General features: G+C 40.4%; 1 protein-coding gene, 2 non-coding genes and 3 pseudogenes across 5 annotated transcripts; 1 reads left to right on the top strand and 5 right to left on the bottom strand.

Annotated features, from left to right (window-relative positions):
- Positions 1–204,017: 204,017 nt before the first annotated feature.
- Positions 204,018–434,211, bottom strand: COP1 (COP1 E3 ubiquitin ligase). 3 transcript variants are annotated; one of them, XM_060091213.1, is made up of 20 exons: positions 433,620–434,211; positions 403,893–403,952; positions 393,514–393,611; positions 386,850–386,926; positions 386,055–386,174; positions 367,242–367,310; positions 354,919–354,978; positions 354,123–354,199; positions 336,693–336,750; positions 313,304–313,418; positions 309,102–309,237; positions 283,686–283,829; positions 281,332–281,440; positions 280,861–280,942; positions 263,869–263,985; positions 256,587–256,704; positions 253,480–253,604; positions 252,261–252,421; positions 206,590–206,634; positions 204,018–204,346 (listed from the first exon to the last, which is right to left on the bottom strand). In XM_060091213.1, the coding sequence occupies exons 1-20, from the start codon at positions 434,036–434,038 to the stop codon at positions 204,329–204,331; spliced, it is 2,208 nt and encodes a 735-aa protein (XP_059947196.1). In that variant the 5' UTR covers positions 434,039–434,211; the 3' UTR covers positions 204,018–204,328. The 3 variants fall into 3 exon arrangements, with proteins under 3 accessions (XP_059947196.1, XP_059947197.1, XP_059947200.1); XM_060091214.1 differs by having other exon boundaries at positions 386,862–386,926; XM_060091217.1 differs by lacking the exon at positions 367,242–367,310.
- On the bottom strand, positions 231,968–232,108 carry LOC132484809 (small Cajal body-specific RNA 3). Its single transcript, XR_009531357.1, has one exon. It is a non-coding gene; the product is annotated as a small Cajal body-specific RNA 3 (non-coding RNA).
- Positions 269,015–269,097, bottom strand: LOC132484810 (small nucleolar SNORD12/SNORD106). Its single transcript, XR_009531358.1, has one exon. It is a non-coding gene; the product is annotated as a small nucleolar SNORD12/SNORD106 (small nucleolar RNA).
- LOC132483965 (small ribosomal subunit protein uS5-like) lies at positions 422,962–433,164 on the bottom strand (annotated as a pseudogene).
- An 825-nt stretch (positions 434,212–435,036) lies between the features above and the next one.
- LOC132476560 (ferritin heavy chain-like) lies at positions 435,037–457,718 on the top strand (annotated as a pseudogene).
- Positions 457,719–515,897: 58,179 nt separating this feature from the next.
- On the bottom strand, positions 515,898–516,661 carry LOC132483279 (small ribosomal subunit protein eS4, X isoform-like; annotated as a pseudogene).
- Positions 516,662–576,716: the final 60,055 nt, after the last annotated feature.

Below are 576,716 nucleotides of genomic sequence, written 5' to 3'. Positions count from 1 at the left end.
TGAATTAAATGTGCCATCTCTCACACAGCATGCTCTTCTCTCCTGCCATCCAGAGGATGGGCTTTTTTTAATTCTTCCCAAAGTGATGTGAAACTTAAGACATGACTTCCTCTGGAAAAGATGTCACACACCACTGACTGGATACAGGAAGGTCACTGGGGCAGAGTCACTGGCTGCTACTTTTTCTGGGAGGAAAGGCAAGGATGTAAGGAGAAAGGTGGAAGGGACTGGAGCATGTTCTGCTGCAGGGCCCCGCCCTCAACCTGAGGCTGGCTCTCCTGAGCTCAGGGTGGGCCAGAGGTAGGGAGCTGAGGACGGACACCACTCTCCATCCACCCTTGCCGACCAGAGCTACTGCTAATGAAAGGGTCCCAGCACACCTGAGCACTCTCCTTGTGCTCAGTAGGTGCTGCTCACTGAATGGCATTTTGTCACCAGAGATGGTTCCTGAATCACATGAGACCCCCCCCACCAAGGATGGTTTTAATCCTGAGGAAAAAAAAAAGTAAGAATCCAGGATGTTAAATCTCCGGTTTGCTAAACTAGGCTCTCGGTGCTGGAACTAAGCCTGGAGCAACAAACAGAAGAACATGTTGAAAGAGTTAAAACATATTAATTACTACCAATGCTCATTTGTGGTTATGGATATCATAATCATAGCTGTCACTTACTGTGAGCCTCCCCAGGGCCCAGGTCCTTATACACATAAGCTCGTAAATCCTCACAATGACCCTACTGAGCAGGGATTAGGATTCCGTGTTCTAGACAAAGACACAGGCTCGAAGAGGTGAGGAAAGCTTACACTCAGAGTGGCTCAGAGCCTCCCCTCTTCCCACATCTATATCTACGTCGGGTTTTCTTAAGGAGCATGGATTTCCTTTAATTCCAGATTCTACTTTAAATGTACTTTCACTGGAAGGCAGTTCAGCCCTCCCCTGACTCCCACCATCTTCTGCATAGGATGGAGTGATGGGCTCAGTGGAGACTGTCCTTGTGAATAAGACATGATCCCAGACCTCTGGCAGAGAGGATAACCCTTCAGAAAGGCGCTTGCCCAGAGATGGATGTCAATTCTACTCGCGCACAGACTACTGGGACTTCTGCAGGGCAGGGGTGGGCAGAAAAGGGGTGTACCAAGGAGTCATCCTCTCAAACTCTTGTGGCAATAGGAGGGGTGCAGGAACCTGCTGCCCTTTGCCTCTGGAGACCCACACACACTACACGAGGGTGATGCAATGATACGGATTCCCTCTTCTGATTGTCCAAAAGTTTACAATTTACTGCTCCAAGAAGCATTCCATGTGTAGCTAGAGCTATAGTGAAAGCCCACAAGATAATAAGGCCACCGTTTCTCTGTTTGCAACAACATTCAAACTACTCCAAAGTACTGCTCCCAGAAACAAGGGATGAGTTTGGGGGCAAGGGATTGGCACCAACAGGGCAGGGGTCTATGGGCCCATGACAGCTGGTCCTGCTTCCCCCTTTCTCCATTTACTTTAGTGACTTCATGTAGTGCTCATAGCATCCCAAAGAAGGTGTCTTAGTCTATTCAGGCTGCTGTAACAGAATACCATAAATGAGGCGCCTTATAAACAGATTTATTTCACACAGTTCTGGAGGCTGGGAATTCCACGATCAAGGTGCTGGCAGATTCAGTGTCTAGTGAGAGCTGGCTTCCTGATACAGAGATGGCCATCCTCTCACTGTGTCCTCACATGGTAGAAGAGGCAAGGGAGCTCTCTGGGGTCTCTTTCATAAGGGGACTAACCTCACTCGTTAGAGTTCTGTCCTTATGACCTAATAACTTCCCTAAGGCCCCACCTCCTAATATAATCACCTTGGGAGGTAGGATTCAACATGAATTTTAGGAGGACATAAACATTCAGTCTGTAGATCGTCTGCTATAGAACAAGCTTCCGTGCTCTTCTCTCCTTACTAACCTCACACACGCACGAACACACACACACACACACACACACACACACACACATAGCTTATTCCCATAAGAGAGCAAGGAGCCCACAGAGGTCTAATAGAGAAAGATAATAAAGTCTTGTCCTAGAAAACTCAGGTTAATACTCAGCTCCTTACAGGCAGTAAGTGGCAATGTGTTACCAACACTGATCAAATTCAGTCTGGAGGTGACCAACCCCACAATCTCCAAGTCAGAGCTGCTTTTACTGGAACAATTTTCCTAAAGGAGTGATTCTACTGCCACCACCCTTCTCCAGAAAAGACCCTGAAAACACCTAAATTGGTCAACGGTGAGCTGGCAGATGGAACTGAGCTGCCTTCTCTGTCCGACCCCGTCCAGCACAAGGCAGGCGGTCATGCCCCATCTTCTGGACATTCACAAAGAGACCTGTACAGGTGCCATTCCAGCACCCCTCTGGCTGTCTTCCCCCTCAGCCCAAATGCCTTCAGTGGGAGGGAAGGTATGAGAGTTGGGAGGCAAAAAGGGGAGGGAGGATGGAAAGGACAGGCCGAGGAAAGTGGCCTGAGACTGTGTGTTGGTGTGGGTCTGGGGAAACCCCAGGAGATTGGCTTCCAGCAGTGATTAATTTAGTGACAGAAAATAGATTCTCACTGCCAGCCACCAAGTCTGCAGAAGCTGACAATGAAGCAGTCAGCTCTGCGTTCAGGCAGCTCTGGTCTTGCGAGAAGGAAATTTGTGAGCTTCGTGCTCAGCTTCGTGCTCTTGCACAGACAGGAGAGTGACTGTGGGAGCCACAGTCCCAGGTGGAGAGGGAGCCACCCTGCTCCTGAGGATGAAGATGCTAACGCTTTCTAGAGCCTGCCTCTGGCCTCTGGGAGACTCAGGAAGCTAGAGATGCAAGGGTCCCTGTGCACACCGATGCCTGGCCAGCCCTGCCCGGGAGAGTGTCCATGTGGCACCTCTGTGCTGGACGTGTGTCACGTGGCACCTCTGGGCTGGACATGTGTCACGTGGCACCTCTGGGCTGGACATGTGTATCAGCCTGACTCCGCTGCCGGAGGAATGCTGAAAGTCCCTCTCTTTTTCTGGCAGGCATGACATGATGGCTTATGAAATATGAAGCCACTCATTCATTCATTCCACCTAATGTACCACACTTCTACTGTGTTTCCACCCTGTGTGAAGCGTTACGGTTCTGACAGCGCAGATAAAATAGAAGCAGACCCTGCCTTCCCAGAACTTACAGTTTAGTGAGGGAGACAGAAAATCAATTAAGTGATGAATGGATTTCACCCATCCATCCCATTATGTACACATGGGTCCAAATAATCGAAGGGAACTGATTAGAATGATAAAGCCTGAGATAAGATAAGAGTTCAGTATCATCTAGCTCATCATAATTTGGCATGTGAGGGAATGGAAGTCCAGAGAGGTTGCATAATGTCCAAAATCACACAGGTAGCAGGTGGCAAGGGCAAGGACCAGAACTTTCCTTCCCTCTTTAATGTTTTTCCTGTCATACCACACTGCCACAATCCAAAGAGACCCAATAGGAATGAAGCATACTCAAAGTTTCCTGAAGTATTTCTTCGAATAACCACTCTGTCAAATGCTCCATGAAGAAAGTGTCCTATCATCAACTAAGTTTGCGAAATGCCAGCACTGTATCTTCCTTATGGAGGCTGACAGTGTACATGATTGTATTAAGGCTCTGAGGTTTGTGGGAAACAATTCTGTTCATCATTGTCTAAACCAGTGTTTCACAAACTGCTTTGAACACGGAAGCCCTTTTATTCACGTGATGCATCTTAACACCGCACACCAGCATTCCTCAGGACTTTGGGAAATCCCAAATCAGTTAAAGTTCTGTGGATTTTAGACATGTGACCCTCCTTTGCTGGCTTTTTTCCTGTTTTCTTATTATGTCAAGCAGCCTTGGTTCTTCCCCTCTAAGTTACATTGCAGGGACTTCCCTGGTGGCGCAGTGGTTAAGAACCTGCCTGCCAATGCAGGGGACACGGGTTCGATCCCTGGTCCAGGAAGATCCCATATGCCAAGGAGCAACTAAGCCCGTGTGCCACAACTACTGAGCCTGTGCTCTATAGCCTGTGAGCCACAACTACTGAGCCTGTGAACCACAAGTACTGAGCCCACGTGCCTAGACCCCATGCTCTGCAACAAGAGAAGCCACTGCAAGGAGAAGCCTGCACACCACAATGAAGAGTAGCCCCCGCTCGCCGCAACTAGAGAAAGCCTGTGCGCAGCACCGAAGACCCAAGCAGCCATAAATAAATAAATAAATAAATAAATAAATAAATAAATAAATAAATAAATGTATAAGTTACATCGCATCTGAGTCTTCATTCTCTTTCAGCTCTCTGAGACTCCACGTTTCTGGGTATCCCTTTTCCCTGGAATTCTGGAGTTCCCTCTTCTCTTGAATTTCTTCAATTTGCTCTCTGAGAGAACGTACTTCTTTCTGTCCCTCAGTAATTGATCTTCAATCTACTTCGAGCTTGCTTTTTCCTAGGTAGTCAAGGAAAGCACTTGAAACTTCACCAATCATCTTCTTATGCACAATCCAATAACTGACCTATGACCTTTCTCCTCCACAATTTGCTTCTCCACTTAACAGTTCATTCATCTGTTTGAACAATACTTATTGAATGCTGATGCACAGGTCACACTGAAGGCCACTTTCCCAGTAATCTCTGCCTGGTTAATTCCACTGGTTAGAGAACTGTGGGAATACGGTTAAGTTCATAAATTTGACCACTTTGTAGCCCATGAGTTTTATTCTGCCCATGACCTTGAATCCTGGCCAATATTCTCTCAAGTGTGTGCCTTTGGGCATGAAGCGGACAGGAAAATGGAGTGTGGCTGGCTAGGTTCGATTTGTGACTTCTACATTCAAAGTCCATGTCCCGGGACTGGAGGCATCGCCACATTAAGTGTGTCCAAGTGACGGCTGATTCCTCCCTAAATCAGCCATCCACCCAGTTCTCCCAGATTCCTAATCATCTCTGAAACCATCTCCCTCTGTTAAAGGGTGTCATTAATTCATCAGGAAATAGTTAACACGTGTCTTTTATTCCTTTTTACTCAATCAAACCTAATGTTTGCTTCTATTGACTGACATTTTTTTATTCTCCCTGACACTGTGGTTCATGTGCGTTGCTCAGAGATTTCACTTGGACCTGAAGGAATGAGACAAGTGGCCTTGAAAAATACTCGCTGTCTGGCAGGAGGATTATCAGCAATATGGTCCCTTTCGCAAGAAACTTGCTACCACCAGGTGTGCAGCTGGGTCTAAATTTTGACTGCGTATAGGCACGCGCACACACCACACATACACACACACACAGTAATTTTCCATAAGAAGAAAAACTCAGAGGTTGATTTTTCTATGCATCTAAGTTTTTGTGGAATCCTTCGAGGAATTATTTTCATGGAATACTGCTTATTACTCCTGCTTTCCCAATACTCAGGAATATTTAAAATATAAGACAAATAATGCTCTTACCATAGAGTCATTAAAAAGTGTCACAGAAAACACTACCAACACTTATACCAATCATTAATTTAAAAGACCAAATACAGACACAGAGACTTCCTAACCAACCTTAGACTGCAGAGCTCACAGCCTTCATCTCCTATCAGGACTCTTGATTCTTTTCCCTGAGAGAGTAGGAGAGACCTCGCGGTGCTCGGCTCTGCCTTCCCCGGCCCCGCTCTCCTCTCCACTGCACCCTTCTCTTGCCTCTGATGGCCCCATTCATACCCTGAATCCTACAACAACCCCTCTCTGCCCACTCTGTCCTCCACCACTCTGCCTCTATCCCTGCATTACGGTCTTGTTACAAACACTTATTTTTCCAAAAGCTCGGTCTACGTTACCCTTGTCAACTCCTCACACCCACAGAAAGGAAGCATGCTGCAACAGAAAGAACACAGCATTCAAAATAAACCAACATGCTCTTTTCCTTCCTTTCTTTTATTTTCCTTGTTTTCTCCCAGGCAACCTCCAGCTCACCTCTTCCCCCATCTCTGAACCTTACTCAACATAGGCAGGTGGTGGTTAACGCCCAGATGAACAAGACATGAGACGTACCGAGATTCTTCCTTCCCAGACATATCTTTCATGTCCTTCCTTTCTTTCCTGATCAAGTCCCTGCTCCCCGCACCAAGAAAATATGAGCCAAAGACAATGAGAGAGTGATACCCCTGTTAGGATCCCATGCTTCAAGCGAGACACAGCCCAGATGGCTCAGGCTGAGGACTCCCTGGCCCTCCCCACCTTCTGCTGTCAGTCCCCCACACATACCCTCCCCTCCCCTCCCCCAGAACACACAAACCTTCCAACAAGTCGGGCATGAATACACCAGCCATCTCAAACACCCAGGGATTTGGGCAAAGTGTTAAGAAGGAATGTAAACAATGCATACTAATTGCTGCTGTGACATAAATTATAAATTAAATTAGATGGGCCAGAGTGCTGAGCTCTCCTCCCCCAGCTTCCACCATGAGCACGATGGTAGAGCAGGTATCTCAGAGAGTGGAAGCTAATTTCTCATGAGCACCTTTTGGTATTTCAGTAACTAGGCCCCTGGATGCTTTGTGCCAAGGTCTCCCCTAGCTCTGCTGTGTGCCGGGGTTCCAGGGCATCCTAGGTTGGTGCAGGGAGGAGCCCTCATCCAGAGGTGGACTGCAGCGGACAAGCACCCCTGCAGCTCCCTGCTTTCCACTGGAGTTGCAGCCTCAGAGCGTGAGAACTTCAGAATCAGCCCTGCCTTGGAGAAGTAGCCTGGAGGAAAAGAGGTGGTGAGCTCTCTAAATAACTATGATGAAGCTTGCTGTTCCTTTTTGTGTAACTACTTGGGAAATCTCTGGGCCTGGAGCAAGTCAGATGCTAAAGGAACATTAGTTGAGTAGATAAATGAATGAACGAATGAGTAAGAGAACAAGTGAGTCTGTAGTAGACCCCCAATGCCTTTACTTTTCGCAGACCCATGTTTTGCTCCATTTCGTTCACTGAGTAGAGGGAGGTGGGACCAGTCGGAGGGGGAGGAAATGGCAGCCCATTGGGTGGGCCTGGGAGGTCTTGCCTTTGCCACAGGCAATGCTTAAAGCTGGCTCAATTCAACGTGGTCCAGAGGCAGCGGTGAGGGTTTACTGTTCAGTTAAATCAGAATGGGGTGGGGACCAGACCCTAGGTTTCTGTTAGTTTTTTTCAGTAACTCTCCACCCATGGGACAGTTCTCTCTGAGTCACTGGCATCCTCACCTTTCTGCCCCTCTCAGAGAGTTATTTCCATGCTACAAGGCCAAGGCTTATCTTCTGTATAGAAGCCAAAGAGGATGTTGTCAAAGTCTATGCATTTACCCAACAAACATCAAAAAGTGACTGTGGGTGCCTGACACCATGCTGGGCTCTGGGGATCCAGAGATGAACTGAGTCAGAGTTGCTGACTTCAAGGGGCTCACAGTCTAGTAGGGACAACGCAAGCAAACAGATAATGACAGTCCTGGGCTCCCTGTGGGCCTCACAGCCCAGGATTCTCCATGAAACGTCAGGGACCTTGTCACCAATGACAAGTATAAAGCCCAGAGAGGACCAGAGCTGGGTTCACAGCTCTTCTGGGACCCTCTCCTAGTTCCCACCTGGAGCTCTTTGCTCTCCACTAAACTGTGCAGCAGCTTGGCCACCCAGAGCTTCCTGAGGCGGCATTCCAGTGCCTCTCTGTTACTCCCTTCTATTGAAAACCTGCCACAAAGAGCACCCATTCCCCAAGGACGCCAGGAGCATGGCCAAATACCTTTGCTTGCCTTGGTCTTTCTTCCATTGTTTTCATCAATATAAATCCAAAGTGCCAGCTACCTTTTAGATTGGAGGCCTGCAGTGGTCTCCACGAAAGGAGACCACAGTGGGAGAGGGCTATTTGTGTGCTTTCATTAAAGCAGGCAGTTGTTTGTCAGGCTGCCAGCACCCCTGAATGCATGTCTTCCTGGGGTGACAGAGAATCAATTGGCTTGATGCAACTTCTGGATCCTTGTTCCAGCCCTGGCTTGGGTCCCATGGAGGCCCTCAGACAGACATCAATAATCTTGTCTCTCATTGCCTTTATCAGCCTCCATCCAGTGCCATTAGAATGAGCCAATATTTATGTACATTTGAACGGCACTGCCAGCAGCAGCATAACAACAGGGTGTCCAGCCAGGGGGAGTGAAGGAAGACTGTAGGCTGAGTTTTCTCTCCCTCACTCTGCTTTTGTTCGGTTCAGGCCAGAGGGCTTCTCTATCCCCAGGTCCTTCTCTCCATCACCTGAGGTCACAGTTTTCATTGCCGCTCAGAGGTTCAACATTAATAAAAATAGGTAATATTTTGGGGGAATCCATAATGGTCAGGATACACTGTTTTACATGCCTTCATTATCTCATGTAATCATCTCAAAATTCAGCACGGTAAGTGGTATTGCTACATAACAGGTGAATGAATCAAGGCTCAGAATGGTTGAGGAAGCTCAAGGCCATACAGCTGTTACCAGGGTTACAGGCAACAAGGTCACACAGAAAGAACCTGGTTTTAGCTTATATCTGGACCAAAATGCTATGTACTTTTACTCAATTATACTGCCTTGTGTTTTTTAAAATTAAATAAGTGTAAAATATAGTTATTGAGTACCTACTATGTGCCAGATACCATGATAGGTGGAAGATATTCAAGTGACTAAGACAGATGAGGTCTCTGTTCTAGTGTGGGGACATTGTAAGACAACAAACAAACACACCCACAAGAAAATACTGCCTGGTGATAAGTGTGTGCAGAGAGTTAATATAGGTTGATGTGAAAGTGAATGATTGGGAGACTACTTTTAGATGGAGTGACTGGAAGTCCTCTTGAGGAGGTGACATTCAGAATGAGTCATGACTGGCAAGGAGAAGCTGGCCACATGACCCTCACGGGCACTTACTAGTAACCCTAGGGTGGGAATGAGCGGGGTGGGTTTGAGGAAAGGGAGGAAGACCAGTGTGGCTGAAACTTAGCAGCTGATGGGGTGAAATGTGGGAGATGAAGTGGGAGAGGTAGGCAGAGCTGGGTCCTCCTGGCTTATATGTCAGAGGAAGCCATTTGTATTTAATTGTGATAAGAAGTCACTGAACTCTATCAGATACAATTGAAGTTCCCTCTGATTTTGTGTGGAGAAGGGTTGGAGTAGAACAAAGGGAGAAACGGGAGTTAGGAGACTGCTGTGAGAGTAGCTGAGGGAGGGGTGGAGTCGCTGAGGGAATGACAGGCATGAACACAGGCGTAGGAAGTCGGTAAATTGGACTGGCTGATGGATTGCATATGGGGTGTAAGGGAGAGAGGAGAATCAAGAATGTCTCCCAGGTTTTGGAACTGAGCAACCTGGTGAATCACGGTGCCGTTTATGAAAAGAGGGAGGGTTGAATGAGAAACTGATTGGAATGCTTGGGGTAGGGAGTCAAGGATTATGTTTGGGCCATTTTAAAGTTCTAGATGTTAATTAAACCTCTATATAAATAATTGGATATCATCTTGGAGAATGTACAGATGTAGATGAGAAGGAGGTCCAAGTCTACCCCTGCCACACCTTAACATTCAGAGGTAGAGCAGAGGAAGGGAAGCCTGAGAAAGAGAGGTCAGTAGGGCAAGAAGGAAACCTGGGGGTTGTGATGTCCAGGAAGCAGAGAGATGAAACGTTTTCAGAATAATCATGATGACGATGATGATGATGATGATGATGATGATGATGATGATGATTGAAGAAGGAGGAAGAGGAAAAGAAGTGGAAGAAGAAAAAGAAGGAGAAGGAGAAGGGGAAGGAGAAGAAGAAAAAGAAAAGAGGGAGACACTGTTATTCTCCCTGTTTTATAGACGAGACAACCAAGGCACAGAGAGGCTACTTAAAAGTGAAATCAATGGTGTTTCTTGCTCTGTGTTCATTGAATAAGCAATGCCCAGTTCCTTCTTTCTGGGCCCTACAGATCAGCTTCTGAGCCTCAAACAGGTCCTGACTGAGTTCTCCGGAGGTCCTGTCCTTTTTCAGCCCTGAACTTGGTTTATTAATCTCTTTGTCAGTTTCAGTGCACAGATCAGGGGAAACCTGCTAGCTTAGCTGACAGACAAGCAGGCTGCAGCTGTGGAGAGTAATCAGGTTTCCTATTTGGATCTATTCTCCTATAGAAACGTTTTCTTCAGGCTCATCCCCTCCCCAGTTGCTAAACACATCACATGATACCTGGGCCATCCCTTGCCACCCAAAACTGCTCCAAATCCCTTCTTGAGACCTCATCCAACTCTTACCTCTTCTGAGGGGGCTTCCCTGAGACAGATACCCTATTCATCTCTGCAGTCCCTCAGAAATTATTTCATATATAATTAATTTTCATTCCTAATTAGGCTCAATTTTGCACTTTCTGTTGGCAAAGTATTTGGGTTCCCATGATATACTTCACTGCCAAAAACATTATTACCAAGCAGAAACAAGAAGAACAACAATACTGCAGCCTGTGGAACAAAAAACACATTCACAGAAACATAGACAAGATGAAAAGGTAGAAGGCTATGTACCAGATGAAGGAACAAGATAAAACCCCAGAAAAACAACTAAATGAAATGGAGATAGGCAACCTTCCAGGAAAAGAATTCAGAATAATGATAGTGAAGATGATCCAGGGCCTCGGAAAAAGAATAGAGGCAAAGATCGAGAAGATGCAAGAAACGTTTAACAAAGACCTAGAAGAATTAAAGAACAAACAAACAGAGATGAACAATACAATAACTGAAATGAAAACTACACTAGAAGGAATCAATAGCAGAATAACTGAGGCAGAAGAACAGGCAAGTGACCTGGAAGACAGAATGGTAAAATTCACTGCTGCAGAACAGAATAAAGAAAAAAGAATGAAAAGAAATGAAGACAGCCTAAGAGACCTCTGGGACAACATTAAATGCAACAATATTTGCATTATAGGGGTGCCAGAAGGAGAAGAGAGAAAGTACCCGAGAAAATATTTGAAGAGATTATAGTCAAAAACTTCCCTAACATGGGAAAAGAAATAGCCACCCAAGTCCAGTAAGCACAGAGAGTCCCATACAGGATAAACCCAAGGAGAAACACACCAAGACACATAGTAATCAAATTGGCAAAAATTAAAGACAAAGAAAAATTAATGAAAGAAGCAAGGGAAAAATGACAAATAATATACAAGGGAACTCCCATAAGGTTAACAGCTGATTTCTCAGTAGAAACTCTACAAGCCAGAAGGGAGTGGCATGATATACTTAAAGTGATGAAAGGGAAGAACCTATAACCAAGATTACTCTACCCAGCAAGGATCTCATTCAGATTCGATGGAGAAATCAAAAGCTTTACAGACAAGCAAAAGCTAAGAGAATTCAGCACCACCAAACCAGCTCTACAGCAAATGCTAAAGGAACTTCTCTAAGTGGGAAACACAAGAGAAGCAAAGGACCTACAAAAACAAACCCCCCCGGGCCTCCCTGGTGGAGCAGTGGTTGAGAGTCTGCCTGCCGATGCAGGGGATACGGGTTCGTGCCCCGGTCTGGGAGGATCCCATATGCCGCGGAGCGGCTGGGCCCGTGAGCCATGGCCGCTGGGCCTGCGCATCCGGAGCCTGTGCTCCGCAACGGGAGAGGCCACAACAGTGAGAGGCCCGCATACCGCAAAAAGAAAAAAAAAAAAAAAAAAAACCCCAAAATTAAGAAAATGGTAATAGGAACATACATATCGATAATCAGAGAAGAAAAAGAAATAAAAGGAATACAAACTGGAAAAGAAGAAGTGAAAGTGTCACTGTTTGCAGATGACATGATACTATACATAGAGAATCCTAAAGGTGCCACTAGAAAACTACTAAGCTAATGAATGAATTTGGTAAAGTTGCAGGATAGAAAATTAATGCACAGAAATCTCTTGCATTCCTATACAATAAAAATGAAAACTCTGAAAGAGAAATTAAGGAAACACTCCCATTTACCACTGCAACAAAAAGAATAAAATACCTAGGAATAAACCTACCTAGGGAAACAAAAGACCTGTATGCAGAAAACAATAAGATACTGATGAAAGAAATTAAAGATGATACCAACAGATGGAGAATATACCATGTTCTTGGATTGGAAGAATCAATATTGTGAAAATGACTATACTACCCCAAGCAATCTACAGATTCAATGCAATCCTTATCAAATTACCAATGGCATTTTTTACAGAACTAGAACAAAAAATCTTAAAATTTGTATGGAGACACAAAAGGCCCCGAATAGCCAAAGCAGTCTTGAGGGAAAAAAACGGAGCTGGAGGAATCAGACTCGCTGACTTCAGCCTATACTACAAAGCTACAGTAATCAAGACAATATGATACTGGCACAAAAACAGAAATATAGATCAATGGAACAGGATAGAATGCCCAGAGGTAAACCCACACCCATATGTTCACCTTATTTTTGATAAAGGAGGCAAGAATATAAAATGGAGAAAAGACAGTCTCTTCAATAAGTGGTGCTGGGAAAACTGGACAGCTACATGTAAAAGAATGAAATTAAAACACTTCCTAACACCATACACAAAAATAAACTCAAAATGGTTTAGAGACCTAAATGTAATACCAGGCACTATAGAACTCTTAGAGGAAAACATAGGAAGAACACTATAGAACTCTTAGAGGAAAACATAGGAAGACATAAATCACAGCAAGATATTTTTTGATCCACCTCCTAGAGTAATGGAAATAAAAACCAAAATAAACAAAGGGGACCTAATGAAACTTAAAAGCTTTTGCACAGCAAAGGAAACCATAAACAAGATGAAAAGACAACCCTCAGAATGGGAGAAAATATTTGCAAATGAATCATCGGACAAAGGATTAATCTCCAAAATATATGAACAGCTCATACAGCTCAATATTAAAAAAACAAACAACCCAATCCCAAAATGGGCAGGAGACCTAAATAGACATTTCTCCATAGAAGACATACAGATGGCCAAGAAGCACATGAAAAGCTGCTCAACATCACTAATTATTAGAGAAATGCAAATCAAAACTACAATGAGGTATCACCTCACAACAGTCATAAGGGCCATCATCAAAAAATCTACAAACAACAAATGCTGGAGAGGGTGTGGAGAAAAGGGAACCCTCTTGCACTGTTGCAAGGTGGGAATGTAAATTGATACAGCCACTATGGAGAACAGTATGGAGGTTCCTTAAAGAACTAAAAATAGAATTACCATATGGCCCAGCAACCCCACTACTCGGCATATACCTTGAGAAAACCATAATTCATAAAGACACGGCACCCCAGTGTTCATTGCAGCACTATTTACAATAGCCAGGTCATGTAAGCAACCTAAGTGCCCATCGACAGACAAATGGATAAATAAGAAGTGGTACATATATACAATGGAATATTACTCAGCCAGAAAAAGGAACGAAATTGGGTCATTTGTAGAGATGTGGATGCATCTAGAGACTGTCATACAGAGTTAAGTAAGTCAGAAAGAGAAAAACAAATATCGTATATTAACGCATATATGTGGAACCTAGAAAATGGTACAGATGGACCGGTTTGCAGAGCAGAAATTGAGACACAGATGTAGAGAACAAACATATAGACACCAAGGGGGGAAAGTGGCAGGTGGGGAGGGGGTTATGGTGTGATGAATTGGTAGATTGGGATTGACATGTATACACTGATGTGTATACAATGGATAACTAATAAGAAAATAAATAAATTTTTAAAAATAAGTAAAAAAAAAAAAAACTTTACTACCAGAGGTGAAAATAACAATGAAAGGAGGGAAATGTAACCCTGGGTGTCTGAAAAGGGGCTAGGAGAGAAAAAATAATCTGAGATGCCAATCAACTTTGGAGCAGAGGTATGCAAGGGCATGGGACATCAAGGAGAGCCTGTAGGTAGGGGCGAGGATGAATGTGGTCTGGGGCTGAACACTCCAGGTCCTAAAAAAGACCCAGGCTCTCTGCCACTGGGTATGCTCAGAACATGATCTTGTGCAGTTAGACATGGCCCTGGCTGGTCCTCCAGAGAGCAGGCGCAGGAGCAGGGCCATATGGGAAGTGAGCCTGGCTGCAGCATCCCTTCTGTTCTGGCTCTTGTCACATCCATCTGAAATGGACCAAGTACGTCTGCACATGGAACGTGCCCTAGCAATGGTCAACGTAATTGAAGAGTGCCTCAAGTTCCCTCTACCAATCTTCCCATCTGCTTAGAGTACAAAATGTGTATACCTGAAGAACAAAGCTTTTAATTTTGCAGCTATAAACAAGGGGGATCATTTCCAAGAGCACAGTGGGGAAAGGTGAGTCACCCAAGGGGTAGGCAGGTGTGGAAGTAGCCAGATGAGATTCTGCCCTAAATGGGATCATCAGTGGAGGAGCAAAGAGGAAGGTCTCATAAAAAAGGCATGGGAGACATGGGAAGAAGTGCCATGAATTTCACAAGCCCCTGGGATAGGCCCTATTTTCCTCCAATGTATGCAGACAGAGACAAATAAGGTAAAGAGAGACCCCTTATTATGCACCGGTGAGGCCCTGTAGAGCTGCCCCCACATATAGGGAGACCCACCTCCATCCTGCTTCATGGAAGTCTGAAGAATGTTCATTCAGTCATTCAGCAAATATTTATTGAACATCTATTATGTGCAGCCCCCATTCTAGGTGCTTGAAATACATCATTGAACAAAGACACAGACCCCTGCATTTGTGGAGCACAAATTCAAAGTGATAGGACTCAGGCACCAAACTACAACATGATAAATGGTAACATATATGTGATTTAGAGGTAATTCAAGCCAAGTCTTTGAAAGAGCCCATCTTTCCCAAAGTGTGCACTCCCCTAAATTCCATATTCTCATGCACAGCCTAGGTATGTTCTCTGTTATCTCATCAGAAATCTCTGAGGCCAGAGTTGCCACAATTCCTACTTCTTTCTTATTCCAACTAGCATCCTCCTCCACCCGTGACTTGTCCTTCACACGTATTGGACACAGACAGGGTGCTCAACCCCACGTGTGACATTGAATCAGTCATCGTCATTTGGGAGCACAGATTCTGTCCCCTGAGAGAAATCCTCTCCTGAGATGATCTGTTCACCCTAGAGTCCCTTTTCCACAGATCCTTCCCTGTGGCACATTTGGCAAATGTGGTTATCCAAGGAGGGTCGGTCTAGCTCGGGGAGAAAGGAGAAAAACCTCATTCCTATTATGATTGATTTCCCTTCCTGTCAGGCTTAGGTCTCCCAGGAGCCTCATCTCCACTTATAACCCACAAAGCTCCCTTTCCTGGATCACTCCTGACCCAGAAGAAGAGTTGGGGATGAGGCAAACGCTGTATCCTTACCTGTGTCCCACAAGTGACAGTTCTAAACTTTTCCAGATTGAACGTCTGAGAACACTTTGATTTCATCTCATTTTTAGCACGTATGCATACATGCCTGAACGGGAGAAAACAGCATCCTTCCATGTGCCCAGCACTAGGGGAGATGGGCAGAAATATTCTTGGGTAGTAGATCATGGACCAAACTGAAATACCTCTAGACTGCTCTCTTTCCCTTCACCTCTTCTCCTATGTATTGTATCAAGTTCCATAAAGACATAGCTAAGCTGTACTTTCAAATTCAGTATATGTGAAAAATAGAAGAATAAGGCTTAAAAATCCAGTGCTCAGATGCACCAGAGTTCTTTGAGGTCAGTCCTAGGCCCCGTTCTCTTCTCACTCATACATTAGCTCTGTCCAACCTCACCCATGTCCTCTCTTCAGATACTACCTCTCTGCCCATGACTCACAGGCTTGTCTTTGCAGTCAGATGTTTCTGAGTCTTAGAACTGAGCAGCCCACAACATCCTAAGGGATATTTCTCCTTGGTTCACTACCAGGTTCCTCAACACCACACAACCACAACAAACTCATAATCCTCCTACCACCACCTCCAAGCCTGGACCTCTTCCATCATCTTTTATCTCAGCAATAGCTTCACCACCATCCAGGGGAACAAGCCAAAAATCCAAGCATCACTGTTGGCTCTCCCTTGCTCTCACGCTCATAGTAAATCTAGCCACAGTCCTAACAATTTTGCCTCCCAAAGTCTCTTGAATCTATCTACTTCCCTTTGTCTCTGTTGCCACCACCTTAATCCCCAAACTCATGCCCTCTCACTTGGACCACGTTAAGATTTCCAGGCAACCTTTACCTGGCTCCCTCTCTAATCAGATTCTCACATTGCAACCTGAGGAATTTCTGAATGTAAATCTGGGGGTGCCCCACGCCCTCACCACACCTACTTTTACTTCAATAATTTCCTGTTGCTCCAAGAATAAATACCAAAATCCTTGTGTTGTGAGCTGAATGGTGTCCCTGCCAAAATTCATATGTTGAAGTCATACCACACCCTGTACCTCAGAATATGATTGTCTTTGGACATAGTGTCTTTAAAGAAGCAATTCAGTTAAAATGAGGTCATTAGGTCATTAGGTCATTAGGTCATTAGGTCATTAGTCAGTATGACTGGTGTTCTTATAAAAAGAGGAAATTTGGACCCAGACAGGCAGAGGGCCAACCAGGGAAAAGAGGACCATTTACAAGCCAAGGAGAGGTCTCAGGAGATGTGAACCCTGCCAACACCTTGATCTCGGACTTCTAGCCTCCTAAATTGTGAGATAATAAATTTCTAATGTTTAAGCCATTGTGTCTGAGGTGCTTTTGTTATGGCAGCCCTAGTAAATGAATGCATCTTAATAGGGCTGTAAAGTCCTCCATGGCTTGTGGGTAATTTTTAAATATATTCACAGAATTTTTGATCCTCTCCCTTCAAAAGGCAGAGCCTAATTCTCCTGCTTTTGAGTGTAGACTATACTTAATGGGTCGCCTCTAACAAATAGAACTAAATGGAAGTGACAGTGAGTGACCTCCCAGATTAGGACTTAAAAGGCATTATGGCTTCCTTCTTCTTCTCTTGCTCTCGGATCACTGCTCTGTGGGAAACCAGCTGCCGTATCATAAGGACCCTCAAGGAGCCCTATGGAGAGGACACATGGGGAGGACTGAGGCCTCCTGCCAACAGCCATGTAAGCGAGCTATCTTGTAAGCAGATCCTGTAGTACCAAACAGAACTTGAGATGACTGCAGCCCTTGCCAAGGTCTTGACTGTGACTTCATGAGAGACCCTCAAGCAGAACCACTCAGCTAAGCTGCTCCTCAATTCCTGACCCACCGAGACTGATGAAAAGAAGACCAAAGAGAAACATTGGTTATGAATTGGATAATCCTTCCTTATACAGACAATAACATGGGTAGCTCAGTACCTGACAGATACAGTGACCCTAGAAGAGAAAGCTCCAACCCATTTTTAAAAGTAAATATCATGGGCTTCCCTGGTGGTGCAGTGGTTGAGAGTCCGCCTGCCGATGCAGGGGACGCGGGTTCGTGCCCTGGTCCGGGAAGATCCCACGTGCCGCGGAGTGGCTAGGCCCGTGAGCCATGGCCGCTGAGCCTGCGCGTCCAGAGCCTGTGCTCCGCAACGGGAGAGGCCACAACAGTGGGAGGCCCGCATATCGCAAAAAAAAAAAAAAAAAAGTAAATATCATAATTTTAAATAAAAATACATGCTTTTAAATCCAAGCACTTTGTTTAATCAGACTACTTAGCTACACTCAGGCTGCTTTGCCCTAGTTCGAATCTGTGTTGTTTGTAAGTGTATTTTATGAATGACATTTCTTTAAAAGAAAAAAACCCCCACCAGAAACCTATTTATCTTAAGCCTCTTTGTCTCAGGCTATTTTGCATGTATATGTATGTACATATATCTGTAATTTCTCCCTAGCACCAGGAAGGCCAGACTTGGGAAGAGCTTTTATTCATTATTTAATCAAGGAAAGAGCTTTAAGTCAAACAAGAGCAGGGAAGGGAAGGGTTGGGGTGGGGAGGGGGGAGACGCCCAGGCAGGAGCAAAAGAGTCTGGGCAAGAGAGAACATTTTTATAAACAGACTCTCAAGATAAAAACCTGAACAAAGAGCAACAAACAGCTCCTTTCTGCATCTTTTTTTCTTTCTTGAAGCCCCTGACAGACTCAATTCCCTTCCTGCATAATCTCCTCTTACTTCTTTCTGGAGCCATGTCAGTGTTCTGAATACAGAAATACATCACTACTTGTTTCCCTTAAGGTGGATCCTTCCTCTGGCTACAAACAGAGGAGGGAAAAGCCCAGCCCAGCCACCAGTGGGCTGAGTATCACTGCCACCTCATTCTCTGCTACAGGGATTTCTAATCTTGCAAACATCTCCACCCTGGGGACTCTTTCCCTTACCTAGAAGGTTCTCCCTGGTTTCATTAAGTTTGCAAGAAGCAGATGGTGGCTGATAGTCAGCCTCAGTTCCACCTTGGGTAAATCAGAGGGACTTGGCCCACAGTAACCTGGAGAGGTAGGTTACTCCCACCCACATTTTGCAGCTAAGGGGACTGAGGCTCAGAGAGACAGCTTCATGTTCGTAGAAGGAATCCTGACTTTGGGATCAGCCCTGCCTTTCTACCATGAAGAACTCTGACTCTCTACCCCCATGTTTCTTGCCTTTCCCTATCAAAATATTTTCCTAGGAAATACTCCTTTGTGGTCTAAATCTTCCCCCTTTTGTATTACTCTCATCAGCTCCATCCCATCATCTCTTTCAACTTTCTTTAATTCATTGCTTCAACAACTATTTATGGAGCATCTCCTGTGTGAAGCAATGAAACTACTCTTGTGGAATTTACATTCTAGCTAAGGAAGATCGATAACAAACAAACATGTCCCATGTCAATGGTGATCAGGGCTAAGTAAGGAGAAAAGACCAGGCGGGGCATAGAGGGTAGGGAATGCTCCTGTGGGAAGGAGGGCCTTGTCCTTCCATAATGGGTAGTCAGGAGGTCTCATGGAAAGGTGACCCTTAAGAGCAGACATGAAGGAATGGAGAAATTCGATTGGGGGGCGGTTCTAGGAGGAGGGAACAGGAAGTGCAAAGATGCTGAAGTCTTTGGTGTGTTTGAGGAAAAGTGAGAAGGCCAGTGTGGCTGGAGTTAAAGGTCAAGGGGGCGTGACAGGAGGGGCTAGAGAAGAAAGAACAAAGCGGGCCAGGAGCAAGAGATAGATTAGCGCCGCGAGGAGGAGAGCATGAGGGCCTTCTGATGTAACAGCTTTGGTTTATACTCTAAGTGAGCCAGAAAGTTATTGGAGGGTTATCAGCAGGAGATCGAACTTGATCACTCCAGTAGTGTGCTAAGAATAGACTGGGGGTAGGGAGGCAAGTTTGGAGGAAGGAAGACCCATTAGGAGGCACTGCAGGAAGCCAGGTGCCAGTTGATGGAGACAGACGAAGGGATGAGACTGGTTAGATTTTGGAGACATTTAGAGGGTGGAATCAATGGGGTTTGCTAACGGCTTGATGGAGGACGTAAGGCAAAGAGAAATCAAGGATGACTTCAAGGTTTGGCCGTAGTAACTGGAAGAATGGAGTTGCCAAAACTGAGAGGGAGCAGACTGTGAGAGAAGGAAAATCAGTGATAGTAAAGAGGGAGGGGGAAGTGTGCAAAGAGAGGAGGTGAGAGATGGTCAAGTAGGAGAGAAGGAGAGTGAATGGACTAGGAAAATGCAGTAGTATTGCCCAGCAGAGCTAAGGGCTAACTTGAGGTCTGTGGCAATGAATGTAAAGTGATGTCATTGCTGGGTTTGGGGGGGTCTTTTGTCCAGCCATTTTAAGCTGCATTTATACAAGTGTGGAGTAGGCAGAGAGTTGGATTTAACCAAATTTGGGGATTTGCTGGCCAGGACACTGGAAGACAAGATGTGAGAAGGAATTGAGCTTATGCATGGGAGGGATGGCAATGAAGATCAAGGGCACCCAAGCAGGATAGGAGGGGAGCACGGCAGGAGGGGCGAGAAGAGTGCAAAGTTAGTGGGATCAATAGGTTGTACGTTTTGGAAAAGGTGGAAGAATTGTTAGGACGGGGATGCAAAAGGGAGTGAGCTGGGAAGTCAGGGGGTGGTGGTCAGAGATGGAAAGGCTTCAAATGGAGATTATGGATGGGTGTAGAAATTGGAGGTTCTAGGGAATGAGAATGGGAGTGGGTGACTCCCAGAAGCATCTTCCCTGACACCTCCCATATCTGGGGCTCCCCTCCTTCTCTTCTACCTGGGTGCTTTTCCAAGAACCCTTTCCCTTTCTGATATTTACAGCATTAACTGATACAAACCTGGCTCATTCCCTCCGCCCTTATTGGTCCCCTCCTGTGTTCGTGTGGGTCCTCGGAGAAGCAGAAGTCACAGGACTAAACACAGAAGAATTTCATTAAGAGAGATGTCTGAGAGAGGGAATGGGGAGAGAGCTGGGTAAGGCTGGGAGAATTGTCCGACCACCATGCAAGAGAGTAGGTTGAGTGGAAGCATTTAGATGGCTGGGCAATCTAACAAAGGTTTAAAGTTGGCAAGCCTGTCAGGGAGTCCTCTACCTGGAAGCAACTATCAGAGACCTGTAAGAAACAGGAACTGGTCTGCCTTGGCATCCCCAACACAGTCACGGGCTGGGAGCAGCCCGTGGGCAGCATGAGCTCCAGCTAATGTACCAATAGATTTCAAGGAGTGCATCATCTGAGGTCCTTGGTCAATTATGCTGTCCATAATTGGGATTCTATGAAGTCCATTTCCATAGATGCCACAGTAATCCAGCTACAGGACCAAGCTCAGGAGTGAAGTCACTCCCTTTAATTTACTATCCTGTAACTTTTAGCTCTTTGCTAATATCTGGGTGCTGCTACCTTAGAGAGAAGTGTGTGGGCAAAGTGCAGCTGCCTGGTTTCCTCCACACGCAGGGAGTCTCCACATGGACTAAACTCCAGAGAACTTCCTATGCTTTCAGGAAGCCTGCACTGCGCACGCTGCCTGTCCAGTGGCCACTGTTAACATGGACACGGGCAGGGAGTTTGCAAGAGCTGGGCTTGGAGAGCATTGGGGCAAGCAGACCACGGAGGTGGTACCAGGGCCTCCTTTGATCCCATTTATCGCACCTCTGCTGACACCAGCAGGCTCCACGTCTCCCACTAAAGGGCTCTCCTCTTCTATCCATTTGGCATTCTTCACATACCGCCTGATTCTCTCTGTCCCATATTTCCTACTCATCGACACCTGAAAATTCAGCCTTCACAAAACGTCAACTCAAAGGCTTCGTTCTCCTCCCCCAGCCTGATTTCTCAGGCCTCGCAACCAAATAAACACCATTTTAGCCCCTGGCAGTTTGCATCTTTGATTTCTCCTTCCCTCTGCAATTCCTTCCACCCCATGTCCCTCGATAAAACCTGACATGTCATCCATGCACTACCTCTCCAGTCTATCCCTATACTTTTCTGCTTCTGCCAAAACATTGGCTCAAGCTCCACTTATCGCCTTCTGCAACTAGCACCAGCTCCTACTTTCTGCTTTTGCCGCGCCCTTTTTCCATCTTTTCCCTCATCCTTCCTTCTCACTGTGCTCTTGTCTCATCCCTTGTCTCACACCTCCTCTTCCCACTCTCCTCTCTCCACCATCAAAAGGGACTTCACGGATCCACTCACCCCACCCACACGTCCTCGCACCCTGGTCTTGAATAAGGCCCCAGTGCATACTTCTCAAAACGGTTTCTCCTAAAACAGAAATCAAAACCAAAACCAAAAAAATATTCCTTCCAACAGTGGGACCATTTAGAGCAAAGCCTTCCTTCAAGCAGTCCTGCATCCCCAGCCCCCAGCAGGCCTGCAGAGGTCCCACTGGGTGCACCCACAAGAGGTGGAGATTTTTTATTTTATTTTTTTGCTCCATCATGAGGCATGTTGTTCTCCAACAAGGGATCCAACCGGAGGCCCCTGCAGTGGAAGCACAGAGTCTTAACCACTGGACCACTAGGGAAGTCCAGAGGTGGGGAGTTTAGAGCTAAGGGCTGAGGCTGAAGTGGGAGTAATAATGAAGTTTGGAGCAGGGATTCTACAGGTGGTTTCCTCAAAGTTGCCCACTGGTGAACGGCAAAGCTAGAACCCAGGTATAGTGACACTCAATCCAATATTCTTTCAACTTTTTATTAACAGTGCTTCCAATTAAGAAGAAATTCCAACACTGGGTGAGAGCCTGGGCTCTGAACAGCCCTAGTGCGCTGGTAGGGGAGCAGCATCGTGGAACTCAGCAGGGAGCTTGTTGGAAATGCAGAATCTGGGCTCCACTCAGACCCATGGAGTCACCACCTGCACTTTCACAGGATCCCCAGGTGACTCCGATACATATTAAAATATGAGAAGCACTGATCCAGAGACCCTCAGGCCTGCCTCCCAATTCCAGGACTGTGACTTCACTTGCCAGACTAGAGGCCCCAGAACACAGGTATTTGGCAGTCAGCCTATAGTGCAGTACAGAGAGCTCCCTGTAACACAAAATATGCTAAGTCAATTTTGTTTCCTGACAGACTGATTAAACAGTCCTATCCCTGAATTATTTTGTCTTCTATAAATGGCAAGTCAAGCTACTCATTTTCCAGGGATATTTTCAAAGGAAGACACTCTAAGGGTGACTCCAAAGCACACTTTGTGGCTATTACATCTTCCATGTACACTAAATGGCGCCACACTGGGACCCCACAGTGCAGGTCACGAGAGGCACGTGGTGAGAAGAAGCAAGTAAATACAGGTGCGTCACAGACCCTGTTCTCAGCACCACTCCACCCACTGAGATGCCCGCACAGTGCCTCAGTCTATTCTTAGACTGATGTGCCACCTCTGGCTTGTCACCCAGACAGCTTTCTTTGTACTTTAAAGAAAGAGAGTCCCTGGAAGCATTGATTTTGGAGATCCATGAGCACCATCCTTCCTCCAGATCCATGGACCGGGAGAAAAGCATCCTTGACAAAAGACCAGGCAGACTGGACTGAGCCTCTTGGTAGATGAGGGGCAGGGCAACTAGAGTGGGGCAGTGTCTGGTTATCTCCTGCTGAGACGAGGTAAAGGGTCAGAAATACACTCCCAATAACCCTACCTCTAGGCACAGCGGGTGCGTGTGCACGCAGAATGGGTACTGAAAAAGAGCTTCCAGGAAAAAAAGACATTCCCATCTGAATGGCAGTGTCTGCACCACATTTCCGGGAGATTTCAGGTTGGATTTGGATGCACCTGCCCAATACACATAGATAAACATCTGGAGCCATTAAATGTTCTGCATTTCGGGGCTGTTCTGGATCCATACCAAATGAGGATGTAGCTTTCTTCTTTCTGCTTTGGGATAAAAACGTGCTTGAAAGACGTAGAATCCTTTGGATCTGCGCTCACTTAAAAAGCACAGTTATTCCTAAAGTTTTCAGTTTGCTCCCACAGACAGTTTCCTGCTCAAATATAGTCATCCAAAATATATATCCATAATTCTTAGCATCTGCTCTGTACAGAGAAGCATATTTTGATAATCCAGGAAATTTTTTTAAATAAGGAAGGAAAGAAATGAAAAAGAAAAAAGGAAGGAAAGAAGGGAGAGAGGATTAAAATAAATATTCTCTGAGAGTAATTTCCTCTCTGAAAGGCTAAAAATATATAAACTTTAATATTTACATTGACAGAGTCTTATGTTAGTTGACAGTCTCCATATTTTTAGTAGAGGGCCATTGACAAAAGCGGGTGAAAACACTTAGTAATGCATTCATTATAGATCAATTTAGTAAAGGTTAATAGCTCTTTGTTTTGAATAAGATCTCTACTAAGCCTTCTGTGATATGTCTTGTTCCTTTGTACAGCACAATTTGAAAAGTTATTCAATGAATGAATGATTGAATGTTCATGTTTATAGGAAAATGTCTTGAATGTCTGCAAGAATGTTTGAATTTCATTTATCCTGCCTTTCACTCAGGTAGAGTCTAGGCTCAGTTAACACTTGGCTTACTGATCATTTTAATTAAGGTACAAATAATGATCCTTCACCAAAGAAATCAGACAGAGCCATTTCTTAAACTGCAAATCAATAAACCATCCAATAGGAAAAGGAGCAACAGACAGGAACAGGCAATACACAAAAAGAGAAAATTCAGATGGCTAATAAACATATGAAAAGATGCTCCCTCTGACTAGCAATCAGGAAAATGCAAATACAAGCACCCAGGAGACACCATGTTTAACCTATTAGATGGGCAGCAATCAGATAAAATGACATTGTGGGTAAGGGCATGGACTCAGAAGGCAGGCTATCAGGGTTAGCATCCTAACTCTACCGCTTGCCAATGTTTGCCCCAGGACAAGATTCTTAACTTCTCTCGGTCTATCTCTATGTAGCTGTTAAAAATTATGAGGTAGATTTCTAGGTACTGACATGGAATGATCTTCAAGACATATGGCTGAGTGGAAATAGCAAGTATCAGAACAGTGACATGATATCATTGTGAATATCACTGATGATGTGATATTTGATATGACACATATGTGTATGTATCATTTGTGTAAAAGCTACATACAAAACCTTATATTATATTTACATATAGAGGTAAGTGCAGTCATTAACTCTAAGGGAGGTATTGGTGTTGGGTGTGATAGTCAAAAGCAGACTTTACTGTATTTGTACTATTTTTAATACAAACATTATTCATTTTTCAATGCATTCCTCTATTATTTGTATAATTAACATTTAGGGAAGGGGAAATACGGAGTTATCGTTTAATGGGTATAGGGTTTCAGTTTGGGATGATGAAAATGTCCTACATGTGGATAGACGTGATGGTTGCACAACAATGTGAGTGTACTTAATGTCACAGAGCTGTATGTTAAAAATTGTTAAAATAGTAAGTTGTATGTTATGCCTATTTTACCACAATAACAATTTTAATTTCATTTAAAAATTCTTTATACCATAACATGACACAACGGGACTACTCAAGTCAAGGATTAGTGTGTGCTAGAGTGCACAGAAGCTGAGCCTTTCAACAACCCCGGAATTTGGGTGGGGGAGAGTTGGAGAGTGGCACAGAGGCTTGGAAAGGAGAGGCAATGGAATGGCCCGTCTTCCCAGAGAAGGAAAGTCTTGAAAAAAGATGAGAAACAAAATTAGACATTCAGTGGAAAGCCAAGCAGTGCCCAACTGATGGAACTTGGCTTTGATCTGCTGGGAAGGAGAGAACTAATTCCCCTAACTCCCTGTTTCCCTGTCTCTCGCCAATCAAAAGCCCTCCAGGGATAAATTCACAGATGGGGAGGGGCAAAGTGGTACAGAAGGAAGAAAAGGGTCATGAAAAGTAGAATCTCATAATGGCTTGTATTTTTGCTGTAACAGTTCCTCTTTCAAAGAGCTTCCACACACCTGGAGGGAACTTGATTTCCTTCTGAGAATATGCCTTTCAAGTCGATTAAAAACTATTTTCATGAGTTGTGGCTGTTTACATGCAAACCTGTCATTCAGATGATGTGTGCCTTCACAGACGCCCATGGAGGCTTATCAACAGCTCCCTTCTGTTTTGGGATAATTTCCTTTAGGTTCTTATGTAGTCTGTCTGGACAAAGGAGGAAGGTGAAGGAACCAGAGGGCATTTTATTTCTTCAACAAGGTAAAAACGAAAATACCAAGAGCTTAATGGGGGTGGGGCTGGAGCAAGAGTCCAGAGGGCAGGACCATCCCAGAAGCTGGTCATCCAGTGCTGAGCTCATCCAGTGCTTAAGACGGACAAGGTCCACCCTAGTCTACAGATTTAGCAATTTCTCACCATCACTAACTCCCAAGTTTCATGGTTTCTGCCACCCATTCCCCAGTCGAACCTAATACCAAAGACACATGCTAGGAGAGAGAAAGTCTATCTGGTGAAAGGCACATTGGCTTTGGGAAATTTGGGGAGGCACAGTAAAGCCTTGAACTCAGCTATTGTAGATTCCCAAATTCTAGAACAAAGTTTAAAACACATTCTGAATTGAATTTATGTTTATTTGCCAAAATCTTTTAAAAAGCAATTATTAAACAACTTTGTTGTAGAAGCTACATTGTTTTCTAGAATTCTTTACACTGAGGATTGATCTAAATTCTAGAAGGATAAAGAGATGGCTTGGGAGCCTTTGGAAATGAAAAGTTGATCCGCTCAAGCCAACATAAGACAAAAATAGATAACAAACCAATGTGTGTGTGTGTATGTGTATGTGTTTGAAGGATTGGCAAGATTTTTAATAATGTTTCAAGGACAAAGTGGAAAAATGTGGTCAGGATATTAACATAGATAGGTTGGTTTGTAACTGGCCAAACAACATTGCCCCAAGATTATTCATTTAGTAAATATAGAAATTCTTTATCTGTACAATTAAAAAGTTGAATTATACACCCCCTAAGGTCTTCTCCACCTCTTCAACCTCTGATTGTTTTACCTGGAGGAAGGTCTCAAGATTTGCCAAATTCTGTCCTAGCTTGGGATGAAAATGTAGGCGCATGCCTACAAAACCAGAGAAGACACAAAGGGAGGGGCACTTATTGCCTTAGAGTATAGAATCAACATTTAAAATTACCCATTCCCTCTCCCAAGCCAATAACATCATAGTTTGAAGCTAATGAGATAAAATATAATCGTATAAAGTTCTGATTTTTAAAAATCCATTCTACAAGGTCAACATATTGGAGATCTATCTTAGTAGCAGTTCAGATAAGGAAATCGCAGGGATCTGGTTGACTTTAAATTCAGTATCAAACATCAGAATGGCATATTTCAGGCCTGGGTGCAAAGGAGGACTTGGTATGGGCTAAGTTATACAGTAAGTCCCTTATATATGGACGAGTTCTGCGTTCGTGAGTCCAATTTTGTTCGTAAGTCCAACAAAGTTAGCATAGGTATCCAAATAACACAATTGGCTGTATAGTACTGTACTATAATAATAAGTTAATAATACTTTTAATTATTTAAGTATTAATAAGCTAATAATACTTTTTAAGTATTAATAAGTTAATAATACTTTTCACACAAATAATACTAAAAAACAAAGAAAACATTTTTCATCTTACAGTACAGTACCTTGAAAAGTACAGTAGTACAGTACAGCAGCTGGCATACAGGGGCTGGCATCGAGTGAACAGGCAAGAAGAGTTACTGACTGGAGGTAGGAGAGAAGGTGGGAGGTGGTAGAGCTGAAGGGTCGTCATCAATAGGAGACAGAGGGCAAGCTGCAATTTCACTCACGCCTGACGTTGATGGAACGCACGTTCGCATCTTTGAAAGTTCGCAACTTGAAGGTTCATATGCAGGGGACTTACTGTATTTAAACTCTGGGGTCCAAATCAAAAGGCAGCATTGCCTACTCAATACTCTGCCCTGGATCTGGAGAACCATGTACAGACATGTTAAAGGGTGTGTTAAGGACCAGAGGGCTCCTCTAGCTACCCCACCCCGACCATCTAGCCATCATCCCACCGCACCTGGCTTAGCTCTTTTAACTCATCGCTGCACTGTGGATGACAGTCCTTGCTTGAACGTGTTAGCATGAGAACACACCGTTTCCTGGTGTACTAAGAAATTTCATCCTTACCGTGAATGGAGATCTCATCATCTATGACTCTTCCACCCATTGTTCCCTGACACCCTGGGATCTCACAGGTCAATTTTAATTCCTCTTCTACATACACAGCACTTCAAATGAGTCAAGAGGATGGCTGGGCACCTCCAAGAAACCTTTCCAAGTAAAACTGGTCTGTTTTTAAAGATTAATCCTCACGGTCCTTTTCCTGGCTCTGTATGCCTCAGGATTAGATGGCTGTCTCTTCCAGAGATGAAGGCTCTACTGCTATTCTTTCCTCCTTGCAGGAATCAGAAGCAAACACATGTAGTGAGGAGCTCCTGTTGGCTTGGCCTCACTAGTATTGCTCCCAGCCTGTCATCTAAGACGTAGAGATGCTCAAAACTTGGAGCAATGATCCCTAATTGTGACTTTTCAATACTTCAGTGTATTTCCAATTTACACAAAATTCATAGAATTCTTATAGCTCACATTAATTTTAAAAATAAACGGATGCCCTAGAGCATTGTAGGAACACTCAAATTTCCAGGTTCCAGACAAGTTGAAAATCACTGGCTCATTTAGGCATTTTTCTTTGACTTCCCAAATACTTTAGTTCTCTTACCTTTAAAAAACAATCCTCTGAATACTATTGATTCCTATTCTATATCTAACAGACATGCATATTTTTTAAGTGCTGCTGCTGGTATTGCTATATATTTTCTTTTATCTGGTATTTACTTGAGTGCCTGCTATGTATGTGACACCTCGAAGTATGTGGCAAACAAGAACCAAACCAAAAAACGGGATTAGCTTGTCCATGCCACGGTATGGAACAAAATGCCTTATTTCTGAAGAAACAATGATACAGGACAGTTTGCGTGACTTGCCTTCAGAGGGTGTCAGAACTAAAACCACTCCCCACAGGTTCACAGACCTGAAAAAGACCACAAAGTCCTGCTGGGGTCTCTTCATTGATATTTTATGACCTCATTTTGAAACTCAATTTGTTCAAAGTAAATAAAATGTTGTTTGTGTAAGTAATTAATCAAGAACTACATGGAAGGTTTTTTACCAGGCCAATAGCAAGCAGTCTCCTGAGGCACTCAGCAAACTCTCTCTTTCAGTAAATAATTACTTTAGTTAAAATTATTTACTAAATTAAGTCATTCCTTTTGTGATATCTCTAAGACTTCAAGTAATTGGTTGGGTTCACTTTAGTTTGGTGTTTTATAAAGGAGAAAAGCACTGCTACATAATGAATTAACTGTGCAATTAACTATAAATTTAGCACTCCAGAAACACATTTTTAATGACTAAGAACAGGTACAAAGAGCCCTGAATCGTTTTTTGTTGACCTTTTTTTTAAACCTAGGTATAATTTTCCATCCTGTTTAATGCAGTGATGCTGGGAAAGTGTTACCACAGCGTAACATTATTTTCCATTTACCAAGAGTCAGCAACATGGAAAACTCATTTCAAGCAGAGCTGTAGCCACAGGCCCCTGCCCCGGGCTCACAGTGGGAACTTGTTTGACCTCTAGGCAGGTCTACCTCCATCCTTTCGGCTCCCACCATAAGGACAGGGTCTCGTGAGAGCAGCACTTTCCCTGTACCCTCCTGCAGTTAGGCAGGGAGAGTAATGATCTGCCGCCTAGGGCTTCCTCCCTCCAAATCACACTTCCCTGTACTAATTATGAGGAGAGAAATAACCAAGAGTAAAACCTGGGCTAACTAACACATTTAATGAACTATTTTGTTGTGCCCTTAATTTTTAGCAATAAAATGCAAATCATTGGGTTTTAGGAGCAAGAAAGAAAACTGAATTCCCCTCGTTAAACATCGGTACCTTGCAAGGATAGATGCTATCACTTTATGTTTTTGCCCACATTTCTGTGTTCCCAGCCTCAGAACAGGAAGTGAGCATCCATCACGTGCCAGGCCCCATGCTGCAGGGTCTTTCAAGCATGTTATCTCACGCCGTCCTCATGACCACTCCATGATGTCCGTGTGGCAAGTGTCACCTCACCAATACTTTTCCAATACCATGTACCTTCTTTGTAACATGAGACCCCCTCCCTCACCTTCGCCCACACACATACTCTCTCCAAGAAGAAATCAAGAGTTTCTTTTAAATGCTGTCTAGGATACCTCCTCCACCTTTGCTTCAAACAGAATGACCAGAGTCCACATGACCCTAAAACTCCAGAAAAATCTATCATTTATTAACTTGTTGGATTTCTGTAGTTAGTACAGTTTCTAAAGGCAGGAAAGTAAACACATTTGTTGGAGGAAGAAATAATTTTACCAGTAAGCATTGAAAATAAATGTACTTGGAGCTTCACCCTGAGTAAACACGATGCCTATCAATCTATCTCTTATTGGTTCTGTTGCTCTGGAGAACAATGACTAATACACCCTCCCCTATGCTGAAAGACGTGACATCCACTTTCAGAGAGCTCAAGAGTTATCAGGTGACAGCAACTCACTCTAATGCAAAGTGAGGAAGAGACAGAGGTGGGTTGAGATGCTTTGAAGCCATATTAAGGATTTAGCAGATTACTCTAAGGACAATGGGAAGCTATTGGTGTGTTTTAGTAGGAAAAAATAGTATGACTAGGTTTGCATTGCTCAGAGATCTCTCAGTCTATATTAATAAATAAATAAATAACACATCACTAGAGTGAATGGACTGGAGGATGTCAAGAGAAGGAAGATCAGGTAGGAGGTTACTGCAGTTGTCTAGGGAAGAGAAAGTGGTTGCCAGGACTCCAGTAGCAGCAGGAGAGACAAAGAAGTGGGTAGATTTCATAGATGTATAAGGCATGATTGGCAGGACTTGGTGAGTGAATGGAGACGGGAAGGGAAGGACATAGGATGACTTCACAGTTCCTGGCTGGACAGCCTTCCTTGAGCCATGGGGGTAGAAGGGGTGGAGATAGTGAGCTCAGCCCCATACCTGCTGAGCATGAGGTCCCTGTGGGGTCTCCCAAGGAGCTGCTTAGGAAATGTCCATGGGTGAGGGGCAGATCACAGCTAGAGTTACCTATGTGGGAGTTGTGATAATATGGCTGATGGCTGAAGTCATGGGAATGGCTGAGACCCCACTGGGAGAGTGTGCAGGGTGACAAACGAAGAGGTCTTAGTGCAGAGCCCTCCAGACAGCCCTCCTGAGACCCACCAGTTACCCAGCCCTCTAAATGATCATTTAGCTACAGCAGGTCCCTCACCCTTGCCCCTATTTGCATTCCTCACTCCAAGTTCAGGCCCTAACCACTTCTTAGAGACCACAACAATAGTCTGGTCTCAGACACTCTCCCTTTCATTTACCTTTTTTTTTTTTTTTTTTTTTGGCCATGCCACAAGGCTTGCGGGATCTTGATTTTCTGACCAGGGATCAAACCTGTGCCCCCTGCAGTGGAAGCACAGAATCTTAACCACTGGACTGCCAGGGAAGTCCCCAATTTACCTTTCTTATCATTGCCAAACTAGTTTTCTTAAAGCTTTGACTTCTGTCATGTTATTTTTCTCCTCAAAAACTTCAATGTTTCCCCATTCCCTACCAAATAAGGTATAATCACTTCCTCCTGGGGCACAGGCCTTCTGTAAGATGGCCTCAGACAACACAGACATAGCTTCACGGCTGTCCTTTATTTCTTCTGCTCTCCATCAAAGGTGATACACAGCATGTGACCTTGCATAAGTCATTTAACCTTCTTCTCCACTTTTCCACCTCTTACTTCCTATGGGGGATGTCAAAGGGATTCACTGCCCTAAATAAAAGGACATGCCTCAGGGCTCAGAGACAGATGTCCACCTCTGACACTGGTTTCCCCCATGCTTCAAGATCTGTTGCTGTGACATCAACAGACAAATGAACTGTGGACTTGGTGGGGAGGTAATGGGGGCATGCTTCGGCCCTTGAGAGGGAAGTGTTTCGGTGGCCAGCCAACCATTTCAGACAAATGGAGCCTTAGTCCATTTGGAAGGAACTTTAGGAAAGAAAATTCTATTTGCATCTTTAATTGTACAAGTTACTTACAACCAGTGCATCAATATATTTATCTATAGTACTGTGAGCCAGCTCTGGAGGAGAAATGGAACTTGCAGTTTTAGAGAAATAGATGTAAACAAAAGTCCCAATGTGCACGAAAGAGAGCTCCTTGGAATAGAATACTGGTGCTGGAGGGCAGTCTGAATGGTAAAAGACTCATTCAACAAGATTTGTTGAGCATCTACTATGTGCTAGACACTATTCTATACACTGAATAAAACAGTGAACAAATGAGACAAAAATCAGTGCTCTCATGGAACTTACACTCTACAGGAAGGAGATAGGTTTTTTAAAATAATAAATAAGTAGGTTGTATACTGTGTTAGAAGGTGTTAAGCGCTGTGTAGAAAAGAGAACCAAGTAAGGCAGGTTGAGAGTGATGGAGTAGGGGTTGCTATTTTATATAAGCCCACCAGAACAGGTGTCATAGAGAAGGTGTCATTTGAGCCAAGGACTTGAAGGAGATGACAGTGAGGCATGTGGACAGCTGGGGAAAGAGTGTTTCATGCAGAGGGAGGAATGACCAGTGAAAAGCCCTAGGCAGGAGCTTGCCTAACACATTGGAGAAACAGGAAGGAGGCCAGTTTGGCTAGAACAGAGAGACCAGGGGCCAGGCAGTAGGAGATGAAGTTAGGGGTGAAGGGTCAGATTGAGAAGTGTCTTGGAATGGCCCCACTGGAAGGTTTGGGGGCCGAGGAGTGATTCCAATTCTGCTTTGAAAACAGCCCTCTGGCTGCTGTGAAGACAGTAAAGTATGAAGGGGTCGGGACTGGAGCGAGAGGGCTGGGGAGGAGGCCATTGCCACAATCCAGGCAGGAAGACGGTGGCTGAGACCAGAGCCTGAGCAGCAAAAGCGGTGAGAGGGGGATGGATTCTGGAGAGATTCTGAATGTACAGACAAGAGTATTTACAGATGGGTTGGATATGGAGGATGGAAGAAAGAGAGCCATCAAGGCTTTTGCTCTGAGCTACTGGCGGGAAAGAATTGTCATTTTCTGAGTTGGGAAAAGCTGAGGATAGAGCATGTATGGGGAGGTAGATTATGAGGAGTTCAACTGGGAACTTAAATTTGTGATGTCCATTAGACACACACACACACACACACACACACACACATCTAAATCTGGAGTTCGGGGGAAAACGTCAAAGCTGGAAATACATATTTAGCTCCAGATCATAAAGCCTTTCCTCCACAATAAGAACAATGAGATGCAGCTCCTCCTCTTCTCTCCATCACCACCATCTACTCCTCCCACTACTGGTAATTTCCACATGCCCAGACACGTGATCACATCACTCACATCATCTCACTTACTTCTCACAATGGCCCCAGCAGGCAACCGTGACAATCCCCGTTTTGCAGATATGGAATCTTAGGCTTAGCAAACTTGCATATCTTGCCCAGGCTCACACAGCTGGAAAGGATTTTACTCTGCAGCCAGTAAGGAGCTAATAAAAATTGAGAGTAACCTCGTTGGGTGTTTATTTGGGGTACATTGCTCAGAGGACAGCACAGAAGTCAAAAGGGGGTGAAATGAGCAGAGTGAGGGGGCCATTACAATAGCCCAAGAGTCCAAAAAAGAGGTGATGTGGGAGTGAGGGTCTAAGAGTGACCAGGTAGCACGACAAGGCTGGGCAACCCATTGAATTGGGGTCATCAGGGAACAATCCACGATGGCAGGGGGACTGGGGGAAGGGTGGTGCCGCTTGCTTAGGTGGAGAACACAGTGGGATGGTTGGGACCTGGCAGGCTGATGCAAAAGGAGCACATCAGGAAGCAAGTGGATGATGCTGGAACAGGCTGGGATCAACCAAGCAAGGTCTTTCTTGTGAGGCTTTGGAACTTAACTTTGCAGACGAGAGAGACACTGAGATTTGAGTCAGATAAATATGGTCACACATAAGACCTAAGCCCTATGGTCCTCTGTGCTTTGTGAGGGCAGGACCAGGGCCTCTGTGTGCAGTCCATTGTACAACCATCTGTACACGGTGGCTACTTAACACAAGACACCACCCTCTCAGCTCCACCCCCGCCCCTGTTGGCCATTTATCGGGCATACTCGCAGAAGACTTTTTTCCAATGCAAGCACATTGTGCAATGAGGTTGAATATGCTGAATAAATCCAGTCAGTATTCCTATAGGATTTTTTTAAAAATCCAGCTTACAACAAGTAATAGCCCACTTACTTCTCCACAACTCATGACTCCCCACCACCCCATTGTCTGCCCTGACTGGGGTAATGGGTAACTGTGTTCCAACACGCATGAGGCTAAAATGCTTCTCTTTGTCCAGCTTCAATCATTCTCAAAACCCAGATCCTAATCTCACTTCATTATCATTAAGCAGCCAAAGCAGCTACAGCAGTGAAGAGCGGGGAAAGGAACAGGCTGGGGAGAAGAGCAACATTTCTCCAAGAAACAAAAGAATCTCATCCCTGATCCAGTGACCCAGCACGACAGGAGGAAGAGAGAGCTCCCGGAGCTGACGAAACTAAAATCGCCAGTCAGGCTACCTTCTCATTAGTTTCTTTTTCAGACTTCACCTTACCTCAGTGAAAGGATGATGAATTAAGAGTTAAATGCCCCAAAATAACTTAAGCAATCTTTAAATAAGACTTAAATGTGCTTTACGTTTCCACCAAAAACCCTCTTCCTGTTTCATGTGCCTCTCTTTCTTTTTTTTTTTAAATTTTAATTTTTATTGGGGTATATGCTTTACAGTGTTGCATTAGTTTCTGCTGTACAGTGAAGTGAGTCAGCTATACATATACATATATCCCCTCTTTTTAGATTTCCTTCCCATTTAGGTCACCATGGAGCACTGAGTAGAATTCCCTGTGCTATACAGTAGGTTCTCATTAGGTACCTATTTTATACATAGTAGTGTATATACATACATATATATATATATATTTATATATATATATATAAATTCCAATCTCCCAATTCATGCCACCCCCCTTTCCCCCAATAACTTGGTGTCCATACCTTTGCTCTCTATGTCCGTGCCTCTATTTCTGCTTTGCAAATAGGTTCATCTTACCACAGCGCTATTTACAATAGCCAGGATATGGAAGCAATCTAAATGTCCATCAACAGAGGAGTGGATAAAGGAGATGTGGAACATATATACAGTGGAATACTACTCAGCCATAAAACGGAATGAAATCGCACCATTTGCAGAGATGTGGATGGACCTAGAGACTGTCATACAGAGTGGGCCTCTCTTTCTCCCTCTCTCATGGCCCTTTTCTCCCATCTTCTCTCCAGGTTCTGCTGTGTCCTCTGCTTATATAGTTTCTTTTCTCCAATGGCTGGCTTGGTCCTCTCCTTGAGACCTCTCCCACCCTCCAGCCCCAGTCAGCCTCCAGGACCCTCTTTGTATCCAGTCCCTTTCCAACCCCCAGGACTTGCCCTCAGCCCTTCGTCTGTGACCTTCCTTCCCCACCCCCCAATCCCTCTCTCCCCAGCCCATGCTCGCCGGTGTCTGGCCTCAGGTGCCACCAGAAGCCAAATTTCTAGTGATAGAAAGCCCATGGTTGCCCCATGGAGGCAGATGATATAAATGAGGCAATGGCTTCAATTCATAATTAAAATAAGCCAAATGAAGCAGAAAAACAAGACAGATTCATGGTTTGGAGAGCTAAAGATGAACTCTTTGCAGAAGACAGCCCTTCTTCCCCTATTCTGCTGGCACTACGCCCCAGAAGCATATTGACTGGCTGATCAATTCTCAAATTCTAGGTAGATGGGCCAGTGATAAATGATTACCTCACAGTCCCTCCTCAGCGACTGCAGGCCCAGCTAAGGCACCCTGAACAATCCCCTGTTTCGAAATACCTTGCCTGGATTGTTGATCTCACTCCCCTCCTGACTTTTGTTTCCAGCTACAGGGAACTCCTAAGCAGAAAATCAATAGGCACTTTAATTACTGGCCTCCAATTCATCAGGGCCTCAACTGTAATTACTCAGCCTGAGCCAGAAGCCTCAGCAGCCAATAAACTGAGACAGCCAGGCACTGGGTAATGCACACAAGGATGAGAGGCTGGAGTCTGTGACTCAGCCTGGGCGGAGCCTTCTGAAGTCACCTGCCCACGTTCCTACCACCTCCTTCCCAGGTCCCTTTCCTTGGTCAGCACTGGGGGAAGGCAGTCCCAAAAGGGCAGGTGGGTGGCAGAGCCAGTGGGGGGCATGGTTGGACACAAAGCCAACCCTTTTTCTGTTTCCCTGGCTTTTATTCAGTCAACTGCCTCTAAGACCTTGCTACTCAAAGTGTAGTCTGTGGACCAGTGTCTTCAGCATCCTCTGAGAAAATGTTAGTGGTGTAGATGCTCAAGCCCCAACACAGAGGTACTGAACTGGACGCTGTGCTTAGCAAGATGCCCACGTTAAAAAATGGGAAGTATTGCTTTAAAATCACACTGGTGTGTGTTTGCTTGGCTAGGCTGATGGAGAGGTGGGACAGTGTTCTTGGTACCCATTCCATGGCCCCTCAGACTTCATGCTGCCCCCAAAGGCTTCCCCAAACTCTTTTTAGGTTATGAGGGGCCCATAGATGCTATAATGTTCTTTCTCCCTCCATGGCATATCCATTCTTTTCCTTCCACCTCCTCAGCTCTTCCCAAAGTCAGGTAATCTGAGGGTCTGAGAGTTGATGGTCCCTCTGTTGACCTCCAGACGAAGCCTGATAGGCCATCTGCCTAGACGTGGGGTCCTGTTCCCTGGCCCCAAGCCCCTTAAGGCTGACAAGTTCCTGATTACTGCCCTTCTCATCTCTGCTGCCAGAGTTCATTCATCCTCGAAGGATGGATCTCAGGGAAATCCTCAGGGTTCCTTCCAGGGACTATGTAGGATGATGCTGGGATAAGAAATGATCTCACGGGATCCCCTTCAAATAGCCAGGGCTGATGGACTTTTCTCCCTCAGGAAAACAGGAATTCATCTTGGGATGGCTCAGAATAAAGGACTTCTTTGTGATGGGTGAATTCATAACCTGTGTGGGTCTGGAGTTGTTTCCTCCTTCAGGCTACTGGGGTTTAGAGACCAAGGATGACAGCAAAGTGAGCTCAGCTACTGAGCACAGAGCTATTGACTCAGCTGATCAATTTTCGAGTCGCAGGTAGCCAGGCCCATGAAAAATGACCCTGTTGCCCATCACCCAACCCGACCCAGACACTGGCTAATGCAAATGGAGCAGTTCTCTATTTAGGAATGGTTTCTAAGCTTCTGTCTGTCCGTCTGCCTCCCACACACAGGCATTCCCAGCTGAGCCCTCTGCTCTTCTCTCTCTCTGTTTTCTCTCCAAGTTCGCTCACTCCTTCCATCTCAACCACCACTTCTACCGAGGGGAATTCTCAAGATGCCCCGTTTCCAGGTCTGGGCCCAAGCTTTACACTCACATGGCTCTAGCTGGGCGTTCCTGTCTGATAGCCCAGAAGTATTACCCTTAAACTTGAGAAATCTAAAAGTAAAACCATCCTCCTCACACGTTCTGCCCACCGCAACCCCATTGTTTTCCATCCTATGACTCTCATTCTTGTGAATGGCACCCAGGCTCCCACCTCAGTCATTCTGACTTATACAATCCCTCTGGCAATCAAGCCTAGAGGTACTGCCTTTCAAGGAGCTCTCTCCCATCTCTCCCCTTCTTTTCCCACGGTTACCACCTTTATTCAGAGCCTGTTTATATTGAACCTGGGTGCTTGGGATAGCCTCTATTTGGAACACCCCAGTCCTTCCTCAGTGCTCACGGCTCTGAATCCAAACTGCACAATAGAATCACCCAGGGAGCTTTTAGAAAACAACAATGCTGAGACCAGAGACTAAGACCAATTAAACCAGAAGAGCTGGATGTGGGTCCCAGGTGCTTGCCATTTGAGAGGCTACCATGGTGACTCTAATACAGAACGCTACCCCAGCCAACCTGGACTATTTGTTACATGCAATCACCCTCTGTCAATTCTTTCCTCTGTAATTAAACCCCACCCTTTCTTCTACCTAAGGTGACCTCAACTTTTCCCTCCGAGGGTGGAAACGCTCCCGATCCTTCCAGGCTCAGTCCAAATATCACTTCATGGAACCTTTCCAGATCCCTCCCCAGAACTCCTACAGTATTGATTCACATACTACTCATGACATACGCCCTGGTCTTCCTTGTGCTGTGGTCTACAGTCTTATTATATCCCCTTTATCTACTTGTCATCTCCTTGAAAGACCAAAACCATTCCTTGGAGCATCTGACTTGGAGCCAGAAGAGTTAAGTTTGCATTCTGACACTTCAGGAATAAAACTTTGGCTATGAAAGTGTGGATAGATTATTTAAAATCTCAGTTTCCTATTCTGCAGAATGGCAACCATGGTTCCTATCCATTTCATGGAAGTGCGAATAATTATTACTGTTAATTTAAAATAACAATTTTTGCCTTTCATTTTACTCATGTGGCTTGGAAAAATTAACTGCTTAATAAGTGAATGTTGAATAAAGGAATGAATATATTTGGATTTTTATCATAGACTTTTTTTACTCCTCCTAAAAATAACTCCAAATTAGAAAATCAATTTGCTAAGAAGTGTGGCACTTAGGGTAATGGGCCCAACCCCTCCTACAGGGTAGTCAAACACAGAGACATCTGCTTTCCTAACTACCCTTGTCACAGGCCCTTGCTGTGACATTTAAACCATGTCCTTTTGTCAGGTGTCAAAGCCAAGAGCATGGATGTCACAGTTTCATTGTCTTCACGCAACTGGCCTTATGGGTGAATGCGAGTGAGTACACACCACACACACACACACACACACACACACACACACACAGAGAGAGAGCTAACGAAGTGTGCTGCCCTCTCATGGTTACCTGCATAATCAAGAAAGCCAGCTTCCCCAGCAGACATTCTCAGAGCCATCACTCCAGGAACAAGGCCTGGGTCTCGAGATCCTGTCTACACCCCTCTATAATGCATGGCAGAGGGCTCTGTATGGTAAGTACCAAAGGCGCCTATTGTCTGTACTAAAGGCCTGGGTGGGGAATGAGGCAGCCAATGTCACAGACAAAAGCAAGGGGAAGAGCAGACAGAACTCACAGTGCTGGTCACTGGAGGCAGCTTTTCAAGGCTGGGCAGTTGACTAAGCTGAATTGCCCTGGGAGCTTGACAAAGTCATGGAGACTTTTCTTCTCTCCTTGATGGGTGGATTAACACTCTTACCCCATCCTAAATAAGATGATAAACTGAGACTCCAGTACCACAGGGGTCAGACAAACCCCAGAACCTTGTAAGAGTTAGAAGGGGCTTGGAAATTGGTCACATGGCTGCTTCATTTAAAATAAAGCCCAGGGAGATTATGATTTATCCAAGGTTACATGCGTTGTAGGCTATAGACCAACTTTTCCTTCCTACTCCACTCTCCCAACACCCTCTCCATTATTAAAAGTAGTGCTCAGACAAGGATCTGATTCTCCTTATTTGCCCCATGGTGGACCCCAGTGCAGTCAAATGTGTTTTTCTCCTAAATATTTTCATTTCTACAAGGTCATAGGGGAAAAAAAAAAACACTGCTGAAGATGCCCCAGCCTTAACAAAGGGGAAGAGTTCATGGAGAGGCAGGGCCTGCATGGTGGGTGAGGTCCTTTCCAGGACCACCATGCCGAGTAACACATTCCTGCCCGAAAAGGGAGATTTAGGCTTTTTCTAGAGCTTTATCACTCACATCCTCACCTACAATTTTGGACTAAATTGTGTCACCTCCAAATTCATAGGTTGAAACCCCAGCCCCCAATGAGACTGTATTTGGAGACTGGACCTTTATGAAATTATTTAGGGTTAAATGAAGTTATAAGGGTGGGGCCTGATCCACAAGATTAGTGTCCTTATAAGAGGAAGACAGAACAGAGCTGCCTCTCTCTCCTTACCACGTGGGGACACAGCAAGAAGACAGCCATCAATAAACCAGGAAGAGTCTTTGCCAGGAACTGAACCAGGCAGCCCCTTGATCTTGAACATCCAGCCTCCAAAACTGTGATGTAAATTCCTGTTGGTTAGGCCATCCGGTCTGTGACATTTTGTTACAGCAGCCTGGGCGGACTAATCCACCTCCCATCCACAAGTCTTTGTCTTTCAGCCTCCACCGGATACCTGCCCAAGCCAGACACTGTGCTCGGGCTCAGATGTTAACAAGGCATTTACAAACAAATAGAGGAAGTAGATGTATAAATAGACTGGTAGCTCTATTAACTATTTCAGAAGGCATAATGAGATAAGTGGCCAAACAGAGGTATTTTGCAATGGAAGCAAGAAGTGGTAGATTTTAGTTTCAATAAAGCTTCCAGAGGCAGTGGACTTTGAGCATGGCCTAGAGGAGGGAGGACCATGTGTCAATCAGAGGGAAAGCAGATATTCCTGTCTGCTCTCATTAGAGGTTTTAGAAAACTATAAACCTTTGGGGCTGGTTTAAATGACCTCACTAGCGCTTTGAGACTCTTTCTTCAAGATCCAGGTCAGGTTCCACCTTTCCGTAAAGACTTCCTGAGAGCCTGTGCCACACTAGCAGTCAGCCAGTCCAACCCTCTCATTTTACAGATTGAGGAAACTGAGGCTCAGGGAGGCACGTGAGCTGGATTTTGAGTTGTCTTCTTGGTTGCATGTGTCTTCCTTGCTTGGCTACCTTCTGAACTCCTTGCTTTATGCTCCTCACGGACATGCACACGCCTGACTCCTGCTCATCCTTCATGGCTCAACTCAAATGTCACCTTGTGGGGGCAGTCGCCCCCCTCTCCCTCCCCACATGCCCAGCTGTCTCTAACACACTACCTTATTTCATTGTTTTCAGAGATAGCACTTTTCAGTATCTAGAATAATCTTATTTGATTATTTGTTTACATGTTTATTATCTGTCTCCTTGAGTGAGAATGTAAGCTCCTTGAGAGCAGACCTATTTCCGTGCACTCAGCCTGACAAATAGTAAGCACTCAATAAATACTTGAGACACACTGAGTTGTGCTTAGTGGACAACCAAGCATGCACTGGCTGTGTCTGCCCCACCCAGGTCTTTAAACCAGATGGGTCTGCCCACACGCCACCTGGCTGCCTCTCGGTTGACTCTCCCTTGAAGCAACTTAGCCGTAGTCCTTATTCCTGAATGAAGATCACTTGGCTTCTCGTTCATTCCACTCCTGTATTTACTGGGCTCCAGACGCTCAGCTTTACCTTCCCCTCCAGGTCCCTTCCTCACAGTGGACTCCGTCCCAATTCAGCACAGCCCTAAATCTACCTTTATGTAGAGGAACAAGCCTCATTTTTCTCCCCAGCTCTCCACCCTCCTCACACACAACTGAAGGGAAAAGCAGTGCTTCCCTGCGGTGACGCCCCCCTCTCCCCCCCTTACCCCTCTAGAACCCCACTTTCACTCCCCTACCCCCAACTCCCCTGCTCTGCCTACCGGGTTTTCCCTTCCTTTGTAATCACAGGACAGCAGTGGACCTGGCACCAGGATTTATTTTTCAACTCAATCATGAGTGCCAGGCTGCTGCTCCCTGACTTTCGTAGATAGGGGACACTGCTTCAGTTCACCCACCCCAGGACTGTAAAGCCACCTTCACTCCCGCCCGGTGTTCTCAGCTCACCTGTCTGAGGGACAAGTTTATTTTCCTCCTTCTGTCACTCCTGGTTCAGCCCTCGTGTTAGGCTGCTCCCACTGCCGCCCTCCTGGCCTCCCCCCAGCCATGGAGAGCTTCATTTTCTTGATGTGTGTTTCCTGGCCATTCCCTCCTCCTCTTTCCCCTTACCTGGTTTAAATTGTGAATAATTCATGTGTTTCCATGATCCTGCCATGGCTTTTCTCCCTCATGAATCAAATCCCTGAGACACAGTTTATTTTCTCACCATCTTCTGGTCTAAGTTGCTGACAGGGACAGGTTTATTCCTGTAGGTCATGAATGGAGGCTAATATTTATGCCTGTTTATGAGACAGTTATCATTTTATCCCACCCTGTTTTTCTACGATGTCCTATATTTCTAGTATGTTTTAATGGGTGTGTATTTGTATAATATTACATGCTGGGATAGATAGATTAATAAATGGATAGTTAGATAAATAAACAGATGCACAAATAGACAAACCGACATAATTCCTTCCCCAGATAGCTAACTCAGTCACCTTTCTTATTTATTTAAAGCTTCTGGTAGGAGAGTGGCGGTTGCTCTTGCACATGACCCTCATATGCAGTGGATATCCTAACCCCCAGTTTGTAGCCCCCTTCTGAAAAGCAGTCCTCATCAGGACCCTCATAATAGCTCAGCCCTTATCCAGAGTTCACCTGGGGGTCATCTCCATTCACTCAGTCTCCAAATATCTATTGAGGACTTCCTGGAACTGGGCAAGACTCTGGGAATACAAAGTGAACAAAATAGACACTATCCCTGATCTTTTGGAGCCTACCAAATACTGGGAAACTGGATATTAATTAAATAATCCTATGTATATGTTATCAGTACATACACATGTATATATTTCTAAACTGATAGATTTGATGTGTTCATATGAAACTTGATATTTTTAATATTTTGATCAAATTTGATAAAATTGATATATATATAAGCTATAAAAATAGATTTCTAAGCTGATAAATTCTTTCTTTTAATTTTTAAAAAATTTTATCTGAGCATAGTTGGTTTACAATGTTGTGTTAGTTTCAGGTGTACTAAGCTGATAAATTTTAAACCTGCTAAAAGTAAGTAAATTATGACCATGAAGTCAGGAAAACAGTGAAAGCAGTTATCTCTGGAGGAGGGAAGAGTTTGTGTTCAGGAAGAGACATATAGGGGTGTCCTTGAAGTTCTAGGATAGTGATTTTCTATTACTTGACCTGGAAGGTGATTACAGGAAACTTGAATAATTATTATTGATTAAATGTTATGTTTGGGTTTTATGTACACCTCAGTGTATATGTTACATTTTACAACTTAACAATTTTAAATGATAATGAGAAATTTATAATTTTCTACTACAGCATGTAACAAGGACATCTGGCCTGGTCTGGGGATCCAGGGATGGCTCCCTGGTGGAAGGGGCATCTGAGATGAGACTTACAGATGAAGATGAATTAGGCAGAGGAAGGAAGGTGTGGAGAGATACGATGGAGGGAAAGGGAGGGAGGCAAAGAGGGAAGAGCATAGCACAGAACAAAGCCTAGGGAGCCTGGGGGACTCTGAAAGCAATCTAGTGTGGCTGGAGCCCAGAGAGGTAGGAGGAGCAAAGCTAGAGAGAGAGGCATGAAGGGGGACCATGCAGATCCTTGTTCAGGATTTTTGTTTATGTCCTAAGATCAGCGGAAAGTGCTTGAAGGTGTTAAGTGGGGGAGTGACATGATCAGATATACATATTGATGAGATGTCTAAAGTGTAGGGATTAGATTAGAAGAAGGCAAGAGAGGAGGAGGGAAGGATAGTGAGGGGCTTATTTTTTTTTGAGGGGTTTATTTTAACCATAGAACAGAAAGATGATGTTAGTTTGAATAAAGTATTAACAGGTTAGAGATGGAGAGAAATGGACAGATGTAAGAGAGATTGAGGAAGTAAAGCCAACAGAACTTGGCAATGGATTTGTTGCATGTCTCCCCAAGAATGCATGCTTCATGAGCTCAGAGGTCGCCATCACTGGTGGATGTTCAGAACCGAGGACAGTTCCTGGAACTGTTGGGGGTCTCTTACCTGAGGACTCTTCACTGTGTTTGTTTCTGTGTCCAGAATATGTCATAGAAATGGAACTGGAGTGATGGGAGAAAGCTTCTGAGGTGCCAAGTACATGAAAAATGCAATGAGGACCAACAGCGTAGAGCATTTAGGAGCCACCCTGGGGATTTCAGCACTTCTTTCTCAGAATGGGCAAGTAAATGAAGCAGAAAATGCATTATTTCTATGATAGTAAATATGATGAAAGAAGAACATATAAAGTTACCAGTGCTATTGGGTATGCTAAAACACCAATCTTCACAAACATCTCAAAGAATACTCAGATAAGGAATAAATGGCCAAACCATTGCCAGCCAGGTAATCTTCACTCAAGCAGAAGATGTGGTCATCCACTCCATGTTATATCCTGCAGGGCTGAAGAAGGCCAAGAAATAGAGAGTAGTAATATAACTGGTGGAATTTTTAGAGCTGTAGAATGAAGTTCAGGTTGTTGCTATTTAATATTTCTTAAGTTTAGAAATTTTACTGGAGAGGTTCTCTGCAGTTTGGGCCTGAACCTCAATCTGAAAGTAAAATGACACCCAAGATACCCCCACCTCTGTCCATCTCCTAAAGTACATGTAGTCAACAACGAGTTAGAGGGTGTTGTTCAGACAGTTTGCACAAGGAAGGACATTTCTCCTTGCTGTTTGTGGTCAGAGAAAGTACATATACAACACTGTTTATGTTCTGGGACTAAGCAAACACCCTTTCTGTTGATAGTAGGTCAGCAAATGCCTAAGCAAGATCTGCATTTGAGGTGTAGACTTTAAAAGCCCAAAGTAAGGCCAATGATACAATATAAAAGAAAAAGCAGAAAAATGTGATCACAAATTATAACAAAGCCTGGGTATTTTAAAAAAAATTTTATTTTTTTAAATTAATTTTTACTGGAGTATAGTTGCTTTACAATGTTGTGTTAATTTCTACTGTACAGCAAAGTGAATCAGCTATACGTATACATATATCCCTCCTTTTTTGGATTTCCTTCCCCTTTAGGTCACCACAGAGCACTGAGTAGAGTTCCCTGAGCTATACATAGGTTCTCATTAGTTATCTATTTTATACATAGTATCAATAATGTATATATGTCTATCCCAATATCCCAATTCATCCCACCCCTTCCCTTCTTGGTGTCCATACGTTTGTTCTCTACGTCTGTGTCTCTATTTCTGCTTTTCAAATGAGATCATCTATACTATTTTCCTAGATTCCACATATATGCATTGATATACAATATTTGTTTTCCTCTTTCTGACTTACTTCACTCTGTATGACAGACTCTAGGTCCATCCATGTCTCAGTTTCATTCCTTTTTATGGCTGAGTAATATTCCATTGTATATATGTAGCACATCTTCTTTATCCATTCCTATGTTGATGGGCATTTAAGTTGCTTCCATGTCCTGGCTATTGTAAATAGTGCTGCAGTGAACATTGGGGTGCATGTGTCTTTTTGAATTATGGTTTTCTCTGGGTATATGCCCAGTAGTGCAATTGCTGGGTCATATGGTAGTTGTATTTTTAGTTTTTTAAGGAACCTCCATACTTTTCTCCATAGTGGCTGTACAATTTACATTCCCACCAACAGTGCAAGAGGGCACCCTTTTTTCTACACCCTCTCCAACATTTATTGTTTGTAGATTTTTTAATGATGGCCATTCTGACTGGTGTGAGGTGATACCTCATTGTAATTTTGATTTGCATTTCTCTAATAACTAGTGATGTTGCATTTCTATTCACTATTCTCCCTATTAAAGGAGAAAATAATAGTGATTTGCATTTCTCTAACAATTAGTGATGTTGTTTAATCTTTTCATGTGTTTGTTGGCCATCTGTATGTCTTCTTTGGAGAAATGTCTATTTAGGTCTTCTGCCCATTTTTTGTGTGTATGAGGTTTTTTTTTTTTTTTTTGCGGTATGCGGGCCTCTCACTGTTGTGGTCTCTCCCACTGCAGAGCACAGGCTCCGGACGCACAGGCTCAGCGGCCATGGCTCATGGGCCCAGCTGCTCCACGGCATGTGGGATCTTCCTGGACCAGGGCATGAACCCATGTCCCCTGCAGTGGCAGGTGGACTCTCAACCACTGCGCCACCAGGGAAGCCCGAGGTGTTTTTTTTTAAACATCTTTTTTGGAGTATAATTGTTTTACAATGGTGTGTTCATTTCTGTTTTATAGCAAAGTGAATCAGCTATACATATACATATATCCCCATATCTCCTCCCTCTTTCATCTCCCTCCCACCTTCCCTAACCACCCCCCACCCAGGTGGTCACAAAGCTCCGAGCTGATCTCCCTGTGCTATGCGGCTGCTTCCCACTAGCTATCTATTTTACATTTGGTAGTATATATAAGTCCATGCCATGCTCTCACAAGCCTGGGTGTTTTTAAAACATTCTTATTTTTTTCAAAATAACTTATATGATTACATGATATGAAATTCTTCAAAGCAATAGCTGTTTTTCAGTGAAGGAAATCTGATATACAAATAACCTTTGATTATAGGCAAATCAACAGAGAGGTGGAAGAGGGCAGGACTGGGGAAATCAGCTTGAATGAGCCCCAATGTGGCATGTAAGGAGTGACAGCCAAGTGAAAACAAGGGCATGAAGAGGCCACAGATCTATGCTAGACTGAAATGAAGATCCTCTCTACCAAAATACTTGTGGATGACTGCAGAGAAAGGAACCAGGCTGTAATAAGGGACCTTCTTAAGGAATGACAAGGGAATTCTAATGATAGCTTGACCTTGTTGTCTATTAAACAGTCCATTTGGGGTCAAAAAATGGTGACTCTTTCCCCAAGGAGTCATATATTGCCCAGGAATTTTGGATTTATGAGACCTTTGTTAAAAAATCCCAAATCTCTCCATAGTAACTTTCAAGGACTATAATTCCCACAATAATGCTTAGGGTCAACCTGCTTAAAAGCACAACCAAGACTGAACCAAATCCAAGATCCATGTTTCTACCAAGGTGAAGGTTTCTGCAACTCACAAGATGAGACACTGATGAAGTATTCAGAGGGAAGCGATCACCCAGCATGCTCTAGTGGAAAGAGAATCATACTGGCTACCAAGACAACTGGTCCTGGCTTTACCACTGATTTTCTATGAGATTTCCTTTCTCTGTGTTTGGTCTCCTTGTCTATAAAATAAGAGAGTTGAATTAGATGCTTCCTAAGATTTCTCTAAATTCTAGGGAACAGGTATGGCAAAAGTCCTGAGGGGCTGAGGTCAACATTTTTGACAAACCAGTAAGAGTGTAACAGAGTGAGTAGTAGAGAGAGCTATGAAATGGAGGTCAAAAATAGATGGAAGGGGGCTTCCCTGGTGGCACAGTGGTTGAGAGTCTGCCTGCTGATGCAGGGGACACGGGTTCGTGCCCCGGTCCGGGAAGATCCCACATGCCGCGGAGCAGCTGGGCCCGTGAGCCATGGCCGCTGAGCCTGCGTGTCCGGAGCCTGTGCTCTGCAACAGGAGAGGCCACAACAGTAAGAGGCCCGCATACCACAAAAACAAAAAAAAATAGATGGAAGGTTTTGCTGAGCATGTAAGACATTTGAGTTTTATTTTAAGTGTAAGGAAAATCATTGGAGGATTTTAAGAAAGGAAGGAATATTATTTTATTTAAATTTCCGATAGATCACTTTAGTTTTGGGTATAGATTGGCTCCAGGGGAAGAGTGGAATCAGAAATAATAGTTGGGGGCTTTTGCAGTGGTCCAAGGGAGAGCCGTGGGCATTCATAGTAGAGGAAGGATTTGAAAAGTGCTTAGAGGTAGAGTCGACTGCTCTTGCTGATGGATTGATACGGAGTGGCATGTGAGGAAAAAGAGGGAGTTAATGATGACTTCTAGGCTTCTTTACTTGAGTAACTAGGTAGATATAGCACCTTCTACCAAGAAGCAAAAGAGTAAAAGAGGAACAAGTTTAGGACATAAATGAATCAAGAATTCTCTTCAGACCCATTAAGTTGGAGGACTTTATTAAATATCAAAGTAGAGATACCAGGTAGACTGTTGGCTTCTCTAAGCTGGGTTCCAGAAAGATGTTAGAGCTAGAGGCATGGATTTGGTAGCCATTGGTGTACAAGTGGTATGTGTTCCCTAGGTGAAAGTTAGACTCTTCTCTAGGCTCATGACTGAATTCTAGAGTCTTCCAAATTTTAAAGGTTGAATGTAGAAAGAGAAGGCAGCAAGGTAGTGGCCCCTGAGACAGAAGGAAAACCTAAGAAGTGCATGTCAACAAAGCCAAGGGAAGGCAGTAGTTTAAGGAAAGAGATGGCTGTCCAGTGATGCTGAGAGGTCAACTATGAAAGCAGCAAAGAAATGACCATGAGATCTGGCAACATGAGACCACTGGTGCCCTTGAGCATTCTCTGTGGAGTGGTCAGGATAGAAGCCTGATTGGGTGAAGAGAGAATAGAAGTGAGAATCGATAACAGCGACAGGTTCAGTGAGTTTTGCTATAGATGAGAGCTGAGAAATAGCGTGGAAACTGGAAGGAGAGTAGAATCAGGAGAGGCTTCCATGTATTTTAAGGTAGGGAATATCAGAGAACATTTATATACTTATAGGAAAATGAAGTAGTGAGGGAGAAATTGAAGATTCAAGAGAGGAGGGGTGATCATTGCTGGAATGAAGTCCTTAGGAAGTGTGAGGGGCTGAGGTCACAACACAAGAGGGGGTTTGGCCTTTGCAAGGAGCAGGGGCCCAGCACCCATGAATAAGGAGGGAAGACAGAGAGGACAGGCACTATGACAGCGAGATGTGTGGTGTCAGTGGCAGGAAGATGAAGGAGCACCTGTCTGTAAGCATACCAAGTAAGGTCATCAGCTGGAAGAAATTAAAAAGGGAGGGTAGGCAGTCTTTGGAAAAAGGAGATGTAAAATTGAGATTTTGGAGAGTGGGAATAAATGTGCTAAAGAAGTGTCGTGGAACTGCCAGGCTGTTTCCAGTATCCACTTGGGAATTGTAGTCATAATTGTAAAGCAACAACAGTCCACACAGCTATCTATTTTTCTCTAGTAATGTGTACTTGTTCAGAAGTAAGCATGGCCTGGAGTTTAACGAGGTAGGGTTCTGCCAGGTGAGTACAGGACAAGAAGTCCACAGAGGCTTTGCAAGGGATTAATGCTAAAGATAGAGGCTAGAATCTCAGCCTGGTAAAGCCAAACAACGGATAGTGAAAAAAGAGGCCGGGTCAGGGGCTTGGAGACATCAATGCAATGGTGTAATTGGTGGAGTTGAAGCACGAGAGCAGAAGAAAAAGAAGAGCGGCCAGATTTGGGAAGCTTGACATCAGGACTTTGAAGAAGGTGCAGTTAATGGCACTGTCGAGGGCAAGGATATGGTTCTGGGAGTAGGTGAGCCCTCTGGTGCCATCATAAAAGTTGAGAGACCCACTCCCTGCTTTCCTGGCCTATGTATCACCTGTCCTTACAGTTGACCAGAGAGTTGGTTTCCTAATAGGCATGATATAAGGGATGCTGCAGAAACCCTATCCCCAAAAATACGCCTACAGAGGTTTATAACTGCTTTCTGACATTCTGCCATGAAAGCTTCCTTCATTTCTTTCCTTCTGCTTTTCATTAGTACCACCGCCTAACCTATTAATTCATTATCGGTCATTTATACACAGGTGTCATTTAGTGGCTCAGAGCCTTTCAAGTAAGACTGCAGTCAGATTTTAATAGGCTATAGGGCATGGTTTTTAAGGAAGAATCTGAATAGGGGATCTGCAAAGGGAAAGGGGGTTAAGATATAAACATTTTTGAGCACCTACTATGTGCTAGTTTCTGCTCCAAGAGCTCTGCTTATGTGTTGTCATTTGAGACACCATTGTTTCTTCCTATATACGCAACAGGAGGGCTCAAAGAGAAACATCTGTCCTTTGCCCAAGCCCCACAACGAGTGAGTGATGAAGCCAGGGTCTGAAGTCAGAGCCACAGAGCCTAGGAAAGGTGTTCAGATGGGAGGAACAGGCATTTAAAAGGAAAAATAAAACAGCCTGCGGCACATCTTGGCAAACCTCACAATCCTAGGCTCCAGCTCCCTTCCTGAGGATCTCGGATTGCGTGTGTGGCTATTTTTTAACTTTTTTTACGAGGTTATTCCTTGATGAGTTTTTTTCCTCCTTTCTGGTTTTTTTTTAAATGATAATTTAAAATTTTATTAGGTGCTCAGCCACAGTATAAATACCCCCATTTGAATTGCTGACACACATCAATAGGAAAGCAGTTTCCCAGACCAGAGCCTTGGCATGGGAGCCTCCCAGCCACATCCTCTTCCCAGAAGAGAAGGAGTTGAAGAAACAGAACAAGCCATTTTCTTAAATAAGCCACAGTTAAAGGAAACAGAATGAGCATTCAAGGTTTCTGGTCTCAGGGCTTTTCTTTCTTTCGTTCTCTATCCCTCATTCTCACTAAACAGTCTCGCCTTTAACCTCTGTATCACCAATCAGAGTGGTGTCATTTTTACAGGAAGAAGTAGAGAAAGCAGCACGGGTGGCTGAGAACTGGCCTTGTGTTTTTCAAATGAGAGCAGCACAGCGTCCCCCAATGTTCTGTCAGAGATGAGAGATCTGGAGGTTCTGCAGGTCTCGCCCACCCACCTACAAGTCCCCGCCCTCACTCTCTGGCTTATGGTTAATATAAAAGAATATCTCAATAGCAAATAAAATTCAGTTAGGTTGTGCCTTTAATTCTCTACAGCATAGCTTAGGATTCCACACCTAAAGCACCCAAGCAGTTGATAATTCTCCCCATGGGTATCCTGAGAGGAAGGCCCGTATTCTAATCTCCTTCTTCAGTATCATCTCCCACCATCCTTACCACCCCACCACCATGACTCAATGATTCTGTGCTCCAGCTACCTCACGTTTCTCAGCTACATTCTGACATGCCCTTTCTATGATTCTGAGCCTTTGCATATTCTGCTCCCTCTCTGATTAATGGGGCAAACAAGCATTGTAAGTCACCTCACCCCCTCCCACCACCTCCACACAGTTGGTTCCTAGACATTAACACTTCCTTTTGCTGTGAGGTGGTTACCTACCTTTGAAGACACACAGGTGGCCAACAGGTACATGAAAAGATGCTCAACATCACTAATCATCAGGGAAAAGCAAATCAAAACCACAAGGAGAGGGCTTCCCTGGTGGCGCAGTGGTTGAGAGTCTGCCTGCTGATGCAGGGGACATGGGTTCGTGCCCCAGTTCGGGAAGATCCCACATGCCACGGAGCGTCTGGGCCCATGAGCCATGGCCTCTGAGCCTGCACGTCCGGAGCCTGTGCTCTGCAACAGGAGAAGCCACAACAGTGAGAGGCCCGCGTACCGCAAAAAAAAAAAAAAAAAAAAAACCACAAGGAGATATCACCTCACACCTGTCAGAATGGCTATTACCAAAAAGACAAGATAACAAGTGTTAGAGAGGATGTGGAGAAAAGGGAAACCTTGTGCACTGTTGGTGGGAATGAAAAAACTGGTGCACCCACTATGGTGGCTTTGTGTCTTCTCCTCTACCCCAACCAGATTGGGAGAAACAGGGAGCCATGTCTCATTCAATCCCACATCCAGCCATTAACAGAAACCCTCAAAGTAGGTCTTTAGTAACAGCTTATTGAAATAGAGGATACTGGATGAAGATCCATTCATTCATTCACTCAGCCAGTATTTACTAAACACACTGTGCCAGGCTAGGAATCCAACTATGAATAAGACAAAGTCCTTACTCTCAGAGAGTTTATATTCTATTGGGAGAAGACAGAAAATAAGGAAGAAATCAAATAAATATATATTATGTTGGCTGGTGATAAATGAGATAAATAAAAATAAAATAGGAGAGTGACAAGGAAAGCTATTTTACTTACTTTTTAACCTCTCTCGATTTCCCCTACCCCCAGCCCCTGACAACCACTCTCTACTCTGTTTCTATGAGTTCAACTTGATACTGTGCAGTATTTATCTTTCTCTGTCTGGCTTATTTCACTTAGGATCATGCCCTCCATGTTTCATGCTGTCACAAATGACAGGATTTCCTTTTATACAGCTGAATAATATTCCATCGTATATACATGTATGCTACATCCTTTTTATCCTTTCATCCACTGATGGACACTTAGGTTGTTTCCATACCTCGGTTATTGTGGATAATGCTGCTGTGAACATGAGAATGCAGCTATCTCTTCGAGACAGCTTTCATTTCCTTTGGATATATACCCAGAAGTGGAATTGTTGGATCGTACGGTAGTTCTATTTTTAATTTTTGGAGGAATCACAGTGGCTGCACCAGTTTTTTCATTCCCACCAACAGTGCACAGGGGGTCCCTTTTCTCCACATGCTTCCCAATACTTGTAGGCTTTTTGATAATAGCCATTCCGACAGGTGTGAGGTGCTATCTCCCTGTGGTTTGGATTTGCATTTCCCTGATTACTGGTGATATTGAGCATCTTTTCATGTGCCTGTTGGCCATTTGTATGTCTTCTTTGGAAAAATGTCTATTCAGGTCCTTTGCCCTTTTTTTTTTTTTTTTTTTGCGGTACACGGGCCTCTCACTGTTGCGGCCTCTCCCGTTGTGGAGAACAGGCTCCAGAGGTGCAGGCCCAGCGGCCATGGCTCACGGGCCCAGCCACTCCAAGGCATGTGGGATCTTCCCAGACCGCGGCACGAACCCGTGTCCCCTGCATCGGCAGGCGGACTCTCAACCACTGCGCCACCAGGGAAGCCCCCTTTGCCCATTTTAAATTGGATTATCTGTGTTGTGGTGGGTGTTTTTGTTTTGTTTTGTTGCTATGGAGTTGTATGAGTTCCTTGTATATTTTGCATATTAACCCCTTACCATATATGTGGTTTGCAAATATTTTCTCCCATTCCATAGGTTGCTGTTTCATTTTGCTGATGGTTTCCTTTTCTGTGCAAAAGCTTTTGAGTTGGTTTTAGTCCCACTTGTTTATTTTTGCTTTTGTTGCCTTTGCTTTGGATGTAAAGGAGAGCTGTTTCAGATAAGATTAATAGGGTAGGCTCCTCTGTGGAGTCTACATTTGAGGCTACTGGCCTGCTGGACACAAGCTCTGTGTTCTTTTGCTACTGGTGGGATGAGGTGGGAGCTGATCCCTGTGTAGTGGCTGTGATGAGTGACTCAGGTTCCCAAGACAGCTGGCTAGGGGGAGGTAGGAAAGCCAAGACTATCTGGCCATAGGAAACTTGGCTGCTGTAGCATTCAGCACTCATCTACTGAGGGAGCTATTTTGGAACACGCTGTAGAAATGAAAGAGCTTACGAGCCTTGTGCCAAAGGCTCTAAAGGAAACCCCGAGCCCTGCCCAGCCCCCCACATATGCTACAGAGGCCTCAGGAGCTGATCCTGTCTTCTGGGCATCTAGGCAGAGGGTATTCTTAACCTTTGTGATTTCAACTACCAGCCCAATCCCAGCACAACCAAAAGGGCTGTAAAATGATTAAGCCCAAAACTGCAAGAGTTGTGATCTCCATTCTGTCACTTACTACCTGTGCTCTCTTGGACAAGCCACTGAAACTCTACAGTAATTCCACCATCTATAAAATGGGAGTAATTAATGAGTCATTTTGCGTACCATCACACATAGTTTTGCAGATCAAATGTGATATAGGTAATAGACTATGAACATTATGAAGCACAACAAAAATGCAAAAAATTATTATTGCTAATAATCAGGGAATCAACATTTATTGAATACCTATTAAGTGCCAGAAGCCCCCTAGACGTTACCTTATTCAATTTTCACAAAATTTTAAAGAGCTATCATCCTCTTCATCTTAGAGTTGAGGAAACAGGGGCTCAGAGAGGATAAGTGGGCTCATCAAGGGGGTAGAGCTAGGCAGAGCCAGGAGCAAAGCTCAAGTCCACAGTCTTCAGAACTGATGCTATTTCTCCCTAACTCTGTGTCTTCCTGTCTGTGGGTGGTTGGCCCAAACTTGGGATGGATTCTCAGCCCCGAATAACCTCACTCAGAGCTGGGATGTGCATCTTCCCCAAGTTGTCCCTCTCAGCCCCAGTGCAAGAGCTAAACACTAGCCTCTAACCAAGTGTGCGTTGGGGTGCTCAGGCCTCCTGGTCCCCAGTGCTTTTATTCTGGGAGGAACCTGCCTTTTGGCTCGGTGAGTTGCTGCATTGGGAACATTGGGGGTCGGCTCTAAAGCACTGCACAGCCCCCCTGCTCCTTTGCCTGATATTCTGCCACTATCTCCATCTCTGGCCACACAGCAGGATAGGCATAGGCTACAGTGAGTTGCCCTTTGCTCCCTCCCAGCCAACACTACCTGCCTCCCCTGCAATCTTCTGGTGGTCCTGGCTGCCACTGATGTTCAATTTATGTCCTCACAGCTGAACAAGAAGCCTCCACAGGAAAAAATTGAGTTTTACTGCATCTGCCTGCCATACTCCTCCCAGCTGGACCCATCATTTGAGAATCCATTACAGGAATTTTATTTTGCACCGTGGCAGATCTGAGTTAAAAGAAGTGAGAGAGTGGCATGGACATACATACACTACCAAATGTAAAATAGATAGCTAGTGGGAAGCAGCCCCATGGCACAGGGAGATCAGCTCGGTGCTTTGTGTCCACCTAGAGGGGTGGGATGGGGGGACGGAGGGAGACGCAAGAGGGAGGAGAAATGGGGATAAATGTATACGTATAGTGATTCACTTTGTTATACAGCAGAAGCTAACACACTATTGTAAAGCAATTATACTCCAATAAGGATGTGAAAAAGAAAAGAAAAAAAGAAAAAAAAAGAAGTGGCCCACAAGTGAATGGGTCGTTACACCTGTGGCCCCAATAATCCCCAAAGTGGATAAACCACAAAATGAATGAGGCTTTTGTGGGTAGATGAGAACTGACACCACTTTGTGAGATTGGATAAAGGAAAATCCATTTAAGAAAACACACTTGCTTAGAGATGGATTCTTTTCTCATCCTGAAAGTGTTAGATGAGGCTTTGTTGAAAAAACAGGACTCCCCAAAGGAGGGAGCGTGGAAGAAGTGACACCACTGAGCCCCCGAGAGAGATAGTGACGGATCTGACCTCATTTTTAAACCAACCTTTGTGATTCAAACCAAGCTTGTGAGAACTACGGTTCTCCAGGTTTTGTATCTCTCTCTGGCCAGCGGGAACCTAGGTAGTTTCTCAGTGATGTTCAGGACAACATGGTAATTAAGTACACAGAGCTCCTGGGTACAAATCCTGGCTCTACCATTTATGACGTGTCTTCTGGCAAATTAAGCAATCTCTCTGTGCCTTGCTTTTCCCATCTGTAAAATGGGGACAATAATAGTACCTCCCTCAAAAGGTGGTTGTATAGATTTAGTAAGTTTCTATGTGTACTTAGATCATTGCCTGGCAATCATGTCTATCATGTAGGTGTTAGTGATTATTATGGCACTAAAAATAGACATGGAGCTATTTTGGATCCAGTTGGTGACTTAAGAACCCAGCAGAGCCTAATGTCCTGGTAGACCATCTTGGATAACCACTCCCCTCGGTTCCTACCTAGTCACTGGCAGGGCTTGGTCAGGCCAGTTAATGAGCCTAACTCCAGGGGGAGACACAAAACTTCAAAAATGAAAAAGCTATTTTCCCCTTCTAGTAGCATTTTGCCATTGGCAAATAATCCCCTTAGCAACATTTGACCTTAAGAACTTAGAAGGAAAAGGGCAAAACATTTCAGGGAACAGGAGCTGGGTCTCCTCCCAGGTTTCACGCCACAGCAGAGTAGGGGGGTGTCAGGTAGGATCCCCTGGCCAGTCTGTCAAATGTGGTAGCCGAGGCCCCCAGGACCCTGTCTGGAAAGCATGGAAGCAATGGAAAGCTGTGTGTGCAGACAGCTCTGTACTGGTCCCTGTCTCCTCCACTCTGGCCACAGAGAAGAGGTGCCGCAGGCGCTGGAAGGGGACCTCTGTGGGGTTGGAAGGAGGACACTGTCAGGGAAGCCACCACTGGCCCTCTCTGGTTGTGTTATTCCCTTTCCCTCCCCATCTCCAAGCATGGCTGCCTGAGCTTTCACTCTTACTAAATTAAGCTGATAAAATACAAATGAAAAAAGGGGCAGGGGTAGGGAGGAGGGTAAGGCACACTCTTCCTCTGCCTTTTAATAACGCCTACACTGTGTCTCAGACCATTTTTAATAAGAGATTGACAGATAGTGGTCGCCTCTGCACCCCCACCCATTACATATCAGGATCCAGATCAATAGCACCCTTTCCTCTCCTCTGGAATATTCCACTTGCCCCCTCGTGGATGGAGGATGGACAGCGGATGCCACGCCCTTGACATGGTTTGCTGACCTCTTGAGTGTCAGGTCTGGAAGGGCATCCCTAGTTATCCAAAGACATATTCCCCAGGGACCTGTGCCCCAGGTGGGCAGCACTGAGCTCCTGATCTTTCCAGGGAGCCAGTTATGGGGATACAAACAGGCCCACCACAAGGGCAATCCCAGGGGGATAGGGCTATCAGTCAACCTTCCCCTGAGTAGCTGCCCCAGGTGCTCTAGCCCAGAGGTCTTTGCAGGACTGAGGAGAACTGGTGGCAAGATTAAAAGAAGGCAGGGTTCAAGTCCCCTGCCTGTCTCTGGAACGTACTCGCTCCTGCAGCTAGTCTCAGGCCGCATGAAGTCTCCCCCACCCCATGGGGGGAATATATGTCAAAGTATCCGAGTGACCTCTAACCTCCACCCTCAGAATGCACCCCTTCCACCATAAACATTTCCATCAAGAGAGAACTCCACTGATTGAAGACCCTCTATGTGCTACCAGCTGTTATGAGACTTCACACAGAAAATGACATCTCATTTAACCCACACAGCAATTCTGAGATGTGGGAACTATTTACCCGCTTTCATGGGTAAGGAAACTGAGGTTCAGAGAAGTCAAGTGACTTCCCCAAGGCCACACAGCCAGTAAGTGGCAGAGCCAGGATTCAAACCCTGGTTGGCCAAGGTTTCACCAGGCGTTTTTCTGCTGGCCCAGCAGGGACAGCAGGGGAGGCAATACAGGCAGGGGCTGGTCAGCACCAGCCTTGCAGTCTCATCGCTGTATCGCATCTGGAGCTATGAGGCGCAGAAGCCTGACAGCTTCCGAGGCAGATGAAAAGCCAACCTTCCTCAAATTGTTTTATTTAAAGCCAGACTCCTGACTGTTTGAAGCCACTTGCTTTTGGCAGTACTTGTTCCTCTTTCTTTTTCCTCTGCTTTTAAACAGCCCTGGGAGATAAGGGGAAAACACTGTTGACGGTGCCTCACTTGCAGATGCTCAGAAGACCTTCTTCCTCTCCACGCCCCCCCCACCAACCCCACCCCCCGCTGCTGGCTGCTCTGGGCTGCAGCTGGGCCGCGCGTGTGAGCGTGTGAGCGCGTGGGCGCCTGGGCGCGTGGGCGCGTGCACACGGCTGGGCTGGAGAAAGGCAGGGAGCCCGGAACTGATCTGCACCCGAAGTATAGATACAGATGAAGTCTTTTGCTTTTATAGTGAGTCTCACCGGCGTTAAACTTCATTTATATCTCTATAAATGTATACGGCTTTGAACAGGAGGCTTTATGGCTGGGTTTATAAATTCCGTCTCCCTGCAGCACAGCCTGGATCCCAGGAGATGGCCCCTTTACCGACTGCGTGGCCTCTGCCCTTTGCGACACAACCACTTGCAGGGCTCTCATCTGGTCCTCAGGGCCTTGGCCCTTCTGCTGCCTGGGCTCTCTGGCCCCGGTGCTGCCCTCTCCCTGTCTGCACGCGCCCTCTCACCCCTGGCTCGCAGCTGGCCGGGCTGTCGGGAGGAGGGGGAGGACACGGGGCTTGTCAGCTGACTTCCGCTCTACACCTGTCCCTGGGCCAGAGCCCCACTGCCGACCTTGGTATTGACAAGCTCAGGGGAGATGGCAGGACAGGCTGGCAAAACCTGGTTTATGAAGGTATCTGTTTTACAGAATCCGTTTAGATAAACAGAGCATCCACACAGACGCAGGTGCTCAGTGGCCACGGGGTTTAGAATACTTCAGGAGGCAGGCAGCCGCTGATGGGCTTGCAGAGATAAATTCAAGGTAATCTACATAAACCCAAGCCTTTGAAATGGCACACTGTCAAAAAATTCCAACAATTACTCCAGCCAGGAGGTGGCTGTTAGATGTTCTTCTTATGAAAAGATAATTATAAAGGAAGAGAAAACATTTCATAAATAAAACTCAGAATGGCAGAATAATCTGGAGGGAGGGGAAAGCAAGAGAAAAGACATCCAAAGGTTCACAGTCTCCAGGTGAGTGTAGAGTGGGGTTCAAACACCCAGTGTCTCCTTAAGGTTCAAATTAATTTCAGCCTAGTACAATTTCCAGGTAATTAATTGGCAAGAGGCATCTTTCAGATATTTTAAAATATCAGCCTGCCCGGCTCTTGGTGCTAAAGGAGAAGAAAAAATAGCCAACACATGTTCTTAAAATCAAAGTGATGTAAAACAAGGGCCTGCCCAGCCCATTAGCACTTGAGGAGAATATAAGATCCAGGTCAGCACAGATAATTGTCAGATTGTTAAAATGCCAAGTACCCTAGGCTGCCCCCAGTCCCCAGGCCATAGGAAATAGCTAGTGGAACATTCATTTATGCTTCACACCAGGTGCTGTCCTAGGCACTGTGTACTTGTGCCCCACTTGATTCTCGTAAGAACCTTTTAAAGATGTGATGATCTTTATAGGCTTTTTTGGGGTGGGGGGGTCAGTGAAGAAGCCCTGATGAGGAACCTCAGATTCTCAGGAGCAGGAATTTGAAGCTACGCTTCCTGGTAATAAAACCCCAGTTCTTGCTTCTTGTAGTACGTGTGGCCCCAGGGTGGCAAAGGTATGGCTAAGACTAAGACGGGAGCAACACAGAGGAGTGAAAGAACTTGGGTTCTGTTTCAATCAGATAGAGATCAAAAACAGCCCCGCCATCTACTAGCTTTGCAGCCTCAGGCAAGTTATTTAGCCTCTCTGAATTCAGGAGCTTTGTTTTCTTCATCTACGTGTTCTGTCTGCTGTGGTCTTCATAGAGAAAAGCAACTGTTTCAACTCAGGTTGTGCCGTGACTAGGGTTTTCCCTTCTCATTCGGCTGGAGAAGGTTTTCCTTGCCAACCTTGCTCCTGGGCTGTCATGAGGATTAAACACCTAGCTCAGCCCCTTCCACATAGCAACCTCAGTAAATGAGAGCTCTTTCTCCCATTCTGGTGAGAATCGAGTGCAATACTCTATTGCCCAGCCTGGTATAGTGCCTGGCACATCATGAACACAGGATAAATAATATCCATCATCATCATCGTTATAACATGGGAAACAGGTGTAGGAACTCCTGTACTTAGGTTGAGCAAAAGGAGAAAGTTTTTCTTGGGCCCTACTATGTGCCAGACCCTGTGCTGGGCTCTCCCAGCCTTCATAGGATTGGTTATCTAGGTGGAGAGGCACCTAGATTTTCACATATAAGATTAGCAATAATGCAAGATGTAAGATTCCACTAAAGATACTTAAAAGGAATCACAATAGAGCCCTCCTTAACTGCCAAACTGGTGATAAAAACAAGAAAAGAAAGAGGTTAAGGCACAGGCTTCAAACCTGGGCTTGAGTTCCTGTTGTATCACTACTTAGCTGTAAAAAGTTGTACAAGTCACATAAATTATGATGCCTCTGTTTCCTCATCTGTAAAATGGGCTTAATAGTATACGTCATATGTGTTAGTTACTAAATGACATAAAGTATATAAAGCATTTATTAATAGTAGCAAGAGCAAACATTTATTAAGGGCATTCTCTGTGCCATGCACTTGGCTAAAGCTCATAGCAAGGACTCAGTCAATGTTAGCTAGTATTATCATTAAACAATAGAAAGATCCAAGCTACCAGGGCCCAGGAATGTGAATTCTTAGGTGGACTTGGACCAAAAACTAGACTCCAGCCCACAGATGTTGCTAAGCTGTTGTCAAACATTAGCCATTCTGGGTTGATACTGTCCTGGGATCAATGTTCCAGGCTTTTTCCTCTTTATCTGCATACCATATAGTATGATGAGCACTCATCCAGATTAAATGAATTCCTCCTGGGTCCTGGTAATAATAACCTTTTACTGAATCATCTACCGCCAGAGGATAAGATGTTATTATGGGAGCCAAGTGGGGGTGAGCTTGGCAGTGCCTGCTCTAAGGACAGAGGTCCCAGGGTTGTAAAACTGTAATGAGTCTGTTGGCTTATTTGTCCTGGCCTCAGAACTCCATCTCTCATTTTGGAATCTCACCGTGTAATGCGTAAGCCAGGAACGACCCAGAGACGTGCCCACCAAGGGTGAGGGCTGACCTCTCCCTGTCTCCTGGTACCTCTCTGGGCTAAGATTGGGGCACTTCAGTGGGGGAATAGAAGAGTTCAGGATCTCAGTTTACTTGAACTGTGTCACACTTACCAGCAAGGGTCAGAGTATAGGAACCAGACCTAGTTCATTGAGTTGGTGGGGAGTACATCACCCCCACTTCTTCTCCTTGATTTGACTCCAGAAAGCAACCTGCCTGGTCTTCCTTCATAGGGAAAGGGAAGAATTTCAACCCCACTGAGACCTATGACCAGAGAGTCTCCCTTTCCCACTTGGTTGCAGAGAAAAGTACAGGTAACTGGCCAGAAATAAAGAAGCAGAGACAAAGCAACCCAGATCTCCATCAATGGATGCATAGATAAACAAAATGTGGTACATACATACAATGGAATGTTATTCAGCCTTAAAAAGGAATGAAATCCTGACACATGCTGCAACGTGGATGAAGCATAAAGACATTATGCTAAGTGAAATAAACCAGACACAAAAGGACAAATATGGTATGATTCCACTTATATGAGGTATAAGAGTAGTCAAACTCATGAAGATGGAAAGTAAAATGGTGGTTGCCAGGGGCTGGGGGGAGGGGAATGGAGAGTTATTGTTTAAAACTACAGAGATTCAGGGCCTCCCTGGTGGCGCAAGTGGTTGAGAGTCCGCCTGCCGATGCAGGGGATGCGGGTTCGTGCCCCGGTCTGGGAGGATCCCATATGCCGCGGAGCGGCTGGGCCCGTGAGCCATGGCCGCTGAGCCTGCGCGTCCGGAGCCTGCGCGTCCGGAGCCTGTGCTCCGCAGCGGGGGAGGCCACAACGGTGAGAGGCCCGCATACCGCAAAAAAAAAAAAAAAAAAAAAAAAAAAAAACTACAGAGATTCAGTTTGGGAAGATGAAAATATTCTGGACATGGATGGTGGTGATGGTTGCATAACCGTGTAAATGTACGTAGGGCCACTGAACTGTACACTTGAAAATGCTTAAACTGGTAAATTTTATGTTATGTATACTTAATCACAAGAAAACAAAAGAGGAGAATGGAAAGAGGGCAAAACTGCTTAAATTCCCTTTTCCAACTGACATATTGATTACCTGCTATGTTCAAAATGTTATCAATACAGTTCCAGTCCAAAATCATGTTCCAAGGTAAAGATGTGGTGAGTCTCATATACAATTGGAAATAGCACTTAAACACCTCTATTCCAGTTTCCCCCTCTCACTGGACTTGCTCTTAAGAAGACGAAACTCCTGCCCCGGTCTGGGAGGATCCCATATGCCGCGGAGCGGCTGGGCCCGTGAGCCATGGCCGCTGGGCCTGCGCATCCGGAGCCTGTGCTCCACAACGGGAGAGGCCACAACAGTGAGAGGCCCGCATACTGCAAAAAGAAAAAAAAAAAAAAAAGAAGACGAAACTCCGATTAGGTGGAGAATCTCATCTGATCTTTACTAACGTAGCCTGTAATTGAGATGAGACAAAGGTGTGTCTCTGCACTTTTCCCAAATCATCTACTAGAATTGGCTTTGTGGAGATCAAATTTTATGTTTCTGCACAAACCTAGACCTTAAGGAATCCTCACCATGACTCTTCTAACTTGCCATGTCCCAGTGGCTTAGCAGCCTATGCTCCCCTCTGTGGGATCCCAGCTGAGAGAGCTGACTCTGGAAGGAGCCTTCCCATAAATGGGCTGGCTGGGTGCATTCTCTGAGACAGATGAACCCAGAAAGGGGCAGAGCCTGGGAAGGAGGTGCTTAGCACAGTCTCTGAGTGGAAGGAGGCAGGGGACATGCTTACCCACCAAGCATGTAAACAGCTCTATTACCTACTTGGACAAATTTTGAGGTCTACTAAAGACTCTAATTTATTGGTTGATCTTCCAGAAACTCTGATATTTTAGTTCAAGCTGTGCACAAAATGCCCTATGTATATCCAACTTTCCCTGAACATAGAGCATCCACAGATATAGGGTGGGAGAGAATTGGACAGGCAAGGTATCAGGACTGGTTACGTACAGGGGTGTGTGTGTGTGTGTGTGTGTGTGTGTGTGTGTGTGTGTGTGTATTTTTCACCAAAGTCATCAAAACCTTCTGATAATGCCACTGCTTCTTGATGGTAAAATAGAATAGAGATTCCCTATTCTGTCCTACAACCAGGGAGGGGAGCAGGATGAATGGTGACATCTCTTGATGGAGCTATGATGACGTGATAGTATCAATACATGAGTCTCTGCAAGGTACCTTGTAAAGCCACTCTTAAATAAGGAGAAACAGCAACCTCCTCAGCCACAATCTTTGAGGATGGAGCTGAATTTCCTGGCATAAGCACTGTCACAGTGAACTCTACTCTCTCTTTCCCTCGTAAGCTCACACGGGGGCTCTTTCCTCACCTCACTCTCCTAGAACCCAGATGGAATGACTCATGCCCAGCCACCTGAAGGCTGAATTCCAACTTTTTACTAGATATTTTCAACATCTTCTCCATACACTGTACCATCCAATAACTCAGGTCAGCTCAGAGGCAGGGACCTACAGGGGCTTCCATGGTTCCTATTTGGGCTTGATTGTTGGCTTCTACACACACCCCTCGAAATGACCACTTGACCTTCCAATACCATGACCATAAACAAGGAATAAACCCCTCCCCCACCTCTATGCTACTCACCTGGTAACAGTAGCATCAGACCTCTGAAATGTTCTCTGAGAAGTCTAGTGTCTACATGACACATTAAGCAATACATTTCCACTGCAAAATGTAGCAGTTGAAGCTATGGTGATAGACATCAGAAAGTGACGGGGTTAGAAGAGGAAAAGATTTATCAGAAAGAAGCATAAGGGAAGTTTTGTATATCTTGTTTGGGGGAGTGGTTAAATGGGTGTACACAGTTGTCAAGACTTACTAATCTTGACACTTAAGACCAGTATAATTTTATTATATGCAAATTATACCTAAAACTTTTTTTAAAAAAGTAACAGTGGCCTTCTCCAGGTAAAAGATGGCAACGCATGGCTGTGGAAAATAGGGTGGGATGCCAACCTTTTCCTTCTCTCCACCTTTTCCCACATCTCTCGTCCCTCCAGATCTCAGAGACAGCCCAGCAGAGTCTCTCCTGCTCAGTGAAAGACGGCTGGATATGAAAATACACTGGCTTTCTTTCCAGAATGCTGCCCTGATGTGAGGGCTAGAGCTGCCAGGGGAGTGGAGGTTTTATATGTAGGGTGGGTTTATGTCCAGTTCCCCACTCCTCTCCATGGGTTTCTGTAGGTGCTTAGAGCCCAGCCCTCTCCTGCTTCTTAGTCATCCTCCCACATTTTGAGCCACAAAGAACTCAATGGAGGTGTTCCCAGAGGAGGCTCATAGGAGAGAAAAGTCATCAAGCACCTTGGTAATGTCATTACCAAGACACCCATGGTAATCCAAGGCATGGAAGGGTGCCTTCAGCTGGGATTTCTGGGGCAAAGTGAGTGTGGCAAGCAGGTGCGTGACATCATTTCAGCCGGGAGGCCACCAACCTGGGGTTCTCTCTTCACAGTAAGTCCAGAGAGTTCCTCACTTTTCTGGCCATGGCTCATGGCCCTCTTCTTGGCTGAGAATTAAAGGCCAGCAACATCTTGAGACTCCTGGTCCATTCTCATTCTTTGCCAGGGAGAAGCCATTACTGCAAATTGAATTCACTAAAAGGCTCTGGTTGCAAATCTGTCCGCTGGGGAGCAATTCATCCCTGCTTTCTCCTACACATGAGTATTTCTGCATTTCACAGGTGATGAGATATTAGGGGACTAGAAGTTCTGTTTCCGCTTTTGCTACCCTCTGGCCTAGCACTTTAAACTCCTACGTCTCCCCATTTATTAAATGGGACCAGTAATGGCTCTGAGCACTTCTTTCAGAGAGAATATAAGGGCATTAATAAAATAATGACCACTAAGTGTGGTGACTACAGGAATAAATGGTGGCTTTGGATAGGGTCCACTGCAAGGGCATGAATTTTTTTAAACCTTCAGAGACATGTCATGCAGAAATCCATCTACTCTCTTGTTCAAGCTGGGAGATTTTGAGAAAGGAAGGGGTTGGGAGAGTTGAAATATGAATGAGTCAGTTCTGGTTTCTTATACTCTGCTTTGTCTATTTCAATCTTTTTCCCCTACCATTACAACCTCTGGCTTCACTCTTTTCCTCACTGCATTATTCTATTTTCTGACATTCTAAGGAGATCCTGAGGTTTCTGGATCCAATGGTAAGCATAGCTTAAAAACAAACAAACAAACAATGATGCCATGTCACTGAGGACTATGTCTTTCACCGAGAAGCCTCCCCAACCAGAGGCAGAGCGTATTTTGTTCAGCTTGGAGGAGGGACCCAGGGTACTGAATTAAAAGCAAGACAGAGTGTCACCGCCCTAGAGTTTATTGGCAGTTGGAAGGAGTGAAACCTCCCACCTCTGCCTCTCTCCTGCCTCAACATGCTTGAAGGAAATGACTGGAACCTTATACAGTTAAGCGCCAATCTGAGGCAAGGTTTGCTCTTACAAGAAACCACGTCTTTAAAAATCTCCCTTTGGGATGCTCTCCATGGAGATTCAGATGATTGAAGGAAATCCTCAACAACACTTGTTGAATGGCCCCACCCGAGCAGGTGTGGGCAGGACTGAAGGGTAGGGACAGGCAGATAGTGTCCCCAAGGCAAAACCAAGGCAGCTGCGGGGAATTCATTGAACATATTTCAGAGGGGCCAGAAGCAGAGGAGACAAAGCAGTACCTTGCGAAAAAGTCATAGCAATGAAGTCTAAAGTCACGACGAGCCCCTTTGTGGAGCCTTTCAGTGTTGGAGGGCATAGCACTCTTTCAAGCCTTCCTGAGTCAGGACCAGTCTAGATTCACTTCTGCTTCCCCAGACATGTAGGGACAAATCTTTCTCCCGGGCTGTCTTTCACTGGCAGAAAACAAGGCAGAACAGACTTTGTCCTCTCTCCAACCACCCATAGTCAAGTGTGACAGAAAAGTGGAGGGCACTTCCTGCCTCCTTGCAAACGTAGTATAATCCACACGGCCAACCTCTGCAAAGCTCAAGCTATTGACACTTTCTTATCACCATGAAGGCAGGGGGATCTCAGCCCCCAAGCCACCCCAGCCTGATGCCTACCTGTTGCCCCTGCCCACTTGCCATGGTTTCACACCAGGAGAGAAAGTAAAAGGTCAGGTTGGGCTCTCTTCACAGCAAGAACCCAGAGAATCCTGGGGAAACTGACATTTTAAAGACCACCTCCTCCAACGTCTCTCAGAGGAGCATAACTTTTAACTCTACCACCGCTCTCAACCCCCCAGGCTTCCTTTGCAACACTTCCCCTCCATGGATGGCTTGTCGGCAAAGAGTTAAAGAAGGTGCACGACTAATTCCCCAAACCCTCCTTTTTCTCTACATAGAAAAAGAAAAACAGCCCTGCACGGAGACACGCAGAAACCCACTGGCGATTTAGCTCAGACCTCACCTGTCTTATGCAACAGTGTGCGAGCGCACACACACACACACACACACACACCCCTAAGGCCAGAGTCCACATCCCCTTTTAATTTGGTAGACATAGTTTGGCACCTTTCTTTTCCCTACGCAGAACCCGGCTCGACTGGCAGCAGAGAGATAGATATAACCTTAGTGGCAAACGCCTTGCAGGAACACAAGAGACACACAGGAACCAAAAATGCATCTCATAGCTCTCCGTGGTGCTGAAATCACACTAGCGAGGAAATCGAAGGAGCAAGTGCGCTGGACTTACCCGGGCTGGGGGTGGGTGGCACGGGAGCTAGAGGAGCTTCCTGTGTAGAGAATTCTTGTCTTTGCGGGCTGGAGCCAGCTGATGCGCTCACCCAGAGAGCCCACCTCTCTCTCTTCTCTTCCCTTCCTCCTTTCCTGGGAGGATGAGAGGAGGCTCCACGGAAGAAATGAAACCCAAGCTGGCAGGGCTAGAGTGGAAGGAGAAAGCGGAGGCAACCAAAATAAGCTCGAAAAGTCAGGTGGCTTTACTCCACTAGTGGTAATTCCTCGGGTCAGGGAGGACCCCTCTTCTCTCACTCTGTGTCTGCGCCTTTCTCCGTCCCTGCGTGCTGAGCCAACAGCCCTAGTACAGTCGGTTCCTGCCTCTGACGTGAAAGAGACGAGGAAGCCTGGGACGGCTTTGCTCTCTCTCTCTCTCTCTCTCTCTCTCTCTCTCTCTCTCTCTCTCTCACGCGCTCTCTCTTTTCCCCTCTTGCTGAAATTTCAGCAGCATGCTATATTTTTTTAAGCCTGTTTTTTCCATCCCCCTACAAGCAGCCCCCTAGTGGACAGAAGAGGAAATCCTCCTGAGTCCTCTTTCAGACACAGGAACAAGCTCCCGACCCACAAACTCTTAGGGGCAGCTTCCTCACAGACAAGGTCCGGTAGAGCCAGGTTCCTCCCTCTAGCCAACCCAGATAGGAAGGGAGAAGGGGGTGGAGGAAGAGGGAGAGGACAGGAGCTTTTGCAAATCCTTTGTTCATGATTGCAGAAGTAAAAATGTGAAATCGGGTTGGGGTGCGTTGTTGGGGAGTGATGTTTTGGAAGAAGATCAGTTGTAGGGTTCCCAAGTAGCTTAAGGTCCTCACTCAGCCAAAGACAGTCTCCAAAAAGCCAGGGTCTGCAGCCAGGTGAGCTATGTCTACACACAGGACAACCCAGGAATGGAGTGTTTAAAGAGTCAGGGAATGTAGGAAACCGAGGAGAGTATCTAGCCAGAACTTCATCTAATGCCCTAACATGACTTTTTTGAAAGTAGGTAAGAAAACCACCTGGGGAGACTTGGCCTGAGATCAACCCAGAGATGGAGAGAGAAGTGACCTTGTTGAGCATCCATGGAGAACCATAGCACAGAAGGGCCAATGAGGGGTCACGTCTCACAGGCTCCCAAGGGATGTCTTACACTCCTTTTTAAATGTACTGTCTCACAGTCTCCTGGAAAGAGTCCTAGTACTTACATCTACAAAGTTGAGTTCTAGTTTCAGACTGCCACTTGCTTCCTGGACATTTTGCTTCTTTATGGCTCAATTTCACTGTCTGTAAAATGTGGGTAATGCTGCCCCCTCCCTACTGAATAGGAATGCTGAGGGACTGGAATGATATAGAGACGTAGAACTGCATCGTTGACAGGGAATTTAAAGGTATCCTAGCCAAACACTTTTCTTATGTTTGATTCATCCCTGGCAAATAATAATAGCTAGGGCTTCCCTGGTGGCGCAGTGGTTGAGAGTCTGCCTGCCAATGCAGGGGATACGGGTTCGTGCCCCGGTCCGAGAGGATCCCACGTGCCGCGGAGTGGCTGGGCCCGTGAGCCATGGCCGCTGAGCCTGCGCGTCCGGAGCCTGTGCTCTGCAACAGGAGAGGCCACCAAAAAAAAAAATAAATAAATAATAATAATAATAATAATAATAGCTAGCATTTATAGAGTATTTAGCAGGTATCAGGCACTGTAATAAGCCCTTACAGCTATTAGCTCATTCAGTCCATCAATAACCCTATAATGCAGATGCTACTATTGTTGCTTCATAGACCAGGAAACTGGGGTGCAGAGGGATGAAATGACTTTCCCAAGATCACACAGCTAGTGAATGGTGGTGTTGGAATGAAAGACATCCGACCCCAGAGCTTGTGTTATTAACCAATATATCAGTAAATATATATTTCAGAAGCAACAGCATCTGAAATAAATAGAAGATAGCATCATAGCTATCATTATTTTTGTTTATGATGAAGTGTCTAGATAGTTAAAATAATTTTATACATGGCTTGAGTTTTTGAAATTATTTACAACTACGGGTGCCAAACAAACTGTGGAAGTTGCTATTAGTGATGAGAATCCTCTAAGAAAACTAATTTTCTTGGTGATGTGGCTAGTTTCACATATACAAAACTGACTGTAAATCTCATAAAGTTGGACACCATTGGGCTTTAACATCAGTTCAGAGGACATTTTATTCGATTTCTGTACCAAAAGCAGACCACTGCCTAGTGCCTAACATGGTGCAAGGATGGAGCCAGCAATCTGATGACCTGATCTACTGCAATGTACTCAGGTAACAAGCACTTAGTGAGCTGTTAACATTTTCTTCAGAATTTCAAAATTACCAATTCCTTACCTAATGTGGCTTACTTTTTCTGACTTTCTTTGGATCAAAAGTGAATGGAGCAGGAACAAGATGGGATGTGATGGTTAACAAAGCATGGTCCCTGTCCTAATGGAGTTTCTGATTCCTCAAATGGAGAGGGAGGGGTAGGGAAAACCATTCAGTTCCAGAGGGTAGGGGCTGAGACATAGGCAAATGCAGTGTAATAAATGACCATGTAGAAAAGACAACCAACCTGATCTTTGAGGACTGGGGTGCTTCTTGAGGAGTGTGGCACCTAAGCTGAGGCCTGAAGAATGAGAAGTTATCTCAGCAAAGAGCAGGGGAGAGAGTTAAGCAGAAAGTAGAGCATGTGCAAACCAGGAAGTGAGAGAGAGCACAGTGTGGAACTTTCAAGGTAAGCATTATCCTTCTACTTATAAATGGGGAAACTGAGGCTCAGAGAAGTTAAGTGGCTTGATCAAGGTCACATATCTAGTAGGTGTAGAACCCAAATGAATTGTGCATCTATGTGACTCTAAAGTCATCCTCTTGGGCCTCCCTGGTGGCGCAAGTGGTTAAGAGTCCGCCTGCCGATGCAGGGGATACGGGTTCGTGCCCCGGTCTGGGAGGATCCCATATGCCGCGGAGCGGCTGGGCCCGTGAGCCATGGCCGCTGGGCCTGCGCATCCGGAGCCTGTGCTCCGCAACGGGAGAGGCCACAACAGTGAGAGGCCCACATACCGCAAAAAGAAAAAAAAATAATAATAATAAAAAAATAAAATAAAATAAAATAAAAATAAAGTCATCCTCTTTGTCAAGTTCCACGTCATCTTCTCTCATCCCTGGGAAGTGCACACGCAATTTCAATAAAATGCTTCCAGTAACTGAGTGCTCTGGTGACATCTACAAGGAAAGTGGAAGTGTGATCCATTACTATTCAATGAGAAGGGCACAAGAAGGCACTAGTCAGTACAAAAAAAGGAAAAATTCAGAACGACAGAACTGTTTCTGGTAGATGTGAGATTACTAAATGTTCCAGGAAGTAGGAATATTGCAGAGATACAAAGATATTAGAGGCTCATATTTGAAAGGGAGGAGGAATGCAGCAAGGGCTAGAAAGGAAGTTTAAAATAAGTGCTATGGGAGCCCAGAGGAGGGAGAGAGCCTTCTGCCTGGCAGGGATTAGGGGAGACTTCACATGGGAAGTGGATTTTCATCAGGACCTTAAAGATTAGGCGTTCAGGAGACAGACCCTAGCCAGACCAGGCTGTGCTCTATGGCACCCAGGCACTTCATACATAGAAAACAGAAGATCCGAGTTGCCTTGAAGAATTGGGAGACATAGGGACAAGAGAGTAAAGATCACTGTAGACAGAAGAATGTCAAACTTTGGGAAATGGACAGGTTTGGGAAGTGTGGAGGAAAAGCGAGGTTCATGGATACATTTGGTTCTGGACATGTCAAGTTTGGGGAGGATGTTAGTATATATCATAATAGAGATGTTGACAGTGGTCGGAGTATGTCTCTGGAGCTCAGATTAGAGACCTGGGGTTGGTGATATAGATCTGGAGCCATTTGTGTGAACATGATAGTGGCTGGATGGAAACTATCAACAGGAGACAAAGGACAGAATCCCAACTCTATTTCCTTGGTCCCTGGATCAAGTTTTATAGTTTTAGTCCTTGTGGCTAAACTGCTTTGTATCCAGTAGATACACAAAACACATAACAACTCATAGCAACTCAAATCAGGTGTTAGTTGAAGCTGATATGGGGACTGAGATCAATTGTTGGTTCCTTAGCTTCTGATCCACTCTTAAAGACAAAGACACACCATCACAGTCTCCTCCTTGGAAGGTGGTAACCACTGGCCCCTGGTGTTTGTTTTCTACCCAAAACTCCAGCCCACAAGCCCTCCTTCACATTGGTGTTAGCTCTTCATCCATGCTGTTAGACCAAACTGAGTATCTCCTCAGGCACTCAGCTGTCTCCAGAGACAGTGTGGTCCACCTCCATGATGTGATTTCCCAATGAAAATCTATACCATGGTCAGCATTCCAGAAGGCCTCTGGGATCCACCCTTCCAGAACTCGAGGTCTGGACACCGGAACTCAGAAGGTACAGCTGTGGCTTTTCTACAGAAAAGGGAAGGGAACCTAGAATTCTGCTTTGGAATCTGGCAAGTCCAGAAGAGACATGGGAAGCCCTCACTCCCCAGGCTGACCTAAACCAACATCGTACCCCACCTCAATGAGCATGAGAAGGAAGGAATTTTGATGTAAACACCAAATAATACGTGATAGCCTTGGGGCTCTGGCCATGGAGGAGAGAGGGAAGAGGAGCAGTGGGCAAAATCTAGATTATTAATCACCACCTCAAAGCCCATCTCATTCAGGGAACTGTTCCCGAGCAAGCTTTCCTATTTCCCAATCCATCCCTCCTACACAACTTCTGACCTTGCCTTCGCTCCTTTCCCAAAGTCTGTGTTTACCTGGTCACAGTTACCTAGGATTATAAATTATTGCCCTTTCCTTCTATAAAGAAGTAAACTCCTTGAGGGCCAGGACACGACTCGCCTTCAGGAAGCATCTAGCGATACATTATAGAGTTCTGTTCACTTCCACGCCAGGACAGGGTCTAAGAGAAGGAGAAAGTCAGAAAGGGGAGTGAGAGAGGGGAGAGAAGCAGAGAGAGAGATACTGAGGACCCAAATAAGTCTGCTAGGTTGAGGGGGAGAGTATCACAGATAGAATAATGTTTCTTTCAGGTTGGAGACACTGTTTTCCTCTTTTCTCTTTCTCACCCCAAATTTTTCCCCTTGTCAAAGGTGAAGACACTGGCCACCTCATGCAATCTTAAAATGACTCTACCCTCTAGAAGAGCCCTGCTGTGAGCTAGGCACCTTCACATCTAATTAAAACAGACCATTCACGGCCACATTCTGTACATAAGGGGCCCAGGAGTGTTAGACACAGCAGCCCTGGAAATAACTGGCTCCCCTAAAGCAATGAAGCAGCTCAGCCTGGTCAGATTATCCCAGCACTGGAGGAAGGAGGACAAGAGTATTGGTTCAGTGTCCCACTGACTCCCATGGAGCCCTGTCCCCACTCCTACACCACAGACTCTGATCATGTGTGGACTAGGGGGCACCCTGCCATGGCTGGGAGCTCACAAAATCTGGAATCAAATATTCAGACTATCATAAAAAAGCTGCCTTGGGGACCCCCAGGCCTCTAAAGTGAGGGTCTGCAGCTAGATGTTGCTCCCAGAGCCCATGGAGAAAAGGAAGAGAAGAGAGTAGAAGTTGCCAGCACTCAGAATTTCCTGATAACGGGGACTTCCTAAGAGTGACCCAGCTCGGGAAGGACAGCCACTTCTTAGGACACTGTAGGGAGATTCAAGGATTAGCTGGGTGGTTGCAAGAAATGACTTGTCCATTCCCTTCCAACTGGATGATGCAGGATTGTATTGACCTAATGGCTAAGGGATTTGCTGACAAAGGATTTGGGACTAGTAGAGGGAAGAATCTTAATGATGACCTTGAGGATAATGCAGCTCAAAGCTTACCTTCACAAGGAGATAGAGAAGACCCTGTCCTCCTGAAGCCAGGGCAGGCTTGGGCTCAGTCCCAGCCTGACTCATCAGGTCTTGGTGACCTCATTGCACAATGGTGATGATGTCTGGGAAGGGTCTTGGAGAGCAAGCTGGCTGCCACACAGACAGGAAGGCTGGAGTTCCAGGCAGACACTGGTTGGTAAGGGAGCAGGGGGAAGTGGCCCCAAGAAGTTTTTAGAGCACAGATGTGTACAAGGAGCCTAGAAGAAGAGCTTTTCCCTGCACGTGGTGGCTTGTCTGAACTAGAGAAGAAGGCAGGCAGCTTGGATAATCCCAAGCTGTCAACCCACTGAAGAGTCAGGATCTGCCCAATGTGTTAATGGAATGGGTGGGAAGGGACCCCTTCCCCAAATCTCTCTCCTACTGTGGTGCCACAGCAGATATCATTGTGGTGGAGAGTGGTAGTTAATACTTTGCCTGCTGAATACCTCTACCCCAACCATTTTTTTTCTAGAATGAGAACCTGCCCATCCCCAACCCCAGGCACTAACATGGACGCTTGACCTACTCCAGACACAGTGATGGATTCAGGGCTGGGCACGTGTCCCAAGCAGGGCCAATCAGAATCTTTCTTAGGAATGAATTAAGAGATCTCTTTCCAATGGGTTTGCCAAATAGGGAGCGTATATTTCTGGAGGTGGCTATAGCCCATCTTCCCTTGCCTTATGGAGGAATCCCATCCACAATTAAAGAAAATGATCCCGATACCCAGCAGGAAACAGCCGAAGATGAGAAGAAAGGGAGCCGAGATAATGTTCTATGAGCCCCTAGATCCAGCCAGTCCTGAACCTTCCAGTTAGATGAGCTGGTAAATTCTTCTTTTGCCTAAGCTAATTTGTGTTGAGTCTTTGTCAAGTTGGCTTAACGTTTAAATCTTCTAAGGTTTCTGGGAAAATTCAAATTCCTCTTAGCAGTGTGCTTTCTTCTGGGGTAAGGAGCACTTAACTGAAACCTGAGAACAGATAAGCCCTTGGAGCATGGAAGCAGGAGGGGAAAGGGGGAGGAGTGAAGATGCCTCTGGGGCATTGGGGCAAGAGGAGGATAAACACGTCTTTTGTCAATCTGCTAGGACAGGTATGAGGCCCGAGTTCTTTTCTTGGGGAGTGCAAAGAGAAATGATAAGGCAGCCATTGCCATGTCAGTGTAGAAGATGGTGGAACATGGGAGGCATGGGGTGGGCCTGTTGGTGTTCTAAGTACACGCTTATTCTGAAGCCCATGTGGTTACTTGTGCTTTTCTGGGTGGAAAGGTGCTGTGCCCAGGACCTCTGGCATCACAGGGCTCTGCTGCCCTGCTAGTGGAGTGCCCACCTGGGTAAGAACGGCAATCCCAGGGCCCATGTCCTTCCTTGACAAATCTGCTCTTCCCCTCACCTCCCCCCACGTCCCCACCAGCCTCCAGACCCCCAGCCTGGAACATTTCCTTCAAACACTTCCCGGTCCTTTGGCTCCTGTCTGGGCACAACTGGTTCAGAGGGCTCTGAGCAGAGTCCTGTGCTTCTGGGAGACTGCAGCCCTGAGCGTGTGTGAGGCAGGAACCCTGCCCCGCCGCCTGCCCAAGGCCTCGACTGTGGCGTCTAGGGTGCCTGGCCAGCTGCCACCTGCCTGGGGTGATGGGCCGCTGAGTGATAGAATGCCAGCCAAGGAGTGATGCGGCTGGGCCCCTGGCCCCGCAGCCTGCCTGTCAACTGGCGGGAATCGTTATCTACACCGAGAGTGAGCCAGGCTTCCCACACTAAATCAGCAAGAGCAAAGCAGACATCTCCCTTCTGTGCAGCAAAGGATTAGATGGGGTACAGCTGGCCTCTTTCCCTCCCTTACAGACAAGGGCAAGTTCAGGCACTCAGGGTGGGTGACTTTCCTGCTCCAGAACCACACCACGTGGGGCAGCCTGGGGTCACAACCACCTCCCACCCCACAACCCCCTGCAACTCTTCCCCACGGCTGGCTCTCCCAGGTATGGATTTCCTTCCTCCCAAACTTCTTACCCTCATTTTGTTCTTGTAACCCTAAGAGTCATTTCCTTTGGTCTCCGAACAGGAAAATGAAGGCCTTATCTTAGGTTTCATCTTCATTTGTGTTGGCAATATTAGAAACTTCAAACACTTGTCCCCATTTTCCCCCCTGGCCACCTTCCTCCCTGAGTCCTCTCCCCTGTGGGAAAGCTCTGGTCCAAGAGACTAGGCCTCCTCCCTTCTCCAACTGCTGTCCCCCTGCTGCTTTGCATCCAAGTTTCCTCAGCGGCAGCATAAGGGGCTGGAGGGGCCAGGGGCCATTCTGGCTCATTGCCACTATTCTGAGATCCTCCACCCTCCTCTGTTTCTCAGTCTGACTTTGTGGCAGTCAAAACTTTCCCACCTCTGATGGCCCAGCTCACACCTCCCTCTCTTCAGCCCTTACCTTGCCTGTGGGCTGTGGAGCGTAAGAGTGAAAGCTTGTTCCCACCCTGGCCTGCCTGGACTTGAATCCTTGCTCTGGCTCTTGTGCTCTGTCAGATTGGAAAAGGTACCTTCTTCTTCGGCTTCCTCAAGTGTAAGTAGGGGATAATCATTGTACCTTCATGTAGGGTGGCTGTGCAGGGTGTGAGTTCATTCATGGAAAGCACTAGAACAGCACCTACTGTCCAGTGAACACTCCATCATGCTAGCTATTATTTAGCAAACATTTTTGAATACTCACATTAAAAAAAAATCCCCCTTGGGACTTCCCTGGTAGCGCAGTGGTTAGGAATCCGCCTGCCAATGCAGGGAACATGGGTTCGAGCCCTGGTCCGGGAAGATCCCACATGCCACGGAGCAACTAAGCCTGTGCGCCACAACTACTGAGCCTGTGCTCTAGAGCCCGCGAACCACAACTACTGAGCCCGCACGCTACAACTACTGAAGTCCCTGCTCTGCAACAAGAGAAACCACCGCGATGAGAAGCTGGTGCACCGCAATGAAGAATAGCCCCCGCTCACCACAACTAGAGAAAACCCGCGCACAGCAACAAAGACCAAACGCAGCCAAAAAAATCCCCCTTGCTCTTTGCTTTGGCTGGTCCTGGCTTTATGAATCAATATGCTTTCCAGTTTTAGCACCTGCCCCTTGGCTCCTGCTTGGCTGAATGTTTATGGGGGTCTATGGAGTTGGTTCTGGGGGCCTCATCAGGTCCTGCCCTGAGAGGGGAAGACCTCTGTGGTCTGAAGACGAGAGCCTAGACCTGGGATCAGACAGACCTACTTCTGCTAAACTACTTATAAGGTGTGTGGCCTCTGCTAGTCACTTAACTCTCCACCTCTCATTTCCCTCATTTTAAAAAGAGTCAGGCATAATGACAGCTCCTTCCCCATGGTACGCTATGTATTGATCACATGAAATAATGTATGAAAGTTTCAAAAGCAGTGTTGAAAACACCGGAGAAACTCAACAGCTGTTTGTTGAGCATCTGTCTCATCTGCATAGCCTGGTCCTGCACCCCCCCTGCTCACAGTCTACCCCTCAGAGAGGCTTCCCGGAAGCCTCCTCTCAAATGGTCAGCGGTATTGCCACCTTCCCCTGCCCCCTCCCAGCATTACTTTGCTTCATACCCCTTAACCCCAGCTGGCATTTTATAATCCATCTTTCTGTTTGCTTATTGTCCGATACCCCACTCTACCTGCTACTCTCCAGGAGGGCAGGGTCTCTGCCTGTGTTGTCCCCCCAAAGCCTGGAACAGTACCTGATTCTTGCACATGTGTTCAATAAATATCAACACTTCAGAGCATATTTTATATCCTGGTCATTTTAGCTCCCTCATAGCATGCTTTATTGTGAGCAATAAGGTTTTGAATCAGGCAGAACAGAATTTAAACCTTCCCTTTTCTACCTTCAGAAATGGGGCTTCCCTGGTGGCGCAGTGGTTGAGAGTCTGCCTGCTAGTACAGGGAGCACGGGTTCGAGCCCTGGTCTGGGAGGATCCCACATGCCGCGGAGCGACTAGGCCCGTGAGCCACAACTACTGAGCCTGCGTGTCTGGAGCCTGTGCTCCTCAACAAGAGAGGCCGCGATAGTGAGAGGCCCGCATGCCGTGATGAAGAGTGGCCCCCGCTTGCCACAACTAGAGAAAGCGCTCGCACAGAAACGAAGACCCAACACAGAAATAATTAATTAATTAATTAATTAACTCCTACCCCCCCCCCAAAAAAAGTATTACGAAAAAAAAAAGAAATGTACACTGAGCACCTGTTTTTTCATCTGTAAAACAGAGAAAATAATATTTATACTGTAGGGTTATAGTGAAGGTGAAGCGAGATAATGGCACCAAGAGTAGTGATTGACATACAGAGGAAGCTCATCAAATCCTCGGTGAAGGAATAAATGACGGAAGGAAGACTGCATGAACCGGCCTTTTATCTGATCTCCCACCTTCCAACCCTTCTATCCCTCTCTGCTTCCTCCCTCCTTCCCCTCCCCGAGGCTGGCACGCTGGGACCCCTGCTAATCCCTCAGCCTCAGGGCCTCTGTCTCTGAGTCCCCTCTGGCAGGAGCCATCTGGATCAGCCTCAGAAGTTATTACCCTTTAAAGCAAGGGTCGGCCACTACTTTAGCTCGAGTGTCACAAACATGGAACAAATTTTGCTGGAGGCACCAGACTGGCCAAAAGAACATTTTTCCAACTTTCAGAAAGGCATCACCAGCGCCCAATGGCACTTTGACTTCCTGTTTTGTTTTTCTGTAAGGCCTTTCATATTCACTGCCCGTATCTCTTTTCATCTTTCTTATCTAGCAATCACTTTTAAGTAAAGAGTCATCCTCTTCTCCGCTGTCCTATTGTTCCCTCTCCCTTTGGTGGCTTTTGTCCTCTTCCTCCTTCCTGAAGAAGCAAGCCCCTCTCGGGCTATTTCCAGTTCTGTTTGTTCAATCTTCTCCCACATACTACCCCACCCTGCTTTCTTTGACTTCCTCTCTCTAAATGGCCAGAGTGTGTTAAGATTCCAAGATTCAGATGGGGAGGAGATAGAAGGTCTTTGTCATGGGACACAGTGAACCCTATTACCCCCCATCCCTCCCTATTTCAGCTGTCAAGGTGTAAGCTCTGGGTCTGCCCTGCCATGACATTTTCTAGATGCTTCTGTTAATACGTAGAAAAGCTGGCACAGTGAGAAGAAATACAAAGGCCATGTGTTTTCTCTGTGGGGCTTCTAGAGAAGGGGATCAGGCTGGTTGTATCCAGGCTGGTTTATTTCGTAGTCTTCCTACCCCTTCCAGGAGTCAGCCTGTAAGACTTTTGGAAGCCACCCACAGGCGGCTCACAGGGCATGACTTCTCATCTCCGTCCACCCAGGGACCTGCCACTCTCCCCAAGGCCAGTCTCCTTTCCCTTCCTTCCCCTTCACCATCCACTTACAGCCTCTTGAGTCTACGTTTCCTCTTCTGAAAACTGAGAACAATAATCTTTCCTCTGGGCTCTGCACCGCTTAGAATGTGTTCTGAGGATTGGATGTGAGAGGGTCATCTAAGCATCTAGGGAGGAAAGGGCCTCAGAAATAGTCTATAAAGGTATCTTGCTTTCCTCACCGTTAACACTGGTGAACTGGAGCCCAGATCACTTTTTTGTGTGTGCAGATTTGAGGGTAGGCCAGATTCAGAGAAGCAAGCTTAAGCCCCATCCGAGATGGAGTTGTATTTTCTCACTTGGAATAACGCTGTTGGAAAGCATTAACTCAACAGCTTACAGTCAGATTTTGAGTTTCTTTGACCTCATAGGCAAGCCGTTCCTTCCTGTATCAACATCCCCACTTCACACTTCACACCTGAACTGAGCCAAGGTTGTGTCTCTAGAAAGCACGTGCTCCTGGAAACTTTGTCAAATCTGAAGACAGGGCCTTACCTTTGTCAGAATCGGACACAGTGCTGGCTACCCTGAAGTGACTGGGGCCCACCACGCTGTGAACGTAAATGTAGGAGCTGCTTTCAAAAGAGATCTTTTTATTGCAAAGAACAAGCTAAGTGGCTTGAGTTTTAAAAAATAAAACGTATTTTAAATGACAGATATTTAGTTTAGAGGAAAAACAGGAAGGTATATATTAGGAGAATACACACACACACACACACACACACACACACACACAGGAATACATTATTATGAACCAGGCATTGTGCTAAGCACTTTGCATACTAGATTCCATTTATTTAAATGCTTAAGAAGAAAAATGGAGGAAAAGAGTTTTCTAAGTAGCTAAAAGCATACATTTATCCTGTACCAGAGAATAAAGATGAATGAAAAGACCGGGTAAGAAAGTAGGTAAAAAAAAAAAAAAAAAAAAAATCCTACGGAGAAACCAACTTTAGTCTGGGCTGCTAGCCAGAGGTATCTAGAAGAAAGGAGGTAATGAATTTGTAGAATGTCAGAGCTGGAAAGAGCCTCAGGAACTTTCCAACCACTGTTGGTTCCATTTTACAGATGAAGGTGCTGAGGTCCCAAGAAGGGAAGCAACACAGCCACCCTGGCACAACTGCTCATGTCATGTACCCTCCTTGGCCAGGGATCTCCCAGGGAAATCTAACAGTGTATCCCTGTGCCCTCACTGGCCAGGTTAAGTCACCATGTTCCATGGATGGAAGGGTCACCGTTAACCCATGAATGGGTCATTACCCTTTGTTGTCCTTGTGGCCCATTGCCTGGCAAGGCCTCTGGCTGACCGCCAGACTACCATCCATCTAGCCCTTGAATGATGTGCTCCCCCCGCTTCCACATGCATCTGCTCGTGTAGCCAGGGTCTTCGTCCAGGCTTAGGGCCTCAGTGTCATTACTGAGGACAAGCCCCCAAACTTGAGAAAGCCGGACTCAGCATCTGTCCTTCGAATCTGTCCTCAGATTCACAGAACACTCGAGCTGGCAGAGCCCACGTGTCCCCTGGCTCAACCCCACCAACTAGAGAGCAGTGAGAAGACTTACCCAAAGTGACACAACCAGCTGAAAACTAGTTGATGCCGGTGTCTAGCCTCGCTTCCCATAGGAAAGCACTGGTGCTGATTGCAGTAGTTCCGAGTTCTAGTAGGTTCCCGGCACTGATGGGTCTTGGGGGCGGGGGAGGGTTGCCACTGCCAGGATGACACATGAGGACCGAGGGGCGCCAGCTGGAGTGGGAAAGGGCTGTATCCATGCAGCCAATGTTTGTCCACTGCACACCTGCCAGGAGCAGCGCTCCCGGCATCTGCCCAGACCCTCACCTCACTGCACACGCACAGCTATCTCACGTGACCCTGCGAAGGACGCGGGACAGCCGACTTCCACCCCACTTGCTGGGGAGAATGAGTGGGCTCGGAGATAACACTTCACCGATTATAAAGAATAATGTGTTAAAAATATAAGCTTAATATAAATAATAAATGATAGCAATATACTGTTAAATAATGGGCTATATTCACACAGAAAGTAAGTTATGGAACCTGAGGGCCTATGTCTCTAGGGCTGTGTTTCCTATGCAATCATAGTCAGATGATAAATACATTTATTTAGTATTTACCAGATACTGTTGTCCATATATATAGATAGAGAGAGAGAGAGAGAGAAAGTCCAAAGAAAGGATATATATACATATATGTTCTCATTCTTTCTTCATAACAGCACTATTATCCCCATTTCATAGATAAAAATACTGAGGGACGGAGAGGTTGAAACAAAGCTCAAAACAAAGCCGTATTCAATTAGCAATGCTTTGTTCTGGGCTTTCCGTTTGTGGAATCTGGCCCAGCTCACTGTTTATCAGATGACTTCATCCAGTGATAAGCAGAAGGCTCCTTCCCTCACCGCCTCCGCACCACCCACACACATACTTTCTTTACTCCAAAAGGGAGCTGGACCAAAGCCCAGAAGAGGTTCCATGCACCTCTTTTTTATTCTCCTGGGTCATCCAGAATCTCCCTTCTTAAGCTTAATAACAAGAGGAAAGAAAATTCAGCTTAAGAGAGGGGCAAACCCTCAGTGAGAGGCAGTGTTTGTTCCGGGTGCGCTGTAGCTGAGCACGCAGCAGCCTAGAGCTCTGGGTGAAATGTCCAGGGGTCTGGGGTGATGGGGCAGCCAGGCAGCGCCAAGGGCGCCTCCCAGAGGGCAAGCGGGGAAGTGTCAGGGCCCAAGGCTCCCATAGGCTGGGCAGAAAGGGGCAGTGTGCTTAAATAACAGTGATATTAAGAGGGTTTGACTGCAATCTAGAAAGCAGTAAACTGATATCTTTAAATCCATCTAATGCCCTACAATCAAAAACCAAAGTATCTGGTATCAAGAGCAACTAAGTAGATGGTAAGTACAAGCAAGAAAAGGGGTGGGCGGTAGAGGGAGAAATCCAGGATGGAAAGAACATGCCAGTCAACAGGTAGGAGAGAGAGAAAGAGCAGGATAAACAGAGGATTTGCAAGAAAGTCCAGGAGAGAAAATGAGGTATTTTGAACAGAGCTGGGCTACGGGATGGGGGTGGGAATGGCATTGGCTTCCTTAGCACAGCATGGTTTGGGATGTCAGCTCTCCAGGCAGGCCAGCAGGTGGGGACCCGCCAGCCTTCAGGATGGAGGATGGTGGGCCCCATCCTCTGCTTCTCCAGCTCTGGGACTCTGTACTTTGGGGAAGGGCTGCCTCAGGGCCACAAGATCTTGTGATTGGTGACACGAGTGTGGCACCATCCCTGAGGAGGGGATGGAAATAGAAATGACGGATTAAGAAATGAAAAAAAAAATTCTTTTCGTTTCTCTCCCATCCCAGATCACTATGTCCAATAATAATGGGATCACCCACTTCCCCATCATGGTGGACCCCTGGCATCTGCTCAGTTCTTAGGCTTGTGGAGTGGAAGAATTATGCATCCTGAATCTAGACTAAAACCCTGGTAGGTTTTTGAAATGTCTTCTCCTCCAATGAGCTCAAATTCCAAATGTGTCACTAACTATTTTTTGTTTTATCAATTGCTCACATGGTAAGAGGCTCAGGGCTCCAGACAAGTGAAGAGATCACTGCATATATAATTCAGTCAGAACCCCAAGCTAAGAGTTTGCCACCGTTAGTTGAGAGAATGTAAGGGCCCTGAGCATTACTGATTGCGTGTGTGTGTGTGTGGCGGGGGGACCCATAAGCAACAGCAAATATGAAGTAGTCTGCAGTGGACACTGGGGCACCAGCCCAAAGGTGTCACACACAGGGGGTGTATGTCCATCCAAGCCACCATCCCTGCAGGGAGGCAGGTCTTGTGACTGTCTTGCTAAAGGCTCTCACCCAGGATGTCATTGAACGGTGAATAAAGCAAGTGTGAAGTAATGAACCACTGGGGGAGGTGACAAATCCTGGGGAAAGACTGGTCCTTGTGGGCCACACCTGGATGTGTGGAGAGCCACCAAAAGAATACTAACCAAGGTGGGACATTCACAAAGACACAGTCCTGAGGACAAGGGAATGAGAGTGGGGTTCAGGTGTGCCAACGACAGGATCCCGAGAAAGGATGACACTCCGTGAGTAATTTTCTTTCCTCAGCTAGCTGAAAAGTGGTACTTGGCTACAGCTCTAACTTTTCCCATGCTATGTGGTGATTCCATCAGTGTTGGTTTCCTAGGGCTGCTGTAACAAACCAGTTGGCTTAAAATGACAGAAATGTATTGTCTCTTGGTTCTGGAAGTGATAAATCCAACATCAAGTCATCAGAGGGCCACGCTGAGGAGAACCAGCAACCCCCAGAAGCTCGGAAGAGGAGAGGAAGGATTCCCCCTGCAAGTACCAGAGGGAATCCTTCCTCACCTCTTAGTGGGCTTGCAGCTGCAACCATTCAACCCCTGCCTGTGTCAGCACATGGAGTTCTTCCCTCCGTCTCTGTCTGTTGGGGTCCAAATTTCCCTCTTCTTTTTTTTTTTTTTTTTTTTTTTTTTTTTTGCGGTACGCGGGCCTCTCACTGTTGTGGCCTCTCCCGTTGCAGAGCACAGGCTCCGGACGCACAGGCTCAGCGGCCATGGCTCACGGGCCCAGCCGCTCTGTGGCATGTGGGATCTTCCCGGACTGGGGCACGAACCCGTGTCCCCTGCATCGGCAGGCGGACTCTCAACCACTGTGCCACCAGGGAAACCCCTCCCTCTTCATATAAGGACATTAATTATTGGCTTAGGGGCCACCACACCTTAACTTGATTCCTCGATTACATTGGGACCCTATTTCCAAATAAGATCACACTCACAAGAAGCTGGGGTTAGATTTGAACATATCTTTCTGGCTCAATTCACAACATCATCTGATTACCTTAGTCTTTTAGTAAACCTCACACAGCCTTGAGCTATCCTGTGAGGAGAAAGGGACGGAAGAAGCAGAGTGTTTCCCACCTCCCATCCCTCCCCCTACAGTGGGGAGAGAAAGGTGTCCTATCTAAGCCTCCTTGAGGGATGCTGAGAAGAGCCGCAGCAATTTCCTCACTGACCCCTTCTCTTTCCCAATATATTTTAGAGGGAGATGAACCTTGAAAGTGGGGGGTGTGTGGTTGACCTGTGTGCACTCATCTTATTCCACCTCCATCCCCACAGAAATTATAAAACTCTTGGGAGCAAAAATAGCTTCTGGCTCATATGTGTATTCTCTGCATCCCTGGCTCAGGACTGCCTCACTCAGTAAATATTTGTTGAATTGAACTGAATGGAATGAAATTGAGTTGTGGGGGAAAAAATCATGCCAATACTTTTTTTTTGGCCTTGGAAAGTGAACAGAAAGGAATTTGTTAAAAAGAAGAGCAAGGGGGCCTCCCTGGTGGCGCAAGTGGTTGAGAGTCCGCCTGCCGATGCAGGGGATACGGGTTCGTGCCCCGGTCTGGGAGGATCCCATGTGCCGCGGAGCGGCTGGGCCCGTGAGCCATGGCCGCTGGGCCTGCGCGTCCGGAGCCTGTGCTCCGCGGCGGGAGAGGCCACAACAGTGAGAGGCCCACATACCGCAAAAAGAAAAAAAAAAAAAAAAAAAAAAAAATGAAGAGCAAGGGCTTGGGATGAAGAGAAAACTATTCCCCCATTTTCTGATGAGGCCACCAGGTGGGCCTCAAGGGGACATGCCCAGCTCTTCTTCTAGAACATTATTATCTTTTCAAGGGGCCCATGGCTCCTTGTCCTCTCAATAAGGATGTATGTTCCACACCTTCTTTACATTTTCAGCAATGTCAACCTTTTTAAAAAAGGCATCTCGGGGCTTCCCTGGTGGCGCAGTGGTTGAGAGTCTGCCTGCCGATGCAGGGGACACGGGTTCGAGCCCTGGTCTGGGAGGATCCCGCATGCCGCGGAGCGACTGGGCCCGTGAGCCACAATTACTGAGCCTGCGCGTCTGGAGCCTGTGCTCCGCAACGGGAGAGGCCGCGATAGTGAGAGGCCCACGCACGGCGATGAAGAGTGGCCCCGGCTTGCCACAACTGGTGAAGGCCCTCGCACAGAAACGAAGACCCAACACAGCCATAAGTAAATAAATAAATAAATTAAAAAAAAAAAAAAAGGCATCTCCATTTGAGATCCCTGGCATCTGGTTTGATTGAAACGTGTCTCTGTCCACTCAAGCTGAGTGCTGGGATGCTCCAGCTTTTCAGTGTGACCCACCAGCCTCCACTGGTAGCACAGTGGCCACAGGCATAAAACAGGGCTCTCTTCACTCCACACCCTTGCATTCATGGGAATTCTGGTTCCTTTTACCCTCCATCCAGGCCTCATCAGGTGGCATCTCACAGATTCCAAGAAAACATCTTAGCTGTATGTACCTGTGCCGTTTCCCTCAGCTTCACATTTGGTTCACTAGGGTGCTCTCTCTAGTCGCCCTCCAAATGGCAGCAATGCCACTGATTCCCACTTCTGTCCCCATAGGATGGCAGATGTCCCCCAGGTGACGCTTCTGTCAATGTTAGTACCAGGAAGCTAAAGAGCAGCCACTGACACTGGACTCACACCTCTGCTGCACCACTCACCTCCATGGGCAGGGCTGCCCTGGCCAAGCCACAGCACCAAGGCCTCCACCACTGTCACCAGCACTGCTTCCTACAGAGCCAACACCATGGCCCAAACCTCCAACTCTGTCAGCAAAGCTTCTGCCTAAGCAGCCATCACCAGCCCCGAGGCTGTGGTCGGGCTGGGCTCTCCGTGCCTCTAGGAGGATCTAGAAATAACTCTGGGTATATACAATGCCCGCTTGGCAGCCTCATCCCCCTGAGGTTCAGGTGTGAGACTATGGGGGCCGAATGAGGTGATCTGAGTGGAAGACCAAGGCTGTTTTCCAAGTGGTCCCTCCATTCTGGGGATGGATCACTGTCCTTGAACCTAGTGCAGGGGCTGCGTTCTCTCTCTGCTCAGTCAGTCCCCAGCCTTCCTACCGCAGGCCTTTCAGAGCTTTGCTTCAGTGGACATCCCAACAGGCAAACTCCGGTAAAACTGAAGTTACAGATTCAAACAGGTCAATTAAAACTTAATTGGTGCCTCACATGTATTTCTGCAGGTATGAAAGTAAAGCAAAATGGCGGGGCCTAAAACAAAGAGGACAGATCACACAGCCCATCTAACAAAGACTAAGCAGAGGGCAAAACCAGAAACCCTGTGGTTTCATTTTCTTCTCCCCACTCAGCTCTTCCAGGAGCTCTGAATGTGTTTACTATAGCCACGGTCCTTGCTTTGGGAGATTGGTTAAGAACAATAGCCTGGGGCTAGGTACAAACAGAAATGCCCCAAATGGTGCGGGATAAGGTAAAGGTTATAATGCAGGTAGCCTGCTAGCTTTGTCAAAACCATTCCCAAGGCAGAACACAATTGGCTTTATCAAATTCTATCTATTGGGCCTCCCTGGTGGCGCAAGTGGTTGAGAGTCCGCCTGCCGATGCAGGGGATACGGGTTCGTGCCCCGGTCTGGGAGGATCCCATATGCCGCGGAGCGGCTGGGCCCGTGAGCCATGGCCGCTGAGCCTGCGCGTCCGGAGCCTGCGCTCCGCAGCGGGGGAGGCCACAACAGTGAGAGGCCCGCATACCACAAAAAAAAAAAAAAAAAAAAAAAAAAAAAAAAAAAAAAATTCTATCTATTTACTTTTTGTTGATGAGGAAGCTCTAATACCCAAGTCCCCACCTCACCTCCATTTATGATCTCAAGGCCACAGCAGGTCCTTGGATGAAAGGCAGACATCTCCTGGGCTGTCCTTGCCTGGAACTCACGGAGGACTGGTGATTCCTGATCTGAAAGACTGAGTGTGATGTGGATGAAGGGCTCTAAGGAGCTATGAAGAGCTCTAGGAATGCAGTGTCCTGTTAATAATGGGACCAAGCTCAAACCAGCCCCTCCCCCAACCTCACTTGCACAGGAAGCCCATGGATCTGGCTTGAAGACTCCGAGACCCTCATCCTTCACTCAGAAGAGGCCCTCAAAGGGGAGAGAATGACTCCATAGGCACAATGGGAACAGGAGTGGAAAGAATTCGTGTCTATCCTTTCACAGGCATGGAGAATCCACTGTGTCCATCCAGCACTAGGTTATGTGCTTCAGAGATGCAGGAAGTTTGAGACATGGCTCTTGTCTTCAGGGACAGGAATCTTCTTGAGCAAATTTAATGACTGATAGTAAGCCATGGAACACCAGAGAATGAATGAAACACCAGAGAATGGATGAAAAATGGACATGCAGAAGGGCCAGCCACTCACTTTTCGGTTTTTACTCATGAGAATTTGCTTCAGCAAACAACAACAACCACAGCCAGAAAAGTAGCTTCCTCTCTCACTTTTCTAGTTCTTGATTCATTTTGAATGACTCCTTGAGGAATAAGATATGGAGAGTTGGCACCCGGAAATTATTTGTTATTAACACCTATGCGAAATAAAAGATCAACCAGTTTTCACCTCATTCAAAGGATTTAACTGGTGAGAACCCTACTTAAGTAGGTACCTTCCTGATGTGGATTGAATAGTATCCCCCTAAAAGATATGTTCAAATCCTAACCCCTGCTACCTGTGAATGTGACCTTATTTGAAAGTAGGGTCTTTGTAGATGCAATCAAGTTAAGATGGGGTCATATAGGATTGGAATGGTCTCTAATCTAATAACTAGAGTCGTTATAAAAAGAAGGAAATTTGGGCTTCCCTGGTGGCGCAGTGGTTGGGAGTCTGCCTGCCGATGCAGGGGACATGGGTTCGTGCCCTGGTCTGGGAGGATCCCACATGCCACGGGGCAGCTGGGCCCGTGAACCATGGCCGCTGAGCCTGCGCATCCGGAGCCTGTGCTCTGCAACGGGAGAGGCCACAGCAGTGAGAGGCCTGCGTACTGCAAAAAAAAAAGAAGAAGGAAATTTGGACACAGAGACATCTGGGGAGAACACCCTGTGAAGGTGGAGGCAGAGACTGGTGTGATATGTCTACAAGCCAAGGAACACCCAGAATTGCCAACAACCACCATGGGGCTAGAAGGATCCTCCCCTACAGACTTCAGAGGAAGCACGCCCTGCCGATCACTTGACTTTGGGTGTCCAGCCTCCAGAACTGTGACAGAATACATTTCTGTTGTTTTAAGCCACCCAATTTGTGGTACTTTGTCACGGCAGCCCTAGAGAAAGAATACGCTTCCTTGATCTCTACTTTTCCCCCATAGCCACTGCTCCTCTCACTCCCCTGCCTTCTCAATACACACACACACACACACACACACACACACACACACACACACACACACTTCTAAAAACAGGAAGTTATTTTAAAACCTAGACTTGGAGCTGCTTCCTGCCTGACCAAGCTCCACACGTTCCTAACACTGGGCCTTGATCCTAGAGCACAGTTTCCTGTGGCAGAGTAACCCTAAGACTGACACAGAAGCTGGAAGAGACACCCCAAAAGTGCCTGTGGAGCAAACACACTAAGACAACGCTGAGCCGAGAAGCCCACAGAGAACAAACAGCTACTGGCTTGAAGGGAAGACACAAAGTGCAAAGACTCTAGGGAGAACAGCACTTTCTTTGCTCCAGGCTGACACAGCCCCAGGCTGGGCCTCCCAGGACCATTTCAGCCTCCTGTAAGCTGGGAGAGCCCATTGTTAGGGGTGGTACCGCCCCATGCCATAGCAAGCCAAACAACCTGAGAAGGAGGATGCCCTTGAAGGGGGAGACATTCAGATTCCTTCTCAGCAGGAACTTGGCACCAGAGGCCTCTCAGCTCTCTTTCCAACCCATCCATGCCTTTTCATGAAAGCACAGGCTCAGTTGAAGTAAGGATGCCTTAGAGCACAAAGAACTCAAGCAATCAAAACCCCAGCCACCTGTACATTTGATTAGACCCAGAAGGTTTGGTTTTAGGGCCCTTGTGGAATTTATTTACATCACTATTCCCCTCCTCCCAAATCGGTAGTTCACAAACACCAACCCATTTCCTAACCCATTAAAACACTATTAGAAGTCAAGAGACTCACATTCAATTCAAGCTCTTCTAAGCAATAGTTGCCTTCTTCTTCTGTAATTCCTCTCGGTGCCATGCCTTGGGGGAAAGCTCAGTAATGTTGCCAAACGGAAGACTTTGGGACCTGAGTTTTGGGGCAGCACGGATCATTGCATCCAAGGAGGTATTGCACAGAGCCAGGTGCTTGTTTATTTACCTCCCTGGGCCAAGAGGCCTGCATCATGTTTAGAAATCCATCTTGGCAGAATGATAGAATGGGAAGAAAAAAATCACTGAGCAACCAACTGGTCCAACACCTTCATTTTACAGCCCAGAGAAGTGAAAACACTTCCCAAGGCCATACAACCACTTGTGATGGAATAAGGACTTGTACCCAGTTTCCCTGACTCCCAGCCTAGTACTCTTTCTGGACCTGTAACCAGAGAAGGGAAAATAATATGTATTGTGGTAAAGCAAGGACAGGGGTATAGGGAACCCTAGGCCTTTGAGAAACTGGCACATTCTAAAGCATCACCTTGATGGCTCTGATCAGTAGCCCCTTTTCATCCTTGCTAGGTCATCCCCAAGTTGCCAGCCAAGTGGATGAATTGCTGATAATCTTGCTTGCCTAAGAAAAGCATCTCTTGGAGGGTTAATAAAGCTGTCTGAACCATCCTACAGGAGGCCACCTTACATTCAGAGAGCACTGCTGCTCTGCTGATTGGTGTTTTGATGACCAATGAAGATCCAACTTCTTGTGCTTATTGTTGGATATCTAGGCCTTCAAGGCCCTCTACAGTCTGATCGGTCCCAACTACCCTAATCGACCTTGCCTCGCTTCCAGGTGGAGATTTGTAAATGTTTTTACTGTCTGGCTTCCATCCTGCTTCCTTATAGCACCCTATATTCATTTAAGGTAATGTTAGCTGTACCAGTGAAACCTCAAAACTTCAATGATTTAGCGTAATGTGTCTTTTCCACCTAACAGCTGAAACAGGCACTTCTCCTCCAGGAGAGTAATTCAGAGACCGAAGCTCCTTTCATCTTATGGATCTGCTGTCTCTAACATGGCTCTCAAGATCACACCGGGTGATCATGTCCACTGCAGCCGCCAGACGGGAAAGGAACTTGGAAGAGTACGTGTGGGAGCCTGCCTAGAAGTGATGTGTGCAGAATGGCATCAATTCCCCTCATATTCTTTGGTTAGAACTCAGTCACGTGGCCACACCCAACTGCAAGGGAGGCTGGGAAACACAGTCCAACTCTGTGCCCAGGAATAAGAGGAAAGAACTTGGTAAGTTAGCTAGTAGTTTCCACTGCACGTCCCAAATTCTTTTGTGTGTGTGTGTGTGGTACGCAGGCCTCTCACTGTTGTGGCCTCTCCCGTTGTGGAGCACAGGCTCCGGACGCGCGGGCTCAGTGGCCGTGGCTCACGGGCCTAGCTGCTCCGTGGCATGTGGGATCCTCCCGGACCGGGGCACGAACCCACATCCCCTGCTTCGGCAGGCGGACTCTCAACCACTGCGCCACCAGGGAAGCCCACGTCCCAAATTCTTTAGGTAGACTTTCCTCTGCCTTGTCTTGTGAAATCATGACAGAGGATAATGTTTGGTTCTCCTTTTCATTGGCCACCTCCCACTAGGGAAGCCGAGGGGCCAAGAAACTTCTTCACTAGTTGTATAGCCAGGGACCAAATAGTCACTTAAACTCAGCCGATCACATATTTTCCATCAGGACTTTGAGTCTTGAACAGGACACAAAAGATGCCACAAGAGATGGAGAGAGCACTTTGAGGTCATTTTTATTGTACTGTGGTGGGACTCGGTGGTGGTGATTGCCTCTGGGGGGCACTCACATGCCCAGTGTCATAAACAGAGCCCAGGCTGATGTCTTCATTTCTGTCTGCCACACCCACTCCGCTGATCCTCCTTTTCCCAGTGCCATAGTGTTACCTCCCACGTCTCAATATCCCCACCTTACTCTAGAGTGGAAAGCAAGGTTGAGAACAGCGGCACAGGAAGTAAAGAGAGTACCCTGAGGAGTCACCTCTCTCACCACCTATCACCAATGACTGAAGAAATCCAAGAGATCTCACCTTTATCAACAGTCCCTTTATTTTCGAACGAGAAGAAAACAAGTGACAAAAGATGTAAAGATGGCAAAACCCAGGGAACCATGGGGCTAACCAGATATTTTGACCACCCGCTACCTTATTTTTACCTCCCTTTACTAGCAGAAAACTTTCACACATGGTACGTCCACCCGCTGGCTAGTACCAAGTTTGTCTTAACTTATTGGTCTTGGAGCTTAAAGACAGTGCCCTAGTGGCTCTTCTCCTTCTCATCCCTACAGACTGCTCTACTGTCTTCTCCACTCCAGATCAGGGGTCAAGTCAAGTGAATGTTTGGAAGAGCGGGTCCTTCTAAAAGCCTTTCCCCTTGGAGTAAAGCTGCCCACCCTCATCAGTGACCACCTGCATTGAGATGGAAAACTCTGTCCACACTCCATCTCCACGGGGAAGGGGCTTCTGAGCAAAGTGAAGGCGATCAGTCTGAGGCAGACCTCCCACCCGGGGAGGAGACGCTGTCCTGCTTCTAGGTCATCCACCTGTCTGAGAGAAGGGATAGAAAGGGCATTGGATCATGGCTGAGGACACCTGACTCAAGAGAGTCACAGAATTGAAAGTAAAGGGACTGGGACTTCCCTGGTGGTCCAGTGGTTAAGACTCCCTTCTGCCATTGCAGGGGACATGGGTTTGATCCCTGGTCTGGGAACTAAGATCCCTCAGGCCACACGGTGCAGCCAAAGATAAATAAATAAAAAACAAAAATAAAAAGTGAAGGGACCTTAAACATTACTTAGTCCAGCAGTTTTCAAACTTTTAAAACTCAGAAACTCTGTCTTCAAATGACATTCCATATGGAATCCTGACATATAACAGATAAAATTGGAATGTTCTGATTGAAGCAGGCATAGAAATTCTTAGTTCTGGCTTCCTGGCTCCCACTCCACCCCCTGAGTAGGCTCAGAGGCGCTCATGGTCCCTGGAATTCCAGTCTGAAAGCTCCAGATCTCACCCAACTGGTTGTTCATTTCATAAATGAGGGTTCTGAGACTCGGCAAGTCTAGCCATGGCAAAGACTGGAACCCATGTCTCATCCCCACTCCAATTCTCTTTCCACAAAGTTTGCCATTTTTCAACTCAGTTTCTTCATCTTTAAAATGGGGATAGAACCAAAATATCTGCCTCATCTACCAAGGGGCTCTCTGAGGATCAAATGCGTGTGAAAGCATAGTGAAAATCCTAGAGCTCTTTTACTGCTTTTCTAGAGTAAGGAAATTGTATTCCCTGATGCTCCCTCAACATCCCTTGTTCCTGCTCAGAGACTCCTCTTTCACCTCCATGTGGGCAAAGGGAAACTGAGGATTTGGGCTTAAAGACCAATATGAGGCTCCCCATCAAGAGGGTCCCCAACTCTAGGTGCAGAGGGCGGGTAGGTGCCTTACAAGTGGGGCTCAATGCCCCTGGAGGAAACACAGCATCTGAGAAGTCTCCTGCCCGCTGTCAGAACGACTCCTTGCTATTTAAAAAGGAGCTTTTAGGTTTCTCAGGAAATTCTCAGAAGTCCCATTTCCTTACTGTTTTGCTGTGAGGAGCTGCATTAAGTACCTCAGGGCTGCCTACTTACCTCTCAGCCTCCTCCATTAAGCATTACCTTTATATCTCACTCTTTGCCTCTCAGAAGATGAAGCTCTCCTTGCCCAGGGCTTCAATTAGCACCTGATAGGACCAGCGCTCTAAGCAAGCATCCTTCCATCTCTTCCGGAAGGTAAGGTGGAAGTGAGCTTGGAATGCTGTGGTCTCATTCTCAGGGCTGGGGATGGGCAGAGAAGTAAAAGCCGATTCCTCCCCCTTTCACCTGTCTAGAGATGAGGGACATCTAGGAGGGTCCATGTGCCTTACTTGGACACCCTCACGTTCAGCTCCAGAGCCTCCCAAGCATGAGAGTGAGAGGGTGGGGGGTTTCAGAGGACAGAATTGAAAGTGGTCACGTCATGTCCATTGCCCCAGCAGTCCGTGCCCCGTGAATCACCATGCCTGGGGACTAGCTTTCCCTAGGCACATTCTGGATCCACCGGATTCCAGTGAGAACCACACAGTGAGAGTATTATTAGCTCCCCTGAGCAAAAGATATTCACCAAGGATAAGGATTTGACCTGCATGACACATGGGGATTTTGGCAGAGGTGTGCTAACTGGGGCTTTGGCACCTCAGTGTAGGCAGTTAATTTATCTGACGGAATACTGCTCCCTCCCGACTCTGAAAGGACCCTGCAGGCATGTTCATCTGACGCTGTGAAGGGCTCTGCTGAGAAGCCAAGCGTGGGTTGAGAGGCCTGGGAGAAGAGTCAGGGACACTGACAGGCGCTAAGCCAGGGTTTCCCACACCAACTATACTTGGCACATTTTAGTGAATCGGAGACAAGCATCAGCTCCAACAGAATGGAATGGAGGTTGCACTGAGGGCCTCAGCTCTAGGCTTCCCTGAAACTGTGAAGAAGTAGCACTCAGTGGGAAGACTAAAGGCTGCGCTAGGGAATATGCTTACATCACATGCGGAAGGGTTTAGGCTAGATAGAAGAAAGAATGTCACCATATCAGTTGTGCTGTTTCAAAATGTTTAAGGAAATGGTATCCAAATCCTCAAGGCCTGATCATTTCTCTCAAATATTTCTTTAATTGGCCCTCTCTTCTCTAAGGTTAAGGACACATCAACTTTCACCTACACAGCAGAGTTAGTCCTAAGTGCCTCTGGTCTTGCTTTCTTCCAAACTAACCTCCACTCCTCCACACAGCAGACAAAAATATCTGTAAAACCAAGTCTGACCATGCCACTCCCTTCCCCAGATAAAGGCCAGGACACTTGCCATGTGGTCTCCCACTTTGCCTTCCAGCCACACTGATCTAGTCTCGTTTTCTGCCCCATCCCATGCTGTTTCCAGCTCTGTGACTTTGCATCTTCTAGTCCCTTTGCCTTGAATGCTCTTCTCTCCTCTACTTTACTCCATCCCCCCGTAGCATCCCTGGCTCTCCCGTGCAGCCAGGGATTTTCCGACGGGGTTGTCCCGAGGCTCTGAGGTGGTGAAGGTTGTGCAGGGGCTTGGAGGTACAGCCATAAGTTAGATACCTTATTCTTTGCCTTCTGATCAAGATGTGACGAGCCCTTGCTTCATGTCTACTGTAGCGTGGCTGATTTCACCCGGAGAGAAGACTTGAGGGCGGGGACTCCAATGGGGCCGGCATCTGTTCTCACTTCCTTTCTGCACATGGGGCCTGTGTGCCCACGGGCTGCCTTATCCAAGTCACGATCCAGCCCTCAGTGGGAATGATCTAACTACCCCCCTTCCCAGAGAAGTAGCCATGAGAAAGGAACCGCCATGGTCACGTGTGAGAGGGAACTCTCTGCCTCAGCCACATGGGGCACACACTCTCCTCAAAACCCCGGGCGTAATTGTAGGGTAAAATATCATGGTTTGGTTTTGCTTTTGGAAAAAGACAGAGGGCTAAATATAGCGGCCTGTCTGGAACACATTCCCCAGGGAGTCTCTACCCTTTAGAAAGAACTGGAGAGAAACATCTCCCGAGTGGGAGCAATACACCCATGAGGGATGCGGGCATCAGACTTCATTCCTCCCTTTCTTGGAGAGGAGCTCTCTGCTGGCACAGGGCTTCCACAGGGAAAGCAGCAGTGACAGCCCTTCCACTCCTGTTCAAGGTCCTACAATAGCTCCCCATTGTCTTTAGGATAAAACTCAACCTACTGTGAAGGACCCTCAGGGATTCTATAATATGACCTCCACTGATACTTTGTTTGAACAAACAGTGACTGAGTGCCTGCCTGGTGGCAGCTTGACGCCAGACCTGTGAATGCAGAAATGGAATCATGGCCCCTGCACTGCAGGGGCTCACAGTTTCATGGGTATGACAGTTGGTTTTATGTGTCACACTTGGCTAGGAGACAAGCTCCAGTTATTCACTCGAACACTAGCCTGCACATAGCTGCAAAGGTATTTTGTAAGTGAGATTGAAGTCCATAATCAGCTAACTTTAAGTAAGGGAGGTTATCCTCAATGATCCGGGTGGGACTGATTCCATCAGTTGAAAGGCCTTAAGAGCAGGGCTGGGGCTTCCTGGGTGCAGAAATTCCATCTGTGGACAGAACTCCAATGATGTCTGAGAGTTCCAGTCTGCCCTCCCGGACAGCCTGCCCTTTCGATCTCACACTTGCACGGCTAGTCCCCACAACTGCATAAGCCAATGCCAAGCAATAAATTGCTGATACAGTAGGGATGCCACGGTGAGGTGGTGCCCTGGCCATCAGGAAACATGGCCTGCACTACCAGTCTGTAACCCTGGGCCAAACACACCACGGGCAGAGTACGTTTTCTATGCCAGGCATCGTACTAGATATTGTATTTTCTTAGTTACTCTTCCCAATAAGAGGGCTAGGTAGGAGTTGCAGAGGAGGAAACTGAAGCTCATAAATATTAAGTAATTGACCCAAGGTTATACAACTAGTAAGGTGCAGAGTTTGGATTCAAACGAATTCTGCCTGGTCCCCAAACTTGGGGTCCTTCCAATACATGGTACATCCCTGTCACCTCTTATCTCACCAAACAATCTGAGTCTCAGGTTCCTCATTTCTGAAAAGAAGGGGATCCCCAAAGTCCATTCAACTAAAAGGTGGCAGAATGGAGGAATTTGTATTCCTGTAATAGCTGGTAGCTGAGTCTCTCTTCAGAAGAGAGTGTTTTTGTTGGGAGTAGACTTAGGTAAGTGTTTCTGGTAGGAAAAAGGTCCTTCTCCCCACGTCCTAGAAATCAAATGGCCTCAGGCTCTGAGGAAGAAGAGGCTGTTCTGAGCATGGAAGTGGGGATAGGAGGCCTCAGAGACAGGGAGTGAGAAGGGGAGAGAGAAAGTGAGGGGAGAGAAAGGGAGCCCAGAGATGGCAGGTCCGTCTTGCCCGGTGGTGCTGTCCAAGGTCCGTGGTGCAACCTACCAAAAGCACAGTAATTAGAGACAGTGACTTTTTTAGTTGGAGAGGAGGGACTTTAAAAAGATCCAAGTTTCACATTGGGATTAATGAAGAGTGATGGAGATGTCCTTCAAGAAAAATAGAATCCGAGAGGTAAAGGGAGTAGGGACAATACAAAGTTCATTTTGCCAAAAGTCTACCCATCCACTGCTTCAGAGATTAGTCAAGATCTTGGGAAAGGCTTTCACTTTAATAATCCATGGAAATAGGAGACTATTCAATGCAATTTCAACTACATTTCAAGGGGCTTGGAGGCCCTAAGCTGACACAACGGAAGTGCTATGACCCCAGTGGTTGTCTACATCCTTCCTGCCAGAACTGGCTCCAACCCAGGCACTCATGTTCTGATAGCATCCCGCCCTCATGTGGGGTTCATGGTCTTTGGCAGGTTGGATTTTGCCTGTTAGTGAGTACGGTTGGTCTTAGTAGGTAGGCTGAATATTCCTGAGGTGCTCACATAAGTATGAGGTCTCTTGCTCCTCTGTGGGCCCCATAATTCCTAACTCAGAGTCTGACACATGGGCAGAGGGAATCCTGCACCCGTAGATTGAATGCTACCCTGGGGTCCTAAGGAGAAGGACAGGAGTCAACAGCAGGGACTAAAGAGCATTGTCCTCAGTGGCTGTTTGGCTCCTGAACCCTGAAAGCCCACCCCTGGGACTGGGTGCCCCACCTCAGCAGCCGGAGCAGAAAGTACAGCAGGACTGTGCCCAGGACCAGGTGTCCTACCCCTGTGGCCCCTCCAGGAAATGCTTCCCTGCACCAAAGAGAAAAATGCCTGATGGGGTCAGGGACTCCAGAAGTCCTGCAGCTGGCAAAGGATCCCTGGCTATCTCCAAAGGATGCAGGTAGGAGAAACCCAGCATCAGAGGAGGAAGTAACCTCATGTGGTCTCTATGTGGGATCACACTCCCAGTATCCCCAAGAGAAATGGACATCCCCCCTATCTTTCTAGATCCTAGAATGATCCTATGGTCTGCTACAGTCCCAACAACCCGTGCCCTTGCAGAATCTCTCCCTCTCATCTCACCTGTCTCCATCATGCTCCAGCTCTCTCCTCAAGGGAACCGAGGACAGCCGGCCCCCCTGCATTCTACTTTAGGGGAGGCCTCTTTCAGGAACCACTGGAGTAGCTGTGTGCCTCGCTGCCTGCACAGTAAACCCTGGCCTTTTCCCTTCCTTCCTGCTGTTCTTTCTCTAGTGACAACTGTGTCATTTGCTGATGAGAGCAAGAGACCCAGAGAAAATCCACCTGGGAGGCAAGGGAGAGAAAGAGCAAAGAGCTCTAGGAAGATAGGACTGGTCAGGCGCTGATGTAAACAGATGTGATCTCTCCTTCCCCAAGTCAATGATGCGTTTTCTCAACAGCAGTGAGCTCAGGTGACAGAGGCACTGATCTAACACTTGGTTGCATAGACTTTTCTGATTATTGAGAGCCGGACACAGGACCCCGAATCTCATCACTGTGTTACTGTCACCGGATAGGCTCACTGGACACTGAGGCGGGGGAGAAGTGCAAAGGAGAAGGGAGAACTGCGGAGGGAAGATTCATAGAGAACCACTTTTGGTCCACTTTCTGGAACTCCCATTGACTCCACTACCCCCTCTGCCAGAGACGTAGTGATGGAGATGGAGCTGGGGAGACAAGAGAGCCTGATTCCTTCAGATGCCACTAACTCATGGCTTTAAACCACGGGAAGAATATTTCAATTGTGTCAGGAAAGGCTGTTTTCAGGTAGCCTTAGCCATCTTGAAAGGTCCACGGTACCTGTATATTATTATCAGGCTGACTACAAACCATTTTCATCTCTTCATTTAAGGAGGTCCCTTAAGAACTAGCTAGGCTTTGTTCACCGATGTTGAGTTACAGAGTTCTGTAGCCAGTCTCCCTGGCTAGAGAAGGATGCATCGTTTCTCTCTGTAACTGGTGCTTCTCACTAATCCGTGCTGGCTCTCCCCTACCCTTGGCATACATTTGCAGGGTATTATTTACATGATCTTCTTCTGTTTTTCCCTTTCTTCTTCCAACTTGCCGGGCCCAAATTCAGAAGGCCTTTCCATCCCTGACATCCTGGGTCGTCTGACTTCAGCCGATGGCATTGCCAGTCCTGGCCTGGCTTCTATTATGAGCCTGTTTCAGGAGGAAAAGCAGCATTAGGTCTTGAACCTTCATCTCCAGAATTCACACACTCCACCTCCTGGCCTGCTCCTACCACCACCCTCTTTCTCTGTTTTCCTTTCTGTATCAAGCTCTGTCACCCTCCATGTCTACTTACTGCTTCCTTGATTCCTCAAATGCTTACCCTTCCTTTGGATCTAAACTGTTCTCCCGTCTAGTTTGGCGGCTGACTCGGTTTGGGCTTTCCCCCTCTCGCCAGGATTTTTGGCCCTTTTAAGACTCCCTTTCTCCTCTCCCTCCTTGGTATTCAACATGTTGTCCACAAACCAACTGCCTAGGCACCACCTTGAAGTTTGTTAGAGATACAGGGTCTCAGGCCCCACTCAGACCTATGGAGTCAGAATCCTGCTCCCAGCAGGATGCCCAGATTATCTGTGTCCACAGTAAAGATTGGGCGACTCCACTCTGGATTAGAAGATGCATTCCTGACAGCCTACACGGGGATTGTTTTTGCCCCATTGTATTCCCAGCACTGACCGCTATGTCTGGCAAATAGTAGATCCTCAATAAATATTAACTGAATGGGTGGATCTCTGGGTTTTTCTCTCTGACCTCAGGTACTGTGTCCTCTTCCAAGAGGCCCTCTGCCACATTTGTACCCCTTGCACCCCCCTTCACCTTGTCCCTCCCACTCCCATTTTTTTCTCCTCCTCTGCCACTGGGGACAGGATCAGACTGGTGTGTAGGAGAGGAGCTTGCTGGAGGTGGCTCAAAGGCCCCAGCAGAAGATGGCATCAGGCTGTAGGCTTTGCTCGTGTGAGCCACAGAGAGGACCTTCACATGGAACAGGAAAGCTCTCACACTCCCATCACTGTCTTCTCCACTCATCAACCAGCAAAACCTCAGATGTGATGAGGGCCCCAAGAATGTCTTGGAGACAATCCTTTTAGGGACAAGAAATGCTGGTTCCAAGTGACACAGAACCTGAGGTCTGGTTTGCTTCTGCATTCACCCTTTTATTAAATGCACAGGTTTGAAACACTAGTAACAGGGAAGGGGATGAAAAAGATATACAGAAACTAAGGAATAAAGTATGCCCTCTAGGAGCTTGCAGAAGCCCAGGAAATGCGTCCTAAAATACCTCAGTTGTTTCTGACGCTTTTCTTTTATCATAGCGCGCCCTCTCGTAGGAGCGGCAGGAAATCAAATTGAGCTCCTGGCCAGATTACACAAGGATGCAAGGATTGTCAAAGTGTAATTAAAAGGTGGGGGAGGAAGGGAGAGAAAGCTCAGAGAAGGAAACGGACTGCACTGGCAAAGAGGAAGATAAAATGTAGAGATGGGGAGAGGAGAGAGGAGAAAGAGGACCAAGAAGAAAGGATGGCTTTTGCAGTCATAAAATGGTTACACTGTAAACCTTTAGTATGTATATTTTTAAAAAGCCCTCCACCTTGCAGTTACTTAGTAAGCAGGCGAGAAACTTCAGCAGTGAACTTGCAGACTGTGCATTCAACCGCCTTCTGAATGTCAAGGGTGGACGGCTGATAAGTCTATTCCCAGGGGCTCTCTTGGCGCCATATGTTCTCCAGTGCTCCGTCCTGAACAGAGCAAGTTCCGCAAGGACACACCAGTGGGAGCCCTGCCTGCCGAACTCCTCCTGTGTGAGAACAGGAGGCAGTCGTCCTGACCCCTATCCAATGGGCACAAGCAGATCTCAACAAAATCTACAAGGCCTGGTGTCCCAGGGAGAAACTTCAGGTGACAGTCCCCGTGGCCGGGCCAGGCAGGGCAGCTGCACCTGAGGGCACGATGCTTGAGCTGGCTGCAAAGCGAGGGGTTTTTTTTTGTTGTTTTGTTTTTGGTGTTTTTTTTTGACTAGAAGGCATAGAGTCAAAGATCCAGTGACTTTCTCCAGCTGACACCGTGAATAGTCACTGAGAAAAGGCTGATTGCTAATTACAAGGTGGAATGTAAACACAGAGACGGGGAAGACAACAAACAGGGTTGGGAGGGCAGGAAGCTGAGGGTCACTGGATCCCCTCTCCATGGTCGCCTCGGCCACTGGCTTTCCAGCCCATTGCTGCCACACACCAAGCCCTCCGCCATGTCTCCATCACACCAGCAACTCCTAGGCTAATTGACTCATCCTCCCAGGAGGCCTTGGGGCAGGAAAGGGATGTGGGTGGTTGACATAGAGTTACACACAGAGAGGAGGAGCTCCAGGAAGACAGGTAGGTGCCTTGGTTGGTATATTACAGCAGGGCTTGAGTCAGGGACATTTACCAGCATTTCCTTAACCTCATTAACCATCATCTGTGAAGAAGGGTAATGATACAGACGTCACAAAATTGTTGGGACAATTAACTGGGATTAAAGTAAAGCATGTTGTCCAACACCTGGAGTAAACATTAAGAAATGACTAGCACTATGTTTACATTTGGGGATTATTTTGGCACTTAACCATCCAGCATGTCAAATGAAGAACATATGTATAATTCTTACATGAAAAGTAATTAAGATTGAGTGACAATTCCTTCCTAGACATTTGAACAGTGGTTCTCAAACTTCAGTGAGCAGAAAAATCACCCGGTGTGCCTGGTAAAAATGCAGAGTCCACACCACCTGCAAAACCCACCTCTACTCATGACCATTGGATTCAGTGTGTCTAAGAAGAGGCCTCTGCCACATTTCCTGGAAATGCTCTGTTTGTGGGTCTGTCTGTAAATTCATTGAGGGAAGCAAATATACCTTGCTCATCTCTGTATCCCAGACTCTTAGCCTAGCTCCTGGGACATGGGAGGCACTGAGGAATGTTGTTTGAACATTCAAAGTGCCCATTCGCCCTTGAGAATAGTATCTGGGGGAACTGGGGGAATTCTTAACGCCGAACTACAGTTAGGACCTTTATTTTATAATATATCTTACCCAGAGGGTGGGTGCTGAGCCAGAGCACAGGAACATGACTAAGTCCACCAAAAATATTTAGTGCCTTTGATAGCAGCGCCTAAGATGAGATAGGAGAAAGGGCTGGTTTGTACATTTCTAAGAGCAGAGTTTATAGAGAAAAAGTAATAAGTCCTCAGAAGAGAATAAAAGGGTAATTTTTCTAAGCCAAGGAAGTCAAGTAAGGAGGGAAGAAAGGCCATCCTGAATAATATGGAAAGGTAGAAGCAGTGAGGATTCCTTTTTCCTCCTACTTCTAGCTTCTGGTTTATGCTCAAGTTCCTGGGCCTCCATCCAGTTCTGCTACTACCTGACTTCGTGAGCAGGGGTAACCTCTTCATTGTCCCATCTGTAAATAAGAATGATGTCATCTCTACCATGAGCAACAAAAGGCCGATCTTGGCCATCTCTTGAGCCTCGTCTTCTGCAGCCATGCTAAACCTTTGTGCTTCCAAACTTTTGTATTTGCAATGACTCCTGCTGTTACTTCTTTCCTTGGTGATCAAACTACTCTCGGCCTTTAAAACTCAGCTCAAGCATCAGCTCTTCCAGGAAGCCTTCCTTGAATGCTTGCTTTCATTTGGATGCTCCCTCCCCACTCACGGTTTCCCACAACACCCATTATAGGACCTGTCATTTTCTTCTGCATCTGTTGCCTTTTCTGTCTCCCCATGAGATTCTGAGTAAGGACTGCCTTGATTCACCTCTGGGTTCCCACATTTTAGCACAATGTCTAGCTCATTACAGATGCTCAACAAGTGCTCAAATAATTTGTTAATTACTAGAAGTAAAATGCATGGGGAATAAGCTTCCTGGGTGTGATAGGGGTGGTGGCTGGGTGGCAAAAGCCAAGGCATACAATTGCACAGGGTTGTAATACACTTAACTCCCAGGAGAAAAGAAAGTGAAGTAAAGGACCAGGTGCACTAGAAAACATGCACAGACCTGTTCTGTGGCCTTAATAAGAAAGCAAGTTGGGAAAAATGTAGGGTATCTTCCCTAGAAAAATTCAGAATAGAAATGAAATATCTTTATGCAACTACAGGCAAAAGTCAATACCAAAACCATAGGGGAGAAAGAAAATCTCCACTCAGAAAACTCCTTAAAGGGAGGATTTGGGTCATAAGATCCTGGTGGGGGGTTAAATCAAGATTTCTTCAATTGTAAGTGGGCCCTGTTGAACTTCCTTCCCAGCGAAATGTAAACAGGACTGGCCTTGCAGAGTTAGAAAGCCCTTGGATATGACATCAGGGAAATTGCCACAGATGCTGAGCAATACCCTTGCTCCTCTTTAATAGTTTCCTGGATATAAAGTGCCCAAAGAAAACATGGTCAATGTCAAAGAAAACATGGTCAATGTTCACTTGCAGATTATTGAGGGAAGAGCCTGTGTCTTTAAATTGATCTATATCTCCCCCTCCTTACACACACACACACACACACACACACACACACACACACAATCTGAAATGGGGCCAGGCAGCTACACGGGCTGGGAGAATACTCAGTCAAAACAGATTTGAGTGAATAACAACCCATTTCCTTGGGTTCAGGTTTGTTGACAAACATTTACAGAGTGCTCAATACTTGCCCAGCTCTGCACCAATAGCTTGAAATGCTTTATTTCATGCAATACACACAATTAGTTTATGAGGCTGGAATATCACTGTTCCCATTTCACTGATGAGGAAACTGAGGCACAAAGAGGTTAAGAAACGGGCCCATGTTTATGCAGAGAGTAAGTCGTAGAGCTGGGATAAAAACCCAGGCAGTCTGGCCTCAGAGTTCCTGCTCTTAACCAATACTTTCTACTGAAGAGGCAAAGCATGTGTAGGTGCGGACTGCTGATCTGTTCCTGGTACCACCAGGTGTGATGGGCTGAATGTTTGTGTCCCCCTCCAAATGTGTATGCTGCAACCCTAATGCCCCATGTGACTGTATTTGGAGATAGGGCCTTTAAGGAGGTAATTAAGGTTAAAGGAGGGCATAGGGGTAGGACCCTAATCCAATAAGACTGGGATCCTTATAAGAAGAGATGCAGAGAGGAAAGGCTGTGTGAGGACACAGGGAGAAGACAGCCGTCTGCAAGCCAGGAAGAGTGGTCTTACCAGAAACCAACACTGCCCTCGCCTTGATCTTGAACTTCTGGCCTCCAGACTGTGAAAAAAATAAACGTCTGTTGTTTAAGCCACGCAGACATGGTATTTTGCTATGGCAGCCTGAGTAGACTGATAACACCAGGCCAGCATCCGGCAAGGCACAAAGATAAACAAACTTATGACGTGGGCGGAGGATGCCTTGGGTGCCTGCCCAGAGCCTGTTTGACCATAGCCTCCTCCTCCAATTCCCACCCTCATCCCCGGAGTCTCAGAGCTGACCCCAGCACCCCAGGCCCCAGTGGCAGCTTGTCCTGTGTACACCATCAGAGTGTACCTGTCCTAGGTCCCACCCTACTGGTGCAAAGACTAGCTGTGTTTACCGTGGGTTTGCAGGCACTGTGTTGGTGCCCTCAGCGTTGCCAGCTTTAACCCCCATCACTGCCTAGTGAAGCCAGTGCTCTGGTATCTACCTGTTGGTTGTTTTGTGGATAAAATGCGATGGTTTGTGTATAGGGTTTATAACAGCGGTCATCAACTGGTCAATGTTCGCTTGGCAAAATTATTAACTCTCCCCATGTCCCAGCTGGTAACTGGTAAAGCTGGAATTGGACCCTTGATCTTCTTTCCTCCAAAGACCAAGATATCTGCTTTCCGAGGTGACAACCAGCTCGTGTGATAAACTAATTTGACATCATACCAGTGGTGACTCCCTCCATAATTCACTGAGCGATCAGATTTTCTTTCCTGTTCTACTCACTTCGGTTGAGGAAAAAAGAACAAATATGTGTGTTGTATGCATGTGTGTATGTGCATACATGTTTTTTTCAGCTAAAGGTCATGTCCAGGCCCACAAAACCATACTCTGTGAGTGTTTCGGGCTGTGAAATGAAGGACAGAGTCTGGCGGGCCTGACATTCAGTGCTTCTGACAGCTGCATTTCTCCATTCCCAGGCTTGACTCTAAATTCTTAAAATACAGAGAATAAGGTGCACATTTTTAGCGCCAGCCCACGACGCAGAGTGTGTCCTTAGTAAACATTTGTTATTTATTGAATTCTATTGAATTGCTCTGGAGGTAAAGGGAGGCAGGCACCAGGATAAGCTGGCATGGGGCACACAGAAGTTCGCATCCAATGTAAAAAGCCAACAAGCAGGATTGCTCCTTTGAGCATGGCCTCTAGCCCACATCTTGGACCTACTGATTAAGCACTCAGCAGAAATAGCTGTGTAAGTGCTAGGATGGGACCAGAAATTTAAGAAGCCATTAAAAACAAGCACAGCACCTGACATCATTGTCTGTTGCCCAGTGAAGTTGGGGGAGCTGCAGTGGCCCGCTGGCCAACTGGGAGTCAGGTCACAAAGACAGCAGGAGCAAAATATGGATCCACATAGCGGGGACTGGGAGAAAAAGGGCCTCCATCGTGTTCCTAGTGTGGGGAGCATGGGAAGACAGCAGACTAGCTGTGTGCGTGACCTATTATTATCCATTAGACCTCGCCACCAGCAGTCGTGAGCCAAGGAAGAGGAAGGAGGGGTCTGGAGCCCTCATCACTGGCTCCGGGTTAAGTTCGGAGGCCATGATCTCCCTGCACCTCCTAGGCTAGACTTACAGCTTGTGCTCCACTGTGCAATTTGTGAGCCCCTACTTTGCAAAGCCAACAACCGCTTCTAAATTTAAGCAACTAGAAATGTTCATTTTAAGGCCAAGGATCTGGAGTCCCTTTAAGCAGGGACAATACCACAGTCCCAACTGGCTCACACTCTGTTCCTGTTACAGTGTCCACGATGAGTGGTAAAGCTGCAGCTTGCCTTCCAAAAGATGACAGTCATTTTAAAAATGAGCTCATCCAAGTAAATGGCTATTTTAAATCCAAGAAAAACACGTACGTTTATGTCACAGGAACACTCTGAAAGAAGCCAGTCCACTAAGCTCCCAGACCCCCAAAGAGTCTAATTCACTGTGTCTTGCAGGAGACATCACTGTCTGGGACTCAGAGGTGAGAGACCATGTTCTAAGCCCATTGCCAGGGATACAAGCATGTCAGGGGCCAGAGGCAGGGAGCCAAGTTGCTCTCAACCTGCAGTAAATTAATCTGGGTGAACTCTGCCTGCAGATGGGAAGGCATGTTTCTCCCTATGAGCAAGCTTGCCTCAGAAAGATGCAGGGCCCAAAAACAGGACCAGGTTCAGGAGGCCAAATTCCCAGGTCTACCCAGAAGCTTTGAACTTGAAGATCATTCTCACAGTTGGTGGCAGTACATGATTTGCAGAGCTGTAGTGGCAGCCAGCCTGGAAGGATCAGGAATGGGATTATCAGGCAAGGGCTGGAAGCAGCAGAGTAAACCCCAAACCTGGGAAAGAGCTGCTGCATGGTGGGGGGAGGGCAGAGTGGATTTAGACCACAGCAGCTTTCCAAGGCGGGTGCGTGTGGTTAAATGAAAGCTCTCAGTTTTGCTGAGCCTCTGATGGATATGGATAAAGCAAGGGTGAGCCTTGCTTCTCTAACACCTTCTGTCAGGCTCTATATAAACAGAGCAAGAAGAGTTCAAGGTCCAGGGGCCCAGCCTGGAGTGAGGGGTGAGGATGGGTGCAGGCTGGGTGCTCTGGAGAGGCAAAGAAGCTTTCGAAAAAGCCTGAGGGGCAGATGGCCAACAAGCTTTCCAGAACAGGAAATATCTACTGTTTAATTTGAAGATGTGCATGCTGCAGTATAAATAAGCACTTTCCAAATTGGCATCGAAGTCTGCTTTACAGGCAAAGATCATGAATCGAAGAAAATAGATGCATTTCCCAGCGGGGTCAATGTGGGACAGAGAGAAGCAGCTGATGCCATGGACCGACGTGATGATCCATAAAATGAGCTCATTCCACAGAGGCGGGCACTCAGGGCGAGGCAGCAATGAAAATGTACACATCCTGGAACGGAGGACCATCTTGATGCAGGCATTGCGATTCCACTGGGCCTGCAGTGGCGGCTGGAAGAAATAGGAGCTAAACCTTAAGGGCTGGGGAGATCCACCTGTTGTCCAGGCAGATTGTGGGGAAAGGGAGAAGTTAGACCAGAGTGCAGACAAAGTGGGACACATGGGGAGCCCTGGGTAAAGGAGCCTCATTATCAGAGAAGGACATCATGGAGGGCAGGGGTCTGTAGCTCAGAAGTCACCACTGAGAACTTCATTGTGGGATTCAGCTTCCAGGGCTAGTTTAATGGGATGAAAGCTTCAGAACCTGACCCCGTGTAAAGGAGGAGATAGGGCAGATTACATCTTCCTGCATCCCCCTCTCCCACGTGGGGGGCTCCCATAGCCTAGTTCTAGATAGCTCTCCAAGGAAGTGTACTGGGAAATCAGGTGGAGAAAGAAAAATAGGAGCCATGGAAGGTTTGGGAGCAGAAGGATGACAAGATGAAACAGATGATCTAGGGGGATGATCTGGCCGGAATGTCAGGGTGAGTTGCTGGTGAAGAGACTAGATGTAGGGAGAGGCATTGGATGACTCCTGTTGACAGTTAGACCAGAAATCATAACCGCCTGAATGAGAGAGGTGGCCGTGCTGATGGTGGAAAAGATAAAACTGGGTGCGGGCTTCCCTGGTGGCGCAGTGGTTGAGAGTCCGCCTGCCGATGCAGGGGACACGGGTTCATGCCCCGGTCCGGGAGGATTCCACATGCCGCGGAGCAGCTGGGCCCGTGAGCCATGGCCGCTGAGCCTGTGCGTCCGGAGCCTGTGCTCCACAACGGGAGAGGCCACAACAGTGAGAGGCCCGCGTACTGCAAAAAAAAAAAAAAAAAAAAAAAAAAAAAAAAAAAAAAAAAAAAAAACAACTAGGTGCATCTCCACAAAGTCTCCACAAACTGTATGGGGCCTAGAGCAGGAGAGAAATCAAAGATCTCAAGCTTGTCTGATAGGGAAAATGCTAGTGAAAGTGGTATAAATAAAGAAGGGGGGGTGTAGTTTTAAAAGGATAAGGCAAGATCATCTCAGAAATGCTGAGTCTGAAGTGACAGCCAGACAGCCAAGTGAAAGTGTCTAATTAGGCGTTTAAAATTATAAGATGGAAATTAAGGCCAGGACTTGAGATTGCGTTTGTGAGTCATTTGCCTAAAGTAAATTAAACTGCAAGAAGGAAGCATGGGCTAGAAAATTGGAAGTGTCGGCAGTTAGAGGAGGGGAAGGAACAGGGTGGTCAGAGAAGGCCCAGCTTGGGAATAGGGAAGAGGAGAGGAGAGGGCTGTGCAGCGGAGGCCATGGGAGTGCGACAGTGGCCACAGAGAGGCCTTCAAACCTTGACTCCAAAATGACCTTGACTGATGCTCTGGAGAGAAATTGGCCTGATCAGTGGCCCTTGGGGAGGACACTGAGGAGGGAGGCCACCCTGCTAGAGATCAGAGGTCATCAGATTCAGCAATAAGAAGGAGACACAAAGGAATGCAGGAGTTGTGAAGAGGTGGTGTGCTGTCCCCGCACACCACCAGGTTGTGTGTCTGTCTTTGCATTCAGAGGCATGCAAAGAGGAAGCAGCCCTAGGGGAGAGGCTCTCAGAAAAGGGAGAAATGATAGAGCAAGCCAGACTTTTCCAGAGATGAAAAAGGAGGTGACTGGGAACAGATTAGGCCCAGAAAGGAAATTCTTCTCTGTACCAGTTAGCTATTGCTGCAAAACAAACATCTCCAAACTCAGTGACTTAAAACATTCCATTCCATTTGTATCACCTGTCTACATGGAGGCTGGGGAGTTCTGTTTTCTGGACCAGGCCTGGCTAGTATCAATTAGATTTGCTCAGACATCGGTGGTCAGCTGCTGAGTTGGCTAGGAGCTCGGCTGGTCTAAGATCACTCTGTTGGGACACCTTCGCCCTCCCTCTTCCTCATCCCCCATCTTCCAGCAGGCTCACCTGGGCTTACTCTCAGGGCAGTAGAGGGGTTCTGAGAGAGAGAGCAGACGCCCATACAAGTTCTTAAGGCCTGTTCTCGAACTAGCATGCCATCGAAGGAAGTCACAAAGCCATTCACGATTCGAGGGCAGCAGGGGTGGTTTCTCTTGTGGAGGAAGCACAGAGGCACATTGCAAGGGGCACAGATATAGGAAAGAAAAGACTTGAGGGCATTTTTGCAATCAATATTCCAGGGTCTCCTCGCCTTCAGCTCCTCTGAAACATGGAGATAAAATGCATCGGTAAGGAGGCCAAAAGGTGAAAAAAGTCACAACAAGGTCTTTTTTTTTTTTTAACAAGGTCTTGATTTGCCCAAGTACCCCAGAAATACAAAAGACCTGGAGGTTGAGAGGAATGAGAAAAATTGGAAAGAGCCACTGTAAGCCTTGGGGAGGGAGCCTACGTGCAAAAGAGGAAGGGTTGCCAAGGAATACAGTGAGGACCAGGTGAGAGCAGGAAGCAGTGCCCCAGGGCCACCCAGGGCCACCCAGGGCCTGGGGAGAGGGGCCGAAACTTGCTGGGCGGGGCTGGGCGGGAGATGATGAGGTAGAGCAGCAGCAGCAGCAAAGTCAGGGCTGGTGCAGGAGCCAGCGGTCCCGCACGCACGCATGCCTCCTTCCCCTCGCAAATGCAGTGTGGCAGGCCTGCGGCCAGCACACCCACTTGCCTGGTGAGCGGTTGGCGCCTTCTCTGGGGAGAAGTCCTGGCCCCTCCTGTCTCCGAGGTGCCCTCGTGTTGACAGGACCCCCCATGAGGAGCCCCCAAAAGGGTGAAAAGTAACTGAGTGAGTGGATGTGCCTCTGAAGGGCAACAAAATCAATGAACGGAAAAGAGTTCATTTCTGTCCCATTGACTTTCTTTTTCCCGCTCATTGAGAATGTGGCCACACATTGTCGTTAAACTGACCACTTTTTAGTGAAATGCTTTCACTCTCTTTAAGACTGACTCTCGCATAACCAATTCCTAAAATAAATTATGTATAACGAATCTCATCCTCAAAAGAGTGAAGTTTTAGGTGGTTGCATAACCACAGTGGGGCAGTCAGTCCAAAGGTTTGTTCCCATCCTGACACAGCCTCACTGCCCTCGTCCTCTCCAGGCATCAAGACTTTTAACCCACCCTTCTGTATGAGACTCCCCTGCACTCTGCCTCCGTACCAGTCGGGCTTTCCCTCGGAATCCCTGAGCCCTTCTCCCGCTCCTCCTGCCCTGAATCCTTTGATTGGCCTCTTCTTGCCTCCCCATCACTCGTTGCTCAGCCTCCAGGCCTCCAGCAGTTGCAATCTGGAACCCACCCAACACATCAGACAGACCCACCCTCTCAGTTGAGTGGCCCTAGCTTACCTTAAGAGTGGTCCTCCCTAGAGGGAGAGGCTATTGAAACCTCGGGGGCATAAGCGTTTTTAAAATTCCCCCACCACCGCGGATTCAGACAAGCTTCTCCCTCCCCTGAGCCCTTGTTAAGATTCTGGCTTCCCTCCCACCTCTCTGGTCTCTGAGAGAATGCTTGTTCACACAAAGCCTGTGGTGTGGAATAAGCCTCCTGTTTGCCCGGAAACCTGATCACCCTCCTGGCAGGCTGGCTTTTCTCTGCTGGACCCTGCAGAGAGGCACAAATCCCAGGCTACAAGGCCGTGGTGAGGGGAGCGTGGTAATTTGCAAAAGGGCCTGGAGTTTTGTTTAGCCTTTATTTTGACCTTGTCTAGAAATTACCTGGTATACAAAATAACCTGTGAAACCTTCCCCTTGGAAACTTTTTTTTTAAGGTGGTGGCGGTTTTCAGGCTTTCACAGATGGAAAGCGTGTTTGTTCCTGTAAATCCATCGCCTTCCAGAAGGATCCTGCCCCACTCTCCATTTTCAGGGCAGATCTTTCTCCTGAGCATTTTACTCCCCACTGCCTATGAGATCAGCCCACTTGGGTCCAATATTTAAATTAAAACTCAAAATGCCTCGTTTTGGATTTTATGACTTGCCCCCCCAAATCAGGACCACCCAGTGACTTCCTAGTTTCTATTAATGAAACACTAGTAGAGGTTCAAAAAATATTTTGAATAAATAAAGAATGGACTGATGCTTTTCCCAGGCCCCTGGGTCCACCAGCATCTAAGGACTGGGTTGGGGAAGGAGCTGTGCACTGCTAGACTCCTCCACACTGCTGGGATCCTGACACAGAGTGGAAAAAGCACTGGCTGGTGGGAGGTAAGGGTGCAATCTCGGTGCTGCTTTTTGTTAGTCCTATGACTTGGTAAATTCTCTCGAATGGTTGGAAAGATGCAGCTGAGATTCAAGGAGTAGACAATGAAAAAAAGATGTAGATTCACTAACACTAAAAAAAAAAATTTTTTTTCAAATTTTTCAAATAAAGAAGCATAGATTATTATTACTATTAAATAATTAACCTGATTTCACCTGCATAAACATATACAGAGTGTTGATGGGGTTCAGGACACACTCTCCCAAAATATGGCACCTTTGCATATTAAATACCTTAAGCTGAAAAAGTTTGAGAAAACAGCAGAATCAGAAAAGTCATTCTGACACCCCCTCAACGCTTTTTCCCCTGAAACAGATCATTAAACTCCCATGTGAAAAGTACTTTCCCAGTACCAGGAGGAAGGGAGACATTCTTATCATCAGAAATGGGGAATTGGGGGCTGAGAAATCTGTACCAAAAAAGCTTGTCAAACTAACCCTTGTCTTCGTGGTTACTTCTTCACCATTTACTACCCCTAGCACAAACCCCTCTGTCTTGTCAATACTTCACAAATTGATTGTTTCTTTGTCTGAAGGGTATAAAAGCGTCCTGCTCTGGTCACTTGTTCAGGTCTTCATTTTCTTGTGACAGCTCCCACGTACCTGTAAACATTCATGAAAATTTGTATGCTTTTCTCCTGTTAATCTGTCTTCATTTAACTTTCAGACCCAGCCAGGAACCCTACAAGAATTAGAGAAAGCTTTTTCCTCCCCTGCTGTGGAGTAGGGGGAAATGGAGTTCCACAGTGGAGCTTTTCAGGGCTTCTGATTCCCTTAGATTACCCGTCTGTAAGGTTAGCTAAAATAATAACTTGAATAAGTGTTCCAGTGTTGTTAGTTCATTCACTTAGGAAACGTTTCTGACGACTATGTCCCAGGCATACCATAGGGATACAGCAGTAAAAAAAACAAAGATCCTGCCCTCATGGAACTTACTTTCCAGTGAGGGGACCACCGGATCCAGATCCCCCCTCCACAAAACTAACAACAACCAAAAAACCTTCCACACACATAAAATGTCAGGTGAATAAAGCCAGGTTAAGGAGAAAAGGGATTCCCTGGAAGTGGAGAGGAAATTGATCTTTTATACGCTACCGTCAGTGTGGGCTCAGAGAGGTGGCACAGAGCAGAGACCTGGAAGAAGTGAAGATTGACTTCAGATGAATATTCTGCAGCTAGCCTGCCCTGGTTCAGGATGGTTCAGATTTGGCCACTGTACCAGGGCAGGGGTTCTCAAAGGTGGTGTGGTTGGTCTCCACCACAGTCAACTGAAGGACCCCTGTGCCATCTTGTTTTCCTGCTCCCCCACTGGTGGCGAAGTAGCAAAGTGGGATCCTCATAGCTGGGTAAGCCCAAATCCTCTCATCCCTTTCTGCACCCTCTTCAGATACACTAAGAGCACATCCGTGATGCAGGAAGGTGCCAGACAAAAAGCAGGGCCAGCAGTGGAGTATAGCACTGCTGTGATTAGCAGGGTCATTCCTATGGTTTTGGTCTGGCTTGATACCTCCAAACACTATTACCTACCAACACTGTTCCAACCAAGCTAGATGAGGGAAGAAAACTGTGGTCAACCACCTGAGGGGAATCCTATCAACAGTTCAGAAGCAAGAAATTTGGATCTGATGAGTTTAAGATTTCCTCCAGCAAAATGTTCTGTTAACACTTAGGAATTGTTATCCCTCAGAATATCCATTCTCCCTGTCCCCACGCAACTTGCCAAGGCCCACAATTACAGTCAAAAGGAAGTCTTATGTTATATTTTAAGTTTAATTGTATGTGGTATTTAGCCTTTCCCTTTCTTCCTCTTATTGCTCATTTCTTACTTTTATTTTCTTTCTTTCCTTCTTTTTTTTCTTCTGACTCAGGGAGGGGATATGGAGATATATGTATGCATATAGCTGATTCACTTGGTTATACAGCAGAAACGAATACAACATTTTAAAGCAATTGTATTCCAATAAAGATGTTAAAAAAAAAAAAAAGAATAAATCAGGGACTTCCCTGGTAGTCCAGTGGTAAAGAATCTGCCTTACAATGCAGGGGACATGGGTTTGATCCCAAGTCATGAACTAAGATCCCAGATGCCACAGGGCAACTAAGCCAGCATGCGCCACAACTACTGAGCTTGTATGCCTCAATGAGAGAGCCTGTGTGCCGCAAACTAGAGCCCATGTGCCCTGGAGCCCTCACACCACAACTAGAGAGAGAAAACCCTCATGCCGCAACTAGAGAGAAGCCCACACACTGCAACTAGAGAGAAGCCCACGCGCCGCAACAAATACCCAACACAACCAAAAAAAAAAAAAGAATAAATCAGTTTTCTGAATCTCTGAGTCAACACTTGTTGTATACTCCAATCTCAAAGTAGAAACACTGGTAATAAAAAGGAGAGAGTGACAAAAAAGAAATAGTAGGAGACAGGAAGGAAGAAAAGTCACAATAACAGAAGAAAAGGCTACCAATATAGCCCTAATTGATAGTTTGATGATGTCCCTCAGTTCTACCAGCTCCTCCAGGTACCCACAGCCTCAAGCTCTTGTATTAGTGTGCTTGGGCTGCTGTAACAAAGGACCACAGACTGGGTGGCTTAAACCACAGAAATTTATTGCCTCACAGTTCTGGAAGCTAGAAGTCTGAGATGAAAGTGTCAGCAGGGTTGATTTCTCTGAGTCCTTTCTCCTCAGCTGGTGGATGGCCATCTTCTCCATGAGTTTCCACGTGGTCTTCTCTGTGTATGTGCCTGCATCCAAATTCCCTCTTCTTATCAGTATACCAGCCACTGGATTAGGCCCCAATTTAATGACCTCATTTTACCTTAATTTCCTCCTTAAAGACCCAATCTCCAAACAGAGTCTCATTCTGAGGTTCTGGATATTAGAACCTCAACTGATGAATTTTTGGAGGACACAGTTCAGCCTGTCTCAGCCCTGAAGTTTCAGGATCTCTGAACTTTCGTTTTCTTTGTCTTCTTCCTTCCTCCTTTCTGGGCTATTTATTCTGGAATGGAGGAACAAGGAAGACAGCATGCAGAGCCAATGGCGCCCAAGAGGCTGGCTCCATCACCGCAGTGGTGTGGATGCCCTGTCCTTTCCTCCCGTTCAGAACAGGCCCAGCCGAGCAGGGACCATATGGCCTCGCCTCAGTCCCAGTGAGCAGTGCAGCTGCCCGCAACTCTCAGAAACAATGGACCAGAATCTCGCTCTAACAAAAGATGAGGGAGATGGGTTTCCTCAGTGATAGACCACTAGGGAAATGAATTTCCTCTTTACTAGGGAGCAGTCAGGAGTCCATGAACAGAAGTCAAGCTTCTAACCATCCTTCCTCCCCTCACCAACACACCACCCATCTTCCCCTGCCCCCAAGATCTGAACATTCTGAAAGGAACCTGCATCCCTGAGTCCTCAGAGGTGAAAACAAGTTCTAGTTCCATCAGCCATTACTATCCACATCTTCCAGACTTCAAGGAAGTTCTCAGGCCTTGTCCTAAGACCGTCTGCCTCACTTCTTGAACTCTTGCCTGAATCCCCCTTCAGGGGTGAAGTTGGGAACACTAAGAACCTTTCAAACTCATAGCCCAGTGAACAACCCTCTCCCAGCCTCCCACAATTGGGTGTTGTCCCAAAGACAGGACTGTTTTCTCATTTTTCTCCCTCAGACTCACCCAGCTTTGCGGGGGAAGCTAGACTTGAGCAGCACTCCCACGCCTGGATGACACAGTTACGCAAAGGCATTCTCCTCAGACAATGGAAGGCTTGCCCTAGGCTACAGTGCATGGTGCTGTGCAGATAAGATGGATTCCCAGAATTTGCGCAGAGCTGTCAAAGCATGGCAGAGCTTTAATGATTATCCAGAAATGGCCCCTCAGGCTTTCCATCTTGCCAAGGACACAAGCTAAAGCTACGGATATTGGCTAGGCCTTGGATGGGTCTCTGCTGTATCCTCCTCCCAACCCCACTCCTGCTTCTCAAGAATCAAGGAGAAATGGGCTGTTCACAAGAGTGTCAACTGTCCCTCAGGGCCCATCAGATAAAACTGTTGAACAAACAAACCAGAGTTTCTTAAATTTACTGCAGAAAGAAGAGCACCATCTTGTCAGGGCCTTAGCAGGGTTCCCAAAGGGAGAAGTTAAGGAAGAGTATTTACAGCACTTTGGGGTCTGGGCTCAAAGAGTTTAAGGTGGGTGGGTCTTTTAAGGGAAGGACTTAGACAAAATTAGGCAAAGCTCTTGACATAATAGTTTAAGTTTAGTGGACACAGTAAAGAGAGGGCTTTGATGTGAATCTTGAGAGGCACTCTCTTGTTTGATAAGTAAGTTGTTTATTTAGGTAAGCAAATTATTGTTCTGATAAGAGAGCTGTTTGTGCATATAAGAAAACTGTTTGCCTAAGTCGGTATGTAGTGAGGCTGAAGTCACAGGTGTTTCCATTCTTAGTCCCCACTCGTGGCCATTCTCCAGCCTAAGCTGGGAAATAAACCATTACTGTCTAGGGTTGTGATCTACCCAGATCTGCCCTGCTGTTTGAGGTGTCATGATCATGTGTCAGCTTCTGATTGTAGCTATTTTTACCTCTATAAACATCAGGTTTTCCTGTTTCTGGTAGGCAGAAAAATGGCCTTTCAAAGATGGCCATGCCTTAATTCCTGGAACCTGTGAGTAGGTTATATTCCATACGTGTCAAGGGAAACTTTGCAAACGTAATTAAGGTTACTGACATTAAAATAGGCAGGTTATTATGGATTATCAGGTGGGCCCAGTCCAATCACAAGGGCCCAAAAAAAGCTAAAATCTCTCTCCATCTGGAAGCAGAAGAGATGCAGCTGCAGGGGAAGTAAGAAAGTTTACGAGTGTGAGAAGGATTTGACATGCCTTTGCTGGCTCTGAGATGTAGGGGTCCATGTGCAAGGACCAAAGAGAAGCCTATAGGAGCTAAGGGTAGTCTCCAGCTGACAGCCAGCAAGGAACGGGACCTTCTGGTTTATAGCTATAAGGAATTAGATTTTGGCAACAACTTAAATGTTCTTGGAAGCAAATTCTTCCCAAAGACCCCCAATAAGAGCCCAGTCTGCCAGCACCTTGATTTCAGCCTTTTGAAAATTGAGCAGCTAAAACAATCAAAGCAGCCCAAACTTCTGACCTACACACCTGTGACATGATAAAGTTGTATTGTTTTGACCCACTGAATGAGTGGCGATTTGTTATGGCAGTGCTAGAAAACTGATACACTGCTTTTTGCTGGCTGATCATTTGTTTGGTCTTTTGATGGAACAGCAAGCACACATCAGTATTTGAGCACTGCAGCATAACTAATGCAAAGAAAGGAATTATGATCAGCCCATTCCTAAGCAAGGAGCCAAGTATGTCCAAGAGAAAAGACCCATTACAGATGGAACAGCTTACAAAACCATATATGGAGTTATTAGTTACCTACTTTCCTATTTTTTATGCTAGTCTCCCAGATCTCTAGAAATTTAAATACAACATTCTCCCCCTGAGATAGCCCATGTTCCACCTTGAAAGGCCAATATTATAGCTGGGGTTTCTCTGTTGTGAATCACCATCTGTCCAATCCTATAACCTTCTTGAACCAGGACTTCTATGGCCTTCATAGCATTATCCAGCTCCCCGGTAAATGAATGGGCCTTAGTATACAGAAATTTCCAGAATTTGAGGGCCTTTATTTAAAACATAAAATAAAGAGGCTGGGGCCTCCCTGGTGGCGCAAGTGGTTGAGAGTCCGCCTGCCGATGCAGGGGATACGGGTTCGTGCCCCGGTCTGGGAGGATCCCATATGCCGCGGAGCGGCTGGGCCCGTGAGCCATGGCCGCTGAGCCTGCGCGTCCGGAGCCTGCGCGTCCGGAGCCTGTGCTCCGCGACGGGGGAGGCCACAACAGTGAGAGGCCCGCATACCGCAAAAAAAATAAAAAAAAATAAAAAAATAAAATAAAGAGGCTGGAAGAAAAACAAAATAGTTCAGAATTCTGCTTAATGACTAAAATTTGGGGTATCAAATCAAGGCTTAGTTTTTTGAGTTATCTAAAAATATCTTCTTCCAAGGGGGAAAAATGGATGGGCCAAAACAAATTCTGGGTGATATCAGAGACTATTGGAAGGCAGGATAACAGAGACTATTGTTTTCCAGGATAACAAATCCCCATCTGGCTTGTGAGTTGTAGGCTTTTTGGCCACAAATTCAATCCTAGCTATTGGGAGCCTCCCAATTATCAGTAATCAGCCAAAATATCCCTATGAAGTTGTTGAATCTTGTTTTGGCAGTACTTGACAAGAGTGGTCTGGCATGAGCCAGTGAGATTTATAGAAAAGAGATCATTAGGTTGATCTGAAACAAAAGAGCAGGAAATTGAGCTTAAGTTGTGAGCCTTTCTGGAAGCGTCTGCAAAAGTAATGCAGCTCCCAAACGTTTATGGTACCCTGGCCCATATGTTTCATAATCCCTTTCCAAGGTCTGCTTCTGGGAGCATTCAGCTACCTAGGCCAATTCCCATAAAAGGTTCCCACGTATTGTTTCAATGGAAATAGGAAATTTCCTTCCCAGGTGTGCTGTGACAGCAAGTCTTAGACTTTTAGCTCTTTGGCCATCTTTGATGTTTGCCATCTAAAAAGTCACCAAATGGCTGATGTAAGGCCAACTGGCCCGAGGCAGGGGAACGCAATCAGATTCACAGGTTGCATCAGACCGAAACTCTCCAGACCACCCAGTTCCAGAAACTGACCTGGAGACTTTCCGGGCCACCCAGTTCCAGGAACTGACCTGGGGACCTTCCACCCGGCCCAGCCTTCCCGCCTTTCGAGGGGTGGGACTAGCGGTCCCAAGACTGATGCAACCGGCACCAGATATTGCCACGATACCCGAAGAGACCACCAAATAAGGAATACCCTGCGCCCTCCCAGGTTCACCACACCCCTTTCTCTTCTTCCCCTATAAAATCTTGCCCAACCCTCGCCCGGGTGCGACTTCTCTGGCCCCTTTCTCTCGGACCAGTGAACCTCGCCCGGGAGCGCCCCCTAATAAAGCTCACTTGAAGCTTTCCTCTGTTTCGCGATGCTGTTTGTTAAGATCCGACCTTACAGCTGAGGAAACCAAATGCCTCATTACAAAGGGCTGGTACTGAAAAAAGATGGATGGCAACTAAAGAAAAATGAGTATAAAGCCAACAGTTGGTTTTATTGTATATTTTAGCCAAATCCTAAGCGAATCATAGCTAGATATTAGACTCTAAAATGCAAAGAGCAGTATGAAGACAGGAGCCTACGGGCATCACAGTTAAGGGTTAACAAGTAGCTGTGAGCAGATCTTTAAAACTGGCTGAGAGGAAAGAATAACTAGCTAGGAGAACAAAGAACAAGAAATGCAAATTAAACCATGATTACCCATGGCTTAGGAAATCTGGATTTTGTTGTGTGGGTCTTGGGTGGAAATTTGCAGGAACAATTTACTCCATTGTCTGCTTGATCCAGGTATTGGTTTTATGCTGCTTCCTCCTTTCTGAAGATGGTCAGAATCCTCAGCTTAAAGCCCCCAGATGGGGCAGTCTTCCAGGCATCTTTATTCTAGAGACATAAATCCAAGGGTCAACCCCTTGGAGTTTTACTGCTGTTCTAGTTATTTCTTGACAGTTTTTCTTTTTCCCCAGAAAACCATGTTAGCATGATATATCTTTCTTCATCCATTTACTTTTAATCTATATGTGTCATTATATATAAAGTGGATTTCTTATAGACAGCATGCAGTGGGGTCTTGTTTTTGATCCACTCTGGCAATTTCTGTCTTTTAATTGGTGCATTTAGACCAATGATGTTCAAAGTGATTAGTAATATATCTACCATATTTGTTACTGTTTTCTATTTATTGCCCTTGTTGGATTTTTTTTCTATTTTTGTCTTCCACTTTTTATCTGCCTTTCATGGTTTTAATTGAGCATTTTATATAATTCTTTCTTAGCATATCTAGTAGAGTAGTGACCTGGTTTCCTCAACAAATAAATGACATAATAAAAAAACAAATGGGAGAACTGTTACAGATTTACAGAGATATCAACCAAATGCAATGTATGAACCTTGATTGGATACTGAAACAAACAGAAAAGTAAATTTTTGAGGTAACGGGATATTTGAACACAACCTGGGCACTAGATTATATTATGAGATTATTGTTAATTTCATTAGTTGGGATAATGGTTTTGGTGTTTAATTATGCTAAAAAATGACAGGAGGGCACATAGACAGATGAAACCATCTTGGCAAATGTTAGCAAGTTGGGTAATGAGTACATAGGGATTCCTTATTTTTTCCTCTCTGTTTTGTGCCAAATTTTCCATTATAAAGATTTTTTGAGGCCGACAAAAGTGATCTTTATAAGATGTGGTACATACACACAATAGAATATTACTCAGCCATTAAAAAGAATGAAATAATGCCATTTGCAGCAACGTGGATGGACCTGGAGATTATTGTGCTAAGTCAGGTAAGTCAGACAGAGAAAGACAAATATCATATGATATCACTTATATGCGGAATCTAAAAAAATGGTACAAATGAACTTATTTACAAACCAGAAACAGACTCACAGACTTAGAAAATGAACTTATGGTTCCTGGGAGGGATGGGGGGAGGGATAGACTGGGAGTTTGGGATTGACATGTACACACTGCTACATTTAAAATAGATAACCAACAAGGACCTACTTATAGCACAGAGACTGTTGCTCAATATTCTGTAATAACTTAAATGGGAAAAGAATTTGAAAAAGAATAGATACATGTAGATATAATTTTTTAAAGTGATCTTTATATTTGAAAAAGTTGGCAATCAATCTCATAGAAATGATCCAAAAAACTAATTCACATTAGGTGACAGAAAGCTAAAAACCTAAAATCACATGTGGTGTGATTGCATTGAAATAAAACCAAAATAAGGAATCATAAAACATGGCTTCCAGTATGAACTGGAACACTCACTTTAACCTCCCTGGATCTTGGATGATTCCTGCTCCACGAAGACAGAATAATAACCCCACTTATTTAAATTAAATAGGCATTTAAAAAGCCTATAACATTAAATAATTGACATTAAACCTATCTAAAATATGTAATGCTACATAAATGGATGGGATTGTTATTGTAGTAGTTATTTTCATCAACATCACGATTATTCAAATGTATTTAGTTATAGGAGAGTGAAGGTGAATATCAGGATATTTCCTATGGAGGGTAACCCTGTGTAATGGTCCTAGGTGCTTGATAGAGAGAAGATGATGAAATAGACCAGAATAGGGTTGGATTCTCCTCGCCTGGTTTGAGAGACCTAGATATGGCCAGGGAGGTAGGGCCTTCTAGGCCAGGACAGCTTTTTATTCATTTATTCATTCGTTCGTTTGCCCATCCAACAAACATATATTAGGTACTTGCTACTTTATGCCAGGTGCTGTGCTGGGTGCTGAGGAAGAAAAGGAGCTCAAAGTTGAGTGAGAGGGACAGACATCTAAAAAGATGATTATAACAGGATGTGGCATTGTGGGAACATGGAATAGAGACATCCAACTCAGCCCTGGAGTGTGAAGGAGAAATAGTAGGTAGGCTTCTTCAAGCTGTGTTGGTCAAATAGAAAGAGTGGGAAAGAACATTCCAGCAGAAGGAGACCATTACCAAAGACATGGAAGACATGCTTAGGAAACCACAAAGTGGCAGCAGTGGTGTATTTTTTGCCAGAGGCAGGAAGATCTGAAGTTGAAGGCACCTGTCAGAGTTGAGACTGAACAAGATGACAGAGGCCAGAAGCTGGGCATGTGGAGTGCGATCCTGAAGCCAGGGGATCCGTGGACTTGGTGACCAGACCGCAGTGGCAACTAAGAGTCTCCTGGGGGTTAGCAGTGGTAAGGAGGGAGCTGCTGTGCTCTTCCCAGCATTCTGGTTCAGTGCTGCTTATAGGGCCTCCAGGGTGGCACACCCGACTTTAGGCTGAGGAAGCTGAGGGCACTGCTCAGGTGTAAGCAAGCCACTGGGCTGAGGGAGGTATAAACAACAGCTAACTTTAATCAAAGATGCCACAGAGGAGTGTGCGGTGCTGAGTACACATTAATTAGGGCCTCCCAGGTGATCAAACAGAAGTACCACTTCCAGCTCAGTTAAGAGAAATGGTAATTAAAATAAATAAATAAATAAAATAAAGTTCAGATGCCTCTCTGCTGCCTTTGCAAGTCAAAACTCCATCTGTTCTTTGACTTGGGGGTGGTGAGTGAAGACTCCCCTCTCACCTATACAGCTGCAGAATAAAAAGCATCCTTTGACATTTGGGTCCATCAGATGGGCCCATGGAGGCGTTGCCAGCCTTCATCTCCCAGCTCCTGTCTGACTCACATATAACTCCCCCCTGCTTCCTTATCCAAGGGTAAACCTCAGTGTTGCTGTTCTCCCACTAAAGGAGATGGATAGACGGTATGTAGATATAGAAGCTTTTTCTCATCTCTTTCCATGGAGCTGGGGTCAGTGCCTCACTTGGAGAACTGAAACTCAAGGAAACAGTACAAAGAGTATCCTTCTTAAACCAGAATCTTAGGATACCTACATGTGGGACTGTCCTGGATGTATTCCCAGTATCCGCAAAATCTCTACATCATTTTTTAAATTTTGTACTTTTGTGTTAATCATAACCTCAAAAATAACGAAATCACAATCTGGAATCATCTTACGAGTGCCATTATGGGATTCTGTGCTCAGGTTTGTGCCACCAGAAGGCCAAATTGTTGCAAGCCACGCTGTATGAACAAAGGTTTCCAAATAGTTTACATCAAAACAATCATTGTCTCCAATCCCTTAGCCTCAACTCCTCCCTAAGGGGTATACGTGTCAGGATTTGCAGCATTAACTATTGCAGGTAACTTGTACGTAAAGGATATGAGGTAACTTAAATTTTGGTTCAGAAAGCAGGGAATGCAACTGTCACATTAGAGCTGCTATGCCACACTCACAGTATTTTGCTATCACTGGAACCCACTGATGTCAAAAGAATGGTTTTGTAATAAAAATTATAGATGTATCCTAAAAACAAGCAAAAACAAAAAGACAATTATAAGAGCAGAGTCGTCACACCTACTCTCCCACAATAGTGCATTTAATTTGTATTTACTTTTCTGCATTAACTGAAATCTTTAATATGAATCTCTTCTTCAAGTAAATAGAATACCTTTAAAGAATTTTAAAATAACATCTCAGAACTGGTGTTTGAGATCTACATGCTGGCCGTTTTGATCAATTTGTAGATCCGATTGTCCTGAAATAGCAGACAAGGCCCTGAATTTACCCAATATGGTTTGGACCAATATATTTAAATGCATTCTCATCATTATTATTACTGAAGTCAAAATAAAGAAATAATGTAGAAGTGAATGTGAGGCTGCAAATTTCTCCTCTTTAGCCCAAAAAATTGCTTTCAGGAAGCCCCATCATTTGTCAGTGTGAGGTCATGGTCCTAGGGTCAGGCTTCGGAGGTAGTCCTCACAGGGCAAATCCCTGCTCTGCCATTGTCCAGCTATATGTTTTCTCTACCTTTGCCCCTTCAACTATAAAGTGGGAATAGTAATGATACCTGTTAAATAGGGTTATTTCAAAAACTAAATGAGTGAGTAAATAAATGTAAAGTTATTATAACAGTGCCTGGCACATAGAGGGAGGTTTAAAAAAAAATCAGCCATGAAATGGTAATGGTTTTAGTAAGCTATGGGCAAGTTCTTCAATCCAAGGTGAGGCCAATTGAATGGTTGCTCTTTTCTATCCTTTGTGTGCCCTCGCTGGCTTCAGAGCTTCTCATGGTGGAGAGAGGGGCCTTCATGGACAAAGTGGCCTACATACACTTCAGGAGTGGTTTCCAACCATGCTCCTTGGAACCCAAGGGTACCCTGAGTTCTATGACATGTTTTGGGTTCCACAAATGTTCTGACTTAAATTTATAACATGATTTTTGTTTAACTCTAATAAGACTCAACACAATCTCAAATGTGCTCTGTGCTAACTTTGATATTGAAGACAACCAGCCAATGGGTTAACTCCATTCTGCCTAGTTAACTTGTTTTCATGCAGACCTTGGAGAAAAACTTGTACTGACAAATCGGGGGATATATTTGAAGGGCTTGTAAATGAGTCATTGATTATGATGTCTGTAGCTCTGCACTGATCTTTTTAAAATTCAAACATGCACAAATAAACATCAAAAAGTAAAAATAAAAATGTATATATAATCCAATACTCCATGAGAGACCAGGCAAGTTTGGTTTGTTCATTCATTCACTCAACAAACATTGATTCTGTGTCTGGTAAATGGTTGGTTCTTCTCTAGGCACTTTTATATAGCTATGAACGAGGCTCAGGCATATTTATTCAGCCTGTACTGAGTCATAATTAATATGCAATAATAAAATCAGAACACTTTTCATTGTGTTACTGGCATAAAATTGATAGGCTTAGTGTTTATTGTAAGGGTGGAGTGTTTATTGAATGACTTTTATGTTTATGATAAGGAAGTGAGCTTGCTGTTAGTTGTTGGTGATTCAACTTTGAAACAAAAAAGTCCTACAAATCCTCTTTAATGCTTTGGATCAGTTTGATCGAAGAGAATCTTGAATTGCAAGGTAAGCTACTAGTCTGTTTGAATCAGGATTTTCTTGATGTGTTCTCAGTGTGGGTGGTAATATTTTCCTTTATCCCTAATGAACTTTCTCTTTCTCCTTACTTAGAGCAGTTATTCCAAACATTCAACACGCTCCCAAGTTCCCTGCTCTATCCTGGCCTACCTCACAGCGCACATAAAACTAGGCATTATAGTTAGGTAATCTGTGTAGTGGTTTAGAACATGTACTGTTGAGCCAGACTAACTGGGTTTGAATCCCAGCTCCACCACTCAGTAGCTGCATGAGCTTGGGTTGAGTTAACTCATCACAGGCCTTTGTTTCCTCACCTATAAAATAAGATAAAAATGTGATGGTTAATTCTATGTGTCAACTTGGCTGGGCCACAAGGTGCCTGGCTATTTGGTCAAATATTATTCTGGGTGCTTCTGTGAGTATATTTTTGGATGGAATTAACATCTCTGTTGGTCGACTGAGCAAAGCAGATTGCCTTCCTAAATGTGGGCAGGTCTCATGCAATCAGTTGAAGGCCTGAGTACAGCAAAAGGGCTGACTCTCCCCTGAGTAAGAGAGAATGCCTCCTGTCTCACGACCTTTGAACAGGGACATTGCTTTTTCCTGCCTTAGGACTCAGATGGAAATATTGGCTCTTCCTGGGTCTTGAGCCTGCTGGCTTTTGGACTGGAACTTACACTATTGGCTTTCCTGGTTCTCGGGCCCTTCGACTTGGACTAGAACTACACCATCAGCTCTGCTGTTTTACTGCTGAGTCTCCAGCTCGCCAACAGCACATCGTGGGACTTGTTGGCCTCCATGATCATGTGAGCCAATGCTTTATAATAAATCTTTTCGCTATATGTTCTGTTTCTCTGGAAAACCCTGAGAATACAAATAATGACACCTTCCTCACAAGTTAGGCTATTGAGCTGATAGATGTAGGGCTTTTAGAAAAGAAGATGGCACATAGTAAGTGCTCAATATGTGTTAACTGACTGAACACATAATATGGCCTCTCTTCTCTTCCAAAATCATGTAATGACAAAAGAAATATAAAAACAAATTCAAAGTAGCACTGGAAAGTCAAGAAAGGCGCCAACTAGTAGTTCACACCAGAAGAATTTTCTGAAAAGTGAAAGGGAAAAGATTGACAACAAAGCCCACAAAACTAAGGAAGTCACAAATCCAACAGGTGAAAAAGGAAAGCTTCAAAAAAAGTGAATTTTCCATTAGTCCTCCAGAAAACCCTTAAAATCATAGGCACCAGAGGCTCACATAAGGGAAATTAATTTATCACTGAGTGATGGAACAGCTGCTCTAAGTTCTTACTTTCAGAACAATATAGTCCAGTGCTTACCTCAGTCAACTTTTAAGGGCTCCTCTCTAAAATGGGAGTTCTAACATTAAAGTTTTAACTTGCAAGTCCATGTTAGGGCTGGAGAATCAGGGTACTGTCCCAAATAACTTAAGGCTACAGGGACATTTGGATAGTCTTCTCCCAGAAAATAAGCTACTTGCATACCCTAAATCCATGGTTCTCAAAGTTGGCTACATATTAGAATCATTGGTGGAGCTTTGGAAACCAATGAGGCCTGAGTTGAACCTGCAGAGGGTCTGACCTAATTGCTCTGAGGAGCAACCTGAGTGTCGTGATTTTTTAAATCTCCCCAAGGTGATTCCAGAGTGCAGGCAAGGTTGAGAACATGTTAAACAGAAGCCAACTGTCAGTAACCCCTCCCACTTACAAAACTAACAGAAATGAGGTATCTACTAAGTCAAACTATATGAAATTTCCAATATTCAGCCATTTTTTTTAACCTATAAACAAGGCAATTTCACAGAGTTCATTGAGTACTGGAAATTGGGGGAAAGGGGATCTTTGTTATGTAGTGTCAGAAAGTTTAGCAATATTGTCACTTGCAGTAATGTGGACAATAAAAAATATACCCAATGGACTGGTGATCTAGCTGGAGATATTTACAGGCCAAGTGCCTATAGTATTGATAGGAAATGTAAAAAGTGAAAGATATATTAAGAAAGGACTGTTAAACAAGAAGGAACTGGGAATTTACGGTTCTGAAAATTCTCAGCCTCTCTAAACAGCAAAGGATGCCAAAAGTAAGAAATGGCTCTTAAGATCAAGTCCAGGGCATTGCCAGGAAAATATTGACTTACTAAGCACCTTTCTGAACCACCACCTCCTCTCTAACCCCACTACTATTGCAGTATTTCAAGCCTTCACTGTCTCTCCTATGTTTTTATGACAGCATTTTGCCTGATCTCCCTGTATTTGGTCCAACATCATCAGTTTCCAGACAAAAATCTTTTAGCTGGTAATTAACATTTCTTCTTCTTTCTATACACTTGTGGGTTCTCCCAAGGAAGTAACACCAGGTCCACATTCAAAGTCACCTTAAAACAAAACAGCCACCTGACAACTATATACCCCAGACAGTGCAATGTAATGAGACTTTGGATACAGAAGCAACGGGGCTTGAAGCACCACTGGATGCCAAAGAAGGTTGAAGCTTTACTACTAGAGCATAAGATATAATTGGGAAAATTCCCAGAACTGGTATCTCTTTATTCTAGTTATCTTTTGCATTGACAAGTAATAATGGCAGCCATTCCCAATTAAATCCTTATTTCCTATTTACACTTTGTAGCCCAAAGACACTCTAATTCAGTAGACCCTTGGCATGCAAGAAGCTAACATTATCACCTACCATTTACCAGCAGCCCCAAAGATCTTTGACATGTGGAGATGTGTGATTTTGCAGAGACACAAATCTCAGCCACATATGCTATGAGGCTGCTGTTTGTGAGTGAATCATTTAACAGTGAGAGGGCCAACCATCCTGGAGTTTGCTGAGTCATACACTCAGGAATGGAAACTGAAGGCCAAAGCTCAGGATTTGTAGCAAATGGTTTAAGGCAAAGGGGGCCCAGGTATTTGTCATTCTGTAGGTAAAAAAGAAGGAGAAAGCTGAGATGGTGGCACTACCCTTCACAATGAACCTCAATGGGAGAAGAACCCCAGGGGAAGAGTGGCTAGTGGGCAGAGCCCATCTTGGGAAAACTGGGTTCTTGGGAACTTTGACAAAGAGAAGAGAGTAGGACTAGCTAGTTTGAGGCTGAGATGGAGACCCAGAGCAGCTTACAACAAGAACCAACCGAAAGAGAGAAGCTAACAGCCTTTCTTCCCCATCAGCATGAAGAATCATCACTTTTATTATCCTAAGTAGAAATGACTTAGAGCACAGCATGTTGACCAGGATGTGATAGCTGGAAGAGGCTGGTATGTAAGAGACAAGCAGGAGTGACACAGAATCCTCAGGCTCCTTGCCCAGGAGGGCAATCCCTCAAAAAAAAGAGTCTTATTTGGGCAAAGATATCAGACTCTTAGTACCCATTTATATGACTTGTTTCTGCTCCCTCTTGTACTCAGGGATGTCTGGATAACTCTATCCAGTGAATAATAAGCCCATCTTATTTCCTTAGGGGAATCTGCACCTTTGGGGGATACATTATCCTGGAAATCAAATTAAATACCCATTCGTATTGAGCTCATCTTGCTTGTCGCCGAGGGCTGGGTACAGCAGCCGAGGGAGACGATGTTGCCAGGGCTGGGCCTTGGAAGGAAATGGGTTTAAGCGTCTAGTTCAGTTTCAGTACTTGGAAATCATCCATCTTGATGAAGAAATGAAATCAGATGATCTTTTACTTTGCTCATTTGGAGGCAAAAGGACACTTGCTCTCTCCACTTCACCTTGGCAGCTGTAAGCTCTGAGCAGCAGATGTGAGCATGAAGGAAAAGGGGCTTCCTTAATGTGCACAGTCAAGGATGGATGGTCTGAGCCAACAGAGAGGTCAGGGATACAGGGAACCCCAAATGGCAGTTAATTTTCATTTTAATTTTAATTGGCCTTGGCATACCCTGGATGACTTCCTGCATAATAAATCCATCCTTCTAATGATTAGCTTAATTAACCTAATTATTGGTTGGGCTAATATTTAAGTTAGTGGGTATTCTCGAAGTCACTCACAGTGCACAAGGACCCATAATCATGCAGAAGCAGGAGGACTGAGCTGAGATAACACTATTGGGTAATTGGGAGTTGACAGGCTCTCCCACTGGGGGCATCAGGCACACTGTTGACCAGTGTAAACTGGTTAAACAAGGTTCTGGGTCAGCCAGGCACCCCAAACTCTCCGGCCATCCTTCAGGGATGGTTTCTCTTAATGGTGTTGACTTTACCTGGGGTGCTGAGATGGGAGAAGTGGCCCCAATTTACCATGCTGGTGCTCACCTCCATGCCTTGATGCACCCCACTTGTATTACCCTACTCAAACTACACTGGGCTCACTCCTCCTTAAACGTTATGATCGTGCTCAATGATACCACCTCCTGGCAGGCTTCTCAGAGGGCTTCCTAATCATTGTTCATGTATCAATAGCATCCAACACACTACCTTGTGGGGAAAGGCACTCAATAAATGTTTGATGAAGAAAGGAATCAATTACCCTGTGCTTAGCACTTTTTACACTCTACAATGATTGCCTGTTTTCTTATTTATAACTCCAAGTACTGTGAACCCCTTGAGGACAAGAAACTTATTTTATTCATTTGTATGTCCCCACTCCTAATAATTCATGGCACAGAAAAGGCACTTAATGAATGGGGGAAGAACCCATCTTGGGAAGCTGACTTTTCTGTTTAGAGATTATACTTAAATAAACTAACTTTTGTGTAAAGCTTTCTGACTTGTAAAATGTTTTTGATGTCTTATTATTGCTTGTCCTCATTGCAGGAAGAGTGAGGGCAAACTGTGAATTAGATACTTGTATCATTCCCATTGTACAGATGGGGAAACTAAGGCTCACAAAGTTACATGGCTTGCCTGTGACCACACAGCTTGTAGATGAAGCAAGAACTCAACCTGGTTGTCTGACTTTGAGTCTATACTCAGTTATTTTCTAATCAACAGCAAAAGTTTGTTCCCATCTCCTACCCACAAGTCCCATCTCCCAGGAGCACTCTCCTCTCAGCTGGCTGTGAACTAATGTTCATTCAGAGGTTAGCTCATTGCAGTTTAAGGGTTAAGATAAAAGCATGTACAGAGGTCTTTGCGTTTTAAGATGACACTCCTGAAAATTAATGTCTAGAAGAGAATGACCTAAACGTGCAAGAATTTTAGACACCAGGCCAGACAAGGAGAAGGTGGTTTATAAGTACAAGCAGTAACTTAGGTGACCCAGGTTAGTCACTTTTGTATGGTATGTAAAATGACGATATTAGTCATTTATTGCTGCATAATGAATTACTCCCAAATTTAGCGACTTACAACAACAGTAAACATGTATTTTCACACATATTTTCTTAATGTCAGGAAACTGGGAGTGGCTTCACTGGGTGGTCTGGCTCAGGGTGTCCTGGGAGGTTGCAGCCAAGCTGTCCATTGGAGCTGCTGTCATCGGAAGGCTTGACTGGGGCTGGCTGGAGGATCCACTTCCAAGATGGTGCACTCACATGGTGCTAGCTGTGGGTAGGAGGCCTCAGTTCAGCACCCTTTGAGCCTCCCTCTCCATGGGCTACTTGTGTGTCCTTGGGATACAGCAGCTGGCTTCACTCAGAGTGAGGGCTCCAAGAGCAAGCAAGGCAGAAGTCACAATGTCCGTGCCAATCCAGCCTTGGGAGTCACACTTCCTCCCTTCCACAGTATCCTGTTGGTAACAAGGCCAGTCCTACACAATGTAGGAGGGTATATGGGAAGTTAGGATCATTGGGTACCATCTTGGAGGTGACTACCACAAACCGGCGGGTTGTTATGACCAGGATCTTTCCTCTGCCTCAGGTTTGCTTCATTGATGACTCCAGCATGAAATAAAAGTTTTGATTTTTATGTGTTTTAAACAAGCAGACCTTTAGTAAGATATTAAATCAAAGAAAGCCAAAAACGCAAAGTTAGGTCCTCTACCCTGATGAAGATGAGGTGGTCAAGATCACACAGCTGGTTTCTGGAAGAACTCAGAAGAGACAAAGAGAGCAGGAGAGCTAGTTGGCCTCTACATTCACTATGCCCTAAAAGTAGACTTTTGACCTTCTCTTAAAAAAGTTATACACAGTCCTAAAGATACACTGATGGAGGAAGAAGACACTCATGGTTCAAACTTAGACTTGATTTGGTGACCATACAACACTGCCTGTAGTGCAGGATGACTGTGAATTAATATTTTTCTAGGTTTTGTGACTACTAAAATATATTGCATTGTCTGTTTTCTGTAAAGACCTCTAATGTATAAAATATAAACATTTGAGATATTGTACAATTTTTATAACTCTCATTTTTTATTGTTTCTTTTATTTTAATATACAAGGAGCCTCGAAAAATTGAAGTACCCCAGGTCTCTCTTAACATCTGAGATGCTTTGCTCTCAACACCCACCCCCATCCTTGTTCCATGTGAAAAAACACAGGGGTTGAGTACATGACCACAAAGGTCTTTCCAGGTCTAGAAGTCCTTTCCAGGTCTAGAGCCACGGTTGTCAAAGCATATCTGTCAATGCCCTGTGTGCCCCTGGATGCTCATTTAGTAAAAAGGAGGCAACAGGAAAGGGAGGTGTAAAGGACAAATTCTGGCCATCACACTGGTGCTCTCTTCATACGACAGTGAGCAAGGTAGGACCATGAAGTAGGAGAAAAACATAGGGATCATTTTACAGGGTTTTTTCCCTGATTCATGAAGTCACATTGAGATTGGCTGTTGGTTTGAAATAAAATGGAGTCCAGAATATTCCACTGGGAGTTCACCTCTCCTCTGTGGTCTGGCTCAGCCTCCAGCTACCCCTGCAGCAAACCTACTCTGGAAGGGCTCTATATAGATGTCCTGCCTTAGGAAATGGGCCACAGAAGGGCTGGCGATTTGTTTTTGTTTGCTTCTTGTCCCCACTAGAATCTCTGCAAAGAATAATGATTGCAGCCATGGGCCAGGGTGCAGGGCTGGGACACCGGGCAGAGGCAGGTAACACAGTAACGATTCCTGGTGCCCACGGGCAGTCAGGCTGCCATTGGTGCTGCTGGCGCTCTGCTAAAAAATACATGCTGGGATATCTCCAATGAGATATCATCTCACACCAGTCAGAATGGCCATCATCAAAAAATCTACAAACAATAAATGCTGGAGAGGGTGTGGAAAAAAAGGAACACTCTTGCACTGCTGGTGGGAATGTGAATTGGTACAGCCACTATGGAGAACAGTATGGAGGTTCCTTAAAAAACTACAAATAGAACTACCATATGACCCAGCAATCCCACTACTGGGCATATACCCTGAGAAAACCATAATTCAAAAAGAGACATGTACCAAAATGTTCATAGCAGCCCTATTTACAATAGCCCGGAGATGGAAACAACCTAAGTGTCCATCATCGGATGAATGGGTAAAGAAGATGTGGCACATATATACAATGGAATATTACTCAGCCATAAAAAGAAATGAAATTGAGCTATTTGTAATGAGGTGGATGGACCTAGAGTCTGTCATACAGAGTGAAGTAAGTCAGAAAGAGAAAGACAAATACTCTATGCTGACACATATATATGGAATTTAAGAAAAAAAAATGTCATGAAGAACATAGGGGTAAGACAGGAATACAGACACAGACCTACTAGAGAATGGACTTGAGGATATGGGGAGGGGGAAGGGTAAGCTGTGACAAAGTGAAAGAGCGGCATGGACATATATACACTACCAAACGAAAAAAAAAAAAAATACATGCTGGATGTGTGGAACTGATAAATAGACTTCCTTGGACTGGAGAGGGAGGTGTGGCCGGGTGAATGAATGAGGGAGGAAACCTCTGCTCACCACCCACTTCTGAGCCACCTCCTGGCTTTGGCAAAGGCTAAAAACCTTGACTTGGTTTGATTAGGACCTTCCCCCCCTCACTCTTTCCAATGATCCCTCACTGATCAAATGTCCCTGTCCCATAGCAAGGACGCTCGGCCCTCCTTATCTCCTGGCATTCAGCAAAGTCCCCTGCCTGGGTATCTGATACCCAGGAGGATATGAGCCTTTCCCCCAAACTTCCCATCATGCCTGACACCAGCTACAGCTATAGAGTCCAGCTCCCCCAAGAACTTGCCATATCTCCCAGTAAGGTGCAGAGTGTGAATTCAGCTCTTTATTAAATGCTGTTGCAGCTGAAGTCTTTTGCCCTCGGGTGACTTGCCTCGAACCCTAGGATGATACAGGTCTAGCCGCTGCTTTTCCTTCAGTCTATCCTTTTGGAGGAGCATCTGCTTAAGAAAAGAGAACCCCCTGGCTTTCAGGGATGGAGATGGTCTCTTGTGGAACATCTATTGACATTCTGACACCATCAGAAATCAGCTAGAGGGATGGGGCTCAGTGGAACTTTTTAATGTTACTGTATGATTGGGAAAAAACAAAAACAAAATAAAAAAAAAACACTTTGCTATTGTAGGGCCCTACGAAGATATACAACCATTGTCTACAACCATATGAAGAGCAACCACAAAGAAGAAGTCATTCATTAATCCCAAAGGAAGGGCTAAAACCACTGGGGGAGGTTAGTGGGAGGCAGATTCCTGCCCAAAGTAGCATTTCCTGCCTTAAGAGGTGGTGAGCTCCCTGCCACTGGGGGTGTTCAAGAAACAATCTGTCCAAAATATCAGACAAATTTCAAAAATGAAAAATAAATTTCAGGAGACTCCAAATCCAACTGAGATTTTCTTTTTTAATGGAGTTGAAGGAACAGATGAAGAGTGTATAAATGGAGGAAGGCTTAGCAAAGGGATTTCTTGTTATCTTTTCAGAGTTCCAAGTCTCTGTCCTCTGGTTCTTCCAAGACTTCAGGAAGCATGGGTTCCAGAAGGAATAAGACAGTGTGACCATCCCAGGGCCCTCAAGGAAAATGAGCTAAGGGATGACTGGGACCTTTTCAACTCTAAGCATCTGTGATTCTGTCAAGAAAAAAAAAAAAAAAAAAAAAAAAAGACACCCAGGAGATAAGGGAAATACTACAAATCATTCCCAGACTGAATATTTAACAAAACTGGGTTTTGATTTTTTAAAATAAGGCATCAGTGGCTCTTTAAGCAACAAAGAGACTATTTTATACAAATTTCCCCTCAGGGCCTTCATGAAGATGTTAACATCTTTCTTGTCACAATATCTACCTTATTACAATAAGTCATAGTGCTTCTCTATTCTCTTGTTGAGACATCTTTGTAAGATAAATTCTCTGGACTGAGAGCAGGGCCTAACTTTTTTTTTTAATTAAAGTGAAAAGCTCTTCTTGAGAGTTCCAAGGAAAGGGTTAGGAGACAGGAGATTTAAAAAAAACAAAGGACCTCTAGTGTGCTGAGACTGAAACCAAGGGAGGCCCTGTGGGACTCCTGGGCAAGGAGGCCTTTTGGTTGCCCATTTATGGTAGGCAAGGCTCCAGCCTCCATGACCTTCCCTGAGTTACAAAGGGCAGTTTCCGAACAGTTGCTAATCAAGGGAGGAGAAGCCAAAAAACCACTGGAGGCAGGATTAAAGGGACCAGAGAAACTCATTAAGATTAGGAGGCAACCACCTGAGAGGAGATTAAGGGAGTGGAGGCCCTGCACACACCCTAATCTTATCAGCAACCCCACCCTTGAACCACTGCTATAAAACCCCTCATCAAATCCTCCTGGGTGGAGACACACAGTTTTCGAGGGCAGGAGCCCACTGTGTCCCCCTTTGCCTGGCAAAACAATAGAGCTATTCATTTCTACTTCACCCAGAACTCTGTCTCTGAGATTCGATTCTGCACCAGTGCAGAGAGACCAAGTTTTGACATCAAGACCAGTGGGTGGACCTGGACACATTCTTGATGAAGAAGTGGGCTGGCTTGCTCTGACGGTTATGATTCAACTCCCACTGGACACCAAGCGCATATCTCTCACGCTGGGTACATTCGAATCATTCCACTTCTACCAGACAGGCAACATCTAAGCCCTTTAAGGACAGCCTCCACCTCTCCATCCAGGTCCCCTCTCTGGGCCATAGGTAAATAAGTGGCTGTATGGTCACAAATACTATTTTTCCTCTGCAGGGACTCATTCCATGGCCCTAGAATGAAGAAAAAAAGAAGTCACAGGAAAATAAACACCATGTATATTAATATATATAACTCCATGGTTATGGGGATGGGAGGTTTTTGAATAGCAAGGTCCAAAAGAAAGAGAGCAGGAGTGCTTTCCATTGAGACCTAGATAGGAGAGCTGAGCCCAGGGACACAATGAATCCACAGCAGCCTCGGGCTCCTTCTGCCCTACAAAGGCGGGCGCTGAGCTGGCAGGTCAGGGCGCGGGGGCAGCCTTCAAGGAGAACAGACATTCCTTTAGACCAGGAGTCGGCAAAGATTCTGTGAATGGACAGGTAGTAAACATTCTAGGCTTTGAGGGCCATATGGGCCAAATGGGCACAGAATGAGTGTGGCCGTGTACACAATTAAGCTTTATTTATGGATACTGAAATTTGAATTTCACACTAGTTTCATGTCACACACACAAAATATTCTTTTTGCTTTTTTTTCCCAACCATTTTAAAATGTAAAAAGCATTCTTAGCTAGCAGATTGTATGAAAACAGGCAGAGGGCCTTAGTTTCTCAACTCCTGATGTGGACTGAACAGCTTTGTGATGGAGTCTTTCCCGCACTTGTGTGCGAGGCCCAGACACGCTTCACAGCAGAAAGGGAGCTCCCCAAACCCTGGGGGTGGCTGACTAACCCTGGGAGGGCTGCATCCCAGCTCACGCTTCTTTTGTCGCCTGACCTCAAATGCAATATTCTGCGAGGAGACTTTGTCTAAGTGTTCAAAAGTGCTTCTATTCTGCCTGTTGGAATGTGATGAAAGCATGCCAGAGGTGAGTGGGGAGGCCAAGGGCCTTCCAGGAGATGTTTCGCTCAGACAGAGAGCCTGATTATAAAGAATGCTTTTAGAATCATTTTAAGGAAGGTTGGTGTTAAATATTCATTGGGAAAGAGGAGGTTGCATGAAAGAGAAGTGAGTTAGAAGAGAATGCTGTGGAGCCCCATCTTCTGGAAATGGCTTTGCTGGAAAAGGGGATCACAGGACAGTAAACACCACAATTCCACAGTCACGGGGCTGGGGGCTTGTATATATGAAAGGAGGGAGGAGGACAGGGCTGTCATTCCATGTGGCCTTGGCCACAGAGCTGAGGGGGAGTTAGGAAAGCTGGGTTCCCTCTGATGATGACTCTCCAGGCTTTTAGCTGAGACACACCCCAGCCCTTGGGCAAGTTACTTACCTTTGCATGTTTGCTCTGGAGAACATGCCTACTGCATATGAAGGACAGAACATGGCAAAAATAAAGGGTCAATGAACACTGGCTTTTATTATCATCACAGCCATCACCACTTCTTAGAGTCTCTTCTATGGATTTCCATAAACACATAGAATTTCAAATTTGTTATGCTCAGTGGATCTTGCCTTCTGTACTTTGCTCTTAAAATCATTGTATATACTTTTCCCAGGTATCTGAATAACTTTCAATTTGTGGCCAATTGTTTTATAATATTTCTTTGAATGGTTGAGGTTCCAGTTACTTAACCTCTCCTTGATTTGTGAGGATTTGGGTCTTCACTATTATAAGCAGTGTTCCCATAAAGAACAGACTCTCCCAGAAGGGGAAACACAAGCCTGAAGATGGCCTCATATATGGGTTACTTATGGTCTGCCCTCCAGAATATTAACATTGACACAGGTGATAGAACTCCTGTCTGCAGAGAGCTGCACCAGCATTGGGTTTTATTATTTTAGCTTGTTTTTGCTAATAGATGTGAAGTGGGAGCTCACAGTCGCTTTATCTTTCTTTTTTAAAAATTAATTACAGGGACTTCCCTGGCAGTCCAGTGGTTAAGACTCGGTGCTTCCACTGCAAGGGGCGTGTGTTCGATCCCTGGTCAGGGAACTAAGGTCCCACATGCCATGTGGCACAGCCAAAAATTAAAAAAAAAAAAAGAAATTAACTACATATGACATGGGTCATCTTCCTCACTGAGTTTACTATTGCATTTGATATTTGTTTACATTCTCCAGCTACAGGGTCAACAGACATGTGGTTTTATGCCTTGTAGATGTGTGTAGGCTCTCTGTTTATGTTGAATATAAAACTTTTTCACAGGTTTTTCTCCATTGTTATCTGTGATACCCATTTCCCATTCATTTCCTTAATATCTGGGTTTTATTGTTTTTCATGAAGTTTTAACTCTATATGGATCTTAACCTGACGTTTTTATTCATGAAAATGTTATGATTCAAGCAAGGAAGAAATCAGCTCCCTTCCACAGTTAGGAAGGATAAGAATCTATTTTATTCTTTTTTTTTTTTTTCAATATTGTGCCTCTAATCCACTCAGACATACAGTGCTATATGGTGTAAGTTATGGATCTGGATTTTTCTCCACGTTGCTTCTAGTGATCCCAACAAAATATACAATTATGTGTTTCCTTGTGGTTCCTTATACTTGTCACGTATTTTTAAAATATTTCCTCTTCAGAGTCTATTTCTGGAATCTCTGTTATCGCCCAATGAAATGACCTGTATTCTGTTTTTTTTTTTTTTTTTTTTTTTTTTTTTTTTTGCGGTACGCAGGCCTCTCACTGTTGTGGCCTCTCCCGTTGCGGAACACAGGCTCTGGACGCACAGGCTAAGCGGCCGTGGCTCATGGGCCCAGCCGCCCCACGGCATGTGGGATCTTCCTGGACCAGGGCATGAACCCGTGTCCCCTGCATCGGCAGGTGGACTCTCAACCACTGCGCCACCAGGGAAGCCCTGTATTCTGTTTTTAAGTCAGTACCATAGCATCTTAGTAATTGTCACTGTGAAATAAAAAATACCTGTTAGTGCAAGTTTCTAGCAAGCAGCATGACATACAGTAGAAGCTCATTAAACGTTTATGGAAGAAATGAACAAAGCTTTCCAAATTATTTTTATTCTTAAGCATCATAATTTACAATAGTTTCCATATCTTCACTGTTTATTTAATAGGATCAAAATGTAAGTTGGGCTTCCCTGGTGGCGCAGTGGTTGAGAGTCCGCCTGCCGATGCGGGGGACACGGGTTCGTGCCCCGGTCTGGGAGGATCCCGAGTGCCGCGGAGCGGCTGGGCCCGTGGGCCATGGCCGCTGGGCCTGCGCGTACGGAGCCTGTGCTCCGCGGCGGGAGAGGCCACAGCAGTGAGAGGCCCGCGTACCGCAAAAAAAAAAAAAAAAAAATGTAAGTTAACTTGGAGAATACTGTCATCAACTGTACTTGCCTTGTCATTCAAAATCCGGGAAGATCCCACATGCCGCGGAGCAGCTAAGCCCATGTACCACAACTACTGAGCCCGGGCGCCTAGAGCCCGGGCGCCTAGAGCCCGTGCTCCACAAGAAAAAAAAAGTCACAGCAATGAGAAGCTCACGCACCCCAACGAAGAGTAGCCCCCGCTCGCCACAACAAAAGAAATCCTGCACGGAGCAACAAAGACCCAACACAGCCAAACATAAATAAATAAATAAATTTATATATGTTAAAAAAAAAAAAAGTAGCTTTCCTTCTTTCTGATTGGAGTGTAAGAGTGTAGCTATGTGACACTGTAATTAATAATCTTATATGCCTTCCTAATCCCCTTTGCTTCTGTCGTTTAGGTTGCAAGATCCCAGATTTTAAATTCTGTTTTTCTCCTTTTTTACTTGATATATCCTTTCTTTGTCTTAAAACTTTACAATGATATTTTCTGATCGCCTTTCTCTGGTCATTAATTCTAAAAGGGACTCTATACAGGTTAAATTCTTTATTAAAGGGCTTCCCTGGTGGCGCAGTGGTTGAGAGTCCGCCTGCCGATGCAGGGGACACGGGTTCGTGCCCCGATCCCGGAGGATCCCACATGCCGCGGAGCGGCTGGGCCCGCGAGCCATGGCCGCGGAGCCTGTGTGTCCGGAGCCTGTGCTCCGCAATGGGAGAGGCCACAGCAGTGAGAGGCCCGCGTACAGCAAAAAAAAATAAAATAAAATAAAATTAAATTCTTTATTAAAAAACTCTGGGAAACTTTCTACCGTTATATCTTTATTTACTATTTCCTTATTTGTTAAGCTTTCTTGATTCCTGTTCTCTATAGAGTGAATTTTCCTGTACAGCTAGTCTATTATTTTTTCATGCATTATAATTATCTGTTTATTTAATCCTTCTATGTTTTTGTTTAATTTTCCAACTTATCCTACATCTTACACATTTGTCATCCAGAGTCAATTTTAGTATTTTTTTCATTTTTAAAAAATTCTATTTTTATGATATCTATTATGTAACTATAGTCTCCACCTATTTGTGTTTGTTATTATTATTATTATCAACAAGCTTTAAATTTTCTTTTATTTTTTTCCAGGCATATTTTCTCTATTTCCTGAACCCTGGCTTGGGGGTATGTTGGTTTCATTTCTGTCACTATTTATGTTTTTCCTGAGCTTTTACAGCTTTATTTACTTTTTCTTTTCTGCTGCAAAACTTGTATTAATAAGTTTGGGTTACTTCAGGAGGGAGAGGGGCACAGGGTCCTTTGAACGAGGTTGAAATATGTCACTGCCCGGCTGAAAAGAGGTCCAAGCAATGAAAGTCATAAGTGACCCAAGGAGGAGAAGGGTTCATTGACCAAGAGATGCTCAAAGAAGAGGAAACCAGTGGCTGGTTGCAGCAGTACATTGATGGGGCAAAGGGCAGACCTGGAGCATCTCCAGTTTGGGCAGTAGGAAGAGGGAAGAGCTGATTCACATGCTCTGTGTCTATAGTTCAGGAAGTCAGGCTTCAAATGGACCTGCAAGACAAACAGGGAAATAATTGGCTCCACAGAAAGAGGCAGAAATTGGAGAAGTTTCCAGAAGACTGATGAGCTGAATTTATGGTGCTATGTAAACGTGAAAGCTTAATAGGAAGAGTTTAGTAAGAGGTCATGATCGCACACTACTGTATAGCCAATTAAAAGTTAGGACTGGAGCCTAACTGCTGTTTGTATCTAAGCCAATAAATCAGATAATTAGATTGGTTGCAGAGTTTTAGTGAAGAGGGCAAAGTTGCAGCTCTCTGATTTCACACGGGCTCACTCCTCACCCTCAGGTAGGAGGGAAGAGTTCACAGGAACAAACAAGGTCCTGGTGGATTGTTTTGTACATCGCAGAGAGCAGGAGGTGGGAGATACTGGGTGTGGAATCAAGAAATCCAGGAGTTAGAGTGTACAATGTTTTATCAAAGTGTTTCCTGCACTGCCCAGAGGACAAGTGTCCTCACCCAGTGATAGGGGTGGCTCAGTCAAGTGACTGCTCTTAGAAGGTGATCTACCCACCCTCCCAATGCCTGATGTTTGATGCCTGACAAACGTTTGCAGTCATATCCTTCTCCCAAGTAGATTTGGTTCTGGGAGGAGAATTCACTAGCCATCAGGAGCTTTCCAATCTGCTGTGTGTTGTGTTTTATTTGGTTTTTGTGACCTCCCAAAGTGGAACTAACAATAATGGGCAGAATCTGTTGGAGATTGATTTGGGTATAGTTTTGGAAGGAAGCTTTCCAAGGATAGAGTGCGCAGCCCAAGAAGTGGGAAGCGGGAAGGCTGCAGACAGGGTTGGTGATTATATAAACTGTTGGATGAGACCACCTTTAAGAACATCTTCCAGTCCTGAGTTTCTGTGAGGTAAGGTAAGGGGAGGCAACTTCTGGGTCTTCGTCTGGGGGAGAGGCAACCGCTTCTAAGTGGTGAAGAGAATCCTCAGGGGAAAGTCAGGGAGTTGAAGTCACATATTGGTTCTGCCAACTCTTACAGGCTACAGGACCTGAACCAGATCCTTGAACTTTCTCTAAGCTGTAAGATAAGAGGTTTAACCCTATTTTAACCCCAACCTCTAAGTCTACTGACTGCACCTCCAAAACGTCTTTTCCCTCTACACCTACTGCCTCAGCCTCTGCTGGACCCTAGTCCTTTCTCAGCCAGACTATTACAAGAGTTTTCTCACAAGGTCTCTGGTGTCCTTCAGTGTCCCACCCCCAATCCCTCCTGCACCTGGCCTCCAGAGTCATCTTTCTAAAATGCAAATTGGATCACATCATTCCCCTTCTTAAACTTGATCAGAGGCTGTCCAGTGCCTTCATAATAAAGGTCAACCTCTTTAGTATGACTCCCCAGACTCCCCAGCCGGCCAGCTGTAGGGACCATAAGCGGCTAATTCCAGCATCCCCAGGACCTAGCTCCACGCCTGGCACATAAAAGAGCTCCACCAACATTAGCTGAGTGAATGAATAAACAAATTTCCCGCCAGCCCTGTTATTACCCACTCTGTCATCCCCAACTGACGTCTCTAAAGCACATGCCGAGCACATCTCTGTATTCGGAAGTGCTCTCCGCCACCTCCACAGCCCCAGTCATTCCTCTCCTTACCCCCCAATACCCCACCCTGCCTTTTCTAGAGGTTTCGGAACACAGAAGTTGTATACTGTTCAGAACAGAGCATGGCTTTTGAAAGGGCACACTACTTTGATCACATCTGCAAAAAAGCCTCAGGATGCCCCCAAGGAGTCACTGCCCCATACGAAGTAATTAACAGCCTACCGCTTCCCGAGGTCTCCAAGAGAAACAGTGAGAGCCCAGCTTTTCTTAGTGGGGATGAATCAGCGCTTACCCAAGCCGCACTCTCCCCTTCCCACGCCCATCAGAAAGGAATAAATAAGATGAAAACGCTGAAAAGGCGAAAAGGGGGACACGTTATAGATCAAGGTCAGGCCAGGGGGTCGGCTCTGCTCTTAACGAGCAAGCAAAGCCCTACCAGGGAGGTGGCGGGAGAGGAAGGCAGCACGAGGCTGGTAATTGATCGGGAGGCAGGAAAACTGCTGAATTTGACTCTGGTGAAGGGAAGATGTCAGTTGGACATCTGCTCCCGACACCTCAGCAACTAATGATTTCTCTGTGCACTGTGGTGGGTGGGCTGGAAGAGCCCAGGGGCTGGCTGAGTCCTGTCAATAAACCTGAGTTTGGCAAAATAAATCAGTAAATAAATAAACACAACCCGCAGCCACCGGAAACAATAACACCCGAGCAGCTCTCCTCACCCCATAAGATCAACTGATCTTCGTGCCTCGCAGGGCAGGGGAGCAGAGGCAGACGTGGGAAAGTCTGAGGGCACCCCATCCCCCTCCCTCCCATCATCTACTGTTCTCGGGGTCTCTCTCACCACATGGTCTCAAGGAGCACTAGTCCCCGTTTCTGGACCTCTTATTCCATAGCTGCTGAAATTTTCATCCTCTGTCAGCCCACATCTTCCTTGTGATCACAATCTGCGAGGACCGGAAGGACCAAGAACATTTTTTTTTTTTTTTTTTTTTTTTTTTTTTTTTTTTTGCGGTACACGTCTCTCACTGTTGCGGCCTCTCCCGTTGCGGAGCACAGGCTCCAGACGCGCAGGCTCAGCGGCCATGGCTCACGGGCCCAGCCGCTCCGCGGCATGTGGGATCTTCCCGGACCGGGGCACGACCCCGCGTCCCCTGAACCGGCAGGCGGATTCTCAACCGCTGTGCCACCAGGGAAGCCCCAAGAACATTTTAAAAGAGACTTTTCCTATACAGTGTCTACTATCGGATTAGATTGCGGCTAAGGTGCAAGTTTCTTTGGGAAGCTCTGTCTGCATCTTTTTCCCCCTTTGGACCCAATCTTGCCTCTCTCCTCACCTCTTACCTTCCCTGGGTCTCCAGCAAGGTAAACATCTGGCCAACTTCTTCACACATCATTATCAATTTAATCTGTGACGGTTGGTTTTCATACCTTTTTCTCCAAACTGGACAAGAATAATTTCTGTGAAGCTGATGCCAGGTGCATAGATGGAGTCCAGTGAAAGTCTGAGGGAGAGAGGAAGGGAAGGTGAGAGGGGTGCTGTTGGTCGGAATGAATGAATGTTAGTAACAGTACGTTACTCCTCCTGGACTCCATAAAAAAAAAACAATGCTGAACTCTAAAATGCAAACTGGGGTAGGAAAATGAAGACCACACCTGCAAGTATGGAAATTCCCTCCGCAGAGAAAGAAGTCAAAGCCCTGGAAATATGGAAAGGGGGGACACAGGAATGCCCAGACTGAGAAGGAACAAGCAGAAATAACCATAATTGTACTGTCGCTATAGAGTGCTCCGGCCACGGGTAGGGGTGTTGCTGGGGGTGGTGGGAAGGGGCAATAAAGGTAAACAGGTACAAAGTGCAATGGCTCTGGACCCCAGAGTTGGCCATGGCGGTGGGCCCTGCCGAGTGCCATCAATTATCTGAGACTCGGTTTCCTTGTTTGTAAAATGGGTACAGGAGAGCCTCCCTCAGAGGGTGAATGTCAGTAAGAAAACGGAGCTTCTTCCCTCCTGCATTCAGAAGCTTTTCCAAGACACACATCCGCTAGTTTTGTTCTGCTGAAAACCCTTCCATGACTCCCAACTACCCTTAGAAAAAAAGCCCAAGGTCCTCCCCAGGGCTCACACAGCCCCGCGGGGTCTGTGCTGTCCATCTTTCCAGCTTCCCCTCCCTGCTCATGTCTGCCTAGGCACCCAGATCTTCTTTCAGTGCCTCAGCCTTGACTTGCTCCCTCACAGGGCCTGCGCCTGTCTTCACCTATAGCTACTTCTACTCAGCCTTCAGATCTCAGTGCAAGTGTTGTTTCTTCAGGAAAGTCTGCCTTGACCTCCCTAACCGGGTGGAACCCTCTGTTTTTTGTTTTGTTTTTTTTTTTGCGGTACGCGGGCCTCTCACTGTTGTGGCCTCTCCCGTTGCGGAGCACAGGCTCTGGACACGCAGGCTCAGCGGCCATGGCTCACGGGCCCAGCCACTCTGCGGCATGTGGGATCTTCCCGGACTGGGGCACGAACCCGTGTCCCCTGCATTGGCAGGCGGACTCTCAACCACTGTGCCACCAGGGAAGCCCTACACGTTTTTTTTTGGGGGGGGGGGGCGAACCCTCTTATAATAGAAGAAATTCCAAAGCTCACACCACCTCACCTCCTCCACCACCATCATCCGGGCCCAAGCCCCCACCATCTCCCTTCTGGGCTCCTGCAACAGCCTCCTGCTGACCTCCTTCCCACCACTGTTGCCCACCCACAGTCTGTTTCCACATGCGGCATTGTCCTTCCAGCCTGAGGACCTTTGCATGTGCTGTTCTCTCCACCTGGAATGATCTTCCTCTAGATCTCTGTAGGATTCTCTCGCAGCTCTTCTGGTTCCCTGCTCAAGAGTCATCCTTTCAGAGGGGCCCTTTCGTGCCATCCTGCCTAGAGTCACACTCTAAGCACTTACTCTGCTTTGTTTTTATCATAGCACTGAAATTACATTTTCTGTTTATTTTGAAATTTTATGTTCAGTTGTGTTTTGTCTCCTGTACTAGGACATAAAATTAATGAGGACAGGATTTTGCCCTGTTTACTGCTGTATTCTCAGCTCCTAGAACAGTTCCTGATACATAGAATAGAGCTTTAGAATACCATGAACTCTTATTGGTAGTAACCTCACAGTGGGTTTTTTTTTTTTTTTTTTTTTTCGGTACACGGGCCTCTCACTGTTGTGGCCTCTCCCGTTGCGGAGCACAGGCTCCGGACACGCAGGCTCAGCGGCCATGGCTCACGGGCCCAGCCGCTCCGCAGCATGTGGGACCTTCCCGGACTGGGGCATGAACCCGTGTCCCCTGCATCGGCAGGCGGACTCTCAACCACTGCGCCACCAGGGAAGCCCCTCACAGTGGTTTTTGACTGCATAATACCTGCCCCTTTCACTGAATTATAAGCTTCATCAGGGTGGGGACCATATCAGTGTTTCCTCATCATTGTCTCCAAGGCCTCACTAACCTGCCTGATACATAGTAGGCACTCAATAAACACTTACTGAATAAATGCATGAGTAAGAGAACGAGTGAATGGAAATGGAAAATTATAAGCACAAACATCAGGTCCTATTATGATTAGCTTCAGTCGTATCTCCTAATCATACTTGCTCACACTGAGAAGTAGTGATGTGCAGAATTTAAGTCTGTACTCTCCTGGCTTAATTCCCTCTATTGCTTTTCTCAAGGCTGTTTGCGGGGAGGGGCAAGCTCATGGGAAAACGTTCTCTGCCTCTCCGATTTCTCCTATACTTGAAAAAATTCAGGCCCACAAACACAGTTGTAAGGTTTCCCAACTTGTTTCCAGCACAATTTACCACTTCCCCTAATTCAGTCCTCAGAATAACCTCACATAAATATTACCATTTTCTACATTGGCAGCACTTGTGAAATCTCCATCTTACTTGTGGGCAGGCTGCAAACTCAACTTGTAGCAAATATTATCTCTGTCTTGTGCTCCCCATTCTAGGGAAGAGGCTGAGAAGGCACCAGAAAAGAGTTGTGTTTGCATAACGGTTGACGGTGTGTGATGCCGTAAACTTCACTGCCACACACTTGAGGAGACAGAAGAAAGCTGCTGGTATCCCTGCCACTCTGATGAAGCAGAGTCATTCCCAGCTCGGGAATATAAACGTTACAGCACCCAGCTCTCTCAGAATGGGATAACTCACTTTCCACGGGAATTCATCAAAATCCAGTTTATTTCATAACAACATTTATGTTATGAAATATTTCATAACAGTGTGGTGATTCAAGTTACTATAAGCCCTCCAGAAATAGTCTAGGGCTCAAAGAAGTCAGGGATAGACATCTAAACAGACTACCAAAAAAGTCAACAGTCACAGTTCTGAACTCCATTCTTGTTCTACCAAGACCTTGGTCAATACCTTTTGATCCATCTAAGGTCTGTGTCTTGGAAAGCCCAGGAAAAAATGGATGGAAAACGTTGCAGGGTAGTCCTTTTAGAATAAGATTTGCTGTAATGTTTTTCTAACTTTGCATTTTAAGGTCTTAAGATGTGATCACTATTATCTGACCTCCCTTCCCAATGTTTCCCAGCACTAACTAACCAGCACTGGTCCTTGGCTTAGTGAAAGGCGTGTGGCGTTAGAAGACCTATTGATTAATCCTGTGACATCGGGCAAGACATCTAATAATTCTGAGCCTCCATTTCCTCCTCTATCAAATCAGGATGATCAGTCCTGCCTCATAAAACTGTAATGAGAATTAAGTGAGATGATCAAGAGAGCTTATAACAGACACTCAGTAAATATTGGTTCCTTTTTTGGAACACTGTCTCAATTCCCTGCTTTCCTCAGTATCAGACTCGGTCTATCTTTTTTCTTGTGTTTGTTTGGACTTCAAACTAGATTATAAACTCTTTGGGGATAGGAACTGCCTCTTCTCTTTCTTTTGTAAATCACGATTTCACAACATCTAACTCTCTTGACCTGTGTACCAGATAATGCTGTATTGACTGGGTGGATTTACAAGTGATGAGCGTGGTGACATCAGAGAGAAGGCGCTGTTCTGGGGCTGCGGAGAGAGCTGAGGAAGGGCTGAGCCTCCAGCACCAGTCTTTTGCAAGTTGTAAGCAGCAGAAAGGTCCTATCCCAGAAGAGCAAATTCTCATTTCTCAGGTAGCAAGAATTTTCTCTGTGGCCCTAAAAAGGCAGCTTTTTTTGTTTTGTTATACTTCGTGTATGTATGTATTTATTTATTTGATGCCCTAAATATCATATGGAGCCCAAATCCCCATAAGAAAATCTGGTTGGCAGGACAGGAATAAAGACGCAAATGTAGAGAACAGACTTGAGAGCGGAGGTGGTGGGAAGGGGAAGCTGGGACGATGTGAGAGAGTCGCATGGACATATATACACTACCAAATGTAAAATAGATAGCTAGTGGGAAGCTGCTGCATAGCACAGGGAAATCAGCTTGGTGCTTTGTGACCACCTAGAGGGGTGGGATAGGGAGAGTGGGAGGGAGACACAAGAGAGAGGGGATATGGGTTATATGTATATGTATAGCTGATTCACTTTGTTGTACAGCAGAAATTAACATAACATTGTAAAGCATTTATATTCCAATAAAGATGTGAAAAATAAAAGAAATAAAATCTGGTTCTGGATAGGGGTATAGAAGGTCAGGTATAAGGTTGCCAGATTTAGCAAATAAACATGCAGCTTACCCATTTAGATTTGAATTTTAGCTAAACAACAAACAATTTTATAAGTACATCTGATTCAATATTCAAGACTTCCTTACACTAAAAAATTATTTGTTATTTAGCTGAAATTCAAATTTAACAGGGCATCCTGTATTTTATCTAGCAGCTCTAGTCAGGTAAGAGCAACCACAAAAAAAGCTAGATAGAGAGGGGTAAGAATAAAAAAAGAGGGAGAGAGAGAAAAAAAAAAACCCCAAAACCTCCTACTCAAAATGAGCCTTCAAACCAAAATCCCAATATACATAAATAAATTAAAAGCTAATACATGTACGGCAACTATATTTCAATTAAAAAAAAAAGCTAATACAGACAGCCAGCAAAGCATTTGCAACACAAATTCACTCTTGATGAAATTATTTTTTCGATAAATGGCATTAAGGAGAAATGTAATATCAATATTTTCTTTCTTGCCAAGCACATTTCAAGCATACTAAAGATTAAAATAACTTATTGTGCCTTTTTGCTTTTTAAAACATAATGTATATGGAGTAAAAAAAAATTTAAATCCAAACCAAACAAAATAATAAAAAGAAAGAAATATAAATAAATTATATCAAATTCTACCATGTAGAGATAGATAATCGCTGCTCTCATTTTGATGCCTTTTTAGTTAAGACGTGAAGGACAAAAAACGCCAGGCTTTTCAAGCACTGGGCAAAAAGCATTGCAGAAAGAGAGCAGTATGCGCAAAGACCTTTCACCCTGAGGTGAGAAAGGTCTTGTGTTTAAGGAAATAAATATGGGTCGGTATGGCCAGAGTGAAGAGGATATTGGTGAGATATGAGGTTGTATAGTAACCAGGGGTGAGTTTATGCAAACCTTGCTTAGGTTTATAATTTTACCCTATGTTCAGTAAAAAGCTATAAATAGTTCTAAGTAGAAGTGGAGTATGTATTTAGCAACTATCCTTCTATTTGTATTTTTCCAATAGTATTTTAATAACCAGCTATGGCTTTTCTATCTTTTTGGTACAGCTTTTTTAAAATTGAGATTTAATTAACATACAGCATTATATTAGTTTCAAGTGTACAACATATTGATTTGGTACATGTATATATTTTGAAGTGATTACCACAGTAAGTCTAATTAACATCCATTACGACACATAGTTACAAATTTTTTAATTTGTGATAAGAATGCTTTAGATGAAACTAATTTTGTACAACAGTTGGACAAAGACTTCTAATTATAGTATCTTTAGTATGTTCTTAGAGAAAAGGGAAGCTATAACTTCCATATTGTAAAGAATAAGATATCATTAAACAAAACTAGGCAGCAATAAAATAAGGATACTAAAATCCTAAAATTTAGTTCTAAGAGAGAACTCATTAGAAATCCTAGAAATTAAAGAAAAATGTCAGCAAATTTTACAAATTCAATAGTTGATAAAAACTCAGGACACTGTTAAAGAAATATTTCATAGTCTAGAAGAAGGAACTGAGGAATTCACCCAGAATCACACACACACACACACACACACACACACACACACACACACACACACTATATGTAATGCAGTTAAGCGACAAGAAGGAACAATTGAGAGAGGGGTTCTAACATTTATCTAATTCTAGAAAAAGAGCGAATGAAAGGAATGACAGAGGATCAATATTTTAAGAGATAATTATTGAAATATTTCCCAAATTGGATAAAACATGAGTCATTAAACAGAAAGCGCATTCTAAAAATCTAGTAAGATAATACAAATCAATCCAGTCACAGATGCATAAAAAAACAATAACAAGGGTCATGGGGAAATCTTTAAAATTATCAGATAGGAAGATAGAACAATTAGACTAACAGTAGACCTCTCATCCATAATAACAGATGCTAAGAACAATAGAATATCAGCCTCAGAGGGTAAGAGGAAACCAAATATCAGCCTCAAATTGAATTTTGCTGTTAGCATCAGAGACCTAATAACAGGCTTAAACAAATCAAATAAAGGCTTCATTGTCTCACATCAAGGGGGCATGGAAATGGCAGCCCAGGAGTGGGTGGGGCATCACAAAACCCAAGTCCATTCCCATGCTTCTGCTCTACTTTCCTTAGCTTGTGGCTTCTCTCTTCATTGTCCCGTGAAGGCTCCTGTGTTCCACAAAAGAAGGACAAGAGTAAAAGTGTGCTCCTCGTAGATAAGTCAGCTCCCTTTAGGAAGATCTACCCCCTTCAGTGTTTTCTGCTTATATCTCATTAGCCACTCATGGCTATGCGAGTCTAGAAAATATAGGCTTTCTGCTGAGCATACAGCTGCCCTAAATAAAATCAGTGTTCCAATTCCATTTCTAAGGAAGGAGAAAGACAAGATGTGGGCTGGGCAGCTAACAGTAACTGCCACAGCTACTATTTAAGAGTGCAAGCAAAATAAAGACACTTTTAGCCATAAAAAAAATACTAAAAGAATTTAACATCCACAGCCTCTCACTAAAAGCACTACCAAGGATGTACTTCATTTAGAAATAGTCAACCCAGAGGGAAGATCTGGACCCCAGGAAGCAATGGGGAGCAGAGAAATTTATAAAACATGTCAGTAAATGCAATTGCAATTTACTGAAAAAGATAAATATTATTTTTCACTTTTAAAAAGGGTAAAAGTGAACTGCAAATGAAAATTACAAGATGATGGGGATATTTAAACGTAGCAAAATGTCAAGGTTTTACAAAGCTGGTGTTGAGTATACAGGTTGTATATTATCTTTTATATTTGTCTATAAGCTGGGAACATCTCATAATTTGAAAAACTGAAAGGTAATACTCTCAATTTAAAGCAGCTTTACATCAAAAGACATCACAAAGTTAAAAGACATCACAAAGTTAAAAGACAAGAGATAAATACCAGAGGGAAGATGCTTGTAATATACAACAACAAAAAAAAATCAATGTCTAGAAGATAGAGCATTACTTTGCATCAATAGAGAAAAGTCAAAACCCAATGGAAGGAGAGGGAGAGAATACAAAGGAGATTTTGTAGAAGAAATACAAACGGCTAATAAGTATATTAAAAGGATACTCAGCCTCGTAATCAGGGAAATTCAATTTAAAACAATAGGGTGGGGCCTCCCTGGTGGCGCAAGTGGTTGAGAGTCCGCCTGCCGATGCAGGGGATACGGGTTTGTGCCCCGGTCTGGGAGGATCCCATATGCCGCGGAGCGGCTGGGCCCGTGAGCCATGGCCGCTGAGCCTGCGCGTCCGGAGCCTGCGTGTCCGGAGCCTGTGCTCCGCAACGGGAGAGGCCACAACAGTGAGAGGCCCGCATACCGCAAAAAAAAAAAAAAAAAAAAAAAAAAAAAAAAAAACAATAGGGTGGGCTTCCCTGGTGACGCAGTGGTTGAGAGTCCACCTGCCGATGCAGGGGACGCGGGTTCGTGCCCCGGTCCAGGAAGATCCCACATGCCGCGGAGTGGCTGGGCCCGTGAGCCATGGCTGCTGAGCCTGCGCGTCTGGAGCCTGTGCTCCGCAACGGGAGAGGCCACAGCAGTGAGAGGCCAGCGTACCGCAAAAAACAAAACAAAACAAACAAACAAAAACAATAGGGTGTTATTTTTCACCCACTAGAGAAAGAAAAACTTAGAAAATTGAAAATACTCAGCTTTGACAAAAGAATAGAGAATGGCTACTCTTAGACCCTGTGTGAATGTGCGTTTGGCAAAACTTGTTTGGATTAATAATTTGGTAGAACTTAACATTTTAAAATGTTCATACCATTAGACCCAGAGTTACACTCCTAGAAATTCATTTTACAAAAACCATGTGAACATGTGCACTGAAATGTATGAATAAGAGTAATCATTACAGCATTTACTATAATCATAAAAATTGGGGCTAACCTAAATGACCAACAAGAGGAGAGGGGATAAATAAGTAATAATACATCTATGCTGTAGAATATCATGGAGCCATTAAAAAAAAATGGAGCAGACCTCTAGTCAGTGACATATTGTGAAGTGCACAAGGCAAGCACGATCACGTGTGTGCTCGCTAAAAATCATACATGAGGGCTTCCTTGGTGGCGCAGTGGTTGAGAGTCCGCCTGCCGATGCAGGGGACGTGGGTTCGTGCCCCGGTCTGGGAAGATTCCACATGCCGCGGAGTGGCTGGGCCCGTGAGCCATGGCCGCTGAGCCTGTGTGTCCGGAGCCTGTGCTCCGCAACGGGAGAGGCCACAACAGTGAGAGGCCTGCATATCGCAAAAAAAAAAAAAATCATACATGAGTATGCTCTGTGCTTAGAAAAAAAGGCTGACATGATACTAAAATACTAATAATGGTGAATTCCAAGGAAGGGTGTGGGGAAGTTGCTCTGCTTTCTTCTGTACTGTTCAAACCATTTAAAAGATTTGATATTTAAAAGGTAAGAAAGGGCCTCCCTGGTGGCGCAAGTGGTTGAGAGTCCGCCTGCCGATGCAGGGGATACGGGTTCGTGCCCCGGTCTGGGAGGATCCCATATGCCGCGGAGCGGCTGGGCCCGTGAGCCATGGCCGCTGAGCCTGCGCGTCCGGAGCCTGTGCTCCGCAACGGGGGAGGCCACAACAGTGAGAGGCCCGCATACCGCAAAAAAAAAAAAAAAAAAAAAAAAAAAAAAAAAGGAAAGAGAGAGAGTAGAATGTTCTGGAAGTAGTTCAGGAAATACGCTCGGCCTCATTTTTCTCGTATATAAAGTGAGGATAATTGCATCTGACCTTGCTCTTTCACTGGAGGTTGTAAGGTTCGAATGAGGGGGCAATGAGCACCTGTTTGGAGAAAAACAAGACCTTATTCAAAAGTAATGGATTATCATGGAATGAGTGGGTCCAGGCATTTCACATATGAAATAGATTTTCATATTTTAATTAAACCAGTGTAGTGAATGGCTGAGCTAGGGATCGAACCAAAGTTATTCTGTCTCCTTGCTTTCCCAGAACCCCAAAGTCCAGCATCAAATGAGAAGCAGTTCCTGTAACGGCTAAGAACACAAACTGCCTCAGTTTGGGTCTCCTGCTCTTTGACCTTGGGCAAGTTACTAAACTTCTCTGTTTCTTACTGTTCTTTTTTATAAAATGGGTATAATAATAGAACCTACTGCAGACTGTTATTGTAAAAGTTAAATGAGTTAACACATGTGAAACACACCAGTACCTGACACAGCAGATGGTCTGTGTTGGCTATTGTTACTATTCGCTTCCATTGCCTGGTGGATCAGTAGTAGAGAGAACATTTTCCTAAGCTCCTCTGCTTTGGGGCTGAGTGAGGAGTGAAAAACTCAATATGGACCTCTTTTCTCCCTTCGGAATACTTTATATAGAAGTAAAATATATCTTTATTATATTCCGAGTCCCCCGTTCTCGAGGACATCTCCACCACTCCCTCCCTGCCACATGGCAATTCAAACACCAGCCAGGTCCGAGAATGGGACTTGCCCCTCACATGTTGTACACTCCAGCTCCACTCCTGGGGGCTCTCTTAGGTTGCCCCTGTCTGCCTTAGCACTCTTGAATCCACCCTGCCCAACCAAAGACCAACATGCAGGGTTTTTTTAGCCCATGGATGGATCAGAGAATAGCAAAAGCCGCCTATCCATTTCAAAGCTTCATTTTGAGAGGCATTATGGAAACCCGGCATTTCCTTCTTAAATTGCACATCTTCCCAGGACAGGGAAAGTCTGCTCCACTCTCTGCCACAAAGGGCCAGGGGCCTGAGTGACCCCAGCTCATCCTCCTGTGCCAGGCCACCTGTCATCCCACTGCCAGCCTCTCACGGACTTCCAAGAAGTTCCACGGACTTCCAAGAAGTCCACGCATATCTGTCCACTCCTTCTACATGCAAGTAGGTGGGAGGAGGTTGATTGTGGACAGGAAGACAAGTCCTCTACTGCCTACAACGCTGGGGAGCGAGGGCTGTGAAGCCCCAGAGGGAGCCCCAAGGAGAGGCTCGCTCTGTCTCTCTTCCAGGGACAGGAGCTGAAGGCAGGGGCTGCCACTGTCCTTGACTTCACACACTTAGTCCAGGGCTCAGGGTTGCCCAACAGAATTCTCCTACTGGTAGGTAAAAGGCTTTGGGCAGCACAGAACGGCCGAAGGACCAAGGGCAAGGAGGAGGGAGAAGTAAAAACAAAGCCAAAGAGATGAAAAGAGCCCTCAGGGAACGGCAGCTCTGAAAGGCAGCGAGGTGCTTCGATCTCCAGGCAAAAGAAGAACATCATCTGATATGTAAGATCTGTGGATCTTTGCTGACTGAAAAACATTTGGAAATGTTCTCTTTCAGGAAATGTGACTATGGCCCCTTCAACCAAAAAAGGTGGCTTTGAGCAAGTCTCTTAACTCTGCTTAGCAGCAATCTCCCACTTGGAAAGGCAGGATAGTCACACCTACCAGTAGAAGATGGATTGCATTGGTTTAAACAAGATAGAGGTTTATTCTCCTCTCATGTAACAAAAATCTAGAGGTAGGTCATTCTCGTTCCTATGGCAGTTTCATAGTCATTGGAGGCTCCAGGCTCTTGCTATCTTCCTATCTCACCATCTTTGGCACATGGCTTCCAACTCCAAGTTCACTTCACAGTCTAAGAAGGCTGTCAGAGCACCGTACATCATGCCTGAATTCTAGGTAGAAATTAGAAGGAAGAAGGGATGGGCAAAGGGGCATACTCGCAGCTGAGTCAGCCTCCTAAAGAACTTTCCTGGGGCCCCATCCCCCAACAACTTTTGCTTACATCTCATTGACCATTCGTAGCTGTAAGGAAGGCTGGGAAATGTCTTTAGCTTTGCACATTGCCCCCGGGAGTAAAAGGAGGAGACTGTTAGGAAAGAAGCAGATGAGTGTAGATACTGGGCAGGCAGTCTGCTGTGAAACCTCAGGGAGCTGTTAAAGAACTACAGGAAATAGGGCTCCCCTGGTGGCGCAGTGGTTGAGAGTCCACCTGCCAATGCAGGGGACACGGGTTCGTGCCCCGGTCTGGGAAGATCCCACATGCCGCGAAGCGGCTGGGCCCGTGAGCCGTGGCCGCTGAGCCTGCGTGTCTGGAGCCTGTGCTCCGCAACGGGAGAGGCCATAGCAGTGAGAGGCCCGCGTACCGCAAAAAAAAAAAAAAAAAAAAAAAAAAAAAAGAACTACAGGAAATAATGCCCGCGAATAAGCACTTGGTAAACTCAGAAGGGCTTTGCAGCTGTTCTCAATCACCTTCACAACAACACTGTAAATTGGAAACTGAGGTGCAGAGAGATATCCAAGGTCAGTAGCCATTAAGCGATAGACCTGGGATACCTGGTTGTGACTTTCCTGTACCTTCCCTTCCTGTACCTCGCCTTCCAGTAGGAGAGGGTTCTTCTTAGGAGAGTCTGTTGAGGGGGCTTGGCAGCCATGTGCATATGACTGACTTCCCACTCCGCTGAGTCTAGGTATTGGGTGGAGGGCTCTCTAGTGAGCCGAGAGGCTGGGCTGCTGTCCACTGCATGTGGAGCATCAGAGGCCCCCTGTTCTTTTCAGCCTCCGTGAGCTCTGGTCATGTTGTCCTCTTTGAGATTATGGATGCTTTTAATTTTGCCTTTTACCAAGGGCCTTGGGACCAGAGGCCTTCAGGCATGAGTGCCCATAAATTGCATCTTATTACATTATTAATTACTGTGTTATCTGGAGTCAAATAACTGATTAATTCTTTGGCCAGCAACGCAGTGAAGTAGAAATCCTTCCTATTCCCTTTCTCCCTGCCCCTCCCCGGCTCACAAGGAGCAGGTAGGGGATCAGTCTTCTGCATGTGTTATGAACTCTTTGGAAGAACTGCCCCATGACCGTGAGAGGCGGCTGTACTGTGGGTGTGGGGAGCAGTGTGCATAACGAGGAAGAAGTTAACCCACTGAAAACAGCATGATACAAGCAGACACCCTGGGATGCCTGAAATCCAAGATGAGGTGGCGGGGACCGAGAGGAGACAAACCAGCCCGGGGTTTGGATGCAGCTAACAGAGGAGATGGGAAGTAAGAAGAGGCGTGTTAGCTTGTAGGGACAGAGGGGCTAAAGAAGAGCAGCTGCTGGCCTCGGAGTAGGCTGGGAGCCTCCAGCAAAGAGAGCGGGAGCTTCTGAAATACAGGATTTGCCTGGAGTGTAGGCAGGAAGGCCCTTGGGTTCCTTGAGAGCCCTGAGAGGGAGCCCTGCTGGTCCAGAGGATAAAGCCTGGAGATCTACGGGGGGATGGCAGCTGGGCCAACCGGGGATCATCAGTGCTGCCTACCTGCTCTCTGCTCGGAGTCTGTGGTCTCTTCCCCAAGACTCCCCCAACCCCCTAATCATTCCTGCTTTCCAAATAGAGCCTCAGAGGACAGCAGCTGGGGTACCTTAATCCAGAAGAGGAGCATGAGAATAAGGTGGTAGCCCGGGGACCTGCCCTGCAGAAAGGGACCTGTCTTTGCTTCTTGGTCCCCCAGTGCATGGAACCTCTAACTAGGGCTGGGATCCTCTGATTTGAGGGCATCCTGGAAGGTTTCTCACAAGCTTTTCTGATATTCCAGGATGAGAAGGTAGGGCTGCTGGTGGGTGGTAGATTTTTCTTTTTCTTTTTCTTTTTTTTTGCGGTACGTGGGCCTCTCACTGTTGTGGCCTCTCCCGTTGCGGAGCACAGGCTCCGGACGCGCAGGCTCAGTGGCCATGGCTCACGGGCCCAGCCGCCCTGCAGCATGTGGGATCTTCCCGGACCGGAGCACGAACCCATGTCCCCTGCATCAGCAGGCGGACTCTCAACCACTGTGCCACCAGGGAAGCCCGGTGGTAGATTTTTAAGGAGCTGTGACCTTCTCGAGTTTCAGTTGACAGATGATAGAAGCACCCTGTCCCCATCTCCCACCATCTTACAAGTGGTCAGACGTGACTTGTCGGCAAGAGTCTTGATGGGCTCTTCGTGTGGGAAGCGAACACTTGGCATCTTCCTGCTGCATCTATACAGTGGGCAAAATCCCTGCCTGCAGAATTGCTGCGAGGGTTCAATCACATACCTCAAACCCTTCCCACGGTGCCTGATGCAGAATAGCTGCTGAACAGATGTCAGCGACATATCGCTGCACTGGGCCCCTCCCAAAGGTATTGTAAATGAGAGCACAGGTGGGGAGGACAGGTGGAGGCAGGTCAGGGCTCCAGGGAGGAGGGGTTCTAATGTCCTAAGAGGGGGAGCAGTCCTGGGATGGGGGCGGTCATCACCCACAGTGAAGGTCTGCTCCTCTGTCTTTTCAGCTCGAGAATAAGAGCCACCTGCGGACTTGGAAGGGAGGCAACATGTCACACGGGGTTTAGCCTGAGTCAAACTCAGGTTTGGTTTGGATTCTGCTAGTAACTCAGGTACTAGGTAGATATTCTAGGCCAAGCTGCTTAACCTCACTGAGCCTTAGTCACCTTACCTACGGAAGGAGATTCATCATACTTCCCTTAGAAGACCCATGGTCTTTGAGGAAAACCCCTCCACCCGGACCTGAGGGTGCAGGCAGTTGGGGATGCTAAGCCATCGTACAAGCTCCCGTGGTCCCCACAAGATAGCTCCCAGAGCCTCTGTCAGAGAAAGGCCAAAGCAGAGGCAGCGGGAAGATTTCTCTTCCCTGGGTGTGGATGAGCATAGGGGAAAGCCAACAGGATGATGCCACCACCTGTGGGCTTCCCACCCTGATGCCAAGAAACATAGCTACTGTCATTAGACATGACCCCACCCAGCTTCCCAGCCCTTTGGAGGTAGAGAAAGGGGGCAGGAAACTCAGGTAGAGACAGATTGGCTTGAAGGGAATTGTAGGCCTAGGATGAGTGAGGACTCAGGCTTCTCATAACCAACACTCAGGATGAATCCAGACTCAGCCTATGCCTTGTTCAACCTCTCTCTCTGGTACATGTGTGCTCATGGATACCTACAAAGACACATACTTTTAAAATTGGACACACACTTTTAATGCTGTGTGAAACTGTGCATAAGTCGATGGAAAACAGAGCCGCTTTACATGGGAACTGAACACTTGGCATCTTCCCTGTTGCATCTATAGCAGTGGGCAAAATCTGTCCAATTGCTGTGAGGATCAAGTCACATACATAAAACCCCTCCCCAGGTGCCTGACAGAGGGTAGCTTCTTAACAGGTGTTAGCTTTACGTTACTGCATTTGGACTCCTCCCAGGTCCACTCACACACCACCATGCAGGTTGTGCACTGCCCAGCTCCAAGAGACACCGTTCCCGTACACTATGCTGTGCACGACCCTTCCTGGATTTGGGCAGTGCACATCCCACACCACTGTACGTGGTAGGCCTGCTGAGGGCCCGCGCCTTACTCAGAGCAGACACACACATCACCCTAGAGCATCCCTTCTGACTTTGACTCTTGGCTGGCCTTCCTATCCTTTCACTTCCTTTTTCCCCAGCTTTTAATCACTCCATTGATGGAAAACCAGAGTGGTGTAGCCACCAGGAAGACAGTGTGGGCAAAACTGAAGGCAGTCTGAGTTTCTTTCCTTCTTCTCTCAAGGTTTACCTAAATCTTTAGTCTCTTATTTTTTAGGGCCAGTGGCTGATTTTTGAGACAAAGTGTGCTGCCTTCCTTGGCCCTAGGCCTGGGCTCTATCACCTGCACCCTTGGGGGCCTGATGGAGCTATAGCAGCCACCAGGTAGCAAAAGGCTGTAGGGGGATAATGAGGTATTTTACTCAAAGCAAAGTTGAAGCAGGAAACCTTGGAGGCTGCTGCTGCTATTTCCATTTAAGTGTTGTTGAGTCTCAACCCCCAAGTCATTTATCCGGTGAGCCAGCCAGGCAAGGACAGAGCCTGGCTCTCAAGGCCGGCCCAGCTCCCAATGCGCTAATGACACTTGACAGACACCAGATCCTAGCAATTTCCAAACAAAACCTTGATGGTCCGATCCCAGGCCTCCCGGGAAACACTCCATTGCTTCCCCAGGCTTTGCTCAGCTGGTCCTCACTGATTGCCAACAATCCCCAGCTGAGCAAGTCCCTTGCCCTCCCGCCCCTCCCTCCCATCCTACCCCTCCCCTGCCTGCTCCACGTCCCTGCCCCTGCTTCAGTCTGGGAGGCCAAGTTAAGCTCCAAGAGCCTTCTGAGAAGCTGGCAAGATGGTGCAGCAGGCCCTGATTTATGCTGCTCACAATAACATCACCTGCTTGTAAGAGCTTTATCAGGTTGCTGCAATAATGCCAGTGGTGGACCTGGCTGGGATGTGCAGATCCACCATTTCAATGGTGCAGAGTTCCAGGGCTACTTCAAGTGTTGTCTGCCAAATAGCAGAAGATGGCAGCTTTTCACTCAAAAAAGACGTTACACAAGAACAAGACGAGACAGACTCACAACCAGATTTGAATCCTTTTTACTCTGCTTCAGTTCTCATTCTTAAAACACGGGGAATTTTCTTTTTTTTTTTTTTGCGGTTCGCGGGCCTCTCACTGTTGTGGCCTCTCCCATTGTGGAGCGCAGGCTCCGGACGCGCAGGCTCAGCGGCCATGGCTCACGGGCCCAGCCGCTCCACGGCATGTGGGATCTTCCTGGACCAGGGCACGAACCCGTGTCCCCTGCATCGGCAGGTGGACTCTCAACCACTGCGCCACCAGGGAAGCCCTACTACAATATTCTTTTAACTTTTTATCTCCAGATCCTTGCAGATTCACACGCAGTTATAAGAAATAACAGAGCTAGCCTGTATACTCTTCACCCAGTTTCCTTCAGTGGTCGCACCCTGCAACATTTTAGCACAACATCACAAACAGATAATTGATGTTGGAACAACCCATTGACCTTATTTAGATTTCACCTGTGTGACGTGCATTTGTGTGTGTGTGTGTGTGTGTGTGTGTGTGTAGGTGCATGTGTGCAAGTCTGTGTGCATTTACTTCCATGCAAGTTTCCCTCCTGTAAAAATCTGTGTGACCACGACCGCGGTCAGATACAGAACAGTTCTATCACAAGGATCCCTGTCACAGTCACGGCCGTCTCCTCTCTTCCCCTCCCTATAGCTCCTGGCAACCGCTAATCTGTTCTCCACGTCTATTATTTTGCCTTTTTAAGTCATATACATGGAATCATATAATAGGTAACCATATAAGATTGGCTTTTTTTCCCCACTAAATAGAGTGCCCTTGAAATCCATCCAAGTTGTTGCATCTATCGCTAACCTGTTCCTTGTCATTACTGAGTACTGTTCTGGTGAATGGATGTACCATAGTGGGTTTAATCATTCACCCACTGAAGGATATTTGGATTGTTTCCAGTTTGGGGCTGTTACAAATAAAGATGCTATGAGCATTTGTGTAGAAGCTTTTGTGTGAACTTAAGTTTTTATTCTTCTGATGTGAATGGCTAAGATTGTACTTGCTGAGTTGTAAGGTGAACACACACTATTATGTGGTACTGATTCACTTCTTTTAAACATATATTGGTATCACACTGTGTGTTTATTCTTCTGCAACTGACTTCCCTCTCAGTATATGTTCCCTCAAGCTTATCCATGTTGATACATGTGGATAGCTTCTTTATTTGCACTGATGTATAGTATTCCATAGTGTGAATATACTACAATTTACTATCTATTCTAACTCCAATTCTGGAAGGCATAAAATCGTTACAAGGGAATGGGTTTGGTAGGTATGGAGGTGATTTATCTTCCCAGTTTTAGAATGGGGTGATATGGAGCAAGCCTTAACTAGCCAAGAAGACAAGGCTTGGGGATTTAGCCTTGGTTCTCTCCACTAGATTACCTTGGAAACGTCACTTAACCTTTCCAAGCTCAGCTTTATCATCCATAAAATGGGAATCTCAATAATAACAATAATATTTGCCCTAATACTTAGGGGAATTAAATAAAAATATAGTATGTAAATTAAACTAAACTAAACTAAAACATGCAGAATAAATAATTACATTTATTAGTTAATAACTATAATTAAGTACCTATTCTCACCAATGCAAAGGACAACCAAACTACGCATTCTGGATTTTTCACGGAAAATCCAGTTTCAAATAATCTCCCCCATTGTTCCTCTAAGTTGCCTTGTTAATCCTGTCCTGCTTTGGGTGTTAGAAGGTGCCATCAGGGCCTCTCTGGTGGCGCAGTGGTTAAGAATCTGTTTGCCAATGCAGGAGACATGGGTTTGAGCCCTGGTCTGGGAAGATCCCACATGCTGCGGAGCAACGAAGCCTGTGCACCACAACTACTGAGCCTGCATGCCACAACTACTGAGCCTGCATGCCTAGAGCTCGTGCTCCTCAACAAGAGAAGCCACCGCAACGAGAAGCCCATGCACTGCAACGAAGAGTAGCCCCCGCTCGCTGCAACTAAAGAAAGCCCAAGTGCAGCAACGAAGACCAAACACAGCCAAAAAGAGAAAAACAAATACCATATGCAGCCAAAAATAAACATAAATTAAAAAAAAAAGAAGATGCCATCAGTAACAATATCCAGGTGACCACAGAGGTCCTAGCCCTGATCTCCCTTTAAGGTGGCAATTGCTATCCCATTTTATAGATGAGGAAACTGAGGCTCAGATGTTGAGTAACTGGCCCAGGATCACACAAGAGCTGGACTCCACTGCCTAGTCTGGATTCAGAGGCCATACTCCAACTTCCTCACTCACGTGAAGGGTCTCTGGGAAACCCAGAGCTGCCCACACGGCTTCGGTCCTGCTCAGGGTGGTCAGAGGCTCTTCCCTGTTCCCAGCAACCCCAAGAGCCACCCACCCCCCTCCACACACACACACACACACACACATACCACCAGAGGCCAGCCCGTCCCCCTCCCCTGGCTTCTGGAGCAAGAAGCCTGAGACCAGCTGGGCAACCACAGGATGGGAGGAAGGGAAAAGGGAAGCAGGGAAGTCCGCGTGAGACCAAAAACAAAGTCTTTAAATATGCGCTGCTGGACTGCTGGGCTAAGCAACAGCCAGAGTGCCATGACAACACTCTCCAAGTATTTGAAATGTGTGAGTCCTCAGGAAGGAGAATTTTTTTTAGCCTGAAATGAGGAGGGGAGGCACTGGGGGAGGGGGCTGGTGAGGAGCAACCGTACAGGATTCAGGAGGAGAAGGAACTCGGATGTCGGGCCCAGAGCCCCTTCCCCTGGCTCTGCCTCAGTTTCTCCCCCTGTAAGTGGACGGGGGGCGGGGCGGGTGTTGGCTGAACGTTCTCTGAGGTCAGCCCAAGTCTGGAGTGTTCTTTGGAAAAAAATCACAGCTTGTACATCTGATGTCAAGGTGCTGCCTGTCCCGCAGGGGAAGCAGAGAAAAGAATGGTCCCCTGAGGAATTCCTGTCGCCCAGAGGGTTCCAGGCATGGGGTCTCACCACCACCGCGTGACGCACTTCCTGCTTTTTCTGGCTCCCCTACCTCACGGTCTACTTGAGCTGGGATGTTTCCTGGGGCTGCAAAGTGAGGAAACTCACCTAGAGAGGGAGAGGGTAGGATGGGGAGACAGAGGGGGACGCTCCGGGGAGGGACTTAATCCTGGTTCTGGAAAGGGCATTGCCTGAAGCCCTGTTTTCCCAAGTGAGATGCACTGAGCCCCAAGCCCGAGGGTCCACCATCTGTGACTCCCTGAGCAAAGGGCCTGGGGGCTCATCTGTCCTGGGTACTGATGTGTTTTCCTGGCAGCTCCACACAGGGAGCAGCGCCCTCACATCGGAGAGACCAAGAAGAGACCTGCAGGCACCAGACACCCCAGATGCAAACCAGCCGCCCTGAGCCCTTTGTCATTCAGTGGTCAGGACCCCTGCAGCTCTTCCCAAGCCTCTTCCCCTACAATCTAAGCCTGCTCTCACAGGGGAGAGAGCCCACCCTGGCAGCGCCTTCTTCAGAGTTGCTGGTAGAAAAATATCTAACTTGAAACTCATCACCATTCCAGGAAAATTAGAACGGAGCTCCCGCCTCTGGCTTCCGGTTACTCACCAAGCTCTTCTTGCCCCTACCTGGCATTCTCTCATTCCCTGACCCAGTCAGGCCTCCTTCAAAGACGCTGCCCCATCTGGCCCTGCCCTTCTGTGCCCAGCGCCATGCGTTCCTGCACATAACGTGCTTTCACATACAGCACGGGCCCCCACCCCTCATCCCGGACACATGGGGCCTGATGTGCTTCAGAATTCAGGCTTCAGGTTTTAGGGAGGTGACATGTTGCTTATCCCCTCTGGTGTCTAACATCCCAGCAAGGTTGGGACCAACTCTCTGCAACCAGGCACATTAATACTTCTTCAGGGAGACCCATGAATATTCACGCCAAGCGGGGATAAATAAAAGACTATAAATAGCCTTATTCAGGGCAGGTTTTGCCTCCAAATGAGCTCCATAAAGACTGTTTTCTGGTTTCAGTAGATAAGAGAGTGAGGGCCTGACTCCGTCTGTCCTGGCCTCACCTTACACCTGGGCTGTTCCCCACTCACCTCCTGATCGTCACGTCCCTCCTTTGTCCGGAGTCCCTGCTACGCCCCGGTGGTCGCCGGCAGCCCCTGTGGCTCATCCTGCAGCTCATCTGCTCAAGACCTTCCACACTGCCCTTGAGAACGCAAGAAGTCCCATCCCTCCCCTCTCTGGGCCGCTCTTCCTCAGGCCAGCGCCAGGCTCACGGGCCTCCCACCAGCAGTGCGCAGCCTCTTATCTCACAGGCTCTTTGGAGGGTGAAGCTGGGCGATTCTTTGTCCTGTTGAGCGTGAGAGGTTTACACTGACGGTGCGGTGGGCGTAGACGGGGTGCTTGTTAAGGCGGAGGAATCGCTAAAAGAGACGGAGGCAGATGTTGAGGTGTTGCTCGCCCCTGGCACTGCCTGCTCGGTGGACGAGGCTGTGCAGCCTCAGCCTGAGGCCTGAGGGCAGGTGCCAAAGGAGCAACTTGCCCAGTGAATGCCCCGAGTCACGAGCACAGACAAGGCCACTGTGGAGCCCAGGACACAGTGAGCAAACTAAAATGGGGATGAGGGCCGGACCAAGCCTGCACTTATGATGCTTTTGTGCAAATTATAAAAAGTCTCCCCCTCTAGGCAGGCACCTCCAGAACCATGGTCCCGCCGTCCAGCCCGTCCCTTGGCTCAGCACCCACCCGTGTGCAGGCCACCAGGTGTGTAACTGTACACGGTGGCCCCAAGAAATGGCCTTCCTGACTTTCACGTAGAATACTGGAGCTTTGAGGGGAGCAGGCTGAGTGCATGGCGGGGGGTGGGTTTGCAGTTCCAGGGGTACCTCTCTCAGACTAGACAGTGGGAAGTCCTCTCTCAAATGGCCTTGATGGGCAGCCAACATGGGGGATCCCCAGCGAACTGATGGTGAACTTGCCAGACCCTCCCCAGAAGGACTGATGGGTGTGTTTTGCAGGGAGTTGTCCTTTGATGTTATGCAGATGAGGGGCAACACCCAGACCAGTGAAATTTTAAAGACCCTTTTGGCCCTTTGGTAGTCAAAGCCTAGTTTTCTAGAACTGGCTGGCCCCTGACAAGTCAGAAATCTTCCTGCTGCTATTAAGAGAGGGGGCCTTGAGGTCAGGAAGGAGAGAGAGACCCAGGGGGGCTGCCTTCTGCGCCCCCCCAGCATTCTGAAATAGCCCTTCTTGTGCCCTAGGTGGGACCCCAGACACTAAGGAAGTGCCATGGTCAGAGAGCAGTAAGCAAAAAAAAAAAAGAATGACAAATAAAGACAAATGGAGAGGAGCAAGCGATGAGAAGGGCTCGCTTCCGCTCCCCCATCCCCTCCCCACTTTCCCTAGAAGATCAAATTATGACCTGAAATCACTGGATACATATTTTATTATGTGGATAATTTAAAAGATTAGAGTGAGACAAAGAATTCATAAGCTGTGGTCACATTAGAAGACAAATTGTCTCCATTAATCTCTGAAGAAGGGAGGGAAAGAGAGAAATGAGAACATGTACGTGAGCAGGAGAAAGGCAGGCGGAGAAAGCAGAGCTGGGGAGGTGGGGACAGCGAGGCTCCTTTTCTCCCAGTCTCTTGCCGCGCCCACCACTGCCCAAAACAAGCTGAGGCTCCGCTCCGGAGAAGGCTGATTTGCATTGCAGATTTGTCTCAGCTGCTTTTTGCTTCTGTTGCCAACCAGAGATGGTTTAAATAACACGTATTGTTCTGCGTGATTCCTTATGCAAATGTTTCTGGCCTGCCGGTTATTCCTGAATAAATTCCAACGCCTGCTATCTGGGGCAGAAGAAGCAGCTCCCTTTCCCAGCTGTGCTAGGAGTCACCTGCTGGTGGCAGGGTTTTAACGGTCCCAGCACCACTCCAGAAGGCCAGCAATGGTGTCCCAGAGAGCCAAGTAGGCAAGTCCCACCCCAAAGCTCGAGAATGTCACAGCTGGGAGAACTGCCAAGAATCTAGTCTAACTACAGGATTTTATGTAGAGGGAACCGAGGTCCCGAGGAGGGAAGTCCCCTCCGTGACTGTGCTCACCAGGTTTCTCTCTGAGGAGGAGTTCTGAGGAGCGCTGGCAGCACGGAGCCCTCTGCAAACACAAGCTGTGAAGCCAAGGACCTGCCTACTGTGAACGAACTCGTGAATAAAATGAAGGACCTCAGATTTAATGAATGAATTGTGCGGGCACCCACTTTTTTCCAGGAATGGGGTCTAGAAAATAAGAATGTTACTGAATCAAATCTGGGTCTGCTCACCGATGTGCAGCAAAGTCAATCTACGGATACTGGTTGTAGTGAAGCAAAGTCCAGTGTTTACTGCAGGGCGCCAAGCAAGGAGAATGGGCTGTTCCTCCTCAAATGACCTGAACTCCTCTATGGCTGTTAGGGTTGGGTTTTAAAGACAGTGTGAGGGAGAGGGTCGTGGGGTGTGTGATCAGCTTGAGCTCAATTCTCTGATTGGTTGGTGGTAAGGTAACAGGGTGATGTTTCAGAAATCTCAATCATCAACTTTTCCGTTCCAACCAGCCTGGGGTCTATGTGTTGGTGGTCAGCATGCAGTTAACTTCTTCCACCTGGTGGTGGTTTTAGTATCTGTAAAACAACTCAAGGATATGGTCCAGGATATTATCTAGAATGCTTGAGGAAGAACTAAAAGTCCTTCACTTTGTTTTATGGCTAAACCGTTATATTTTTTTGTCTTGCTTAACTGTTTTCCTTTGTTTCTTCATTTTCTCACTTCTCTGAATAAATGTTCTCTTTGGAACTTGGGGAAGGCCTAGGAGACTAAAGTTTTTCTACAAACAAGAGGCAGGGGACATGGGGGCTATCCCCAGGAAGGCCCCATGGGGTCTTGCTCAGTTTCAAAAATACAAAACAGACCCTTCTGTCAAGAAGCTCACTCTCCAGAGCCCAGGCTAGAGTATGTACGTGAAGCAACACCACCTTCAAGGTTTACTTCCCTCTCACTTCTACTGGATCACACTTTTGCCAAGGTTGTTCTGGTCTTGTTTGCGAAAGAGAAGACCTGGAGGGGCTCTGAGCGTTCTCTTCAAAGACCTGGAGGCTGCCCAGGGACCAAGTCCAGAGGGCAGGTGTCAGTACAAGACACCAGAGATGTTTTTCTGCTCAAAGAGAGGAAGACTGTTGGAATGCTTAGTGCTATCTCATCAAGGAATGGGCTGCCTTGAGGGGTAAGGAGCCAAGCAGAGGATGGACACTGCAGGATGCTGGGGAAGGAATTCCAGAGTTGGCTGGGAGATTGGACTGTGCTTTGCAAAGTTCATTGACGCTACAGTTCCAGAATGTGTCGAGCACACAACACGTGATCTAGTAGGGAGAGAAAGGGAGAAATGAGGAGACTTCCAGGAGGAGGGGGCCTCAGACAGGCCCTTAAAGATGAGTGGAGTTTGAGTCATCAGAAAGCACAGATTGGAACGTTCTCAGCAGGGAAGCTGCAGGACCAGTTCCTTCTCTCGTGGGTGGTCCTGCCAGCCTGGCCTCCTGCTGCTGACTTCCCAGGAGAAGTGCCAAGACGACACATGGAGGTCAGGCAGTCAAGGCCTCAAGAGGAGCTCCCTGGGCCTGGAGCGAGGCAGGCTTCCAACCACCCACTGCAGCAGCCCTGGCCACTCAGCTGCATGTTCAGACTCTGAAGAGTCTGATGTCTGCCCCTCCAAGCCTGAGTTGGAGGGCACCATGTGCTTGTGATGGGGACAAATGGACTGCAGCTTGGATCAGTGTGGGTCACCTTAACCTCCAAAGCCCATTACCCACTACAAAGGCGATGCTGTCAGACATGAACTGGTCGACTGAGAAGTGGTGAAAACAGGCAGTGCTGGATGTGATTGCCGCGCCCAGATGCTGCCAGAACCAGGAAATCAGTGGGCCCTAACTGGGACAGATGGTCCAGAGGTGGGCACCCTAGCTGTGCTTCTTAGATCTGTGGGGACACTGAGCAAGTGAGTTCACCTCTCCAAGCCCTAATTTCCTCACCTGCGAACAGGAGGGAAAACACTTACGTCACAGGTTTGCCAGGAGGACAGGAAGAGATGGGGCAATATGTGTTCTCATGGGACAAAGATGGTGTCCAGCACACAGTGGGTGCTCTCATGGGAGAAAGATGGTGTCCAGCACACAGTGGGCGCTCAGTAAATATCCATCTATTTGTTTTATATCCTCATTTTTTCAATGGTGATGGACAAGTAGTGGGATGGGGCATTTTATATGGTACATAAAAGGATCTCCCATCTGGGGTAAGAGGAGTATCTGTCACCCCTAGAAGCTGTGCTCCACCAAGCCTGGTTTGTTCTCATTTTAGTGCAAAAGATGAGAGAGAAGAGCAGTCACCCAACATGGCCTTAAAGCCCACTAGCTTTGGGCATAAGGATTCCAAATGCACATCTGAAATATGTAGACAGTGAAGCTATTCTCTTACCTTCCTCCCCAGGGTCTTCGGCTGAGTGGGGTGAGTAGCTTCTTAACTCCACCAGTTTAGAGCAATTTTAAGCAAGTCCTTGAGCCTTAGTTTCTCCATCTGTAAAATGGGTATTAGAACACCTACTTCACAGAGATGGTGCAAGGATTAGATGTCATAGTGCGCCCAACACAGTGCTCGCAAATGGCAAAAAAAAAAATGTGAGTTGCTCTCCCCTTCCCTCCCCTGATGCTGATTCTAGCCCTGGGCTGGGGACCTTCATCCTAAGCAAGGTGCTCACCCCTTTGATCTCTCAGTCTCCCTGGCAGTGGACTGACTATCATCCACCAATAACTGAAACTAGCAGCAGGACAGAGCAGAGTAGCAAGGGGAGAAGGAAGAAGCAGCACCGGAAAAGTCATCAGCATTTATTAGAAAATTCTTGGTGGATTTACAAGGAATTAGTGTACCTTGTCTCATACCAAATGCCACACTGCTCTATCTTTAGAAACCTTGAGATGAGGGAAGTTTCCAGGCATGTGAGCATCCCAGCTCTGCAAGGTTGGCTCTATAAATACCCGCCTAGCCGGCCTCAGCAGCCCTGTCCTCTGATCCAGAAACAGCCCCTCGCAGCAGCCCTGGCAGTCCGGCAGCGCTGGACACTGAGCAGGGCCACCAGCTCCCCACCTCCTGCTGCATCCCCAAGGGCCACGCCACACCTCACAAGTTTGCTCTGGAGCCCTGGTGCCGGGGACGGGGGGCAGGGAGGAAGAAGGCAAAGACAGAAAATAAGACCACTTTCCCTGAGCTTGGGGGTGAGAAGGAGGGCGCACGAGCCAGAGGGAGGAGGATGCGGCGGGAGGGCTGATGTTCATTCTCCCTGAGGCGTGTTCTGAGCTTCTGGTCCACCAGGCAGGGCGCCAGGCCTGGAGGAACATGGTGAGGACAGACACGGGCCTGCCCTTGGGGAGCTCGGAGTCCGCTGAGCCCACAGAGCAGGATGCAGGCAATCAAGCAGAACGCTCTCCTTCAGTGAGGAATAGAAACCGAATACCTGAATGGTTTGGGGAAATGGAGCCTAAAGAGAGAAGGGGGGAAATCCTCAGAGAAGCAAAGAAACTGATGTAGTTGCTCAGCTCTCTCGTCCATAGGCGCCTCTCCCAGTATCTCTGCACATGGGTGTGTAGATGGAACATCCACCATTTGCGTGAAGCGGGTTTTTAAAATATTTTTTACTGACGTATGGTTGAGTTACAATATTAATTTCAGGTGTACAGCATAGTGATTCAGTATTTTTGCAGATTCTTTTCCATTATAGGTTATTATAAGATATTGAATATAGTTTCCTGTGTTATACAGTGAATCCTTGTTCCTTATCTATTTTATATATAGTAGTTTGTATCTGTTAATTCCATATTCCTAAGTTATCCCTTCCCCCCTTCCCCTTTGGTAGCCATAAGTTTGTTTTCTACGTCTGTGAGTCTATTTCTCTTTTGCATATACATTCATTTGTATTATTTTTTAAATTCCACATATAAGTAATATCATACCATATTTGGTTTTCTCTGTTTGTCTTATTTCACTAAGCATAATATTCTCTAAATCCATCCATGTTGCTGCAAACAGCAGAATTTCATTCTTTTTTATGACTAATAGTCCACTGTGTATGTATATATCATATCTTCTTAATCCAATTGTTTGAGTCATGTTTTAAATGCACCAGGAGGAGCTCCATATTTAAGATGACCTACAACAGCTTGTCTGTGATGAAGCTAATTGTGCCCCCTGTACACACACACAGAGAGGCACCACACTTTGCCTGCTTCATCAGCCTAAAAGATTCACTATGAGTTTCTAGAAGCTGGCCACCTCAGGCTTGGATGTCTTTGAAGAAGGGAGCCCCAATTCTCAGAACATCCTGGGTGGCTTCCATCCCCTGTGCACTGGCCACAGAGGTGTGTCTTTGTGCCATTCTAGCTGCTGTCAGGTAGGGCCTCCCCACTGCCTCTCCTTCACCCTGGAGGTCACCCAAGGCAGCGACAGCAGCTGAGGGATGGAGAGGAGGTGAGGGGGAAAGGAGAGAGGAGGGGAGAGGGAGGACTGAGACAAGGAGATGACAAGTGGGACTCAAGAGAGACACAAGGGGAAGAAGTGGAGCTAAGTGGTCCTCACTTCTCTTCCTTTCCATCTGTCTCCTCAGTCCCCTCTCCTCTCTTCCTGCTCTTTACCCCAGAGACCCACCTCACAACACATACACACACACAACACACACACAAACACACAACACACACACAACACACACACACACTACCCTCCACCCCATATCCTGGAGTCTGAGCTCCCCAACCCAGGTGTAAAAACCAGCACATGGGCCAGGCTCTCCAGTGGCCATGGGTGGGGTCTTGTTCTCCAGTGAAACTCCTAGGACTGTAGTCAGAGGTGGCCGTAGAGCTATGTGGCCTCAGCAAGACCCTAAGCCTCCCTGTGCCTCGGCGTTTGCCTTGTTGGTGGGTGCTCATGAGACAACCCCACACGGCTGTGAGCATTGGGATGATTTCTCATGGCACAGGGCAGCTGTTCGATAAAGGGTGCGAAGCAATTGCACAGAATGACCTCGGAGACGTCATGGGTTTCATCTGTGCCTGGAAACTGGCATGCGGACCCAGCTCCCATCACAGACTTGGTTCCCCGGGAAAGGCCTCCCTAGTGCCCAGCACCCGACTGACATGGGAGTTATGAACGCGATTCCTGTAGCGGCTGGGGCTGTCCCATGCGCCCCTAGCTGGTGACCCTCCCTCGAGACCCAACCGCCCTCCCTCTGGTAACTGGGTTTATTTTGTGACTTGGCACCAGTGGGCCTGAGGCACTATTTGGAGAGGTGGATGGTTTGTTTTGAAACCCCTGTGTCACACTGAAGCAATCACAGGCTTGTTCCTGAGCCACTGCAAGGAGAATTAAATAGTCAGCAAGACTGCGGGGTTAAAAGTCAAGAAAGCAATTTTTTAAAAAACCGACCTCAACTCATTCTGTAATATTTCCTATTTACATTGAATAGAAGTCAATTCTTGGCTTTAGGTCTCACAAGAGACCAAGGATTTAAAGATACTTATGAGACAGATATAAATCTTTGATAAGACAATAACCACAGAGAGAGACATGCTTGGAAACGTTAAGTGCTCTGGATTTGGTCACAGCTCTCTCCAGTTTTCCTCGACTTGACTTACACACGTGCGGGTGCTCGGCTTACCCCTGTTTCCTGTATCTAGTGCAAGGTGTGTGTGTGACTCGGGCACTTTGTGTCTGTGCCTGTTGTTCACAGGGAGGAAAGAGCAATTAGAAACATGCTAATTATCCTTTCATTTGTACTTTGGTCCCCAAAGCCTAAATGTTCAGCTTGCATTTATCTTGGTGTCTGATGCTGCTTTGGTGGTTCCTGGGGGCCCCAGCGCCATCTACAGCTTCCCTGCCAGGAAGGCCAGATGCAACACAGATCAGGCATCCAGGTGGAGTCTAGGAGTCAGGGCAGGAGCCCGGGGCAGGAACTAGACATCAGGCAGGACCCTAAAGCCTTGACTAGACTCTTTGTTTCTTGAATCACACACCAGAGCTTGAGAATGAGTATGCTCAACATCACAGAACCGTGACCGGCTGGGTGGGGTTGGAGCCCAGGCTGCTCTGCCCTCAAGGCTCATGCCACCACTTTATCTGGCTACCCGGAGGCTTTCCCCAAACTAGACTCCTCCACTGCTGCCTGTAACACTGTAACTTCCCGGCTCCCTGCCTGTCCTGGCATCCTCTTCCAGACTCTCAGTTCAGCTGACGATCTTGTGCAGGTCATGCCATTTCGAGCTTTGGTCTGATTCCCTGTTATTCTCCACCTGGAAGCAGCTGAGCTTGTCCATCTGGCTCTCCCAGCTCCTGCAGCAGCCGCATGCTCAGCCCCATAGTGTTTGGCAGCCCTGTTGTCTGTCACCAGGGGCCCCTCCCGCGGCTGCCCCTGACCCCTCCGCCCACAATCGGAAGTTGACAGAAGCCTGGGAGGTCATCCTGTCCAGTTTCCCACCTGGACTGCACACACACTATTCTAGGCAATGGAGCTCTCACCTGTTAAAGTGACCCTGAAGGGAAACGGCAGTTCACGCCGTTGATGCCACCTGGAAGCACCTGTCTCCCCCAGGAAGTTGAGACTTCCCAACTCACTGCCCAACCCAAGGCTTTCCTGGCAAAGGAGGAAACTGGCCCGTGGCAGCCGTCCGACACACAAGAAACCCCTCACACCTTCACCCCAGACCTGCCCGTCTTCAGGCTAATTCCAGCTCCTCCATCTGCCCCTCGGGACCATTTCCAGGGCCCTGATCATCCTGGAGACTCTTTCCTCAAGACTCCGGAAGCCATCCTTAAACCCAGACTGTGAGCCCTTCCTTTAGGGTGGCCTGAGTGGAGGCCCCTCAGTGACATCAGAGCCACTGGGTGTTTCCTCATCCAGGAGCACTGCCCACAGGCCACACGGCCCACCCTGCGGGCATGAGGCCTGGGCCACTCCCAGTGGGAGCCTGGCGGGCTCTCAAAAAGGGCGAGCAGGAACCGCCCTAGCGGGGCCAATCATCCCTTCTGGTTCTCTGAAGATTAGGAACGGGTGGGGCTGGGCTTTCCTCCCCAGGAGGATCTGGAGGTCGTGGCCTGCTGGGCAGATGGGATGGGGCCTAAGGGGCTTCCCTGGCTCAGCATGAGGTGCCCCTGTGTTTGGGAAACAGGACACGGAGCTGTCCAATGCACACTGGAGGATGCGAGGGTGGGGACAGGCAAAGCTTGGGCCTCTTCTCACAGCTGTGCAGTTAAGTCATCAGGAGCTACCCCCAACATCAGTAAAGCAGAGGGGGTGGCCCAGATCCTGGTGCTTAGCTTGCATGGACCCCTTTGAAAATCGCCTCGATGCTATGGACCGCACGTACGAAAGCTTGCCCACGATTTTAGGGATGTGGCTGAACTCCCGGGGCCCCATGGATCTAGATCTGCCCGGCTGGCCTCCCCCATTCCCTCTTGCTTTGTCACTCTACTCTCTGAGGGCACAGTGCGGTCACACTGTGACTCCTCGGTGGGCAGGAGTCACCTCCCTCCTTCTGCCCCAACTCCCGGGAACAAGATGTTCCAAGGACCCTGGGCTCAGCCAGACGAGAGGGAGTTTCCTTCAGTCTCTTTGACTCTGGCTACTAAGGGACAAGATTGGGAAGAGGACACTCCTTCTGTGCTTGCTGTTTCCTATCCTGGTGAAAGGTCTGCTATTTTGCGCTGCTGTAGAAGAAAAATAGAACCGTGACTGGCATATCCGAGGTTTGTGGCTGAAGTCACGCCTTTTGGATGGCCTGCCCTGTCTCTCACAGTTACACACACGTTCCTTCCCAGAGGGCCGTGGATGCAGGAGGCACAGTCCTCCACACAATCCAGCTAACCTCTTGGGGAGCTCTTGGAGTCTAGCCCGGGAGAGAAAATACAGAACGGGGAGTCCCCCTGGGAAGGCTGGAGGGGCCCCAATAATCCATAGCACAGCCCTCATCCATCTCAGATCCTCATCGGTCTGTGGCCTATTAAGCGCTCCCTGCCTGTCGATAACCCAGTATTATGGTTCTCTTGCTGAGGGCGCTGAGGCCAGCTTCCATTTGGCCAGAGAAAAATAATGATTGTTTGTTTATTAGTTAGGAGAAAATGTCCAGCCACAAACGTGCCCTTGGGCCAAAGCCAAGCTCCATCAAGCCCTCCCTCGGCTGCCCTCTAGGTCTGCTGTACTGGTGGATGTATAGGCTGGGGTCTGTCACATGCAGGGGGCCTAGAGGCTGCAGGGGTCCAAATGGAACTTTCCACACAGCCAAGAACAAACAGGCAACCTTGGCTTTTCTCAACTGCTGCAAGGGCGGCAGGGGCACCACCAGGGAGACTCTGGCCATGCCACACAAGCTAATGTGACTAAGGATCCCAGGCTGGTTTGGCCACAGGCTTGAGCCCTTCTGGGTGAGCCTCAGGGGGTCTTGGCTGGAAGTTGCTGACTGAAAGCTCTGACAACCATTCTGAGTTGGGGCTACTGGGACCTAGGGGGCCTGGGCGTGAGTAACCATTTCCTCCTGCTCTGGGTCCGTTCCCACGCTTTCTCGACCACCTTCCCTCAGCAGGATCTTTGGATCCTGCAGACCTGGCTTCAAACATCAGCTCTGCCGCTTATAAACTCTGAGATCTTGGCGAGTTGTTTAACTTTCTCTGAACCTCAAATGACTCCTATAATTATTGGGAATCTTCTGATGGTGTGAGGTAAGAGGCGGTAAGCGGGTGATCTGAAGCCTATGTGTTCCAGGCCCTCCACACCAGGTAGCTGAGTTGTTCCTTTCTCCTCCTGGGGAGCCCGCACCTTAGGTTCACTAGGTGACCTGTCTCGCTAATCTGTCTCCCCGAAACATCACTTTCCCAGTGGGCTGGGGGAACCCAAACCCCAGCTCCCACCTTCCTTGCTATCCCTCAAGTCAAATAATTTGCCCTTTTCTTTGGGAAAGTCTCACTGTTAATCACTAAAGGGAAACAGAAAAGATGCAACCAGAACGAGCATTGATCAGGCCCAGGCCCGAGTCCCAGCTCCAACAGAGACTCACAGTGTGACCTGGGACAAGCCATTCAGCACCTCCAGGTCCTCAATCTCCTCACCTGTCAAATAACGTAACAGTCCTAAACAAGCCTGGAGGGGCTCCCCTACCTCCAAAATACTGTTTCCTCTTAGAAACAAGAGAAATATCTTGCAGCATCCTCTAAGTACAATCTCTCGTCTATTTCCTGTGTTTACGGACCTCACACCATGTAAGAACAACGTTGCCCCACTGTTCCTGGGATGCTGGCGTCCATCCCCACCCTCAGTGCTGTCTGTGTGTCCCACAGTCTTTGGACACCCTGTTCTGGAAGGTCAATAGAGGTTCAGGTAACTCCGTGAGCCATTTACATCTCAGGGGAACTCCTAGACACGGCCCTTCCCTCCATGGCTCCCAAGTTTACTCAAGCAAGGTCAGAGTCAATCAGTCCCTAGGGCATTGCCCTCCCTTTCTCCTCCTCCTTTCCTCACGTAATCATTGTACCCATCAATTTAAGCTAAGTCCAGCCGTGGTAACAAGTGGCCTTAAGTCTCAGTGGCTCAAGCAGCCAGGAGCTCTTTCTTGCTGACACTAGTGTTGCTGGTGGGTCTGCAGAGTTCTGCTCCACATCCTCTCCGCTCCAGGACCAGGGCTGATGCAGAGCAGCCCTACCCGGCTGAGGAAGAAGCACTGATAGGATTGTGCAATGGTTCTTCAGGCTTCCGCTTGGACCTAGTCCCCATAGCTTTCACTGACATTTCATTGGCTAAAGCAAGTCACATGGTCAAGCCTGCCACAGAGGGAGAGGAGTCATAATCTTCCCACAGGGATAGACAGTGAGCATCCCAACAATAGCACAGTCCCCATAGTAAAGACTTACGGTGGTCCTCTAGCCTGCTTCTCTCATTTTACAGGTGCGGGGGAGAAAGCTCAGAGACAGGAGTAAATATACCTGAGGTCACACAGCAATCAGTGGATGAGGAGGGCCTAGAGTCCAAGTGTACTGATGACCTTCCAGTTCAGATGTGGGAGCGGGGCCAAGAAGAGACAGGTTTGAATTGAATCCCAGCTCTGTAATCCTGCACCAAGTATTTCAACTCTCAGCCTTGGCTTCCCTCTCTAGAATATGGGGTAAGGGTGTCAGTCTCCTGGCAGGGAGGTGGGGAGCTTGGGTTAGCTTCAATAAAGTGTCACATTCAGTGTTTGACGCAGAGAGATTTCTAAATACATGTTTGTTCTGGTCCCTTCCCTCCCTGTCAACAGCCCCAAACTCTTTCATCTCATCCCCTTCCACTCTTTTTCCTTACCTGTGTCCAAGCCCACCTCTTCTTTGTCAAGAAGAGGCCAGAGAAGTTCCTGGCTGCGAAGCCTCCTGGTGTTGCCTCCACGCTCAGGAAGCAAAGGGTCCTCACAGCAAAGTCTTTCTCAAGGATCTGACGACTCACTGCCCCTTTACATGCACTATCTCCTCAAAGCCTCACCTTAGCCCTGGGCATTATTCCCATTACACAGATGAGAAGACTGAGGCTCAAGGTGGTTAGGGGCCTGAGCTCACCTGCCCTGCAGGAACCAGAACTTCTGATCGTTGCTCTACACTCTCCCACTGCACCTGAGGTTGGGCCTGTCCCCACGATCGCCTCCCCCTCCACATTCCCCTGACCCCTTGTAATAAGAAAAACACCTCTGAGTTTCCAGAAGAGCCATGGTGGTTTTGGGCATAAGAGAAATGCGACTGGTGTAAAAAAATAAGAAAGAGCCTTCAAGAACAATTGTCACCAGTTCTGTTTGGCCTCGTCTTATAAAAATTCCGTTTTCAACAGTCATGAAATGAAGGTCCAGGAAAGTCTGTTCAAGCAGAGCCACTTCCTGACAGATCTGACAGCTAACGTTTCAGGGATGTGTGTGTGTGTATATATTTCAAACATCCCTCTCAAAGACAGCTCTGGAACCTGTTTGGAATATGCTTTTATGATTAGATGAGGGGTGTGTGTGTGTGTGTGTGTGTGTGTGTGTGTGTTTGCGTGCAGGTTGCTTACTGCTGTGTTTGTGTTCTCTCTCTCTCTCTCCTCTCTCTGAAGGGCTGTTTTCTTTGTTCTGGGAATCTGGCTCTACTTGGAAGGTCTAACAACAGCACAGATGGTCCCAATTTATTGTCACCTTACCTGTCTGGGGAAACATCTCCACGCCCCGTCCCACCTCCCCACACCTGTCTCCCTAAGAGTCCCGGGAGGCCCCTTCTGCAGCCGGCCTCTGCTTCCTTCCTGGGCCCCCCTCTCAAGAGCCCTCCCATTCAAACCTGGCAGCTCAGGCTGCCCCTGCCCTGGGGAGGGGGGACAGACGTCTCTGCTCTGTGCTCCAACGGAACCAGGAAAACTCCCGTGGTCTCCCAAATATCCAGCCTCAACCAAGTGTGCAGACCTACCCAGCCTGGAGAGAGACCTGCCTTGCAGGGTTTACCCAAAGAACGGGGCCCCCACAGAGAGCAAGAGAGAGACTCTGTTTTACTGATTTTGAACTGATTGTGCCAGAAGGGGAGAAATATGTCTTTATGGTGGAGGGTGAGAGGGCAGGCTCGGCATTTCCGTAGCAGCAGGCTGGACCTCCCTGGGGCCCGGGGCCCCCCTCCCAGCGCCGCAGGGCCTACACTTACCCCTCCTGCACCCCTCATTCATCAAGCATTCTCTGAGAGCCTACCACACGCCAGACACTATTCTAAAACTCAGGGATATGGCAGGGGAAAAACAAGAGACGAAATTCTTAACCAACGTGTGGTGGAGGAGCAGCTGGATCCGAGAGAAAGGATAGAGTCCTAGGTGAGGGTTAGTGTGAAAGTTTAAGTATGACTTGAAGGAGGTGAAAACTCAAGTAGGGCAGGTGTCTGGGGACAGAGCAACCCAGGAGGAGTGACCGGCAAGGGTGAAGCCTGAAGTGGGGCGAACCTGCTGTATTTGAGGGGCAGCAGGGAGGGGAGAGTGTCTGAAGTGAGGCGGTGCCAGGGACAGAGGGGGAGATGGGGAGCTGACGGGAGACCAGACTGTAGCCGAGGGCTGCTCCAGCGCCTGGCCGTGACTCTGAGGGCCACGGGACCACTCAAGGAAGTTCAGGATCTGATGCGTTTTAAACACACACCTGCTGTGTGGAGTATTGATGCAAGGAGACAAGGATGGGAGCCAGGAGACAAATTGGGAAGCTTCTGCCCGCAGCTCAGGCCACCGTGACAGTGGCGGTTGATTCTGGGTGTTTCATTTGTTTGTTTGTTTTGGTCGTGCTGCGCAGCATGCGGGATCTTAGTTCCCTGACCAGGGATCGAACCCGTGCCCCCAGCACTGGGAGCACCGAGTCCCAGCCACTGGACTACCAGGGAAGTCCTGATTCTGGGTGTATTTTGAAAGTAGGAGCCAATAGGATTTGCTGGTGGCTCAGCAAGGGGCTGAGGAAAAAAAAGGGTCAAAGATATGTCCATGGACTTGGCCTCAGCAACTAGAAGGTGGAACAGGTTGGGAGGGGCCTCTCGGGGTTTAATTTTGAGTACGTTGTGTTAAGTTTAAGATGCCTGTTAGACATGGAGGCCAAGCAGATACATTTGGGAGTGGACCTGCATGTGTGGAGGCCTTCCAGTCTCTATTCCCATTCACCGTGTCCTCTGGTCTTCAGCACAGCCTTTAGAGTTGGGTGGAGACAAGCTCAGTAAAGTCCAGCGAGTTTCCTGAGCTCACACAGCCAGTAAGAAGGGCCTAGAGAAGAACTCATCTTCTGGGAGGCTGTGACTCTTGACCTCGGGCACGTTACTCCCCGAACCCTCTGTTCCTCATCTGTGATTAGATCAGACAGCACACATCAAACAATAACATCAGACAAGATTTTTTTCTGAGGATCAAATGAGACAAGGGGCTCTAAACAGATGCTAGGCCCCTTCTCTTCTCTTCTGATGTCACGTCCCGGCTTTCTCCAGCACCTGCCTTCCAGTTAAGATGCTTCTTAATTATCCAGGACCCCCAGGCTGTGTGTTTATTTTGATGACTTTCCTACAGAGGCTCATTTAAGATGCCTCAACGGTCACCCACCCTCTACCTGACTGTAAGAAACAAGCGGCTGCATTTTCTCATCTCTTTAACCCCACAGCTTCTAGAACAGTGCTTGGGATTTTGTAGATGGCAACCAGACAGACTGGAGAACCAGAATTATTTTTCTTGGACCCATTTCCCTCGCGTCCTCCCACCCTCCCTCCCACTATTCTCTCCCTGTAGGTCAAGGCCATGCTCCTTTAAAGGCAGTCCTTTAATTCCTGTGACCCTGCTCAGGAGGAAGGGGGGATAGGGTAAAGTTCATGACAGAACACCTTCCCCTCAGCCAGTCAACCTCCTGGGGGCCACAGGGTCTGAGCAGCACTGCCTGACAAAACTATCCTGTGAGCCACTTCTGCATTTTCTAGTAAAAAAGAAAAATAATGAAAAGAAACAAGTGAAAGTAATTTTAACTGTATATTTTACTTAGCTCAATATAGCCTAAGTATCATGGCAACATATAATATAAAAATTAATAATGAGATGTACATTTTGCTTCATACCAAGTCTTTGAAATCTGGTATGTACTTTACACTTACAGCATATATCAATTTTCAAAAGCCACATTTTAAGGACTCAGTAGCCACATGTAGCTGGTGGCTACTATACTGGATCCTGAAGATGTTGGGGTCAGGTAGCTTTACCAGTTTATCAGGTGTTCCCGGGTCCTGGTTGGTCTTGAATCCCTGGGCATCCCACTTGGCTATCCATCTCCTGGGTCAGGAGGGAGCCTCCCCCAGGGCCCCTCCCTCTCCCTTCCCGTCCTCTTCCTCTTTTTAACATGTTCTTTTCCTCTTCAAAATCCCATCTGCATCTGTCCTGGCACATGGTCACAGTCCCTGTCTGATGGCCTGGTTAGGTGGCTGCATTTGGGGAAGGGGAAAACAGGGCACTTCCAATCCTGAGGGTGGGGCAGAGGGGGAAGTAGAGGGCATGCTGGTCTGGGTGTTGTGAGGGCGTCTAAGAAAGCCAAAGGTGGGGCTTCCCTGGTGGCGCAGTGGTTAAGAATCCACCTGCCAGTGCAGGGGACCAGGTTCGAGCCCTGGTCGGGGAAGATCCCACATGCCGCGGAGCAACTAAGCCCGTGCGCCACAACTACTGAGGATGCGCTCTAGAGCCTGCGAGCCACAACTAATAAAGCCTGCACGCGTAGGGCCCACGCTCCGCAACAAGAGAAGCCACCACAATGAGAAGCCTGCGCACCGCAACAAGGAGTAGCCCCCGCTCACCGCAACTAGAGAAAAGCCCGCGAGCAGCAACGAAGACCCAATGCAGCCAAAAATAAATAAAAGAAAATAAATAAATTTATTTAAAAAAAAAGAAAGCCAAAGGTGACCTTCATACTTGTGTAACCCCCGCACCCGATTAGGCTAAAAAGAGTCAGAGCTCCTTTCCCGCCTGGAATTCTATTACAATGGCCCCTTCCAGACCTTGGGTTTAGGGGGATCTAGGATTCAAAAGGGATGGGCATGGAGAAAGCTTCCCCTGCCCCGCTTTCTTTCGCTTCACTCTCCCCAGGATTTTGTGACCTCACTTCGGATTGCTCCTCTCGGCCCTGGTCAAGTTCATCCCAAGCAAATTCATTGATCTTGGAGTTTGCTTAAGCTTGGGACATTCCCCACTGTCACCCTTTACTACCCCATACCAGACCTGAAGCCTGGAAACTTCTGTGGAACACTGAGACATCACCCCTCAGCCAGTCCCTGCTCCCATCCACCACTCCTTCCGACCACCTGCCCCCCACTCACACCCAGACACCCGTAGGCATGGAAACGCATCCTGCACCGTTAGTCCTGGTGGGCCTTCCCTGTGTCCCCAGAGCACCCCCTCCATGCCCCTTCTGCCCCTCTCCCATGAATCTCTTTGTGCGAAATGGAAATGATAGCAGAATCTACTTCGTAAGAGTTACTGTGAAGATGAAAGGAGTTGTGTTTGTAAAGCTCTTAGAATGCGCAGAGTGCTCATGAGTTTGTTTCAGGATTCCCATAACAAGTGCATGAGATAGGCATTTTAACCCCATCTTAGAGATGAGGAAACTGAGGCAGAGGAAGTGAATGACTTCCCCAGCCTCCCAACTAGTGGGTAGCAGAGCCCAGACTCCAGTCTGGGACTTGCCTCTCTAATTTCAGAGTTTGCCTCATCACATGAAGCAGCTTCAGTGAAAAGAGAATGCATGGTCCCTGCCCACAGGAAATGTAATGCAGTCAAGGAGATTATAAATGCATGGAAAATTCCTGAGACTGTTATATAACTGGGGAATCCAGAGGGAAGGAGGCTGAGGGGTGCGATGAGCTGTCTAGCTCTCCCAGCAGCTGTTGTCAGAAGGGTTCCAACTCTCTGCCCCCATCGCCCCCTCAGTGAGGATCCCGGCTTACCCCCTCACCACCCCCCCACCCCTCAGTGTGGGCCTCAAAGTTCTCCTCCTGGTTTGATTGACTGCCAGAAAATTAACAACCAAAAGCCCAGCTAGATTAGCAAGGCAGTATATGCTGCTCATGGGAACTTAAACAATTGCACTTCTAAATAACAGCTCAACATGGAATAGAAGAGATGTCACAAGGCAGGATACGATTAATTGCCAGATGAAGTATTGAAACTATAATTGCAGAGGAGTTCAGAGGAGTGTGTGATTGCTGCGAGTGGGTTCGGTCAGGAGAGGCCCGGGAGGAGGGCTGTGTGAGATGGGCCTGCAGTGAGGACAGAGATGGGCAGGGCACAGCCTGGGCGAAGGGTGCTCCTGACAAGGGGCAGAGGTGGGAAGGTCTGGCTCTGATGCCTGGAGCTCCCAGGGGCTGAACTGCAGACGGGTCCGCCCACCATGGGCAGCCTCTCGCCGATGACCCCACCCTCACCTTGACCTTCCACCTGCTCTCTGGGCCTGTGGGGTCTGAGTGCCAATCCTCCATCCTTCTCTGGTCTAGCTGTCTCCTGTGTCTGGGCCTCAAGGGCTCCATCTGCACAGTGGGTTGAGAGGCGCGTCCTTCACACATCATAGGAGAGGAAACATGTGTCTCTCAGCCTGGAATGGAGAAGTACAAAATTGGCAAGGTTTGCTGCAGCTCCATTATACTGAATTTCATTTTTACAAGGGCTCGAAGACCCAGTGAGCCAGATCACGCTTCCTGGAACAGTGGCATAAGCATAGGCTGAGAGTTTATACAGACCTGCATCTCAAGCCCCACTCTATCTTGTGATGGCTGTGTGGTCTTGGATAACTTGTTGAACCTCTCTGAGCCCCACTTTTCTCATCTGTAATGAGGAGCGGTGTGTGGCTATCTCATGGTTGCCCCGAGTATTGCCTGCGGTAAGGTAAACCAGGTGCCCAGCCCCCTGCTGGCCTGTGGTAGCCTAGCTACATAAGCAATGGTGGTTATCGGCAAAGGGTGTCCTAACAGGTAACATCTCAAATAGCTGTTCTTGGGGGTCTCCAGTGGACAATGGCACAAAGGGTGTGACATCCTATCGCTGTCCCAAGTGGCAGGAATGCATCATGGTTGAGAGCACAGGTGCCGGAGGACAGAGCAATGGACCAGACACAAGGGCTGGGCGCGTGGAGATGTGATCAGGGAAGGGAGAGGGCACTAGCCCGGGCGTCTGCAGCAGGCTGCTGGAAGACGGGGATCTGAACCCAGGCCGAAGGACGCCGTACTGTGTGGTCACCGTGATGATAATTAGGAAGAATTTGCAGAGATGTAAGAAAATGGTACTTTATGAAAATGGCAGAATTATAAAGCAGTACACACACTCTGGTTGCAACTAAATAAAAATGTTAAGGTTAAAAAAAAGCAATCGTGGGCTTCCCTGGTGGTGCAGTGGTTGGGAGTCCGCCTGCCGATGCAGGGGACACGGGTTCGTGTCCGGTCCGGGAAGATCCCACATGCCGCGGAGCGGCTGGGCCCGTGAGCCATGGCCGCTGAGCCTGCGCGTCCGGAGCCTGTGCTCCGCAGCGGGAGAGGCCACAACAGTGAGAGGCCCGCGTACCGCAAAAAAAAAAAAAAAAAAAGCAATCGTGGAACAAGGCGAGTGTGAGAGTGAGGCTAGGACTATTCTGAGTTGATACAGCAGGTGCTGTGTTTGTTTCCTGTAATCCATTTTTCAACCCGTTTGTTTTTTTTAAAGCCTTCCCTGAGGGTTGCCAGCACTATTGTATGGGGTCATTTTAAGTTAGTATGATCGTTTCCCTGACTTCCGTGATGCTGTTGAGATCCTAAGTAATTGATACAGCAGTTGTGATCAATGAAACACTTCACCTAAGAAAAGAAATGTCATTAGCTTCTCGACATAAATGTGCCTCATCCGCAGGGCGGTGCCTGCACGGGGGCTGGGGTCTCCGCCTCTTCTCCTGACCGGACCCTTTGGAGGGTGAGGCTCAGGTTTGGCGGCAGGTGTGTTTTACGGGGCTAGAGCCAAACGTGTCCAATGAACAGGCCCCCCAGGTGGCAGTCCAGGAGTGCTGCGTGGGAGGCCGCGACCCTCCCTGGTCCTCCCAGGTGAAGGGTTGGCAGGTGAAAAGGTGCTGGAAGGCAGTGCAGCCTGGCCCCCAGGGAGGAGCGGGGGGCGGGGCGGGGGGCGTCATGTGGAGCAGAGGGGGTGAAGCGAGGCCAACCTTCGGCTCACGTAAGAAAGAACTTTCCAGCGTTCAGAACCTCCTGTGAAGCAATGGATGCATGACCGGCGGTCAGGGGGCTGGGACGGGGGAGGGGCCGGGAGGAGCCAGCGGGAGGTGGACCTGGATCCCTGGCTCCTCAGAATCAGCTGGGGGGTCGGCTGGGGTAGGAAAACACAGATTCCTGGAGCTCTGCCCAGACCCACTGAATGGGAGTCTCCAGCCTTGTATCAGAATCTGCGTGTTTGGAAAAGCTCTTCCGGGTTCTGAGGCAGGGAGCAAGGCCGGCCCTGGGAACCGCAGGCTGACGGTGCCCCTAGTGGCCTTGGAGACACGGTGCTCCGAGCCCTTCTGGGGAGACGCAGCTGTGGGCCCTGGGCTTTGCTTGGTGCTTGCTTGCATGTAACGCAGCAGCCACCCTCCTCCTACCCCAGCAACCCCTGCACCCCGCCCCAGGGATGCTCTGATGGGGAACCCCTCCCAGCCACTCCCTTGGGAGGGTGGAAGAAGCCGTCCTGATGCTCCAGAATTCTCCCTCCTTGCACTTGCCAAGCCAGATCAAAAAGCAGACAAAGCGGAGTTGAAACCACATATTCCTAATGAATGTGTACGGAGAGTCTGAATGTCAGCTCACAAACAGAATATCACATTTTTTTTTCTTAGAGTGAAGTTCAAGTCTCCATTTCCTCCAACTTGAATAAATTTACCCTCAGTCAGTATAAAAGCTGCTCCTGTCACCCAGGATCTTACACAATCTGAGGCTTCAAGGAAGACCTTCTGGTGGTTCCTAAATGGAACGGTCCACCCCTCAGCTTTCTCGTGGGAAACAGAAGCTGCTGCTGTGAGGAGGCAGTGAATTAATACCTGTAAGGTATGTAGACCAGGGCCAGGCACAGAGCCCTCAATAACCGTTGTTATTGTTGTTGTTGATCTGTCTATACTGTGTACTACTGAGACACCCATTTTCCTGCCTTTGTGATCCCTTCAGGCCCACATCACTCTTAGGGCCCAGGAACATTCAGGAAGAAGCCAGAAAGCTCCTCTAAGCTCTTGCTAGCTTCCCAATTTGCTTTCACCAAATAGTTCCCGGCTTCTCACTCTGCCCCAGGCTGTTCTGGGGGAACCCCTGTCCTTCCCCTCTCCCGGTGCCCTCAGTGGCATTTGGCACAAGTTCATGTTAACACTTGCACCAAGGCGTGCAGCAACTTCTGAGGCTGCCAGGCTGAAATGGGAGATGGGGAGATAGAGGGAGAATAAACACATTTCAGTGAGTGCAGCTGGGATTTACATCCAGGTGCCTGGAGGGTCCAGATTCAAATCTCTGATGGAGCCCTGAGAGCCCCCCAGCTTAACTACAGCCCAGGAGGCTCACAGAGACCGTCAACCTGGTGGCTGATGGTGGCTTGGTGTGTGTGTACAGGGGCACCCTCCAGGGCCACTCCACTTTGAAGAAGGCTCCTTGGGGACAGATAGCTCGGAGGACTGGTCCTCTGGTGATAAATTCTGCAGATCTCCAGGGAAACACGAGCTAGAAATGTTGGGGTAAAATAGAGGCTTCCAAGTCCCCTCAAGTCACACCCACAAGCCTCAGGCCCACTCCATCATTCAGTCAGTCAGTCAATCCATCAGAGCACTGGGGGGACACAGTGAAGAGTGCTTAGAGACTCTGGGATGGGCCATTAGGTTTCATACCCTGGCTCCTGTCTTCGTCCACGTGCGCATCACTACAGGCCATCAGGTCAGAGGGCCATGCCCTGAAAATACCCTGCTGGCAGTGATGGTATAAATATATCTCAAATATTGCATGGGACATATGTGTACTAAAAAATAGTTGCCACTTATCTGAAATTAAAATTTAACTACTGGGCTTCCCTGGTGGCGCAGTGGTAGAGAGTCCGCCTGCCGATGCAGGGGACACGGGTTCGTGCCCCGGTCCGGGAAGATCCCACATGCCGCGGAGCAGCTGGGCCCGTGAGCCATGGCCGCTGAGCCTGCGCGTCCGGAACCTGTGCTCCGCAGCGGGAGAGGCCGCAACAGTGAGAGGCCTGCGTACCGCAAAAAAAAAAAAAAAAAAATTTAACTACTCACCCTGCATTTTTATTTGCTACATCTGGCAACCCTACTTCCCAGGGGCGCCCATCTCTAATCCACGGCCTCCAGGAAACCACCAGCCTGCATTTTTCAAATCCTGTAAAGAGGGTTCACACATGTACAGAGAGGATCACAAATGCCCCAAATCACAGAGGCAGTGAAAGCACAGTCACAGCACAGCTACCACTTGGTGCTTTCTAGGTCTTTCTATGGGCTGGGCACTGTTGTAAGTGCAGACCTGTATTACGAGTATTAATTCATTTAATGCTCACAATAAGCCCATAGGGAAATGCTATTACTACACCCCTCCTACAGGTGAGGGACCTAAGGGCCAGAGAATTAAGATCTCACAGCTAAAAAGGGCAAAACCAGGCAGATCTGGGGCATGAAAGCAACTCTCCAGCCTGTGACATGGACTTTAGTTTTGCTAAAAACGGGTCCTGGACCTATACGGAGAAGAAGATAGCACAAGTGCATTTGCTGGTGCTGGGGCTGCGAGATGGGCTGTGCCATCAGGCTGTTTCCCTCTCCAGTGTCATACAGAATTGTTGAATTGCATATTTATCATACAAACACAGCTCCATTTACATTCAGAATACTGACAGAGCATTAACCAGCTGCCGGTACGGTCTGTCCTGGGCAACGTTTGGTGCACTGCCACCAACAGGCAGCTTCACAGACACATGGGGACGTCACTGCCGGAGCAGGAACAGCCTGGGCTCCCGCAATGGGTTTGCTCCCCTGGCCCCCACAGGCCTGGGTAAGATCTGCACCACTTCTGACACTTTACACTTGGTATTCGTAATGGCGTGTGTACTGCCTGTCTCTTCCAGTAAAAGTCGAACCCCTAAAGCAGAGAGCATGCCTTCCATTGATCCATTTACTAAATGTTTTTTGAGCACTTACTTTGTGCCAGGAGCAAAGGCTAGGGACTAAGACACACTGTCCCTATCATGGAACTGACAGCCAGTGGTGGCAGGGCTGGGTGGCTGAGACAATGAAAGAAACTAGTATCATCGACTACGATGCCTTCTAGGAGGGGTGCTGGATACAGAGAGGAGGCCGGCAGGGGCAGGCAGCTGAGCCATGGTCAGGAAGAGCTTTCCAGGAGGTCAGAGGCTGGGGAGGCGAGCCTGCTAGGGACCTGGTGGATGTCAACACGCTGTCCACTGTCCGTGCTACCCGTGGCCAGGCTTGTCAGGGGAAGGGAGGAAGTGGAGACGCGGGGGGTAGGCAACATTTTCAATGTTCCCCTCTTTTCCCGGGAGGGGAAGGGAAATAGAGCAGAGGCTAAAGTGGGGTGATTCGGTTGTTGCTCTGCTTTTCTGGGTGAGAGACATTTGAGGATAATTAAATACAGAGGGGAAGGATGCTGTGCAGAGGGAGAGGTGGAGGATGCAGGAGGGAGGAGGGAGGGCGATCAATAGCACGGGGCTGGGGCGCGGCTGCAGGCGTGGGGGGCCAGGGTTGGGAGGCAGCTCCCGCTCTCTACTCCAGCGGGAGGGAGGGCGGCAGACGCAGCCAGGGAGTCTCAGCTACTACTTCTGTCTTCTCTGTGATGGAGACCGTAATCCCCCAATGGGTGGTGACTCAGGCAAAAGCTTGAGGGCAGAGGTGAGGGGTTGAAACAGCCCCTGTGTGGGACAGGACAAAGCTGAAGAGGTTCCTGTCCCTGCTGCTAGCTCAGAACACGGCCCACGGTCGGTGCCCCAGAATGTTTGCTGACCTTGAGAATGGACTCCCTGCGCCCACCTGCGGGGGTCCCACCACCTTAGCCCAGGTCTTACTGTGGTCTGCAAGGCTCCTGAGACCTGAGCCTGCCCACGGCCCCTCATCTGCTGCGCTCCCCCCACTCCCAGGCCCACCCTGGGCCCTCTTTCTGTCCCGCCTGCCCTGCCCCGCTAGGGGAGAGACATTCTCGTCTGCCAGCCGGGGGTCTGTGCAGCGGCCCCTGCAGTCTCGCTCCCGCCCCCGGGCCTTGGCACCTGCCCTTCCCTCTGCCTGGAAAGCTCTTCCCCCAAATCTGCCCAAGGCCGCTCTTCTCTTTCAGCTCTGGTTCCTTCAGGCATCACCCTCAGAAAAGCCTCCCCCGCCTACCTTTAGTAGCTGGAGCTCCTGGCCCCTGTCTATCCCAGCATCACCCCCACGACTCCCCTGTAGCTTTTTTTTTTTTTACATCTTTATTGGAGTATAATTGCTTTACAATGGTGTGTTAGTTTCTGCTTTATAACGAAGTGAATCAGTTATACATATACATATGTTCCCATATCTCTTCCCTCTTGCGTCTCCCTCCCTCCCTCCCTCCCTCCCACCCTCCCTATCCCACCCCTCCAGGCAGTCACAAAGCACCGACCTGATCTCCCTGTGCTATGCGGCTGCTTCCCACTAGCTAGCTACCTTACGTTTGGTAGTGTGTTGGCATCTGTCACTTATTTAGTGTTTCCTCTCGGGAGAATGTGACCTCTATGGGGGTCAGATCTAGTCTGTCTTGTCCCCTGTCTGGTACATAGGAAGCACCTAATGCCTATGGAATGAATGAATGAATGAATGAATGAACTAACAGACCCTGCCCCAGGCACTGCTGACCTCAGTTGTCACAGAGAGAGCAGCTGAGGCTTCCCGGGACCCCCTTGGTCCTCCTCTTCCTGTCTATTATTTTCCTCCTAAATTGTCTTCTGGGAATTTTGATGAGTTGGATTAGATAGCATAATCAAGATAAACCGGTTGTTTACACAATACCCCTGTAGACCACCCTACGGCTTTTCTAAAAGGCATTTTCACCAGACATTTTCTTTTCTGGAGATTAGGGCTTGTATGGTAGGCCTTTAAAATGTGGCTGTTTTGTTTTTTAAAAGTGATTTCCTACCTCTGGCCTGTCAGATGCCCACTTCATTCATATTGAATAGACCACTTCCCAACCCCGCGGTCCAGGCAGCCTGCGGAAAGCACAGCATCTTTCCTCCTCTCTAGAGAAGCTGCTGGGAACATGAGACCCAGACCTCAGGGGGAACAGGGAGAACGACATCTGCTGATAATCCACCAACTTGTAGCTTGCACCGAGAGAGGCTTACTGAGAGCCCGACACTGCTCTACAGGCCTTTCCATGTCATGGTCCTCAAGAATGCCACCAGATAGGCATGTCCCCATTTTACAGATGATGGCTGAGGCACAGAGACATTTAGGAACTTGCCCTAAAGTGACACAGTAAGTGGAGGGGCCAGGACTTGGCTCCATGGAGTCCAACACCAAAGCTAGCACCGTACTGTCTATTTCACTTTTCTCAGCCTGTCCTGAGAGCTGTGGACAGGATGAACAAGTGACTGCAGGCACTGCCCTCTCCATCCCTCCCTCCCTCACATGCCAACAAACAGGCCAGTGCCCAGAAGCGGGCAGGAGAGGCCCTTGGGAACCAGGCACCCGGCAGGAGGCAGTGGAGCAGCCCAGCTATTGGCACCAGACAACCAGGGTCAGATCCCAGCTCTGCCTTCTTCTAAACACTGTCTGTTTCCGGGGGTAACACCCTGTGCTTCTCAAAGATACATTCCATGTATGACTTTGGAATTCCCTGGAGAATCTAAAAAGACAAAAGAGATCCAGTAGGCAAACCCCCATGGGATAAATCCAGACGCTGAAAAGTGGGAAAAGGCCTTTAGCTACAAATCAGACCAAAAACCCACATCCCCTGCATTGGCAGGCAGATTCTTAACTGCTGCACCACCAGGGAAGCCCCCATCTGTGTCTTATTAGCTAGAATTGCATCTCCTGGCTACATCATGGGAAAGGGCACTGGTAGGAAATAGGTTAGGAATGGGGCTTGGGTCAGGCAACCCACGTTATCACACTCTCCTGGGCCTACTTTTATTTCTGCCAAACTCAGCTGAGGTTACTGTTATCTAAAGTGTAAGTTCACAAGAGTTTAAGGGGCTGCCCCCTTAGGAGGAGACTTAAGTGTTCCAAAAGCCTTCAAGACACAAAGATATGAAGCTGCAAATAGTAGGAAAGCAGGTGGGTGGATAAAGATGTTGAATCCAGTCCTGCCTCAAACTGTGCTCAGTGGCGAGCCCAGCCACATCATCCCTTGATGAGGTGTCCAGCAAATGTGCCAATGAGTGGTGAGTTACAGATGGGAGCATGTCTGTAACTGCCCACTTTCTCAGGTCCCCTCAGTACTTCCAGAGATGAGAAAAAACTGACTTCTGATGGGAAAAGGGTTTCTCAGACCATTTCCCCTCCAACATCAATACAACCACCCAGGAACAATTAGTTCAACTCTATTCACAGAGATGTAGGAAGCACATGGTACATGACAGGTCCTGGGTGAGGCGAGCCGTAAGACACGTGGAACATTGTAACCACCCACCCCATCTTGCCCTCAGGCAACCCACGGTCTAGCTCAGCACTGGATTACCCAACAAAAAGATAAGACAGGCCTCTAGGAAAGCCAAAGCTCCAGTCCAAGAAGACATTTGATTTTTAGCACAGAAGTGTGTTTGTGTCATTTGTTATTTTATGGTGTACCATCACTTAACTTGAATGGTCTGTGGTGGCAGGTGGGAGACACCTCTCTCTAAACATACCCTCTGTGGGGTGCTCCCCAAGGGCAGGCACTGTATTCACTCTCTTTTTGTCGCCAGCACCTAGTGTGTGAGTGCCAGGGCTCAGACATCTTAACGCAGCCCTGCTACATCTTGTCTGTCCTCCCGGCACAGAAATCCTTTACGGCATCTTTTCTCAACCAAGTTATAAGGTGTCAAGTTTGCCAGTTATGTCACAAACAAGCAGCTACTAAACACAGTTTCAGAACCTAAGTTAGCAATGATGTTTTAAAAACTATGAAGTATTTCAAACATACACATATGAGATGTCAGAGACCACTCAGGCTAGTCTGTATAATAAGGTCACTTCCACTGCTCTTGCTCTGATACATTTTCTAGGCCAGAGGGAGGAACGCAGCCCCAGGGCATGTGTGGATGGGTTGTATGTCACTGGCTTTGTCCAGCGAGGAGTCCAAGTGCTCTTCAGTGTGAGGTCATGGGCATATAGGGAGGGGGTGGGACGTTAGTGTGGTGCTTAGAAGTGCTGGGATGACAAGCAAAGGGGCTCCAGGTGACCCCTCAGGAGGCTGCTCAGGCCTCTGGTGAAAGGGTGGGGAAGTGTGCAGCAGAGAGCCTCCTGAGGGGATGCGGAGAGGGGTAGGACTCTCGCAGGCCTGGCTTCTCTGCTCCTAACCAGAGTCAGATACACTGATGGTTCTCCAAGGGGGCCATGCATTCCTGGATGTAATGGCCCTTATGATGGGTTTGAGTCCAATGCTTGTAAACTATGTTGCTCCCAGACACTCTGAGAGCTGCAAATTTAGCCAGACCTAAATGAATATTAATCATCGAAGCCAGGACTGCTTTGTGTTTTGTTTTGCTTTTAGATGCCTCTTTCTTTACTTTTAAGCCCCACCCGGGGAGATCCTGGACAGTTGCTCAGAGCCCCTCTCCCTGATCTCTAGGCCAGGGAGTGGAGGAAGGAGGGTGGGGGTAGAGGTGGTAGGAGGTGAGTGGGTCTAGGATCCAGAAGGCATGGGCAGATTTCAGCTGGAATCCATCTTCTGCCATTTCTGCAGGAAGAAGGAAAGCAAAGCAAACCAGTCCCTGTGGAATGGGCAGCTGGGTAGTCACATGCCCCTGACTATTCATCTCCATCCTTACCCTCACCCCCAGCTACAGGGGACCGAACCAGGGGTGGGCAGTTGACTCAAGGGGAATCAAACCACAGTTTGGTTGGTGGTCTGAACATGGACAGAGAGGTTAGTTTTCCTTTGTTTTTTTAAAATTTTGGGGGGAGTATAGTTGATTTACAATGTTGTGTTAGTTTCAGGTGTACAGCAAAGTGAATCAGTTGTACATATACACATATCCACTCTTTTTTTAGATTCTTTTCTCATATAGGCCATTACAGAGCATTGAGTAGAGTTCCCTGTGCTATACATCAGGTCTTATTAGTTATCTACTTTATATATAGTAGTGTGTATATGTCCATCCCAGTCTCCCAGTTTATCCCTCTCCCCACCACCCCCGCTAGCTATAAGAGAGATTAGTTTTTAATCAGGTCAGTCAACTCTCCCACTTCAAACTCGAACTCAGAAATTCTCTATCCACTTAAAAAAAAAAAAAAGATAGTGAACAGGGGAAGCTGCTGCTAAAGAACTGGCTGCGTGAGAGAGCATGGCCACATGGATCCTGAACATGCTACCCCGAAGTCCTTTATCACCACCATCATGGTAGTCCGAGACCTCTAGGTAGATGGAGGGTCGAGGGGGGCAGGTGGGGGGAGGATGTGTGCTTCTTACCGCACCCTGCCCGACTCCACCAGGAACCGCCCTCGCCAGGTGTGAGCTACTTCACAGATCTCTTTCCAGGAGGCCGAGAGGGGCCGACAAGGTGGTCTCAGGGTGGGGAGGAAGGAGACCCTCCTGGCAGCCAGGTTTTCATCATCTTGTTCCTCCTCTGCCAGTCACCAGCCATTATCTGGGGGCAAATGCCCATTAACCTGCCTGGGCTTCATCTGTAAAATGGACTAGTTGATCTTGAAGATTGTATTTGGCCATCTCAGTTGGTGAACGGTGCTCTGAAAGAAGTAACTGGGAAAACAGAGCGTGTGTGTGTGTGTGTTGGGGATAGCGGCTCCTTTGGTGGGCTGGCAAGGGGACCCCCCGAGGATACCACCTTCATGCCGCAGGAGGGGCGATGGATGAGGGAGAGTGGCGAGGCTCTGGTGCTCCAGCAGTCTGGTGGGAGCATGCCTCTCAGGGTGTGGGACCTAGTTCTCAGTCACAAAGTTGTCTTGAATGCCTGCTGTGTGCCAAGTACCACAGTAGGTGCTGGGGAAGAAAACAAAACAACACAAAAAACAAAATGAGAAATACAGTGGCTGCCCATAGGGAGCGCTCCACTGATGGCGTGAAGTTTAGTGGGAAATAAGGCAGGAGGGCTGGAGGCGTTATCAGTTCTGGTGCCTCCCGGACTGTGGTGGAATCAGAAACCGACACCCTCCATCTTTTCCTTTATGGAAACTGGCAGCACCTCTGACTTCCCAAGGAGGACATGACATAAAGAGGATAATGCTGACAGACCAGGTGGGGACAGGTTAAAACTTAGTTGGAGCATGTAGGTACCTGTGAGAACAGGACACATGGAGTTCCCAACAGGAACCAAACAAAACAAATCAACTATCTTGGAAGCAACTATTTATTCAACGCATTTTATGGAACACCTGCTATCGACTTGGTCCTGTCCTAGAAACAGTAGGGCTGGGACTTGGTGACTGGCTGGGTGAGGGGACACGTACCCAGCTCCTCCCTCCAGGTGAACCTCAGGCTCTGCAGACACCCCGCAGCCTCACAAGCATCTCAGGTGCCCAAGACTCAGGGCCCAGAATGGTCAGCACCACAGGTGGGGCTTGTCCAGAGCCTCCCTGGGTGCCTGGGGAGCCGGAAGGTGGGAGGGCTCCTCTCCCCGCGTGGCTAAAGCGAAGGAAATTGAAGCAGAACCGTCAAGCTGTTCTGGTCTATAAATAAACCCAGCCTGTAAATATTGGGTTGGCCCCAAAAGTTCGTTCGGGTTTTTCCGGAACATCTTACGGAAAAACCCTAACGAACTTTTTGGGCCAACCCAATACGAATGTGCCTTGGCGCTGTGACGCTGTCATAATCTATCATTTCGCTCCTCTGAAGGGCGGCTCCGGCACAGGCTGCTGCTAGGGTCGGAGGAGAGAGGGGTGGGCCTTCCTCTCCCGCAGGAAGGGCAGAAACAGCGCTTCAGTTCTAACACTCGCCTATCGCCTGCTACACACAGGCATATGGCAATTCAACAGGGAATCAACGGCAGACGGAGCCCTTGTGATGCTGCCCGTGCGGTGGGGACACGTGTGCCTACGTAAATCACAGATCCACCCTTTTCACGGCACCCAACAGAGTGCTGTGGATGTACGCGGCAGAGGCTGATTTCCACGGTGGACGTAGTGCTGGTGGAGGGACGGGGACAGGGACAGTGGGCTGTGAAATCATGGAAGGTTTCCACGGGGAAAGGGCTTTCCTGGCAGAGGGCTTAGCTTGTGAGCAGGCTGAGTAACGGGAGATTCAAGGATGTTCTAGGGTGGTAGATACAGAGGCTAGAAACCGTTTATTTATTCAACAAATACCTGGGTGCCCATTATGTGTCACTGCTGGGTGTCAGAAGCTCAAATGTCAGGACCAGGAGCAGACGTGGAATGGGGAGAAAGGTAGGGCTTGCCCATTTTATGAGGACTTTGAAAATCAAGTTGAGAAAGCAAATATCTTTGAACAAACTAGGAGGGATGGGGCAAAGATCACCAGCGAGGGGATGACTAAGGTCATGTCCCTTTCCTCCAAGGGTCCTTAGCCTGATCCTTTGAAGAGAAGTCCCTAAATGAGGGAAGGAGGGGGACACACAGAGCTTCATTGCAGGAGGAGCCAATATAGTTCTGCGGAAACCCAACTTAGCAAAAGGCAAAGGAAACTGGGGTCACAGCAATGCTCAGAGGAGGTGTAGGGAGCCCGCCACCAATCAAGCCATTGGACTTCAGGAGCTTTGGGGACCTAGTCCTGCCACAGGAAAGATAAATGCCTCACACCTAAGGTTGGCAGAAGGAGCGTTCTTCTGGAGAACGCTAACAGGATCTGAACATACAAGAAGAGAGATAAAGAAAGAAAACAACAGTGACAACCCAGCACTCTTCTTGAAGCTGGGCGAGGCCTGTGCTTTAAAGTCATCTGCAGGCTGGGTGATGGTGGAGTTGGCAGCTATTAAAGCTACACCACCATATGGCTGTTTGGAGTGGAATTCATACCTTTTCCACAAGACTATGTAAGAATATAGTGATACCACAGGTAGCATATTTGCTGATGATTTTGCAGAGTGTTGGAGAAATATGATAATATAATACAATATAATTACAAACAAGGTCTCCTAACCCAGACATCCTCTCCACAAAGGTAGTAGAGAAAGAAACCCCTGCGATGACTGAGTAAGTGTGAAGCCACAATGTGATGTGCATCACAGGCAATCCACTAAGAGATTGCAAAGACAGAAAGGAATCTCCCCCTCATCTAGCCAAGTGGACATGGCCCATTACATACATGTTCCCAAGGTAATCAATAACTAGTCTTCAAGTAAGAGGACTTGACAACACCTGTGTCGTGCATAGCTCGTCCTAACTTTATTTTGGTAACTGGGGAGACCACTTGTGTTGGCTTGATCTGGAGGAGAAACAAACTTCTCATACCTTTAGAACAAAAGGTAGTTTTGCAACTTGGAGCAAGGTGCCCACAGAAGTTAGGGTCTTACGGAGACAGGGGAGCTAGCTTCTTCGACGTTTGTTTCAAAAAAATGTCTCCCAGGTCCAGGAGAAAACATTCCTGAACTGAGACACTGACAAGAGGCTTACTTAGCCATTATAAATATTTATACACATATGAAAAGGACAGGGAAGAAAGAAAAAAAGCATGTGTCTTTTCCCTTTTTTTTTTTTTCGCCTTATTTTCAACATGGAGATTTAAGCCGTATTTATTTATTTATTTATTTATTTATTTATTTATTTATGGCTGCCTTGGGTCTTCGTTGCTGCACGCGGGCTTGCGGCGAGCGGGGGCTACTCTTCATTGCGGTGCGCGGGTTTCTCATTGCGGTGGCTTCTCTTGTTGCGGAGCACAGGCTCTATGTGCACGGGCTTCAATAGTTGTTGCATGCGGGCTCAGTTGTTCCGTGGCATGTGGTATCTTCTGGGAGCAGGGCTCGAACCCGTGTCCCCTGCATTGGCAGGCGGATTCTTAACCACTGCACCACCAGGGAAGTCCCAAGCCTCATTTATAATTTTTATTTGTCCTTACAAGTTCCTCCCTGTGTTACTATAAAATAATAATGTTATAATCTTCTAATTATTTCCATTGTGGTGTCTACCTTTCTCTGGGCAACTTACAGTTGCCTAAATATCCAGTAAGTCCATAGTGAAATGCTAACAAAGCAATTACCAGAATTGCAATTTAATGTAAGAATGAATTTAAATATTCAGTATAGCATATACAGAATAACCCGTTAAACTAGTGACATTAGACCAGTCTTTTTCAGTCTGTTTGTTAATTAGATGTTCTTCTTTTCTACATCATCTTTCCAAACAAACCAGTTAACATTTTGTGTGTGTAAAATTTAGAGCTTGAGTACCTGTGTGCATATTAATTAGTTTCTTTGTTATCAAAAACTACTACTAAAGATGGTCCCACTTGTACTCTGCTAATAATCGGGCTACTGGACTTAAGTCCAGACCGTGTTCATACTGAGAGTACAGTTTAGAGCTGATGAGAAATATGTGGTGTGGGGACCATTACTGGAAACGCAGAAAGAAAGAGTAGGGTTTGTTTTCTTGTAAATGTGATTTTCAAAGTTAAGTGGAATAATCATGGCTGTGAGGAGGATAGCCAGGCAGCCTATGAGAATAGTAATACATTTTCTAGAATATTTCTTTTCAGTTGAGGTCAATACCAACTGGTTCCTCTGGAAAAGTTAAGTGTTAGGTCCTTTGAGGGAACCACAGTCCAGTCCTCCTGTGGTGCTGGCTTCACATGGGAAGCATGAATCCAACTGAGTTGTCCCTTCACTTTGGTAGCCTATGGGGTGTGCAGCAGCAGATAGGGTCTCCTCCAACTTGGTGACAGCTGTCTTTCTTCTGGAACACCTTTATGTAGATGAAGTCTCCCAGTTGACAGGGGTGGCCGACTTCCTCTTGGCAGGTCCTTTCAGATCTTTGTGACTTTAAGTCTCAAGGTTTCTGGGAAAAGAGAAGTCTTGAACACAATTTTAAGTATTGAACATAATTATGAGTGGATTCCATTAATTGGACACAGAATATGGCCTCAGACCAAAATTCATAGGCCTGACAAACATAAGCTCAAAAGAAGACATTCCATGCCTGCTTGCAGGGGCCATTCTAATTAATTTCTAACAAGACTAGTGATAAAGCTCTAGGCCAATGTTAACCTGCTAGATGCTGAATTTTATTCAAGGTGTTTTTGTTTTGTTTTAAAGTTTGATTCACTTGTTCTCCTTGTCTAGAGGACTGGGGCTTATAGGAATCTGCAAACGTTTGTATAATTCCTGGACAGTGTAGAAATAAAGTGACTTCCTCTGATTCAATATAGTAAGAGAGCCTCTGCCACTGCCTGGACACCGGCTTTTGAAGAGGAAAACACTTCAGGCCACCCAAACACGATATACACCATAAGTATACACAGTCTCTTATCTTCCGCAGGCATTACTTCTATGAAATCCAACGGCCACCAGGTTCCTGTTAAAGCTGGTCAAGAAGAACTTTCTGTGCTTACTTTGGGAGTGGACTGTAAAGAATTGTGTTGCCAAATAACACATCTCCAAATAACACATCTTTTTTTAACATGTTTTGAATAATTTTACCTTTTTGGTAAGTGTAGTATGAGTTCAGTGCCTTTAAAATATCTCTTTTATTCAGGTGATTTTGTTGATAACACAACATCAACCAAGCAAAAGGGCACTAGTTTGTGCTAGGTAATTCCCCTAGTCCAGTCAAATTTCTTTTAGCCCCTTTTCTGTTCTTTTTGTCCAGTTTCTTTTGCAAAGCATGGTTTTAAAAATGAACAAACATTTCTTGTTGTATTGAAAGTGGAGCTCTGCCATGTTTTAACAGCAGCTTTTGCAGCTGTCAGCAAAATGGACTACTGATATCTGAACAGGCAGTTGTAAAGCCCCTAACAAATCAGCTTTTGATTTGACATGAGATTGTTTTCATTCTCATTTAAGTCAAAAGTCCTCTATTTTAAAAAAATTTTGCATGACAGATACCAAACACATATTTACTACAAATATAAGTTTTGATTTTAATTCCAGAATCAAAAATTGCAGCTCTAGTAACTATTAACTCAGCAGCTTGTGCCAATTTAATTCCAGACAGAACACAAGCCTCCAAGATTTCGTGAGAAGTCACTACATAGAAGGCTTAAGTTGCCATTCTTATTCTGGGTACATGACCCATCAGCAAACGTGATCAAATCTGTATTTTGATCTGAGACATCTGATAAATCAGGTCGAGGCCTAGTGTCTTCTTCTATTACTAATGTACAGTCATGATCATCTACTTGACAGGATCTTGAAAGAGGGTTTAGGAGACTGCACCTTCCAAGCACAATATTAGGACTAGATACCAATGCTCACTCACGGTTAGCTTGATGGTGCACTGACAAATGCTGGGTTTATGCACTTGTAAGATCACTGTCATGGCAGATGGACATGCATATAAGTCAAATGACCCAAGGTAAGAGGTTGGGCCTTTTCACTAAGAATTGTGGCTGCTGCCACTGCCATTGCTCAGAGGCATCTAGGCATTCCCAGTACTGCAGCATCTAGAAAATCTGAGAAATAAGCTATTTATCTATGGCCTAGTCCCAATTTTTGAGTCAATACTCTACTAAGTGGTAGTGCATGTTCAAACAAATGGAAAGGTTTTTTCCAGATCTGGAATCCCCAAAGCTGGGGGAAAGGCTATAGTCAATTTCAGTTGTTCAAAATCCTTGTCAGATTCTAAGGACCAGACCAAGGGTTCTGGAGAGTTATCATGGAATTGCTCTGTCAGAGGTTATGCATGCTTGGCAAAAGCTGGGATCCATTATCTATAAAACCCAACTAGTCTCCAATATTGTCCAAGTTGTTTTCTTGTAGCTGGCTGTTTTATGTGCAAATTTGGCTGACTCCTGGATTGTGACACTTTATGGCCTTCAGCTGACAATAGATGCTCTAAATATTTACTTCGGCTTGGCAATACTGCAGTTTTGTCTAATGAGGCCTTATGATCCCATGAAGCAAGGAACTGCAATAAAGCCAAAGTAGCAGTTCTGCGTTGTTTTTTAGTTTCTGAGGCTACCAGCAAATCATCTATGCATTGTATGATCACGGATCCCTCTGGTGGAACAAATTGTTTCTCACTTTTCCTGTAAATGAAGAGAGAAAATAGTAGGGGAGTCTTGAAACCCTTAAGGAATTTTTTTCCCCACAAATATTGGGCTCCTTCATAAGTAAAAGCAAACAAAAATTTAGCCGTGTCCACTAGAGGGACAGAAAAAAACAAAAAGCAGAACACAGATTGATCAAAAAGGAATATACTTTGCAGACAATGGTACTGAAGTCAGAATAGTTGCAGGGTTAGAGACTACAGGGGTTTATGTGACAACAAATTTATTTCTCTAAGATCTTTTACAAATCTATATAGTGATCAAGTATTTTTATCACATTTACATTCCTTCTTTACTGGAAGTATCGAGAGTATTAAAGGGTGAATGTCCCTTTTTAATTATCCCTAATTTTCTAATTCTTTTATACTCAGCTTTATTCCTTCTAATTGAGCTCTTGACAAAGGATATTGTTTATACATGGCCATAGCTTATCTTTCCTGTAAGCTATTTTTATTGGTTCCAAATCTCGAATTAAAACAATCCCATTAATCCCTAGGGCTCTGAGTGATGCCTCAATTTGTTTTGGGGTGCTTTTCCAGCATGGTGTGAAACTGCCACTCTTTGCCATTCCCCTTTTCTTCCAGAGGGTACATAGCAACCAATTCACCTGCATCCCCCTTTTTTCAGGGAGCTCCACGAACACTCCATCCAGAGTACAGAATATAGTGGCCTTCAATTTGCACAGCAGGTCTCTCCCTAGTAGGTTTACAGGAGAAAGTAAAGCACACATGCTCCTCAATAAGGCACCTGTCTGTATGGGAATCACAGAGGAAAAGGAACAAGAGGGCTAACCCGAAACACCAACAGCCTGTACTATCTTTTGTCAGATGGAAAGTGAGAAATTTCTGAGGAAGTTGCAGAATAAGTAGCACCAGTATCTACCAGAAAAGGCAAGGCTAACCCAAATAAAAGCTATTGACATATTTAGTTCCTCACTTCCCACCTCTGAGATTCCCTCAATCTGTCCATTCTGAGCCACTTGCCAAGTATTTCCTAGCAAAGGGATCTGCCTGTCTCTGTAACCTCCACGTGCTCCCATTGCCCTTTATGGTCCTTCCAATACCCTGGCATTTTGCAAAGCAGTTTTCTCGTCTTCCTTTGCTGTCTTCATAGGTTGGCCAGAGTAGGGTTTATTCCCTTTAGTGAAGAGTTCTAACTAAGCAGCCAACACAGCAGTCTTTAATCTCTCCGTTTCTTCTTTGTCTTTCTCTGGATTATCCCCAAATTGAGTAGCAGCTGCAAAGATTTGAACACTAGTCTATGCTTGCCATCCTGCCACCTTTTCCTTAATTTGGGTTTGGAGAGTTGGCGAGAGCCAAGAGAAAGGTTGTTACGACTAGAGTGTGGATTTGACCTGCCCCTGGGTCCATGCCCATAAAACTAGAGAAAGCAACAAACTGAGGATGGAACTCAACAGAGGACTCACATCTTCTGCTTACACTGCCCACAACTTTCCGAAGCTCACCTTGATTGGAAAGGTGTCCAGTCCTGCCATCAGCAACCTCTCTCAATGGGTCTCTCATGCCATCAATTCTTCCAGTGTTGTAGGGAGGGGTGGAGAGTCGACTTCTCTCAGCACTATGCCCTCTTCTAGGTGAATCACTTTCCGGTCCACAATGAGCTTGCTCCATCAAATACTCAAAATCTGCTGGTCCCAGAAGTCCCCACAGCAGCTAGTACACATCCCCATGCGGGGCTGTAAACTGAAAACATGCTGAGGAGCATTACTGCAAACTTTTGTGGATCTTCCTGGAGCGTGGGAGCGAAAAAAGCTTTTAGATGAATGACATCAGCAGGGGAGACGGGCACAGAAACTCAGCATTTCCTTTGTGTCCGAGGGGCTTGGGTAGCTTCTCGGCTGCGTCAGCTTTGCTAGAGATCCAAATAGAAGGGCTGGTTTTCTTCACATTGAGGTAAGAAAAAGGTAGGATTATATGGCACCTTGGTTTCTTTTCCCGTATTTGTATTTATCAGCCTAGCTCCTTGCTCTTTTCTCTTTCTCCAAGTAACTAGTGTGACTACTCTCCATCCTGCTGCCTTCATATGGGGACACCATTCTCAATCATCCCAGGATCTTGATCATTTCCCATTTCTGCCTTTCCAGCTCCATGGTGTGTATATAAAAAGGGACTCCTGGAGGTGGAGTATGGTCTAGGCCATGAAGTGGACTCAGGGCTGGGCCAGGAGGCACACGATTCTGCATCCTCAAGCAGGGCAGGTAACACATTATCAGTTAGGAAAGTCGAATCTTTCTTAGGGAAACCCACTCACCAAGGGAACCACTGTCTAAAAGATCATCATCTACACATTCTCAGGAGTCAGTCTGAGGCAGGGAGAGTGAAGCGAGGCAGGAGGAACAGAGGGGATGAGACAGCAGAGAAAGGTGGAGGAGGTTTCTGTCAAAGAGGAAACACCTTTAATTCCCATATTCCTGAGTTGTGAGGCTGGCAAGAGGCTTATTTAGCCATTAGGAAGAGTTATACATATTTGCAAAGGACAGAGAAAGAAATTCTGAAAGAAAGAGGAGAGGAAGTCTTTCCCCTTATTTTCAACAGGAAGAATTAAGCCTCTTCTTTTTAATTTGTATTTGCCCTTGCAGTAGGCAGACAAGTATTCTACCCGTTTTTCTCTCCCTCTGAATAAATGAATTAGGATCGTATATTTTCAGATCTGAAATAGATCTGAAGGAATGATTCCATCTAGGTCCCTGCCTTCTGGCAGCTGACTGTCTAAATCATTTAGGACCAGTAGTTGTCTGATCACCTCTGATGTTCTCCCAGGTGGAGATGTCACCCACCAATGTTGGTAGTGGCTTTCAGTGTTTTAGCAACTTGATAGGTTCAGAGTTTTATTTTGCCTATTTGAAGTCCTTTCTGCCATAAAGTATCAGATAAATAGCATTAGATAATTAATTTATCATAAAAACTAGAAGATTCCTCACTGTTTTGACAGGGTCGAGATGCGTACCTGTTCTCATCCTTGAAGATAACTCTCACCTGTGGCATTTAGCAGGTCGGTGGATGTAATCTAGACATATGATTCAATATTTTTAGAGTGCCACTTAAATCCTACATCCCCCATACAACCCATTTAACACTCTAATCTGCCCTTTTAACAACCTTTTCACTATAATATATGCAGTAATTAATTTAACCCTTTTGAATCTGTTTTGTTTAAAAAAATGCTTACTTCACAGGATTGCTATGCTATATAAAAATTATTTTCACAGGTGTATATCTATCTGCCTAAAGCTCCATGAAGGGATCATGTCCTGTACTATTTGATATCTTCCAGAACACCTAGCAGTAAGTGCTAGGCCTAGTGGGGTGGGGAAGGGGTATTCCATTGAGATAGAATCCAGCTCAATCTAGGAAAAAAACTTCCTAACAATTAGAACCACCCAGGCAGGATGTTTCAGGAACCAGTGAGCTCTCTCAAATGCTAGAGGCTCTTCAGTAGAGACTACAAGACTACCAATCATGGTGCCCTATGAGGAATTCCTACATTGAGTAGGGTGTTCAGTTCACTGGCTGCTTTGGAGAGAGGACTGGCATTTTGACTCTGAGAGGAAAAAAGAAGGGATTACTTAATGAAATGTACTGCGACTGAGGTCATGAGGGCTGGATTTCTGCTCTAATGGCCTTACCTCTCCATCCCCCTCAGTCCAGAGGAAAGGTGAAACTAATGTCAAGGTTCTCTGGAGATTCTTAGATGATGGAGAAACAAGAATGCAGAGTTAAATAAACACTTGGTGTCACTAGACTGCTTACCCTCATATACCAAGGAGAGGTGAGGAAAGGGAGAGACAAAGAGACATTCCTCTTCTGCCATAAAGATTTGTTACGACATGATTAGACAACCAGAGTGTGGCTAGATGCTGGAAGATAAGAACACTTCCTGGGGAATGAAACCTTGGGAAAACATCTTTGGCCTCCACTTGTGGCTCTATGGATGTGAATCCTGTTTGCCACGATAACCAGTCTCTTCTCTTGCCTTCAGTCACAATTCCCCCTCCCTTCTCTACTCTTGTTGCCTGTGCCGAGAAATGAGACTGAAAAGACCCCAGTAAAGGTGATGCAGGTTTTTAGCCTGCAGTCACCTAAATCCTACTCTAAATCTTCTCTAAGGAGAGAATGCACGAAGCATGTGGTAGGAGAAGGGATATTTCAGAAGTTTCACTGTGGGCATTTTCCTAACCTAACTTTTCATGGCAGCTATGATGGTGGCCTCTTGGCAGGTCAGCTCACAGGCAGATGTCATGTTCAGAGAGCACAGGAATAAAGCCATTTTACGGACACACTGAGATTTCCAGAACAGCTAATCTAACCTTTCAACCTTCCATCCTTCTGTTGTTGACTGCGATTTTTATAATTTATACTCCATTATTCTTCATAATGGAAAGAAATTGAAGAGTGATTACAATTTTAATATGCATATGCTAATACTACCCTGTATTCAAGGAATGCTTTTTAATTTCCAAGAGTGCCAGAGGCCTTTCCAGAGAAGACATATTACTGAAACTGCAAAGCTTTGCAATTCAGTAAGACAGGAACATCACACCCCAGTTCTAAGAATAGAAGGGTGCCTTTCCCAAGGGAACCACAGAGCTCATGAGAAGTCTCTCCTGGGACTGGCCAAACAGAATTTGAAAAGTGGAAATGAGGACTCTTTCTTATGGTATAACACTGACCAGAGTTTGGTCTTTAAACATGAAAAATATTGAAAAAATATAAAGTGCTTACTAACTGGGCTGGCATTTAACAGTGGTTAATTTGCTTAATTTAGGAAAAAAGTCATTTTGTTGCATCTTTCAAAATTTAACCCTCAAAATTTGCCATAAAATATGTATGAATACTTCTAAGAGACTCAGGCATTCCAAAGAAACATCAGTTAGGTTCCAAGTCTCTATGAGCTTGAGAAGCTCCTTTTATATTCAGAAAAGAAATTTCAATAGCTGAGGATGAAAGAACCAGAAAGGAAAGGGTGGGGGGATTGTGGGGAGCCAGCTTTGCAAAATATCCTCTGCTTTTCCACAGACAGCAGGCTGCCTTAAGCATAAACCTTTCAGAGTATTCAGTGAACATAATCTCAACCCCAGACCTCTCAGGTCCCTCTGTTCAAGGAGTAAAGATCTTCATATTCCATTCAAACAGTAAAACGTCTAAAATGTCTTACTGTTTACTGAGCTTTAACAGAAAGAGTGCCCCCTGGTTCTGTGCAAATGAACGTACCAAGGTAGGTCAGCACTGCTTGTGCGCACTCCTGTGGAACTGCTATCAATCCAGCAACAAAAAAGCTTTAGTCATGTGGTGTGCCCTCCAAAATGGCCTTCCAGGTTCCTGTGGTAGAGACACACCACTATGGAAAGAGAACCCCATTACTGCAGAAATACTTTTATTTACTAGAATGCAAGCTCAGGAGTGATTGGATTTTTCCTGGTTTTCCTTTTTCTTTTCCCCAGTCTCTGCTGTATGGTGAGCACTTTAGAATACAGGTCAGCAAACCTGGGCCTGCAAGCCAAATCCAGCTGGTGGATTTTTGTATGGCTCATAAGCAACAAATGGTTTTTACATTTCAAAATGCTTGGGAAATAATTTTTGAAAATATTGTGATACATGACAATTAAATGAAATTCAAATTTCAGTCTCTATTCATAAAGTTTCATTAGAACCCAGCCACACTCATTTGTTTACATTATGTCTAGGGCTGCTTTCACATGCTACAATGGCAGAGTGAAGTTGTCGTGGCAAAGACCGTATGGCCCACAAAGCCTAAAATATTTACAATCTGGCTCTTTACAGAAAAAGCCTGGAAGAGACTACCTCATAATAGGCACTATCTGTTGAATGAACAGAGCCACCCTACGCAAATGGCTATCGGACCGTACTCATCTCTTTGGAGCAACAGCCCATATCCATTACAGACCACTAGCTGAGGGTACCAAACTGGGAGTGAACTGGATTATTATTAGGCTGCTATTCCACTGAAGCTCACTCACAAAAAAGTTTCTGGAATAAAACATTCTTTCAGGTGTATGAAACTAAAGGTGAAGCCTTACATTTAGAATATACAATTACTTGTGTTTGCCTTGGTTCTTTCCCTTGAAAATCCTGAAGACTATTTTTTATGTGGTTCTTCCAAAAGGCTCCTAAACCTCTGGTCACAGATTAGTACTGACAGTAGGACGAAAGCAGGGCATATAGGAAAATCCATAAAATCATTTGCAGAGAGACTGCAAAATATATCACACAATAATTGATTAACCTAGACTGTTACCACCTTTGGGAAGTTTAACTTAGAATTCATGAGAACCCCTACCCAGTTCCAATGCAAGATCTCCTTCAGAACTTGGGCACTAGGGAGTTTGATTCAAAAACTGATCAAGGACAAATGACTCACAGAGAAAGGAGGGCAAATTAAAACCATAAACAAATGGGAAGATTTCTTAATTCTCATACTGAGAAGCTGTAATGATCTCAAGTGAAAAGAAACAAATAATTGTAGGCACTCAGATATCTTAGTGACTAAACCATAAGAATGACAATGAAATTTGTATAGTATAATCTTATTTATTAACAGAGATTAGCATATCATTCTCAGTAAGTAGAATTTAGAGATAAATATGGAGTACAGAGGTTTACTTTTGCAAAACTACAAAATTTCTTAGTGATAAAGTTGAGACTGTAACTTAAAACTCCCCTAAACTCCATGTTTGCCTCCATTTTTGTTTGAAAGTGGTCGCTGGAACAGATCATTGTGGTTTATTGTGTACTTCTCCAGCTTCAACTCACACTACTGTCTTGCACTTTGTTTTGTACATACTGAATCTATCCTCTTAACTTTTGTTTCTGATAAACTTACCTTGGAACAGCACTTTTAGATTTACAGAAAAATTGCAAAGAAAGAGTTCCCATATAGCCTACACTCAATTGCCATATTATTAACATCTTACATTAGTATGGTACATTTGTTACAATTAATGAATCAATACTGATTGATTAATGAATCGATACTGATCAACCAAAGTCTACACTTTGTTTAAATTTCCTTAGCTTTCACGTAATGTCCTTTTCTGTTTCAGGATCCCATCCAGGATATCACATTACATCCAGTCATGTCTCCTTAGGCTGTGAGTTTCTCACTTTCCTTATTTTGATGACCTTGACAGTTTTGAGGAATACTGGTCAGGTATTTAGTAGAATGTCCTTCACTAGGGATTTAGCTGATATTCTTCTCATTTAGACTGGATTTATGAATTTGGGGGAGGAAGATCACAGAGTTAAAGTGTCATTTTCATTGTATGATATCCAGAGTACATAGTATCAACATAACTTTTGATGTTGACCCGGATCACCTGGCTAAGGTAGTATTTGTCAGGTTTCTCCACTGTAAAGTTAATCTTTTTTTTTTCTCTCGTTCTATACCGGACTCTTTGGAAGGAAGTCACTATGCACAGCCCATCCTTAAGGACTGGGGAATTATGTTGCATCTCCTTGAGGATGGAATAGCTACATAATGTGGAATTCTGCATGGGAAACTTTTCATTTATTTATTCAATCATTTATTTATATAAGCATGGACTCATGGATATTTATATTTTGGGTTATAATCTATAATCCAACACTAGTTTATTTTGTTGCTCAAATTGTTCCAACTTTGGCTACTAGAAGCCACTCGAGCCTTTTTCTTTGCTTCCCTTGGTCTTGAATGTTCCTTTACCTCTTTTCAGGATTCAGCTGAGATGAAAAATATTCCCAAGTCCCCTATCCTGACCTTAATCTCCCAACACTCTAGATTATATATTTTTCCAGTACATCTAAAATTTATGTCTACTATGGTACTTACATATTTTTACTTATCTGTCTCTCCCACTGGACAATAAACTTTTTGAGGGTACTGATTACGTCTTATTTATTTTATATGCTTAGTATATAGTACATAGTGCCTCGCTTACACAAAGGAGGAGCTCAACAAATATTTTTAGAGTGATCACTATGATTTTCTCTTTAGTCCAAGAATCCAGGAGTGCCTAACATGTTAACCAGAAGCCACAAAGGAGTTGGTTACTAACTGCTCTGGTAGGAATTACAAGGTGCTACTATTGTAATTATTAATGTCAGTCATGAAACACATGTAATACAATAGGCTCAGGATCTAAGTTAACACTTCTGCATGTCTCATTTCTAAGTAAGCAGACTTTTCCTGAATATTAATCCCAGTTACATGGGCATAATTACATTAAGGGCAATGACAAATTACCTTTATATTTAGAACCAAGGGTAGGCAGCTTCTAGTTTTGCTTAGCTTAGAGAAGTGGTGTCCTCAAAACAGCACACAGGAATTTGGGTCATGAGGTTCCCAAGTGACTTGCTGCTGGTTGAGGACTGCATAACCACTGAAGAAATAAATCTGCTGAGTTGCATTCTTTGTTGTCAATACATATTATGAGAAAATGACTTTAAAAATTAATCAAGACTCTTCCAAGATATAGGAGTTAAGACGAACTCTAATAAGCTGAAACAGGTTTTTAGGTTGGATCGTGCTAGTCCAAGCCACCATTAACTCTTGACTGATCACCTTCCTAACTGCACTCTTGCTCTCAACTATCCATTTACCATAAATGAGATTGTGTCATTCCATTTAACACTTCCACTTAACTGCTTTTATAACAAAATTCAAATTTTCAAGCATGCCCTAGAAGTTTCCACATATCTTTTGGGCTCCTTCACCTCTTCAAACTCATCCCACACTCATCTCTTCCTTGACTAGTAATGGTCCAGCCATGCTGATCTTTCTGAGGTCGTGGCACGGTCCCATAAGATTTTTGATGTCTAGTAGCTCAATCTTCTTACAAGAACTTTTCAAAGTTTTTCAGTCCTTAATGTTTCTTATGCATGAGTTCTGTACCTAAGAACAAAGGCAACTTTGTCTAAGAAACCCCTACAAATACGCTGAAATAGAGATTAGGTTAAAACATAAAAACCCCTATTCTTCATGAGTTAGAAGCTTTTTTGGTGTTAAAATGTATATTATCTTTAAGCTTTAGTTAACTAATATGTTATTTTTCTAAGAAACAGTAATGTTTGTTTGATTTTGACATCCTGCAAAGACTAACTCAAATTTTAAAATGGTTTCTATTTACAAGAAAAAGTTAAACACAAATGTAAATAAAACAACACTGCCTTCTTAAAATAGTAAGTTATTAAAAAATTGAGTCCCTTTGATAACTAAAGGTACCTTACTGCAACCTTCCAAATGTATGGAAATGAACATAACCATACAATGCTGACAACTTGAAATAAAACAAAGAGTCAGACCAAACAAAAACCATAATAATCTGCTTCTATTTAAACACATTCAAAAAGGCATTAACTCTCTGCTTCTATTTTGATGACTTTCTGGACATATCTGCCTAAGTAAAGTTCTTTAAGTGAAGAATCTACATGTGAATATTCTTTCTATATTTTTGCAAAAGGACACTCACTAATCTCAGAAAAAAGCCCAACTGACATTGTTCTGGTTGATGACAAATGTAACTTTTGAATGATAGTGACTTTTTCTCTCAGAATTGAGTCCAAAAGTTATCAGGTTCTTAACTCCCAGAAGTTAGTTAAGATATAATTATCTTGAAGCTCTAAAAACTGAAAAATTTCACTTAAGTTTGAGGCTGACTCATTTGGCAGTAAAAACTGACCTGAACTAATGCAAGACTATTTTTAGTCTTTATTAATCTCATATAACATGAACATTCATACATTTTGCTGCAGAAATATTAATGTGTTTGAAAACAGTTTGCTCTAGACTCTGTTGGAGGGTGTTACATAATACGTAGTGTATGTACCCTATTACTTTCCTAAAAGTCAGAAAGTTCTAAATTCCAAAACGCATTTGGCCCAAGGGCTTCAGACAATGAAATGTGGACATGCAGTAGGTTTCAATAATTTTAAATAGAGGGATACATGGGATATTCTGATCACCCTTATTATCCATATTCTCATCACACCAAGCTTTTCCAAGTGTCTATTTTTATAAAATACATGTGGCATATAATTCTGTTTACAACTTTTTCTAAAAAGTGTGCAGACTTAAAGTAGCTCAAACAGAAAGCTTCACACTACTTTTGCTTAACCTGCTACTCTTAAGTTCTTTCCTTTTACAAATTGAAAACAATGTGTAAAACTAACTAGACAGTCTAAGAGATTATATGGCTTGGAAATTTGGATAATAGGGCTTCAATTTCTTTTCCTCTAAGTGAGAGCCTGGCAAACCATGGTCTGTGGGCCTCCACCTATTTCATAAACAGCTTATGCCCACTTGTTTATATATGGTCTTTCTGTGGCCACTTTTCTGCCACAATGGCAGAGTTGTGTAGTTGTGGCAGAGACCATATGACCTGCAAAGCCTAAAATATTTACTATCTGGCCCTTTATGGAAAAAGTTTGCTGACCTTTGCTCAAAGTTGATCACCCCACAATGGTACTAATACCTGTGACTATCTGATAGCCATGATTTTATAAAATAAGTTGGTTTGTCTACATATAGGGCTTATTTAGGGCCTTATGGGTAACATTTCAAAGGAAAAGACAGAGATAGCTGTCACAGACTGATATTCCCTTTCTGTCTGAATGTGGTCTCAACAGGTCAAAATGTTAGACCCTTGGCCAGATCCAGAGGGACTGAGGAATCTGGTACTTGCTGATAATATAAATCTGGTCAGAGAATGAAGAGAGAACTTCATAAAGTAATTAATCTTTATACCTACTGTAAACATTAAAGAATCCATATACTTTATGTTGATATGCATAATTCCAAAGAGGTGGGGAAATATGGACCTTAAAAATTATTCATCAGTATATTATACTATAGTTCATGTGTGCTACTTCTTGAAAAGATAAAATTATCTCTTGCCACATCGGACAAAAAGTTTCCCAGCTCAGCTGTGGCTCAATAAACTTTTATTATTTTTTGTTATTTATTTTTATTCAAAAGAATTTGTTTCCCTATCACAAAAATTAGATAACCATACCACCAACAGCAGCAAAGTCCGTAGAGTTACATAGATGGTGGAGAGTTCACTGGGTATTCCCAATGTCCCAAAGGTCATAAAGGAGGGAAAAAAAGGAAAAGAAAAAAATACTCAAAACAAATCCAAAACCCATGATGACTTTGGGGAGAGACATCACATGACAGTTTCTGTCTTCTCTTATTGTCAGCTGCAGATGTATTTCAGCCGGATCAAGTACAACTCAACTGGAGTAAACCCTTCATACCAATTCTAGCACCTAATAGGGAGAAAAAGGAATCAGTATAATAAAATAGTTTTAAAATATAGGAAGAGTTTAATCAGTCTTTATTATATTGTAAATGGAGAACCAAATCAAGTATACTTTTCCCAACTGGTTTGGCTAAAATCAAAGAATTTGAAGGGATTAGACATTAATCCATTCTTACTTTCAATTCAATAGTTGCATGAACTCTTTCAGATTAGTTATCTCCACAGTCAACAAAGGAGCCTTCAAGATAAACTACATAAAACATATAGATAAGTGAACTGACTGATCCATAGCATGAATATAACATTTTTGGAATATTATGTTGGTATCTTTCCACATTCATAAGAAAAAGTTTAAGTATACATTTTTGGAATATTATGTTGGTATCTTTCCACATTCATAAGAAAAAGTTTAAGTATTGCTGTTTAGAATTTTAATCCATTTATTTCTTGCACTGATAAACATTTTATAGTGATCAAGGTATACAGGACCTAAAATCTTGTCTTTTCCTATTGCTTCATTTATTTTCTAGTCAAGCACTTGGGTGTCGAGATATTTTGTTAGCTATTAGACTTAAAGTAGTACCTTATCATACAAAAAAGTTGTGCTAAAACTAAAAATAAGAAGAATTATACTTCAATAAAGATGTATAAAAATAAATAAAATAAAAATAAGAAGAAGCAATGATCAGTTATAAAAAGAGTAGAAGAAATGGCTGAGAAAGGACATTGAACATGTGGACAATTATGAGCACTGTCAAAAAGGATTATGTTAGATGGAGACTGTAATTCCAGGTGGCAAAGAATTAAAGGAGCAACTTATCTTTTGCCGTGCTAAGGCTTGACCTATATCTGTGCTTTCATAATGCTTTTTGTCTTTACATTTGCCAAGCAGGCTACTTTACATAAGAGGTCAATGCTGTTGAACAAAAATCTTAAGATTTGTCGCTGAGATCCTATAAGTATGTATGTAGCTTTGAGCTTTCTGTAGAAACATTAGCAATCCCAATTGCCTCAAAGGCCAAACTTGTTGAAGAATACAGTACAGCTTTTTCAATACATGCCTTGCCATGAGAATAAAGTAAAGAAAAACTGAGAGACTATAGAGAGCCACTTAAAACACAGATTCCAAGACCTTCTACCATGTTGCTTGAGGCTTCCAGAACACAGCCCTGGCTCTCTAATGAGGCTTTCCAAATAGAGAAACTGGCTGCATAAAAATAAGTATACCATGTAAATTAATTTGACTAGCTAACAGTGCAGTTCTGCTTTGAGTTTGCTCATTTCATCTCTGTAGGACAATGTGTGAGGTTTGGATTTGCTCTCTTGGTTGCTGGGTCATTCTCCACTCAGGATGAGTGGAAGGAAGCCATGGCAAAATTAATGCTAACTGGCAGGAAAATAGATACATATTATTTAAAAAATACATCCTGACACTTCTGTATCAGCAGAGAATATGTGGAAAGAACTGGTACTCACAGAATAAGTGCTAATCAAACCCATGTACTAAAAACCTCCTCCAAAATGGTGTTTTGTTTAAAAGCTCACTGCTTAGCTCAGGATTTATTTATCCAATGTACTGTGCCCAAGTGCTGAATATCCAATGGTATAACTAGATAAAATTTTTACTTCCTTGAACTCCTAACTACAAAGAAAAGTATGTGGAAAACTATATATGAATTTGGGAATGAGACTGTGAGCAAAGAGACATGGAAGTTTTCAGATTATACCAATGGCATGATCACATGATCAATCAATTTTCAACGGAACACTAGAATACCTTTTCTTCCCCTAGCAACTGAGGAAAAATCTCCTTGTCATGGAAGAGAAGGAAGAGAAACACGAGGAAGAGAAGAGTAAAATCAGAGTAAGACATTTTAAAACCTGGTAAATGTCTAAGCATCTGCTGCTGTATCTTGGATCTTGTTCCCTGAATACCCCGTTGGGGTAGCTGCACTGGCATGACCGAAGCTCAGCAGTGCTCGCCCCACCGTGAATGCTTAACAGTCTTCATCTGTTTTTCATCCTGACCACCTTTCAGTCTCTTCAGCATTCGTAAAACCTCTAACAAGTACTAGCATCTTCCCCCTAGTTGCAAGCTACCTATTCTTTTCCCCTTCAATCAAAGCCATTTCCAAGCAGACAGAGACCCATGATTTGGCATGCTCTCTAAGGCTTAGTACAACTCTACATTTCCATGTTATAGTTATAGTCTGTTATAGCCTAAAAATGGAGATGTATAAATTAGCTTACCTTAATTGTACCCTGACTGTTAGCAGCAATCAGCACATTGGACTCCTAGAAAAGAACAAGAACTTTTAGAGTATAGAGAAGGATTTCCTGGAGGGCAGTCCAGGAGAATAATTTAATCTTCATCCTTCTTTCTTCACTTCACCCTAAGACGCCAATATAATCTAAACTGGAAAACCAACTTTAACATGTTTTTAACTATGAATTATAAATTAAAAATCCGATATTTTGAGGATTAAGTTTTAATAAAAAAAATTAAGTTGGAAGCAGCGTAGGAAACTTTCAAATGTAAAGAAAAATAAGAGAAACAGATTGCCACTAGGAGGAAAGCCAAGAGAAACAAAGACTGAAATAAAAATAAGAATAACTTGAGAAAAACAAAGTACACAATCCTTTCCACAGAAAACTCCCCCTTCATTCACTTTCTCCCATAAGACACCAGTAATTGGCATAAATCTCTATTGCTAGCTATTTGGTATTAGAAAAACAAAATAAAACAGAATGTGAATATTCATCTGGGAGAAAGAAGGCTATCTTTCTTTTTAATTATTCTATCACTCACTATATGCATTTTTAACAACCTTGGTGATTACTTGAAATAGAATGCATGTGGTAACATATTTTTAAAAAATATTCTAAGCCTTAAGAAATAACTATCTCTGGAAGGTAGAAAGGGTAGAAAAAGAAATAGACAAGACTGAGTTTACCAGAGAGAATCTCATTGAGTAGGAAGAGCTAGGACATGCCTTACATTGGAAAGAGAGTCTAATAGGCTCTGAGCTTGGGAGTATAGACAAGTCTTTTCGCTTTTAAGAGCAGGCGGCCAGAAGGAGGTAAACAGACTCAAAACTGCCATAGAGGCCATATGGCTGATGGGAAGACCAAGCCCAAATAATAGCTTTCAAAAACAGAGAAAGTGGTCAAACTTCACTGAAGGATAGGATCTGTCTGAATACCCTACAGGTTTAATCAGAAAGTGATGAACAGAAGAAAGAAAACTCTTGATCTGTATTCTGGGAAAGTTATTTCAGCCAATTTGAGTTAAACCTTAGTTTCTTTGATACAAGGCATGTGTGCTCTACAAACTTCTACATTTCTATCTTTTAACTTTCTCTTTGATTCCTAGTAGAGTTACTTTTGAAAAATGCTCACCTTGTTGCCACTGGTGAAGAGGAAGTAAATAATTTCTTCCACTAACCCCCAAATTTGGGGGATCAAAATATTCCTTGAATGCAGTCAGTGGTGATAGCATCAATAGTCAGTTGTATCAAGAAGGAATAAAGACATATGTTTCTTCTGGAGGTGGGCATGGGAATTGCTGATGATGGAGTCTGGAACACACAACCCCCAAATATGGCACCGTGGCATATTGAATATTTCAAGCCAAAGGAGTTTGAGAAAATGGCAGAAGCAGGAAGGTCACCCTGACCTCCCATATCCCTCACCCTTTTCCCCTAAAACAGGTCATAAAACCCTCATGTGGGAGGTGCTCTCCCTATAACCAGAGTAAAGGAGCATCCTTATCTCCAACGACAAAGGAATGCTAAGAAGAATCCAAATAAACAGGCCTTGCCAAGTTTCCCCGAAGCTTACTACTCCTGAGTGCAATTACCTCACACCCCTGAACCTATCACATTGCTACATGACTATCCACTCTTCACAAACACAGCAGAAAATACACAGGTCTATATCCTTGGGTCTTCTTTTCCTTATGAAGTCTCCCACGTCATGTAAAACATATTAAATAAACCTGTATGCTTTTCTCCTGTTAATTTGTCTCTGTCAGCATAATCTTCAGACCCAGCCAAGGACCCTAAGAGGGTTAGGGAAAACTTTTTTCTCCCCTACACTGATATTTTCCTCGCTGAGCTTTTCCCTTAAATCAGCACATGTATTCTTGAAAATAGTAACACAGGTAATATAACATTCACTAGTAGAATTAGTTTTAATATCTACTTCGGGGAATTATGGGCTATCACTGGGGCTGAATGTGCATAGAATTAATACTTCCATATTGCAGGGGGTGTGGTTGGAATAAGGGATATTCCCAAATGCCCCTTATTTAACTACTCTTTTAGTAAACTGAGTTCAGAAAGTGGCTGGAGTGAGTTTGAGGTATCCTTAGGGAACATAATAACTCACTCTGAGCTTCTCCAGACATGGAATTTCTATGTCTGCCTCAGAAAACAAAAAGAGGCACTGTGGTGTAATGTGGATTTCTTTCTAGCAAGAACTTTAAACAAGCTGTGTTACATCACAACTACCACCAGAGAAGCCAGAAATGATTCTTCTGTGAGCACCATCCAGAAATGAAGCTACAAACAGATTAATCTGGTTTCTGTTTGAAGAAAGACTCCTGTCTCCAAGAAAGCAATTACCATCATTAGATGCTGCAGTCACCAAGAATTGCTCCCTCTGCTATGGGAATACATAATGTCAGGATAATGAAAAATTTATAAGCCAAAGCTCTCTCTCTTTCTGCCATTTTGGTTCTAGTCACCTTTTAATACAGAAGAAGGTAGAAAAACCTGGTGGAGATGAAGATGCACCTTGAGGGTAAGGGAGAATCCACTTCTGCCAGTTATAGAGATTATGAATGACATAAATTTGTAATTCTTAGTGGAAGAATGTTTGAAAAATGTGATATATTATTATACAGTATGAAAGAGTATGCTCAATACATATTAAAAAAATCTAGTTAGATCACCACATAAGAGGGATTTGAAGTCTGTACAATTACTACACTAAACCCAAGAAGGAAGACATCTGATGACTACCCAACATAAATAAACGATGTCTTTTTATAACCCGAGGACTATTATGGCATTAAGAGGTGGCCATATTAGGTGCTACCAGAGGTAACTCTAAACACCTTTTCCTGTGGAGACAGATAAAGATCTCATTTACAAATAAGCCAACACAGAAAGTGATTTCCCAGTCGGAATCGTCTTTTAGGACTAACATATAGGTGACAGAGTGTCCAAGGAAATTTTAGAAACACTCAAAACTATTCAAATTAACAAACAATGAAAGAAAAATAATAGCTTCACTTCTCAGTATGCCCCTCCCTCCAAAGACCATGAACTTATTAAAAAGGGATTTAGGATTAAACTGTCTTTCAGATAGCTAGATATTAGCTTAAGATAAATGAATTTTTACATGCAACAGAAAAACAAAACCAGGTGTTTTACTTTAGCATAGAGGTACAGAAGTGATATGTACAAGGTTATCACTGTAGGTTTTGAGTGATTCTTGTTTGCATTTTGAATGACTAGTAATTCTTAGCTGTAGCTGTACCCTGCCAGAGCCCTAATATAAGTTCTGGTTGAATACGTTGTTTTTACTTGCTAAATAAAATTAAAATGCCAGCCAGTAATTCTCATTACTTTCTCCCTCTTTCTTGGAAACAGGCAGTTTTGCTGCAAAGGCCTCCTCAAGGTTAAGATAATAATGCAACTACTATTTTCTTCTTAAGATAAAGAGATTAAGAAAAGCCAAAAGAAAAATTAGCAGCAAGTTTTTTATAAAAGTAGAAGACACGGGCTCCCCTGGTGGCGCAGTGGTTGAGAGTCTGCCTGCCGATGCAGGGGACACGTGTTCGTGCCCCGGTCTGGGAGGATCCCACATGCCGCGGAGCGGCTGGGCCCGTGAGCCATGGCCGCTGAGCCTGCGCGCCCGGAGCCTGTGCTCTGCAATGGGAGAGGCCACAACAGTGTGAGGCCCGAGTACGGCAAAAAAAAAAAGGTGGGGGGGAATGTAAAAGACTTAAATAGAAACCTCAACTAAAATAGAGTTGGAAGACCAGAAGGGGCAGCTCTTACACCCTATGACGAGAGCAGAGCCCAAGAGGAAGAAGAAAGACTCTTTCTTCTTGCCTGCCAAGAGTTCAGCCAATGAGAGACAGTCACAACTCAGCCAATAAAAGGACAAGGACTCTTTGTTTACTATAGCCCTCTCCACTTCCTTTTCCCCTCTGTAAAAGAGTTCTCCTCTCCATTTTGCTGGGGACTTGCACGTGACTCACCATAGTTGCAAACTCTGAATTGCAATTCTTTGATGATCCTGCATAAACCCACTTTTACTAGAGAAGTAACTGGCAATCACTTTTAGGTCAACAATTACATATAGAGGAACACGATCACCAATTTGTCATCAGAAGCAATGCAAGCCAATACGATATATCTTTTAAAGATGATGAAAGAAAAAACCTGTCAACCCAGAAATATTATTTAAAAATAAAGATATTTTGAGACAAACTAAAGCTGAGATAGCAGCAGATATGCACTGTAAGAACTGTTAAAGGAAGTTCTTATAACACATGAAAACTCAGATTTAAACAAAATGATGAAGAGTGCTTGAAATGATCAATATGTGGGTAAATATAAAAGATGTTTGCTTATTTATTTTTTAATTTTCTTAACAGATAATTGCCTGTTTAAAGCATAAATAATAACAATACATTATGTTATGTTATAATAAACAGAAGTAACATATAGGACAGCAAAAGTACAGAGGATAGAAGGGGAAAATAGATGTATATTGGAAGGTTCTTCCATAATATAAAGTGGTATAATCTGATGACAGACTGTGATAAGTTAAACATGAATATTATAAACCTTAGAGAATCCACTAGAAATGTAAAAGAAACAGTAAAGCTAATAAGCTATTAAAGGAGATAAAATGAATTATAAATACTCAATTAAAAAAAAGAGGAATACAGGGACAAAGAACAGATAGGACGAATAGACAACAAAAAGCAAGATGTCAGACAAATACCCAACAAGTAAATGTAAATACTACAATTAAAAGGCAGAGATGATAAGACTCGATAAAAGAGCAAGAGCAACTCTATACTGTCTATAAGAAACACACTTTAAATTTAAAAAAAAGATATTTTTAAAATGAGAAGATATACCATGCAAACATTAATCATAAGAAAGCTGTGATGGCTCTACTAACATCTGAAAAAGTAGACTTCTGACCTAAACAGACATTTCTCCAAAGAAGCTATACAGACTGCCAACAAACACATGAAAGGATGCTCAACATCGCTAATCATTAGAGAAATGCAAATCAAAACTACAGTGAGGTATCACCTCACAACAGTCATAAGGGCCATCATCAAAAAATCTACAAACGATAAATGCTGGAGAGGGTGTGGAGAAAAGGGAACCCTCTGGCACTGTTGTTGGGAATGTAAACTGATACAGCCACTATGGACAACAGTATGGAGGTTCCTTAAAAAACTAAAAATAGAACTACCATACGACCCAGCAATCCTACTACTGGGCATATACCCAGAGAAAACCATAATTCAAAAAGAGTCATGTACCACAATGTTCACTGCAGCTCTATTTACAACAGCCAGGACATGGAAGCAACATAAGTGTCCATCAACAGATGAATGGATTAAGAAGATGTGGCACATATATACAATGGAATATTATTCAGCCATAAAAAGAAACGAAATTGAGTTATTTGTAGTGAGGTGGATGGACCCAGAGTCTGTCATACAGAGTGAAGTAAGTCAGAAAGAGAAAAAAAAAATACCATATGCTAACACATATATATGGAATCCAAAAAAAGAAAAAAATGGTTCTAGAGAACCTAGGGGCAGGACAGGAATAAAGATGCAGACATAGAGAATGGACTTGAGGACACAGAGAGGAGGAAGGGTAAGCTGGGACAAAGTGAGAGAGTGGCATGGACATATATACACTACCAAATGTAAAGGTAGCTAGTGGGAAGCAGCTGTATAGCACAGGGAGATCAGCTGGGTGCTTTGTGACCACCTAGAAGGGTGGGATAGGGAGGGTGGGAGGGAGACACAAGAGGGGAGAGATATGGGAACATATGTATATGTATAGCTGATTCACTTTGTTATAAAGCAGAAACTAACACACCATTGTAAAGCAATTATACCCCAATAAAAATTTTAAAAAATAATAAATAAATGAACTAGTACTTGATAAATAAAAAAAGAAAAAGAAAAAGAAAAAGTAGACTTCTGGGAACTCCCTGGCAGTCCAGTGGTTAGGACTTGGAGCATTCACTGCTGTGGCCCACCTTCAATCCCTGGTCAGGGAACTAAGATCCCACAAGCTGTGTGGTGCGGCCAAAAAAAAAAAAAAAGAAAGAAGAAAAAAGAAAAGGTAGACTTCAGGACAAGGAACATAACCAGGAATAAGAGTAATATTTTATAATTAAATAAGGGTCAATTTAAAAAAATGCTAAATGCGTATATATATATGTAAAACAGAGCTTCAAGATACACAAAGCAAAAACGGACAGAACTGAATTGGAACAGATAACTCCATACTTGTGTTTGCAGATTTCAACACTCTTCTGTCAATAGTTCAAATAATAAGTAGAGAGAAAGTCAAAAAAGTTATAAAAGATGAAAAATAGTATCAGAAACAAATTGAACAAATTAATATTTACATAAAATCTTAAATGGCAAAAATATGCATTCTTTTCAAGTGCCTGTAAACTATTTACCAAGACAGACTATGTGCCAGACCATTAAACAAATCTCAGTACATTTAAAAGAATGAAACTATACAAGTGTGGTCTCTGACCAAACAGACCTAGAGCAGAAATCAATAACAAGAGACACCTGGCACACATCTCCAAATATTTGGAGATTTAAAAACACATTCTTAAGTAACTCAGGGCTCAAAAAAGAAATCACAAGGAAATGAGAAACAGTATTGAACTAAAAGATATTGAAAACACAATATATTAAAACTTATGTAATACAGCTATAACAATGCTTAGATAGAAAATTATACCTCTTAATGTCTATATTAGTAAAGCAGAAAGTTTAACAATTAATAATGTAGTAACTTGCAGCTTAACTTAAGAAACTAGGGAAAAAGCAAATTACACAAAACACAAGTATAAATATGGTAGTAATAAAAAGCAGAAACCAATAAAATAAAAAGACAAAAATAGGTAAAAATTATTAAAACCAAAAGCTAGTTCTTGAAATAAAGTTGATAAATCCCTACAAAAAGAGAGAGAAAATGTAAGGTAACAATATCAGGAATGAGGGTATATCACTAGACATCCTACAGATATTAAAAAAGATAGAGGGGCCTCCCTGGTGGCGCAAGTGGTTGAGAGTCCGCCTGCCGATGCAGGGGATACGGGTTCGTGCCCCGGTCTGGGAGGATCCCATATGCCGCGGAGCGGCTGGGCCCGTGAGCCATGGCCGCTGAGCCTGCGCGTCCGGAGCCTGTGCTCCGCGACGGGGGAGGCCACAACAGTGAGAGGCCCGCATACCGCAAAAAAAAAAAAAATAAAATAATAAAAAAAAAGATAGAGAATAAATAGAAACAACTTTATGCCAATAAAGTTGACATATAGTAAAATAAATAAATCCTATGAAAGATGCAATTCCCCAAAATCAAAGAACAAATCAGAAAATAGAGGAAGGAACACTTCCAAATTCAGTTTGCGAGTCAAACAAAGCAAAAGACATTATTAAAAAATTACAGACCAGTTACCTTTATAAACAGATGTGTAAACCTTAACAAAATCTCAGTAAACATAATTCAGCCATAAATAAAAAGAATAATATATCATGCTCAAGTGGTTTCTATCCAGATATTCTAGTTGGTTTAACAATTTTTTTAGACAATGAATGTAATTAATATTTTTAACAGAATAGAAGAGAAAAATCATGTAATTATAATTGACATGGAAAATGCATTTGACAGAATTCAACACATATTCATAATAAAAACTCTCAGGAAGCTAAGAGTAGAAAGGAATTTCCTCAAGGTGATAAGGAATACCTATGAACAACTTCCAGCTAACATTATACTTAATGGTGAAATGTTCAACTCTTTCTCTCTCTCAGACTGGGAGCAAGGGGAGGATGCCTGCATTCACCACTTCTATCTAACACTGTATTAGAGGTCCTACCCAGTGCAATCGTCAAAGAATTGCCTTTATTTGTAAATGACATGGCTGCCTATGTAGAACATCTTTAAAAATCTTCAAAACAGCTGCTAGAATTAATACACTGACCTAGTAGGGTTGTCAGATATAAGGTCATTATATCAAAATCAATTTATTTCTATAACTAGCAGTGAATACTTAGCAAATGAAAATTTTTAAAAACACCACCTGTAATAACATCAAAGTATAAACTGCTTAGAGACAAACCTAAAATATAAGTAAGACCTACATGTTGAAAATTATAAAACAACACTGAGAGATATTAAAGAATACCTAAATAAATTGACATATATACCATATTCATGGACCAGACAGTCCCATAAAATAAGGATGGTTTTATGTATAAGCCTTGGTACTCATGATGATAAACAACTTTTTTTTTAACCTGAAGAAATAGATACCTATTAAACAAAATCAGAATATACCCCTTTCCTTATTTAGTTTCTTTTTCCAAATGTTAATAAGCATTATGTTAAACTGACTTCTCTTCTCAGAATAAGAATAATAATTCTGCAGAAAAAATGGAAATATTTTATATTAACAAATCAAATATTTAAACCAAATGGAAAAATTCCTATAAAAAGTTGATCAAGAAGAAATAGAAAACATGAATCATCCTACAGGCATTGAAAAAAAAAAAAAAGAATCAACTGTCAAAAAATATTTCCACCTCAGGCTTACACGATTTTACCTACAATTTCAATCAAACAGTCAAGAAAGGAGTAATTCCAATCGTACACAAATTTTTCCACAGGAAAGAAAAGAAAGGAACACTCCCTAACTTGTTTTATGAAGCTAATGTAACTATAAAATCAAAACTTGACAAGGAAAATGCAATAAAGAAAAATTATAGGCCAATGTTATTCATGAAAATAGATGGAAAAATCCTAAACAAAATAGCAGGAAGTCAGTTTTAACAATGTATAAGGATAATACATCTTAAACAAGTTGGGCTTATTCCAACAATGCAAGATTGGTTTAACATTAGAAAAAAAAATGTTACCTATTTTTACATCAATATTTCAAAGAGAAATATATCATCTTCAATAGGTACAAAAGAAAGCAATAATATACTTCAGCATTCATTTATGATAATAAATCTTAACAAGCTGACAACTGAAAAAGAAATTTCCTTCTAAGGGTATCTACAAAAATCCTAAAGCAGAAATCATATATAATCATGACATATTCAAAAGTTTTCTCTTTGGTGAGTAACAAGATAACGATGCCAGATATCAACATTTCCATTCAGTATTATACTAAAGCTCCTGGCCATTGGAATAAGTCAAAATGAATAAAATGTATCAAGGTACCAAAATTGGAAAGGTAGATTAAACTTTCATTACTTGTGGATCATATTATTATGTACATAAAAAAATTCAAGAAAATGTAAAAATGCGTAATTAAAATTGGTAAGAGTTTAGCAAGATTGCTGGATTTAAAAATGGGGACAATAATGCACCATTCTTCAGGGACTGTTATGATACCTTCTTTCTCTCTTAAAATAAAAAAATGGTTTACTTGAATAGACAGAATACATGTGTGGTAAAAATCTGAACAGTACAAAAGAATAGAGGAGAAGTGAGCATCTCCCACCTCCCTGTTCTGAGTCCCTGGAGCAATTACTATGATTAGATATGAAATCTTTCCAGATAAATTAGCATCATTACTGTGAAGTTCAATTGTATGGTAATTATCTACTGATTCTTTCCTCTTCTTATCTTGTTTGAGTTTAGGGTATCCAACAACTCTACTTCCAATTTGGAATTTCATCCTTGTTAAAGTGACAAGCTATATTTTATATTCAATTCTAAGCCCCTAGATCTCCTAAGAGAGGTCTTTTGGCCTCTCTTACCAGAAAAAGCAGCTCCACAGAATTCACTTCTGTATTCTGGGACATATTAGTAATTGGCCATCAGAACGAAATGGGCCTAAATCTGTATCCCTAAAGTCAAATGAACAAATATGCAGACAAACTATGCTATACAGAGAGCTCAAGTGGCAGAGTGGAATAAACACAGTCACTGTAGTCAGAAACACTTGAGTTCAAAGCTCTAACACTTCCAAACTACGTCATCTTGGACAAGTTACCAAACCTCTCTGAATCTCAGTCTCCTCAACTGTAAAATAAAACTGAGCTAATGAAAACTGAGCTAATAGAGCTAAGGGAAGGGAAAAGGGGAAAGGGAAGAGGGAAGAGGGAAGAGGGAAGAGGGAAGGGAAGGGAGAAAAACTTGACGGCTTCGCTGGTGGCACAGTGGTTAAGAATCCGCCTGCTAATGCAGGGGACACGGGTTTGAGCCCTGGTCCGGGAAGATCCCACGTGCCGCGGAGCAACTAAGCCCATGCGTCACAACTGCTGAGCCTGCTCTCTAGAGCCCATGAGCCACAACTACTGAGCCTGCGTGCCACAACTACTGAAGCCTGCACACCTAGAGCCCATGCTCTGCAACGAGAAGCCACCCAATGAGAATCCCATGCACCCCAATGAAGAGTAGCCCCTGCTCGCCACAACTAGAGAAAAGCCCGCACGCAGCAACAAAGACCCAACACAGCCAAAAATAAAAATAATTTATTTAAAAAAAAAGAAAAAAAAAGAAAAACTTGAGCTAAGTGAGTTGTTGTTATGATTAAATGAGACACATATGTATCTGGCATATAGAATGCATCTTATAAGTGATTGTTTTTAAGTGAGGGAAAGTTCTTTTTAAAAAAGAGAAGGTAGTCAAAACTGTTAAAAATCATGAGAAGATAAAACATTGTTTAATAATAATAGGTTATTAGATTTGGGCATTAGATGATATTAGTGACCTCAGAGGCAACTCTACCTAATGGTCAAAACTGTAGGATTAAGGGCCTTTGCACAAGTCCCTGGAGCTAACTCAGCCTTTAGAACTTAGCTTTGACAGAAGCTTCTGGAAAAAGCTTTCCCTCATCTACAAGGTGATATGGTAATTCACCAAATTGCTTCTACAGAGAGAATAAATTCCATTATCCCACCACTTTCAGGATATGATAGTGGCTTCACCATAAAGTTAATTAATTTCATGCCATTTAAACTCATCTATCATTATCCATCCATTTATCATCATTAGGGTAGATATTACATGCCAAGCATTGTGCTGGGTACTGGAGTTCTGAAGATAAATGAGACATGATGTCTGATCTTGAGATTATAAACTAGAAGGGGAAATGGACTTTTAAAAAGAAAACTACTACGTGTATTATTATAGTATAAGAAATACAGAGTTCAAAGGGTAACTGAGGAAGCAAGAAGGAAAGTGGGAGAGATGAGAGGTTTCACAGACAAGGCCACAAATGGAACATGGAAGAGTAATAGTTGAAATTTCTCAAGAGAAAAGATGGAGGATATTTTAGGCAAAGGGACATGGTCATGGAAATGCCACGAGTTTGAAAGAAAATGATGCTTTGGGGTGATGAGAAATTGTGAATCAGCCTATGTATTAGTTGATGAGATAAGAACAATAGGTTGGGGTAAACATGCAAACTAACTCTCTTATACCAGAGTGAGGATTTTATTTATGGATAACAAGGAGTCAGTAGCAAGGAGAAGATAGGATTAGATTTACTCTTGGTGTTCTATTCCCTCAGTGATGTCTCAACCCCTGACCCCAGCCCCCAGGCCCTAGGGTCACCCTTAATCCTATCCCTTAACAAAACTCTTCAATTCACATGTATTAAGTTCAGCAACTAAAATTCTTGGAAAAAGTAAAAAAATAAAAAATAAAAAATTTAACTGTGTGCCAGTAGGTGAGAGATAATAATTGTATCCTCAAAATAGTTCAAAAGATTTTTTTTGAAGTGAATATACTGAATACCTTTAAATAAACATGTTTGTAATACGTGAGGTCAACTTTAACATTTTTAAAAGGAAACTGAATACAGAAAAAATACTGATTAAATCGTTTAATAACCTATCTAACTGAACTCTCTACTTCTAATCTCCTCTCGTTACAATGCACTCTACATAACTGCTACGAAAATATTCTCGTGTGATAATCTCCCTGTACAGTGGGCTTTAGCAGCTTACTACTCCCTATAGAAGACAGCCCCAAGTTCTTTTTCTGTATGGTATTCCAGACTGTATACTCTGGTACCTCTCCAGCCTCATTCCCCAAGAGAGTTTCTATCCCAACTTCTTATGTGTACTATATTAAAAGTTTCCTACACATCTGTTATGGTTTCCCTTATCCACACCTTTGTTCACACTTTTCTCCAACCCGAAGGCAGTGTAGCAGAAAGAGTATGCGTTTTGGAGTGAGGTAGACCTGGACTCAAATTTCAACTCTACTACTCCTTATTCAGTTGTGTTCTCTTGGGTAAATCAGTTAACCTCTCTGAACCTCAATTTCACTTGTAAACAGACACCAAAAGTATATAACTTAAAAGATTTATAGTGATGATCTTGAATTAAGATAACACTTATTATATAATGCCTGGTTGGTAGTAACCAGATGCTGGTTTATGGTCTTCTCTCCAGATATGTCTTTTCATTGTCTTAAGCCTTCTGCAACTCTTTTTGTATTTATGAAGACCAGCACAAAAGCCAGTATCTTCATAAAGCCTTTTATAATTCTCCCATTTGGAAGTAATCTCTCCCCTCTAGGACCAATATTTTCAGGGATAATTCTCTTGTAAGGATTTCTTTCATTCAGGCTTATACCACTGTTATTTGTTTAAAAATATTTGTGTTTACTAGGTTGTAAACCATCTAAATGCAGACATTATATTTTTTACATTGAAAAATTAATATCTGATCAATTAAAAACAAGTAGCTATCTAGCTATGTTGATTAATGTATAAAATATTGAAGATGACAGCAACATTTATTATTTATCAATAATCATTTACCTTGGGTTCCCCACCTATCTCAATACTTTCTATATATTTTTTTCTAATTTTATTCCACAATATTATGTAGAAGATACCATTGTTCTGATTTCACAGAAGACAAACTGAGGCATGAAAAGGTTAGTAACTTGCTCAAAGGTTCAAAGCTAATATTTAGAGGAGAGAGGAGAGGAAGGAAGCCTGGCAACCTGACTCCAGTAATCTTAATCAGAACATCACCCTAAGACAGAATTTAGAACTGACACATGCCTCCACCCACCATTTAGATGTTTAAAGCACAACCTGGCTCAGTAAGGATCTCAAAAATTTCAGAAACATTTTCTACCCCAAAACAACTTTATGGTCTGTGTTGTAAAACTAAGGAAGGAAAGTTCCTTGAAGCTCTTTTTGGGGGGAGAAAAACACCTAGACATATAATCTTTAAAACTGAGTCTCTCTTTCAAGTGATAGAACACTATTAGTGACATGGCAAATGTGAAGTATACTGAAATACTATTCACATTTGTCCTCTAAAAGCAAGAGCTGCAGTTGAGATAGCTAGCAAAAACTAATATAAGCGGTCTGTCTTCAAGTTTGTCCTACAAGCACTGAACTTTCTTCTTAAAGCGTTCACTAAGTTAAAACTGTACATGCGTTTTAAGCCCTTTAGACAAGCACTTGACATGATGAAAAAGATAAATCACTATGTATGACATACAGTATCTGCAAATACAATTCCCTAGGGGACAAAGAGCAATGTAGAAGATGGCTGAATTTAATATTCTTCCTTAAAGATATACATATATTTTTGAGGAATATTAAAAATATATGAAGAAAGAAGTATATAAAAATTTGAGATAACTAGCCTTCAAACAATAACAACCACATTATATCTGTTATATCACAATCTACCTTATATGTTAGTTCCTTAATATTCTCTCCGTAGAGGATCTTGTCTTATTTGGTATTCTCTTTTTTATGAACACAGATATCTTGTTTGCTCATTGCCAATAGTGTTAATTTGGAGTACGACTGCAGTGTTACTACAAATAAAAGACTATACATACTTCAGGTTCTTTTCATACCAAGGTTATAAACACAAAAATAAAAGTAGGGTCTTTTGCCTCATTCTTTTCTTTCTTTGAGGTGGGGTGAGAGGGTGGTAACATTTGTATTCAAAATGCATCTTGAAAATTAAAATGGCTTTTCTCCTCACATAGGAATTCATGGATTCTGTGTAGAGCTGAATCTGATTTTCATTCAGGATCCTATAGCCACAGAACACTTTCAAATGAATTTGCCCTTTAAGTTTTTCTGTTTATTTATGACCTACAGTTGCCTATGAGCATCCTCTTCCTCTCCTGTGAGATGAAATGCAAATATAATATGCAAAGATTCTTAGGAGGTTTTCTTCCATCAATGTTCTGTTAAGTAATACTATTCAATTGTCCAATTTTTCCACTCCTTTGTATTCCCTTCAAACCATCCCAAAGCCTTTATATACTTCCCTATGGTACCCTCTGATTTATATACAAAGAAAGAAAATACTCCAAGTGCTAACATTTTGTTGCTTCACCTTCCGGAGCTGTAGTGGATTTCCTGACAGGCAGAATCATTCCTCTATTAAAACCACTTACAGAGGTTCTCTTTTATCAAGTTTCTCTTGTTCTTTTTTTTTTTTTTTTTTACCCAGGCTTGCTGTCTTCAGAGATGCCAGGACCCAGGGTCAGTCTTTGCACAGCTGTTTCACTTGTTCTACAAATAGTTATTGAGCTCAGTGTCAGGCTCTAGCTTCAGTGCTGGGGATGCAGCCATGAGCAAAGCAGATGGGGCCTGCCCTCAAGGTCTTTTTATTTTTAATTTTTTAATTTAATTTTATTTATTTTTTTATACAGCAGGTTCTTATTAGTCATCCATTTTATACACATCAGTGTATACATGTCAACCCAATAGCCCAATTCATCAAACCACCATCCCCACCCCCTGCCGCACTCCCCCCTTGGTGTCCATGTTTGTTCTCTACATCTGTGTATCTATTTCTGCCCTGCAAACCGGTTCATCTGTACCATTTTTCTAGGTTCCACATATATGCATTAATATAGGATATTTGTTTTTCTCTTTCTGACTTACTTCACTCTGTATGACAGTCTCTAGATCCATCCACGTCTCAACTAATGACCCAATTTCGTGCCATTTTATGCCTGAGTAATATTCCATTGTATATATGTACCACATCTTCTTTACCCATTCGTCTGTCAATGGGCATTTAGGTTGCCTCCATGACCTGGCTATTGTAAACAGTGCTGCAATAAACTTTGGGGTGCATGTGTCTTTTTGAATTATGGTTTTCTCTGGGTATATGCCCAGTAGTGGGATTGCTGGGTCATATGATAATTCTATTTTTAGTTTTTTATGGAACCTCCATACTGCTCTCCATAGTGGCTATATCAATTTACATTCCCACCAACAGTGCAAGAGGGTTCCCTTTTCTCCACATCCTCTCCAGCATTTGTTGTTTGTAGATTTTCTGATGATGCCCATTCTAACTGGTGTGAGGTAATACCTCACTGTAGTTTTGATTTGCATTTCTCTAATAATTAGTGATGTTGAGCAGCTTTTCATGTGCTTCTTGGCCATCTGTACGTCTTCTTTGGAGAAATGTCTATTTAGGTCTTTTGCCCATTTTTGGATTGGGTTGTTTGTTTTTTTAATATTGAGCTGCATGAGCTGTTTATATATTTTGGAGATTAATCCTTTGTCCATGGATTCGTTTGCAAATATTTTCTCCCATTCTGAGGGTTGTCTTTTCATCTTGTTTATGGTTTCCTTTGCTGTGCAAAAGCTCTTAAGTTTCATTAGGTCCCATTTGTCTGTTTTTGTTTTTATTTCCATTACCCTAGGAGGTGCATCAAAAAAGATTTTGCTGTGATTTATGTCAAAGAGTGTTCTTCCTATGTTTTCCTCTAAGAGTTTTATAGTGTCTGGTCTTACATTTAGGTTTCTAATCCATTTTGAGTTTATTTTTGTGTACAGTATGAGGGAGTATTCTAATTACATTCTTTTGCATGTAGCTGTCCAGTTTTCCTAGCACCACTTATTGAAGAGACTGTCTTTTCTCCATTGTATATCCTTGCCTCGTTTGTCATAGATTAGTTGACCATATGTGCGTGGTTTTATCTCTGGGCTTTCTATCTTGTTCCATTGATCTATGTTTCTGTTTTTGTGCCAGAGTTTCTCTTGTTTTTGGATCTCGGAGTTACACACATTTCACTTTTGTCTGGATCTGATTTATCAGGAGAGTCCCCCAATTTGCCCAGAGTGGTTATTTACCTTAATACAGACATAGATCTATGCTGCACATGGGGAGAGCCCACAGAAAGATATTCAAACATTGGTTCCAAGATGATCTCCAATGGTTTTTAAATAAATGCCACTGGTAAGACAAACAGTTTTTTTTGTCCCTGACCTTTCTTTCAGCATGTGGTTTTTCAGAAATGACTTAGTAAAAATGTATGTAAATATGTCTAAGAGAGAATGAATACAAAACCACAATCTATCAATAAGAGGTCCTGCTCTTTAAAATGTTACTGTCAGCCTTCCTGCATTCTATAAAGGATCTAAAACTGAGTGAATTAGTTGTTTGAACTGTATTTTCAAGACAAACAATAAAGAAAATTTGTGATCCTAGAATCTAAGGTTCTCATTTTACTTATCTCATTGTCTCATTTTACTATCTTACAGAGATAGTTAAAAAAACAAAAAACAAAAACAAAAACAAAACACCCCAAAACAAAAAATAAACTTCTACCATCATCACATGACTATTTGTTGAGAACTATAGGCCAGTTACTTTGTTAAGGACTATATAAATTATTTCACTTAATCCACATACCAATCTGTTGTATCTATAACAGATATTAATCTATTTTTATCCTCAATTTACAAAGGAAAAACATGGTCTTAAAGGGACTTAATAACTTGTCCAAAACCATACACACAACTATAGCATAGTAAAGCCATGATCAACATATGGATACTGATAAAGTACACCAATTGATGGTTTTTAGCATATTGATTTGGTAAGTTTATCACATGACTGGCCCTGACCTGAATTTATAAACTCAGAAGGGAAGGAGAAAGAGTTTTAGGTGAGCATTTGATATGTATGGGAGAACCTCAGCTCTCAGACATTATATATGGATATTACATCTTAAGTCTCATATACCTAGATTCCTAAAAGCCTTATTATACGAAGAATTTGGTCTTTTGTTTATCTCCCCACAAGTATGATTTCAAGTAATATCATTAGAGAAAGGACTTGGCCACAGAAATAAGGTGGAAGGGAGTATACTATGTAGTCAGTACAGACAGTGGCGGTGCCAGGCTAATACCCACCCCTCCAATCCAATTTAAGATCTTGGAGACTGGAGTTTCTTCATCACAAGGGAACACTTGCAAGATTACCCAGTTAAACATAAATGCTCTCTTTCCTCCCTACTGGTATCCTTTCGTAGGATGATACTGTGTCCCTTTCTAATCCCAAACTATAAAGACTATTATGAATAGAAACATGTAGTCATAATCTATGATTAACAGAATGGGTCATTATTTTAGTAAAATATATTACCTTCATCACACTTCAACTCTTTTTGATTCATTTAAACAAATACCTACTCTTTTAACTAACTTACCTAATAGGAGGAAATGAATTATACTGCTAATCGAAAGAACTTCTAGATTTGCTGGCTGGCTTATTATATTTTCAATTCTAAAATTCTTAAGCTTTATAAATAAGAGTTTTCTATAAATAATGAAAGTATTCCATATTGAAGATTTTTTATAATCATTCTAAGACAAGGTGGACCAGATATTTTTATGGCAAACAGATGGTGTTCTAGGTGCTGGATATCTCTTACATTGCATGACTAGATTTAAGAAACAGTAGCATTAATCAGACAGAAGACATAAGTGCATATGAAATTCAAAATTTATCTAAAGGTAAAAGAGCCGAAGGTGATCGTGAATATAAACACAAAATGATAGACCATTAAATTTTACCACTGGAATCTGTCTGTACCAAATAAGTATGAAAATCAGCATTCATTAAACATAATTTGGTATAACGTGCTTCTCTCTCTGGGAATACAGCCATATACACATATACAAATTAGTCTAGTGAGTATAATTTCTTTGTAGGGCTTCCTCTAAGATGTTTGGCTATTTTGAAACTTTAATACAGCAAGAACTTACTCAAACTTCAAAGTAGTAAAAAATCACGTCTAAGTGTCCGTTTGGAAAGATATGTATGTATAGACAGAAACACACAGACACAAAAAAGACAGACAGACAGACACACACACACACACACAGAGAGAGAGAGGAAGGAATCACCTACCTACCTACACCAGAATCACCAGATTACCATATTTCCTCTCTGCCCCCAACTTACTTGTTTTTCTGATAAGACCTAATCATTTTATTTGGTATCCAAAGGAACCTGCATTCACAATTAGAACATTCCTAACATGCACTGTTATCAGGGGTGGTTATCAAAAATATTTTAAAAACTTTAGCCAGACTCATCAAGTAAAAAAGAAAAAGGGCCCAAATAAATAAAATCAGAAATGAAAGAGAAGTTACAACCAACACTAAAGAAATAACAAAGGATCATAAGAAATTACTATGAACAATTATACACTAATAAAACGGACAACACAGAAGAAATGGATAAATTCCTAGAAATGTATAATCTCCCAAGACTGAATCAGAAAGAAATACAGAATATGAACAGACCAATTACCAGTAATGAAATTGAATCAGTTATAAAGAAAATTCCCAACAAACAAAAGTCCAGGATCACATGGATTCACATGTGAATTCCACCAAACATTTAAAGAAGAATCAATGCCTATACTTCTCAAACTATTCTAAAAAGCTGAAGAAGAAGGAATGCTTCAGAAAGCATTCTACAAGGCCAGCATCACCCCAAAACCAAACCCAGACAAAGGTATCACAAGAAAAAGAAAAGTACAGGCCAGTATCACTGATGAACACAGCTGCAAAAATCCTTGACAATATATTAACAAACCAAATTCAACAATACATTAAAATGATCATATAGCATGAACAAGTGGGATTTATCCCAGGGACACAAGGGTGGTTCAGTATCTGCAAATCAATGTGTACAACACATGAACATACTGAAGAATAAAAATCATATGATCATCTCCATAGATGCAGAGAAAGCTTCTGACGAAATTCAACATCCATTTACCATAAAAACTCTCAACAACATGGGTACAGAAGGAACATATCTCAACATAATAAAGGCCACATAAGACAAACCTACACCCAACATCTTACTCAACGGTGAAAAACGGAAAGCATTTCCTCTAAGATAAGGAACAAGACAAGGATGCGCACTTTTGTCGCTTTAATCCAACAAACTATTGGAAGTCCTAGCCATGGCAATCAGAGAAGAAAAGGAAATAAGAGGAATTCAAATTGGAAAAGAAGTTAAACTGTCACTGTTTGCAGATGACATGATATTCTACACAGAAAATCCTAAAGATGTTACCAGAAAACTACTAGAGCTCATCAATGAATTTGGTAAAGTTGCCAGATACAAAATTAATATATAGACATCTGTTGTGTTACTACCTATAAATAAAAAACTATCACGAGACTGAACCAGGAAGAAATAGAAAATATAAACAGACCAATCACAAGCACTGAAATTGAAACTGTGATTACAAATCTTCCAACAAACAAAAGCCCAGGGCAAGATGGCTTCACAGGCGAATTCTATCAAACATTTAGAGAAGAGCTAACACCTATCCTTCTCAAACTCTTCCAAAATATAGCAGAGAGAGGAACACTTCCAAACTTGTTCTACGAGGCCACCATCACCCTGATACCAAAACCAGACAAAGATATCATAAAGAAAGAAAACTACAGGCCAATATCACTGATGAACATAGATGCAAAAATCCTCAACAAAATACTAGCAAACAGATTCTAACAGCACATTAAAAGGATCATACACCATGATCAAGTGGGGTTTACCCCAGGAATGCAAGGATTCTTCAATATACGCAAATCAATCAATGTGATAAATCATATAAACAAATTGAAGGAGAAAAACCATATGATCTTCTCAATAGATGCAGAAAAAGCTCACGACAAAATTCAACACCCATTTATGATAAAAACCCTCCACAGGGCCTCCCTGGTGGCGCAAGTGGTTGAGAGTCCGCCTGCCGATGCAGGGGATACGGGTTCGTGCCCCGGTCTGGGAGGATCCCACATGCCGCGGAGCGGCTGGGCCCGTGAGCCATGGCCGCTGAGCCTGCGCGTCCGGAGCCTGTGCTCCGCAATGGGGGAGGCCACAACAGTGAGAGGCCTGCGTACAGCAAAAAAAAAAAAAAAAAAAAAAAAAACCCTCCACAAAGTAGGCATAGAGGGAACTTACCTCAACATAATAAAGGCCATATATGACAAACCCACAGCCAACATCGTCCTCAATGGTGAAAAACTGAAATCATTTCCACTAAGATAAGGAACAAGACAAGGTTGTCCACTCTCACCACTATTATTCAACATAGTTTTGGAAGTTTTAGCCACAGCAATCAGAGAAGAAAAAGAAATAAAAGGAATCCAAATCAGAAAAGAAGAAATAAAACTGTCACTGCAGATCACACGATACTATACATAGAGAATCCTAAAGAGGCTACCAGAAAACTACTTGAGCTAATCAATGAATTTGGTAAAGTAGCAGGATACAAAATTAATGCACAGAAATCTCTTGCATTCCTATACACTAATAATGAAAAATCTGAAAGAGAAAACACTCCCATTTACCATTGCAAGAAAAAGAATAAAATACCTAGGAATAAACGTACCTAAGGAGGCAAAAGACCTGTATGCAGAAAATTATAGGACACTGATGAAAGAAATTAAAGATGATACAAACAGATAGAGAGATATACCATGTTCTTGGATTGGAAGAATAAACATTGTGAAAATGACTATACTACCTAAAGCAATCTACAGATTCAATGTAATCCCTATCAAACTACCAATGGCATTTTTCACAGAACTAGAACAAAAAATGTCACAATTTGTATGGAAACACAAAAGACCCCAAATAGCCAAAGCAGTCTTGAGAAAGAAAAAGGGAGCTGGAGGAATAAGGATCCCTGACTTCAGACTATACTACAAAGCTACAGTAATCAAGACAATATGATACTGGCACAAACACAGAAATAAAGATCAATGGAACAGGACAGAAAGCCCAGAGATAAACCCATGCACATATGGTCACCTAATCTATGACAAATGAGGCAAGGATATACACTGGAGAAAAGACAGTCTCTTCAAAAAGTGGTGCTGGGAAAACTGGACAGCTACATGTAGAAGAATGAAATTAGAACACTCTTAACATCATACACAAAAATAAACTCAAAATGGATTAAAGACCTAAATGTAAGGCCAGAGACTATAAAACTCTTAGAGAAAAATATACACAGAACACTCTATGACATAAGTCACAGCAAGATCCTTTTTGATGGACCTCCTAGAGAAATGAAAATAAAAACAAAAATAAACAAATGGGACCTAATGAAACTTAAAAGCTATTGTACAGCAAAGGAAACCATAAACAAGACGAAAAGACAACCCTCAGAATGGGAGATAATATTTGCAAATAAAGCAACCGACAGAGGATTAATCTCCAAAATTTACAAGCAGCTCCTGCAACTCAATATCAAAAGAACAAACAACCCAATCCAAAAATGGGCAGATCTAAATAGACATTTCTCCAAAGAAGATATACAGATTGCCAACACATGAAAGAATGCTCAACATCACTAATTGTTAGAGAAATGCAAATCAAAACTACAAAGAAGTATCACCTCACACCAGTCAGAATGGACATCATCAAAAAATCTACAAACAATAAATGCTGGAGAGGGTGTGGAGAAAAGGGAACACTCTTGCACTGTTGGTGGGAATGTAAATTGATATAGTCACTATGGACAACAGTATGGAGGTCCCTTAAAAAACTAAAAATAGAACTACCATACAACCCAGCAATCCCACTACTGGGCATATACCTTGAGAAAACCATAATTTAGAAAGAGTCATGTACCACAATGTTCACTGCAGCACTATTTACAATAGCCAGAACATGGAAGCAACCTAAATGTCCATTGACAGATGAATGGATAAGCAAGATGTGGCACATATATACAATGGAATATTACTCAGCCATAAAAAGAAACGGAATTGAGTTATTTGTAGTGAGGTGGATGGACCCAGAGTGTTTCATACAGAGTGAAGTAAGTCAGAAAGAGAAAAACATATACCGTATGCTAACACATATATATGGAGTCTAAAAAAAAAAAAGGTTCTGAAGAACCTAGGGGCAGGACAGGAATAAAGACGCAGATGTAGAGAATGGACTTGAGGACACAGGGAGGGGGAAGGGAAAGCTGGGACAAAGTGAGAGAGTGGCATGGACATATATATATATACTACCAAATGTAAAGTAGATAGCTAGTTGAAGTAGCTGCATAGCACAGGGAGATCAGCTCGGTGCTTTGTGACCACCTAGAGAGGTGAGATAGGGAGGGTAGGAGGGAGATGCAAGAGGGAGAAGATATGATGATATATGTATATGTACAGCTGATCCACTTTGTTATAATGCAGAAACTAACACACCATTGTAAAGCAATTATACTCCAATAAAGATGTTAAAAAAAACCTATCAGAATGAGAAATTAAGAAAATAATTCCATTTACAATTGCATCAAAAAGAATAAAATACTTGGGAATAAATCTAACTAAGGAGGTTAAAAAAAAAAACAACCTGTATTTGGAAAACTATAAGACACTGATAAAAGAAATTGAAGTTGACACAAAACAAATGGAAAAATATACCATGTTCATGGATTAGAAGAATATTGTTAAAATGGCCATACTAACCCAAGGCAATCTACAGATTCAGTGCAATTCCTATCAAAATAGCAATGGCATTTTTCACAGAACTAGAACAAAAACTTCTAAAATTTGTATGGAAACACAAAAGACTCCAAAGCAGTCTTGAGAAAGAAGAACAAAAGCTAGAGGTTTAATGCTCCCTGATTTCAAATTATGCTAGAAAGTTACACTAATCAAAACAGTATGGTCCTGGCATAAAAACAGATATAGATCAATGGAACAGAATAGAGAGCCCAGAAATAAACCCACACTTATATGATAACTTATTCTATGACAAAGGAGGGAAGAATATACAATGTGGAAAAGAAAGCCTCTGCAGTAAACAGTGTTGAAAACACTGGAGAACTAAGCGCAAAAAAATGAAACTGGACAACTTTCTCAAACCATACACTCAAAATGGTAAGAGCTAAAGCCATAAAACTTGTGGAAGAAAACATAGGCAGTATGCTCTTTGACATCAGTCTTAGCAATATTTTTTTGGCTATGTCTCCTCAGATGAGGGAAAGAAAAGCAAAAGTAAACAAATGGAACTATACCAAACTAAAAAGCTTTTGCATAGTGAAGGAAACTAGCAACAAAACAAAGTGGCAGCCTACTGAATGGGAGAAGATGTTTGCAAATTATATATCTGATATGGGTTAATATCCAAAATATACAAAGAACTAATACAGCTCAACACTGAAAAATAACAATCTGGTTAAAAAATGAGCAGTATGCCTAAACTTACATTTTTCCAAAGATGACATAAAAATGGCAAACAGACACATAAAAAGATATAATCACTAGTCATCAGGTAAATGCAAATAAAAACCACAGTGACATATCACTTTACACCTGTCAGAACAGCTATTATTAAAAAGAGAACAAATAATTGTTGGCAAGGATGTGGAGAAAAGGGAACCCTCCTGCGTCATTGATGGGAATGTAAACTGGTCTAGCCACTATGGAAAACAGTTCCTCAGAAATATTAACAATTTAACTACCATACGATCCAGCAATTCCACTTCTAAGTATTTTCCTACAGGACACAAAAACACTAATTTGAAAAGATATATGCACCCTCATGTTCACTGCAGCGTTATTTACAATAGCAAAGATATGGAAGCAACCTAAGTGCCCACCAACAGATGAATGGATAAAGATGTGGCATGCACGTGCGCACGCACACACACACACACACACAATGGGATATTACTCAGCCATAAAAAAGAATGAAATCTTGCCATTTGTGACAACATGGATGGATCTAGAGAGTATTATGCTAAATAAAATAAGTCAGACAGAGAAAGACAAATACTGTATGATTTCCCTCATATGTGAAATGTAAAAAACAAAATAAAGGAACATAACAAAACAGAAACAGATTAACAGGTACAGAAAACAAACTGGTGGTTGCCAGAGTGGAGGGGGGTTGGAGGATGAGTGAAACAAGTAAGGGAGATTAAGAGGTACAGACTTCCAGTTATAAAATAAATGAGTCATGGGATTGTAATATCCAGCACAGGAATATAATCAATAATATAATAACTTTGTATGTGACAGGTGTTAACTAGACTTATCATGGTGATCATTATGTAATGTATGAAAAATATCAAATCACTATGTTGAACACCTGAAACCAATGTAATACTGTAAGTCAATTATACTTCAATAAAAAAAAATTAACAACAGGCATAGGCACCAACCTATCATAAAAAATCGTACAGCTATACCATTACATATCTGATTGTCCCTGTTTTTAGTATACCCTTGGCCATAAAAGTGCAGAGCAAAAATAACATAAGTGAGTAAAAAATCATGAAATGGTTTATTAAGATGAAGATCAGGGTAGACTAAGGAGTTCTAAAGAGCCTAGAAAAATAAGACTACTTACTCAACAATGGTCTAATGCAATAACCGGTCAGAATAACAAATTTGGGATTTCAGAACCATCAACAAGGATTCTCACACAATTAGTTATAAATAAACCCAGCAATGGCTTACATACCCTGGTGCTGTATACCACACCTCAGTGCATTAGAAATGCCATGGCAGCTCCTTCCCCTGTTCTCATACCCCTCCCCACAACTTACTGCAGAACACACACAACAAAAAACTAAGATTTCAAATTTAGTACTAGGTTAATACTTGGTAGCAAGCTTTTCCCCTGAAACAGTCATTCCTGAAATTTGGTTATAGACTTATAAGATTACATAAACTGTATTTTGGAAAAATCACTTTCTTAATGACAAATCAATTTTAATGATTCACGGAAGCTAACTCTAAATAGCTTCATATCTAAAATATTGACTGACCTTTTCTGATAACCCTGGATTAGTTAAGCCAATGTGGTCCCTCAGAAAAATAATATTTCTGTGTTCATTCTACTTCCTGGTTATAGTTTCCTTAATCAAACAAAAAATAATAATATCTATTTTTTAGAAACGATAATATACCTCAAAAACTAGTTAAGATGGATGCAGAAGTAACCGCACCTGGTAGTCTGTTAATAATGTAGTACACTTTATCAGTAGAGATAGTAAACAAAATGGCAAGGAAAGCAGTACTTGGAGTGCTGGTTTTAAAGGCTGTATGGAGGGGAACGATCAGACTTAGCCAGCTGTCCTAAGCCAGACAGAGACCTCCATGTTAATGTAGGATCACTGCAATTTGTAGACAAAAGGCATTTTTTCATTTGTCCACATGGTTGGTTCCTGCAGGTTCCATTTTTGCTATGCTTCATTATTAAGAAGGCTTTTGTTATCCAGTCTTTTCTATACTGACCTCCTGTCTGCATCAAATCCTCATTTTAAATACACTTTAATGCATTCAAATAAACTACAGGAGAAACAAAAACAAAACCCTCCCCAAAACATCATGATTCAGAGAATAGAAAGATCAAAAAGGTACACTTAGCATACAAACTCAAAATGATCCTTATTCAGGAAGAAAAGGTTGTAAAAACCATGTACAAGAGAAAGAGGATTGAAATACACAAAAATATTACATCATTTTCACGACCGTTCCTTCGTTCCAAATCTTTCCTAAGTCTTCTCCCTTCTCACCAAGCAGCCTAATCAACTTAATTTTCCTTGCAATGCCAGACAACTTCCCTCACGTATCAATACCTCTTGACCTTGGAAGCGCTCCTGAATAAAGCTTGAGAACAAGGTGCTTGCAATGGCATATCTGACAGGGAAAAATGACTCTTTATTGCTGATTAATATAAAGGAGGGCCTCTGAGCATGGAACTATGCATTTCTAAGGGCCCTATTTGCAAAATTCCTCTAGAGTACTCTGGCAACGCTGTTCCAAGAATTCTGTACTATTTTAGGAATACCATGTAATGCAGTAGAAACAGCAATTAATTTAAGACAACGAGAACTGGACCTGCATTTTGGTTCTGCCATAGTACTGTCCAACCCTCTTAGAAACTCAATTTCTTCAACTATAAAACAGATAATCTTAAGTATTTCATAGAATTTTTATGAAGACTCAAAGAAAACACAGTAACGTACCTAACCAAAAAAGATCTGGTATATTTTAGGCACCAAACAAATAAGTGGCAGTTTTTCTTATTAAGATGCTGTAAGCTAAATTTCTTTACAATTAAAGGGCAGTTTTCTCAAGTATGACTGTACTACTTACTGTATTATTTTCATCACCAGATTTATGATCTTATAAAATTGATTAAAAACATAATGTAGACTCTCCAGATTAAGACTTAAATTTTATCTTAACTGTAACTCTTTCCTAGAAAACGAAGTAGTTTTTCTTATGGCAGTTGCTAGTGTTGACATTTTTTGCTCTCAAAGTAGAAGCAAGAAATATAACTAAGGCAACACTAATGAAGTACAACCTTAGAGAAAAATACACTTGAATGACAGCTGGTACAGTGCATTCTATAAGTGCATGAGTACCTGTGAGAAACCAGAAACCAAATGGTTAAGAGAGGGATAGAAAAGTAGGCATTGGGTTGGGACAGGATGAGAGTATTTAGATAAATGGGAGAGAGAGGACAAGGCAATATAGACATATAAGGAACAACGATGAGCACAAGTTCAGAGGTAAAAATAGGAATAGGATGGGACAGTGAAGAAACTTTTCTAATAGATGTTTTGTGCTTAAAAAAAAAACAGAAATAAGGTTGGATAAGTAGCATTATTCTAGATTCTTGAAAATCTTGAACACAGGCAACAGTTTAGATATGATGCCTAAGATCAAATACACAAGGAAAAAGGAATCAATAAAGAAGCAGAGAGAGGAGTAACAATTAAAAATCATGTCTATGATTATACTTATTTTAAAGGTTGACCTCTTAATTACTATTAAATTTAATTCTGAGCTAACCTTTGAATCAGTTCTTCTATCGTACTTTTTTCTATAATTGGAATTGGATTTTTTAAAGGCTCATATTTAATAATGAGGGCAAAATATAATTTTTTTTTACTAGACAAAGGTATCTGAAGTGAAAAAGTTAAAATAATTGACAAGTTCACATAATACATTTATCAAATTTTCCCCTAATTTTTAACGAGGGCCAAATATACAAGTTGGAGTTACATGCAAATATTGAGTTTGAAAGAAACTTTTCTGGATCAATCAAAGGCAAAGTTATAAGCAATGTTTAACTCTATCTGAATTCTTCTGTAAAATGATTAAGGACATAAAGGGATTAGAAGTAATCTATGGGAGTTGGGGTAAAAGAAGAAACAGGAATGAGGAGACGAAATGCATAAATGAATGAAAAGAGACAAATATAGGACATATTTGAAAAAAAGTATTGTTGTTTGATGAAAAATTAGAAAAAAGATAGTTTGAAAAAATTAGAAAAAAATCTAATTTGTTAAATTCAACAAATATTTACAAAGCAAATACAAAAAGGGGGAAAAACTCAAAAACTGATATGTTACAGCACTTTACTACATATGAATTCCATGAGTAGTGTGTTAAAAATGGAGGTTCTGGAGCTTCTGGCTTGGTGATACATGGAAGTGATGAGAAGATAGCTTGCACAGAGAGGGCACGGAAGTCCCATTTCTTATACACCCACCAATACCTTTCCCTATGCATCTTTTCCACTTGGTTGTTCCTGAGTTGTATCCTTTATCATAAATTGATAAACATTTGGTCAAATTAGGCTGATTAAACGTAAGGATGTGTTGCCTTTTGGGAGATAGATTTTTTTTTTTTTTTTTTTTTTGCTGTACGCGGGCCTCTCACTGCTGCTGTCTCTCCCGTTGTGGAGCACAGGCTCCGGACGCGCAGGCTCAGCGGCCATGGCTCACAGGCCCAGCCGCTCCGCAGCATGTGGGATCTTCCCGGACCGGGGCACGAACCCGTGTCCCCTGCATCAGCAGGCGGACTCTCAACCGCTGTGCCACCAGGGAAGCCCAGCACTGATTTTTTTTTTTTTTTTTTTTTTGCAGTATGCGGGCCTCTCACTGTTGTGGCCTCCCCCGTTGCGGAGCACAGGCTCCGGACGCGCAGGCTCCGGACGCGCAGGCTCAGCGGCCATGGCTCACGGGCCCAGCCGCTCCGCGGCATATGGGATCCTCCCAGACCGGGGCACGAACCCGTATCCCCTGCATCGGCAGGCGGACTCTCAACCACTTGCGCCACCAGGGAGGCCCCCAGCACTGATTTTTAATTACTAATGTTTTGATCCCTTTTTGGAACCCAATAAAAGCAATAAACTCTCTTTCTAGAAAAATAATTACATGGACATGACAAACTTTTTCATATGCTTTTAGTGGGACCTGAAGATCCTTGTGGGGTGGGTTCCATGAATCCAAAGTGAGTTTTTCATATTCTTTTTGTTTTTCACATGCTTTTACTGGGCCCCGAAGATCCTTGTGGGGTGGGTTCCATGAATCCAAAGTTAAAAGTTGTGTACTAGAGGAACCGAAAAGCCCCAAAGGACCATAAAGAATAATCATATGTGGTAACTGCTAATCTGATATACACATTTGATTTAACAAGGAGCTTTAAGAAAAAAGCTCAGTCCTGGAAAACTAGTCAGTTGTATCAACTAACTCAGCACTAGTCTGAAGTGTCAGAATTACCACTCATTCTATCCCTTTTAGTATTTCAATATTAACAGAGCAGTGAGAAGGGTGCTAACTCATGAAAATATTTAAAGACTATTAGTTATATGTACAAAATGTGAACACTTCTGCATCCGTGCTTTCATTTTACACATAGGTTAAGTTGTACAATCAAAACTTCAGAGCAACGTTAGAAAGGAAAACAACATCAATCTATGATTTTTCCATTTCATAATAATCCTTTAAGATACTAAGTGATTAGAACAGAAACTCTTCATTAGAGGAACATGACAGAAGCAGATGTTATTAAGGTGCAATATAAACTAAAATACAACACTTTCTATTAATCTGTGGCAGTAAGAGTCTATCAGAACATTCACTGATGGTGTCAAGTTGTCAGTTAATGCAAAAAATAATGCAGTAATTACAGTAACAGAAATATCACATTAAGATTTAATTAGTAAAGAACATGGGAACAAAGGATGTTCAAAACATTTTAGAGAGATTTTTTTAATGACATATTTATTTTTCTTTCCAGTGTTATTTGTAAAATATTCATATGTAAGAGCTATAGTCCTTGGAAGGTGTTGCAATTCACTCAATAAGAATTTCTAAAAATAGTCAAAATTCATTTTTTCTTTGAAAACTGCCTTTAGTAAACTTTTTGCCCCATCTTCTCAACATCAAGAAAGTTTCTATTCTGAGGTGAGTTATGTCCAACTGGCAGAGGATTTCTTTCCTTGGGGTTAAAGGACACCCTGGAATTGGAAGCAGTTACTTCATTTGTGAGTTTAAGAGCTGAATCAAGAGAGAAATAATGCAAACCAAAGAGTTTCTCAGACAGTTTGCTACACATGATGTAAAACAAAGTTTGATTTGTTGGTTGACTTACATATAAACAATATGGTCTTACTAAAAGCATATTTGGTCTTACAAATGGCCACTGGGAAACAGAAATCTAGTATACAACTCCTTCAAATTAAACAGGGAAATGAAATTCAAACATGTTAAGTGACTCACCTAAAATGAAAAAAGCTAATTAATTGCTATAAACCTAGAGGCATCATCCCTTTAATGAAACAGCAGATCTTGCCAATTTAACCTCAAACTTATCTTACAAATTCTTGAACCAAAAGGAAAACCCTGTCAGCAGTGCCTTTCTATTCTAGCCTACAGTATGCACTTCTGCTAGCACTACCTTTGTGGGGTTTTTTTTAACTAAACTAAAATTACAAATAAAAAATTGAAGTCAGTCATTCTTCTACAGTCCTTTACAATTGCACAGGTAAGATTCAAGGCTCTTAACAGTCTAGAATGACCCTTAAAAATCCCTCCTCCTAACCTACCATTTCTTTTTTTTTAATTAAATTTTTTTTATTAGTTTCTGCTTTATAACAAAGTGAATCAGTTATACATATACATCCGTTCCCACATCCCTTCCCTCATGCATCTCCCTCCCTCCCACCCTCCCCATCCCACCCCTCCAGGCGGTCACAAAGCACCGAGCTGATCTCCCCGTGCTCTGTGGCTGCTTCCCACTATCTATCTACCTCACGTTTGGTAGTGTATACATGTCCATGCCTCTCTTTCGCTTTGTCACAGCTTACATTTCCCCCTCCCCATATCCTCAAGTCCATTCTCAAGTAGGTCTGTGTCTTTATTCCCGTTTTACCCCTAGGTTCTTCATGACATTTTTTTTTTAATTCCATATATATATGTTAGCATACGGTATTTGTCTTTCTCTTTCATTCCACTTATGTCGTTAAGTACTAGCAGTCTCCAAACACACTGCACTCTTTCATATTCTCAAGCTTTTGCACATGCTGTTCCCTCTGTCTAGAAATACCTGGAATAGATTTGGATAACTTATGCAAATAGTAAGCAAGATACTGAAACAGGATAGATACCCAAATGTTAATTTCCCAATTTTTACACATTAATTTATTACTCATAGTAGCTACCATTTATTTACTATGTGCAAATGTTCCATGTGCATGATCTCATTTGTTTCCTAACAACACTTTAAATACTGTATTTAAATATTCATATTAACCCACTGCAAAAATGAAGAGGTAGACTCAGAGATGGTAAGGAATTTTCCTAAGGTATCATAACTAGTGACAAAACCAAGGTTTATACCTAGAGATCAGATCAAAGACTGAGCTATATGAAAATATAAACATATACACATGAATCATCTCTCTTTATCCTACCATCATCTCCCCTCCCCCAAAACCAGTGTTAGCACAGTTAAAGGAAATTGAAGTTTAAAAATTGGTCTTTTTTGGAAATCAAAATAATAATAGATATTAAAAGCTAAAATAAATATATGAACACTTTGTTCCAGTTTTTTCCCTCCACTTACGGGATTTTATATTACAAATATAATATTACCAGATAAAAGTGGAAAAACAATATGTCCGAAAACAGCACAAACTTAGAATTGAGAAAAAATCAGAGGTAGCCTGTTTAATAATAACAGACAAATAGTAATTGATAGTATATATAAATGCTTTCTACTAATATTATGATGCAAGGTGAGAAAATGCTTAGATGTAGTTAGATGTAAAAAGCTAGATACAAAATATACCTGTATATACTGTAAAACTAAAATTGTAGGCTGAAAACTGAAAGGACAACATCAAAACGTTAACTGCAGTTCTGTTCAGGTGGTAGAATTACAGGTCAAATTTCCCTATTCTCTATTTTGTAAAAGTTCTGATTAGTGGAGAAATACATAACACTGTGAAGCAAAGATGTTAAGGGCTAAGAAAGGTCATTAGGTTTCTTGAATAAGATATAACTGGATTTGGAGGGTCCAAGTGCTGAAAATAAGTTTCTGCTTGGTCAGACATTACTTTATACATTACAACAGGCTGAGAAGGAAGCTTGTAGTTTTTTTGACTCTACTGATATATAACTTGTATATTTTAACAATAATAAAAGAAAACTGCACAATAAATCAAACGCAAATTGTTCATGCAAAGAACCAAAAAAACCTCATGCTTATTTTAAAAAGTAATTGCCACTTAACAATTAGTAAGAAACATGGCACCTAAACTGTATGAGAGAATCTCTTCCTAAAGGTTTATTCACATCTATTCCGAGCCAATAGTTTCACTCTTAACTTAGGTTGATGAAAACCCTTACATCTAAAAAACAGGACATAAAAAGCTCAAAAGTAACTTATGTTTTTGATAAACCTCATCCAATAGAAAAAATACACCTTCCAACAATTTACTAATATTATCAACAAAACAAAATCTTTCCCCCACTTTAGTTGTATTAAATGAGTATGTTTAAAGTTAATGACATTTACACAAAGACTAACAAAAAACCAAAACCACAAAACCTCCAAGTTATTAACCTTGAATAGTGATCTTTTTCTCCATATCCCTAAAATAATGATTTCTAAAGGATAGAGTGAAAAGGAAAAAGAGAAATAACTAAAAGCATGCACTAAATATACAGAACAACACACACTGGCCAAAATTAAGTGGTTTTCTTCACTCTTCTTCATTACAGAATGACTGAAAACTGGTTTTTAAAGATGATGAGTACTCTTATGGAGAATGTAAAATCTACAGGGTAACCAGGCTTTACCCTACCAATAAGACCAGTGAAATCCCCAAAAGAAACCTACAATTTGTCTTGCTATCCATAATTTATCCTTTCCATTACTGAAGGGAAACACAGTTGTCAGATCTTTAAAATCCCGCAAAATGTAAAAGGCATAGAATTAAAAGGTCTTAACCCTTTACAAAACAGAAACTTTGAGGAAATGAAAATATTCCTTATAAATAGAGATTCCTTATTGAAATTTGAAGTTCCAAGGCTAACTTACTAATTGGAAGAGGCATAAACCCTCTTATATTTTATTCTTTTCAAAATATAAGATAAAAATGTTTTCAAATGTAAATACCCACATAAATCTCTAGATCAATTATCCATTTTTATTATTTGACATTTTGGATTAATCTGAACCACTACAGTCTTCCGTTAGTACAAACATCATGGATTATCATCTGAACTACAAGTTTGGTTAGTAAAAAATTATAAGGGCTCATGAGTATGATTTGTGAAACTTAAATGACTCTTGGTTGCTAAAAATAGGGATTATATATATTCAGTTACATATTTTAAACTAGACAAAGATATTTAGATACTCTAGCATGAAATAAAGTATTTTAATTCTTATTTACCAGGTGATACTACTACCATACAATCCATAAGGACTTTTTTTGAGAGATAAAATAATTCTTATCAATTTTTTTTAAAAGATAAACTCTTGGGTCTCCTAAAATAAACCAATGTTTGGAATGTTGTGAGAAATAAAAAGACATAAAAGAGGGCCTCCCTGGTGGCGCAGTGGTTGAGAGTCCGCCTGCCGATGCAGGGGATACGGGTTCGTGCCCCGGTCTGGGAGGATCCCATATGCCGCGGAGCGGCTGGGCCCGTGAGCCATGGCCGCTGGGCCTGCGCGTCCGGAGCCTGTGCTCCGCAACGGGAGAGGCCACAACAGTGAGAGGCCTGCATACCGCAAAAAGAAAAAAAAAAAAAAAGACATAAAAGAAAAGACAACTACTACTATTTTTCTCTCCCAATCTCTGGAAAGCAACTTACAAAGATATATGTGGTGAATCACAAAGCCATAGCTCTAGATACTTAGCATTTAAAACAGCAAATTAACAAAATGGAACTGAATCTTGAAGTCAGATTGATGTTTTATACAGTCTATCCCTAAAGCTTCCTACTTTCATCAGAGAGTCAAAGATCTTTAAGGCAAATACAAGCATAACTAACTACCTATTTAATTCTCAACAATGTGTAAATACCTTGTCATTAAAACTAAATGATTTAGATTTATCTTCTACCTCATCTTCATTTTTTGGTTGGCTATCACAGTTCAAATAAAGAATCTATATTTTCATCGAAGTTGATCTTCTTATCTACAGAAAAAAAAAAGGACTAAACAGGCACAAAATTAAATGGCTTCTTTACAGCAATTATAATAGACTGACTTTTCTACATAATTAAATTATTCCTGTGTTCAGTAGTAATAACTTTTCTACCATTCTGGGAATAGCCAATGCCAATTTCTGATAGCTTTATGTGGAAAAATGCTGCATAAAATGGGATTTAAGATACAATGGAGTAATAAGAGATATGAAAGGCACAAACCCCTGTAGGGATCATATCAGTATAGGAGACTGTCATAAGAACAACAGAGATTAATGTGAGACTGTGGAAGTAAAATACAAAAATATATTTCTTTTCCCCAGATAAGATGCAAGTTTGAATTAGCAGGAAACACTTTTCTCTTAAACAGCTGCTGCCCTTGATTAATTCTGCTTTAAGTAATTGTTAAATATATTCTTATTCAATTAGAAAAGAATAATCACATTTTAATCACATTTTTTCATATATACACTTCAGCATATGAAACCAATTCAAGTAGTATTCGTTAAAAACATTTAAGTCAAGGAAATGATATCCAATATTCATTCTCTTTCCTTTCACTACTGCTATGGAAATTTGTAGGAATTATCAAAAGATAAACATTTAGATACCAAAGTTAAATTCCTTCCCATCTCAAAATATTTTGGACACTCTTAAACATGGTCGGATGATAATGCACTCTCAAATTAGTATATTTCTTTTTTCCCTTAAAAATGGCAAAACAAAACCCAAAACCAAGTAGCTTAAAGATCTGTGTCGATTCTATTCTTCAAAATTGGCATACTTCAGGACAAACACTATTTTTAAAGAAGTATTTAATGAGAAAAAAAATTGTAAGAACCATTCTAATATAAGTCAAATTCCATTATAGTACATATAAAAATGAAAATAATGAAATATTTTAAATGTCAACCTACAGACCCACTAAATTATTTTGTTGATTTCATTGTATTTTCACCATAAAATATTTAATGCAAGAAATGTTTTCACAGGAACTGTCCATACAGTAGTGCACCTTAAGGTTAAGGAATATTTACACTTAATGTAAATTTAGAGAAGAGATAAATTACAGGTTTGCTTCAGTTTTCCACAACCTTCTTGTCTCCTCTATTTTCTACTCCCCTACCCCACTCTATAGTCTGGACACTAAGGGATGAGTGGGGCACTTAGGAGAAGGTGGGAGCCACAGTCTTCCTGGAAATCAGGGTCCATGCTCAGAATCTTCTTTCCTTCCATGCCCAAGACAGACAAGAGTTCATTCAGATTGGCCCTCTTCCAGTCAGGAAAATTTTCTAAAGTGTTATAAACCATCCGGCTAGAGGGAAGAAGAAAGGAAAGGAAAGATAAAAGAAAAGGAAAGAAACAGAAATGAAGAAAGGAGAGAAGAAAGAAAAAGAAGTTCCTATGTTGTCTTCTCAGTGTTCACTGAAGAATTTAGGATGAGAAATAGTTTATAAATGTGGGAAATCAATATATACTAAAGGTAGCTTTTTTAATTAAAGAAAAGAAAAAAGACCACATCTTATTCTTTTGTGTGTTTCTTCCTGAAAAGGGTAAAGGAGTAGCAAAATCTAACAGACATTAGGTATTCATAAGTCTAATTATCCCCCCTTTAACAGATGCTTGAGAACCATTAATGCCTCTTGGTTATCATGTGTACAAATCTCCAGTGGTAACATAAGTCATCTGTTTCCAAAATTGACTGTTCGCATAATTTTCTATGGAGACCTGGGGAACTTTTCAAAATACAAATCTCTTCTCTCTTCCCCTCCTCCCCCAGAGTACGGACTCAGGGGTCTAAGAAAAGAACTGTTTTGTTATATATATATTTTGAAAGATCCCAAGGTGATTCTGATGATCAGTCGGTTTGAGAATCACTGTGATAAATAAATTTTATCATAGATGCCTTCTGCATTTTAATGGACGCAGACTGGCTCTTCACATATAAAATATGTGAAATATTAGCTTCCTTAGTTTAGTGCAATCTGATGCTTTATACACAGTGTTTAGTAAGTCAGAGAGGGATGCCTACCTACTGGATAAAAGCATATATAAATTGGAAAACAGATATGTAAGTCTTTTTGAGGGAAGACTGAATTGTGAAATAGCACAAATGCAATGGAGAAAGGGAAGGACAGGTAATAAATACCAATTCTTCCATAGGTGCAGGCACTTTATCTCTCACCTCTACTCCAGCATTTCCTTGGTTTCAAAAACCAGTATTTAATTAATCATGCAACAAACAAGATAAAGGACAAGTCTGAAAGATTGTATCATTCATTACAAAAATTATATATTAATGATACATTATGTGCAAACCATCTGCTTAGTGGTAATTTAAAAATGAATGTTACTAATAGCAAACACCTTAACTTTCACTATAGGTCAAAAACTATTCTAAGCCCTTTATGTACATTAACTTATTTTAACATTATAATAACCCTAAGGGGAGGTTATTACTATCATTAGCACTTTATAGATGAAGAAACTGAAGCACAGTGTAGTTAAGGAACTTGAGCAAGGTCACAGAGCTAGTAAGTGGAAAATCTGATTTGGACCTCAGTGGTCTGGCTCCGTAGTCTTTGCTCTTACTCTATATACTATGATGCCTTTTTTCAAGTAGTTTGCAAGCCAGCAGAGGATAGGAGACATGAACACAAATAACAGTACAAGGCAGTGTATTAATTCATTCAGAAAATATTTTTAATGGATAGGAATCATGAGAGATTTAGGTGAAGAAAAGACCTCCATGAGAACACGAAGTTTTAGTTAAAAACACTTCACAAATGTTTCATTATATGAAATTTTGTTAGAAATAAGGACAGAAAGAATATATTTCACTATATGACTAAAAAAGATGTCCTTGCCTAATATAATTATAACTTTGTACAGTATGGGTGATAACATTGTTAACAAATTCCCAGGCTAAGTTTTGCTGGATTTGGTTTCAAAGGAGGGAAATTAGGGAAATCATTATCCTGACATCCTTCACTATTGAGTTAGAGAAACTTTCAATGACTTCTGGTGTTTCAATCCACAAGAGAAAAAAACCCACCTTTAATAACCAAAGCTTTTTCTGAGGATACAATGTGTGTACACACACACACACACACACACACACACACACACACACACACACATCACTTTTGAAGAGCTATGAGAGTCTTAAGTGTCCTTTACAAGCATTGCCTTTTACCATTAGATATCTATTTAGAGTTGGTGACCCAAGGCTAGATAAGCTTGTATGATGTAACAGCCTCAGTGGGAGTCACCATGGATTCAAGGTCTGTCTCCAACAAAAATATGGTGTCCCTTTACACAGACATGATCACTTAACAGAAAGTACTTTGCATTCTTGAATTAATTTATATTTCATTCCAATAGTTTCAGATAAGAATTATTCCACAGAATTGTTCCACAGATACAGAACATATATAATCTCCTTTACCTAACTTCCAATCTCTGAATAAAGCAGTGATGATAAAAAAAGATATGACAGAAATAAAGAATAAGAATATTGCCCAAATTTACCTTTGCTTTGTAGCATTACTTTCAAGGTGGATGTGGGGTGTAGGAGATAATGGAATAGATATAAATGACTAATACCAAATTGCCAAAGGACTATAATTATAAAACAATATCTCAGTTGCATAGTATTTCCTTTTCAAGCAAGAATTTCTTAAGAAACAAACAAACAAAAAAACCAGTTCTCAGTATGTAAGCACACAATTTGTAAAAAAATCAGAAGTTAATGTTTTAGAAAATTGTTTATGGAAACAAATGATTAAAGAAGATTATTTTACTAACAAGATATTTTCAAACTGGCAAAGATACTGACATTATATTCCATGTTTTATAGGCATGGTCAAACTGAAACCCCTGGACTTTCTCAGTGCAAGACCAAATGGAAATAGATTGTTCTAGAAGGTAATCTATCAGTTTTAATCAGAAGCTATATGAATAAAGCTATCCATTTAATAAATCTCAAGTTCTCTTCTAAAGAATTAATTAGAAATTTAAATATTTATTGCAAAAATATTCAAGAAGTAGTAAAAAAGTAAACATGAGTATCTTCAACAAAACAACAGTATGCTAGTTATGGTAAATCCTTAGACTAGAATAATATGGAACCACTGAAAACACTCTTTACAAAATATATTCAGACCTGGGAAATGTTCACGACAAAGGCAAAAGGTAAACAATACATGATAATATATAAAATATTCACTGTTATTGGGAAAAAAGTTCCCTTGAATGGAAAAATTACATGGTTAATCACATTAAAATGTTCATACTATTTATTTCTGGGAAAAGTGTTATCTGATATTTTCTTGTTTTTTGTTTTTCTAAATTCTCTAAAACATACATGTATTCATTTCTAATTGTTTCTTTCAGTAATAAGCTACTATAATCATTAAAAAAAAAACCAACCCAAAACCTAAGAGATAATGTTCCAAGATGATCACATTATTCTCCACCAATGCGCTTGCCAGGGAGATTCACTCTGACTCCATACTCTCCTAATATAAAGCTGCAAAAAACTTTTTTTGAATCAACTCTAAATTAGTTTAAGGATAATTACTTAGTTAATGAATTATCCAAATCATATCACTACTGCCTTTCAGGAGGAAGGGAGGGAGGGAAGGAAGAAATAAATCTTTTGTTAGTCCACATTAATACCTGCTAGAAATTGTGAGCAAATAGAATACTTTAGAAAGAAAGATTGAAGCTAGAACAAACATGAACTGTTGATTACAGACTTTAATGATCCAGATAATGGCTGTGTCCAGTAAGTAAGAGACAGCAAACATTACTACATCTGGACACAAGAGGTTAAAATAAATTATGAGTTACTTTTCAAGGAAGTAAAGTCACAAAATGAATTGAAATTGTAGTCTAATAGCCCACCATTCTCTATATTCAAAAGTATAGTTGACTGCTGTATATGGAAATAAAGCAAACTACACTTATTTCCAAGACAGTATAAATTATTCAAATGGAATGTATTTGGATGTTCAATCATATATGGATATAATACATTTAAGTACACAGTTTTAGAATTTACAATTGTTTCTTCAAATAAATGAATAGTAAATTTCTTTTATTACATCAAGTTAAACAAGCTCATTTCATCTATATTTAAAAAATAAGCAGTGGGGAAATTAAATTCCAAAGCCCAAATAAAAATAGAGTGATATGTGGTATTCCAAGTAGTTATTTCTCACAAATTCTGCCTTCTTTTAAAAAAAAATCATGAAGTTAAAACTGAAATAGGCAATGCAAATAAGATTTACTCTTGGGGGTTAAAATCCTAAGAATTTGGCAATAACAGAATATCCATATGTCAATAATTCTAAATTACTAAAGTTTAATTAAAATATATTCAAATGAATTAAAATAATAAAGTAAAAACAAAACATAAAATGAAGGATTCTGCATTCTTCATTAGTATAGAGTAACTATTACCATCTCTAAGTATTCTAGAGAGGACCTATGTTGTAAAATTTAAAAAATTCTAAAAGGAAGCATTTTCAATACAGTTCAAACAAAACTTATCTTAAAACTCCTTTGAAAAGTAAATGTGGTACAAGAGGTTGTGGCACTTTAATGGTAGGAATGCTGGAGCCACTACCTTTGCAAGCAAAGCTAAAGAACAAAGGACAGAAGACTGTCAGCAAACCCTAAAGTGACTGAATGAAAGTGCTTTTAGAAACAGGGAAAGTATTAGGAAGAAAAAGAGAAAGGACAAAGTACTGTCCCTCAGATTAAGAGAAACAACTTTAGACATATTCTATCTTTAAACAAAAGTAATTAAAAGCAAATATTGTAAGCCTAGAAGAAAAAGTAGACTACATGGCAAAGGTGAAGGTGGGAGAGAAGCATCCTGCTAACTTCCACAGCACTGTGAAATAAAAGGAGAAACGCAATACAATGAACTTGACCAGCATCTTAAAAAAGGGCAGTGTATAGCGTTCTTTCCATTTTATATGCAGAATGGTAGAAATAAAAAGAGTAGAAATTATATATAATCTTGGCTGATTACTCAAAACAGGACTTGAGATTACTGGTTCATTTTCAGCCAGAAGTAGCCAAAAAGAAAAATAAATGTATCTAGATTATAGGAAAAAACAAGGCTAGACAAAAATTTAATCTGCAGGAAAATATCCTAAATTTTTATAAAACCAAGATACTATCTTAAGAGAATATATCTATTTGTATTTGTGCCTCTTCCTCTACCACTCATTCTTAATTTCTCATTCCCTCCCTATGACTAAATCACTACCATAAATGATAACATAAAGATATATGCAATTTTTATACCATCATTAATTGAATAGTTTTATGCTTTCTATTCATTCATACAGCAGATTTGATATACCACTAATATATGTCCAAACACTAAAAAAAACTTTCATAGTTAACCTATTTCATAAGTGCCCTTAAACTGATCTCTTCCTTGTGATCAAAATTAGGTAGGATAGAAATAAAGCATAGAAAGACCATGAAATGTTTGGCTACTGATTTCATGTCTTAAAAAAGTAATCTAGGTGAGATTAAACATTGTATTATTTTCTTATTCCCCAAAACAGTTCTCTGTACTTCACCATCTCTGTCTCCCTTTCCTCTCTTTCTTAAAACCATTCCAGTCAAACTTTCGTCTTACCACTCCTATCATTTTTTTGCTCATCTTACTTGTATTAGTAGCATCTGACAAAGCTTAACCAATTCCTACTATTTTTTTCTTTTTAGTTGTCATGTCTTATAAATCTTTTTTAATTTATAGGTTTCCTTTCATCTCTTTTTCTCCCTTGCAATTTATGTGTTGAAGAAACCTGATTGCTTAACAGTTTCTGATAGTCTTGGGGATTTTCTGCTTCATTACCATAGTTCTTTACCATGTTCCTTTTTCCTCTGTATTTCCTGTAAGTGGTTAGGTTTAGAGGCTTAATCAAACATGGGTTGAGTTGACTTCATAGGGTCCCCTCCTTCAGGAGGCCCAATGTATGGCATCTCTCTCTCTCTGTGATGCTGTAGCTGGATGCTCAGATCCATTGGTTAGGTTGCAAAATGAGATATTCACATTTTATCATTACTGCTTTCTTTTCTTTTTATTGTTTTAAAACAGCTTGAGATATAATTCACATACTATACAATTCATCCATTTTAAGTGTACAATTCAATGGCTTTTTGTATATTCATAGATATGTGCAACTATCACCACACTCATTTTGAGAATATTTCATCATATCAGAAAGCAACCCTGTACCCTTTAGCTATCATCTCCCTATCTCTCGCCTGCCTCAGCCCTAAGTAACCACTAATCTACTTTTAGTCTCTATAGATTTCCCTCTTCTAGACTTTCATATCAATGGCCAATTCCTCCTCCTTGAAAAACCTTCTTCATTTGGCTTCCCAGGCACCAGTTTTCCTACTATTGATAACCAGTCCTCAGTCTTTTTGATGATTCTTCCTCATTGCCTAAATCACTGAACACTGAAGTACCCTCAAGTAAGGTACTCATACTACTTCTAATCTCTGATTACACTCCCTTGGAGGGATCTTATCCCATTTCTTGCTTAAATATCATATGTTGACAGCTACCAAATTTATATGCCTAGCCCCACAATCTGCTGTGAACTCCAACTTGGCAGGTCCATTTACATGGCAAGTAATACCTCAAACTTAACCAATTCACAACTTTCCTGTGAATCCAAAATTGACATCTCCACTTAGTATTTTTAGTAACTCTCAAATCAGGCCGGTCTAGAGGTCAACTCCTGGTCTTCTCCCCTGATCTTCTCCCATAAGACAGTTCCTCTGGTAATCTCCATCTTAAGGAACGGCAATTCCACTCTTAAAGATGCTTGGGGAAAAAACCTCAGTGTCATCCTAGACTTTTCTCTCTCGTTCTCCACCTGTAATCTATTGGCAATTCTATTTATTCCAGTTTCAAAATATGAACAAGATGTGGCTACTTCTCACTGGCTTACCACTATTTAATCTTACCTGGATTATTACAACAGCCTTCCTGATTCCTTATGTCTGTTCTCTACAAAACAGCCAAACTGATTTTTAAAAAAATTAAGTCATATTGTATCACTACTTTGCTCAAAATCTTACAACGGCTCCCAACTCCCAGGAAAAACAAAAGTCCTTACAATGGTAAATGTGCTCTATTGAAACAGCTCTTCTTCACTGCTCTGAAATTATCTACTACTCCCCACCTAGACCACTGTAGTACAGCAACACTGGCCTTCTTTCTGTTCCTGGAACACTAATCACATTCTTACTTCAAGACCTTTGAACTGTTTACTACACCTGGAATACTCTTTTCCTACATTTAAACATGGATTACATCTTCATCTCCTTCTAGTCTTTGCTCTAATTCAGCTACTCAGTAAGGCACTGTCACCACCAATTGAAAATTACAACTCCCTACTCTAGCACCCGCATCCCACTTTCCTGCTTAGTTCTTCCCCAAAGCACTTGTCACCTTCATATATATGTATTTTTTTTGTCTGCTCCAGCACATAATATTCTAAGTCTCCTAAGAGGGCCAGAACTTCTTCTGACAGTTTTGTTCAGAGTTTATCTCCAGTATCTAGAACTATGACTGCACATACTAAGTATCTGCTGAATAAATGAACAAAGGAGTGTCTCACTCCTTCTGCCTCATCTAAAATAAGGAAATGAAGTTATTTTTGTAGCTAATCAAAGTGACAGTTATATAAAAGTCAGATTTAAATTAAATCTGGAATGGTACTGAAGTGAGTTACAGAACTTTTAATCTTTTTATTGTGAAATAAACAAGTTCCCTGGTGATGCTGCTCTTTTGGTCTAGGTAGCATACTTTAAGAACTTACTTTGAGGGTTATCCTATGAGCTACAATATGCATCCTTTCAGTCTAACATTAATTAGTTCTTTTGCCACCTTCCTTGACAAAACAAGGACTTGAGAACATTTTAATTACATTTATTCTTCTGACTTATGTTATTATTGCCAAGTACTTAATTCTAGGTGTGTATTAAGTCCAACAAGACATCATTGCTTTATACAGTCAACATGCATTTAGATTTACTGCATATTTACCATTTCTATTGCTTTCCATTCCTTTCTGCATGTCTTACCTTTGTCTTCATTTTCTGCATTTTTTTCCTTCTGCCTTAAGAATTACCTTTCAAATTTTCTTTAGTGTAAGTCTGCTGGTGGCAAGATCTTCATTTTCATTCATCTAAAAATGTCTTTATTTTACCTTTGTCTTGAGATTTTCATCGGATATGGAATTTTAGATTGGCAGGTATTTTCCTTCACACACTGAAGATCTGGCTCCACTATCTTTTGATTTCTGCTGCTTCACTGAGAAGTTGGCTGTCAGTCTAATTATTCATCCTTTGAAGACAGTTTTTCTCTGCCTTCCTTTAAGAATCACCCATTGTATTTTATTTTCAGCAGTTTCACTATGATGTGTACCATGACCAGGGGTCACAGGATCAGGCGCAGTTAGTTTTAATCTAGCAGTTAGTTAGCTTTATAGAAGGATATAAGATAGGATATTCAGTGTGCACAGTATCTTCACACTCATCAGGAGGCCAAGCAACTATTCACATGCATAGCTTCTTAGATCAAACCACACAGAGTGAGCACAGCTGCCAAGGACAGCTGAAGTGCAGGTGGTTCACCTCAATACAGAGATGTGCCTTGGTTTCCTGCCAGTCTTGTATTGTTCACATTGCATAGATGTAAGGCCAACATGTCAACTCACAATTCTCTCAGTCCAGAGGCAATACAGATGAGGGTTCATAATAAATTTAAGAGATAACTAGCTCTTAGCACATAACATTCTTTATTTGTCTTAATTTATTTCCACAGAAGAGTGCTATGAGAAGGCAGACCCAAGGTCCGATTTTAAGCAGGCCTAGGTCTGTTCAGGGTCCAGATCTGATATTAAATCTGTACTCACAATGTAGGTTTCAAGTCATTTATTCTCTGGGGTATGAAGGCTTACTGAATCTCTGCCTTACTGTCTTTCATCAATTATGTAAAGCTTTCAACAATAATGATTTATAATATCTGCTTTGGCTGCATTATTTCTCTCCCCTCCTCTTAGGTCTCCTGTTGAATACGTTCAACTTTCTTACTTCAACCTCTTCTCCTTTCTCTTTTTTTTTTCCATCATTTTTTTGTCTCTCCGTGCTTCCTTCTGTATATTTTCTTCTAACTTTCCTAAAAGTTCATTAATTCTCTTTTCAACTGTGTCTTATCTTCCACTCAACCCATCCTAAGTCCTTAATTTGGTAATTATATTTTTTTAGTTCTAGAATTTTCATTTTAAAAATACTTTTAATTTCCCAATTGAAATTTTCAACCTTGTCTTTCATCTTGTCAGCATGGCTATTTTCAGGCTATGTCTGATAATATCCAGAGCTGCTGTGATTTTGTTTCTATTGTTCAATGCTTACACTAAATTTATTCATGTCGTCTTGCCTTTTCCTACGTGTCTTTATTTTTTGTTGTGTCCTAGTTATATTTGCAATTTTGAAAAAAATAAAATTCTGAGATGATCTTCTTTAGAAGGTTTTCTTACAGAGAGGATTTAATTTTGCATTTGTTAACACTAGCAATCTAAGATCACCTCAAATTACTCAGGATTGATATGATCTGAAGCTGAGTTGCAAAATCACTGGGGGTTTATCCTCTACTGCTTTACCCTAGACTAGAGCCCTTTGGGGACCTAAACCAAGGTGAGTTCACCCATATGGTGGTGAGCACTAGACTCCATTCCCTGTGCCCCCATGAAGCTACCATAAGTGCTCTCAGCCATTCTACCAAAATTGGCAAATGCTCCCAGGGGAAAAGAATAGTCAAAAGCCAGGCTCACATTCCTAGACTGGTAATTCTTTTCTATCTTGTTTACTTTCCAATGACTTAAAACAGGTTCTGGTTTTTAATATATATATATTGAATACTTGGTCTAACTTTTCCACTTCTACTTAGAGGGAGGGTTGGTCCAAATCACCTAGTCTGCCATTGCCAAAACTGAAGTTGAGTAATAGAACTGTAAACAAGATAGCTTGAATATACCTAATTAAACTGTACCTGGAACTCAGATGTCTTAAAGTAACCATCAAGTAGAATTTTTTGGTGTCAAAACTAAAACCAAGTCAGCACCTAAAAAACTATTTTTAAAAAGATGACATTAATGCATGACTAATGTTTACAAAATCAAGACAATAAAAACGATTATTTCTTCATATAACTTATGAGAAAGCCTGCACTTTAAAATGTATAAATAAATGACAAGTTTGAGGAAACTTTTTTTGGGGGCAACCTAGAAGTGCAACTTGCTTGTTAACTGAATGTGTTTAAATATTCCTGTATAAACATATTTTGTAGAGAGCAATTCTACACTGAAATAGTATTTAATTAGGTATACATACAGGCCACTCTCCTTTACCTACATCAAATTTTTTCCTGCTAATACAATACCAGGTTCAGCTGAATGTTTACTGAGCCTATATTGCATGCGACTAATAAGGAAAATGAGACACAGTGTGTTTTCTGGAGAAATTTCCAGTCGTATAGGAGAAGAGATAGAGATAATGCTGTAACAGACGTATGCACATGATGCTATGGGCACACAGGAGAGACATCATGTCAGCATGAAGTGACATTCCAATTACTGTTCCATTTGTGACATTTCAATTACTACTTTCTAAAATGCCTGTTTCCTTTGGTGATGCAATACTAAGCAAAAAAGAAAATGTATATAACATATCAATTTATATTTTAAAGTTAAAAAAACTTACCTGTGTATACATAAACACAATACATTATATGAGACACTAAGGTGAAAAAACGATATAAAAACTCACCCCATCTGGCAGTGCCCTCCAGCACACAGCGCTAACGAACTCATTTGTATCATCTTCTTTTCGGTCTTTGTCCAGAACACTTTTGACCGTATCAAACTTAAAAGTTAGCAAAGTCTTAGAAAGTCCTTTATAGTACAGGTAAAGAGAGTTGTTCTCACTTCCTGAAAAATATTTAAAAATAATTTTTTTTAGAGTGGGAGAACTTAGAATTAGGATATCACATTCATAAGGTAACTATCACTCAATGTTTAAGTTCAAAGACTAATAATCTTTTATGGTAAAATATGAAAGACCAGAGCACAGGATTTCTTGGGAATCATATGAGAAAAGGATTCACAGAAAAAAACTTACACTTTCCTAATCTAAAGAAATAACCCACTGTCAAATGATACAACAATACTGATACAAAAATCATTTTAGCAGAGGTCTAGAGAAGAACCAGTAGTGTGTTATTATAGCATGATCTTGAATTACATTTATAAAGATCTTTATCTAGAGGGGAAAAGAAAGTTAAAGCACTTAAAAAGGCAGATTTTAATAATCTACAAAACTTATTTCCCATTCCCCAATAAAAGATGAGTAGTCCAGAAACCTATATTTTTGAGTAGTCTATCAAAGTAAGAGATTTGCTTTGACAGGGTTTAGGTTCATATACATGTAGAGATAGTCTACTTTACTGAATAAAAGGCCAAGTCATTTAAAAGTACTGACGAAAGTTCATATATTCAGGCATCAGATGTATTAAAGCATTTGAACAGTACCAAATTTGACTTTTCTACTGCTAATTTAAATTTGTATAAATTATCAACAATGAAAGTCCTAGAATAACAGATCAAGACTACCCAAACAGGCTGTTTATTGAAGGGAACATTATATAGGGGAAAATGAACATCAAGCTTTAGAAGACAAATGTCTTCAAAATTAAGATATCAGCAGAAACTAATATTTTCTGTCTTCTACATAACATCTATAGAAATTATATTTTACCGGAGAAAACTACAAAACGTATTTAACAATCTTATGCTATTTCATGTGGTCAGGGCTTGTGCTCAGTGAAGGAGAGAAGGACTAATGCTTTTTCTAATCCGAGGAAAATTCAATATGCTATCTTCTGAATGTATAGATCATTTTCTGAATTGGTATGTAGTCTATTCCATTGAATGCAATTTCAGTGACAGATATCTATTTAAAAGTTCCAGGAAATGACAGTTTCACTTACCACAAGCTATATAATCTCCATTCGAAGCGAGGCCTACAAAGTTTTTTTCATTGATATGACCCTTGAAGGAACGTAGACAGTATGGCTTCCCTACATTCCACAGCTTTAGCTGGCTGTCTGTTGAACTGAGATAAACACAAAAAGTTAGAACAACTTTAAGATCTCATTACATGAAACCTATCACTACTAATTAGAGGCAATCCAGTTTGGTGGTTGAGAATGCAGACTCTGGAGCTACACTGTCTGAGTCAGAATGGTCAATATGCCATTAGTTTGCTTTTGACCTTAGGAAAGTTATACAACCTCTTTGGCCTCAATTTTTTCATCAGTTAAATGTGAAATATAATGATTCCTATCTTACAGAATTAGGTGAATTCTATAAGATACTGCAAAAATCAAATTAATTCATTCTAAATGCTTTCAATAGTACCTGGGCATGTAGGAAGTAACAAATATCAGCCATCATACCATCACCATCAAACAACAAGAGAGCTCTATTGGCAGTTGTGCTTAATTTCAGTTGTTCCAGTTGATTTGATTTACTTTTCAACTGTTGAATTATATTAGTATACTGAATATAAACTATTGATATTTTCACAGCTTAGTTGTACCTACAGGGGTGGAATACTATGAATGGTTGAATGGTATATATAGTTTATCTTAATAAAATAATACACAAATGCAGCTATTAATCAAAAAATAATTGAATATAAAAATCACTGCTAGGGCCTCCCTGGTGGCGCAGTGGTTGAGAGTCCGCCTGCCGATGCGGGGGATACGGGTTCGTGCCCCGGTCTGGGAGGATCCCATATGCCGCGGAGCGGCTGGGCCCGTGAGCCATGGCCGCTGGGCCTGCGCATCCGGAGCCTGTGCTCCGCAACGGGAGAGGCCACAACAGTGAGAGGCCCACATACCGCAAAAAGGAAAAAAAAAAAAAAAAAAAAAAAATCACTGCTAATCCTGTCACACAAAGACAGTCTTAGGATTTGAATAAAATATCATGTTTTTATTTTCTTCTGACTTTTTGTTACAAAAATTGGATCATAACAACACATATTATTTTGTAAAGTGCTTCTTCCTCGTTCAACAATTTGTTTTATATTGTTTATGTAAAATAAATATGTTTCTATATCTTTATTAGTGACTACACAATAAATCATCTTTTCTCTTGCTCTAACATTCACAGAATAGGGCACCACGCTAAATGTTTTACATAGATTATTTTATTCAGAGATTCACAACATAAGTAGTATTATTAGCTCCATTTCAGAGGTGAGGAAACAGATTTAGAAGGTTAAGGATATTTTCAAGGTACCACAGCTAGTAAATAGTAGAGCCAAGATTGAAACTGTCTTATCTCAGAGGCTACACTCCAAACACTTCTCTATTGCTTCTCATCATTTTTCAACATAACATCTATTCTTAGACATTTATGTTGGTTTTTTTTGTTTTTTGGTTTTTTTGGGCCACGCCACGTGGCTTGTGGGATCTTAGTTCCCCAACCTGGGATTGAACCCAGGCCCCAGCATTAGAAGCACAGAGCTAACCACTGGACTGCCAGGGAATTTCTGACATTTATGTTGGTTTAAATTTGTTTTTTGCTCAACAATATTGCATTGAAAATCCCATTATATGTGTGTGTGTGTGTGTGTGTGTGTGTGTGTGTGCGCACAGTCCCAGAATTCAGAGGCTGCAGCAATATGTATATAGTTTAATATTACTTTTTAATATTTCCAAACATACTTGTGGGTAAATGTCTTACATATTTCTAACACAAATATGTCCAAGAGGAAAAAATCATCATGATTTATAAAAACTAAGAAGGAAAAAAGACTGGTGAATATACAAACCACAAATCTGCATTCAAAAGGTCAACTAAGATTTCCAATTTATACAATTAAGTACACATATACTTCAACTAGTTGAAATCAAACTAATTGATTCAACACTTATAAATCTGAAATTTAAGAAAAATACTTTTAACATATAATCTATCATTCATATTTGAATCTGAATAAAATTTTAATTATTTACTGCCCATTATTACTCCTAAAGATGGGATACTTTTTGACTGGTTACCACTTAATTTAGATTTGTGAACTAATTTCCTCTATTAACTCCTCTTAGAAAGCTCAGCTCTCACTTTCTTTTTTTCCCTTTTTGTAACTCAATTCAAATTACCTTGTTAAATCAACTCAAATTACCAAGTTCTTATCTAGAGCAACCAGTATGGAGGCAGATGTGGTGGGAGATCCCAAGTATAAGGCACTGGCATTAATAATCTCCTAAGAGATATTAGAAACTATGTGAAAGAAAGAAAACAATGTACAATTAGGCTTGAGAAGAAATAATATGTATGAAAAAAAAGGAGACTGAGAATGGGTATTTACTAGAATAATACAAAATAAAGAGAACAATGATATGGATAACAGAAAGAAGGGACTGTCTCATAGTAGAAAAGCTTACTCAACAGTTTTTTAGCAATTGAGATTTATTTACCTGGTTGACATCTTGTTTCCTTCAACAAAACAAAAGACAACTAAAAGCTTATTTTATGATTCTCTAGTTCAGAAGGCTTCTCAAAGGATATTTGTCAGGTGTAAGCAGTCACATTTAGAAAGTTCTCTTCAAAACATATTTAAAACTCACCACAAAATCATAGGGAGATCAAATAATATGGAATCATGAAAGTCAACCAAATATTGTTTAAAACCAAAAATGATATTACTATACTGCAATATAGATAAATATATAATAACATATTAGTGGTCTTAAATAAATAAAACACTTCTCATTCTACTGCATCAACTATATTGCTTCTTTCTTTTTAAGGAGCAGGGGCTGAAATTCAATCTGAAGTTCAAACGTTTAAGGGGTCAACATTAAAAAATAGTATCATCTGGATTTTATTCACAAATAACATATAAAAGTGAGCAATACAGACTAGAATATACATGTATTTTAATTAGACAAATTATAAAAATCTACTATTTAAGAAGAAGTGCATATACCACACTGTTATTCTTCACAAAACCCATGGTGACATTACAAACTGGTAAATGATGGCATGTTAAATAAGCTCAACTTCTGAAAAGGGTAATACTCACGCAGAGACAATTTCCTCACCACTCACAAACTTTGCATAAGAGACTGCTTTTCGGTGTCCTTTGAATACCATGATTGGCTGTTTAGTGTTACGAAGATCATAGTAGTGAACACAGTGATCTAAAATAAAACAAAAAGAGAAAAATGTAGTAAATGAAGAAATGGAAGGCAAAGCTTATTTTAACTGGTTTGGGTATTTTTCATCAAATGTTTAAGAAACAATATCCCACCTATAACAGTCAGAAAACTAAGGACAATGACTCATTTTCAAAGATAAGATACAGCAGGTTGTCTATTTTGAATCTACGAGACTATGGTTGTGTAAAAAAGTGTATATACATATGCCAATGTCAGTTTGAGAGGGAGCTCCACTGATATTTCTTGAGATCCTGGCTTTAGAAACAGTATTAAGGATTCAAAATAACTGGAAAATTTTTAACGTATCCTTACATTTTGATGGCTTTATAAAAGTAATATAAACATTTTGGGTTTCTGGTTAAACAAAATGAAATATAATTTTATTCCCCACATTTGCTTTTTAAAATACACTTTCTTGAGACACATTTTACATATAATAAAAATCTACTCACTGTAAGTACATAATTCAATGATTTTTAGTAATGTTACCCAGTGGTGTAACCAACACCATAAATCAGTTTTAGAACACTTTCTTCATCCCAATAAGATCCCTCATGCACATTTACCATCCACCACCCTAGGCAACCACTGTATTTTACCTCTATAAGTTTGCCTTTTCTGAACACTTTATATAAATGAAATCATACAATATGTGACTTTTATGTATGGATGGCTTCTTACACTTTACATGATGTTTTTGCAGTCCATCCATGTTTTAACATGTGTCAGCAGTTTATTATTTTCTATTGCTGAACAGTATCCATTGCATGGATATACCACATCTTGTCTGTCCACTCACCAGTTTATGGATATTTGTTTCCATTTTTTGGTTATTGTGAATAATGCTGCTATAAACAATCTCATTCAAATCTTTGTGTGGACATTTATTTAGGTCTCAGGTAGATATCTGAAAAGCGTAATTACTGTGTCACGTGATAATTCTGTGTTTAACTTTTTAAGAAACTGACAAACTGGTCACTGTACCATTTCACATTCCCACCAGCAATACATGATGGTTCCAATTCCTTTATTTGAGTTCTTTAAAAATTTTGGATACACATCCGAAATGTGTTTTGCAAATATTTTCAACCTTTCTGTTGCTTAACTTTTTAGATAAGTACAGAAGTTTTGAACTTTGATAAGGTCCAATTTATCTTTTTTTCTTTCATAGAACACACTCTTGGTGTTGCAAATACAAAAATTGACTAATTCAAGGTCTTAAAGATTTTTCTGTTTTTTTCCTAACAGCTTTATTGTTTTGGTTCTTACGTTTAAGTCTGTGATCAATTTTAAGTTAATTTCTGTGTGTATGGTATGAAGTAAAGGTCTTGGGTTATCTTTTTGCACGTGGATGGATATGAATCCAGTTGTCCCAGTATCATTTGAGAACAGACTTTTTCCCCAATGAACCGCTTTGGCACCTCTGTTGAAAATGAATGAACTATAAATAAGGATTTTCTTTTGGATTCTTAATTCTAATCAACTAATCCACAGATGTCTACTCTTCTGCCAGTACAACAATGCCTTAATAACTACAGCTTTGTAATTTTGAAATTGGGAAGAAAAAGTCCTCCAAATTTTTCTTTTTCCTCAAAATTGTTTTGTTCTTGTTTGCCCCAACTGGTATCACAGCCTTTGATAGTTGTGATACTATATCTGATTGTTTTCAACAATACCCTGGGTACAGGTCTTTTCCCATGGAGACTCTGAATCAGGTCAAATGGAAACAACATCTTGCAAATGGAGCTTCTTCTTTTCTAGTGAGTTGTAAGTCAGGTCAAATAGTGAAAGTGATCTGGAAATGGGGATTTTTGAGAAGCTCCAAAACCAGTTTTTACCCCAGTGGTGAGAACAAGGCTGCTGGTTTTCAAAGTTTCCATAACTATAATGTTGGTTCATTTTTATAAATTTGCCAGTATTTTTGTTGCTTATATGGAAAAGTATTCCCACATTGCAGTTTATGTTTATTATTGTAATTGCATTAAGTGATCACCTCAAGTGACAGCATTCAGCTTATCCTGTGGAAGTACAAATGTATAGCTGTAATCTGTTCGGCATGTGTTAGAGTAAAAATGGAAGAAAAAAATCCTCCTTCATCCGCTGTGTTCATGTTAATTTATCAGTAAAAGACAGTAAACTTCTCTCTTGCAGTAAATAATTCAAAATTGAAAAACATTTTAGTAAAATAAGTCTTTAATTTCTCAAGTTATTTTATAAGCTGAAAGTAATGATACTATAAAATAGCATACTACAGTATAATGATATACTGGCTAATAAAAAAACAAAAGGGGATGTAATATGTAAAAGATATAGGGGTATAAGTAAAGGTTAAGTTATGTCATTGTGTATTGCAAAAAGATTTTTCAGTAGCTGGAAAGAGAAAAGTAGTGTGGAGACTGAGTAAGAAATGCAGGTGTTTCTGTAGACATGGCAGCCTCAAAAGAAATTGTACTGCAGTACTCAGAACCAGCTTACCATGTGCGATTTACTTTCAGCAAAATATATACTAGCTATCACGTTACTGTTATTATGTCATCATGTTGGGTTTCTTTTCTTTTTTTGGTTTTATATTTTCACTGTATTTAGTTAGAATTTGACTTGACTTTGTAGTTGCTTTAAGAACTAGGAACACACAAAGGTGATCTTCAGTTGTACATTTGTGCATATACTTAGCAATATTATGATATAAATAATTTAGGTAAGTAGGTTAAGTCCTCAATAATTTTCTTTCCTTTATAAAAGGGAAGTCTTTCTGAAGTGTCACTATAATTCTAATAGTCTTAATAATTTGAAGATATAGTATATGATCCCATCTCTATTTTTCTTTTCCCCCTTTTTTACTTGGAAAAATTTCAAATCTGCAGAAAAGTTGAAAGAGTAATACAATGAATACCTTTGTACCTTTCAATCTAGACTCACCAACTGTAAGCATTTTACAAAATTTGCTTTATTCTCCCTTCTAAAAACAAACAAGCACACGTACTTTTTTTTTCCCCTTGAACCATCTGAAAATAAGTTTTAAATATCAGGATACTTTACCCATAAAAATGTCAGCACCCACCTTCTAAAAAGAAGAAAACTCTTCAACAATATCGTATGTCATACTCAAGAAATTAATATTGACATGACAATATAACTTAATATGTATTCTGTATTCAAATATCCCAACTGTTTAAAAAATATCCTGAAAACTATTTATTTAATTTTGCTAAAGAGTCACACACTATATTTAGTTTCTATGACTGTCATTTTATATGTAACATTTTCATAATACTGTTATTTTTGAAGCATCTAGGCTAGTTGTCTTGCAAAGTGTTCCACAAGTCTAAATTTGTCTGAATGTTTTCTCATTATTATGCTCTTATTACATAGCTTTGACAAGATTAATATAAAACTGATGGCCCTTCCTACTGCATCACATCAGGAGGCATGTAATGTTTGTTCCATTGGTGGTCCTAAATTTGATTGCTTAGTTAAATGCCCCCATGGCCTTGTCAATGTAAACAGAATCTGTTTCTTTTTCTTTAACTTTTTAATCAAACTATGCTACTTGTAAAACCATGAAGAGGAATACCAAGAAAGAACAATTTCCAGTTCGATGAATAATTTTCCTACAGGGATACTAAAAATAATAAACCAAAACAAAACAAAACATCCAAACAAACACAGTTTCACCATTAAAAAGGTAATCACTGCTGATATGCTAAAATAATAGGGTGGAAATAATTTGTCTGGAATAGGTGTAGAAATATCTTATTGAACTTAATGTTTAATGAACAGTTCATTACCTACTACTAAAGTAAGAATAAACCAACTATAACTGATAAGTCAAAGTTTTTAAATACAGTTTATGACACAGCCACTCAGGACTGTGTCCAAAAAGCAAGAAGACAATATGGCCAATCAGAGATCCAACTAAATTTTTACAGTCCTCGATACAATTTTCAGGTTTCCCAGATGCTTGAGAATTTATAAAAATTCTCAATGTTCCAGCTTCTGGAGATCACCAAGATAGGGTTGGGATGAGAAAGCAAGTTGGAGAAATCCTTAGAAAGCTTTCCTTAGGCAGGGCAAATAACTTTAGTATTTAAAAACACAGTATTTAAAATTTCTATGGAGACACAAAGACCCTGAATAGCCAAAGCGGTCTTGCGGGGAAAAAAAGAGAGCTGGAGGAATCAGACTCCCTGACTTCAGATTATATGACAATGCTACAGTAACCAAGACAATATGGTTCTGGCACAAAAACAGAAATAAAGATCAATGGAACAGGATACAAAGCCCAGAGATAAACCCACGAACCTACGGTCAACTAATCTATGACAAACGAGGCAAGGATATACAATGGTGAAAAAACAGTCTCTTCAATACATGGTGCTAGGAAAACTGGACAGTTACATGTAAAATAATGAAATTAGAACACTCCCTAACACCATACATAAAAATAAACTCAAACTGGATAAGAGACCTAAATGTAAGACCAGACACTATAAAATTCTTAGAGGAAAACATAGGAAGAACACTCTTTGACATAAATCACAGCAAGATCTTTTTTGATCCATCTCCTAGAGTAATGGAAATAAAAAGAAAAATAAACAAATGGGACCTAATGAAACTTAAAGGCATTTGCACAGCAAAGGAAACTACAAACAAGATGAAAAGACAACCCTCAGAATGGGAGAAAATATTTGCAAATGAATCATCGGACAAAGGATGAATCCCCAAAATATATAAACAGCTCATGTAGCTCAGTATTAAAAAAACAAACAACCCAATCCAAAAATGGGCAGAAGACCTGAATAGACATTTCTCCATAGAAGACATGCAGATGGCCAAGAAGCACATGAAAAGCTACTCAACATCACTAATTATTAGAGAAATGCAAATCAAAAAACTACAATGAGATATCACCTCATACCAGTCAGAATGGGCATCATCAGAAAATCTACAAACAACAAATGCTGGAGAGGGTGTGGAGAAATGGCAACCCTCTGGCAGAGTTGGTGGGAATGTAAATTGATACAGCCACTATGGAGAATAGTATGGAGGTTCCTTCAAAAACTAAAAATAGAACTACCGTATGACCCAGCAATCCCACTACTGGGCATGTACCCTGAAAAAACCATAATTCCAAAAGAGTCATGTACCACAATGTTCATTACAGCTCTATTTACAATAGCCAGGACATGGAAGCAACCTAAGTGTTCATCGACAGATGAATGGATAAAGAAGATGTGGCACATATATACAATGGAATATTACTCAGCCTTAAAAAGAAACAAAACTGAGTTATTTGTTGTGAGGTGGATGGACCTAGAGTGTGTCATACAGAGTGAAGTAAGTCAGAAAGAGAAAAACAGTACCATACGCTAACACATATATATGGAATCTTAGAAAGAAAAAAAAAAGAAGGTTATGAAGAACTTAGGGGCAGGACAGGAATAAAGATGCAGACGTACAGAATGGACTTGAGGACACAGGGAGGACACGGGGAGGGGGAAGGGTAAGCCCGGACGAAGTGAGAGAGTGGCATGGACTTATATATACTACCAAATGTAAAACAAATAGCTAGTGGGAAGCAGCCTCATAGCACAGGGAGATCAGCTCAGTGCTCTGTGACCACCTAGAGGGGTGGAATAGGGAGGGTGGGAGGGAGTCGCGAGAGGGAGGGGATATGAGGATATATGTATACGTATAGCTGATTCACTCTGTTATAAAGCAGAAACTAACACACCATTGTAAAGCAATTATACTCCAATAAAGATGTTAAAAAAGAAATAAAAACTCATAACCCCCAAAAAAATGATGGCCATTGGTGAGTATGTTTATAATATTAAACACTCAAAAGCTACTCTAATTAAATGACTGATAAAATATTAATTAATAATAATAACTAAGTAATTATTGAGCATCATGTTCGAAGAGCTTTACAGACAGCATCTTCCTTTCATAATCGTCGTAAGAGACCCAAAAGGCTATCTCTATTTTAAAGATAAGGAACTTGGGGAGAGAAGTTAATCAATTTGCCCAAAGTAACATTTCTAGTCAGAGACAAAACAGGGATTTAAATAAGGGAATAATAGGTCCCAATGGAAAAGAGCAGCATGTTGGGGGGAAAAAAATCTATCTGCTAATGAAAAGAGAATTCTACCCACTGATACATGTTCATCCATACCCTCCGGGAATTTAATTATGAAATTATGTCAGTATGCAAGTGAAATAAATAGTAAGTTGGAATAAGGAAAAGATGTTATGACAAATTAAGATTTAAATTTACCTTTTTAAAAGGTAATATTGTGTTCATGATATGGTGCTAGATTATTATTATTATTTTTTTTACCCAAGATTATCAATAAAAAAAGGAATCAAGAATCAAGGAGATTTAACAATGCTAAAGTTAAATTACAGGTGTTTACTGCTTTAGTAAACATTCAAAGTAGGAATTCAGATATAGAAAACAAAGGAATTATGAGTAAAAGTGACCATATAATTTATCTTCCAACCCATAACACTTTTGAGAATGAAAGAAAGCCCTATCAGTAATTATGATGGTAAGACAAATATAATATAAACTAGGACTGCTCCAGGCAAATCCAGACATTTGGTCACCCTAGTTAAGAAAAATACTTTAACAAAAAATTCTTTGGTATGATTTTTTTTTTGAGTACTTAGTATGTTAGCATGTACTCTACAATACAAGACTTTATCTGTCTTATTCACTGCCCCTAGATGGGTGCTTTGTGTACAGTAGGCACTCAATAAATAATTGTTGAAGGAATTATTAGGTTTCCTTTAATTAAAAAAAAAAAGGTTTCCTGTGTCTAAACAATACAGCTTCATTGTTTAAACATCATTATGACCTAAGTTTGTAAGCAAATAAGCATTATTCATGCATGCAAAGACTCAGAGGAATAACAACAAAAATAATCAACAAACCCATCTCTATGTATTAGACATGGGAGACAGAACACTGAAATTAAGGCACAGCAATTAATGAGTAAAAATGGCATACCACATAGTTCTAATTTAGAGTATAACAATGAAAATAAAGTTTAAACCTACAAAGAAACTTATTCATTTTAAAACGTTCTTTTATCTTAGTCATGAAAACCAACAACAAAAGAAGACAAATCTTTCATTTCTTACCTGCACAGCCGAAAGCCAGATGGTATCTAGAAGAGGGGCTGAATTTAACACAGCACACGTTAGCCTTCGCCTCAATGCTTGCCACCGAGTTGTCTAGGTTGGTAGACCATAGCTTCACTAAGAGTAAGGAACAATAAAAATGAAAATAAACAATACATAGGCCAATGCTTCTGTAACTGAGAAAGTCTGCTTATTGCTACAGCTGTCTTTTCATGTTCATCTAAGCATTTTGGTTTACTAGGATCAAAAATGTTGAACCTGAATGAATGAATAATAGAACAGTATATTTAAACCAACAGAGCTTAGTTTCAAAGTCAGAAAATATTATATAATCAACATATCTCATAACTAAGGCATGAAAGACAGGTTAAAAAAAGCAATCTGAAATACATGTGTATTTGCCTTAGTATTCTTTAAATTGTGTGTGTGTGTGTGTGTGTGTGTGTGTGTGTGTATGAGTAGGGCAACTACACTGTTTATCGTCCAACCGATTACACTTTTGAGAACCTCACATACACACACATTTTCACATGTATGATATATATCAGACTGTATATAAGATATATACACAAATATCTTTTAAAGTACCTGGGAGCAGTTCTTATTTCATCTTTCAATTAAGAATTCCATGATTTTAAAATTTTACATGGGAACTTAGTTGTATGATTTAGTACGTCTAAAGTAACAGATGACAGAATTGCTTAGCTGAACTTTAAAATTTTGCTTTAATATTTGATATTTAGTCCATTCCAATGGTATATATTGAGATTTCTAAGGATTAGAGAGTGAAAAGCTGACTGATCAGAGCAGGTCAGATCTGAAAACAGAAGTATAAAAGTGAGATGTTATCTTGTGAGTTACCAGAGCAACCATATCATTTTTAAACAAAAATGTCTTAGTAGACACTAGAATACAAATAGACTTTCAAGATATAGGTTACGATCCTGGTTCCACATTAGGATTAGTAACAAACATTAATGATAACAACAACAAAAGCCTTCCTAACCCATCGTTCTATGGGTCCCAATGTCTCATCAGGACGGTGCCCAGATGGGGTCCAGGTATTGGTGGTTTTTTAAAAAGCTCTCTGGGGGCTTCCCTGGTAGCGCAGTGGTTAAGAATCCACCTGCCAATGCAGGGGACACGGGTTCAAGCCCTGGTCCAGGAAGATCCCACATGCTTCAGAGCAACTAAGCCTGTGCGCCACAGCTACTGACCCTGAGCTCTAGAGCCCACGAGCCACAACTACTGAGCCCACATGCCACATCTACTGAAGCCTGCGCACCTAGAGCCCGTGCTCCACAACAAGAGAAACCACCGCAATGAGAAGCCTGCGTACTGCAACAAAGACCCAACGCAGCCAAAAATAAATAAATAAATAAATAAATTAAAAAAAAAAAAGCTTTCTGAGTGATTCTAATGTGTAAAGCAGAGTTGAAAACCAAAGTATAGAGCTGGAGGCATAATAAAATTTTAGAATCTTTTTAGGATTATTAATACAGTGATCTTTAAATAGGAGTGAAAAACATAAAAATGCTTCCAACAACTACCACTTCTATGAATGTTATTTCATAAGAATAGAGACTTCCTCTGTGTGAACAGGATCATTTATCTTCTATGAATAGAATTTCACAAGAATAGAAAATTTCTTTATGTGAAACCTCTGAATAAAAATGAATCATTAAAAAAAGTTATTTAAAACCTGATGAGTCTATTAGCCTTCCCAGAGAAACATAAGATACTCATTACTAAAATAAAAAAATAACAATTTTAAATAGAAATGTTTGATTTGTCTCACGCTTTTTTCCAATAGGAATCGTGCTGTTTCAGTCAGCATACAATTGTTCAGGCAATTAAGATACACAATTCTGAGATGAGATGGCTAGCTGTAATTAAAAGTCTGCATGCCAAATAGTACTTATAGATTAGAATATCAAGTGGTAGAACTGTACAGCGTGGCAAGCCAAAGTTAATCCACAACAAATATTTATGGAGCACCTACTAATCCCATAACCTCACTACTAATCACTAAGAACCTTTACAAACAAAGGTTATATATCAGTGTTTCATGACTATTAAACATGAGTAGTCATAAAAATGAACCAGAACTAACAGAACAACAGCTAACTTAGAAGTGAGGTCTTCTTTTTTATTTCAAAGTAATTTTCTCAATGGAGTAATCATTTACATTTTAAAAATAAGACATAATGGTAACCACCATGGTTATAATTTTCAACACATAAGATATTAGAATCTAATATAACTGTCTTAACTGTAAGGATACCTAAGGTTTAAAATACTATAAAGATACACTGAATATATAAAGCATAGAAAAGAAAAATGCACAAGGAATATAATACTGTTATTAAGTTATTAGTTATTAAATAGAACAGGTATTGTGGGTTAAATTGTTTTCCCCAAAAAGATATGTTGAAGTCCTAACACTAGGTACCTATGAGTGTCAACTTATTTTGAAATAGGGTCTTTACAGATGTAATCAAGTTAAGATGAGGTCATACTGGAATAGGATGGGCCCTAAATCCAATAACTGATGTCTTTATAAGGCGAGGGAGACTTGGCTACAGAGGCAAAGAGTGAAGAAGGCGATGTGTAGAGAGAGGCAGAAATCGGATGCAGCTACAAGTAAAAGAATGCCAAGGACTGCTACGTAACCACCAGGAGCTAGGAAGGCAGCAAGGACGGCTTCTTCCCTAAGTCTTCAGAGGGAGAATGGCCTTGCCAATACCTTATTCCGGGCTTCTAAGCCTGTAGTACTGTGAGAGGATAAATTTCTATTGTAGGAGCCAGGCAGGTAGTGGTACGGCTGCTATGGCAGAGTCCTAGGGAACTAATACAACAGATATGATGAAATAACATTAAAATCATCTTAATATCCTAAGATAACATCATAGGTCAGAAGGTAAAATAGTATAATCTTTTGGAGAAAGAAATCAATAAAAGTACCGGAAGAAAATGTCTAAGACTGGGAATTCCCTGGCAGCCCAGTGGTTAGGACTTGGCGCTCTCACTGCCAGGGGCCTGGGTTTGATCCCTGTTAAGAGGAAGTAAGATCTGCAAGCTGCGTGGTGTGGCCAAAAAAAAAAAAAAAAAGAAAATGTCTAAGACAAATATAAATGAGATGTTCTTCACAATAAGGAACTATGGTTCCTTTCTCCTTAAAAGTCTGATAGTAAGAATTTCTTTTAACTACAAAATTACAGTCTCAACATTTATTGTGAAAATTCCTTTTGGCAAGAAAAAACAAAAGCGAATTTAAAGGAAAATATCCTCAAGGTGAAGAGCTAAGGCAATTAAATCAAACAAAACACACTGCCCTTATTTATATAGTCTCCTGTGACATTCAGCAAAAAATCAAAATAGTGACTCCTAGGAAAATCATGTCAAAATGTAGGAGACTAAAAAAAAAAAAATTGTTCTGAGTACTAGCAAGCTGCCTTTAGGAAATGAATTTTTTTACTTATAACTAAGTGTTTTATTACAAGTTTGATTAATGTTAATAGGTAAAGAAAAGATTTTTGTTTTTTTGTTTTTCTGTTTTTTTTGAGTATCACCTGAACCTTACGTCCCATTAAAAAGTCCTGAATTTTAAAAAAATCCAACTACCCTAGAGGATTGGTGAGGTTTATCATCTACAGATCTTTTAAAGTCTGGGTTAAACACTCCCTAAGTTCTTTTGTTCAAAATTATTTTTTCCAATAACAGAACATATTACATATCTATAATAATGTCAGTACCAATTTCAATGTGCAGGATTTATGTTTCTGAGCTTTTCAGACTGGGTCCACTGCACATCTATTTGCACAAAGCTTCCTAAGAAAGAATTCATTGTAAAAGATAAAGGAAACAGGCCCAGGAGCTTGACACAGTAAGAAAGCCTGTCTTTAGTGAGAATGTGCAAGTATGGGTATGATTCATATCTGGTACTCCTGAACCCACTTCTGAACTACTGTCTAGATCCTACAGAAAACAGAATGAATTAAAAGGGAGAATGCTGCTTCACCCAAAACTATCATAAACATCTATACTATTTGATAAGTCTAAAAAAGTGTAAAAGATTAAACACAAAGATGTGTACTTTGACAATGCTAATTATCAAACATAAGTTTTTCTTTTAAACTTCATCAAAGAGAAAACAGGCCTTGTCGCATTAGTTAGCTATTGTTGCACAGCAAATTGCCCCAAAACTTAGAAACTTAAAACAAAATTTACTATGTCACATAGTTTCTGAGAATCAGGAATCTCCAAGCAGCTTGGCTGGGTGCTTTTGGCTCACCGTGTCAAGGCTCAGAGGTCACAGTAAAGCTGAGCTGAAGAATTCGTTTCAAAGTTCACTCAACACAGCTCTTGGCGTGAGGATTCGGTTCCCCACCATTTGGGCTTATGATACAGCTAGCTTCTCCCAAACCAACTGAATGGAAAGAGAATGATGAAGACAGATAAACTAATTTCAGAAGGGACATACCTTCACTTCTACAGTATTCTGGTATCATGCAGACTGCAGCAATGGGGAAGCAGGGGAACTAAACAAGTGTGGGAATAATAGAAGCCAAAGATCACTGGGGTCCATCTGGGATGCTGGCCAACACAAGCCTTTTAATTTCATTTGGATCCAGGAGGTATTATACTTAGTAGAGTTATAACTTATGGGAATGATAACTGTTATTATAATGCTGTTTATTTACTATGTTGCAGTTCATTTTTTAGTCCTCTGATGATAAGAAGTGGAAGCATTTCATTCAGTATGAGTTAAGTAAAATTAATTTTTGAAATTTACCAAGATTTCAAATTCAGCACTTTTACCTTAACATATACAACTATGAAAATTTGGAATAAATCAGGCTAAATTTAGGGTGTCCTAAAGCCTAAATTCTTCAAACTCATATGTGGAGGGGAAAAAGCCTTTAAAGAATGTGCTTATTCTATTTCAAAAGCAAGATTATTTATTGGAAATGACTCTTAGGTTATGTATTTTAAAAGGAAAATACATTTTCCCAAAAGAACTTATAAAATGGCTCATGAAACTCTTTTCTGATTACCTTGCTAGGTACTGATAGTTTTTTAACATGCAAATATGTGCACATATAATTGGAAGTAAACTGTTTTTATTTATTTATTTTTTTAACTTTTTATCTTATAACTGGCTTAGAGAAGTTAGATCAACATGGTTGATCTGTAGGGGAAAAAAGTTCAGTCATAATTTATGAGGAATTAAACTATTGTTAAAATATACAGATCAGAAAAATATCATTTGTAAGGACTGAGTATTTAATTATGCAATGAAAAAATAACTTCCATTGTTAATAATGGTTAAAAATAGATTAAACAACACATATAAAAATATTAAATATTTTTCTGTAAAATACATTAAAAGTAATTTAAAATATTCTTACTATAAAATTATTATAAAGGCTATATTTTATAAGTAAAATCACCAAACAGTCAAGGAGTGATAAATATATTTAAGAAACAGTAAATACAGGCACTCCTGTATTGAGGGTTTTGTTCCAGGCCACCACAATAAAGCAAGTACCATAATAAAGGGAGTCACAAAATGTTTGTTTTCCCAGTACATGTAAAATCCATGTTTACATTATACTGCAGTCTATTAAATGTGCAGTAGCATTGTACCTAAAAAAAAATTTTTACACACCTTAATTAAAAAATATTTTATTGCTAAAAAATGGCAACCATCATCTGAGTCTTTTTACTGGTAGACTGTTCTGCCTCTAAGTTGATGGCTACTGACTGATCAGAATGGTGGTTGCTGAAGGCTTGGGGTGGCTGCAGCAACTTCTTAAAGTAAGACAGCAGTGAAGTCTGCCCCATCTATTAACTCTTCCTTTCATGAACACTTTCTCTGTTTTCAATTGACTTTGCCCAGATTCATCAGAGGAATCACTATCTATGGCAGATATAGCCTTACAAAATGTATTTCTTAAATAATAAGATTTGAAAGTTGAAATTACTCCTTGATCTATAGGCTGTAGAATGGATGTTGTATTAGCAGGCATGAAAAAAACATTAATCTCATTGTCTCTCTCCATCAGAGGTCTTGGATGACCAGGAGCATTGTCAATGAGCCGTACTATTTTGAAAGGAATCTTTCTTTCTGAGCAGGAGGTCTCAACAGTGGGCTTAAAATATTCAGCAAACCATGTTGTAATCAGATGTGCTGTCATGCAGGCTTTGTTGTTCCATTTAAGGAGCACAGGCAGAGTGGATTTAGCATAATTCTTAAGGGCCCTACAATTTTCAAAATGGCAAATGAGCACTGACTTCAGTTTCAAGTTAGCAGCTGCTTTAGCCCCAACAAGAGTCGGCCTGTCCTTTAAAACTTTGAAACCAGGCACTGACTTCTCTTCTCTAGTTATGGAAATCCTAAATGGCATCTTCTTTCAATATAATACTGTTTCATCTACATTGAAAATATGTTGTTTAGTGGAGCCACCTTCATTATCTTAGCTATATCTTCTGGATAATTTGCAACAGCTTCTAATCAGCACTTGCAGCTTCACCATGCACTTTTATGTTGTAAAGACAGTTTCTTTTCTTAAACCACATGAGCCAACCTCTGCTAGCTTCAAACTTTTCTTCTGCAGCTTCCTCACCTCTCTCAGCCTTCATAGAATTGAAGAGAGTTAGGGCCTTGCTCTGGATTAGGCTTTGGGAATTAAGGGAATATTTGATCTTCTATCCAGACCACTAAAACTTCTTTATATCAGCAGCAATAAGGCTATTCCACTTTCTTATCATCCATGTGTTCACTGGAATAACACTTTTAATTTCCTTCAAGAACTTCTCCTTAGCATTCACAACTTGGCTAAGTGTTTGGTGCAAGAGGCCTAGCTTTCAGCCTATCTTGACTCTCAACATGCCTTCTTCACTAACCTTAATCATTTCTAGCTTTTGATTTAAAGTTAGATGTGCCACATGAAAAGATGCTCAGCATCATAACTAATTATTAGAGAAATGCAAATCAAAACAACAATGAGGTACCACCTTACAGTGGTCAGAATGGCCATCATCAAAAAATCTACAAATAACAAATGCTGGAGAGGGTGTGGAGAAAAGGGAACCCTTCTACACTGTTGGTGGAAATGTAAGTTGGTGCAGACACTATGGAAAACAGTATGGAGGTTCCTCAAAAAACTAAAAATAGAGTTGCCATATGATCCAGCAATCCCACTCCTGGGCATATATCTGGACAAAACTATAATTCAAAAGGATACATACACCCCTATGTTCAAAGCAGCAGTATTCACAATAGTCAAGACATGGATAAAATCTAAATGTCCATCAACAGAGGAATGGATAAAGAAAATGTGGTGTATATATATATATATATATATATATATATATATACAATGGAATACTACTCAGCCATAAAAAAGAATGAAATAGGGCCTCCCTGGTGGCGCAAGTGGTTGAGAGTCCGCCTGCCGATGCAGGGGATACGGGTTCGTGCCCCGGTCTGGGAGGATCCCATATGCCGCGGAGCGGCTGGGCCCGTGAGCCATGGCCGCTGAGCCTGCGCGTCCGGAGCCTGCGCGTCCGGAGCCTGTGCTCCGCAACGGGGGAGGCCACAACAGTGAGAGGCCCGCATACCGCAAAAAAAAAAAAAAAAAAAAAAGAATGAAATAATGCCACTTGCAGCAACATGGATGGACCTAGAGATCATCATACTAAGAGAAGTGAGAAAGAGAAAGACAAATACCATATGACATCACTTATATGTGGAATCTAAAGTATGACACAAATGAATTTACCTACAAAACAGAAACAGACTCATAGACTTAGAGAACAGATTGGTGGTTGCCAAGGGGGAGGGGAATGGGAGAGGGATGGAGTTGGAGGCTGGGGTTAGCATATGTAAGCTATTATATATAGGATGGATAAACAACAAGGTCCTATACTGTATAGCACAGAGAACTATATTCAGTATAGTTAAACCATAATAGAAAAGAATATGAAAAAAATGTATATATATGTATAACTGAATCACTTTGCTGCACAGCAGAAATTAACACAAACGTTGTAAATCAACTATATTTCGATTTATAAAAAAAAAATAAATAATAAAGTGAGATGTGCAACTCTTCTGTTCACTTGAACAATTAGAGGCCAACAGAGGGTCATTAACTGGCCTAATTTCAACATTGTTATGTCTCAGGGAATGGGGAGGCCTGAGGAGAAGAAGAGAGACAGAGGAACGGACAGGGGTGGAGCAATCAGAACACACACTACGTTTATTGATTAAGTTTGCCATCTTATATAGGTGCAGTGTGTGGCACTCCAAAACAATTACAATAGAAACACCAAAGATCACTGATAACAGATCACCATATCACATATAAAAATATTGGAAAAGTTTGAAATTTTGTGAGAATTACCAAAATGTGACAGAGAGACATGAAATGAGCAAAAGCTGTTGGAAAAATGGCGCCAATAGACTTGCTCTATACAGGGTTACAATAAACCCTCAATTTGTAAAAAACATAGTATCTGCAAGGTGCAATAAAACGAGGTATGCCTGTAACACTTTTGAGAAAGGCTTAAATGCATTTGGGAATGTTAGTACCAACCAAGACAGAGTAATCTGTCAGTCTCTCTCACTGTGAGTTTACTCTGGACAATTATCAAGAAAACAGAAAGTGACTCTCTGAGGAATGTGAATAATAAGGAAAACCAGTCATTTGGGGGAGGAAATTCAAGACTTAAGAAGTGACCAACATGGAGGTGAGAATACCGTTTTGTTCCTCCCTCTATTCTCCCATAGAGAGGCAAAGTCAGTGCCTCAATCAGCAAAAACTAAGGAAAATCCCTGTGTATCCGGTCATAAGACTAATAAAAGGGGTTCTTGCAAGCCAGAGGTTTGGGAGTAATTTTCATTGTTTTTCTTTTGTTTCATCCTTTTTCTCTTTCAACTTTTCCCCAAGGGAGGGCTTTAGTCACAGAGCTGCATCAGTATGGGAAGCAAATGCACCAAAAGAAACTCCATCTCCATGGCCAAAAAAAGGAGTAATTCATCTGTACAGAAAACCCTACTTTCTTGAGAAACCCTCAGTAAAAAAGACTCTGGGGGATGAAGAGTGTGCAGGAGAAACTTCAAAAAGAAAGCACTGGAAAAGGAGATCCCATATTTCTGTGTATGAACAGCATAAGTCTTGTAGTTACTTCTGAGTTCTATGTGCAAGATGGACACAAAGTAGAATGGCAAAGGCTATGAGCACTGAACTACGTTTGAAAAGACCTACTTATTTCCAGATTAACCTCTGACTGGCATATGCATCAGACAAACCAATGGAGCACAGCAAAGGCTTTGAAAACTGACCTGACAGTAAAACAACCACTCACACAGGCAAGATAGAACTTACAGTCAAAATCTAAACCAACTGGTTGCCCAATTTAAAAAAACAAAACAAAGCACTCTCCAGAAAATCTGAACAATACCCAGAGTTGTACAAAATCATATTCAAAATGCTTAACATATAACCTCAAAATAACTCAACATACAAAAATCCAGGAAAATGTGAAGAATTTTCAAAGGAAGATGCAATCAACAGAGCAATGCTATAAAACAGATGTTAAAGCAACTATTGTAACTACGTTCCATGGGGTAAAAGTAATAAACATATTTAAAATTAATGGAAAGATAGATGTACTCAGAAGAGATATAGAAACTATGAAAAAGAACAAAATAGAAAATTTTAAAACAATTACAGTAATTTACATAAAAGATTCACTGAGGTAAATTCATAGCAAAAGGGAGATGGACACATAAAAGTTAGTGAACAAGAAGACAGAAGACAAATTACTCAATCTGAAGAAAGGACAAAATATTGACAAGAAAAGGACAGAGTCTCAGGGACCTATAAGACAAAATAAAAAGGTTTAACATTCATGCACTTGGAATCCCAAAGGAGAAAAGAATGAAATTACTGGTTTGATGAATATCTAACAAAGCAGTTTCAGAAGAAAGAATATCAATAGGGATGAAGAGTGACATTAAATACTGATAAAAGGGTCAGTTCACCAAGAAAATATAACATGTCTAAATGTTCCTGACCCTAACAATAGAGCTTCCCCCCAAAATGAGGCAAAACACCCTCCTCCCCAAGATAACTGAAAAGAGAAATAAAACTAGATTTCAACACTCCTATTTCATAATTAATAAAACAAGGAGACCAAAAAAGGGGAGAAATAGAAAACCAAAAAAATATTCTCAACAAGATTGATCTGACACTTATAGAACACTCCATCAAACAGCAGAGTATAGATTTTTTCAATGCACTTGGAATATTTACCAAGGTAGATTGTATTTTGGGCCACAAAACAAATCATAACAAATTTAAAAGGATTAAAATTATATAAAAATATGTTCTCTATAAAAGAATTAAGCTATAAATCAGTAACAGTAAGCACTCTGACATTTTTTTAAAAAGATGGAAAATGTTAAAATATTTTAAAATAATTCTTAGCCAAGCAAGACAATCACAAGAGATATTAGATGTAATTTTATTTATTTATTTTTATATTATTTATTTATTTATTTTTTGGCTGTGCCGTGCGGCATGTGGTTCTCTGACCAAGGATCAAACCTGTGCCCCCTGCAGTGGAAGCATGGAGTCTTAACCACTGGACCACTGGGGAAGTCACAGATGTAATCCTAAATTGAATGAAAAACACATTATATGAAAATCTCTGGGATCAGTTAAAGTAGTGCTTAAAGGGAAATGTATAACAAAAAATATTTATATTAGAAAAGATAAATGCTCAAATCAATGACATAAACTTCAAATGTAACAACCTAGAAAAAGAAGAAATGAAACCCAAAACAAGAAGAAAAAAATTAATGGACAAATATCAATGAAACTGAAAATAGAAAAACAGAAAAACCAATAAAATCAGTTAGATATTTGAAAAGATCAATAAGATTGATAAACCTAACATCACACTGATCTAAGTACATAAATAATAAAAAAAAAAAAGAAAGGACACAAAATACCAATTCCTGAAAGATACAAACTACCAAAACTCACTCAAAAAGAAATAGATTAATTGAACAGTCCTAAATCTACTAAAGAAATTAAGTTCTTAGTTAAAAGCTTCAAACAAAGAAAACTCCAGGACAGAAAGCTTCAATGACAAATTCTACCAAACATTTAAGAATTAAAACAGTAACAATTCTAAATAATCACTTCCCTCCACCCACACCACCCAGGGGTACACACACAGAAAAGGAAAATCATTTTAGGAGGCCAGCATTATCCTGATACAAAAAGACATTACAAGAATAGAAAAATAACCCTCATAAACATAGATGTAAAAATCCCCCCCAAAAAATTAGCAAATCAAATCTAACAATATAGAAAAGACAGATAATACATCATGACCAAGATGAGGTTTTTCCTGGAAATGTAAGCCTACCTCAAGATTTGAAAACAGATCATTACAGGGCTTCCCTGGTGGTGCAGTGGTTAAGAATCTGCCTGCCAACACAGGGGACAGGGATTTGAGCTCTGGTCCAGGAAGATCCCACATGCAGCGGAGCAACTAAGCCCGTGCGCCACAACTACTCAGTCTGCAATCTAGAGCCTGCGAGCCGTAATTACTGAGCCCACGAGCCACAGCTACTGAAGCACGCATACCTAGAGCCCATGCTCTGCAACAAGAGAAGCCACTGCAATGAAAAGCCTGCGCAGCACAACGAAGAGTAGCCCTCCCTTGCCGCAACTAGAGAAAGCCCACGCACAGCAACAAAGACCCAACACAGCCAAAATAAATAAAATAAAATAAATTAATTAAAAAAACCCCAGATCATTATAGTTCATGATATTGAAAAACAATAGAATCATCTCAATAGATACAGAAAAAGCATGACAAAATTCAACATCCATTCATGATAAAAAATTCTCAGCAGGGGCTTCCCTGGTGGCACAGTGGTTGAGAGTCCGCCTGCCGATGCAGGGGACATGAGTTCGTGCCCCGGTCCGGGAGGATCCCACATGCTGTGGAGCGCCTGGGCCTGTGAGCCATGGCCGCTGAGCCTGTGCGTCCGGAGCCTGTGCTCTGCAATGGGAGAGGCCACAACAGTGAGAGGCCCGCGTATCGCAAAAAAAAAAAAAAAAAAAAATCTCAGCAAACTAGAACAGAACTTCCTTAACTTGACAAAATGCCCAATGCAAAACCTAAATCTAACATCATATTAATGATGAAAGACTATAAGCTTTCCCCATAAGATCAGGAACAAGACAGGGATATTTGCTGTCACCACTCTTGTTCTGGAAGTTCCTGCAAGTACAATAAAGCAAGAAAAAAAAAGAAAGGCACACATGTTGAAAATGAAAAGGTATTAATGTTTCTGTTTGCCAGCATGATTGGCCCAAGGAATCTCCATACATAATCTCTTAAAAGTAAAGAGTGCAGTCAAAAGTGAGAGAGTGGCATGGACATATATACACTACCAAACGTAAAATAGATAGCTAGTGGGAAGCAGCCGCATAGCACAGGCAGATCAGCTCGGTGCTTTGTGACCACTTAGAGGGGTGGGATACGGAGGGTGGGAGGGAGGGAGACGCAAGAGGGAAGAGATATGGGAACATATGTGTATGTATAACTGATTCACTTTGTTATAAAGCAGAAACTAACACACCATTGTAAAGCAATTATACTCCAATAAAGATGTAAAAAAAAAAAAGGAAAGAGTGCTTTAGCAAGGTTGTTGAAATGTAATTTATATTTAAAAATCAATTGTTTTTTGATAAACTAGTAAAAAATGAAAGGATATTAATATTTTAAATACTATTTTCAATAGCACCAAATATTAAACTATTTAGTTGTAATAATGTGCAAGATCTGCATTCAAAAACTACAAAACAATAAAACTATGATAAGAGAAATCCAGAAAGGACTAAATATGAAGAGATAAACCACGTTCATGGAATGGAAGTCTCAGTACATTAAGATATCAACTCATCCCATATTAATCTATAGATTCAACACTATCTCAATCAAAATCCCAGCAGGATTTTCTGTAGGTACTGGCAACTTGATTCTAAACTGTTTATGGGAAAGCAGAGAAAGTAAAGAGCTAAAATCATTTTCAAGAACCAAGATGAAGGATTCACACTAAATGATTTCAAGACTTAAGCTACAAATCAAGACAATGTGGTATAGTAAAAGAAGAAATACATAGATCAATGTAGAATCTAAAAAATGTCACACCCTTCTATCAGAAATGGACAGATACAGCAAACAGAAAATCAGGACACAGTTGAACTCAACAACACCATAAATCAACTGAATATAATTGATATCTACATACTACTTTATCCAACAACAGTAGGATACACATTCTTCTCAAAGTCACATGCAACATTCATCCATTCTGGGCCATAAAATACACCTTAACAAATTTAAAAGAATGGAAAACATACAATGTATTTCTTAGACCACAATGGAATTATACTTGGAGATCAAACAACATGCTTCTAAGTAATACATAAGTCAAATAAAAAACCTCAAGCGAAATTTAAGAATATTTTGAACTAAATGAGAATGAAGATATAACTTATCAAAATCTGTGGGATGCAGCACTCAGAGGAAAATTTATAGCACTGAATGCACATATTAAGCAAAGAAAAAAGATGCAAAATCAATAATCTGAGCTTCCAATTTAGGAAACTAGAAATAGAAGAGCAAATTAAATCTAAAGTAAGCAGAAGGGAAGTAATAAAAATTAGAGCAAAAGTCAATAAATTAAAATCAGGAAGTCAACAGAGAAAACCAATGAAACCAAAAGCTGGTTTGAAAAGATCAATTAAATTGATAAGCCTCAATGCAATCTGTAACAAAATCTCAATGAAGTTTTTTTGCAGAAATAGAATGAAATCCATCCTAAAATTTATGTGGAATCTTAATAGACCTAAAATAGCCAAAACAATCTGGAAAAAGAGGAAAAAATAATGGAAGACTCACTTCCTGATTTCAAAACAAAGCTACAGTAATCAAAACAGTATGGTAGTGGCATAATGACAAATATATAGACCAATGGAAAAGAATAGAGTCCAAAAATAAGCCCTCACAGATATGATAAAATGATTTTTAACTAGGGTGCTAAGACTTTTCAATGGAGAAAGGACAATCTTTTCAACAAGTGGTTCTGGGAAAACTGGATATTCACATGTAAAAAATGAAGTCAGACCCTTACTTTACACCATATACAAAAGTGAACTCAAAATGGATCAAAGACACAAATGTAAGAGCTAAAACCATAAAACTGTTAGAAACATAGGCCATAAGATTTATTACACTGGATTTAGCAATGACTTCTTAAATATGACACGAAAGGCACAGGCGACAAAAGAAAAAAATAGGCAATTTGGAATTCATCAATATGAAAAAATTGTGTGCATCAAAGCACACTATTAATAAATCATATATAATGGATATTTGATAATCATGATAAGGGATTAATATTCAGAATACATAGAGAACTCCTAAAACTCAATAACAACAAAACCCAATTAAAAAATTGGCATAGGACTTGAATAAACCTTTCTCCTCAGAAGATATACAAATGGCTAATAAGCACATGAAAAAATGTTCAACATCACTATCATTGGGGAAATGCAAGCAAAGCAAAACCACAGTAAGATACCACTTCATACCCATTAAAATCATTATTAAAAAAAAAGGAAAAATAAAAGAACAGGTATTGGCAAGGATGTGGGGAAATGGAAATAGTTGGGTACTATTGGTGGGAATATAAAATGGTGCAGCCATTGTGGGAAACAGAATGGCAGTTCCTAAAAAAATTAAGTATGTATTATATGATCCAGCAATTCCATTTCCGAGTATATACCCAGAAGAACTTAAAGCAGGGATATGAAGAGATATTTTGCCATTCATGTTCATAGCAGCATCATTCACAATAGCCAAAAAGGGGAAACAACCGAGTGTCTATCCATCAATGAATGAAACAAAATGTGGTATATTCATACAATAGATTATTTTTCGGTCTTATAAAAGAACAAAATTCTAACACATGCAACAACATGGATGAACCTAGAGGACATTATGCTAAGTGAAATAAACCAGTCACAAGAAACAGAAATTAGAAAGGTGATTGCCAGGGGCTGGTGAAGGGGGAATGGGGAGTTACTGCTTCAGTAAAACAGAAACAGCTTCTGAAACAGAGTTTCAGGTTTGCAATATGAAAAAAGTTCTATGGATTGACAGTGGTGAAGGATGCACAACAATGTGAAGGTACTTAATGCCACTGAACAGTATACTTTAAAATGGTTAAAATGGTTTCTTTTATGTGTATCTTAACACAATTTAAAATCAAGGGACTTCCCTGGTGGCGCAGTGGTTAAGAACCTGCCTGCCAATGCAGGGGACACGGGTTCAATCCCTGCTCTGGGAAGATCCCACATGCCACAGAGCAACTAACCCCATGTGCCACAGCTACTGATACCACGTGCCACAACTACTGAAGCCCATGCACCTAGAGCCCGTGCTCCACAACAAGAGAAGCCACTCCAATGAGACGCACACGCACCGCAATGAAGAGTAGCCCCCGCTTGCCACAACGAAGACCCAACGCAGACAAAAATAAATTTAAAAAAATAAAATCAGTAAGTAATTTTTAAAAAATGTCTTCCTACTTAAATTGCTCTTCCTGCCTAAATTACTTCTATTTTCCTGAGGAAGTACGCAAGTATTCTCAATAAAGGCTACCCCACTACATTATTAAAAAAAAAAAAGTTTAATGAAACTTTGTATTCCAACAAAAAAAGTCAATTGTAGCACAATGTTCTAAATAATTCCGAAATTCGAAGATAATTTCTTAAAGCAATTGCAAAGCAAAGTATTACAATCTATATATACTGTGGGTAAACAACTTGCTACTTTCTGATCTAAAACTTTTTGGGGGTCAAGCCAGTCATGTCATTTCCCTTTTACAGAATAGGACAGGTCTATCATCATGAAATAAAGTTTTCAATGGTAGAGCCACCCTTGCCTATCTATCCACTAGTCTGCAAGTTACATGTTGAAAAGCAGGAAAGGGCAAAGAAATTAAGGCTACTAACTCTAAGATAAAAGAAACCTGTTAACAGGGCTTTATAAATCTAATGATGAGAAGAACCAGGCCAAAACAAGGTTAACAGAAAAGAATGAATAGTAAAGATGGATATACCAAAAAAAAAAAAAATAGGAGAGAGATCAATTAAATTGGCAGAAAGAGGGCTTCCCTGGTGGAGCAGTGGTTAAGAATCCGCCTGCCAATGCAGGGGACACGGGTTTGAACCTTGGTGCGGGAAGATCCCACATGCCATGGAGCAACTAAGCCCATGCACCACAACTACTGAGCCTGCGTTCTACAGCCCGCAAGCCACAACTACTGAGCCCACGTACCACAACTACTGAAAATAGTAGTAGACGCCCATGCGTCTGGAGCCCGTGCTCCACAACGAGAAGCCATGACAATGAGAAGCCCGTGCACCGCGACGAAGAGTAGCCCCCGCTCACCACAACTAGAGAAAGCCCGCACACAGCAATGAAGACCCAACACAGCCAAAAATAAATAAATTTATATTAAAAAATAAATTGGCAGAAAGAGATGTAGAATTTTTGCCTTGAAACATGATAAACTTCATGAAAAGATTTTGGTATGCAGTCAGAATTTAATATAATTCAAAATACAGAGATGTCTAAAATTCATTTCATGGTATATATAAAGGAACTGGTTGTAAAAATGTCACAGTGTGGCATGAACCCAGAAAACATTATCATAATGAAGATGCAGCATATTCATTTTTCTTTCACTCCAAGAAATATAGATTTTTGTGCTTAGTAGATTATGTTTAGAATAATCAGTAATCACAAAGGACTGTTATGAGTTTCAACAAATATCTGCATCTCTGTCAGTAAAAGGAATTAAGTTGGGGGAGGGAACTCAAATAGTACCTTTTGCATCATCAGAACCCGAAGCCAAGAGTTTAGGATCCATCAAATTAAAGTCAACACTCCAACACCTTTTCTCATGCTCCTGGATGGAGAAGGAAGACAAAGTAGTCTCAAACAGAATATAGATCTTAAAATAAATAAAGCAAAACAAACAAACAAACTTGATACCAATTTATCACTATGGTGGGAGGGAAAAGAACTGGCTATGAAAACAAATGAGATGCAAAGTAGCTCCTAAACTTTTTATATACACATTTACAAAATTACTGCTTTCGGAATTTCATTTGTTACATTCTACAAATGCAAAAAGCCTGAAGAGATGCTTCAGAGAAGCATCTCTTTGTAAATACATAGGTATAGAAAATGCTAAATAATGACTTTAAATTTGTAACTAAAAAACACATGGAGCTCTACAATTATTAAAAAGTGAAAATTTGATTCTTAAAACAAGTAACTAGTATCCTTATTTACCTGATAGACCTTTGACCTCTGTCCTGTGAATCCATCCCATAGGATGACGGTGCCTTCATAATCACTGCTGGCTAACAGGTTCTTATGGTAACTACTCCAACTGATACAGCTGAAAGAAAGGAATACTGTTAAGCCTCTTTTTACATAAAAATAAATAACATTGGGTACAAAGAATTTTGATGTGTTCAGAAAGATTAAAACCCTTTCAAAATGGTTTACATGAGTTCACAATCATTATTCTGCCCACAATACATCTGGGAAGAAAGGTATCATATAATTCCCAGATTTTTCAATTGAAACTACCAAATTATGACCTGTAACCACTTTTCATGCTCGTCATGAGCTGGAAGATGGATATGATGAGCCTAAAGTTGCTACTGGCCATCCTTGATATGTGAGAAAAGCATGTCTGTAAGTGAAGATAATAGAGGCCAAGGGGGCACGAACATGCCATGGCAGAATGACAGACCTAATCAGACTGTTTAGGCCCCTGGATCCAGTTGTGCCCAATCATATAAACTAATAAACTGGTTTGAATTGGATTTCTGTATTTACACCCAAATCTTAACTAATATAAGTGTATGACTGAGATTTCAATTAAATGCATTTAACAGTTAGAATTAAACTTTTAACATTTATGGTTTCAGCTATTCTCAAATGTTTCAAAACTGAGAATGCGACATCTAAAAATACACTCTTTTTTTGTTATTGAGCTGCATAAGCTGCTTATAAATTTTGGAGATTAATCCTTTGTCAGTTGCTTCATTTGCAAATATTTTCTCCCATTCTGAGGGTTGTCTTTTGGTCTTGTTTATGGTTTCCTTTGCTGTGCAAAAGCTTTGAAGTTTCATTAGGTCCCATTTGTTTATTTTTATTTCCATTTCTCTAGGAGGTGGGTCAAAAAAGAATCTTGCTGTGATTTATGTCATAGAGTGTTCTGCCTATGTTTTCCTCTAAGAGTTTGATAGTTTCTGGCCTTACACTTAGGTCTTTAATCCATTTTGAGCTTATTTTTGTGTATGGTGTTAGGGAGCGATCTAATCTCATACTTTTACACGTACCTGTCCAGTTTTCCCAGCACCACTTACTAAAGAGGTTGTCCTTTCTCCACTGTACATTCCTGCCTCCTTTATCAAAGATAAGGTGACCATATGTGCGTGGGTTTATCTCTGGGCTTTCTAGCCTGTTCCATTGATCTACCTTTCTGTTTTTGTGCCAGTACCACACTGTCTTGATTACTGTAGCTTTGTAGTATAGTCTGAAGTCAGGGAGCCTGATTCCTCCAGCTCCGCTTTTCGTTCTCAAGATTGCTTTGGCTAGTTGGGGTCTTTTGTGTTTCCATACAAATTGTGAAATTTTTTGTTCTAGTTCTGTGAAAAATACCAGTGGTAGTTTGATAGGGATTGCATTGAATCTGTAGATTGCCTTGGGTAGTAGAGTCATTTTCACAATGCTGATTCTTCTTTGCAGCTGTATTTACAATAGCCCGGAGAGGGAAACAACCTAAGTGTCCATCATCGGATGAATGGATAAAGAAGATGTGGCACATACATACAATGGAATATTACTCAGCCATAAAAAGAAAAGAAATTGAGCTATTTGTAATGAGGTGGATAGACCTAGAGTCTGTCATACAGAGTGAAGTAAGTTAGAAAGAGAAAGATAAATACCGTATGCTAACACATATATATGGAATTTTAAGAAAAAAAAATGTCATGAAGAACCTAGGGTTAAGACGGGAATAAAGATACAGACCTACTAAGAACGGACTTGAGGATATGGGGAGGGGGAAGGGTAAGCTGTGACAAACTGAGAGAGTGGCATGGACATATATACACTACCAAATGTAAAATAGATAGCTAGTGGGAAGCAGCCGCATAGCACAAGGAGATCAGCTATGTGGCTTGTGACCACCTAGAGGGGTGGGATAGGGAGGATGGGAGGGAGGGACACACAAGAGGGAAGAGATATGGGAACATATGTATATGTATAACTGATTCACTTTGTCATAAAGCAGAAACTAACACACCATTGTAAAGCAATTATACCCCAATAAAGATGTTATAAAAAAATACCCCATGAAAGGCCATCTACAATAAAGACCATTATTTGATTAAATGAAAGAAAGGATTTTCATTTGGCAAAGAGAAAAACACTAACTACTAACCCCCACTGGGAAAAAGAAACCCATGTCTATAAAAAAGATATTCTGACGTATCCTCTGTATACAATTAAAGTGTTCACCATGAATGAGTAAGGAGTCTCACAAAAAGGTACCATAACAAACTCATACTAATTATAGATACTAACTGTTATATACACACTGCATTATGCCAAGGAAATAATGTAAATACCTGATTTTGGAATTGCAGGTCATTTCATTTTCAGGGTAATGAATATCCACCGCATCCTGAATGACTGTGCCATATTCATAGACTTTAATCTTCTTTGTAACCCCAGCAATTGCAAAGTAGTCACAATCCCGGTCAAATTCAATACTAAGAGCAAAAGTACATACGTGGGTCAGTTAGACTATTTACCTACCCTTGTGATGTTTACAGTGACAACATTTCAGAATTTGTTTTTTTCTATTTCTCAAGTGATTCTGTCTACAAGGATAATAGATATACTTGAAATGCCCTCAAATTGTACTAGGCTTTATGTCCAGATTAAGTCATTATCAAGGCATATAAAATTACAAGTGGTGGAGAACTGTGCACAGCTACACAATTCTGAACCATAGATGGTTCCTGTGTTCCTAGTAACTTGACATGTTTTTCAATTTGGTTTTAGTAACCGTATTACAAACAACACACCCAACTGTCAAGGCTAACAAGTTATACTGTAAAAGTAGTGAGGGAAGATTCAATAGTTTGGTATATTAAAAATACATTAAAAGAGAATTGCCAATAAATCTTTTCATAAATTCTAGCTATTTCCCTTCCTACCATACTGTGGGGATGATAGGATTTCACAATTTTTTAACTTATTTTAATAAATAAATGAGTACACAAGCTGAATTACTGAAGCAATTAAGGAAGAGGTGATGACAAAAGGATAAAATACACATAAGAATGGAATCTTTGAATAATCATTATGTTTCCCCCAATCCATTTCTAATCTCCCAATCAGATATGATCTCTCTGATTTATGAACCACAAACAAACAAGGGAAAAACTAAAAATCTCTCCAATTCAAGTTACTTAGGAAATTCACCCCTTTCTTACTGACTTTTTAATAGAAGTTTCAAAATAAGTTACTTCAAAGCAGAGCACAAGGCTTTATTCACCTTTATAGACCTCAACTTGAAGTCCTAAAAAAGTTGCTACATAATCAGCAAGAATACTAAGTGACCTAATGGAATTAAGAGTAAAATGAATCATCACATACATTATTTCTCAATGAGTTAATAAGTATCTTTCTAGAAGTTTATTCATAAAATTCGAGAATACATAAGAGTTCTTATTGATATTCAACTAATTATATAATAATAATAAACATTCATTGACCACTCACTAACTATAACCACTGCACATATTAACTCATTTAATTCTCATCATAACCCTATGAGATAGGTATTAATTTATCCACATTTTACATATGAGAAAACTGAGGAATAGAGTTGAGGTAACTTGCCCAAAGCGTCTTGTAAGTGGCTAAAATGATATGCTAGTACTCTGCATATTTCAAGCATTTACTAAATGCATACAAATACCTACATGACATACTTTTCTGCATAGATTAACTGTGATATCCTTTTACCAAAAAATATATGGTTAGTTAATAATATAGTAAGAATCTTTGCTAAGCTGTTAATAAGGAAAATAAGGACACATTAAGAATACTTCCCATAAAAATCCACTGTTAAATGCTCAGTTTTCATTATAGCTTTAAATCCTTCCTTCATTTTATAAATTTTTTAAAGGAATTTGATTAAATGTCAATGACTATTGCACAATTCAGCAAATGCTCCCTCCAATACAGTATGACTATGTAGCAATGCAATAGATTTATCTGTACAACAATTTCAGCTGAACTGCTGTCTCAGCTAATGTCATCTGCCCTGTGGACTCTAATCCAACATAACTGTATCGATGGCAACTATTCATCTATGCCAACTCAATTTATACTCACAGCCTCATGCCACAGAAGGAGAAATATTACTGTGTCTGTCAAAGGACAGAGTTTTCAGAAACCCTATCCTTAACTTAGGAAATTTTGTTATGGCTGAGACTTCAAGGGAATACCAGTTATGTTATCTCTAAATACTTTTCCTCCTCCTACAAACATGCATGGCTAATAAGTCAAAAACATTCCAAATGTTGTACGAGTAAAAGTCAACATGCCACTTCCAAATTATTTGTTTTTAATACAAAAAAGTTTAAACACTAACTTATTAAAATAAAAGTCAAAAGATACTGCAGGAAGAAAACTGGCATATAAATTAAAATGCTGTCAAAGGAATGGATTTGATGATATTAAATAACTGAGTCTATTATTCCTTCCTTTGCTACCCTGTTATTCAACACAGCTCTCTTTTTTCAACAAAGGTTATTTTTTAGCTATATCAGATCATTATTAACTCCCATACTAAAAGATTAACTTTTTGTTTTGACTTTACTGCTATCGTTTTCTTACATTCTGGTTATGTTTTCTTCTTAATATGTTAGTATTACAAGGACCTAGATAGTATCCTTTTTTAATATTCTAGGATATTGAGGTTCTCTGTAGTTTAAAAACAAGATTTTAATAGAAATACTGATCAAAAAGTATAAAGAATAGTATTATTTCTAGTAAATTCTGGTTAAAAGGAAAAAGAAGACAAACAGCTTCCTTTAAAAAAAAAATGCAAGTATTTCCACGTAATTAAGACTCAGAATTTAAGTACTTCCAAACATGAATCATTTGTTCCCAGCCTCACACAGATTTAATCATATTTGTTCCCAAAGAAAACAAAGTTAGATTCTAGAAACAGATCATGGAATAACTCAAAAGAATAATGTAGTTTTGAGGTGCAGAGAGCTAATTCAAAATAGATGGGTTCTTATTTCACAATACAGTATTTCAACTGTTTTAATTTATGAAATCTGATAAAACAAAAATAATAAACAATGATTAGTTAGGCTGAAATAAAAACAAAGTAAAAGGTAAACAAATTAAAACATACTTGCTTGTGCAATGAAATTCAAAAAAGAACTGTAAAGAGTCTTGTTATACAAAATTCATTTCTGCTATCCACTATCACCAGTAATAAAACAAGTGGCTTATGAAAGTTAATTGCAATAATAAATTCAGTTTCATAGAATTTTTTAAATTTAAAAAATAAACATTTTGAAAAATTATATGAATGGGGACTTAATTAAACATGAAAATAAACTGCATTTGTCTTTCACACTTGGAATGTTTCAACTGTTTTTAAAAAGTGATTTATTTAAGCAATTATAAAATGTAATAATTCAGCTGTGGGAAACTGGCTATATTCTTTGTCAAAAGGGCCATCAGTCACGTGATTAAGCATCAAGGCAACAGGCCACACAGGACAACTGATAAATGCATACATCTAGTACAGTGTAGCATAAAGCAATGTAAAGACGTCAATTTCTCAAGAAGGGAATTTTGTCAGTATTCCCACTGTCATATTTTTTTGTAATTATAAAACATGTATTAGCGAACAAGGTGAATTAATATCCCTGAACACTAGAATCCAATTTATCAAAAGAAAATGTAAAGTGGGGACTTCCCTGGTGGTCCAGTGATTAAGAATCCGCCTTCCAATACAGGGGACACAGGTTCGATACCTGGTTGGGGAACTAAGATCCCACATGCCGCGGGGCAACTAAGCCTGTGTGCCACAACTACAGAGCCCACGTGCACTGGAGCCCGCACGCTGCAACTACTGAGTCTGCACGCTCTGGAGCCTGAGTGCCACAACTAGAAAGAAGCCCACACGCCACAACTAGAGAGAAGCCGAGCGCCGCAAGGAAGAGCCCGCATGCCGCAACTAAGACCCGATGCAGCCAAAAATAAATTTAAAAAATAGAATGAAATAAAAAAAAATTAAAAAAAAGAAAATGTAAAGTGAACAAAGTTGTTAAAGGTCCAATTCATTACCATGTTAGCGTGCTCCAAGAGACAGGGGCTGCTATAATTTCAAGGAAACAAAGAAAGGTTCAGAAATGGCCTTTTTAATGAAAAGAAAAGAGCAGACCTTTAAAGAATACAAACACAGGTAAAGTACATAAGAACTGAGGTTATTCAACTGACTTTCTTCCAAATAAGTAGTATTGGCGAAAACTTCCATAACATAATTAACACTATGTGTCAAGCATTGTTTTAAGCACTTTACATAAAATATATTTAATCTTCAAATCTCTACTGTATAGATAAGGAAACTGAGGTATACTAAAGTTAAGTAATTTGCTCAAAGTTCACTGGATAATTCCAAGTCAAGTCATCTAGTTTCAGAGTCTATGCTCTCAATCACTATGCAAAACTCCCATTTTAATGAGAACAAAATGGCTAGTCTTCAAGGAACACACACAAAAGCAAGATAAACAGTAATAATAACATAATGGTACCTACTACATTTTATATATGATAGTAATGACATATCATAATTCATCCTGTGCAACAATTTAAATAGAGGGAGAAAAAAAGAGAGCAAAGTAGCCTCACAGGATTTATAATTAGTGGGAAAATTTTATTATTATTATTATTATTATTAAAATAAGCAAATGCCAAATGATAAGAACAAAACATGCCAGAGGAATTCAAGAGTCAATGATTATGAAGGCCCACTGGAAGAAAATGGATGATGCTTGAATATTCTCATCCATCAAATAACCAGCATGCCTGCTATGTGCCAAACACTGACTTAGCTGATGGAAAACCAGGATGTTAAACCAAAACACATTTGATAAATTTGCATAAGTATGCATTAACACAAACCTGGACTATTCCAATAGCCTCCTTACAAGTCTGCCAGTCCTGAATTTTATCTTTTCTAATCCATTTGAAGGACTGATATTAGGTAAAATTTCCTAAAACACAGCTCTATTCACATGATTATCTTCATTTACTACCATGAAAAATCCAAACTCCATTACCGAAGATCCTTCATAACCTGGCTTGAATCTTTTCTTAAAACTTATTTTAAAAAATACATATATGTATAGGCAATGGTTCAAAAAGTATACAGAGAAAAGCAAGTCTCCCTCCCAGTCTTGCCAAATAAGCACCCGACTGGCCTCCCTAGAGACAATTAATAGTTACAGTTTGTGCATCCTACTAGAGTTACCCTATGCATGAATAAGCATATGTGTATTCATATTCTTTTTTTAATTAAACAGATTGGATGATATTGTACATTCTGATTTGCACATCACCCTCTTCCCCCCACCCCTAAAGTATCTTGACAATCATGTCACATCAGTACATATTAGGGCTACCTCATTTTTCCCCCAGTGGTTGCACAGAATTCCAACATATGGGTATACCATAAATTATTTAACCAGTCTAGCAAGGAACATTTACTATCTAGTTTTTCACTGTTAAACAATGCTGCAATAAAATAAATACCCTTCTATGTGTGTCATTTTTCACATATGCAAGAATATCCTTAAATATACCTGGATTATGAAGTGCTAGGTCAAAAATCACATGCTTTTTAATATAGTTAAATAAAGCTAAACCTTTCTCCATCCAGATTAACACCACTAATAATTTCAATTTCATCTCTGAATGTTCCATTTATTTTCTAAATCTAACCGAAACGCAGCTCCTCCCTGAAAATGCCGATTCCCCTAAAGCCCTCTCACATTCCATGTTCAAATAGACTTGGAAATAAAGTCAGTGTCCTCCTTGCTATGCACAGCTTCTTCCAGCCATTCTCCCTCCTCCCTAAAACCTCCCAGGCTCAAAATCTCCTGTAACTTTATATCATGTAATTTAATCCTTGTTACTCCTTCTACCAATCCATGAGTTCTTGGAAATTTTAACTTTCAGCTCAATATCACTCTCTCCAAATCTACCCTTGTCATAATTCTTAATCACTTCAATAATCACATAGATGAGTATTCAAATACTCTGGTCTATCAGTTTCTTGACTTTCCCTTCTCCAAAGATCTTTTATTCTGCTCACTTCCATCTCACACAACCATGATCATACCCCAGGCTTTTTGATTACCAATAATTTCATTCCCTCCATAATTTCAATTTATGACACACTGCTTTCTGACAACCACTTCCATTTGCTCCAGCTAACTCGCTGGCTCCAACAATCCTTCAGGGCCTTTAAGCCCATGGGAACCTAAAAATTCACTGATTTTTATCACCACTGTCCCCCTCCATGCCTTGCATATTCACTTTTTCTTTACCCACCACAAGTTATGTAGTCAATAATTAGGACTCCCTCACATATAACTCTGTACTCCTTTACCTTTTTTTTTTTTTTGCGGTACGCAGGCCTCTCACTGTTGTGGCCTGCACTGTGAACATGGCTAGAGAAAAAAACATGTTCTCCCATCACATTTTAAATGCATAATCACCATCCTCAGGTGGAGCCCTAACACTGCCTAGGTTTATGGTAAATTTCCCTTGTCCCATATACTTTCCCATTTGCTTAAAAGAAAGGTACATACTTTCTTCATTCTTTTCAAATTTCCCGTATCTCTTTCCTCTTAATCACTCTCAACAGATTATTTTGCTCTCTAGTTTATCAAAAACAAACAAAAAAAAGAATGAGAAGGTAATTTCCAAAGGCTACCACCATCACATCCTCTGGTCGCTGAGTGAAGGATCCACGCTCCTAGACCTGACCAACACGTCTACTTGTACACTAGATCCCAGCTTTGCTTGCTTACTCTAGGATTGCTTCCTCAATTCTCCACCTCTCTCCTCTATCATTCATTTCTTCCATTCTCCTGGATCTTTCCAATAAGCCTTTCAACATGTTTTCTTCCTTACAACCCTAATTCTGTTTAGCTACCATCCTATTCCTTTCCTTTCTGATTGCAGAAATTTACCAAACAAGTTGTCCATACTCACCAATCCAATCCCTCTCCTCCCTTTCCCTTTAACCCCCTGGAATGAAGCTTTCACCTCCACCACTGAAAATGCTGTATCGAGGTCAACAATGACCTTCAGTTTACTAAATCTAATAGTCAAGTCTGAGTTCTTATCTTACTTGAATATCAGCAACACCTGACTTAGATGATCACTCCCTCCTCAACAGAGTTGATTTTTCTCCCACCTCACTGGCAGCTCCATCACAGAATGCATTGTTCATTCCTCCTCCTGTCTCCACTTTCACACTCTAGTATCCCAGAGCTCAGCCCTTGTCCCTCACCTCTTTTTAATCTCCATGGACTTCTTTGGGGAATCTCATCTAATCTTGAGACTTTAAATATATACACTAATGACTATCCAATGTTTATCTCACATACAAGACCTCTCTCTGCACTACTGGTTCATGCCTACTTGACAGCTCCAATATTAATGTAACAGGCATCTTAATCTGTCCAAAAATGATTTTCTGAATTCCCCATCAAAATCTTCTTCATCTTATTAACTAACCCCATCCCTCTTTTAATTAACTTTAACAACAAATCTTTCAGCCCTACCTTCAAAATACATACAGAATCTAACCACTTCTCACTGCCACCTCTCATCCAAGCTACCATTATCCCATGTCTGTATTATTATAATAGGCTCCTTATTGGTACCCCTGCTTCCATACTTGACCCTTACAGTCTATTTTCAAACAGGCCCAATCAACATTCCTTTGGTTCAAAATAATTTAATGGCTTCCTACCTGGTCTCAAGAAAAAGGCAAAGTGATTATAAAATGGTGTATGTGATTTGCCTCCCCCTCTCCCTTGTTCCAGTTACACTGGCCTTATGGTAAAACTAGGAAATTCCAAACCTAATCCTACCTCAGGGCCAATGCACCTGATAGTCTCTGACCCTGAAGTGGTCTAATATGTTTCAAACTGCAGCTTTCTACACTCTACCCCCTGTTTTGATGAATTACCTCCCTCTGCTTTATTTTTTTCCATAGGATTTAAAAAACTTATATCCTGTATTTTCTTCTAATACTTTGCCAGTTTCTTTTTCTTTTTTTTTTTTTTTTTTTTTTTTTTTTTTTTTTTTTTTTGCGGTATGCGGGCCTCTCACTGTTGTGGCCTCCCCCATCGCGGAGCACAGGCTCCGGACGCGCAGGCTCCGGACGCGCAGGCTCAGCGGCCATGGCTCACGGGCCCAGCCGCTCCGCGGCATATGGGATCCTCCCAGACCGGGGCACGAACCCGCATCCCCTGCATCGGCAGGCGGACTCTCAACCACTTGCGCCACCAGGGAGGCCCTCTTTTTCTTTTTTTCATTTAAATATTCATTCCATCTGGAATTTATTTTAAACTATGAGAAGAGATGTAAATTTATATTTTCACACATCATTACCTAGTAACCCCATTTACTGAATAATCTCTTTTCCCCATTTATTAGAAATGCAGTTTATATCATATAAACTAAGTTCTTATAAGAATAACTGTAGACATTCTCTGTTCATTGACTCGTACCACACAGTTTTAATTACTGATTCATCATAATATGCTATAGAATCTTGTAGGAACTAGTGTCCTTTTATTAACTGTTTTCTTCAGAATTTTCCCAAGCATCTTGTAACTATATTTTTAACACCAACTTATTTCCAAAAAAACAAAAAAAAAGTATCCTATATGATATTTTCATGGCAATCATGTTAAGTTCATACACTAATTAAGGAAAATAGTATTTTTGTGATGCTTAGCCTTTCCATTTAGGCATATGCTGTATCTTTCCTTTGTTCAAATTTTGTTTCCTCAGCAGTATTTTAAATTTTTTCTTCTTTTAGATCTCCTACATTGCCGGTTAGGTTTATTATTTTCTATTTGACAACTTTCCCTAATTTTTCCATTGCAATTAGCCTGTGTGGAGTTTTGCCCCTTCTACAACCAGTTCAGATTATCTACATTGCCTACAGAATAATGTCTGTCATTTAAGAACCCAAGATTATTTGCAATAGATTTCAGCAAAGTAGTTCCTTATTACTTTTTCTTTCAGTGTACCTGTAGTTATTTCCTTAGTTTCATTTATTTCATGTACTTGAAGTTTCTCCTAGTTTTTACTTGATTAGGCTAACATGCATCTTTTATTTCTTTTAAAAAGCTTGTTGATTGAAAATCATTGTTTTTTAACAATTCATTTTTTCACATTTACCTTATTAGTTTCCTTCTAGTTTACTTAGGTTTATTTTGTTCTTTCTCTAATATCTTCAGTTAAATATTTAATTTATTTTCATACTTTCTTCTTCATTAGTTAAGAATGTAAAACAAGAAATTTTATTCTGAGCACTTTTAGCTGCATCCCATAGGTTCAAATATATAAAAGCTTCACCAAAGTGGCTTCATTTCCACTTTGACTCTAGAGTTGCCAAAATAGCTTTTAAATTTCTATGTGGTGGGTTTTTTTCTATTTTCCTATTGAGTTATAAATGTCTCATATGTACACTATCTGACATATATTCTGGAACACTTCTGTGAATGCCAAGTGTTTACACTGTGATAAAATGTCTTTCTACTAAAGCATTTAAAATTAAAGATGCAACTTGAGGCACTTTAAGATCAATATACGGATTATCAAATATTTCTCATCTAAGTCTACAGCAAGTTATAATTTATACTCACTTAAATTAACTTAGCTGCAGACTCTTCATCTGTCCTAAAACACCTTTCTGTGCACAGTATAACAGTATCCTATGATAGATGGTGTTTATTAGAGAACTTTGGAAAATTGAAAATAACTTATGAAGCAAAGATTAACAGAAAGATTTTATAAAAACATCTACTAGAGAAAAAAACAATAGTTAAAAAACGAAATATCTTTTGTCCCCAAAGCTACTATGACATTTTGTCCTTTTTGCAATGTGTCTATATTTAGTAAAGTGGAGGGAACGATATGCAAGTAAAAGTTCCAATTCTTTACTTTTGAAATTGAAGTAGAAAATACATCTAACTTTTCAGTTCTGTATCCTTGGGTAGCATTTACAAGAAACCAATGAGGTTACAATATTAAATCATTAATGTCACTGCTGTGATGCTTCATCACAAAACAATATAACTATGGTAAAAAGAAACTATTCAATGCTACAGAGGGCTAATCTGAAGTGAAAATGTACAATCTAGAAAAAATTTCACAATGAATATATAAGTGTGTCCCCAAAATATCAGTTAGCCAGACAGACTTTAATAAAATCAGAAACTCATCTCATATTTCTTATAGAAACAAGTAGACAAAACCACTGAAGAAAAATGTAAAAGAGAAAATTTGACTCTTACTAGATTAATCCTTTCAAACCATCACAGCAGAAAAAAGACAGAGAGACAGAGACAGAGACAGAGACAGGGAGAGAGCTCTTGTTCTAAAATATTTACAGAAATGCAAAGAATTTAGGATAGCAAACACAACTATGAAAAAGAGTATCAAAGTTGTAGGATTTGCATTACCTGATTTAAAGGCTTATTATAAAACTACAATAATCAACAGAGTGTGGTACCAGTCTAAGAGCAGACATATAGGGCAATACAATAGAACAGAGTCAAGAAGTACATTCATACATATCTGCTCAATTGATTTTAAACATAGAAGCCAATGGGAAATTCATCTTTTAAACAAATAATGCTTGGAACAAGTGGATATCCATATTGGGGGAAAAACTGAACTCCAACCCCTACTTCACAATCTAATAAAAATTAACTTGGGACTTCCCTGGTGGTGCAGTGGTTAAGAATCTGCCTGCCAATTCAGGGAACATGGGTTCGAGCCCTGGTCCAGGAAGATCCCACATGTCCTGGAGCAACTAAGCCCGTGCACCACAACTACTGAGCCTACGCTCTAGAGCCCACGAGCCACAACTACTGAAGCCCGTGCGCCTAGAGCCTGTGCTCCGCAACAAGAGAAGCCACCGCAATGAGAAGCCCACGCACCGCAACGAAGAGTAGCCCCCACTGCTGCAACTAGAGAAAGCCCGTGCATGGCAACAAAGACCCAACGAGCCAAAAATAAATAAATAGATTAACTAATTTTAAAAAATTAACTTGAAATGGATTATGGACTTAAATGTGAAATCTAAAACTATTAAAATTATAGAAGAAAAAAAGGAGAAAAATCTTCACAATTTGTGGCAGGTGAACATTTCTGAAGGAAAGAGCATAAATCATTTTAAAAAACTGATCACCTGGAATTCATAAAAATTAAATACTTACGTTATTTGAAAGACACCATTAATAAAAAGGCAAGTCACAGACTCAGAGAAAATACTATCAATACATATTTCTGATATCTAGAATACATAAAAAATTCTCACTATTCAATGATATTAAGGGCCTGATTTTTAAATAATGGGCAAAAGATTTGAATAGATGTTTCATAAAAGATATACAAATGGCCAATATGCACATTAAAAAGCATTAGTCGTATGGGAAACATATAGTAAAATAACAAGGAAATATCACTATATACCCACAAATAAAAAGACTGACAATGCCAGGAGTTACTGAGGATTTGGGACAAATGGAACTCTCTTACATTGCTGACTGGAATGTTAAAATAACAATCACTTTGGAAAACAGTTTGGCAGTTTCTTAAAATGTTAAGCACAAACTAATCAAAAAACCCAGCAACTTCAATCCCAAGAGAAATAAATATGAATGTGAATATCCAAATGACTTGTATGTGAATATTCATAGCAGCTTTATTCATAATAGTCAAAAATTAGAAATAACTCAAATGTCCATCAACACATGAAGGATAAACAAATTGTGGAATATTCATTAAATGGAATACTGCTAAATAATTAACTAACTACTGATGCAGAAAACATGGATGAATCTCAAAACACGCTGAGCTAAAAAAGCTAAACACACAAGAGTACATTCTGTATGGTTCCATTTATAAGAAACTCCAGAATGACTAAACTATTCTATGATGACAGAAAGCAGATAACCAGTGGCCTGGGACAGGAGTCTGGAGAACTAAAGGCAAAGTGGCAGGAAATAAAATTTTTGGAAATGTTCTGTATTTTGATTGTGGTTTATACAATTGCCAAAATTAAAACTAAACACTTTATTGTATGTAAATTGTACCTCAACAAGGGTGATTTTAAAAACTACCCAATTTGTGATTCTAAATTTATTAAACTTAAGTTATGTAAATAATAGAACAACAAATTAAGCCCTCTCAAGGATGGATCAAAGAACAGTGTTTTATAATTTTAGATGCTATCAACAAAAATTACCTATTAATGTGGGAGAGGAAAAGGTAAGAGAAAGAATGTAAACACAAAAACCATTAGTAGTAGAAAAGCATCCGTGTTTCAAGATTAGTATGATATAGCTAATCATAGTGCAAGCTCTTGTCTTATTTCAAGGCATTTTTCAGCTCCACTTGATAAATAATTTTTAAAAGATACATAGGAAACTTTCCACTGAACAAACCAGGATTTGTCATTAAAAGAGTACTAAAAATCTGCAGTTATCACTCAACCAATCGACAGGCTGAGTGATAGGTCATTTGTGCTAAGTAATGATGAAGCATATAAAATAGTCAGCCAGTCATCACTAAGAGATCAGAAAATCCGATACAAACCTTTTTTTTTTTTCATAGACACACTAAGGCCCCCCAAATATGACAGAACTTTAATCAAATGTAGTAGTATGTCCTTAGAGCCTCAGCAAATCTACGAGGTCAGGAGTCAGCAAACCTGTTCTGTAAAAGGGTCAGAGAAGCTGCGCAGGTCTCTACTGAAATGACTCAACTCTGCTGTTGCAGTTCAAAATCGGCCATAGGCAATATGTAAAGGAATGAGCATGACTGTGTTCCAACAAAACTTTACTTATGGATGCTGAAATTTAAATTTCATATCATTATTATAAGTCATGTTACTGTAAATCATTATGTTATTATTTTTCTTTTGATTTTTTCAACCAATTAAAAATATAAAAACCATGCTTAGTTCATGAGCCATTCAAAAATAGGTGATGGACCAAATTCGAGTCCCATGGGCCATAGTTTGCTGATTCCTGTACTAGGTATAAAAGTCAGTATTTTTCTTATTCATAATGTCTTCTTTTATAAAAATAAAACCAGTGTAAAGCTTGAAACTTACAAATACCAACAATTTTAAAGTAATTACAAAGAAATATGAATTTTTTCATAATCCATTTATACCAATGGCAGTATTTACATTTAAAATTATTTTTAAAGGATAATAGAATAGTATTTTTTGGACATTGTCTATAGACATATGTGTCTATTGCTCTAAGACAGAGTATGTGCCCAGTAAATATTAGTTAAATACATTTCAGAACCAACTTTTGATTCCCTATGAGTATAATCTGTCAAATGTAATATATTCCTTACTATCTTTATATGAACACACTGAGCATAGTAAGGTGAACAGCCCTACTGACATTAGTTACCACACTCACTCTATTACATCTCAGTGATTGCAGAGTCTATTTAGATACGGCAAACCACTTGACCTCATATTAAATGGAAAAAAACTGCTATATTTTTTAGCTCCTATTTGCAGGTTCATCATTTCTTCCCTTTGTCAAGCTAGGAGCTATCACTTCTTGCTGCTGTCATTGAACCTATCTATTGAAATTTCCCTTCCCTTTATAATTTGAAGAGACACAAACCAGACAACTAAGATTACAGGGGTTGTATATAAAAAAGTCAATAGACATGAAGTAACCCAAAAAGCTGGCCATTTGTGAATGTATGAGCTTTAGTCATTAATTTAATAGCATTTATTTTGTTCTAAAGCCTTTTTATTTTTCATTTCAGCCTTGGTTACTGACTACGTTTCAGCCATATGAGACTGCCAGAGGTTAAATTCTGTATAGGTGAAGTGTGAGCATAATATGAAACTATTATGAACAGTAGATTTAACTCAGATAAAGGGGAAAAAATCAAAATGGTACATGTGTACAACTGCTCTTAGAGTAACAGCCATTCTTACCTAAGTTTTAAATGTCTGATGTTAGCAACATATAGGCAAATTACCACATCTAAGGCAAATAATGGTACACTGAAGTTGCCTTTGTCAAATATTTATATTATAAAACACTTTACCAGACTGTTTTCTGTATACTGATATCACAGTTATTTCTAAGTTGCAGTAAACTGCAGTCCTACTAAATTCACACTAGTGACAAGATGGACAGAGACTTTGATTTTATTTGAAGGAAACCAGAATGTCACCCCCAAATGTGCCTCTTTGACATAAAAATTATTTTGAGCTGAAGGCAACTAAAAAGCAGCAAATGAAGAAAAAGCTCTCTCCATCCTTCCCCTCTTTCTGCCTAAAAGCAGGGTATAAATGCTCTTTACAGGGCTTCCCTGGTGGCGCAGTGGTTGAGAGTCCGCCTGCCGATGCAGGGGACACGGGTTCGTGCCCCGATCCCGGAAGATCCCACATGCCGCGGAGCGGCTGGGCCCGCGAGCCATGGCCGCGGGGCCTGTGTGTCCGGAGCCTGTGCTCCGCAACGGGAGAGGCCACAGCGGTGAGAGGCCCGCGTACAGCAAAAAAAAAAAAAAAAAAAAAAAAAAAAAAAAAAAAAAAAAATGCTCTTTACTGGACACTCTAGACTCTTACCAGCCCACAGATGGCACTAGAGGAATCTGCAAACAAACTAGTTCCCTCTGTATATTTACCTTCCCACAGCTTGCTGTCCTTGGAAGCCTAAAACTGCTTTCCTCTGTCCTGTCTTTATTCTACAGATTATTGTTGTTTGTTAAAGATGCAATATAAGCCAGAGTTCTAAGCCACCTCTCTGAGTTACTCACTTCACTGCGTTTCTCTCATGTATATATGAAATATAAATATTAATAAACTTGTTTTTCTTTTGTTAATCTGTCTCTTGTTATAGGGATCCCAGCCAAAACCTCAGAAAGGTAGATGGAAAAGGATTTTTCCTCCCCTACATAACCTCCTGATTAAGTCAAAAGTATAAGAAAGAGTGAATAAAGAGATTACATTTAAGAACATATTTTTTTCAAATTTTAAAAGGTTCAAAACTTCCCTCTCAACCCCCCAAAATGTGTACCCTACTTACTGGCAGCCCAGTGACTCACTTCTATATCAAAGTGAGACGGTCCTCCAGCAAGAGTAAGAGTAGGCTTCCTTTTAAGAACTCAGCTTTGCAGGTTAATTATTAACATGAAATATCAATATTTTATATGTTAAAGACCTCAGTTCCAATTTTCACTATAAACTTTGTTCACCAAAAATTACTACAACAACTTGGAGAGAAAATAAGATACTTTATTTGTTCTTGGTTCTCTAAGCTAGAGTTTCCCTATCACTGTGCAGCAGGTAAAACAAATTAAGTTAAACATGTGATTAATCCCCTCTGTCCTTAGGATAGTTGATTATAAGCTGGTTCTCCAACCCAGTCCTCACTCAACTGTTCCAAGAACAGAAGGAATAAATGTCTTGGTACAAATGCAACCCATTCACAGCACACTATGACAACTTATTGGTTAGGAAACTATAGACTAAATGGTTTTTTTTTTTTAACCTTATTTTCTTTGATTCATAAACTATAAAAAATAAATAATGATGGTCTTCTCCTAAAGAATTAAAATGATAAATATTTCCTATTAGAAGTAAATTTCTTATACTGGAAGTAAATATCTTCTTTGTAAAGCTCTTAACCTAAGACAGTGTCCCCAAAGTGCCATCTCAGACCAGCAGCATCAGTATCTCCTGAGAATGTTAGAAATTCTTGGCCCCAGCACAGACTACTGCATCAGAAACTCTGGGAGTGGGCCCAGCAATCTGTGTTTTAACAAGCCCTCCAGCTATATCTGAGGCCTACCAAAGTTTGTCCAAACTATTGTCCTTAGGCATGTTAGTAAATCTGAAACAGTAAGAATATTGCCTAACATTTACTTAGTAGTTACAGTGTGCCACACAAAATGCTAAAAAATTTCAAATAAGTTCTCATTTCATCTCATTTTAAAAGGATGAATTGAAACTACTGCTAATTAGGCTAGATAGCTGAAATAAATAAAATTATTTTTTTAAACTACATGAGACTTCACTCATTCAAATTGGTCTTCTTTGTCCCTATTCCAAATTAGTAGTTTTACTATAAAGATTTACAAAGGCCTTCCCCTATAGAGGTAGCCTCTATCATTCCACACGTGTGAATAATTACATTCCCTTATTTCTCCTCCACATATTTTAGCCGGAGAAGTTGCAAACCAAGCTTTATCTTCCCCCTAAACTTAAGCAAGTACAATGATAGCCAGCCTTTAACAACAATTACTACTTCTACCACAAACTTTACCAAGACATTATGAAAGACAGGATTTTGAACACAATGAAGTAACAGGAGAAAGTATATTAATGGCACTTCCTATCTTAAAAATCAAGTAGAGAAGTAATAATCTATAGAAATTCAGAAGAAAAAACTTAAAAGAACCACTTCAAATACCTCCAGGAACCTGAAAGTCATAGCCTAAAGTGAACTCCCTCTTTAGTCAACTCCCTCAGCATTTTATCAGATCCCCACAAGCATTTATTATTTATTTTTTACCTTACATTTTAGTTTATTCTACAACTGAGTCAACAAACAGGAGAGCCCACTAGATATCAGGTAAACTACCCAGTGTTACAAGTACAAAGATGAAAAAGAATTCCCTGCCAAAGGTGCAAATACCTCTCTGACCACAGTCTCCATAGCACCCCCGCCCCCACCACTTGCTCTCTATTCTCACAACCCTTCATTCTTGTCCTCTACAAAGCTGATTCCACCACTTTTGCCTCTTTCTCAGACCTCTCCTATCTTTATTTCCTTCAGTATGCAGTTTAAATTCCACGGTCCGTAAGTTTAATCATTTTCGTCATCTAATATCTTTTTCTTTCACAGTCAAACATGAACACTAACCACCCTTTCTACCTGTCACTCTGAGATGACATATGGAAAAAGCATAAACTCTTAAGAACTCCTTTATCTCCTTGTCACTAAATATACAAACATGCCTGCCTTTGAACCCATTCTTTTCTCCTTCCCTCCTATTATGGAGGAGGAAGTGTCCTCCCTTCTAATGAAAGCAAAAAGTCTTACTTTGCTTTGGATTCAATCCGCACATGATCTAATTCTACAAATTATCTCATGTTTCCTCATTGGTTTTCATGGCAATAAACTCTCCTACTTTTCATTTTCATCTGAGAACCTTCTTGATCTGCTTTACGGGTTCCTCCTCGTCTACCTGATCTTTAAATGTTGGAGCTCTATGAGTCTACAACCATGATTTCAATTATCAACTGTACAAATTCCCATATTCATAGACCTCTTCTCTGTAAAACCAAAGAGCCTATGCATAATCTCCCATGTGCCTCCTTACCTTTAAACCTACTCTTCTTCCAGTATCCCTATCTCTGTAAATGACACCAATATTTTTCAGCCGAGCTCCTCAAGCCTAAAGCCTGGAAGCTATCTTCCTCTCCTTCAAGGACAACACCCATCAATCATCAAGTTTTGTCTACCTTAGTCCCCAAATATATTTTTTTAATATTTATTTATTTATTTACGGCTGCATCAGGTCTTAGCTGCAGCACATGGGATCTTTCATTGCAGTGCGCAGGCTCTTTGCTGTGGCGCATGGGTTTCTCTCTAGTTGTGGCACGTGGGCTCCGTAGTTGTGGTGCGTGGGCTTTCTAATTGTGGCATTTGGGCTCTCTAGTTGTGGTACGTAGGCTCAGTAGTTGTGGTGCATGGGCTTAGTTGTCCCGGGGCATGTGCGATCTTAGCTCCCTGATCAGGGATGAATCCACATCCCCTGCATTGGAAGGAAGGATTCTGAACCAATGGACCACGAGGGAAGTCCCCAGTCCCCAAATATTTTTTTACATACTTCTTCACCTAAGCCCCACTGACCTTACCCTAGTACAGGTCACAAGTCATCATCATGTATTGATGCTATGCCTGGCCAGTTTCAACAACCACCTATATATTGGATCTCCCTACTTCCTACTCTTGCTTCTTTCAAATCCATTTTCCATGTTGTACCCAGTAGATGCTTTCATAGCACTTACAACACTTTATTCTATATATTGGCTTATAGGTTTGTCTCTCCAGTATTCTGTGTATCACTCTTATTTGTACTCTCGGCACTTAAAGTATTTGTTATGAACAGGTACAATTTAAAAAAATTAAAACAAAAATATCCTAGAAAAGTACAAGTGAACATATATATATAACTGATCTCAGGATTGCAGAAAAATTTTCTCGATTAAAAAAAAAAGAAAAGAAAAACTAGAGCTTAGTTTTAAAAACTAAGAAGAGCATATAGCAACTACCTCCCGATGAAGCCTATTGCACTTCTACACACTGCTGACTACAAAGATCTTCCTTATATTAACCTTAAAATGTGGCTTCCAGCCGTTAGTCCTACTTTTATCTCTTGGTACCAAACAGAACCATTCTACTTCCTCTTTTACTTTGATTATTTGAAGAGAGTCATTAGGTTAACAAACTCTACTATTCTCCAGGTAAATAATTTTATCATGAATAAAAGGCAGCATTCTAATTCTAAGCCTTTGTCGTGGGCATCTATTTTATGTTCTGATTAGTGACAAACTTACTAGTCTACTAAAATCTCAAATGCTAGCCTAACTAACACTTTCTTTGTGGTAATAAGCATAAAATGATTTGAGTTCATGGTTTCAATATGTACTACTGACAAGCCTCAGTGTAAGCAAGGGCAAAGGAAAATAAACAGGAAAAATAAGAGGAATTGAGATGAGAAGAGGAAAAAGGTAGGAAAGAGGCTATGGGGAAGAGAGAGGATGCAGCAATTTCTAACGCTTAAACTTAGACCGTGTGTATTTCATCTTTAGCCTGTATCTTGAATTGTCACAGAAGTAGGAAACTGATTAACACATGCTGACAATCTTGGACGCTTCTATTTTAAGTTGTTAACATCAACTTATTTTTCTGTCATGTGTCATTGGTGATTTACAGACTTCTTTTTTAGCCTAGGGATACTTTCTTCAAAGGAATACTTATCAGAAAGCAAATATGTAAAAGCAGGTTAAGGTAGACAACTGCTAGAGCCCCACCTGCTCTGGGTCCTCCCAGAGCATGCAGAAAGTTTTCCATTCATTCACGCATTCATTCAACAACTATTTACTAATGGGCACCTACCATGTGCCAGGCATGGAGATACAGCGGGAAGTAAGGCAGATAAGATGCCCTCCCTGATGAAGCTTCAAGCCTAGAACACAATTTTTTAAATTACTGCTTTAAAAAATTGGTCCTGGGCCAAATTCTGAAGAAAAAAAAATCCTTTCCTCTGCACTCCCACTCCTCCCATTTCTCATCAACCCCAGATGGCCTGATAACTCTTTAGATAATAAAAGAAATATCTTCTGACAAAAAGAGAAGTGCATAAGTCATCCTAAAAATCATACTTCTTCCTGACCAAGTAATTAATTACCTGGAGACAACCTATTTTTAAGTACAAATTTAAAACTCACAGCATTCTACAATAAAGAATATATTAAAAGGTACCCTAAACCTGGATCAGCACTGACTGTCATTATAAACTGAAGTTCAGTAAGACAACAATCCTTATAACTGGCTACTACAAAAAAATAAATATATGGCAAAAGTGACACTGGAACGTCATATCTACATTAAATTAAAAATAAAAAAATTTTCATTATCGACGCCAAGTTAGACAAGACAGTAATAGGGATACAAAGTATCAGAAACTCAAAAGAATAACTTCTTTCGTTCGTCTCAAAAAGTAAAGTGCTTTCAGAAACTTTTCCCAAGGTTTCAACAGATCCTGAAGGGACAAAAGAACAGCAGAACACAGGGCCCAGAATGTCTTAGTTCAAATCTTAGTTCTGTCATTTACTAGCACTGTGTTGATCTTGGACAAGCTAGAAAATTTCTCTCTACCTCAATTCCTCATCTGTAGAATGAGATTAATAGCAATGCCTTATTCCACAGTAAAGATTAAATGAAGTTAGTGAAATACTTACAAGGTCATGTAAAATACTTACAATGGTGTCTGAAGAAAAGTAATCAAACACTACACTACTAGCAGCAAAAAAATCATTTTCTTCTTATGAATTTACTAATGCCTGATGTAAGTCTATTTCAAGAGTTTGAGAAAATATAAGCAAAAATGTTAACATAATCTGTAAACTACAGAGGGAGTGTATAACAATTTTAACCAAAACAATCTAGGTACGCAACGTTCAAACCAAGAATTCAACAGCCACTGCTACTAAGTATTCAGTAAGTTTAAACAATGCAGTTTCATTCCTCTCTGGTGGTCATGAATACCTAATTCAAGAAAAAATGCAAAATGTTCCATTATTGCTATGTGTAAGAAAAGTTCTCTATCCTTTCTATTACTTGGTGACGTTAACCTAGGACCATCTAGTATTTATGAGAATGAACTTCACTATAAGCCACTGATTTCCATGCCTTGTCTATTGTCTGTTAGTTGAGACATTGTCAAAGTAAACAAATGCTGCCACCTTGTGGACTCACGAGTATGATGTTAAATAACCCAAAGTGATCCATAAGCAAAGGAAGACAAATTTTAAAAGTGAAAGCTTCCGGTTCAGCTTTTTCTCTCAGTGAGATTCTCACTGCAGTAAATGACCAACACTAAATACATGTCATGCAATTTTACAGTAAGAATAATTTCTTTTACAGTGTAATGAAATAATGCACCAAATTCAACATTATTTGTCATCTCTAACATGTCTTCACCCCTCTTCCCAAAAGAAATTCTTTATTAAATGTCCTAATTTGCAAGGAATTAAAAGCCTTTAAAATGAATTTATTATCAATGATGTGTCTGAATGTGAGAAACTAGAAAAAGCAAAAAATCACCAGGATTGTGAAAGTTTCAAAGTCCCTTCAATACTATGGATACTATGTTCCTTTGCTGCTGCCTACTATAGTTCTTCAAGCGTTCTGCTTGATAAACTGCTTAAATTGGAAATTTTCCCTTCAGAAATGTTAATTCAATGTAAATAAGAGAAAAGAATGGATGTCAACATGAAGATGGAACAACTAAAGGTACCTTTAAATTTTTTATTTTTCTTGAAATATTTTGATATAAGCACTCTCACTTTCAGTAAGTTATATTTCTAAACTGAAATCTTAAGTCTTCCTATAACAGTAAATGTCTGCCTCAGAAAACACAGCACTCTGATATAAATGTCTTTACATGATCAAGGTTTACTTATTTTTTAAAAAATATGGCTTCCCTGGTGGCGCAGTGGTTGAGAGTCCGCCTGCCGATGCAGGGGACACGGGTTCGTGCCCCGGTCCGGGAAGATCCCATATGCCGTGGAGCGGCTGGGCCCGTGTGCCATGGCTGCTGAGCCTGCGCGTCCGGAGCCTGTGCTACGCAACGGGAGAGGCCACAACAGTGAGAGCCCCACGTACCGCAAAAAAACCAAAAAACCAAAAAAACAAAATTATATTATATCAAGCTAAAATGGCTTTCAGGAATGAAGAATAGCTCTTACTCTTTTTTGAATACCTAGAGATGTATAACCAATCCTACATTTTCTAACTAGAAATGCTGCTTTTGTAATATGAAGTTAAGAAGGAAATTTTGTTTTTGGTTATTTGTTCATTTTTAAATGGAGACGAAAATACAATATAGGATGAATTCACAATGGTCAGGGACATTAATCGTTATTACAACAGAGTTCTAATCTGCATTATATTTCAGTTGGGTAGAGCCATATAATTATAAGTAAATGTGTACATAGCAGATCAGTATTATTTCTTCTATATAAAGGCTCTGAAATAAAATTGAGAGCTCTCCTGAATCCAAGCATCAAAGCTGGCCTGTTCATGATTACACTCCTAGCCTCTCCCACACCAGGTAGTCAATGAATTTTTGTTAAATAGGTTAATTACTAATTTAATTAATTAGTTAAACAAAACCCACAATTTACTGCATTTTAAAACTTTAATCACCCCACTGCCTGATTAGGAAAACTTACACTTCCAACATATAGAAAAATAAATAAATGTATGATTTTTTTCTTGTTACCAAGTTAAACAACAAGCTTGAATACAATAAAAGATTTAATGCAATAGTCTCTTTAGCTAATGGCCTGAATTTCAAGATCAATATTCATATACATAAATAAAAATCTCAGTCATGAAAATGGAAAAGCACATGTAGTTTCAGTAATTTTTAAAAAGCTAAAAATTGTCAAATTCCTGATCCACATCAAAAACATTTTTTTAAGGCTTCTTCATTCTACTTAGAAAATTTGAACATAGACTAGCAATTTTTTTTTTTTTTTTTTTGCAGTATGCAGGCCTCTCACTGTTGCAGCCTCTCCCATTGCAGAACACAGGCTCCAGACGCGCAGGCTCAGTGGCCATGGCTCACGGGCCCAGCCACTCCACGGCATGTGGGATCCGCCCGGACCAGGGCATGAACCCCTGTCCCCTGCATCAGCAGGCGGACTCTCAACCACTGCGCCACCAGGGAAGCCCCTAGACTAGCAATTTGATGATTCCAAGGGACTACTGCTAATTGTGTTAGAGGTGATAAAGCCCCGTGGTTATACAATATCCATATTTTAAGACATAGAGATTCTTAAGAATCTACAGTTGAAATGACATAATACCTGGGATTTGTTTCAAAATACTTAAGCAAAGAAAGTAAGAATGAAGAGTATAAACAAAGCAAGTATAGCAAAATTTGGATCACTGATGAGTCTGGGAGATGATTGTATAAAGGATTCTATTCTTTCCAACTTTATGTATATTAGAAAATTTATTAAAAATTTTCAAAGAGTGGTCAAGATGATGAAGATAAAAATAATGTAAATTAATAACAAAAAGATAACTAGAAAACCCCAATATTTGAAAACTAATGTCTCAGTAATCCATGAGTCTAAATAAAATCAAATTTGAAATTTAAAAGATTTTTGAAATGAGTGAAAATGAAAAATATATCTTGATATAATAACAATGAACAATCTAAAAAGAAAATTACAGACACAATTTCATTTACACGAGCATCAAAAAAATATTTAGGAATTAACAAAGGAGGTGACTTGTACAATGAGAACTACTAAACACTGCTGAAAGAAACTAAGACATAAATGAAAACATACCCCATGTTCATGGACTGGAAGGCTGAATATTGTTAAGATGTCAAATACTACCCAAAGTGATCTACAGATTTAATGCAATTCCTATCAAAATCCCAATGACTTTTTTTTTTCAGAAATAGGAAAGCCCATCCTAAAATTCACATGGATTTCCAAAGGACCTGAAGTAGCTAGAGGACTCATACTTCCTGATTTCAAAACTTACTACAAAGCTACAGTAATCAAAAAACATAGATAAAAACAGACATATACGCCAATGGAATAGAAGAGAGAACACAGAAATAAACCCTTACATATATGGTCTAAGGATTTTTGACAAGAGTGCCAAGACCATTCACTGGAGAAAGGACAGTTTTTTCAAAAAATGGTTCTGAGAAAACTAGATATTCACATGCAAAAGAATGAAGTTAGATCCTTACCTAAAACTATATACAAAAATTAATTCAAAATGGATCAAAAACCTAAATCTAAAACCATAAAACTCTTTTCACAACTTGGGATTTGACAATGATTTTTTGGATATGACACCACAGGCACAAGCAACAAAAGAAAAAATAAACAAATAAGACTTCATAAAAAATCTTAAACTGTATGCATTGACAACACACAATATCAACAGAGTAAAAAGGCAACCCACAGAATGAGAGAAAATATTTATAAATCTGATAAAGGATTAATATTCAGAATATATAGAAAGCTCCTGAAACCAACAATAAAAAACAAACTCAATTCAAAAATGGACAAAGGACTTGAAAAGACATTTTCCCGAAGAAGATATGCAAATGACCAATAAGCACGTGAAAAGACATTTAACATCACTAATCATTAGGGAAATTCAAATCAAATCTAGGCAATCAAACCTAACCTCATACCCAGTAGAATGGCTACTATCAAAAAAACAAAATAAATACTGGCAAAGATGTGGAGAAATTGGAACCCTTAGGCTCTGCTGGTAGAAATGCAAAATGGTATACCCCTGGTGGAAAATAGTATGGCAGTTCCTCAAAAAATTAAAAATAGAATTACCATTTGATCCAGCAATTCCATTTCTGGGTATATGCCCAAAAGAATCGCAAGCAAGGTCTCAAAGAGATAGTTTTACACCCATGTTCACAGTAGCATTATTCACAGTAGCTAAAACATGGAAGCAACACAAGTATCCATTGACAGACAGATGACCATAATGTGTTATACACATGCAATGGAATGTTATTCAGCCTTAAAAAGGAAGGAGATCCCGACATATGCTATAGCATGGATGTACACTGATGACACCACACTAAGCGAAATAAGCCAGTCACAAAAAGACAAATATTGCACCATTCCACGTATATGAGATACTTGCAATAGTCAGAATCATAGACAAAGAAAGTAGAATGGTGGTTGCCAGGACTAGGGGCAAGAGGGAACAAGGAGTTATTGTTTAATGGGTACGGAGTGTCAGTTTTACAAGATGTCAAGTATTAAAGAGATGGATGGTGATGACAGTTGCACAGTATTATGAATGCATTTAATACCGCTGAACAGTTATTAAGATGGTAAATTTTATGTCATGTGTATTTTACCAGAATAAAAAAAATTCTGGAAAAAAGAAAAGATATCAATCACATCAAAATTTGTGAGATGCAGTTAATGCAACACTTGGAGGGAAATTTATAACACAAATTATCTATATTAGAAAAGAAGAAAGGTTTCAACTCAATCACTTCAGTTTCTACCTTAAGAAGCTAGAAAGATAAGAGCAAATTACTCCTAAAGAAAGCAGAAAATGGGAAATAATAAAGAGTAGAAATTAATGAAACAGAGAACAGAAAAATAGTATCAATAAACCAGGAGCTGGTTCTTTGAGAAGATAAATAAAATTGAAAACTTCTAAGCCAGACTATTAAGTATAAAAAAAAAGGGAAACAAATTTCTGAAATCAAGGATGAGAAAAGAAAAATCATTACAGAATCTAAAGACATCAAAAGGATAATAAAGGAATACTATAAACACTTGTATGCCAGTAAATTCAACAACCTAGATGAAGTGGACAAATTCCTTGAAAGGCATAAACTAAAAATAATGCTCAATCAAGAAGAAATGGATAACCTGATTAGCCTTACATCTCTTCTAAAAATTGGATTTGTATTTAAAAATCTTCCCTCAAAGAAAACTCAAGACCAAGATGGCTTCACTGGGGAACTGTACAAAATATGTAAGGAAGAAATAACACCAATTCTTTACAAACTCTTCTAAAAAACTGAAGAGGAGAGAGCATTTATTAGGAGAGCACACCTTGTCATTAAAACCACACAAAAGAATTACAAGAAAACAAACTGCAGCCCTATGAGGCGGATACTAACAATCATTACATTTTAGAGATAAATTGAGGACTAAAGAGATTCAGAAACTTGCCTAAGACTGCAGAGCTAAAAATTGGCAGGCAACCTGGATTTCAGAAGAGGCTCTTAACCATAACACTATAACTGCTTCTCAAATTCAATTAAATTCTAGACACTCCTGAAAAAGAGAATAGTAAGAAAATAGTATGCTGCCCCATACTTACCTAGAAACTATGCTGGAACCATTATAGAGATCACTAGCATATGATAATGTAGCCAAAGGTCGTACTGAATTATATCGAGTAAACTTGGACAAGCATTCCTGAAATTCATCCAACTGGCTCGCAGTTCGACTGTCATCTGTATGAAGAAAAAATAAAATAAATGAATTGAACTGCAAAATAAGTCAAAGAGCAATATCCACAGACTAAAAACTATATTCTACACACAAACAACAACTCTTCAAGAGTACTTAGAGAGGACTAACATACACAAATTAATAAGCTGATCTTTCAACTTTTAAGAAAAATTTCTCAGTGGTTCTTGAAAGACACTCTCTTTCAACACCAGTAAGAACATACTGTGAATTCTTTTTCTTTTTTAAGCAATAATTTCTTACAAAAACAAAAAAAAGTACCTCTGATCAAGAGAAGTTAAATCATTTATTAAAACAAAATCCCTTATCAATGAAGAAGGGTGAGGGTGGAGAGACAAGTATATATACTGGACAGGGTATTTGTTAAAGAAACATGTTTACAGGGATACATCTTCATGTTCATGTTTATTTATAGTCAAAACAATTAACAATAACATAATTTAGATTAAAAATTGATTTTTAAGTAAAAAGAAAGTGAAATATTTGTTCACATAATACTTTGAAGTGTTTCAAATCCAATTATGGGACAAAAGTAAAAAACTGTAGTGTATGAATTATTAATTTTCAAAATCAAACTTAAAATAGGTTCACTCAAATGTCTTGGTAGAATATGGAAAACAATAATTCCATCCAACAGAACTCTTTACAAATACTTTGAATAAAGTCCATTTCAGTAAACTATTCATAACTAAATGATGTAGAATTTAAATCATAAAATCAGGTTATAAAGGACCTGAGAAGATAGCTAATTTACTCTCCAATGTAGAAACAGGCCTACAGTGAAAGCATGAATAAAAACACTGTTTTTCAAAACTGCTTAAAGTTTGGACTTGCATTTTCCCTTCCAAAGAAAGAAAAGAACACAATTACTTTAGTTAGCTTTCTATATTGAAACTTGAAATAAGCCTGTTACAACACTGTGTTTTTATACCTTCTTCCTTATTCTTAGCCCATATACATATACACACACAGAACTTTTTAAAGGTAAATTTTTGTAATTTCCCTTCTTAAATGTCCTCTGAAAATACTAGTAAGCAAAAAGAAATTAAGCTGTAAGAACCATTAAGTCAAAAGAGTTACTATTACTCTACTATATGACATATAATAAAGAACTTATTTATTTTATCTGGAGATTTCCTGTTATCTTGAATTGCTGACATGAAGAACTTTATCTAACAATTATTATAAAGAAAAACAAACAATTATTTGAGGAAACTAAGTAAGCTTCTGTCCCTAATATTTTACATTTTAAAGATTTAAACACTAACTTAACATAGTCATCTAACAACCTACATTAAAAGGGCTCAATTTTGTAGTGTTTCCATTCTAGAAAATGCAGAAGGAACAAACCCAATTAGCATGAAATATCAAAATGTTATTGAGCTAAAGTACTTGGTCCACAAAAATTATTCTCAGGAAGTTCAACATATTATAAATAAAACATAGGTTACTGCAAAAGGGGGGCGGGTATCAACTGTACTGCAAAGTAGTTTGGATACAACATGCATCCAACCATGTAACTGGTTCTTTTTATATATAACCCTATTACCGTGAGCTACTTAATGTAGTAAATACTGAAAAGACAGTTACTTTATAGCTAACCATTTAAAAATTCTTTTAATATTAATATATTCTTTCAACATTTTGACATCAATCCCTAAGTACATAAAATTCACAAGCATTTAAGAATATCTATTCTGCAGAAGATCACAATCCTTTTCTAGGGTAGTTGAACTTCTGGCCATCATATCCACTCATTTAACACCTACTTTCAACAGAAGTTATAAAAATAACACTAAAAGCAGTTATTTCAGTATCAGAAAGCACAGAGGTTAGATTTCACTTATCTGGTTGTAAAAAGGTAGGACTTTGTTTGCTTGGTTGGTTTATGATCAATACCCATCACATATCTCATGGCATATCACCTCTCCTATTCTAATTACAGATTAGTTTGCAAAAGTGTGTTCAGTGTCTCTTCTCTCTTCTAATGCTTTATAATTTAGCTTCTCTTTCAATTAAAATTAAGAGTTCAAATCATTTATTTCTTAGTCTTCATGTCTCATTTTCATAGATGAAAATAAAAGTTGGGGATGAGGAGTGTATTCTCATTTGAAAATATACAAAAGGACAATCAAACTCTTAAGTACCCCATTACAAAGAAGTTTAAATTTCCTCTTTACAGCCAAGGACACTAGGAGGGACTCCATATTCAGCAATATGATTAGTGTAGACACTGCAAATTTGTTAAGTTAAATTTGAGATTCCTAAGAACTAAAGACAACATGTGTTAAGTACAATACAGCCATGTCTACAAAAATAAAAATCTAATCTTCCTCCTGGTTTTAACTTACTAGTCTACCTCCCTATAAAGCTATATCTCCAAAACAAATTAAATTGGTTTCTGATTACCTTTACTACCCTACAGCATGCTTATGCTATAGTTATTTACAAATTATTAATCAATAGCCTACTCCAATCTCTCTTTCCGATCTTGCTCTCTCTCTTTCATTGTTGTGGCCTCTCCCGTTGCAGAGCACAGGCTCCGGACGCACAGGCTCAGTGGCCATGGCTCACGGGCCCAGCCGCTCCGTGGCATGTGGGATTCTCCCGGACCGGGGCACGAACCCGTGTCCCCTGCATCGGCAGGAGGACTCTCAAGCACTGCGCCACCAGGGAAGCCGCCCTCTCTCTTTTTTTTAATGTCTGCCATTTGCCTGTGGTTGTATTTCAACATCACACCAACAAATAACACCTGAAAGGGTTAACATGAACCCTCTGCCAGTCAGTAGAATGTAGGTCTAAGACCACTTTCAATGTAACAGCTTCCTACTATAGTTTATAGACTATTACAGAAGTTTAATAAGGAGCTCAATTCTCAAGACAATACAATGAGAGCTTTCCATCTGTATGAAAACTGTTGACTATTAATTTCAAACACACTTATAAACAAAGTTTAGCTTTCTTCTAGTCTTCAGAGGAAAAATGCTATGTGAATCTATATACATTTTTCTGCCACCTCCAGTCCTGAGGCAAATTTCTCCAAAGATTCTCTCTCTATAATGTGTGGATTATAATACAAACATGCCTATTCAAGAGAAAACCAAGGCAAAATTTTTAACAATTAATAAAATGTCAGACATTTTTTTCCTTGGTGGTCCTCATTTTGAGCAGGTGTATTACAAATGACATCAATTAATTGAGAATCTAACTTATACCAAGCATTGTATTTTACATGCATCATCTATAAACCTTAAAAATAAAACCTGTTGGGTCGGTATCAATGTCCCTACAGCACTGGCGAGCAAAGACACCAAGAAAGGCTAAAGATCAGAGAACTAACAAAAAGGGAACAGAACTCTGTTACTTTCCTATAGCAATAAAAGTATTCTAAACATTTGTGTACAAATCTTTGCATAAGTTATTTCCTCTACTTTGAATATGTTTCTAATTACCTTTTTTAGTTAATTAATACTAGCCTTGACTAAATACAACATCTCTGAAATCCCTACAGGAATCATTTTCTTACATTTCTCCATTTTCAATGTGGCATGGCTTTTTCACTCCCAGTTATATTAGTGGATATTCTTCTCTATACCCTTAATGCCCTTTGCATATGTATATAACATAAAATATCACACAGAATTATTTACCTGTTGCTTTCCCCCACTAAATTCATAATACTCCTTGACGACAAGAACAAGTACTTTCATCTTTTTATTCTTAGCACACAGGATATTGCTTAGAACTTAATAAATGCTGAAGAATAGAAGGCAACTGAATGGAACTTATTTTTGCTAGCTACATATTCATGGCTGATTTGTTTTTAACTTTATACAGCTCACTATATACAGATTAAAAATTCCCAAATAAAGAAAGAGAACAAAAATAGATATGGAAAAGCAATATTCTCCAAGATGTCTAAGAACCTCCACAATACTGTGCTAGACTATGTTGAAAATAGACACTTTTGCTTTCCATAAATCCAGCATAAGAAGCTAGATATGGATATGAAATATGAATCTGAGATATTTTAAGAAGTTCTGAATGTACCTGAGATACGAGACATCCTTGTAGAAAAGTAACACTGCTCTAAGTCTTCAAAATGAGCAGTGAGTCGTTTTCGTCTTGATGCTAATGTGCTGTTATACCAGGGCTGTTTCTTTGTCTAAGGTGATAACAAGAAAAGACACTTGTAACTGAGAACAAATCATACTATTTCTCTGCACAGAATATCCAAATCCTTGAATATTTAATTTCAAAAGTTCACATTAAAATACTTACAAATAGCAAAATCCCGTAGTTCTTAGACCGTATTTTGAATTCTTATTTTAAAGGGAAAGTAGGTCAATTTTATGAGAATAAAATGGAATCTTCTTTCAACTCTCCAAATTAAATGAAGATAGACTCCATTATAAAGGCTATTCTAAAACTTAGAATTTTGAGAATTTTACTTTAATATGCATCAACTGTTAGAGAACAATTACCAAAAGAAAACTAGTTACGGCCTCATCATCCCTATATTGCAACCTATACCTTGTGAATAATAGGAACACTGCTTGGCTGTACAGAATAGGTATTTAAATTAATACTGATTATTAGGTTAAGAGGTAGTTAATATCTATAGTCTGACATATACATTAGAAGACCCAAATAACTAAATCACACACACACACACACACACACACACACACACACACATATATATATACTTAGAGAACAACAACAAATCTGAAATACACTGGAATATAAATCTTATTTAAAAAGTTTATAATCCTAAATATATAATATCACCAACACCATGTTAATTAAAAGGGTATGAAAACCCTTCCACAAATGGTTACTAACCATTATGCTTGTGGCACATTAACAGATAAAGAGATAAGACACATAATGAGATCCTGAGATGACATAAGTTCACCAATAAGAATACCAGAAGTGCAAATGTATTAAGTAAGAAATATTAAGTTACTACAATGAACAAAAAACACTTATCTAAAGTGAACTCTTGCTAAAAGTAGATGGTAACTAAGAATTATTTTAAAGCTGTGCTTGGATCAAAAGAAAATAAGACTATTTTCCAAAAGATAAACAACCAAACAGGAAGCTGAACTCAGAGAGGTAACGGCAAACAAAATATAAGAGTATAGAAAAGGGGAAACAAGACGACAATCTGATTTGAGGACAAATACCTACAAAAGAACAAGTATTAGATTTGGAGAATAAAAAGAGAATTTGCAAAGTGGGAGATAAATCTGAAAGAATTACTCAAATTGAAGGAATAAAGTCAAGAAGACAGAAAAATTTGTAAGAGAAGAAAAGAGACAACAGAGACAGAATAATAAGGTTTATTCCAGAAAAAGAATTCAGAATAATAATAGTGAAGGTGATCCAGGACCTCGGAAAAAGAATGGAGGCAAAGATCGAAAAGATGCAAGAAATGTTTAACAAAAACCTAGAAGAATTAAAGAACAAACAAACAGAGATGAACAATACAATAACTGAAATGAAAAACACACTAGAAGAAATCAATAGCTGAATAACTGAGGCAGAAGAACAGATAAGTGAACTGGAGGACAGAATGGTGGAATTCACTGCTGCAGAACAGAATAAAAAAAATGAATGAAAAGAAATGAAGACAACCTAAGAGACATCTGGGAAAATATTAAATGCAACAACATTCACATTATAAGGGTCCCAGAAGGAGAAGAGAGAGAGAAAGAACCCGAGAAAATATTTGAAGAGATTAGAGTCAAAAACTTCCCTAACATGGGAAACAAAATAAACACGCAAGTCCAGGAAGCACAGAGCATCCCAGGCAGGATGAAACACACCAAGACACATAGTAATCAAACTGGAAATAAAGACAAAGAAAAATTACTGAAAGCATCAAGGGAAAAAAAACAAATAACATACAAGGGAACTCCCATAAGGTTAACAGCTGATTTCTCAGCAGAAACTCTACAAGCCAGAAGGGAGTGGCATGACATATTTAAAGTGATGAAAGGGAAGAACATACAACCAAGATAACTCTACCCGGCAAGGATCACATTCAGATTTGATAGACAAATCAAAAGCTTTACAGATAAGCAAAAGCTAAGAGAATTCACCACCACCAAACCAGCTCTACAACATATGTTAAAGGAACTTATCCAGGTGGGAAACACAAGAGAAGAAAAGGACGTACAAAAACAAACACAGAACAATTAAGAAAATTGTAATAGGAACATACATATCAATAATTACCTTAAATGTGAATGGATTAAATGCTCCAACCAAAAGACACAGGCTTGCTGAATGGATACAAAAACAAGACCCATATATATGCTGTCTACAAGAGACCCACTTCAGACCTAGGGACACATACAGACTGAAAGTGAGGGGATGGAAAAAGATATTCCATGCAAATGGAAATCAAAAGAAAGCTGGAGTAGCAATACTCATTTCAGATAAAATAGACTTTAAAATAAAGAACATTACAAGAGACAAGTAAGGACACTACATACTGATCAAGGAATCAATCCAAGAAGAAGATATAACAATTGTAAATATATATGCACCCAACATAGGAGCACCTCAATATAAAAGGCAACTGCTAACAGCTATAAAAGAGGAAATCGACAATAACACAGTAACAGTGGGGGACTTTAACACCCCACTTACACCAAACAACAGATCATCCAAACAGAAAATTAATAAGGAAACACAAGCTTTAAATGACACAACAGACCAGACAGATTTAATCGATTTTATAGGTATTTAATATTTAATAATACTGATATTTAATTGATTTTCTTCAATCCAAAAACAGCAGATTACACTTTCTTCTAAAGTGTACACAGAACATTCTCCAGGATAGAACACATCTTGGGTCACAAAGCAAGCTTCAGTAAATTTCAGAAAACTGAAATCATATCAAGGATCTTTTCTGACCACAATGCTATGAGATTAGAAATCAATTACAGGGAAAAAAATGTAAAAAACACAAACACATGGAGGCTCAACAATACGTTACCAAATAACCAAGAGATCACTGAAGAAATCAAAGAGGAAATCAAAGAACACCTAGAGACAAATGACAATGAAAACATGACAATCCAAAACCTATGTGATGCAGCAAAAGCAGTTCTAAGAGGAAAGTTTATAGCAATACAAGCCTACCTCAAGAAACAAGAAAAATCACAAATAAAAGACAAAAAATCTAACCTTACACCTAAAGGAACTACAGAAAGAAGAACAATCAAAACCCAAGCTTGGCAGAAGGAAACAAATCATAAAGATCAGAGCAGAAATAAAAGAAATACAAACAAGGAAAACAAGAGCAAAGATCAACAAAACTAAAAGTTGGGGGTGTTTTGTGTGTGGTAAATGGGCCTCTCACCGCCGTGGCCTCTCCCACCATGGAGAACAGCCTCCGAATGCGCCAGCAGCCATAGCTCACGGGTCCAGCCGCTCCATGGCATGTGGGATCCTCCCGGACCAGGGCACAAACCCGCACCCCCTGCACTGGCAGGCGGACCCCCAACCACTGAGCCACCGGGGAGCCCTAAAAGCTGGTTCTTTGAGAAGATAAACAAAATTGATAAACCATTAGCCAGACTCATCAAGAAAAAGAGGGGGAGGACTCAAATCAATAAAATTAGAAATGAAAAAAGGAGAAGTTACAACTGAAACTGCAGAAATGCAAAGCATCCTAAGAGACTACTACAGACAACTCTATGCCAATAAAATAGACAACCTGGAAGAAATGGACAAATTCTTAGAAAGGTATAACCTTCTAAGACTGAACCAGGAAGAAACAGAAAATATGAACAGACCTATCACAAGTAATGAAATTGACACTGAGATTAAAAATCTTCAAAGAAACAAAAGTCGAGGACCAGATGGCTTCACAGGGGAATGCTATCAAATATTTAGAGAAGAGCTAACACCCATCCTTCTCAAACTCTTCCAAAAAAATGCAGAGGAAGGAACACTCCCAAACTCATTCTATGAGGCCACCATCACCCTGATACCAAAACCAGACAAAGATACTACAAAAAAAGAAAATTACAGACCAATATATCTGATGAATATAGATGCAAAAATCCTCAACAAACACTAGCAAAGAGAATCCAACAACTCATTAAAAGGATCATACACCATTATCAACTGGGATTTATCCCAGGGATGCAAGGATTCTTCAATATACGCAAATCAATCAATGTGATACACCATATTAACAAACTGAAGAAGAAAAACCATATGATCATCTCGATAGATGCAGAAAAAGCTTTTGACAAAATTCAACATCCATTTATGATAAAAACTCTCCAGAAAGTGGGCAAAGAGGGAACCTACCTGAACATAATAAAGGCCACATACAACAAACTCACAGCAAACATCATTCTCAAGGGTGAAAAACCGAAAGCATATCCTCTAAGATCAGGAACAAGACAAGGATGTGCAATCTCACCACTATTATTCAACATAGTTTTGGAATTCCTATCCACAGCAATCAGAGAAGAAAAAGAAATAAAAGGAATACAAATTGGAAAAGAAAAGGTAAAACTATCACTGTTTGCAAATGACATGATACTATACACAGAGAAACCTAAATATGCTAGCAGAAAACTAATAGAGCTAATCAATGAATTTGGTAAAGTTGCAGGATACAAAATTAATGCACAGAAATCTCTTGCATTCCTATACACTAATGTTGAAAAATCTGAAAGAGAAATTAAGGGAACACTCCCATTTACCACTGCAACAAAATGAGTAAAATACCTAGGGATAAACCTATGTAGGGAGATAAAAAATCTGTATGCAGAAAACTATAAGACACTGATGAAAGAAATTAAATATGACACGAACACATGGAGAGATAGACCATGTTCTTGGATTGGAAGTATCAATATTGGGATAATGACTATATTACCTAAAGCAATCTACAGATCCAATGCAATACCTATCAAATTACCAATGGCATTTTTTACAGAACTATAACAAAAAAATCTTAAAATTTCTATGGAGCTTCCCTGGTGGCGCAATGGTTGAGAGTCCACCTGCCAATGCAGGGGACGCAGGTTCGTGGCCCGGTCCAGGAAGATCCCACATGCCGCGGAGCGGTTAGGCCCGTGAGCCACGGTCGCTGAACCTGCACATCCGGAGCCTGTGCTCCACAATGGGAGAGGCCACAACAGTGAGAGGTCCGTGTACCGCAAAAAAAAAATAAAGTAAAATAAAATTTGTATGAAGACACAAAAGACCCCAAATAGCCAAAGCATTCTTGAGGGAAAAAAACAGAGCTGGAGGAATCAGACTCCCTGACTTCAGACTATACTACAAAACTACAGTAATCAAGACAATATGATATGGGCACAAACGCAGAAATATAGATCAATGGAACAGGATAGAAAGCCCAGACATTAACCCACGAACCTATAGTAAACTAATCTATGACAAACGAGGCAAGGATATACAACAGAGAAAAGACAGTCTCTTGAAAAAGTGGTGCTGGGGAAAACTGGACAGCTACATGGAATGGAATGGAATTAGAACACTCCCTAACACCATACACAAAAATAAACTCAAAATGGATTAGAGACCTAAATGTAAGATCAGACACTATAAAACTCTTAGAGGAAAACACAGGAAGAACACTGTTTGTCATAAATCACAGTACGATCTTTTTTGATCCACCTCCTAGAGTAATGGAAATAAAAACCAATTAAACAAATGGGACCTAATGAAACTTAAAAGCTTTTGCAAAGCAAAGGAAACTATAAACAAGATGAGAAGACAACCCTCAGAATGGGAGAAAATATTTGCAAATGAATTAATGGACAAAGGATCAATCTCCAAAATATATAAACAGCTCTTGCAGCTGAATATTAAAGAAACAAACAACCTAATCCAAAAATGGGCAGAAGACCTAAATAGACATTTCTCCAAAGAAGACATACAGATGGCCAAGAAGCACATGAAAAGCTGCTCAACATCACTACTCATTAGAGAAATGCAAATCAAAACTACAATGAGGTATCTATTCCTCACACTAGTCAGAATGGGCATCATCAGAAAATCTACAAATAACAAATGCTGGAGAGGGTGTGGAGAAAAGGGAACCCTCTTGCACTGTGGCAAGGTGGGAATTTTAAACTGATACAGCCACTATGGAGAACAGTATGGAGGTTCCTTAAAAAACTAAAAATAGAATTACCATATGATCCAGCAATCCCACTACTGGGCATATACCTAGAGAAAGCCATAATTCAAAAAGACACATGCACCCCAATGTTCACTGCAGCACTATTTACAATAGACAGGTCATGGAAGCAACCTAAATGCCCATCAACAGACAAATGGATAAAGAAGATGTGGTACATATATACAATGGGATATTACTCAGCCATAAAAAGGAACGAAATTGGGTCATTTATAGAGACATGGATGGATCTAGAGACTGTCATACAGTGAAGTAAGTCAAAAAGAGAAAAACAAATATCGTATATTAACACATATATGTGGAACCTAAAGTGGTAGAGATGGACCGGTTTGCAGGGCAGAAATTGAGACACAGATGAGGAGAACAAATGTATGGACACCAAGTGGGAAAGTGGCGGAGGGGTGGGGGTCGGGGAGTGATGAACTGGGGGATTGGGATTGACATATATACACTAATATGTATAAAATGGATAACTAATGAGAACCTGCTGTATAAAAAAATAAATTAAAAAAAATGAATAATAAGGTTTAAAATATGGGCCCCCAGAGACCCAGAAAAGAGCAACAGACTGAAGAAGACATATCTGATGAGTTGGTGCTGACAATTTTCCAGAACTGAAAACATACATGAATACAGACATAGAAATTATTCCTACCAAGAAGGATAATTAAAAAGAAATCCACAGGGCGTCCCTGGTGCTGCAGTGGTGAAGAATCTGTCTGCCAATGCAGAGGACACGGGTTCAAGCCCTGGTCTGGGAAGATCCCACATGCCGCAGAGCAACTAAGCCCGTGCGCCACAACTACTGAGCCTGAGCTCTAGAGCCCACAAGCCACAACTACTGAGCCCACATGCCACATCTACTGAAGCTTGCATGCCTAGAGCCCGTGCTCCACAACGAGAAGCCACCACAATGAGAAGCCTGCGCACTGCAACAAAGACTAGCCCCTGCTCGCCGCCAACTAGAGAAAGCCCGCGCTCAGCAACAAAGATCCAATGCAGCCAAAAATAAATAAAAATAAAAATATGTTAATTAAAAAAAAAGAAATCTGTAATTAGGCACACTAAAGCAAAACTATGTTTTTGTACAAAACAGAAAAAATTTAAAATCAGACAAACAGAAAAGTTAATTCACCTAACAGGAACAATTAAACAAGCAAAATACTTCTCAAAAGCAATAAGAGAAGTTAGAACAAAGTAAACTTTGGTTATCCTTAAAAAGTTGAAATAAAATAACCCTAACCTAAAAAAAAAAAACTGTCCTGCAACAACATGAGCAAAATATTTTTTCATGTAAATGAAAACAAGGATTATCACCAATAAGCTACTTCTTAAAAAATTTCTGAAACCATGTAATTGAAAAGTTCAACAACACAAACCAGAAGGTCTGAGACACAAAATGAAAGAGAAGCAAGGAAACTAGTAACCAAGTAAGTGATTTTAAATATTGTTTACATACATTAATTATAATATCTAATTTATGGGTTTCACGAATAAGACAGAATAAATACACCGAAAACCAGCATATACGTCAGAAGAGAGGGCCCAGATACTTTTACATGAAAATTCTACCAAATATTCAAGGAAGACATAACATCAATTGTACACAAGCTCTTTCAGAAAACACTTCCCAATTTGTCTTCTGAGACCAGCATAGCTGTAATACCCAAACCCAACAAGGACTCTAGGGAAGGGAAGGAAAGAAGAAGGGGAATAAAGGCCTTCATGAAAACAAGCACCCACAACAAAATAACAGCAAATCAATTTCAACAACATGTAAAAAGAATAACTCATCGTAACTAAATGGAGTTCAGTCCAAGAATGCAGGGTTGTTTTCATATTAGAAAATCCATCAACGCAATTCATCAAGTGGGCAGAATAAAGGAGTTATCCATATAAAAATTTCTGCCTGGTTTGCAGGGCAGAAATTGAGATACAGATGTAGAGAAAACACGTATGGACACCAAGGGGGGAAAGCAGCGGGGGGTTGTGATGAATTGGGAGATTGGGATTTATACACTGATGTGTATAAAATGGATGACTAATAAGAACCTGCTGTATAAATAAAATTAAAAAAAAATTCAAGACATGCATAAAAAGCATCTGACAGGGCTTCCCTGGTGGCGCAGTGGTTGAGAGTCTGCCTGCCGATGCAGGGGACATGGGTTCGTGCCCCGGTCCGGGATGATCCCACATGCCGCGGAGCGGCTGGGCCCGTGAGCCATGGCCGCTGGGCCTGCGCGTTTGGAGCCTGTGCTCTGCAACGGGAGAGGCCACAGCAGTGAGAGGCCCGCGTACAGCAAAAAAAAAAAAAAAAAAAAAAAAAGCATCTGACAAAATTCAACACCTATACATGTTAAAATTTCTCAACAAATTAGGAACAGAAGGAAACTTCCTCATCTTGATAAAGAGCACCTACCAAAATGTAGAGCTAAGTTGAAGTATAAGGGGGAAAGGGGAGGGAAAAAGAGGAAAAAGAAGAGAAAGGAGATGTGGTGAGAGGAGAGGAGGGGAGGGAAGAAGGAGAGGAGAAGGAAGGAAGAGGTGAGGGGAAACAGAAGAGAACACACAAAGATTAGAAAAGGTAAAAATATCTTTTTGCTGATCATATGATTTTACATAGAAATTCCTGAGAATCTACAAAACTACTAGAATTAATAAATTTAGAAAGAAAATTATTTAGCAAGCTAATAAGGAACATGGCTAATGTACATAAATCAACTGTACGTTTATATATTCTCAACAAAGTAGAAAATAAAAAATTTAAAATAATTGTATCAATAATAGCATCAAAAAGAATTAGAAATTACTTTAATGAAAGCATGGAAGACCTCTATATTACAAACACAAATACTGCCAGGAGAAATTTTTAAAAGACCAAAATAGATGGAAAGATATACCATATTCATGGACTGGAAAGCTCAATATTGTTCGTGTGTTACCATTATGGTAACTGGGTAAATGGCACAGGGGCTCTGTTTTGTTTTGTTTTTTAATGCTTTTTGTTTTGTTTTGGCCGCACCACGCAGTTTGTGCAATCTTAGTTCCCCAACCAGGGATGGCTTGAACCCAGGCTGCCAGTAGTGGAGGCATGGAGTCCTAACCACTGGACCACCAGGGAATTTTCATGGGCTGTATCTGTATTAATTTTTACAACTGCATGTGAATCTACAATTATCTCAAAATTTAAAAATTTATTTTTACAACTCTAAAGAAACTTAGGAATAAACTTATGAAGAAATTAATAAAACCTAGACTCATTCTCATTGCGGTGGCTTCTCTTGCGGCGGAGCAAGGCCCTAGGAGTGTGGGCTTCAGTAGTTGCAGCACACAGGCTCAGTAGTTGTGGCTCATGGCCTTAGTTGCTCCGCAGCATGTGGGATCTTCCCATACCAGGGCTTGAACCTGTGTCCCCTGCATTGGCAGGTGGATTCTTAACCACTGCGCCACCAGGGAAGCCCACAAAATGTACTAAATGAAGATAAATGATATTCCATAACCATGGGCCTGTGAGTTGTTTGGGAGCAGACTGTATCAGTCTGTCAGCACTGTTTAGTAATAATAAGTGAATTTATGATTCACCTGATTTCAGTGGAGCCTGTAACTTAATGGCTGGTCACATAACTAGAATGCACTGCCCATGTGACTAGCTTAAAATAAGAGATCCGACCTCAAGCCAAATTTGAATTTCCCATTACTAAGGTGCTTGAGATGCAAGCTACTAGTGGTTCTGAACCTGGAGACAAAGCAATTCCTCTGTGACTCGGTGGTAGAAGGACAAAGAAGACTGTGCCTGAAGTCTTCATATCCCTTTCAAGGAGTACCCTTCTTCAGCTTGGCTGTACTATATCCATTGCCTATAATGAAGTTCCAGAAGTATAAACTGCTTGATTCCTGTGAGTCCTTTCATCAAACACTTAAGGTGATTAATATATAATTAATGGATACATATTATAATATGTTATATATACAGATATATGTATTTCCTAGCTCTGTCCACTGAGAAGACCTACAAGCAATGATGCTCTAAGTGAAATGAGCACACTTAAAACTCAGATCTTCGGCTTCCCTGGTGGCGCAGTGGTTGAGAGTCGGACTGCTGATGCAGGGGACATGGGTTAGTGCCCCGGTCCGGGAAGATCCCACATGCCGTGGAGCGGCTGGGCCTGTGAGCCATGGCTGCTGAGCCTGCGCATCTGGAACCTGTGCCCCACAATGGGAGAGGCCACAACAGTGAGAGGCCCACGTACCGCAAAAAACAAAAAACAAACAAACAAAAAAACCCAGATCTTTGTTTTGAAATACCATTCTTCATTAAAAGAAAACAGGGCTTCTTGGGTACACGGCTGATTCCAGGACTGGGGCAAGGTAAGTATAAGATGATGCTGGTATATCTTGTTGTCTAAGAATGTAAGAAGTTACTTAAAGAATGATAAGAACATGAAAATCAGCTTGAAGGAGTTCCAACTAGACAAACGGAACAATTTGAGTTTCAAAATGATTAACAGAAAAAATTAAAATTCCATGATTCCATAACCTTATAAACAAACAAAGAGGGAGGGAGGGAAAGATCCTCCCTTTCAGCAGAAATGCTAATGAATAAATGTGGAAGTATTACTCAGCTATTAAAAAAATGAAATAATGCCATTTGCAGCAACATGGATGGGCTTAGAGATTATCACATTAAGTGAAGTAAGTTAGACAGAGAAAGATGATACTGTATGATATCACTTAAATGTGGAATCTAAAAAAATGATACAAATGAACTTATTTACAAAACAGAAATAGACTCACAGACATAGAAAGCAAACTTATGGTTATCAAAGGAGATAGCACAAGAGTGGGGATGGATAAATTAGGAGTTTGGGATTAACATATACACACTACTCTATATAAAATAGGTAAATGATAAGGATCTACTGTATAGCACAGGGAACTATACTCAATATCTCATAATAACCTATAATGGAAAAGAATCTGAAAAAGTGCACATATATATATATGTGAATCACTTTGCTGTATACTTGAAACTAACACAACACTGTAAACTAACTATACTTCAATTAAAAAGTTTAAAAAATGTGGAAGAAAAAACGAATTAAAAACTATCATTTGGACAAAACACATTAATAATTATTTCAAGTAAGATTTATTAAGAGATGCTCAAATGGAAGAAAATGGTAAATTTACAGCGGACAAATCTGGCAGGCACTACCTTAATCAGGTGATCGGAGTTAACATCACCAGTACTGAGCAAACTCATATCATATGGGTCAAGATATGACAAACTAACAAAGGATACCACATCGGTTCTGTAGTATTCCTGATAAAAATGGATAATCTGAATCTAGTTATAAGGAAATACCACACAAACTCATATTAAGGAACGTTCTAAAAAATTAATAACTTATACTATTCAAAAACGTCAACATCATGCACAACTAAGGAACTATAACAATTTAGAGGAGATTGAAGAAACATGACAACTAAAGGCAACCAGTGATTCCGGATTCATACTGGAGAAGGAAATTTTTTTTCTTTTGCTATAAAAGGATATTAGTGGCAAAACTGCTGAAATTTAACTACATTATCTCAGATAATAATATTGCATTAACATTCAATTTCCTGATTTTACTAACTGTACTAAGCTTATATAAAAATTCTAAAGCAAGATGAACAGGCAATTATAAAACTTCAGTGGTATAAAAAAATGGTTTCTGGCTTCACCTACATTATATTATTAACATTTTTTTCAATTCAATTTCAACTATAAACATTATTTTTAAGAGTAGTAAAATAATATACCTGATAGCTGTACCATAGTTTCCATAGCTATTCTACTATGATTGCGTGTATTTATTTTTCTAGAATTTTTGATTTTATAAATAATACTGGTATATAATCTTTACATAGTACTTTGAATCATTTCTTATAAGAAAGTCCTACGTTTATCACTACCAAATCACACATTTTTAGCATTTCTCATATGTATATATCACCAAATAGTCTTCCTGTAAGACAACCAACTCTCTCCCTCCTCCCCTTTTCCCCCTCTCTCAGTCCCCCATCCCATCCTCAACACTACATGTACATGCACACAGCAAGCAAGAAGATTTCCCATTTTGAAACATCCTTAGCCATACCTATTAGGTGACTTCTTTGGTACCTTACACTACTTCATACTGTGCTTTTATTATGTAGGAAGTTGAGTATTATTTCATATGTGAGCTGACCATCTGAATTTGCCTTTTTCCCCCCTGTTCTTCATCTTTTTTAAAAAAATTTTTTTGGAGCTTTCATCAAAAGAATGAAATTGGTTTAAGAAACTTTTTTCATTTCGAAGCAATGTGAAGCAACTGATAAAACCTTTCCCACTTTGGCTTTAAAAGCTTGTTTATGGTGCTTTCTTATATATAGCCCTCTTTTTTTCTACAATTCTATTATTATTTAAATCATTATTTAGCTGATCTGGACACTTACAGTAACAGAAAAAACAGAAAGCTAAATTTCCTTCAAATGTTTCCTGGCTAACACTTCATAATTTACTTAATCTTCCCTTTTGACTCCCTCTTGTGAGAGCACTGGAATCACAACTAACTACTGAACAATCATCGACAAGAAGACACTGGAACTCACCAAAAAACATACCCCACAACCAAAGACAAAGGAGAAGCCACAATGAGATGCTAGGAGGGGTGCAATCACAATAAAATCAAACCCCATAACTGCTGGGTGGGTGACTCACAAATTGGAGAACACTTATACCACAGAACTCCACCCACTGGAGTGAAGGTTCTGAGCCCCACGTCAGACTTCCCAATCTGGGGGCCCAGCAACGGGAGGAGGAATTCCTAGAGAATCAGACTTTGAAGGCTAGTGGGATTTGATTGCAGGACTTCGACAGGACTGGGGGAAACAGAGACTCCACTCTTGGAGGGCACACACAAAGTAGTGTGCACATAGGGACCCAGGGGAAGGAGCAATGACCCCATACGAGACTGAATAGACCTACCTGCTGGTGTTGGAGGGTCTCCTGCAGAGGCGGGGGGTGGATGTGTCTCACCATAAGGACAAGGACACTGGCAGCAGAAGTGCTGGGAAGTACTCCTTGGTGTGAGCCCTCCCAGAGTCACGATTAGCCCCACTAAAGAGCGTGGGTAGGCTCCAGTGTTGTGTCGCCTCAAGCCAAACAACCAACAGGGAGGGAACCCAGCCCCACTCATCAGCAGACAAGCAGATTAAAGTTTCACTGAGCTCTGCCCACCAGAGAAACAGCCAGCTCTACCCACCACCAGTCCCTCGCATCAGGAAACTTGCTCAAGCATCTTAAATAGCTTCATCCACCAAAGGGCAGAGAGCAGAAGCAAGAAGGACTACAATCCTGCAGCTTGTGGAACTAAAACCACATACAGAGAAAGATAGATGAGATGAAAAGGCAGAGGGCTATGTACCAGATGAAGGAACAAGATAAAACCCCAGAAAAACAACTAAATGAAGTGGAGATAGGCAACCTTCCAGAAAAGGAATTCAGAATAATGATACTGAAGATGATCCACGACCTCGGAAAAAGAATGAAGGCAAAGATTGAGAAGATGAAAGAAATGTTTAACAAAGACCTAGAAGAATTAAAGAACAAACAAACAAACATGAACAATACCCGAGCTGAAATGAAAAATACACTAGAAGGAATCAATAGCAAAATAACTGAGGCAGAAAAACGGATAAGTGACCTAGAAGACAGAATGGTGGAATTCACTGCCATGGAACAGAATAAAGAAAAAAGAATGAAAAGAAATAAAGATAGCCTAAGAGACCTCTGGGACAATATTAAACACAACATTTGCATTATAGGGGTCCCAGAAGAAAAAGAGAGAGAGAAAGAACATGAGAAAATATTTGAAGAGATTATAGTCGAAAACTTCCCTAACATGGGAAAGGAAATAGCCACCCAAGTCCACGAAGTGCAGAGAGTCCCATAAGGATAAACCCACAGAGAAACACACAAAGACACATAGTAATCAAATTGACAAAAATTAAAGACAAAGAAAAGTTACTAAAAGCAGCAAGGGAAAAATGGCAAATAACATACAAGGGAACTCCAATAAGGTTAACAGCTGATTTCTCAGCAGAAACTCTACAAGCCAGAAGGGAGTGGCATGACATATTTAAAGAGATGAAAGGGAAGAACATACAACCAAGATAACTCTACCCAGCAAGGATCTCATTCAGATTTGATAGACAAATCAAAAGCTTTACATATAAGCAAAAGCTAAGAGAATTCACCACCACCAAATCAGCTCTACAACAAATGCTAAAGGAACTTCTCTAAGTGGGAAACACAAGAGAAGAAAATGACCTACAAAAACAAAACACAAAGCAATTAAGAAAACGGTAATAGGAACATACATATCAATAATTACCTTAAATGTGAATGGATTAAATGCTCCAACCAAAAGACACAGGCTTGCTGAATGGATACAAAAACAAGACCCATATATATGCTGTCTACAAGAAACTCACTTCAGACCTAGGGACACATACAGGCTGAAAGTGAGGGGATGGAAAAAGATATTCCATGCAAATGGAAATCAAAAGAAAGCTGGAGTAGCAATACTCATATCAGATAAAATAGACTTTAAAATAACGAATGTTACAAGAGACAAGGAAGGACACTACGTAATGATCAAGGGATCAATCCAAGAAGAAGATATAACAATTATAAATATATATGCACCCAACATAGGAGCACCTCAATACATAAGGCAACTGTTAACAGCTCCAGAAGAGGAAATTGACAGCACCACAATAATAGTGGGGGACTTTAACACCTCACACCAAACAACATATCATCCAAACAGAAAATTAATAAGGAAACATAAGCTTTAAATGATACAACAGACCAGGTAGATTTAATTGATATTTATAGGACATTCCATCCAAAAACAGCAGATTACACATTCTTCTTAAGTGCACATGCAACATTCTCCAGGACAGATCACATCAAATCAAGCCTCAGTAAATGTAAGAAAACTGAAATAATACGAAGCATCTTTCCTGATCACAATGCTGTGAGATTAGAAATCAATTACAGGGAGAAAAATGTAAAAAACACATGGAGGCTACACAATACTTTACTAAATAACCATGAGATCACTGAAGAAATCAAATAGGAAATCAAAAAATATCTAGAGACAAATGACAATGAAACACGACAATCCAAAACCTATGGGATGCAGCAAAAGCAGTTCTAAGATGGAAGTTTATAGCAATACAAGCCTACCTCAAAAAGTAAGAAGTCTCAAATAAACAATCTAAACTTACACCTAAAGGAACCAGAGAAAGAACAAACAAAACACAATGTTAGTAGAAGGAAAGAAATCATAAAAATCAGAGCAGAAATAAATGAAATAGAAACAAAGAAAACAATAGCAAACATCAACAGAAGTAAAACTTGGTTCTTTGAGAAGATAAAATTGATAAACCATTAGCCAGATTCATCAAGAAAAAGAGGGAGAGGACTCAAATCAATAAAATTAGAAATGTAAAAGGAGACATTACAACAGACACTGCAGAAATACAAAGTATCCTAAGAGACTACTACAAGCAACTCTATGCCAATAAAATGGACAACCTGCAAGAAGTGGACAAATTCTTAGAAAGGTATAACCTTCCAAGACTGAACCAGGAAGAAATAGAAAATATGAACAGACCGATCACAAGTAATCAAATTGAAACTGTGATTACATATCTTCCAACAAAAAAAGTCCAGGACCAGATGGCTTCACAGGTGAAATCTATCAAACATTTAGAGAAGCACTAACACCCATCCTTCTCAAACTCTTCCAAAAAATTGCAGAGGAAGGAACACTCCCAAACTCATTCTATGAGGCCAGTATCACCCTGATTTCAAAACCAAAGATACTACAAAAAAAGAGAAAATTACAGACTAATATCACTCATGAATGTAGATGCAAAAATCCTCAACAAAATACAAGCAAACAGAATCCAACAACACATTAAAAGGATCATACACCATGATCAAGTGGAATTTATCCCAGGGATGCAAGGATTATTCAATATATGCAAATCAATCAATGTGATACACCACATTAACAAATTAAGGAATAAAAACCATATGATCATCTCAAGAGATGCAGAAAAAGCTTCTGACAAAATTCAACACCTATTTATGAACATAACTCTCCAGGAAGTGGGCACAGAGGGAACTTATCTCAACAAAATAAAGGCCATATATGACAAACCCACAGCAAACATCATTCTCAATGGAGAAAAACTGAAAGCATTTCCTTTAAGATCAGGAACAAGACAAGGATGTCCACTCTCACCACTATTATTCAACGTAGTTTTGGAAGTCCTAGCCATGGCAATTAGAGAAGAAAAAGAAATAAAAGGAATACGAATTGGAAAAGAAAAAGTAAAACTGTCACTGTTTGCAGATGACATGACACTATACATAGAGAATCCTAAAGATGCCACCAGAAAACTACTAGAGCTTATCAATGAACTTGGTAAAGTTGCAGGATACAAAATTAATGCACAGAAATCTCTTGCATTCCTATACACTAATGATGAAAGATCAGAAATAGAAATTAAGGAAACACTCCCATTTACCACTGGAACAAAAAGAATAAAATACCTAGGAATAAATCTACCTAGGGAGGCAAAAGACCTGTATGCAGAAAACTGTAAGACAGTGATGAAAGAAATTAAAGCTGATACAAACAGATGGAGAGATATATCATGTTCTTGGATTGGAAGAATCAATACTGTGAAAATGACTATACTACCTAATCTACAGATTCAATGCAATCCCTATCAAATTATCAATTGCATTTTTTTTACAGAACTAGAACAAAAAATCTTAAAATTTGTAAGGAGACACAAAAGACCCCGAATAGCCAAGACGGTCTTGAGGGAAAAAAATAGAGCTAGAGGAATCACACTCCCTGACTTCAGACTATACTACAAAGCTACAGTAATCAAGACAATATGGTACTGGCACAAACACAGAAATAAAGATCAATGGAACAGGATAGAAAGACCAGAGATAAACCCACGCACCTATGGTCACCTAATCTATGACAAATGAGGCAAGGATATACAATGGAGAAAAGACAGCCTCTTCAAAAAGTGGTGCTGGGAAAACTGGACAGCTATATGGAAAAGAATGAAATTAGAACACTCCCTAACACCATACACAAAAATAAACTCAAAATGGATTAGAGACCTAAATGTAAGACCGGACACTATAAAACTCTTAGAGGAAAACATAGGAAGAACACTCTGACATAAATCACAGCAAGATCTTTTTTGATCCACCTCCTAGAGTAATGGAAATAAACACAAAATTAAACAAATGGGACCTAATGAAACTTAAGAGCTTTTGCAAAGCAAACTATAAACAAGATGAGAAGACAACCCTCAGAATGGGAGAAAATATTTGCAAATGAATTAACGGACAAAGGATCAATCTCCAAAATATATAAACAGCTCTTGCAGCTGAATATTAAAGAAACAAACAACCTAATCCAAAAATGGGCAGAAGACCTAAATAGACATTTCTCCAAAGAAGACATACAGATGGCCAAGAAGCACATGAAAAGCTGCTCAACATCACTACTCGTTAGAGAAATGCAAATCAAAACTACAATGAGGTATCTATTCCTCACACTAGTCAGAATGGGCATCATCAGAAAATCTACAAATAACAAATGCTGGAGAGGGTGTGGAGAAAAGGGAACCCTCTTGCACTGTGGCGAGGTGGGAATTTTAAACTGATACAGCCACTATGGAGAACAGTATGGAGGTTCCTTAAAAAACTAAAAATAGAATTACCATATGATCCAGCAATCCCACTACTGGGCATATACCCAGAGAAAACCATAATTCAAAAAGACACATGCGGGCTTCCCTGGTGGCGCAGTGGTTGAGAGTCCGCCTGCCGATGCAGGGGACACGGGTTCGTGCCCCGGTCTGGGAAGATCCCACATGCCGCAGAGCGGCTGGGCCCGTGAGCCATGGCCGCTGAGCCTGCGCTTCCGGAGCCTGTGCTCTGCAGCGGGGGAGGCCACAACAGTGAGAGGCCCGCGTACCACAAAAAAAAAAAAAAAAAAAAAAAAAAAAAGACACATGCACCCCAATGTTCATTGCAGCACTATTTACCACAGCCAGGACATGGAAGCAACCTAAATGCCCATCAACAGACAAATGGATAAAGAAGATGTAGTACATATATACAATGGAACATTACTCAGCCTTAAAAAGGAACGAAATTGGGTCACTTGTTGAGAGTTGGATGGATCTAGAGACTGTCATACAGTGAAGTAAGTCAGAAGGAGAAAAAAATATATCATATATTAATGCATATATGTGGAAACTAGAAAAATGGTACAGATGAACTGGTTTGCAGGGCAGAAATTGAGACACAGATGAGGAGAACAAACGTATGGACACCAAGGGGGAAAGTGGTGGGGGGGCAGGGGGGATGAAGTGGGAGACTGCGATTGACATATATACACTAACATGTATAATGTATAAAATGGATAACTAGTGAGAACCTGTTCTATAAAAAAATAAATAAACTAAAGTTCAAGAAAAAAAATCTTCCCTTTCACCACTGATCTGCATATCCACCTTCACCATGGGGTAAACTCTTCATTACCTTTCAGTTAGATTTTACATTTTTTATTGTGCCCATTTTGTTACAGCAGTCTTAGAATACATTATAATAACTTAATGGGCAAATGCCCTTGTAATTATTATACCTCTGAAGCATTCATTCTATAAATTACCATTAAAGTCAATTGGTCACACTCTCTACTGACCTTTAAAAAACATTCTTGAGGATTTTTAATTGGAATCACATTAAGTTATGGTTATTGGTCTATTCAAAATGTTTAACAATTGCTTTAACCTATTTTAATATTTTTTATTTTCCTTGAAAATTATACATTTTATTAAGACTGCTATTTTTATTAATATGCATCAGCACTAAGTTATTTTAATCTACTCAATATTATAATAGCCAATTTCAATTATATATTGTAACATATAGGATCTTTTTATTTCTCTCTACATTTGCCATCTTAAGTTTTTCCCAGTTTCTTGAGTTCAATGCCTAGTTCATTTATTTGTATTCGCATCTAAAAATGAATTCATTTAATTATACAATTTTTTAGGAAAATTCTGACCAAAATTTCATAAATTTTGATATATAATATTTTCACTAGCATTATTTTCTGAATTGTTTGTAGCAACGTCTGTATACTCTTTGACACAAAGGTATTAAGAGAAGTATTTAGTTTTCTCTTTTCCAGACTAAGTAGTTATTTATTTGAGGTTCTGATTCAGAGAATGTAGATGGTACAATTTATTCTGTTTTAGAATCAATCCAGTTTTCTAAATGCTCTAAGATTACTATAAATAATGTATATCCCTTGATGCAAAGTATAAAGTGAGACAAGTACCTATTAAACCAAGTTTGACTCATCTCAAAGAAAAAATCCAATGTCTTTATAATGACGTAAGAAAATCATGCACCAAAGTGGCCTCTGTCATGGTTCTTACCTCATTTCTATTTTTCTCCTCCTTCCTCATTCCTCTCCAGTCATACTGGACTTCTGGACTGTGTCTGGCATTCTTGTACCTTAAGGCTTATGTACTTATTTTCACTCGGCCTAGATCTTCCCGGATATATTCACATAGCTTGCTCCCTCACCTCCTCTTTGTTCAAAGGTAATCTATTCTTATTACTATTAGTATCTGTCCAACTAGACTGAAAGTTTGGCTACAGCATGAATTTTTGTCTGTTTTGTTTTTGTTCAATAACCAGAGCCTATAATAGTGTCTGGTAAATAGGAGGTACTCAAAAAAACTTTTGGTTGAATAAATTAATATTTAAAAGCACCTGCCCTGAAGCCATAATGCCTGAGTTAAAATCTCTGCTATATTACCTTGGGCAACCTCCTCAACTTCTCTTTGCCCTAGTTTCCTCCTCAATAAAATAGAAAATAATAGTAATAGTACTTATCTCATAGGGAAATTCTAAGAATTAAAGTAGTTAATACATGTAAAGTACATTGAGCAATGTCCATGAATAGTGAATGCAAAATAAATGTTACCTAAATATTTTTATTTCTACTTTAATTACTTCTTGAATTATACAGTAGGCCCTCCATATCCGCAGGTTCTGCAACTAAAAATTCAATCAAACGCAGACAAAAAAAAATCCGCCCCCCCAAAAAAAGAAGAAGAAATTCCAAGAAGTTCCAAAAAAGCAAAACGAATTTGCAGCTACACTGGCAACTATTTACACAGTATTCACATTATATTTAAAACTTTTTGTATAGCATTTACTACATTATATTAGCTATTACAAGTAATCCAGAGATGACAAAGTATATAGGAGGATGTGATACCCAGGTTATATGCAAATATACACCAATTTATCCAAGGACTTGAGCAACCTTGGATTTTGGTACCTGCAGGGGTTCCTGGAACCAATCCCCCATGGATACTGAAGGATGACTATACCTTAAAATCTCTTAGCATGTTTAACTTTTAATCAATTTTTGAAAATTTCTAATAGGTTTTGCTTTATATAAATACCAATGCTTTATATTATGTCACACAAATTACTACTACTTTGTGGGATTATACCTTTCATTATGTGAAAACCTGTATCTGTCTTCTATGATTTTTTCCTTGAGTTCTACTTTGGTCTACTTTTCTTTTCTTTTTTGTTGTTTGTTTGTTTTTGTTGTATTCCTTATCATTCTTATATTTGCCAGGCTTATCCTCAACTACTCCTTCGTTTTCAAGTCTTTCTGTGTCAATCTGTTTTAAGTCTGTCTTGTCTAAAGAGTATACCTAGAAATGAAGCCTAAGGACTTCGGCACAATATGTCGTATTAGTTATAGCCCATAAGCACTAGTAGGTTTTCCTCCTCAGCAACTTCCCTGTCCTCCAGCATATACTAAGGTTGGAGTCTCCTGAAAGACCCAGACTACATCTAAAAGCACACTTTTACTCTGTATACAGTGACTCACATGTTAGGTGGACTTCCTAAGTATTCTTTTTATCTTTATAAATTCTTTTTAAGTTTTCAGTGTGAAGACAGCAATATGTCAATGGGATTTCTAGTGGGTGGAGGTTGGAGGGATTACATTGGCTTAGTGTGCAATCTCAAACCAGAAGTCTCCTTTATTATATGCAAACAGTAAAAATTTAAAAAAAACACTATTCTGATTGCTTTTTTTTTCTATTCAATTTCTATTGTTTCTAGCTTATGGAATTTGCTAGAAATTCCAAATCAATGTTCTATAAATGGCAATAGTACAAAATCTTCTCTGTTCCTCTATGTAGACTTTGTCAAAGCCCTGCAGCCAAAGACCAATAGGAACACACCTGTAGTTGAACAAATTTTATTATTGCTCATTGCAACAAAGAATACAGCACACTACAGGTTAAGGTAAGAGGATGTTACAAACTACTTATAGGATATAGGCCCATGTTAAGTGATTTGGGGGAAGGTTCAAGGAAGTAAGGCTTTGCTCTGGGTTGGATACTGTCAAGAAGTGGGGATAATTCTGTGATTGAGTACCTTAATATATCTTACCTAGACAAAGAAAAAACTACAGTGAGACTAAAGTTGTAATTAGTAAAGAAACAGCAATTGCTCATATTAGCCATGATAGAGGTGTGTTTGGTATTTTATGTGGCTTACACAGTGACTTCTTTTTGTATGTGCTTAATAAGTTTATGAAGTGATCTCGGTTTTTGCTTCATTTCATCACCATCCCAGACTATGTCTGATGTTGATGTTCTGTGAGATTATGTTTAAAAGGAGAACATCAAGGCCCAGCTGTGAATGCCAAGCCTGTTTCCAGATTCAGAGACTGCTTTTCCTGTTCAAATTCTTAAGGATGTTTCAATTTAATTCTTAAAAATTTCTCCTGATATATCCCATTGTCACCTAGATCTGGTGTTTTATTAAAAAACACCTAGATCTTATTAAAAAAACACCTAGATCTGGTGTTTTCATGGCTGTTCAGAAACAGATACAAACCAATCTATAAACTTACTATAAAAAAACAATAGGCCAAATCCAAGCATGCAGTTGAAGATAACACAGGATATACAGAGTAGTTACACAAACTAACCATAAAAGTAATAGAGGCAGTTATTTAAGTAGTGGGGAAAGAAAAACACAAATAAAAGCTGTATGATCCGAAAGAATTTTCTTTCCACTTTGACAAAAATAACTGCACTATCACATAAAATGAATATACAAATAAACATGCCTTATTTGAATGCCTTATGTTTTTTTCCTTTTAAGGAAAAAAAGGATATTATAAAGGATAATGGAAGGACAATTTGTAAAATCTGAGTAAGATATAAGGATTAGATAATAGTACCATATCAACATTAACTTCTTGAATTTTAAAGATATATTGCGATTACATAGGACAATATCCTTGTTTTTAAGGAAATATACACTGGGGTATTTAGAGATAAAGGAACATTATGTCTGTACCCTGCTCAAACATCCAAAGAAAAAATTTTATGTGTGTATATGTAAAAGAGAGACAGAATGAGAATGATAAAGCAAATGTGAACATCTGGATAATCTGCATACAGAATATAAAGGAATTATTTTTTATCATTCTTGTAACTTCTCTCTAAGTCTGAAGTTATTTCAATGTGAAAAGTTTAAAAAAAAAAAAAACTCTGGCCTCAAAATTATATTTGACAAATATCAGCATCCCCAAGTCAGAGATGAAGACAGTAAAAATCAAAATAATCATACAATTAATTAAAGAAAAGGAGAAGCCAGAGTCTATTTTACTCAAGGCTGTAGTTTATTTTGCACGGAAAAGCTACATGTTTCAACATAATAATGGGTAATTCATCAATAAATTACAACTGTCTTATCTCTGAGAGAAACAATGCCCTGATTACTCGTAATTTCCTCTTATGGTATTTCCTTCCTCTCAAGGTCTGATGTTACCAGTATATTAAAAAAAAATTTTAACTCAGTGATAAGCAAATATATATCTATTATCTATCAGAGCTATTCAAGTCCTAATCAATGCCACAGCATTCAAAACAGCTGTCTTTATGACAGGACATTCCAGTAAACTCATCTGTGATTTTACAACTCAGGTGATTATATTTATGGTACCACTAGAACATACTGTTAGATGTAGCATTTACCTGAGAACTGCCACTGAAACCTGGAGGTTGGCTGTATTCTGTGGAATCAATAATACTACTGCAAAATGAAGAAAGAAAAATGTGAATTCAGTTTTTACATTCTCTTAGCAACAGAAAAAGTAAATCTAAAATATATCATATATAAATCCAATATTTCTAATTTCTAAGCAAAGAAAATATTTATTGCCAGTAATTTAATTAGACATCAAATAAATACATATCCCATAAACAAAAAATGCGTAAATATTTAAACAGTTTACCCCTTCATCCCACCACCTTAAATATACCCACCTTGAAAGAATGTCAGTAGGGAATAATCATAAGATAGGTGTATATATAGAAGTATTTCCTACAATTTCATTTCAGATAGGTTAATAAGTTGTTTGAACTCTAAGGAAAAGAGGACTTAGAATATTGGGAAAAGAGCACAAGCATGCAATCAAAAGCTATGATTAACAGATCCTGTTATGACACTAGAGCTAGTGCCCTTGGACAAATACCCATAATAACTGTTTCCTTACCTGCAAAGTGAGATGAGTGGAGACTAGCTATCTCTAGCTATATCTAGACTCCCTTCAAGCTCCAAAATGTTATGATAATCACCTCACGTGAAAGAAAACTATCAAAGGAATGGAAGAAATTGTAAAATACCAATAATCTTTCTTTCATAACCCAAAATCTACATTCTAATTACCTCTGCCCTAGTGGAACATAATCTACTTTCTCCATTGGTTCTTTCTATTTGATTATATTCTCTATGCATTTTCCTACCTAACTCTAGAAAAACCTCTAGAAGTCCCGACTACCTTTTCTTCCTAAGAGTTCCATCTTACGATATCTATTTTATCACGTCACTCTTATCTCCCTCCCTTCTTTAAATAAATTATGAAGACTATTAACACCTGAAAATGATATAACTTCTACATCAACCATGATAGATCAACAGTTTTTTACATTTTAAAAAATTCTTCCCTATTTCTACTATAGAAATGTTTATATTTTTGTCTGCCCTAATGAAATTTAAGCAATTAAGTGTACTAATTTCAGTGTGTCTCTTTACATAAATATACAAAATCATTATTGACTTTAGTACTCAAATAATCACAAAGGTTATAATATGAGAGGCACTCTTATTAAGAGTACAGAGTGGGTTTGAATTTCACCTGTTAGCAGCTAAATGAGTCTGGGCAAGTTATTGATCTTATTTGGCCTCTAGCTTCTCCATCTGCTAAATGATAAGATACTTCAGAGAGGTATAAGATTTAATTAAGTGGGTTAATTTCTCAGTACGATGCCAAAAAACGGTAGATGTTCAATAAATTTTACCCTCTATTAATAAAATTCGTCAATAACATACAAACTTATGCTTTCAAAAATATAATAAATTAGATGCAACCGTCTTCACAGTAGTCTTTTTTTATAAAGCAATACATAATGATATTCAGTGTTCTTAACCGTTCCTATAGTAAGACTTATGTAAGAAAGACCCTTCAAAGCACTTACGCTACAAATGAAAGAATTAACACAATCTTGTAATGAATTTCTTTCCTTGCACAGAGTCATGAAATGATATGACAGGATCACATGCTATTTTCAGTATACTCTAACCAGGGACTAACAGGGTTAAAACTGAGGAAATGCCATGCATTCAAAATTCTGTGCTCCTCGGTCAGAATGGCCATCATCAAAAAATCTACAAACAATAAAGGCTGGAGAGGATGTGGAGAAAAGGGAACCCTCTTGCACTGTTGGTGGAAATGTAAATTGGTACAGCCACTATGGAGAACAGTATGGAGGTTTCTTAAAAAACTAAAAATAAAACTACCATAGGACCCGGCAATCCCACTACTGGGCATCTACCCTGAGAAAACCATAATTCAAAAAGAGTCATGGGGCCTCCCTGGTGGCGCAGTGGTTGGGAGTCCGCCTGCCGATGCAGGGGATACGGGTTCGTGCCCCGGTCTGGGAGGATCCCATATGCCGCGGAGCGGCTGGGCCCGTGAGCCATGGCCGCTGGGCCTGCGCGTCCGGAGCCTGTGCTCCGCAACGGGAGAGGCCACAACAGTGAGAGGCCCGCATACCGCAAAAAGAAAAAGAAAAAAAAAAAAAAAGAGTCATGTACCACAATGTTCACTGCAGCACTATTTACAATAGCCAGGTCATGGAAGCAATCCAAGTGTCCATCGACAGATGAATGGATAAAGAAGATGTGGCACATATATACAATGTGGCAATAGATGTGGCAATGTGGCAAAGATGTGGCAATATATACAATATTACTCAAGAAATGAAACTGAGTTATTTGTAGTGAGGTGGATGGACCTAGAGTCTGTCATACAGAATGAAGTAAGTCAGAAAGAGAAAAATAAATACCATATGTTAACACATATACATGGAATCTAAAAAAAAAAAAATGGTTCTAATGAACCTAGGGGCAGGACAGGAATAAAGATGCAAACGTAGAGAATGGACTTGAGGACATGGGGCGAGGGAAGGTCGAAGTGAGAGAGTAGCATTGACACATATACACTACCAAATGTAAAATAGATAGCTAGCGGGAAGCTGCTGCATAGCACAGGGAGATCAGCTTGGTGCTTTGTGACCACCTAGAGGGGTGGGATAGGGAGGGTGGGAGGGAGACACAAGAGGGAGGGGATATGGGGATATATGTATGCATATGGCTGATTCACTTTGTTATACAGCAGAAACTAACACACCATTGTAAAGCAATTATACTCCAATAAAGATGTTAAAAAAATGTGCTCCTTCCACTAATGAAACCCAATTCCCTATTATCTGTATAAACATTAATAAAATTATGAAGCTGCACATTTAGAGGTTGATAGAACAGAACTATTTCTAGATATAATTATTTTATGGTCTTGTAATTCAGACTTCTTTGACTGCAGGCTGGAACAATGATATTGATATATCAGTGTATATAGTGAGATAACATTACATTTCAAATATATGTTTAAAAATAGTACTCATCAGATTGTTGAAGGTATTGAAATGACAGGTTTTAAATGGTATTTTATTAATAATAACTGCAGAGTTTCATATTTATTTTATTTCAGATCTTAATCTTATTCACTAAGGAAATTTATTAATGTATACACAACTACAACAGAAGCAATCTGAAAAAATAAATCCCTTTAATTCTGCTTTTTAAAATGTGTGTGTGTGTGTTTCTATGTGTGTATAAAATAACATGATTAGAAGAGCATATTAGAAAGCACTGCCTGGGCTGGGTTCTCTTGATTCTGGTGCTATTCTACTTCTTATCTCTGAGTTAGCCACAATCCACAGATGGTAATGACAACAGCAGTATTAATACCTATCATTTATTGAGCATTTACCATGCTGTAGGCACTGACCTAAGTAATTTAAACTTCATAACTCAGGTAGACACTATTATCATTCCCATTTCTCAAGTGAGGAAACTCAGCCACTGACAGATTATACATTTGGCCCAAGTTAACAAAGTTAGCCAATAGCAGAGTTAGGATTCAAAGCCATGGAGTCAGGTTCTAGAGTCTACACTGAACCACCATGCTATGCTCCCTAGGCACATCATATTCTACAACTGAAGAGTGAGGAAATCCTGGAATAGCCCAACCCACTTCATAGACATAATTTAAGGAGAAAAGTGAAAAAAACGGCAACCTATAAATATGAGAGTCATCAATTATTTCAAATAAATGTCAAATAAATAACCTGAAATTACTTCAAGTAAGTTATAAAAATAAAGCCACCAAAAAATGGCAAGGGCAAGAAGAAAATTTCAAGATAGTAACTAAAACTGAGTTAGGAATAATACACTTTATTCATGATGGGGAAAAGAAGATGATAAAAAAATTCTTAATGTTCTTGCTGGTGACAACAAGGAGCTCAGCTAAAAACATATGAAAACTATACAGCCGTTAATCCAAGTTACAAGGGAAATTCACAGTTATGCAAGTAGATGTCACAAAACTTAAATTATTTGCTTCCAAAAGCAAAGACATACTTTGTAATTAAAAGATAGACTTTTACAAATGAACTTATATACAAAACAGAAACAGATTCACAGACATAGAAAACAAATTTATTGTACCAAAGGGGAAATGAGGGGGAGGGATAAATTAGGAGTTTGGGATTAACAGATACACACCACTATATATAAAATAGATAATCAACAAGGACCTACTGTACAGCACAGGGAACTATACTATTTTGTAATGACCTATAAGGGAAAAGAATCTGAAAAAGAATATATATGTATATGTATTTATGTGTGTATATATACGTATTTATGTATTTGTGTATATATGTGTATGTGTATTATGTGTATATATGTGTGCACGTGTATATATATATATATAAAACTGAATCACTTTGCAGTACACCTGAAACTAACACAACATTGCAAATCAACTATCCTTCAATTAAAAAAAAGAAATAAAAAATATGTTTAAATAAATAATAAAAAAAGACGGTTAAGTCAATTTCACATATAAGCTATATCTATAAATGAATAGGAAGCTAAGAGAAAACAGTGTTTCACTCTTGGTAAAAATAGCGGGTAACCAGTTTTAGACTGGGCTTTTACTTGAAATAGGATAATTCACATTCAAATATCAATAGGCACAAAATTAATTAAATTATAGAGGATTTTAATATGTGAGCAAAATAAAATGTATTGAGATAATTTAAGGCTGAACATAAAGAAAATAAAACTATGAGGTTTTTAAATAAATAATGGAATTGAATGAACCAAAAAAAAATCTGTGTACACACATGAAATTAGACTATTGTCACTGATTTGTTTTTCCATTAGTATAAACTTAAAACAGAATAAACTCTACATTCAATAAACAATATGGGGCCACTGCCAAGCCCTGTTCCTTTCTAGTATTCTACATAAAATTACTGAACCAGTTTCCCAAAACTGAGCAACGTGAGAAACATGTAACATGAAAATAAGCTGACTTATAAATTTTAATAATGACTAATTAAAATCAAATATGATTTTAATTTTTTTTTAAGTAGTAAAGTTTGTGACTATTTTATTCCCTTTCTACCAAGGCAGTAATCCCCGGTATTATAAACAGATGAAAGCTAAATCACTTGCTCTCCTCAAAATAATGCTTTTCTGTCACTTACTTAACACAGAGGCATTGAATTTCAAATTAATGGTAAACGCCACTTACTAAACAACCAAAATTTTCGTGGCCCCAGTTTTGCAGACACCTCAGGAGATACCAGAAATCACTCTTCAGTTTTGATTTTTCCTTTCTAATTCCACATACCCTTTAACATTTGACACAACTATTCAAACAAATCATACAAAATCAACATGACTCATCTACTGAGTGTTACCATTTACTGAGTGCTTATTATGTGGCAGGTATTATTCTCTCATTTCTTTAAATATATTACCACATTTTATCAGTCAAGACAGGTATTATTATCCTCATTTTAATAATGAGAAAACTGAGGTGTACAGAAGTTAATAATAAAATTGCCTAAGGTAAAACTGCTAATAAGGTGTGGAATTGAAATTTGAACCCAGGCAGTATATTCCAGAATCCTTATTTAAGACTGCCAAAGTGACATATGTTTTCTCTTCTTGAAGAATCATTGCCCTGCCATTTTTGAACTATAAGTTTCTATCGATCTTCTTTTTGATGTTTTATTATTAACTCAATGATCTCCAAAACCGTTTTACCTCCCAAGGTTTTACAGGCTCCAGAGTAAGGATGTCTGCTTTAGAATACTGATTATGCTACTAACTATGCGATGCTGGGCAAATTGCTTCATCTCTATGGCTCAACTACCTCATTTGTAAAATGAAAAGGACACACGGCATTTATTCTGAGGGCTATATGAGATAATACATGTAAATTACAAAACAGTACCTAATACACATAAGTATGTTACTCTAACAGTTACAACTTTTGCAAATGCAGTTCTCTAGGACAGTAATAATTTCCTAATTTTGATGCAAAATTCAATTGAAACTTAATGTGAAATCTTTTCTTATACAGTGTCTCGGACTCATTAGAATAGACAGTACTACTACTCATCTTGTGGTATTTGTAAGAATTTCAACAAGATAGTACAACAAATTTTATACAACAGATTTTATACAAATAAACATTGATGATTTCAATGGCCTTTTCAGCAATATACAGTTTGGCTTTTAAAAATACTGGGCTTGGGACATCCCTGGTGGTCCAGTGGTTAAGACTCCACACTCCCAATGCAGGGGACCCGGGTTCAATCCCTGGTCAGGGAACTAGATCCCGAATGCCGCAACTAAGAGCCTTCATGTCACAACTTAAAATCCTGCACGCCCTAACAAAGATCCCACAACTGAGATTCGAAGCAGACAAATAAATAACTAAATAAATATTTTTTCAAATAATAATAAATAAATATTTGTCTCTCTCTTTCTGACTTACTTCACTCTGTGTGACAGACTCTACCGTATGCTAACACGTATATATGGAATTTAAGAAAAAAAAAATCATGAAGATCCTAGGGGTAAAACAGGAATAAAGACACAGACCTACTTGAGAATGGACTTGAGGATATGGGGAGGGGGAAGGGTAAGCTGTGACAAAGCGAGAGAGAGGCATGGACATATATACACTACCAAACGTAAGGTAGATAGATAGTGGGAAACAGCCGCATAGCACAGGGAGATCAGCTCGGTGCTTTGTGACCGCCAGGAGGGGTGGGATAGGGAGGGTGGGAGGGAGGGAGATGCAAGAGGGAAGGGATATGGGAACAGATGTATATGTATAACTGATTCACTTTGTTATAAAGCAGAAACTAATAAAATCCTTTCTAAAAAAAATAATAAATAAATAATAAAAATTTTAAAAAATATATAAATATGGAGCTCAAAAAATTACATAAAACCGTATGATCATCTCAATAGATGCAGAGAAAGCTTTCAACAAAATTCAACACCCATTTATGATAAAAACCCTCCAGAGAGTAGGCATAGAGGGAACTTACCTCAACATAATAAAGGTCATATATGACAAATCCACAGCCCACATCGTCCTCAATGGTGAAAAACTGAAACCATTTCCACTAAGACCAGGAACAAGACAAGGCTGCCCACTCTTACCACTATTATTCAACATAGTTTTGGAAGTTTTAGCCACAGCAATCAGAGAAGAAAAAGGAATCCAAATTGGAAAAGAAGAAGTAAAGCTGTCACTGTTTGCAGATGACATGACACTATACATAGAGAATCCTAAAGATGTTACTAGAAAACTACTAGAGCTAATCAATGAATCTGGTAAAGTAGCAGGATAAAATAATTAATGCAAGGAAATGTCTTGCGTTCCTATACACTGATGATGAAAAATCTGAAAGTGAAATCAAGAAAACACTCCCAATTTACCATTGCAACAAAAAGAATAAAATACTTAGGAATAAACCTACTTAAGGAGAAAAAAGACCTGTATGGAGAAAATTATAAGACACTGATGAAAGAAATTTAAAGATGATAGAAACAAATGTAGAGATTACCATGTTCTTGGATTAGAAGAATCAACATAGTGAAAATGACTATACTAACCAAACAATCTACAGATTCAATGCAATCCCTATCAAACTACCACTGGCATTTTTCAAAGAACCAGAACAAAAAATTTCACAATTTGTATGGAAACAAAAAAGACCCCAAATAGCCAAAGCAATCTTGAGAAAGAAAAATGAAGCTGGAGGAATCAGGCTCCCAGACTTCAGATTATACTTCAAAGCTACAGTATTCAAGACACTATGGTACTGGCACAAAAACAGAAATATAGATCAATGGAACAGGATAGAAAGCCCAGATATAAACCTACACACATATGGTCACCTTATCATTGATAAAGGAGGCAAGAATATACAATGGAGAAAAGACAGCCTCTTCAATAAGTGGTACTGGGAAAACTGGACAGCTACATGTAAAAGAATGAAATTAGAACACTCCCTAACACAATACACAAAAATAAACTCAAAATGGATTGAGACCTAAATGTAAGGCCAGACACTATCAAACTCTCAGAGGAAAACATAGGCAGAACACTTTATGACATAAATCACAGCAAGATCCTCTTTGACCCACCTCCTAGAGAGATGGAAATAAAAACAAAAATAAACAAATGGGACCTAATGAAACTTAAAAGCTTTTGTACAGCAAAGGAAACCATAAACAAGATGAAAAGACAACCCTCAGAATGGGAGAAAGTATTTTCAAATGAAGCAACTGACAAAGGATTAATCTCCAAAATTTACAAGCAGCTCATGCAACTCAATATCAAAAAAACAAACAACCTAATCCAAAAATGGGCAGAAGATGTAAACAGATGTTTCTCCGAAGAAGGTATTCAGATTGCCAACAAACACATGAAAGAATGCTCAACATCATTAATCATTAGAGAAATGCAAATCAAAACTACAATGAGATATCATCTCACACTGGTCAGAATGGCCATCATCAAAAAAATCTACAAACAATAAATGCTGGAGAGGGTGTGGAGCAAAGGGAACCCTCTTGCACTATTGGTGGGAATGTAAATTGATACAGCCACTATAGAGAACAGTATGGAGGTTCCTTAAAAAACTAAAAATAGAATTACCATATGACCCAACAATCCCACTACTGGGCATATACCCTGAGAAAACCATAACTCAAAAAGAATCATATACCACAATGCTCACTGCAGCTCTATTTACAATAGCCAGGACATGGAAGGAACCTAAGTGTCCACTGAGAGATGAATGGATAAAGAAGATGTGGCACATATACACAATGGAATATTACTCAGCCATAAAAAGAAACGAGATTGAGTTATTTGTAGTGAGGTGGATGGACCTAGAGTCTCTCACACAGAGTGAAGTAAGTCACAAAGAGAAAAACAAATACCGTATGCTAACACATATATATGGAATCTAGAAAAAAAATGGTCATGAAGAACCTAGGGGCAAGACGGGAATAAAGATGCAGACCTACTAGAGAATGGACCTGAGGACACGGGGAGGGGGAAGGGTAAGCTGTGACAAAGTGAGAGAGTGGCATGGACACATACACTACCAAGTGTAATATAGATAGCTAGTGGGAAGCAGCCGCGTAGCACAGGGAGATCACCTCGGTGCTTTGTAACTACCTGGAGGGGTTGGATAGGGAGGGTGGAGTGAGGGAGACGCAAGAGGGAAGAGATATGGGGATATATGTATATGTATAACTGATTCACTTTGTTATAAAGCAGAAACTAACATACCATTTTAAAGCAATTATACTCCAATAAAGATGTTAAAGAACAACAAAATGATTACATAAAACTTCAATTCCTAAAACCAAAAACTATGAAAATCAAACACTTTTTGTAACTTTTTGAAGTGAAAACCTGACCTGAACAGATTTTGATACCATTTATCTAACTGACTGCTAACATGCATGCTTCAATGCTGAAATATTAATGTGCTTGATTACATGGAAACACGTTTTACTCCTCCTCCAGTATATGTAACATATGGCATATGTACTGTGTTACCTCTCTAAATTGGGGAGGGAAGGGTATGGGATTATATGGAAACACGTTTTACTCCTCCTCCAGTATATGTAACATATGGCATATGTACTGTGTTACCTCTCTAAATTGGGGAGGGAAGGGTATGGGGGCACAGACATAACACTACATAATGAAACACATCTGACTCCAAAGGTTTCCCAAAAAGGTTATGAAAACCTATATATCATACAAGCTTTGGATTTACTTCAGGAACGTAAGGGTAGTTCAATAATAAAAATATTGGGCTCTAGAGTACATATCTATGATCTTTAGGAAAAGAGATTCAAGTTATTCTTCAAAGAACAGAAGTTATCAGAGTATTTCAAATATCCAGGAAAAACTTTCTCCAACACCCTTTGTCCTCTTTTAATGGTAGATGGTTAGAAAGGGTTATAGATATACAGTACATAGGAGGACTGTATGAACCTAATATTATGCTGCCTTTTAAAAGGTATGTAATTCCATGATATTACTAAAGGTTAAAAAGAAAAGCAAAAGGGCAATTCATTTTAAAGTTTTCATTATAAGAGCTTCCTCGGGGAGAAACTTACTGCTGGCCGATGTGAAAAGCAAATGTGATGGAAAATTTCTGAAAGATGGAACAGGTCTGAATCTACTGCTTACTGCCTTTGGAAATGAATAATTTGTTTGGTAGAATTTCAAGAACAGAATAATAAGCTCAAAAGAAAAAGACTGACAAAACTTATTTGTCTCCAGCAAAGCTAATAAAAGTCCCAGTTTGTTAGGCTAAGTGCTGCATTTGACTCCATTATATTCTAACCACTTATCAATGAGTGGGAATAGTTATAATAGTTACAATTTAGTTATAATTCACAGAGGAGAAAATTTTAATTATCAGATGATGTAACTGCCACAAATCTTAGTGTTACAAAAACCCAGGTCTCTGAAATCATCTCAGAAAAAGGTTTTAAAAACAAAGAAAGTAGAGGAAGCATTCCAAAAACAGCAACGAAAGATTCAAAGGTAGAGGATCTGAATGGGAAAAATATACTGGAACTTGGGTAGGGGAGAGACGGTAAACAGCAGAAATAGAAAATGGTGACAGCACATGACATTTTATGCTTGCATTCAATTATCCTTACATCTAAGCTAGGGTTACAATGTATAGTTTTGGTTTCCCCAGCCTCTCCCATTCCTGACCTCCCAGAATCAAGGTACACCTATAATAAGGTACACCTGACCTCCCAGAATCAAGGTACACCTATAATAAGTTTCCTACATGAAAAGTTTCCTACATGACTCTAACCTGAAAGCGCAAAAGGCCATAAGCAAGAGGGTCTAATCACAGTAATATGAATGGAATCAACAGGGAATGGTTGGTAAATACCAATAATTTGCTTCCTTCCAAGAAACTTAATTTTAACTGTTTTGGCTCTCTCAAGCCCAGGAACATAACTCGAGGCATTTTTAAGACATTACAGAAGGATATGTAACTTTACAAAGTAGAGAGTAAAATAAATAGAAAATTTTACCCTATCTTCCCCAAAGATGAAATAAACTTAAGATAGTTATAAAACTTTAGTGTTGAATGTCAGAGCTTTCTTTTAAGTATATCTTACTTGGAGATTTTTAAAACATGTCAGTAATACAGACATATTCACTGCCCACTAAACCACTATTTACATATTTTTAAAGTATGATCCTCCAGGCCTACATGTGAATCTCAGGAACTCACCTCACACCTAATGATCAGATTTGGAGTGTGGGGTTCAAAAATCTGCATGTCAAACAAGAGGTTTGGTTGATACTCATGCACATCGAAATCTGTCCTATTCACACCTCAGATTTCAGAATTAGAAAGGACTGGTAGTATCTTCACCAAGCAGTGACAATTACAGTTTATAACAAGAACCCAAAGATGTTTTTCAAAAATCCTGAAATACCTACTCATCAAACATAATTACTAAAGTTTTAAAGTTAAATGTATTTTGATTATTTTAATTACTGGAATCAAAAAGTCTATTTACACCATATTTTAAGCAGAATAATTACTTTGACAGCATAACTTATTTTCCATCCTTTATATAACCATGTGAGCAGAGTTCTAGGGTCTGTCATATTCACAACTGTATCTCCAGTGCCTAAAACTGTGTTTTATACATGCCTGATACACCTCCAAAAACTGGCTGAGTGACTGAAGAATTCTTCAAGTATTCTAAATAAAGGAAATTGAACTATTTCAAAAAAATTTTTCATTACTTGCTGCAATTCTATTACCTATCAAATTAATGAGAAACTACAGATGTATGAAGAGTACCCTTTACATTATTGCCAAGGAAATTTGTTTTCTGTGTCCGTGTTTCTTTGTGTTTGTTCAAGTTGAAAATTCCATAAGATTCTTCAGTACCCGCCATCGCCTATGGCATCAAATTCAACTCCTCTGCATGGTATAGGGTCAGAGTTAAGGCAAGTAATCCTCAGTACTCGCAACAATAAATGCAAGTGTAGCAGAGATTTCTTAAGAGCTGTTCATAATCATCTAACCTTGGAAATACAAGTCCCCTATATATGAACCTTCAAGTTGCAAACTTTCAAAGATGCAAACATGTGTTCGCATGTCCAATCACATAAGTTAGTTCATGTGTCTGGTGTACACTGTCACACGCATGCCTCCTCTATAAGTGGATGTGCTTTTGTTTACTTTACTGTACAGTACTGTATAGAGTACAGTAGTACAGTATCTTTATTTCAAGCCCAGGATGTCCAGAAGCAATGGTAAAAGCAGTGGTGATGTAGCTGGTACCACTAAGAATCACCAAGAGAGACAAGAGGAAGAAGAAGTAACTGAAGAACCGAAGAGATTCACGATACAGGAAATGGCAAAGGGATTTTCTTTGAGGAGGCACTGTTAGTTTTTGAGGCATAGGACCTAAATGTAGAATGCTACACAAAGGTTGCAGCTACCATTCAGAATGCAATCCAGTGCTACCGTGTCATCTATGACAAGAAAAAAAGAGCTACTACCCAGACATCACTGGATCGTTTTTTCAAGAGTAGATAGAATTGAATCCAGCAAGGAACCAGAACCTGTGCCATCAAAGTCAGGAGTGAGCAGCTTGCCCTCCGACTCCTATTGCTGACGATCCTTCAGCTCCACCACCTCCTACCTCCTCTCCCTCCTCCAGTCAGTAACTCTTCTAGCCTGCTCCCTTGATGCCAGACCCTGTATGCCAGCTGTTGTACTGTACTTTTCAAGGTACTGTACTATAAGACGAAAAATGTTTTCTTTATTTTTGGGTTTGTTTTTTATGTATTATTTGTGTGAAAAGTATTATAAACCTATTACAGTACAGTACTATATAGCTGATTGTGTTAGTTGGGTACCTAGGCTAACTTTGTTGGACTTACAAACAAATTGGACTTACGAATCCTCTTTAGGAATGAAACTCGTTCGTATGTAGGAGACTTACTGTATGGAAAATAGTGTCAGGCTGTGTATGGAGAATTTCCTATATTGTATAATTCCCCTCCTCGATAAAGGGAAATAACTGTTATATTAAAAACTCTGTAGGTTTATGAGAAGATTTGTTTAAAATATATAATAAATTAGGAACAAATCTGTAAGGATTAGAGTTAGACCTGACCGTAAGAACATTTCAATTCCTATGTTTTAAAAACAGTTATCTTAGGAAATTCCCTGGCGGTCCAGTGGTTAGGACTCCACGCTTTCACTGCCAAGGGCCAGGGTTCGGTACCTGGTTGGGAAACTAAGATCCCACAAGCCACACAGTGTGGCCAAAAAATAAATAAATAAAAGACAATGAAATAAATAAATAAATAAATAAATATTAAAATAGAATTTTAAAAGTTATCTTCCCAAGTAAAACAAAGCAGTTAAACCAATAATAATTGCCCAAAAGTACCAAAAACTTAAGCATTAATATGTGAAGAAGAAGCCATTAACACTGCTCTGGTCAGTGGTCATAATACAGCCAAAGACCCAATATGCAATAACAGAGAAGATGGGTCCATTTTCATCCACTATACCAAAGAGCCATCCCTAACCACCACCCACCCTCTCCCCATCACACACATTTTTTTTTAATGACTTGGGGGAGGGGGCATGTCACGGGGGTAAGTATAACTGCATAGAGTTGTGTGGGTGAGTTAAAGAGGAATTTCTTAACCTAGTCCAAGAGCCATTACACAATATCAAATTCCTTGAATTTTACTACTTTATTCACTCAAATGATAAAATATACAAATTCACAAGGTACTAACTCACCATTATATATTTATATATATTTTTATATATATATATATATTCTTTATAATAGTTAAATACTTCTAACATCCATAAAGTGACCCCTTGCTTTTTCCTTCATTTTGATTCATCTGGACCTTTGTCAAAAATGACAGACACACAGGGACTTCCCTGGTAGAGCAGTGGTTAAGAATCTGCCTGCTAATGCAGAGGACATGGGTTCGATCCCTGGCCCGGGAAGATCCCACATGCCATGGAGCAACTAAGCCCACGCGCCACAACTACCGAGCCTGCACTCTAGACCACGCGAGCCACAACTACAGAGCCCATGCGCCAAAACTACAGAAGCCCACACGCCTAGAGCCCTGCTCCACAAGAGAAGCCACCGCAGTGAGAAGCCTGGATACTGCAACGAAGAGTAGCCCCCGCTCGCCACAACTAGAGAAAGCCCACACGCAGCAAGGAAGAACCAACGTAGCCATAAATAAATAAATTTATTTATTTATTAAAATACGACAGGGGGCTTCCCTGGTGGCGCAGTGGTTGAGAGTCCGCCTGCCGATGCAGGAGACACAGGTTCGTGCCCCGGTCTGGGAAGATCCCACATGCCGCAGAGCGGCTGGGCCCGTGAGCCATGGCCGCTGAGCCTGTGCTCCGCAACGGGAGAGGACACAACAGTGAGAGGCCCGCGTACCGCAAAAAAAAAAAAAAAAAAATGACAGACGCACAAACGAAAGATTAAGTCTCAAAAATACCAGATAGAGTAGTTAAATATAATCAAAAGTGTCTTATATAAATGTCTTATCTATATATTTTATTTATAAATATCCCTGGTCTACACCACAGAAAAAGTTCAATAAGCAATTTACAATTTAAACTTATGGATGCATCTTTTAAAAAATGAATTAAATTTATGATCAACAGAAATAAAAACAAATCTGTCTGGCATTTAAATAACGAAGCTAATAATTATGAGGGAAAAATTATAATTCAACTACATCTATTTCTTAAAAATAAAAAAAACTTAAATATTGATAGTATAACATAACATTCTTCCCATGTTTAATTTCACATCCAAATCTTAAGGATCATTTCCCAAGAATATTTAAAGCCACATCATTTTGCCAAGTGTCTCTCTCAAACCTTGAGTGATAATCAAATTACTTGTTTCAAGAAAATATCAAAACACTCTTTTGAAGAAAATGTCATGTTTGTCTATTTTCTCATCTTCAACTGTTAACCAGTCTCACCTCTGCCCAAATCTCATTTGACAATAGTGTTCCATATGATTTTAGCGATTCAACAAAGTTTTCATAGACATCATGAAATCCTCTATGTTTTATGAGATCAGCTATTTTACTTTACAATACAACCACTTCCCTTCTCTTCCACCAATAAAATCCTATAAAATCCAATAAAATTCCACCACTTCCTCTCTTCTGGACTCTTGCAAGGTTCCTAACGTTCCTCTTAGCTTCCAATGGAAGGGGGTTGAGAGGGACACAGAATCTCTATCCTCTACATGGGATGGGAGCCCCAGTAAATATTTTAAAATCTAAAACAGATCCTACTCAAAACTCCCCCATGACTTTTTATTATCTCTTCACTTCACTTCATTCATGTGTCAGCTCTCTAATACATCTAATTTCCTTCCTAGGGTACTACTTACATGTTATGTACTACTACTATATTATATTTTTGCTTATTTAGCATCTGCCCCAACCTCCACACACACACACCCCAAAAGGTAAGCTCCATAAAGGCAGGATATTTGCCAGCTAGATTCAACACTTCGAACAGTGCCCAGTGCATCAGAGGCATTAAATAAACAGAGCCAGTTAAATGAATATAATACTATATTGTCAACAAGTTATTAAAAGTCGTCAGTAAGATTAACAAAGACCTGGACACACAGATAGAAAGAAACACTACTGTTAAAGGCTATGACAGAGAGTCATATGACGATGAGAACTATCAGTTTATTAGAGAAGATTTTGTGATATATGACAACTTTTACTTGCCTGCATGCACTCACATAATAAATATTTCACTGACAAAGATTCCATGTATATCAGGAAGTGAATGTTAAGCTTAAAGATAATATCCCACAGCTGAGTCATTCCCAAGTGTTTTAAAGAAAATAAAATATGGACAAAAACAAGCTGAATTACACAGGTAAAGTGACCCCAGAATCACCTAGTACTCACGAGGATTCTCCATAAAATGGCTGATGAAGAATATCAAACATCCCAGGAATGTTCTTTAACTGAATATCCCTTGTGCCCCTTCCCCAAATATTGTCCCAAACTAGATCTAAAATAGCTTTCCTGAACTGACAATGGCTCTGAAGTTTAGTGTAATCTCTTGCACTGTCATTGGACTGCTTGATAATCCATGTTATCCTAAAATCATCTGTCTGAAAAGCTTACATTAGACCACTATCCTAAGTGGATTAGCAAGTTAAAAACATGTAAAATTGCTCTTGCTTTGAACACAACAAAAAAGTTCAAATTCAAATTTTAGGTAGTAGATATTTCAAATAGATCTTTAGAGCTATATAGGGACCACAGACATTCACTATATTTCACAAAAACTTACTGAAGGAGGCCAGTCACTACTGCTACTCAAAAACCTAGGGATGGGCCTCCCTGGTGGCGCAGTGGTTGAGAGTCCGCCTGCCAATGCAGGGGATACGGGTTCGTGCCCCGGTCTGGGAGGATCCCATATGCCGCGGAGCAGCTGGGCCCGTGAGCCATGGCCGCTGGGCCTGTGCATCCGGAGCCTGTGCTCCGCAACGGGAGAGGCCACAACAGTGAGAGGCCCGCATACCACAAAAAGAAAAAAAAAAAAAAAAAAAAAAAAACCTAGGGAGGGGCTTCCCTGGTGGTGCAGTGGTTGAGAGTCCGCCTGCCGATGCAGGGGACACGGGTTCGTGCCCTGTCCCGGGAAGATCCCACATGCCGTGGACCGGTTAGGCCCATGAGCCATGGCCACTGAGCCTGTGCATCCGGAGCCTGTGCTCCACAACGGGAGAGGCCACAACAGTGAGAGGCCCGTGTACCACAAAAAAAAAAAAAAAAAAAAAAACCTAGGGAAACAGTCACGAGTAAGACAAATGTAATTCCTGCTCTAATAGAGGGTACAGAAGGGAAGACAAATTAATAATGGGGAGTTATAAAGAAAATACCAGGGATATCTAAACTAACAGATCTATCTAATGGCCTCATTTTAAATCTGGGAATGAGATCTGCAAGAAAATTCAACCGGTTAGTGGAAAAGTTAAAGGTATTCGTTTATCTAATTCTTCCCTAATATTACCATTTCATGTTCTCCAATTATAGATTTCTAATGTCATCTGATTTTAATTCACAAAGTATTTAAAGCTGCCATTATTTTAAGAAATCCACCCAACTTTTAATCCAACAGTGAATTCACAGTATTATAATATTCTACTCACTAACTGTCCCTGACATGAAAATTCAAAGCATTAAGGAAAGAGTCTATCTCAATCTCATTTCTAGATCATGACCAAAGTAATTTCTCAGGGGTTTTTGTACATTACATGGAAAAGGCTCCCAAGGACTAATACCATATGTGCACTCTGTAACATAAATCCTAAGCAATTACAAGTTTCAAGCTTTGTACCTGTGTGATGGAGAAGGAGCTTCAAATTGAGGCACTGTGCTATCCTCACTGACAGGAGAGTATAAGCCGCTCATTTCCTGGAAGCACAATTAGTAGAGTTACAGACACTCCAAAGAGAAGATGTATAAATCAAAAGGAGTTATGATATTATATTCCTTTCCAATCCCAGGTTTTATCAGTCCCTTTTGTCTCAACAACCAAATTTCTCAAGGCTTCCTTTCCACAGAGTAGAAAAGCAAGGATATCTGAAAGTTAAGAGACAAGCCTTTTCTATGATACACATTCTTAAAGAACCAGAAACACTTTAATAAATATTCATCACTAATGAAGCTACCGAATGCAGAAAAAGACAAATGTAAATAATTTGAATGAGATGTACAGTACACTATGTGAACAGTGAACTAGCTAATCATTAATCCAGATGAGACCCTATTGACAAATATTAAGATAAATATGACAGTATGGATACTGGATCATTAGGTTCAACTCTCCAAAGTACAGAAAAACAGGATATGTCATTCTCTACTTCAAAAATATTCTCTGCAAACATTAAGAAAAGTAGCATTCCTCTTGATTCAAATATTAGCTTCCTAGTAAACAATGGATTAAGCTCTAATTTTGATCATTAACTAGAGGAAAAGGCCTCCTAATAAACTATTACTGCATAAATTATTACTGTGACTTTCTATACAATGGAGACCAATCCCATAAATTTAATGCAGCAATTTAAAGGAAAAGCAAAAATTTCATGAAATTGGAAAATTACTAGAGATGTGAGAAATTCTTGATATCTTACTTCCACTCTTTTGATATCCTCTTCCAAAACACTTAACTCCTTCTGAATCTGCTCCAGTTGCTGTAGATTAGAGAGGAGGAAATAAAAAGCCTAAACCAAACCACACAAGCATCACCACAATCATAAAATAACTTAACGTTTACAAAATGATTTCTAGGAAAATGTGCACTAATGGTTGTCAGGGTGAAATACTGCAGACAAAAAGTGCTGTAAGTTCCTATGTTAAAAAGTAAATGTAAAGACTTAATATTTAAGAAAACAGTATTTTCTTTAATACAAGGATTGGCTTTATAATAAAATATTAAAGATGAACAACAATGACAATATGACTTAATAAAAACAGAAGACATCCGAAGAATTTTCAAATTACCTCATTTATGTCAGCAATTAATGTCAGCATGTCAGTTAACCCCATTTTAAAAATAAAAATAAGTCTTAGAGATTAAATTCTACCACCCCAAAGCAATCACAAATTAGCCTCTTAAGCATTTTTTAAAACATATTTAAGATAATCTTTTATCTTTGATATCTTACCTACTGCACCATAACCTTCCTCCACACCATTAAAATGCAAACATTTTAATTGTTGCATCACATTCAACAATATATTTAACCATCAAAGGTTTAAGTTGTTTGCAAACTATCATAAGTAATTCTGGAACATATAAGTCTGCATTTCAAATTTTACTGATTATTAAAGATGAAATTATTCGATCAAAAGAAATAGTTAGCAAATCTTCACTGCATAAAACAAAACTGCTTTTCAGAAACACTATCAAATTTAAATTTCTATCACTATTATGTATAAGTGGTTGTCTTAATCTAACCCAAATATATTGAGCCAATTTTCAAAATGTAAAATAACAATAATGAATATTTATGTAATAGTATTTATTGCCAGGTGTGAAATAGGAACTACTACACAGGAAAATGAAGCACAGAAAGGTTAAGTGGCCTGTCCAAGATTATTCAGCAAATACTGGCAGACAAACAGATTTTTAAGCGCCTTTTCTTCTGTGGCAATACATACACAATTGATAACATATTAATTCAAATATTTGCCAATCCTAAGCATTTTGCTAAGCACTGTGAAAAACAGGATTTAGAAAACTCTAGCCCTTGCCCTCATGGAACTCAGTCTAGGGAAGATGGCAAAAAGTAAACCAATAGTTGAAATATCATAGAAAACATTATGATGATGGTATGTACAAAGAATTAAAGGTACACAGACTGCCCCTAACCTAGATGGAAAACTTGGGGAGAGGGAAAAGGCAACTGGATAACTGAAACAGGATCTGAAATTGAATGAAATGCTGAGCCTTGAAGGACTAACAGTAATTTGCCAGGTGGAAAAAAAGTGGGAAAAGACAGAATAAACAGAGTAAATAATAAAACACACAAAGACCTAAAAGCTATGAGAAAGGGAAATAATAAATCTGAATTTATGACAATGAATGAAATCACCCAATGTCAATCAGTACAGTCAGAAGAGATGAGAACAAAAACTGGGTATAGGGAACACCAACGGTTAAGAGATAGGCAAAGGAAGAAGGAGCAGCTCTATGTCAGCCATCAATAAGGGCAAGGGCAAAAGCCACGAGAAAAGATAGCACAGTATCACAGAAACCATGGTGGGGACAGGGGGAGGGAGTTAAAAAAAAAAGTGATTAGCATTGTCAAATTCTTTCAATTCTTCCATCTACTTTAATAAATTTTATTCCACCCTAAAATTTTTCACACAATACACCTACCTTAACTGAAACCTTGCTCTCCCTCAAGGACACAGTCTGCCTTGGAACTCTTTCAGATAAAAGTTAGTCAAGTGATAAATTTTCTCATGCCCCAGACTAGATGGGGACTTCCACTTCTACTGCATTCATTGGCCATTTCCAATAATTAGTCTTCCACTCTAACATAAAAAACACTCTGGTCTGGCTCAGTCCAAGCAGCCAAATCACTGTCAACAGATCTAAGACATCTACAAATATCCCAGTTATTTCCTACCATCACTAAATCCTTTTGCCTTTTGGTCCATACCCATTTTCGACTCCGTTGATCCTAACCTCTAACTCAGCAAAACATCCCATGGTCACCCCTTAACTTTTTTCATTTAATTAGCTTGAAATGCTCCACTGCTGAAATCCTTATTTAAACAAATGCTGACGGGGTCTTTAGTATGATTGTTTTCAAAACACATTTAAAGAGAAGGATGAAAGTAAACATCTAAAATATCAACATCCAGAGACAGCCAATATCACTTGTATGATACATAATACATATTTAAGATCAAATTAACAATTTTCATTCCACTTCTGCAATTGAAGTACCAAGAAAAAAAATCCAGTATCACCTTAAATCTCAAAATACTAAATGCTAATGCCCAACCCTCTGAAGATAATGTCCCATCCTTCCAGTGCCCCAAAGCTTTGCTGGATAATACATCCATTACTATATATGAAGGCCATATATTAGATGAACTACATAAAACTACCAATGTCCAAACAATTTTTACTTCCAAAAGCAGCAATTTCATATGGTTCAATTTAAAATAAAACAACCAAGGTACAAGGGCTGCCGTAATAAATACATAGGTATAGTGTATCGATAAAACAAAATGATGTAACCTACTTGTGTGAAAACGTCTGAAAAGGTGTCAAGACAAGAAATTTTTTTTTTTAATTTCAGAGAATGGAAACTATTTAGAGAGCACATGTTAAACGAGGTGTTTACATTTCAAGACGAAATTCTGAAAAAGTTTAAAGCTCTAAAACATTGTGTTATTCTGATTTATAATAAGAAATACAGCCTCCTGTAGGGCCTCCAGATGGGGACTGGTTGTTAGGGGAACCAGCCATGTGATTAGAGGGTTGGAACTTTCAGCCCCACCTTCTAACATCCAGAGAAGAGAGAGGGGCTGGCGACTGAGTTGAATCAACAATGGCCGATCAATCATGTCCATGGAATGAAGTCTCCATAAAAAACACTAACTTAAGGGGTTCAAAGGGCTTCTGGGTTGGTGAACATGTAGGTTGGTGAGCACAAGGAGATGCTTGGAGAATGGCACACCTGGAGAGGGTATGGAAGCTCCATGCCCCCTGAGTTGTATCCTTTCACCATAAACTGGTAATCTAGTAAGTAAACTATTTTCCTAAGTTATGTGACCCATTCTAGCAAATTATCAAACCCAAGAAAGCAGACATGGGAACTACCAATTTATAGCCAGTAGGTCACATGCACATATGACTTCCTGGACTTGCAATTTTCATGTGAAGGGGCAGCTCAGTCTTGTGGGACTGAGTCCTTAACCAGTGGAATCCAGGGCCAACTCCAGGTAGACAGTGTTAGATAGAATTGAACTGAATTGAATTGAACTGTAGGACACTCAGTTGGTGTCCAAAGAGAACTGGAAAATTGGTGTGAGAAATGACCTACACATTTGGTGGCCAGAAATATGGAGAGTGGTGATGAATAATGGAAACAAGTGTTCTCCTTTCAGGCATCATATAAGACATTATAGTACAAGGAAACAGAAGAAAGACAAAGGATAACCATTTTAAAAAGAAGAAAGAAAACTGGGCTAACTTCACTCTGCAAGTATGTTTCATAAGCCAGAGAGGCAGAATCTAGAATAAAAGCATGAATCAGAGTCCAAGAATCTTTTGGAGATATATGAAGGAAGTCCATAAAGCTGAACTGTCATTATCTAAATGAAAATCGATCACAAATTGGGAATGATAATAGACAAACCTCTGGATCAAATCTGCCTTAACACTATTATGAGTTTGGGGGCTACTAAAAAAAATAATAATAAATACATAAGATGGAGAAATGCTGCCTGAGAACACAGTCCTAAGCCATCAACAGCAAGCACTCTCTTAACACAGCATACTGTACCAAAACCCAAAGAAAATTTTTTAAAAATTTAAATTTAAAAAGTGAAGAAAGAAAGTCTCAGAATCCCTTAAGACTAAAACATAAAAGAATTAAAAAACAGAGCCCCCTTTTATTGACATTAGCTTTGGTGCAGGTAGGTATCATTGGCACTCATTTATTTGACCATCACTATGATTTGATAAAAATATGCTTAAGTATTAAATTCAGTATTTTGTTTTTTAGAGCTAATATAATTAGAATACATTATAGCTGCCAAGACTTCTTCAATTATCTGACATATTCAAAACTGAACAAAAGAATACTGATACACTTTCAGAAAAAAAGTTAGTTAAAAAGAGTAGCAAAATTAATATATGGATATAAAAACAAGAAAGCACTAAAAAAAACTCAAAAAAAAAAGAAAGCACTGTACACCGATTAGATCATCCAACACCCAGAACGCTGACAACACCAAAAGCTGACGAACATGTGTAGCAACAAGAACTCTCATTTATTCTTGGTAGGAATGAAAAATTGTACAGCCACTCGGGAAGACAGTTGGGCAGTTTATTAAAAAATTAAACATACTCTTATCATATGATCCAGTATTACACTCCTTGGTATTTACCCAAAGGAGTTGAAAACTTAAGATTCCCAAAAAACACACTGATAGCAGCTATATGTTCATAATACCAACACTTGAAACAACCAAGATGTCCTTCAGAAAATGAATGGATAAATAGTGATACATCCAGACAATGGAATAATATTCAGTACTAAGAAGAAATGAGCTTTCAATCCATGAAAAGACATGGAGGAAACTTAAATGCATATTACTGCAGCGTGTATGGGAAATCTCTGTAGCATCCTTTCAATTCTTAAAACTGCTCTAAAAAACAAAGTCTTTAAAAATATATAAATACATTCAAGTAACCCTTAAAGAAAAAAACATAAGAACAAAAAATCAAAAGAGAAAAGAAACATAAAACAAATAATAAAATGGCAGGCTTAAACTCTAAATTTAAATTAAATGTAAATGGCCTAAATACAAAATTCTAAGACTGCTGAGTCAGGCAAAGTGAATGAAAAACCTCTGCTGTCTATAAGAAACTCACCTAAAATAAGTAAGTGATATAACAAGGAACCAGAGACTCAGTAAGGATGCAAAAAATCCTCACCATATATCTAACAAACTTTACACCACACCATGCAATTGCAGGAAACACATTCTTTTCAAACACAAATATTTCAAAATTTAATGAACGGGTGATAATGCAAATATCATACTAAGAAAAACACTAATTATTTTCTCATAACAATGCAATTATAACAGAAATCCATAATTAAAAAAAAGAAAATCCCCACATCCAAGTAATAAGTTTATCTCTAAATAACCCACATGCCTAAGAAAAACTATAATGAAAATTAGCAACTATTTTGAACTAAGGAATAACAAACAAAATGCCATGCCATAATTATTAGATTCAACTAAAAGAAAAATTGTGGCCTCAAATGCCTATATTAGAAAAAAGTCTGCCTACTAATATGTAACAAATTAGAAAAGAAACAACAAAATAAAACCAAAGAAAGTAGAAGGGTGGAAACTGTAATTATAAAGAGGGTATTAATAAAATGGAAAACAAAATAAAGAATATAAAACTGAAAGTTGGTTCCTAGATAAAACTCAAAATTGTTACATCCCTGGCAAGAACTGATCAAGAAAAAAGAGAGAAATGCACAGCACCAATAGCAGAGTCAGGAATGAAAGACATCACTAAAAACTCTGGGGACATTAAAAACTTAGTATTAAGACCAAGCTAATACCAAAAAATTTGAAAATTTAGATGAAACAGACAATGCTTAGAAAAAGTATAACATGTCAAAAATGGTATCTAAAACAAAACTCTGAATAAGCAGTAACTGAATCAATACTTTAAAAGCTTCTGCAAACAGGTCCAGATAGCTTCTCCAGCAAAATCCTTAAACATTCAGCAAAGACATCCAACCTCGATTATACAGATTCTTCCAGAAAATAGAAAAAGATGGTACATTACCCAACTCATTTGATAAAACTATCTTTATAACAAAATTGGACAGGATCAGTGTAAAAAAAAATTAAAGAACAATCTCATTAATTAATACAGATGCAATAAGGAAGGCAAGTAGGGCAAACAACTGTCCTGGTCGGGTTTCTAGAATGCAGAACATTCAGTGATAAAACTAGAATACTCTTGGGCAAATCAGGATAGTTGGTCACCCTAGGTGCAAAGTTGATTGACTTTTAATGTTAAACCAATGTAATTATCCAGTTTAACATAATGAAAAAAAAATACCATCTCAATCAACTGCACAAAAATTTTGGAGAATACTCAACCCCCACTTATAATTTAAAAAAAAATCCTCTTAGGAAACTGGGAATAGAAACTTAGCTCCTTGAATGATAAAAAAAAAAATACCTACCAAAAACCTACAGAAAACATCATACCTAATGGTGACACGTCGAAAGCTTTCACTTTGAGATCAGCACCAAGACTAGGATGCCCCGCTATCACCACTTCTATTCATCATTGTACCGGATGTCCTAGCCAGCAGAGTAAGACAAGAAAAATAAATAAAGGATATAAGGATCATAAGGAAAGAAACTAAACTGTTATTATTTGCAGATGATGATGCGTACACAGAAGACATAAAATAATCTACAAATAAATTAGAATTAATGATTTTAACAAGGTTGCTGGATACCAAAAGAAATGTGTCAAAATCAACTGCATTTCTATATACCAGCAACGAATAGTAAGAAACTGAAATTAAAGACACAAACATCACTTACAATAGCATAAAAATGACTGAAGACCTAAGAACAACTCTAAAATAAAGATGTGTAAGAATAATACCCTGAAAAATATCAAAATTTTGAAGGACATTCTTAAGGACCTAGATATACAGAGAGAAATACCATGTTCAAAGTCTATTGTAAAGATAGTCCCCCAAATTCATCTATGGAGTCAAAGTAATCCCAATAAAGATCACAGCAGGTGTACCATGGAAATGTATCAGCTGGTTCTAATATTTATAGAGAAATACAAAGAGCCATGAATAGCTGAGACTTTCCTAAAAAAGAATAGTAACTTACTTTAAAGTTCTAGTATTTAATACAATGTGGTATTGCCAGAAAGACAGACAAACAGACCAGTGGAGCAGAAGAGAGCCTAAAAACAGACCCACACATGTATGGACACATGAGGTATGACAGATGTGGTATTTCAAAGCAATGGGAAAAGGATGGACTTTCTAATTAAGGATACTTGGACATCTGGACATCCATATGAAAAATTCCCAAGTAGATTACAGATGCGAGTATGAAAAATAAAAGGTAAAGATTCAAGTAGGTAATATAGCAAAATGTCTTCATGACCTCAGGTGGAGAAGAATTCTTTACCTAACATAAAAGGTACTAATTATAACAGGAAAGAGTAATAAATTTGACTCTATTATGGACAGAAACTTCTGCTCATCAAATGACATAATTAAGACAATGGAAAAAGCAGCCCAATTAGAGGGGTAAAAGATCTGCTATAGAGAAAGGTAGATAGAACAAAGAACTTTTATCTATAATATATAAACAATAAACCAATAAGAAAATCAGCTAAACAGAAAAGATGCACAGAGCTTTAAACAAGTACTTCACACATACACAAAAATCCCAATGGCCAATTCATAGTACTGTGTACTCAACCTCACTGGTCTCGGGGAAATGCAACTTAAAACTACAAAGAGATAGCAATGCATATCCTAAGATTTGCTAAACTGAAAAAAGTCTATTGCCACCAAGTACTGGCAAGAATACAGTGCAACAGGAACATTCCTACAATGCCTGTAGGAAGAGTAACCAATACAACTACTCAGGCATTGTTTGGCATTATCTATTAAGTTTGAAGATGTACATATCCTATGACTCATTAATTCCACTTCTACATATGTAGCATAGAGATATATGCTAATATATACCTGGATACATATATAAGATAGTAACATTGTTTGTAAATAGCTCAAAATCAGAAACAACTCACAAGTCCATCAACAACAAAAATGGGGTGTATTCATTTAATAGAATACTATACAACAATAAAAATGGATCAATTATAGCCATATACAACAATGGGGATGAATCTTAACACTGAGCCAAAGACAAGAACAAAACATTATATAATGCAGAAGTGCATTTATATTAGTTCAAAAGAAGAGACTTATAAATACTTAGGCATCAAAACAATAAAGAAAAACAGAGAGGTGATTACCATAAATATCAGAATATTGACTACCTAATGGGCAAGGGAGAAGGCTATAATCTGGAAAGGGTAGGGAGGGAGCTTCAGGAAGCCTAGCAAAAATCTATTGTTTAATCAAGATGATGGTTACATGGATGATCACTCTACCATGAATCTTTAAACTGTAAATTAGTTTTATGAACTTTTCTGTGCTTTATTTCATATAAAAACAATGTAAAATTCAATTCTTTCAAATATTCAAAATAAAATTCCAAACAAAACCAAAAGGAAACCAAGACTCATCAAAACTGTCTTATTACAATGAATTAAATAGGTACCACAAATATCCAAAAGTGTATTTTAAAATTAAATCGTATGAAATATAAGGCAATTGTTCAAATGCTGGTACAAATTTGCACAGAGGAGACTGGCTTTTACATGGAAACTAAAGCCCTTTTGTTCAATCTGACCATGAAGAAAGAATAACATGTTCATTTAAAAACATATATTTATTAAGTGCTGTGGTAGGCTGGCTGTAAGAAAGCCTTCAAAGATTCCCACTTCAGAATTCACACCCTTGTGTAATTCCCTCTCTTTGTATAGGCTGTACCCAAAGATTTGCTTCTAATGGAAAAAACAGAACACTTGTTGAGATGTAACTTTCAAGATTAATCTACAAAAAGCATGTGACTGCTGTCTTCAAAACCCTCTCTTGCTCCCTGTGAGGGAAGTCAGCTGCCACACAGTAAGTTATCCTATGGAGAAGCCCATGTGGTAAGAATATGGTATCTCTTTCCAACAGCCAACGAGTGAACTGGGAAGCATTCCTATCCCAGTCAAACCTTAAGATAACTGCTGCCCTGGCCAACACCTGGAGCGTAGCTTGGTGAGAAACCCTGAGCAAAGGCACTCAGTTACTCTGCACCAAGATTCCTGACACAAGATATTAAATGATGTTTTTAAGCCATTAAATTTGAGGGTAACTTGTTACACAAAAAGAGATAACTAATGAAAGTGCCTACTATGTGCCTTGCACATTCCTTTCTCTTAATAGTCAAAGGAGAGTCAAGGAAAAAAATAAATCACAAATAAAAATTAAATGTAGGACTCTAACAGCAAGATGTGACATTGGAACAAATAAGTATGTTAAATCTAAAAAGCAGATTCAGAGTCTTGGTTTAGACTCATCATAACTGCAATTAAAAGTCAAGCATAAAATCACAAAGTTAATTTTCAAAGTCTGAATGTTAATCTTAGGGAAAAAAAATCAGAAATAGTAGTTTGTCTCCTGGTCAGTCTGTATTTTGCTTGAATAAGTTCAAGTATAAATTATACTACAGGAGATAAGACCTTTAACAACCATATTCATTTTGAGGACTAAACACACAAATATATACTTTATAATATATGCAAAAAGAAATAACCACTCACTTCATTCTGTCTGTACTAAATCATGAGGTATTAATCAACTACATTTTCTAGACTAAAGTTTACTATTTCCAAATCACTAGTGTACCTGACCCCAATCACAGAAAAATTAATGAAATTTAATCAAAGTAACTGGTAAGTTTTTAAGTCTGTTAACCTAGCTCCAAATTTTCAAAGTTTTAAAACTTTGTTAACCTAGCTCCTCAGAGTCCCTTGTGTAGTTAAACGTGATATACTCAGAATCACTCAATTATGGATACACTAAAAACAAGAGAACCAAAATATATTAACAACAGTATAATCATTGCATATTAAGAGGCACCAATATCCAGAAGTACTTGGAACCAGTATGTTTCTAGGTTAAATTGCCTATCATAAGAAAATATGATCCAAGAGAGAAAAAAAATCCATCATTCACAAGGATCTTATAAGATTCAAACTAAACTCAAGCTGAAAAATTCTAAAGCACAATTAACCCAGACATAATAACAAAAATATAGGAACACTGATACTAAGGGCTATGTGATCAAAGGCAATATCATAGAAGGAGTTATTGGAGGCCACTGGCCACCGCATCAGAGAGACGACAAATTAATATAACAAGGAAGAGCTATCGTTGGGAAACATTCTCCATTGATCTCTCCCATTTCTGCACATCTTTTGATAACTTTTGTTCCAAATTATCTTTTCAAGGATGTTTGTTTAGTGAACACCCTGGCAAGACAGAAATAGTGACTTCCTCCAGGAGAGAGGGCAGATTTGTTTTCTGATCAATAAAATAAAAATAGTGTCTCCCTGCAGGGCAAAGGCTGAACAGATTTGCTAGCAGACCCCTTTAAAAGACTGGGGTTTCCAAAGTTCAAGGTTCTTTGGTTGTAATATATATCACTGTATATGCAGAATCTACCAAGGCCCATCTCTAAACCGCCCCTGAGGGACTTGCAGGTCGTGAAGCTGATGCTGCCAGATATGCCATGAATAGTCAAGACTTTATTTCCAACCCAGAAGTCTCATGTCTTCTGCCAGCATCTACGAAACTGTGGCGGGATAACTTATCAGCTTGCTAGTAAAAATCCCAGAACATTCATAGTTGTTTATTTTATAGTTATATGTTGCATCTTTCTTACCTGAGAAAATTTCAAATCTAAATATGTTGAAAGCATTAACAGACACTAGAGAAGTATGAAAAACCTCAGAGGCTAATGAAAACCTTAAATAATTCAGATTATACATAGTGATCATCCATTTCATTTAACCCCCAGATATCCATATGTTTGGACTGTTCACTTAATTGATTCATTATCAGGTTATTTCCTATGTACCAAATCTCACTCGATGAGTTCAAAGTCGAAGGTAAAAACAACTACATAAAACTACTGCAAAACAATTTCACATTCTGTTTTGAAAGGAGAGAAGGTATGTACGGAATATAAAAAATTATCACTTTTCCAAAGAATTTGCTATAGCAAAGACGGTTGAGTGTACATACTGAATTAATAATTTTGTTTCCGTATGCTATAAAATGTTCAGCTTTGTTACTCAAAGTTTGGTCCACGGACCAACAGCATCATCATCTGGAGCTTGCTAGAAATGCAGATTATCAGGCTCAAACACACACCCTCTTAATCAGAATTTGGATTCTAAGAAGATCCTCAGGTTATTCTTATGCAAATTGAAGTTAGAGTACCCACCAAAAAAATAAAATTAAAAATCAAGAAGAATATATAAAACTCAAATTCATACTGAAGATAATTTTTAATAGATACTAAAACATTAAAGTCACAACTGCTACCTTGGCAAAAGTTAAAGAAAAATACAATCATAAACCAGGTAAAGAACATTTAGCTATCAACACTAGCATAACACAGAAAAATCCAATCTGAACAAAGAAAGAAAAAGTTAAAAACAGACATCATGAACAGTCCAAAAAAAGCAGAAATATCAAACTAAGATAATGTAAAGTTCTGGCAATGCACACTTAAAGTACTTCATCAAAACAAGTTCTCATCTTTTTATTTTCAAAAATAATAAAGATGGCCTGGAACCTAACAAATATGGTTATATTTTTTTGAGTAAAAGATGTCCTAATTAGACAACTGAAAGTAAAAATATAACAGTTGGGAATTTAAATATAAAACAGTTTTCAAAGTTATTTTAGCATGCTACCAAGACCACAGGATTTTGCCTTTCATTTTCCCATATTTTATACTATTGTGAAATGACTGAGGAATCTTATAAATGTTAAATTAGGACATTCTGTTATAAAATTATTAATAAAAAGTTACCTTTTAGTTATCCTGCATGACTTACACTTTCCAAGTTCTAAATAGGTAGCTATATTTTTACTTGTTTCCCCTCACCAAGATGTATTTTAATCACAGGAAAATTGTAACCCTCTCTACTTAAGACTTCATTATCTAAATTTTCCTACGTTTTCTTTTCAGGGTGAAAGTTAGGCTGCCATTTGATAATTCTATTATCTATTCTTTATAGCTTTGAGGTAACATCATTATATTCACTCCTATAGAAAACTTTTTAGCACACCTCCAAAAAGGGATTTTTTAAATATCAAGTTGTAAACGTAAAAGAAGTTAAAATAACAAAGCTTAAAAAAGATAAAACTCCTGAAAACTCAAATGCTTTTAAATACTTAAATAAAAATTTTAACCTGAAATGCCTTCACAAAAATGGAGAAAAAATGGGAAGTCAACAATAGTAAATGACACATTACGTAAAATACACAAAATAATATACCTCTCTCTTATTTCTTCTTGCAACCTTGAGGAATTCCATAAGGATCTGTAGTTGGGCTGCATGTGATTCCTATAATAGAAAATTATAATTGTTCTTTTAAAAACATAACTTTGAGTTCAAAGTTTTCTTTAACACCACAGTATAATCAGTATGAAGCAACCTAATTCATCCATTTAAGTTAGTCTCTTATTTCTATTTAGTCGTTTTCCACTTGCTAATTGGCATTTTTAAAAGCAAGCCATTTCCCCTAAAACTAACTTGAAAAAAACAGGTGTTTTCAACTACATTTCTCATCGACCATGCAGAAAAAACTATTTATGGGAAATGGCAATTCTGTTATCTGTCCTGGCTTTCTCTTCCCTGACCAAGCTAATAAAACATCAAGACAAAAACTGTAGTGGAGGAACTTCCCTGGTGGTCCAGTGTTAAGACTCTGTGCTTCCAAAGCAGGGGGTGGGGGTTCGATTCCTGGTTGGGGAACTAAGATACCACATGTGTGTGGTGTGGCCAAAAAAATTTTTTTTTAATATAAAAAACAAAAACATAGTGGAGCCAATGTACTTTCTAGACACTGAAATCACTTTCCCCATAAGAATTTAACTTGCAGGGGTGTAAGAAACATAATAAATAGGAAGAAATTCATGCTTTTCAGAAATCTAATTTACTATTTCTGGTCATTACTTACTCACACAGATGTGAGAATTAATATATTTCTATGAAAGATTTCAGTAAAACTCAAAAAGTTTAAAAGAAAATTTTAATATTATCAAGTGGAGGGGGGGTAAATAACACACATTGGTAACAGAAACAAAGATGTAACAGATAAATGGTAATTATAAGTTTAACATATTTTGTTATCAAAAAATAAAATTACAGGGGAACTCCCTAATGGTCCAATAGTTAGGACTCTGCCCTTTCAATACCAAGGGAGTGGGTTCAACCCCTGTTAGGGGAACTAAGATCCTGCAAGCACAGCCAAAATAAATAAATAAAATAAAATAAAATTACAAAAAGATACCTTTTAGTTTTAAAATGTACACAATGAACCAATGTATTTCAGCTACATCTGATAAATATACATAAAAAGAATATCAAAAGCTAAAAGTGGAATAACAATAAGACATGGTTTATGAACAACTACAATTCTAACTTTCCTATACATATTTTATTTTTTTTAATTAATTAATTTATTTTTTTATGGTACGCGGGCCTCCCACTGTTGTGGCCCCTCCCGTTGCGGAGCACAGGCTCCGGACGCACAGGCTCAGCGGCCATGGCTCACGGGCCCAGCCGCTCCGCGGCATGTGGGATCCTCCCAGACCGGGGCACGAACCCGTATCCCCTGCATCGGCAGGCGGACTCTTAACCACTGCGCCACCAGGGAAGCCCCCTATATATATTTTAAAAGAATAAAAAAGTCCAGTGGAGCATTTCTAAAACAAACAAAAATAAGAAAGATTAATAAAACTTTCATTTACCTGGCTATGCAACAGAATTATTTGAGGCATTTCTTAAAATAGACACTGGGATGGATTTTGTATGATTCTGTTACTCTAGAAAAGATTCCAGGAATCTACATGTTTATAGATTGATAAGAAAAATTTGAAGACTCACTGAGATATTGCACATACTACAAAAAAGCATGGCCACTTCAGCTTGCAGGATCTTAGTTCCCTGACCAGGGACTGAACCCATGCCCTTGGCAGTGAAAGCACAGAATCCTAACCACTGGACTGCCATAGAATTCCCCACTTCACTTTCAATGAACTGAAACTAGCTCAAGCAACAACTGAGCACCAACTCAGCTAAATTACTTATTAGACCAAAGAGCTCAGTCTCTTATCCTTGCTCCCTGACAAAGGAAAAGGCAAGACCATTCAGGAAGAAAGTATTAACTAACTACTTTAGTCTCTGTACTGCTCTTGAATACAACTTTAAAATTACAAAACAGGGAAAGAAGCAGGAAAAGTCAAGAGAAAAAAACAGGCAAAATGGGACTCCCCTGGTGGCCCAGCGGTTGGGAATCCACCTGCCAATGCAGGGGACATGGGTTCGAGCCTGAGTCGGGGAAGATCCAACATGCCGTGGAGCAGCTGGGCCCGTGTGCCACAACTGTTGAGCCTGTGCTCTGGAGCCCGTGAGCCACAACTACTGAGCCTGCATGCCACAGCTACTGAAGCCCATGTGCCTAGAGCCTGTGCTCTGCAACAAGAGAAGCCACTGCAATGAGAAGCCCATGCACCACAATGAAGACCCAACACAGCCAAAAATAAATAAATAAAATAATTTTTTTAAAAAAACACAGGCAAAAGAATGAAATTCACAGGTGACCCACTTGCTGGAATGAGCAAAAAAGACTTTAAAATATGTCTCTATATTATTAAAGAATTAAGGGGGGTGGTGGTGGGATGAACTGGGAGATTGGGATTGACATATATACACTAATATGTATAAAATAGATAATAAGAACCTGCTGTATAAAAAAAGAAAATAAAAAAAGAATTGAGAAAATGGACAGAATGAGAGAAAAAATGGAGAATTAGAAAAGAATTGAAAGAACAAAGTGTAAACCTAGAAATGAAGAATAAAAAGTCTGAAATAAAAAAAAAACTATGAATGAAGTTAGGAACAGATGGACAGAGCAGTGGAAAGGAATAATGAATTCAAAGACAGTTCAATATAAATTACTTAACCCAATTCAGAGAGAGAAAAAATAAAAAGAGCATCAGAAATATGTGGGATAATATGAAACAATAAAGGGCTTCCCTGGTGGTGCAGTGGTTAAGAATCTACCTGCCAATGCAGGAGACACGGGTTCGAGCCCTGGTCCGGGAAGATCCCACATGCCACAGAGCAACTAAGCCTGTGTGCCACGACTACTGAGCCCACGTGCCACAACTACTGAAGCCTGTGAGCCTAGAGCCCATGCTCCGCAACAAGAGAAGCCACCACAATAAGCATGCGCACCGCAACGAAGAGTAGCCCACACTCTCCACAACTAGAGAAGGCCCGCGCGCACCAACGAAGACCCAACGCAGACAAAAATAAATTAAATAAATAAATAAATAAATAAATAAATAAAATTATTTTTAAAAAAAATGAAACAATAAAACATATGACTTGAATCCTAAGGAAAAGGAGAGAGAGCACAGGGTTGAATAAATAATGGTTCACATGTTCAACAAACAGATCCTCCTGTTCTGTGAAACACAAGCAGGATAAATGAAAGCTAGGAGTATCACAGTCAAACTGAAAACTAATGTCAAAAAGAACATCTTAAAAGCAGCTAAAAAGGATACACTAGGGGAAGAAGATTAAGAATGACTGAAAATTTCATCAGAAACAAAGGAGCAAACAGAAAATGAAAATATGTCTTTAAAGTGTTAAAAGAAAAAAAAAACTAGACTTCTATGCAGAACAAAACTATCATCTATACAAGAAATAGTAAAGAAAATTATACAGACAAAAGGGAAATGACTCAGATGGAACCTCAGATCTACAGGAGAAAATGGCGACATCTCAAAGGGTAAATATTTTGGTTTAAAAGGGTCTCTTTCTTTTTTTGCATCATTTCTTCAAAAGACTATTAACTGTTTAAAAAAAATAACTGGTGGGGTTTATAATATAATCTGAATCACAAAAGGCAGGAGCTTGGTAAATTGAAATACTATAAGGTCTTGCACTTTCCATAAAATGGTATATAGTTGACCCTTGAACAACACAGGTTTGAACTGCATGGGTCCACTTATACATGGATTTTTTCCAATAAATACAAACTGCTGTACTACATGATCCATAGCTGGTTGAATCCATGGATACTGAACCGTGGATATGGAGGGCTGATTATAAAGTTAGATGCGGATTTACAACTTCACAGGGGTCAGCATGCCTAATAGCTGCATTGTTTAAGGGTCAACTGTATATTCAGTGTTGACTGTGAATACAATGACCTTGAAGTGGCATACTATAAACTCAAGGTTGACTGTGCAAAGTAAAAAAGGCATTTTGTAATCTTTAGAGAAACCACTAGAAATACAATAATAAGCAATATGTGAAAAATAGAGAAGATGGTATACTAAAATGAAACCCTGGAAACTCAATGATCTCTAAAGAAAGCAAGAAAGGAGAAAAGGTAAATAAGGAATATATGGAAAAACAGAAAACAAATACCAACATGGTAGACCTCAAGCCTGACCACATTGATAATTATTATATATTACATTTAAATGAACTTAAGCATTTGAATAAATGAGCTTACTAGATTGCATTAAAAACTCAATTACATACAGTTAAGAGACACATTTTTAAAATATAAAAACAACAGAAGGAAAATAAAACAGTACAGAAGAATATAGCATAGAAACTCTAGTCATAACTAAGCTACTGAGGTTATATTAACATCAGAAAATATAAAAGAAGACTCCAGAACAAAGTATATTTCCAGCAATAAACATACAATTCATAGTGACAAAGGGGATGATTCATCCAGAAGACATAACAATCCTAAACATGTATGTACCTAATAATGGGCTTCAAAATATATGAAGTAAAAATCATAGAAATCAATGAAAAATAAACAAAAATTGTATTTTTAACATACCCCGATCAATAAATGATGGAGCAAGGAGAAAATAAATTTTTGAATAATATTAACAAACTCTACATTTATAAAGCACAGCAAATAACACATTGCTTTTAAATGAAGGTGAACATTTAACAAAACAGACCATACAGTGAGCCATAAAAAAAAAATCACAATAAATTTCAATGGACCAACAGCAAACAAATTGAAGTTACTGGCTAAAATGCAATGAGAAAGCTAGAATTCCTACTTTAAACAACAAAACAGCAGGCTAGTTATATGAATGGATGAATTTCAGACAAAGGACCAGAAATAATACATTATCCCAGGAGCTAGGCGGAAAAACCTCGAAATACACAGGCATCAGGTAGAACACTCAATGAGACTGCCAAAATTCTATTCTAGCTCTAGCTAACAAAGCTTAAAAAACAAGCTTCAAGATAATCAAACTATTTTGAAATACTTAACTACATGCCAGAACAAAGTTTAGAAATGTGTAAAGGAATACAAAAATAGCAACACTAAACAAGGTAAAATGTACAATTTCTGGCATCCAATCAAAAGATTAATAAGCATGCAAATAAGGAAAATATGGCCCAAAATAAGGCGAAAAAATCCATCAATAAAAACAGATGCAGCGCTTCCCTGGTGGCACAGTGGTTGAGAGTCCGCCTGCCAATGCAGGGGACACGGGCTCGTGCCCTGGTCCGGGAAGATCCCACATGCCATGGAGCGGCTAGGCCCGTGAGCCATGGCCGTTGAGCCTGCGCGTCCAGAGCCTGTGCTCCGCAACAGGAGAGGGCACAACAGTGAGAGGCCCGCATACCGCAAAAAAAATTAAAAAAATTAAAAAACAGATGCAGCAATGACACAAATAATAAAATAAGCAAATACAGTCATAAAAAAGTTACTATAACTACCTATGTGTTCTCCAAGTTAAGGAGAGACAACAGATTATAGAAAAAGTAGTGAACGTGACAACAGAAATTGAAACTATCCAAAATGAACTAGACAGCGGAAGAAGATAAAACACAAATAAGCAGAGCTGTTTATGTGTGAGCTATGGTATAACTTCAACCAACCTAACAGATGTGTAATTGGAGTTCCCAAAGTGGAAAAGGTGACAGAAAAATATCTGAAGAAATAATGACCCAAAATTTTCCAAATCTTATGGAAACTATAATCCCACCAATTCAAGAATCTCAAAGAACCCCAAGAACAAGCAACATGGGGTGGGGGGTGGAACTATACCAAGGTATATCAAAGTCAAAATACTTAAAACCACAAAAAGAACATTTTAAACTGAGAGAAATGCATTTCATTCTGAGGATAAAGACTTCTCATCTGAAACAATGCAAGACAATGGACAATGGAGCAACATCTTTAAAATACTGAAAGAAAAAAAGTAAATCTAGAATTCTATACTCATTTGGAACTGCCTTTCAGGCATAAAGGGTAAATAAAGGCTTTCTCAGATATAGAAGGTGAAAGATTCATCACCAGCAGATCTATACTAAAGAAATGATAAAAGCTGTCCTTCAGGTGGAAGGAAAATTACAGATGGTATTCAAAAGAATGAATGGGGGCTTCCCTGGTGGCAGAATGGTTAAGAATCCACCTGCCAATGTAGGGGACACGGGTTCAATCCCTGGTCCAGGGAGATCCCACATGCCGCAGAGCAAATAAGCCCATGCGCCACAACTACTGAAGCCTGCATGCCTAGAGCTCGTGCTCTGCAACAAGAGAAGCCATTGCAACGAGGAGCCCACGCGCCACAAAGAAGAGGAGCCCACACTTGTCTCAACTAGAGAAAGCCCACGCACGACAACGAAGACCCAATGCAGCCTTAAATAAATAAATAAATAAATAAATTTTTAAAAAACACACACACGAAAGAATGAGTCAATAGAAAACAAGACAATGAAGTACACCAGAAATGATAAACATACGTATATATAGAACTTTTTAAAAATCTCCATAAAACATAATCTACTCTTTAAACCAAATTTAATAATGATTTATGGGGGGATGGTTATAACATATATAGAAGTAAAACATTTGACAAAAAATAGTACAAAAGCTGAGAGAGAAGAAATGGAAGTATACTGTTGAAAGGTTCTTATAATACTGATGAAGTAGGATAATATTACTCAAAAGTACAATGTAAGAGCAATTATATTAAAATCCCAAAAGCAACCACTAAGAAACCAAACAAAATGTTCTACCTGACAAGCCAACGAGACAAATAAAGTGAAATCATGAAAAATACTCAATCTAAAATCATATAAATCAGTCTCACCACAATACAATTCAACTAGAATTCAATTACCAAAATAGCATTTGGCAAAGTAGCAATATCCAAAATACACACACACACACACACACACACAAACACACTTCTAACAAATCAATAAGAAAAAAGAAACAATCTATTAGGAAAATGGGTATAGGCTATGAATAGGCAATTCATCAAATAAGAAACCAAGATAGACAAACAAATGAAGAAACTCTCTTCACTAGTAATCACAGAAATACAAAAAATACAAAATGACAAAACAAAACACACAGATACACACAAACACAAGCATCTGACAACTATCAGACTGGCAGAAACTGAAAAAGAATACCAAGGGTTGATGTGGTACAAACCCACAGCAGAGCAATATGGCAATATTTAATATGGTTAAAATGGGCATTCAAACCCTATGAAAAGCAATTCCACTCCTTAAATCACTAAGTATATATATATGAGCACAAGGAGACATGAATAACAATACTAAATGCAGTACTGACACTCACAATTATGAATTCAGAACAACTTAAATGTCCATCAACAGGGGAATAGAAATGTTCATGCAATGGATTACTATAGAGAAGTTAGAATAATTAAACTAGATCTACATTTATCAGCAGGAACCTCAAAAAGTAAACAAAAAGGCATAGGTCAAAAAGATAACTACAGTTTGAAACTCTTTATATAAACTTCTAAATTATACAAACAATACTTTATATACAGTTGTAGATACAAGTATATGTTTAAAAAAAGCTTATACACGCTTGAGAAGGATCCTTCCCAACTTCATATGGTGGTTACTCTGGGAGAATGGAATGAGATGAGAGGGTTTTAAGTATAAAAAAATATTTAATTCTCAAAAGGCAGACCTAAAAAAATATGGTAAAGTGTTACTATTTATTAAAACTGAAAGAAGGTAAGTCAAGAGTCTCATTATTTTCTATACTTTTCTGTATGTTAGAAATATTCATCAAGTTAAATAATAATGCAAAGTAAAACAGGAAAACAATAATGAAAAATGCTGTAATACCTATAACAGGAAGTTTGCTTCTAAACTGGCTCCCTCATCAAAAAATAACAGAAAAGATCTGAGTTCTAAAACTAAGATACCTGTACTTCCTCAATTCTAAGGCAGAGACAAAAAGCATTCAAAGATTAATGTTGACATGTCAAAGGGGGAATAAGGTTAACAGCTCTCACATTCAGTATGTAAACTTACCTCTCTTCAGTAAATAGCCCATACACACCCTTAAGTGAGCCTGTGGTGCAATAGTCCAGAAAGTCTCTCTTTTACCACCAACATGGAAAAAAAATTCTAGTGCTCTCTTAAGGTAGAAAAGGGAGAATCATTTGCTATGAGTTGTACAGGAAGGGATCAAGAGAATCCAACTGCTTCTTAATCAGATCCTCAACAACTCATCCTATTTTCAGCCTTTACTGTATGAGCTATCTCATGGTACCAATTCCAAGGCCTTTGTTTCACAATATAAATAGGGTTCAGTCCTAGCTCTTCCCCACTGCTGGCTCAGCTTTCTCAGATCTCTTAAACTAGTACTTTTCATCCATTCCTGCCATTGTCTCTTCTCCCATTCTTTTGCATTTTAAAAGTCCGTTTACTGTCATTTTATTTTCTTTTTGATGTTATTTTAACATCTTTATTGGAGTATAACTGCTTTACAATGGTGTGTTAGTTTCTGCTTTATAACAAAGTGAATCAGTTATACATATACATTTATCACCATATCTCTTCCCTCTTGCATCTCCCTCCCTCCCACCTTCCCTATCTCACCCCTCCAGGTGGTCACAAGTCACCGAACTGATCTCCCTGTGCTATTCGGCTACTTCCAACTAGCTATCGGTTTTACATTTGGTAGTGTATATATGTCCATGCCACTCTCTCACTTTGTCCCAGGTTACCCTCCAACCCCCCGTGTCCTCAAGTCCATTCTCTAGTTGGTCTGCATCTTTATTCCCGTCTTGCCCCTAGGTTCTTCATGATCTTTTTTTTTTTCTTTTTGGATTCCATATATATGCGTTAGCATACAGTATTTGTTTGTCTCTTTCAGACTTACTTCACTCTGTATGACAGACTCCAGGTCCATCCACCTCACTACAAATAACTCAATTTCGTTTCTTTTTTTTTTTTTTTTTTTTTTTTTTTTTTTTTTTTGCGGTATGCGGGCCTCTCACTGTTGTGGCCTCCCCCGCTGCGGAGCACAGGCTCCGGACGCGCAGGCTCCGGACGCGCAGGCTCAGCGGCCATGGCTCACGGGCCCAGCCGCTCCGCGGCATATGGGATCCTCCCAGACCGGGGCACGAACCCGTATCCCCTGCATCGGCAGGCGGACTCTCAACCACTTGCGCCACCAGGGAGGCCCAATTTCGTTTCTTTTTATGGCAGAGTGATATTCCATTGTATATATGTGCCACATCTTCTTCATCCATTCATCTGTCGATGGACACTTAGGTTGCTTCCATATGCTGGCTATTCTAAATAGAGCTGCAATGAACACTGTGGTACATGACTCTTTTTTGAATTATGGTTTTCTCAGGGTTTATACCTAGAAGTGGGATTTCTGGGTCATATGGTAGTTCTATTTTTAGTTTTTTAAGGAACCTCCATACGGTTCTCCATAGTGGCTGTATCAATTTACATTCCCACCAACAGTGCAAGAGGGTTCCCTTTTCTCCACACCCTCTATAGCATTTGTTGTTTATACATTTTTTTGATGATGAACATTCTGACCAGTGTGAGATGATAGCTCATTGTAGTTTGATTTGCATTTCTCTAATGATTAATGATGTTGAGCATTCTTTCATGTGTTTGTTGGCAATCTGAATATCTTCTTTGGAGAAATGTCTATTTACATCTGCTGCCCATTTTTGGATTGGGTTGTTTGTTTTTTGGATATTGAGCTGCATGAGCTGCTTGTAAATTTTGGAGATTAATCCTTTGTCAGCTGCTTCATTTACAAATATATTCTCCCATTCCGAGGGTCGTCTTTTCACCTTGTTTATGGTTTCCTTTGCTGTGCAAAAGCTTTGAAGTTTCATTAGGTCCCATTTGTTTAATTTTGGTTTTATTTCCATTTCTCTAGGAGGTGGGTCAAAAAGGATCTTGCTGTGATTTATGTCATAAAGTGTTCTGCCTATGTTTTCCTCTAGGAGTTTGATAGTGTCTCTCTGGCCGTACATTTAGGTCTTTAACTCATTTTGAGTTTGTGTATGGTTTTAGGCAGTGTTCTAACTTCATTCTTTTACATGTAGCTGTCCAGTTTTCCCATCACCACTTACTGAGGACGCTGTCTTTTCTCCATTGTATATTCCTGCCTCCCTTATCAAAGATAAGGTGACCATATGTGCATGGGTGTATCTCTGGGCTTTCTATCCTGTTCCATTGATCTATATTTCTGTTTTTGTGCCAGTACCATACTGTCTTGATTACTGTAGCTTTGTAGTATAATCTGAAGTCCAGGAGCCTGATTCCTCTAGCTGCGTTTTTCATTCTAAAGATAGCTTTGGCAATTCGGGGTCTTTTGTGTTTCCATACAAATTGTCACTTTTTTTTGTTCTAGTTCTGTGAGAAATGCCATTGGTAATTTGATAGGGATTGCATTGAATCTGTAGATTGCTTTTGGTAGTACAGTCATTTTCACTATGTTGATTCTTCCAATCCAAGAACATGGTATACCTCACCACCTATATGTATCATCTTTAATTTCTTTCATCAGTGTCTTATAATTTTCTGCATACAGGTCTTTTGTCTCCTAAGGTAGGTTTATTCTTAGGTATTTTATTATTTTTGTTGCAATGGTAAATGGGAGTGTTTTCTTAATTTCACTTTCAGATTTTTCATCATTACTGTATAGGAATGCAAGAGATTTCTGTGCATTAATTTTGTATCCTGTTACTTTACCAAATTCATTGATTAGCTCCAGTTGTTTTCTGGTAGCATCTTTAGGATTCTCTATGTATAGTATCATGTCAACTGCGAACAGTGACAGCTTTACTTCTTCTTTTCCAATTTGATTCCTTTTATTTCTTTTTCTTCCCTGATTTCTGTGGCTAAAACTTCCAAAACTATGTTGAATAATAGTGGTGAGAGTGGGCAACCTTGTCTTATTCCTGATCTTAGTGGAAATGGTTTGTTTTTCACCATTGAGGACGATGTTGGCTGTGGGATTGTCATATATGGCCTTTATTACATTGAGTTAAGTCCCCTCTATGCCCACTTTCTGGAGGGTTTTTATGATAAATGGGTGTTGAATTTTGTAAAAACCTTTCTCTGCATCTATTGAGATGATCATATGTTTTTTTATCCTTCAATTTGTTAATATTGTGTATCAAGTTGATTGACTTGCGTATATTGAAGAATCCTTGAATTCCTGGGATAAACCCCACTTGATCATGGTGTATGATCCTTTTAATGTGCTGTTGGATTCTGTTTGCTAGTATTTTCTTGAGGATTTTTGCATCTATGTTCAACAGTGATACTGGCCTATAGTTTTCTTTCTTTGTGACATCTGTGTCTGGTTTTGGTGTCAGAGTGATGGTGGCCTCGTAGAATGAGTTTGAGAGTGTTTCCCCCTCTGCTATATTTTGGAAGAATTTGAGAAGTATAAGTGTTAGCTTTTCTCTAAATGTTTGATAGAATTCGCCTATGAAGCCATCTGGTCCTGGGCTTTTGTTTGTTGGAAGATTTTTAATCACAGTTTCAATTTCAGTGCTTATAACTGGTCTGTTCATATTTTCTGTTTCTTCCTGGTTCAGTCTTGGCAGGTTGTGCATTTCTAAGAATTTGTCCATTTCTTCCAGGTTGTCCATTTTATTGGCATAGAGTTGCTTGTAGTAATCTCTCATGATCTTTTGTATTTCTACAGTGTAAGTTACTTCTCCTTTTTCATTTCTAATTCTATTGATTTGAGTCTTCTCCCTTTTTTTCTTGATGAGTCTGGCTAATGGTTTATCAATTTTGTTTATTTTCTCAAAGAACCAGCTTTTAGTTTTATTGATCTTTGCTATCGTTTCCTTCATTTCTTTTTCATTTATTTCTGATCTGATCTTTATGATTTCTTTCCTTCTGCTAACTTTGGGGCTTTCTTGTTCTTCTTTCTCTAATTGCTTTAGGTGCAAGGTTAGGTTGTTTATTCGAGATGTTTCCTGTTTCTTAAGGTGGGATTGTATTGCTATAAACTTCCCTCTTAGAACTGCTTTTGCTGCATCCCATAGGTTTTGGGTCATTGTGGTTTCATGGTCATTTGTTTCTAGGTATTTTTTGATTTCCTCTTTGATTTATTCAGTGATCTCTTCGTTATTAATTAGTGTATTGTTTAGCCTCATTGTGTTTGCACTTTTTACAGATTTTTTTCCTGTAACTGATATCCAGTCTCATAGCATCATGGTCAGAAAAGATACTGGATACGACTTCAATTTTCTTACATTTAACAAGGCTTGATTTGTGACCCAATATATGATCTATCCTGGAGAATGTTCCATGAGCACTTGAGAAGAAAGTGTATTCTGTTGCTTTTGGATCAAATGTCCTATAAATTTCAATTAAGTCCATCTTGTTTAATATATCATTTAAAGCTTGTATTTCCTTGTTTATTTTCATTTTGGATGATCTGCCCATTGATGAAAGTGAGGTGTTAAAGTCCCCTACTATGATTGTGTTACTGTTGATTTCCCCTTTTGTGGCTGTTAATATTTGTCTTATGTACTGAGGTGCTCCTATGTTGGGTGCATAAATATTTACAATTGTTATATCTTCTTCTTGGATTGATCCCTTGATCACTATGTAGTGTCCTTCTTTGTTTCTTGTAACAGTGTTTGTTTTAAAGTCTATTTTGTCTGATACGAGAATTGCTATTCCAGCTTTCTTTTGATTTCCATTTGCATGGAATATCTTTATCCATCCCCTCACTTTCAGTCTGTATGTCTCCCTAGGTCTGAAGTGGGTCTCTGGTAAACAGCATATATATGGGTCTTTTTTTTTTATCCATTCAGCCAGTCTACATCTTTTGGTGGGATCATTTAATCCATTTACATTTAAGGTAATTATCGATATGTATGTTTCTACTACCATTTTCTTAATTGTTCTCGGTTTGTTATTGTACGTCTTTTCCTTTTCTTGTGTTCCCTGCCTAGAGAAGTTCCTTTAGCATTTGTTGTAAAGCTGGTTTGGTGGTACTGAATTTTCTTACTTTTGGCTTGTCTGTAAAGGTTTTAATTTCTCCATCAAATCTGAATGAGATCCTTGCTGGGTAGAGAAATCTTGATTGTAGGTTTTTCCCTTTCAGCACTTTAAATATGTCCTGCCACTCCCTTCTGGCTTGCAGAGTGTCTGCTGAAACACCAGTTGTTAACCTTATGAGGATTCCCTTGTATGTTGTTTGTTGTTCTTCCCTTGCTGCTTTTAATATTTTTTCTTTGTATTTAATTTTTGATAGTTTGGTTAATATGTGTCTTGGCATGTTTCTCCTTGGATTTATCCTGTATGGGACTCTGTGTGCTTCCTGGACTTGATTAACTATTTCCTTTCTCATATTAGGGAAGTTTTCAACTATAATCTCTTCAAATATTTTCTCAGTCCCTTTTTTTTTCTCTTCTTCTTCTGGGACCCCTATAATTCAAGTGTTGGTGCATTTAATGTTCTCCCAGGCGTCTGTGAGACTGTCCTCAAATCTTTACAATCTTTTTTCTTTATTCTGCTCTGTAGTAGTTATTTCCACTATTTTATCTTTCAGGTCACTTATCCATTCTTCTGCCTCAGTTATTCGGCCATTGATTCCTTCTAGAGCATTTTTAATTTCATTTATTGTGTTGTTCATCATTGCTTGTTTCATCTTTAGTTCCTCTAGGTCCTTGTTAAACGTTTCTTTTACTTCCTCCATTCTATTTCCAAGATTTTGGATCATCTTTACTATCATTATTCTGAATTCTTTTTCAGGTAGACTGCTTATTTCCTATTCATTTTTAGGTCTGGTGGGTTTTTACCTTGCTCCTTCATCTGCTGTGTGTTTCTGTGTCTTCTCATTTTGCTTAACTTACTGTGTTTGGGGTCTTCTTTTCGCAGGCTGCATGTTCGTAGTTCCCGTTGTTTTTGGTGTCCTCCTCCAGTGGCTAAGGTTGGTTCAGTGGGTTGTGTAGGCTTCCTGAAGGAAGGGACTAGTGCCTGTGTTCTGGTGGATGAGGTTGGATCTTCTGTTTCTGGTGGGCAAGTCCACGTCTGGTGGTGTGTTTTGGGGTGTCTGTGACCTTATTATGATTTGAGGCAGCCTCTCTGCTAATGGGTGGGGCTGTGTTCGTGTCTTGCTAGTTGTTTGGCATAGGGTGTCCAGCACTGTAGCTTACTGGTCGTTGAGTGGAGTTAGGTCTTGCCATTGAGATTGAGATCTCTGGGAGATTTTTCGCCGTTTGATATTACGTGGGGCTGGGAGGTCTCTCGTGGACCAATGTGTTGAACTTGGCTCTCCCACCTCAGAGGCACATCCCTGACGCCTGGCTGGAGCACCAAGATCCTGTCATCCACACGGCTCAGATTAAAAGGGAGAAAAAAAGAAAGAAAGATGATGAAATGAAATGAAATAAAATAAAATGAAATGAAATGAAATAAAATAAAATAAAATAAGATAAAACAAATTTATTAAAATAAAAAATTATCAAAAAAGATTTAAAAAGTAATAAAAAAAAAAGAAGGGAGCAACCAAACCAAAAAACAATTCCACCAATGATAACAAGTGTTAAAAATTATACTTTTAAAAAAAAAAAAGACAGACAGAACCCTAGGACAAATGGTAAAAACAAAGCTATACAGACAAAATCAAACACAGAAACATATGCATACACACTCACAGAAATATATATATATATATATCGTTGCTCTCAGAGTCCACCTCCTCAATTTGGGATGATTCGTTGTCTATTCAGGTATTCCACAGATGCAGGGTACATCCAGTTGATTGTGGAGATTTAATCCGCTGCTCCTGAGGCTGCTGGGAGAAATTTCCCTTTCTCTTCTTTGTTCGCACAGGTCCTGTGGTTCAGCTTGGATTTGGCCCCGCCTCTGCGTGTAGATCACCTGAGGGTGTCTGTTCCCCGCTCAGACAGGACGGGGTTAAAGGAGCAGCTGACTCGGGGTCTCTGGCTCACTCAGGCTGGGGGGAGGGAGGGGTACAGAATGCGGGGCGAGCCTGCGGCGGCAGAGGCCAACATGACGTTGCACCAGCCTGAGACGTGCCATGTGTTCTCCCAGGGAAGCTGTCCCTTGATCACAGGACCCTGGCAGTGGCTTGCTGCATAGGTGTGCTTGCACACAGGCTTCTTGGGGGCTGCAGCAGCAGCCTTAGCATCTCATGCCCATCTCTGGGGTCTGCGCTGATAGCCACAGCTCGCGCCCGTCTCTGGAGCTCCTTTAAGTGGCTCTCTAAATCCTCTCTCCTCACGTACCAGGAAACCAAGAGGCAAGAAAAAGTCTCTTGCGTCTTAGGCAGGTCCAAACCTTTTCCCGGACTCCCTCCCGGCTAGCCGTGGCACACTAGTCCCCTTCAGGCTGTTTTCACACAGCCAACCTCAGTCCTCTCCCTGAGATTCGACCGAAGACGGGGCCTCAGCTCCCAACACCCACCCATCCCGGTGGTTGAGCAGACAAGCCTCTTGGGCTGGTGAGTGCTGGCTGGCACTGACCCTCTCTGCGGGAATCTCTCCGCTTTGCCCTCCGCAGCCCTGTTGCTCTGCTCTCCACCGTGGCTCCGAAGCTTCCCCCCTCCACCAACTGCAGTCTCCGCCCGCGAAGGCGTTTCCTAGTGTGTGGAAACCTTTCTCCTTCACAGCTCCCTCCCACTGTGCAGGTCCCATCCCTATTCTTTTGTCTCTGTTTCTTCTTTTTTCTTTTGCCCTACCCAGGTACGTGGGGAGTTTCTTGCCTTTTGGGAAGTCTGAGGTCTTCTGCCAGTGTTCAGTAGGTGTTCTGTAGGAGTTGTTCCACATGTAGATGTATTTCTGATGTATTTGTGGGGAGGAAGGTGATCTCCAGGTCTTACTCTTCCACCATCTTTAAGCTCCTCTCTACTGTCATTTTAATAGCATTAAGGGAGCAAGACTGCTTGTTCAGTCTATCATAGAGAAGTATTTTTATATCACTTATCACTATGTGAAAATATTTACTTTAGTTTATCTCCTCAGCTACTCCACCCTATCCCCCCCAACACACACACACACACACACACACACACACACACACACACACACAGCAGAATCCTGTCTTTTCCACTACCCTTAACACAACATCTAGCACACAGTAGATGCTAATAGAAAACTATGTTTAAATTCATAGGAGAGTCTTGGCAACAATTTTTGGGATATGACACCTAAAGCAAAAGCAAAAAAATAAAAAATAAACAAGTACAACTATATCAAACATACAAGCTTCTGCACAACCAAAGAAATGATCAACAAAATGAAAATGCGACCAATGCAATGGGAGAAAATATTTGCAGATCATACATCTGATAAGAGGTTAATATACGAAATACTGTATATAAAGAATTCATTTAATTCAATAGCAAAAAAATCTCCAAATAATCCAATTTAAAAATGGGCAAAGGATTTTCCAAATAAGATATTCGAATGACCAACAGGTACATGTAAAGGTGTTCAACCTCACAAATCATTAGGGAAATACAAATCAAAACCACAAGGAGGGGGCTTCCCTGGTGGTGCAGTGGTTGAGAGTCCGCCTGCCGATGCAGGGGACAAGGGTTCATGCCCCGGTCCGGGAAGATCCCATGTGTCGCGGAGCAGCTTGGCCCGTGAGCCATGGCTGCTGAGCCTGCGCGTCCGGAGCCTGTGCTCCACAACGGGAGAGGCCACAACAGTGAGAGGCCCACGTACCGCAAAAAAAAAAAAAAAAACACAAGGAGACATCACGTCACACAAGTCACAATGGCCACCATCCAAAAGACAAGAAAGAACAAATGCTGGTGAGGATGTGGAGGAAAGGAAACCCTTGTGCACTGCCGGTGGGAACGTAAATTGGTATAGCCACTATGGCAAATAGTATGGAGGTTCCTAAAAAAATTAAAAATAAAACTACCATATGATCCAACAATCCCATTTCTGGGTATATATCCAAAGGAAATTAAATTGCTATGTCAGAGAAATATCTGCACCCTGATGTTCCTGCAGCATTATTTACAATTGCCAAGGTTTGTTAATAACCTAAGTGTCCATCAATGCATGATTGCATAAAGATGTGGTATATATACAATGGAATACTATACAGCCACTTGTGACAACATGGATGGACTTTATGAGCAGTATAAATGAAATAAGTCAGAAAGACAGACAAGCACTGTATGATCTCACTTACATGTGAAATCTTAAAAGAAGAAAACAAAAAAACTAAAAACACCATGCTCACAGAAAAAGATCAGATTTGTGGTTACTAGAAGCAGAAGATGGGGGAATTGAATGAAGGTCAAGAAGCACAAACTTCCAGTTTTAAGCTAAATAAGTACTGAGGATATGACATACAACATGATGACTATAGTTAACACTACTGGAAGGTATATTTGAAAGTTGCTAAGAGAGTAAATCCTAAAAGTTCTCATCACAAGGAATAAAACTTTTTCTTCCTCTTTTTTCTAGTATCTATATGAGATGATATATGTTAACTAAATTTACTGTGGTAATCTTTCACAATATATGCATCAAGTCATTATGCTGTATACCTTAAACTTACACAGTGCTATACATCAATTACATCTCAACAAAACTGAAAGAAAAAAATAAATTAAAGATAAAATCCCCCCCACCTCCCGACCAAAAACACAGGAGAAATTCCCACCACAAAAAAGACACATCATGGGAGACTCATTTTGGTCAGCTCAACCTCACCTACTCCTTTCTCCTACTAAGAGATTCTCATTCTATTAAGTGGTACCCAGATCCAAGCTATGTTAATCAGAATCTATCCACAGAATTTTTTAAAATCAAGCTACAAAGCTCTTTTTCTTCTTTGATCAAAAAACATAAATATAAATGAGGAAGTACAGGTGACCACATTATCCGCCATGTAATAAAAATCCGAGAAAAGAAAATCAGACCTGTCCTAAAGAAACAGTCATGAAAAGTAAAAAAGAAAAACTCCCAGCAACATTCAAGTATCTGATTTCATTTCCATATAGTCTCCAGAGAAGTGATGGTTCCAATCTTCCCAACATTTGGTTGTTAAGCTCTTCCTTTTTATGTGTGTAAGCTACTCAGTTCCTTATTCTGTCAATTTATATCCCCTTTTTGTTTAAGCTAGGTCAGGGTAGGTATTTGCTTGTGCTAAGGCATATATTTTTTATAATGAAGCATACTCAATTCCTAACAAACACATACAAATTCCCATTTTATATTGTTTACATTTATTTACCAGAAATAAATGCAATTTTTCATTTATTTAGATTCCATTACATGAAACAGGATATAATTTCTTTCCAGTTCCCATCTTTCTAAATACCCTTAGTTAAGCCACAGACTGCTGCTACTGCCAATCAACACCTGCTGGAAGGATTTTATGTAGGTAGAAATAATCAGTTTTCTCCTCCAAATTCCATATGTGAAGAGGGGAAGATTCACTAGAAGAAAAAATATCCAATATAATTGTTCCCTATTAAAATGAAACTGTACTTTCTCATGATCTTAACATTCAGCTTTTGTTAATACAAACTAGCCACTGCAAGTAAGCTGTATTATAAGGAATTTGTTCTTTCTTTGAGTTGAAAAAGGGGAACCTGTTAGAAGTGGTAGCTTGCAGATGTTTCTTGTTGAATAAAACTGGATGGACTGAGTAATTCTACCCTATTATTTTTAAACATTTCTAGATCTTTTTCAATGCAACTGACAGAGCACCATTTAAAACAAAATTTTTTAAAGTTCAGGGGCCACTTACTGCTTCCAGTTGTTTCTTCTTCTGCACTAGTAACTCCAACATGAGGTTGACATTGGCCAAATCAAGATTATCTTGGTCAGTTCCCAACAAATCCTGAAATATTTGCCACCTGTGGCCATTCTAAAAACAAAGAAAAGAAGAAACACAACAACTTCCTAAGACAATTGTTTTAGAGAGTCAAAAATAAATGTTTGCTACTTCCTAATATGCTTATTAGATAACATATCAAAAATAAACTATGACATTCCAACCTATTCCTTCCCAGCTAGTGGCTCCCCAATGCCTTCTAATTATAATTTAATCACTACTTCTCCCCTAAATAAATTTAAACAACGGATATGAAAGGCATATTTAAGACATGTTAAGTCAGCATCTCTAAAGGTATAATTCTCTTCAAAATAAGTGCCTGGATTTTAATTACTTGTCTAACAATATTTTCAACTTTGTATTTGGTAAGGTATTAATTTAAGCTCATTTGCTTCAATAATTTGGGCTAATCCTCTTAAACTGAGAGTCTTTTTTTTCAAATTACCACCCATAATTTCACCCTGCCATATAATTCTTCAAATGTAATGTATTATAAGCCAACTCTGACTCTATGTAATCTCACCAGACCTTTCAAAAGATAAAAGTAAATTTTAGACAATGAGGTAAGAAAGTTCTTTATTGAACAGAATAATCTTAAATCTCCTTTAAGGAAAATCAATAATATGCTAAGCTTTAATACCTAATTAATATTAAACCAATAAAAACAGCAAATTGAGATTAAAAATAGTAATAAGAGTTGAAACATACGGTGCTACTCACTGAGTGGTCCAATTTGAACCTCTTTTCCTCAAATCTTTGCTTCTGTTTGAGAATGAGCTCATTCACTGAAAACAAAAACAAAAGAAAAAGCACACATAATCTATATTTTTATTAAATGTATCGTCCAATTGTTCTGTTTAGATGGATTCTATTTAACTTTAAAAAGTCCCAAACCTTAAAAAATGCTAAGCAGAAAATGCTAAGTTTTTATTTTATTTCAAATTAGAAACAGTTTTGCCACAGCTACTACTACTACAACTACTACTATTATTACCACTACTATCACTACAAGAGGAGAATTCTTCAGAATATGTACTTTCTCTTACATGTCTCAATGATGACACTATCAGCACTTGGAGAAAGACAAGTCTTCACTGTATGAGATCATCCCATGCTCTACAGGGTAACTGGCCGATTCTATGAGGTAGGCACTAAAGATTTTTATTTGCTGTTCTTTTTGTTTGTGACTTTTCCATAAATATCATGGCAAACACTGTCAGCTACCTATCCATAAACCATTCTAACCTTTTTTAAAAATAAGAATAGGATTTTTTTCCAAATGTCAGAATGCCAACTGTCACATACTTTCAGAGAGGCTAGATCCCTCACTGGCCCCATGGTATGAATCCTGACTAACCTAAGCCAATCTAGTCATACACTCTTGCCAGCAATTGATGGAGGGTTAACTATGTGACCTAGTTTTGACCAACGAAGGGTATGCTGTCTTTCAGAAGAGAAGGATAGAAGAAAAACAAGTTATTTTTCTCCCTTCATTAAGGGATGATATCTGGAACTGCTTAAAGCCATCTTGCAATCTTGAGGGGAGCTAGCCAAAGAACCAACACATCTGCTGGAGACGGAAGGCCAGAAAGATGGAAAGAACTTGATAATATCACTGAGATACCAACTTAACTAATTCTAAAATTTCTTTTTGTATAAATCAATACATTTTCCTTAATGTTCAAGCCACTTTTAATTGGATTCTTTTGTTTTTAACACCCAACTGATAAAAAAAATAAACTGATAAAAGAAAAGGACAACTAGCACTAAGCTTGTTACCTTATTAGCCTTTAATTTATAGACATTATCTTATACGTTATTCTTCACATTTTACAGATGAGGAAATATTAGAAAGAGCATAAGGAAGTTACTCATGGTGACATGCAATACAAGACAGAGCTGGGAAACAAACCCAACTATCTAATACTTCCCACTATACCACAATCTACTACAAATATTTTCGAACAAATCAGAGAGGTTCCAGGGCCACATTAGAAGCCAAGCTTTAAAGATAAGTAAGCTGGGATTCCCTGGTGGTGCAGTGGTTGGGAGTCCACCTGCCGATGCAGGGGACATGGGTTTGGGCCCCGGTCCGGGAGGATCCCGCGTGCCACAGAGTAGCTGGGCCCATGGGCCATGGCCGCTGGGCCTGCGCATCTGGAGCCTGTGCTCTGCAATGGGAGAGGCCACAGCAGTGAGGGGCCCGCGTACCGAAAAAAAAAAAAAAAGATAAGACTCAACCTAAGTAAGACTTAATCCAAGACTCAAGCAACTCAGAGTAGGAAGACAAATATATGTGATGCAGCAGTTATAATATGATAATCAGTACTATCACTGAAATAGATATAAAAAGAACAAAGGACAAGGATCAATTAAAATATTAACAAGCAGGCTTCATACAGAAGGTGACATTAGAACTGGGCCATAACAGGCACACAGGGACTTACTAAACAGGAAGAAAAGTGGAAAGGAACTCACATTAAGGGTGTGTGGGGGGAATTCCCTGGCTGTCCAGTGGTTAAGAGTCAGCGCTTTCACTGCCATGGGCCTGGGTTCAATCCCTGGTCAGAGAACTAAGATTCCACGGCCAAAAAACATTGTGTGTGTGGAGGGGGTAAAGTCATAAAACAGCAGGATATAAGATGATTTAAAATCAATATAGCTGAAACACAGGATCAGAGTGATTTTGTCGACGATTAACAGGGGCTACGAACTAAGGCTGGAACTGTAGACAGATCAGAGCCTGATTCTGAAGGGCCTGTTACCTCACAAGCAGTTATTATTATAATCCAGGGACGATAAAGGAGAGAAGTTGAAATAACGTAGTGGGAATAAAGAGGAGTATGTGAATAAGAATTTAATGTTTCAGTTACAGAATTAGCTATTTAAATAAAAAGTGTAACTTAAATAATTGTAATACTTAAATATGTACACCACATTGGATTTTACCAAGAAATCTCATATACCACTGAACGTGAATATTCTATATCCATAATTATAATTCTCTGGATCCTTATAATAGCCATAGTACTAAGAACAAACAATGCCTTTCTACTACTAAAGCTTTCATTCTAGCAATTGTCTTTTCAGAGGCAGGATAGTACAGTAAAAGCACATACTCAAGCCAGACTGCTTAGGACCAAATCCCAATTCCGCCACTTACGGACTGTAGAACTTTACACAAGTCACTTGACTTCTCTGTGCTTTAGTCTCCTCGCTGGAGGAATGAGGACAACAATTACCTATGTCATAGGACTGAGAATTAAATGAGTTAACATACATAAAGCACCTGGGAAAACACTTGGCAGTAGTAAAGACGTTATGTGAGCTGCCTACATTTTTTTAAACAAGGATTTTAAATTTTGCATGTACGTTGCCTTTTACATTAAAGAATAAGAGGGTCATTCATTAGAGAGATAAAAATATTCAATTTACAAATTTTATACACAGAGAACGCTAGAAAAGAGATTGCTGGGGGGTGGGGGGTGGTAGCTGGAGAGAGATCATGCATCATGGAGGGACTGGGAGAGCTAAGCCTTGGCAAGAGTGTAGGAGAGCAACTGCAGAGGTGGGAGTAGAGACACCCTCTCACCCCACATGAGCCTTCCAGGATCAGGAGAGAAAGAGAGCTCTCAAGACCAAGGGGATAGAAAGGTGAAGAGTGAGAGTGTGCCTTTTTTGGGGGGGGTGGGTAGAGGAAGAAGAAAAATGAGGAACTGTACTGTAGTGCTTAGGGCATGAAAGGAAAAATCAAAATATCTGTCTTGACAAAAAAGTGCATGACTCTAATGACCAGAAAACCTAATCCTACTTGAGTGTTTGGCTTCCAATTCTTTGCTTTCATTAAAACTGAAGAAAGGAGTGGACTTGTTAACTAATAGGGTATTAAAAAAATTTTTTTGACTAAGTAAGTGCTTTTATTGAAGCACATAATTCAGAAGGAGATCAAAGAACTAAGTGACGTAGCAGGAACAAAGTTCCTTCAATCCCCATCAAATTATTTATGTAAGCAAATATTCTCATGACTTACCCTTTCAAAAATAAAAAGGAAAAATCTTGAACTTACACAATATTATATGTCAGTTATATCTCAATTTTTTAAAAAGCTGTGATGATCCTAAATAAATAAATAAAAAGAATACAAATGAAACTGAATCCTTGTCCTAGTAATAACCATAAATGGCAATGGAACTAATTGAGAAGGATACCATCACACATTAAGCAGCCAATTTTCAATAAATTTTTATGTCTAATAATTTATAAAATTTGTAAATATTTATTTGATCAATTGCATGTCTAATAATTACAATAACAACTCAGATAAAACATTTAAGATTTTTAAAATACTTAATATAAAATTATGTTCAAAAGAAACTTCAAGGTCTATGAGTTCTACTTTCTGTTACAGAAAAGTATGACAGATAAATCAATAAGAATTTCAAGCATGAAAATATATTACATAAGGATAAAATTATGTGAGCAATATGCAATTTAAGTATAAGTTCAAAGAGACAAAGAATGAAATTTCCCATTGTTAATGAAAAGCATTTATTTTTGAATCAATGATAAGTATTAAATCACTATACTATTCAGATTCTACTGGATACATTTTAAAAAGAGATAAAAGCTTATTTTTAAATAACCATATTTACAATACTCCTAAAATTATATCCTTTACAAACACTTAAACTTATAAAGAAAAAATGTGGATGCTCATTTAAAATGTGGCATCAATGTGGGAGGAAGTACATCATTTTTCAGAATTTTTATATGGGTCACCCAAGCAAAAAGGTTTGAAGACCACTGCTACAGAAAACGGGTAGCCCAGCCCTCTATCCATGACTAAGGTAAACGTAAAGCATTAAAAGTGAAGGGTCCTATCAGCTTGGTGCTTTGTGACCGCCTGGAGGGGTGGGATAGGGAGGGTGGGAGGGAGACGCAAAAGGGAGGGGATATGGAAACATATGTATATGTATAACTGATTAAATTTGTTATAAAGCAAAAAATTTAAAAAAAATAAATAATAAAAATTAAAAAAAATAAAAATAAAAATAAAATAAAATAAAAAGTGAAGGGTCCTAACCTACCAATAAAAAAGGCGCAATTCTACCTAGAACACTTCAGAATCATAGAACGTATACTTATTTTACCATGCTCAAGAGGAAATCTGAAATTACTTTTAAAAGGCTCAAGGTCTTTTTAATCCAACCAAGAACTACAGGCACTATACAAATCATATAATCTCAGACTAAAGCAATGGGAATAGTTTTTTCAGTACAGAAAAAACAAATGATATTCCACTTTCAGAAACAGATCTCAATAGCATCCTGAGTGCACAGGAACCAAAGGATTTGACCATCACTGTACAAAGGTAAAGACTGGAAAGGGTGATGGGCAGTAAAACAGAAATAGATGTATCAGGATGAAATGTTATTTCTACGGCTGACATAAATAATCACACTGGAAGGTGCACTATGATTAAAAGACTTCAAATACGGGCATAAAACACTCCAATTACCCAAAACCAAAAATTTTTATCCATATAAAGAGAAGGTTAAAAACACTTCTCTGGTGGTCCAGCAGTTAAGACTCCGTGCTCCCAATGCAGGGGGCCCGGGTGCAATCCCTGGTCAGGGAACTAGATACTGCATGCTGCAACTAAGAGGCCACATGTCACAACAAAGATCCCGTGTGTGGCAGTGAGGATCCCTCGTGCCACAGCTAAGATCTGGCGCAGCCAAATAAATAAATAAATAAATAAATAAATAAATAAATATTTTTTAAAAAAACAAAAAAACCTGTATCATTGCCAAGATAATTTCTAGCTTAGGAAATCAGTAATTATGACTTCACTATTCACTGAATATATACATTTGAGAATATATAAAGTATGAAATTACTCTACATCTTAGTGCTGTATTTTCATATTCCTTCCATATCAGTATAATGGTGTTCTCTCTCTCTCTCACTATTTAGAAATTCACATAACAGAATTTGGACTCATTAAATTTGGTAAATATCAATACCAAAATCTTCAGACCCTTGGATTCCTTTCTGTATTTAACCATTCCAAAAGAAGAAGTAATTTTCGAAAGTTATGACAACTCATAGAAAAGTGATTCTAGATGCACAAAGCAGCATCAATTCATGTTTCTGAGTTCATGAACAAAGGGTTCTGCTTTGTGGGACTTTGGTTTCCATTTCACCTAACTTAGCTCATGAAGTCCAGTCCCACAGAGTATCATACCACTCGGTGTTTCTTCTTTTCCTAAGTTCATTCTCCTAGTTTGCCACAAGACTTTATCTACCTAGAAGAACTTGGTGTTCCAACAGAAAATCTTCAAAATATTTCCTTCAGGGTTCTTTTCTGCTATGCAATCATCTGATGATTTTCCTTTATGAAAAAATATTGGATTGTACTGAAGAGTGAAAGAGAAAAAAGGATTGAAGCCAATGTAATTTTAGAGCAGAGATAAAAAAATGGAAAGCAATGGCTGAAAAGGTTCCAATTCATGATGTATTATAAACCACCAAACAAAAACTGCAACCAAAGCACTGGCAAGTCAGAATCTAATACACAAGTAGACATCACCTCCTTAACTCTGAGTGTGTTACTCTTTAGAATGAAGAATTATCTTTTCTGATATACATACCCAATAGTGCCCTACTTCATGCCTACCCATACCTGAAAATTAATCTTTGGAAAATTAATCTTCATTCCCAAAAACTCATTTTCCACAATATCTTAGGCTTTTCAACATGTTGAACTTTTAGATTTTTCATAATTGGTCTCTGACTAGATACTATTCCCAATCACTTACCATTTACCTTAAGGGTTCCCTATTTGTGTCTCTTCTCTAGTCACCATTCCTCCCTCAAAAGTTCCATATCCATGTCTTTCTTTCCGCAGTTTTACTTTTCAATTGCCTCCCCAGGTCACAGACTCTCTTCCCCCATCTAGGAGTCCTCATATACAAGTTTTATCTCCCTTCTGCCTCTCCATTAACCTTTTCCTCCATTGCTTCTCACTTTTGCCCCAGAAGTAGAAACAACAGGAACGCACAACATGATATAGAGACAGGTATCTGGAACACTGGCATTCTCCTTTAGCTTCACATTCTGTTCAGCCATCAATGTAAGAATCTAAGAGTTGTACCAGTCAATTTTTTTAATGAAACTTAAATATAATATGATATGGTACATATGGTATAGAATCAATGTCACAACCTGGGGAAGATTGGGAAAAGCATCCTGGTGAGTAGGAGAGAGAGACTGCTTACCTCTAAGCTACGTTCTCTAAATAAATTAGTGCTAACACACCCTTCTGGGAACTAAATATTTTTAAAAATTAAAAATCATTCCAAAGACTCACCCAAGAAATTAGGATACAGATGGTCAATATTATCCACAACATAGTTACACTTGGGACATCTATTATTGTCCTCCAAACTCTGATGAATACACTTGTAGCTATTAACAAGAGAAAAAATAAAACAGCTTGATTAAATCAGTGATAAATTAATAAACTAGTCACAAAATAGTGCCTATTAGTTTTCTATTCCTCATTTTCAACATAAGTTATCTAGCAGTTATCAAATTTTTTTCAGCTTATACTTTTATATTATAAAGAAGATACATAGGGCATTTATTAGATAATAGTATACAAAAGTTATTTAAAAATATTATTTAAAAATAAACTCAAATAACAAGCCTACTGGATATAAAATTTTAAAAGATATACTAACTTTTAAGTTTATGCAATTTAAACAGTATATAACACCAAGAAAAACAAATGCCTGTAATTTAGTTAAGCAAACAGACTATCTGTATTCTTGGAGTGCTGATATCCTCAATACAAAAAAAGCTCATTCAAATGAAAAGAAAATAAGAGAAGAACAGAAAAATCAGCAAGACAAAAATTAGTCAATAAGCATGGGAAATCATCACTTTCATTAGGATGAAAAATTGATTTAAAATTATATATTAGTTTTTACCAATCAGAATAGAAAAATAAAGAAAAAACTGTCAGAGTTAAGGAGTACATGTAGATATGAATAATTTCATGTACTGCTGCAGGAACTACCACTTTCTAGAAGGCAAGTTGTATGGAAAACCTTAAGGCTGTGTATCCTCTTTGATGTAGTGATTTTACTTCTAGGAATTTATCCTATGGAAATAAGCAGATATATATATGTAGAAAGATGTTCAATTCAAAGTTATCTGTAAATAGCAAAACAAATAAGAAGCAACCAAAACACTGGGAAATTGGCTACATAAATTTGTAAACATCAATCCAATGCAATGTATACAGCCAATAAAAGTCACACTGTAATATGTAACTATACGCCATGAAAAATAATCTAATAACTATTAATAGGTACAGCTGGAGAAATATGATTATGAGAAATTTTTGCCTTCTTAGATTATATATTTCTGTAATGTTTGGTTTTTTACAATTGTGTATTGTCTTATAACAAAAAACTTTGAAAATGTCATTCAACTAAACGCCAAAGAAATATCAAATTGACATTAGGAAAAAAGTCACTATATAATTAAGTTACTAAATAAAAATAACCTCTAACACAGTGGATACAATTCCATTTGTTTTAAAAAATTATGTATGTGTACATTTTTTAAAACTTCTAAATTGTATTTATTAAACTACAGTTGATTTACAATATTGTGTTAGTATCAGATGAACAGCCTCAGATTCTTTTCCATTATAGGTTATTACAAGGGATTGAATATAGTTCCATGTGCTATATGGCAAATCCTTGCTGTTTATATATTTTATATATAGTAATGTATATCTATTAATGCCATAGTCCTAATTTATCGCTCCCCTCTGGTAATAAGTTTGTTTTCTAGGTGTGTCAGTCTGTTTCTGTTTTGTAAGGTAGTTGATTCATATTATTTTTTTAGATTCCACATATAAGTGATATAATATTTGTCTTTCTCTGCCTGACTTACTTCCTTTGTATGATAATCCCTAGGTCCATCCATGTTGCTACAAATGGCAATATTTCACTCTTTTTAATGGCTAATATTCCACTGTATATATACCACATCTTCTTTATCCATTCATCTGTTGATGGACATTTAGGGTGCTTCTGTGCCTTGGCTATTGTAAATAGTGCTGCTATGAACATTGGGATGTATGAACCTTTTTGAATTAACAGTTTTCTCCAGATATATGCCCAGGAGTGGGATTGCAGGGTCATATGGTAACTCTATTTTTAGTTTTTTAAGGAACCTCCAAACTTTTCCACAGTGACTGCAACAATTTACATTGCCACCAACAGTGTAGGAGGGTTCCTTTTTCTTCACACCCTCTCCAGCACTTATTTATTTGTAGACTTTTTGATGATGGCCATTCTGACCAGTGTGAGGTGATACCTTATTGTAGTTCTGATTTGCATTTCTCTAAAAATTAGCGATGTGGAGCATCTTTTCAGGTGACCTGTTGGCCATCTGTATGTCTTCTTTGGAGAAATGTCTATTTAGGTTTTCTGCTCATTTTTTGAATGGTTGTTTTTTTTGACATTGAGTTGCAAGAGCTCTCTGTATATTTAAGAAATTAAGCCCTTGTTGGCTGCATCACTTGCAAACATTTTCTCCCAGTCTGTAAGTGGCCTTTTGTTTTGTTTATGGTTTCCTTTGCTGTGCAAAGGCATGTAAGTTTGATTAGGTCCCATTTGTTTATTTTTATTTCTTTTGCCTTGAGAGACTGAACTAAGAAAATATGACTGCAACTTATGTCAGAGAATGTTTTGCCTATGTTCTCCTCTAGAATTTTTATGTTGTCATGTCTTATATTTAAGTCTTTAAGCCATTTTGAGGTTTTTTGTTTTTTTTTTTGCAGTACTCGGGCCTCTCACTGTTGTGGCCTCTCCCGTTGCGGAGCACAGGCTCCCGACGCGCAGGCTCAGCGGCCATGGCTCACGGGCCCAGCCGCTCCGCGGCGTGTGAGATCTTCCTGGACCAGGGCATGAACCCGTGTCCCCTGCATCGGCAGGTGGACTCTCAACCACTGCGCCACCAGGGAAGCCCCTTGAGTTTATTTTTGTGTATACTGTAAGGGAGTGTTCTAACTTCATGGATTTACATGCAGCTGTCCAGTTTTCCCAACACCACTTGCTGATGAGACTGTCTTTTCTCCACTGTATATTCTTGCCTCCTTTGTCGAAGAGTAATTGACCAGGAGTGTGTGGGTTTATTTCTGAGCTCTCTATTCTGTTCCATTGATCCATATGTCTGTTTTTGTGTCAATATCACACTGTTTTGATTCCTGTAGCTTTGTAGTATTGTCTGAAGTCTGGGAGGGTTATGCTTCCAGCTTTGCTGTTTTTCCTCAGAATTGCTTTGGCAAGTCTAGGTCTTCTGTGGTTCCATATAAATTTTATGATTATTTGTTCAAGCTCTGTGAAAAATATCATGGGTAATTTGATAGGGATTGCATTAAATCTGTAGATTGCTTTGGGGAGTATTGCTATTTTAACAACATTAATTCTTCCAATCCAACAGCAGAGGATATCTTTCCATTTCTTTATATCATCTTCAGTTTCCTTTATCAATGTTTTATCATTCTCAGCGTATAGGTCTTTCATATCCTTGGTTAGGTTTATTCCTAGGTATTTTAATTTTTTGATGTGATTTTAAATGGGATTTTTTTTTACTTTCTCTGATATTTCATTGTTAGTGTAAATAAATGGAACAGATTTCTGTATATTGATCTTGTATCCTGCGCCTTGCTCAATTCATTTATTAGTTCTAATAGTTTTAGCCACAGCAACCAGACAGGAAAAAGAAATAAAAGGTATCCAGATTGGAAGGGAAGAGGTAAAACTGTCATTGTATGCAGATGACATGATACTCTATATAGAAAATCCTAAAGATTCCACACAAAAACTGAAAGCATTTAAATGTGAACATTTAAAATAAACTGAAAAAGACATTCACCATAATGTTAACAGTATGTGCCACTGGGTAATATAATTACAGGAAACTTTTTCTTTGTAGGTGTCTACAAGTTTCTATAGTAAACATGTACTGCTCCTAACAATCAGGAAAAAAAATTACTTCTAAGAAATTAAAAGGGTGATTTACATATAAGATGATTCCTAAAAAGACAGTAACTCTTTTATCCTGTGTCCAAGTTACTATAAATTTGCTTCAGCTTCATAAACTGAAGCAGATTTTTATATATACCTACTTCCCTCCACCTTATCAAAACAAAACGCTACATCCATCAGGTTGCTCTGTTCTAGTTGTCATCTACTTTCTCATCTCACATTTGTTACTTGCAAGACAAACAAAAAGAAGGACATTGTAGGGAATCAATGTAGCGTGGTCTTTGGCACAGTACAGGGGCCCAAAGATTAAACACCTGGCATATAACAGGTACTCAAATATTACATACAGAACAAATGACTTGCACAGTGTTCCAGAAACAATATCTTCAGCTCCTGCAACTATGACAAGGCTAGGAATACCATATTACCAAAAGATAGGCTCCATATCTGAGAGGAAACTTCCTACATGGAAATTTCAATGAAAGAAATAACATACTAATTTTTTTTCATTTTATTGCAAGGGAAAAGCATAAAGAAGATATGCAAATACAATAGATTAAGCGCTCCAACATGGGAACATTTATAGTCTGCTTAGGGGAAAAGGAAATGAGTTAATATTACCAGAATACATGCCAACGTGACAAGATTTAATCCTTTAAAAAAAAACCTGCAGGGAATTCCCTGGCAGTCCAGTGGTTAGGACTCAGTGCTGTCACTGCTATGGCCCAGATTCAATCCCTGGTCGGGGAACTAATACCCCACAAGCTGTGCTGTGCAGCCAAAAAAAAAAAAAAAAAAACCCTGTAAGTTCAAATAAAGCAAGTCATGAAGGAGAGAATATGAGGTTATTAAAGACAGGAGACAGGGAACTGACAGATACGCAGAAGAAGGACATTTGGGGTTTTAGCAAATGGCTTTTGAAAAGAAATGGTAGTCAGAAAATGAGCAAATAAAATGACAAGAAAAACAAGCTAAATTGTTAAGCCAGAGAAAGAGTTTGAAATATACATGAAATTATTCCTGAATCCAATAGAACATTCTCCTCTCCCTTCTTCAGCATCCTAATCATATCCCTTGTCAGTAAGCTTACTACCATACCATCCTCTCCTAGAAGAAAAAGATAGTCTAGGACACAACCAGAAGGAACTGTCCTCAGAAACAGAAGCTCAAATGACTTTTCTGCATTGTACTTGATAATATCCATCTATACTATAAAATTTAAATGAATTAAATTACACGCCACTGTATAAAACTGCAGTGATAACAAGATGCATCAAGTTTATTTTATAACATCTATTGTCTCACTACCACCTTGGGTAGACCCTCCCTAGTCTGAGAAATAGTAACTGTCTTATTCTGTACTTAATCTGTGTATGTGTTTGTCAGCCCCTCTTCTATTTGCTCATTAAAAGCAGAGATTTGTTTTACTCATCTCTGTACCCTCAATATCTAGCACAATATCCTGTTAAAGAGTTGGAACTCAATAAATTCTGAATGCATGAGAAAATAGATATGACCAAAAAAGAAACATACTTCTGCTGCCTCCTGGGTCATATAAAACACTGCGAGAAAGTCTCAATACAGTAACTCTAATTCATTATCACTCATCTATCTCCTTGACCAACACCAGCCCAAATGCAATGTTTTGGATTCCAAAAGAGTATATGCCTAAACTAGTGATCAAAATAGGTGGGCAAAAAGAGATAAGAAGGATATATATTTTGGGTCTACCTGAGAAATTTTCAATAGCTACTCACACTGCAACTCTTTAAAAAGTATATTCAGTACCACAGTGTGTTAATGGTATGTCCGCTGGTAAGTGTAGATCTGACCACAAAGAATGAATATTCCTCCACAGATGTATATAGTTGCTCTGTTTCTTCTATTAAGTATATACCTACCTACAAAATATAATTGATTCTTCTGTCTGTGTCAACAGCGATGAGTAGATACAGAAAACTGAATAACTAGAAAATTCTCAAAAAAGAAGGAACTATAAAAAGAACAGAAAAAAAAAATCAGTACCAGTGGTTGTATATAAGAACTAGGTACAAAAAAAGACTAATAGTAAGGTAGGAGATGATGGATTAGTCAAAAGTCCCAAAAGGCAAACTGATACTGAGTCTTGATCACAGGTATGCTGCAAGATGACAACACTGAGGGACCCTGTTAATTATAACTAGTTTGTATTGAAGCAAACAGTAAATCAGGAGCTGACATACATGAGGTCTGAGAAGCAGAGGGCAGGGGACAAGCTGGAGGCAGCAAAGGGGAAAGAGAAAGAGCAAACCTTATCTCTATGTCATACAGAAGCCAGATTTTTAAAATTATATCATTGAGTTTCAGTTAGATTATAGCTAATAGCAGGTTCACTGTGAAGTGGGAATGATTTAAAGTGAAGGAACTTCCCGCTATAATGTCTCCAACCTGTTACTAGGAAAGACTTATCATTTTTAAGTGGGACAAGGAATAAACAGTTGATGTGGCCCAATTTGATTTAGTGTTAATAATCTGGATGGAGCCTTGAAGTGGTATACTGCTTGGTTCCAGGTAACCAGCCAGGGTTCAACTTAGCAAACAGTTGATACAACAGGCTACTGTTAATGACTGGAGTTCCACAAGCTTCTCATGTCTCATGGTAAATAATTAAGAGCTTTTACTTTCAACAAAAGAACAAAATGTCTCACAGTTCATCAAGCCTGGCAATGGGACTGTCAGTTTTCAGGTTTATTGGCTCCTACCAATGTTATCATCCCTATCCTACCAACACCTGCTTTCTGGTAGGTATTTTAAAACACAATCACAGGGACTTCCCTGGTGGCACAGTGGTTAAGAATCCGCCTGCCAATGCAGGGGACACGGGTTCGATCCCTGGTCCGGGAAGATCCCACATGCCGTGGAGCAACTAAGCCTGTGTGCCACAACTACTGAGCATGCACTCTAGAGCCCGCGAGCCACAACTACTGAAGCCCGCACCCTAGAGCCTGTGCTCCACAACAGGAGAAGCCACCACAAGTGAGAAGCCCGTGCACCACAATAAAGAGTAGCCCCCACTCGCCACAACTAGAGAAAGCCTGCGCACAGCAACGAAGACCCAACGCAGCTAAAAATAAATAAATAAACATATATATATATATATATATTTTAAAAACACAATCACATCAGAGTGTAACAAAGTAACTTGAATTGTAACAAAGATCTAAACTTTATTTTTATTTGAAGGTAAAAAGAAGGTATTTAAGAAACCAACGGGGCTTCCCTGGTGGCGCAGTGGTTGGGAGTCCGCCTGCCGATGCAGGGGACGTGGGTTCATGCCCCGGTCCGGGAGGATCCCACATGCTGCGGAGGGGCTGGGCCCATGAGCCATGGCCGCTGAGCCTGCACGTCCAGAGCCTGTGCTCCGCAACGGGAGAGGCCACAGCAGTGGGAGGTCCGCGTACCGCAAAAAAAAAAAAAAAAAAAAAAGAAACCAATGAACTAAACTCACACCATGAAGATTACAGGACTCACTGAAAAGGCCAGGCCTGTCTAGTTAAAAAGTCAATCAGTAATTTATTGTACTTCACAACATACTGAAGCAAGAATATTGAACTGATTCAGCAGTCTCTTAAGTTTTTTAAATGCCACAGTGAATATGTTAGACAAGGGCAGTTAGGAAAAATGGAAACCTCGCTTTACAATCTGTTTCACACTTCAACACCTTCAAATCTGTGAAAGAAGATAAGTGAAAGGGTAGGAAGACAATGCGGGTTGGGGGCCAGAGAGCAGCAGCAGCAGATATGCTGACTGACTTGACAAAGGTAAGTTTTAGACCCAGACCTAGATTCCTGGTCCACCAACTTCAAGAACTTGCTCTTTTAGCTTTATATCTGTAGTTCTCAACTAAGGGCTACTTTGTCCTCTAAGGGATATCTGGCAATGGTTGGAGACATTTTTGGTTGTCACAACTTGGAGTAGAAGGGTTGTTACTGGGTTACTACAGAAGCCAGGGATACTGCTAAACAATCTAAAATACCAAGGACAGTTACCCACAACAAAGAATTATCTGGTCTAATATGTCAATACTACCAAGGTTGAGAAAGCCTACCATAAATCACCCAATTTTCCAGAATAATCAAAATCCAAAGTCTCTAAGAGAAGTATATGATTTCCTATGGAATGCTAAGGTGCTGTATCAACTAATGGACCAAAGAGAACACTACTGCTAAACAATCAGCCTGAAAAGACCAAGACCATACATGTGTCAAGACCCACATGACCAGAATTTCAGTAGCAATATATAGAAGAAAGTGATTCACAAATGATAATAATGTCAATGCAATATATAGCAGGAAATAAAAATTATTTAAGAAGGCAAGATGGCCTTTTTTAAAAACCAACAAAAAGATTCTGAAAGAATACACAATCACTTCTTACCAGAGATAATCTTTGAGGAAGTAGAAAAGAAAGGCTAGGGGAAGGGAAACATTTACATTTCATATTATACCTTTCTGTACATTTAAAGTTTTTATAGCCAACAGTATACATTGTTCTTATCATTTTAATAACTTTTATTTTAATAAAGGACATAGATAATACAAGCTAAGAAAGCTATTTTTATTCTAAAATTTCTTTTTAAATGACTGGCAGATTGGATATACCTATCAACAAAGCACTGCACTCCAGATCAAACTAAAGGACTTACAAACTGGTGACAATACTCATCTTCACTAATGGATATCAACCTACCAGATATCATATTCAACCTCAGTATGCAACTGTGGGTCTAACTTCAACATGAATTAGAATAATAAGATATATTAGAACACAACAGAAATACTGAACAAAGAGGGTAAATAATTTAGGGAGATGATTGACTACAAGTAGAATATACCACCTCCAATCAAATAAATAGGTAAATAAACTAAAGGAATTAAACATACACAAATTACATACCCATTAGGATGACCACTATTAAAAAAAAAACAGAAAATAACAAGTGTTGGAAAGGATGTGGAAAAATTGGAACCCTTGTGCACTGTTGGTGGGAATGTAAAATGGTACTGCAGGTATGAAAAAGAGTGTGGAAGTTCTGCAGAAGATTAAACACAGATGTACCATATGATCCAGCAATTCTGCTTCCAGGTATATACCTGAAAGAACTGAAAGCAGGATTTCAAAAAGCTATTTATACACCAATGTTCAAAGAAACATTATTAACAATAGTTAACAGCTGAAAGCAACCCAAGTGTCCACAGAGAGAAGAATGCACAAACAAAATATGATATATATGGTCATCCCTCAGTATCCACAGCAAATTGCTGTCAGGACCCCCGTAGATACCAAAATCCAAGGATCTTCAAGTCCCTTATATAAAATGGTGTAGTATTAGCATATAACCTACTGTACATCTTACTGTATACTTTAAATCATCTCTAGGTTACTTATAATAACTAATACAATGTAAATGCTATGTAAATAGTTGCCAGTGAGCTGCAAATTCAAGTTGTGCTTTTTGGAATTTTCTGGAATTTTTTTTTCAAATACTTTGGAACCATGGTTGGTGGAACCCACAGATGCTGAACCCACAGATACAGAGGAACAACTGTATATGCAATGGAATGTTATTCAGCCTCAAAAAGGAAGGAAATTTTGACACATGCTACAACATGGATAAAACTTGAGCACACTCTGCTAAGTGAAATAAGCTAGTCACAAAAGACGGATACTGTTTGATTCCATTTATATGAGGTATCCAGAGTAGTCACATTCACAAAAAGTAGAATGGTGATTGACAGAGGTTGGGATAAGAGGGAAATGGCACTTGTTGTTTAATAGGTATAGTTTCAGTTTTGCAAGATAAAAACGTTCTGGAGACTGATTTGCACAACAATGTTACAAAACTCAATACTACTCCACTTAAAAATGGTTAAGATGGTAAATGTTAAGATAAGTATATTTTATCACAACTGAAAATCTTAAAATATACAGATTAGGGGCCTCCCTGGTGGCGCAAGTGGTTGAGAGTCCGCCTGCCGATGCAGGGGATACGGGTTCGTGCCCCGGTCTGGGAGGATCCCATGTGCCGCGGAGCGGCTGGGCCCGTGAGCCATGGCCGCTGAGCCTGTGCGTCCGGAGCCTGCGCGTCCGGAGCCTGTGCTCCGCGGCGGGGGAGGCCACAACAGTGAGAGGCCCGCATACCGCAAAAAAAAAAAAAAAAAAAAAAAAAATACAGATTAGCATGACATATAACCTAAAGACATCACTGAGCAAAGTGTTAAAGAACACAGAACTTTTTAATCCTCTAATATCCTTTTCCAATGACCTTCCAGCCTGCTTTAATGGCCCTCGCATCTATCCCCCACAAGTGAGTTAAAGGTGCTTCATGCTTCATCCTAATTACCCAGCACCCCCCAATTTCCTAAAACAGCAGTCAAAGCTCTTTAAACAATTAAGAAACCCAAAAGTTTATTATTATAGTTTCATCTATAAGGCTGATAGTAAATCTAAGTATTTCACAGAAATTATACCACCAACCACATGTTTGCCTTGAGCTGTCAAACCTGTAAAGGTATATCGGTCAAGGAAATAGGATTCAAAATACCAACAGTAGCTTTAAAAACATAACTTCTCACTGGCTACATTTACACACAAGTTAAAAATTGCCAAAAGACAATTTCACTAAATAAAATCATCTTACCAAAAGCTGTGGCCACACTTCGTCATGTATGCTTCCTCAATCATATCAAAGCAGATAGGGCTACAAACAAAAAAGAAAAATAATTAATACATTTTTTTAAGTAGACTGATTACAAATTGGAAAGAGTCAGTAACAATACCAACAATATCGTATTTCAATACATAGCTAAGTCTTCAAACTTTCTATTGATGAGATGAAATTTCTACTGAGCTGAATGAACTTTAGGGGACTGCTGGTAAAATGACAATTTGTTCAAGATGGCCCTAAGCACCATCAAGTTCTAAGATGAATTAAATGAATAATTTAACTGACTCCAATACTTCAACTTGACCATAAATTTTGATAGTATAATGCAATCACGAGTGCTTAAGTTCTACCATCTTTTTCAATCATCCCTGGTACAAAACCATCTAAATGCTCTATTTCTTATCTCAAAGGAAATGAATTTCCTGAGTGATAAATTTACAGTTCCAATCTCAATAAATCTTCTAGGTAGTGAAGACGCTAATGATAACTAATACTTAACACAAACTATGCATGTCCATTAAAACAATGACATATATTAACTCACTTATCCTTTCAACAGCATAGGTACCTATTACTAGACCCACTTTATAGATAAGGAAATTGAGACACAGAATGTCAAAAGTCACACAGCTAAGAAGTAACACAGCCAACTTTCAAACTCAGATCCATGTTCTCAACCACTATTCTATACTACTTCCAGATACCATGAGATAAATATCGAGTCATACCAACTATGCCACATGTTCTGGCCAAGGAAAGGGGGTTATCAATCTCTGAGAGGGTACAGTCTACCAGAAAAATGCAAAGCCTTCTAAGAAGCAATTTCCCTTTATCCTTCCCCCTTCCTCCCTCCAAAAACTCTGATGAAGTCTCCAGAGATACAACAGCCATCTTGAGATCATGAAGACAACAAACATAAGCTAAGAAGACAGGATACGGGGTTCCTTGATAACATCCTTCAGCAGTTGCATCATCCATGGATTGTCAATCTCTGGACTACACATTACATGAAAAAGTAAATCCTAACTTGCTTAAGCCAGTAATTATCGAGTTTCCTGTTACTGGTATTCAAATCCAATGCTTATTGATGTCACGTGACAATTAAACTGTAAATGAAAATTTACCCACTCCCTTCAAGAAAAGTTTCCTGGGCATAAATACTATCTTAGAATGTGAGGTTATAAATAAGTTATAAAATCTCAATGTTGCACAAGCTCAAAGTTTCATCATGTATAGTGTGCTGGCTTAGACTGCACTGGTTTTGTCAGTCTTTACTCTCCCAGACTCAGAATAAAGGGAAATCTCCTAAATGTGGGGATCTGGTAATTTTTCTTTTGGAACAAAGTCCATCTTGCTCCTGCCTGATGAAGTTAAGGAAGCAGGGGTGCGGCTCCCTTCTGAGGACATGTGGATGAGCTGTGGAGGCTGCTCTGTGATCTCAGTTTGCAACTAAACGATGCTGAAGAACAGATCTAAGATGGACAAATTTTATTTCACACTGGTACAGTGGGTGCTCAAGCAGGTATCTTAAGGCCCAAAACCCGGAGTTGAGGCAATATTTATCCCCCCACTTTAAAGACTTTATTTTTTTAGAGGAGTTTTACATTTGCAACAAAACTGAAAGGATGGCATAGAGATCTCCCCTGCCCCCACATGTGCACAGCCTCCCCTATTATCATCACTCACAAGAACAGGGCATTTTTTAAACCAAGCATGAACCTACATTGACACATCATAATCACCCAAACTCCAAAGTTTACCGTAGGGTTCATTCTTCGTGTTGTACATTCTATGGGTTTAGGCAAAAGTATAATGACATATACCCACCATTATAATATAATACATATTATTTACACTGCCCTAAAAATCCTCTATGCTCTGCCTATTCGTTTCTATCCCCTTACCCACATCCACTGATTTTTTTATTGTCTCCATAGTTTTGTTTTTTCCAGAAAGTCAGATAGTTGGGACTATATAGTATGTAGCCTTTTCAGATTGGCTTCTTCCACTTAGTAATATGCATTTAAGGTTCTTCCATATCTTTTCATGGCTTGATAGCTAATTTCTTTTCAGTGCTGAATAATATTCCAGTCACTGGGTATACTGTAGTTTATTTATCCATTCACCTACTAAAGGACATCTTCGTTGCTTCCAAGATCTGGCAATTATGAATAAAGCTGCTACAAGCATCTTTGTGCAGGTTTCTCTGTGGTCCTAAGTTTTCAACACCTTTGGGTAAATACCAAGGAGTATAATTGTTGAATCATATGCTAAGAGTAGATTAGTTTTGTAAGAAATCAACCAAACTGTCTTCCAAAGTACCTGTACCATTTTTATCCCCACTAACAAAAAATGAGAGTTCTGTTGCTCCACATCCTCCTCAGTATTTGGTGGTGTCAGTGCTCAAGACTTAGCCGTTCTGATAGGTGTTTTAGCAATGTCTCGTTGTTATTTTCATTTGCATTTCCCTGATGGCTATGATGATATGGAGCATCTCTTCACATGCTTATTTACCATCTGTAAATCTCTGAGGTGACAGTTAAGGTCTTTGGTCCATTTTTAAATGAGGTTGCTAGCAGAAGCAAAAAGAACTACAATCCTGCAACCTGTGGAACAAAAACCACATTCACAGAAAGACAGACAAGATGAAAAGGCAGAGGGCTATGTACGAGATGAAGGAAAAAGATAACCCCCTAGGAAAACACCTAAATGAAATGGAGATAGGCAATCTTCCAGAAAAAGAATTCAGAATAATGATAGTGAAGATGATCCAGGACCTCGTTAAAAGAATGGAGGCAGAGATCGAGAAGATGCAAAAAATGTTTAACAAAGATCTAGAAGAATTAAAGAACAAACAAACACAGATAAACAATACAATAACTGAAACGAAAAATACACTAAAAGGAATCAATAGCAGAATAACTGAGGCAGAAGAACGGATAAGTGACATGGAAGACAGAATAGTGGAATTCACTGCTGCGGACAAAATAAAGAAAAAAGAACGAAAAGAAATGAAGACAGCCTAAGAGACCTCTGGGAAAACATTAAACGCAACAACATTCACATTATAGGGGTCCCAGAAGGAAAAGAGAGAAAGGACCCGAGAAAATATCTGAAGAGATTAGAGTCGAAAACTTCCCTAAGATGGGAAAGGAAATAGCCACCCAAGTCCAGGAAGAGCAGAGAGTCCCATACAATGTAATCCAAGGAGAAACACACCGAGACACATAGTAATCAAAATGGCAAAAATTAAAGACAAAGAAAAATTACTGAAAGTAGCAAAGGAAAAATGACAAATAACATACAAGGGAACTCCCATAAGGTTAACAGCTGATTTCTCAGCAGAAACTCTACAAGCCAGAAGGGAGTGGCATGATATACTTAAAGTGATGAAAGGGAAGAACCTACAACCAAGATTACCCTACCCAGCAAGGATCTCATTCAAATTCCATGGAGAAATCAAAAGCTTTACAGACAAGCAAAAGATAAGAGAATTCAGCACCACCAAACCAGCTCGACAACAAATGTTAAAGGAACTTCTCTAAGTGGGAAACACAAGAGAAGAAAAGGGCCTACAAAAACAAAGCCCCCCAAATTAAGGAAATGGTAATAGGAACATACATATCGCTAATGACCTTAAACGTGAATGGATTAAATGCTCCAATCAAAAGACAAAGTCTTAGAAACTATCAAACTCTTAGAGGAAAACATAGATAAAACACTCTATGACATAAATCACAGCAAGATCCTTTTGGACCCACCTCCTAGAGAAATGGAAATAAAAACAAAGATAAACACATGGGACCTAATGAAACTTCAAAGCTTTTGCACAGCAAAGGAAACCATAAACAAGACCAAAAGACAACCCTCAGAATGGGAGAAAATATTTGCAAATGAAGCAACTGACAAAGGATTAATCTCCAAAATTTATAAACAGCTCATGCAGCTCAATAGCAAAAAAACAAACAACCCAATCCAAAAATGGGCAGAAGACTTAAATAGGCATTTCTCCAAAGAAGATATACAGACTGCCAACAAACACATGAAAGAATGCTCAACATCATTAATCATTAGAGAAATGCAAATCAAAACTACAATGAGATATCATCTCACACCAGTCAGAATGGCCATCATCAAGAAATCTAGAAACAATAAATGCTGGAGAGGGTGTGGAGAAAAGGGAACACTCTTGCACTGCTGGTGGGAATGTGAATTGGTACAGCCACTATGGAGAACAGTATGGAGGTTCCTTAAAAAACTAAAAATAGAACTACCATATGATCCAGCAATCCCACTACTAGGCATATACCCTGAGAAAACCATAATTCAAAAAGAGACATGTACCAAAATGTTCATTGCAGCTCTATTCACAATAGCCCGGAGCTGGAAACAACCTAAGTGTCCATCATCGGATGAATGGATAAAGAAGATGTGGCACATATATACAATGGAGTATTACTCAGCCATAAAAAGAAACGAAACTGAGCTATTTGTAATGAGGTGGATAGACCTAGAGTCTGTCATACAGAGTGAAGTAAGTCAGAAAGAGAAAGACAAATACCATATGCTAACACACATATATGGAATATAAGAAAAAAAAATGTCATGAAGAACCTAGGGGTAAAACGGGAATAAAGACACAGACCTACTTGAGAATGGACTTGAGGATATGGGGAGGGGGGAGGGTAAGCTGTGACAAAGCAAAAGAGAGGCATGGACATATATACACTACCAAACGTAGGGTAGATAGATAGTGGGAAGCAGCCGCAGAGCACAGGGAGATCAGCTCGGTGCTTTGTGACCGCCTGGAGGGGAGGGATGGGGAGGGTGGGAGGGAGGGAGATGCATGAGGGAGGGGATGTGGGAACAGATGTATATGTATGACTGATTCACTTTGTTATAAAGCAGAAACTAATAAAAAAAATAGAAAAAAAAAAGACAAAGTCTTGCTGAATGGATACAAAAACAAGACCCATATATATGCTATCTACAACAGACCCACTTCAGACCTAGGGACACATACAGACTGAAAGTGAGGGGACGGAAAAATATATTCCATGCAAACAGAAATCAAAAGAAAGCTAGAGTAGCAATATTCATATCAGATAAAATAGACTTTAAAATAAAAAATGTTACAAGAGACAAGGAAGGACACTATGTAATGATCAAGGGATCAATCCAAGAAGAAGATATAACAATTATATATATATATGCACCCAACATAGGAGCACCTCAATACATAAGGCAATTGCTACCAGCTCTAAAAGAGGAAATCAACAGTAACAATAATAGTGGGGGACTTTAACACCTCACTTACACAAATGGACAGATCATCTAAACAGAAAATTAATAAGGAAACACAAGCTTTAAATGACACAACAGACCTAATAGATTTAAGTGATATTTATAGGACATTCCATCCAAAAACAGCAGATTACACTTTCTTCTCAAGTGCACACAAAACATTCTCCAGGATAGACCACATCTTGGATCACAAACCTAGCCTCAGTAAATTTAAGAAAATTGAAATCATATCAAGCATCTTTTCTGACCACAACGCTATGAGATTAGACATCAATTACAGGGGGAAAAATATAAAAAACACAAATACATGGAGGCTAAACAATACGTTACTAAATAACCAAGAGATCACTAAAGCAATCAAAGAGGAAATCAAAGAATACCTAGAGAGAAATGACAATGAAAACACAATGATCCAAAACCTATGCGATGCAGCAAAAGCAGTTCTAAGAGGGAAGTTTATACCTATACAAAACCTATCTCAAGAAACAAGAAAAATCTCAAATAAACAACACAACGTTACAGCTAAAGGAACTAGACAAAGAAGAACAAACAAAACCCAAAGTTAGCAGAAGGAAAGAAATCATAAAGATCAGAGCAGAAATCAATGAAAGAGAAAAAAAGAAAACAATAGCAAACATCAATAAAACTAAGAGTTGATTCTTTGAGAAGATTAACAAAACTGATAAACCATTAGCCAGACTCATCAAGAAAAAGAGGGAGAGAACTCAAATCAATAAAATTAGAAATGAAAAAGGAGACATTACAACAACCACCACAGAAATACAAAGCATCCTAAGGGACTACTACAAGCAACTCTATGACAATAAAATGGACCACCTGGAAGAAATGGACAAATTCTTAGAATAGTATAACCTTCCAAGACTGAACCAGGAAGAAACAGAAAATATGAACAGACCTATCACAAGTAATGAAGTTGAAACTATGATTAAAAATCTTCCAACAAACAAAAGTCCAGGACCAGATGGCTTCACAGGGGAATTCTATCAAACATTTAGAGAAGAGCTAACACCCACCCTTCTCAAACTCTTCCAAAAAATTGCAGAGGAAGAAACACTCCCAAACTCATTCTATGAGGCCACTTTCACCCCGATACCAAAATCAGACAAAGGTACTATAAAAAAAGAAAATTACAGACCAATATCACTGATGAATATAGATGCAAAAGTCCTCAACAAAATACTAGCAAACAGAATCCAACAACACATTAAAAGGATCACAAACCATGATCAAGTGGGATTTATCCCAGAGATGCAAGGATTCTTCAATATACACAAATCAATTAATGTGATATACCATATTAACACACTGAAGGAAAAAAAACATATGATCATCTCAATAGATGCAGAAAAAGCTTTCAACAAAATTCAACAACGATTTATGATAAAAACTCTCCAGAAAGTGGGCACAGAGGGAACCTACTTCAACATAATAAAGGCCATATAAGACAAAACCACAGCAAACATCATTCTCAATGGTGAAAAACTGAAAGCATTTCCTCTAAGATCAGGAACAAGACAAGGATGTCAAAAAAAAAAAAAAAAAAAAAAAGACAAGGATGTCCAGTCTCACCACTATTATTCAACAAAGTCTTGGAAGTCCTAGCCACAGCACTCAGAGAAGAAAAAGAAATAAAAGGAATACACACTGCAAAAGAAGAAGTAAAGCTGTCACTGTTTTCACATGACATGATACTATACACAGAGAATCCTACAGATGCCACCAGAAAACTACTAGAGCTAATCAATGAATTTGGTAAAGTTGCAGGATACAAAATTAATGCACAGAAATCTCTTGCATTTCTATACACTAATGATGAAAAGTCTGAATGAGAAATTAAGGAAACACTTCCATTTACCACTGCAACAACAAGAATAAAATACCTAGGAATAAACCTACCTAGGGAGACAAAAGACCTGTATGCAGAAAACTATAAGACACTGATGAAAGAGATTAAAGATGATACCAAAAGATAGAGAGACATACCATGTTCTTGGATTGGAAGAATCAATATTGTGAAAATGACTATACTACCCAAAGGAATCTACAGATTCAATGCAATCCCTATCAAATTAGCAATAGCATTTTTTACAGAACTAGAATAAAAAATCTTAAAATTTGTATGGAGATACAAAAGACCCTGAATAGCCAAAGCAGTACTGAGGGAAAAAAAACGGAGCTGGAGGAATCAGACCCCCTGACTTCAGCCTATACTACAAAGCTACAGTAATCAAGACAATATGGTACTGGCACAAAAACAAAAATATAGATCCATGGTACAGGATAGAAAGCCCAGAGTTAAACCCACGCACATATGGTCACCTTATTTCTGACAAAGGAAGCAAGAATATACAATGGAGAAAAGACAGCCTCTTCAATAAGTGGTGCTGGGAAAACTGGACAGCTACATGTAAAAGAATGAAATTAGAACACTCCCTAACACCATACACAAAAATAAACTCAAAATGGATTAGAGACCTAAATGTAAGACTGGGCACTATCAAACTCTTAGAGGAAAACATAGGAAGAACACTCTTTGACATAAATCACAGCAGGACGTTTTTTGATCCACCTCCTAGAGTAATGGAAATATAAACAAAAATAAACAAATGGGACCTAAGGAAACTTAAAAGCTTTTGCACAGCAAAGGAAATCATAAACAAGACGAAAAGATAACCCTCAGAATGAGAGAAAATATTTGCAATTGAATCAACAGACAAAGGATTAATCTCCAAAATATATAAATAGCTCATGCAGCTCAATATTAAAAACACAAACAACCCAATCCAAAAATGGGCAGAAGACCTAAATAGACATTTCTCCAAAGAAGACATACAGATGGCCAAGAAGCACATGAAAAGCTGCTCAACGTCACTAATTATTAGAAGAAATGCAAATCAAAACTACAATGAGGTATCACCTCACACCAGTTAGAATGGGCATCATCAGAAAATCTACAAACAACAAATGCTGGAGAGGGTGTGGAGAAAAGGGAACCCTCTTGCACTGTTGGCGGGAATGTAAATTGATACAGACACTATGGAGAACAGTATGGAGGTTACTTAAAAAATCTAAAAATAGAATTACCATATGATCCAGCAATCCCACTTCTGGGCATATACACTGAGAAAACCATAATTCAAAAAGACACATGTACCCCAATGTTCACTGCAGCACTATTTACAATAGCCAGGTCATGGAGGCAACCTAAATGCCCATCGACAGATGAATGGATAAAGAAGATGTGGTACGTATATACAATGGAATATTACTCAGCCATCAGAAGGAACGAAATTGGGTCATCTGTTGAGACGTGGATGGATCTAGAGACTGTCACACAGAGTGAAGTAAGTCAGAAAGAGAAAAACAAGTATTGTATATTAACGCATATATGTGGAACCTAGAAAATGGTACAGACAAACTGGTTTGCAGAGCAGAAACTGAGACACGGAAGTAGAGAACAAACATATGGACACCAAGGGAGGGAAGTGGCAGGGGGTGGGGGGGTGATGAACTGGGAGATTGGGATCGACACGTATACACTGATGTGTATAAAATGGGTGACTAATAAGAAAATAAATAAATAAACATTAAAAAAATTAATAAATAAATCAGGTTGCTTTCTTACTGTTGAGTTTTAAGAGTTCTTTGTATATTTTAGATAAAAGTCCTATATGAGATATGTCTTCTAGAAATATTTTCTCAAATCTGTGGCTTATATTTTCATTCTCTTGACAGTGTCTCTCACCTTGAGGAGAAATTTTTAGTTTTAAAGAAGTTCTGTTTTTTGATCCTTTCTTTCACAGATCATGCCTTTGGTGTTGTGTCTAAAAAGTCTTCACCAAACTCAAGGTTATCTAGATTTTCCCTGTCATCGTCTAGGAATTTAATGGTTTTGCATTTTACATTTAGGTCTGTGATACATCTTGAGGTAATTTGGTGAATAGAGATAAGGTCTGTTTTTAGATTTTTTTTTTTTTTGCATGTGGATGAACAGTTGTTCCAGCACCATCTGCTAAAAAGACTATCTTTCCTACACTGTTTTGCCTCTGCTTCTTTGTCAAAGATCAGTTAACTACATTTACGTGGGTCTATTTCTGGGCTCTCTGTTTGTTCATATTGAACTGTATACCCTTTTGCCAACACCATATTGTCTTAATAACTCCATATATTATTTTGATTTTATAAAACTGTTCCTTTGGATGAAACTCTGTTGTCCCAATAGTGGTTAATTTCTAAAACTCAACTGTTAAGTGAACAAGAGTAAACACTCCAATTCTTCTATTACAGAAGGTCTAGATATTAATACACCAACCTTTTAAACCGCTAATAAAGTATTTTTAAGATTTGGGGGAAGAGATCTTTCTGTTCCCAGAATAAGTATGTTTGTAAGTCTGAGTAACAATACCATCACATCTGTTTTATACTGCATTAAATGAAGCTTAGAAGCAAGATGCAAAATATTTTAACAGACTGATCTCTCAGTCTAGACTTCCAACAGTGCCAACAATAAATATTTTAGGACTGGCCTTAGCAACCAGAATGAATCAACTGTGAATACTTATCAATACTCTCTCAGAAAATTCCAAAAATCTTAAAACAGTCATATATTCAACAAATTATATATTAGGTACTAACTATATACCAGACACTGTTCTAGATACCAAGGACAGAGAGGTGAATAAAACAAACAAAAATCCCTCATGGTTCTACAATCTAGTGAAAACACATTTAATAAATGAGATAAATACGAATGACCTTATTCAGTAAGGCTGGATAGGGATAAATGATAAGGAAAAAATTAAGTAGGGAAGGGGGATAGGAAGTGTTGGGTTGGGTTACATAGAGTAGTCAGAGAAGCTTCAGTGAGAAGTTGACATTTGAGTAACTATTTCTAGATAGCAGGAAAATGATCCACACAAAAATCTGGGGCAACCACAACCTAGCAGTAAGAGTAAGTGCAAATATCCTGAGGTGCCATGTTCAAAGACTAGCAAGATGGTCAGTTTAGAGTAGAATAAGCAAGTGGGAAAATAGTAGAATATGAAGCCAGGGAGGTAACAAGGGGTCATATCAAAGAACTTCCTTAAATCAAATTAAGGACTTTGGCTTTTACAGTGAATAAAACAGGAATTCACTGAAGGATTTGGAACAGAGGAGTGATATGATTTGACACTGTGATGAACCAGATCACTCTACTCTATGTGTTGAAAAAAGACAAGGAAAGCAACTGTAGAAACAGAAGCTATTATAATAATTTGGGTGCTGGATTAAACTTAGTGGGTAGCATAGCAATAGCGTTAGTCAGAATCTAAATATAATTTGAAGGTAGAGCTTTGGTTTCCTATGGATTAGATGGTTGGGTATGAGGGAAAAATGAATCAAAAATTTTGGCCTGAAAACAAAAAGAATTGACAATAGGTTTATTTCACATAGAGCTCTATCACCCATTAGTTTACTTAAAAAAAAAAGAGCAGGACATGATATAACTTGTCATATAATATGTTCCACTAATAGTAAAAATTGCATGCAGTACCTAAAAATTACTATCAGATCAGTTTCAACAAGCAGTTTTTAAGGAATGGCTTCTGAATACCATGTGAATTAAAGAGAAGAAAGTCTCCATTCTTTTCATCAAAAGCTAGCTTTTCAACCACATTAAAGGTCAAGACTGCCAATAAAAATGGAATTCAACTGAAATTAATCCTAGCTATGCTACCTACAGGTTTCTGACTTTGGACAAGTAGTTTAATCTCTCTAACCCTGTTTCCTCTTTGGTATAACTGGGATGATATTTACATCATAGAATCACTGTACTGATTAACAAAATACCTATTAAGTACTTAGTACAATTCCTGGTATACAATATTAAATAAATGGCAGAATACACAAAAATTAAAAAATGGAAAAATCTGTATCAATGATACAAATGTGGGAAGAGTAGAATCCACACAAGCTAAAAACCTGAAGGAATTTTCCTATTAGAAAAAGGCACAATAAATCTTCATGACATTGGGCTTGGCAATGGTTTCTTAGATATGACCCCAAAAGCATGAGCAACAAAAGAAAAAATAGATAAATTGGACTTATTCAAAATTTAAAACTTTTGTGCATCAAAGGACATTGTCAAAAAACTCAAAAGACAACCCACATAACTGCAGAGAAAATTTGCATACCACATATCCAAGAGGGGACTTATACCCAGAATATATGAAGAACTCTTATAACTCAACAACAGAAAAATAAACAATCCAATTTAAAAACTGGGCAAAAAGCTTGTACAGATGACCTCTGACTTACAATGATTTGAGTTACAATTTTTTGACTTTATGATACACATTCAATAGACACTGTACTTCAAAAACAAAAAAAATTTTTTTAAGAAATACCTACAGTAGAATAAAGGAAGAAAAGGACTAACTGATCACTCCCTTTCCCAAGAAAGGGTTGAAATATGCAGGAAATATAGAAATACAGAGGAGATCCTAACAAAACACAACTAACTATTCCCAATTTTGTTTTTTGTTTTTGTTATTTTTCTTGGCCACACTGTGCGGCAGGTGGGATCTTAAGTTCCCCAACCAGGGACTGAACCCGTGACCCCTGCAGTTGGAAGCATGAGTCCTAACCACTGGACTGCCAGGGAATTCCCAACTCCCAGCTCTTCCCAATTTTGAATAGCAAGAACATACCGAGAGTAGGTTCTGGGAAAAACTGTAAACAAACAATTCAGAACCCCTTCTACTCTGCCTATCAATAGCATTGAAGGACAATGAGCCAGAAGACCTAAGCATAAGTACAAGCATAGCAAGTATATGAATTGGCAGCCAGGCCAAACATTATACAGACACCTGAAATTTTATACAACCCCCAAAACTTTATACAGGTCCCCCAAAATATTTATGGACGCCCCTCAAAACTTTGTATGGACATCTGACAAAGTGGCAGCATCAAAAAGGGGGAAGAAATCACAAATGGATTAAAGCCCCTGCTGTGACTATTCATGTCTCTTGTAGCACCAAAACACAAGCCATTCTTGTAAATCAACATATAAGACAGAAAATCCAATAGAAAAAATGGGAAAGAATGTCAATTCCTAATTCACAGCAGGGGAAAACACACTGCCTTTCAAGTAAATGGAAAGATGTTCCAACCCACTAGTAATCAAAAAATGTGAATTAAAATAATAAAATAACACTTTACCCCCATTAAGTTATTAGAAAATTATAATACCAAGTATGTTAGGGAGGATATGGAGAAACAAGAATCTTCATGAAGAGTTACTCTAACTACCAACCTACATTGCATATTCATATACTTATGACCCAGCAATCCCACTCTTGAGATTATTTGTAAATAGGTACAGATATAAATATATACACATCCTGGAGTATATGTGTAGCATGTGTGTACATATATGTAAATATATACGTATAGCTGTGTTTCCATTTATGTATATATATGTGTATCTGTGTATGTGTGTGCACAGCTAAGAGAGAAACATCCACATCTGTCAACAGGGTATACCTATGAGGATACTTGCAACAAACTGGATACTTCTTGTTACAGTAGGGAATTAGAGGCAGCCTTAATGCTCAAAATTACCAGAATGGAGAAATAAAATGTACCTAGATATATACTACAAAACATCATGCAACAGTCAAAAGGAATGAACCAAAGGTACATGGAGCACCACTGCTGGATATTTTGTCAAGTGAAAATAGAAATTAAAATAAGATCTGTGACACAATACAATTTACATAAAATTAAAATACAAAAAAATATATTTCACAGGTATACACACATTCAAAAATATATATAAATCACAATAGAATAGAAAACCAAGAGAAGAGGTCAGGAGAATAAGAAATGAAGTAAGGGGAGGAATACAATAACTTATTCCACAGAATCTAAAAATGACGTCAATAATAAGCTGTACCATCATATGCAACTAAAAAAGAAACAACTCTGCTAATTAAACTATGATAATACTTTCTTATCAGTTAGGAATTTTACCCTTTTCTAAAAAGTTCTTTTAGACTTAACTCATACACCACTCTTGTGGAAAAAACACACACACACATATACTTATATATAAATAGGTTTTCTGGGACTTCCCTGGTGGCACAGTGGTTAAGAACCTGACTGCCAATGCAGGGGACATGGGTTCAATCCCTTGTCCAGGAAGATCCCACATGCTGCAGAGCAACTAAGCCCGTGGGCCACAACTACTGAGCCTGCGCTCTAGAGCCCGTGAGCCATAACTACTGAACCCATGTGCCACAACTACTGAAGCCCACGCACCTAGAGCCCATGCTCTGCAACAAGAGAAGCCACCGCAATGAGAAGCCCGTGCCCCGCAACGAAGAGTAGCCCCCACTCGATGCAACTAGAGAAAGCCCACATACAGCGATGAAGACCCAACGCAACCAACCAACCAACCAACCAAATAAATAAATAAATAAATATAAATAAAATTTAAAAAATAATAATATTAGGTTTTCCAAAAATTCTCATTCTTCAGGGTCTAACTTTTCTGAATCACTTTTTGACTAAGTCACTGATATGCAGATTTTTCCACATAATATTGTCTATTACTTTGGTAAAGTAGCCTTTACTGAGAGAATCCATAATAGAACTAACTAAAAGCTACTGTTCTTGGGATTGTAAGTCAAGTTTACTTTCCAGTCAGCTCACCTACATTTGACTCCAGCTTTAGGAATGTTGCTAAACACTTCTAATTCACCAAATTCCAAAATCTCCTCCACCTCTCTCTCCCACATTCAAACATTTAGTTCACAGGGAATAAAACAGTAATTCACAATTGTCTGAGAGACTTTCTTCCAATCTGCTGAAATATATGTTCATATTTTGAGGCAGGCATTTTCTCTGTTGACACATCTGTATGAAATGACAGCTACCTCCAACTGCCACCTAGCCAAGAAGAATTTTGCTTAATTCCATCATCTACAACATATAACTCAATTTTCAAATATGTCAAAGTAAATGAAGCAAAAATTAGAATCAAAGAAATATGGCAAAGTAAAACAAAGCAAAAGAGGAGCCTTGGGTGGTGAATGAACAATGTGAACATGATTAGTTCATGATTAGCAATTGAGGTCAAAATTTAACTGATGCAAACTTACCCCTTACTATACACACCTAGAAAATGGGGGAGGGGGATAAGATAAATGAAGCAACTGCTTTTAGACACTGGACACTAAGCAACACAGTACTGAGATCTCTGAGGGAAGGGGAACAAATGGAGTGAACACTATCATAGATTCAGCTTTCTACCTTCACAGAAAGTTTCACAGGCCCAAGGAGGGAGCACACAAGCAGAGCACCACAATCTTGATGAGTTCAGGAAGGATAAAGGGGAAAGAATTTACAGGGCAGAACACCAGAGACAGACGAGCTACAAGAAGAAAATCCTAAAAAATCTACATAGTGTTCTCAACAAGTTCATTGTTGAATACTAGTCACACAGCCCAAGGTAAAACTCCACAAGATCACAACATCAGAGACAAAGGATCATTTCCATGGGTTCATTAACACATGAAATACAAGTTAAGAAAAGCAGCAGTGAATCAGAAGATGTCAACAGACAGTATCCAAATTAAAACACAAAGGGAAAAAAAGAAAGAGCATCTGTGGCCTGTGGGTCAATATCAAATGAATCAAAAGAAATACATGAGGAGACAGTGGCTGAAATTTTTTTAAGTAACAACAACAAAAAAAGACATTTAACCACATATCCAAGAAGTTCAAAAAACCCCAAGCAGAATTGTTTTTTTTTTAACATCTTTATTGGAGTATAATTGCTTTACAATGGTGTGTTAGTTTCTGCTTTATAACAAAGTGAATCAGTTATACACATCCATTACGTTCCCATATCTCTTCCCTCTTGCGTCTCCCTCCCTCCCACCCTCCCTATCCCACCCCTCTAGGTGGTCACAAACCACCGAGCTGATCTCCCTGTGCTATGCGGCTGCTTCCCACTAGCTATCTACTTTACGTTTGGTAGTGTATATATGTCCATGCCACTCTCTCACTTTGTCACAGCTTACCCTTCCCCCTCCCCATATCCGCAAGTCCATTCTCTAGTAGGTCTGTGTCTTTATTCCCGTCTTACCCTTAGGTTTTTTTTTCTTAGATTCCATATATATGTGTTAGCATACGGTATTTGTTTCTCTCTTTCTGACTTACTTCATTCTGTATGACAGACTCTAGGTCCATCCATCTCACTACAAATAACTCAATTTCGTTTCTTTTTATGGCTGAGTAATATTCCATTGTATATATGTGCCACATCTTCTTTATCCATTCATCTGTTGATGGACACTTAGGTTGCTTCCATGCCCTGGCTATTGTAAATAGAGCTGCAATGAACATTTTGGTACATGACTCTTTTGGAATTATGGTTTGCTCAGGGTATATGCCCAGTAGTGGGATTGCTGGGTCGTATGGTAGTTCTATTTGTAGTTTTTTAAGGAAACTCCATACTGTTCTCCATAGTGGCTGTATCAATTTACATTCCCACCAACAGTGCAAGAGTGTTGTTCCCTTTTCTCCACACCCTCTCCAGCATTTATTGTTTCTAGATTTTTTGGTGATGGCCATTCTGACTGGTGTGAGATGATATCTCATTGTAGTTTTGATTTGCATTTCTCTAATGATTAATGATGTTGAGCATTCTTTCATGTGTTTGCTGGCAATCTGTATATCTCCTTTGGAGAAATGTCGATTTAGGTCTTCTGCCCATTTTTGGATTGGGTTGTTTGATTTTTGGTTATTGAGCTGCATGAGCTGCTTGTAAATTTTGGAGATTAATCCTTTGTCAGTTGTTTCATTTGCAAATATTTTCTCCCATTCTGAGGGCTGTCTTTTGGTCTTGTTTATGGTTTCCTTTGCTGTCCAAGCAGAATTTTAAAAAACAAAAAAAACACCCTGACACATACAATGCATTTAAACTGATAAAGGCAAAAATGAAGAGAAAATCTTGAAGGCAGTCATAGAAAAAAGACACATCACATATAGAGGAACAAAGATAAGAATACAGCAGAGCTCTCATCAGAAACTATACTAGCTAAGAGAGTTTGGAGAGCGTCCAGATTGGTTAACACTTGTAGATTCGGGGAGAGTGGCACACTTGGAGATAGCGTGGATGCTCTGCACCCTTTCCCAATACCTTGTCCTATGCATCTCTTCCATGTGGCTGTTCCTGAGTTACACCCTTTCATATTAAACCAGTAATAGTCATTATCCAACTTTTAGAGGTGATGGATCATCTGCAAAGAGGGGAACTGGTTGCTGCAATACTCCATAAAGGAAGTATCTATTTCAACTCTTTTGCCCATTTAAAAAAACTGGGTTGGGTAGAGTGGCCAGGGTGGTAGAATAGAAAGACCTTGAGCTCACCTCCTCTCACGAGCACACCAAAATCACAATATGCGGAACAACCATCTTTGAAAAAGACTGAAACATACCAGAAAAAAATTTCTACAATTAAAGACATACAGAAGGAACCCCAAGAAGACCAGTAGGAGAGGCAGATTCATGATATAATCAAATCCCATACCTCCCGGTTGGGTGACCCACAAACTGGAGAATAATTGTATTACAGAGGTTCTCCCACAGGAGGGAAAGTTCTGAGCCCCAAGTCGGGTCCTGCAGCTCAGGGGTCCAGCACCAGGAAGAAGAGCCCCCAGAGCATTTGGCTTTGAAGGCCAGTGAGGCTTGATTACAGGAGCTCCACAGGATTGGGGGAAATAGAGACTTTACTATTAAAGGGCACACACAAAACCTCACACCCACTGGGACCAAGGGCAAGGGAGCTCTCTCCTGGAGGCTGACATTTTGGCACCAAGACCCGGTCCCACCTAACACCTATAGGCTCCAAGGCTGGGATGCCTCAGGCCAAACAACAAACTGGGCGGGCACACAGCCCCACCCATCAGCATACGGGCTACCTAAAGATTTCCTAAGCGCACAGCTCCCTCTAGACATTCCCCTAGACACAGCCTTGCCCACCAGAGGGCCCCAGTTCTACCCATCAGGGGGCAGGCATCGGCCCCTCCCACCAGGAAGTGTCACAAGCCTCTAGACCAGCCTCACCCACCAGAAGGCAGACACCAGAAGCAAGAAAATGACAGTCCCACAGCCTGCAGACCGAGTCTGCAAAGGCAGGCCAGATTCTACCCTGAGACCGTCTGGCACCTGGCCCTTGGGTGATGAGAGGGGAGTGCACTGCTGGGATGAGTAAGACATCTCCTATGGAGGGTCACTTCTCCAAGGCTGAGACTATTGTTAAAATGACCATACTACTCAAGGCAATCTACAGATTCAATGCAACCCCTATCAAATTACCAATGGCATTTTTCACAAAAAATTTTAAATTTGTATGGAAACACAAAAGACCCCAAATAGCCAAAACAATCTTGAGAAAGAAGAACAGAGTGGGAGGAATCATGCTCCCTGGCTTCAGACTATGCTACAAAGCTACTGTAATCAAAACAGTATAGTACTGGCACTAAAACAGACATATAAATCAATGGAATAGGATAGAAAGCCCAGAAATCAACCCATGCACTTATGATCATTTAATCCACAACAAAGGAGGCAAGAGTATACAATGGAGAAAAGACAGTCTCTTCAATAACTGGTGCTGGGAAACCTGTACAAGTGAAAGAATGAAATTAGAACATTCTCTAACACCATACACAAAAATAAACTCAAAATGGATTAAAGACATAAATATAAGACCAAATACTACAAAATTCTCAGAGGAAAACCCAGGCAGAACACTCTTTGACATAAATTGTAGCAATATTTTTTTGGATCCCTCTCTGAGAAAAATGGAAATCAAAACAAAAACAAACAAATGGGACCTAGCCAAACTTATATGCTTTCGCACAGCAAAGAAAACCATAAACAAAGGAAAAGGACAACCTACAGACTGGGAGAAAATATTTGCAAATGATGCTACCAATAAGGGATTAATTTCCAAAATATACAGACAGCTCATGCAACTCAGTATCAAAAAAAAAAAAAAAAAAAAAAAAAAAAAAAACGACCCAATCAAAAAATGGGCAGGGCTTCCCTGGTGGAGCAGTGGTTGAGAGTCCGCCTGCCGATGCAGAGGACACGGGTTCGTGCCCCGGTCCGGGAGGATCCCACATGCCGCAGAGCGGCTACGCCCGTGAGCAATGGCCGCTGAGCCTGCGCATCCGGAGCCTGTGCTCCGCAACGGGAGAGGCCACAACAGTGAGAGGCCCGTGTACTGCAAAAAAAAAAAAGATAAGCAGGGGAACCAGTCTCTGGTGTTCCATCCCCCCCAACCCCCCCAAAAAAAGAAGACTGGATCAGGAAACCAAATATGGCCAAAGAGTGTCACTACTGATTCCTCCCAGTGTGAAATCACTGCAATACACTCTCAGTCTCTTCCTGGATCTTATTCTACTCACACACTCCCAACATTCCTCTACTCAAACAGAGCATCAGTTCTAATGACTAAAGGCTTAGAGTTGGCGAATAATTTTAATTAGGCTTGTGTAGCTATAATACAAGTGGAAAAATTAGAATTATCTCATAGCAAACACCATGACCAGGGCCCACAGGACCTAGTCTTAGATTCAAGGTGGATCCAGGGACTTCAGTGCACTCATATGGAATACAGATCTTCACTAGTGCCCCACTCTTTTTTTTAAACTGGCTTCATTCACTTTATTTTTCTCATAGAAAACCATGTGGTGGCTACAGCTGGAGCCTGGGTCCTCTGCACGAAAACTCTGGTGTGAGTCTTTACAAGATGGTCAGTGAATTCCTGATACAGAGACTTGGTGAACACCATCTTTCCAGAAATCAGGAGTGAGATAACTGTAGGTCTTGGAAATGGCATCAAAAGTGGCCTTGGTGGGACATCCCTGGTGGCACAGAGGATAAGACTCCACGCTCCCAATGCAGGGGGCCTGGGTTCAATCCCTGGTCAGGGAACTAGATCCCACGTGCATGCCACAACTAAGGAGCTGGCGAGCCACAACTAAGGAGCCCTCCTGCTGCAACTAAGACTCAGCACAACCAAATAAATTTAACAAAAAAAAAGAAAAAAGTGGCCTTGGTGAAGTTGCCCAGGGTGGCGGTGCAGCCCCGGCAGAGGTGTAGCAGTCATCAATTCCAACCATCATCACTAGCTTCTTGGGCACAGGGGCTGAGACGATCGATGCCAGTGGCCCTGGGGGCAGGGATGAGGCACACCAGCACTGAGCCACAGTAGCCAATCACCTTGCAAGGGACAGCATGGGGCTTGCTGATCTTGTGCCCCCAGTAGCCTCGCCGCACGGGGATGATGGAGAGCTTGGCCAGAAATTCGATGGCCCCACTGATGGCAGTGGCTACCTCCTTAGAGCACTCAACACCCAAACCAGCATGTCCGTTGTAATCCCCAATGGCAACAAATGCCTTGAACCAGGTCCACTGGCCAGCACAGGTCTGCTTTTGCACAGGCATAACCTTCAAAACCTCATCCTTGAGGGATGCCCCCAAGAAAAAGTCAATGATCTCGGATTCCTTGATGGGTAGAGAGAAGAGACAGATCTCCTCCAGGGACCTGATCTTCATGTCCTTGACCAGACAGCTCAGCTTGGTGACGGGGAGCCACTCCTTATCCTCAGCCTTGCCTCTGCAAGCTCCTTGGCCTCGGCCCCGACCACGACCCTGGCCCCGGAGGCCACTGCCGAAGCCTCTGCAGAAGCCACCGCGGCCTCCCATTCCAGGGCCCCTGGGCCTCCAGGCCCTCCCGCCGCACCAGCATCATCCGCCGTTTGGTGTTTTTGCGGAGAAGCAGCTAGTGCTGTACTCTTTATGTGACTAATGCTTCTTTTTCTGCTTCTCAAGGATATCAGCTCGCAATATACAACTGACCCTTGAATGGCACAGGTTTGAACTGCGTGGGTCGGCTTACACACAGATTTTTTTTCGATAATGAGTATTACAGTACTGCACAATCTGCAGTTGGTTGAATGCACAGATGCAGAGGGACTGCGGATATGGAGGGCTGACGGTAAGTTAAAGTGGATTTTCGACTAGGCAGAGGGTGGGCACCCCAACCTCTGCATTACTCAAGGGTCAACTATATAGCCCTTCCAGCACCAGCACTACATGAAGAACTTTATTTTTTTTTTCAAATAGGCCAATTCAAGTGTTTTTTTTTTAATTTCAAATTCCTAAAACAAAATATGATTGACCCAATATATTGTCTCAAGCCAATTCCAACAAGATTTAACTGCTATATTTTAGTCATTAATTCAGAAGAGCACCCAACATAGGCCATGAAAGGCACCAGACCCAAAAGACCACATGTTGTATAATTCCATTTATATGAAATGTCCAAAAAACATGCATATCTATAGAGACAGAAAGCAAATTAGTGGTTGCCAAGGGACGAGAAGGAGAGTGACTGCTTAATGCGTATAGGGTTTCCTTTTGGTGTGATGAAAATATTCTGGGAGTAGATAGTGATGATGGCTGCACAACACTGTCAATGTACTGAATTGCACAGTTTAAATGGTTAAAATGGTCAATTTTATGAGGTATGAATTTTACCTCAATTTTTTTTTAAAAAGGAATAGAGAACTATTGAGGGAGTAACTGGAATGGATCCTACAGAATGGAAGCATACTATTACAAGATTCTTACATTGTATGTGAAATGACATAACATGATTTTAGAATATAAAAAATTAAAAATGAGTACTATAAACCCTAGAGCAAACACTCCCCCCCAAAACACACACATCCCACACAACTATCACTAATAAGTCAACTGTAGAAACAAAACAGAAATCTTAAAAACACCCAATTAATCCAAAAGAAGGCAGGAAAAGAAGGAAAAAAGACAAAAACGGAATAGAAGAATAAAGGGGACAAACAGAAAACAAAGACCAAGCAAGACATACACATAAAACCAAGCACATCATAATTATGTTAAAATGCAAAAAGTCTAACCAAGCCACTTAAAAGGCAAATTGTCATAATAAATAAAAAAGAAAGACTCAAATATATGCTATCTACAAGAAACCTACTTTAAAAATTAAAACAGATATAGAAGTAGTGAAGGACAAAAAAACATGCCACGTAAACAGTTAACGAAAGCTGGAGTGTTATGCTAACAGACTAAATAGATTTCAGAACAACAGATATTACCAGGAATAAGCAAGGACATTTCAAAATAATAAAGGGATCAATCCACCAACTCTAAATGCATGTGCCCTACTAATAAAGTTTCAAAATACATGAAACAAAATTGACAGAACTGCAGGGAAACATAGCAAAACCCACAATTACACCTGGAATGGTTAAAGATTTTAACACCCCGTCAGTAATTGACAGAACAAGTATATAGAAGATCAGTAGGAATATACAGAGTTTAACACATCAACAAACTTGACATTTATAGAATATACCAGTCTACACACTGCAGAAAACTCATTTTTTTTCAAATGCATATGGAACATTAACCAAGATAAAGCTTATTGTGAACCATGAAACAAGTCTCAACAAATTTAAAAGGACTGAATTCACACAATTCATATTCTCTGAATGAAACTGAATTATATTAAAACTCAGTAACAGAATATTCAGAAAATTCTCATTTAGAAATTAAAACATTTCTAAATAATCCATTCTTCAAATAAGAAATCACAATGGGGACTTCCCTGGTGGCACAGTGGTTAAGAATCCACCTGCCAATGCAGGGGACACGGGTTAGAACCCTGGTCCGAGAAGCCTCCACATGCCACGGGGCAACTAAGCCTGTGTGCCACAACTACTGAGCCTACTCTCTAAAGTCCACGAGCCACAACTACTGAGCTCACATGCCACAACTACTGAAGCCCATGCACCGCAACAAGAGAAGCCACTGCAATGAGAAGCCCGCGCACTGCAACGAAGAATAGCCCCCCTTTGCCACAACAAGAGAAAGCTTGCACGCAGCAACGAAGACCCAACACAGCCATAAATAAATAAATAAATAAATAACCAAAAAACAGTTTTAAAAAAAATCAGTGGAAATGACATAAGGTATATTAAACTGAATGAAAATTAATGCAGGGATTAGAAAGGGAAACTAATAGAATTAAATGTTTTTCTTAGAAAAGACCAAAATAATCTAAGATTCTGTAGTCGGAAGCCAGAAAATGATGAAACTCAAAGTAGAATAATAAAAATAAAGCCAAATATCAGTGAAATAGAAAATGGACAAACATTTAGAAAATCAATAATACCAAAACCAGTTATTTGAAAAGATTAATAAAACTGACAATCCTCTGGCTAAACTGTTCAAGGAAAAAAAAAGAGAAAACACAAACTACCAGTATCAGGAATGAAAGAAGGGACATCCCTCCAAATCCTACAAACATTTAAAACATAAAGAAGTATTAAAGCCTAAATCAGAAAGAGAAAATCAAATATTGTATATTAATGCATATATGTGCAATCTAGAAAAATGGTACAGATGAACCGGTTTGCAAGGCAGAAGCAGAGACACAGGTGTAGAGAACAAATGTATGGACAAGGGGGGAAAGCGGGGGTGGGGGATGAATTGGGAGATTGGGATTGACATATATACACTAATATGTATAAACCAGATAACTAATAAGAACCTGCTGTATTAAATAAATAAATAAATAAATAAATAAAATTCCAAAAAACAAAAAAAGTATTATGAACTTATGCCAACAAATTCAATAGCTTGGGTGAAATGGAGAAATCCCTTAGCAGACAAATTACCAAAGCTCACTTAAGAAATAAAGAACCTGAATAGCCCTTTATCAATTAAAGAAACTGAAATAGTAAATAAAAACCTTGCCACAAAAACTATGGCTTCACTGATGAATTCTACCAGACACTTAACTATGAAACATACCAATTCCACAAACACTTTCAGAAGACAGAGATGAGCTGAACTGTATCCTCTCCCAAATCCCTACATTGAAATCCTAGCCCTCAGTATCTCAGAAGACTGTATTTGGAGACTGGGCCTTAAAGAGCTAATTACGGTAAAATGAGGTGATATATGTGGGACCTAATCCCAATATGACTGGTGTGCTTATAAGAGATTAGGATACAGACAACACACAGACCCAGGGATAACCATGTGAAGACACAAGAGGTGGCCATCAGCAAGCGGGAGAGAAGCCTCAGAAGAACCCAAACCTGACAACACCTTGATCTTGGACATCTAGCCTCTAAAACTGTTGAGAAAATAACTTTCTATTTTTTAAGCTACCCAGTCTGTAATTATGTTATGGCAGCCCTAGCAAACTAATACACCCTGATATCAAAACCAAAATATATAAAGTAAATATATGTATATTATAAGAAAACCATAGACCAATATCACTCATAAATAAAAATACAAAATATCTCTTTAAAAAATCAGTAAATAGGGCATAAAATTGGAAAAGAAAGAAGTAAAACTATATTGATTTTCAGATGACATGATTGTCTTCTCAGAAAAATCACATCGGTTCTACCAAAAAACTATTAGAAGTAATAAGTGAACTTAACAATTCACAGGATACAAGGTCAATACACAAAAATAAATTTTATTTTTATATTAGCAACAATTAGAAATTGAATAGCAAATTAGCAATTTTTAATTAGAAATTAAAATAACACAACAGCATCAAAAACATGAACTACTTAGGAGTAAGTTTAACAAAACATGTGCAAGGTCCAAAAACTGATAACTATAAAACTCTGCTAAGAGAAATTAAAGACCTAAATAACTGGAGAAACATACTACGTTTATGGCTCAAAGATTCAATATTAAGATGTCAAATCTTCCCAAATTGAGTCATAGATTCAAAGTAACTCAAATTAAAATCCTAGCATGCTTTTTGTTAAGAAATTGGTAAGCTAAAATCTATGTGGAAATGCAAACACCCTAAATAACTAAATCAACTTTGAAATAGAGGAACAAAACTACACTATCTGATTTCAAGATTTACGACAATGATACAGAAATCCAGACAATGTGGTACTGGCATAAGGATAAACACATACATCAATGGAACAGAATAAAGACTCCAGAAATAAACCTATACATATTAATTAATTTTTGAGAAAGGTTCCAAGAAAATTCAATGAACAAAGATGGTCTTTTCAACAAATGGGTGCTACAATAACTGGACATCTAGGGTGGAGAGAAAAAATCTTCAACCCTTACCACACAGTATATAAAAATTAACAAGAAATGATTATATACCTAACCACAAAAAGCTATAAAGCTTCTAGAATATACAAGAAGATTTAGACACAATTTCTTCAATAGAACACAAAAGTCATAGACTGTAAAAGAAAAAAGTCCATAAATTGGACTTAAAATTTTAAACTTTTGCACTTCAGAAGACTGCTCAGAAAACTAAAAAGAAAACAACAGACTGGGAGAAAACATCACAGTATTTAGGACTTACATGCAAATTATGACAATAAGATACTACTGCACATGCCTTCTAGAATGACTGAAATTTGAAAGACTGAAAACAGCAAGTGTTGGCAAGAATGTGGAACTGAAACTCATACATTGCTGGTAGAAATGCAAAATGATAGTCACTTTAGAAAACAGTTTTGCAGTTTTTTATAATGCTAAATATACTCTTGGCAATACAACCCAGCAATACACTCCTATGTATTTACCCAAGAGATGTGAAGACAGGTCCACACAGAAACCTGAATGTGAATGTTTACAACAGCTTTCTTTACCATCACTGAAAACTTTAGAAACAAAGAAACTCAAATATCTTTTAACTGATGAGTATATAAGGAAATCACGTTATATCCATGTAATGGAATACTACTCAGCAATTAAAAGAAAATTAGTGAGACATTCAACATTATTGAATCTCAAAAACATTACTCCAAATAAAAGAAGTCAGGCACAAAAGTCTACATACTGAATGACTCCATTAATATAAAATCCTAGAAAAGGCAAAACTATATTGATAGAAAACAGATGACCAGTTGCCAGGTGTCAGAGATGAGGTTCGAAGACAGAGTGCAAAGGTGTAGCACACTGAACTTTCTAGTGTGATGGAAATGTTCTGTATCTTGATTAGAGTGGTAACATAGATGTATTCATTTGTCAAATTCATTGAACTATACACTTAAAACTGGTGACTGCTATGGTATGCAAATTATATCTTAATAAAGCTGATTTTAAACAAAATCTCCAGCCTCTGAAGGGCAAAGGAATATAGTGGTTAAGAACTTGAGCTTTGAGCCAAAACGTCTGGATATAAATACTGGTACCACCATTATTAACTATACGAACTGAGCTTTGGGCCAAAAGCCCATCCTTAAACTAAACTGAGGCCTCATACCCAGTAAGTACTTATACATTGTACACAAATATGTAACCAAAAGTTTCATCAAACTATCTTTTCATACCCAGTAAGTACTTATACATTGTACATAAATATGTAACCAAAAGTTTCATCAAACTATCTTTATAATGACAGGTTCTATGATACCTGCTATTTTATTTCACTTTTTAATAGTTTGGAAAACAGTTATAGTAGCAAGAATGGTCAACAGATTTCATCTTTAGGGCTAAATGTAATTAATAGGTAGTGGCTGCCTGCAGTGCTATGTTGAGGACCGTGAGACAACATCTGAATTCAGAAGAGTATTTAACATCTGCCATGGTACTAAGAGAAGCAATAATGCCAGGATGTGATACTATAACTATGTGATTAAAAGTCTTTCTTCACGTTAAATCATGAGCTGCTTCAGGATAAGTCCATTTTTAATAGTTGACATGAGAATTTATTAAATGGTAGATGGACTTCATGTAGATTCTGCCTACATTTTATCAGGCAGAGGTAACCTTCCCACAAGGGGCTTACTATCTACCTAAAAATACCTAATTCTGCTACAACTCAGAGAGTATCTGGGACTTGAAGAGGTAGAAAAGGTTATTTCAGGGGGCTGGAAAAGCTAATGCAGAGGCAGTAGTAATGTGATAACATAAAAGAAAAAGGGGCTTCCCTGGTGGCGCAGTGGTTGAGAGTCTGCCTGCCGATGCAGGGGATACGGGTTCGTGCCCCGGTCCGGGAGGATCCCACATGCCGCGGAGCGGCTCGGCCCGTGACCCATGGCCGCTGAGCCCGCGCGTCCGGAGCCTGTGCTCCGCAATGGGAGAGGCCGCGACAGTGAGAGGCCCACGCACCACAAAAAAAAAACAAAAAAAAAAAAAGAAAGAAATTGTCTTCCAAACACAGGCTATACTCGTAATTTAAACGAATCATGTATGAAAAATTTGAAAAATCAAAGTAACAAAGACTTCCTTTGAATGTCAGAGATTTATGCAACTTCAAGCTATATACTACTCTCTACTGTACTACAGATTCTCCATCTATAAAACACTGTTAGAATTATCTGCAACTTGACGATACTTTCCATCCTTTGTTTGAAAGAAATATTAAAGTAAAAACTATAAATCCCTAAAATGTTCATCAATTCTGCAATTAAATATAAATTTACTTTCAAATATGAGTCAGGAGAGGCCAATATGTGTTATTGCTAATTAGGCATTTGACCTTAAATGAACCATTCTCAAGGAGGGGAAGAGGACATGTCATTATTACCAAGGGAGCTTCTGAAAACTACACTGCCCACTCCAGACTCCAATTCAGTTTTGTCCTGTTGGGATATGGGCAGGCAGACAGGCAAGGGGAGGGAGTAGTTAAGGATAAAGACATTTATCTCCTGTGATTATGAACCAGCTGTTTCCCTTCAGTCTACCACATTTAAGAACCACGAGGCTAAATACATGTACTTCAACTTATAGATATGAAATTTTTTAATTCCATACAAAGAAAGCACTAAATTGAGAATTGGGAGATATGAGTTTTAATTTTGTCCTTGAGCTATCCAATCTGAAACCCAGTTACTCAACTTCTCTGTACCTCAATGAGAATACAATTATATTAGTATTATATAAAGTTGGAAGTTCTATATAACTTCACAGAATTGCTCTAGGATAAAATGAAACATGAAGTATAAACATATCTTTAAAATGTGATGAATAAGGAATTGTTATCATTATTCAAACTTAAGCCTCATTTAGATGTAAAAGCTTAGAATAATTTGGATTGATTCAGTTTGACCTTGAAGCAGACAAGACCAACCACCCAGAGCCAATTAGAAATGAAAAGGATTCCTTGGGCCTTGCCTAATCCTCACCTTCCTACCCCAAATGCTTGGCCAAATCAAATCTAGCTGGAGAATCAGGAAAACTGATTCCCATTAATGAACTCTTCTGAATATTCAACCTCACCAGAAAAAGCAGCAGAGGACTATGAGATTCTTAGAAAGTGAAATATTCGGAATTTTTAACTCATGACTCTCACTGGACACTTCCACTTGGAATATAGAAGAAAGCAGAAAGGGCTTCCCTGCTGGCACAGTGGTTGAGAGTCCGCCTGCCGATGCAGGGGACGCAGGTTCGTGCCCCGGTCCGGGAAGATCCCACATGCCGCGGAGCGGCTGGGCCCGTGAGCCAGGGCCGCTGAGCCTGAGCGTCTGGAGCCTGTGCCCCGCAACGGGAGAGGCCACAACAGTGAGAGGCCGGCGTACCGCAAAAAAAAAAAAAAGTAGAAAAATCTAAACAACATGGTTAAGACTCAAGAGACCGGATTTTAATTTTTTTAAATTAGTTGACAGACTAATAAAAATTTTAATAATCCTACCCCTAAAAAATAAAAATTAGTGCCAGCTGCCTATACTCTCCCATCCCTCTCCAATTTCCTAGCTTATAGTAAGTATAATAAAGTGCATACAGTGCCTGGCAGACAGTGAGTGCCAAAGAAATATCTGTTGAATGAATGATTAATTTCCTTCTTTCTCACCTTTTACACTATCTTAGTGTACCTATATGGATGCTGGCATGTTTGTTTTCTTTTAACCTACTAAAAAGTGAAATGCAAATGGTGGCTAAAAAGACAAACTGTGCAAACCCTCACTTTGTTTCATTAGCTTCTACTTTATCTTATGGGATTCTCTACTGGCTATGAACACAAACACATCTTACACCCAACGATAAGCTGCTCAAATTATTTATAAATAACAATTACAATTATAGCCCAGTTTCAGTGAAAAATGAATCAATTCTGAATCTAGAATAATTTATGACAAAAGCAAAAGTATGAATAAAGATATTTTTACTGCAAGAACTAGAAACTATAAGTCTAATCAATAACTTTCCTACAGTCCCAACTTCTAGTCTTATCATATTTAATGACAACAACTCGGATCATCTTCAACCCTGAAGTGAATCAACTTCCCCTATAGTGACAGTGCAAGCCAACTTCCCACATCACTAGTATTCTATTCTATCAACAATTTCCTCCAAAGGAAAAGCACAAAATCCTACCAGTTCTCACTCAGCTAAAAGCAAATCCTTTCTTGCAATCTTACCATTTGAATTGGATCGAAACACTCTCAAGCAAGACAATCAACTCCATCTTTCACTTAATATGTATAATCAATCCCTCTACGCCAAATGTCATAACTGAGGACTACTGCGTAGCATTCAAGATGCTAACTACGATGACAACACGTCTAATTCCTAGCTTTTCTCAAATCCTAAATTCCAGTATACGCTGTGTTAATACAAGTGTATTGCAGTCACATCTGACACATGGATGATACTTAATAAACGTGGTCCCCTCTTTCAAGACATTCAGTTGAGAGGTGGAAGTTGTTGTGAACAGACTTTCTTGACTACAGGAGCCTCAACAGATTTAAAAGTGACCCAGCCTTTGAAGCGAGAGGAGGTAATTTACACGTACACACGATGGATATTTACATCAAACACCACTTCTTACAACAGCCATACCCATGTTTAGAGCATCATCTACCATGCTTCAATAAGCAAATTCTGACCCACAACTCCCTCCCTCAGCATCCCGGGAAGCTTAATCCTCTCCCTTTACAAGTTTAATTCACCTCAACGAGAAATCCGGACTGACAGGGTACCTAATTCACCAGCGAGGCAGAAAAGTCAAGGCCCAACCTCCGTGCCCAGCTTTCCCCTTTTATGCACAGCCGTTTATTTGGCCTTTCATCTCCCCCCCTATTTATTATTCCCTAACCTCCCTTCACTTCTCCCCACCAGCACTGACCTCTTTAGTACTCCCACCCTGCCTCAGGACTCCAACGTTCCCCCACCTCAGCCCACCAACCGCTGCAAACGCTCGAATGCCTCTGCAGGCACCGCCACAGCGCCCAACAGACCGCCCTCACCCCGGACCCCAGCAGCCCCAAGAGCAGAAACTCCTAACGCAGAGAGGGCGAGGAGGCTGTTCGGCCAACCCACCAGACGAAGTCGTTGCTTTTGTCCTCGTAGGAGTTGATGAGCCCGTTGCACAGGGGGGCAAGCAGAGGTCGCTTCCTGCTGCCGCTCCCTAGGCTGGAGCTGCTCCCTCCTACGCCGGCGCTGGGCCTGGCTGCGCAGCTGAGCCGGGACAGGCCCGCGGACACCGCCCCGCCGCCGCTCCCGCCGCCGCTGCCGGACACTGCGGCCGCCACCAGCACAGGCCGCACCGGGGCCCCGAGGCCGCCCGAGCCCGCGGCCTGGGCCGCCCCGCCGGACCCCGGCGCCGCGGCCGAAGCCGCTACGGAAGGGGGCGACGGGGAAGAGGATAAGGACGAGGAGGCGGAAGTCACCGAGGAGGCCGCAGAGGAGCCAGGGCTGGTCCCGGCTGAGCCCGACCCGGCCTGGCGGCTCCCAGACATCGTGACTCCCTCCCCTCCGGCCGGGCGCTCGGAGGAGAGGGACAGCGACTGCGACCCGCCGCCGCCTCCCTCCCCTCTGCCTCAGTACATCCTGAGTAGGCGCGCCGCGCCGGGAGGTGGGGCTGAGGAACAATAAAGTTGATTTTTGTACGGCAACCACACAACAGCGTCCGACGGGAGGGGGCGGAGAGAACTATTAAAACAAGAGCAGGAACCACTACCGCTCTCTAGGCCACCGCCGCCGCGATCGCCGCCGCAGCCAACCCGGGCGCTCTGTGGGCCGGCCGTGCGCGCACGCGAGCGGCGGAAGGGGCGGGAGTGGCGGGGGATACAACTTTAGACACGGCGCGGGCGGCGCTCAGACAAGCAAAACGTGCCCTAGGCAGCGGCGGCGGCCTAGTAGCGACCGCCGCCCTCGTCGAGAGCTGGTTTCCTTCGTGACTTGCCTGAGAGTAGGGCCGTGTCAGTGGGTGAAACAGCTGCGGAGAGAGGAAAGGATGGTAGGGGTGGCGAAAGGGTTTGGGGAAAGGGGAGGGGGGAAAGCGCTCCAAAAGCGACTGCGCACGCGCGCCCTGGGCGCCGACCCTTGCGGGTTACCCAAGGTCCCCGCTCCAAGCCAAGAAGAGCGGCGCCGGCGCGGGGCAGTTGCACCACGCATGCGTGAGGGCGAGCCGCATTCCTGAACGTTAACCGGGAGCGGTAGCTGTCGCTTGGGAGGCAGGCAGTATGACCCAGTGGCAAGGGCACGACAGGTACTTCCGAATCTGGGATTGAAGGCCCTGAAGGCACACGGAAAGAATCTAGAAGCTCTGAGCAGTTGAAAAGAGCACTGGACTGAGAGTCAAGGACTCTGGGCTTTGCTGTTAGCCGTTCGACAGTATTGAAGTCAGTGAATAGTGCTTTGTAAATTGCAAACATTGTAGCGTGTCACCTATTGTATGCGTTCGACCATGATCTCTTGTTTTGAAAAGTTATTTACCAAATTAAGCATAATAATAATGGGGAAACAAATCATGCTGAATCGGACCACAGCTCAGTTAAAATCTCCGTCTAACGTGAGTCTGATATGATTTTTAGCACAAAACAAGGAAACCTGGCAGTTAATACCACCAGAAGATGCAATTTATGGTAGGCTTTTTGAAATACTGAAAGTTGATTACAGATTTTCATTTGCCATTTTGAGACTCCCTAAGATTCTGGGGGATGTTAATTAGAAACAACTAAACTGATTTTCAGTATCCTTTACAACGCTATCATTCTATGATTCTCAGAGGGAAGGATCTCAGAGTTAATTCTGTTCTGGGTATTGAAGACTATAGGGGCAACTAGAAGGCCTTTCCCTAGGAACAGCTGTCCATGCTGAGGGGACAGGGCCAGGGAAGGGCCTAGATGAAGGCCCACCAGCAACAATAGCTAGCCATTCACCTGGCAGTGAACCATCGTAAGGCTCAAGTCTGCCTTAGCTGCTCACCTTCATGTTCCCAGCTCAGGTTTCTGCTCAGAATAATGGTACAAGAATGGGCATGGGGCTTCCCTGGTGGCGCAGTGGTGGGGAGTCCACCTGTCGATGCAGGGGACACGGGTTCGTGCCCCGGTCCGGGGGGATCCCACATGCCGCGGAGCGGCTGGGCCCGTGGGCCGTGGCCGCTGGGCCTGCGCGTCCGGAGCCTGTGCTGCGCAGCGGGAGAGGCCACAGCAGTGAGAGGCCCGCGTACCGCAAAAAAAAAAAAAAAAAAAAAAAAAAGAATGGGCATGTCAGATTTCCAACAACCACCTTCCTTTTATGAATATTGTGTTATCCAACCCTTTGTTTAAATTCACTGTCAAGACCCATCTAAAATGTGAAGACTTACTGACTCCTCGGCAGAAAGAGTTGCCCCCATTTGTGCCTCTAGGATATTTTGTTTGCACTTATAACATTGTATTTTAGTAGCTTATACGTATAATTCTCCTCTACTAGCCTATCAACTTCAGCTTTGTATTCCCAGCGAATTCACCACGTAACACAATTCCTGGCCTATGGTAAGTGCTTGTTAAACTTTTCTTGGCAAACAAAGCAATTGATTTCATTTTTATCTTAATTATTTGCTTAAACTCTGTCTTTCCAACTAAAATTTAAGCTCTATGCAAAAGAGAACTATATTCTCAGTGGGCATTCCATAATTTTTTTATGAAAGAATGGATGAATAAATGTAAAGAATTTGATGAATATTTATTGAACATTTATTACATATAGGCCTGGACTAGGCAAGGAAGAGATAAAGAAGTATATAAAACATTGCCTCTATTCAGAAAGTTTATGGAATAATTGAAGAATTAGAAAAATACATAGAAAGATAAGTAATATTACCAAGGTGCACATGCTTAATGAGTAAAGCAGAGAATCAGCATAGGAACTGAAGCAAGAGCAAGTGCTTAGGGCCAGCCATGCTGAGGGAGGGAAAGTTAGGCCTGAAGAGAAAAGTATGGCTTGGTCAGTCAAAGTGTAATTAAAGTCATGAGCCCAGAAAATAAGTAAAAAATGCTTACATCAAGTTCAGATGTCTATTTGATAGGGGTAAAAGAGTTCATTCAGTAAAAATTCATTTGGGGGCCATATTGTAAAGAGCCTTGACTCTACTTTGAAAAATAGCCTACAAGCAATTGGAAAGAATGAAGCCATTAAGTGGGGATAAATATATTGAAAGTGGTGTTTTGAAGATGACGTTTTCAGCAGATTAATCTTTGAGAAGAGCTGGGAGATTAGGAGCAAAAAGACTAATTAGGAAAAGATTATAGCAGTCCAAGCATAAGTGATGAGATTCTAGATTAGGGTGCAGACAAGGAAAGTAAAGAAGTATTCTGAAAAACAAAACAAACAAAAACACAAAAGAATCTACAGGATTAAGTTGCTCTCTGTCAAAGAATATTCATGATCCTTGAGGGCATGACCCATGTCTGTCTTGTTCACCACTGTCTTTCCCAGTGCTTGGCACAAAGGCCAATAAGTTGATTAAGTAAAAATGAGGGAACAGGGCTTCCCTGGTGGCACAGTGGTTGAGAGTCTGCCTGCCGATGCAGGGGACATGGGTTTGTGCCCCGGTCCGGGAAGATCCCACATGCCACGGAGCAGCTGGGCCCGTGAGCCATGGCCGCTGAGCCTGCACGTCCAGAGCCTGTGCTCCGCAACGGGAGAGGCCACAACAGTGAGAGGCCCGCGTACCACAAAATAAAAAAAAAAAAAAAATGAGGGAACACGAGGATGAATGACTCCAATGATGGCTTCTCATATACCAGCATGACAGAATTAGAGATGGACAGTGGATGGTTTAATTTTGGATGTGTTAAGTGAGCGTGGGATGAAAATACATTCAAGTAAGCATATCTAGCCAGTGACTGAAAATTCAGGCTAAGGCACAGGAGAAAATTCAGCACATAACAAATAAAACTTCAGGTTCCTGAGCTCTGTCTCCAGAGATATTGAATCTGTGGTTCTGGGCTAGGACCTATGGATATGCACTCTTATCATCACCCAGGTGAACCTGATGCAGGTAACCTTTTGAGAAATACTGTGATTAGTATTGTAGGGAGTATAGGAGAAATAGGTAAAATAGCCTCTTCCTTCCAGTTATCTTATTCAGGGAACAGAAAGTGATATGACCCCAGCTGAGAAGTCTCCTAGGAAAAAATTATCAATGCTTATTTGTGTCTCTTTGGAACCTATCTTCAGTAAAATCTGAATTCACAAAAGGAAGCTGAGGGAATGTGATGCAATAGAATTTCCCTTTTATACCAGATAAATGTATAAAGACTATTCTGAAAGTACACAGTCCTTTCTAGTTTCTAATGGCAAGATCTTCTGGGAAAGCAGAAGAGAAAAGAGGAAGAATGGCAAAACATACACACACCCACACACACCCCCACATACACACACACAGGAAATCAGCCAATTCAGGAGAAGTAGCTAACAGGAGAAGAGAACATTAATGAAAAATAAAAGTAAAAGTGAAATAAAAACTAAGCCCTAATAATTCCAAAGTCTTCTACAAAAACACTTCTGAAGTAAAGTCTCATGTAGTTAAGGATGGAATGGAATTACCAAGAGGATTGAACTTCCCAGACCTATTTCTAAGGTGTCTTATCTAAATACAATAGGGAAATACGGCCAATGGTTTCCGTCTTTAACTAACCCTGCCCTTTGGTAACCAATCTCCCAAAAAGATCCTCCCTAAAAAGCTTTATCTGCCTGACTCACCTGAAGGGTTTGCTTCCTGTTAGCCCTATATGCTGTCTAACCAAATCTGTGAATGAATGACAGCTTTCTATTAAGTTTTTTTTTAATTTAATGTGGTTGCCCTGTTACAAGAACATAAGGGATGTGAAATAAACATGTTATTGAACAGCTAAATTAAGAAGAAAAAAAATATTTTCTGTCCATGTGAATGGAAGGAAAGAAATAGAAAAGTTTATGAAACGCAATAACAGTAATGCATCTAGCAGAAAATAATCTATAATCCACTGGTAAAATTAAAAGCTCCAATTTATTCATTAAAACCAGAGGTAGATAGTTACCTGTGGAGAACTAATTTCTTATAATTTGAGGATAACTCTTTGCTGAAAATGTCTACCACGCTGTTTTCAATGCTGGAATTGCATCATTAGCTTTTATGCCCTTCTAGTCTTTCTGTATAAAATTACAAGCACTCTTTAGATAAGGTAAACTAACAGCATTAATACCTTAGTAAGTCATTCATCCTATTAAAAGAAGTTAATTTCCTTTTGCAACCCACTGCTAGCAATTTTAGTCAAAGTACTTATAAAATACGGCCTAAGCCAATCAGAAGTATTGTAACAATGAAGAATTACAGGTAGAGCTGTATGAATGTGAATGCAAATTACTGAATAGGATTAGTCAGCTGAAAAAAAAAAGCAAAAAGCAAGATTGGGAAAAGCCAACATTGACTAGAAAAACATAAACTTGTTTTATGTGTGGTGAATGTGTACAGATTTTATGAATATATGGGTAAGTTTAGATCCACTTAAAGATCATAAACCAAAATGAGGTCTAATGCATTCTGCAAAAACAGAACAATTGATGTCATCATGAAGTGGAGACCAGGTAATATTAAAGAGCCAAAGAAAAAACACCTCACACTGAAACTGAAGCATATAACGTTGCAAGTCATTTGCCCCTGGGATTTGACCATCCATGCATGTAGTGTCACATACCTAAGAGGTCTGAGAACGTATGTATAGCTAGAATCAAGAAAGGTTTAAAACAGTACCTTATCGGGCTTTCCTGATGGCGCAGTTGTTGGGAGTCCGCCTGCCGATGCAGGGGACACGGGTTCGTGCCCCGGTCCGGGAGGATCCCGCATGCCGTGGAGCGGCTGGGCCCGTGAGCCATGGCTGCTGAGCCTGCGCGTCCGGAGCCTGTGCTCCGCAACGGGAGAGGCCACAACAGTGAGAGGCCCGCGTACCGCAAAAAAAAAAAAAAAACAAACAGTACCTTATCCACTGTAATTTGCGTCAAGTCTCTTCCTAGATCATGAGTGATATTTCTTTCTGCCTAGTACCCTGAGTATACTAGGATGTATTTGCTGGCAAATCATCCTATGATATCTCCTCCAATACCCACTCCTATCACTCATTGAATTCTGTAAGAAACGGAATGCTAAAGTAGCACTGAATTATGTATTTGTGTAAACAGCCTAGAATGAAGGATGAAGAGTATTTGGATATAATGATTATAATTAGATTTATATCAGGTTGGAAGAGAAGTTGGTTTGGGAGTCTATTCTTAACCTTTGAAGGTGATGTCAAGTAAAACAAAATATTCCATCTGCCAATATGTTTCCTCTTTTTCCGGAGTTCCTATGGTAATTCTTATATTCTAAATATGAATACTCAGATATAGCAGGTATTTCTTTTCTCAACACTCATTGAGTCCTCCCACACAGAGCCCTGGGCATCTTCCATTAAACCAGTTCATCAACTGCATTTGCACTTACCAATTTATTGTGAAATAGTAGAAACTGGTATTATCTCATCTTCGGTTTAGAAAAATTAGGTCAAAGCAGTAAAGCTGCTGGCCAAAATCCCAGCACTCCACCCTATGTTCCACAGCTGAGGCTTGCTAAATCTGGGTGATCTCTGATGATAGTTGAACTGATGCAAGAGCATGTAATGGTTTTGAGTCAGTTAAACCCAATTCATAAATTAAAATTGAGTATCATATACCATTCTTCATTCTTCCTTTGCTGTGTAATACTACATAACTCTCAAATGTTTGGTTGGTACCAAGATGTAACCAATGTTGATAATACCTCTGAAGAAATTACAAGCTGAATTCCATGCTGAAAATCTAACTGAGTACTGGTATCCACTGCGGGACCAATAGCAGTGTATGATTTTTCTATTGCTGCCAAAACAGATTACCACAAATTTAGGAGTTTATAGTAACAGAATTTAGGCTCACTGGTTTCCCTGCCTGCATCTCAGAAGACTGAAATCAAGGTGTCAGCAGGCCTACTTTACTTCCTGGAGACTCTAGGGAATATTCTGCCTCCAGGCTCATTCAGGTTGTTGGCAGAATTGAATTGTGTGGTCATAGGACTGATGTTGGTTTTTCTTTACTAAGAAAAGTCTCAGCTTCTAGAGGTCACCTGCATTCCTTTGCTCACAGCCCCCTTCCTCCATCACCAGCCCCAGTAGGTGGGTCAAGACCTTCTTACACCGTATCTCTCTGACTGAATCTTCTGCCTTCCTCCTCTACTTTTTAAGAGCCTGTGTGATCACATTGAACCAACCTAAATTAACCTCCCTATCTTTTTTGGGGGGGTAGGGGGGCATGCTGGGAGGCTTGTGGGATCTCAGCTCCCCAACCAGATATCAAACTGGGGCCCTTGGCAGTGAAAGCATGGAGTCCTAACCAATGGACCGCCAGGGAATTCCCAACCTCCCTATCTTAAAGTCAACAAATTCCAGTTGCAAAATCTCTTTTACCTTGTACCATTAACAATTGACAGGTTCCAGGGATTAGGACGTGGACATCTTTCCTGGGGCTTTAATCTGTCTACCACATAATCCATAATCTACTGATAAAATTAAAAGTGCACATTAATGTGGTACGTTAATAGTAGGGGAAACTGTTGGCAGGGAGGAGAGATATGGAAGCTGTATGTACTCTCTGCTGAATATGTCTGTAAACCTAAAACTGCTCTAAATAATAAAGTCTAATAATTTTTTAAAACACATGGAAATAAAAATAAATAAATAAATTTCCAGAGGTTTGAGTATTAGATACGGGATAATTGAAGGGCAAAAATAGACAAAGAAATGTTAGAAGAAAACTTCCCAGACCAGAATAAAAACTTTACAGTAAGATCAAATGACCCAACAAGTGCCAAGCAAAAATATGAAAAAAATGTTTTTGCCAATGAGATTTCAGATCATCAGAGATAAAAAGGAAATACTAAATTATTTTCAATATAGAGGAAGATAACTATTACTTAAGAGTAATGAGAATCAGGGACTTCCCTGGAGGTCCAGTAGTTAAGACTCTGCACTTCCATTGCAGGGGGCACAGGTTCACTCCCAGGCAAGATCCCACATGCCGCACGATGTGGCCAAAAATTTAAAAATACAGAATAAAAAAAAAGAATAATGAGAATCAGATTGACACTGCATGTTGTTACGGTCTGAATGCCTGTGTCCCCACCCACAAATTCATATGTTGAAATCCTAACCTCCAGTGTGACGGTATTAAAAGGTGGGGCCTTTGGGAAATGATCATGAGATCATGAGGGTGGAGCCCGCATGAATGGGATTAGTGCTAGGGGCTAATTAGAGTAGAGATAGGGGCTTCCCTGGTGGCTTAGTGGTTAAGAACCCACCTGCCAATGCAGGGGACATGGGTTTGAGCCCTGGCCCGGCAAGATCCCACATGACGCAGAGCAACTAAGCCTGGGCACCACAACTACTGAGCCTGCACTCTAGAGCCCGCGAGCCACAACTACTGAGCCAACGTGCCACAACTACTGAAGCCCGCACGCCTAGAGCCCGTGCTCCACAACAAGAAGCCACCACAATGAGAAACCCGCACACCGCAACGAAGAGTAGCCCCCGCTCGCTGCAACTAGAGAAAGCCTGCGCGCAGCAACGAAGACCCAACACAGCCAAAAATAAAAACAAATAAATAAATTAAAACCAAAAAAAAAAAAGAAGAGATAGAGGAGCTTGCTGCCTCTCTCTCTCCCTGCTCTCTGCCATGTGAAAATACAAGGAGAAGACAACCATCTACAAACCAGGAACTGGGCTCTTATCAAACACCAAATCTGCCAGCTCCTTGATCTTCGATTCCCAGTCTGCAGAAATGTGAAAAATAAATGTTTGTTGTTTAAACCATCCACTGCATGGAAATTTGTTATGGCAGCCCAAGCTAAGACAGATGTCTTATAAGCTACACGCTAATAGAAAATGATGCCTTCAAAGTTCTGAAAGAAATCTGTGTTGAGCCTTAAAGTTTTTAAACCAGTTAAATTATCAGTCAAGTGTGAGGGCAAAATAAAAATATTTTCATACATCAAAGTACATGAAATGCTTACCATGTATTGTAGATACTGATGGTGCCCAACCCAGATTCTGTTTACCTGGCACCCAGCTGCTGAGTGTTGGCTGCTAATGGCTGACAGCTGCCTTCTTCTCTGGAGGATTGCCATTGAGGATACTGGAGCTGGGAGCAAGGGCTCTGGAAAATTGTTCTTCTATGTATTGGAATGTTAACCTTACTAACCTGCTCCTATCCCTCTACCACCCCTCCCACCCTGGCAGCCAATGGCCAATGATTGACACGAGGGTAAATGAAAATCCATCTTCCTTGGGACCAACTTTGCAGTGTAGTTGGTGCTCCCAGGCTCCCTGGAGGACTAGACTGAAAGTAGTCTCCAGTTGAGACCTCAATCTTGCCTAGTTTTCTTCCCCTACCCTATCCTGCTTCCTTCACTTCTGTTCTTCTGAGAGCAAACCCTCATTAAATCACTTTCATAAGAATTCCCATCTCAGACTCTGCTTCTAGGGAACACAATCTCATGCTCTACACATTCTGAAAAAAAAAAAGATTGCTTAAGAATGAGCTCCAATTTACACACCCAAGGAACTTCTTCTTCTGAACAGTATGGAGTAATGTGAACCAAATTTGTCCTCCCACATGAAACAACTAAAAAGGTGACACTAAATGAAACAATGCTTTTAGATATTAGATATCAGGTAGTACAGAACAGTGGTCCCTGAGAAAGGGGAAAAAAGTGAGGTGAGCCCTACAACTGCCCCAGCTTACTGCCTGAAGAATAGCTCCAGGCCACACTACAGGGAGGGGGACCCAGGTCTCAGATAAGGAAAGAGAAGTGGGAGTCTGAGAAGTGGCTGAGAATCCACTGGCTAGCGTTTTCAGGGCAGAGTTGCAGAAAGGAAAGGGCTATACAAAGAGAGCTCCAACAACCTGAAGAATTTCTTCCTCAAGTCTTCAGCTCAATACTGATTAGGGCAAGCACGTGAGGAAACTGCCTGAGGATAGTTAGGGAAAGAACCACCCAAAGAAGCAGGGGACCACTCCCAAAGCTCACACAGAACGAGGAAGAGTCATTGAAATGTGAAAGTTTATTGCAGCAACTAGTGCAAATTACCCTAGCTAAAATTTCAATATGCTTTTCAAATTCTTAGCAAGCACTGAAAAAACAAGTAAGATATATAAATGTTAGACAGAGACAGTGCTAATATTATTCAATAAATCATGCTGGGGAAATTGTTTAGAAGGATTATAAATGAAGTCCTTACTTCACACCATGCAAAAAAAATAATATATATATATATATGTATATATATATAATCAACAAATAAATTGAAGTTTAAATATAAAATAATTATCAAATAATAGCTAATATTTTGATATATCATTACTGAGCCTAATATAACCTTTTTCATAACCTTGTGATATAAGTGTACTGTGACATTTAGGTCATGGTGAATGGGGTTCAGGCTTTAGAGTAAGACTGCCTGTATTTGCATCATTCCCCACCTTCATCTCTCACCCTTTTTTAGTATTTAAACCTGAGATCACATCCTTTTTCCTTTTTCTTTTTCTTACTGTGTAATTTCTTTTTAACATCTTTATTAGAGTATAATTGCTTTACAATGGTATGTTAGTTTCTGTTTTATAACAAAGTGAATCAGCTATACATATACATATATCCCCATATCTCCTCCCTCTTGCATCTCCTTCCCACCCTCCCTATCCCACCCCTCTAGGTGGTCACAGAGCACCAAGCTGATCTCCCTGTGCTATGTGACTGCTTCCCTCTAGGTATCTATCTTACATTTGGTAGTATATATAAGTCCATGCAACTCTCTCACTTTGTCTCAGCCTACCCTTCCCCCTCCCTGTGTCCTCAAGTCCATTCTCTATATCTGCATATTTATTCCTGTACTGCCCCTAGGTTCTTAATAACCATTTTTTTTCCTTTAGATTCCATATATATATGTTAGCATACGGTATTTGTTTCTCTCTTTCTGACTTACTTCACTCTGTTTGACAGACTGTAGGTCCACCCACCTCACTATAAGTAACTCAATTTCGTTTATTTTTATGGCTGAGTAATATTCCATTGTATCTATGTGCCACATCTTCTTTATCCATTCATCTGTCGATGAACACTTAGGTTGCTTCCATGTCCTGGCTATTGTAAATAGAGCTGTAATGAACATTGTGGTACATGACTCTTTTGGAATTATGGTTTGCTCAGGGTATATGCCCAGTAGTGGGATTGCTGGGTCATATGGTAGTTCTACTTTTAGTTTTTTAAGGAACCTCCATACTGTTCTCTATAGTGGCTGTATCAATTTACATTCCCACCAACAGTTCAGGAGGGTTCCCTTTTCTCCACACCCTCTCCAGCATTTACTGTTTGTAGAGTTTTTGATGATGGCCATTCTGACCACTGTGAGATGATATCTCATTGTAGTTTTGATTTGCATTTCTCTAATGATTAATGACATTTAGCATTCTTTCATTTGTTTGTTGGCAATCTGTATATCTTCTTTGGAGAAACGTCGATTTAGGTCTTCTGCCCATTTTGGGATTGGGTTGTTTGTTTTTTTGCTATTGAGCTGCATGAGCTGCTTGTAAATTTTGGAAATTAATCCTTTGTCAGTTGCTTCATTTGCAAATATTTTCTCCCATTCTGAGGGTTGTCTTTTGGTCTTGTTTATGGTTTCCTTTGCTGTACAAAAGCTTTTAAGTTTCATTAGGTCCCATTTGTTTATTTTTATTTCCACTTGTCTAGGAGGTGGGTCTAAAAGGATCTTGGTGTAATGTTTATCACAGAGTGTTCTGCCTACATTTTCCTCTGAGAGTTTTCTAGTGTCTGGCCTTACATTTAAGTCTTTAATCCATTTTGAGTTTATTTTTGTGTATGGTGTTAGGGAGTGTTCTAATTTCATTCTTTTACATGTAGCTGTCCAGTTTTCCCAGCACCACTTATTGAAGAGGCTGTCTTTTCTCCATTGTATATTCTTGCCTCCTTTGTCGTAAATTAGGTGACCATATGTGCGTGGGTTTATCTCTGGGCTTTCTATTCTGTTCCATTGATCTATATTTCTGTTTTTGTGCCAGTACCATACTGTCTTGATTACTGTAGCTTTGTGGTCTAGTTTGAAGTCGGGGAGCCTGATTCCTCCAATTCCATTTTTCTTTCTCAAGATTGTTTTGACTCTTCGGGGTCTTTTGTCTTTCCATACGAATTGTAAAAATTTTTGTTCTAATTCTGTGAAGAATGCCATTGGAAGTTTGATAGGGATTGCATTGAATCTGTAGATTGCATTGGGTAGTATAGTCATTTTCACAATGTTGATTCTTGCGATCCAAGGACATGGTATATTTCTCCATCTGTTTATGTCATCTTTGATTTCTTTCATGAGTGTTTTATATAGTTTTCTGAGTACAAGTCTTTTCACTCCTTAGGTAGGTTTATTCCTAGGTATTTTATTCTTTTTCTTGTAATGGTGAATGGTATTGTTAATTTCTCTCTCTGATCTTTCATTGTTGGTGTATAGGAATGCCAGAGATTTCTGTGCATTAACTTTGTATCCTGCTACTTTACCATATTCATTGATTAGCTTAAGTAGTTTTCTGGTAGTGTGTTTAGGATTCTCTATGTATAGTATCATGTCATGTGCAAACAATGACAGTTTTACTTCTTCTTTTCTGATTTGGATTCCTTTTATTTCTTTTTCTTCTGTGATTGCTGTGGCTAAAACTTCCAAAACTATGTTGAATAATAGTGGTGAGAGTGGGCAACCTTGTCTTCTTCCTGATCTTAGTGGAAATGGTTTCAGTTTTTCACCACTGAGAACAATGTTGGCTGTGGGTTTGTTATATATGGCCTTTATTATGTTGGGCTAAGTTCCCTCAATGCCTACTTTCTGGAGGGTTTTTATCATAAAGGGGTGTTGAATTTTGTCAAAAGTTTTCCTGCATCTATTGAGATGATCATATGCTTTTTCTCCTTCAATTTGTTAATATACATCCTTTTTTCTTATCTCTTTCATTTACCAATCTATGTACCTTTTCAATCTGAGTTATTTTATTTTTCCTTAATTCTGGAAAATTGATCATTGCATATTTCATCACATACTTCCTCCTTTTTCTTCTAAGATTTTGATTAATTGAAATTTCAGTTAAGTACTTTTATTTTTATCCTCTCTACCTCTTACATATATATATGTATATAATTTTATACTTATATTCTCTCTGTTTATTTTTTACCTTCTAGTACAGCTTCTCTATCTTATCTCACTAATGTGTTTTATGGCTGCATCCATCTGCTATTATCCTATCAATTATTATACTTTTCCTACCAAATATTTTCACTTGGTTCTTTTTTTATAACTTTTGGCTCCTGAGACAGATATGATTAGTAAATAACATCCAATCATAAGTTAATTACTCATTTGTAGGAGGTTCAGTGGATTAGTCTTTCTCTATTCTTCAGTAATTATATACATTCATTCAGCAAGCATTTATCGGACACTTAACATGTATCAACCAGTGTACTGAGTTCTGGAGATAGAGTACTTACACAAGGTTCCTTCCTCATGTGTTTTATGTGTTAGTAAAAAAATAAGTTAACATTTAAGTCAGTAGATAAGTTCTGTGAAACAAAGTTGACTGATGGAAATGCTATTTTGCTTAAGTTGGTCAAAACCATCTCTGAGACTAGTGTTTGAGCAGAGATCTGAAATAAAAGAGGAAGTGGGCCAAGGGAACAGCAGTGGATGATCATTCTAGGCAGGGATTATCAGAGCATGTGTAAAGGCCCTGAACAGGGGAAATGCTTAGTATTTGAATCTCAAAAGTCAGTATTCTGGAGCAGCATGTTAGGGGGAGAGAGAAAGTGAGAGAAAGAGAAGAAATGAGGTCAGAAAGGTAATATTAGAGGCTAAATTATATTCCTTCCTGCTCCAATTTGTATGTTGAAGCCCTAATCCCTCATCCCTCAAAATATGACATTTGGAGATCGGGTCTTTAAAGAGGTGATTAAGTTAAAATGAGGCCATTAGGGTGGGCCCTAATCCAATATGACTGGTGTCCTTATAAGAAGAGAAAATGCGGACACACAGAGATACCAGGGGCATGTACATTGGAAATACCACATGAGGACACAACAAGAAGGCAGCCATCTACAAGCCAAAGAGGGCAGCCTCAAGAGAAACCAACCCTGCTGATGTCTTAATCACAGGCTTCTAGCCTCCAGAACTGTGAGACAATAAATGTCTGTCTTTTCAGCCACCCAGTCTGTGGTATTTTGTTATAGCAGCCCTAGTGAAATAATAGGTGGCCAGGAGCCATTTTTAATAGTAAACTGTTAAAATTTGAATAGAGATTTTATTCATAGAAACTGTGCAAAATTATATGTTCCATTTGTTTTAATGGTGTACTTGGTGGGACTTTCCAGAGAATGATATTGTATTAAGACTCACAGTTTATTTCCACTTTTTTCCCATGAGAAAAGAATGCATAATCAATGATGTGGTGGGAATTCCCTGATGGTCCAGTGCTTAGGACTCCACATTTTCACTGCCGAGGGCATGGGTTCAGTCCCTGGTCAGGGAACTAAGATCCCGCAAGCTGGTGACATGTGGGGATCTGTGCCCTTTCTCCTTTTTGGTCCATGAGACTGAGTCCATGGGAGAGAGAGCCAAAACTCAAAATTCCAGCAAACTTAACATATAATCCAGACTTAAATCAGTGAATCACATTCTTAGTGCCTCCCCCACCCTTCCCAGCAGAGTTATTGGTTCAGCAATGGACAAATTACTCAAGAAAGAGGAGCTTTTCCTGGGACATCTCGGAAGAAGAGCTTGTTCCTTTCTCTTTAGATCTGAAGCCAAAGAAGTCATAGCTGTTGCCACCATGTTGGTACCATCTTGCTACCATGTGGAACCCAAGAATGAGATCAACATAGATGAAAGCAAAATTAATAAATGGAGAGAAATGAAATTCTAACCAATCGTTTCAGCCCTGAATCGTGCCATACCTGATATCAGCACTAACCCGAAGTATTTAGTTACACAGGCAATAAATTTCTTACTGCTCTCATTGCACTTAACATTGTAATCGTCAGTATCTTTCAACTAAACTGTCAGATTCTTTTTTTTTAATTTCTGCATCTCTTTTGTTTCCTGAAAGCACATTCCCAGAAACTATAAATGTATTTACATCTTTATTATATTTTGCCAAGTTACCACTTTTTAATACTGTATTAATACTGTATTCTGAAGGGGAGAAGTCACCATAAAGTAGGCAACCTTAGACAATCAGAGAAAACATGATATAAAAGAGAGAACACTTCTCATGACAAGAGAGAATAACTGGATCCCCTCCTCAGTTCTACTATCCACTAGCTGTTTGAACATGGGAAGGCCATTTAAATTTTCTGGTTCTCTATTGATTCATATGTAAAATTATAGGAACTTTCTGTCTACAAAACTCCAGAAAAATATTTATAATTTATGGCATAAAAATAACAGTTTTAGTTTGACCAGTCATCCATTCTGATTGCTTAGAGTGATGAAGAAACAAAAATTTTTTTAAATCAATTTCTCATCAATGGTTTTGGCAATGTGGTATCATAATTAGTGACTTCGGTAAAGTAAGTATACTAACAACGGTCATAGCATATTACAACTCAGAGAGTAAATTTGAAATAAAACACTGAGTGAAATAAATAATGCTTGGGATTTCCCTGATTGTGCAGTGGTTAAGAATCCGCCTGCCAGTGTAGGGGACACCGGTTCGATCCCTCGTCCAGGAAGATCCCACATGCTGTGGAGCAGCTAAGCCCATGTGCCACAACTAATGAAGCTCGCGTGCCACACCTACTGAAGCCCACGTGCCTAGAGCCTGTGCTCTGCAACAAGAGAAGCCACCACAATGAGAAGCCTGCGCACCACAATGAAGAGTAGCCCCTGATTGCCGCAGCTAGAGAGAGCCAGCACACAACAATGAAGACCCAATGCAGCCCAAAAAATTAATTAATTAATTAATTAAAAAATAATGCTTGGGACAGCATTGGCTTTAATGAGACAAAAGCCCATTGATATTCCCCATTTCTATCTCTCTCCAGATCCATGAAAAGTTTGAATTACTCTAACTCAGATGTTTATGATAGAGATCAGAATTTATAAACTTTCCTACACAAAATAAATGGTAATTTAAAACTTGGATCTCTTGGACATAGGATAAAATTTTGTATACATTATGTATTTAAAATTTAGACTGTCAGATTCTTGATTGCAATGACTATGTCTTCTCTGGTCTATTCCCAGCATCTGGCAAAGTGTGGTATATAGAGGACAAGGTTCATATATTTTTTACTAACTAGATATTGAATTAAGATGCTCCCATATTTTAAAGATACCTTAAAGACTTATCCAACGTCCTTTGTGATTTTGAGTTTTTACAACATCATGAAGATATTTTCTAGTCTAGCGTGAATGCATGACTCAGAGAACACACTAATATCCTCTTAGTATCGTGACTCCATATTTTTGGTGGGTTATATATTTGATACACTTCCAAACACCTCCATAGCAACTGAAGTTTCAAAAATACACTCAAAAGTCATATTTTCATCCTTGTCAGTTTATATACTATATATCATCTCAGATCAGAAGCCCCAGTTGCAATCTGTTTTGGAAGTCCTTGTTTGCCTTCCTCCTACTTGGGAAGGAATACAGTCTCCAGACTGATATTATTCATTTGTTCATTCTTTCATTCACGTGTTCAGTCAATGTATTATCAATCTACTGCTGCATAACAAATACCCACAAACTTAGAGGCTTAAAACAATACCACTAACAGTCACTTGAGTCCATGACTTTACAAACTGACAATTTCTACTGAGCTCCACTGGGAAGTTCTTCAGGTCTCACTTGGACTCTCCCCTGTGTCGGCAGGATTGGCTGGAGGCTAGATGGTATATGATGACCTCAGCTGGAACAGCAGCAATCTGCTTTACTCTATGTGGTGTCTCATTATTTTATCCGGAGTATTAACTCAAGGTTAACCATAAAACATAAAACCCTATGTTTGGTATGTCACAGAGTAGGCAATACCAAGAGAAATCATTGATGAGACTGGAATAAAAATCAAATCTGGATTTAGTGAAGTTGAGAGTGTATTCGAAAGGATTATTGCAAGAGAGGGAAATGAACTATTGCAAATTGAAGAGGGAGGTTATTGCCACAGGGAGAATGCTTTGACCATAAGATCTGTAAGCAACTGCAGAGTTAGGCAAAAAGAGAAGAGTAAACAAAGCTAGAAAGAACTAGGTGTGTGGAACAGGATGTGTGTGAATGCATGGCACATTCAGGTAGTAGGCCAGAGAATATTTTATTTTACCTGAGGCCAGTTTATTCTCAGGAGGGGATGTATACTGGCTTAGGTTGAGGGTGAGCCAAAGTGTAGGGGCCTGGAGTAAGGAGACAGATTAACAGGAGGAAAAATAATGATTTTAATTATATACTTATGGGGCTTCAAAGAGGAAAGGTCAATTCTTGGTTAGTTGAGAAGAGAAAGTGTTTGGTAAATAAAGGTTGCCCTGCTGTGCAGATAAGTCTCTCAAGTGAAAAAAATTATCTCTAGAAATAACCCTCTTCCTGGTGTAGGCTCCATTTCTAACATAGATTTCCTTTATAAATGTAGATTTCTCTTACAAAAGGGTATTTCTACTCTGTTTTCAGAGCTTCTCCTATATCTACAGTTTCTTAAAAATAATCAGTTCACATTAATCCTTATGCCAAAGAGGGATATTTTGGGATGACATATTCTGCTTCCCCTCAAAATGCTACCTTGCTTTATTATAATAAACCCCAGAAAGTCCTGTTGTTGTTGAACACAAGTTCAAGAGTCCAACACACAGTGAGGCCAAACAAATGTCAGAGTTTGGAGCGGAGAATGGTTTATTGTAAAGGCCAAGCAAAGAGAGCAGGTGGCTTATGCTCAAAAGACTTGAACTCCCCAATGGATCTCAGAGAAGAGGTTTTTTTTATTATAAATTTCTTTATTTTTTATTCCACTTTTTAAATTTTTGGCTGCATTGGGTCTTCATTGCTGCACACGGGCTTTCTCTAGTTGTGGCGAGCAGGGGCTACTCTTCGTTGCGGTGCGCAGGCTTCTCATTGCAGTGGCTTCTCTTGTTGTGGGGGATGGGCTCTAGGTGCATGGGCTTCAGTAGTTGTGGCATGTGGGCTCAGTAGCTGTGGCTCACAAGCTTATTTGCTCCACGGCATGTGGGATCTTCCCGGACCAGGGCTAGAACCCATGTCCCCTGCATTGGCAGGCAGATTCTTAACCACTACACCACCAGGGAAATCCCCAGAGAAGAGTTTTTAAAGGCAAAATTTGGGGTGAGGGCTACCGGGTGTCTGACTTTCTTCTGATTGGCTGGTAACAGGGTAGTGTTCCAGAAATCTTGTGCTCAGCCTGCAGTTACCAACCTTCACCTGGGTGGAGGGCTTAGTTCCTATAGAGGAACTCAAAGATCTATTGTTACGTATATCCCTTGAGGAGGAACCAGGACTCTGCTTTATTTCTCCATTATTGTTTCTTGACTGCTTTTCTTTTGTTTCTGCATTCCCTCCATAATTAGTAATTGTTTGAATCTGACCTTTGGAACTCAGGGAAGCTCTAGGAGGCTGAAGCCTTTTTCCTATAAGCAAGAAAACAGGGGACATGGAAAGGCTTTTTTACCCAGGAGGGTCCCACAGGGGCCTGCTCGGTTTCACTATCTTTTAGGAATGGATAAGTATCATAGAGCCTGGGGAGAAAGTGATCACTCATTCTGGTAAGAGAAAGCCTCGCATGTCAGTGAGGACATGATTTCTTCATACTTTCCAATGGAAACAGGCAGGAAAGCCAACTTCCCACAATTTACACTAAGTTAACTGGAGAATTTTTGTTTGTTAAGAGGGAATAATTTATAAATGTGGACATCCTGATGGCAGTAGGCAGAAAGAGAGTGAACTGAGACATTCTATTAATAACAAAGAAATCTGTGTAGGTGTCTATGGTACTGCTGTGCCAATGACGTATTAAGGACTTAAAGGACTGCCTACTTAGGAAGTAGGGGCTATTGTGTGAGTTAAGAGAAATCCAGGGCCTTTGTCACAGCTTGCTGAGAAGACTGGGGCCCAATTGTCTTTGCCCCAGCTTAGGAGCAATTGTTCCATGCCAAGAGAGGCAAGCTGAGAGGGTCTCAGGCTGCTGCTTCCCCCGCAACTTCACTGAGCACTCAGTTTTTACAGCAGGGGTGTCACTCAGAGAGAAACTTGCCATTGTTCCCAACTCCAGCTTCAGAGGTTGGGCTCAGAAATTTTTCCTGGGGAGAGAAGTGGGCCATAAAACAGACAGCTCCTGATCTTTTCCCAAAGGAAATGACTTCATTTGTAGCAGAGTTTGGAGAGTTCAAGTCTACGGGCCTGAACAGTAGAGGCTGTGATAAGAGGAAGTTGGATAGAGACCCGTGCATTTAATAAGGATACAGACCAGACTGTAGGCTGGTTGGTTTAGGAGAAAGGACTGAGGAACAGGACAGCTGGGAGGACTCCTTTTGGAGTCAGAAAAAAATATAGAATACTACCTTCAGAAACTATTTCTTTAAAGGAGTTACAGTTTGATGGGATTAGTGTATAGAGCAATTTATGCCCCAGGACATTGATGAAAATAAATAAATAAATAAATAAAGCAACTAACGAGCGATTAGTGGAATTGGACATCTGGGTGTGGTCAGGGAAAGAGAGGAAGAGAACAAGTTCATCCCAGAGTGACTGTGGGCATATCCAAAACTGTCACGCCTTAAGGAGCAATATGAGAAGTTTAACACTGTGTATATGTGTGTTTATGTGTGTGTGTATGCACATGAGTTGGCAGGGAGACTAGACTTCACTAAAATAATCCAGCCAATCACGAAACAAATTGAGTGGGGAGGCACTTGCTAGACTAGTGTTGCTGCTAGCAATCTGGGCCAGCACAGTGGCTGAACTTAATGTCCCTTCCAAATGTGGAAAAGTTTGGATGAAAATAAATGACAAATGAGAGAAGGAGAAATCATAGCTGAGAGTAAAGGAGTGTATAAGTGGGTTATGCAATGAGAGAAATCCAACCTCAAGAGAGGCTCAGAGAAAGAGAATAATATTATTTCTTAGTATAATTATACCAGATGCCCAGACGGGCAAAGCTATGTTTGCCAAGACCACCCCTGCTTTTGATACTGACAAAGTCAGATGGCAGCCTGCAAACCTGAGTCTGGATGACGTTCTGGTCATAGGATATGTTTGATGAGCAGGATCAATGTTACTGACTAAATCAAGCCCTAATAATGTTCCAGTATCTTTGACTATTTTTCATGCTCCATCTATCAATACTATAAAAGGTATCATTTGGGAAGGGATTTCTGAGAACTGCTTCCTACTGGAATTTCAGACCCTGTGGTGGATGGCTCCCAGCAGACTGATTACCGTGTAGCTATAAACCTTGATGAGCAAATGCTTAGAAAGTTCCCTGGTTATAATAGACAGAATACAATGGCAGTCTGCCCAACATGCCACAGTGTGGTGTGCTATGCACAAACACAATCGTCCTGGTTTTTGTGGATGGAAAGCTATAAGCAGAATGGGGAAAAACAATGGGTTCCTACTGAGATTAAAGCAGTGGGCATCATGTGGTGGATCTGGGTCCCCTGGAGAACAGTCCCACTCAGACAGGAAGGCTGTGGGAGGACTTATGACATACTCAAACTAAATTACAGCTGGCTTTGACCAACCAACCCTATTATGGGGTGCCCAATATTTTTGGGTACAAAATATGTATCCTAACTGCACCCAGGCTGTTAATAGGCAATAGCAACAATGTGCATGGTGGATTAAACAACAATTGTCCACAAGTCAGAAAAGGGGAGATAGATGCCAGTCTAAGTATTCTGGGACAAGCAGAGTTTGCTTTTAATGAGGAGCAGCATTCAGAGAAAGAAGATTTATTCACTAGAATAGGCATATTAGAGGGAGTTCTCTTCCAGGCAGAAGGTAAAGGATAAGAGGCAGCTTGGAGAGAGAAAGAAGCACCAGCAAACTGCATCAGGCCGACTCCACAAGTAATGCTTGGTAATGCTAGAACCCAGGGTTGGGAAAGGGCCTGCACCCTGACGTGACAGGTCCTCTTGACTATTTGAATATGGATAGAGGCTGAAGTGGCCAGGAAAAAATGGTCCTCTATCCTAGTCCCTGGGCTTCAAGGGGGTACACCTGTGGGAATCTTAAGGCCTGCGAGCTCATGGAAGTTCTCTGTGGGCATGGCACTTGTAACTTACACCCATGTATAATGACTGTGCTTGCCCCCAGAATAAGTTGAAATAAAACATATCCTGCAGTATAGTTAGCAGGGATAGGAACTATTCTAAATATTGCTCATATCCTCCCTTTTGGAGGAAGATGGGCTCTGCTATATTTATACACATTGAAATGTGTCCTATAATACTGATATTCATGATCAAATGTATTGCGAGATTAAGTTAAAGCCTCCTCGGGATGTAATTACCTAAGGAGGAACTAGATCTAGCTAACCATAAGCTGATTTCTGTGCTAAATAGTTTTGCACAAGTTTATCATAAGGTATAAATAGCAATAGATCAAGGGGAAAAAATAATCAAACTAGTGCAAGAATATAAAATATGAAGATGTTTATAATGGCTTTATAGGATGAATTAGTTGAATTAGTTGTTTCTTTAAATTAGTTGAATTAGTTGTTTCCTTAAATCTGTCCCTACCCCACACTGGGCTTCTTCAAATGTTAGGCATATTTGTATTGGTTCTGTTAAAAATAAACAACAGGTCTAAAATGGAGTCACTTGTGTTAAGGCCCCACATCAGCAAACCAAGACTTAATACCTAACCTAATTGCAGTTACAACCTCCCGCAGAAGTGTAACCTTTAATGAGTCAACCTGGAATTACCTGGTTAGCGCTGAGGTATTCGGCCAACAGCCCCTTCCGTTCCTATTAGGAGAGTGGCCTTACCTAAAACAATGCGTTCTTCGCTAATAATTTCTTTTCCTATTCCCTCTCTGCCTTAAAAAAAACTGAAAACCTTTCCTTTTCTGCAGCTAGATGAAGCTCCTTCTGTTTCCTAGGTTGGATGGTGCCAATTTCATGAGTCATTTAATGAAGCCAACTGGATTTTCAAATTTCCTCATTTGAATTTTTGTTATTTAACAGTAAGTACTATTGCTAGAACTGTTCTATAATATAAATGTTACACCAAATGTAAGTGCTTTGATAGGTATGATCATTTTGCTGTAAGGGATCTGTGTTCAAAAACTAGGGGGTGGCCCGTGATATTGAGATATAATAAGAAATATATATTTTGGTGCTTGTCTGTGATTCCTGCCTCTCAGCTCTAAAAACTTGTATTTTCCAAAGTGATTAGAGCAGTAGGGGCATCTTTTGTTTTATTTGGTTTTTGTCTTTGATTCCTGAAATGGTTTTAGAGTGATAAAGGTAAAATGGGTGCATTTTGTTATTCATAACAAACCCTTTCAAACACACCTGAGTTTATGTGAGTGAGGAAATTTTTGGAAAGCCTCTAGATAACCTAAGGATGGGGGCGGGTTGCCAGGGGAACCAACTAGGGTAATTAGAGGGTTGAAAAGCAGGATGGTGAACAAGAACACATCCATGTGTTAGGAGGGTGGCATACCACAAACTCCAAGGGGACAGCAGCTCCTGAACTTGGAACACTTTGGGACCTTGCCCTACGTGTTTCTCCATCTGGCGGTTCATTTGTATCCTTTAATATCCTTTGTAATAAATTGGTAATCTAGTAAGTAAACTGGTTTCCTGAGTTCGTGAGGTGCTCTAGCAAATTAATCAAACCTGAGGAGGTTGTGGAACCCTCTGATTTATAGCCAGTCGGCCCTTCAGAAGTACAGGTAATACGCTGAACTTGGTAAGTAGTATCTAAAGTGAGGTGGGGACGGAGGGGGGCAGTCTTGTGAGACTGTGTCCTTAACCTGTGGGATCTGATGTTCACTCCGGGTAGATACAAAACGGAATTAAATTGTAGGGCACCCAGCTGGCGTTGCACAATTGCTTGCTGTGGGGAAAACTCCCAAATACGGCGACTAAAAGTGAAATAGTACTGAAAGTACACAAGTATTCAGTGAGTAGTGAGTAAAGAAGACTTTTATATACATAAACAAAAAACAGGGCTTCCCTGGTGGCGCAGTGGTTGAGAGTCCGCCTGCCGATGCAGGGGACATGGGTTCATGCCCCGGTCCGGGAAGATCCCACATGCCGCGGAGCGGCTGGGCCCATGAGCCATGGCCGCTGAGCCTGCACGTCCGGAGCCTGTGCTCCGCAACGGAAGAGGCCGCAAGAGTGAGAGGCCCGCGTACCGCAAAACAAACAAACAAACAAACAAACAAAAACACAATTCACAGTCTTCGCTGGAGAGTCGCCTCGATTTCCTGCTTCAACAGTGCCTGGAGGGAGCCCGCCTTCTCACTGCCTCAAGGTCCTTCACGTCCGCTCCACGTCCGCTCCAGCACCGGAGCCTCATCTCCTCAGCTGCCTGCAGTGAGGACCACGGCCCCCTCGCAGGTGCGTGGACTCGGAGGCCTCCATCAACCGCCAGATCAACCTGGAGCTCTACGCCACCTGTCCACGTCAGACTACTTTGACAGCGATGATATCGCTTTGAAGAACTTTGCCAAATACTCCTGAGGAGAGGGAACATGCTGAGAAACTGATGAAGCTGCAGAACCAGAGAGGTGGTGGAATCTTCCTTCAGGATAGCAAGAAACCAGACTGTGAAGACTGGGAGAATGGGCTGAATGCAATGGAATGTGCGCTACACTTGGAAAAAAAATGTAAATCAGTCACTACTGGAACTGCACGAAATGGCCACTGACAAAAATGACCCCCATTTGTGTGACTTTATTGAGACCCATTACCTGAGTGAGTAGGTGGAAACCATTAAAGAATTGAGTAACCATGTGACCAACTTGCGAAAGATGGGGGCCCTCCCGACTCTGGCATGGCAGAGTTATCTCTTTGACAAGCACACCCTGGGAAACAGTGACAATGAGAGCTAAGCTTTAGGCTGGCTTCCTGAAGCCATGGGTGACTTCCCTGGTCACCAAGGCAGTGCATGAACGTTTGAGTTTCCTTTACCTTTACTATAAGTTGTACCAAAACATCTACCTAAGTTTTTTCGTTAGTACCATTCCTTCAAATAGAGTAATTTGGTACCCACCCCCCTCTTCAAAAGAAAAGAAAAGAAAAAAAAAAAGCAAATAACAAAAATAGCCCTGGAAAGGGGCTGGGAGGACCAGTCTTGCAGTACTGAAGTTGCTGCAATATATTATGAAAAATGTCTATTTTTCAACAAAAAAGTTTGTGGTGTGCAAAAAACAGGAAATTGTGACCTATACATACAACTGAAACTGTCTGTGAGAGTAAGCAGATGAGAGATTTAAGAGAAAAAGACTTCAAAGTAGCCATTATAAATATGCTCATGGAACTAAATGAAAGCATGATTAAAGATGTAAGGAAGATATGATGACAGTGTAGCATCAAATAGAATATCAATAATGAGATAGAAATTATAAAGGAAAGCCAAATGCAAATTCCTTTGAATTTGAAGTTGAAAGGGTTGATGGAAAAAAAAAAAGCACAACCTAAAAGTTGAGGATTATGTTTTATTTGGCGGACTTGCTGAAGACTCAGCTACAGGAGGCAACCTCTCAGATAGCTCTGGGGACTACACTGAAGAGGTAAGGGAGGAGCCAGGATATATAGCAGTTCAAGCAAACAAACCAACCTAGTAGTCAAACAGCAAAAGATCACTGCTAATTAAAGAAAACCAGACATCTCAGGTGAATGAATTTTGTGCTTTTCTATGTATGGGGAGGTGCAAAAGTCTGAGTTCATTGAAATCATTCCTTTGATACGTACCTTAACTATCTAGGGCCAGTATCCTGTTTTTCTCCATCCTCAATCACCTCAGCATGCACAACGGGGCGGGGGTGGGGTAGGCGGGGTGCAGCTGCAGTGTCTGATGGCCGCAACATCCTTTGTTAACTGATATGGCAGTCCATGTCCACTAAAATTACAGTAACTAAAATTTAAAAATTCGCTAGAGGGATTCAACAGTAGATTTGAATGGCAGAATATAAAGAATTAGCAAACCTGAAGACAGATTGATAACCTTCCTCTAAGTACACTTTAGCTCTGTCCAGAATATCTTGAGGTATTTTTATTTAGTTTCAAATATTTATTAATTTCTTCTGATTTCTTTGGTTATTTAGAAGCTTGTTGTTTAGTTTTTTGAGGCTTTTCTAAATATCTAATTATTATTAATTTCTGATTTAATTTCTTTGTGCTTAGAGAAAATATTCTGTAAAATTTAAAATTTAAAATATTGAGACTTGTTTTATGTCCCAGCATAAGATCTGTCTTGGTGAATGCTCTATATGCATGTGGAAAGAATGTGAATTCTGTGGTTTATTGGATATATTGTTCTTTAAAGGTCAGTTAGGTTAAAGTGGTTAATATTTTTAGATCTTCCACATCCTTCTAGATTTTTATCTAGTTATTAAAGAGGAAATTGATATTTCTACTTTGTAAATTTGTCTATCGGTCTCTTTATCTCAGTCAGCTTTGGCTTCATCTTTTTTTTGTTTGTTTGTTTGCTGTACGCGGGCCTCTCACTGCTGTGGGCTCTCCCGTTGTGGAGCACAGGCTCCAGACGCGCAGGCTCAGCGGCCACGGCTCATGGGCGTAGCCGCTCCGTGGCATGTGGGATCTTCCCGGACCGGGGCACAAACCCGTGTCCCCTGCATCAGCAGGTGGACTCTCAACCACTGTGCCACCAGGGAAGCCGCTGCTTCATCTATTTTTAAGCTCAGTTATTAGCCACCTACATTTTAGCTTTGCTATGTCTTCTTCATGGATTGACCTATTTATCATTATAAATGTCTCTATTTATGATAATTCTTCTTGTCTTAAGGTCCATTAAGTTTAATATTAATAAAACTTAGCTTTCTTTTGCATACCATTTACATGGTGTATTGTTTTCATTCTTTTCTTTTTAACCTATTTTTTCTAACATTTAAAGATATTATTGATATGGTTGGATTTAGTTCTGTCTTGTTTGTTACTTGCTTTTTTTTTAAATTGAAGTAGAGTAGAAGTATAGTGTCGTGTTAGTTTTGGTGTACAGCAAAGTGATTCAGATATATGTATATATCTGTATATATGTAAATATATATTCTTTTTGTCTTCTATGCCTGTCAGTGTGTTTCTGTTTTGTAAATAAGTTCATTTGTATCATAGTTTAGATTCCACATATAAGCAATATCATATGGTAATTACTTTTCTCTGATTTAGTTCACTTGGTATGATAATCTCTAGGTCCATCCATGTTGCTGCAAATGGCATTACTCATTCTTTTTTTTTATGGCTGAGCAGTATTCCATTGTGTGTGTGTGTATATATATATTATATATATATATATCACATCTTCTTTATCCATTCATCTGTAGATGGACATTTATGTTGCTTTCATATCTGGGCTGGTGTAAATATGCTGCTATGAACATTGGGGTGCATGTATCTTTTCAAACTAGAGTTTTCTCCAGATATATGGCCAGGAGTGGGATTGCTGGATCATATGGTAACTCTATTTTTAGTTTTTTAACGAACCTCCATACTGTTTTCCATAGTGGCTACACCAATTTACATTCCTACCAACAGTGTAGGAGGGAGGGTTTCTTTGCTTCACACCATCTTCAGCATTATTGCTTGTGAACTTTTTTTTTTTTTACATCTTTATTGGAGTATAATTGCTTTACAATGGTGTGTTAGTTTCTGCTTTATAACAAAGTGAATCAGTTATACATATACATATGTCCCCATATCTCTTCCCTCTTGCATCTCCCTCTCTCCCACCCTCCCCATCCAACCTCTCGAGGTGGTTACAAAGCACTGAGCTGATCTCTGTATGCTATGCAGCTGCTTCCCACTAGCTATCTATTTTACGTTTGGTAGCGTATATATGTCCATGCCTCTCTCTCACTTTGTCACAACTTACCCTTCCCCCTCCCCATATCCTCAACTCCATTCTCTAGTAGGTCTCTGTCTTTATTCCTATCTTACCCCTAGGTTTTTCACGACATTTTTTTCCCTTAAATTCCACATATATGTGTTAGCATATGGTATTTGTCTTTCTCTTTCTGACTTATTTCACTATGTATGACAGACTCTAGGTCCAGCCACCTCATTACAAATAGCTCAATTTCGTTTCTTTTAATGGCTGAGTAATATTCCATTGTATATATGTGCCACATCTTCTTTATCCATTCATCTGATGATGGACACTTAGGTTGTTTCCATCTCCTGGCTATTGTAAATAGACCTGCAATGAACATTTTGGTACATGACTCTTTTTGAATTATGGTTTTCTCAGGGTATATACCCAGTAGTGGGATTGCTGGGTCATATGGTAGTTCTATTTGTAGTTTTTTAAGGATCCTCCTTACTATTCTCCATAGTGGCTGTACCAATTCACATTCCCACCAGCAGTGCAAGAGTGTTCCGTTTTCTCCACACTCTCTCCAGCGTTTATTGTTTCTAGATTTTGTGATGATGGCCATTCTGACTGGTGTGAGATGATATCTCATTGTAGTTTTGATTTGCATTTCTCTAATGATTAATGATATTGAGCATTCTTTCATGTGTTTGTTGGAAGTCTGTATATCTTCTTTGGAGAAATGTCTATTTAGGTCTTCTGCCCATTTTTGGGTTGGATTGTTTGTTTTTTTGTTATTGAGCTGCATGAGCTGCCTGTAAATTTTGGAGATTAATCCTTTGTCAGTTGCTTCATTTGCAAATATTTTCTCCCATTCTGAGGGTTGTCTTTTGGTCTTGTTTATGGTTTCCTTTGCTGTGCAAAAGCTTTGAAGATTCATTAGGTCCCATTTGTTTATTTTTGTTTTTAATTCCATTTCTCTAGGAGGTGGGTCAAAAAGGATCTTGCTGTGATTTAGGTCATAGAGTGTTCTGCCTATGTTTTGCTCTAAGAGTTTGAGAGTTTCTGGCCTTACATTTAAGTCTTTAATCCATTTTGAGCTTATTATTGTGTATGGTATTAGGGAGCGATCTAATCTCATACTTTTACATGTACCTGTCCAGTTTTCCCAGCACCACTTATTGAAGAGGCTGTCCTTTCTCCACTGTACATTCCTGCCTCCTTTATCAAAGATAAGGTGACCATATGTGTGTGGGTTTATCTCTGGGCTTTCTATCCTGTTCCATTGATCTATATTTCTGTTTTTGTGCCAGGACCATACTGTCTTGATTACTGTAGATTTGTAGTATAGTCTGAAGTCAGCGAGCCTGATTCCTCCAGCTCCATTTTTCTCATTCTGAAGATTGCTTTGGCTATTCGGGGTCTTTCGTGTTTCTATACAAATTGTGACATTTTTTGTTCTAGTTCTGTGAAAAATGCCAGTGGTAGTTTGATGGGGATTGCATTGAATCTGTAGATTGCTTTGGGTAGTAGAGTCATTTTCACAATGTTGATTCTTCCAATCCAAGAACATGGTATATCTCTCCATCTATTTGTATCATCTTTAATTTCTTTCATCAGTGTCTTATAATTTTCTGCAAACGAGTCTTTTGTCTCCTTAGGTAGGTTTATTCCTAGATATTTTATTCTTTTTGTTGCAGTAGTAATTGGGAGTGTTTTCTTGATTTCACTTTCAGAGTTTTCATCATTTGCGTATAGGAATGCCAGAGATTTCTGAGCATTAATTTTGTATCCTGCTACTTTACCAAATTCATTCATTAGCTCTAGAAGTTTTCTGGTAGCATCTTTAGGATTCTCTATGTATAGTGTCATGTCATCTGCCAACAGTGACAGCTTTACTTCTTCTTTTCCAATTTGGATTTCCTTTATTTCCTTTTCTTCTCTGATTGCTGTGGCTAAAACTTCCAAAATGATGTTGAATAAGAGTGGTGAGAGTTGGCAACCTTGTCTTGTTCCTGATCTTAGTGAAAATGCTTTCAGTTTTTCACCAGTGAGGATGATGTTGGCTGTGGGTTTGTCATATATGGCCTTAATTATGTTGAGGAAAGTTCCCTCTATGCCTACTTTCTGCAGGGTTTTTATCATAAACGGGTGTTGAATTTTGTTGAAAGCTCTCTCTGCATCTATTGAGATGATCATATGGTTTTTCTCCTTCAGTTTGTTAATATGGTGTATCAAGTTGATTGATTTGCATATAATGAAGCATCCTTGCATGCCTGGAATAAACCCCACTTGATCATGGTGTATGATCCTTTTAATGTGCTGTTGGATTCTGTTTGCTAGTGTTTTGTTGAGGATTTTTCCATCTATGTTCATCGGTGATATTGGCCTGTAGTTTTCTTTCCTTGTGACATCCTTTTCTGGTTTTGGTATCAGGGTGATGGTGGCCTCGTAGAATGAGTTTGGGAGTGTTCCTCCCTCTGCTATACTTTGGAAGAGTTTGAGAAGGACAGGTGTTAGCTCTTCTCTAAATGTTTGATAGAATTCGCCTGTGAAGCCATCTGGGCTTTTGTTTGTTGGAAGATTTTAAATCACAGTTTCAATTTCAGTGCTTGTGATTGGTCTGTTCATATTTTCTATTTCTTCCTGGTTCAGTCTTGGCAGGTTGTGCATTTCTAAGAATTTGTCCATTTCTTCCAGGTTGTCCATTTTATTGGCATAGAGTTGCTTGTAGTAATCTCTCATGATCTTTTGTATTTCTGCAGAGTCAGTTGTTACTTCTCCTTTTTCATTTCTAATTCTATTGATTTGAGTCTTCTCCCTTTTTTTCTTGATGAGTCTGGCTAATGGTCTATCAATTTTGTTTATCTTCTCAAAGAACCGGGTTTTAGTTTTATTGATCTTCGCTATCGTTTCCTTCGTTTCTTTTTCATTTATTTCTGATCTGATCGTTACGATTTCTTTCCTTCTGCTAACTTTGGGGTTTTTTTGTTCTTCTCTAATTGCTTTAGGTGCAAGGTTAGGTTGTTTATTGGAGATGTTTCCTGTTTCTTAAGGTAGGAATTTATTGCTATAAACTTCCCTCTTAGAACTGCTTTTGCTGCATCCCATAGGTTTTGGGTCGTCGTGTCTCCATTGTCATTTGTTTCTAGGTATTTTTTGATTTCTTCAGTGATCACTTCGTTATTAAGTAGTGTACTGTTTAAACTCCATGTGTTTGTATTTTTTAGAGATCTTTTCCTGTAATTGATATGTAGCCTCATAGTGTTGTGTTTGGAAAAGATGCTTGATAGAATTTCAATTTTCTTAAATTTACCAAGGCTTGATTTGTTACCCAAGATATGATCTATCCTGGAGAATGTTCCATGAGCACTTGAGAAAAATGTGTATTCTGTTGTTTTTGGATGGAATGTCTTATAAATATTGATTAAGTCCATCTTGTTTAATGTAGCATTTAAAGCTTGTGTTTCCTTATGCATTTTCATTTTGGATGATCTGTCCAATGGTGACAGTGGGGTGTTAAAGTCCCCTACTATGAATGTGTTACTGTCGATTTCCCCTTATATGGCTGTTAGTATTTGCCTTATGTATTGAGGTGCTCCTATGTTGGGTGCATAAATATTTACCATTGTTATATCTTCTTCTTGGATCAATCCCTTGATCATTAGGTAGTGTCCTTCTTTGTCTCTTCTAATAGTCTTTATTTTAAAGTCTATTTTGTCTGATATGAGAAGTGCTACTCCAGCTTTCTTTTGGTTTACATTTGCATGGAATATCTTTTTCCTTCCCCTTATTTTTAGTCTGTATGTGTCTCTAGGTCTGAAGTGGGTCTCTTGTAGACAGCATATATATGGGTCTTGTTTTTGTATCCATTCAGCAAGACTTTGTCTTTTGGGTGGAGCATTTAATCCATTCACATTTAAGGTAATTATTGATATGTATGTTCCTATTCCCATTTTCTTAATTGTTTTGGGTTTGTTATTGTAGGTCTTTTCCTTCTCTTGTGTTTCTTGCCTAGAGAAGTTCCTTTAGCATTTGTTGTAAAGCTGCTTTGGTGGTGCTGAACTCTCTCAGCTTTTGCTTGTCTGTAAAGGTTTTAATTTCTCCATCAAATCTGAATGAGATCCTTGCTGGGGAGAGTAATCTTGGTTGCAGGTTTTTCTCCTTCATCACTTTAAATATGTCATGCCAGGCCCTTCTGGCTTGCAGAGTTTCTACTGAAACACCAGCTGTTAACCTGATGGGGATTCCCTTGTGTGTTATTTGTTGTTTTACCCTTGCTGATTTTAATATGTTTTCTTTGTATTTAATTTTTGACAGTTTGATTAATATGTGTCTTGGTGTGTTTCTCCTTGGATTTATCCTGTATGGGACTCTCTGTGCTTCCTGGACTTGATTATCTATTTCCTTTCCCATATTAGGGAAGTTTTCAACTATAATCTCTTCAAATATTTTCTCAGTCCCTTTCTTTTTCTCTTCTTCTTCTGGAACCCCTATAATTCGAATGTTGGTGTGTTTAATGTTGTCCCAGAGGTCTCTGAGACTGTCCTCAGTTCTTTTCATTCTTTTTTCTTTATTCTGCTCTGCAGGAGTTATTTCCACTATTTTATCTTCCAGGTCACTTATCCGTTCTTCTGCCTCAGTTATTCTGCTATTGATCCCTTCTAGAGTATTTTTAATTTCATTTATTCTGCTGTTCATTGTTGCTTGTTTCATCTTTTGTTCTTCTAGGTCCATTTTAAATGTTTCTTGTATTTTCTCCATTCTATTTCCAAGATTTTGGATCATCTTTACTGTCTTTATTCTGAATTCTTTTTCAGGTAGACTGCCTATTTCCTCTTCATTTGGTAGGTCTGGTGGGTTTTTATCTTGTTCCTTCACCTGCTGTGTGTTTTTCTGTCTCCTCATTTTGCTTATCTTAATGTGTTTGGTGTCTTCTTTTTGCAGGCTGCAGGTTCGTAGTTCCCATTGTTTTTGGTGTCTGTCCCCAGTGGCTAAAGTTGGTTCAGTGGGTTGTGTAGGCTTCCCGGTGGAGGGGACTAGTGCCTGTGTTCTGGTGGATGAGGCTGGATCTTGTCTTTCTGGTGGGCAGGTCCACGTCTGGTGGTGTGTTTTGGGGTGTCTGTGGACTTATGCTTTTAGGCAGCCTCTCTGCTAATGGATGGCGTTGTGTTCGTGTCTTGCTAGTTGTTTGGCATAGGGTGTCCAGCACTGTAGCTTACTGGTCGTTGAGTGAAGCTGGGTGTTGGTGTTGAGATGGAGATCTCTGGGAGATTTTCCCTGTTTGATATTACGTGGAGCTGGGAGGTCTCTTGCGGACCAGTGTCCTGAAGTTGGCTCTCCCACCTCAGAGGCACAGCAGTGACTACTTGCTGCAGCACCAAGAGCTTTTCATCCACACGGCTCAGAATAAAAGGGAGAAAAATTAGAAGGAAAGAAAGAAAGAAAGAAAGAGGATAAAATAAAATAAAGTAAGGTAAAATAAATTAAAGTTATTAAAATAAAAAAAATTATTATTAAGAAGATAATTTTTTTACAGTAAAAAAAAAAAAAAAGGACGGATAGAACCCTAGGACAAATGGTGAAAGCAAAGCTATACAGACAAAATCTCACACAGAAGCATACACATACACACTCACAAAAAGGGGAAAAGGGGAAAAAATCATAAATCTGCTCTCAAAGTCCACCTCCTCAACTTGGGATGATTCATTGTCTATTCAGGTATTCCACAGATGCAGGGTACATCAAGTTGATTGTGGAGATTTAATCTGCTGCTCCTGAGGCTGCTTGGGAGAGATTTCCCTTTCTCTTCTTTGTTCGCACAGCTGCGGGGGGTCAGCTTTGGATTTGGCCCCGCCTCTGCGTGTAGGTCGATGGAGGGCGAATGTTCTTCGCTCAGGCAGGACGGGGTTAAAGGAGCCGCTGCTTTGGTGGCTCTGGCTCACTCAGGCCGTGGGGAGGGGAGGGAGGAGTCAGAGGCGGGGCGGGCCTGCGGCGTCAGAGGCCGGCGTGACGTCGCACCAGCCCGAGGCACGCCGTACGCTCTCCCGGGGAAGCCGTCCCTGTATCCCGGGACCCCGGCAGTGGCGGGCTGCACAGGCTCCCCAGAAGGGGGGCGTGGACAGCAACCTGCGCTCTCACACAGGCCTCTTGGCGGCGGCGGCGGCGGCAGCAGCGGCCCCAGCGTCCCACGCCCGTCTCTGGTGTCCGCGCTTTCACCCACGGCTCTCACCCGTCTCTGGAGCTCGTTTAAGCAGCGCTCTTAATCCCCTCTCCTCGCGCAGCAGGAAACAAAGAGGTAAGAAAAAGTCTCTTGCCTCTTCGGCAGGTCCAGACTTTTCCCCGGACTCCCTCCCGGCTAGCCGTGGCGCACTAATCCCTTCAGGCTGTGTTCACGCCTCCATTCCTCTCCCTGCGCTCCGACCGAAGCCTGAGCCTCAGCTCCCAGCCCCACCAGCCCTGGCTGGTGAGCAGACAAGCCTCTCGGGCTGGTGAGTGCTGGTCGGCACCGAGCCTCTGTGCGGAAATCTCTCCGCTTTGCCCTCCGCAGCCCTGTTGCTTTGCTCTCCTCCGCGGCCTCGAAGCTCCCCCCCTCCGCCACCTGCAGTCTCCGCCCGCGAAGGGGCTTCCTACTGTGTGGAAACCTTTCCTCCTTCACGGCTCCCTCCTACTGGTGCAGGTCCCGTCCCTATTCTTTTGTCCCTGTTTCTTCTTTTTTCTTTTGCCCTACCCAGGTACGTGGGGAGTTTCTTGCCTTTTGGGAGGTCTGAGGTCTTCTGCCAGCGTTCAGTGGGTGTTCTGTAGGAGTTGTTCCACGTGTAGATGTATTTCTGATGTATCTGTGGGGAGGAAGGTGATCGCGTCTTACTTTTCCACCATCTTCCCCCCTCGCTTGTGAACTTTTTAATGATGGCCATTCTGACTGGTGTGAGATAGTACCTCATTGTAGTTTTGATTTGCGTTTCTCTGATAATTAGTGATGTTAAGCATCTTTTCATGTGCCTGTTGGCCATCTGTATGTCTTCTATGGAGAAACGTCTATTTAGGTCTTCTGCCCACTTTTTGATTCGGTTGTTTGATTTTTTTGTTATAGAGTTGTACGAGCTGTTTGTATATTTTGGAAATTAAGCCCTTGTCAGTTGCACCATTTGCAAATATTTTATCCCAGTGTGTAGGTTGTCTTTGCATTTTGTTTATGGTTTCCTTTGCTGTGCAAAAGCTTGTAAGTTTGATTAGGTCTCATTTGTATATTTTTGCTTTTGTTTCTTTTGCCTTGGGAGACTGATCTAAAAAAATATTGCTACGATTTATGTCAGAGAATGTTTTGCCTATGATCTCTTCAGGGGGTTTTATGATGTCATGTCTTATATTAGGTCTTTAAACCATTTTGAGTTTATTTTTGTATATGGTGTGAGGAAATGCTCTAATTCATTGATTTATATGTAGCTGTCCAGCTTTCCCAAAACCACTTGATAAAGAGATAACATACTCTCTTGACCGTTGTAGCTGTATACTAAGTTTTGAAACCAAGTCCTCCAACTTTGTTCCTCAGTATTATGTTGGCTATTCTAGGTATTTTGTCTTTCTTTGTATATTTTAAAATCATTTTGTCAGTAGCTACAGAATGGCTTACAGGGATTTTGATTGGGATTGTATCGAATCTATAGATCATGTTGGGGAGAACTGACATCTTAACAATATTGAGCCTTGTAATATATAAACATGGAATATCTCTCTTTTTATTTAGAGCCTCTTTGATTTTTTCATCAGAATTTTGCTGTTTCTACATATAGATTTTGAACATATTTTGTTAGATGTATAGCCAAGGATTTTATTTCAGGGTGGCTGTTATATGTGGTTTAAAAATTTTTTAAAATTCCAATTGTTCATTGCTGGTGTGTAAGAAAGCGATTGACTTTTGGATATTAACCTGTATCGCGCAAGCTTGCTATGATTTCTTCTTAATTCCAGAAATTTTTTGTCATTTTTTTTGGATTTTCTATGTAGGCAATCATGTCATTTGCAAGCAAAAACCATTTTATTTCTTCCTTTCCAATTTATGCCTTTTGTTCCTTTTCTGGTCTTATTGTAGTAGCTAGAACCTCCAATATAATATTGCGATGGACTGAATATTTGTGCTTCTCCCAAATTTATATATTGAGACCCTAATCCTCAATGTGACGGTGTTTGGAGGTAAGGGCTTTGGGAAGTAATAAGGGTTATATTAGGTTATGAGGGTGGGACCCACATGATAGGATTAATGCTCTTATACAGAGGAAAAGACACAAGATCTCTCTTGCTGCTTGCATGCACCAGGAAATTCAAATAAATCAAATTAATATTGAACTCAGGTGTTGGGAAAATAATTAACTAAACCTAACAAAAACAGAAAGAACAAGTAAGAATAAAAGTACTAATTAATGAATTAGAAACAATAGAGTAAATATATAATCTAAGAGCTATTTTCTTGAAAACAAACTTTATTAAATAGAAAACTCACTAGTTTAACCTATCAAGATATGAGGGTGAAAATGCAAACACATAAAACTCAGGATGAAAATGGAGAAATGATAGCTATGGGAAAAAAAGAAAGAAATGATAGGCAAATTTTTTATAACTCAATAAATTTGAAAAATGTGGAATGGTATTGAAATTTATATACTGTGCTTCAAGTTTTATAAACCTTGAAAACTATAGTTTCTTTATTTTCTACAAGTGATCTGAGTATTTTCATAAATTCATATACCAGTGAATCATGGAAAAGTAAATGTATATTTGTATTTAGAAATATCTTATTATCTTCAAGATAAGAGTCTCTTTTCTTTAAAACTGGCCCTTTTGGGCCTCCCTGGTGGCGCAAGTGGTTGAGAGTCCGCCTGCCGATGCAGGGGATACGGGTTCGTGCCCCGGTCTGGGAGGATCCCATATGCCGCGGAGCGGCTGGGCCCGTGAGCCATGGCCGCTGAGCCTGCGCGTCCGGAGCCTGCGCGTCCGGAGCCTGTGCTCCGCAACGGGGGAGGCCACAACAGTGAGAGGCCCGCATACAGCAAAAAAAAAAAACAAACAAAAAAAAACTGGCCCTTTTGGATAAATGCTCAGTCTTTCTGAGTTTCTTACCTCTCTTCTTCCCAAAGGTAGCAGCTGCATATATTTGACTGGAAAACTGTGCTTTTTGGTGATGGGGAAGGGGAAGGCTTTGTCCTGGCTCTTCAGGGGACTCTGCTGGTGAAACTCCTGGTCTCCTCTCTCAGTGTGGGGATTATCTGTGGGGAGTTTGGCCAGCTTCCACGTGAGGAGGCCTTTCTTCAGCCTTTACTGGTGCCTCTGGCCCTCTGAGAATCTGGCTAAGACTTTCATGTGATTCCTCTTGGAACCTGCCCACAGGTTCTCAACCACATTTCTTGCTTGTCTCTTCTGTAGCAATCCCTCGGCAACTTCACTATCATCTACATTTTACAACTTTCCACAGGGCACATAGGAATCTCTGGATTCTTTAGGATATTAGCACTATCTCTGGCTTTCTATCCATTTGGCAAATTCATTCTGCAGATTTCACTCTGGAGTGACTGTCCCATTTTGATGTGGAAACATCTGGAACCATTCCCTATTCCCTACTCCACTGCTTGAGGGCATTTAAGCTTTCCACTAAATACAGAGCTTATGTTTTGGGAGAAGGAGCAGGAAAAGGTAAATGACATATGTAAGCTGAAAGAAAAAATTTTAAGGGAGTTCCCTGGTGGCCTAGTGGTTAGGACTCCAGGCTTTCACTGTCGTGGCCCGGATTCAATCCCTGTTAGGGGAACTGAGATCCCACAAGCTGCGCCACGCAGCCAAAAAAAAAAAAAAAAAAAAAAAAAAAAAAGATTAAAAGAGAATGAGCTACTTTAAACTGGCTAGTTTATCTTCTCTCTGCCTTCCTGCACCACTCACCAGGATGGGTATACAAGAGGAACACTGGATTAGTTATGGAAAATAAAAGAAACCTGCATGTTTTGCACATCTCAGTGCTAATTATTCCATTTTTGAGCTTACTACATTTGAGGTATTTTTAGGTGTAATCTCATTGATTGTAAACCTTGTTGCCCAGAAACTGTTCCTATTCAGAAACAGGGCGGATTCCATCTAAAACAGAGTCAGTCAGCTTGAAGGTTCATAGCTGATTTTTTTGGAGTCTCTGGCAAAACACTAATCTGATGGTGAGAGTTAAGTGTCGAAAGAGATTTCTAAACAAACAAGAAAACACTTCTCTTTATCAAAAGCAAGACTTGGAGCACTGGATAGGACGTCTATCATAAGTGTAAGATGGAAAAAAACAGGATTAAGGCTAGAAACATCCAATAGTCAGGAAAAGGAAGAACGTTTCCACCTAAGAGATCTGGAGAGAAAAAAAGGCTAAGTGAAGTGAGAAGTTAGCATCATCATATACCCTTTCGGGTCAAATCTTGGGAATCAGAAGACATGGCCGTACACCTGGATGAGCATAGGGAAATCAGAAGACATCAGAGCTAGTGACTAGCTTTTCTAGGCATACGCAGTAGATGAGGGAAAACTTTCCAATTTGACCCACATTCAGACAGGGCCACACCTAAAACGATTCAGGAGCAAGAGAGCAGCATTGGAAAAGACAGGGGCTTCATGACTTGTGTGTAGTACAGAAGATTTAGAAATCCCAGTGTGCTTCAAGTAGAAAACATAGAAGATAGACAAGTAGAGAACAGGTACCCTTGCAATGGGACCACCTTGGCAAGGAATAGGGTGATTCTACAGTGGACACTCCTGGTTTCATGGTCTTATCTGAGGGCAAGATGGAGGATGTGGCTGAGGCTCAGAGGATCTGCAGCCCCAGAAAGAGCTAAGGTGGGACCATCAGACCCTGATTGTGTCTAGAAAACACACCAACTGATTCATTACCCAGGGACTTAAGTAAGTTTCAGAGTCTAACCTAAAGTCATACATGTGGACTCAAGGCACCTCCCTCATTTCTTTAAGGATTTATAATCTTCCAAATACACCTGATTACATCTTGGGTAGAGGGGGTGAGGAGAAATCCTAAAGCACTCAATATTTACCCTCAAAGACAAATTTTTCTAAAAGAGACTGAATTTACTGTTTTAAAGCCAAAGAGGGCCTCCCTGGTGGCGCAGTGGTTGAGAGTCCGCCTGCCGATGCAGGGCACACGGGTTCGTGACCCGGTCCAGGAAGATCCCACATGCTGCGGAGCGGCTAGGCCCGTGAGCCATGGCTGCTGAGCCTGTGCGTCTGGAGCCTGTGCTCCGCAACGGGAGAGGCCACAACAGTGAGAGGCCCGTGTACCACCAAAAAAAAAAAAAAAAAAAAAAAAAAAAAAGCCAAAGAGACTAAGATGCCTTTAGCTGGAAAGTTTAAATTACTTCCCCTCACTACCTAGAGGATGGAGGCTCAAAATCAAGATGAGTTTAATTACAGACAAGAAAGGCCAGTAATACCAGACTAGAGAATTTGGACAAACCCTCCCACTGAAGACAACTAAAAATAAATAGAATATACACATACATAAATAAAAGCATCATCTAAAAATATAAAACTAACAACTATGAAGAGTGACATTTTGCAACTTCTCCATGAAATATCTAGATGTGTATTTCTTTATTATTTAGCATGGGTTCGTTGAACTTCTGTGTATTGATGTATTTCATAAGTTCTAGAAAATCTCAGCCATTATCTTTTCAAATATTTGCATCAAACAAATCAAATAGAAAATCTTTTAAGGCAGCTAGAGAAAGGAGATATTACCTAAAGGCATAACAGAGTTATAGCTAACTTCTCAAAAGCAAAAATAGAGACCAGAAAACAATGCAGTGATATCTTCAAGGTGATGAAAAATATGGCACCCAACCTATAAGACTCTATAGAGTGAAAGAATCCTTTGGATATGAGGAAAAAAATGTAGAAAATTTTGAATAAACAGAAACTGAGACAATCATACAAAAAGGAGAGCCTAATGGGTATTCTTCAGATTTAAGGAAAATAACCATGGACGGAAGGTCAGAGGTTTAGAAAGAAATGAAGAGCAATGAAATATTCATTAAATGAACATTGCATAAAATAATAATGAAACTGTCTTGTGTTTAGGATTTAGCTAGCTAGCTAGAGAAATAGATACATGCAGAAATAAACTTATAAATTGGAATGAAGATAAATGTAAAGTGTTGTCAGGCCTTTGCTTTGTACTGGAAGAGGTTAAAATGATCGACTATAGTGAATTAAGGAGGGATGTGGTAATCTCTAGCGTAACTATTAAATATTAAAAAGTACAAAAGCAATATATACTTTCCAAATTAATTGGGAGTATGGAATGATAAAAAATAATGAATACATTCAAAAGACTACACCCTTCTGAAGTTTGCATTATCCTTATATACTACCTTTTATCATTAACACATACCAACACATACCAACATTCCTTGATTACACCAAGAGAAAGATGTATTACTTGAGGGCAAAGGAAAAGGTCTTCAAATGACATTGAGGAGTAAGGAGAACACAATTTCTACACATGATTTAGGGGTTAGTGGGGTATAAGAAGCGCCCATTTAAGAAGGATTCAAGAGAAGAAATGTCCATGAGGAACATTCACTGTTGATAATGTAAAAAAGATTGTCTTCCATGGTCTGGAGATTTCAGAGGGCACCGTCGAAAGGTTTGGGAGAAAGGGTAGCAATAGGCATTGGATCAGTGGGGAGGAGGCTGAGAGCAGTGTAGTAGGAAGGCATAGATGACCAGAGCAGCTTCATGAAAGAACAAGCATAACAGTAGAAAGCACGCTGAATTTAGCTGACTGAGAGATTTTCTAGTTAACTAGTCTCATGAATCCCCTGGCAAGTCTATGGCCTAGTGAGGTGGATGGACCTAGAGTCTGTCATACAGAGTGAAGTAAGTCAGAAAGAGAAAAACAAATGCCGTATGCTAACATATATATATGGAATCTAAAAAACAAAATAACAACAAAAAAAACCAATGGTTCTGATGAACCTAGGGACAGGGCAGGAATAAAGACACAGACGTAGAGAATGGACTTGAGGACACGGGGAGGGGGAAGGGTAAGCTGGGATGAAGTGAGAGAGTAGCGTTGACATATATATACTACCAAATGTAAAATAGATAGCTAGTGGGAAGCAGCATTGCACGGGGAGATCAGCTCAGTGCTTTGTGACCACCTAAAGGGGTGGGATAGGGAGGGTGGGAGGGAGATGCAAGAGGGAGGGGATATGGGGATATATGTATACGTATAGCTGATTCACTTTGTTATACAACAGAAACTAACACAACACTGTAAAGCAATTATACTCCAATAAAGATGTTAAAAAAAAAATGTATGGCCTGCCAGAAGCATCAGCCAAGGGTAGGGTGATTGAGTTTCTGAAAGATCTCTGGTCTTGAAAAAATGACCTTCAAACAGTCTAGTTGGTTCCCATGACTCAGCTGAGGAAATGACATTAACTGTTTGGCTTTCAGGTGACTTAGATAATATCTGCCTTGAAAGTTTGCAAAATTGTCATTATTTTCTAAAAATATGTCTGTTAACAAATTGAATATACCCTTCCTCAGTGTTAACAAATTGAATATACCCTTCCTCAAAAGCTAGGTATTTTTTGGTCATGTAAATTCAAGAACTCGAGGTCATCTTTTCAAAAAGAACAGAAGAGTTCAATAAACAGCCATCTGAATTTTGTGGCTCTGGACATCTATATACATCAATAAATCTGTGTCTTCTAGGTATGCATAGTAGTAAGTATCTCATCATTTCTTCCTTCCTCTTTAAATTCTGGTTTCTGCTCTGTGTTCAGTAATGCTGGACTTACCCTGATTTCCCACAAGTCATCTAATAACTCAGTGTTTTAATAAATTCATCAATAAGGCTCATTTTATAACTTACATATTCAGTTCAATATATATTCTATATTCTACCAACGGCAAAAAGCAGACCATGAACTTCATTCCTTTTAAGTTCGACTCTCTATTGGAATAAATGGTAAGACTCTTAGGTAGTAAGGGAAACAAAATCTTACTCCTGTGGTCATTGAATGAACTGGATATGGCAGGAGTGTTGCCTTGGGAGGAGTGGTTCTTACTTCAGTGATCAGTCATTATCACCAGCTCTGCAGTGGAAACTCCTGACAAATTTTAATGGTTTTAAATCCTTATTCTATAATAAAAAATCAATTTGAATTCTAGAATCATAAACTGCTTGAGAAATACCTGATAAAATATTAAGGGTCTGGTTTATCCTTCCATATTACATCTTCTAAGTGGAACTGGAGCCAAGAGGTGGTGCATGGAAAGATCATTGATCACACCATTCCTTGAAGAGCTATTTTTTTTTCCCAGTGCATTTTTAATTTTCTACCTTTTTTGAATCTTAAAATAGGGGCTTCCTAAAGGCAAAAACATGGGTTAGTGAAAGGATTTATCTCAAATTAGGGAAAAAGTTATGCATGCATAAAAGAAACTTATTCTGTGTGTGTGTATCTGTATATCTGTATCTATGTTATCTATCTACCTTTCGATCTGTAATTTTTGGAATGGCTCAGTAAATTAATTCAGTTCCATTGTCTGAACCAATGGAAGAGCAAGTAAACAGGCAGGCAGCTGTCAGTCCGTAAACTGGAGCCTGGTGAGGAGATGCTACCATTTGAAGGCGGGTATTTAATACCTCTCAGGTAACTTGTTTCACTCCTGGAGCTGCTTCTATGGCTCTGTTGGTCTAACTTGAGCTTGAATTATTTCCTCTTCCTCTTTTAATATTAAAAAACTATTTTGGGGGCGTATTAAAAATAATGATACTTATGGGGTAGAAAATTATAAAAGTACACAAAAATATAAAATGCATTGGAATGGGGAAATTATACCCAGTTATAGCTTTCTTAACATTTTAGTGTTCTTACATGTTAAAAACACACACACACACACACACACACATACACACACACATCCATACACAGAGTATACTGATAATTCTCAATCCTGGATGCGCATTAAAAATCATTATTAATGTCACTATATATGTAACAATGAAAGTTAAAAAAAATCAGTATCAGTTTGCTCTATGTAAGAAAGAAGAATTGAAACTGCAGTCATTTGAACAATGCTTAAAGAATGATCCTCACTCCTACCTCAAAAGATTGATTAATAATATACATTTATTTTTAAGTTTTAAAGGTTATATATATGTGAATATATATGTATAAAATTGTTTATCAAATATGTATATAGTCTCTAATTTTGATTTTTTTCACCTAGTGTTTTAAGTATTTCCATGTCATCAAAATTCTTAGTAGTCATCATCCTTAATGGCCACAAAAATTCCATCTTGAGAAAACACCAGAAATTATTTAATATTTTTTATTTATTCTACAATAATTAAACATCAAGTTTATTTACATAAAATACACAATGATGAACAACATGAACTAAACCTTTATATACGTATCTGATTATTTCCTTAGGATAGACCCCCCTACATGTGGATTCACTAGATTGAAAAAAGGAAAGTGGCAACATTTGGATTAAGAAAACAAGCTTTCCTAGGAATCCCCCAACAGATTTCCTCTTACATCTCATTGGCTAGAACAGTGTCCAGTGGCCACTCCCAACTAGAAGGTAGGAAGGGAGAAAAAGTTGGCCAAGCCAACAAATGGAGTCCATCCCTATGGCTATACAATTTTTCTACACATGTTTTATCCTTTTTCATGGAACATAGTTATCTCTTCTCCAAGTTCAACAACCCGAAAATCTCATGCAATTACTGCTTCCAGCCTGAAAACCTTAATCTCCAGGTGATAAACAATTCTTTCTATCTGAAATATGGTTTCCAGGGGTTCAGCAACTTATAAACTAAAGCAATGATTATTAATCTTTCACATTCATCTGAATCAGCTAAGAGCTTGTTAAAGCAGATTGCTGGGCTCCACCCCAGTGTTTCTGATTCAGTAGGTCTAGAGTTGAGACCAAAAGTTTGTGTTTCTAGCAAGTTCCTGGTAATGCTGCTAGTCCAGGGGTCACATGTATTACATATGTATTACACAGATACAATATGATATCATAATCAGGAAACTACATTAATCTATTGATCATACTATTTATTTATTTATTTATTTATTAATAAATTTATTTATTTGTTTTTATTTTTGGCTGTGTTGGGTCATCGTTGCTGGGCGCGGGCTTTCTCTAGTTGCGGTGTGCGGGCTTCTCATTGCGGTGGCTTCTCGTTGAAGAGCACAGGCTCTAGGCACGTAGGCTTCAGTAGTTGTGGCACATGGGCTCAGTAGTTGTGGCTTGCGGGCTCTAGAGTGCAGGCTCAGTAGTTGTGGCATATGGGCTTAGCTGCTCCGTGGCATATGGGCTCTTCCTGGGCCAGGGCTCGAACCCGTGTCCCTTGCATTGGCAGGCAGATTCTTAACTACTGCGCCACCAGGGAAGCCTGATCATATTTAGTTTTCACCAATTTAGCATGCACTGATGTGTGTGTGTGTGTGTGTGTAATTAGTTATGCAGTTTTATTACATGTGTAGATTTGTGTGATTACTACCTGTAGTCAAGATACAAAATAGTTCCATCCATGAATCCCTTATGTTATCCTTTTATGGTCACCAACACCTCTCTCCTTCACCTGATCATTCAAAATCTGCCAACTACTAATCTGTTCTCCATCTCTATAATTTTGTCATTTCAAAATGCTTTGTAAATAGAATCGTAACCTTTTGAGATTGGCTTCTTTCACTCAGCAAAATTCCCTTGAGATCCATCCAAATCATTGTGTATACATCAATAGCTTGCTTCTGTTTATTACTCAGTAATATTCCTTGGTATAGATGTACCACAATTTGTCTAAAAATTTAGCTGTTGTAGAACATTTGCGTTTTTTCCAGCTTTGGGCTATTACACATAAAAGTGTTATAAACATCCATGTACACTTTGTGCGTGTGTGTGTGTGAATATAATTTTACATTTCCTTAAGATACATGCCTAAGAGTGAAATTGCTGGGTTGTATGATAATCACATATTTAGTTTTATAAGAAATTGACAAACTTTTCTAGAGTGGCTTTACCATTTTACAGTCTCACCAGCAATGTATGAGTGACCCAGGTTTTTCATATCCTTACCATCATTTGGTGTTGTCACCCTTTAATATTTTAACTTTTTTGATAGACAATGTAGGATATCTTATTGTGCCTTTAATTTTCATTTCCTTAATGGCTAAGGTCTTGAACATCTTTTCATGTGCTTATTTGACATTTATACATCTTCATTGGAGAAATATCTATTCAAGTCCTTTGCCATTTAAAAAATTGAATTGTTTGTCTTTTTGTTGTTGAGTTGTAAGAGTTCTTTATATATTTTGAATACTAGACCTTTATCAGATATATGATTTACAAATATTTTCTCCCATTCTGTGGATTCTTTTCACTCTCTTGATAGTGTCCTTTAATGCACATAAGTTTTAAATTCTGACAAAGTTAATTTATCTATTTTTTCTTTTGTTGCTTATACTTCTTATGTCATATCTAAGAAGCCATTGCCCATTGCCCATTTCAAGGTCATGAAGATTTATCCCCACGGTTTCTTCTAAGAGTTTTATAGTTTTAGCTTTTATGTCTAAGTTTTTAATCTATCATTTGGTATTTTTGCTATATTGAACCATGTGTTTGTATGTTTTACAATTTTTTCATTGTTGTAAAATACAGATAACATAAAATTTCCCATCTTAATCTTTTTAAAGTATACAGTTCAATAATGTTAAGTATATTTGCATTGATGTGAAACCAATTCCTGGAATTCTTTTCATCTTGTAAAATCAACATTTATATGCTTATTAAACAACTCTCTATCTCCCCTTTCTTCCAGCCCCTGGCAACTACCATTCTAATTCCTGTTTCTATGAATTCAACTACTCTAGATACTTCATATAAATGGCATCATATAGTATTTGCCTTTTTGTGACTTGTTTAGTTCTCTTAGCATAATGTCCTCCAGGTTCATCCACATTATATGTCAGAATTTCTTTCTTTTTTAAAGTGGAATAATATTCCATTGTATTATATACCACATTTTATTTGTCCATCCATACGTCAGTGGACAGTTCGGTTGCTTCCACCTCTTGGCTATTGTGAATAATGCTGCTGTGAACATTGGTGTACAAATATCTCTTTGACACCCTGTTTTCAATGCTTTTGGGCATATATGCAGAAGTGGAATTGCTGGACCATATGATAATTCTACTTTTAATTTTTTGAGGATACATAATAGTGGCTATACCATTACATTCCCACTAACTGTGAACAGGGTTCTAGTTTCTCCACATCCTCACTGACACTTGATAGTTTCTGGTTTTTGTTGTTGTTGTTTTGTTTTTTGATAGTAGCCATCCTAGTGAGTGTGAGGTGGCATCTCACTGTAGTTTTGATTTACATTTTCCTAATGATTAGTGATGTTGAACATACTTGTTGTTCATAGGCTTGTTAGCTATTTGTATACCTTCTTTGGAAAAGTGTTTATTCAAGTCCTTTGGCAATTTTAAAATCAGATTGTTTGGGGGGTTTTTGTTGTTGTTGAGTTGTAAGAGTTCTTTATATATTCTGGATCTGAATCCTTTATTAGATGTATGATTTGCAAATATTTTCTCCCATTTTGTAGGTTGCCTTTTTACTCTATTGATTGTATCTTTTGCTGCACAGAAATTTTTAATTTTGATGTGGTCCAATTTATTTTTATTTATTTATTTATTTAATAAATTAATTTTACTTATTTATTTTTGGCTGCATTGGGTCTTCGTTGCTGCACGTGGGCTTTCTGTAGTTGCAGCAAGCAGGGGCTACTCTTCATTGACATGCGCGTGTTTCTCATTGCGGTGGCTTTTCTTGTTGCGGAGCACGGGCTCTGGGCGCAATGGCTCAGTAGTTGTGTCACGTGGGCTCAGTAGTTGTGGCTCACGGGCTCTAGAGCACAGGCTCAGTAGCTGTGGCGCACGGGCTTAGTTGCTCCGCAGCATGTGGGATCTTCCCGAACCAGGGCTCGAATCTGTGTCCCCTGCATTGGCAGGCAGACTCTTAACCACTGCACCACCAGGGAAGTCCTATTTTTATTTTTGTTGCCTGTGTTTTTGGTATCCTAACCAAGAAATCATTGCCAAATTCAACGTCATGAAGCTTTTCCCCCTATGATTTATTCTAGGAGTTTTATTGTTTTTGCTCTTGTATTTAGGTTCTTTGATCCATCATATGGTATCTTTGATATGTTGAACCCTGTGAATTATCACCTCTAAAAAATTCAAGCAAGAAAACTAATAAATAAACAACATTGAGGCTTTTATTGGGTTGTAATTAAACTCATACAGTTATTTGGGAAGAATTGACAACTTAGTAATATTCAAACTTCACATAAAGGAAATTATGCAAAGCCATTTATTTGAAGGATTTTTAATGTCTGACTTAATATTTGAAAATTTCCTTAATAGGCTTTGTATATTTCATCTATTATTCCTAGGTACATTATATTTTAATGCTACTCTAAATACCATATGTTCCTATTATATTTTTTTACTGTTTACTACTGCCTGTGAAGAAAACTAGTTTAAAAAATAATTGTATTGTATATTTCACTTTTTTTTAATGGCATGCAGCCTTTCAGTAAGAAAGGGGGAAAATAAGAGTACATATTTTTATTTGCTTAAGAAAATAATGGAAGATATGTGTATTTCATTTTAATAAATTATCTTTTAGTTATACTTCTAACACATTTTCCAGTTGTTTCTCTAGAATTGTCTGTGTGGGAGAAAATGAATGCACTCATCTCTATTTCTAGATGATATGTTTGTCTACCAGTATAATCCTAGAACATGAGCTTAATTTATTTTTTTAATTTTTAAAATATTTTGGCTGTGTTGGGTCTTCACTGCTGCATGTAGGCTTTCTCTAGTTGCGGCGAGCGGGGGTGCTTTTTATTGCAGTGCGTGGGCTTCTCATTGCGGTGGCTTCTCTTGTTGTGGAGCACAGGCTCTAGGCAGGTGGGCTTCAGTAGTTGCAGCACATGGGCTCAGCAGTTGTGGCTCATGGGCTCTAGAGCTCAGGCTCTGTAGTTGTGGCGCATGGGCTTATTTGCTCCAAAGCATGTGGGAATCTTCCCAGACCAGGGATCAAATCCATGTACCCTGCATTAGCGGGTGGATTCTAAACTACTACACCACCAGGGAAGTCCCAGAACATCAGCTTAAAATTATTGGAGAGACAAATAAAGTGGTTATCTCTAAAATAAATTTAATATACATAGTTTTCCTTTATATCTAGAAAATATATTAGAAAAATCCCCTTCAAGTTACAGAAAAAATGTGTAATAACCAAAAATAACATATTCTCCTTTTAATGGAGGAATATAATGCAGGAAAGATTAATGATTTTATATCACTTATCTTACCTGCATTACAAAGTATAGTTATTAAGAACACAGATTTTAACACAGACCTTACATTTACTAACTATGCAACTTTGGGTAATTAACAGCCACTGTAAGCTTCAGTTCCTATATCTGAAGAGTGGTATTAAAGTCCCTACTGCATGAGCTTGTTGTAATAATAATCCAGGTGAAATGCTTGAAACAATTCAGGTGAAATGCTTAGTGTACTACGTGATACATAATAAGTGTCAAATATACTGTCATTGTTACTTTATGGGCAAGACATCTAGAACAGAGTTATATAGTAAGGTTGTAGCAGGCATTCCTTTATTCTCTATGGCACTAAAGAGGATGTTATTAGTGCTTCAGAATTAAACATGATGCTTACCAGAGGTACATTTACCTTGAATGAAGCCTCAAATTCAGAGATTCCCACTTATACATGTCCCTTTCAAGACCCTGGACAGTGTGTTCACATGATCACGTATTTTTGTAAAATGTGCAAAAGTAAGATATTTAAACACAGTTTGCTAAGATCACTATCATTTCTTTCCAGGCTGGCTTCCCCTTCATCATAGTTCTACTACTGTCAGTTGGCATTGGAGTTACTGTGGTATATCAGTTATTTATTGCTATGTAAAAAAAAAAAAAAAAAAAAACCTCCTCCCAAATTAAAAAAAAAATCATTTATTAGTTTAAAATTCTTTGGGTGAGTAATTTTGGCTGGCCTCTGCTGGATGGTTCTGCTGGTCTTTCCTGGACTCACTCATGTGACTGCAGTCAGATGGTGGGATCGCTGGGGTGTATAAAGAGTTTCAGATCATTTCTGTCATATGTCTGGGATGGTGAGAGAACTGAACTTCATGTCTCTAGCATCTTTTGGGTTATCATGGCCACTATATTCTTTTTGTCAATTCCACATTGTCATGATTTGCTATAACTTTGAGTCCTCCAAATTTGCTCTTCTTTTCAGAATTGTCTTGGAAATTCTAGTTGTTTTGCTTTTCTACATAAATTTTAGAATAAGCTTATTAATATCTCAAAAAAAAGAACCTTGCTGGGATATCTGCTAGGATTGCATTATACCTATAGATCAAATTGGTCAGAATTAATATCTTAATAATATTGAGTCTTCCGGTTCATCAGTGTGATCCCTCTCTCTATTGATTTAGATCTTCTTTTATTGATGATTTGTAGTCTTAAACATACAGAACCTATTCATATTTTATTAGATTTATTCCTAAGTATTTAATTTTTTGTGATATGGTCATTAGTATTTTTATTAATTTGAAATTCCAACTGTTTATTGCTGATATATAGAAATATGATTGACTTTTGTATATTCACTTTGAACTCTACAACCTTGCTAAATTTACTTTTTAGCTCTAAGAGATATTTTGTAGATTCTTTGGGATTTTCTACATAATCTTGTCATGTGCAAAAAGAGAAAGTTTATTTCTTTTTTTTCTATCTGTATTATTTTTCTTGTCTTATTGCACTGGCCAGGATTTCCAGTATGATGTTACATAGGAATGGTGAGAGAACACATCTTACCTTTTGCCTGATCTTCAGAGAAAACATTCAGTCTTTAACCATTCACATGTTGTTGAATAGGAGTGATGACAGAGTGGTAGGCGTTTTGGTAGATGCCTTTATTAAGTTAAGGAGGTTTTCCTCTATTCTTAATTTGCTGAGAGTCTATATCATGAATGGATATTGAGTTTTGTTCAATGCTTTTTCTATATCTAATGAGATAATCATATGATTTTTTAATTTAGTCTGTTAATATAACTATATTGATTGTTATTTGAATACTGGAATAACCTTGGATTCCTAGTATGAACTCCAATTGGTTGGGAAGTGTTATCATTTTTGTTATTGATGGATTAAATTTGCTGATTCAAGTTCCTGTAATACTTATTCTCAGCTTCCCTGGTGGCGCAGTCGTTAAGAATCTGCCTGCCAATGCAGGGGACACGGGTTTGAGCCCTGGTCTGGGAAGATCCCACATGCCACGGAGCAACTAAGCCCGTGCGCCACAACTACTGAGCCTGGGCTCTAGAGCCCGCGAGCCACAACTACTAAGCTGCGTGCCACAACTACTGAAGCCCGCGTGCCTAGAGCCCGTGCTCTGCAACAAGAGAAGCCACTGTAATGAGAAGCCTGGGCACTGCAATGAAGAGTAGCCCCTGCTCGCCACAACTACAGAAAGCCCACGTGCAGCAACAAAGACCCAATGCAGCCAAAAATAAATAAATAGATTTATAAAAAAAAAAACTTATTCTTTTCTTTGCCATCTTAAATGTGGATCTTAATTTGGCATTGTATTTCACATTTCCTTCTGTAATTTTTATTTCACTTATCTTCTTTTTACCTCCTCTTTTATTTCAATTTATTTTCCCTTTCTGGCTTCATCTCCAAAATTTCTGGCAAATCTTGTTTTATCAAGATTTGGTGCTTTTTCAAAAATAAACTCAAAATGGATTAAAGACCTAAATGTAAGGCCAGACACTGTAAAACTCTTAGAGGAAAACATAGGCAGAACACTCAGTGACATAAATCACAGCAAGATCCTTTTTGACCCACCTCCTAGAGAAATGGAATTAAAAACAAAAATAAACAAATGGGACCTAATGAAACTTAAAAGCTTTTGCACAGCAAAGGAAACCATAAACAAGACGAAAAGACAGCCCTCAGAATGGGAGAAAATATTTGCAAATGAAGCAACTGACAAAGGATTAATCTCCAAAATTCACAAGCAGCTCATGCAGCTCAATATCAAAAAAAACAAAAACCCAATCCAAAAATGGGTGGAAGACCTAAACAGACATTTCTCCAAAGAAGATATACAGATTGCCAACAAACACATGAAAGAATGCTCAGCATCATTAATCATTAGAGAAATGCAAATCAAAACTACAATGAGATACCATCTCACACCAGTCAGAGTGGCCATCATCAAAAAATCTACAAACAATAAATGCTGGAGAGGGTGTGGAGAAAAGGGAACCCTCCTGCACCGTTGGTGGGAATGTAAATTGATAGAGCCACCATGGAGAACAGTATGGAGATTCCTTAAGAAACTAAAAATAGAGCTACCATATGACCCAGCAATCCCACTACTGGGTATATACCCTGAGAAAACCATGATTCAAAAAGAGTCATGTACCCCAGTGTTCATTGTAGCTCTGTTTACAATAGCCAGGACATGGAAGCAACCTAAGTGTCCATTGACAGATGAATGGATAAAGAAGATGTGGCACATATATACAATGGAATATTACTCAGCCATAAAAAGAAACAAAATTGAGTTATTGGTAGTGAGGTGGATGGACCTAGAGTCTGTCCTACAGAGTGAAGTAAGTCAGAAAAAGAAAAACAAATACCGTATGCTAACACATATATATGGAATCTAAAAAAAAAAAAATGTCATGAAAAACCTAGAGGCAGGACGGGAATAAAGACTCAGACCTACTAGAGAATGGACTTGAGGACACGGGGAGGGGGAAGGGTAAGCTGGGACAAAGTGAGAGAGTGGCATGGACATATATACACTACCAAATGTAAAATCGATAGCTAGTGGGAAGCAGCAGTGTAGCACAGGCAGATCAGCTCCGTGCTTTGTGCCCACCTAGAGGATTGGGATAGGGAGGGAGATACAAGAGGGAAGAGATATAGGGATATATGTATATGTATAGCTGATTCACTTTGTTATAAAGCAGAAACTAACACACCATTGTAAAGCAATTATACTCCAATAAAGATGTTAAAAAAAAGATTTGGTGCTTTTTAAACATTAAATAGGTTGGTGTGTACAATGACTAGCAGACATTTATCTTATGGGGGCCTACTGAACTGTCATTAGATCTTTGCTTGGTTTAACAATTGGGTCCTCTGATTTACTAAAGCATAAGATACGTTGTTTTTTTTTTTTTTTTTCTTTTTGCGGTATGCGGGCCTCTCACTGTTGTGGCCTCCCCCGTTGCGGAGCACAGGCTCCGGATGCGCAGGCCCAGCGGCCATGGCTCACGGGCCCAGCCGCTCCGCGGCATATGGGATCCTCCCGGACTGGGGCACGAACCCGTATCCCCTGCATCGGCAGGCGGACTCTCAACCACTGCGCCACCAGGGAGGCCCAAGATACGTTTTTTTTCTCTGGAATAGTGTGATATGAAAAGTTATATTATCAGTAATGTTTTCACCTAAATATACTTAGACAACTAAGAATGATTAGATGACTGTATCTCCAAATATCCTGTCTGCTTTTACCTAATTGAGCACTAAAGATTGTAGTTTTTGAATAGATATACAAAGAGAGGAAATAATAAAGTAGAAAAATCAAGTCAAAGAACATGGCTATTTGTGATTCTGGCTTTGGCTGATATCATTGATGGACAGTCATTTGTTTTGCTGCTTATTATATCCACTGTGTCTTAGAGTTGAGACATGTAGTGAGGGAGAGGTGACGACCTTTCCTCTCTTTTTGGGGGGGATTTTCTATGGTATTTTATTTTGGTTATAGAAATGTGATTTATAGTCCAAAAATGTTTCTTAATCCATTTTGATTGACAATGCAGGTAATGGAAATTCCCCTTGGAGTTGTCCTTTGACCTTCTTATATGACAAAGTTGTAGCTAGTTTTTATCATTTTGTGTATTTTAGATTTTTTTTAAAGGTGATTTGTGGGACTTCCCTGGTGGTGCAGTGGTTAAGACTCCGAGCTCCCAATGCAGGGGGCCCGGGTTCGATCCCTGGTCAGGGAACTAAATGCCACATGCATGCCGGAAATAAGAGTTCTCATGCCACAACTAAGAAGTTCTGCGCCGCAACTAAGGAGCCCATGAGATGCAGCTAAAGGAGCCCCCGTGCTGCAACTAAGACCCGGTGCAACCAAACAAATAAATATTTTTAAAAAATAGAGAAGATGATTGGCTCTTTTTTTAAAAATCTATTTTTATTTATTTTTGGCTGTGTTGGGTCTTCATTGCTATGCATGGGCTTTCTCTAGTTGCGGAAAGTGAGGGCTGCTTTTCATTGCAGTTCGTGGGCTTCTCATTGCGGTGTCTTCTCTTGTTGTGGAGCAGGGGCTCTAGGTGCGTAGGCTTTAGTAGTTGTGGCACGCGGGCTCAATAGCTGTGGCACATGGGCTTAGTTGTTCGGTGGCATATGGGGTCTTCCCGGACCAGGGATCAAAACTGTGTTCCCTGCATTGGCAGGCGGATTCTTGCTGCACCACGAGGGAAGTCCCTGTCGTAGATTTTTAATGGTGAGCTGGGTGTGAGTTGAATTGTATCAGGCAATGCTGTTACATTGCTATACAGCGAAGCATACCGAGAATTGTGGAGTAACTCGTATGAAGTCATAGGGCCTGTAAATATGAACATTTGTATTTAAATTTAGTTTTGTTTACTTTAATGTCCAAGGTTCAAGAGTCACAATGAAGTTTAAGAAAGGGTTCAATACAAGTGAGGCAATGAAAGTCATATAGAGGAAACCAGGTTTTATGAATTTGGAGGTGGAGCAACATTGTATAATAAAATCCAAAGTGTGCCTGTGTCATCTTGTAACTGAAGTGAAGTGTTAGTTAATGTCATTGGAACTGAAGAATTCTGTGGCCAGGGCAGTAGGTGTTAAGTCAATAAGAATGGGAATGGGATTGGGTAGGGGATCGGATGAATAGAAAGATTAGCTCATTGATCAGAGTCATCAGGAATGGGGGTATGACCTGTAAGTGATGGTAATAAGAGTGGTGAAAAGCTGTCATAAGTTGATAGAGTGGGTTGGAGCAAGAAACATTCAGAACTGAATCTCCTCTCGCCCAGTTAACGAGAGGGAGTTCCATTGGTCAAAAGAATTCATGAGGTAGCTGTATTATCACAGCAAAGCTATGTTTCAGTTGAGGCAACAACTGTGGAAAATTCTGAGACTATATAAACTAGTCTTTCTCACAATTTGAGTAATTCCCTTGAGGTGTCTTGGATCCATGTAGGAATGTACCCCTTTGGCTTCAGATTAAAAGTGTCTCAGAGCCAGTGGAATCTAGCACTAATTTCCTGTTCTCACATGGTTCTATCAACACAGATTAAATTTCTTTCCATTTCCTTGCTATGAAAAAGCTTACTCAGATCCCAAGAATTCCTCTATTTTTGTTCAGTCTGTTTTGGTTTTCCCCAGTTAGCTTTCTTTTTCTGAATTACCTTGACACACTCTCATTTTCTCTTGGGAGCAACATTCCCTAGCCTTTGATTCTTTTTAGATTAATGTTTCATAAAATAAATCCATCTGCAAAGCCATTTACAGATGGATATTACAGACTTTGAATACTGTGAAGTCAAATACATTTTTTCCCCTTGCAGCATGAATGACACCCTCCCAATTTACAAAAATTTGGTGTTTTTTTTTTATTCTTGTATATTTAATTAAGACTTAACCATACCTCTTGTTGTCCTCTCTCCAGGAAAGAAAAGGGGAGAGTAAAACTCCATCTGTTCTGCCTTCTAATAAATTGAGAATTCATATAGTGATATACTTTGAAAATAGTTTCCCAGCTTTATTTATGAGTATGTCCTTTAACAACAGGATTAAAGACTTTTTTTTCTCCCCTTTCTATCAAAATGCCTGGCAGTCTGTCAGGGAATGATATTACAAAGGTCTGCCTGATTTTTCCTTCCCAAAGTCCTGCTTATTCTTCACTGGCATCTTGTGATCTTTTAGTATTTTATAAATGAAATGATTGATGAGTTTGGTCTATTCAGGTATCAAAGTTAAGGTGACCAGGCTTTAATTTTTAGGGTTATTACTTTATTTTCTTCTTTAGAAGTAGGCCCTACCCATGTTCTTTACTGTTTTTAGGCTTCATAGCTGTCTACCATGTGTTCAGAAAGATTGTTTCTATGATAAATTCAGGACATGTCTTAAATATTCCTGGATCTACCTACCAGGGCATGCTGATCTGAAAACATACAGTGTATTTAATCTCTGACTCATTTATCTCCTATTGTGGATGAACTTTGTATCCTATTGCAAATGTGGTAGAAACTTTGTTTATTTGACCACAGTTGAACCTTTTTACAGGCTTCCTAGTCAAGTTCAGCTTTAGAAAAAAAGAAAAACAATTACCCACACAGGAGCTCTGTAGTTCAGAGGTCACAATCTCCTTATCCTGAGATTAGATGATAGAAAAAATTAGTGGTATTTGGAAAAACTCAGGAAGATGCCCAACAGTGGAGTACATGCTATTATTTTCCTATGAATCTCTAATCTTCTATTGCCATAGGGTGTTTGGAAATTGGTCAAGGAGGCTTTGTTTAGCTTTACTTTTCATATCAAAAGACTTCACAGTTATGTCACCCTGTTCTCCCAGTAAATCTAGCTCAGAAATTTTCCTAACTGGGATTTCTTCCTACTATGACAAGCTAAACTTATTTAATTGGTTTATTAAACGAGCTGCATTCAGTAGAATGAAGCAGAAAGCACCATTATTTTTTTCCCCTGTTCTTTGGATTAGTTACATATTTCCAGCCCCTGGAATAAAATCTCAGCCAGGTCCCAAGTTTCTTCTGTCTCACTAAATAATTAACAGCACCTATAGTCAAATATCAGAAGTCCAAAATCTCATTCAGTTTAAGATCTCTTCTTTGCCAGTTTAGGTGTACCTCAGCCTTAGAGGATTGAAGGGTTTGGAAAGGGAGGGGCTTTGATCTTTTTCCTTTTCTTGCTTCACTGCATTCTACACTTAATAGTTGCTGTTTTGGGGCCTTTTAATATTAGAATAGGGGAAAGAGTAGTAAGGGGCAGAAAAGTCCTTCTGGACTGGTGAAGTTATAATGTGGTAATGATGCCATGTGAGCATGATGGAATCCAAGGCTTACCCTTTTTTTTTTTTTTTTTCCTGAGGTGCTTCTTTTAGTTTAGCAATGCTCTCCTTGGAGACCTTCATCTGCAATTCCTGGCAGGAGTGTTGCTGCTTCCTTGTGGCCAGTTTCATCCCTCCACTCCACTTCGGCATCCATGGGACATCTTTATCCTCTCATTGTTGTGGCTGCCTCACTCTTGGCAGGGCATTTTGGTGGGATTCCTGGCCAGCTAATCAACTTGACTATCAGTCACTCCACTCTGCAGGGTTTGTATCTGATCAGGGGAAGACAGACCCCCTGCCCTGCTGTCAGTAGATGTGTAGCTTAATATTGATACTAACTTTTTCTTCTTTAGGCAGCTCTAGGTATACTTACCTTTGCTTTTTGGGTCAGTCATGGATCAGGTAATTTGTTCCTGTGTCCCTTTAACTTCCAGAGAATGCATATTAGCTTTTCAAATGGTTCTTTTGATATTTCAGTGGGCTTAAAGTGAGGAGGGAGCATCCCTTTGTGAGGAGGGAGGAAACTTACAACACTCTTCATCTGTGTTGTAACATCTAACAACAGTCTTCCAAAAAGAAAAAACAAAAACAAAAAACAACTCCTCGTTAGCAGCCTCTTCACCCTCCCAATGGATTCTTAGTCATCTCTCAATCAAGAGGTGAGTGACTGAAAAGCTAGTTTCACAGTGTCTTCGATGTCCACTGGAATCTAAGCAGTAATAAAGCAGGCTCTTTTGTCTGTTCTGTTTATTGCAGTATCACTGGGTTTTAGAAGAATACCTGATATATAATAGGCACTCCATAGATGTGTGCTGAACACATGAGTGAATGAAGAAACAGACAAGAACCTTGTTTGTGCAATATATATATATATATATATATATATATATATATATGGCATCTGTTATATTCTCAACCTTTGGAACTTCTGTTGAAGCAAGATAGAGAGAGAGAGAGAGAGAGGGAATGAATTTAAAAATTATCTTTACAAATAGAATAAATACAAAGTTTGTGGATCATCTTTCAATGGTGATGTTAAAAAATACATGTATTTTTCAGGGACCAAAGGCTATAAATCCAAAACTAGAAGTTTGCTAATCTTAGGCATTCCAGAACAAATAGGAAATTTGGTTTATTTTAGTAATTTGTCCCATCCATTTGCAGATCATACATTCCAGCTAAAACTTTTTGAGTCTGTGAAGACTGTGCAAAAGTAGAACTTAACTAGACTCTGACTCACAGAGGAAGACACTTCAGGGTCACATCTGGGAATACTCCTCTCTCAAATTTCTCTGATATGTGTCTGTGCCATTAAGTCAGAAGTTTTAAAACTTGTTCTGACTGTGGGTCATGTTGGCAGTCAAAACTATGAATCAAGTGGGACTTTTATGAGTCCAAACATCGGCCAAGATGATCCCCCAGTAATGTCACTGGAAAAAGCTCCCTATGGTTAACTGGACCAACGGCACTGTTTGAAGTTAAAAAGGAGGAATTTCACAATTAAATGTTTTATTTATGCAAATATCACAAATGTAGACACAGAAAGGCAAATGATTTTCTTGTCATGTGCCAACTTTGATCAATTGGTAGTGGTGCTTGGAAAGCTAGGCTGAGAAGGGTTTTAAGACTAAATCCAATCCCAGTGCTATATGACTGATCAGAGGGAACACACTGCATCAGGGAGATAGCATGCTTGCATTTCTATTGTGCTTAAATATGGTTTGAATGTCTGAAGTGTGGGCGGTGGTTCAAGTTGCTAATCATGCAAGAATTGTGGTTAAAAGATGGTAAAGGTAATTCTACCTCATTTTCATCTCTGAAATAATTAAAAGCAACACAAAGGTTAAAGAGTAGGAAACATCTTCACTGATGGAAATAACAATCACTCGACACTAATGGTAAAGGATAATTGACAAATTAGTAAAATCAGATGAAAAGAAAAATGTGAAAGAGATACTTTAGCTCTGTATTTTTTTTTTTTCTTTTCTTTTTTTTTTTTTTTTTTCTTTTTTGCGGTATGCGGGCCTCTCACTGTTGTGGCCTCCCCTGTTGCGGAGCACAGGCTCCGGACGCGCAGGCTCAGCGGCCATGGCTCACGGGCCCAGCCGCTCCGCGGCATATGGGATCCTCCCAGACCGGGGCACGAACCCGTATCCCCTGCATCGGCAGGCGGACTCTCAACCACTTGCGCCACCAGGGAGGCCCTAGCTCTGTATTTTTGAACAGTGTTCAGGATTCCCCAAAATAGATGGCTCAGACTTGAAGAGGGCAAACAACAATCTTTCAATTGGTATAAAAATCATCTTACTTATGTGGCCTGAGGCACAGTGAGAGCACAGAGGTAGAGTACTGAGTACTGTGGAGCACTCAACGTGGTGGGAAGATACCTGAGCAAAACATGCCGTTATTGAACGTGCCTGTTGTGCCAACTCAACACAACTCCCTGGCTTTTTCTTCTGCAAAGAATAGGCCTGGAGAGAATGGATTAGAAAGCACAGGGCTTAAACTGAAGCACAATGAGTATAAAGGACAAGAACCAAATGCACAAAGGTAGCAGATAAATGTGTAGCAGCAGAATATGTGTTAAGCGGTAGTCGAACATTTCAAATAAACACTTTTCAGTGGTATCAAGGACATTTTTTAAATGATGTTTTTGAAACAAGAACATAGGAAGAATTAGCAGCATTAAAGAAATAATTCCTAAGACAACATAAAGAGAACAACATAAAGAGATCACGAAACGTGATCTGAAAGCATGCAGGAAAGAAATGGAAGGGTGAAAAAAACCATATTCCAGGGATAAAAGTAGTTTTAAAAACAAATAAACAATTTGTAGGGAAATCAGATCTGAGAAACCTGTATGGAAGACAGATTCAAGAAAATTTTGCAAAAAACTTATACAAAAAGTAATTAAAAGAATAAAGAATTAAAAATGTTCAAGAGGGACTTCCCTGGTGGTGCAGTGGTTGAGAATCCACGTGCCAGTGCAGGGGACATGGGTTCGAGCCCTGCTCCAGGAAGATCCCACATGCCCCAGAGCAACTAAGCCCATGCGCCACAACTACTGAGCCTGCACTCTAGAGCCCGTGTGCCACAACTACTGAGCCTGCGCTCTAGAGCCTGCGAGCCACAACTACTGAGCCTGCATGCCATAACTACTGAGCCCGCATGCTGCAAATGCTGAAGCCCGCACGCCTAGAGCTGGTGCTCCACAACAAGAGAAGCCACTGCTATGAGAAGCCTGAGCACCGCAACGAAGAGTAGCCCCCACTTGCTGCAACTAGAGAAAGCCCGCGCGCAGCAATGAAGACCCAACACAGCCAGAAAAAAAAAAAAAAAGTTCAAGAAAACAATATGTATGGGAGACAGGGTCCAATCATGCAGCAGAAACTAGACAGTAATTGGAGCTAGGAAAGCATAATATAACAAATCATTAAGTATGACAAGAGGTTGGAGTAATGAGGGATTGGCTAGTGTATTCATTCACTAGGGCTGACACATAACAAATACTGTAGACTGGATGGCTTACACAACAGAAATTAATTTTTTTACAGTTCTGGAGGCTAGAAGTCAGAGATCAAGGTGTCACCAGGGTTTATTTTTTTCAGAGACCATTCGCCTTGGCTTATAGATGGCTATCTTCTCCCTTTGTCTTTTGTGTCTGTGTCCACATTTCCTCTTATTACAAGGATACTGATCATATTTTATTTGGGCCCACCCTAATGACCTGATTTTAACTTAATTACCTTTCTAAGGATCCTGTCTTCAAATATAGTCACAATCTGAGGTACTGGCAATTAAAGACTTCAAAGTATGAATTTTGTGAGAACACAATTCAGCCCATAATAGCTAAGAAGGAGTAAAAAGAACTCTAAATACATAAATAGAAGATACAGGTGGCAGTTACTACCCTTTGGAATGAGGTATATTAGTGGAGGAAGATAGGTTACCCAAGCTCTAGAAGACCTCTTTCCTTCCCTTCAGGTCTGAGATACAGATCTTGTGGAGAGGGTGTGCTGTGTCTCACTGCAAGGCAAATTCACTGAGGCTGTGAAGTTGTCCACCACGAGGTGCTGGGCAGGCAGAACGTTCTAGGGGAAGTTTCCCTTGGGGAGGTGCCGTGTGCTTCTTGTTGCTGAGAGCTGTTGGAACCTGCTCCTGGAGGAAGCATGTGTGCTGCTGGATCAGGGCACTGCAGAAGCTGCATGTGCTGCAGGGGCCTGCCTGGAAAAGCACAGTGGAACCAGGAAGAGAAACCTCTTTCTCCTCTAGGGTCCCCCCAGTGCCCTCTACTAACGTTGTGCCCACTGACAAAGGAGAAATATTTATACGTCCATCTTAATTATCATAGAACAGGCAGTGAAGGAGAGGAAACGCAATGAATTAATAACTGGCACGACAGGCACAGGAGTTTCAATGTCTTTACCATCGGTGTCACTGAAGAAGAAATGGGACAGAAAATATAGTAAGAGGGGATGTCCAGACCGTGAACCCTACAAGGACAGGCACTCAAGGTCATCAACAAGTTGTATGAGTATAATATTTATATAAGTATTCTGTTGAGTTGAATTTTTCATGTAAAAAAGAATTCTATGAAATTGAGCATGGTATTTAAGAAAAGTGCTAGTTAGGGACTTCCCTGGCAGTCCAGTGGTTGAGGCATTGTGCTTCCACTGCGGGGGCATTGGTTCTATCTCTGGTTGGGGAACTAGAATCCCACATGCCGTGAGGTACGGCAAAAAAAAAAAAAAAGAAAGAAAGAAAAGTGCTATTTGTACTTTACATGCCAGGAAGTTATTTGAGGAAGTCAGTAGGTAGATACTTAGATTTTACATGTCTTGTCTTGGGCAAGTTGCTGTCATTGGGGACTGCCAGATAGTGTGTCTTTGTGGTATGAAGGGCCATGAGGGTGTTAGCACCAAACTAAATCCAGTCAGCAGACATCTTTTTTTTGCCCTATTTTAAAATGGTTTGAATTTGAATATCTCTCAGTAAACTGATATATATGAATCTGATTATTGGAATGCTATGGGCAAAGTTCCCATTACATTTGGATATTTAAACCATATTCTCCACTTTATTACTATTGCCTACAACAGTATTGGGCAGATACTCATTAAAAATTTTGTTGACTAATATAATTATTAAATCTTGAAAGATAAAAGGAAAATGCTAGAGTTTTGCTAGGTTTACTCCATTCAGTTATAATGTTAAGGTTTGTAACCTCAATAGATTTGTTGGAGGGGTTAGATTCTAAAGTTAGCTTATAAATTATATGAATGGGTGTGCAACTTCACTGTATACCAAGATGAAAAATATCACCATGGACACAGAGGAAATTAAAAGAACTATCATAGATTTCATTGATCAACTATTTGAAAAGCTGGTCAAAATAGATGGCTTTCTAGGAAAATTTAAATCACCAAAATTGATGAGAGAGAAGATACAAAATGTAAACAGACTGATTTTCTTAGAAGAATAGAGGAAGTTGTCAGAATTACCTACTAAGAAATACTAAGCACAGAGTTCTTCACATATGGTATGTCTCAAACCTCCAAAGAATAAATAATCTTAATGCTATTTTAACTGTTCCAATGCATAGAGACAGCTTTCAAATATTCTCTATGGTGCCAGAAAGCAATTATTCCAAAACTTGATAAAGGTGGTACAGGAGAAAAAGAAAATCATTGACAAATGTAACTTCTGAATATCAAAACTCTAAAAAAAATTAGCTATTAGCATCTATTAGTAATTTAAAAGAATAATACATACTAAGCAAAGTTCCTGCCAGGAATGACCATTTGGTTCAATGTTAAGAAACCAGTTGATTTAATTCATATGTTGATAAGTTAAAGGGTTAAAACACATAGGCCTATCTTTTTTTTTTTCCTTTTGGCCGTACGCGGGCCTCTCACTGTTGTGGCCTCTCCCATTGCAGAGCACAGGCTCCGGATGCGCAGGCTCAGGGGCCATGGCTCATGGGCCCAGCTGCTCCGCGGCATGTGGGATCTTCCCAGACCAGGGCATGAACCCGTGTCCCCTGCATCGGCAGGTGGACTCCCAATCACTGCACCACCAGGGAAGCCCAGGCCTATCTTCATGGATGCTGAATGGGCATTTGATAAAATTTAACATCCATTCCTAAGAAAACAAAAACAAATAAGCAATAATAATAGCACATTGCTTTAATTACCTTTCAAACAAGGTAAATTAATAATTCACCCCCTAAGGTCACACAACCAGTAAGGATGGAGCCTGGATTTGAACCTAGATAGCCTGGATTTGAACCTAGGATAGCCTTTAAATATGTTTTAATATATAATATATATTATTATAAATAATAAAAATAAATTATTTATTAACTTGGTATTGAAACAACTGACTTTCCATTTGGGGAAAAATATAGCTGAATCTCTATCAACTCCTAAGTTGTCAAAAATAAGTAAAACAGGGCCTCCCTGGTGGCGCAGTGGTTGAGAGTCCGCCTGCCGATGCAGGGGATACGGGTTCGTGCCCCGGTCTGGGAGGATCCCATATGCCGCGGAGCGGCTGGGCCCGTGAGCCATGGCCGCTGGGCCTGCGCATCCGGAGCCTGTGCTCCGCAACGGGAGAGGCCACAACAGTGAGAGGCCCGCATACCGCAAAAAGAAAAAAAAAAAAAAAAAAAAAAAAAAAAAGTAAAACAAACAAAGTATTTAAGAAAAATATGTACATTTAAAAAATTAATAATTTGGGGTAAGGAAGAATTTTCTAATGAAGATACAAAAACAAAGATAGAAAGAAAAATACTGATAAATGCCTATATATCAAAGAAAAAGAAGCTTTCTGTATAGCAACAAATATTCAAAACAAATCAAAAGACAATTGGAAAATTGCAAATTTCCAATATACCTAACATTTCAGGCAAAATACTAATTTTCTTAGTACACAAGTATTCTTTTTTTTACGTTATTGAAATATGTTCTGTTTTAATTTTATTTATTTATTTTTTGGCTGCATTGGGTCTTTGTTGCTATGTGTGGGCTTTCTCTAGTTGCGGCGAGCGGGGGCTACTCTTTTTGTGGTGCATGGGCTTCTCATTGCGGTGGCTTCTCTTGTTGCAGAGCTTGGGCCCTAGAGCACGTGGGCTTCAGTAGTTGCGGCACGTGGGCTCGGTAGTTGTGGCTCGAGGGCTCTAGAGCGCAGGCTCAGTAGTTGTGGCACACAGGCTAGTTGCTCTGCGGCATGTGGGATCTTCCCAGAGCAGGGCTCGAACCTGTGTCCCCTGCATTAGCAAGCAGATTCTTAACCACTGCACCACCAGGGACATCCCCACAAGTATTCTTATAACAAGAATTAACAAGAAAAATACAAGCTTATAAAAAAGAAAAAATAATTATCAAATAATATAGGTATTTTACAGAAAAATAAATGCAGGTAGATTATAAACACATCAACAAAGGTCCACCTCGTTCATAAATTAAAAAATGCATATTGAGGGAATTCCCTGGCAGTCCAGTGGTTAGGACTCAGCGCTTTCACTGCCGTGGCCTGGGTTCAATCCCTAGTCAGGGAACTAAGATCCTGAAAGTCGTGCGGAGCGGCCAAAAAAAACCCAAAGCATGTTGGAACAAACAAAGGAAAGAACACAAAGGAGATGTCATTTTCTACCTATCAGATTATTGAAAAGGATTTAAATTGGATAATAAGATACATACAAATTGGTACAAATTACTCTGGAGGACAATTTAGCAATATCCATTAAAATTCACTATGCACAAAGTTTCTCATCCAGGTATTCCACTTTTAGGAATTTATCCAATTTCATACAGGTCTGAAAAGATGCATATGCAAGTTGTTGCAGCATAATTGGTAATGAGAAAAAAATTGGGGGACAACCTAAATATACATCAATAGGGAAATATTACACAGTTCTTAAAAAGGGATAGCTATATTAAAAAATACAGAATAAATCATATTCCTCTATTTGTATAAAACAATAAAATTAGATAGATTGCTGTTAAAGCACATATACATATATATGCATGGAAACTCTGGAAAGATAAGAAACTTCAGTTGGAGGGAATTTTGAGATGCAGAACTGGCCAAGGGCCTGGAGTAGGAAGGAACTCCCTAAGTTATTTCCCCCTGCATGTGTGCTATTTTATTTTTTTTTAAAAAAAGGAATAAACAAATTCTCTTAACAGTACTGTTCATCTTAGGAAATCTGGTGTCTGATGGAGAAAAGCCATCTCGCTGAGATTTTCCAGAATGGCCTCTCTCCAAATAAAGCATATCATAAAATATCTCAGTGACTCACTTACACCTTTGTAGTTGTAACCAAGTTTTTATGATTCACATTCTATTTGACCTAAGATGCATTTGGGATGGCCAGAAATCGACTTCGGAGTGTAAGATCAGACTTTTCACTCCAATCCTATTTCCCCTTAGACTTGTAGAATAAGCCACTTTTGGTGTGGCTCTTCAGAGGAGAAAATTCTCCAGATAAGATGATTGGAAAGTGGGGTGAGAGTGGTAGTAAGGATAGAAGGAAAGAGGTAAAGAAAGTCTACATTTTCAGTGTCTTTATCTGATCCTTTGCTCTCAGCCTATTGGAGGTCATTTCCAGGACTGAAGTAGGGATTAGCCATCGGACTGTGAACATTGGTCCATTGTTAGATAGACCTGAAATTAAATTTGAAATAGTGATGATGGAGGAGAGAAATGTTTATACTTTTAAGGGTATGTGTAGTACATGGCGACATAGCCATCTATTTCAGTGTGAGAAATATGGACTCAGAAGGGAGGGGAAAAATTGGCATTTGACTGAATTCAGTTTCTAAAAGATGGAATATATTTTTAAGCCAGTTTTTTGTAGGTAAGGCCTTTTGCCATTGATACCTATTTTACGCAGGCATGTGAAACAAAGAGCCAGTCATTCAGTCAGAATAGTTAGCTATTTAATTAATGTCTTCTTGCTTTTTTCTGCTCCTTCCTCTCCCTCAAAGTGCAAGCAGTGCAGGTATACCCTAATGAATGTCTTTCTGGTTAAATTTTCTTCTGGTAGAACTCTTTCTTTTTTATAGCAAAGGATTAGTTTATTCATTATCCCATTTCCTAAGCAGAACCATCTGTTTATTGTTTATTTATCCTTCTCTAGAACCACTTACACAGAGGAGGTTATTTGAAGTGGGGTTATAGCCTAGAATTTGGAGTCGAAAATCCGAGGCACCCTCTCCATTCTTTTTGTGGGTTAGGTGGGGCAGGAACCAGCTAGAACTGGTATCTCCTTGAGGCCTAAAGGTGGCCACACTTAGGAGGGTATGGTTGATCCACAAACGGGAAGCCAAATTATCTCTATCAAGGCACTTTTATCTCAGTAGGGGGCTGGAAGTGCGCAGGGAGCCTTGCTGGAGCTGGGCGGAGTTTACTTTTTTATTTATTTTTTAACTTTTTATTTTATATTGGCGTACAGTTGATTAACAATGTTGTGTTAGTTTCAGGTGTACAGCAAGGTGATTCAGTTATACATATGCATGTATCTATTCTTTTTCAAATTCTCTGGGCGGAGTTATTGCCAACGGAGGAGTTATTTGCAGGTTTCAGAGAAATGAGGGGCATTAGCCTACTCACCACCTGCGGAGGCAGTAGAGGCTACTGTATGTCTTTGCTGTCCCAAAGGAAAGATGGAGTAGCCATTCGCAGCCAAAGAGGCTTTGGTGATTAGGCATCCAGGTGACGATTTTGGACAGGTTTCCTTTTTTAACCAGGGCAATAATGGAAATGATCAGGTAGAGGTTCACGGCTATGAGGATTCAAAAGGCGGCACTCCAGGGCTGGTTGATGAGCTGCATCTTAGAAAGCAGCAAGAACCTCCTCAACCACGGACAGGGAGAAGTATCCTGGGTACTGTGCAAGGCACTGAAGCAGATGGGAACTGACAGGTGCAATATAATCTCAGCAAAATGGAGAGTTCCTTTTCAGGTGTGCAAGACCTTGGTGCAGAGAGGCTCTCTGCATTCACCTTAGGGCTGGGAGTGCTGAGCATCTGCTGGCTTGTTCAAGGTTCTAAGACTTGCCAGTCCAACAGCATTGCCCACCATCTGGCCATGATGTCTCTGTCTCTATCTCTGTCTGTCTCTGTGTCTCTATGTCTCTCATCATCTATCTATCTATCTATCTATCAATCATCTATCAATGTATCATAATTTGGTCCATTGTTCATGCACACATAACAAACTATCATATTAGGATGTAAAATGCTGAAAATATCTTCCCAATTACCAAATAACTAATGTTGTTGTTGAAAAACAATTGCTTTGAATGCAGTAACATTTAAAGTTTACATGCTGTACCATAAACTACAGTGACAACAAATACCACACAGCAGTAAATCGGTTATAAAATGTAGATATAGTAAAAATAAAAAACAAGGCAGTTTTTGATAATGAACTGTTACTTTTCAAGTAGATATTTGAAGCTTGTAAAAATAGTGAGAAGGTGAAATGGAAGAAGAGTTGAAATATTCATTGTTTGTCCCTGGTCACAGAAGGTGATGACGTGAATGTGCTTGATTACAAAGGGGCAATTATAGGTAAATTACACTGATGCAGTAAAGTCAGTCTATTCTTGGAGGAGTTATTTTTATTTCCTCCTGCTAGATAAACATAAAGGATCATATGTGCTTCCAAAATGATCCAATCCCATCTCACCTCATTGAAAATTGTTTTAGTGGAATAGCTTCCTTAATCTATAATTTTTTGGATAAGATGGATGAGTTGACAGATTCAAGATCGTATAACATTAAAATAACAGGGGAAACAGCACATTAATGCAAAACCCACAACTCCTTTTTTAAAATGTAACGAAGACATTTCATTGCTCTGTCTAGGACTTCTAATACAGTGTTGAATAGAAGTAATGAGAGCAGATGTCTTTGCCTTATTCCTGATCTTATGAGGAAAGCATTTAATATACCCCTATTGGATTTTAGCTATTGTCCTTTTTCAGACTGAGACAATTATTTTTGATTCCTAGTTTCTGTGATTTTTATCAGCAATGAGTACTGAATTTTGTCAAATGCTCTTCTGCTTTTTATTGAGATGATTATGCTTTTTTCCTTTCTTATTCTGTAAATGTGGTAAATTACATTGATTGATTTTCTCATGTTGACCCAACTTTGCATTCCTAAGACAAAAACCCCACTTCGTCATGGTTATATTATCCTTGTTCTATGTTGTTGTATTCCACTGGCCAATACTTTGTGAGGATTTTTGAATCTGTATTCATGAAAAATATTGGCCTGTAATTTTCTCTTTTTTTTAAGTGTGCTTTCAGGTTTTGGTATCAGAGTTATGCTAGCTCATAAAAAAAACTGGTAAGTTTTTCTCCCTCCCATAAAAAGTTTATGTAAGATTGTTATTCCTTCCTCCTTGAATATTTAGTAGAATTCAGGACGGTGAAGCCATCTGAATCTGGAGGGTTTTTTGTTTTTTGGCTTTTGTTTGTGGGACAGTTTTAAATTACATATTTAATCTCTTTAAGAGAGTTCTGCCTCCACTTCTTACTCTCTGTTCTACATACATCTTATTTGTTTGCATTTATCTTTTTTGGGGGGAAACATCCTTTCTTATTCTATGGGATCATATAAGAACTGTTAATCAGTGTATCTTATACCCCAGCTTCCTTGGAGGGTGTCAGTATGTTAGTCAAACTGACATAGCAAATTGGGACTTTTCTAGAAAAAGTGGGAGAGACTGTCTCTTTCCGGGGACTTCCCTGGTGGTCCAGTGGGTAAGAATCCGCACTCCCAATGCAGGGGGCCCGGGTTTGATCCCTGGTTGGGGAACTAGCACGCATGCCACAGCTAAGAGTCTGGATGCCGCAACTAAGAAGACTGTATGCTTCAACGAAGACCCAGAGCAGCCTAAAAAAAAAAGATACAAGAAGTGAGCTGGAAAGTTAGGTTATTAAAAAAAAAAAAAAAAGACTGTCTCTTTCCTTTATTGTAATGGTGCTAGGATACTGTGAGTTTAGGGTTGCCAGTGGCCATTTTCTCCAGTCACAGGGAGGAAGAGTGTCTGTGGTTAGAAGAGAAGACCAATTCGTGGAAGGAAGCAGAGTAAAAGATGGAAAGGAAAGAAGCCCGATTACATCATTCGGATCCCTAGGTCAAATCATGCCTAAATCTCGTTCTATTTTTCGACTTTTCAGATACATATACCAATAGATTCTTAAAAATTTTTATTTAAATGTAAGTTAATTTGAGTTGGGTGTCTGACATTTGTAATGAAAAGAAACTTGACTAGTACAGTCTCAAGACTCAGCACTCTTGGGCCTTCAACCATAACCTGTGGTTTGGTGTTAAGGGACTTCGTTCTCTCTTTGCTCATTTGGTAGGAGGTGAAGAAAGGAGGGGTAGGTGTACAGATGATTGAGAAATATTCCTTAAAATGAAATGCATTGAAAGTGTGACTCTGATCTTATTTTGGAGGTACAGTGGGGAAACATGTGACCTCAAAAGACTAAATGATCACTAAGAATGTATTTTACCTTTAAAACATTATAGTATAGCAAATAGATTTACTAGAAGCTTGGCTTGGTCTTGGCTTCAGGAATGTTATATATTTCCCAGATAGCATTTGTGGGCTGACCTGGCTTGTCCTAATACGGATCACATTCTCATGTAAAAGAGCATCTCAAGTTCTAAAATACTGACCTAGCTGTGCCTTTTTTTTTAAAAAAAGGCTACTGGAACGTCTGGGGATTTGTTTTACTTTTCTATCTTAGAGATTGTTTCCTACAATATAATGAAATGTGACATAATACGAGATGTCAAAGGTAGGCTTTGTTCTAAGAATAAATGAGCTGTACACTTGTCTATCTTGGTAAATAAAGAAGTCAATAGCATCATACTTTATGAGTTTATGGAATATATTTCATACCTAAATCTCTAGCCATTGAATAATTGAAAAAAATCTACCAAGGCATTCTATTAACTTTCAAAAACTTCTGCTTGAAATCCCTTTATAACTTAAAGGTTATGGAAATAACCTTTAATACACATTCAGTGAACTTACATTTTGAAATAGAGTAGGTTTTAAAAAAAATAATCAGGGAAATTGTTATACAGTTATTCTGAGTGGATAATTTTTATTTTACATTGTGTTGTAAATACATTGGTATTTCATTTTTAGGGAAGAAGATTTTATGTGAATCTGCATTGGACCTTTGTGTTTGAAGTAACAAAAAGAAATTCATGTGTAATAGACTCAGCATTAAGATGGCTCCATGACATGGATCCTGAAACAAATTGTAGCATTACTCATCCTTTTACATCAATAAAGATTCTATTTTCAGACATAATGACATTTACTGGTTTGGAAACTATTTTCACCTTAATATTAAAGAATACTACTTTTATTAAAAATCTCTTGGAGATCTGATGACATTTGCTGATTGAATTTGAAAGTTAAGTACAATGAGATGTTCCCTCTCTGGCACTATAATATGGATTTTAAAGTTTGACAGACCTGGCTTCAAATCTAAGCTCTGCAACTAGCTAGTTGTTTGAGTTTGGGAAAGTTACTCAACTACTTAGGGTCTAGCACACTAATCTTAAAGGGTAATGTGAGCAATAGTGATAATGTATCCTAAGCATTTATCATAGTGTCTGGCACATGGTATTTCCTCATTAAAAGGTAAACTTCCAAATATGATGGTGGAAACTGTCAGGTCCACATGAACATCTGAAATAGAATGGTTTCTGAGAGAAACCTGTGTAACTGATAATAGCCCATAATCCCACCACATTTTGCTTTTTCTATAGGGTTAGAACTATGTTAACATGGCTAAAATATAGGAATGTACCTGTGAGAAAACCACCATATAAGTAGGTGAAGAGAGCAGCCCTAAAAGAGACTGAAGGTGACTCTCTGAAGAGAAAAGTAAAAGGGTTTTTTTGTGGGTCGGTATGTGTTGCGGGGAGAGGCTGGAGGGTATGAAGCAAACAGATTATGGGAAGAAAAATCAAGTTTTCTTCCTCCTTAGAAAATCAGAGCATTTCGTATTTGGTCAGGATATTTGTTTTGTTTTGTTTTGTTTTTTTCTTCTTTAGTCAACAGACACTCAAACTGGGGATTTCCAGAGACTAGAAAGTAAAGCATCTAGAAAGCAGTCTCAGTGGCAAGAAAGCCATCCCAGTGGTCAGGAGAGGGATGAGGAAAGGTGAAAGGAGGGGAGATTTGCTTATGTCCTGTACCAACCAGGGCATTAATGTAGGTTTTACATTTTAAAAAATTAAGATTGTTAATGTAATTATTAGTAGGGTTTTCAGGGTATATGCCTGGAGAGAGATGTTGCGGCAGACACTGTTATTTCTCTGCCCAATATCCCTTCTTTCCATCTTCACTGCCTACAGAACTCTTACTTTGAATGGAGCTGTTCTGTGAAAATCACGTACTTTAAGCCTCCTGTGAAGCTAGGGGTGGCCATGTGACATAGTTCTGACCAATGAAATATAAGTGGGAGTCAGCCAGTGTGTCTTTGAAAGCTTTGCTTTCTTGGTAATGGGACAGAAGTGACTGTTATTGCCCTTTTGCTGTTGTTCCTGCTTCAATTGGATGTTTGGAGCTGCAACATTCATCTTGTAATTATCAGGTGTCAAACAGCAGGATCCATGGATCCAAGAGCCTGGATCCATGAAGGTGTTATAGCGCCAAGAGTCATTGCATACTTTTGGACTTCTTGCTCTGTGAGAAAATCAACTCCTTTTGGCTTCATTTGCTATCAGTTGAATGTTGACATTTGTAGTTGAACACATTTCTAACCAACACTATTGACAAACAGGTTTTGTGTACTGATTCTTTCTTTCTTTTCTTTTTTTTTTAAAGCAATTGAGATTTAGTGAGATATGATTAACATACTATTAAATTCATCCATTTAGATGGTACAGTTCAATGTGTTTTAAAATGTATTCAAAGGGTTGTGCAATCATCACCACAATCTAATTTTAGATGCTTTTTGTTTCCTCCCCACTAAACCCCTTATCCATCCACAGTCATTCCCTATCTCCTCCCTCACCCAATCACTCTGGAGCCCTAGGCAACCACTAATCTACCTGCTATTTCTATATATTTGCATATTCTGTACATTTCACATGAATGGAATCATATAATATGTGGCCTTTTGTGTCTGACTTCTTTTACTTAGCAAAGAAAAGTAATTAGAAATGAAAAAAATTTTCATGTTTTCAAGGTTCATACCTGTTGTAGCATATAAACCATTCTGTTTTTGGCCTGAATAATATTCTGCTACATGGATTTACCACGTTTTATTTCCCTATTTATCAGTTGATAGACATATGGGTTGCTTCCACTTTTTGACTATTATGAATAATGCTGCTGTGAACATTTGTGTACAAGTTTTTTTTTTCCTTTTTTTTTTTTTTTTTTGCAGTATGCAGGCCTCTCACTGTTGTGGCCTCTCCCGTTGTGGAGCACAGGCTCCGGGACACGCAGGCTCAGCGGCCATGGCTCACGGGCCTAGCCACTCCGCGGCATGTGGGATCTTCCCGGACCGGGGCACGAACCCCTGTCCCCTGCATTGGCAGGCGGACTCTCAACCACTGTGCCACCAGGGAAGCCCCGTGTGTACAAGTTTTTTGTGTAGACGTGTTTTCATCTCTCTTGTGTATATACCTAGAAGTGAAGTTGCTGGGTCATATGATGATATTTTGAGGAACTGCCAAACTGTTTTCCAAAGAAGTTGCACTGTTTAACATGTCCACCAGCAGTATATGAGGGTTCCAATTTCTCCATATCCTCACCAACACTTGTTAGTGTTCTTTTTTTTTTTTTTTTTTGATGATAGCCACCTTAGTGGGTATGAAGTAGGTATCTCTTTGTGGTTTTGATTTACATTTCTCTAATAACTAATGATGTTGAACATATTTTTATGGACTTTTTAGCTATTGGTATATCTTCTTTGGGGGAAATGTCTATTCAGATCTTATGCCTATTTTTAAAAAATACACATTGTCATTTATTTATTTATTTTTAAATATTTATTTATTTATTTGGCTGCATTGGGTCTTAGTTGCGGTATGCGGGATCTTCATTGTGACATGCGGAATCTTCATTGCAGTGCACGGGCTCTTCGTTGCAGCACACGGGCTTCTCTCTAGCTGGGTCGCTTAGGCTCTAGACCGTATGGGCTCAGTAGTTGTGGCACACAGGCTCAGTAGTTGTGGTGTGCAGGCTTAGTTGCCCTGCAGCATGTGGGATCTTAGTTCCGCAACCAGGGATCGAACCCTCATCCCCTGCATTGGGAGGCAGATTCTTAACCACTGGACCACCAGGAAAGTCCCTTATGCCTATTTTTTAATTGGGTTGTCTTTTTATTATTATGTTGTAAGAGTGGTAACTATTTAAGTAGTTACTTAAATAGCAACTATTTCTAAAACATAATATACTTTAAACAAAATAGGATATTTATACAATTGTCATTTTGATGCTTTCAAGTCAGTCACAAGAAGCATAGACATTGCATTTTAATTAATATGAAGGCACAATCATTAATGGTATTAGCATTTTATTATAAATATGTTTAGCCCTAAATCTCTTACTAAATCTTAACTGCTAATATACTCAGTTTAACCAACTGGACCTAGTAGAGTCAGGTTGGTTAGATTTTTTCTGGACTTGTATAGTGTCATTTGGCTATCAAGTCAGTGTCCCTGAATGGTAAATGCTTTTATTTTCTGCTTTAGCATTCATTGATAAAGCCATCTTGTTAAGCCTCCTGGTCTCTGACTCCCAAGAAAGGCCTTTTGGGGTACCTTCACCTTCCCTGAGCGTCAGAAACCACTAGAGTAAAACATTAATTTACTCCAAATACCTGAAGTTTCTCATTAACTATTTCTTATAGCAGTGCTACAGGTTTAAGCATCTATTCTCTAGAGGTGATCCAGGACAGAGATGATTATTTTCCCCTGAACAAGGACAATGACAGTGGGAGTGAAGGGACATGGACAGATTTGAGAGACACATAGGAGGTAGCAGTGACAAGATTTGGTGACTGATCAGAGAACAGAAGGGTGAAGGTGAGAGTGGGGTAGAGGACGATCCAGGTTTATGAAGCGGGTGACAGAATGGGAACAAGAGAATATCACAGGGAACAAGAGAATTACCAGGTCGGTGTGAAGGAAGTGCCAAGTTCCGGCTTGAACACAATCCATCTGAAGTACCTCTGGGAAATTTACAAGATAGTATTGAGTAGATAACTGTGTACCTGGATCTGGCCCTTAAGAGAGAGCTGTAAGTTGATGCATTGGAAGTCTAAGCATGAGAGAGGATGATAGCACTGAGAAAGAATGGAGAGTGAGGAGAAAAGAGGGCCTTATTCAGATCAGGGAGAAACATCAGTGTTTGAAAGACAAAGAAAGGAGGAGTCTGCAAAGGTGACTGATAAGGAGCAGCTAAAATGTATACAGAAAACAAAATTTCTGGGAAAAAAAAGGGTTGTCATCTTTATCAGATGATTCAGAGTGGTCCAATAACATAAGAACTGGAATGTGTCTATTAAGATTAAATCAAAAAAAGGTTTTTGGTGCTTTTAATGAGAGTAGTTTAAGGGTATGCTCACATAGCTAGTTTGCTGCAGACCTGAGACTTGAAGACAAGTCTGTCTAACTTTAAAACTGACATTCATAGTGCCTGAGAGGGAACATCTTGTTGTACTTGACTTTCTTTTTAAAAAAATTTTTTTAATTAAATTAAATTAATTTATTTATTATACAGCAAGTTCTTACTAGTTATCTGTTTTATACATATTAGTGTATATATACCAATCCCAATCTCCCAATTTGTTCTTGACTTTCAAATTCAATCAGCAAATGTCATTGGACCTCCAAGAGATTTTTAATAAAAGTAATATTCTTTATTTTTTCATTTTTATTTTTATTTTTAAAGACAGCTAGTTGTCTAGTCATTTGGTTGCGCCATGTCTCTTAGTTGCAACCAGCAGTCTCCTTAGTTGTGGCTCGCTGGCTGCTTAGTTGTGGTACGTGGGCTCCTTAGTTGTGGCATGTGAACTTTTAGTTGTGGCATGCATGTGGGATCTAGTTCTCTGAGCAGGAATCAAACCTGGGGCCCCCTGCATTGGGAGCATGGAGTCTTAACCAGTGCGCCACCAGGGAAGTCCCAATAAAAGTAATATTCTTTAATATTAAGGTGAAAATAGTTTTCAAAACAATAAATGTCATTGTCTGGAAATAGAATCTTTATTGATGTATAAGGATGAATAATGCTACAGTTTGTTTCAGGATCCATGTGATGGAGCCATCTTAATGCTGAATCTATTACACATGAATTTCTTTTTGTTATTTCAAGCACACTGGTCCAAGGCAGATTCAGATAATAGTCTATTGCAGCAGGGAAAAGGATGGAGAGTGATGGAGGAGGGTACTACCAGAGGAGGTGATATTTGATCAAGGACCTGAGTGCAGTGAGTAACAAAGCCATGGACATAATCAGGGGAAGGAATATCTGGCAGAGGGAATGCAAGTGCAAAGGTCCCAAAGTGGAAAAGGATTTATCAAGTGGAAGGCAGAGCAAGAAGGCTTAGAGCCTCAAGGCTTAATTCTACAGTGGAACTACTCAAAAGTCTCAAAAGATGCAATGTCTAGCCTGTTTTTTTATCCTTTTTCAATATGTAAAAAATCTATTTTGAAAAAGAAATCTCACAGAACAAATGTTCAAGTATAGCACAGTAATGTTTTTCTTTGAAATATTTGGGAGTAAGGAAGTTGTTGATGTAGCCCATTGCCCCAAATCTTTTACTGTGTGTTTTTTACAGAAAAAAAATTGGCCCCAGAGACAACATTTTTGGGAGAACTATATGGAATTTTTTCAAGGTTTCATCATTGAATTTATTAAATATATCTAAGAAGAACAATGTTTATCATACTTAGATTATGTGCATAAAATATAATAAATTAATATATTAGTATTCATCAAAAGTTTTAGTATAGCATATGTTTTACTGTTTTATAGGTACTCAATAAATATTTGTTGAATGAATGAATGAATGAAATACATTATTTCCTCAAAGATTTTATAACATAACATTTTTAGTTCAGGCAGCTTAATCTGGCTGCACTGTCCCTCCCTCCTGTCCCAGCTGTAATATCATATAATTCAGCATTATTATTACTTTTAAATTATTTTTATAAAGAAATATGTCAGAATAATGGTGTATTATCTTAATGGATTTTAATACTAATAAAATATTTGTTGTTTTTATAATTTTATTAGTTTATATAATCACTGGCATGAGCAAGTTAGTAAATGCTAAAACATTATGTTGCTGAACTTTTAAGTTTATGAATTTATTAAAAATAAGGAAGACATGTAATTAAAAGAATTTATTGAAGTATAGTTGATTTACAATGTTGTATTAATTTCTGATATGTAGCAAAGTGACTTAGTTATACATATATATATATATTCTTTTTCATATTCTTTTCCATTATGGTTTATCACAGGCTATTGAATATAGTTCCCTGTGCTACACAGTAGGACATGTTGCTTATCCATTATATATATAATAGTTTGCATCTGCTAATCCCAAACTCCCAATCTTTCCCTCCCCCATCTCTCCTCCCCCTTGGCAACCACAAATCTGTTCTCTGTATCTGTGAGTCCGTTTCTGTTTTGTAGATAAGTTCATTTGTGTTGTATTTTAGATTCCACATATAAATGATAGTATATGGTATTTGTTTTTCTCTTTCTGACTTAAGTTCACTTAGTATGATAATCTCTAGGTCCACCCATGCTGCTGCAGATGGTATTATTTCATTCTTTTTTATGGCTGAGTAATATTCCATTGTATATATATACCACATCTTCTTTATCCATTCACCTGTTGATAGGCATTAAATGTAATATTTATTAGCAACTCATGGGCCATGGACAAAGGAGTTATTTGAAATTATGGTTAAATGTTCTGCATATCTCCAAGTATCTTAATATTGCTTCTAGATGATTAAATATGTTTATATCATTTATTTTTTCATTTGCAGGTTTACTTCAATTTTTACTTTTGTATTTTCCTTTTAAAAAATTAATCAATATTAATGATAAATTTGTAGTTCTTATGTGCCAAACAGGATTTTTAGTTAAGGCTATATACTTGTCCATGTGATCTGCTAAGAAATTGAATAGATTAGAAATGGTGCCTTTCCTGTGATCATTTCATTGAGCATAACATCAAACCTGTATGTCATAAGGCAAATGTTTCCTTTCACTCATTTTACTTGACTCGCGTACAAAAACGAAGAAAGCAATTAACCAGTAACGGAACTCTGACCTACATTATAGCTAAGTAGCTGATATAGCTATAGCTACGTAGCTATAGCCATTACAGCTGAGTAGCTGATATAGCTATCACTATGTAGCTATAGCCTCTCGCATTTTCTGAAGGAGGTTTTGTGCTGGACTTGGAGGTAGTCCATTATTCTTAAGAGATGAATGACTTGAAGGAGTAATGAAGATTCTTCAGAACACCTCTAGTACCTTCATGATCATTGTGACGTTTGTTCAGTGATGCCTGATGGTGTTACTTGATATTTGTTCATTTTCTTTCTTGCATACCTGTTTGCAGGTATGACATGCTAAGAAGGGTATATCTAATTACCCCTTAAATATAGTTGAGGAAAATCCGTCATTATAGTATTTACCAAGTTTCTTGGTAATTTGATTTGTCCATAACACATGCATGATTTTTTTCTGCATGGTTTTACATGGCTTCTTATTTTGGTAACTGTGGAATGTCTTCCTCTAGTGATGATGAAGGTATTGTACCCTTTTTGGTAACATTAGTCTATACTGATCTAAGTTAGTCTGCTGCCTCTTTGAGGTTGTCTGCAGCAATGCAACCCCTGTGCATTGGGGCAAGTTGCTTATTCTCTTTGTGTCTGTTTCTTCATTTGTAAAACGTTGAAAACAATAGAAGTAGCTACTTTCTACTATCTCCTGGGAGGTTTAAAGGATTAATATGTTAAATGACTTTGAACAATTCCTGGCACATACTAAGTACTAAATAAATACTACGTAATAAGTTCTAAATATCATGAATAAGTACTAAATGTTATTTGTGTTGAGTGCACTGGTACTAAGCAAAATACTTTCCAGCTCTGTGTACGTGCAGTTGGGCCTGAGGCTGTGCAAATAACCTTTCCCTATCTCTTCTTGCTTCTAATTCATGTTCCAATTTGTATATGATGTTTTAAACCAGTGGTCCCCACCGTTTTTGGCACCAGGGCCAGTTTCGGGGAAGACAGTTTTTCCACGAACAGCGGGATGTGAGGGGTAAGGTGAGCAATGGGGAGCAATGAGGAGCCACAGAAGAAACTTGTCGGCTGCTTGCCTCCTGCTGTGCGCCCGGTTCCTAACAGGCCGCGGAACCCCTGTTTTAAACCATTTTTAAAAAAAATTTTTTTAGAAGATGTTGGGGGTAGGAGTTTATTAATTTATTTTATTTATTTTTGCTGTGTTGTGTCTTCGTTTCTGTGCGAGGGCTTTCTCTAGTTGTGGCAAGCGGGGGGCCACTCTTCATCGCGGTGCGTGGGCCTCTCACTATTGTGGCCTCTCTTGTTGCAGAGCACAGGCTCCAGACGCGCAGGCTCAGTAGTTGTGGCTCATGGGCCTAGTTGCTCCACGGCATGTGGGATCCTTCCAGACCAGGGCTCGAACCCGTGTCCCCTGCATTAGCAGGCAGATTCTCAACCACTGCGCCACCAGGGAAGCCCATAAACCATTTTTACAGGCAGTCTTGTGAGTAGGCCATAGTCATGTCTCACTCTTAACCATCATCAGTAGAATGGATTAGTGTCACTGGATATGGATCTCTCTTACTTGACTACAAGGTAACTCTTGGACTGTTCAATGTTTGCAAGGCAGCCTGAAGCCTGGAGGTAACGATGCAGCTCCTAACATTTGCCTCTGTAACCTTTCCACACATCAGCTTCTAATTCCAAGGGCTTAAAGAAGAGTGAATATTTTAAAATACAATGACTTTGAATGCAGCAAACACAAATTCATTTATTATCATCAGAAAACATCTAAACTCGGTGCTAAGTAACCGAACAATATTCATGAAATGGACTGGGTCTGTCTCTGGGAACAATAAACAGTTCCTAATCTGTTGGAAGATACAACAACTTTTGTTATGTTTTGTGTCAAGGAATGCTATTGTTCCATATTTATTTCAGAAATTTAAAGGTAAATCCAAATTAATTTAGTTTTAAGAGTTTTATGATACCTTTTGTGGTATTACAACATAGGTATCACAAAATGAACCTTGGGAATCATTGGCCAGTTTGTAACTCGCCATTCACACTTGTCAAAAAACAAAATAAATGCAGCAACCATGCTATCATCCGCAGATTACATTCACCTCTAGACCCAGCCGCAGATCTTACATAGCAACTTGAAATAAAAAGGACATGCTTTTGTGTTATAAGGCAAAGAATGAACATAGAAGTAACACAGAGAAAAAGACAAGATTAAACATTGACCTTTTTATAGTCAGAGGACTCACTATCATTACAAGTCATGAGAATTCTTAGAGTGTAGTTGAAAGAACTTATTACTCAATAGGCTGTTGGACACTGAGTGCGTGGAGGGAGAGGGATGAGAAAAGAGAATTTGGTGGTTGGAAAAATAAGTGGGACTAGAATGACTGACCTGGTACTGAGATCCTTCAGTCCAAGAGATAAACAAATGCATTTCTCTTTCTGCCTTCATAAACCACGACTGACCCGTTCAAGGTGGATTCTCCAAGCAGGGCAAAACAGAGGTCACCCTGACATAAACCCATGGACAGGAGGCCCCTGAAGATTTATGTAGATTTGGGAAGATTCTGTTTTTTCTTCTTTCCTTCTCTTTTTCCAAACACCCATGGAATGTCGTAGGGAGTCCTGGATATGTCCCAGGAACCTGGCAGGGGACAACTGAGCAAAAGTTTATTAACTAATGATCTGAATTTACATCAGAATTTTGCCACCCTTGCTGTTTCTGTGTGAACTGAACACACGTAATTGATATATTTCTCCTGCCATGCCACAGCACTAACCAAATGATGGGTCCACTATTCTTGTTATATTTCTAGCTTATATGAAATCACACTTAGAACTTGAATGGTATACTAGTCTCATTAATTAATGTAATAAATGCTTACTGAGTGATACCGTGCTAGTTTGTGTGTATGTATGTGTGTGCATGTGCACTTGTGTGTCTGTGTGTTTGAAAAGAACACATCACAGGCTGATCCCTTAAATATCCTCCACTCTTTGAAGGGAGCTGAAGCTTGCACATTGTTAATTCCCACACAGGCCTAGATGCTGTAAAATTTTAATTGGACTGTGAAGATGTAGAGTGGAAGGAGAGTACAGGCATTCTAGATGGAGGAAAATTTATATGCCAAGACACAGAAGCAGTGAAGTTCAGATGTTTATGGGAAATAAAAATTTCATCCATTCATTCATTCATCCATAAATATTTATAGAGTACTTACTATGTGACAAGCACTGTCCTAGACCCTGGATATTAAGCACTAAACAAGGAAAAATCTTTGTTCTCATGAGACTTTCATTCTGAGAGACAAGGGACAGATGGTAAACAAATAAATTAGATACCTTCAAACAGTGATAAGTATTATGAAGAAAAGAGCAAGGTAATATAGGGCATAAATTGGATAGAAGACATTAGATAGTGCTGTCAAGGAGGGGTTCAGTTTCTCTGGAGATTAGGTTCTGTGATAGGACTGTCGGGTAGAAAACTAAAAAGATCTGTATGGGAGAGTTAGTGGAACACTGTGAATGTCAGCCCTGGTAAGCTCTTCTGGGACATTTCTAGAAAACACTAAGTACTTTAATTCTTAAAGAAGTGATATCTGGTGCTCACTTTCCTGACCCAATGGTCTTTTCTAGTACCCTGTATAGAGGAACACTTGTATCCATGCTTGACAGCTAAGTGGAAATAATCATTCTCTATTTGGCACTATTATATCTTGAGTCATTTAACTTTATTCAATTTCTAAATGCCAAGAGATTAATCTTGACAAGCTTATCCAAGAGAGCTTTAAGAATTTTTTTTTTTAGTTGCTCATAAAGTATTTTCAAATCACATTCAACTTCAGTTTATTACTTTTCCTGTGTTTCACGAAAATTACCTCAGACTGAAGTCTATCCACATGGGAGTCAACGAAGTTCAACCACTTTTCAGTTGTTTTTGTAAAAATAACTGAATTTTGAAAATTTTAATATTATTTCTTTGCTTCTGCACCTAAGGAAAAAAATGTCTCAATGGATTTTTCTCAAATATTCCAGTAATACAATTTTTCATTCAATGCAAATACAGAACATTTTAACTTACAAGGAGAATTTTTTTAAAATTAATAATGCTAAATTGTTCTCAAGAAATGCTATGCTATGAGTGGTGTAGGAGAGTGGCCATCTTTTCTTTTTTTTTTTAAAGGGAACTTTATTTTTATTTATTTATTTATTTATTTATGGTGGCATCGGGTCTTCGTTGCTGCGCGGGCTTTTCTCTGGTTGTGGTGAGTGAGGGCTACTCTTTGTTGCGGTGTGTGGGCTTCTCATTGCGATGGCTTCTCGTTGTGGAGGATGGGCTCTAGGTGCATGGGCTTCAGTAGTTGTGGCACATGGGCTCAGTAGTTGTGGCTCGTGGGCTCTAGAGCTCAGGCTCAGTAGTTGTGGTTCACGGGCTTAGTTGCTCCGCAGCATGTGGGATCTTCCCGGACCAGGGCTCGAACCTGTGTCCCCTGCATTGTTAGGTGGATTCTTAACTACTGCGCCACCAGGGAAGCCCCTACAAGGAGAATTTTTAAAGAAAGTTTTAAGCATTTGAGCTATAGTGGAAACTTATTATCTTAATGATTTTTGTTTTTCTTGACACAAAAACTATTAATCAAACACTGCTAGCCTTGTTGTAGCTCTAAACCTCTGTACTTCCTTTAGATGAGCTTGTAGTTTATAATGCTTACAGTCTGGCTATCTGGAGTATGTCTTATGAGACGAAAACAGTTTTCACAAGTTAAGCTGAATGATATCAAAGAAACAGGCAATACTGAGATAATTTGCTGACAGTGTGTTAGGAAGGAAAGACCTGAGAATGGAGGGGTGGGGCTGGGTTGTGGATCACATTAAACATTAGAAAAAATGGAAAAACATGAAAAGAAAATGGGATAGGAGTAAGGTGGTTTCTGTGTTCAATAAGGACACACCATCCCATGAAATTAAGCCACAGTATCATGCTTGTTAATTTTGCCAGTTTTACAGAAACATCACTTATAAAACTGGACACTAAAGTATAATAAGAAAAAAGTCATCATTGCTTTTTATAAAATTATAGAGGTCACTCTTGGGAAAGCAGTAGACAAGGTTAATTTTAAGGTTGCAAGTATAGTTTGAGGGTAGACTCCAAATTATTGTGCTGAGTTACTATCTTTCTTAATTTCATTCAGTTAATGAAATATTTTTTCAAAGTTTTCATAACTGGTAGGTGGGTGACAGGAGATGCAGCCTAACAGAGTTTATGGTGACCAGGGATGAGAGACTGGGTGCCAGGTAAGCAATAAAGAGTCAGATAAAACGAAAAGACATGTATTGTATATGTAATAGTCAGCTTGGGCATAACTGTAGACTGGGTGGCTTAACCAACAGAAAATTTTCTCATAGTTCTGGAGGCTAGAAGTCCAAGATCAAGGTCCTAGCTCATTTGGTTTCTGGTGAGAGCTCTCTTCCTGGCTGCCTTCTTGCAGTGTCCTCGCATGTCCTTGGAGTGTATGCAGGGAGGGAGAGAGATGGAGAGTAGCCAGCTCTCTAGTGTCTCTTCTTGTAAAGATACTAATCCTGTAGGATCAGGGCCCCACCCTTATGATCTCATTTAACCTTAATTACTTCCTTAAAAGCCCTTATTTCCAAATTTAGCCACACTGGGGGATTAGGGCTTCAACATATGATTTTTTGAGGGTACATTAATCCACAAAATATAGAAAAGGTGATGGGGCTTCTAACAGAAGCAGGAAATAGAAAAGTTTTACTACAACTGAATAATAAATTTGGCTCTGAGCCTCCTGGCAAATAAGGCAAAAAGGGAAACATAATAGGCAGTGTGAATTTAAATCAGTGAATAATCTCTTTGACATTTTAAGACTATTCCCTCATACCGTGTGTTTCTGTTTGTTAAAGTAGTTTCAGATATTGACTGGTAAGGGCAGGAGGTGGGGAGGGATGTATTTTGGGGGCTAGAAATTCTGTTGCATTTCATATCACACTGTAGATTTTTTTTTTTTTTTTTTTTACATAGAAAGCTGATTTCAAACACTGCTTTTATCCCTTGGAGACTGGGTGGAAGATGTCAGGTAGTACAAGTTCTGGACTGGAGTTGAGTTTATTGCCACTAGAATTAAAGACTGGGCTTTTGAACTGTCAATGCATATGCAGGAATGAAACAAAACAAGTGGAAAAGTCACAAATCCTGCAAGCAGATTGTTTCAATTCTGAGGGGGATTTGTAAACCCTATTGCTGGTTCAAGTTAATAAAATACTTTTTACCAAAAATGCTAAAGAAGATCACTTATGTTAATTCTTTTATATTCAAGTGAACTTAAAATGATTTTATCCTGATAGTTGCCACTATCTATGGAATAACTAAAGGCAATTTGTTCATCACAAACTAAAGTTGACATTTTTATTTTAGATGCTCGGGGTTGGTCAATATAATGTACACAGTGCAAAGGGTCACAAAATCATTTGAATGATGATTGTATTAATAATTAATATTAAGTTCTTAAATGGTTTGTGCCATTCTTATTTTTGTTTTTTAATCATGTCATATAATCTTCAGTTAAGTACAAAGACCTTTTCAATCACATAATCTAGAGATGATTTCACCCTATTTGGCTGCCAGTCTCTTATTTCTGTCTTCAGCCATGGTGAGGTGGATCCCTTTTCCTTGGGGAAGAGATAATCTGTGGTTTGTTGCCTTTACCAATAACAAAAATGTTGGCGAGCCAGGAGGCAAAGCCTTTGGCATCTTTCACATGAACCATATCAAAAGAACCAGGAGGTCTCTTTCTGTTGGTGATCACACCAGTTCTTCCCAGGTTAGCACCTCTGGTCACCATATACAGGTTACCAGTGTTAAACTTGATGAAATGGGTAATCTTGTTAGTCTCCAAATCAATCTGAATGGTGTCATTCACCTTGATGAGGGGATCAGGGTAGCAGGTGGTATGAGCATCATGAGTTACCAGATGAGGGATTCCTTTTGTGCCCACAAAGATCTTTCTCACTTTGTACTTAGCTTCCTTAGGTGTACTACAACGAACAGCAAAGTGACTCTTTGTGTCATAGAGAGATGGAAATTCTCTCTGGTCTTGTTAAGGCTGATGAAATCTATTCAACCAGCAGGGTAGGTTATACCAGCTTGGACCTTGCCCTCAGTCTTAATGAACTGTTGCATGCAGATCTTCTTTGCTTCATTTCCTGTCAGAGCATACTTAGGTCTGTTCCTTAGAAAATGATGAGGGGGAGACATTCTCTCAGGCTTGTGGGGACTGGTAGATGGACGAGGAACGAACACATTGGTCAGTTTATCAGCATCCAATGCTTTGGAGTTGTTACGTGCTTCAGATGTTTCTTGGGATCATAAGTCATGGCTGTGCTAGCCATGAAAAGAGCATTCTTCAATCCTTTTTTTTTTTTTTTTTTTTTTTTGTGGTATGCGGGCCTCTCACTGTTGTGGCCTCCCCCGTTGCGGAGCACAGGCTCCGGACGCGCAGGCTCCGGACGCACAGGCTCAGCGGCCATGGCTCATGGGCCCAGCCGCTCCGCGGCATATGGGATCCTCCCAGACCGGGGCACGAACCCGTATCCCCTGCATCGGCAGGCGGACTCTCAACCACTTGCGCCACCAGGGAGGCCCTCTTCAATCCTTTTTAGCTTGCCTGAACTTTCTTTGAAGTCAGCTTGGTTCTTAAATTTACATTGTTTTCTCAAAGTGGTAAAAAGAGAAAAAATAATTTCTGATCATTGAGAGCCTTTCAAAATGGCAAATTCAAGACTATCAGTGTCCCAAAGTATAACCAGAAAAACAAGTATAATGTAAACCTCAACATTTTTTTTCCTTCATTCATCCTTTTGTTCATTCACAATTTGATCAGTTTATATTGAGTACCATCTACATGCCAGGATATTTGTTAGGCTCTGGATAAAATGTGGTCTCTTGGAATTTCCATGCTATTAAAATGCAATGTGGTGTGATAGCTGCCATTCTGGAGATAAGCACAAGTGTTACAGGAACACTCGTGGGCGTTACCCTGGCTAAATGAGAAAATTTGGGTTGGTTTCTGGAGGAAGTAGCACGTGAGCTGTAAGATGAATAGGAGCAAGCCATGGATAGAGCAGGGAGTTCCAGAGGTGACATTATATGCTTGGGAGCAGCTGGTTCAAAGGCAGAGAGGCACAACTGAGTGAAAACTTAGAGACATGTGTACAGTGGACTATCGAGTGAGAGTAGTGTGCGGCAAGGGGGAAGGCTAGGATAGAGCTTTGCATGCCATGCTAATTTGGCACTCTCTCCTAAAAGCACTCCTGAAACCTCTGAAGGGTTTTAACCATTGGATTGGGGGTGATCAGATCTGATTTTTGAATGACAGTGCCAATAGGAGTGTGGCAAATAGATTGAGGGTGGAGTGCGAGAACCGTGGTCTAGGATCAAGTTAGAAACTATGGCAGTAATCCTGGAAAGAAGTGACGAGGTCCTGAGTGAGACTGTTAACTATTTCCCAAAGACATAAAAACAAATTTCTTACACAATTCTGGGCCAGATGCTTTAAAGTTATTTAGAGGAAAGCAGATCATTTCTGTTTACAGACAAGACTAGTTCATTTTTTTCTTTCTCATTAAAAACAATATAACCCATCAATGCAATTTTGAAGCCATATGATATTTTAGAACTTCCTAAGAAAAAAACAATAGATAAGCCAATATTAAATCATCCATGCTTACAAATAGTCTACTCCCTTGTCAGGCAACTCTCTGTAGATTAATTAGAACCAATCCCATAAATTTTAATAGTAACATATATTCTGCCAATCTATTCTCAAGTCTATACAGGTATGACTGTATGCCACGGTGAACAAATGAACTGGAAAGATCAAAGTTATTTGATCTGATTCTATGACTTATAATTTTCAAATCAATATGAAGAGAAAATAGCAGGCATCAGACATCCATCTATGTTTGTACCAGGTCATACACTGTAATTCTATCCAAGTACAAATTTCCATGGTAAACAGGGCAAGACTTGCCAACATTTCACAGGTTTCCAAAAAGAAGCTATGTCCCTCTTGGGAGAACTTTGTAACTGGAAGAGAAAATCCTCACAGATGAAATCTCCAGCAAAATAAAGTCACAGACTGTATTTCTGCAGCAGGCCTTTTGCCAAATGTCTCATCAACAAGTATGGTGCTGGCAGTGACCCGTCTATGGTAGATGGGTAAAATGCTACCACCAAACCTTGTTTTTATTTGCCTACAGCTTCCTAGAAAAAAAAAAAATCTGACTTTGAGTTGAAATTTTCCACGTTTCATCCCAGTCCAAAGGTGACTTAAAAAAAAATTTTTTTTTTTGGAAAGTTGAATTAAAGTCAAGTGAAATTTGTAAAGTTTAGTCATTTGGGGAGGTATGTGTACAAAGATCTCAGTGGGTAACACACAAAAAATATATTTTCCTTTTACTTGTGACTTTTGAGAGACTAAATCCTTTTGGCTCTTTCTTTTAAAAGGATTTAACCCTGTCTCAGTTACAGGGGCAGGAAACCAACCATTTTTTTCAAGTTATTCAAACAGTTTTTTGCCTAGGAAGAACTAATAAAATAAGACTTTACATATTAAATCCACTAGTAGTTTAAAAAATTTAGAATGTTCTCACATACATTTGACAGAAAAAAATACTCACAAATAATGAGTGTAATTCAATTAAATTCAACAAATCTACTAAGTACCAGGCACTAAGTCAGTGTTTAGTGTTCAAGGTATATAAAGCTGAATAAGGCAGGTCCTGTACTCCAGAAATGTATTATTTGGTAGTGGAGATAAGAGTAATAAAAATGGCAATAATATAAGGCAGAATACAATAAATGTAGAGGTATAAGCAAAGTGATGTGGGACCACAGAAATGGAGAAATTAATGTTGATTGTAGGATGGGAACAGTTTATTCTGGGTTTGAAAGATTGAGAATGGCAAAGATCATTGAGTTGGGAAGGACATTTCAGACTAGAGACCACTGTGGGTACACCAATTGAGGTTAGAGATGGGACTAGTCAAGGTGGCTGCAGAGTTGGATATGACAAAGGAAGGAATAGAAAATAAAGTTGGGAAATTTGAAAAGTTAGTCTCAGAGTTTCTCAATGGGTATGCTGCTGGATTTTTGGGGTGGATGGGTCTTTGTCATCTTAGGGAGTGTGCATCTCTGGTCCCAGCCTTCTAAAGCCATCAGTGCTGCATGGCATTTTGACCACTGAAAAGAACCCCCAAAGATTTTCAAACACATCCTGGGGCAGGCAGTATCACCTCTGAAGAAAATGACTGAAGGTGGCTTGGATTCCAAATTTGGGAGCAGTCCTTAGTTCTGTAGGTGGTGAGCATCTACAAAAATGATTCTGACCAGAACAAGGGCACGAGCAGACTTGGGATTCAGGGCAATGATTTCTGGAGATTGAATCAGAGGAGGGAAAGAATGGGATAATCAATTCAGTCTATTACAATAGTCTGGAAAAGAGTCAATGTGGACTTAAACTAAATTTCATCACTTTCATGCCTAAAAACATTAATAGACATTATAATTATTATTTTAGCTATTCCTTTTACCTCTGATACTCCATAGAACTGCATTGTAGACCTCTTTGTGCTGTAGCAGCTTTCCTGTTTTTTTCTTTGCCCAAATTAATATCATATGGTAAAGTCAGTATTACAAAACAAGATTTTTAGAGGGTGATCATAACACCCTTTCTACAACACACTTTCTAATTATAGCATATACACGTGGGGCATGGAAAGCTCTATTTAAAAACAGGACAGAAAGAATGCTGTTTCTCTGTTTCATTTTAGATAGTGTTTGTATTCTTTCACTTCTTGAGTGGTTGTTTTTCTTTTTCTTTCTCTCTCTCTCTCTTTTTAAAGAAAGACTCTGTTGACAGTAGATTGAATAGTTTTGAATCCCAGATGCCAGTGCAGTGGAAACTCAAAGTGGATAGGCAGATGGAGTCTTTCAGAAGCACCACTAGTTTCCAAAACAGAAGACGGTGCCCAAGGAAGTAGGTAGAGTCACTACTTGGATGTGTGCAGGAAATCCTCCAGACTAGTGGTAAGGGTGGAGAGCACGGCTGCCCTCACAGAAGCACCCGTCTGCACATCTCAAAAGGGCGTCCTGACTCAACACAGCAGCTGTGATCACATCTTGTAATGTGTCCTTCTCTCCCAGCTGCTGGAGTATTGCTGCCTTCTGGTTTCCCCAGGGAACTTTGGAAGGGACTATACTGACAGAAGATCAACCACAGATATGTTATGCTTAAGTTTTTTTTTTTTTTTTCTAAAAAACCCTCTTCAGGAAACATTCAGGTGGTTTTCCATTTGAAACAAAATGGGATTTCAAGCCCATTAAGCAACTGAAAACTCGTACCACATCTATGCAGAAGCTCAAGGACTTGAGATTACAAATTTGAATCTGATCCTAGTCATTAGTGAGGCTCTCATTCTCCAAACCTCACCCGAACTTTCAGCGAGGCTCCTGTTAAGGGTCTCTCAAACTGGCTTGGGACCCCACTCAGTTTTTCTAGGGCTCTATTCCCTTCAGTTTCTCTTGTGAAAAATTGTTAACTTTGCTCTTCATTTAAGAACGTACTGAAAAAATAATGATTACAATGTTTTAAATTTTCTTGGTACTTTATATGTTATAAAGCATTTTCATATATATATTAATCTATTAAATACTCTGAAACACAGAGGATTAAGGGACTTAAGCAAGGTCACATAATGAAAAATCCGCAACTCAGGTCCAGGTCTTTTGACTCTGAGCCCATGCTGTTCCCTCTACAGTTTGCTATTTAATTACCAGCACTTCGATCCCCTGAACTGATGGTGAGGAGGGCAAGCATTTCTGAGCGATAAGATCTCCAGTTCCGACCTAGGGTCTGCTGCTTTGAATAATAAGAATCAGTTCCATTGGCAGTTTCCAGAACTGTCTTTTAGAAATTTGTGGTTTATGGCCCTCAGTGATAGGAGAGGCCAGTAGCCCCAGCTCCTGGTGACCATTCCTCCCTATATTGTTGCACGCAGTAACTCCAGGCAGCATTTTCTGCTGGCTGTGGTAACTCCCAGTTGTTCCTGTCAGCAGCTTTTGAAAGGTCCTCTGGGCCATTCCAGAATTTCTAGCTTCCTGGAATAGCTCATTGGCCAGTAGACAGCACAGAGTCACAACCTCAGCACCACCGCTAAGGGCAGATCACAGTTCTAGTGCTCCACAGCTCTTCGTGGAACTTCAAATAAGCCCCCAAAGTGACTTAGGGGAAGCAAGACTCTGTAAGGGGCTGTAATTTCACACTGGGTTTTGCTGGACTCTAAGACAAATTTGGGTCTCCTGAGTTTCCACTGATTCAGAGTGAGTGCCTTGATATTCTTCTTTCAGAAGTCGCATGTTTGCCCATAAAATTTCTCTCTGCGTGGTCAGTCCTTCCTTATCGTGTGTTTATGTGAAACGAGCCCCAGAAACTGCCCTGCGTACCTCCAAACTCTCAAGCCCTCAGGATTTTCTAACACTGACCCTGGGTTATGTAGAAACTCACAGTTAGTCTCAATAATCACTTAGCAATAACAGTAAGGTGAGGTTTATCTAGAGCTTGCCACATGCCAAGACCTTTTCTAAGTGCTTTCTATTAACTTTTAAAATCCTCATAACACATCCCTGAGGAAAGTCCTGTTATAAGCCCCTTTTAAAAACAAGGAAAAGGAGACTTAACGAAGTTAAAAAAAAATCTCGGGAGGTAATGGATGGGAGATCTGCCTTCTGGTTGTTTCTGAATTCCAGAAGTTTCTAGTGGATAAGGAGGTATATCACGTTAAAAAATTTGATCACCTACTTTATCCTTGCAGAAAGCCACGTTTCCCCTGAGGGCAGACTTCTTTAAGCCTCCTGTGGTCTGGACACAGCTAAGATTTCTGGGGCAGACACTTCTTTTCTCACCTAACAGCCATTCCTGTTTCTTCCTTGCCAAAGTCCCTGGCTTTGTTCATATGGCAATGTGCTGTGGAGCCTCAAGGGACGGGATCCTTGTTGGCCTCATTCAACCAGAGATCCCATTCTTCTTTGCATGTTGCATATAGGGGCAGTTCTGGATGAGTTGGGGGATCTTTGGGGTGCTTCTAGACCTTCTAGACAAGATATTCCTCTTTGAGTGAATACAGAACCACATGAGGTGAAAGCCCCTTTGCTCTCATTCTTTTCTTCCTGCTTTGGATGATGTTGAGTGAGGAGGTGCTATCTGGGCCTCAGAGAGCTTTTGGCCATTAGATTACAAGCCTGAGGATAGAAACCAGTATCCTGTGGCTGGCAAAATGGGATCACAAAAAAAAAAAAAAAGCCTGGGTCTTTTTTAATGACATGGAGCCTCCAAATTAACCCTGGGATCACTTCTGAATTTCTCATGAACTTGATAATAACTGTCCTTTTATTTATGCCAGTGCTTATCAAAATGTTAGAAGTATGTGTCAGTACACAAACTGTTTCTTACTGCTCTGTAAAGAGATAAGAACAGAAATTGAGAGTAAGGGTTTAGATACTTCCATAGTACATTGTCTGACATTGTTGTTAAACCAACAACAGTAGACTTGTTGAACAAAGTATTGACCAGTCCAAGATGGATTGAAAATTAAAAGGACAACACCAATGCCGTAGGTAATTTAGTTGATAATTCAGTGGACTTTTTTCTTACTGTCAGCTAAGAGTATTCCTAACCCTTAAGAAAAGAAGTTTGCGCCCACATGACTGGTGTGCTCTCACATTTAAACAGATTTATGTCACACGGTAGAGGCTTAGACACAGCTGGCCTTTCGCCTAGAGGCTACCTTAATAAATGTGTCGGGCTTCCCTGGTGGCGCAGTGGTTGAGAGTCCGCCTGCTGATGCAGGGGATGCGGGTTCGTGCCCCAGTCCAGGAAGATCCCATGTGCCGCGGAGCGGCTGGGCCCGTGAGCCGTGGTCGCTGAGCCTGCGCGTCCGGAGCCTGTGCTCCGCAAAGGGAGAGGCCACAACAGTGAGAGGCCCGCGTATCGCAAAAAAAAAAAAATAATAAAATAAATAAATAAATAAAATAAATGTGTATTCTGTTTGATCTGATTCTTCTGTGGTTGTCATGCTTTGAGGGAAAACCAAGCCATTTCAGGTAAAGCAGGGTGGCACAGACTGGTCACTTATTAAATATAGCAAAAGTATGAAGTTGGCAACATTCAGCTCAGAGCTCTGTCATGTGCTCGTTCAGGGGTCCCTGCCACCCAGCCAGTCTGTCCTTCCTCTTCTTCTCTCCCCCATTCTTGTTTTTGCTCTCAGCCTGATGTGAATTCATCTTTAATAAGTTTTTTTTAATTTTTATTTTTTATTGAAGTATAGTTGATTTACAATATTAGGTTCAGGTAATCACTGCAGCATAATGATTCAGTATTTTTACAGGTTATACTCCATTAAAAGTTATTACAAGGTAATGGCTATAAGTCCCTGTGCTGTACAATATATCCTTATTGCTTATGTATTTTATACATAATAGTGTGTGTCTCTTAATCCCATACCCCTAATTTGCTCCTCCCCCATCCTTCTCACCTTTGGTCACCACTAGTTTGTTTTCTTTGGGTGTGAGTCTGTTTCTGTTTGGCATATATGTTCATTTGTATTATTCTTACTTTTTAATTCTTATTTAAAATATTTTATTTGTATAATTTAAACAAATTTTTATACAATTTTTAAAGGTTACTTTCCATTTAGTTGTTACAAAATATTGACTATATTCCCCGCATCGTACTATACATACTTGAATCTATCTTACACCCAATAGCTTATACCTCCCACTCCCTCACCCCGAGATTGCCCCTCCCCCCCACAGCTGGTAACCACTAGTTCGTTCTCTGTATCTGTGAGTCTGCTTCTTTTTTGTTTTATTCACTAGTTTGTTGTATTTTTTAGATTCCACATATGTGATATCATCCAGCACTTGTCTTTCTCTGTCTGACTTATTTTACTAAGCATGATATTTTCTAGGTCCATCCACGTAGCTAAGAATAGCAAAAGTTCATTTTTTATGGCTCAGTTATATTCCACTGTACATATACATCACATTCTTAATCCATTTATCTGTTGACGGGCACTTGCATGTCTTGGCTATTATAAATAGTGCTTCTATGAACATTGGGGTGCATATATCTTTTCGAATTAGAGTTTAATAAGGCTTTAGCAAATAAATTCCCATAAAGCCACTTAAAACTTTATGACTTTAGGAAAATCACTAACCTCTCTGAATCTCGGTTTGTAAAATGAGAATAATATGACACTCCACTATATAAATAATAATAATAATACCTAGCATTATTGTATGCTTATTGTGTGCTTGGTACAATGTTAAGCCCTTTATAGGTATTACAACATTTAATTCTCTTAATGACTTTATGATGTATGTGCTACAGTTTTATCTCCATTATATGAACAAAAACTGTGACGAGGTTACAGAGCCATGGTTTGAACCCTGATGTGACCAGTAGAGCTCTCCTGCTTAACCACGATGCTGTAGCTCCTTATTGTAAATATAAGGAATTGTTAATATTATCTGATGAAAAAATTTGGATCAAAAATAGCTTATCTAGTGATTTTGCATGTGTGAACCACACATTCATGTAATTGCATATTAATATGACTAAATGTTTAGAAATGAGCCATTTCAGAGAATCAAAAAAGGAAAAAAGAAAAGAAAAGAATCAGCTGGAATATCTGGCTTCTGATTGGTTTCCTGTTCAGAAGTTTCCTAAAAGTAAACTTAATTATAGTGTTGATCTTGGTAGATTAGAACATGTGAATAGCTTGGAGTATTTTGCCAACTGGACCAACCCTTTTCAGGTTGATCCCTCAGCAGCCAGAGGCAGTGGAAAGATCTACTTCATTCCTTGGTAATCAGCCTGTTTGATGGAAGGCAGGGCTAAGTCCAGGAAACATACAAGACCAGGATCAGAGGAGTTGGCCTCTAAGTCTGGCTCTTTTACCACCTGGCTAAGTGACTTTACACAAGTTACTTAACGCTTTCAAGTGTCAGCTTTCTGCAATTTGCAGTGAGGCTCAATTGAAATAATAGAGGTTTAAGTTGCTTGTCCACCATAAAGCCTTGTGAACATATTTATATATTTTCTATTTATATCAGTGCCTAATCCCTGATATTGACACTGTGGTATATTTGGAAGCAGTAGCATGCTTCAGTGAAAATTCCACTCTCTCCAAGACAAGTGATTTGGATTTCAGTCTTACTCCATATCTAACCTGCTGCAGCAATGTTTTCTTACATGAAAAATGAGGGATGTTTATGGAGGGAGGGTTTCTAAGTGATCTCTGGGACCCTGTGCCATTTCATCATCAAAATTGCTGAGATACTTTCTTTAGGTATTTATTAACAGAGGTTGCTAATGTTGCATTTCCAAGTAGCTGAAGCACATCTACAAAAGACACCAGAAACTACTCTTTTGACTCACAAAAGCAGACAGCACAGCTATGGATCAAAAGGGTATCACACAGACACAGCTCAGGTGCAGTCTGCCAAGGGAAGGAGCTTGCATGCGTGCTTGGAGAGCACCCCAAGTACCTCACTGGAGCGGACACTGCATGAGCACAGGGCTGTGAAGAGATTTCTTTTCTTTGTTTTGTGCGGTACGCGGGCCTCTCACTGCTGTGGCCTCCCCCGTTGTGAAGCACAGGCTCCGGACGCGCAGGCCCAGCGGCTATGGCTCACGGGCCCAGCCGCTCCGCGGCATGTGGGATCTTCCCGGACCGGGGCATGAACCCGCGTCCCCTGCATCGGCAGGCGGACTCTCAACCACTGTGCCACCAGGGAAGCCCTGTGAAGAGATTTTTAAATCCCAGGATGCAACTAAGTTTGGCCAAATTAGAACATCAGAGCTACAAAGTTCCGTATGGACCAGGAGGAAACTGAGGTTCAAAAAGAACACATCAATTGCCTGAGGCTGCACAGAAGATCAGCAGTTAGCAGGCTGTAATCCATCTCACCTAATTCCCAGGCCAGGGATCTTTCTATTGTCCCATGCAGCCTTATTTACAAAGATGACGTTATTAAAATTATCTTGAGGAATTGCTCAAAGAAGTCATCGCAAAACACCTAAAGAACACAAAACTTTTGAAACACTAGGATGATTTATATATTTTTCACTCATCTAAGATGTGGATATTTTAGCAATATCTTTTTTTAATCGACATATAATACGCATACATAATTCAGTAACATTCCCTGCATCATTGCTGAGAGTTATATGTAATTGCATAGAAAATACTGATGAAACTTTATATTTGAAAGATTTCTTTTTTTTATTAATTATCATTGGAGTATGGTTGGTTTACAATGGTCTGTTAGTTTCTGCTGTACAGCAAGATTCCTCTTTTTGATGTTCTTATTCATAGGCATCTGAAGCAGTTCTCTGAAAGAAGTCTTTTATTTTGTGTGGAACATAATGTAAACACTTACTGCAGATCAACCAGAAGGAAATACATAGTGGTGAAAAAAACGACTGAAGGGGAATGGCATGTTTAGACCCAGCAAGACGCGAGGGTCATGGTGGACTATTAGCCAAATATGAGTCGACAATAGTTTATTATAAAAGCAAGTATTATACTTGGACATTTCAAGTGGAGTAAGCTGTGATATATCCAGAATTATAGTAATTTTCCTATTATACTCAGTGTCTGTCAGTCCTTTAGCATTGAGTCTATTTTTGTACTTCTCTTAAAGTAAATTCAATAAATGGCAAAGGAACAGTAGAAGAGAAGAAGCTCAGTGATTAGAGCATAAAGAATAAAACCTTTCAATCATGTGATAGATTACTATGGAAGATGTTATTATCTGCTAGAAGAGGAAGGACAGTCAGATGAGGTATCAGAAAGAATACTAATTACAAGATTTGTTGAGAATTAGATGGTAAATTAATAGCTAACATTTATTGGGTACTTATGTGTTGGGTACTGTGCTAAGTACTGTTCATGGACAATCCCATTTAATCCTCATAAAAACTTAGATGGTAGTATTGCCCAGAGGTACGATGGATTTAAATTATATAACTTATCTTTATGACCAGTCATAGAGGTAGGAGGATTAGAAACTTCAGGCCCTAATTTTGGCTATTTGGATAAAGTAAAAATCTGGTTTTATTTCAATTTACTAGAAGTTTGCCAATGGCATTGTATGCTTTAGGTATAATTTCTTCCTATACGAAGTGCCCAAACTGGGCTTCTTTACAGAGAACCTTTCAGCTGAATGACTTTTATTCTTTATTGAAATGTTTTCAAAGCAAGGATAGCCACTCCTTACTTTTGAACACCGGGCACACAAAAACCTTATGAAAATGAATGGTTGGCTAGGAACTCCTAAACTGAGAGAAGAGTATATAAATGATTTAGGGCCTCACAGCTGGCAGAAGAAAATGCAAAACCTCTCTGGAGGAACACTTCTTCAACCTAGGGTATGCAAGATTTCCATAGATAAAGCCACAATGAAGATAAGCTCACACTCTGAAATTATCAAATACTAGAGAAACAATTCCTTATGAATGACAGTACATCAATTAATAGAACTATCAGGTGGAGACTATCAAATATATATGCTTAAAGTGACATAAAAGAAGGAATAATATCATAAAGCATAAGATTCTGAAAAAGAATAGGCATATTTAAAAATAAATAAAACTCTTAGAAGTTTTCCCTGGTGACACAGTGGTTAAGAATCTGCCTGCCAATGCAGGGGACACAGGTTCAAGCCCTGTGCCACATGCCACAGAGCCACTAAGCCTGTGCGCCACAACTACTGAGCCTGTGCTCTAGAGCCTGCGAGCCACAACTACTGAGCCTGCGTGCCTAGAGCCCGTGCTCCACAACAAGGAAAGCCACTGCAATGAGAAGCCCGTGCACTGCAAAGAAGAGTAGCCCCTGCTCACTGCAACTAGAGAAAGCCTGCATGCAGCAACGAAGACCCAACGCAGCCAAAAATAAAATAAATTAATTAAAAAAAAATTCTTAGAGATGAAAATGTGTAGACACTGAAATTAGTAGACAGGTTAAAAATGCTGGCTAAAAAGAGAATTAGTACACTAGAAGATAAATCTGAGGAAATTATCAGGAAAGCACTGAAAAAAAAAAAGAAAATGTTGGAAAAATGAGACATCAAGAGACCTTGAAGATATAAGATGAAACATATATCTACTAAGGGTTTCAATAAGAAAGAATAAAGAGAACGGTGGAGAGGTAATATTCAAAGATAGAGAAACTAAGAATTTTTTCATTGATTTTTCGTTGATTAAAAACATTAGTCCTAAGCCTCAAGAAGCACAAGTTTCTTGGCAAAATAAGTAAAACAAATACACATCTAGATCCATCTTAATGAAACTACAGAATATCAAAGACAAAAAATATATAATAAAGGCAACTTTAGAAAAAAGACAAGTTAACAAAGGAATGATAGTTCAACTAGCTGGAGATTTTTCAACAGACAATGATGGAGTCAAACGACAGTGGAAAAATATCCTCAAATTAAATTCTATAGCAAATTAAGCTTTAAGAATAAAATCTCCTCTCCCTCCAAAACAACATTTTCAGACAAAATAAAACTGAAAGAATTTAGCACAAAAGAACCTTTCTGAAGGAACTGTTGAAAGATGTAATTCAGGAGAAAGAAAATTGAACTAAGAAGAAAAGTGTAAGGAGTGGTGAGCAAATGAGTCTGTGTTTCCTCTTACTGCTGCTGGATGTCCAGTGCCTTGCATAGGGTTAAGGGCAGGGCCTGAGTGTGGAGATAGGTAAGGAGACAGGTTGGTATTGCTGCATGTTTATTTTTGTGTATGTGTAGCACATTTTCCCATAGGTGTAGTACTGCAGATAATGGTGAGATTCCCACGCTGGCCCTTCAAAGCCTACTGAACTCAAGTGCTACTAGCATATAAAACTATCTGATGAAAGAAATACTTGAGTCCATAAAGAATTAAGCAAAGAGATCAAGATTCCTAAATTTCCAAGTCTAAAGTCCTAGAGTGGTGGCAGTGTCAGTCATGGGGATAGAGGCAGTGAGTGCATGAACGTCAGGTTCCTAAAGGAAATTCTAGATTCTTCCTCTGAAGAAACATGCATTCTTCCCCTGGACTCTAATTAGACCTTGTTTTTCTTTAGTGGTTACTGACAATAAAAATGGAGGAACAAGAACTTTGGGAAAAAATATTACCAAAGGGGATATGATTGCCAGCAAGCCTTTGGATTTCATATACAATGTCCTTTGAGGCAAATACTTCTTTAGCCTAAAGGCGTAGCTGAGTTGCCTGAAACACACTTTAGTGTCCAATCATTTTTCTGGAAGTAAGCTCACCAGCAGACTGATGATTAGATGATTATGCAGATATGCAAACCTCAGAAACCTTCTGGATGGAAGGATTGCCTGAGCCCAGCAGAGGGTGGGCACTGAAGATCTGGAGAAGGGCAAGGAAACAACAGGTGTTCTTGGTTGGCTCCAAGGGTCTGCTGCAGACAGTCTCATAACACATTCACAAGGTTGGCCAGTGCTGGGGTAGAGCCCAGAGTCAGGGCAGGTGCAATGTAAAGGGAAATCCCAGGGCAGCTGAAAATACAGAGATTCTAGGAAACAGACAGCCAAGTAGGGAAAAATTAAAGTTATCCTGCACCCGCCTCCACACCCAGATAGAGATGAAACACGTGGGCCCAGATTTCTACAGGGTAAAATGGAAGTTTGAGAGCAAGTTGTTTTGTGCGAAAAAAACAGAAATTACCAAAAAGGAACACAGAACCAAGAGCTATTATGTTGGTGTAGTTCTAACAGAAGCTTTTAACTGAAGGGCAGTTACTTGACTGCAGAAAAATTAAACTTGATCAGATTAAAGCTATTGTTTAACATGGTGTCATCGAATGGGATGAGAGATCAAGAAGTCATTAGAATATGCTTTTCCATAAAGGATTCTGATTTAATAACGCCTAGATTTCTAAAGAATAAAATAGTTAATATTCTAAAAAGGTGTTGACAAGCTTAATGAGCCTTTAACTGGGGAATAAGGATATTATAATTAAGGAACCTGGTAGAATGAAAGCTGAAATGCTGGCTTGAAGGGTTATGTTAACTTGAAAAGTAACGCATGCCACATGGTAATTTTACCTACTGAGTTCCTTATTTTATTTTATTTTTTATTTTTTTCTCGTTACGCGGACCTCTCACTGTTGTGGCCTCTCCCATTGCGGAGCACAGGCTCCGGACGCGCAGGTTCAGCGACCATGGCTCACGGGCCTAACCGCTCCGCAGCATGTGGGATCTTCCCGGACCGGGGCACGAACCCATGTCCCCTGCATCGGCAGGCGGACTCTCAACCACTGCGCCACCAGGGAAGCCCCTGAGTTCCTTATTTTTTTGTTTCTTTTTGACTGAGAAAATATGGACAACGGACTACTTTCCCCTTTCCTTTTTCCTCCTTCCTATTATTATCGCTATTACGACATGAAGATAGTTTTACTGTTTTTCCCCTCTGAACCCTTCATTCCAGCATGAGTGTTTGCATGAACATCCAGGGAGCTTCATCAATTCAGTTTAACAAATATTTATTGAATGCCTGCTATGTCAGGTGAGGTACCAGGGACCGCAGCTGTAAAGATGGGATGATAGAAAGGTGAGTGAGGGAGACAGGCAAGTGAAGCATCAGGTCATTCTTATGAGCTGGTTGATAAAGGTGGCTGCATGGAGTACTGTGTGTATTCTGGGATTTATTATTAACAGGAGCCTAGAGCTTAGGACAGAGGTTTTCAATACTGGCTGCTTTCTCATATTTCTAATGTTAGAACCACCTGAGGAGATTAAAAACATGTTCTTACCTCTTACCACCTAGATTCTGGGTTAATTATCTGGGTGAGGCTCAGGCCCAGTCCTTTTCAAAGGTTTCTCAGCTTAACAGCCATTGGTTTAGCAATGGGCAGTCTTATTCCCAAAGCCTGATTTCAAACTCAACCAGCCAAGGCCTCAATTTTCTCATTGCCAAATAGGGATAATGTTGGTATTTACCTGTAGTGGACATTTGCCGGGCAGCTTGCTTTCCACTAGGAATGGCTCTCCCTGACTCATATGGTGCCAGGGGGTCTGTCAATTCCATTACCTGCCCATCTCTGGTGGAAAGGGACTCAAGGCCCTTGGAGCCTTTGGTCTGAGTGTTATGCACACGACTCAGCAGGGCCATCCAAAGCCTTCCATGATGGAGAGAAGGAGAGGCCGAGGGCAGGAAGAGCAAGAGGGAGGGAGTGAACAAGAGAGGAAGGTCTGCTTCTTTTGACCTCTAAGAATAAGCATGGAGGCAGTCAGTCTCCCCAGGTATACCAAGAGTGACTAGCTGCAAATGAAGCCACAGTCAGAGTAAAATAGATCTGAGAAACGAAAACAGTGACAGAATCCTGATAACATTATCTGGTCCCCTGGATTCAGCTATTTCTGAAGCCAAGAATATCTACCCCTGGGCTTTCCAGTTATGCCAGACAATTAATTCCCTTAAATGCTAAGCTATTTTGAGTCAGTTTTACATTACTTGTTACCAAAAAAAGTCCTGAAGCTTCTGTGAGGATAAAGTGAACTAATGTAGGGAAAACACAAATCCTGAGATATTATAAACACTCAGTAAATTCTAAGTGTCATCATCATCATCATCATCCTCCTCATCCTCATCACCATCACAACATTGTCCTCCTTGCTACCATCACCCATTTTTCTTCTTAAGTGGACTGTCGAATGGGATGCAGTTACAATATTTTCTCCCTTCTGTACTTTTTATTAGAAAGAACTTAGAAATTATTGACATGCTGTATAGCTTGTTTGTTGTTTATATTGTCCCAGCCATTGCTCACAGTTCCATGAGGGAATGAGGATGCTTCAAGCTTTGGGGACTTTGAATACACCCAGCCTTCAGAGTTTCATGCTGTAGCTGGTAGAGGAATAGGAACTACTTAGAAGACATCTGTTCTTTATATTTTCACCATTAGTTGAAAAATAAGCCTCAGTGTCCACTCCATGGTTTACTTAATGTTCCCCACGTGCCCACTGCATGTTCCACCTCTGCACATTTGCTCCGATTTGATTCAAAGTCCTTCCTTGCCTTTTGTTTGTCCATCTCAGTCCAGATGCCCTACAAGACCCAGATCAAGTCCCTTGGAGCTTTTCTGAACACTCTCTCTGAATTCACTCCCCTTTCCTTAAACTTTTAATGTTGTATTTTGTTTTATTTATTTATTTTTATTTTGTTAAATTTATTTTAATTTTTTTTTGGCTGTGTTGGGTCTTCGCTTCTGTGTGAGGGCTTTCTCCAGTTGTGGCGAGCGGGGGCCACTCTTCATCGCGGTGTGCGGGCCTCTCACTGTCGCGGCCTCTGGAGCACAGGCTCCAGACGCACAGGCTCAGTAGCTGTGGCTCATGGGCCCAGTAGCTCTGTGGCATGTGGGATCCTCCAGACGAGGGCTCGAACCCGTGTCCCCTGCATTGGCAGGCAGATTCTCAACCACTGTGCCACCAGGGAAGCCCTTTTGTTTAGTTTTAAATGTGTGATTGCTTTATCTCCTCAACATGATGGTATTTTCATTGAAGGCAAGGGAAATCTCTGTATTTTGCTGAATCCCCCTGCACATACCAGATTCCCTTTGTGAATCCCCCTGCACATACCAGATTCCCTATGACCGCTGGTTCAAAGAGTATCATTCAAATTAGGCAGTTCTCTCAGAGGCAGATGAGGAATTGCATTGGTTGGTTGTAATGCTGCATAGTAGACCTAGCTCCAGAAAAAATCACAGCAGTCTTTGTAAGCCATAGCTCCAACTGCAGGGAATTCTAGGTACCAGTTCTTAACTGCCTTTAAAGTTTGAGGTCAAGTCACAGAATTATTTTTTCTGTTGTCTTATCTTCTACTTCTGTCACAACTATGCCCTTGGAGGTTGCATGGAAATTTAAGCTCCATTGAGTTAAACATGAAATCTCATTAGTTATATCATAATCTGGTCATATTCTAGGAGTCTATGTCAATTTCCAAAAATAGTTTTCTCCTGGCCTTTTTCTTTGTTGTTATGCTGATCAACTACATGCACTGTCCAGTGAGGTCTCCCTTCTTATGTGTGATGAGATGACGATTCCTGCTGCTTTAGACTAATTTAGATGATGATTATTTAATAAATAAATGAACATATTTGGCTGCTCTCCCCATATATAATTGTACCTGCTTTGTTAAAGCCAAGGTTGAAATGAATAACCTGTTTCATTCTTTCTTTCAGTTTTGAATTCTTACTATTTGTTTTTGTGTTCTTTTGGCAGCTTTTCTGCTAACATGCTGGAACATGCAAGACAAGGATGCTGCACCTTAGATTCAAGATTATACATTGGTAAGGGTCCACCAGAAGACGCCGTGCATTTAAAAGCCCTTTGAAAACTGTAAAACCCTGTTAAAGTGAGGGCTAATGTTATAATTAGAAGGTTCACGATTCTGGTAGCTGCAGAAGAGGTGTGTTTTACTTTAGTTCATAGGCTTAGCTTCTTCAGGAATTTAGTAACAACATCCCAGCATGCCAACGTGAAAATGGTTTACTGCACATTCATATCTGGCTTCTTTGCTGATTACATAAAAGAACAAGAGAAAACCCAACACAAGCACACACACACCCCTATGTGTACAATTCAAGGAAAATACTGAATATATGAAGAAAAATTTCTAAAAAGAAATTTACCAGGAAACTAACTACATATTACCACATTACAGCAAAAACCACTAAATAAGCCATTATTATTCAATAATCTTAGGAAACTTCATGACTTACAAAGGAAGGGCTATTTACTTAAAGGCCATTAAAATGAGCACAAATGGGTGTTTTTAGTTACATACATTGAATCAAACTTTGGGCACTAGGGATCAGAGTACTTGGTCATTAACATATTATAGCATTAACATATTATAAAATACGTGGTATTTGAGGAGTGGACCCATCAGCCTTTCAAGAACAGTTTTATCAACTAGACAGTAAAGCCCACTCTGTCTGTCATTTCATACATGGGTAACAATTATGAAATCAGAAAAGGAGCTGTATCTTTTAAATTTTCTGTTTAAAAACAAACAGAAAGCAAGCTTAAACATCACTCCTGTTATACACTAATAATTTTGAAGTACACCATTTGTACCAAAGGATCAAGAACAAAAATATGTTTATACACAAGAGTAGGCTGGTGGTGAATGGAGTTGGCTTGTACCTGCTCCAGAGAGCCCACTCCTCCTTCAGTGAAATTTATCATGGTGGGAGTATTTATGCCTTGGAAATTGGCAAATGCTACAAATCAACACCCCCCCACCACCCCGCCAACAAAGAGCAGGTTGTTAAACATTTTCCTGCGTACCACTGAGATCCAAACATAAATGAGTGTGGACAGATCACAACTTGCTGATGATACCTCATACTTGCTGGCACTATTCAGAGTTGTAGAAATCGCTGTCAGGTATTTGAAAATTGTGCAGATAGTTTAATATTAAATCAAAGCTCTTCCCATCCAGAGATTACATCCAGAGAGACACAGGCCAGTGTTGCTTGGATGAACACAAATAATCTCAGTAGATGTGGTGTTCCATAAACCTAGACCATATCAGAATAATCTTCAAGGGTTCCAGAATACTATGGTCTCAAAGTTGTAGAGTGCTGAGTGTCCAATATTATACTGCATGTGCATTTATGTATGTCATAATTTCATTAACAACATATTCCTTATTGTATATATTTCCTTGAGAGTTCTTATAATCTGCATAATCCTCAACATGATTCCACATTCCTTCTGGTAAACTGAGGAAAGCAGCTTTGGTAACCAAGTTACTGTCATCAGTAAGTCGTGGGTTTGGTTATTCAGGAAATTTTAACTTTACCTCTGTTTATGTTTTTTTTTTTTTTTTTTTTTTTTTGCGGTACGCGGGCCTCTCACTGTTGTGGCCTCTCCCGTTGTGGAGCACAGGCTCCGGACGCGCAGGCTCAGTGGCCACGGCTCACGGGCCCAGCCGCTCTGCGGCATGTGGGATCTTCCCGGACCAGGGCACGAACCCGTGTCCCCTGCATCGGCAGGGGGACTCTCAACCACTGCGCCACCAGGGAAACCCTGTTTATGTTTTTTTGGTTTCAGTGATGGTGCCCATTTGGGCCCTTGTCTTCCCAGGTGGCTGTGAGGTCTCACTGGCTTGGCCATCAGCTCCATCTTCAGGAGCTTTCTGTTTGTTTTTTTTAAATTTTTACTCTAACTTTTTTTCAGAGGGGAAGTCCCCTCTCATCATCCTCTCTGCATATTGTTCTTGACTGGCTTTAGAAGTTCTCTCGCTTTCTGAAGATTGCTGGCCATGTTCTGGAACACACATTTTATCCTTTTTATTTTAACTACACTAATGTATAAAGATTTTCACTTGCTTTCATACATGATTATCCTTCCGTAAAGAAGAGCCCACGAGAGCATAGCACCTGCTCACTTTCCTGGAATTTAGACTTCAGGACCTGCTTTAGCACTACTTATCAACAATTTGCCACCTCCTCCTTCTTCTACCACCCATGATCCCCCAAGTTACTTTTTATTTCAGGATCCTTCATATACAACATGCATGCAGGAGTTCATTCATTCACTCAATAAATATTTACAGGGGACACACCATACACCAAGCATTGTGTGAGGATACCTTTATGCTCTAGTAAGGGTAGACTGAAAATAAGCACTTTTCAGAGAATTAAAATATGGTGATGTATGTGAGGATAGCACAAAATGGGGCTGGCAGGTAGGCACAAATGGGGGTCAGGGTCCTGGCTAGAGGGGAGCAGCAGCTTGGCAGGGTCAGGAGATTAGCTACAAAATGAGAGTTTGAGAAAATGCATTTCTCATTGTCAGAGAAGGAAGAAGTAAATATGGAAAGGGCACAGCTAGAATGAAATGGACCATGCAGTATTGGGTTAGAATTGAAGGTACTGGTGTGAACTTATGGCTGTATGTAAAATAAGTGTAAAGTGAGTGTGTTTATGTATATATGTGTGTGCATATATGCATGTACATATACATACAGGTATATGTTTGCATAGGTATATATATGTATATATTCATGTGCATAATTTTCTAGTTCTGTTCACTGAAAGGGACCAGGAACAGCAATTCCTCAGAACCAGTAAGCACATCTAGAGTCCAGATCTTGGTTTCCAAACACCACTGTCTTCTTGAAGAAATGGTGGCTTCTAGGGCTGGGGAAAAGTGTAAGATGAACCTAGAATATCTTCTTGTGTTAGAAAGAAAAAAATGCTCAAAGAATGATGAGGCCATGGCAGGGATGCAGAAACTAGCCTCAGGAGCGCCCAGGGGCCAAATCTAGAACAAGTTAAACATCAAAATGACAATGAGAGTTATGGATTATGACCTACTGAATGAAACAGTAACTCATGAGTCTGCATTGATATACACAGATGAATTAATAAAGGAGAGAAGAGAAAGCTCTTCCTTATAGTAGAAAGTCAACTAATAAATGTAGAAGGCATGATGGTATTAGATAATCACCACTGGCAACCATCAGAGGAATAATTAATTTAAATAAGAAACATCAGTGAATGCTAAAACTAATGGGGTGAGAAGTGAGATTTTACAATGTCTCAACTTATTTTCTTACATGTCAAAGCTAAGAAGTACAATAAGTTTAAACTTGGAAGGCACCGTCTTTAACAGGTGATCAAAATAAGCACCACCATGTGTCTGAGTTTTGACTTGAACATCTGGGTGGATGCTGGGGCCATGTACTGAAATTGGAAAGTTCGAGACAAGAGTAAGCTGGGAATGGGAGATTGGAAATTGAGACTTCTGTTTAGACCAGCGGTCCCCAGCCTTTTTGGCACCAGGGACCGGTTTCATGGAAGGCAGTTTTTCCAAGGACGGGGGTGGGGGTGGGGGGATGGTGCGGGGGGTAATGCGAGCGATGGGAAGCGGCGGATGAAGCTTCGCTCGCTCGCGTGCTGCCCACCTCCTGCTGTGCGGCCCGGTTCCTAACAGACCAGGGGTTGGGCACCCCTGGTTTAGACAACATTGTCTTTAAGATCTATATGTAATAAGAATTTCTCAAAACTATCTAATAGGCATTTGGATATATGAGCATAGAGTTGCTGGGAAAGGTAAGAGCTGGAGACACACAGGCTAGTGGTCATCAACATATTGGTGGCATTAAAATTTGTGAGATAGAAGAGGTCGCCTAGGGAGAGCATGAATCCAGAGAAGAATGGGAGCTCAAGGCAAAGCCCTGGACACTCCAACATATGGGATTCCAGTGGAGGAGCCTGAGCTGGGAGAAAACCAGGAGGATTTGGTGTCATGAGGTCAAGGGAAGAAAGTGGAGTAGTCAGCAAATGCTGTTGAGAGATCGAATAAGATTGGAACAAAAAAGCAGGCTTTGAGTTCAGTAACACAGAAGCCATCATCTATCCACCAAATTATACTGAGTGCCTATTGAATACCAAGCATTATGCTTGACCATAGGGGAAGAGAGACAAGTAAAAGACAATTAGTATATGGTATGATGAGTACTGTGATAGTAGCAACCTCAGGGACCCATAGGGGAGATATACCTAATCCAGCCTTGGACGTAAGGAGTGAATGGAGGCCTCCAGGAGGAATACGTTGAAAGGTGGGCAAGGATTAACTAGAAGTGTTATGAATTTGCTTTAGGCAGAGGAAACCCACATACAAAGTTATGGAGGCAATCTACTTGTTTGGAGAACTACAAGTAGGTTGATTTGGGTGGACTGCAATATATATACATATATATGTATATGTATGTATATATGAAGGAATGAAGTCAGATGAGGTAGCCAGGGACCAGATGATGAAAGCCCTGTATCCATTACCAGGAACTACCTGGTAGTCTGAAGAAAAAAAGGATAGGATGCATCCTGTCACATCAGGGATGCCAGGGAGGAACATCAGGCTGACTCTGGTCATGTTGTGGAAGGTCTGTTTGTTTGTGCCACTTCTGGCTCCTGCAGATCTCTGCTCAAGGCCATGGGAGGTTGTCCTTGGTCCCAAAATTGGGAAGTGACTCAATGAACATAGCTGTTAGGATTAACAGGGGAGCAGTTGGCAAGGATAAGAATGTAATATGAAGAACTTTCTATTGTAATCTGTGTATATCTGGTCAACTATAATGGCATCTCTCTCCTTTTTTTAATGTACATTGTACTTTACTGAGTAGTAAGCATTTTCATTTGATCCTCATGTTGTCATTGTTTTCCTACTTTTAATAGTGGAAGTGAGGCTGAGAAAGGTGACTAAGCCAAAGTCACACGCTAGGATTAATAGAGCAAGGCCATAGACCAAGACCTTATAACTTCAATTTCAGTGGATTGTTATGCTACCAAGAGAGATCTTGGAATACATTCCGTCTCGAGGGATTTATGGTTGAGCCCAGCATACGTCCGGATGGAGATGCTAGGCCACAATACAGATATTTACCACCAGAGGGTGCTCTTACCCAAGAGAAAATTGGCAGTTCTTCCCACAGTTTAAGAACTTTTGCTAATGTGTTTCTTTTCTGAGGTTCTTTCTTTAGAAACTGCAGTGTGAAGAACCTGAGGGCAGTAGCCCAAGAACTGCAAAGTGTAGAGCAATGACTTGTAGCCTTCCACACCTAGTGTCAGAGAGATGCGATTGGTAGGGAGATGCTTAATTCTCTCTGAAAGAGATCCAGATTATGCCTGTGTGGACGGGAGGAGCAAGACAGTTCAGAAATAAAGCTGTTACGGTGATTAAAGATGGAAGGAGTATTTCCTGCTATTCTAATGCAGGATTTATTTCCACGAACTCTAGGGTTCTTTCCAGGGATGATTCTTAGTTGATTTGTAGGTCCTCATTGTAAGTACTTTCAAGGGATCATGTTTAAGAATTTTGATTTCGCCTCACTAGGACAACTTCTTTGCAAAGTTATGAAGGCAGTAGTCTTAGCCTTCCCTTCCTCTTCTGTGAACAGCTTCCTTCATGATCACGCTCTTTCTCTCTCACTCCTTTCCTGCCTTTCTCTACTTCCTTTCTGGCTTCCCTCGCTCATCAAAGTTACTCCAGTAAAGAATAGGAACTCATTCACCTTAAGGTTAAGGTAGCTGATAGTGACTTAAAATGTTACCTTCCTAGGAGATCATGTACTGTAACAGAAATTAAGGTCTTAAATCAAGGAATTGAAGTTTTAAAGATACTTGGAGACAGTGGGGGAAAATTTTGTTTTGTTTTGTCTTTTTGTACAGAGAGGTGGGCTATGGGTGGGCAGTAGTTTCTCCCTGGAGTTTTAAAAAGTCATTTTTTTTCGTGAGCAGTCTTCTATTTGGCCTGTACCTTGTAGTTATCTCTGGGAATCTCCTAGTTGTGTCATTTGTTGTCTATTCAGGAGGAAAGTAAAAACTGTGTAATAATCTGGCCTGGATAATTTGAAAACATATTCTTTCCTCTCTATTTTGGCCCACCCCGCCACCCTTTACAATAGCTATGCTCTCTCAACCCCGAGGAGGGTATCAGGAGTAATCCAAGGCCTGAATAATTGAGATGATCCTCTTTTCCTCCACTTGCTTCTACTAGGCATGGCCTCGGAGCTTGGGTGAAACAAAAGTGGACTCCGAACAGTCAAAGCTCACTTTCTTGATGCCCTGTTAAGACTCAGTCTGGGTGGGCAGGTGCAGGTGGGGAACACCAGATTCATTACCTGTGTCCTTTTCAATGGTTCTCTCGAAATTCTTCTAGCTTTACCCTAGAGGGGAATTTGGCCTAAAATAAAGACATTTAAGTTTATACCTGCAGGAGAAAAAGACATTGCTGTCCATAAGAACCTAGAGGCCTATGACAATCTCCCAAGTGGACAATAGGTCTTATTCCTGTTTGGTAAGTGTTGAAAGACATAGTTTAGCCTGTTTTCTTCACTGGGTCCTTCTGCCTTTTTCTTGTAACAGCTGTTTTCCTTTTGAGCTTGGGAACATAGTGTCAGTGTCCTGGAATGAGCCACTTACCCAATCTGTGGGTTTTGGGCAAGTTCTGGCTTATGATTTTATTCTGATGATTTGAGTTGGGAGTAGGGTAGTGCACATATTGGAGAGACTTGACCAGATTCCATCTTTTGCAGTTAATCCTGTCCTGTATCTTTCTAATAGTGGTTTCAATGGCAAAACCCAAGGAAGAGGTGATGTATAGGACCACTCAGCTGGGCACACCTACCAGATAGTTTTATCTATAGCTTATCATTCCACCTTTGTAGTTTCATCTCTTTAATCCTCTAAAGTTTCTCAGTCTTCAGGAATCATCTATTAAAATGCAGCAATTCCAGGGAAAACTCATAGCTTAGTCCTTAGTAAGGTATTATCTTACTTCTTAACTAGTAGTTTAGCAGGTATTAGTCATGCAATATCTGAAGATCCCTTAGAGGATCTTCAGATATTGCTCACTTTACTGAGGCTAGACAGAGAGAAGAGAATCAGCTAAGGTTACATATCTTGAAAAAAGCAGAACAAGGGCTACAATTCATTTTTTTCAATTTCTAGAGTGGTACCTTTGTTCCCTCTCTTATTCTGTGAATGAGACTATGCTGGGGGTGAAGATGAGAGGGAGAAAGGGATTCCAAGAGAGAGGAAATGAGCACTTGTGAAAGAGGTGGTTAGTTACCCAACATTCATGCAAAAAATATGTTTTGGACACTACCATTCTAGGCATTGAAGTAGGTATTGCAGACTGTAAAGACAAATAAGACATAATCATTCTTCTCTTGAGCTAGGCAAACAAATCGACAATTATAATGAGTGTGATGATAGAAATGAGAGGCATGGGTGGGCTTTGGAAGGACGGTCTATTGTCAAGATTCTTTTGGTTGCAAGTGACAGAAAAACTAGCTGGAAACAACTTGAATAAAAAAGAGAATTTACTGATTAACATAATTAGGAGGTTCAGGAGGTATTTCTGGTTTCAAACACAGCTATATTCAGGGTCTCAAAAACTGTATTAGGACAATTGTCTCTTAGCTTTTCTTTTTTGTGTGTGTTGACATCATTCTCAGGCAAATTCTCTGCAAATAGTGCCAAGGATGGATTAGGCAGCTGTGGTCTTGCTTATCTGCTTAACAACCCTAATGGAAAGAGGGTGTTTTTCTGTCAAACTGATCTCCTTGATCTGACTTGGATCACATGCCTATTCTGAAGCAACCAGGGAAAATGGAATACTCTTATTGGCCAGGTCTGGGTCAAATGCTTATTCTGGAGCTGAAGAAATGGGATTAGTCCCACTCAGACAACATGGATTGATTGTGGAGGTGATTTCTTGTGGACATGTAAAAGCAACACAGATTCTAACACCAGCTGGAGAAGAGGTGGAGAGGAGGACTAGAAGGTTATCCTGTTTCAAAACCCAACTGGGTGTACTACAATACAATTCTGACACTAACCACTTGGGGTTAGACTCAGACTCTACAAATTAAATGGTCAGTCCTCTATAAGACTGCCTTTACTTCACGTGCAAGCTGCATTTTGAGGGGTCCCAGGTCACCTGCTCTTCTGACTGCCTGACTGTAAATTCAAGGGTCTCCATAATCTCCTCAGGTGTCAAAATTTGCAAGAACAACTCACAGAACTCATGAAAGTACTATAATTATTATAGTTTTATTATAAAGAATATACATAGGATAGGTTCTGATAGGGAGTACAGAGCTTCTACACCCTGTCCCAGTGGAGTCAGAGTATATCACCTTCTCAGCACATTAGTGTGTTCACCAACCAGGGAGCTCCATGAGCTTGATATCCGGAGTTGTTATTGGGGTTTCATTACGTAGGCATGATTAATCAAGTCATTGGCCACATGACTGAACTCAATCTCCAGTCCTACTTCACTCCCTGAAGGTCTGGGGACTGAAAGTCACAACCTTCTTCTGGTGACCTGCCTCCATCCTGGAGCTATCTAGGGACCTACCAAGAGTCACACATTAGCATAACGAAGACACTTTTGTCACTCAGGAAATTCCAAGAGTTTTTGACGCTCTATGCCAGAGAACAGAGATCAAATTCTTCACCTACAGAGGTGAAGAAAGGCTTCCAAGGGAGGTGATATCTGAGTTGAATTTTTACATTGGCAAAGAACACATCTGCGTGAAATCACCAAGGAGTAAAAAAGAAGTGTAGTTTTAAGGGACTATATACAATGAGTGAGGCAAGAGAGGGCTATAAAGATGGATGGTGTCCATGTTTGGCAGTGCTTTGTGGGTCTGTTTCTATCACGTGCAAACTGTGGAGAGCCACGGAAGGATTTGGATTTTAGTATTATGTCTGTAGCATAGATATGGAGGGTGGAGGGAAGGTGAGCAAGGTGGAATGAGGTGAGTACAATAAATCAGGCAAGAATTTCAGTTCCCAGAGATACCTGCTTCACTATTTTGCCAAGGACAGACCCTTGACTTCTGTATTAGTGTCTTAGGTTTGCCATAAAAAACTGCCACAAACTGTGTGGCTTAATACAACAGAAATTTATTCTCTCACAGTTTGGAGGTCAAAATTCCAAAATCAAGGTGTCGGAAAGGTTCTGTCTCAGGGAGAGTCTGTTCCATGCCTTTCTCTTAGCTTCTGGAGGTTGCCAGTAATTCTTGGCATTCCTTGGCTTGCCGATGCCTCACTCTAATCTCTGTTTTTGTCATCACATGTTGTTCTTCTGTGTCTCTGTGTCCAAATTTCCTCTTCTTATAAGGACACCAGCCATTAGGTTAGGGCCCGTTCTAATTCAGTAAGACCTCATCTTTACTTGATTACATCTGAAGAGAACTTATTTCCAAATAAGGTCACATTCACAGGTACCAGGAGTTTGGACATCGACATATCTTTTTGCGGGGCACAATTCAACCCATAACATGCACCAAGCCTTCCTGGGCACAGAAAGGGAAGTGATGGATCATCTGTGTAGCCTCATAGTCATAGCTGTCTTCTCAGCCTCATTCACACAGAGCCCATAAGCTCTGACGATGCTTTGGGTCGAGTATCTTTTTATTTATTGGCTGAGCTGAGCCAAGGTGGATGGATAGTGTTGCCTTTGCTACTATCCTGGAGGAGAAGACACTGTTCCTACCTTCTCCCAACTATGTTCTAAATTGGAAGAGGGAGAGGCTTTTAGTGCACTCCTCCCCTGCACCAACATGTAATTCTCATAGCACTCCTATCTCTTTGGAGAAAATGAATAATCGATGATTCTAAGCTCAGTGACTGCTCTGCTCTCACTAGAAGAGGGATGGTGATGTGAAATCAACACAGGATGACTTGTCTCTTTCCCTTACCCTCTCTCACCCACTTAGCCAATACACTTAACCAATGTATCTTAACCAATACATTAAATGGAACACCTCAATCTGGTATCTTCTTTGCTGTATTTAAAGATGTAACCCCTCAAAAATCAAAATACTTTACTGGTCATATCTCATTCATCCTAAACATGCAGCTGTGTGTTGGGAGTTTTAAGATTGGTTGTTCAATATTGGTTGAACCAGGTTCTTCCAGTGTATAAGCTACATCCTGGGAATCACTAGATACCTTCAGGGAGTCAATCTGTTAAATGGTACTCCATTGCTTCAAAGAGACCAGGGGTACCACAGGGAGAAACTAAGCTTTTGGGATCATGGACGTTGTGATGTCCCAATTTCCTGTCTCTCTGGAGCCAATGCTCTAGGATCAGACATGGCTGGCATCTCTGTACTCTTTCTTTTAAAGATTTCATGCATTTTTTTTCTCCTGTTGGATATGGGTTACTGTGAATTAAAGCAAAGAAGTTAAAATTTTAAATTCATTTTTAGAGTTGGGAGATATGAGTTCTATGTAGATGAAGTGAATTTCCCAGACTAACTTCATAGAGTGGCTAACTCATCCTGGTTTGCCCTGGATTCTCCTGGTTATAAAAACCAAAATCCTAAACTAAAAGTCCTAAACTAAACCTAAACACTTTCAGTCATCCTACCCCTTAAACAAGACCACAAACTCCTCAACGGCAGAGATTGGTTTACCTGTCTTAGATATCCACCATCTTTCCCCTTCTTTTCCCTCATCACAATATCCAGTATAAACTTTAGCATGTATCTGCAGTCCAAAGGAATGTCACCTAAGATGCCAGAACTAAAAGCAGGAAAGAAGATCACCCAGTTTCCAGTATTTGACTTTATTCCATTAATGTCCTGAATAGTGAAGGGACTGAGAGGGCCAGGAGAGGAAAAGTAATGAAGATGGAGGATGCAAACTCAGAATGCTATTTATGGTCTAGGAAGAATCTTTGGTTGAGTTACTGGCTTTTCTCCAACAGTCAAACAGCTCCAAATTTCCAGAGGAAACCCCTGGAAAGGAACTTTTCTAGGAGAAATCATTATGTAAGTTTCCTCAATGAGATCAAAGCAAGTGTCCATCCGGTGATGTCCTGTTCCATCTCCTTTCACCCTTGGAGATCATCCCTATGATGAAATTTATGGACTGTGATCAACCAAATACTTGTCACAATTTCATAGCTAAAGTACATTCACAGGCTAGTTGTTATAGTAACCATCAATAATATTAATAAAACCATGTCTGGTTGAACCAGATGAATGGGACATGTAAACACAGACAAGAATAGCCTTATCGGATGTCAACACAGAACAACATAAGCATAACAATCTGCATGCTGCTAATCATCTTCTATCCCACCCCAGCAGCTACATCTGTCTTGCTTGTGCTTGAAACACCCATTGACTTCTGTGTAAGGGCTATATATAAATGGATACACAGAAGAAAGGAGTCTTCTTTGACTTCTAAAATAAGACAAAGAGAAATAGTTTACTATGAGTTAGTATTCCATGAAACTAGGGGTTCCCTGTATGATATTTGTACATTGTTCACCAATTATTGTCATCATAAAACACATTGTCTACAAAGCTTGTTCTTATTTTTTTTAAGTATCATTATAACTTTATTTTAATTAATTTATTTTTGGCTGTGTTGGGTCTTTATGGCTGCGCTTGGGCTTTCTCTAGTTGCGGCAAGCGGGGCCACTCTTTGTTGTGGTGCACAGGCTTCTCATTGCGGTGGTATCTCTTGTTGTGGATCACCGGCTCTAGGTGTGCAGGCTTCAGTAGTTGTGGTGTGTGGGCTCTAGAGCACAGGCTCAGTAGTTGTGGTGCATGGGCTTAGTTGCTCCGTGGCATGTGGGATCTTCCCAGACCAGGGATCGAACCTGTGTCCCCTGCATTGACAGGCAAATTCTTTCTTTTAAATTTAATTTATTTTTTTATACAGCAGGTTCTTATTAGTCATCAATTTTATACACACCAGTGTATACATGTCAATCCCAATTGCCCAATTCATCACACACTCACACACCCTCCACCGCAGCTTTCCCCCCTTGGTGTCCATACGTTTGTTCTCTACATCTGAGTCTCAACTTCTGCCCTGCAAATTGGTTCACCTGTACCATTTTTCTAGGTTCCACATATATGCCTTAATATAGGATATTTGTTTTTCTCTTTCTGACTTACTTCACTCTGTGTGACAGTCTCTAGATCCATCCACGTCTCAACAGATGACCCAATTTCGTTCCTTTTGATGGCTGAGTAATATTCCATTGTATATACGTACCACATCTTCTTTATCCATTCATCTGTCGATGGGCATTTAGGTTGCCTCCATGACCTGGCTATTGTAAATAGTGCTGCAGTGAACATTGGGGTACATGTGTCTTTTTGAATTATGGTTTTCTCTGGGTATATGCCCAGAAGTGGGATTGCTGGATCATATGGTAATTCTATTTTTAGATTTTTTAAGTAACCTCCATACTGTTCTCCATAGTGTCTGTATCAATTTACATTCCCGCCAACAGTGCAAGAGGGTTCCCTTTTCTCCACACCCTCTCCAGCATTTGTTGTTTGTAGATTTTCTGATGATGCCCATTCTAACTGGTGTGAGGGGATACCTCACTGTAGTTTTGATTTCCATTTTTCTAATAATTAGTGATGTTGAGCAGCTTTTCATATGCTTCTTGGCCATCTGTATGTCTCCTTTGGTGAAATGTCTATTTAGGTCTTCTGCTCATTTTTGGATTGGGTTATTTGTTTTTTTAATATTGAGCTTCAAGAGCTGTTTATATATTTTGGAGATTAATCCTTTGTCTGTTGATTCATTTGCAAATATTTTCTCCCATTCTGAGGGTTGTCATTTCGTCTTTTTTATGGGTTCCTTTGCTGTGCAAAAGCTTTGAAGTTTCATTAGGTCCCATTTGTTTATTTTTGGTTTTATTTCCATTACTCTAGGAGGTGGATCAAAAAATATCTTGCTGTGATTTATGTCAAAGAGTGTTCTTCCTGTGTTTTCCTCTAGGAGCTTTATAGTGTCTGGTCTTACATTTAGGTCTCTAATCCATTTTGAGTTTATTTTTGTGTATGGTGTTAGGGAGTGTTCTAATTTCATTCTTTTACATGTAGCTGTCCAGTTTTCCCAGCACCACTTATTGAAGAGACTGTCTTTTTTCTATTATATATCCTTGCCTCCTTTGTCGTAGATTAGTTGACCATAGGTGCATGGGTTTACCTCTGGGCTTTCTATCTTGTTCCATTGATCTTTGTTTCTATTTTTGTGCCAGTGCCATATTGTCTTGATTACTGTAGCTTTGTAGTATAGTCTGAAGTCAGGGAGTCTGATTCCTCCAGCTCCATTATTTTCCCTCAAGACTGCTTTGGATATTCGGGGTCTTTTGTGTCTCCACACAAATTTTAAGATTTTTTGTTCTAGTTCCATAAAAATTGCCATTGGTAATTTGATAGGGATTGCAATGAATCTGTAGAATGCTTTGGGTAGTATAGTCATTTTCACAGTATTGATTCTTCCAATCCAAGAACATGGTATATCTCTCCATCTGTTGGTATCATCTTTAATTTCTTTCATCAGTGTCATATAGTTTTCGGCATACAAGTCTTTTGTCTCCCTAGGTAGGTTTATTCCTAGGTATTTTATTCTTTTTTTTGCAAGGGTAAATGGGAGTGTTTCCTTAATTTCTCTTTCAGATTTTTCATCATTAATATATAGGAATGCATGAGATTTCTGTGCATTAATTTTGTACCCTGCAACTTTACCAAATTCATTGATTAGCTCTAGTAGTTTTCTGGTGGCATCTTTAGGATTCTCTATGTATAGTATCATGTCATGTGCAAACAGTGCCAGTTTTACTTCTTCTTTTCCAATTTGTATTCATTTTATTTCTTTTTCTTCTCTGATTTCCGTAGCTAGGACTTCCAAAGCTATGTTGAATAATAGTGGTGGGAGTGGACATCCTTGTCTTGTTCCTGATCTTAGAGGAAATGATTTCAGTTTTTCACCATTGAGAATGATGTTTGTTGTGGGTTTGTCATGTATGGCCTATATTATGTTGAGGTAGCTTCCCTCTATGCCCTCTTACTGGAGGGTTTTTATCATTAATGGGTGTTGGATTTTGTCAAAACCTTTTTCTGCATCTATTGAGATGATAATATGGTTTTTCTTCTGCAATTTGTTAATATGGTGTATCACATTGATTGATTTGCGTATATTGAAGAATCCATGCATCCCTGGGATAAATCCCACTTGATCATGGTGTATGATCCTTTTAATGTGTTGTTGGATTCTGTTTGCTAGTATTTTGTTGAGGATTTTTGCATCTATATTTATCAATAATATTGGTCTGTAATTTTCATTTTTTGTAGTATCTTTATCTGGTTTTGGTATCAAGGTGATGGTGGCCTCATAGAATGAGTTTGGGAGTGTTCCTTACTCTGCAATTTTTTGGAAGAGTTTGAGAAGGATGGGTGTTAGCTCTTCTCTAAATGTTTGATAGAATTCCCCTGTGAAGCCATCTGGTCCTGGACTTTTTTTTGTTGGAAGATTTTTAATCACAGTTTCAATTTAATTACTTGTGATTTTGTCTGTTCATATTTTCTGTTTCTTCCTGGTTCAGTCTTGGAAAGTTATACCTCTCTAAGAATTTGTCCATTTCTTCCAGGTTGTCCATTTTATTGGCATAGAGTCGCTTGTAGTAGTCTCTTAGGATGCTTTATATTTGTGCCGTGTCTGTTGTAACTTCTCCTTTTTCATATCTTATTTTATGGATTTGAGTCCTCTCCATCTTTTTCTTGATGAGTCTGGCTAATGGTTTATCAATTTTGTTTATCTTCTCAAAGAACCAGCTGTTAGTTTTATTGATCTTTGCTATTGTTTCCTTCATTTCTTTTTCATTTATTTCTGATCTGATCTTTATGATTTATTTCCTTCTGCTAACTTTGGGGTTTTTTTGTTCTTCTTTTTCTAATTGCTTTAGGTGTAAGGTTAGGTTGTTTATTTGAGATTTTTCTTGTTTCTTGAGGTAGGCTTCTATAGCTGTAAACTTCCATCTTAGAACTGCTTTTGCTGCATCCCATAGGTTTTGCATTGTCGTGTTTTCATTGTCATTTGTCTCTAGGTATTTTTTGATTTCCTCTTTGATTTTTTCAGTGATCTCTTGGTTATTTAGTAACATATTGTTTAGCCTCCGTGTGTTTGTGTTTTTAATGTTTTTTTCCCTGTAATTCATTTCTAATCCCGTATTGTTGTGGTCAGAAAACATTTTTGATATGATTTCAATTTTCTTAAATTTACTGAGCCTTCATTTGTGACCCAAATGTGGTCTCTCCTGGAGAATGTTCCATGTGCACTTGAGAAGAAAGTGTAATCTGCTGTTTTTGGATGGAATGTCCTATAAATATCAATTAAAGGTATCTGTTCTGTTGTGTCATTTAAAACTTCTGTTTCCTTTTTTATTTTAATTTTGGCTGATCTGTCCATTGGTGTAAGTGAAGTGTTAAAGTCCCCCACAATTAATGTGTTACTGTCGATTTCCTCTTTTATAGCTCTTAGCAGTTGCCTTATGTATTGAGGTGCTCCTGTGTTGGGTGCATATATAGTTTTAATTGTTATATCTTCTTCTTGGATTGATCCCTTGATCATTATGTAGTGTCCTTCCTTGTCTCTTGTAACATTCTTTATTTTTTATTTTATTTTTTTTTTTGCGGTATGCGGGCCTCTCACTGTTGTGGCCTCCCCCGTTGCGGAGCACAGGCTCCGGACGCGCAGGCTCCGGACGCGCAGGCTCAGCGGCCATGGCTCACGGGCCCAGCCGCTCCGCGGCATATGGGATCCTCCCAGACCGGGGCACGAACCCGTATCCCCTGCATCGGCAGGCGGACTCTCAACCACTTGCGCCACCAGGGAGGCCCAACATTCTTTATTTTAAAGTCTATTTTTTCTGATATGTGTATTGCTACTCCAGCTTTCTTTTGATTTCCATTTGCATGGAATATCTTTTTGTATCCCCTCACTTTCAGTCTGTATGTGTCCCTAGGTCTGAAGTGGGTCTCTTGTACACAGCATTTATATGGGTCTTGTTTTTGTATCCATTCAGCAAGCCTGTGTCTTTTCGTTGGAGCATTTAATCCATTCACGTTTAAGGTAATTATTGATATGTATGTTCCTATGACCATTTTCTTAATTGTTTTGGGTTTGTTTTTGTAGGTCCTTTTCTTCTCTTGTGTTTCCTACTTAGAGAAGTTCCTTTAGCATGTGTTGTAGAGCTGGTTTGGTGGTGCTGAATTCTCTTAGCTTTTGCTTGTCTGTAAAGCTTTTGATTTCTCCATAGAATCTGAATGACATCCTTGCCGGGTAGAGTAATATTGGTTGTAGTTTCTTCCCTTTCATCACTTTAAGTATATCATGCCACTCCCTTCTGGCTTGTAGAGTTTCTGCTGAGAAATCAGCTGTTAACCTTATGGGAGTTCTCTTATATGCTATTTGTCATTTTTCCCTTGCTGCTTTCAATAATTTTTCTTTGTCTTTAATTTTTTCCAATTTGATTACTATGTGTCTCAGTGTGTTTTTCCTTGGGTTCATCCTGTATGGGACTCGCTGCGCTTCCTGGACTTGGGTGGCTATTTCTTTTCCTATGTTAGGGAAGTTTTCGACTATATTCTCTTCAAATATATTCTCAGGTCCTTTATCTGTCTCTTCTCCTTCTGGGACCCCTATAATGTGAATGTTGTTGCGTTTAATGTTGTCCCAGAGGTCTCTTATGCTGTCTTCATTTCTTTTCGTTCTTTTTTCTTTATTCTGTTCTGCGGCAGTGAATTCCACCATTCTCTCTTCGAGGACAGTTATCCCTTCTTCTGCCTCAGTTATTCTGCTATTGATTCCTTGTAGCATAGTTTTCATTTCAGTTATTGTATTGTTTCTCTCTGTTTTTTTGTTCTTTAATTCTTCTAGGTCTTTGTTAAACATTTCTTGTATCTTCTTGACCTGTGCCTCCATTCTTTTTCCGAGGTCCTGGATCACCTTCACTATCATTATTCTGAATTCTTTTTCAGGAAGGTTGCCTATCTCCACTTCATTTAGCTGTTTTTCTGGGGTTTTATCTTGTTCTTTCATCTGGTACATAGCCCTCTGCCTTTTCATCTTTTCTACCTGTGAATGTGGTTTTTGTTCCACAGGCTGCAGGATTGTAGTTCTTCTTGCTTCTGCTCGACAGGCAGATTCTTAACCACTGCGCCACCAGGGAAGTCCCAAAGCTGGTTCTTATTAAGTCGTCACTTTGCACATGTAAGTTACTTAAGTAGTGGTTCATATTAGCTGGAGGGTCAATAGACAGTAGTCTGGTGACCAGTGCATTTACTTAGATTTTTGTTTTGTAAAATGGTGTAATCAAACCTTATAGGCAGTTGTGATAACCTAATGAGATAATGTAAGCTAAGCTTGTAGCACAGTGATAGCATATAAGTGCTTAGCAAATGAAATATCATGGGAGGCTGTCTAACATAGCGGTCATGGACTTTGAAGTTAGTTCAAATTCCAGCTTTTTTACTTTCCAGCTGTGCATCTTTGCACAAGTTTTATAAATCTCCCTCAACCTTAGATGAGTTTCTTCATCTACTGAATGGAGAACGTAATAGTACCCACATTATAGGTTGTTATGAGAATTAAGTGATGTTATGTACCAAAGGTGTTTACTTCATTGCTTAAGACTTGGCCAGGACACAATAAATAGTAACTGTTGCTGATATTACTAGTAATAGTGGTATTAGAACTGTGAGTTGCTCAGTAATGTGACAGAACAGGGTTGTAACAAAGACTTGGAGAAAACAACTTTTGGTAGTGGTGGGGGTGATGGGGTGTGATTGTGCAACTAATGATTGTAGCTTTTCTCTGTCCCAGTTTACCTTAGTGACAGATTGGAAGCACTACTCTTTGAACTTCTATCTCTAACTTTTAAATTTCACTTTTAAAATTCTAGTTATAAATTAGTGCTATAAATAATCAGATTATATTCTCTATTGCTTCTAGACTTAAAGCCCATTTCTGGCCTATTTCTAGTTTTTTTTTTCTCCCACCTCTTTGTACTGTCAGTCCTCACCTTTGCTAGTTCACTTCTTGTTTTTGTAATCTATGAGACCAGCATTTTGGTAATATATAGTCTTTATCAGTCGGAAAACTTTAATATCAGGCATAGGAATAAGAAGCTTGTTTCCTGACATCATCCAACCATGATGTTTCTGATCTCAGAGAGATGTTTAGCCCTTAATAATCCTCTTTCCAACATATTTTTTGTTCAATCATAACAGGATACCAATTTTTAAGAGGATTTATTGGAGCAGTCATGCCATGTAGAGCACTAACATTTTAGAGATTTTCCTTCAATCAAAAGGAGCCTTTGTTTGCTAGTATGACACCTGCTTTCCTCCTTTTCTTTTTATGTCAACAAATGGATTCAGTCAATTGATTGTTTTCTCAGCACTCTGTTCAACAGCTAGCTTAATGGATTAAAAAAAAACCCTAGCAAACAAAGTAATTCCAGTAACAGAACTTCCTGGTTGTTTCAGAGTCACAGTAGGTACAGCCCTAGACTGTGTTTGAGGTGATAGGGACATGGGGCCTGTAGTTAATCTTTTATTGCCCTCAGAAGTCTTTGTTTACTTCAAGTGTTTCATCTTCCCAACTAGAGGTGGATTTCCTTTTCAAAGAAACTTTTTACTGGCTTACTTCCTTTTCTCTAAGAACTGATCTCTACTCACAGGACTGAAGCCCTGTGGCTATAACTGTACCAAACAAGTTTGTTGTCTCCACAACCATAGCTGTTTGTACCAATGGTAGGCACCCAAGGCAGTTTGGGCCAATCAGAATCTTTCTCTTGGGAATTTGGGAATCAGATACTGGGACCTATTAGTTGGTGGTGCCAGAGCAATAGGTACAGGGCTGCAGGGCTGGGCCACTGTAATAGTTATTTATTGCTGTATAACAAATCACCCAAAAGTTAACATTTTTAAACAAGAAATGTTGATTATCTAGGTGTATATCTAAGGAATGGCTTAAATATGCACCTCTACCTTATTACCTCTCACAAGGCTGCAATCCAAGTTCTATATACTTTGATTGGACAGGACTGTGGTATTATCTGAAGGGTTGGCTGAGGTAGGATCTGTTTCTCTTCTCACTCCCATGGTTTTTGGTAGGAGTCAGTTCCTCATGGGCTGTTGGACAGGCGGTCTCAGTTCCTTGCCGGTTGTTGGTTAGGAGCGTCCCTAAGTTCCTTGCTTTATGGGGCTCTCCACAGGGAAGCTGGCTTTGATCAGAGAACAAGAGCATGAAAGAGGGAGAATGCCCAAAATAGAAGCTACAGTCTCTTTGTAACCTAATCTTGGAAGTGGTATTTCATAACTTTTGCCATATTCTGTCCATTAAAAGGAAGTGACTAGGTCCGTTCCACACCAAAGGGTAGATGATTACACGAGGATATAATTATCAGGAAGCAGGTATTGCAGGTCATCTTAGAGGATGCCTACCACAGTCTACCCTCTGACCCCCAATGATTCTTGTCTCTCCTACCTGCAAAGTACAGTCACCCATTCCCAGAAGTATGGCATTACGGCATCAGTTCAAAGTCTAGAACCTCATTATCTAAATCAGTTCCAGGTTTGGATGAGGCACCTTAGTTTCTTAAGTACAGCTCCTTGAGTATGGTTCCTCTCAATCTGTAGACATGTAAGACTAAAGAGATAAATTATCTGCCCTCGTTACACATAATACACAATTATGGGACAGGCATAGATTAACCAGTCCATTCCTGTTCAAAAAGACATGGGGAAATAGAAGCCACAAAGGAGTCACTAGTTTATAACAATTCTGAAATCTGGACAAGCAAATGTTGGAATTCCTTGACTATGTCTCAAGGCCTGAGTATAGTACTCCATGGTTCTGTTTTCTGGGTATCTTGGATGCAACCTGTGGATCATCCTTCTTTTTATATAAAAGGTAACATTTTTCAGCTGAGTAGTTTTCTCAGCCTGCTTCCTACTAGTTAAATTGGGGGGGGTTGAACTCCCTCTTTTCTTTTTGTACTGCCTCTGTTCCTTTTAGTCTGAGATGGCAGTCTCCTGATATAATTCTCTCAGAAATGTTGTGGGCTTCCTATGAATGTCATTGGAGTTAGAATTGCCATTAGATAAAGTCCATACTCATAAATGTCTTTGGGAAAAGCCTTTCTTCACATTGAGCCTCTGCTGAAATGAACGAAGGACAATATATGTAAGCTCCTTAGAAGAACTTTTGTTTGAGAAACTCTTTACAAAAAGTCTTTGTAAAGGCACTTTTGTGTGATTGAATAATACTATTAGGCATCGCCTATTTTCTTCTGCGGTCTGAACAAAAAGCTTTACAGTCATACTCTGAGCTTCATCTTTCAACCATGTTCTCCTAGCAGTGCTCTTTATTTGCTCCTTACTTGGAAACCATTTTTTAAAATTTTAGAATTGTTTGCCATTTGAAGTGGCTTCAAATTTTAAAAATTATTAATTCCTGGTCTCTTTTTGTTTAATAGTCCTTCTATGTATTTCTTTTCTCTCACATCTGTAAGAGGAAACCAGGTGGTGCTTTCAGCATTCTACTTAGAAATCTACTTAACCAGATCATACAATTTATTAGGAACATTTTCTGCTTTCCACATAACTACAGATGACAGTGTTGCTAAGCTTTTGGCCCTTACATAATAAAGAGATCCTTTTTTCAGTTTTCAATCACATGCCCCTAAATTTTTCTGAGCCCTCACTGGCAGCATCCCCAAAGTCCAGATTTTGACTAAAAATGTGCTCAAGGCAATTTAGGCTTTCTCTAAACATGCTCCTTATAACCCTTTTGGCCTCCATCCACCTCCTGGTCCTAAAGCCACTCCCATATTTTTGGGCATTTGTTATGGTACCAAAATCTGTATTATGTATCTATACATAAACATTCCCCCCCCCAATTTAATGGCTTTTAACAATAAACATTTATCAACTCAGTTTTTTTGGTTCAGGAATCTCCATACAAGTTGTTTAGATGCCTCTGCCTCAAGGTCTCTCACAAGGTTTCCATCAGGGTTTTGGCCGGGGCTTCAGTCTCATCTGAAAGCTTACCTGAGTTTGAATCCATTTCCAACCACTGTCACTCATGTGGTTGTTGCAGGATTCCATTCCTCATGAGCTGTTGGACAGAGGGTCTCATTTTCTTATTGGTTGTTATTTGGAGGACTCCCTCAGTTCCTTTCTGTGTGGGACTCTTCATGGATCAGATTATAAAATAGCAGCTGGTTTCACTCAGAATGAATGAAGAGTGAAAGTGTGCAGGATATCTCTTTAACCTAATCTTGGAAGTGACATATTATTATTTCTGTTGTATTCTATACTAGGAGTTACAGGGTCCAGTCCACACTCAGGTCTAAGGGATTACACGAGGGTGTCAATATGAAGATGTGGAGATCACTGAGGTCATTTTGGAGGCCACCTTTCACAGGCAGCCATATGCTATAAGCAGGGAGAGAGAAGAAACAAAATGTACAAGAAATGTAGAGATAAGGACCACATTCTGCCTTGACTCTAATACCTTTCCAGTTCCTAACTATAGTCTTCAAAATGAGGACCAACTGCATTACTTGCTCTTGGCTTCCATAATATACCCCTATGATCTATGCAATAAATTCTCATTTTTTTCCTTAAGATAGCTTGAGTGACTTCTGTTACTTGCCACTGAAAAAGCCTTGACTAAGGCAGGATTGTACTTCATCAGCACAGGTCTAGACCCATATTAGATTTTCAAACCACACTTGCACTAATTAACCAAAATGTTGATCTTTTCTAGAATGTTCCCTGTGGGACTCTGGGGTCATCTTAAACACAAACCATCACCAGCAAGAATATCTCCTATTTCAGTGTTTGGTGTCAACCATAATTTCTAAGGGATAGGATTTCACACAGACTGAGGGGTTAGACCAGGGCTTGGTGGTGTGAGTTGTTTATCATATCTGTTTTTATTCAGTTTTACCATATTTGTGTGAGGAGCAGATTCACTGCCATAGGCCCTTGAATTCCACGCGTAGATAATAGTGCTGAGGGGAGATGCTAAGACTGTAATAACTGGGAACGGGGAATTGAAAGTTGCCCACAATACATTCCTTGCTCCAAACAGTCTGAGGCAGGGGCCTTTGTCATTAGTCTTAGCATGGTCCAATGTGTTTTAGAGTTTCATTCTTTCAGCTTTTCACCACTAACCCCTTGCAAAGGGCTTGGCTCTGTGGTAACGTGGGCTGACTGTGAAGTGTTCAAAATGTCATGTTTTGGCAAAATATGGAAATTCCTTTGAGGACGACTGTGGCTCATTGTCAGAGATAATCCTTTTAGGAATTCCATGTCTGGCAAATGTGGCCTTCAATTTGTGGACTCTTGTGGTAAATTGGTATTGTTCAGGCTTTCCAATCCTGAGATTTTTATTGTAGTTATCCTCTCTAATGATATATTCTCTATTACTTTTTCTTCCAGATAAACATGTTGGTGCCAATGTTCTGTTGTGGTCTGGTTGTTGAAGCTTGGGATATCATTAATGTTTTAAAAATATATCTACGTGTATACTATACACCTTTCAAGTGAGATTGGACATTTGCTGATGAGTCAGCTTATTTACTAATGAAACTACAGGACTGAAAGAGTAGGCTGCTGATGGCATTTCATATGCTTACTGGGACCATGACAGAGTTTGAAAACGTCAAGAGACCATAGAGATTGTCCAGTTCACAACCCTCAGTTCAGAGTCAGCCTTAACTGATCCAGGGCTTGAAACCAGGATTTTTGACTCTTTCCTTTTACCATGCTATTTTTAACTCAATCAAGTCTCATTATTAAACAGCTTTATACAGCCAAGAGAAATGGAGCTTAACATGCCAATGAACATCTTGTGTCATTATCTCTTTATTTCTACTATTAGTCTACTTTAGAAAACTTCCAAAGATAGTAAACTCACATTTACCTAGAAGCCAAATGTAACTTAACATTCCTAAATTTTCTAGACTCTGCAATCTTTGGATTTCTTTGACATTGAATGGCAATAATTGGAGACCCTGAGTTATGTGGCTGTAGGAAGTCCAATTCTCTCTCTAAGTATTCTGAGAATGCTTGGTTTGCAACAGGAATGATAGAATATCATGTAGTTACCCATTAGCTTTATCCCACAATACACACACACAACAGTCTCAGAATAATAATACCAGCCCTTTCACCAACAATATGATTTGGAGTCTATTTTTAAAGTTCCTTTGGTCTTTCTCTCTATGCAGTTATGTGACCAGCTGGATACACATTTAGGTTCTTTAGTTTCATTTTATTTTAACTTTCTTTGGAATGAATTTTTAAATTTAATGTTTTACAGTCATGTAAAATTTGTACATGTGTCCAAAGTTAAATTTATAAAACAATATACTCAGGGAAGTCCTGAATTTCTCTGTCCACTCCACAATATTCTTTACTTATAGGTAATTATTTTTTTTAATTATGACTTATCTTTTCATTTTATGTTTGCTATACAAATCTTTTATATAAATAATATATCACTATGTGCTCTTTTATTTTTAATCTCTTTCTTATAGTATACATATATATTTGGTATTTAGAAATGTTTGCACTTTATTGTAATTGGGAACAAGTGCATTTCATATTTTCCTTTCCAATATAGATATTTTTTTTCTTGTCTAATTGTAGTGGCCAGAACTTACAGTACAATGTTGAATACAAGTGAGAATGTACATTATTTTCTTGTTCCAAATCTTTTTTAAAATTTTTATTTATTTATTTTTGGCTGTGTTGGATCTTTGTTGCTGTGTGCAGCAACAAAGGTTGTGACAAGGGGGGTCTACTCTTCATTGCAGGGCACGGGCTTCTCATGGCAGTGGCTTCTCTTGTTGCAGATCACGGGCTCTAGGAGCTCAGGCTTCAGTAGTTGTGGCTCACGGGCTCAGTAGTTGTGGCTTGTGGGCTCTAGAGAGCAGGCTAGGTAGTTGTGGTACATGGACTTAGGTTGCTCTGAGGCACGTGGGATCTTCCCACACCAGGGATAGAATGCGTGTCCCCCGCATTGGCAGGCAGATTCTAAACTGCTGTGCTACCAGGGAAGCCCTGTCTACATCTTCTTTAGTGAACTTTGAGTTTGTGTCTTTCACAAAATTAGCCCATTTCATCTAACTTGTCAAACTTATTTGCATAAAGTTGTTTGTAATATTTCCTTATTATTCTTTTAATGTCTGTCGATTTTGGAGTGATGTTACTGCTCTCATTCCTGATATTAACAATTTTCTCCTTCTCTCTTTTTCTCTTTTAAATCAGTTTGGCTAGAAGGTTGTCAATTTTATTTGTTTTCTCTAAGAAACTACTTTTCATTTAATTGATCTTATGTGTTGTTTTTCTACTATCTATTTCACTGGTTTTCACTCTAATCTCTATTATTTATCTTCCTTTTTGTACAGTGGGTTTAATTTATTCCTCTTTTTTTTCAGTTCCTTAAGGTGGGAGCTGTAATTTTATTGAAACCTTTATTACTTTCTAGTAAAGGCATTTATTACTATACATTTCCCTCTAATCCCTGTTTGGCTGCAACTCACAAATTTTGAGGTATTTTTTCATTGTCATACAATTAAAATACTTCTTAACTTCTCTTTTGATTTCTTCTTTTACCCATAGGTTATTTAGATAGTTTCTGTTATATAGTTTCTGTGTTTTATTTTTCATATAACTCCACTGTTGTTTGAGAACATACTTTGAGTACTTTTAAATTTATTGAGACTAGTTTAATAGCTCAGAATATGATTTATACAATCTGGTTTTTGTTCCCTTTTCCTGCCATCTTTTGGACTGATTATTTTTTATAATTCTATTTAATCTTTTTGTTGATTTCTCACCCATAATTCTTTGTTTTCTTTTCTTTTTATTTTGGAGATTGATTTAGAGTTTGTAGTACACATCTTTAAATTACAACTGTTTACCTTCAAGTGACTTTAAACATTTAAAGTATACTATAAGAAACTTACATAGATCTCCATTTCTTTAGAGTCAGTCATTGGAGTTTCATTAGTTTCCTTTGGTGGTGTCATGTTTCCTGGATTTTTCATGATCCTTATCATCTTGCATTTGAAGAAGCAGGTACCTCCTACAGGCTTTACAGACTAGCTTTGGCAGGCAATGTCCTTCACCAGTCAGCCCCTCCAGAGATTCTGGGTAGGCTGTCTGGTGGTGTCTGTGGGTGGCTGGAGTCCATGGGTGGGCAGGTCTAGTGCTTGGGTCAGCAGGTGAGCCAGCCTGGTGCTTGGGTCCATGGGGACCAGCCTGGTACCTAGTTCCTCAGGGGCAGGCCTGAAACCTGGGTTCCCTAAAATGGGCCTGGTGCTTGAGTCTGAGGGAATGGGTCTGGGACCTGGGTCTTTGTGAGTGCAGCTGGATCCTGGGTTCACAGGGGTCAGTCAGGTGCTGGGGACCACTTGGTTGGGCCCCAGGGTCTTGGTCTGTGACAGTTGGTCTGGTACTAGCACAGGCTAGGAACCTGGTTTCACTGGAGTTGACCTGAAAGCTGGTGCCATGGGGGCTGGCCAGGCACTAGGACAAGCCTGGAGCTTAGGATTGTTGGAGTCAGCCTATAACCTGGGGTTTGGCCTGGAGGCTGAGGCTGCGGGGCTGGCCTGCTATTGTGGGTTGGGGATCAGGGTCTGTGGGACCCTGTCTGGAGTCAGGGTCTAGCCTGGCACTGGAGTGGGCTGGGGACTGGTGTTCATGGGAGCCATCTAGGGCTGCAGGAGTGGGCCTGGTGCTGGGACAGGCTGGCTCTGGCATCCATCGTGAAGTTGGGTGTTTACTTCACTCTCTTTCTCCCATGGGGATGGTGCCTCTCTGCTGCACTGGGCTGCCTGGGAAAGGGATGATGGGGGTAATGTGAATCTGTCTTTCCTACTCTCCTCAATGCATCTTTTCTTATTTCTGTGCTTCATCCAGGTGCTGTAATCCTGGAATCCTTAGCTCTTGTGAAGGTATTTTCACATGTGGATAGTTGTTCAAACTGGTATTTTCTTTTGGGAAGGAGAGCTAGAAATTCCTATGCCACCATTTTACTGATGTCACTCCCAAAGTCTCTCAACTCTTCTTTCAAAAGATATTTTTACTCATTATAGAATTCTAGGTTGAAAGGTTTCTTCTCTCAGTTATATTGCTCCATCGTTATGACGTGCATTGTTTCTGACAAGACTCTCTTCCTCTGTATATAATGTGCCAATTTTCTTGGACCACTTTTAATATTTCATCTTTATCACTAGTTTAAGCAATTGATCATGGTGTCCCTTGCTGTAGTTTTCTTAATGTTTTATGTTCTTGGGGGTTCTTTGAGGTTCTCTGACCTGTGAGTTTCAGTTTATATCAAATGTGGACAGTCTTTCGGCCACAATTTCTTAAAAAAATTATTTCTTCCCTTTATGCCACTTTGGGACTTGAATTACACATATATTCCATACACATATAGGTCACTTGAAATTGTCCTAGAGCTCACTGATGATGTATTTATTTGTTTATTAATAAAAAAATATTTTTCTCTATGCATTCTATTTTGGATTGTTTCTATTACTTTGTTTTCCAGATCACTAATCTTTTCTTCTTCAAAGTCTAAACTACTCTTATATTTATCCAGTATTCTATCTGTCTATCTATCTATCTATCTATGTATCACCTATCTATCTTTATATCTTCTGTGTCTTCTGTGTCTCTACTTAATATGTTCCATATTTCTTCTAGCTTCTTGAACATAGGGAATACAGTTATAATTTATGTTGTGCTGGAAAATATTTGGCTTTTTGGCCAAAAAAAATAACACAGCCTTGATTTGTCATATCTGAAAATTTCTATGCTTTATATTATCCCACTCTGGCTAATTTCAAGCTACCAACATGTGATCACTGAATGTAGAGTTGAGAACAGATGCACAATAGGAGCACACTATTTTGTAGTATCTGTTCATAACATACAAATACAATAACCTTAACCTCAGAAGCATAGATCATACTAAAATGTAGTAAAATAATTAGCAAGTAATGAGTTTTTGTATTTGTTACCTTTGCTTTACATATAAATTATTTAACTGTTATGTCTATATAATTTTAAACGATGGTAGTTCCAAATAATTGAGAATAATTGAAAAATTGGCTCTCCTGAGCCACTATGACCTGACTTCAGTACACCACTGGATAATAATGCTCTTAATATCTTTATTTACTAATTCTATTTGTGTCATTGCTGGGTCAATTTGCTTGAATTTTTCTCTCACTGTGGGTCAGACCTTCTTTCTTTTGATGGCTGGTAATTTTGATTGGATGGCAGGCATTGTAAATTTTACCTTGTTGGGTACTGGATATTTTTGAACTATTATAAATACTATTGCCTCTTGTTCAGTGACACCATTTAACTTCTTGGAAACAGTTTCATCCTTTATGCCTGATTTTAAGTTTTTTTGTTTATTTGCTTTTGTTTTTGGTGGGACAGAGCAGCATTTAGCATAGGGTTAGTTTTTCCCTGATGCTGTGGCAAAAGTCTTTTGAGTACTTCACACAATGCCCTGTGTTAAATTCTGCACTCTGACTGGTGGGAAGAGAAACTCCAAGAGCCCCAAGAACTGTTTCGTCTAATGCTTTTAGGTGTCTCTTTCCCTGCCTGCGTAGTTTTCTTTTATGAATGGATTGATTAGTATTCATATGAAAACTCAAGGAGGACCCTTTACAGATCTCTCTCTCTCTCTCCCTCTCCCCCCCGCCTCCTGTCTAGTATTCCGCCCTGTGAACTCCAGCTCCCTTGGCCTCCCTAGATTTCCACCTCTACCCAACTCCATGAGGACTCTGAGATCTTCCTGAGTATTCCCCACATGCCCTGTGGCCTGGATACTGTCTTTGGGCAGTACACTGGGACAATAGTAGGGCTACTATTTGTTCCCTCTTTTTCAGAGATTGGTGCCCTTCACTGCCAGATGTCTGATGTCTTGATAACCATTGTTTTATATATTTTGCCTTTTTCTTTCTTTTTACTTGTTCATATGAGATGGTAAATTTGGCCTCTTATTCCATCTAGGCTGGTATTGAAGATTCTAAACTCTTCATATTTTAGTTTAAAAATTTCATTCTTTTAATTTTCTGTTTATCTTAATGCATTATCTATTTATCTATTCATTTGTCCCTTCTAATTTAGTCATAATTACTGAGATTTTATATTATTTTATTTATATTCTTTTCAGAGTTCTGTATTCTCTATTCTAAGGATTCTCGTTATAATGTATGTGTTCTTTCAACACTTCCTTCATTTTCTTAATTGATTTTTAGCTCATTTTGAAATATTAGGTTACAGTTTTTATCTGTTTTGTACACATAATGTTTTGGAGTGCTTTTGTTGTCTAAAAGGATGTTATTCTCCTCTTTATTTCTTTTTAAAAATGGGTTTTGATCATGATCCTTGTTTGGGTCTCATTTTAAGCAAAATGAAATTTTCTGTGTTTCCTGAAGATGGTGGAATGGGCCAAGATAACTTTTCAAATTTCACGATTCAAGAGCTTCATCTTCTGTTGTTTTCACAAAGTGATTGATAAATAGACTTATACTTTCTGAGATTGTTTTCCCCTACCCCCGTTCCCCTTTTGCTACTGTTTCTCTGTCATGCTGTATTTGAATAGACTTAGGAATTTCTCCTTGCTATTGGGATTTGTCCTGGATAAGTATTTAGTCTGTTAATTTCAAGATTTGACATAGCTTAGACTGATCTACGTTCTTCATACTTTACCGTGTACTCCTTTACTCACCCTGAACATTGAACCTCTCCCAGTTCAGCTACTGACCTTGGGGATTTTGGAGTTCTCATATTCTCAGGAGCTCAAGACACCCTGCTATTTTTCTCTGTGTAGATACTGATGCCATGCAGGCTTCGTAGTTGTTGCCAATTCTCTCTCTTTCTCTTATTTTTTATTTTGTGGTTTGTGGTAATTCCTGTCATCTAGTTTTGTGGTGAATTTATCCATGGGCACATTTTTAGCTACGTGCATTAGGCAGAATAATATTCACCTCCCCTCAAGGTATCTCCATCCTAATCCCCGGAACCTGTGAATCTGTTACCTTACTTGGTAAAAGGTGCTTTACAGACGTAATGAAGTTAAGGATCCTGAGATAGGGAGGTTGGTTATACTTTATTATCTGGGTGGGCCCAGTGTAATCATAAAGGTAGTTATAAGTGAAAGAAGGAGGTAGAAGAGCCAAAGAAGAAAATGTTGCTGGAAGCAAAGTTTTAGAGCGATGTGACATAAGAAAGACTTGACTGCTGGCTTTGATGATGGAGAGAGGGGATTGTCCCGGGTAGAAAGGAAAGGAAGACTTGAGTCCTTGAAACTTGCCTAATCCAAATTATTCTACTAAACTGGTATATTATCTTCATGTGGCTACTGCAAAAAATTATCACAAACTTAGTGGTTTAAAAAAATAGAAATTTATTCTCTTACATTTATGCAGGCTAGATGTCTGAAATCCAGATGTTGAGAGGGTTGTGCCCCTTCTGAAGCTCTAGGGAAGAATCATTCCTTGCCTCTTCCAGTTTCTGATGACTCCAGACGTTCCTTGGCTTGTGGCTGCATAACTCCAATTTCTGCCTCTCTCTTGGCCTTTTCCTCTGTGTCTGTGTCTTCTCCTCTTCTGTCTCTTATAAGGACATCTGTCATTGGATTTAGGGCCCATCTGGATAATCTAGGATGATCTCTGCTTGAGATCATTTACTTAATTATATTGCAAAGATCCTTTTCCCAAATAAATTTACATTCACAAGTTCCATAGTTTAGAATGTGGAAATTTAAAAACGTATATATATATATATATATATAATTTTATTTATTTACTTATTTTTAAAATAGACTTTATTTTTTAGGGTAGTTTTGAGTTCACAGCAAAATTGAACAGATACAGACATTTCCCATATACGCCCTGTCCCCACATACACATAGCCTCCCCTTTTATCAACATCCCCCACCAGAGTGACACATTTGTTACAGCTGATGAACCTATGTTGACACATCTTTATCACCTAAAGTCCATGGTTTACATTAGAGTTCATCCTTGGTGTTATACATTATATGAATTTGGACTAATTTATAATGATGCAGCCACCATTACAGTGATACAGAATAGTTTCATTGCCTTAAAAATCCTTTGTGCTCCACCTATTCATCCCTTTCTTCCCCCTAAGGCCTGGCAACCACTAATCTTTTTATGGTCTCCATAGTTGCACCTTTTCCAGAATGTCATAAAGTTAGAGTCCTATAGTATGTAGCCCTTTCAGGTTGACTTCTCTCAGTAATATACATTTCTATTTCTTTCATGTCTTTTCATGGCTTGATAGTCCATTTCTTTTTTAGTACTAAATAACATCTCATTGTGTGGATGTACCACAGTTTATTTATCCATTCACCTACCAAAGGACATCTTGATTGCTTCCAAGTTTTGGCAGTTATGAATAAAGTGCTACAAACATCTGTGTACAGGTTTTTTTTTGTGGACATGAGTTTTCAGTTCTTTTGGATAAATATCAAGGAGTGTGATTGCCGGATTGTATGATAAGAGATTTTTAGTTTTATAAAAAAACAACCAAATGACCAAGCTGTCTTCCACAGTGGCTGTACCATTTAGCATTCCTCCCAGCAATGAATGAGAGTTCTTGTTGCTCTACATTCTTCTCGTCATTTAGTGCAATCTGGTTATGATAATTTATTAGTTCCAGGAGGGGTTTTTTTTTTTTTTTTTAACTGATTCTTTTGGATTTTTTACATAGATGTTTATATCATCTGTGAACAAAGATAGTTTTCTTTCTTCTTCCCTTATGTGTTCCTTTTATTTTTTTTTCTTCATCTTATTGCATTAGCCAGGGCTCCAGTATGATGTTGAAAGGCACTGGTGAAAGGGGACATCCTTGCTTTCTTCCTGATCTTAGTGGGAAAACTTCAAGTTTCTCACCATTAAGTATGATGTTAGCTGTAAGTTTTTTGCAGGTATTCTTTATCAAGTTGAGGAAGTTCCCTTCTATTCCTAGGTTACTGACACATCTTTTGGGGGGTCACAAAAACTGAACACAATTGTCTAAAATAGTTGTCTGGAAGAAGGAAATCCCTCTTCTTAGACAGTAATTCTTCTACTCTGTAAGAACATCAGTTATTTGAAGTCCAGTTTTTTTATGGTTATTACTAAAGATGATGAACTTGGGCCTTTATTTGTATAATTGCTTTTATAGGTTACTTGTATAACACATGTGTTTTGATTAATTAACAAAGTCCTTCATCCCACCTTGGTATCAGTGTAAGAAAAATCAGTATAAACTAACTATACTGTTCCTCTTGAGTTGAGGGGAAAGATTTGAAATCTAGAGGTCTTTGAATAAAATATTATAACTCTCCACTTTCTGTACAACTATGTGGTCCCTAAAAATAATTTGGAGTCACTTTAAAAGTAAAAACATCTGGTATCAGGCTGAAACTCTCTAATCTCTGGCATCCGGGATCAGAATCGGAAGATATACCACCTAGAATTTCCCTTAGATGAGTGCAATTATGCTGCTTCAAGAGGAAGAAGATAGTAAGAAAAAACAATGAAAATCTTTCTAAGTTTTGGCGTCTTCTTATAGTTTCATTGCTAGCTAATCTTTTGGTTACCAAATCCAAATTTTATGCTATACATAGTTAACATCTTTGTGACAGTTCATTACTAAAATAACTTTAAAAGGGGTTACACTAACTCTTTAGAAAATGAACTTCTCTTGGAAATTATGCTGTTTTGTGCACAGTTGCAATAGATTATTAATGGAGCTTGTTGGAAGTAGACTAGACTCTGTGTAGACCTTCTTTAGATATGAGTAATATAGAGTCAGGGATATAACACTAGATTGTACCATCCTGTGGTTTTTATTTTATGTTGATAACTTTGTTAAATAAACAACACATAATTTGATTTTATTTGTCCTTATAAATTAAAAAAATCTCAGAGCAAAGATGAAATGAAACATGAATCTGGCTGTTTTTCAGAAGCAAGGACTAAATTGCTTTTAAAATGCCTATTATTCTGTGAGAACAAGTGGATTTAATTTCTGGTAGCCACATTTCTTTATTGGTCTGCCATCTGAGGCGCAGAGCCTCTGTGTGGTTTAGTCTCCTGGGTGCTTCTCTGAGCACTCGGAAATGTCCTTCTCAAACAGCTGCTTGGTCTTAATGCTCTAATGTAGAGTCCTCCTTTCTGCCTAATGGCTCCTCTGCTTTTCGGCTTGGAGTCTACAAAGTCCAGTCTTCTTCTCATGCACATTTTCAAGTCACCAAACGAAAGATCATCATATCCCAAAGGACTAAAAAAAAAAGGGGGGGGGTAAAATGAAGATTGAAAAAAATGGAATTTGGGAGCAAGAAATATATTAAAAGATTGTTCCATTATTTAAAAGTAGGTGAGGCAGTGTTAACATTTGTTGAGGATAATACAGACCTGCCTAACTCTTATTTTCCTCATTCTTCTCTTTTAAAGAAAACACTTAACACATTGAAAGATAGAATAAACAAAGACTGAGATGAATGAGTGAAAGCAAAAGGGCATCTGACTGCTTTAAATATATTCAAATCTTTAGACCAAGAGGAAGTAAATCATGAACCTGGAAAAGTATGCATATAAGTGCTACTAATGATCTTTGAGGAAAAAAAGGCAAAGCAGAGCATTGCCGATCACTTCAGGGAGGCAAACATTTTAACTTCTATAATGGAAAAGATAAACATCAGAAATTACAAATGGGAGACTTTTAAGTTGACTCACACAGTTTTCTATGCTGGTTCTGTCCATGACCATGTTCAAGACTTGGCAGGTAAGTGGTGCCCTAACCTCATGCCAGCTCCCAGAATTCTTGAACCTCAGTCCAATATCAGAGTCTCTTGGCTTCCATTTGCCATTGAGAGGAGACAGGACTGCAAACAAATAGCTTTAGGAACTTAGAAAAGTATGCTGTTTTCACTGGGAACCAGTAGAAATGCACTAGCAGCAAGTCATACCAAAGCAACTTCTTTTACTTTCTGAGGGTTTACTTGTGTTGAAAGTATCGTATTTCACCAAGATACCAGTAGAAATGCACTAGCAGCAAGTCATACCAAAGCAACTTCTTTTACTTTCTGAGGGTTTACTTGTGTTGAAAGTATCGTATTTCACCAAGATACCAGGAATTGTGGAATTGGAGAGCTGGTAGGGATCTCAGAGATCACTTAGTTTAAATTACTCATTTGTAAGTGAAAAAGGAAGACCAGAAAGAATGACTATATTGCCTAATGTCACACAGTAAGTTTATGGCAGATAGAGCTTGGAATAAACTCAAGTTTCCTAGTCTGAGTTCTTTGTAGAACATCAGGTTCTTCTCATGATATCTTTGTTGACAAGAAGTAAGGACTGAATGAAGCATAGTTAGGTGGATTTATAGTTGGTACAATAGCCACACTCCAAAAATGTTTCAGAGGTTTGTGTCATTTGAAGAGAAATCTGTAATGGTATACTTCAGGTTTCTGGCTGTCACTGTCACTTTTAATATTTTAATAATTGAATTGGAGATGAAGGCACAGAAAACCTCTTACTAAATTTTCAGATGACAAAGCTGGGAGGAATAGCTAATACACTGGATGATAGAATCAAGATTCATAAGGCTTTTGACAGGCTGGAACAATGAGCTGAAAGTAATAAGATGAACTTTAGTAGAAGTAGGAGAAAAGTACTACAATTAATTTAAAAAAATCAACTGCTTCTATTCAACATGGGGTGGTTTGTAGTTTTAGCTGAATGTAAGTACAGTGTAGGCCAACAGTGTCATTTGGCTGCCAAAAGAATGTACTGCAATCTTACGCACTCTTAGAAACATTCTTGTGTTCTGATCAAGGGAGGTGGTTGTTCCCTTCACGGACCACATGTGGAAGACGAACTGAACTTCAGCACCACATTTTATTTTATTTTATTTTATTTTATTATTTTATTTAACATCTTTATTGGAGTATAATTGCTTTACAATGGTGTGGTAGTTTCTGCTGTATCACAAAGTGAATCAGCTATACGTATACATATATCTCCATATCCCCTCCCTTTTGAACCTCCCTCCCATACTCCCTATCCCACCCCTCTAGGTGGACAAAAAGCACTTAGCTGATCTCCCTGTGCTATGCAGCTGCTTCCCCCTAGTTATCTATTTTACATTTGGTAGTGTATATATGTCCATACCACACTCTCACTTTGTCCCAGCTTACCCTTCCCCCTCCCCGTGTCCTCAAGTCCATTCTCTGCATCTGCATCTGCATCTTTATTCCTGTCCTGCTCCTAGGTTCTTCAGAACCATTTTTTTTTCTTTTTTTTTTAAGATTCTGTATATATGGGCTTCCCTGGTGGCGCAGTGGTTGAGAGTCCGCCTGCCGATGCAGGGGACACAGGTTCGTGCTCCGGTCCGGGAAGATCCCACATGCCGTGGAGTGGCTGGGCCCGTGAGCCATGGCCACTGAGCCTGCGCGTCCAGAGCCTGTGCTCCACAACGGGAGAGGCCCGTGTACCGCAAAAAAAAAAAAAAAATTTCTATATATGTGTGTTAGCATACAGTACTTGTTTTTCTCTTTCTGACTTACTTCACTCTGTATGACACACTCTAGGTCCATCTACCTCACTACAAGTAACTCAATTTCGTTTCTTTTTATGGCTGAGTAATATTCCATTGTATACATGTGCCACATCTTCTTTATCCATTCATCTGTCGACGGACACTTAGGTTGCTTCCATGTCCTGGCTATTGTAAATAGTGCTGCAATGAACATTGGGATACATGGCTCTTTTTGAATTATGGTTTTCTCAGGGTATATACCCAGTAGTGGATTGCTGGGTCGTATGGTAGTTCTATTTTTAGTTTTTTGAGAAATCTCCATACTGTTCTCTATAGTGGCTATATCAATTTACATTCCCACCAACAGTAGCACCACATTTTAACAAAAATATTGACAACTGTAGTGCTTTAGAGGAGAGTGACAGGTTTATGAAGAGTCTGTTGTGAAGAAAACTAGATATATTTATTCTGAAAAGGAAAAGACAGATAATTTGTTAATGATAGCTATCTTTAAAATTGTTCATTTTTTAATGTTCAATTTATCATTCATTCAATCAAGTTTTATTCAGAACCCTCTACTAAGTGCCAGGGATACAGAGGTAAATATGATAAGATCTCTGCTCTTAAGAACCGCACAGTCTAACACTGTGTTTCTAAAAGCAGGATTGTCGGACAACCTGGGTATCTGTCAAACAGTGTAGCATACTAGGCTTCACATCAGATCTACTGAATCAGCCTATGGGGTGAGGTCTGGAAAGCTACATTTTTTAGGATCACACATATTAGCAACATAATTGGATAAACGTTGTGAAGTTTTGTCTAATGTGCTTAGGAAGCATATGGGAAGGAGAATCAGAGTCTGTTTGATAGTCTGCCATGTATTCATAGTATAGGGAACACAGATAGTTCTGGATGTTGTAGAGGGCAGAATTAGCACAAGTGAGGAGTAGATATTAAATGGGATCAGTTTTCAACTCAGAACAGTGAAGAACTTTCTAACAATAAGGGGTTTCAGTAACAGAATAGGTTTCCTATTGAACAGCGCACCTCTTATCTTGGAGATGATCAAAAAGAGTCTCGACAAGCAACTGTCCTGGGATTTGGGGAAGAATGTTCATGCCTCCCATTCTACGACCCATGTTAGCACAAAGAGGGACATTTCTGCCAATGCTTCTATCCTCTTTCTCTCAACTTGCTCACTTCACCTCATGGGAGAGACTAGTCTGTTTTGTTAGAGTCTGGGGTATTTTTGAGGCCATGCTTTGCTAGGGGCAGGTCATCATATAAAGCTTTTTTAAAGAGGCTGGTGATTACTATATGAGTCAGACATGCAGGCTTTTTATCCAGATGGGTGTGGGTCTCCAGGGTCTGCTCTGTGGGACCCCATGGCACAAATGGGTAGGCACCAAGGTATATACTGAAGATGGAAAATAGGGGCCCCATTTAGCATCTGGTATAAACTGTATTCTCCAGCACAGTTATTAGGACACCTGCTTTGAGGATCACTGAATGCTTTCCAGGCCACTAAGAAGCTGATATTTGGATCTGTGTTTGGTTAAAAGTTCCATTATCAGACAGAGTTCTGAGGTGGAGAGCAGGCCCATGTTCTGAGTGGCCCATGAATCCATACATATTTGTTTTTCATTGAGTGATGTAAGGAAACTAGCAGTTGGGCTCTCTTGGTACTCAGACATCTAGTCTCTAGAGGTGGAAGTTTGGACTAAAGGACTCCGTTAACCTTTCAGAGTCTTAATGGAGCCTGGACGCTTTAAGTCCCCATTCGTTTACAGAATCTGGCTGATATTATTTGAACAATTTGTCCTTAAATCTGGTGATCAGTATTACCCATCTGTCACATGGTTGGATCTCCTATTTCCTGTGGCTTTAGGAATCCTCAGAAAGATGGCGTGGTCTCTCATATAATTTAGGCTGCGCCCTTCATTTATGTAAACACATTGTGGTGCATGTGTGGTGTGCAGCCCAGCTCCTTCCCTGAGAACTGAAGCACTCATTCCTCAAGTTGCTGAGAGTTGGGAACTTACGGCTTGTAGTGGAGTCCCTCACCAGAGACTGTCCTCTGATGAATGTCTCCTCACCCAAGGTGATGCTTCCTTCCTGGAGGCAACCCACATGGTCGATACAGAGGTATAAAGGCCCACCCTTTGCCCCAATTTGAGATCACTCTGTAGAGCCATCCCAGTTCCAAATCTCCCCATGGGATCAGCTGAGGATTTTTTTTTAAAGCCTATGTATGTATGTATGTATGTATGTCACGCTATGCTGGCATGTGGGATCTTAGTTCCCCGACCAGGGTTTGCAGCCGTGCCCCCTACATTGGGAGCACGGAGTCTTAACCACTGGACCACCAGGGAAGTCCCAGGATCAGCTGAGGATTTTGTTATGACTTACCACAAACCAATTTTTCTATCTGTTCAATGTTGCTTTCATCTGTTTCCATAGGTACAGTCCCAAGAGGACTCCACAGCAAAGGTCCTGCATATGACTTGCTGTCTCAGAAGTCTTCTTCATCCTAGAGAACCCAAACTGAAACATGAATACTTGCTGTCTTAATTTAGGTATCAAGCAAGTGCTAAGTGTACAGAATATGGCAGTGAGAAAAGAGCCTACAATTCAGTAGTTTATCTATTCCAGTTACTGTGCTTCCCTGATCTAGGCTATGACTTGGTTAAAATATATTGATGCCTTCACAGGTCAACCTTGCTGCTGATATTCACAGGGTCCTGCTGCTGCACCTCTCTTAACCCCTGTACTTTTGGGCATGTCTCATCACTGCCTATGGCTGTGCCACTAGTCACCTTGATGCTACTGGTTTGTCTCTGCCATGCTAGCTATGGTAGACCCTGTTGATAACCTGTTCTCAACCTCCACTTCCCTCGATATGTCTGTTCTTTTCACTGCTGTCTGATTGAAGCTTATCTCCATCTTTGCCCATATTTGTTCTCTGAATCTTTTGCTTGTGAGGAAACCTGTTCCCCTTCTTGTGTCTTTCTCCTTTATGGGGGTCTTTCACTAGTGGTAAAAGCTTTTATTTTCATCATCCAGCCCTCTGTGGAGGTCATTTTCTTGTCAGAAATGCAGACGCCTTTGAGTGATTGATTTCTTTTGTATATTTGTTTTCATGTACTTCTCTTCTGCCTTGGATATATAGACATCCCAGGGGGCTGGTTAGGGTTAGATGGAGAGTGTTTTAAGGATAACCTCATATTGTACCCAGAATAACAGTTCCCTTTTCTACACTCAGGCCCTGATACTAAGTCTCTCCCTCCCGAGACTCCTCCCTACTTATGGTAACTTTTCCTTCAGTGGCCTGCTTGTTGCTGTTTGGAGCATAGCTTCCCTTGGGACCTCCCCAATCTATCAGAAATGTCTGTATTTGTCTAGACCTCAATTATGAACACAGTTCAAGTTCTTTCCCATGGGGGTCCTAGGCCCATACCAGTAAAAGGATGCAGCTAGATTCTTATCTGAGTGTCCACAAACATTCCGTGACAGTTACCCTTAATAGCCTGGTGCACATAGATGACCTCTGGACAGGAGGGCGCCTAGTTCCACATGCTAGCATATCTGAATCTCAGCCAGAATGCATTGCTATATGCAACTTTGGGATCCCATGAAGTGATAATGTGTGATAGGAAGAGAACTGAACCTGGAGTCAGGAGATCTGGAATCTTGTTAGTGCCACAAACTCATTGCTTTTTAGCTCTTTGAGTCTCAGTTTCCACAATCAACAATGAAGGAGTTAGACTAGATCATGTCTAATAGCTCTTTCAGTTCTATCACTTTATGATTTTTTTCTGGCCACTTGTGTCATCTTTCCACTCTTTATTACCATGACTTTAATTGGCTCTGGCATGAACTCTCCGAGGGATGACATTTTCAAAACAGTTTGCTGCTGGAATGCAGATGATACTTTTCCAGGGTTGACACATAGGCATTTCTTTGTGTGACCTCTGAAACCCAGCACAGAATTTTCCATCACAGTCTGCCTGGGATTGATCACATGCTTCAGGAGAGGCCCATCCAGGATAGCTCCTTTGTAACAGATTTTTGGATAGAAATCATTAGGTTCACCTTGTGCCCAGATAATATGGAAGGCTGGAAGGAAATCAGCTGGTTGGAGATTTTTTAAAATGTATTTACTCCCCTAATATGAAATCCTTGAATTCAGCATACCACAAAAAGCAAAGAGTAATAATGAGTGCATTAACAAGAAATTCAACAATTAGAATGTCTGTAAACCAGTTCTACAGGATCAAATGCTGTCAGTACATAATGTGAATGTTTTAACATAGGGTGTAAAGCCCAAAGATAGAATCACAAGGCTAAAAAGAACTGTATGAAGATATCTACGTTTCCTTTTCTGAAGTGTAGATGAGCCTCAATTAAGCCAACTTCAGTGAAAAATTATCAGTGTTACACCGAATCAAAAACCAACAGAGAATCTACAGCCCTCAGGAAGAAGCACTTTCTCTTTCTCTTTGTAGTAATTCAATGTCTAGAAAGCCTTCCTGTCACCACTGTCTCCATTCAGGGGAGGTATTAGGCAGGTCACTAGTACAGAGACACTTACAAAGTCAGCCTTCTTCTCCAGTCTCTGTCATCCATGGTCTTACCAATTCTTTCTTTAAAATGCCCCCCTAATCTGTTCTCTATCTTTGTCACACCTAACCTGCTTTGGTTTAGGCCCTCATCATTTCTAATCTGGATTACTGTAATTGTCTCTTCATTCAGTAAACTCCAGTTCCATGACAAAAGTAGAAACATGGGACCCAATGCAAGATTGATATTCCCAGCCACTATAAAATTTCACATTCTTTTGTAAGCATGGGAGGTAAGATTGACCAGCAGTGGTCTGGCAGGCATGTATAAGAGAATTGGAGAGGGATGGAAATATTTGTACAATGTTGGGCACATCTGTACCAAAGACTTGAAGAAAGATACCTTGGAACCATGAATGATATAGTTTCTGTATTCCTGGGCACTTGTATGGACTTAAGGGCAGGTGTGAAGTTACCTGGGTTCTGATCAGAGGTTATGACTCATCCTGTTTTTTTCCTACACTAGCCACGTGGTACTGCTTCCTTTTCCTATCTATATTTCAGGATTTTGTTTTGGCCCTGGGATTGAGCTCACACAGTCCTGCCATACTTTTCTACATTAGATGCATTAGCTTAGTTTTTCTACCACTTCAGTCTCATACTCCTTTAGTCCATCCTTTACATTACTGCTAAAGTCATTTTTTTCTAAAATGCAAATATTTTCATGTATTCTCCCACTTAACATCCTTCATTGGTTCCCCACTGTCTTCAAGGTCCCATCCAATCTTCTTGTTGGAATAAATATGGCCTTTTATTATCTAGCTCTTGCTTACCTCTCCTGCTTTCCCTTCATTATGCCTTCTTGCCCTTGTGCATGCTCTCATCTCAGTCTTGTATACCTGTTCACCTCCTGGGACTTGGCTGATTCCAGCTTATCCCAAGAGTCTCCGGTACTGGAAAGTCATTTCTAATCTCCCTTCGTACTCTTAATTATGCTGATCTCAGTGAGGTTCCATTCTTTACTCCTGTGAGTTCCCACAGAATCCTGAACTCGTTTCTATCATAATATTCATCACACAGTATTACAATTATTTGTTTCTTGTTTATCCCTGGCCTGGTTGGAAGCTTCTTGAGTCCTAGATCTTTGTTTCATTTTTATATCTCCTGCTGTAGCAGGAGATTGGCCCGTAGTGGATGATCAGTAAGTGTGGGTTGGATAAATGAGGTTGAAGACCTTCCTAAGAGAGTTATCTACAGGAGGTTTTTTTTTTTTTTTTTTTTTTTAAACGAGTACAAGGTTTAACTAGACAACCTCTAAAGTTCTTTCTAGCTCTTAGATATATGATTTTATGCTATATAGGGAACCTTGAGATAAAATTCTCAGAAAGTAGCTGCTTCTACATAACACACATTTTTCTTGTTAGGGTATTTAATTAGGTGATTTTGATCTTTTACGTGGTTCAGTTCACAGCATGAATCCTCTTTTCAAAAGGTTCTTCTAATTCAGTCATTTAACTGACAGAAATAATTTTCATTATCTTTGTTCAAACAATTTGATTAGATGTATTACTCAGTGATTTTATTCTGTATCTCTAAGATCCTATCAATGTACCTGCAGTGTCAAAGAGTTTGATAGGGAACAGGAATTAGGTGTGGGTTGAAAAGACATAGGCAGACATAGTCCTAAGAGTAAACCAGATCTAAAGATCAAGGTTCAAGAGCCAGAATTCAGATGAGCAGTCTGACAGTGTCACAGACATGTTGTCACAACCTGGCAGTGGAATAAACCTGGGCAGAGGAACAGAAATCAAGAGAGCACAGAACCCTCAATATAGAGCAAGACAGGACCAATAGCCTAAAGTCTTAGCAGGTAGAGATAGAGGAAGAGAGATAGAGGAAGAGCTGGGAAAGGGTCAGGGACAAGAAGGAAGACCAAAGCAAGAGTGAAAACAGATTCAAAGAACAAAACCTTGACTCTGAGGTAGAATCTGACCTGGTCAGAAGATTCTTGATGCTCTTAGTATAGCAGAAATTAACATCAGTTTTGCTGGAAGTAATCTGAGGTTAGCAAACAGGAGCAGAAATTGACTATTGGAGTCCTGTGGCATTTCTTATGGTACTTTTACTTGTTTTATAGTCTCTTATAAGCATATCTACTGTCTCTTGTTACCCAGTGAACTCCTTGAGAACGAGGACCATGGTTTTCTCTCTATTACACTGAGTGTAGTACTTTGCATATACCTGGTGCTCAGTAGTATGTAATGAATTAAGTTACAGGAGTTAGGAATTACATTATTAATGCTCCCTGGAGAATACTGAGTGGCTCTAGTGATTCCCAGAATGTTCATTTAAGCCATCTGTAGATTCAGTTGTTTTTAATGCCAGTCACTGCTTTTTTTTTTTCTGGGTAATTGAATATTTAAGATCTGTGTGACCCTGGAAAATAAGTAATGCTCTTAGGAGATGTATTGAGATCTCTAATGAGTCAAAAAAAAAAGGGTAAGTTTTCTCGGGACAAGATCCCTGTCAGAGTGCCTCCCTATTGAGTGAGAATATCAGATTGTTTGCTCATAAAAGGATCAACAGCTGACACCAGTGGAATAAGTTTAAGATTCAAATTTATCTCAGTGTCTCATAATTAAAAATGAATCATGTTGAAAACTCTGTAAAATTTAGGAATTCAATATGGTGAATCGGTTTCTGCTTTCTTGATAAAGTATCCTTTTGCTTTTAGGACTATACACCTCTGCAGCCAGAACGATATTCTAGAAGGAACAGCCATTTAGAAACACTGAGCTTTCACAATCTTATGTAATACACACTTATGATACAATATCAAATTTAACCCCGACAAATGAGTACTGGAGCCTCATAAGGTATGGCTCACATTTTCTGATTTTTTTCTGAATCTATTTCTATACCAACTGGAGTCAAAACATCCTTCTACTTGCTTGGCCTTCCTAATTGTTTTCAGCTTTTTTTCCCTCCTTGCTAAATGATGAAAATAATCCTACTTTATAGTTTTCCAAGGTCAATATGGTGGCCCTATATAGAGAGTGAATTGAGATTAAGAATTCAGTTTTAGGGCCTCCCTGGTGGCGCAAGTGGTTGAGAGTCCGCCTGCCGATGCAGGGGATACGGGTTCGTGCCCCGGTCTGGGAGGATCCCATATGCCGCGGAGCGGCTGGGCCCGTGAGCCATGGCCGCTGAGCCTGTGCGTCCGGAGCCTGCGCGTCCGGAGCCTGTGCTCCGCAACGGGGGAGGCCACAACAGTGAGAGGCCCGCATACCACAAAAAAAAAAAAAAAAAAAAAAAAATAATTCAGTTTTAATTCTGGGAGCTTGACACAAAATTGGTTTAATTTAATCTATTTGATTTTAGTTCTTTAATTTCCTCATAAAGGAAATTTAATTTTCACCTGCTGGATTTTGCTGATTACCCTTTGCCCTGTCTTGTGCTAGGCAAAATTCCAAGTAGATTTGGAGTCCAAAGTGTTAGCTTGGAGTCTCAGTTTCACCATTCATTAGCTATGTGAGTGTGGGTAATCACCAGAGGCTTAGTATTCTCACTTGTAAAATAAGAATAAAAACCTCTTGCCCTGGGTGGATTAGATGAAAGACTGTATGTCAAGATATTTTGACAGCACCATGATCATTACCTAAATTTTTGCTTTATTTATTTATGAATGGAAACTCTCAGAAAGTTAGTTCCTCTACTGTCTTAACTTTTAACCTGGAATCCTTAAGGCAAAACTCAATCAATGTTAACCAAAGACAAATAGAAAATAAAAAT

This window comes from Mesoplodon densirostris, chromosome 2 (assembly GCF_025265405.1).
Source record: "Mesoplodon densirostris isolate mMesDen1 chromosome 2, mMesDen1 primary haplotype, whole genome shotgun sequence".
Lineage (NCBI taxonomy): Eukaryota > Metazoa > Chordata > Mammalia > Artiodactyla > Ziphiidae > Mesoplodon > Mesoplodon densirostris.
Note: the sequence above shows the minus strand (reverse complement) of the source record. Positions and strands in the feature narration are given on the sequence as shown.

What these genes read in the sequence shown, in the direction of transcription:
- COP1 (XM_060091213.1), bottom strand. Translation starts at nt 434,038, where the DNA reads ATGTCTGGGAGCCGCCAGGCCGGGTCGGGCTCAGCCGGGACCAGCCCT. An exon ending in ACCACTCAGTGAGTAGCACC is followed by an intron (nt 386,175 to 386,849) that starts GTATGTTTCAAC and finishes CTTTGTTTTTAG; the next exon opens with AATGGCCACAGGTGGCAAAT. An exon ending in GGAGGGCACTGCCAGATGGG is followed by an intron (nt 206,635 to 252,260) that starts GTGAGTTTTTAT and finishes GTTCTTTTCTAG; the next exon opens with GAGTCCAATGTGCTGATTGC.